This window comes from Nothobranchius furzeri, chromosome 14, assembly GCF_043380555.1.
Source record: "Nothobranchius furzeri strain GRZ-AD chromosome 14, NfurGRZ-RIMD1, whole genome shotgun sequence".
In the NCBI taxonomy this organism is placed as follows: domain Eukaryota; kingdom Metazoa; phylum Chordata; class Actinopteri; order Cyprinodontiformes; family Nothobranchiidae; genus Nothobranchius; species Nothobranchius furzeri.
The window spans coordinates 1,371,396-1,947,500 of NC_091754.1; the positions used below are offsets into that span (position 1 = coordinate 1,371,396).

Consider the following 576,105-nt stretch of genomic DNA (forward strand, 5'->3'; position numbering starts at 1 on the left):
TTTCACAAATAAAAACTCACATTTTTGTTCAAATGTTGGTGTCTTTAAAACTGGTGAGCTAAAAAATGAAGAGAACATGTATTTTTAACATTTTTTCATCTGGATATCAAAGACAGTTATGACAGCAGAACATAGACTTTTTTCTTTCTCCCAATTTTTTGTTGCACAGAAAGGAGCAATGAAAATTTCACATGTATCTACATATTACCCAAGCTTAGTTCTGGACTTCTGTGTACATAATTAATGCATTCAAGAAAATTATCGCTGTATTTTACCGCATTCATTGAAACACACTAGTGTTAAAACCACATTTAGAATAAAGTTTTAGATCAGAGGTATTCAGTTTTGGTCCTCGAGGTCCAGTATCCAGCTCATTTTAGTGGTTTCTCTGATTCAACACACTTGATTCACCTGTGCAGCCGCTCATCAGGTTCTGCAGATGCCTGTTAATCACCTGCTGACTGAAATCAGGTGTGTTGAACAGAGTTAAAACCATAGGCGTCATTTTAACCGGGGACGCCGGGGACATGTCCCCGGCAAAATTTGTGATTGGCAGCTGTGTCCCCCCCCACTTTCAAAAACGCCTGCTGATGAGGATTTTTGTTTTACCAGCTCAGATCTTATACAGGGGTCGGCAACCTGTTCCCATCAAAGAGCCATTATTACCCGTTTCCCACAGTAATTCTGGACGGACCTTAATAAGCAGTGACTTAAGTGAAGCAGGCAGGTCGCGCTAGAAAATTTAGTTTAAAAAGACGTCATAAATGTTTTCCCCCATCATTTTTATTTATAAAATATGAAGTAAAAACTCACAATTTAATTTTCATTCATTTGTCATTAATATGTAGTCTACACCCGTGCGTTAAGTGGACCATCTTCCAGTAAACGCACAGCATCCATCCCACCTCTCCAAATGCGTAAAATGTGCATCAGCCGCTAGTTAGGCGCACCGCGTGCACCATCAGCTACGTCAGCCCAGACAAGAGCAGAGCAAATAGAGACAGAATAGAGGATGATTCTGTCTGGATGTGGATGGAGATTACATTTTACAGCAGCCTGATCATCATTTAAATACGTAAACCATCACCTGTCTTCTAGTCCACGCTATCAGCATTATTTTAATTGGTGTGTGTGTGTGTGTGTGTGTTTTCCACTTCAAACACTGGTCTAACCAACCAGACCAGCGTGTCCAGTAACGTATTAATGTTACAATTAAACAGTTTCCCTTCATGTAGGCTAGGAACATTTCACCTGCCGTGGCCCGACCGCTTCTGCTCCACACGAACTTTGTGCGTGATCAAATGTCTCTACGCGTCATGCGTTTCCATATTAGAGACGGGAACAAGCGCTGTTCAGCCAGTTTCATAATTTCATAAAAAGAACATTTTTCCAAGTGACACATCCCTCAGAGAGACCGGGTTTCCAGACCGCTTCAGTAGGAGGAAATCATTGCATGCACCGTGGTTCTGCGCTGCGCTGCGAACCCCTCAGATCTTCAGCTCACTGTCCACCGTGGGCGCTCCGAGCCACGCTGAACACAGTGTCCAGTATAAAGCTCTGATGTTCTGATGGGAATCTTTTACCTCCGCGATGTGCGTTAACAATTAAAATGTCAGCTCATCCATGTGCATCAGTGTGCGTCGGGGTAATTCTTTCAAACCAAGCAACATCCTTGAGTTCATCTGTCAAAATAAACAGTCAAATGGAAATATCTGTAACCTGCCGTTTAACTGTTTTGCCTTCTTGTGAAGATTGTTGCAAAGAGAAACAATTAAACTTGATTAACCCCAGAGCCACCCAGAGCGCATGTGGGAAGGTTCCTCCCACTGAAGCGAGTGTTTTCCAGACCCGGTCTCTCAGAGAGACTTGTCACTTAGAAAATGTTCCCTGATGATGAAACTTTGGCTGAATAGTGCTTGTTCCTGTCTCCAATGTGACGACACATCCAGGAGCCGTCTGAGGAGAATCCCAGAATCTCACATCGTCTTCAGCTAATAAAGCGCATATGATTACGCACAAGCGTGACGCGTCAACCCGGTCTCACAGTAAGACCAGGTTGGACCTGTTCAGGTTTACGCAGACAATCTTTACATTTAGAATTGGCATACAGATGTAAAATTAATGCAGTAAAATATAAAGCATTTTATTTAAATATCCATTCATTATTTTACAAACACAGAGCCGCATCAGATGGATGGATGAGCCGCATGCGGCTCCAGAGCCGCCGACCCCTGTGCTAGCCTACTTTATTGTCCCCAGCAATTTTTAAACCCCACTCAAGTGTATGGTTATTGTCCCCAGCAATTCTGGAAACAAACTGACGCCCTTGGTTAAAACGTGCTACATACCGTTCCTCCAGGCCAAGATCTGAACACACCTAGATCAAACAATTCATAGTGCACATCATAAATAAATCAATCAAATCAAAGATACTTTATTCATCCCAGAGGGAAATTAGAGTTTCAGTACACACAATTCAGAGATCAGACATACATGGGCAAGACACATGACAAGAATTGGTGACTGTGGTCATTCGCAACCCTGAGTCGCGCTACCTTAATAGAGATCAGAGGGTAACATGAGGGTTGGTTCAGGTGGAGGAAAAAAGGCACTTCAGAGCTACCCTCCCTCCAGGAGGGAAGCTTTGCTCTGCAAAAAAACACCTCAAACAGAGATATGCAACAGACTTCAGACAACACAACATAAGTGTCCACTAGGTGGGGTGGTGGGTTGGGACTATCTCCACTTCAGTTCCTGCAGCCACGATAAGCAGCGCATGTCACCTCAGTGTGGATAGGGGGAGGAGCATTGAGGGCTGAAGGGTTGCAGTGACCATGGAACGTTTCAGTGGCCTTACCGCAGTCCCACCCAGGCTGGGAAAGGAGACAGAGTTGAGTTGCCATAGCGACGGCACATTCCACGTATCTTCTGAGGAGCGAGTTTTTGTTGGAGCCTTGCAGGCTCAAGGGCGCCAGATTCCGATGAGAAATTGTTTTGGGGCCAGACAGAGATAATTTCCTCTCTGTCTTACAGTTTGTTGGTCCTCAACCTCTCAAAATCCCAATAATGGACATTATTCTATCCCAATTTGTGCTGATTCGTCCACTCTCTCCTTGATGGCATCCATCTTTTGTGCCAATAATGAATCCCGGCCAAAGTCCCAAGCTTACGATTCATCTCGACATTTATGTGAGTCTGTTAATTCACAGCGTGGTGCAAACCATCTCTGAGCTCTGGGATCAGGCCAATATTCCTCGACAGCTTGTTCATTTTCCGGTAAGCCAGGTAGCCTCCAAGGCCAATGAGCAGGAAATCTGAGACCAACACCACGAATATCCACACGTCTTCAGAGTCCTCCACAGACAGCTGAGATAAACAAATCAAGTTCCACTGTTTCCAGGACTCCATGATGTGTCCAACTGGGTCTGTCCCGGCGGGGCATCCGGGAGCCCATTCTCCCGTTGTCATTGTTGAAAAAATTTTATCAATTGCATTGAGAGACCAACTGACAAGATCCATTTTAGTGAGTTTCAGTTTCCAGTTTCCAGAAAAAATGCAGAAGCAGCCGTGCACCCAGCACACAGAGACAGACAAAGGGCCTTGAGGATAAGATATGGAGGAGAGGAGGAAAAAAGCGTCTGCTCCCTCCAAGAGCGGAAGAAGAATCCAATCCAATTTGTGGCTCGTGGGTATTTTGCTGCCTTTCCACTTAATTTTGAGGGGCTGGGGGTTTGTTTTGTTTTGGACCAGAGAACACAGGAGGTGCGTGCAGTTACTTATTTTCAATAATAATTAAAAAAAATCTTTGTTATCCCAAAAAGTTATTATGTAGAGTTTGTTCATTTAGCACGCAGGTGTCAAACTCTGGCCTCGGGCCAAATTTGGTCTATTTATATTTGGCCCATGAGATCAAATATAAAATAAAACTGGCCCGCCGGCCGATTTGTCTGCAAACATTACAAATCCCATAGTACTTTGCAACATTAGCGCGTCTGTCAAAGCGCCCCCTCCTTTCTGTTTCCATTGATTAGCATCCACGCTACTGAACACACTCCTCAGCGCTGAGTTTATTCAGCTATTTTCCAACTTTAAAGCCCAGAAATATATTTTTTAAACTCAGTAATCTGTCCTCAGCTGACGTAGAAAGTGCACCAACCAACTTCCAGATCGAGATGATTGAACTCCAGTTTAGCGACACGCTCAAGTCAGTATGACTCTGAGGCTGCTGTAGTTTTTATCTTTCCTCCCGACACACTGACCCAACAGCATGGTCAAGCTGCTCAGACTCTCTCCATGTTCAGCAGCACAAACGTGAGCAACTGTCTTCTGTGATGAAGATGAACAGAACAACACAGGAGTCACTGATGAACTGCTTCCTCAGCTGAGCTGAACCCCACAGATGCAGGTGTCTGGTTTGAACAGGTGAGCATCACAGTGGGTGTTTCTCAATGTCAAGGCGCCTGGCCTTGCGAGGCCAGACGCCTTGCTTACGAGCACACTGTCCTTCCTTGGTCAAAGAAAACTGTTAAATGGAACAGACTTGCATCACGTGACCGCAGCTTTCACAGCAGTCACGTAACATCAAGTGACACATGAGATAAAGTTATATTTTGTACGTATAAGTTTCAATATAAATATATAATGAGCCTTTTACTTTTTAAATTGTGTATATATGACACAAACAGAACTCCGACGACCTGTGATGACGCCAAACACAGCAAAAAGTAGATAAGAAGTCTTTATTTGGAGTGGAGTTACCATAGAGGGCGAGGCAGGAGACAGAGTCGGAGAGGAGGCGAGGGTCAAAGTGGCAGGCAGAGTTCGAGGCAGGGGTCAGGAGTAAAAACGAGGTCCGGAGGCTGAGATCAGGCAGGGTGAATGGCTGGAAGATTTACTAGCAAATGGCGTTCAATAATCTGGCAGTGACTGGATAGCTGGATGGTTCTTATAAAGCAGGAGGAACAGGTGTGGTGAATGAGGCTGATGACAGGAACAGGTGAGATAAATGGAGTTGATGAGATGCAGACTGAGGTTGCTAGGGAAACAGGGCTTGGCTGGAGCTTGATGAGGGGACCAGGTGTGCTGCATAAAGGCTGAAAGATTGGGAGTCATGACAGAAACCCCCCCACCCCCACCCCCCCCACCCCAAGGGCGAATGCCAGACGCCCACAGGAAACCAGAGCAGGGCGGGAGGAGGGGGACCAGGAGGGAGGACCAGAGCAGGGCGGGAGGAGGGGGACCAGGAAGGAGGGCCAGAGGTGTCTGGGGGGTCGGCCACGGGGAACCAGGAGCCGGGACTGCGGGAGTCTGGGGATTGGGGACACTGGAGGACGAGGACAAAGAGGGAACTCTGGTTGAGGACGAAAAGAAAACTCTGGATGAGGACGAAAAGAAAACTCTGGATGAGGACGAGGAAGGGAGTCTGGACGAGGAAGGGACTCTGGACGAGGACGAGGAAGGGACAAAGAGACCGGAGACACTGGAGGAAACTCTGGAGACAGAGGGGACTCTAGAAACTCTGGAGACTGACGGGGCAAAGACGTGGCCACTTGGACAGGCTGGACCGGAGCCTCTTGGACAGGCTGGACTGGATGTGGTGCGACCTCTGGGACCACCGCTGGAGCAGGACACGGTGCAACCTCCGGGACCACCGCTGGAGCAGGACATGATGTGACCTAAGGGACCACCGCTGGAGCAGGACGCGATGCGACCTCCGGGACCACCGCTGGGACAGGACGCGGTGCCACCTCCGGGACCACCGCTGGAGCAGGACGCGATGCGAACTCCGGGACCACCGCTGGAGCAGGATGCGGTGCGACCTCCGGGACCACCGCTGGAGTAGGACGCGGTGCGACCTCCGGGACCACCGCTGGAGCAGGACGCGGTGCGACCTCCGGGACCACCGCTAGAGCAGGACGCGGTGCAACCTCCGGCACCACCGCTGGGACAGGATGCGGTGCGACCTCCGGGACCACCGCTGGGACAGGATGTGGAGCGTCCTCTGGGACCACCACCAGAACTGGATGTGGAGTGTCCTCAGGGACCACCGCAGGACCTGGATGTTGAGCGAGCGGGTGGTGCTTGGACGGAGGTTGCTGGCGACGGTTCCGGCATCGTCGTCGGGTGCAGGTTGAGACGGCGTCTACAGGAACAGGGGAAGAGGAGAGGAAACCAGATCTGATGGGAGCAGGGGAGTAGTGATGACTCGGGACCAACAGAGTAGACATGGACGAGGTGACTTGGTGTCCCGGAGGTGTGGAGTCGGAGGCATGAACAGGAGATGAGCAACGGCCAAAGGTCTCCAGCAGACGCCTGGCAAACTCCCAGAAGGACACCGATCTGGACGGACATACAGAGATATAGTCCATAGCCCACACCAGGGCGTTACCACCCAGATTTGATATCATGAAGGAGACTTTGTCATGCTCCGAGGAAGCCAGGTCTAAGTAACGAGCGCAGGCTTCGATATAAGTCCTGCAAGTCTCTGGGTCTCCACAGTACCTGTAGTGGAGTGTTGTTGGTGTGGACCAGAATTCTGCTGGGTCCATGGTCATAAGGGAAAGCTGGCAAAAACTGACGTACTGTGTCGGCGTCGGGTCTAAGTTTTGGCCAGATTATTCTGTCACAAACAGAACTCGGAAGACCCGTGATGACGCCAAACACAGTAAAAAGTAGATAAGAAGTCTTTATTTGGAGTGGAGTTACCGTAGAGGGCGAGGCAGGAGACAGAGTCGGAGAGGAGGCGAGGGTCAAAGTGGCAGGCAGAGTTCGAGGCAGGGGTCAGGAGAAAAAACGAGGTCCGGAGGCTGAGATCAGGCAGGGTGAATGGCTGGAAGATTTACTAGCAAATGGCGTTCAATAATCTGGCAGTGACTGGATAGCTGGATGGTTCTTATAAAGCAGGAGGAACAGGTGTGGTGAATGAGGCTGATGACAGGAACAGGTGAGATGAACGGAGTTGATGAGGTGCAGACAGGTTGCTAGGGAAACAGGGCTTGGCTGGAGCTTGATGAGGGAACCAGGTGTGCTGCATGAAGGCTGAAAGATTGGGATTCATGACAATATATTTGTTAAATTAAATATATAAGTGAGTTACTACCCACTCGCCACCGAAGCTGCAACTACTGAGCAACTAACCAACCATAGATAACTTCTTCGGATCTAAAAAAAAATTTTTTAAATTAGTTAACGTACTTTTAAACTTGAAATTTCCTCCCGAAGTAGCTGCCATCTTCTGATCCGCCATCCTTTTGAAAATACCGCCGTGTATTCTGGGTAATTTTTGACCAACGCTAGGCTACAAGACACCTCCCGTGTATCCTTGCTCAGCTAGCTAAAAGGATAACAAACGGAGAACACACGCCTCGGTAGAACATGATTATTGGAACACGTCTTGGCGGCTCCTGATGACGTGCCTCCTAGGCAACCGGGGCAGGGCCAAGACATTATAGCGAGGTTCCTAGGCACTGAGATACACCCGGTAAATCAGTGGAGCAAACTGAGTTTGAAATATTTTTGGTTTATATGCACTTTTTCTGCTCCAAAGCAGGTGAGATATTAAATTTTCATTTAAGGGAATTACAATTTTTTTTTATTTTGTTAGTCTGTGAAAAAATATTTAACCTACCGTAAATCCTCTAATATTAGCCTGTATTTAATTAACGGCCGGGTATCACATTTTGGCCGGTGTCGGAGTCGGCGGAGGTGAATAATGGCCGGTTTTTATTGTGGCCGGGTGGAATGTGGTAACAAGCAAGTACGGGGGGGTGGTATGTCATCCGTCTCACTTTTGATTTGCCAGTGATAGACCGCGAGGGTAACTTTAACCGTGCGGAGACGAAGAGGAGGCGAAATTTTGATATCAAGTTCAAAGAGAACGTGCTGATTATGCTGCAGAACACTGGGGAGCAGTAGCCGGGGTTGTATGAACTAGTCACTAGTCGACTTCACTATAGTGACTTGTTATGCCTGTCATCGACTAGTCGCTGTCACGTGATAATGACCGGCAAGATGCAGTCCACGGAAAAGACAGCAGCCTGCTGTCAGCAGGTGACAAGCTCCTGCGCATCGGGAGGCAACGCGCTGTGCCAGAGCGTCGGTACTGACACCCGCCGTAAAACGGACATTTAACCAAATTGTGACCTTTACCCTCTTGCAATTTAACATTCCCCTCACCCCCATCCTAACCTTAAGCTTGCACATGCAAAGCTCTGATCGTTGACGCGCTCCAGACATCTGCGTCCTGAGCACGGCCACAGTAACATTATCAAATCAGATGTCGCCACCTCAGAAACTAATTTAACACACGGTCGTTCATGTCGGCTCATTTCCTTTTATGTTTTCTGTCTTTTGTTCTTTCATTTGTGCCTGATGCGTTTTGCTGCTGTGGATCGGGGGCATCACCTGTTTTGTCCTCGGTGACGCACCGATCACTGATGTGGCCGGCGAGAACTCCGCTGTTTTTGTGGTCGGTAGATCTTTTAGAACTGCAGTTCAAAGGTAACTCATGAGGTGAATATATATGAACCCAGGTAGCAGTTTCTCTTTAGGATTGAGAGGAGATGCAGGAAGATAATAAACAGGCAGGACAGAAAAATAGTCAAATAAAAACAAGTTAGTTTTTGTACCTGCTGGTTGCAACAAACAGACACCATTGAAGGTAATCAGAAGTGAGGAACAGAAAATGAAATAATTATTTTAATGTTTAGAGCAGCAGGAACTCCGAGAGGCTGCAGGCGCATCAGTGAGTTTGTAGCCGCTGCGCAGGGGGAGGGGGGAGGGGGAGAGGGCTGAAGCAGAAACTACCGTTGTTAAAAGAAATGTGTTTAACTTTGAAAATGTGGGCGCAATTTTAATTGTCAAAAACTCCAGCGAACCATTAGTTCATTTTGCTCAAATAGAAATTGAGGCCTGCCTTTAATTCTGGTCCTCCTTCCAATAAAGGCCTGGAGCTTGATGAGCTTGAGTAAAATACAGGCCCGGGCTTGTATTAGAGGATTTACAGTACTTTAAAACAAGAACGACTAGATAGATGAATAGAATAGAAAATCCCTTTATTGTCCCTCAGTGAGGAAAGCTTTGTGTCACATCAGCAATAACATTCATTACAGGGGCAACAAAGGAGAGAAAAAATAAGAATAAAGAATAAACAACAAGAAAACAAAAATACTTAAAAGATTCTAAATATTTAAACAATGCTGTGTATATATACAAGGAATAAAAAATGGGACATAAGTAATGAATACCGCTGATGTGCTTTATTTAAAAGCATCTTTCTTGTGTGTAATTTGGTTATTCCACATTCAGTATTACTGCAAAAATAAGTTTGTTTCCAAATGAAAAGGTTCAACCGTACATATGTGTAAATAAGGAAAATGTCACTTTGTCCCAGGTTTTCATTTAGGCCCAGTGTGAATTTGAGTTTGATATAGCACATGTCACAGAAAGAAAAATCACTAAGTGCTTCGCAAAGAAAATGAATAAAATACAAAAGAATATTTATTAAACACAAATGAATAGAGATCAATAAAAAGAAAAAAAAATCATTAAAAACAGAAAAGGAAAAACACAGATGTTATTAGAAGACAATTTAAAACGGATCAATGAACTGTTCCTTGTGTTTTAACGCCTGTGGTAAAAGTAGGGATGTCTGATATTATCGATCTACTATTAACCCTTTATAAGGCACTTACTGAAGCAGTGTAACATTTAAAATTTCAACCCAAGTGTATTGTGGTAGATAACAAAATGATTCTTCTGTTGTTAAAACTTTAAAAATATTTATTTTCATGCCAAAAATCTGAGAAAACAAAGTGATCAAATATTGACGATGTCTCTGTTATGGTAAAAGAAAACTGCTCAACTTGTATGACGAAAAAAATAAAATAAACACTGCACTTTTCCCACTTGTTTTTGTAAAAAAAATCAAGTTAAATACATAAACAACATTTGAATTGTCCCGTTTGAAGGTTAACTTTACTCATAGATTGTCTCCATCTGCAGTGGTCACCAGCAGGAATGAACAACTTGTAGGTTGTTTAATGGAGGAGGGGAAGCTCCAGTGGGGACGTGCAGATCAGCTGGAGGAGCTTGGAGTTTTGTTTCCTGATATTTGAACATCTTGTCTCTGATTGGCTAACAGCAACACAACACTACCACTGACTCTGTTTGCTTTGCAACCTTGATGTTTTATCTCCACAAACAACACAAGCCTGGAGGAGTTCTGCTGTGTGGTGGAGTTGCTCATGCTAACAGTTAGCTTCTGATAGCCAAGACTCTTTCTGCTCTCTCCTGGACACTAAACATGGAGGCCATCACCCTTTCAGGAAAGTCAGGCTCCCCTTACCATAAGTTGAACCCTGCGACTGATAACCATCATACACTGATGAAGATAAACCAGTGAGATGGTACCTCCGTATTAAACAGAACCTGTCAGATGTTCCAAAGAACATAGATCCTCTTTCTCAATATTTACGCATAAACTAAAAACAGATAATTGGTACAAAATTGTATTTGATTACTCAAATAAACATTGAATAATATTTTTTTCTAACGTGAACATTTGGAGGATTACATAAAATGAAGGCATCCTCCCATTGATATTTCTGATACTACAGACGTCCAGCTGGCCACCAGAAGAAGAAGAAAACTTGTGTAAAAGTCTTGCTAAGATCACTAAAAAGAAGCCAAGGGCAGTAAAATAAAACAGCTCGGCTAAATTACAATTGAAGTGCACTGACAAAGCCCTGAGCCAACAACCTTTTCCACTAGATGTGCAACAAGAAGATGGCTCGTCTCACTTTTCGATAAATTGAACAGAGCTGCATCAGTTGGGTTTCACCAGAGCAGCACTGAAGTTAGAGCTGCAGACAAAACACTCCTTCAGCTGGTGTCCAGGAGAATTTACAGTGAAAGCAGAAAACAGGTTTTAAATTGAGAGTAACAAGGTACAAGAGAACTAAAAATGAACTACTTCTGCTCAGTCTTTTATTTTTTCTGACCTGTCCTTGAGTTTGCTACCCCCTTTGAGTGATTTATTATTATTCAGATAAAACTCCTGTTTTTTAAGATGTTGAAAAACTTCTACAATTGCAGAATAGCACATAATAGTTCCACTTTCAGCCCGTGTTTTGGGCATTTTATAAATACTTTGGATTAAAATAAAATATCACTAGTTTTGTTCTCCATGTATTATATACAGGACTTTGCCAGCTAAAGCCACTCAGTAGCAACATTATCAATCTTGTCCCATTAGCTGTCTGCAGTAATGAGTATAATTACCAAACGTTGACCCGAAGACAAAGTCATGCCCTTGTGTTTAGAAAGTGACGGCGCCAAAGCTCCGGATTCAGTCATTTCCACAAAGGTGACAAGTCAGCAGTGACCACTCCTGCTCTCCAAATGTATCTGTCTGACCCTGCGTGAAGTCATAAGTCATGCTGCTTCTTCATTACCTGTGATCCTGTGTGTCTGGACCAACTTTGTTCTGCAGTGGAGGGTGTCCATTAATCCCACACAGCTTTAATCTCCACCTTCTTAATGACGACACAGAGCAAGATAGGGAAGTGCATAAAGACAATAGTTTTTGTTCCATTAAAACATGTTGAACCTTTGGGAGCACTTTTTCTTGGCTGTTTCCAATCAGACTCTTTGGAATTGAAGCCCAGGATGCAGCTACAGAATTAAATGGATTAACGATGACATTTTGGCCTCAGTTGTTTAGGTTTAGAAATCTTTTTTAGTTGGTTTTATTGCTTCAACTAAATCAGCCATTCTCACTAACAAACGGCTTTTAGAAGCAATTGTGGGTCTTTTTTTTTACATTTCATTATAAAGGTTTAGCAAAATGCAGACTCAGACACAACGACTCCCACCAGACAGAGGCTAACGACTCTTCGGGGGTAGGGGTATTCATTGGTAATCCCTGTATGTTAAGCAACAATAGACAGCTACAGTTTACAAGCTTGACCCATATTCCACTCAGAATTGATGAAGCTCCTCGGAAAAGAAGCGAAACATCTTCAGGAAACCAAAGAAATCCTGTTGCCTCCATTTGAACCTTTTTGGAATGGAAAAAGTATTGGACCCAAAATGGAGCCTTGAGGTACCCCACACCTTAGTGCAGTGTTTATCAATTTATGCCCTCAGGACCACCTATCCTGCATGTTTCCATGTCTCTGCTTCAGCACACCTGATTTACATATTTGAATTCCCTCCTTAAGAGAACATCAAGTGCAGCAGATGCCAGTTAATCGAGTGCGTTTACATGCCAGTAACCCTTTTAAAACCCGAATATTCACAATAACCCGGTTCCGCAGGTCCATGTAAACACCGCCAAAAACCCGGATATGCTCATAACCGGGTTTGTAAAAACCCGGTTACTACACCTGGGGTAACCCTTTTCTAACCCGAATGTTTGGTCGTGTAAACGCAAACCGGGACATCCCCATCAAAGCGTGTGTTCTGCGCATGCTCTGTTCGCAAGGAATCTTGGTCTTTTGAGTAGCGAGACGTCTCGTATGCGCCAGAAAACCGGAAGTAAACAACAAGTTGGGAGCAACATGGCGAGTCGCGGCACAGCACCACACTTTTGGAGTGACGAGGAAACCTCTGTCTTCATTGGTCTGGTGAAAAGTACCAACATTATGTCTTTTGTTGACGGCCAAAAGTACAGAGACAGCAAAATATACAAGAAGGTAACCGCATATTGCGTCTGGACGTAGTCCACACGTCCTGACGCTACCCCAACGTCCGCATTTAAATCGGGTTATGCAAGTTAGGGGTAACTCTTTCTATTTATGCTTGTAAACGGGTTATTCTGATCAACTCAGAAACCCGAATCCCGACCTTAACCCGATCACAACCCGGATATTGGCTGCATGTAAACGTAGTCACTCATGCATTTAGGTCAGGTGTGCGGCAGCGGGGAAACCCTGGTGTTGAAAAGGCAAAAACATGCAGAGCAGGGAGTCCTGAGGACTGGAATTGGGAAACACGACCTTAGAGAGACCCAAAAGGTTTGATAAGACAGACATATTGTCATGCAAGTTCAAAGTTAAAGTAATCTTCTCTTAATCTTTTACACTTCAATCACATTGCCATCTCAATCCAGCCCAGCCCACATTTATTTGTATAGCACTTTATGCACAACACCAAAGGGCTTCACACACAGAGACAAATATGCTGACATCATTAAAAACAGTAAAAACATGGATAATATATTAAAACATAGAAAAACATTGTAAAATGAATAAAATACAACACTGTCCCACCAAACAGACAAGCACTCTGACAGAATTAATGCATAAGAATGTTTGCTATATTGAGAAAACAATGCCAAATATAATTTCTGTGGTCAAGCCAATCTTTATAAACAACATAATAGAGCTTAGAGGGAGGAAGAGAAGAGGAAGAAATCAATCTCTTTAAGAGAATAAGATCCTTTTATCGATGCTCAGCCTTTTCCCGTTTTATGTTGTTTCTGTTAAATACAAATAGATCAGATGATTGGATTTTCTCACTATAGAGTCTGTTTTTTTCTTTAGGTCTAATTGAAATGAAAAGTAAGATTTTGACTAGACATTGGCACAACCCACAAGATGCTGTAGGTTAATGAAACTTACTCTGATGTGTTTACTTCCTGTCATCTTGTGCTTGCTCTACTCAGTAAATACAATAAATAGCAGAACAAAGTTGTGCAGACATTTATTTAACATTTGGTGTGTTTTATAAATGTAAATTCAATGGGATTCCAGTAATTTCAGCTGAGGTCATATAAATCATCTCAAAGTCTACAATCTAACACAAATTTTCACTTTAAGCCACAAAAGAAACACGTGTTTATAGGTCCTCTCTTTCTATAACTAGACTGTATATTTAATTTTGTTGACTTTACATAAAACTGCATGAAAAGCATGACGTGGCAGAACCAGCGTCTGAGTGAGGGTTAAGGTGGGCAAAGCTGCAGCTTCTTCTTATACTCATCCATTTCCTCAGGAAGCAGCTTTAAGGAATTAAAGGCATAAGATATTAACTTATAATACATGAGCAATAATGTCATACGTATGAATTTTAAATCAGAAATTCTACAGCAGCAATTCAACTACTGAGGCGACCTCCTAATGACCCGCACGACTGTCACTTATTCAAGTCGAATGGCTTTTAGCCAATCAGATTTTGCATCTCTGATCACGTGACACCAGTGAGGCGTCGACCCGATCGAGTGATGATTACTTTGGTCGGTTAGCACAAGGTCACCTCATTTGTTGTTGCATTTTTGCCGATTCCATTTTTACGCTGAAATTCTGCTGTTGAAGTTTTTGTGAAGGAAATCAGTGCTGGTTTAAGTAAAAACAATCAAATACAAAAGTTCACAGAATAAAAATTTAAAGTCTAAAAAAATTCTATCCTGATGAAACAGTATTTCTTCCAGTTATTATGAAATGCCACAAAAAAAGAGGAGCCAGTTGTGGTGGCTCGGGCATCTAGTTAGTGTAGAGAAGGTGTTCTTACATTTAATTAGAAACCATAAAATGTGAAATATCACGAAAAGGAATTATCATCTTAATGGATCTTTGAGTAGGTTTAACCAGAAGATCGGATCTTTTTATTGCAGGGATTGAGCAACACTTCGTATCAACTTCAAGAAAAGAGAGAGAGTCAGGTTTAAAAGTTTAAAGATTTATTACTAAACAAATTAAACAAAACTAATATTAACACTAGGTGTATGGTGTAACTAAGGAGAAGTAAGACTGAGGATGGTGTGTGTGTGAAATATGTTCAGAACCAGCAAATCTGGAGAAACGATTAGTTCTGATGAGAGTGAAGATGATGTTTCGCGCTAAGCTTGGTTTGGAGATTTATAACACACACTGAGACGCCGTCTGTCAGTCTACATTCCCTTGGTGGAAATCCCTGTTAGATCAGGAATGCCGAGGTCCAGCTTGACCTCCTCTGGCACCGAAGCCGGTAGAAAAGCAGCAGTTGCCGACCAGACCAGTCTTGAGATACTTCCAGATCACGACAGTTTTATTGGCATCTAGCAAGACCCAAAAAGGGGTCATGATGGTTCAGCTTTTATTCTGAAAGGAACCGTTGCAGCAGGTGGAACGTGCAACAGATTTAATCCAGCTTGTCGTTGGTTCTTTCAGCTGAAGAGGAAAGTTACGGATTGGCCTCTCCGACAACTTCGCTAGAACGCTTTGAACTGAAGTTAAGATGATGTGGGCATCGTTTTATAATGTGGATGTTTTGATTTACGGTCGAATCAAAAAAGGACAACCAGAGGGGATTTACCAAGCACCAACAAAACCACGCCTCGCGTCAGATCTGGAAGGTTCTGATTGGATCAGAAAAAGGGAATGTGTCACGTGATGTTAGCATTACGTGGATGAGAATGTCTAGTGCAGCCAGTTTAAAGTTATATTACTTATTAAAATACTCCTGATCATAACATTGTCATTTCACAGAGTGGTTCACATTTTATTATTGGACTAACACTTTGTTTGATTAGCTTATTAAAAATAGAGAAAGAGTTCTTTGACATATTAAAAGAAACGGGTCGTCTTCTGGTTCTCTTGAGCTGGAAAATAAGAAACAGTTTAGAAGCAGAGCATGAGACCTTGAGCAATATCTCATGCAGATTAGGTTTGCGTCAGAAACTTCTGGTGTTGCTTTGAGCAGAGCAAAACAGAGCAGGACCTTTTAGGTCAGAAATGGACTATTCATCCCGCTACATTAGGATGCCTCCTAGATGCCTTCCCAGTGAGGTTTTCCGGGCACGTCCAACTTAAAGGAGACCTAAAGGAAGACCTAGGACACACTGGAGAGAAAATGTTCCTCATCTAGCCAGCGAACGCCTTGGGATTCCCCCGGAGGAGCTGGCTGGGGAGAGGGAAGCCTGGGTCTCTCTGCTTAGGCTGCTGCTGTGACCCGACCCCGGACAAGTGGAAGAACATGGTTGGATGGACAATAGTTGGAGTCGTGCAAACTTAAACCAACCTACTCATGAGTTCTGTTGGTCAATAAAAACTAAATACTGCTAATGCAGCATCAACTAACAACAAATGCAACAAAAACATACAATTTAACTGTAAAATAACACAAACAGTCTGCCCAAATTCCCTTTTATACTCACTGACTCAACATTTATAAACCTCAGTAAAGGAGTTTCATTGTTTTTATCCTGAATCAATGAGCCTTTGCAGCTTTTAAGGCTTGCGGTATACATTCTTCCCCAGCATGACTTCTGTTTACCTTCTTTTTCTTGCCTGGTGCCCTACAAGGGTAAATACAGGGAAAGGTCAGGGAGCTATTGACAGGATCCTGCCAGGGTTGGTGACATTTGAGCCCCTGAGTGCGAGTTGTGTTAAGTGTTCAAAATCTCCAGGATGTGACACTGGGAGGACATGCATATGAGTGTTGAAAATCGCCGTTAGTGGTTCAGCTGATTTGCCAGAGGAGATCAACTCCTGACAGGACATGCATGGTTGACCTTAGGATTAGCGGGAGGAGAGGAGACGCTGGGATACCAAGTTTGTTGCTGACAGATTGTTGCCTTGAAGAGCAGCTTGGTGTTCACTAAACCAATCTCTTTGGTATGTTTTTGCTGTGTCTGGTTTCTAACTGCATTTTTTGGTTCTTTTTAACACAGAGAAAATAAGCATAACAGAAAAAATAAGAGCAACAATGAAAAAACACAACATAAACACACCAACAAAACCATACACGACAGTTAGAAACAGACTAGTGCGCCCAAAAGACAAAGTACCAGCAGGACTTAAATATGGAGTCATCTACGAAATCCCATGCAAACTCTGCAATAAAACACACATAGGAGAAACCGGACGCCAACTCAACACACGAACAATAGAACACAGAAAGGAGTGCGAGAAAGAAACAAGTCGAAGACACACAAAAGCAGCAAAACAAGAAGCAGAAAGCACAATAAAGCAGTCAGCCGTAACAGATCACTGCACAAGAGAAAACCATGTAACGGACTGGGACAACACAAGGATCATAAACACCGAACAACAGAAACACAAAAGATGGATAAAGGAAGCCATGGAGATAAGGAGACGTGGATGTGGGACCATGAACAGAGACGATGGGGTCTACACATTGGGTTGTGCGTGGGACTGTGTCATCAGTGAGGGGAGGTCATCAGCAGAGGGCGACAATGACGGAGTAGGAAGTGACGCCACCATCAGCGTCACCTCCGAGGAAGTTCACAGCCGTGAACAAAACTGTCAGCAAGGTAATATAGAAACCTTTTCTGTGTTTTAAAAAGAACCAAAAGATACAGTTCCTAAACCGATCTGCAGACTATGTATGAGCCAAAAAACAACCAAATATTCTGCTCATGAAATCAACAAAGGAAAGAACATGTGAACACAGACTTTAAGCACTTTGACAGATAAGGAAAGCATTTTCTCTCTGTTATCAAACAAGCTTAGTTAATACAGGCCAGGTAATGTTATTTCCCACTGTTTCTCCATCGGCTCTGAAGGTGAATCCTCATTTAGCTCAGCTGGTGTGAAGAGATAATATATAATCATGGCTGAAATCCTCAGCCTTAATCTGCTGGATTATCTGCTGTAAGCACCAAAACACTGTGTGGCCTTGTAACATGAGTCCGGGTGAAAGGGATTTATTTTGTATATCATAAGTTTCATGGCTTTCTTGTGTCTAGAAATATTTAGAATGTTTGTTTTTTGTCCAATCTCTAAAACATACCTGGAATCTTTCATATTATCCTCAGAAAATCACAAACTCATCTAATATTTTATTCACTATAACAGTAACAAACATTTGCAGAGATCAGTATATATGTATATTTAAGATCTGATGCTTCTTCCTGGTACAGTTGCTCAGATATTGCTATCATGATTTCTTTGAAAGACTTCAGAGTTTCTGTTTCCACCAGACTTTAGAGATTTTAGGCTAATTTGATTTGAACGTCGCTCTGCTGCTGACAGTGAGAAAATGGCATTTCCTAATTTGATAAATTAACTGAAATAGTCATTAAATCTGCACGTCACAATCCTCATCATCTCAAGGCATTTATAAATGGCTGCGTATGTGTTCCTCTGCAGTGAATGCATCTTAAAAATGAGACCTGATAACACACACACACAAAAATAGAACAGTAAAGTGACGGAGAGGAGTGGATGGCAATGGAGAAAGAAAAGGATGGAGAGAGTGTGTTTTCCATCTGAGTCAACCTTGCAAGGCAATTTGGGCCCCCATTTCAGAAGCCTAATGGGAGATGGACAGTGATGGACAGCGCGTGTGGGTTACTTATTAATCTGGGAGAGGCAATTGGAGAACCTCTATCGACCTGCAGTAAATTAAATAAGGCCTATCCTGAAACGGCATTATTCTCCCTCAACTATCCCTCTACTCCTCTCCCCTCTCCCGGCCCGCTGGAAGGGATTAGAGCAAATAAAATGGGAAAAATGTAGACACTGTGAAATGATGATGGATATTTACCACACATACAGTTTAAGGAATACAGTGTGTTCACTAATGGTGGGAGATTAATCACGCAAACATGTAGAAATGTGCACAAGTTGGTGAAAACAGTTAAGCACGCTGATGGTTTCTGGTTCTTCGGGAGGCTGGTGTGTGTAGTAGCAGGTTCAGAAAATGGCTGGATGGATGGATAAACCTCAAATGTTTGCACATAGGGAGAAATACTTGTTTTTACATATGGTCAGCCACTCTGAGTTTCATGCGCAGGCTAAATGTGAAAATAGTCTTCTACTCATGATTAGCCGCTGACAGGAAATAGACGAAAAAATGCTCAAATTTGAAAAGCCTGACAGATCTACTGTCACTTAGAAATCATGGACTCACCCATGTTGGCTCACAACAGCGAAGGCTGTTGTTGGTTTTGCATCCAGGAGAGAGCAGAGCACATTGAGGCTAGTAGAAGCTAACTGTTAGCATTAGAAACTTTACCACACGGCAGAACTCTGGGCTTGAGTTTTTTACGACATAAAACATCAAAGCAAACAGAGTCAGTGGTAGAGTTGTGCTGCTGTTAGCCAATCAGAGGCGAGATGTCTGAATATCAGGAAATAAGACTCCAAGTCCCGCCTTATTCTGCTTCCCACTCCTCTGGCGGCAACATGAGCGCCAGAGCTTTCTTTCCCATGGAGAACGACTCACGAGGCAGTTGTGTAAATTATAGACCACTGCAGATGAAAAAAAAAAAAAAGTGAACTTTGTCTTTAAATTGTAACGAGTTTCATTCACCTGCTTACCAACTGCTGTGTTTTGAAGAAACAGTTTGGAATATTTCCCACGCTATGGTTGGTTTCCGATGTACTTGTGATGCTCAGTAAGAAACTAAGTCTGAGAGTTTGGTTGTGGGGCGATGGAGTCCTTGAGAAACACCAAGTCAGCACTTACAGACCCACAGTGGCAGTGAACCGTTTCCTGGTAGATGAGCATGTTCCTTCTCACTCGCGTCAGTGTTAATGTTTCACTCTGGGCGTTTCAGCACAGACGCCTCAGAGGTTTCATCTTCTAACTCCATCAGATGCACAAGACAGCATCACAGGGCTTGGAAGTTGCAGCCTGCAGAAGTCACCTTGGGTCCAAAAATAGACCTTGTTCTTTTGCACACCCATCAGTCTTTAGTCAGTTATTCAGGACAAATTCACCCTAACGTCTGCAGAAGACCTCGGGGTATGAGATACTTTGACACCGGACATTTTTTTGTCTCTCTTGCTCTTATTATTTAGTTTTTTTAATGATCTTTTTTCTGTTTACCTGGAACTCGCTGTACCCCGAAGCGAAGAAGTGACTTAACGGTTAGGTCTGTTCCATTTTAAATATCTAACAGGAAGAGTCCTGGTTTTGTTTTTTACTATGTTAAGGTGACAAGTAGACAAAAGTTGAGCCACACAGATGTAAAATACCGTAAATAAAAGATAATCAATGTTATTTCTCTAAAATACTCCTTTACTGGATTTTCATTTTCTGTGTGATGCTTAAATGAAACTGAGGTCCTGTAATGCAGTTTGTCTTGGGAAATGATCGTGGATACTTTTGTATGCAACTTTAAAAACGACGTTCACAGACAAACTTGTTTTTTCTACTTATGTTTTAAACATGATTGGTCACTACGAGTTTAAAAATGCAGGCTGAACATAAAAACACGTCTACACCTATTTCCAGCAGCAGCGACTGAGAGAAACCTGACAGGTAAATGCTCGGATTAGAAAAGCCAGTGACGGTTGCACATCCTGTTGTGACTTTAGCACCAATGGACTCATCCATCTTGGCTCACAACGAGAAAAGCTGTTGTTGGTTTAGCATTCAGGAGAGAGCAAAGCTCGACTGGGTTAATAAAAGCTAACCGTTAACATTAGCAACCTCAACACTTGGCAGAACTCCTTCACACTCGTGATATTTGTGGTGATAAAACATCAACGTTGCAGAGCAGAGTCAGTGGTAGAGTCACGTTGCCTGAATAACAGGAAATAAGACACACCTCTGCTCTGGCTAACCTTTACTTCCTGAAACAGGAGCGCCAGAGCTTTTTTTCCCCCAACAGAAATCGACTCACAAGGCATTCCTGTATACTAGAGACCATTGCAGATGTGTAATACAATGGGCCTAACCTGCTGTAACAAACTTTGATTTCACAGAATTTTATACAAAGTTCTTTTTTGATGTCTTCCATCAAAGTTTATATATATATATATTTTTTTTAAATATTAACATTAGGAGATAACAGAATTAAGGCCAAGCACTCGTTTTTTTTTATCAGAAATTAGCAACCACAGAGACACGAGGCTGTGAACTGTGACATTAATGAGAACAGAATGCACTCTAGCAGTCTGTGTACTTCTACCCACTTGCAAGTCAGAAGCAAGGTGCTTTCTGGCATTTTCTACAACGTTCCTGCAGTTTCTTGCTCAGCCTTTGCCTTCTTTCCTTGTCAAACCACTGAGTAAAAGCCAAATTCTTTCACTCTGCGCTATTACCACAAGATGAGGGAAGCTTATGGCCTTGGGTCACAAAAGTACAAACCATTTTCCAAAATGGGAGCCAGATCATCTGTGATTTACACAATTTGTACAAAGTAGAGCGGGAGTCTCTGGAATCACTAACCATGGAACCGTAGCTACATGTGAATCTGAACTGTGGCAGGAGTGGAAACTAAAAACGGAGTAGTGAAGCTGCATGAGAACAAAATGCAAATGAAAACAGAAAAATACATTTTAAACTGTAATGGCTTTGAATGGGCCCCTTTAGTTAAGGTTGATGATCAAACAAATGTAGGAAGTGTGATGGTTTGGTTGTGGTTTCCTCACTGCAGACGTCTAAAACCAGTATCGCACCGGGATGTGACTGTTGGCGACCAGCATGTGGAAGAGTTCTCAGTTTTATTGGGAAGGATTATTAGAGTTTAAAAACATGTTCTCAAAGAAATTAACAGAAAAGGCAAGGCGCTGATTGTGCACCCCCCCCCCCCACCCCCCACCACCAAAAAAAAGAAGAAATAAAGAATTTAGTCAACGTCCTGTATTTCATACAGCTCCTTCTAGATTCCTGGAACCCCCCAAGGCACTTTAAAATAGATTCAGTCATTCACCCATTCACACCCTGGTGGTGATGAGCTACACTGCAGCCACAGCTGGCCTGGGGCACTCTGACAGAGGAGATTCTGCTGCACACAGGCGCCACCGGTCCCTCTGACCGCCACCAGCAGGCAGGGTGAGTTAAGCGTCTTGAGTAGGAAAATTGTTTTTCCTAAACGGATTTGAACTGTGATAAAAGCTGCAGCAAAACAGAAAACCTTTATGTATTTCTCAGCTGTTGAATGACTGTTTCTTGTACTGCACCTTCTGCACTGTAACCGCTCCCTCTTCAACTTTTTTATTCTTAAATCTGAAATTAATTTGTGTGTGTTTTAATTGTGCTGCCGTGTTGATTTTAATGTTGGTAATTACATCTATTTATGAAATGTACTACATAGATAAAACTGCCGTGCATCCTTAAAGAATTTTAAAAAACAGAGTAAATATGAATTATTCATATAAGCATAGGATAATTGTAATGGAGCGTTGTGTCTCTGTACATGGAGTTAAATTATGGGATAATCTAATGTAATTAAGAATGAAAAATTAATATTAACTTTCAGAAAAATGGACATTTCTTGCACAGAACCAGAAGAACTCTCTGCACAAGGTCACCGTGAACGAGAACTCAAAAAAGGATATTAAAACTCTCCAGAAACAGAATGGTGACCTCTCTAAACTCCTGGATCAAGTTAAGGCTGACCAGATAAACACAGAGAGGAGACTTCATGAAGAGCAAAATAATTTTAAACGAGGAAATGAAGTTGATTTCTGAAAAATTTGAAAACAAGCTTGAATAGGGAACAGCAGCTCCGTCTGATCTGCGAAGGAGAACGTAAAAGGTCAGATTAGCATTGTTACTGAAAAGCTGAAGAAGGAAATGAATGAACTTAAAAAGAAAAACACTGAACTGATTGAGAAACTGGAATACGTTAAGACTCCAGAAGCCACGGCAGACGATGAAATGTCTGAGCAGCTGGAGAGTTTTAAACAACTCTGTGAACAATTTTCAGTTTGTGAAGAACTAAAAACTGTTTTGGAAAAGAAAACCAGATTAGACTTCAACTGGAATCTGAACTGGACAAACAAGGAGAGGTAATCCAGGAAAACTCTAATCTAAAACAAAGGATTGAGGATTTGTCTAAAGGAAACTCTGAGTTCAGAGTGACCTGATCTCTAAGAACGAGGATTCTCACAGGAAGGTCCTTGAGCAGCAGGAGAGATTTGAAAAGGAGCTCCAAGAAATGAATTCAGTTCATGAAAACTTTGGAAAAAGCTTCACAAATGAACAAAAGCTGAGACTTCAAACTGAGCAGAAGCTACGGGACAACCCAGATCTGTGTGACGAATTAGAGCATCATAGAACAAAAGACGAGAATTGGTCTGGAAACAGAACTCGCTCAAAGCACAGAATCGGTTAGTGTTGATGAGGAGCTCATGACAAAACTGAGAAATGGAAGAAAAAGAAACCAACCTCCAAAAAGCTATCGTTAAACTTCACCTGGATCAGTTCAAAGCAAAAAGCAGCATGAGAAAGAGATGGAAATCCTGAAAGATCAATTTCAGGAACAACTCGATCTCAACGCTCAGCAAAAGTCTGAATTTGATTCAAAAGATCAGCAAACTGAAGGAGAACATAACTATTTTCACAAAGTTTTTCCTCCCACATTTAGCAGAAGAAAACAAAAAGGGGAATTTGAAACTGGCCCGCAGTTTCAGCATTCTGGTTACCTCCTACGACTCTCTCCCAGGACCGTAAATTGCACCAATTTGACTGGCCTCCCTTCTGCGCCAATCAGGAGGTGCAAGTAACATCAGAAAACTGGCCTGTTTTACATCAACCTCAGGCCTAGTCCACACGTAGCCGGGTTTTTAAAAATGAATATCCGCCCCTCCAAAAACTTGCATCCACACCACCTCGTTTTAAACAAACTCTGTCCACACGTACCCGGATAAATACGTTGTTAAGGACATGCCAGACCTGTAGGCGGCAGTACTTCCCCCGTTCTTAACCTCGTCCTTCGTCTGTGGTCTTCCGCAAGCAGCAGTAATTCCGCTTGCAAAACCAAACAAGCAGAAAGCGCTTGGACAATTGATAAAGCGAGCGCAGCTCTGAGGGCATCCATGCTGTCGGCTAGTGTAAACACAGGTCGCACACGTGATGTCAGCATTTTATTGTCGTGGAAAGTGACGTTGCGGACCTTAAAACTCCGGTTTTGTCCGTCCACACGCAGACACCCAAAACGGAGAAAACACAGATCTTCACTTTGGCCGGAGTTTTTAAAAAGATCCGTTTTCGTGTGAAAAAACTCCGTTTTTGTGTGGATGACAGGCCAAAACGTTGGAAAATATCTACGTTTTGGCAGATCCCCGGCTACGTGTGGACAGGGCCTCAGACTGACCCTTTTCTCAAGATAGGGGAAGTCGTAAAACTTCTTTTAGGTCCTCCTGGGAGCTTCAAGACCTGAGTCTTTATAAACCTTGCATTCCTGTTTATCTACTATCAAAGAAGGTGTTTTAGGTTTGTTCACCATTAAATTTCAAGGTGTTCCAAGTATATGTTTAAAATCTTATTAGATCCTAACCTAACTGCTTGTTTTGTGTTTTTTCTTTCATGTTAAACTTCTGCCTTTGTGTTTCACCAATTCAAAACCATGCTAAAAGTGACACAGTCCAGCTTAAGACCTGAAGTTGTTCTTTTCTGTTTAAAGTAATACTTTTTGAAACCTTATTTGGAATAACTTTGTTACAATTGTGAGCATGAATCTCTCATGGTTGTAAGACTGGGTTACTTGTAAGAGCCACAGTGCCATCAAGTGGTTAATGAGTGAAATACGTGTGGGTGTGACCAAGAAGTTTATAAAACCAGAGTTCAGACTCGTGGTGGCGGGAGAAAGAGAGTAAAGATTGCCTTAAGCACAAACCCCCGCGGGCTGTTTCCATCTGGCCCAGCAGAACCCGGCGCTTTACAGCTGTCATGTAATTAGCTCTCAAAGTTACGGTAAAACTTAGAAGCAACTCCGTTTGTTTTGTTTTGACTTCCTACGTGAAACCGGAAGGCTGCGTGTTCGGTCGAGTTCTCACAAAAGCAATTTGGAACAGTTTGATGATTCGGCTCCATTTGGGATCATTTGGGCCCGCGATCTGAATTCCACGTTTCGAGGCCGCAGAGGTGAAGGAACTTTGAGTCAAGCCACTACGGGAGAACACCTCCTTCTATACAGTACACCACAGACACCGTTGACCTAAGCTGAGGTGCCAAAAAGTCCTACGGCCCCTGAAGGCCGCATTCAAACTTCTGGACCCAGCTGAACCAGCCCACAGGACACCTCTTTGGCGACGGAAAAAGGTCTGTGAAGCATCTCATCTGGCTGACTTTTGTGTTAAGCCCGATTAGTGAATTCAGATTAGTCTATTTCTTTCTGTCATGAAGGTAGGTGGTCGCAGAAAACCACCTGTCGTTGAGCACCAAAGACGTGAAGGGACTTTCTTCCTGGAGAAGCTGTTGCAGTCCAGATGAAGGCGTGGAGTGAGGTAAGCGTTTCCTCACGCCAGTGAAGACAGGAACATATCCTGAGAAGTTGGTTAAGTCACCAACTGTAGATCATTGTAAAGTAATCCTCGAGAAGGTCGCTATCTCAATAGCAGTTGCTTATCAATAAGTAGTAATGCCAAAGGCGTATGCAAAAGGATAAAGTAGCCTGTGTTCCCACGCAGAGCCGAGCAGGATGTAGACAGACGACCAGCCGTCAGCAGCAGGTCCCCGGATGGCCTCCAGGCGACCTGTCAGCGCAGGGCACTCAGGACGTCTCGAACCACGAGCGAAGCGAAGCTCCATGCGATAGAATGACATCAGGCGGGCAGCAACAGGCTTAGAGGACCCTCAGCCAGCGAAGACCAATGGTGAAGCTCATGAGTGAGAAGAGCAGAGCAGCATGTGAGGCAGACACACGAAGATTGTGTTTGATGCAAATCAAAGAAATAATTATAAACCTGTCACTGTGAGTACCTCTGTACTGTATGTGTCAGCATTATGTGGACTAACCTTTAAATGAAGAAGTGGGTGCACTACCTGTGTGTAGGGCTGCTCGATTATGGCAAAAATAATAATCACGATTATTGTGAGTGAAATTGAGATCTCGATTATTTAAGATGATTTTTCTATTTATGTTGATTTTATTTGTTGTTATTCAGTCATAAAATAGCTCAGGGCACAATCAGGACAACAATAAATAAGAAACAAGATGATCACTAAAAGAACTCCTGATTCCCGATATAAAAAGACCAATATACTTATAGCTCATAGTTTATGACCCAAGGGCTATAGACCTTGGTTTAACTCATTTAAGTCTAACCAGTACAGACCCAAATACCAATATCTTGCAAATACTGACAGCAAGAATTATACAGTGACATTCATAACAAATACATGCAAATAAATTGATGTTCACAAAATCTTGCATAACATTTATGTAGTCGTGTCAAGGTGCTGTAGGAGCGTGCACTAGCACCATGTCCTCAGAGAGATTAGTTATTAGTTATCAGCGTGAGGAACTTATTTCTACCTTATTTATAAACTATTTATTTACAAGTCCATCAGTTAATGTAATAATTGTCCCAACCACAGCTGCACCCCCCACCCCCCCAACCCCGTCTCACAGCAATCAGGGCAAGCTGCACGTGTGTTTAGCGCGCCGCACGCGCTCATTTAGCCGTTTTTAGCAGCTCAGGAGTCCGCAGGTACGGTGTGTGTGTCACTCACTCTGGTTAATCCAACAGGGAGCCGACTCTGAGAGCTGTGTCTTTAGCGACCGACACATCACTACATCATTCCCTTTCCTAATGTCCTGAAGAACGGTCCGGAGTGCAGGCGGAGTGTTTAGCTAACCTGCAGGAAATGTCAACGACAGTTATCCAGAAAGTAGCTAAGGGTTACCAGAGATGTTTCTGAGGTGTTCGCTAGGTACTTTTAGGATTTAAAAAGTCAAGAAGGGGGTCTGAAAAGCTGTTGGAAATAGCGTCAAAGTCGCTAAGTTAGCAACACTGTGAGAGGAGCGCTTCATTTGCAACTCAGGGCAGCGCAAGTGGGAGGAGCAAATAATCGGCTTGTTTTGTTTTAATAATCGCTCACAACGCAGATCGTAATCGGGATTAAAATTTGATTAATTGAGCAGCCCTAACTATGTGTAATGCCCGAAATGTGGTGCATAAAGCATGAACGAAAATCAATAAAAGAAATCAAACCCTAACTGATATGGGAGAAATCACCTGCACTAATTAAAGGCTTTATATAAGAATGAAGGGCAAAATTGCCTTGTAGCCCTTTAAGAGAAATTAACTAAATTAATCCCTAAAGTTCTCAACTCAATTATTAGTCATTTTTTTATTTCGATCCCAGATTCACATTTAGCCTTCAAGATCCCCTTCCTTCTTCTGCCATAACGAGCCACACACACACACACACACACACACACACACACACACACACACACACACACACACACACACACACACACACACACGCACACACACACACACACACACACACACACACACACTCACTACACAGCACACCTTCCCTTGGTTCTCCTTTCAGAAATATTAATGGAAACATTTCTCACATATTAGCAATATTGTACAAATCAAGATAGATGATTTCTTCCTCAAACGTCATATTGTGTGGAAGCATGGGGGTTGACAAATAAAAAACTGTTAATGAAAATTTTCTCTTACAAAAATGTGCCATGCTGATCATTAATAAAGCAGATTTTTATGCAAACACTCATCCGCTGTTTGTGAAACAGCACATTATGAAGTGAAATGATTTATTATATTATAAACATTGCTAATAATGTATAGAAATATGTTTATTTACTTCCAGTAAGCATACAGATGTTTTTTTTTATTTAGTTTTTGTTTCTGTTGTAGAGACAAAGTATGATTTCAGCGATGTTTACAAATTCACTGTTTCTTTGGTAAAAAAAATAATTAAAAAATGATTGAAAAGGAAATGTATATCCATGGTTACATTATGGAATATTGCTAATGTAAATGTAAGAGCTTGTGATACATATGTTTTAATTGGTAAAAAGGACAGGCAGATACATAAGCATTATGCTTCTGGGCCTTTTCAGTCACATGACAATGTAATGCATCGACTATATTTTCTACAGTGTTAAAACCGTCACTGAATGAAAATACAATACAAATAAAAAAAAATAAAAACATGTCCAATGCAAAATAGATTTGATCACATTAATAATGCGAGGGCTGTGTTTTGTTAATAGCTTAATGAAAATCAACCATCTTTATTGACCGAATTCTCATTAATTTAACTCTCATATAAACAACTGGGGACTGTCACCACAATATTATTTACATATTATATATATATATATATATATATATATATATATATATATATATATATATATATATATATATATATATATATAGTACAGGCCAAAAGTTTGTTTTCTTTATTTTCATGACCATGACCATTTACAAAGGGGCCAACAAGTGCTGAACATCTCTGGGAACTCCTTCGAGACTGTTGGAAAACCATTTCAGGAGACTACCTCTTGAAGCTCATCAAGATACAAAGATATATTGGTTAAGTACATAACTCCTGTAACGTGAGGAAATATGGGTTTTCTATCACAAAGGTGGTGCTGGACGCAGCTAGGTCAAAGCTGGGTCGCTGAGAACTTTCACCCACAGATTAAGTCCTGAACGCCAGCGAGTCTGGGAGGAAACCATAACATCTGCCACCTGCAGTCTACCAGAAGATGTGTTTACATGAGTTGTACCCAGACCAAGTCAAAACATAAAGTTTAAACTTCTTTTTCTTGATTTTAATGTTAAAGTAACCATTATCATTTTGCTCATTATAAATGTGATTAATCAAATGAATGGTTCTTATGCTTTGGGGTAATTATAATGGATTAATGAATCCATAATTAGATAGTGTTGAGAATGTTTGGTACTGACCTTCACACTCAAGCACACAAACATTCACACACACCCACACACACCTTCCCACAGTAAACTCCAGACACATTTGATGACGCACAGGTTTTGCTTGGAGAAGAGAAAGGTTTTTGGTAAGTTTTCAGTCTTATGATTCGGTTCGTGTTGGACAACGAAAGAGTGTGGACCTGAAAACCGAAAGGGGGGGCAGAGCCGGCTGGCTCGTTCCCCCCCCCCCCCCCCCCTTTCACGCTGTTTCTGCCAAGCCAGGCAGAATAGCTGAATCGCAACTTCTAACGCAGACTCATTACCGAGTCTTTTGATTTCTGAGTGAATTAACTTAAGAAAGCGCATCGATAAAACGCTTTACCATCAACGTGTACCGAGGGCAACTCTGGACCGGTTCCGTTCGACACCTACGTCTCCTGTCAGCCGCCGGTGTCATCTGGATGAACCAACATCCTCCACGGCCCGGATCCGAAAGAGGGTCCACAAGAATGCGGTGAGACAGAACACGGTGTTTAGCGTTATGATGCATCTTTTCCAACTAAAGCTAAGTTTATTCAAACCATCACTTTTCACTCAGACACCTGTTTCTTCCTGAAGCAAAATCAGATGCACACACGCATCCATCTCACCTCATATCACTCTCACAACTCACAACATTCTCAATCTTCATAAATTCACCAGAAGGTCTATTTGAGCAAGAACAGCATATCAACTGTTAAAGATTGTCCCACAAAGTTGCCAATGTGATTGTTATTTCCTGTTTGTCAATTTTCAAAATCATTAGTTTAATTTGAAGAATTAAAACTGTTAATCCTTCAAACTTGTTTCCTCATTGAACTGAAACACAGACACTCAGATATTATCGGCAGTTTATGGATGAAAACAACCTTTGAGTCTTCTGAACAATATAAAATTTGGTTATTGATTTATTAAAGTTAATATTCCGAATTAATACGTAGCATGGTTTCTCTTTCATAAAAGAGCATAAATCCATAACGCTACACTCCACATGTGTTCATTCATGGTTTTGATGCCTTCAGTGAGAATCTCTCAATGTAAATGGTCATGAAAAGAAAACACATTGAATGAGAAGGTGTGTCCAAACTTTTGGCCTGTACGTATAGATGTACATACTGTAAACACTCACCTAAAAGATTATTAGGAACACCTGTTCAACTTCTCCTTAATGCAATTTTTTAATCAACCAATCACATGGCAGTTGCTTCAATGCATTTAGGGGTGTGGTCCTGGTCAAGACCATCTCCTGAACTCCAAACTGAAGGTCAGAATGAGAAAGAAAGGTGATTTAAGCATTTTTGAGCGTGGCATGCTTGTTGGAGCCAGACGGGCCGGTCTGAATAATAATAATAATAATAATAATAATAATAATACATTTTATTTAAAAGCGCCTTTCTGGTCACTCAAGGACACTGTACAGAATAATAACACAAATCATTCAGTAAGTAAACATACGTAAACATGAACAAACAAGGCACTCTAAAATTCAAAGCTGATATGTGGTTATGAAGTGGTGAGTTTTGAGATGTTTTTGAATTCTGTGAATGAGTTAATGTTCTTGATGAGAGGGTGAAGGGAGCTCCAGAGTTTGGGAGCGGTGCAGCTGAAGGCTCTACTCCCCATGGTACTGAGACGAAAGGAGGCACAGAGAGATGAATGGAGGAGGAGGACCTTAGGGAACGGGACGAGGTGACAATGTGAACGAGATCTGTGAGGTAGTGAGGGGCGAGGTTATGGATGGCCTTGAAGGTGAGAAGGAGAATCTTGTAGTTAATCCTGGTGTGCACTGGTAGCCAGTGGAGTTGTCTGAGGATGGGGGTGATGTGATGAGAGATGGGAGTTTTAGTAATGATGCGTGCTGCTGCATTCTGAACCAACTGGAGCTTACGGAGGGTTTTCTGAGGGAGGCCTGAGAGAAGAGAGTTACAATAATCAATACGTGATGTAACCAGACTATGGACAAGAATAGAAGTAGAGTGGACATCAAGGGAGGGGCGAAGACGATTAATGTTAGGAAGATGGAAATAAGCTGACCGTGTGATGCTATTGATATGAGATTGGAAGGATAGTGTGCTGTCTACGATGACACCCAGACTCTTGACCTGGGGAGAGGGGGAAACTGAAGGATTATCAACTGTGAGAGAGCAGCTGTCAAATTTTGAGAGGGTATTCTTGGTACCAACCAAAATAAGTTCTGTTGTGTCTGTATTTAATTTCAGGAAGTTCGAACTGAACCAGGATTTTATTTCTTGAAGGCAGGTGATGAGGGAGGAGGGAGGAAGTGCAGAATTTGGCTTACTGGACAAATAGAGCTGGGTGTCATCCGCGAAGAAGTGAAAATGAATATTGAATCTGTGGAAGATATTGCCAAGGGGAAGGATGCATATAATGAAAAGGAGGGGCCCCAGGACAGAGCCCTGGGGCACACCAGAAGAGACAGGAGAGGGCTGTGAGCGGGAGGATTTGATAGTAATGAACTGAGTGCGACCTGATAGGTAGGACTGAAACCACTGAAGTGGGATGTTAGCAATGCCGATGGAAGATAACCTATGGAGGAGAATGGAATGAGATGTTGTGTCAAAGGCCGCACTCAGATCAAGGAGGACCAGGATGGATAGTAGACCGGAATCAGCAGCAATGAGGAGATTGTTAGTTATTTTGAGGAGGGCTGTTTCTGTGCTGTGAAGTGGGCGGAAACTGGACTGGAAGGGTTCACAGAAGGAGTTTAGTGTCAGATGGGTGTGGAGCTGGGCAGCGACAATTTTTTCTAAAACTTTGGAGACAAAGGGTAGGTTGGAGATGGGGCGGAGATTAGTAAAAATGTTAGGATCCGAACCAGGTTTTTTAAGTATTGGAGTAACTGCAGCAGTTTTGAAGATAGAGGGAACAATACCGGAGGGAAGGGATGCGTGTATGAGAGCGGAGACGAGAGGGAGCAGGGAGGGGAGGCGGGATTTAACCATGGCCGTGAGAAGGGGGTCGAGAAGGCAGGTAGAAGGCTTTGACTTGTGGATAATATCTGATATCTCAGAATCACTGGGAAGTTGGAAAATGGAAAATAACTGTGTTGGTTGGCTCGGGAGGATCATATGGGGAGGTAGGGGGATGCTTTGGTTGATTGCACGGTGAATGTTTATTATTTTTTCGTTGAACAGAAGAAGGGCATTACAAGTAGCAGTAGAGCACATGTGTGGGGGAGAGTATCGGAGGGCCGGTGAATTTTATTGATAATGGAGTACAATGACTTAGTGTTGCCTCGATTGGAGTTAATTAGACAGGAGTAATACTGTTGTTTGGTTAGTATAAGTAAGTCATTATACTGAGTCATACGATTTTTATATAGTTCTTTGTGAAAGGTGAGACCAGTTTTTCTGTAGAGGCGTTCAAGCTGCCTGGATTTGGTTTTCAGAGTCCGGAGTTGAGGGGAAAACCAGGGAGCAGACTGACAGAAAGTAACAGAACGGGTTTTAACTGGAGCAAGGGAGTTTAAAATGTAGAGAGCAGCCAGGTCATCAGGAGAGGAGAGATTGTCCGGTAGCTGAATATTATCAATACAGGAGGATAAATTGTCGATATTGATGTCGTTTATATTCCTAAAACAAATGAGCCGGGTTGGTTTGGTAAAAGAAAGCTGGGTTACAATATTGAAAGAAATAAAATAGTGATCAGTGATGTGGAGATCATCAGCTGCACAGTTAAGAGGGGTGAGACCAGAGCAGCACAGCAGATCCAGGCAGTGTCCTTTGGAGTGAGTTGGAAAGTTGATGTGCTGATTAAATCCAAGGCTGTCCAGGCAGGATGAAAAGTCTTTGGTGAGGGGAAGATCGCTGTTGTCCATGTGTATGTTAAAATCTCCAAGCACTATTACATTAGATGAGCGTGTAGATGAATGAGTGAGCAGTACTGAGACTTCTGACTGAAAGTCTTTGTGAGGTTTAGGGGGGCGGTAGATTAATCCAATGATAGTGGGGGTAGGTCCATTAAGTTTAAAAACCAAATACTCAAAGGAATTAAAATCAGAGACAGACAATGGCAAAACTTTCCAATTCTCGCTATAGATTATCGCGAGACCTCCTCCGCGAGAACCGCGTGGTTTGGTGAGGTAAACAAACCCGGGAGGAGTAGCGTCGTTGAGCTGGGAGTAATCAGCTGGCTGCTGCCAAGTTTCGCAAAGGCACATGAAGTCGATTCCACGGTCCTTGATGAGATCGTGAATGAGATGACCTTTCCCAGTGAGAGAGCGGATGTTGAGAAGGCCGAAGTTGACGGTGGTGCTGTCACATCCATGAGCGTTAGCTGTCCTGGTCAGGCTGGCTAAGGAGGAGTTAGCTGTTCGGTGGTATGAGTTCCTGTGAGGACGACGGCGAGTGGTGGACCAGAAAGAATTGATTGAAGCGGAGTTGTGGTAGTGGTAATTCCTGCGTGAGCCGCGGTGGACATATCTCCGATGGAGAATATGAGAGATGTCCGGGTCGAGGTGCAGTGAAGCCGGTGGAGATCCAGGGGGGAGGCGAATCCTGAGGAGCTCAGCGGCAGTGTACTGGAGGAAGCCAGCAGCAGGTCGGTGGAAGATGAATGATAAAATCCAGATGAGTGCGGACCACACGTGAATAGCGTTGGTCCACATAATAGAGGTTAGGATTTATATAGATATCCACAGTCCAGTCAACAATCCAATAGTGTCAGTCCAACATATATAATCAAATAAAATCAAAGTTTACCGGTGAGCAGCGGCAGCCAAACGCGCCAGCGTTCACTCAATCCGGTGGGCGTGTCTCCGAGTATTTCACAATCTGCTCAGTTACTGGGATGTTCACGCACAACCATGTCTAGGGTTTACAAAGAATGGTGGGAAAAGGGAAAAACATCCAGTATGCGGCAGTCCTGTGGGCGAAAATGCCTTCTTGATGCTAGAGGTCCGAGGAGAATGGGCCGACTGATTCAAGCTGATAGAAGAGCAACTTTGGCTGAAATAACCACTCGTTACAACCGAGGAATGCAGCAAAGCATTTGTGAAGCCACAACACGCACAACCTTGAGGTGGATGGGCTACAACAGCAGAAGACCCCACCAGGTATCAGTCATCTCCACTACAAACAGGAAGAATAGGCTACAATTTGCATGAGCTCACCAAAATTGGACAGTTGAAGACTGGAAAAATGTTGCCTGGTCTGATGAGTCTGGATTTCTGTCGAGACATTCAAATGGTAGAGTCAGAATTTGGCGTAAACAGAATGAGAACATGGATCCATCATGCCTTGTTACCACTGTGCAGGCTGGTGGTGGAGGTGTCATGGTGCGGGGGATGTTTTCTTAGCACACTTTAGGCCCCTTAGTGCCAATTGGGCATGGTTTAAATACCTTGAGCTACCTGAGCATTGATTCTGACCATGTCCATCCCACTCATGATCACCTTGTACCCATCCTCTGATGGTTACTTCCAGCAGGATAATGCACCATGTCATAAATATCCAATCGTTTCTAATAGGTTTCTTGAACATGACAATGAGTTTGCTGTACTACAACGACCCCCACAGTCACCAGATCTCAACCCGATAGAGCATCTTTGGGATGTGGTGGAACGGGAGCTTCGTGCCCTGGATGTGCATCCCACACATCTCCATCAACTGCAAGATGCTGTCCTATCAATATGGCCGACATTTCTAAAGATGCTTTCAGCACCTTGTTGAATCAATGCCACGTAGAATTAAGACAGTTCTGAAGGCAAAAGGGGGTCAAACACCGTATTAGTATGGTGTGTGTGTGTGTGTGTGTGTGTGTGTGTGTGTGTGTGTGTGTGTGTGTGTGTGTGTGTGTATGTGTGTACATATGTATGTATACACACACACACACACAAGACTCCTGTAGAGCATGAGTCAAATCCCAGCATCACAGAAATCAAATGGTTTTAGAAACTACTTTTGACTCAATTAGGATGCAAATAAAGGAATAGGATCAGGTGCAGTATCTATAACATCTACAGCTTTTTGAGCAACGTAAACATAATTCCCTTTTCATCCATGATTTTGAATCAAAGTTGGATCATATTTTTAAGTATTGACCTTCTGCTCTAGGCCTGAGCCGGGGCACCCACTGCATCTGGTGTGAACATAGCAGAATGGTAATATGGGAAGTGAGTGGACCATGTTGTATTTAGTCCACAGAGATTTATCTGAGGATGTGAGCGCATCCTGAACACAGCTGCCCACATCAGTGTTGTCATTAGCACCACTAACAAAGTCCTCTGGGTGTGAGAGGTCCGCACAACTGGTCTTTCAAAAGATCCATTAGCAAGACATTAAGAATGCAAGCACAGTAAAATGCATGCACATGTGTGAAGGTCTTTGTGTGTGCACCCCAAAACAAAGCTATGTGGACTTTTACAGTGTTAACCGAGCCCCCTCTGCAAGTAGGAAGTCTGAAACATTGATCAAAGCGTTCCAGCGTACCAATCATCAGGCAGAGGTCAAACATATATGGGTCCAAATGCATTCATTCACACAATTTCAAAGAGGATGACACAGAACCTAGGTCCTCATGCAGACCAAGGTGTGTCTAATGGAAAAACCATTTTCTTAAGTGCTTTGTTTGTTGCACCATCTGTGTTATTTGCACAGTAATTGCTTCCGTAGTCTGCAGGTTAGAACATGCAACCTCTAGGGCAGTATAAATAATGGGTAAACCATAATAGTCCTTTATCTCAGCAAATGCACAAGTGTCTGGGTTTAATGAAAATCAATTTCATATTAGGCATTAACAGTTTGCTGATGTAAGCATCAGTGGTCCGTTTTACTTCCAAATCCTTGCTCTCTGTTCACTATTAAGGTGAAACGACATTATGAATGGCAAAAGAGTTAAACAAGGCTTGAGCATTTAAAACATCAGGTTAGGGTTGACAAAAAGATCATTTGCACCAATAATGAAAAGTTTTACAACATCAACATATTGTGGTGATTGTATAAATCATAGAATCCATTGGTGGAAATAGTATTAACATCATATATTATGATATTTCAAGGCTGGAAACATTTGTGGTTGAAGGGATCTTGAGTCTGTGTAATATTAGTCCCAACCAGGCTGTCTCTGGTCCATCAAGTTCTCCAGAATGCCGTAGCTGTGACATGCTGCAATAGGAGACGTTGGAGTAATCCAATAAAGACATTAGCGAGCCATTAGGGGGTGCTTCCTGGCTTTGGAGAGACATAGTGAGCCTTGTTTAGCCTAATAGAGCATCACTGTTAGCGTTTATTTATGGCAGCAAGATGTCAAACCACTTAGAGGTGGAATGTTGCCTGTCCATTAGGACGTCTGTCCAATGGGGAGCTTCAGAGAGAAGATCTTAGGGCTTGGAATTCATCCAATCCTGTTTTCTAAACTTGGTTTGTGAAGATGTGCTGCCTTGGCCTTTTCAACCCACAGCAAAAAAAAAAAAGATCTATGCATAGTTCATCGTTTACTGCAGTTTCAGAGTTCAAACATTTCGTGGGATTTAATTCGGTTCAATTTATTCATGAAGATCAAGTTAACCAAAAGGGTCATCTCAGGACCTTTACTGGACGACAACGCAAGTCAAATTCTAATTCAGTTCATTTCACAAGAAATAAGAAATTTCAGTTTATTCATCCATAATCCTTCCTCCAATCCTCTTCTGCTTATCGGGGGTTGAGTCGTGGGGGCAGAAGCCTAAGCATCGAGGCCTAGACAATCCACCTGTTGATCTAGTGCTCCCATCATTCCCTCGCTCATGAACAAGTCCCTGAGATACTTAAGCTCATTCCCAACCAGGAGAAGACATTTGACCCTTTTCTGACTCAAGACCATGGTCTCGGATTTAGAGGAGCTGATTCTCATCCAGCCGCTTCACACTCAGCTGCAAACCGCTCCAGCGAAAGTTGGAGATCTCCATCTGATGTAGCCAATGGGATCACATCATCTGCAAAGAGCAGAGACCTGATCCATAGGCCACCAAAATGAATCCCCTCAACACCTTGGTTGCACCTAGACATCCAGTCCTTAAAAGTTATGAACAGCATCAGTGACTAAGAGCAGCCTGGCGGAGTCCAACTCTCACCGAGAACAAGACCGACTTACTGCTGGCAATGCTGACCAAGCTCTGGTACCGGTCATTTAGGGACCTAACAGCCCGTATCAGAGGTCCTGGTTCCCTATACCCCTGAAGTACCCACCAAAAGGCCTACCGAGGAACACGGCCGAACTCCTTCTACAAATCCACAAAACACACGTAGATTGGTTGGGCTAACTCCCACACACCCTCCAGCATCCCCCTAAAGGTGTATAGCTGGCCCAGTCTTTCACAACCAGGATGAAAACCACATTGTTCCTCCTGAATCTGAGGTTCAATCCGATGGACCCTCCTCTGCAGAACCCCTGAAAACTTTCAATATGGACAAACATTTTTAATTAGAGATTTTAAAACTAAATTAAAATTCTTGTAAGTGTCAACATTCATTTGCTCAACGAGATACAAAAGACAGAAAAAGAGAACAACAACCTTAACCTTATCCCTTCAGTAATGGTCTGAATAATAGTATAAGACTTTAAAACTCCAGTTGCTGATGAACTAGAGACAGAAGGATCACTAACATTTTCTTAATTTTTTCCCCTGATATTCTGACATCTCACCTCTGATAGGTTAAGAGCAACACGACTCTAGCTCTGACTCCAGTTGCTTTGAAAAGTTGATGTTGTATCTCCACAAATAACACGAGCCTGGATGAGTTCTGATGTGTGGTGGATTTGCTAACGCTAACAGCTTCTACTAGCTGAGATGATGTCTGCTGATTCCTGGATGCTAAACCAACAACAGTCTTCCCTGTCATGAGTCAAGATAGGTGAGTCCAAAGGTGACAGTGTGAATAAATCTGTCCGCATTTCATGAATCATGCATTTTTCCATCTATTTTCTATCAGAAGCTTATGCAGCAGATAGGTGTAGAAGACTATTTTCACATTAAAATCTGAGTGACCAATGATTTTCAAATATAATAAGTAAATAATTCATTTTTCAGCGAACCTGCTTGTTAAAATGGTGATTTACACGTGATTTTGCTGTTTTAAGTCTTAAAGTAAATGACACAAAATAGTTGAACAAGTTTAAAAAGCTAGTTTTAATTCAGTGACAAGTCAAAAGTAGGCTTACTGACGAATGAATTTTAGATTCGTGTGATGAAAAATCTTTGAGTTCCTCGGATGGTGATACAGAAGTAGCTGAAAGATCAATTTTCATATTCAATAAAACGCCTTTGGATTATTTATTTATTTATTTATTTATTTATTTTACTCAGTAAGATCACATTCCTACTGGAAACAGTAATTTGACGTTTCTTCTCAACACTCTCACTTAAATCTAGACACCTCCTCCTGGTTTGTTTTTGCTTGTTACTCACTGACCCTGATACTCTTCTGAGTGTTGCATCAGTGCTTAAGGCAACCCGATAACGGCTCTTCCACACCACAAACATGCATGTTTTGATTTCACTGCTAAAATCCTTCACGAGCCTTTTAGGCCACGACAGATCATCAGAAACTCTAAAACAAAACAAGAAGAACTTTTGAAAGTCAGAGTGGAGAAAATCAGGCAAGCTTTGCAGCTCTGTCAGCTTTATTATCACAAATGCCTACTAAAAAACAAAGAAAACACTCCTCCATCCCAATTTGTGATAAAAACAAAGCTGTTCTGATCAGTCTGCACTGTGCCACATGTAATGTAGAAGCAGTTTGGAAAAGGAGAAAAATATTTAAATGAGAAACTCAAACGGCCTTCTTCCTCATTAAAATTCTGAGGAAAAAACCCAAAATGTATGGAGTCTTCTGACTAAAACATAGTTTAATGAAGGTTCTTGAAATGCTGTCAGTATTCTCACTAGCTGAAAGAATTAAGACCGCAAAGCTGGTTATCAGGATCCATGACTGGAAATGTCACATGAATCAAAACCAGTGAAGCTACTGGCTCTATTCAGCATCGCCACATTAGTGATAACCCACATCAGCTGAATAGAAACATGAGAACACTTCCTTCGTTTCTGAGCATGTTTGATCTCAGCACAGTGCTCTTTACTTTGATGTCGCCGTGCACACAGGGATGAGATCTCAGAGGCCTGAGAGAGCTCGTCTTTGGTTTGATGATGATGTTTGCAGGATGGGTTTGTCAAATCCAATCAGCTCTAAGCAGGTAGCTGATTTAATGGAGCTTTTTTAATGATGCTGAAGGCTGTTATTCATAGGTACATACAGGTGAAGCTGGAACAATGGGGTTATGGTGCAACAGACTATTGCTATTAGTCATTCAACTTAGACTGAGAGACCATCTAGGCCCAGAGACCCTTTGCAGGTGTTTAGGGTTCATTAGCTGATTAGAGTGCCACACTTCTGCACACTGGAAGCATCAGTGGTGTGAAATGGCACTGTTTCAAATAGAATCCATTATAGTCTATGGAGTGTTTTAAAGCGGCGACGCAACAATTTTCAGATGCATCCTAGCGTCGCGCGTGCCTCTTAGGTCAGCCTCGGGTTCTATTTTCTCCACGATCCACTTCTGGGATGCATCAAATATCACAGTTAGCATAGGGCTAGACAGGAAATCACACACTGTTTCAGTGTGAAATCCCTGTGTGTGGGCGAGGTGAGCGGAGGCAAGGATCCATATGCAGGTGAAGAAGGCAGGCAGGCAGACAGGCATGAACAGATTAGAAGGGTTTTAATATAAAAAATGCTGGACATGGAAACAATGAACCGACAAAAGACACAGAACTGAAGGGTTTAAATACATGAGGGCTGGGAGCTTGGGTGATTGGAAAACCAGAGGCAGGTGGGAGCAATTAACAGACACATGACTGAACAGAATGGGGAGACAGGACAGGGTGCGACAGTACCCCCCTCCCCCCTAAAGGGTGGATTCCAGACGCCCACAGGAACACAGAGCAGGGCAGGAGGAGGGGGACCAGGAAGGAGGGCCGAGAGGAACAGAGGAACCGGTGGAGAAGAGGCAGTGACCAGTAGAGTCTGGGGGCCGGCGTCTGGGGCAGAGGAGGAGGTGGCAACTGAGTCTACGAGGCCGGCGTCTGGGGCAGAGGAGGAGGCGGCGACAGGCTCTGGGGGGCCTGCATCTGGCGAGGGCAGGACCGGCGGTGACCGGAGGCAGACCCGCTGCTGGGGTAGTCTCGGCAGGTAGAGACGCTGGACGTGGCCTCGTCGAATTCTGGACCGGAGGTCACGACGTCGACCTCTGGACCAGAGGAGACGACATCGACCTCTGGACCGGAGGAGACGACATCGACCTCTGGACCGGAGGAGACGACGTCGACCTCTGGACTGGAGGCGTCAACTTCTGGACTGGAGGCGGAGCCACTGCAAACGGGACTGCTTCCTTGACTAGTGCTGCCGGACTGGGCGCTGACAACAGGACAGGCTGGACCGGGGGTGGAGCCTTTTGGACAAGCTGGCCCGGGGGCGAAGCCTCTTAGACAGGCCGGCCTGGGGGCGGAGCCTCTTGGACAGGCTGGCCCGGGGGCGGAGCCTCCTGAACAGGCCGGCCTGGGGACGACCCCTGGACTGGTGGCGCGGGACCCAGCGCTGACTGGACTGGTGGCGCGGGACTCGGCGCTGACTGGACTGGTGGTGCGGGACCTGGTGCTGACTGGACTGGTGGTGCGGGACCTGGCGCTGACTGGACTGGTGGCGCGGGATCTGGTGGAGCCGGTAACTGGAAAAGCAGGGAGGATAGATTGTCCACCTGGGACTCCTGGAGACTGAAGATCTGACGGAGCCGGACAAGCTCAGCTCGGAGACCGTGAACTCTGTTGGATGGGTTGCGGGTCCCGGTGTGCACTGGAGTGCAGTGATTGTGGTGAGTACACCACTCTGCACCGCTGATGCTTCCAGTGAGCAGTAGGAATAGGTCTAAATTATTGAGCTTTTTCACAATATTCTAAATACCTGAGATTTTAAATGTGGAGTTTTCATAAACCATAAGCCATGATCATTACAATTATAACAAATAAGGTCTAAAATATTCAGCTTGACATGTAATGAGTCTCTCATAGGTTAGTTTCACCTTTTAAGCTGAATTAATGACATAAATGAACTTTTGGATCGTGTTCTACTGTTTCTAAAGTTTGATGAAAACTTACATGTTTTTGGCATGTTCATTAGATGCTGTCTGTCCATTCATTTTTTTATACACACTTATCCATGCAGGGTTGCAGGGGGGTTTCCTATCTACTACAGTCTTTGGGCAAACAGGCGGGGTACACCTGGACAAGCTGCCGGTCCACAGCAGTATGTCAGATGCTATGAGATGTGAGTTTAAGAATCCTTAAACCTGAATGAGCTATAGGGCCATTTTTTATGATTTCTAAGGTCGGTTGACTCTGGCTGCCCTTTTGATTTGTGTTCACTCATAAAATTAAAGCAAACACATTGTGACTTTTTAAAGAAGATGGCTCTGGTATATAAATTTTTTATGAATAACTTCACATAAAATCCTTCTCACATAAAGCGATCTCAGCAGTTGTATCCTTGACATTTTCAGCAGCCTCCAAAGTGAGCCGTGTCAAGGCTCTGTCACTTTAAGACATTATGTTGGGTCTGGCCACGCCCAAGTAGAGCTGCTGCTCCTCCAACCTGGAGAGGTGAGAGGTGGTTCTATGCAAATTCTTTCCATTTGTGAGATCACAATAAAGGACTTTTTGAGATGGATTGTTTTAGCCTTGAATAGATATCCCACCCTTAAGCAGTGTGCCAGCCGATGGCTCCCTCCATGAGGCCACCACAGCTCAGTAGATCACCATTGTAGGTCCTTCTGAGGAGAAAACTACTTAGAGAGAAAGCAAAAGTAGCAGGTGAAATAACAGGAAATAATGCAATTTGAGTGTGGTGGTATAGAAAAAGCAGAGTGTGGAAAGTGGTCAGTGTGTCCTCCAGCAGTCTAAGCCTATAGCAGCACAACTACAGAGAGAACTCTGGATAGTCTTTTAGATGGAGGCATGTTGGAGGCAGGGCAAGGGAGAGCCGTCTTTACCGACTGTACACTCCACCTCCCTCTACTCCCCCACTTGTCCAGATCTAGACTAACATCAGATTTTAACCATAGGCCCTATCAAATAAAAAGGTGTTGTAATGTATCAGATCCTATCATTGCTTTGTGAAATTATTTTCATGTGTAGTTCATAGGATTATCGAGGTCATCCGAAAAAATGAATAAACAATTTTCACGACATTCTCCATGACATGCTAGCTGTTACCATTCACTTACATGTTTATGCTAAGCTAAAGCTAACAGAATACTGTCACCTTAGGAAAATGACTGACTAGGCTGATTACAAAAGACATTTACAGAAATACAATGCAGGACATCAAACCAAGACTTGTCAAAGGAGCAAACATCACTATTCATCCACCTTTTCTTTCTTGGTGGCAGGAAAAAAAATCCCTGAAGATTTGCCCTGTCCCCTGATCAGGAGAGAAACTTCTCTTTAAATGTCACACATGGAAATAGGCTTGTTTGAGGTGGAAGGGTGCAGGAAGAAGTATAGCGTCTCCAGCAAAGCTCAAAGAAGCTGCAGTGGGACACAGTGCTCCATCAATATCAGATTTTAAATTGGAAAAACGTTTGTGTGTCACAAGAGGGTCGGACCAGCGGGGCCACTTGATGAATGAGCCATCTTAGTGATTGATGGTCAGTGGGGAGCGGACGGGGGGAATGTTATGCCACGCCATGTCAATAGCAAGTTGTTTCCTTCTCATGAATTTCAGAAAATAAGTGTGCACTAAGTACCTTTGACATGAGTATTTTACTTTTAGTACACTTGCCAACGTCACCTTGTCTCCAACGCGTGTCCTCCAAGAGGAGGACATGGAACGAGACTGTTTGAATATTCTATTTTAAACGCTCCGCACATATTTTCTCACAGCAATCCAAACAAAACTTCACATTCTGCTCTAAAAATGCAGTTTTCCTGAGGTCATGCATTTTAAACCCGGGTTCAATACTCAGCACAATAAAGTACTCACTAGCACACATACAGTAGGAATAAATGACCTTGCTAATTAGCTTTAGTTATGGGCATTCACACTCCCATTTGACATTCTCAACACTTAATACTATCTCAGGAGACCAGCATTGCATAAAGTTAGGGGAAGGCTTTATCGCTGGGAGAGAGGGCTGTAAATCAGACACCTGAAACTCCATTAGCAAGTCCAACTAGCAGGGATGCCTGTGTGATTACGGTGGGACCGGATGCTCTCGGCTCGCTGATAACCACGACTAAGTCAGATAAGCCCAGTGAATGCATTCCATCTCCTCTTAATGTTTTTTATTTTATTTTCAAAGAACATTCAGTCAGTAATTGTCATGATTCACGAGCCGAGGTGCGTGCTCTTCCTCAATAAGCCATCTTTGAGGTTCTTTTCCACAGGTGAGGAGCGGAGGGGACACCAGCTGTGCTGGATTCGCAATCAGAGGCGCTGGTATAAAGCGAGGATGGCGACACGACGTGACGCCGGATGATTGCTACAGGTTTGGTTAGCCCCTGCCACTCGTATTCGCCTGTTTGCTCGCTTGTTTATTCGTGATTGGATTATTTGGATCTCTGACCTTATTTGGATTATGACTTTGGACTCGTCTCTGAACCCCTATTCGCTTTGCCCTGTTTAGGAACCACTACCACGTCCATTACCTTCACTGCTAGAATCCCGGATCTCCAGGACTCCTCCACGGCTCCTGTCCTTCCCCTCTCTGCTTCCTCACCCACCTCACTCAACTGGACCCCCGTCCTTACTCACCTCGGCTTGTCACCTTCCCCGCTGTTTGCGGAACTTGAACTCTGGACTAACGCCTTGCGGCACCCTACTCACTGGACTTACTAGTGCATCCTTAGTTCCCATTTTCATAATAAAATACTGTATTTTTACTTACTCCGAGTTGTCGTTTTGACTCTGCATGTCTTGGGTTAGACGCCTCCTGCAAGTCATGACAGTAATGTTCTTTGAAAATAAAAGTTCTGCTGTTACTTTTTGTTTAGTAACAGCATAATGAGCAGCGTAGCTCAGGAGACAGAGTGGGTTGTCCAGTTATCGGAAGGTTCCAGGTTCGATCCTGGCTCTGACCAGAGAATGCTGCTATTGTGTCCTTGGGCAAGACACAACCCACCTTGCCTGCTGGTGGTGGTTGGAGGGACTGGTGGTGCCAGTGTTCAGCAAGCCTCGCCTCGGTCAGTGCGCCCCAGGGCAGCTGTGGCTATCATCCTCACCAGCGCATGAATGGTTGAATGACTTTTTGTGTTGTGAAGCGCCTTGGGTGCTTGTAGAACCCTGAGAAGGCGCTTTACAAATACAAGCCAGTTACCATTATCTTATGGAAAATACTTTGAGCAATATCACATTGTTCTGCTGTAGGTTTAATTGTGTGCTGGGTCACTGTGAGTTGGTGTCATTTGACCCAACATGGATGTTTCCACATGTTTTCACAACCATAGACCAACCATAGCAGTAGCAACAGTTAGCTCTGCAGGTTGGTCTAGCAGAGCAGGTCTACCTTTGGACCAAACGCTCTTCTTTCATTTGGTCATGAACAGCTGGAACTTTCATCTAAGATGGAGACTCGAGTTTCAAGTTTGGATCGAGTCACACTTATGTCAAACAAAAAATACTTGACTCTCAGTCACACCCTCTAAAGACTCTAAATCAGACTTTTGGTTTTTGTTGTCATAAGTGAAACTAAAGACTGCTCGATCAATCCAATGTGGGCAAATGGATCACTGGTTGCCTAGAAACCTAGACCAACAGTAGCAGTAGCTAAAGATGTTGCTCTGGATGGTTTAGCCATATTCTATTGAAGCCTCAGCAGGTCTAACATTGGCCTGAACAGCTTTGTGTCTGCCAATCACAGAGCTTTCTGTTTGTTAGGGATTGGAAAATATCTACAAAGATGGCATCGGCTCAGGAATGGCGATCGTTTTAAACGATTTACACTTTGGCTTTCTGAGAGACAAGAACAGATAGCGATACTTAAAATCATGTAGTTGCTCCTTCTTTGATGGTGCATGGTGGACTGACCTGTTGACCGATTCCCGCAGCAGCGAGTGTATCATGTTTTCAGTCGCTTCGGTTTATCCTAACGCTGCCCAAGTGCGTGCAGAGACAGGCTGAAAGAAAACCATAGACTCCGCCCCTTCACTGGCTTGTTTTAATGGCTTGTGGCCAGACAATTTTTTTTATTTGTTCCCATATATGGGATGGCTTGTACGGCTAGGAAACTGCAGGAAGGAAATCCACTTATGAGAAAACATGCAAATTCCACGCAGAATCTTCCCCAGAAGATGTTTACGCCAACAGGTGCAGAATCAGAGCAACAAACAATGAACCACATTTATCCAATCCATGAACTCTTTACCCTCCTTCCTTCAGGCAGCTTCAAAGCCCAGACAGCGGTGATGCTGAGGGACAGCTTCCTTCCTGAGGCTGTGAGGCCTGTGACCTCTGACCCTCACGCTGTCCTCTGCACTCTCTTATAACTTCATGGGAGGTATTTATTCATGATTTTATGTATTTGGGCTTGTCTAACACATCTTATTCACATCTCACTACGCAATGCCGACTGGCGGTAAATCAATCTGAATCAGAAAGGATGCAGATGTTCTTGGAATGAGGAGATGGATATGTTGTCATGCAGCCCAGTTTAAATCTATTCAAGCAAAACTGGCTCTTTTCTATTATTATTATTATTATTGTTATTGTTATTATTATTATTGCAGACTGATTGCTAGGGAGCTGCTACAGAGAAATAAGATGGGAACCCTGAGCGACAGATGAAGCCTGGTCAGTAGCCTACGAGCTGCCACAATGCCGGCAGAGATCTGGCAGCAAAGTGGACGATGCCCAGACAGTAGCAGGTTGCACCACCAGGACATCAGCCTAGAGCTCATTGAAATGGCATCCACAGACCTTCCAGACCAAGAAGACTGACTGCAGAGACGGCACCAGCCAAGTGTTGTGTGACGGCTGTGATGGCGATGGATTACAGCGACAGCAGCAATGATAACAGCGAGATAGTGCAGCCGACGGCTTGGATTAAAGTGGCGGAGTTGAGTGGACGAGAGAGCCGATCAGATCCAGCAGGGCAAAGAAGCATACGGATTGGTTCTGCCCTGATGGGGGAGAATGCATATGCATCTGACTTAAGGCAATGTGTTGCCAAGGCGATGCTGGAGAAATAAAACATGGAGGACTAGTGGAAAAGAATTAGAAGAACAAAGAATAAGGATACATTTATTTTCAAAATGTCTTTTTGTGTGTTTTTGAGCTTTTCAAGTAGATCAGGGTTTTAAAAAGCTTTAATAAGGTAATGTTGTTTTCACTTATATTTCAATCACTAATCTTTATGCTGTTCTTAGGAACAGAGGAAATTACTATGATTCAGCAGAGTCACATGTCCACCCTGAGGGTGCGACAGGTTCATGATTAATGTTTCTAGGCACCAAGATGTCAGTTAAACACCATTATTACTTCAAAACCACAGATTACCTAAATTAGTCCCAGTAAGGAAGCATTAGCATCAATGATTCAAGAATATCTGAATGAAAACTACAGAAAATTGAACAAAGAGACTCCAGAGCTGCAGCTCATCTTTGAGACAATGGTGGTGTCTATGGGACCTTTTACTGCATTCTGACCCAAGATCAGTGAGATGGTACCGTTTGTAGTGATGATGATGAAGATGTCAACAAACATGCGTGGCCTGTTTATACAGTACAAGCAATGTGAGGAGGATAAAAAGTCAAGAAAATTCAGTCAGTCTGCATTTTTCTCCAAGATTTTATTGAAAACAAAGCGGTAACCCTTACCCAGCTCTTCCACTGGCTGTTCCACATTTTACACATTTCAAATGCGAAACGGCAGCAAAGCGTTCCACACAGTTGGTCCTATGAGGTCCCGATTACACCACAGAGTTGCAAAACCATGCATGATTGTAGATTAACATTATAACAAGCAAGGAGAAAGGCGACAGCACATATCCAAAAAGGTCTGTGGTTTATTGTGTGTTCCCATAAACTTGACCAAAGAGGTTTCAGAGGTAATGGCACGCTTAAGTTAATCTACACCTGACTTTTATTTTGAAAATTTCTGGATGTTTTACACTGCTTTTGTGTTTGACTTCCTGTCGGGCTTGAAACTGATCTGTGGGGGTCAATGCAACGTGAAAGCATAGAGCTGAGCTTTAGACGACAGGATTTGAAGTATTATCTCCTGATATTTGGACCTCTGTCCTCTGATTGGCTAAAAGCAATGTGCCTCTATCACTGACTCTGATCTGCAACGTTGATGTTTTATCTACACAAATAACACAAGCCTGGAGGAGTTATGCTGTGTGGAGGTGTTGCTAAGGCTAATGGTTACCTTCTACTAGCCGAAATGTTCTCTACTGTTTTCTGGATGCTAAACCAACAACCTTCCTCGGTGGTGAGTACGTGAGTGTTAAGTGACAGTGTGCATGATGAAGATCTGTCAAGGTTTTCTAATCCTAGAGTTTCACTGTCTATTTTCTATCAGAAGCTAATGTAGGAGATTGGTGTAGATTATTTTATGTTCATGAAAAACTCAGAGTGACTGATTATAACCATAAGTAATCATTTAAAAAGATTTGTAGTCAGTCGTCCTTTTCTTTCCCTGCACAGGTGTGCGTCCAGCAGTAGAGACGAAAAAATGATCCAAACAGGAACAAACATCCAGCAGAACTAACCACAGGATGCGCCTCCACCTATCTGATCTGGTAAAAACACAATAAAATCATTGATTCAATAATTAATTATTTGCTTGAATGATCCAAAATGATTTCACACACTCAAAGTGCATCCCACGGAGAAAAAGCCATTTTTGTGTGTGTGATGGATTTGGAGGAGTGCGATGTTGAAAGGCATTGTCTTCCTGTAATATATTTATCAGCATGCATGGAGATCCAGCCGTACTTTCTCCGTGCTGTCAGCCCAGCGACTGAGGAAATTGAGAATGATTGTCAGCAACAATTTAGAAGATTAAATGTGAGCTCGCACAGAGAATCATAGCATCCACTATGTAGAGCTTTTTGCTTTACCTTACTCCCACTGGAATGGAGGATTAGAGGCTGCATATGCATCACAGGGAAAAGTAATGAATGACAGGGATGGGAGGAAAAGAAAGGGGAAGCGAATGACAAAAACTGAGATGGGAGATGGGATACATGAACAGATGTAGGAAAAAGCAGAAGAAAAGCGCAGATGTAGATGACAGAGAGCGGCTAGCAATCAGATTGGGTGTTTTTAAATGACAGTTCCAATGCAGAGGGTGGTGGCTCACCAAAAGCCTGTGCAGAAAGCTTTTCCAAATGTGTCACATTCAATAAAGTTTTCAAAAAAGAGCCTGCTGGAACTTCCATGTGGGGTACTCTGCACCTGCCGGCTAAGAGAGAGAGAGGCAGCCTGTGTGCAAAAACCCGAGGTGTGTCTCTGTCTCTACCTGACAGATAAGGAGCCGTTTCAATTTACATAAACCAGCAGATTTTCATTTTAATAAGCTGAGCAAACATTCTTAAAGCAACATTTTATTTCCTACATGCTTGTGCTGCTTGTTTAACAGCAGCTAAGCTATAACTGGCAGAATCAATACACACAGAGTGTAATAATAGCATTTGATTACAAGAGCAGCCTGTGGGGCTTTCATTGAGTCAGCCATTGTTCTGATTGTCTCAGCACAATAAAAATGCCACACTATTGTTCTGCAAATCATGATGCACTTAGTCAATTCCATGAAGTCGCAGACATAATAACACATCACATCCATCTCCGTCCTGTCTCTGATCAAAGGAACAAACAGTCTCTGCTCTTTGTTTCGTACAAATGCCACAGTTACACAGAATGTATGTAACTTGTATATGTGTTCCTTATTTTAAATATAAAAATATCATGTTTTTCACCTGTTAGTGAATTAAATCTACACACGTTCATATTTGATTCAATCATGTTACATTTACTGTGTAGTCTCATGCTAACTATGCCATCTTTATTTACGTTTTGCATTTGATTACAGATTAAATAACAATCAACACACAGACATATTATTCAGTAGAATATATATATATATATATATATATATATATATATATATATATATATATATATACACATAGGCGTCATTTTAACCGGGGACGCCGGGGACATGTCCCCGGCAAAATTTGTGATTGGCAGCTGTGTCCCCCCCACTTTCAAAAAAGCCTGCTGATGAGGATTTTTGTTTTACCAGCTCAGATCTTATACAGGGGTCGGCAACCTGTTCCCATCAAAGAGCCATTATTACCCGTTTCCCACGGTAATTCTGGACGGACCTTAATAAGCAGTGACTTAAGTGAAGCAGGCAGGTCGAGCTAGAAAATTTTGTTTAAAAAGACGTCATAAATGTGTTACCCGTCATTTTTATTTCTAAAATATGAAGTAAAAACTCACAATTTAATTTTCATTCATTTGTCATTAATATGTAGTCTACACTCGTGTGTTAAGTGGACCATCTTCCAGTAAACGCAAAGCATCCAGCCCACCTCTCCAAATGCGTAAAATGTGCATCAGCTGCTAGTTAGGCGCGCCGCGCGCACCGTCAGCTACGTCAGCCCAGACAAGAGCAGAGCAACTAGAGAAAGAATAGAGGATAATTCTGTCTGGATGTGGATGAGATTACATTTTACAGAAGCCTGATCATCATTTAAATACGTAAACCATCACCTGTCTTCTAGTCCACGCTATCAGCATTATTTTAATTGGTGTGTGTGTGTGTGTGTTTTCCACTTCAAACACTGGTCTAACCAACCAGACCAGCGTGTCCAGTAACACATTAATGTTACAGTTAAACAGTTTCACTTCATGTAGGCTAGGAACGTTTCACCTGCCGTGGCCCGACCGCTTCTGCTCCACATAAACTTTGTGCGTGATCAAATGTATCTACGCGTCATGCGTCTCCATATTAGAGACGGGAACAAGCGCTGTTCAGCCAAAGTTTCATAATTTCATAAAAAGAACATTTTTCCAAGTGACACATCCCTCAGAGAGACCGGGTTTCCAGACTGTTTCAGTGGGAGGAAATCATTGCATGCACCATGGTTCTGCACTGCGCTGCGAACCCCAGATCTTCAGCTCACTGTCCACCGTGGGCGCTCCGAGCCGCGCTGAACACAGTGTCCAGTATAAAGCTCTGATGTTCTGATGGGAATATTTTACCTCCGCGATGTGCGTTAACAATTAAAATGTCAGCTCATCCATGCGCATCAGTGTGCGTCGGGGTAATTCTTTCAAACCAAGCAACATCCTTGAGTTCATCTGTCAAAATAAACAGTCAAATGGAAATATATGTAACCTGCCGTTTAACTGTTTTGCCTTCTTGTGAAGATTGTTGCAAAGAGAAACAATTAAACTTGATTAACCCCAGAGCCACCCAGAGCGCATGTGGGAAGGTTCCTCCCACTGAAGCGATTTTCCTTGTTTGAAGTGACCAAATACTTAATTTACACCCTGATTTACAAATAAATTCTTTAAAAATCCTGCCATGTGAATTCATGGATTTTTTTCACATTCTGTCTCTCACAGTTGAAGTGTACCTATGATGTAAATTACTGACCTCTGTCATCATTTTAAGTGGGAGAACTTGCACAATCAGTGGCTGACTAAATACGTTTTTGCCCCGCTGTATATATATATATATATATTTATATATATGTGTGTGTGTGTGTGTGTGTGTGTGTATATATATATATATATATATATATATATATATATATATATGTATGTATGTATGTATGTATGTATGTATGTATGTATGTAGTTTTGTTATCTTATTTTTAATCCAAAAAGATAAATTCCCCTCTAGAAAATTTGTGTTCCTTAAAATAAGGTAATAATTCTAAACTATGATCCAAACTGTCTGTAACTGGCTGCAAGCAGGTGGATTGTCAATGTCACTCACTCAATTGCATATAAGTGGGCATTAACCCGGATGTGGGCGTTGGCGTTGGCATTCCACCTGGCCTGGCGTGTTGCAGCAGACCAAACTTCCACTCTATGGTCTTGCCGTGCCAAGCCTCTGTGCAACATTACTTTGATTGCACCCCATGGCAAGAGGAGCAAGGTATTTGTTCGTTTCTGTTTGTTGCTACTGATGTTTGTCAGTGATTGTCTTTAATTTGTAAATTATGTATTTTCAGTTTTCACGGTGTTTGCACAGTGTTTGGCACCAGGTGCTCGGTGCGATTCTGGGAATGAGATGTATGCATCTACAGCCTGACGCAAATAAAAAGTTGCACCCGTCAAAGCTCTCCTCCTTATTTCTCTTGGATGCCAAGGGGCAGCAACATTGTCTTATTTTGAGTAAAAACAATCAGGCATTGGGGTAAGTAAATATTGTTTGGCAAGAATTCTGAAGGCTAGCAAATATATCTAAATTTTGATTATTTTGCTAGTTTTTATAATTCTAGGAACATCTAGGATTTGAACATCCTCACAGATCTACGTCACACTGAATTAGCATCATGGACTCACTAATCTTGACTCACAATGGTAAAGGCTGTTTTAGAAACATCAAGAAATCTGCAGCAGCCATCTCAGCTTGGTTAAACTAACGTTTAGCATTAGCAACTTCACCACATTCAATTCAATTCAATTCAAATTCAATTCAAAAATACTTTATTAATCCCAGAGGGAAATTGATTACATGACACACACATGACACACATTACACATGACAAAAGCTCCACCAGGTTTGTGCATATTGTAAATAAGAACAGTCCTTTGTCTTTGTGTCAAACTGTTTTACTTTGGTGTAAAGCTAACTATGTGTCTGTTGCTGCTGCCTCTTGGCCAGATTGTCGTTGTAAATGAGAACCAGTTCTCAACTGACTCATCTGGATAAATGAAGGTTAAATAAAATAAATAAATAAAAGGCTTGTGATATTTGTAGAGATAAAACATCAACGTTGCAAGTCAGTGGAATAGTTGTGTTGCTGTTGTCCAATCTGAGGTGAGATGTCCAAACATCAGGAAATAAGACTTCCAAACCTGCCGTCTAAAGCTCAGCTGTGACGTGGGTGACTTTTAGGTCCGAGAAATGGTGCACTCGTGTATTTTTTGGCCCACGAGAAAAACTTACATAGCATTAAATCCTACTAGAGACCACTGCAAATCCATTGATTAAATGAGTAAATCACTCCTTTAAGAATGGACAAAAAATTGGGGCACAAAGGAGCCTGCCTCACATGCAGAGGGAGATCATTTCACTATTTTGTGGTTGCGTAGAAACCAAGCCCCCACAATGCGGCTCAAAAAGTGAGGCCAACCCGGAAGCACTAAAAATTGCAGTTCCACCCTCATCCACTAGGGGCTGGTGTCAGAAGCGAGCAAATCCTCATTGACTCCCATGTTAAAAACACCAATCTCACAGCAGAAATAAACATGTTTACAGCCTGGTACCAGAACATGTTTTTGGTTTAAATGATCTAGTTTACACTCATGACAACTCTGAGGGGGGTGAATGTTTTTCTCACTCTTCTGTTTAAGTGTATTAAAAGCCTAAAATTCTGTATAATTAATGAGCATCAGACCCACGTGACCACAGAGCTAGCTCCGTGGAAAGGCCTCAGTAGAGCCTCGGTCTGGCCTGGAAACTGCTCCGGGATTTTGAGTCTCTGTGTTTGTGAATACTGTTTTGGATATTTTTGTGCAATTGTTGGACAAAATGACTTGCTGTGGCATTAATTGCACTAATAGAGCGTCCAAGGAGTCTCCACTTCATTTTTTTCAGTAAGTAAAATTATATTTATGTATTTTAGGTCACTGCCGAGCTGAGCTTAGAGTTTAACATGTACTGTTTAACCATGAAATTTAAATGTAATAGGGTAAAACCCAGTGCATTTAACATAATGCTGCACTTTAGAAAATGGGTTGAAATATAACATGTTGGTGGAGCTGGGTTCCGACTATCGGCTTGTGGAGCTCTTATCCCCTCCCCGCAGCTCGGTGCATCTCTGTCTGATCGCGGCTTCTGTCTGCTGCGCGGGCTGCCGGCTTTCAGCAGCTTTCGGGAGACCTCTGTGTTCCACCTGGTTTTACCCAGCGGTCAGCCCGGCGTATCTCTGACTCAGAAGCTCTGGTGTTGTGCACAGTTAACTCCGGTTGTAGCTAGGTTGCTACCTCCGTTAGCTTAGCTCCCACCTCCGCGTTAGCTTTGGGTTAGCTTCAGGTTAGCTTGTAGCTAGTTAGACCGGGTGTCATCAGTTGATCCCAGCCTTACAGCCCCACCCTCAGCTCCTCCTCTCTTCCCTTTTGTGGAATTGTCTGGGCTTGACGGAACCTGTGACACGGTCAAAATGGCGGTGGTGGCCACCTCCCATTTAGCCTCAAAAACGTGTTATTGGAGTCTGAATTGTCCAGCATATATGTCGATGGTAGAAACATTCCAATGAAAAAGATACATTTTCAACCATTTTTCTATTGCATGGAATGTATTCTATTGTTCGCTGGGTTGGGGTCTTTACTGAACCTCCAAGCCAAAAACGTAAATAAAGTCATTCTTCTTCCGGCTCTTGGAGAGTACAGACGCTTGTTTCTCCTCTCCCTCCTTATCCCAAGGCTCATTGTCCTGTCTGTGCATGGCGCTTTCTGCATTTTTTCTGGAAACTGGAATTGTTAAAAATGGATCTGGTCAGTTGGTCTCAACACGATTGACAAAATCTTTTCAACAATGAGAACGGGAGATGCCCCCGGATGCCCCTCTGGGACAGAGCCAGCTGGGTATATCATGGACTCCTGGAAACAGTGGAACCCGATATGCCTCTCTCAACTGTCTGTAGAGGACTCTGAAGATGTTTGGATATTCGTCGTTTTGGTGTCGGGATTCCTGCTGTTTGGCCTGAGCGGTTACCTGGCTTACCGGAAAATTAACAAGCTTTCGAGGAATATTGGCTCGCTCCCAGAGCTCAGGGATGGAATGCATCATGCTGTGAACGTTCAAACTCATATAATTGTCGAGATGAGTCGTAAGCTTGGAACTTTGGCTGAGATTCAGGCTCTGGCACAAAAGATGGATACCATCAAGGAGCGAGTGGATGGATCCGCACGGATTGGGATTGATTAATTACGCCATTATTGGATCTAGAGGGGTTGTAGACCAACAGAACACTGAGGCAGAGAGGAAATTATCTCTGTCTGGCCACAATTTTTTATTTATTTATCTGAATCTGGTGCCTTTGGAGCCTGTGAGGCTGAAGTGATAACTCCCCCCTCAGAAGAAATGTGGAATGTTGCTGTAGCTATGGAAACTCTTTCTTCCTATCCCAGCCTGGGCGGGACTGTGACCGGTGAAGGCCGTGGAGCCGTATCTAGGAGTCACTGTGCTCTCCAACCCATTCATCTCCCTCCCCTGTCCAAATGGAGGTGATAAGCGCTGCTCCATGTGGCTGCATGCACTGAAGTGAGGAGAGTCCCAACCCTACCTCCCCACCTAGTGGACACTTATGTTGTGTAACGTCTGAAGTCTGTGTGCATATCTGCCTGAGGTGTTTTTTTGCAGAGCAAAACTACCCTCTCTGTGGAGGGTAACTCTGAAGGGCCTTTTTCCCCTCCCCCTGAATCTATCCTCATATAAACCCTCTTGATCTATTACGGTAGCGCGACTCGGGTTGCGAATGACCACAGTCACCAATTATTGTCATGTGTCTATCTATGTATGTTTGATCTCAGAACTGTGTGTACTGAAACTCTAATTTCTGGGATGAATAAAGTATTTTTGAATTGAATTTTGAATTGAATTGAATTTTTATGAATTTCTATAGTAGCTCAAGTACATTGAGAAATGGCATCAGAAGAGTTTTACCTGAGAATATTTGGCTGCTAGTTTGGCCCCTTTAGAATTAACAGTGGAGTTGTGCAAAAATCGTGAAAAATAGATTAATCAAAAGTTATTCAGACACTGTATTTCTTAATGACTGTCGTACCAGTTTCACTACACCATGCTTTTCCTTTTGATATGAATAATTAATCTGCAGATCTCTACTTTCTAAGTGCAGCTCTACAACTTGCTTTTGTGAGCACGTAAAAGATAAAAAAGAACGATTTAGCTGTTTCTTCTGTTACATAGAACTCTGACTGTAAGAAGGGGAATTACTGCTTTTCTTAACCACTCTTAAAAAAACACCAAAGTAAATTGTGCCTGTTACATAATAAACACATGCACATAACTTGGCCTTTGAGACATGACAGATGTTGCTAGACCCTCACAGGAGGATTATCTGATGTCTGGTCATGACTCAGGTTGTAGAGAGGTCATCCCTCAGTCATAAATGTGGCAGTTTGATGGTCTATGCTTCGACAGAGGAAATATTACCGTGGCGTCTAGCATAATAAACTCCACATTTCCCACGGTGTGCTGCTACATGGGTGAGCAGCACATCAAAACAAGTGAAAAAAGGCTGTGCAAGAGAAGCGTACATATCTTTATTAGAACAGAACTTGCTGCAGGAGTGTGTGTGTGTGTGTGTGTGTAAGAGAGAGAGAAGGCGAGAGAGAGAGAGAGAGAGAGAGAGTACTTTGTAAATTGTTTTAAGATCCTATTTCATTGCAAAGCTTTGTAGTGTTTTAGTGTCTGAACATCGTACAGTGACTGGAGTGTTGACTGCAGAGTGCTTAAATGATGCTAATTCACTTGGAAAATATCACAGATGTCTTGGTGTGAATATTCTAACCATAAACATCCACACATTTATTTATTTGAATTTTGATTTTTATTTTTGACTGTTTTGAGCCTAGAAAGTCAATTTGATGGTGCGATGTTTAAAAACAGCCCCCCTATATAACCCTATAACCCACCTACAGTATATATTTCCCCTGAGTTCAGAACCTTGGACAGCGCTTGCAAGCTGCCATTCTTTCCATTCAGAATCTCCTTTTAAGGAGCAGAATTTTTTTATAATTTATTTTTCATATAAAGTAAACACTTGAAGGATAGGGAACACAGGTTGGTGCTTCCAAGAAAATTCTGCATACATGATACAATCCAGGCTTTTTTTCCCTCTTTGGAGCACAAAGAACGATGAGCATTGGCCACAGAGGCTTGTTTTTATATGATGTACCATTCAGCAGGTGAGATTATAGTGGAGACACATCACATTACTGTCTTTCTCAAGCCAAAAAGACACAGTAAGAACCTCAGTGTAGGCACAGCTGGCCTGCTTTTGTTTGCCCTTGGGCTTATAGAAATGCTCTTTTTGGGCTGAGTGTTGGTAAACAGCCTTATCACCTTCCCCACAAGGTTTCAGCATTGGATGGCTTCTTTCACTTCTCAGCATTAGCTGTTAGAAAAGTGATCGTATTGGCTATTTAGTCAGCTTCAAACATAAATTATGCATGGACACATGCTTCCTTTTTTAGCACTGGATAGTCGTAACAGTTAAAAATGGCTGGAGCCATTCTTGTAATACACTTCCTTGATTCTGGTGGATGTTTTGAAGAAAATGTATTCCCTGATGAAAGTGGCTTGATAATCGCTTGGTGTTTTAAATGAAATTATTTCATATAGCCAGGTTGTTTAGTTCTAAGAGGATTAATTCTTAAATGGTAACTCAGTTTTAAATAAATTTAGATAGAAAGCACAGCTGTACTGAAGAAGTAAATCATGAAACACTCAGATCTTTTTATTAGTCATCTTTAGTATTAATGTGTAATTAATGTTTACTAGGAAAATGTGCAAACTTGTGATTTAGATCAAGACAATTTAATGTGTAATGTTTTTCACAAACTGCATACACAAATGTCTTGAGTTACCCTTCAATAATTTTTACATATTAGTTTGTTTCCAATGAGCATTAATCAACAGTTCTTTGTAAAGGTAACTGAACAATTTCTAGAAATGCTTTAATTTTGTTTGTTAAGTCAGTAAATGCTGAACTATGAATCATTCAGACATAAATGGCTCCCAAGAAAAAGATTAGAGCAGAGTTGTAGCTTCATAAATCATAAAACAAGGCACAAAACAATTTCAGATATAATCTTAAGACACTGCTACAAGGACAGTCTTACTTTGTTTCTATTTATACGTTCAAATCTATGAAAGAATCAGTCTGGTAGAGTAAAACAGAAACAGTTTATCACCAACAAGGTGGAGTTATTAGCTAAAGATCTGACAGTCAAATGAAGGATGATGTTCCTCTTGGGTCATGTCAGGAGTGGCACTTCGCCGGTCAGCAAATGTACACCCCTCCCCCCTTGTGTGCCATGGCTTAAAAGATTTTTTGGGAAAACAGTAGCTTGAGATTTTTCAGAGCCAATCATTTAGTTCTAATTCACCGTTAGCATTGCTAGCTCAATGTTAGCCTCTAGCCTTCTTTACCCAATATTAGAGTAAAAAGAAAGATGTTGTGACTTCTTAGAGGAACAACATCTGGGTCATAACTTTTACACCATGGGTGGAGTTTTACTTCACCCACATTTCCTGTTTGAAAAATGCACCCAAAGAGGGCGTTGCCTGGCGGACCGATAGAGCGGCACTGAGGCAGTGATTGCAACACAGCTAAACATGGAGATTTTATTAAGGTTTCGGGATAAGATATTCAATTTTAAGTAAGTTGCACTAAACAAACACTTACCCTAACCCAAAATCATGATTAAACACGCACAAAGCACTATTACACCCTTGAGTACAGGCTATCAGCAACAATGTTGATTAAGGTGTTACTCGCACACGGCCGGTGTCAAATTACAAATGCCAGCACAGCAGTGATTGCCTTGGCAACCCTGCAGGCTCACAAATGACTGGCCCTGGGACCAGGAAGTATGGAGGTGGGCAATATAAAAAAGACTTGGTCCATCTTTGGCCATTTTTAAAGGAGAACACCCCATCCCATGCCGACTGAAAAGGAGATCTGTTTCAGTGTAACCTTCCGTCATTAGACTGATTTTTGGATTATTTCACAGTAAAATTCTTACTTATAGAGCTCCGGACGTCACGTGACTCTCATGCCGGGGACACACCGGCCGCGGAAGCGCCGCAAAGCGAATCGCTGTCAGAGTCCAAGCCCCCAGGCCGGGCTCTCCCAGCTGACCGGCTTCTGTCTTGGACCACATTACCCAGCATGCCCCTCGCGGGGATTCCCTCCACGTTGCACCTGTGTCAATCCAAGTCTATATATGGAAGATGCCACACCGGCTCTTCACTCAGTCATTGTTCCACCGCGATCCATGATCAGAGTATTCCTAAGCTAATACAGCTAAACCTCTACCTTTCCTCCTCAGAACTCATCCAACCGTCAGCCTTTCCAGCATCGCCTTCAGCGAGCAGTCTGTAATAAAAGCTCTTACTCCAGAACACAGTCTTCGAGTCTGACAGGATGACTGAGTCCATTAATCCAGCGGAGTTCGAGCAGATGAAGAGAAAGACGGAGCAACTGGTGAACAAGAACGTCCAGCTCCACGCCCAAGTCGATCGGCTTAACACCAGGCTGAACTCCCAGACCGATCTCTCCATGCAGTTGTCTACTGCCGTCACGGCACTCCAGCAGCAGGTTCATGCTCTCCAGCTGCAAGCCCTCACTCCACCGACGGGAGAGCCACACTTCAGTCTCCCGGAGAAGTGGAATGGAGAGACGGGGAGTCCAGACGGTCTGCTCGCTAACCTCGACATGCAGTTCGAGTGCCACCCGGGACGCTTCCCCACTGCGCGCTCTCGGGTGGCACAGCTCACCTCTCTGCTCACTGGACGCGCGGCAGAGTGGGCCGCTGCGCTCTACTATTCCAAATCACCGGAGTGCAATGACTACGCTGCATTCATGGCCGCCCTCAGAAAGACATTTGTTCCACCCAGCAGCGAAATGGGGGCAGAGGCATGACTCCTAAAACTCCGTCAGAGGGAGCGCTCTGTGTGCGCATATGCGTCGGAGTTCCGCACCATCTCCGCCAAGCTGCGGTGGGATGACTCAGCCCTTCGAGCCGTCTTCTTGAAGGGACTGGCAACCTACATCCGGGATGAAATGGTGGGAAAGGAGCTGCCCCAGACCCTGGATGAAGTGGTGGATCTGGCGTTGCGCATAGATCAGCAGGTTTTGGTTCGGCCCAAGCCCCTCATTCGCCCATCCAGGGGGCCTGGACCTTTTCCTCGTCCTCCCACGCCTGCTCCCGGACCCGTTGCTACTGAGGAGCCCATGCAACTGGGCCACATTCCTCCAGAGGAGAGACAGCGACGGTGGCGCGAGGGTCTCTGCGCCTACTGTGACTCCCCCGACCACAGACGCATGAACTGCCCACTCCGTTCGGGAAACGAAGGAACTCACTGAGTCTCGGGGTCGCTCAGCCTGGGTTGCCTCCAACCCCTGCCCTTTCCAATCGGCTCCTCCTGCACGTCACCCTCCTATATGGCGAGACCTCGCTCCAGATGCACGCGCTGGTGGACTCGGGTGCCGCTGACAATTTTATGGATGTGGACCTGGCTAAACGCCTACTGATCCCCACTACCCCCTTGGAGAGGGTTGTACCAGTGACAGCCTTACCCTGTCCAAAACCGAACGCAGTCCCTCCAGATGACAGTGCAGGGCCACCGGGAAACCCTTCATTTCCTGATCATCCGTGCTCCCTCCTCTCCTCTGATCCTGGGGTTTACCTGGCTCCGCCTCCATGACCCACGGATCTCCTGGTCTCAAGCTCGCCTTCTGGAATGGGGGGCCCAGTGCCGGACCCACCTCTCTCCTCCTCCACCCTGACCTGACTGCCTGGAGGGTGGCTCCGGTTCCGCACCACCCAATCTGCCACTGCCCTATCGGGACCCGGTCGCGGTGTTCGATAAGCAGCGAGCCACCACGCTGCCACCTCACCGTCCATACGACATGGAGATCAAGCTCCAGCCAGGGACCAGTCCACCCCGGGGGCGCCTTTTTTCTCTCTCTCCCGCCGAGTCCAGAGTTATGGAGGACTATATCGACCAGGCCCTCCAGCAGGGTTTCATCCGACCCTCGTTGTCCCCAGGTGCCGCAGGCTTCTTCTTTGTGAGGAAAAAGGAGGGTGATCTCCGCCCCTGTATAGACTACAGAGGACTGAACAAGATCACAGTCAGAGATCGCCATCCTCTGCCGCTCCTCACGTCCGCCCTGGATGCCATCTCCCAGGCGCGGATTTTCACCAAGCTGGACCTCCGGAGCGCCTACAACCTGGTCCATATCAAAGCTGGGGATGAGTGGAAGACGGCATTCATCACCCCCACCGGTCACTGGGAGTACCAGGTCATGCCCTTCGGACTGTGCAATAGCCCCGCCGTTTTCCAACGCTTCATCAATGATGTCCTCTGTGACATGTTGGGACGGTGGGTGTTTGCCTACCTGGATGACATCCTGATCTACTCCAAGTCAGAGGCCGAACACCACCACCATGTTCGCGCTGTCCTGACCCGGCTCCTGGACAACAACCTGTTCTGTTAGCCCGAGAAGTGCTCCTTCCACCAGCGGTCCGTTTCATTCCTAGAATACCTGATTTCGGATAAAGGTCTGACTATGAACCCTCAGAAAGTCCAGGCGGTGAAGGACTGGCCCCTACCAACCAGCCTGAAGCAACTGCAGAGTTTTCTGGGTTTCTGCAACTTTTACCGTCGATTTATCAAAGACTTTAGCACCATTGTAGCACCTCTCACCTGACCAAGCCCACCTGGTCAACCGTTCCGGCTCACCCCAGAGGCCGTTCGGGCCTTCCACTACCTAGTCACTCGTTTCACATTGGCTCCTATCCTGCGCCATCCGGATCAGGCAGTCCCTTTTGTGGTCGAGGTTGACGCCTCGGATGTCGGCACTGGCGCCATCCTGTCCCAAGGCGGCCCAGATGACAGGCTACATCCCTGCGCCTACTTCTCCAAGAAGTTTTCCACCACCCAGCAGAAGTACGGCGTAGGGGATCGCAATCTGCTGGCCATAAAATGGGCATTGGAGGAATGGAGGCAGTGGCTTCTGGGCACCACTCAGCCGTTCACCATCTGGACTGACCACCAGAACCTAACCCACATACGGTCCGCCAAGCAGCTAAATCCTCGCCAGGCTCGCTGGGCCCTCTTCTTTGAACCCTACGAGTTCCATCTCGCCTATCACCCCGGGACAAAAAACCAGATGGCGGACGCCCTCTCCCACCAGTTCACACATTCAGAGTCCACGTCCAAGCCGGCGCCCATCCTCCCGGAGCACCGTTTCGTGGCCCACCTTGGGTGGCCGTTGGAGGAGGCCATCCAAAACGCCCTCCGGGATGACCCAGCGCCGCCAGAGACCCCCGCCGGTTGGCTCTACGTCCCCACGGCCTGTCGCAGTGAGGCGTTGGCCTGGGCCCACTCATCACGCCTGTCTGGTCATGCGGGCTTCTCTCGGACTCTCAAGTTCCTGAAATGGGCTCTCTGGTGGCCACGTATGGAGAGGGACGTTAAGGAATTCACGAGCGCCTGTGACGTCTGCGCCCGCTCTAAGGCATCCACCCAGGCTCCGGTTGGCACCCTCAGACCTCTTCCGGTGCCCAGCCGCCCCTGGTCCCATGTGGGGCTGGACTTCGTCACAGGTCTCCCGCCGGTCAACGACCTCGACACCATCCTGACGGTCACTGACCGGTTTTCCAAGGCTGTTCACTTCATCGCCCTCCCGGGCCTCCCCTTGGCCCAACGCGCTGCTGAACTGTTTCTGGAGAACGTGGTGCGTCTCCACGGGTTCCCGGTCGACGTGGTCTCAGATCGTGGCCCCCAGTTCACGGCCCGTTTCTGGAAGGCCTTCTGCCATCTAGTGGGAGCTTCTGTCAGTCTGTCTTCGGGCTATCACCCACAGACCCAACGGTCAATCGGAGCGGGCGAAACAACAGTTGGGCCGGTACCTCCGCTGCTTTGTCTCGGCCCAGCCTTCGCAGTGGCCTAAGTACCTCCTCTGAGCGGAACTGTCTCATAATCTCCACACCTCCTCGGCCACTCAGATGTCCCCTTTCGAGGTCTGCTACGGCTACCAGCCCCAAGTCTTTGCCCACCAAGAACCTGAAGTCGCGGTGCCGGCCGCTCAATCCCTGGTGAGGCGCTGCAAGAACGCATGGATCAAGGCGCGGGCCTCCATTACCCGGGCCAATGCCCGTTACTCACACCAACACCTCTGCAGGCACCGCCCGGGTCCCTCCTATGCTCCAGAGGACAAGGTCTGGGTGTCCACGGCAGGCCTCCGGGTCCGTGCCGGTTCCAGGAAGCTCGCTCCCGGGTTCCTCGGGCCTTACCCCGTGCAGAAGGTCATCAACACGGTCACGTACCGACTGCGGCTGCCTACAAGCCTTCGCTTCCATCCCACCTTCCACACCTCCCGGCTCAAGCCTTACGTGGAATCCTCCCTCCTGCCGCCTCAGGCTCCAGCGCCTCCGCCGGCCCACTTCCTCGACGGTGAGCCCATCTACACCGTCCGGCGCATTCTGGACGCTCACCGCCGGGGTCAGGGCTGGCAGTACCTCGTAGATTGGGCGGACTATGGCCCAGAGGAACGCTCCTGGGAGCCGCCCTGCTCCATCTTGGACCCTGCCCTCATCTCGGACTTCTGGGCCCACCGAGGTGGCCTGGGGACTTCTGGAGCCGTCCCTGGACCGGGGGGTCCTGTCAGAGTCCAAGCCCCCAGGCTGGGCTCTCCCAGCTGATCGGCTTCCGTCTTGGACCACATTACCCAGCATGCCCCTCGCGGGGATTCCCTCCACATTGCACCTGCGTCAATCCAAGTCTATATATGGAAGATGCCACACCGGCTCTTCAGTCAGTCATAGTTCCACCGTGATCCATGATCAGAGTATTCCGAAGCTAATACAGCTAAACCTCTACCTTTCCTCCTCAGAACTCATCCAACCGTCAGCCTTTCCAGCATCGCTTTCAGCCAGCAGTCTGTAATAAAAGCTCTTACTCCCGAACCCAGTCTTCGAGTCTGACAATCGCTCACGAAATTCGGCCGCTGCTCACCGCTCCTCAGTTCAGATCAGATGCGCCCCAGTCGAGGCGCGCCTCGGCTCAGCTGTAGTTTTTATTTGAAACACTTGGTGTCCTCCATTTCCTCTCTGTCTTTTCTCTGCTCTTTTCCTCTATGTTTGAGTGTGTGTGTGTGTTTTTCGGGGGTCGTACAGCTCCTTGTGTTTCTCAACTTCCATAATTAATTTAAAGTCATCCATCTTAACTACTTGTCTCAGACTTTCTGCCTCTCTGTCCTGTTTGCTCCGGTGAAAAGGCCCAAAACCACACACCCCTTCACGTGGTCACACACGCACACAAGTTCGATGTGTGTGCGTGTTTGTGTGGTTTTTCTGCAGTGTCTGATTACGAACACATTTGACTATTGTGGGATAACTTTACCGGCCTGCCTCTTATGTCTAGGTTTGACTTCCTGCCAGAATTGACGCAATTCACCCGCGGCTCTCGAAAAAATAGAGCCGACGCCGTAATGATCGCTGCACGGCGCGGGCTGGAGCGCCGGCGCGAGGCGATTCGCGGCACTTCGGCGGCCCATGTGGTCTATAGAATAGCTTAACAAGGGTGCCGAATGAAAGCGGTCCCATTTTCGCGGCGCTTCCGCGGCTGGTGTGTCCCCGGCATCAGAGAGTAGACGCCATGTTGGCAGGCAACAAAGGTAAACAAAATGAACGGAATCGGTTTGGATTTTACTTCGTCTGAGTTTACTTCACACTTTAAAACCGAAGAAATAATTTTATATAGTCAGAAATTAATTACACTAAACATCTTCGACCCTTACCATGCCCCTGGGATACTTTTTAAAAACGCCAGAAGCTGTCGGAGCGGATCTGGCCAGGGAACGCCTTGGGACTTACCCGGAGGAGCCGGCCCAAGTGGCTGGGGAGAGGGAAGTCTGGGCCTCTCGACGCTACTGCCCCCGCGACCCGACTCCGGATAAGTGGATGAAAATGGATGGATGGACAAATAACATAGATTTACATGTAAGTAGTTTAAATAGAGTGATGTGCTGTTTGAATGTATAAACTGAACGCCAAGAGAAATCACCAGTTTGATTTTTTTCCATGAATAAAATAAATATGTCAGGCAGGAGCGTCTCAGGATCTGTCTGAGATCTGTCTCGGTGAGACAGATGATAGCAATCCAAAGTGCTTTTTATGTGTGATCTGACAATTGATCAACCATTGCTTAAAAATGAAATACAGCTTAGCCGGTTAATTGCTGTGATCATAAAACACGTAAACGGCAGCACGCAGAAATCCCGAGGCAACGTTTTACGTGATGTTTACTTGTTGCTATGAGTAATAAGACAGAAAAAGCCACGCCAAAATAAGTTTAGGAAGCCCACTAAGAATCGTAATAAAAGCATTTAAAATAAACACCATACACAGTTGAGGAAACGTTGGTTTAAGTACCTGATATGAAGCGGTCGCTGCATAAGCGGAAACCTTTACTCTCGGGATCCCACAGTTTCATTTTAGCCCGGTCACTAGCACGTTTTATTACAATGATCCAACGTTTGCGGCACTCCGGATCTTGGGGAATCCTGTAGATGGCTCATTCCTTATGTTGTCCGTGTCTGTTCTGCATCCTGGGGCACAACAGGAATCTACCATATTTCCCGTTTGATTGAGTTTTCTGACAATAATAAATAGCCCAGCTGCGGGCTTCTGCCTGCCAAGATGATGCCATTTCGATTTGAACTGTTGCATGCTGGGAGAAATGACTTTAACTCCCGGAGCTCTATAGTACCTTTAAAAAAAGAAAACATCATATTGATGCTGCTGACCCACCCTACATATTTCCATAGACCGGACTCTACCTTTCTGTTACTTTTGAGCACACAACATAATTTGCTGTCACAGTCTGGTTTCAAGAACTGTTCTGATAATAACTGAAACATGTGTTGTTTTACAGTTTTATTAATACATTTGTTTTGATTAAAAAAACTTCTGAGAATTACCAAATTAAATTTGATTTTTCTTCACGTTAACTCTTGCCTTGATACCTACATTGCAGAACAGAAAATTAAATACATTCTAGAAATAGTTTAACCTAAAAAATGTTACAACTTGAGGGTTATTTGGAAATCCAAAATGTTTAATCAAGAAAATAAATATTTTTAAAAGGTAAGGTCATTGATTTTATGTTTCAGAATGCCGTTAAAGTGTATTGTGCAGTTTTGACTTGCTTTTAGCACCCAATAGAGCCAAACTGTAAAAGCAGAAATGAAAATCGCTGTGCATTCATATTTTTAACACCTTAAACCAACTGCGGAAATATCTCCTCAGCCTTCATTGGTTTCTACAGTAGTGATTCATCACTGAACCAAACAAATCAGTTGTGTTCATGATCTAAAACAAGCAGGAATCACGCTGGAAGCAGACTGCGACATTATGCCAGCTCCACTTTATTATGTCTAACAGGGACCGAACCAGTACTCTGAAGTTGCAAGTGTGACATAGTGGCAACAAATTATTTAACAGTATGAAAATGTTACACAGCATGCCTTTAATCAAAATATTTGATCATAAATGTGTTTATAGAAAGATTGAACTTTTAATTTGTTTTTGTCTTGAAGTTCAGCTAAACTGGAAGACAAAAAGCATAAAGATTTTACCAGAATTTTATATTCTATTGTTTAAGAGTCAAGGACATTTTTCCTCCTTTGAATTCCATTTATTAGAGACATTGCTCAGATTATTAAGCATTTCTGCTTGAATTGCTTTTCACTACAATATTCCATTTTGTTATACAAGAAATAAAATGCTTAACACAAGTTATTAAATGGCAATAAAAGGACAGATGATTTTTTTTCTCTTTAATTGATCATCGACCAGCAGTCACAGCCTCGTCGTCATTAGACAAGCCTGTAATTTAATCCATTATACGCTGGAATGTCATTACACAACCAAATGCTCTGACTAAAAAGAAAATTAGCATTTTGGAGGCTCTAACGGCTCTCTCCGGTGATCAGCAAATGTTTGCCAATTACTAAACTCGTCTTTGTTGTAAACATTTTAGCAGTGAGGTCGGGCTTTTTAGGAACTTGTTTTGGATCTTTGATCACAAAGTCTTTCATCCTGGCCGACGATTCAGGCCAGAGATGAAAGTTCCATATCTCATTCTTCTGTCCTTTAAATTCAAACATACGCACCGTGTCCAAACTCAAGATGTGGCTGTTTTTTTTTTCTTCGTCCGTATATCCAGAGGTGGAGAAATCATTTTCAAATCACTGCCCCCTTTGCCAGACAGCATGTCAGTCAATATGCAATGACTTTCTGAGACTTGAAAAGTGAGAAGGTCAAGTAAGAGCTTGATGGAAATCAATTCTCATTCCTTCTTCTCTCTTTTCACACACAGTGTCCGTATATATCTCATATATAACTTATGTGAGAGAAAAAAGCTGTCGAGTGTAGTCAGACAATACGCATCAACCAAAAGGATGTTTTTAAAATCTCCCTTTAGTTCCACCTTTAGTGACACACAAGTCTCATCCAATGTAAGAAAAAATGCATGTTAAAAAGTTCAAACGTAAATGTGTTTGAAGTCGACCCTGACAGGTAAAGTAACTCACCAAGTATTTCAGGTGTAGTGCTGCATATTTCATGTGCAGCATTACATCATCCTTCCTCTTAGCACAAACTCTGTTCATTTAAAAATCTTATTTTGGAAATAATTTACAACTTTCGTCCCTTTTTATTAATTTTTTATGCTGCAGTTTAAATGACATTCATCTGGAAACTTGTAATTGTACCTGTGAACGGAGAGCATCCTCCTTGGACTGATGTAGATTTCTCATCACCAATCATGTCTAACTAAAACATGACATTAGATCTGAAGCACGGCGCCCTCTTAATCTAAGTCATCCCGAGGGTTTCAGAAGTTGTTTCATTTATGCTGAGATGAGGTTGGTAAAGGCTGCACTGCGTGTGTTACTTCTGCATTAAATCATTTTAAACACCACATGACATTTATGGATTTATGTTGTATTTTTTGAGTGTGACAATCTTGATTTGACATGGGAAATAAATCATTCCATGTGTGACAGAAGACATGCTAAATATCTGATAGAACCATCAGTGTCTTAAAATAGAATTGCACAAAAAATGTTTTTATTGCATATTTATTTTATAAACATTACTCATGTGTTGGGTAGCTGAGCAGATCACCCCATCACACAGAAGACAAACATTCATTGTTTTCCAATTTTCCACAGCTGGACTGAAGAAGTAACAGGATGGATTCCCAGATAATCCTCTCCCTACAGCAGCCTCCAGTTCCTCCCAGTGAATCCTAAATAATCCCTCCATCAGGTTCTGGGTCTGCTTTACCTCAGTTTTCCGCTGGATGCAGAAGCAGCGAGTGATGTAAATCACAAGTTATCAAGGCACTTTAAAATAAACATTCCAACTGAACTTACCTATCACTGAGTTCAGTTCATTATTCTAATTAGTCAAAAGTTTCCTGCGTAAACTAAAGGTTGGTTTATGCTTGATGCGTCCGCGAGGTCCGCACGGCTTCGCCCGGAAAAGTTGCGTCATTTTAACAACCACGCCCCTCCACCACGCCTCCGCACGGCCCAGAATTTCCGCAATGCGCACCTCGGAAAATTTCTAACCACGCGGACGGACGGACGTGGAAAAACATGGCGGACCGGCAAGAACTAGAAAGGCAGAGGTTCGTAAATACAGACATTTGTATGATTCAGCTCTCAGAGATCACCGTGATCAACATGTTGTAAATAATTCATGGAGAGAAATAGCTCGCACTGTCGGAAAAGACGAGAATGCTGCTAAAAAGGCTGAAATGCCATGTTGTAAACAGTAATTTCTACTTCTACTATGGTGTAGTGTTGGATGCATGCCGTAGAGCTCCATGCTGCCCCCTACAGTTTGGGAGAATATTGGCTCACGGCAGAGACGAGCCGCACGAACCATAAACGCTGCCAGTTGTGAAGCGCGTTCCATCTGCGAGCCGCATCACCAAGCAGAAAGTAAATGCGTCAAGCATAAACCAAGCTTACCCCAGCAGATTGCATCAAGTCACTGACTTGTTGTGTCAGTGACTTGATGCAATCCCCACTCCCGCTAGGTCAAGAACCGGAGATTTGCAACACATACGTGATTTTATCAACTGATTTCACACAATAACAAGCAGCAGCTGCAGTTTATTTTCTGCTTTGTTTAGCTCGGCTATAATGGTTTTCACTGGTAATGACACTAGTTTTTTACTAGTTAGACAACTGGAAAGTCACACTTGACTTTTATTTTGAAAGTTTGCAGACGTTTTACACAGATTTTGTGTTTGACTTCCTGATTCGATAGGAACTGCTGAACTTGACAGGTTTTGTAAACATTAGCAAGTAAAAATGGACTCTAACGCCTGGTTTATGGTACTCTGTCAGCTCAGGTTTGGAGTCATGCACTAGCGTTGACGGAGATGTTTTCCCTTTGGACTTCCCTGTTTCCTGGGGAGTGTTGCAAAGCAATTTGTTGCCAGGACAACAGAGGGCGTAGTGCTTTTCTGGGGGAATGCTGCCACCATTGCAGTCAGGTGTCCGGTCCACGATAGTGTTTTTACTATTTGTGTTTATGTATTTCAGATACTTTTTAACATGAACAGGTTTGTTCTTCATTCTCCTTCCCCTCATCGTGTGCTTGCTACCTCTAAACCCACGTTCCCTGTCATTTCTGTCCACGAATGAAACATTTGCTGCATATCGTTGTAGTTCTTCAGTAATGGGTGTATAAACGTTCATACCGTCTGACTTTTACCAAAAGACATTCTTCATTCTGCATTTTGTCCATCGCTAGATACCTTTGGCCCTTGTTTAATTTTTAATGGCCTATTGTGGGTCTTGTCCTAGTGGTACATGTCTAGAGGTCCTCCAGGAAACAGAAAACTGACTTAACTGTTTTTGCTCACATGTTGTGTTAGTTTTTATGTACATCACTGTGGGACCTTTTGCATGCTTTCTAAATGAGGTTTTACTTATTTTCTCTACTTAATTTGTTCAAATTTTATCAGTTTAGTTCAGGCAGTGCCCGGATTACCTAACATTAACATCAGTAGCCACCATATTTTACTTCTGTTACGAGAGCACATTGTGTGCCTTTTCTTCTACCTCGAAATGTTAAAGAGACAATGTGTAGTATTTACCAGAGGTGTGACCAAGTCACTGCTTTGCAAATCACAAGTAAGTCACAAGTCTTTCCAGTCAAGTCTCAAGCCAAGCTCAAGTCAAAGACAACCAAGTCCAAGTCGAGTCCAAAGTCAATGATGTGGATGTCATGTTCTGTGTCCCTTTGTCCTATCTCGGCGGAGGTCCCGGAGGACGCATCGCATCCTGTCTCGGCGGTGGTCCCGGAGGACGCTTCGCACCCTGTCTCGGCGGTGGTCCCGGAGGACGCTTCGCACCCTGTCTCGGCGGAGGTCCCGGAGGACGCTTCGCACCCTGTCTCGGTGGTGGTCCCGGAGGACGCTTCGCACCCTGTCTCGGCGGTGGTCCCGGAGGACGCACCGCATCTGGTCCAGCCCTTCCAAGAGGTTCCGGTCCAGCCCTTCCAAGAGGCTCCGGTCCAGCCCTTCTAAGAGGCTCCGGTCCAGCCCGTCCAAGAGGCTCTGCCCAGTCCGGCGCCTCCAGTCTCGAAGTCGACTCCTCCAGTCTCGGAGTCGACTCCTCCAGTCTCGAAGTCGACGCCTCCTGTCTCGAAGTCGATGCCTCCTGTCTCGGCTCTGAAGTGGACGTACCCGTCTCCGGCTCTGAAGTGGACGTACCCATCTCTGAAGTGGACATTTCCCAGTTTCCTGTCTCAAATCTCCCAGTTGCAAGTTTTCCAGTCTCAAGTGTTTCAGTCCCCCAAGTCTCAAGTGTTCCAGTCCCCCAAGTCTCAAGTGTTCCAGTCCCCCAAGTCTCAAGTGTTCCAGTCCCCCAAGTCTCAAGTGTTCCAGTCCCCCAAGTCTCAAGTGTTCCAGTCCCCCAAGGCTCAAGTGTTCCAGTCCACCAAGTCTCAAGTGTTCCAGTCCCCCAAGTCTCAAGTGTTCCAGTCCCCCAAGGCTCAAGTGTTCCAGTCCACCAAGTCTCAAGTGTTCCAGTCCCCCAAGTCTCAAGTGTTCAAGTCTCAAGTGTTCCAGTCCCCCAAGTCTCAAGTGTTCCAGTTCCCCAAGTCTCAAGTGTTCCAGTCCCCCAAGTCTCAAGCGTTCCAGTCCCCCAAGTCTCGTGTTCTCACAAGTGTTTCAGTCTCCCAAGTCTCAAGTGTTCTCAGAAGTGTTCCAGTCTCCCAAGTCTCAAGTGTTCCAGTCACAAGTCGTTCAATCTCGCAAGCCTCAAGCCTCCCCACAAGTGTTCCGGTCTCTCAGTCGCAGGTGTAATTGCTCCTCCCTGTCTATATAAGCCCTCCTTGTCTCATAGTTCTTGTCGGTCCATTGTTGTTTTATGTCAGCGTTGTTTTTGTCTCTCTTTCCTGGTCTCTGGTTCTCTGCTCATGAAGTGAGCTTTTGGATTTTTCCCTGCTTCATTTTGTAATTGGGTTTTTTGCCTCCTGCCCCTTTTGGATTTTTATTTTGTCATCCAAAATAAAGGATTCTTCTTTATTTAACATTCCTGCCTCGTGTCATCCTGGGTCTGCATCTTGGGTCCTAACCTCCTTCTCCTAAACGTGACAGTGGAAGTCCAAGTATAGTCCAAGTCTTTCACTTTGAATTTTCAAGTCATAATCAAGTCATCTGTTCAACTTCAATTTAATGACAATGATAAATAAATTCCAGAAATAAAGCTTCTTAAAGCTTCATTTGCTCAAACAGCAGAAAGTACAACTGAAGTTGATTATAAACAAAGTGCTGCTGCATTTAGCAGTAAATCAAACCCAGAACGAAGAATGATTTATGATTTTTGTCCATGCCGTGCCACTTTTGTGCTAAAATATCAAATATGCTCAAGTCATCAGCAAGTCAACAGATGCAAGTCGATTCAAGTGGCAAGTCATTGGCGTTCAAGTCAAAGTCCAGTTGTAAGTCTTTAGAGATGTTATCAAGTCAAGTCAGAGGACTTTAAAATATTGACTCCAGTCTGACTCGAGTCCAAGTCATGTGACTCGAGTCCACACCTCTGGTATTTACTATTAATCTTTGGGAACATCCTTCAATATGTTGTTGAAAATTAATGAAATGATGCCCAGTTGTTGAAAAATACTGGCAGCTTCGTAACATATAACCATAAAAATCAAGTCTAAAATGCATGGGAGCGGGTCTAAGTCTCTGGGCGACACCATATTAGATGCCATGTTTCCTTCTATAGGAGCCCATGAGGACAAAACGCATTTTTTGATTTGTAATTTACAAAACTTTCATCAGTCATAAACGTTGTTGTTTTACTCATTTACCTCTTCACTCGTTGCCAGTGATGAAAGGGAGTCTGGTGTGCTTGTCTTTGTGCTGAGGTTTGCACTCCCCAGGGCTTTTTGGCCCTAACGGGCATCCATTGGTGAGATCTTACTCCAAGACAAAAATACTGCTTGCTTGCAATGATTTAGGTATCTACTGGCCCCTATTTCGAGGAAAAATACACACTGTCACTTTAACACTGGAGTTAATTTGATGTTACATTTCAGGCATAGTTATGGAACAACCACACAAAACAATGGGATTTAACCAAAAGATTGGAATTGATCACCAATTCCTGCATCATGAAAGTAGCCTAACCCCTTTAGCTCCAGAGTTACAACAGCGTTGCTCATGGCCTTCTGCATGATGCAGATCACTTGCATCATTCTTTCAGACTACGTCAAGATGAGTATGAGAGGATAGCAGCATCATGGTAGCTCTCACACATAAAAGGCCATCAACGGTTTTTTTAAACACATCTCAAGGCTCCACCTGCACCCACATACCTGAGTGTCTTTTTCAGTTATTTGGGCCATTTTGTAATGAAAAAAGGTCATAGCTGTTAAACCTTTGCAACATGTGGACTGTTGGATTTTGAAGTTATGTCTTTATGAATTCTGTTTTCCATTCATGCAATAAACCTTGTTAAATAAATATGTCACTTTTATTTAGAACACATTTTTTCCTTGTTGAATGTTTTAAAGAAAAAAAATCATCAACATGTTTTATGCTGTGGCTGGTATATGGGTGAGTAGAAGCCCCCAAATTACAAAAGCTCTTCATTTATCATTCATGCAACAAATGTGTGTTTAGTTTTTGTTCTGTTTTGCTAAATAAAAATAATTTTTCGCTACTTCTATCTTCCCATTGAAAGGACTCACCACTACCATCTCAGACAGTGAGAGAGGCTACATAACACACAGCAACCTACAATTATCCAAATATATTTTTAAAATAATCTGTTGTCAACCTTATCTTTCATCTTTTATTAGGGTTTTTACTTGGTTCTTCAAATCCATCATGCATGCAAATGCACATTTTGTCACTGGCATATATTTACTTATCAGCATCACCATTAAAATCTCATTTTCACAGCTCTAACAGTGTGCTAATCATATCATCACTGATTGGATCCCTCATCACCATCATCACTTCAAGAGCTGTCCGATGTTGGAGCTCAGGGCTCATATCTCAATGTGCTCAATCACACTGAACAAACTTTATCACATTGAGCTAATAGTTGTGTCATAACTGTGTTTTCAGAAGCCTTTTAAAACAACATTAAATCTAATCAGTTATGTGAGCATATTTATCAGAAAAGAGGCTGGTAAATACAGGGAGAAAACTGATAAGATAACAAATATTTCATCTTATTAGCACAATATCGGCGAGGAAATGGAGAATTTACTTTTTTAAGTACTCAGCATTTCTTTAAGTCTCATATTCTCCTCCTCCTCTTTGAAAACTAAAGTTAGTCTAATGTAACGTTTCTTTTTTCGCCACATCACGAGTGTGTATTATGAAGAGTTGTAAAAAAAAAGTCAAGAAAAAGGTCGAAAGTAAGCTATAGCAAAAATAGCCGGCAGAAGAAAACCTTACCATTTCATTTGTGTAGCACTTTCAGACACAACAGGAGGGTTGTACAAAGTGCTGAACAGGACCAAAATATAAAAGCAGGATAACACATCAAACAATTAAAGTTCCATGTAAAAACCATACGAGCACAAGACAACAACAGCTGTTTGAGAATCCTACGAATAAAACCACGTAGGAAAAGGAGGACAGGAGAACAATCCAAGAGTCAAAAGCCAGGGAAAAGTTTGTAAATGTGATTTCAATGTTGAGACAAAAGGGGCTGGACTAATTTTGAAAGGAAGAGCATTTCAACGCCTGGGCGAGCAAACCAAGAGCACTTGTGAGTCTAAGGGGCTCGACACACGGGAGGCGACACATGACCGCGATCAGCGAAATTCGTCGCTGTCACTTTTATTACCTGACACACGGGAGGCGACCCGCGGCAGCGGCCGGCGGCAAAGCCGTCTACGCGTTCTGTTCCATGGCGAAATAGAATTTTCTGTTGTTTTGCTTGGCTGTGTCAGGTTGGAGGGAATTAAGGTTATTTAAGCGGTTCAGAGTTAATAAAGCGGTAGATGTGATGTTTCACAAGGTGCTGCTAGAGTTATGTGAAATCTTACTTCTGATTTTACTATAAAACAATAATAATCAACTTCTCCTTCATGTTTGTTCAGAGGTGTACGGAGCATCTTGTCCGCTCATTGGTCAGTGAATGAAACCTCCGTTGATTGGTCCTCGTCCGAGCGACAGCGATGAAAAGATGAAAACATTTCAACTGTCTAGAATCACGTCGCTGAGTCGCCTGTGCACGACACGTGCACGAGAGCAAAATTTCACACGCACGTTTTTCGTGTTTCGCTTAGTAGCAGGGAGACCCGCGATTATCGCTTTGTCGCGCAAAGCTGTTAGTGCGCAGATGCGGCAGCCACACAGGAAAATCCACAGAGCGTCAAAACGAGCGCACCCCAAAGAGGTTTGTTCCCGCCCAGTCCCACAAGTCTTTCTAGCGGTTGCTAGGAGATTGTACTTCTAAGTTTTGAGGGAGAGCAGAAAAAATCCGTGAGAGCAGGCGACAGACTTGTGGGAGGAGTTTTGATCCGTGCAGAGAAAAAGTTGTCACGTGAGAAGACAATACCAGTGTGAGAAGGTTAAATCTGAGCGCAGAAACAAAGATTTGAAGGAGAACAGAGTGAATTTGAAAGAGAGCAGACATTTTGAGTGCAAGCATTACAAGTTTTGAGAGCAATAATATAAAATCTTATTCTGAAATTAAAAAGTTGGTCTCTTGATATGAAATTCTGCTCTCAAATTGAAAGTTCAAGTGCTCAATTTCTGGCATTTTAATTCTTCCACGCCTCCAGGGTGCCAAAACTCCCAACAGCCGAGCGAGCAGAATCAGAAACCGGGCGCGCAGAAAGGCTGCCACATGCGCAGTGTGGCTGCCGCGCGCATGTTTTCCTCTGCTGTGTGCTCGTTGGCCAACGCGCGCATGCAGGTTTGTCACTTGTGCACATCCTTGTGCACTCTCAGACACAGTTTGCTCCCTCTCAGTGTACAAATGACCTCCTCGCCATGTATATCTTCACTCGTGGAGGTTCTAACTTCCACGTGCGAGTCCCGTTCGCACGCGCGATGTGGACAAGACGCGTGCACGAGATATGGCGGAATTCTGACGCCATAATGGTGCCACTAGAAAAGATCAGTAACTGGTTAATTTTGAGATCACAGCAGACAAAAAGACAGCAGCAGAATCATAAAAAAAAAACAGAGACGAAGTCACCATGGTGAGTGTGTGTCACTGGTTTTGTCAACTCAAACAACTGGTTACTTGTTTATTGTCGTGTGCAAACACGTTGGGTTAATTTCAAGGGACACGCACAAACAATGCTTCAAATCAACGCAAGTTGCACGTTGCAGCCATCACGCGCATGTCTCGTTAAAAAGCAAGTCTACTCCAGGCCTTAGAACAAGATCGCGGGACTGTCAGGAGAAGCTGATCAGCTGACCTGAGCGGACACGGGGGTGAAAAGGGAAGAGGAGTCCCGTGATAGAAGAGGGAGTCGGTCCAAGAAGAGACTTGAAGACAGTAAGCAGGGGCCTCATTTATCAAGCTTGCTTACGCACAAAACGGGGTCGGAAAACTGCATATGCAACTTTCCATGGAAACGTTGGGATTTATGAAAGAAAACTAAGAGGAAAAGTGTGCGCAACTTTAAGTTGACTAAGGACCTGGCTTACACACATGCTGGACATGGAGAGCGCCTGCAGTGCTGCTGCTGAGAAGATACAATTATGAAATCCTGCAGCATTATCACTTGTACTGCTTCGTTTTCACACAAAACAAGACCCCCCACATGCACACACACATGCGCATATACACACACATGCGCACACACTCACACACACACACACACACACAGCCTGAAGCGCAGAATACGGAATGCAGAATATCAGTAGGGGGACAGATTGAGACAGAATGTCATGCGTCTGTGATGGTGTATGTGTGTCCTGTCACTGTGACCCGATTGATGATGAGCTCTGGCTATTTGTACAGGGGTAATCTCCGTTTGGCTGACTGGTTAGTGTGCGTGACTTTCACCTGGGAGTCTGGGGATCAAATCCTGATCGGACTATTTTTTTATATCCGTCACAGATCTCTCTGAAGAAGTCAGCATTGACGGCTTCAGCAACGCTGTGCCACTCCGTGGATTTTCTCTTATTTGTTTTGCAAAAGCACTTCCTTTCATTTCTCCTCCTCACCCACAGGTACCTCAATTTCTGCTTCTGTGAAATAGCGCTTCCTTGAGCTGCCTTGAGCTACGGTCGCCATGTCATTGGCGGAGCGCTGCAACAGCCGGCTTGTGTATATGCATGAGATCCACAAGGCACTTTGCATTGACTATTTATGGCAGTACGTGGGTGTGGTGAGGGCGGGATGTGACTGAAATGCAGCTGAGAAACATTCTTGTTATTCTCCAATTTATGAAGCGGAGATGAGTGCAGCTGTGCGTCCTCCATGTTTGATAGATCACAAACCTGCTTGTTGTAAGTACATTTTTTTGCTGAGCTTAAAGGGACTTTACGGACTTTTGAATTTTTATGCTCGCGATTGCCCCCTCAGGCAAAAAGCATAACGGCAGCTTCAATAGTAGGCTCGTGCACGAGGCGCGCATGCTGTATGTGCACACTCCTTAATGAAAATAACAGCTGAGACAGTCCTGTGTGTGTGTGTGTGTGTGTGTGTGTGTGTGTGTGTGTGTGTGTGTGTGTGACCCGGAGGACAGAGGACAGGAGAACGTGCAGCTAATTAATTAAATAATTTGGTTCAGTACCTTTCTCTTCAGCACAGCCGACAGAGGTTTATGATGGGTCAGTCCTCCTGCATGCTCAGATCATTCCCTTCCCTTGCTTGAAAAATTGTTCCAAAATGAAAGTTGAACCCACATCTTTTTTATCTGTGAATTCAATGCCGTTCGGCGAGTCTCAAATAAAAATTTGGGCATCTTACTGTAAAAAAAATATACCATTAATGTAAAAAAGAAACTCAAAATAAACTATGTTCACATCCAGAATCAAACCCAGATCTTCTACACGGGAGTCAGACGTCTTATTAGGTGAAATAAAGCACCAGTGATGTCCTTTGCATCTGTAACATTTATATGCTTGATGACAGCTGAAACAACGTTCAAAGAACGGTTCGGAGTGAAAATGGCTATTTTGTTGCTAATCTGCAGGAAATATCTAGAAGAAAGTTCTACAGAAAGTAGCTAAGGGTCCTCAGAAATGTAGCTAGCTTTGTCACTAGGCGTTAGGAACAGCGACAAAGTGGCACTGCCTCTCTCTCTGCTGCTAAAGCTACGGATAGCAAATGCTACGGGCGATGCCTGAGCGTGAACGCGCATGAAGCAGCCTGCTCGACCCGAGCATCTCTCTTTTTCTGTGATTTTACAGAAAAACAGGCAATCACAGTAAAAATGCCAGGGCTCATTCTACAGGACCAGGGCATTGCAGGAGAATGTATGAAGAAGACATTTATTATTTCTATACATGTTTTGGCTGTCACACTTCCATAATGCCCCTGTAAGTATAGTTTTAGTAAGGATTCTATGCAATGTTTGACAAATGAGACCCCTGGACCTTAAAAGGGAGGGAGGCATCCAATGGAGAGTTTTTCAAACAACCCTGCTGGTCCTATTAATTCTATAAATTATTTATTTTATGTATTTATTTTTCCAACACATAATATGTTCAATTCCTCCAAATCGGAGTGTCAGGCATTATGCCCACGCAGCCGGGTTTTTATAAAACCGAAATCTCTCCCTCGACCATTTAGGAAAAAAACTTGGGTCCACACCGCCTTATTTTCAGCTAAGATTATCCGGCGCTATGTATAAAATATTTATAAGAATGCCAAGCCTGTAGGTGGCAGTACTTCCCCGAATCATCACTGTCTTCTCAAAAAAACAATCCTTGAACGTGGAATAACTAGGTGGGTGTTTATTAACGTTCACGAGTAAATGCTGACAGCAGAGAATTCACACATCTCCACTTTGGTTGATGGTTTTGAAAGAACCCTTTTTGGTGCTGTAGATCTTCACTTTCATGTGGATGACAGGCCAAACAATAAAGATAGCCGTCTACCTGTGTTCAAGGTCTTCAACTTACTCAGATGCCACAGAGCCTCAGAGGCTTATCAAAGCAGGTTGTAAATACTGATCTTTGGTGCAATACCTACACACACATTTGTTATATTAAGATGCTCTGAGCTACATGTGGACATTTTAAACTCTTATTGCGAAGGAATGAAGGACATTTTTAGAGCAGTTGTGGAGCCTCATAGCAATAAAATCTGATGTTTTATTTAGTCCACATAGTACAAATGCATCCAATAGCCTTCAGTAATATGAATGATAAAAAATAAACAGAAGAATCACAGTCCGGTTCAGAAAGCCATCAGTTTTCGTTCTTGGGCTTTTTTTTGCTCTAACCTTCGACCTTATTTAGAAATTTTCTCTTTGACATGACATTTATGCTCCTCTGTAACTTTTGATCTGTTTTTCCTTCTTTAGCACCAGTTTTCAGGCTTGCACTTGTAAAATAAATCATTAGTTTACAATGCAGTTACTACGACAGCACGGTTGTGTATAGCAGTTACATGATTTTGATCAGTCACCATGTAGCTGCTTTGATTTTCCTCATGCCGGAAAAATGGAAAGAGCACAATCTAAAGGAGGAGCTGAAAGTGACTCTTGTTATAAAACGGGTGTAGGTGAAACATCAGAAAAGGACAAGAGCGGATTGTGGAGCTTCTAGACGCAGTCATGTCAAATTAAACTGAAATAAGTTTTAATAGCAACTTGGTTTAAGTCGGCCAACAAACTGCTTTAGAAATTTACGATGTGGTGGCATGTGTGGATGTAGCAACAAGGTATTTATGGAAAGGGTGGATGATGGGCTGCAGCTGTGACCTTCTTCTCGCTCAGCAGGTGCTGCTCTTGTAATCAAACATACGCAACACGGGAAAGAGAGAAAGAGGTGAGAGGAAACAGCCTATAGAGGACAACCCCTATGCCTTCCATAAAAGCTGCCTGAGAGCATTCAATCAGCTGTAGTTTCTTTAGTGGAGACAAAACGAAGAAAAACGTCCTCTGCTAGTTAGAAAGCACTATAAAGCTTAATGGGCTACAAAAAATCTATTAAAGGAGGACAAATAAGCAGGCAGTCACGCAGTGGTGACGCTCTGTTGGAGATAGTTGTAACATTAGAGTTTGTCAGAACCAAACAATGATAAAACTAAAGCCAGGGATCTGCTTTGGGTGGGTATTTATGCCTGCTGGAAGCTGTGCTGTCTTTAGCAGGATTGTTAACACCAAGACTGTAAAAGCTGCTTTGGTTAGGGAGAGAGAGCACTGCTGGAAAAGTAGATGCAAAAGCATCGAATCAGGATGCACCAAAGTGTCCAGCATGTGCAACTGAACAATAATCCAGCAAAATGCATGCCGATTAGACTAAACAAGTTAAATGGATTAGGGATACATCGATACCGGTACTGGTATCGGTAAAAGTTAACCGATACCAATGCAGTTGCCTGAAAGTCATTTCTGTTCACCTAATATTTTAGTTTTGTGATCATTTATATTAATATATTTCATTTTTTATTTACCTTAGTTTTTTCTGTTGAAAGCAGAGGAAGAAAATAAACCTGTATTCCAATTCATTTTCTTGTGTGGTACAAGTATCGGTAACCGATATCGGCGAGTACTCAGATGCAAGCATCGGTATCGTATCGATTTGGAAAAAAGTGGTATTGGTGCATCACTAAAACGGATAAAACAAAACAGAACTGTGTTGCTAAGTTAGGAAAGACCTACGGTTACCATCCAAGCTGGGGTGAAAAAGCGAAGCTATAAAAGGAAACTTCCTTTACTCAGGTGTGGCTGATAGCAACACTATTTACCAACCCTGGAAGAGTGCTGTTTCATGAAGATATGCAAAACCATAAAAGCATGTGCACCTTATGTAAGATTTGGCTCTCGTCATTCCACAGCGCAGGACATATTATGAGAAAAAAGAGAAGTGGGTACCAGCCTGTCTCCAGACACCTCCACAGAGCCTCTCATTAAACGCCTGTGAGCTTCCAGCCAACAGGGAGAAATGTATGTTGCTCTTTGAAGCTACCACTGGCACCTTCAAAGAACTGGATCACCTTTGAAGATTTTCATGCTTTTCAAGACATAGTTTTATTCAGATGAGCTGCATATATATGTATAAGCACATGGAATGTCATTGAGGAATAGTTATTTCATAACTACAGTAGCAGTTTCCTCACCTGGATGGATGGATTCAAACACCACAGCTGTGTAAGAAACAACACTAACTGGTCATTTTAAGAGGTTTTTCTAGAGGGGTGTCTATTTTCATGAATCTAAAGCACACCAACTGAGACTTGGTGACCAATGGGTCCACATGTAGAAGTTCAGACCCAATGAAGAAACTCCTTGGAAATTTGACCAAAAACCACATGAACCAGAGTTGCACTTAAATTAACCACTTTAATTTTTGTGTTTTAGCAGGTTTACTTGTCTTATTTTCTTGTAACACAATGATGCAAACATCACAAAGAAGTTCTTACCAACATGTGCTTAACTCATTCGCTGCCAGCCGTTTCCTGATCGGTAAAGCCCGTTGCTGCCAGCGCTTCTCACCGTTTTTACTGTTTTCAGAATGTTGCGTGCTAGGATGATGTCGATGCCAAAACAACCAAAACAAAGCAGAGAATTGGCAGTGAACAGCTGGATTTAAAATGTTGACTTTTGTCGTCAATGACAGTGAATGAGTTAACATCAGCTTAATGGTTGAGCTAAAACTTTGATGACTCTCTTCCTACCCAACGTTCTGACTCCAGAACCCTCCATATGAGATTAAAAAATAGAATTACTCAAGATATTTGAGCTGAATGTTGCATTAATGAGAATTTTCAGCATTTTAAGACATCACAGTTTTATGTAGCAGAATTATTAGGCAAGCCATTGCAGTAATAAATAAAAACTACTTGTTTTTGATTATTGTTAAGTGTTTGGGTCATACATGTCCTGGTGTATTTTTATTAAGGTAGTAATGTACAGTTCAACGGTTTATTTAAGTAGCACTTTAAGCTAGTTCTTTCAAACTCGTTTCAGTGGATCTTGAGCCAAAATTTGGGTTAAACACAGTAGCCGTCTGCCGACCGGAAACTAAACTTAACAGTTTTGTGGTTCAGGTTCAGGTGGGAACACTAGTGGGAGGTCTCTTCCTGCTTTATGGCAACTTTATGTTTACTCTGCTGGTAGCTAATATAAAGGCTAGCAGTTGCCTTTCCCAGTTTATCAACCATCAATAAAAAAAGCACAAGAAGATGATTTTTGCCTGTTTTTTCAGCATCATGGTTTATGATTACGTTTATTTATTAGGCAGACGCTTTTATCCAAAGCGACTTACAGTTTAGAACCTATAGGGCATGTTGTGATCTGTGGGGGAAACCGGAGTACCCGGAGGAAACCCACGCATGCATGGGGAGAACACGCAACTCCACGCAGAAAGGCCGCAGCCGAGTTTCCAACCTGCAACCTTCGTGATGCGAGGCAAGTGCTAACAACTGTGCCACCATGCCGCCATAATAATAATGTAGTTAATAATAATGTAGTTAGATAGTTAGTTAGTTAGTTAGTTAGTACTTTAGGTTTATTCCCGTTTGCCTGAAACTGACTAATAAATTAAACTGCAATTCTTAACGGTCAATTAGATTTTGTGGCTTCAAATGAATAATAATTAAAAGAAGAAATGATCAAATGGCTGTTAGTCATAGAGCCTCCAGACCCCAGACCAAAATGTGACCGTTTCAAGTAGAACTGGGACTTTGACTCACTTTTAAAATTCATCCCAGCTACTGTCATTTTGTATTAAAAATCTATAAACAATATTCCATTTTAAGGTCTTCACTTTTCTAAGGAGTTCACTACTTTGGCACGTTTTCTCTCAATTCTCATAGCACACCGTCACCCTTCACGTTTTGACTTATAGAGGAAAAAAAACACTAACAAAAATTTAATTAGTTGTAATGTGATGTTTAAATTTGCAACCAGGCCATGACTCTATTATCCTCAGAGAAGAGGTATTTAATTGTTGTTACTTTGGTGCTTTGCATTCCCATTATGTCTGGTTTCCTGCTGTTTCTCGTGTAATTGAGTCAGATTGTGATGGAGTCAGATTGGTCCAATCTTCAGATGCTACAAAAACACAAATCAGTTCAAATGATAAATAATAATAATAAAATGCCTGCTCCTCTCTAGTGATGGCCCTCAGTTAGTTCTGAGTATCATTCTTTTATCCCCACATATTAATTAAAAAAATGCAAAACAGTATTAATGTAGTTTTGAGTTAATACATATTATGAAATTAAATCATCCTTTAACAAACCCTGCTATGATACAGCAGTTGATTATTATTGCATTCTAAACGATGTTAGTTATTATTTTTTAATCATTATTCATCATAAGGTTAATTGGTTTCTAGTTCATTATTGCTCAGTGTTTCTAGTTATTAACCATGTGAGTGTGGCTAATATCTGTTTGCTAATAGGAATGGCATAATAACAAACTAAATCATAATTTCTGCAATTGCCATATCACTATTATTACTGTTATTCCCACCACTAACAGCAGATCACTATAACAGTCCCTTCCATGTAAAAGCATGACAGTGCAACAAAATGAAAAATAAAGTATTCCTTTCTTTTATTTTAGCAATGGGTTAAAAGCAGCTTATGTCTGGTTGCATGTGAGAATGTTACTCCAGTATCCGGATACTTTGTAATAGAGGGAAGTAATTTAGTTTGGCTTTCTTTGTTCTTCCAGCTAATGTCTAATGGGCTCGACACACGGGAGGCGACAAACGACCGCGATCAGCGAAATTCGTCACTGTCGCTTTTATTACCTGACACACGGGAGGCGACCCGCGGCAGCGGCCAGCGTCAAAGCCATCGACGCGTTCTGTTCCATGGTGAAATCAAATCTTCCGTTGTTTTGATTGGCTGTGTCAGGTTGGAGGGAATTATGGTTATTTAAGCGGTTCAGAGTCAAAAAATTGGTAGATATGATGTTTCACAAGGTGCTGCTAGAGTTATGTGAAATCTTACTTCTGATTTTACTATATAAAAAAAATAACCCGAGAATGGGTTCATCCCATATTACAAAGCAGAGAAAGAAACAGAGAATACCATCATTTAATGAGGGGCATGTGTTAATTCCGGCCCCAAGAATTTCCCACGCCGCGGCCTTTTTGTGAATATCTTTGTATTCTTTGGTAGAAATATTTTACAGTTCTGGAAAATCCGTCACAGCAAGTATCAACTTCTCCTCCATGTTTGCTCAGAGATGTACGGAGCATCCTGTCCGCTCATTGGTCAGTGAATGAAACCTCCATTGATTGGCCCTCGTCCGAGCGACAGCGATGAAAAGTTGAAAATATTTCAACTTTCTGGGATCGCGTCGCTGGGTCGCCTGTGCACGACACGTGCACGAGTGCAAAATTTCACATGCACTTTTTTCGCTTGGTAGGAGGGAGACCCGCGATTATCGCTTTGTCGCGCATGTCTCATTGAAAATGAACGGAGGAGAGGCGATGTCGCCTCCCGTGTGTCGAGCCCATGAATCTGTAGAAAAAAAAGCTGTAAAACTGGGAGTTGCTTTGTGTTTGTTTTTATCTTGTACCTCTTACATAAGTGAAAATGGTAAAGGGTTTGTGTTTGTATAACACCTTCTTAGGGTTCTACAAGTCCCCCAAGGCACTTCACGCCACAATCACTCATTCACCCATTCACACGCTGGTGGTGATGAGCTACGATGTAGCCACAGCTGACCTGGGGCGCATTGACAGAGGCGAGGCCTGCCAAACACTGGCGCCACCTGTCCTTCCGACAACCACCAGCAGCCAAGGTGGGTTTTGTGTCTTGCCCAAGGACACAACAGCAGCACTCTCTGGTCGGAGTCAGGGTCGAACCTGCAACCTTCTGATAAATGGAAAACCTGCACTACCTCCTGCCTTCCTCCTGGACAACTGCTGTTGAGAAGGGAAAGGGTTATTGTTTGTTTTAGAAAAAAAGATTTTAAATCAGATCATCATTAAACCACAAACTCAAAGAACCGAGTTTCCCACACTGACTACAAACTAGTAAAACTGGACCAGAACCAGACAGAATCCAGCTGCAACACTACCTCTAATGTTCAACTCTAAAGACTTGAATTTAACTCACTTAATCAACAGTAAAGAATACATTTACAATGAGTGTCAAATTACTTGTGACAGTGTTGGGAACACTAGTCATTTTACCAAGTCAATTCTCAAGTCTTTAAAGCAGCAATCTGAAGTTTCTCCCTTTGAGGAATTATGTAGGATTTATTTTTAGAAATCCATAAAAATGAAAGTTTTACTCTGAACTGTGATAAAATGTAGAAAATACCTTTTCTTTTATAGGATCAGAATTGTTATGTTACTTTTACTGTATGAATGAATTTAAATTTGATGCCACTTCTGATTAAGTCACTGTCACAAACAAACTATTTATTTATTTATTTATTTTTACAAATATTTTGTTGATTCAGAACAAAAGTTCAAGCGATCTAGTCTGGCAAGCCATTCTATACATGAGAACACATAGTCTGGCCATGGCCCATTGAAAGAGCTCAGTCATGGGGCAGAATCTACGGTTGTCATTCAGACTGTTTCAGCACAACTGGACTCTGCTAGGACCAATCAGAGCAAGAAAGACCGTGACTGTTCCTGAGCCGACACCATCTTTGTTGGTTTTCTTCATCACAGCTCTGGTGCTAAGTCCGCCCAAAATCTCTCTACAAACATAAAGCTCTGTTATTGGCCTGACTTCGGGCCAATGGTAGACCCACTGAGGCTATAATGGCGCTTGTTTAGACCGACCCACAGAGCAAAATCTTTTGCTTCTTTTAAAGTTGGTACACATTTCCAGGCTACCAGCGATCCATTTGCGCACAATGGATTGGTCAAGCAGTCTACAGTTTCACTCCTAACAACAGAAACCACAAATCTAATTCAGGTTTACAGTCTTAGAGGGTGGATCTAAGTCAAATCTAGTTGTATGTGACTCGAGTCTAAATCTTAGACTCGAGTCTCCATCTTAGATCCCAGTTCCTGCTGTTCCTGACCAAATGGAAGATGAGAATATTAAAAAGACCTTATGTGGTAACATTGAGACCAGTAACTCTTGTTTGGTGTGCAGTTTTCACACTTTTATTATAAAAAAAATGTCCTTCAGCAGTGACTTTTTTTCTGCCCGTGTTTGAACTTGGGCAACATTAAATCATGTTCTGAGGGTGGGGTCAAATATTTCACCCCAAACTGTTTATTGCAGCCTGGGGCATCTCAGCCAGGCAGTGAAAAAACAATATGACTTCATGATTGTGACAAAGTGCTGTGTAAGAGTATCTGTACCAGTGATGAGAACAATAATGCTGCAAAATCACAAAGTTTCCCCTGAAAGAACAACTGTGCTTATGTCCTGCATCTAACAGAGTCTCTGAAATGTCAACAAATCAGCAATAGTAGACAAAGCCACAGCAAAGGCGGCAGTTCTCTAGTAGATTCTACTAGATAGCATAAATAATCATGTAGATCTAGTCTGCAGATACAAAGACCGTAGAACACGAGACCTTTTCTCCACAATAAAGGTTGAGCTGTCCTTGATTTGGGTCCATAACTCACTTTGCTATAAAGCCACTCAGAGTTAATAAATGTGCGACAGATCTACATGAGTGACTTTATTACAAGACTTGTAGGATTTCCACTCATTTATTGACCTTCAAATTTGCACAACTTGGCTGTGTACATAAAACAGCCTTCCTTTACAACACACTGATGATGAGCCATTTAGTACCGGGGTTCAATGGGATGGAAAATGAGAACAATGTTCTTCCTCTCCCTGCCTCCGTCACTCGGTGGCCATATTTTAACCTGTCCTCCGCCAATTAAATCTGGCTCAGGAAAGAAACCTGAAGCGGCATGGCTGGAGGGAAATGTCGCTCTATTTTCCTCCACCTGGCACTTCATGCACATCCCTCATGTTACATTTGTTTATTGTCTGTGCAGACCAGACTCCCTGGAAGCAACTCAACTCTTCAACATTTTGTGTTTAACCCAAAATATGAATTTAGTCTCAAACTCTTATCTTATGCATAAAGTCACTACAAAATTATTCCAAGACAAAGGTGGATATAAAAAGAGCCTCTAATGACATATGTCAGCATTTGAAGTTCTTGACACTTGGAATCTGCAAAAGGGTGTGCAATCAATAATCAACGAATTTGTCACTTAATAACTCATGAGTCTTCATGACTCGGTTGAGGATCCATTACTTACGCAGAATAAACGATTTCCTGATAGCAGAGTAAGAGACAAAGGTTTCAGCCCCAGGAGACGTTGGTCCCTTTTACATTCAACGGATGCTGGACACGTGCCTTTGCTCAAAAGAAAATCCTCCTCTGGTAAGCCGTGGTGACAGCTAAGGTCGTGCAGGGTTTTTAATGTGCTTTCTTTGACCTTTGCTGCTTTGGTGACTCTAATGGTGGCAAAAATACCTTCTAGGACATCTCCAAAAAGATGCTCAATATTTGATGGCCACGTTTACTTTGAATGGAGGAGTGGAGAATGGAAAATGAGTCTGAAATGGGTTTGTTCCTCCTTGACTTTCATTTCTGCTACGTCTTCCGTTTATTGCAGCAGAGTGAACAAATCCACTAACCTAGTTAGAACTTTATGAATGCATGTGAATAATCCACAAACACCTCAGATACAATGTGTTAGTCTACACGAAAACTTGTTTGTTTCTGCTGGGGAGTTGGCGTTTTTAACATGGGAGTCAATGCAAACTTGCTCCTTTCCAGAGCCAGCCCCTGGTGGATGAGCGTGGAACTGCAGACACATTTCTATTACATTACACACTGCTTACGGATCCAGTGGAAAGGCTGGGTAATAAAGCTACTGTTTTTATTTTTATTTGTATATAATTAAATGTCAATGCTATTTCTCTAATTGACACAACATTAATCAATAATTCATTTTTAAAAAGTACATTTCCTGTAGTGTAATTTTCATTCCCACTAACTTAGCTAAATCTGATTTACTGACATTAGTAAAATCATTTAAAAAAACGGCACATGGAAGTAATGGCACAGCATGAAATAAACAGTCTTTCCAATTAAAAGTAGCGTCCACTTCTCTGTGAAGTCTTCTTTCACATGCAAGCAAAATATAAGTAAAATAATCTTTCACCCAATTTGCACCTTCAATTTCTTACATTGTTGTCTCTAATATAAATCTCACTGTGGTGTGTATTTACATATATTTTTTCTTTATTTTTTCTTAGTTTAATTCTTCCTCTCCATAAACTGAAAAAAAAGACAAATCTTGTTTGTGCTATTGTGCACTTTCTGCTTAAAATGTGGTAATGTTCTTGTCTCTGCGGAACCTCGTACCCAGTGAGTAATGAGAACAATGTGAGGGGCTCTGGAGTGTAATTATTTTCATTTGGTAGGCAGTGGGGGGTGTTCTACATTTGTCTCAGCCGTACGCGACAGTTCACTATCTTCCAGTAACCATAATGAGCACCAGGCTTTCATTATGTGTTGGGAATGGCACCTCTGCAAAAGGAAGGCTAAAAATAAACTTCCACGGTCCACACACAATGGAAGAAATTTAGAAAAAAATATCAGTGGAGCTGGGGAATGAACTGAGAAGAAGAAAAAAGGAGAAGTTACCTTTAGGTGGATCCAAAGCTTTTGGCAGGAGAGATTCAACGATACAAATAACAACACAGCAACCTCACAAGCACAGCAAAAACCTAAATGTGATGCAAACATGAAGCAGCTTTGTACAAGGCGAAGCCTTTGGGCAGTTTGGTCTTCTGTCACTGCGTGTTTCCGGAGCACCAAGCTTCACTGTGTCGACCCAAACTGGAATATGCTACACTGCTCAAAAGGAGGAGACGTTCTGGGGAGGATTTGACCCGGAAATAAAGATTTGTTTCGTTTTTCTCGGTCAACGGTCTCACCTTGCTCGGTTCTAAATTAAATTTTTGTTCCGTCAAAAGCAAAAATAAAGAGAGGCTCTCCTTTTAACCTTCAGTATTTTTTGTCAGCCAGAAACTGGCATGAAAAAAAATACCTTCACTCAACAGTATGTTTACCTGATTGGGTACAAAACTGCTCACAATGAGTTCTACTAGTGGACACTGATTCACAGCGGAGAAGTAGAAACTGTTAGAATTATGTGAATCAGAGAAGGAGACATACTCCTTCTCCACTCACCGCAGCGTGTCGAGATGTTTCGCTCATTTCATCCATCCATCATCCTTCCTGGTTACCAGGAGTTGGAATCTGTCTCCAAGTCATGAAAATTTAATATTCATTAAACCGTTTTCACCCTCTTATCCAAGTCTGGTTTACGCGCTTTCCACAGCAATCTCTACCAGAAGGATCGCAGGCGTTCCCTGGCCGATGTGGAGACTGTAGAATGCCTGCAACCTCCTGATGGAAGCATCAGCGGAGTGGAACGGCAGCAGAACGTTGCTGCTTCAAATACAACCCATTATAGTCTATGGAGTTGATTCAAACCAGCCGCGGGTCGCCGTGATCTCCATCTTCTTCTTGGTTAAATGTTGGGTGGCATAAACAAACAGTGATCCTTGAAGTCTCAAGGGATTTTGTGATCTTGTGAGTCTAGCTAGGAGGAGGGCAGAGAAACAGCCCCATTGCTAAGACTCCAGGTGTGGACTGGTGCAGAGCAAAGCATGCGAGTAAACCATTCCACTACTGTTTCGTGCCTCCAGTCTGGACCCGAGGTTAGTCAAATATTTGAGCTCTGAGGACGAAGGAAACTCATTTCAGCCATTTGTATTAGTGATGTTCTTTTGGTCAGTATCATAGATGAGGGTTAAGTTGAAGGTAAATAAAGAGCTATGCTTTCTTGCTTAATTTCCTCTTTACCAGACCAGCATAGCATCCGCTTCCCTGCAGATGCTGCCCCATATGGAGAGTGGAGAATGCCACGGGAAAGCTAAACTAACTGGAGAAAGTGCAGCTGAAGCTTATAATGCAGGATGAATGTCTGCTGCTGACCATAGTCCAAGGCAACATAGCAGCAGTACATTAGAACTAGGGCTGCACAATATATCGAAAAATTATCATCATCGCGATAACAGGACGTGCGATAGGCCCATCGCAAACATTTCCATCCGTGTCATACATCAACTTTTTGTAAACCAGCTCTGTTTTTTACGCGGAAGAATTATTTGACCAATCAAATGTAGCCCTTCTGATATGCGGCCAATCAGATGGGTCCGTTCACATAATACGCGGGTGCGGCTGCTAATACAGTAGCGGGCGCAGCTGCTAATACAGTAGCAGGTGCGGCTGCTAATACAGTAGCGGGCGCAGCTGCTAATACAGTAGCGGGTGCAGCTGTTAATACAGTAGCGGGTGCGGCTGCTAATACAGTAGCAGGTGCAGCTGCTAATACAGTAGCGGGTGCAGCTGCTAATACAGTAGCGGGTGCAGCAGCTAATACAGTAGCGGGTGCAGCTGCTAATACAGTAGCAGGTGCAGCTGCTAATACAGTAGCGGGTGCGGCTGCTAATACAGTAGCAGGTGCAGCTGCTAATACAGTAGCGGGTGCAGCTGCTAATACAGTAGCAGGTGTTGCTGCTAATACAGTAGCAGGTGTTGCTGCTAATACAGTAGCAGGTGCGGCTGCTAATACAGTAGCGGGTGCAGCTGCTAATACAGTAGCAGGTGCAGCTGCTAATACAGTAGCAGGTGCAGCTGCTAATACAGTAGCAGGTGTTGCTGCTAATACAGTAGCAGGTGTTGCTGCTAATACAGTAGCAGGTGCGGCTGCTAATACAGTAGCGGGCGCAGCTGCTAATACAGTAGCGGGTGCAGCTGCTAATACAGTAGCGGGTGCAGCAGCTAATACAGTAGCGGGTGTTGCTGCTAATACAGTAGCAGGTGCAGCTGCTAATACAGTAGCGGGTGCAGCTGCTAATACAGTAGTAGGTGCAGCTGCTAATACAGTAGCGGGTGCAGCTGCTAATACAGTAGCGGGTACAGCTGCTAATACAGTAGCGGGTGCAGCTGCTAATACAGTAGCGGGTGCAGCTGCTAATACAGTAGCGGGTGCAGCTGCTAATACAGTAGCAGGTGCAGCTGCTAATACAGTAGTAGGTGCAGCTGCTAATACAGTAGCGGGTGCAGCTGCTAATAAAGTAGCAGGTGTTGCTGCTAATACAGTAGCAGGTGTTGCTGCTAATACAGTAGCAGGTGCGGCTGCTAATACAGTAGCGGGCGCAGCTGCTAATACAGTAGCGGGTGCAGCTGCTAATACAGTAGCGGGTGCAGCTGCTAATACAGTAGCAGGTGTTGCTGCTAATACAGTAGCGGGTGCAGCTGCTAATACAGTAGCAGGTGCAGCTGGTAATACAGTAGCGGGTGCAGCTGCTAATACAGTAGCGGGTACAGCTGCTAATACAGTAGCGGGTGCAGCTGCTAATACAGTAGCGGGTGCAGCTGCTAATACAGTAACGGGTGCAGCTGCTAATACAGTAGCAGGTGCAGCTGCTAATACAGTAGCAGGTGCAGCTGCTATTACAGTAGCGGGTGCAGCTGCTAATACAGTAGCAGGTGTTGCTGCTAATACAGTAGCAGGTGTTGCTGCTAATACAGTAGCAGGTGCGGCTGCTAATACAGTAGCGGGTGCAGCTGCTAATACAGTAGCGGGTGCAGCTGCTAATACAGTAGCAGGTGTTGCTGCTAATACAGTAGCAGGTGCGGCTGCTAATACAGTAGCGGGTGCAGCTGCTAATACAGTAGCGGGTGCAGCTGCTAATACAGTAGCAGGTGTTGCTGCTAATACAGTAGCGGGTGCAGCTGCTAATACAGTAGCAGGTGCAGCTGCTAATACAGTAACAGGTGTTGCTGCTAATACAGTAGCAGGTGCGGCTGCTAATACAGTAGCGGGTGCAGCTGCTAATACAGTAGCGGGTGCAGCTGCTAATACAGTAGCAGGTGTTGCTGCTAATACAGTAGCGGGTGCAGCTGCTAATACAGTAGTAGGTGCAGCTGCTAATACAGTAGCGGGTGCAGCTGCTAATAAAGTAGCAGGTGTTGCTGCTAATACAGTAGCAGGTGTTGCTGCTAATACAGTAGCAGGTGCGGCTGCTAATACAGTAGCGGGCGCAGCTGCTAATACAGTAGCGGGTGCAGCTGCTAATACAGTAGCGGGTGCAGCTGCTAATACAGTAGCAGGTGTTGCTGCTAATACAGTAGCGGGTGCAGCTGCTAATACAGTAGCAGGTGCAGCTGGTAATACAGTAGCGGGTGCAGCTGCTAATACAGTAGCGGGTACAGCTGCTAATACAGTAGCGGGTGCAGCTGCTAATACAGTAGCGGGTGCAGCTGCTAATACAGTAACGGGTGCAGCTGCTAATACAGTAGCAGGTGCAGCTGCTAATACAGTAGCAGGTGCAGCTGCTAATACAGTAGCGGGTGCAGCTGCTAATACAGTAGCAGGTGTTGCTGCTAATACAGTAGCAGGTGTTGCTGCTAATACAGTAGCAGGTGCGGCTGCTAATACAGTAGCGGGTGCAGCTGCTAATACAGTAGCGGGTGCAGCTGCTAATACAGTAGCAGGTGTTGCTGCTAATACAGTAGCAGGTGCGGCTGCTAATACAGTAGCGGGTGCAGCTGCTAATACAGTAGCGGGTGCAGCTGCTAATACAGTAGCAGGTGTTGCTGCTAATACAGTAGCGGGTGCAGCTGCTAATACAGTAGCGGGTACAGCTGCTAATACAGTAGCGGGTGCAGCTGCTAATACAGTAGCGGGTGCAGCTGCTAATACAGTAACGGGTGCAGCTGCTAATACAGTAGCAGGTGTAGCTGCTAATACAGTAACAGGTGCAGCTGCTAATACAGTAGCGGGTGTAGCTGCTAATACAGTAGCAGGTGTAGCTGCTAATACAGTAACGGGTGCCGCTGCTAATACAGTAGCAGGTGTAGCTGCTAATACAGTAGCAGGTGTTGCTGCTAATGCAGTAGCGGGCGCAGCTGCTAATACAGTAGCAGGTGTTGCTGCTAATACAGTAGCAGGTGTTGCTGCTAATACAGTAACGGGTGCCGCTGCTAATACAGTAGCAGGTGTTGCTGCTAATACAGTAGCAGGTGTTGCTGCTAATACAGTAGCAGGTGTTGCTGCTAATACAGTAGCAGGTGTTGCTGCTAATACAGTAACGGGTGCCGCTGCTAATACAGTAGCAGGTGTTGCTGCTAATACAGTAGCAGGTGTTGCTGCTAATACAGTAGCAGGTGTTGCTGCTAATACAGTAACAGGTGTTGCTGCTAATACAGTAGCGGGTACAGCTGCTAATACAGTAGCAGGTGTTGCTGCTAATACAGTAGCAGGTGTTGCTGCTAATACAGTAGCGGCTGTAGCTGCTAATACAGTAGCAGGAGCAGCTGCATATTTTTGCAATTAAAATGTTATGTGGTAATGGAATTCATGCATTAGTTTTTGTTTGCTTTGAACCCAGAGCAGACGTCACACGCCAGACGACATCAACACTGCATACTTTAGTATTTGTTCATTTATCGTGACTAATATCGATATCGCAATATTAAGCACTGTTATCGAATATCGCAGGTTTTCCTAATATCGTGCAGCCCTACTTAGAACCAACGCTTGAACTCTGTTATTCACCGTTGGATATTATGTAAACAGTTACACACTCCACTATACTAAATATCTGTTATTAGCAGTTATCACTCCCATAGGCTGGGTGCAGACTGCACCTACTCTACCTGCGGCCATTATGATCACAACAATCTACTTTTAGGCATCATCAGTTTGTGGGTTAAGTCAGAAAGTTTAATAGACCTGTGTAAATGTGTTGGTTTTTAATGCACTTATCATTGTTTTAATTTCATCAGGAACTAAAAAAGTCACTATTTTGGGTTTAATCTCTTAGCTTGGCCAATAGGTAACATGAAACCATAAGGCTAATTATTTAGACAGTTCACTGACAGTGAAGTACTTCACCCATTTAAGTGACAGCTTTTTCGAGGTCTTCTTCTCAAATGTTAACTCATTTGCTGCCAGCATTTCTCACCATTTTTATCATTTTTTTTAAGAGTCACAGAACGCTGCGTGCTTGGATGATGTTGACGCCCAAAAAACCAAAACAAAGAAGACACTCACCTCTTGCATCAGGAAGAATCCACACGTTTCAAATTGTATCCGTTCTTTCATAATCCGTTGTCGAATTTTGAATGGCTTTTCCGGTTCGCGCCTCACTTTTTTTATAGCAGCAGCCCAAAACGATCTCCTAACATATGGATTTTCTGCTTCCTGATCACGTGACGTATGACGTATGCGGATGAAGATCGGCTTTAGAGATGGGATGTTTGTTTTCACACAGTAAAAAATGCAAATGACACGTCATTGGCAGTGAATGAGTTAATGTCAGACGTGGGTCTGCTTCCACTCTTCCACTCACCTTTGCCCTGATCCACCTGTTAACCTCACGCTCCCTCCTTCCCTCACTCATAAAAGAGACCCAAAGATACATAAACACCTTCACTTGAGGCAGGACCTCTCCACCGACCCAAAGATGGCAGTCCATCTTTTTCTGGCCAAGAACCTTTGCCTCAGATTTGGAGATGTAGATCCTCATCCCTATAATGTTTTAATGCATCCAAGTGTATTTTCAGGCTAGTCCTAGCACTAGTCCTCAGGCTACTTTTAGTCCATCCCATACCCCAAAGGAACAACTTTCCAAATGTTAAGGCTAAATAAAGTAACATAACTTTGTTGGCTAAAGAATCAAACCTTTGTAATAAAATCCTGCAAATGTGTATTTAAAAAAAAATCAAACACAGGTAATTAGGTACCAGTTTGTGATTGGATAACAAAAATCTAAAATGTGTTTTTTGTTTCTGTGATCCCAGGTTTATTGTCCATAACTAATTATTAGTTTTAGCCAGGAATCACAAAAGTCCTGGTGGTTTTTACAAAGCAATACAAAGTTTATACTCTTCCATGTTCTTGTTTTTCTTCCACTTTTGTTCTTCAAAGACTCAGTCCCAACATAAAAAATGGATGACCTCTTTTTTGTGCCGCCCCATTTGCAGTCTTTTTGGTTTGAATTGATATGTGAGCACTGGCTGACTGCCAGTTGGCCACTAATGGCCCCGGACAGTTAGCTTCCACGGGGCCCCGTGGCACTAAGGTGCAGTGTTAAAAAACCCATTATGCTAATGCTAAATCTGCCGGGGGAGGGTGGGGAATATCGCCCTGACACTTCTCATCTCTGTCATTAGCTGCAGCACATAGAGAAGGAAAGAAGCTTTTACTGAAACCTGATCCTTTCTAGAACATTTCAAATGGGATCTGAGGGAGGTGTGAGCGCCTCTCTCTCTAATGGGCCCGGTGCTGAGAGCTCATTTCCACCACTGAACGCAACAGGGAGAGCGGATGATGAAATTCCATGCTCATTTTGGAAAATCTGTCAGTTTTGTTTCAAAAGAACATTTGGAGGAGGCATTTCTGTCTGTGAGACAAGTCAAAGCCTTAAATTGCATTTTCACATGCTGTTATTTCCTTTCTCTCCAAAAATAATAGGAGCCAGTTGAATTATGTGATGTTTTTTGTTTCATGGTTACAAGTTGTTAAATTTAGATTGAGGAAAAAGCTGAAATGTTCATTCAGATTAAGTAAGGAAGTTTAAACTGTTCTGATCCCGATGCAGGTTAGGGTTAGGGTTTAGGTAAGTTTTTGGATATATTCCGAATTCATAAAATTTCCGTAAATTAACATATTACTCATTTGAACACAGAGCATTGGTGACCTGCATGTTCACTATCAATACTTGAGTGGAAGTTTTATTCTCAAACTATTTCACGCTACAAAATCTTCAGTGGTCTCGCCAGGGGTGGTTGGCGAAATGTCAGACTCATCCATTAAACTGCCCAGGTCATTAAAACATTTCCCCGTGGATAAAAACAAAGCCTAGCGTCACGGTCCAACAACAGCTGCATCCATGTTCATGTCTACATCTAACTTCAGACTTTAACTCATTAACTGCCACCGATGACAAAAGTCATCATTTTAAATCCAACTGTTCACCGCCAATGACGATTGATGACTAAAGACTAAAGTCGTCATTTGCATTTTTTTACTGTGTGGGTGTCGGATCGAGCCCCCGCACCGTGAAAACAAACTTCCCAGCTCTAAAGCCGATCTTCATCCGCGTACGCCACACATCACATGATCAGAAAGCAGAAAATCCATGTGGTAGGAGATCGTTTTGGGCCGCTGCTGTAAAAAAAGTGAGGAGCGAACCGGAAAAGCGTCTGCTGATCACATTTTGACAACGGATTATGAAGGAACGGATAAAGCTCGAAACACGCGGATTCTTCCTGATGTAAGTGGTGAGTCTACTTTTTGTTTTGTTAGTTTTGGCGTTTAAATCAGCCTAGCGCACAACTTCCTGTGACTCTTAAAAAACTGGAAAAACGCTGGCAGCGAAGGGCTTTTCTGATCAGGACATGGCTGGCAGTTAATGAGCTAATAATGTTGATCCAAAAACATCTACATTCACTTTTGGCTGCAGATGAATGAAAACTGTGTTTAGCTGTAACATAACATTTTGGGAAAATACAAAAAGCTGTTTATTGCAAATATTAAATTGAATGAAGAGCAAAATTTTTCATTGTATAGCCAAGAGTCTGATGACATTGGACAAATAATTGTATTTATTGCTATTTCACATAAGTAAAGATTAATGTTTGAAATGTGCACTCTGTTTCCGTACATGTGAAGGACATTTCATGTTAACCTGCAGGACATTACTTTTAAATCAAAGCCTCTCTTTGGCTTATATGCATTGTTACTTAGGCCTAGTCCACACGTAGCCGGGGTTTTTTAAAAATGAATATCCGCTCCTCCAAAAACTTGCATCCACACCAACGCATTTTAAAGACAAACTCTGTCCACACGTACCCAGATAAATACGTTGTTAAGGACATGCCAGACCTGTAGGCGGCAGTACTTCCCCCGTTCTTAACCTCGTCCTTCGTCTGTGGTCTTCCACAAGGAGCAGTAATTCCTCTTGCAAAAACAAACAAGCAGAAAGCGCTTGGACAATTGATAAAGCGAGCGCAGCTCTGAGGGCATCCATGATGCCGGCTAGTGTAAACACAGGTCGCACACGTGATGTCAGCATTTTTTTGTCGCGGAAAGTGACGTTGCGGACCTTAAAACTCCGGTTTTGTCTGTCCACACGCAGACACCCAAAACGGAGAAAATGCAGATCTTCACTTTGGCCGGAGTTTTTAAAAAGATCCGTTTTCGTGTGGATGACAGGCCAAAACGTAGAAAAATATCTACGTTTTGGCAGATCCCCGGCTACGTGTGGACAGGGCCTTAGTAGAGTTCAGAGGTTACTGAAGGAGCTCCAGTTTTGCTGCATTGATTCACAACTTCAACTGTACCAGATGTTCCAGTTAATAAAAATAAACATGCAACTGGCTTTTTTCTTGGTGAATCTGACTTAGCTTCTTGTATCCAATGTTTTTTTTTGGGTTAGCTTTGTGTTCATTGAGTTCCTCATTTGGCCTTGATTATTTTGCTTCTCACCTGTGTTTCATCTGCAATCAATCACCTGTCCTCGCTCAAGTCATCAAGCCACCCAGTATATCTAGCCCTCTGTTTCCCAATTCATGTGCAACTTCTACAACGTTTTACCCCCCAAAATTAAATTAAATAAATAAAAAAAATAAGCAATTATATATATATATACATATATATATATATATATACATATATATATATATATAATTTTTTTTACCAGAAATGTTCTCAAGCCAGTACTCTGATGGCTGCATGCACTAGGTCACAAGTCAAGATGACTCAAAATTCAAGTTATTCACCAGCCTAAATCCGAATTATAGATACATCTGAAAAGTTGTGTGAATGAAGAATTGGAAACACAACATTCTAAGTCAGTTATCCATGCAGCAGGAGGCGTTTTGCACAGGTGACAGAACACCCCACAACCACTTACAACAGTACATAAACTCTTGTTCACAAACATTTTGGGATGATTAAAATCTTTCTGGGGTTCCAAATCTTTGTTGTAGTTTCAAATGTTTCATTTATTCAATAAAATTAGGCGATTTTGGGGCCAGTTTGGAATGAAATGCAGAAAATGACAACTGTGTGGTGAGGTGGAGGGACTCTCACATAGAGCAAGTTCATTTCATACAAGCATGAGAACTGCGCTAAACATCAGTCTCTGTTGTTTTTGTTTTTAGGTCCAAACATCTTTTGCTGTCCGTGACTTCAAATGTTGTTTTTATTTTGGGGACTCTGGTAGTTTGTCCTAAAGCTGAAGTGGTAGCATTCGGCTCTTTCTCCTCCTCTGATAATATTGAGTGGAGAACCATTTTCATAATATCGAGTGTCACGACCATTTTTTAATCATTATCATTTTATTTTGTTTAATCTCCACAATATTCTTTTAGCTATACTATGTTAGAATGTTCTTAATAGGAATACATGTTTTAAGCTAGCTTGTTTTGCGGATTTGTATTGTAACTTTACACATTAAGTGAAATTCAAAATGAAATAAGGTCCTGCTTTTCTCTTTTCACAGCATTTTGGGATTTGAGTTTCCAACCCGAGTGCAAATTTATAAACCAGAATGTGATCAAAATGCAGCTTTAACAGGGTTCTTGCACTTGTTAAAGGCTCAGGAATAAATCAGCAGGCTGCAGGCCGTTGTTACCGGAGAGTGGGCTTGTATAGAAAACAACAGGCATTAGTGTTTTAATGCATACAGTAAATCTGCTCACCCTCAGCCTCAGAATGAAGAAAGACTCTTAGACTGAAGAGATACAGCAAGGGAAACAAAAGAGATGCAGGGAAGGCAGATTTGTGGAATGCGGAGGATTTAAATAAAAGATAAAACAGAAAAGGTCGTCAATAAAGCCTCCGTAAACAGAGACGGAGAGTAGTTACTCATCCAGATCAAGTGTCATCCTGCTGCCTGATCTCCAGTCTTTAAAATGAGAGTAAACGGTTCAAAATTACACCCTGTTAACGTCTGAGTCCCTCGTGTGTAATCAGTGAGCTGCTCACTGGTCTTTGTACTGTTGTTTTAGCAGAACCAGGCAATTTATTTCAACAGGAAATCTAATTATTCTCCCTCTGATGGAAATTCAAGAACATGTTGCTGCTTTTAAAAAGGTGCAGCAGACAAAAGAGGTCATCATTCAACCAGATAATCCCTGAGAAAATAAAGGAAACTTGCTCACTTATCTTTTTCTACGATACTTTTCCTTTGAGCACCAGCGACTAATCTTGGTCTCCTCATGTGTCCGTTCTTCACTGATAAAAACAAGTTTCACACACTTGTTTGTTTGTTTGTTTACTCATTATTGCTCCAAAAAGGCCGTAAGTGAGGTGGAGATGCAAGAGCATCACCGTTTGTTGGACTGACTGTTGAGTGAACAGAAATATTACATCATAATTATTATTAAACATTTCAGAATTCAGCAAAGATTTAATGGGAGTTTGGTCAGAACTCGTTGCTGGACAGTATTCAGTATTTTTCAGAGTGTTTGTTGTTTTCTCCTTATTGATCTGCTGTCTTCTGACACAAGTTTACAGTTATGGAACTTCATTTACTTTATCAATTTTCTTACATTCTGGATTTATTGTTTTGCATATTTTTGATAATTACGTCTACTCTGACCTTCACCTTTCCATTGAACTCAATAATGCTGTGCCCTTCCTGAACTCTTAACACTGAACTTGTATTTAAAGACGTTTTTAGTAATTAGCCTTAGCCTTGAATTCAAATTCAATTCAAAGATACTTTATTAATCCCAGAGGGAAATTAGAGTTTCAGTACACACAATTCTGAGAGCAGACATACATAGATAAAGGCACACGACAAGAATTGGTGACTGTGGTCATTCGCAACCCGAGTCGCGCTACCTCAATAGAGATCAGAGAGGTTTACATGAGGATTGGGTCAGGTGGATGGAAAAAAATCCTTAGAAATCAAGTTTGTTTGATTAAAGCACTTCTTTCAGGTGGCTAATATTCACATTTCTTTCAGTAAAACATTCTTTATGTGCATTATTTGAGTCTTTATAAAGGGTTGTGCCAAAAGTACCGACCAGCACTTGAAGTCAAGTGAAAGGGACTGACTTCAGTTCATTAAGAATATTTTCATTTTCCATTTAAATAGATTCTGCAGCTGTGGCGTAATTTCTGTTAACCCTTTTCCAGACAAATGATCATGTTTTGTATCTAATGAGGACGTTCAAATGGAATAATAAACATTTAGCTATTATAATTTTATTTATTTTTGGTTCATGCATAATTTTTCATTGCGATTAAAACCTCATGTTTAATTTGAAATGCAGAAATACCATCCTAGGCATTAAATAACTATATAGCAGTAAGACCAACAATAACGAAGTCTAACCTGAAAGTAGGTTTTTTTCTGTATTTCTCTCTGAAAGAACTTTTAGCAAAAATCTCTCTACACACAAACTATCAAACCCACTTCAATGTTTACCTGAAGAGATTTGACAAGATCCTGGCAAAATTAGGTCTGCATTTCCATCGCCCTTCCACCACAAATCTAATTTAAGTGACAGCACTGGGCAAGCTGTGGTTTGTAATTAAACTGAAGGCTGGAATATAATTGGTATTTCCTTGCAAGACAAGCGTGCCATGTCTGAGCCGTCCAAAATGAGCAGGTGGATGGCCCCTGAAGTCATTTTCTGTTTTCGATTTCCTGAGAAAACGGTTTAAGGAAGTATTTGTTCTGTTTGTCTTTCTGTTTGTTGGTAAGTGGAATTATTTTCTCTTGGAGAAGTTGAGTCTGGTTGTGAGACTCTTCAGTCACTCTGCTAATTTAACCTCTCAAGCAAAAGCTCATCTGTGGTTTGGCTATAGGTTAGCATGCACGTCATCGCAGTCGCTGAGATAAGACGGCAAACTTATCTAGCTTCTGGACATGAAGATCACATGTTCTGGTTAACTTTTGTTGTTTTAAAAAGCCTTAAATGAAAACTGACACTGATATCAATAAGAGAAATCAGTTTGTCCGACAGAGACTAAAACACTGCTTGGTTCTGTTGTTGCTCAGCTGTCTTAAAATACAAAATGCATGGCTGCAAAGAAGAACAAGGGTTTTGAAATCTTTAGACATGCATGCACATACACTGTAAAATACATGGTGGGCTTCTATTTTTTATTTAAAATATCACATGTATGCCCTGCATTTATTCTCCAGGTCAACACGTTTTCAACAACTCAACCATACCTCTTGACCTTATGTTTAGAAATCTTATGGTATTGAAATATTTGTATGTAAAACCAATAAAACACTTCTCTATCCACTTCTGAATTATGATGATTTCAGTTAGAACTTAGCAGATGTTATGTGGTCTTCTGTGGCTCAAGGCTGCAGGTCATGGAGAGGAGAACTATAGGACTTTATCTGAAGGAAAAGCAGAAGAGCAGCCCCGTGGTGCGGATTAACTGGAAGGAAATCAAGGAGGACACAGCTTCTGGGACAAACAACTTTAACATGGATTGATTGCTGTGATGATGCTCTCAGTTCACATTGAACACTTTTTATTGCTATGGGTAAAAACATGGAGACCGAAGACAAACTGAGGCTAACATGCACAGATGGCTGGTCCACAGTGGCAACATGCACCTTTATGGTATGAGGAGACAACTTCAGGGGCAGGTTGAACAATAACCGTAATGATTCTTTAAAGTACATTTCTGTCCTTATTTCCTGCACTAGCTTCTGAAAGAAAATAGACGTGGAAACACTCAGATAAAAAAGCCTGTGAGATCTACTTCATATTGTAAAATTAGCAGTCATGGACTCAGCCATTTTGGCTCACCATGGGGGAAGGCTGTTGTCGGATGAGCGTCCAGGAGAGAGCAGAGCATGTTTCAGCTAGTAGAAGATAACTGATAGCAGCAGCTGCACAACAAAGGCAGAACTCCTTCAGGCTTGTGTTACTTGTGGAGATAAAATGTCTGCACTGCTAAACAAAGTGGTAGAGTTGCAATGCTGTCAGAAGCCAAATATTAGAATACCAGGATATAAAACTAAATCCCACCGTGTTCAGCTAACCTCTGCTCTGGCTAACTTCTACTTCCTGAAACAGATGCAGAGCTTTTTACCCACAGGGATCAGCTCACAAGCCATTTATTATTATTAGAGATCACTGCATATAGTTGAAAAAGAACAAGTGATTTTAGTCTTTAAAGATGTACCCTGCATGAATATTAAAAATAATACTACCCTTTCCAAAGTTGTCCCAAATTTCTTGGACTATGTGACTTGCAGAAACTCGATTGAAACCGATAAAGATGAAGATTGTGCAACTTAAGCAAAGAAAGAAAAACAACTTTAACATTTTCAGACATTTTGGAAACTTCAGTAAGAAGCTGCCTTTATTTCAAACCAAACACATTCATGAGATGGAGTTACTGACAGAAATAGGTTAGAAATGATTAGTTTGATTGTGTTTGGGCAGCTATATCGACACATTCCATCTCAAATCTACTGGATACCACCCTTCTTTAGTTTATGCAAGAAATATAATAAGTTATTCCATGCTTTTGTTTAGACATGAAAGTAATTTATTGTTTTTGTTTTTTTTTATAAATGTGAAAAAAAGCAACAAAAACCATGAACACAGTAAAACAAAAGCCTGCACAAAGATAATTCTTCTTTCTAGTGTGCATTTTTATCATTTGATATTTTTATACTCTCTGCTCCAGTTATTTGGGGCTAAATCGCTTCCAGGACTAAACCTGATCTCAGCAGGTGTTATTTTATTCTTCACTTCAAAGGAGAAGGAAACCAACTTGTTCTTCATTTGTGCATCTTGATGGATCTCGGATTTGGAAATGCACCAGCAACAGTTCTAAAATAAATCTTGTTTTTTTCTCAGTTTATTTTCCTCATCTACACTTATTATTGGCTTGTTTTTCAGCAAAACACACATTTTTCACACTTGTGTTAAAGCAGTCGACAGCAGTCAGTCAAATCAAGATAAAACAGTTGCTGTGATTAATTTAGTCTCCATCTTTGGCGATACAATGACAATAATTACTTTATTTTGAGAATATATATTTTCTGGCAAGGCTGGGGCTCCTTAAGTTTCTATACCACACTAGTTTACCGTCATAAACTCTTGTTTTGTACTTTAGTTTCTTCCTGCATATCATGTCTTTGACTTTCATCTCTAAATGAGTACACCCCCAGTTTTACACTGGAAGCATTTGCGACGTGAAACGGCAGGGGAACGCTTCACTCACAAACTTCAAAGCGGTCCATTTGACACCGGGAGAGTCTTGGCCACGGCACGGCTTCCTCGCTGGACTTGCGAGATCACAAGATGCCTCGAGACTCCAAAGGTCATGATTTGTTTAGGACATTTGCTATTAAACCAAAAAGAAGGAAATCCTGTTTGATATCGCTGTTGTCATTTATGATGTTGTTCCTCTCCACTGGATGAAAGCCGTGAAAAACACACCGCTGCACTTCTGGAACAATACTGGGAGTAAATAAGCTGTTGGGTCACACGTAAGCTACATGTATATGAAATTGCAGTACTTTTACTTAGAAAATTACCATGGATTTTACATTGAAACCGAGTGTGATTTCCTGTCTAGCCCTATGTTAAATGCAGAATCTATATTTAGTGGAGAGGCATGCCGCTTCTGGGACGCACGCACCTGCAAAATGCTGCGTCACGGCTGGTTTGAAACATTCTATAGACCATAATGAATTATATTTGAAGCAGCGACATTCTGCTACCATTCCGCGCCGCTGATGCTTTCAGTGTGAAACCGGGGTAATGCCACTTCCACATCATTAAATTTTACAAGTATTTCTTTTAATCCTATTAGTTTCTTGTTTGCAAATCCCCCGTGTGCTCTAGCTTCCTACTTTGGTGGCACTTTGCATTTTTGTTTCTTCTTTTGTACTTCCTGCAGTGGTTGGTGAGTGCTTCCGGTCGGTAACAAGATGTCGCCTGTGCTTGGCTTAGCCGCAGTCACCGGCCACTTTTTCAAACTTTTCTCCACTAAACTCCTCTTTTCTGCCTTGCTCCTGTCTGCGATCCTCTTCAGTAGTGTTCCTGCTACCATCTCCTATGATCGCCAGACTCTTTTGTCCTTCCGTTCCTTCACGATTGCCCAAGATGCACCGAGGACGTAGCTTCCTATTTGTTTACATGAGTGGCTTACTGGCCCAGAGCCAAATGATGATTCCTTTTTTCTTTTCCCCGTGTCCTGTCTGGCTGTGTAGCAAATAGAATTGATCTCTGAATGCTGGTGACAAGCCTTACAGATTTACTCTCAGGTGGAGCATCAAAGCATCTGCTTCAAATGTCACGCCTGATGCTTAAAACTTTATTGTAATTGTTGTTGAATGCTTTGTAATTCCGACCAGACACGGAGACAGAGGTGAAAGGGAAAGGAAGAGACAAAAGGTGGGGAGGGGGGTTCCACAAAAATAAACAATAATGAACAAGAGTCTGCTTCTAGACCTGCAGAAAGAGAGAGAAAAAAACAAACCAAAAATATGGGACACAACAACAATACAACAAGATCCAGTTATCACTGTGTCAACTTGATGAAGAAATATAAAATCAACATTGTTTAACTGAACAATCACACGATAATAAATCACAGTGCATTTAGTGCCAACCATAGCCTTAAGACATGTGTTGAACGTGCCCAAGTCCATACTTATGAGAGCACCATGTGAGCACCTGTGTGTGTACACGCGCTTGTTTATGTAAGGTTTCTCTGTAGGAGCGTCCAATAGAGAGTGTGAGGGGCCACAGATCTGCCCCCTAAAGATGTGCAGGAGACGGAGGGAGCTCCAAGTCCCAGAGATCCAGGAGCTGCCCCAGAGCACAGGAACTCCAGGGAGAATGCGACTAGAAACGCCCCTGCCCCCCTCAAGAGGCGCAGAGGATTGCCCCAGGGGGCGACAACCAGCAGCCGGCAGAGTCCCGGGAGTTATCGGCGGCAAATGGCCTGTATTTGATGTAGTGAGCCCACAGGCCCGCCCGCAGCCTCCCATCCCCATGCCGGCTGAGCCCGGGATCCAGCGACCCAGGACCCAGGGGCAACCACCCTCGCCGGGGACCCAGCAGAGCCCAGGGACCCAGACCCCACCAGGCAGCCACCGGGATTGGTCAGGCAGACGCCAAAAATCTTAAACCCCCTGACCCGGGAGCCACGACCCAGGCAGACCAAGGCACCGCACTCCACACCAGGTGTGGCAGGGAGAGGGGGGACGAAGATCTATATCATCAAAGGAACTCCCAGGAGAAGGGAGGAGTCAAAGGCCCCACCTGACATATACAGTCATACACAAACACATTCACACACTCCCCCCATGCTCACACATGCACATACAACCAAAGACTTACAAATATGCACGCCGGGCACCCACTCATGCTCCCCATACACACCCTATTCACTTTGGTACCGCAACTGCTGTGCATGGGGTGCAACCATTACCAGTTCCCAGATTTCGACCCTTTCTGCTGGGGGTGCTGATGAGCAGGCTCCCCAGCCCAACACTGAGCACAGCAACCTACCACCCCAGACCCCAACCGGATGGCCGGATCTCCCTCCTAGCCTCCAGCCGCAGGAAGCCAAGTGACAACAGTGGTGTGCTAAGACCCCTAGTCTCCCTCCGCCTGCCCCAATATGGTGTTAGTGAGTGCTGATGAGGTGTATTCCATGGCTGTGGTGATCGGGCAGTGCAGGCATCATCTGGCCTATGCCAGCTGATGCCACCACACCACCCCACTTGCACTCGCAGCCCTCAGGGTCTAAGTGTATTTTAAAATTGGAAGTGGGCACTGGCACTGGCTGAGAAATCCCCCAGCCAACTGCTGTTGAATGTGCTCACTCCCAAGGCCCTAAAGCCAGGTGTACACTGTGCGACTTTTTCACTTTTTTGAGCCAATTTTCCACTTGAGCGAGAATTCACAAGATTGGGGTGAGTTGTGTATGAACTGCTATTTTCAGCACATTTTTAGGTCCGGCGTGTTGCTACCAGACGTACAGTGTGAGCAGTCAGGTCGCATCCGAGAACTGGGTCGTACAGTGTGAGCACATGGCTCCTGAGATCTGCCCTGCGAGGAAGTCGTACAGTTTGAGCTGAAGCGGAGTGCTACGAGTGAAAAAGTCGCACAGTGTCCGCCTAGCTTAAGTGTGTGTTTGCGTGGAATGTCATTGGTGGAAGTGTTTAAGGTGCAAATAAAATTGGGGGCAGGTTGCCACAGGAATGCGGAAATGGGATCCATACCCGCACTGCCTGACTTGTCCATCCCCCAAGGTCCTATGTGCATGTTTGCGGTGAGGATGTGAGGGAGCAGGAGGAGAGAAATGTGTGGGGATGGGGAGGAATGGCTGGTTGGGCTTAGCCATCCAGGGAGCTAGCTCCCCCACTGGCCTCAATAGGCACCTCTGTTGTCAAAATGCCACCCAGGGCATGGAGACCGCAGCCAATTCTGCCAGGGCCCAAAGCAGCAGCATCACAGAGCCTCACGGAGTCCGAGGGCACCAACCCAGCCCCAACCCAGCAGAATATCCCTGCATTTGCACAACTTCCAGATGACATCTTTCAGTTCTTTTTAAAACACAGAAAAGGTTTATTTACCTGCAACGTTTCATTTGCAGCTGCAAACTTCATCAGGTTAACGCCGATGGTGGCGTCACTTCCTTCGTTTATCCGCGGGCAGCAGAGGACGTTGTCGCCCTCTGCTGCCCGCTCTTCCCTCTCCAATTATGCAGTCCCATGTGCGATCCAACGAGTAAACTCCATCGTCCCTGTTCATGGGCTCACATCCACGTCTCCTTATCTCTATGGCTTCTTTTATCCACCTTTTGTATTTCTGTTGTTTGGTGTTTATGATCCTTGTGTTGTCCCAGTCCATCATATGGTTTTCTCTTGTGCAGTGATCTGTTACGGCTGACTTCTTTATTGTGCTTTCTGCTTCCTTTTGCTGCTCTTGTGTGTTTTCGTTTTGCCTCCTTCTCGCAGTCCTTTCTATGTTCTATTGTTCGTGTGTTGAGTTGGCGTCCGGTTTCTCCTATGTATGTTTTATTGCAGAGTTTGCATGGGATTTCGTAAACGACTCCACATTTAAGTCCAGCTGGAACATTGTCTTTTGGGTGTACTAGTCTGTTTCTAACTGCTGTTTATGGTGTTGTTGGTGTGTTTATGTTGTGTTTTTTCCTTGTTGCTCTTATTTTTTCTGTTATGCCTTTGATGTATGGTAGGGTTATCACTGGTTTTGGTTCTTGTCTTTCTGGTTCTTTGCTTTTGTTGTTTTTTCCTTTCTGTTGTTGTTTGTTGTTTTCCTTTGTTTATTGCCCATGGCGGGTATCCGCAGGTCTTTAAAGCGTGTTGTATGTGTTTGTCCTCTTGTTTACGGTCTCTCTCTTCTGTTATCATGTTTGCTCGGTGATATAATGTTCTGATTACTGACATTTTGTGTATGGTGGGGTGTTCTGATGTCCATAATAGATATTGGTCTGTGTGTGTTGGTTTCCTGTATGTGTTTATGTTTAGGGTCCCGTCGGTCTGCCTGCTTATGTTCATATCCATAAATGCTATGCTGCCTTCTGTTTCTGACTCATATGTGAACTTTATGTTACCTGTGTCGTCAATGTTATTCAAGTGTTGTGTTAGTGTTTCTGTTTGTCCTTCTGGTATGATTTCCAGTATGTCGTCTACGTAGCATTTCCATAATTTTATTTTACAGTTTGGGGGGGCAGTGGCTATGGCTTTCTGCTCTAGGTCTTCCATGAAAAACTGGCACAGGGTGGCTGATAACGGGTTACCCATGGCGAAGCCTTCCAGTTGTTTGTATATTGTGTTGTCGTATGTGAAGTAAGTGGAGTTAGCTACCAGTCCTATCAGTTGTGCTATGTCATCTGCTGTGAGGTTTGTTCTTTTGTGTAAAGTCTTGTCCTGTCTGATTCTGTTAACAACTATGTCTATGGTTTTTTGAGTTGGTGTTTTTGTGAACAGGGATGTGACGTCATGTGAGATGAGTACGTTGTTATCTTGTATTGTAATCTTCTTTAGTTCTTTTGTCAGTTCTATACTATTTTTGCAGTGTTGATCTGTGTTACCTAATAACGGGCTGATGATTTTGCTGATTTCTCTTGCCATGTTGTATGTTGGTGTACCTATAATGTCTACTATTGGTCTAAGTGGGGTGTTTTGTTATCCGCTGATAAACGAAGGAAGTGTCACCACCATCGGCGTCAGCCTGATGATGTTTGCAGCCGCAAACAAAACGTTGCAGGTAAATAAACCTTTTCTGTGTTTTAAAAAGAAACGATAGATGGAATTTGAAACTAAATACAGCAAGAAAACACCAAAGAAACATCCAGATTATATAAGACATAGGACATCCAGGTAAGGTTGGGTCCTCCCCCTCCCCTGTGGTGGGACAGCAGAGGAGCCAAGGTCTACCTGAGGACCAGTGGCGGCTGGTGAAAAATATTTTTGGTGGGGCTGTGCTATTTTCTATTTTTAAACAAACTTGTGCTTTCTGAGCTTTGTGCACAACTTCACTATTTCCTGAATTAAGCACAGCTCTTTTATTTCCTGTCTTACATCATTGGACAAACTGATTAATCCAGGTGTGTCTGACTATTGGCACGCTGCCTTGCGGACCAAGGTTGAAAAATACTGCATTAAATTGCACATAAAATAACACGACCATAAATGGTAAATAGGCAATGCAAGAGGCAGGTAACAAAAACATTTTGTTTAATTTCAACATTTGAGTGAACACCAAAAATTATGAGCAGGTCACTGTTACAGTAATGGTAGTAAACACTACTTAGACAAAATGCAAGAAATTTACACTGTTTAATATTTCTGGAGTGTTGTGCCAAGGTCAACTTTATACAAAGATCAAGTGGATGCATTTGTGTGTGTGTGTGTGTGTGTGATACCTCATTTGTACAGAAATTTTTCTCTTCTGTCCTTCTGAGTGGCAAAGCTCTCGATTAGCTTTTTATTAAAGTCAGGAATGTTTGTGACAAGCTTTTTTTCCATGGAGAGCATGGCAAGAGCATTCAGCCCATCCTGTCATGGTGTTCCTCAAGGAAAGTCTTAATCCTCTTTAAAGTAGAAAAGCACCTTTCTGATTCGGCTGTGGTCATGGGTGTGGTGACAAGAATCTTCAAAAGAGTGACAGTCTCTGTGGTGTCACAAACCTGTCATATGATAAATAAAAAACAACAGATAAGTACATAGGAAACACTTTCATAGGAAATAATGGCATCATATCCTCTTACAAATGTCATATTTCCCAGTTTTTGGGAAAATAAAACATTTCAGATTCTCAATGAGATGTTTTTACTTCAAATGTAAAAACATCTCATTGAGAATCAGAAATGTTTTATTGTCCTGTAACGTGAGGAAATATGGGTTTTCTGTCACAAAGGTGGTGTTGGACTAAGCTGTGTCAAAGCTGGGTCGCTGAGAACTTTCACCCACAGATTAAGACCTGAACGCCAGCGAGTCTGGGAGGAAACCATAACATCTGCCACCTGCAGTCTACCAGAAGAAGGAGTTCTCATGGACAAGTAGTCATAACAAGTCAAAACATAAAGTTTAAACTTCCTTTTCTTGTTTTGAATGTTAAAAGTTTAATCATCAATTTGCTCATTATAAATGTGTTTAATCAAATGAACGATTCTTATGCTTTGGGTAATTATAATGGTTTAATGAAGCCATTCTTAAATAATGTTGAGGATGTTTGTTGCTGACCTTCACACACACTCGAGCACACAAACATTCACACACACCCACACACAGATTCCCACAGTAAACTCCAAAACACATTTGCTGACGCACACGTTTGCTTTGAGAAGAGAAAGGTTTTTGGTAAGTTTCAGTCTTATGATTTCAGTTCGTGCTTGACAACGAAAGAGAGAGGACGTGTGAACAACCGCTAACGGGGGCACGGAGCCCATTGGCTCAACCCCCCCCCCATCACGCCGTTTCTGCCAAGCCAGGCAGAATAGCTGAATCGCAACTTCTAACGCAGACTCATTACCGAGTCCTTTGATTTCTGAGTGAACTTAACTTAATAAAGCGCATCGACAAAACGCTTTACCATCAACGTGTACCGAGGGCAACTCTGGACCGGTTCGCGGCGCATCTTTGTCTTCTTTGCCAGCCAAGGTGCCCTGGATGAAACATCCTAAGGTGACGTCCCGGGTCCAACAGAGGGTCCGATTTTCGGTGAGGCAAAACACGACAGATAGCGTTTTGATGCATCCTTTCCAACTAAACCTAAGTTTATTCAAACCATCACTTTTCACTCAGACACCTGTTTCTTCCTGAAGCAAAATCAGATGCACACACGCATTCATCTCACCTCATGTTCAATTCCCACGACACTTTGCACACGCACGCATCCATAACCACATCATATTACTCTCAATCTTCATTCACCAACAGAAGGTCTATTTGAGCAAGAACAGCATATCAACTGTTAAAGATTGTCCCACAAAGTTGCCAATGTGATTGTTATTTCCTGTTTGTCAATTTTCAAAATCATTAGTTTAATTTGAAGAATTAAAACTTTTAATTGTCAAACTGGTTTCCTCATTGAACTGAAACACAGACACACAGATATTATCGTCAGTTTATCGATGAAAACAACCTTTGAGTCTTCTTAACAATATAACTGAGTAAAGACAGTTTCTCCTTACAATATAACTGAGCCAGTCAATTTTTTTCTTTACAAATATGGCTGAGCCAGCCAAATTTCTTTACAGTCCCAAAAGCTGGGAAATTTGTTTGCTGCAGCAGAAGTGTAACAAGTAAAATGGAATCAGATTGATGTACTGTATGTACAAATTTACATACACATTTACATGATTAAATATGTATAATAAGTATGTGTGTTGAAATGAGTTTTTACAGTTATTGCACATTAAACAATGTACATGTTATTAAACAAATGTCCCGGTTTGTGGGACAACCAAGGATTTCTGATTCTGATTGTCTTGTTCACAGAAATGTAATGTACAGCTTACCTCTGCACCCAGCTGCTGTTGTTCTCCCTGTCCAAACGTCCTCCGTTTCCCTCGTCAAGCTGCATGGCAACGTTAGCTCTGCCTAGCATGGCTAGCTTCACCGTGTTGTCCATGTGTGACCGGGATGACTCGTGAGCTCCAGTGGTCAAGACTGTCGAGCTTAACCCGAACATAAACGAACAGCCTTGGGCGGTAGCTCTATCGCCCTTCGGGCTTCCGAATCGACGACGCTGATTGGATGCATTCCCATTCCTATGAGTTTGATATTCTTGTCAGCAATTGGCTGGCTGCTTCACTGCCGTTTGGGCGATCTTTCTGTCGCCTCCACCGCTCGGCAGGGAGCTTCTCACCAATGATATAGATATATATATATGATTTGTTTTTGTTACAAAACACACAATTAACTTAGAATATGTGATTATTGTAAATTTTATTTATTTATTTTTTTAAATAAAAATTAAAAACACTGGGGAAAACTGGGGGGCGGCGCCCTATCGCCCTCTAGTGGCCAGCCGCCACTGCTGAGGACCCTGAACCCGAGCCAGGCACTGCTGCATGTTCCTGCCTTCTTCCCGGCAGCATACATCTCAGGACCCGACCCCCAAGGCTCCGCCCAGATCCCCGCACGGGGCCGGCCACCCCCACACCGTGCTAATTTACGTCCACTAACTCCTGCTATTTCTGTAGTTTCTGATTCCTCCACCTCACTCAGCATGGCTCTATTAAATACCCGCTCTGTTAACAATAAGTCCTTCCTGCTCAATGACTTAATTATCTCTAAAAACCTGGATTTTCTGTTTCTGACTGAAGTTTGGCAGCAAACATCTGATCATTCTGGTCTGATTGAACTCTGCCCGAGTGGTTATTCTTTTCTTAGCCAGCCCCGGGGTTCTGGTCGTGGTGGAGGCCTAGCTGTTGTTTTCAGAGACCATCTTCCATGTAGCTCTACAACCTCTGGTCACTTTGTTTCCTTTGAACTGCAGCTGATTAAAGTCGGGCGTAAGAACCCGTTCTACTGTGCTGTGGTCTATCGTCCACCTGGTCCAAACGGTTCTTTCCTTCAGGAGTTTAGTGACTTTCTATCTTCCACTGTGAAGCTGTCCAGACTGGTGATTGTTGGTGACTTTAACATCCATGTTGATGATCCCTCTCATCACTTTGCCATCAATTTCTCCAGCCTTATGGTCTCCTTCGGCTTTACCCAGCATGTTTCTGGCCCCACACACACCATGGGGCACACTCTAGACCTTGTTTTTATCCTGGGTCTAAATGCTGACAGTGTTTGTCCTGAGGACGTTTATATTTCAGATCACCATTGCATTTTTTTTAACTTGTCAGTTTCTGCGTCCCCACCTCCTGCTCGCCGTATGGTTAGTTCTCGTTTTCTTAATGAGAGCACAGCTTGCAATTTTTCTGCTGCTTTTGATCCACCCTGTTCTTCTGATAACGACCCAGATTCCTTAACTTCTCAGTTTAACGAGCACTGCCTCTCTGTTCTGGACAACATCTGTCCTGTCAGAACCAGATCAGTTCCTGCAGTGAACCCTACTCCCTGGTTTCATGACAGCCTGAAGCGCCAATGCAGGAAAATTGAGCGTTTGTGGAAGAAAACCCATCTCCACGTCCATCTGCTGCACCTAAAGGATCTTCTGACATCCTTTAACTCTGCAGTCAGAGACGCCAGGGTTTCCTATTTCTCCAACCTGGTGTCCCAGAGCAAAGGGAACCCCAAGGTGCTGTTTAACACCATCAGCAGCATCGTCTCTCCTGCCTCTCCTACAGCCTCCATCCACTCTGTTGCAGACTGTGAGCACTTTCTGTCTTTCTTTGTGGACAAAGTCAATAAGGTTAGATCTAGCATCTCTCCTTCAGCCTTATCGCTGCCTCTCCCGACTCCAACCAGGCCCATCATCCTAGATAGCTTTGCTCCTGTTTCTTTGCCTGAGTTAACCAAACTAGTTAACTCTATGAAGACCTCTGCATGCCCCCTCCACATCTTACCCTCATCTTTGTTTAAAAGTGCTTTTCAGTCCATCGGTCCCAGCGTGCTCTCTATAATTAATGCTTCTCTGGTCTCTGGTCAGGTCCCTGCTTACTTTAAGAATGCTGTAATCCACCCGCTTCTTAAAAAACCGAGTCTCGACCCCTCTCTCCATAGCAGCTTCAGACCCATCTCTAAACTTCCGTTCATCTCCAAGATCTTGGAAAAGGTTGTGGCTAAACAACTCACAGCTGCTCTTGATGGACATAACATCTATGATAGCTTCCAGTCAGGTTTTCGTAGAGCTCATTCTACTGAAACAGCTCTTCTTAGGGTCTCTAATGACCTTCTGACTCACAGTGATGCAGGGGACTGTTCTGTTCTGGTCCTGCTGGACCTGACTGCAGCCTTTGACACTGTTGACCATCACCTGCTACTGGAGAGGCTGAGAGACTGGGTAGGCCTATCAGGATCTGCTCTGGAGTGGTTTTCCTCTTATCTTTCTGAGCGCTCCTTTTCTGTGGCCGTCTCCAAGTTTAGGTCTTCCACCACCTCCCTTACCCATGGTGTCCCACAAGGTTCTGTGCTGGGGCCTTTGCTCTTCCTCCTCTACCTGCTGCCTCTTCAGCACATCCTGAGCTCCTTCAAAGGAATCTCCTACCATCTTTATGCAGATGACATCCAACTGTACATCTCCTTTAAGCCCCATGAGATGTCTAAGCTGCAGCTGTTACACACCTGCTTAGACTCTATCAAAACCTGGATGGTGGGAGCTTTCTTCAGCTGAATGAAGATAAGACTGAGATCCTCATCTGTGCCCCAGAAAAGCTGGTTCCCAAAGTCAGAGACTCTCTTGGTCAGCTTGCTTCTAACACCAAACCTTCAGTCAGGAATCTTGGCGTGACCTTTGACCTAGCTCTCACCCTGGACTCCCATGTTTATGTTTATGTATTTAGCAGATGCTTTTGTCCAAAGCGACTTACAAGTGAGCCCTTAAGGCTAACAACAACAATAACAACAACAAACTGACATCAATCATGGAGAGGAGGGAACAAGGAGTGGACAGTAGAGAGGGGGGATGGGTGCAGGGAGGGTGCTAGTTAAGAAGATGCTCTCTGAAGAGCAGGGTCTTCAGGAGTTTCTTGAAAATTGAAAAGGAAGCCCCTGTTCTGGTAGTGCTTGGTAGGTCATTCCACATTTGTGAAACGATGCATGCCAGTCAGTTCTCTTGTTGGCTCTTCCTTCTTCCATCTCAGGAACATTGCTAAGCTGAGTCCCATTCTGTCCCGCTCTGAACTTGAGACAGTTCTCCACACCTTCATCTCCTCACGCTTAGACTACTGTAACTCTCTTTTCACGTGTCTGAGCAGAACCTCCCTGAACCGTCTACAGGTGGTTCAGAACGCCTGTGCTCGGCTTCTGACCAAGTCCTCCAAACACACCCACATCACCCCGCTTCTCCTCCAGCTTCACTGGCTGCCAGTCAACTTCAGGGTTCATTTCAAGATCCTGGTTCTGGTCTATAGGGCCTTACATGGACAAGCACCATCTTACATTGGTGATCTTCTTAGTCCCTACACCCCCAGCAGGTCCCTGAGGTCCAGTGATCTAAGCCTACTGGTTGTGCAGCACCAGGCTAAAGGTCAAAGGTGACAGGTCATCTGCTGCTGTGGCCCCCAGACTCTGGACCTCTCTCCCCCTGAGCCTGAGATCAGTGGACTCAGTGGTCTCCTTTAAAAAGCAGCTGAAGACTCACTTGTTCAAGCTGGCTTTTGTATGACCTTCTTCACCACTCTCTCTTTATTCTGCTCTCCCCACCTATTCCACCTTCCTCAGGATCCATCTGGGACTTAATTTTGGGGGGGGGACGGGTGGGACATGTCCCCCCCCCACTTTTTCAAAAGGCAGTTTTGGTCCCCTGCACTTTTTTCCGTCCAAAAACAATGTTACGCTCCATTAAATGGATTTGGTTGAGCACTAGGACCGAAACGGAAACCGGTTTACTATTAGACCCGCCCAAAAGCTAATCTATTGGCTCTGCTGATACTTGCTAACGTATTATTGGCTGTTGCTGCTGTCACTCATGTTGTAAACAGAACATGCTCACGTTGTTTTGCTAGTTTGGAGCCGCTAGGGAACACCGGTACTGAGTCACATCGTCAACTAGACGCTGTGTAATATCAGCTCAGCTCAGCTTCCATTACATAACATTTGAATAAGTGTTCATTTGTGAGTCTTTGGTAGTTAGGCACAGCCAGGAGGCAGCATGTCAAGAAAACGAAAAGTGGATATAAGAGACTTCTTTCAAAGTCAAAACGTAAGTTGGAACATGTGACAGACCTGCATTAAGCTCAGACTCACCTCCTCCTTCACAAACATACTCAAAACTAACTTTTACAAACTCATCTCCTCCACATAACTGACTCCTCAGACACAATTTATTCGTATTATTATAATTATTTTTTTATTATTATTACTATTATCATCATAATTATTATTACTAGTAGTAGTAGTAGTAGAAGTGTAACTTCAAAACTTTTATCATTTAACTTTATTGTAAACTTATCTATTGCAATGTATATGTTCACATTAAAAAGCTCTGAAAAATGAACAGTATCATCATCGTCAACAGATTTTTTTAAGCTTAATGTCAAAGATGTACACTTTTCATTAGATTTATCTTATTTTTTCCATTTATTTTTTGTGTGTTGAAATGCAACAACTGTTTAAACACTTTTAAGGGAAAAAACATATTTAATATGTTTTTATACACTCAAATGTTAGGGTGATGATCATGTGTAAAACATTATTTCAGCATGTCCTCTAACACAGCAAATGAACAAATGGCCAGATCTCAGGACCGTTTATGTATAAATAATTTTTATACTTTTGACTAGGCCTGGGAAAGTAACACATTTTGCTGGACGATATTTTGTCCAACAAATTGTTGATGATAAACGATATCATTGTCAACATTATCTAGACTAAAATAACCACTAATATAATGTTAATATATCATAATAATGCAAGTACACCCTTTAAAATGCAACAAATAAACCTTCATTTAACATTGAAATATCCAGAACCAGAACTTCTAAATGAATAAAAATAACAAACAAAAATTAAATAAAAAAGGAATCTCACTCCCTGTTAGAAAATGTTGCACCAAAAACAATAAAAAAGACCCCAAACAATAAATACAATGGCCTATCCATTGTCAACAGCCAAAACTGCACTTCAATAATGATAATAAATAAAAATAATAATAGTTGTACATTTTTTAACTTTGATATATATATATATATATATTGAGGATGGAAAAATTATTGAGATGGGCACGTGACGTGTCAAGGGGTCTTTACATAACACCCCCCACCCCAAATCCGCACAAGCCTGCTGTGTCCCCCCCACTTCTGAAATCAAAATTTCGTCCCTGGGATCCATTTATTTCCCTCTTTCCTACTCACTCTCTCTCTCTTTCTTAACATTTTGTTTTTTAATCACAATTGTTTATTTTTTGCTCATTCTAAATATATTTTAACCATTTTCTAAATTATTTTTTATATTTTTACATTTTTTTGTTTTTGTGAAGCGCCTCGTGATTTTTATCTTGAGAGGTGCTATAGAAATGATATTTTCTTCTTCTTCTTGTTGTTTATATTTATTTCTGTATTGACAGAGTAAACCTTAGACAGGTTCATCATGGGGCCATGTGTGTAAGTATACACATTTAACTTGCATAACACTTGGAGATAACCCACACATCATGCAAACCTCACACAGAAAAGTCTGTTATTAAATAGCAAAAATATGCAAATTATCTCCTATTTTCATTTGACCTTTTAACCTCAGGTAAAATGCCCACTGTTTTATCCAATTTAAAAAAACACATTTCTCAAAAGGATATTGGCAAAACGAATGTGTGTCACATGAAATGCTGCTGGAATACAGCACTGTATTATTTATGGCATGGGCATATCAGTTTTATCCACAGTAATTCCCATTTTAAATATTCATCACGGCAAAGGAAAAAGCTATTTTGGGTAACTATTGAAGCTCATCCTTTTTTTTGTGCAGAATTGAAATAATACTTTTTGTCCCAGTGAATTAAAAAAACTAAATTTCTTTGCCCAGAATTATCATTGAATATAATAAATTAAATGAACAAAAAAAGCATCAAGAGCTCAAAATGAACCATGAATGTGTGTGTATTTCTTTCTATCTATCTCTATCTATCTATATCTATCTATCTATATCTATCTATCTCTCTATCTATCTATCTATATATTGCAAATATATATATTCTTCTACATCCATGAGCATTTCTTCAGTAAATAAATGAAAATCAAATAAATTTTTTGACACATGAACCTTAGGATTACCACAAGACCGTCTCAAATGATAGTCTTCAAATGCAGAAAATCTGTTTAGAGGTAATCTCAAGAGGAAGTCAAGCGTATTTCATGATTTTTGCCAAAGATCCAAATCATCACATCAAACAACTGTGAACTGGGAGCATTTTCCTTTCATGGAAACGTCTGACTCTTATCTGTGTTACTGGGTAAAATGTCTGACAAATATTTATGAAAATGATTGAAACATACGTATTTTATTCCTTATTTTTTGAGTCTTTCACTATTTTCAAATTAAAAACACCAGAATGAGCCTAGCTGAGACATTCTGCTAGTTTCTGTTACATTCAGGACCAGAATTTCACTCTCACAAAGTTTTCCTGAAGTTCCTTATATGTTCAGAAAAAAATGTTTTTTTTTTTTCATCTTTTTCTCAATTCATCTTCAAAAGGACAATCCTGTGCCTGGAATGAGGCGCTCTGGCATCTGTGAAGTGAAGCTCAGTACAGTTTCTTCTCGAGGTTTTTATTTTATTGTATTTTCATTTGTTTTTTTTAGCACTGGGCATATCTTAAACATATTGAATTTGTCATTTTTTTCTACCTAGATTTAAGGTTTCAGATGACTTTCTCACTCATTTCTTTTCAACTAAAACTCCTACCTAAAGCTCATCTGATATGGAAATGAATTTGTCTCATAAGATTGAGAAAGTTTATTTGCAAAAGAAAATTGTTTTTGTCTAAATTCATCATTTTGGTTATTCACACACAAAATACTAAGTATTATGAACACTTTTAAAATACAATAGTTTAATGCAAGTCAGTCAAAATAATTTTTAAATACAGATTTGACCTTCAAGCACACAGATGTAACACTAACTCTGAAATGTGTGCAAGAATGGCTTTATGTGCAGATATTATAGGTGATTCACATAAACAATTAAAATGTGCAGATAATTTTTTTTTCTTATTTGTTGTGCATTTGACTTTTTGTGAGACTTGAGACTCATTTCTCTCCATACCCTTGGCACCACAGCAAAGAAAAGGCCATATTTGTTAATGAAAGCACTATTTGTGTAACACTAAGCTCATTTTATAATTCAAGCTAAATCACAACTGTAATTAATCTCTAATTCACTTATTATTTCAACACATTTGCAGTGGTCTCTAGTATGAATGGGTGCCTTGTTCTCTGTGGAGAAAAAAACTCTGGTGATCCTGTTTAAGGAAGTAGAAGTTAGCCAAAAGAGGGGTAGCAGATGGCGGCAGGATTTGGAGTCGTACTCATCAGTGTTGACAATATTCCGACATTTTGCCTCTAATTGGCCCAGATCATTGTGACTCTACCACTGACTCAATCATTTTTTTTACAACCTTGATGTTTTACCACAAATACCACAAGCCTGAAAGAGTTCTGCCATGATGTGGAGTTGTTCATGGTAACGGTTAGCTTCTACTAGCCAAGACATGCTCTGCTCTCTCCTGGATGCTAATATTCCTGTCTGTTTTCTATCAGTGGCTAATGCAGGAAACAGGGATAGAAGAATATTTTCATGTTTAGCCTGCATGTGAAACTCAGAATAACTGATCACATTTTACAAATTATTTCTTAGTGAACTTGGCCTTTAAATTTTGTGCAATTTTCATGTTTTCAGTCTAAAACAGACGTTCATCTCCTGCTTGCCTAAGATGTCCATTTGTTGGGTATATTATAAAATGGTGTGGTTATATCTGCAGCTGAAATTCCCTAACAGCAACTTTTCCACCAACTAGAGTCAGGCAGGAACACAACGTGGTTTTGCTGCTTCATCATCCAAGAACAATCTGTGGGGTATATTATTTATCCAGTGACTCGTCTGATGTCTTAGTCTGGAAAGTGAAAAATGACTACAAACTTACTGAGATGCCTCCAGCTGAACCAACATATTATTGCACAGAGAATTCTGATGAGAGTCGGCAGGGGAACAGCATATTTCTCAAATGTTAGCATCTCCTTATCAGCTCACTGTAAAAAAAAAATTCACACTATTTTTTTTTATTTTCCTCCACACACGAAACGCTTCTAATGACCAAACATTAACACATCCTAAAGACATGATGACACAAGCAGGCAAGCTCTGTTATCAGACTCGTTTAGCAGTTTTGATTCATTTTGCTTTCTTTCTACTTTCAAAATTAGGTTTAAAACACTTTTTAATGATGATTTGTAGCTAAATCTACCAAAGAGCATTAGCTATGCAATAATGAGTAAACTTCAACCCAGTTGATGATCTTTGGGATGTGTAGGAGAAGAATGTTTGCAGCTGTGTGGCTCTTTCATCTTTTCTACAAGAGCTCAGTAAAAGATTAATAGAAATACATTTTGTGAGACATTGCAGAAATCTATGAAGATGATGTCACTATGGAGTTGTGTCATGCAGGAGGGCTAGCGAATAAAGCTTAGTCTTCAAACAAACTTCAAAAACCAGGATCGAGGGAACCTGCCTTACATTGAAGCCAGTGCAAGGTGGTCAGAATGGGAGTGATACTTCCTTTATTTGTTTAACATTTTGCAGTCAAGCAAGCAAGTTCTGGGTCAGTCTAACCTAAAGGCAAGCATCAGTTTCAAGCAGTGCCCTAGGGCACACATTTGTCACACGTTTTAACCATTGACATACATATTTGGACAATGGGTAAAACGTTGCCTCGTGAGTTCTGCGTGCTGCCGTTTACGTGTCTTTTGATCACAGCAATTAACCGGCTAACCTGTATTTAATTTTTAAGCAACGGTTGATCAATTGTCAGATCACACATAAAAAGCACTTTGGATTGCTATTATCTGTCTCACCGAGACAGATCTCAGACAGATCCTGAGACGCTCCTGCCTGACATATTTATTTTATTCACGGAAAAATATCAGAGTAGTGATTTCTCTTGGTGTTCAGTTTATACATTCAAACAGCACAGCACTCTATTAAAACTACTTACGTGTAAATCTATGTTATTTGTCCATCCATCCATCCATTTTCATCTGCTTATCCGGAGTCTGGTTACGGGGGCAGTAGCCTCGAGAGGCCCAGACTTCCCTCTCCCCAGCACTTGGGCCAGCTCCTCCAGGGAAATCCCAAGGGGTTCCCCGGCCAGGTCCGGTAAGAAGTCCGCTCCGACAGCTTCCGGCGCTTTTAAAAAGTATCCCAGGGGCACAGTAAGGGTCGGAGAGGTTTAGTCTATTTAATTTCTGACTATATAAAACGATTTCTTCAGTTTTAAAGTGTGAAGTAAACTCCGACGAAGTAAAATCCAAGCCGATCCCGTTCATGTTCATGTTTACGATTCGTGTTTGTTTACCTTTTTTGACTACCAATATGGCGTCTACTAACTGAGAGTCACGTGGGGTACGGAGCTCTATACAGGGAAATGTGTTTCTAGAGCCATTGTATCTCCTGCTGTGGTATGTCCCGAGCTTTTGTCTTCCTTCCTGCTGGAGACCTGAGGTGTGGATGTAGGTGGGGTTAAAACCAGTACTTTATAAGCACCCATATCTGTACAGCTATGAGTTGGTGATAGGATCCACATTAACGGTACTAAGTCAGACTCTAGCAGCAAACCAACTCTGAAACCTGCTCTATGGAAAAGGCCGGTAACTGTGCATATGACAATTAATACTTTGAATCATAACAGATGTTGACAGTCTGATGTTAACAGTATCTCTGCATGTCACTTTGGTTTTATCTGCAGCACACTGTAAAGTGTTTCTACACAGTACTGAGGCATGTTTTTTTGCCGGTTAACAAACACAGCTCGCTTTGCACAGTTACAGAAATTCTTGTCTATCCAGCTGTCTGAAATTAAAAGCTATGGTTAGCTGGATAGAGAGGGGTTGACAATGTTTGACACCCAACGATTGGATAGCCTCGGTCTGAATTCAACGCTGCTGTTGTATCAATTGAAACTGAGAAAAACACTTTGACATTTTTTAAATACGTACTGTATTGGCCCATCAGCCTTTCTCTTTGCCGGTCTGTCAACATTATGTCTAGTGCGGCCAACACGGTCCTGGCTGGTGGAGAGAAGCTGAAGCATGCTTGCATACATCAGGATGTGGTTGTGGAAAGATTCCTGTTCTGTGGTTGATCTGTAAATACATAGTACACAAAAAGAATTACCATCAATACAGAGACATTAATATACATGGTGAGTGAGGCATCATTAAAAATGATGTAATCATATTTGTAGGTATTTATGGACGTTTCCCAGCCAGCGCTCATCCAGCATAATGTCTTGTAGTTTCTTGTGTGCCAAGGAATGCTGTTCAAGCCAGACGTTAGCACTAGGGCTGCAGCTATCGAATATTTTTGTAATCGAGTACTCTATCGAATCTTTTTTCGATTAATCGAGTACTCTAATAAATTACCCTTTTGTGTTTGTAAACCTTTATATCATATATTGATGAGCCAAGATGGCGCCGAGTATGGCTGCCTCGTCGCGAGCTCCACCAAGTTCCAACATTACACGCTCCATACTGTACATTAATGCCACTGTTTTACACATACCAACATCTGTACATTTTATATCTCTTATCTTATTGTTTACTTTATTCATTTGTATACTTAGATTAGCCATTTTTATATTTTACTTGTTTTTACATTACTGTATTTTTGCACAACTCTGTTGCTGTGAAGCTCGCACACAAGAATTTCACTCGCATGTACTGTACCAGTGTACCTGCACATGTGACGTGACAATAAAAGTGATTTGATTTGATATCAAATAGCATGTTATAATTATGAAAGACCTCTTAAAATGAGCAAGCAATTGCCAGTTATTCAAGTTTTATTAAAAATTAGTTTGCATAACTTCAGCACTTCAACTTTACTTCACAGTAAACAAATGCCTGTGCAAAAAATAAGCAAACCTGAGCCGATTTTCCCCTCGTGCGAGAATCTGCTAGCCTGCAAGTCAGACAAAAACTAGGAGGATAACGCTGCGAGCGGCTGCGGCCCAAACAGAACCAGAACCGCTCACGGCGCAAACAGCTCGCCGGCTGTTTCCCTATTAACACACGTCCGTTTTAATTTCCACACTTTTTTTCTCACACTAACAAGGATTGCCAAAAGCATGTTTGCTGTGGTTTTGTCAAATTATACTGATCACAAAACATTTATTTACTTTCTTTCGTTTTCCTCCGCCACTCATAAATACCCGTGTCCTCCTGCAGAAACCCCGAGGGACAACAGACATCAATAACACAATAAAAAGTCCAACGTATTGTGTAAAAACTGCTATTTTTAGCACATTTTAAGCCCGACGTGTTGCTACCAGATGTACGGTGTGAGCTGAAACTGAGCGCTACAAATGAAAAAGTCGCAGAGTCCGCAGAATATATAGAAAAACAGGCTAAAAAGCATTATCTTGTAGAGGCTCCGAGTCCGCTTGCAGAAGTGACATTTACAGGTGCTGCAGCACGGAGGATGTGGTGTTGTGGTAGGCTAAATCCATTTTACTGTATTTATACTGGACTACGTTTTCCACCTTACGACGTGAAAAATGGTTCCACAACTTTGACATTTTCTGTCTTTTTCACACTCCACCGGGGTTCAAGTTGTCCGCCATGGCTTAAGAGAAAGTTAAGTTATATTCGCTACTCGCGTGTGCATTCAGTCCAGTGGGCATGTGCGTCACTTATTTCGGTCCGGGTGAAACATGACCCCGGGCGATTGCAAAGCCATGAATTAATTAAATATGAATTAAACGAATCCTCGAGGCAGAGAATTTGACTCGAGGATTTTTTGTACTCGAATTATTCGAGGTACTCGAGGAATCGTTTCAGCTCTAGTTAGCACTGCTGTCCTCCAGGGGTCCATGGTGACAGGCCCCATTCGTCCATGCATGTTCTCCAACCACATGGTGCAGGACGCCAGTACACAAGTCCTAGGAAAAGAGCATGTAAAATGGTGGCTAAAAGAGAATGAAAACAATAACATGATGGTCTTGTGTAAATAGAAACACAAAAAACATGTTGTAGTTGTTGGCAGTCTTACAGAAATGCCAAAAGTGGTTGCAGATGTGTTTGGTCCAATCTAGCAGAGAACAACCCTTTAGCTGCCCTGCCTGTATAATTTTTAAAAGAAAAAATATTTGTGAAAAGAATTTTTTTGCTGAAATTTGACGTGAGTAAAATCAAATTTACTGCATGTATCTTTTTTCCCAAGCTTTTGGCACATGCCACATGTCCAGTGTCCAGTCTTTGTATTTCCCTTTGTCTGTAGAAGCATAAAAGTAATAAAGTAATAAAAAAAAATGTTTTTTTTTGTACCCTGTTAATTTCTTAGTAATTCTTTGAAACTGTGAGAGGCTTTATATGATTTAGAATACACTTACTGAATAGCGCTATAATCTGAATGGGCATCAGTGCAAATCTCCGATACCTGAACCTCTTCAGTCAGTGTGTCCAGTGTCTTAATGAACCCCAATTTTTCCATGATCACAGAGTTCCTTTGTGTTTCACGTTAGTCTGTATTTACCAGGCTGACAATCTTCTTCATTTCGTTTTCCATGGCAGTATAGGTGCATTACTGTGCACAGAAGCCTGGACTGTCCATTTTTGCATCTCCTTAAAAGAAACAGAAAAGAAACAGAACAAGTACATTCAATATTTAGTGGATTACTCTTACGTGTAATTCTCATTAAAATAATTTTTGACAAAGAAGTTTTTAATTTTTACATCCCTGCGTCAAATTCAAATAAAAACGTCTACATTTTTGCTTTGGGTTTTGGAAAGTAATGTATTTTTTTCTATCATTACGGTTTAATAATTCAAAATTGTTACCAGTCCAACAGATAAGAGTAAATCAAGGTGTCACACTTCAAAAACTACATTTTATTTCAAATCTGTTCTAATTTTAAAATATAGCATGACTATTAAAAACTTACCAAGGATTACGACAGGTCCTTTGGTATGAAGTTGTCGAATGACATCCCCCTTCTTCTCTTACCAGTCTTTAATGCAACCACACAATACGCATCTTGAATCTTAAAGAAATTGTTAGGACCAACCATTCCCGTATTCATGAACTTCAAAAGTGTCACGTTCTGATTAGGAGGAGTAGGACCCAATATGCAGAGCACCAAACAACATGAGGCAGGAGTAATTGAAAAAAGGTAGAATCCTTTATTTGGAAGTCTTATCCAAAAAAACGACGGACAGGAAGTCAAGCCAGGTATCTAGAATACAGGAACAAGTTCAGGAGTCACAAAACGGGCAGGAGTCTCAGGTTTTACACGGGGGAACAAAACACGCTGACAACAACAATGGACCGACAAGACAGAGTGACAAGACAAGGTTTTTACAAACAGAGAGGAGCAATTAGGGAAACAGGCAGCAGGTGTGTGGAGTGAGACCTGGAGGGAAAGCAGGTGAATACAATTATCTAAATGGGGAACAGAACCAGAGGAGGGCAGATAAACCTAAAACTAAAACACGAATAACTAAACTAAAAGACTGAGGGAAGTCTACAGAGGGCTGAGGATAATAATGGGACACAAAAGGAAAACCTGGAGTGGGAACTGGAGGGGCTGGGGAACAAAGGGACACAGAACATGACAAAAAGTAGGGCTATCTTGGCAAAGTTGTTTCCAGACAGTAGGATGTTGCAAGCCAACATAAAATCCCCTGCCAGCAATCCGTATTGTAACGTTGGCTGAGAAGTCCACTTCCAAACTGTGTGGCCGTTAGGACATAACTGAAAATGTGAGAGAAAAATAAAAGACAGAGGTACCCTATTCAAAAAATTGCATAATGTTTCTCATGGAGTTGTAGAATAAGGAAATGATCACCCATTCGATAACAAAAGCTGTGCCTCTGGAGTTGATCTGGATGTCAAATGGTTTTGATGCCATGCACTATTCTTTTGTTTGATGGTTCTTGGCAAGGCAGTGACTCACGGGTAGAATAAGATAGTCAACCAGTTGTTTTAGACTACTTTGGTAAGTTATTGAGGCTGAATGTCTAGTCAGATCTTCTTCAACCTCAACTTTTAGTGGTTCAGGGACAGGAGAAATTTCTCTGTGTGGCGACTCCTCTTGATTCTCCAAAACGTCATGCACTGTGTCCTCAAGGCTGATTGTTGGAATTTGATGCATCTCAATTTTGGTTTTGAGATTAGCTCCATTCCTAACAGAGAGTGCCCACAAAATTAATAATATTTACTATCTTTAATTAAATTTTAGGGTGATATACATTACATACCGCACACAAATTGGTGGTACAAAATCTTCATCCTCACTGTCACTGTATTCAGTGTCCACTTCCTTGGTTTTATCTTCTTCTGAAGATGACTCAGGGTCACTCTCAAGCTCAGGGTGCCACGTTTCATCATCCTAGTCAATTCTTACAACTGTAAAAAGCAAAGACAAAAAACAGATAATGAATGTGGAATTTCCTAAAGCTAATAAGATGAACTGCTATCGATATGACTTACATGGAGTTTTTAAGGTGATTGAATTCAGCTGACCTCCTCCTGCATTTTATCAACTCTTCAAAGAAAAAATAAGCACAAATGCACACAATTTTAAATATATAACATTGACATTAAGAACAAAAAACTTACATGATGTCAGTCAATATATGTGATACCTTTCTTCAATGTTGGTGACTGCAGATAAAGTACAGCTCTGAAGGTCCATCTCCTCAACTCCAGGGATACCAAAGTTTTCCACGCCGTGAATTGAACAAGTTCATTATTTGGAGTCTTATACTTTAGACAATTAATATCGATTTTCAAATAACAGGCTCTTAACCCTTATGACCTCAAGTTTTTATGCCAAATAGTACCCTATGTACTTCATTGTGTATTTATTTTTAAATAAAATATGTCAATATAAACAGGGCAGTGTTTCCCGGACGTAGCAGTGGCGGCCCGCCACGGCTGAAATCCCAGCGCCACGCCTACAAGATCCCAAGTTTTATTGATTTTTTTTCCCGCCGTTTCCCGAAGAAGCAGCGGGAACTACTCTGTTGTTGCTTGTGATCACAGCCGGCAGGCAGCAAGGAGGAGGAGCCAAGGCAGGGTGGTTACAGCTAGGGATGAGCCGCGATTCCGCGAATAAAGCATTTTTGACGAATATGAGCATGAAACGAGTAAAACTCGTCAATATCTGTAATAGTGCTGAAGAAAAATCCTCATTGGGTAACTGATTTTCTTCACGCTCTGTGATTGGCCAGTCACATGGACCGCCCGCCCCTCCCTACACACAAAACTCTGCTCCGGCCCACACACACACACACACACAGACAGTAACAGACCTCTCTGTGCTTGCTTCACTGTTGCTCACGTTTCTTCAGTGATCCCTAGGTTTTCTTCAGCTCGTCTCTTTTTCGCTTGAATATTTAAAGTTACTTTTTTCGTAACGTACGTGGTGCATTTGACAAGACAGAGCTGAAAACGGCTCGTGAATGCGTCGTCACTGCCTGCACTCCGGTCGTTTTTTTTTTTTATTATTATTTTAACTCTGTCTCCCTCTCTCTTTCACACACACACACACACACACACCTCAATCAACATTTTTGTTTAACTGTGTGTGGGAAGAATGCCAACAATGTTAGGAAAAAAATCAGTTTAATCAAATTAAAATAAAATGGTTCTAGTATTTCATATTTCCTAGTTCCTACTGCGTTCAGATGCATTAATTCATGCACTTAAATAATAATGTTCTGATTTTACTGAAAAACTTGTTCTGTAATAGTTCTTTTACTATTGTGATCAAAACTATTTAAGGTTGCTCTGTAAATAGTTTTCAAATAAACAATACACATAGCAACTTCTGATCAATCCATATCAATTTCAGTTTTAAAATAATGTATTGATGTAAACCACTGTAACTGCATGAAGGTTCTCTGATTTGTGTCAAAGGTCACATTTGCCCAGCTGGGTCAAGCGGGGTCAAACAGTAAACCCATTTTCCACAAAAATAAACAATAATGAACAAGAGTCTGCTTCTAGACCTGCAGAAAAAAGACAAAGAAAAAACAAAGGGACACAAAAAAGGGACACAACAACAATACAACAAGATCTACCTATCACTGTGTCAACTTGATGAAAAGAAATATATATATATATATAATCAACATTGCTTAACTGAAGAATCACGATAATAAATCACAATGCATTAAGTGCCCACCATAGTCTTAAGACCTGTGTTTAACGTGCCCAAGCCCATACTTTTGAGAGCACCATGTGAGCACCTGTGTGTGTACACGTGCTTGTTTATTTAAGGTTTTTCTACAGGTCCGCCCAACAGAGAGTGTGAGGGACCACAGATCTGCCCCCCAAAGATGCGCAGGAGACGGGGGGAGCTCCAAGTCCCAGAGATCCAGGCGCTGCCCCAGAACGCAGGAACCCCAAGGAGGCTGCAACCAGGAAGGCCCCCGCCCCCCCCGAGAGGCACAGAGGATCGCCCCGGGGGGCCACAACCAGCAGCCGGCAGAGTCCCCAGAGATATCAGCGGCAAGCCCACAAGCCCGCCCGCAGCCTCCCACCCCCTAGCCGGCCGAGCCCGGGACCCAGCGACCCGGGACCCAGGGGCGACCACCCCCGCCGGGGACCCAGCAGAGCCCAGGGACCCAGACCCCACCAGGCAGCCACCGGTATCTAACAGGCAGATGCCAAAATCTTTAAACCCCCAGAACCGGTTGCCACGAACACTCAGGCAGACCAAGGCACAAGCCCCCTCACCAGGTGTGGCAGGGGGAGAGGGGACAGAGATCTATATCATCAAGAGAAGTTCCAGGAGAGGGGAGGACCCAAAGGCCCCACCTGACATATACAGTCATACACAAACACAGTCACACGCTCCCTCCCTCATGCTCACACATGCACATACAACCCAAGACTTACAAAAATGCACGCCGGACACCCACTCATGCTCCCCATACACACCCTATTCACTCTGGTCCCGGTACTGCTGCACATTGGGTACAACCATCACCGGTAACCAGAGTTTGACCCTTTCTGCTGGGGTGCTGATGAGCAGGCTCCCCCGCCCAATGCTGAGCAAAGCAACCCACCACCTCAGACCCCAACCAGACAGCCAGATCTCCCTCCTAGCCTCCAGCCCCAGGAAGCCTAGCAACAACAGAGGTGGCTAAGACCCCTAGTCTCCCTCCGCCTGCTCTAATATAGTGTTGTGTGATCATGAGGTGTATTCCATGGCTGTGGTGAGTGGGCAGTGCGGGCATCATTCAGCATATGCCAGCTGATGCCACCGCACCACCCCACTTACACCCTCAGCCATCAGTGTCTAAGTGCGGTTTAAAATTGGAAGTGGGCACCGGCACTTGGGAGGAGGCTGAAATATCCCCCTGCCAAATGCCGTTGAATGTGCTCACTCCCAAGGCCCTAAGTGTGTGTTTGTGTGGAATGTCGTCAGTGGAAGTGTATAAGGTGCAAATAAAATTGGGGGGCAGGTTTCCACAGGAATGCGGAAATGGGGTCCATACCCGCACTCCCTGACTTGCCTACCCCCTAAGGTCCTATGTGTATGTTTGTGTGATGATGTGAGGGAGCAGGAGGAGAGAAATATGCGGGGATGGGGAGGAATGGCTGGTTGGGCTTAGCCCTCCAGGGAGCCAGCTCCCCTACTGGCCCCAATAGGCACCTCTGTTGTCAAACTGCCACCCAGGGCATGGAGACCCCAGCCCATCCTGCCAGGGCCCAAAGCAGCAGCATTACAGAGCCTCACGGAGTCCGAGGGCACCAACCCAGCCCCACCCCAGCAGAATATCTATGCCCACCCCTGCATTTTCACAACTTCCAGAATATATAAGACATGGGACATCCAGGTAAGGTTGGGTCCTCCCCCTCCTGGACCTCCCCCTCCCCTGTGATGGAACGGCAGAGGAGCCAAGGTCTACCCGAGGCCCCCGAACCCGGGCCAGGCACTGCTGGGTGTCCCTGCCTTCTTCCCAGCAGCATACATGTCAGGACCCGACCCCCAAGGCCCTGCCCAGATCTCCACACGGGGCCGGCCACCCCCAAACCCCGAGCCCCCAGGCCCCCACCCAGACCTGCCCAGGGGCATTGCAGCCACCAGGCAGTGACCCATGGCCGCCGCCAAGATCCCCAAGAGGCCCCACTCACAACCGCCAGCAGTCCACCCCCCGAGGCAACCCAAGCACCTCCAGAGGGGGGCAACGGCCCCCCAGTCCCAGACACCCCCCAGTGAACCCACCTCCAGGGAACATCCGGATACTCCAAACTCAGACCCCACACCCCCCCACCCACACCATCCCGCAGGACAACATCAACGGCCCCCCACCCTCGCTATGTGATGGAACCGATCAAAGGAGCCCAGAGAGATTTATCTGAAGTGCAAGCAGAGGCTATATCAAGTGCAATATGATCTAACAAAAGATTTCTATACTGGTTAATGCAGAGAGTTTCTCTATTTTTCCAATTCAAGAGGATAGTTTTCTTAGCGATGCATATGGCAGTCAGAACCACGTGAACCAAAGATGTTGCAATCGGGACATCGTCCAGCTTCCCCAGTACACAAAGAGAGGGGGAAGTTGGGATATGACATTTCAGACATTTTGACAGGTCTTCACATACTCTACCCCAAAATTCCTGGACAGGTGGGCAGGACCACAGTGCATGAATGTAATTGTCAGGAATGTTGTTTGTGCAGTGTGTACAGGTGTCAGACGACACAAACCCCATCTTGAACATCCGATGACCTGTATAGTGTACTCTGTGTAGAATTTTGTACTGAATTAATTGTAAATTGCGGTGTCTGATCATTTTAAAAGTTTTTAAACAAGTTTGGGACCAGAAGTTCTGGTCAAAGCTGACTGATAAATCCACCTCCCATTTTTCAATAGGGATTACTATTCTATCATCTATTTTGGACAGTGTCTTATATACTTTAGACAGTAGTTTGGGGGGTTTGAGATTATAAAAGTCTAATACCCTTGGTGGTGTTTGTAATTCTATTTTATTGAGCTTAAATTTTTGTTTGACTACAGATTTAATTTGGTGATATTCTAAAAAGCTATTCTTATCCATTCCAAATTGGGAGACTATTTGATTAAATGGGATGAAGTCCAATCCTTCATATATGTGTTCCAGGTATAGGATTCCTTTATTTTTCCAGTCCGGAAGGTTAATCATTTTGTTGTTTTGCAAAATGTCAGGATTGTTCCAGATAGGTGTGCGTCTGCATGGTACTAGTGAAGACTCTGTCATTTTAAGATACTCCCACCATGCTGTCAGAGAGGTGCTGATACTAATACTTTTGAAGCTTTCATGTTTTCTTATGCTTGAGCTAATAAATGGTAAGTCTGAAAGCTCTATCGTATTGCAAAGTGTCTGTTCTATATCTAACCAGTACACGTCTAATGGGTTATCTTGCAACCATCTTGGTATATATTGCAGCCTGTTGGCTAAGAAATAATAATAAAAGTTGGGTAAATCCAGTCCTCCTCTGTCTTTGGTCTTCTGAAGCGTTTTTAAGCTAATTCGTGGAGGTTTATCCTGCCAAAGGAATTTAGTAATTGAGGAGTCCAGAGATTTAAACCAGTCAGCTGGTGGTTTGTTTGGGATCATCGAGAATAAGTAATTTATTCTGGGTAAGACCATCATTTTAATTGTAGCCACTCTCCCCATGAGTGATATTGGTAAGGATTTCCATCTTGCAAGATCATCTTCCACTTTCCTTAAAAGTGGGATGTAGTTTAGTTTGGTTAGATCTGCTAACTTGGGAGAGATATTAATTCCCAGGTATGTGATATTCCCTGACTCCAGTTGTGTATTAAGTAAATTGACAAATGAGAAATTAATTGGTAGAACTGTGGATTTTAACCAGTTTATAGATTAATCTGAAACTCTTGAAAAAGAGTTTATCAGTTCTATTGCTTGGGAGAGAGAGGATTGAGAATTCTGGAGAAAGAGTAAAACATCATCTGCATAAAGACTGATCTTATGTTCTATTTTCTTACACTTTATCCCTTTAATATCTGTTGTTTGCCTAATTGCTGCTGCTAGTGGTTCGATAAAGATAGCAAAAAGTGAGGGGGAGAGTGGGCATCCCTGCCTGGTCCCCCACTGAAGACAGAAGCTAGCTGATATTTGGTTGTTCGTCCTGACACGTGCTATTGGTGAACTGTATAATGTTTGTAGCCAGTTTATAAAGAAGTTCCCAAAGCCAAATTTATGTAAAGTTGCAAATAAGAACTTCCAGTTAACTCTATCAAAAGCTTTTTCTGCATCTAGAGATAATATACTAGTTTTCTATGTTTCTACTGTAAGAGAAATCTATCAAATTAAGTAATCTACGTGAGTTTGTGGATGACTGTCTCCCCTTAATGAAACTAGTTTGGTCAGGGTGTATTATGAAGGGGGTTTCCTTTTCTAATCTTTTTGCCAGGGCTTTACAAATTATTTTGAGATCAACATTAATAAGAGAAATTGGACGATAGCTGGTTGGAAATGCTGGGTCTTTGCCTGGTTTTAACAAGAGACTAATATTAGCTGAATTCATGTTTGGCTGTAATCTGCCGCTCTCTTCGATTTCCCTCACCATTCTGAAAAATGTTGGAGCCAGAATGATCCAGAATTCTTTGTAGAATTCTACTGGGAACCCGTCTGGACCTGGAGCTTTCCTATTAGTCATGGATTTAAGGGCTTCCTGGAGCTCCGCTGATGTTAGTGGCGAGTCCAGGACTGTAACTTGGCTGTCTGATAATTTAGGAAGTGTTATCCTGTCAAGGAACTCATTGATCTCATTATCTGATGGGTTTATCTGTGGTGAGTACAAAGTTTGGTAAAAGTCTCTGAAGGTGTTGTTTATTCTTTCAGGATCATATACTATATTCCCGGTTGAGTCTTTAACAGCAGATATGGTAGTTTTCTCTTTATTTATTTTTAATTGGCTAGCTAAGAATTTACCTGATTTATTACTATGTTCGAAGTTTTCTATTCGTAGTCTTTGTGCTAAAAATTGTGTCTTTTTGTCAATAATTCCATGAAGTTCTAATTTAGCTTTACGTAATTTGCTCATTGACTCTTCTTCTGTGGATGCCTCTAAAGACTTGATGATTTCCTCTAACTCCTGAATACGTTTGTTTTCTGTTTTTTTCCTATGTGATGAGAAAGAGATTATTTTACCTCTCATCACTGCCTTTCCTGCCTCCCAAAGAATAGATGCTGATGTTCCAGGCAGGTCATTATGTTCTAAATATAAAGCCCACTCCTTTTTAAAAAAATCTATAAAACCTTCGTCTTTAAAGAGCAAGTAACGTCTAAATTAACTTTTTTTTGCTGATGAACTGTATAAATGAGTGTCTAATAGTGTTTTAAATGTGTGTATTCATTATTTTAGCATTTTGGTGCATTTTCTTAAAAAATTAAAAATTCTGCCTAAATACCACAGTATAGCTCCACCTTCAGCTTAAAACATAGAATTTGACTCATTTTGAATAAATTTTAGCCAATGGCTAAAGAGTAAGATACTACGAAATCCAGTAGAGTACTACGTAGCAGCTCTGTGTCAACGTTATAAAAGCATCGGGAGTCTCGGCCACGCCTTGTGGCGAGTTGGGAGTTGGATTTGCATGAGAGTGTAGGAGGCTAGCCGTAGTTCAGCATTAGCATATAGCATTAGCATATCCTAGTCTTTAGCATAGCTTTTAGTGTTATACATACTTATTTAGTGTTAGCTTGGCTGTTGGATATTGTAGTTTAGTTACTGTTTGGCTGTTAGTGTAATTAGGAAAGTAGTTCGGGTTTAGTGCTCCATATCGTGTTAGCATGGTGAGATGGTGTAGTGTAGTATGGTTGCGGAGCTCTGTCGGGTTGCACTCCTTTCCGCTGGACTTAGAAATTAGGCGCCAGTGGTTGCGTGTCTGGAAAAGATTCAGCTCCCGCCTGGTGCTGTAGTTTGCAACCAGCATTTTACCCGCGATTCTGCACGTCTCCGTTCCAAGAGGGAGGCTGTGCCCACCGTGGCTCTTCCGCGATTTAGATGCAGCCCACCGACTCTGCTCCCCCACCATGACGGGCTACAGTCTGAGGTGAGTAAGCTAAATAAAAGTTTTAACATCTTCTAAAGACAATTCCCTACCTAAATGCAAAGTTTGAGAGACGTGGTTCACTCCATTTAGCTAATATCAGTCTGCACTGCCTTCGGGCTATTTTGTCAAGTTCACAAAATGTGGAACGGGATGTAAGGTTAGAATCAGCGGCGAATCGGAACATATCTCGAAGCCCTGGCCGACAAAACGGTCCACATGACTGTCAGGCTCAGAGAAAATTCGGGTTGTTTTTGTGTCAGTCGGTAATTCAGCAACAGTGACTCTAAACTGACGCAGCACTAGTTGACAGACAGCATTACAGCGTGAAATCTAGCACAGCGTGACCCGGTTCCGTGAGGAATTCTGTTCAGGAGGTCGCATTTCAGGGTCTCCACATCATATGTGACTGACTTTTACTTTATAATAACATCACACACTAGGAATGTTATAAAGCGCCTATATGGGACAGTTTCTTTTGTATTTTATCTGACTTTATAAACATCAATGTGCTTCTATTTTTTTCAGGCTAAATCTACCCAAGACACTGGCTGTCAGACTGATTTAGTAATCTGCAAGAATGCACTTGTCCAGGCTGACGTGGTGTTACCCGTAGCAAAGGTGAATTATTTTTAATAATCTTCTATGTAAACATTTTATTACCTTCTAGTTTTAATTTGTTTTACAGATTGTTACAAGTGATTTTATGCTCTTTTAAACATTTATAAATGTGCTGCTTCTTTGTTTTTATAGAGCTCACAGCCTCAGTGTCTTGTGACACAGGGACCATGACAGAAATTCATCTTCCAGAAGGTCCCAGAGCATCCACACCTCCTGAAAAGACCACGGTGTGAGGTGTCTGCTGTTGATTCCAGCTTCCACCTGAGTGACAGTGCAAGCTCAGTGAACTGTTCAAGGTAAAAAAAAATTAAAACATTTCTGAATTTTTAAGATATTAACAATTAAATAAGTATGTGATTACATCATGAAGGAGGCTACTGATTCTGGCCCTGTGACACTTGGTGGTGACGTGTGAGCTGATTCACCTGGTAAATAACTTTTACATTAAATATTTTGTTTTTGCTATCAAAAGTAAATTAACTAATAACCTGCATTATTGCAGGACACTCAGCAAAATATAGACTCTACACCATGAGGCAGGCACACGTTAATAACTCTATAAGAGCACATAAGGTGAGCAACACCACATATTATTTTTATTACTGTACACTGTCCTGGATTTGTTTTCTTTCTGCATGATTTGTTTTCTTTCTGCATCTCATCATTAGCCTGGCTGATCACCTGATAACTCCTGTCATCTGGTTGTGACAGCATGAGGATGTCCTCACACACCTGTAACCCATCAGCTCATCTGGCAGAATAGAGAGAGAAGAGACAACACCACATCTCCTGTTCCTGGAAAGCCTTCAGCCATCCTTCGATGACTGAGAACCTCCATCAGCTCTGTCTCCTGTCTGCCTACAATTATTATAATAAATATTGTGTTTGACAAGTTTTTTGTGCTGCCAAATATCTCATTTTGATTCCAGTTTTGATATTTTAATGGATATTTATAAATTACATTAATTGAATTATCACATTGTCGCATGTTTAACTAGCTCTATTGTGATGAACTAAACTAGCACCTCACTGTTAAAAGCTCGTTTTAATTTCAAGCATGTTTAAGTATTTATGGACATGAACAAAAACAGGAAATATATAAATTGAGATTTATTTAATTAATATAACAAATAAGGGGGAAAGAGTCATTGAAAGGCACATTCTTCTGGAAGTTCCTGATCCCGACGACATCAGCAGGAGACCAGCTGCAGACACCAGAGGATCACCTGCAACCAAGAGCAGCTAGTATCAGTAAATAAATAATGAAATCAGGGCAGTTTTAATGGGCTGAACACATTACAGAATAATTTTCTCATGGGATATTTTCATAACTTTATGCAGCAGACTGTAGCTTGAGCCCAGATCTCCTGGAGAGCTGCTATCCAGCACGTTTCAGTGGATTTTCCTGCTTTAACAGGTTAGATAAGCTGTTAAGCAGCTCAGCTGTTTGTTGCTGATTAAAACCAGGTGTGTTGATGCAGATAAATCTCTAAAACATGCTGAATACTAGCTTTTTAGGGCCATGGAGACAAACCCTGCAGCTAATCCAATGCTATGGCTAACGGCTACTTACGTTCAGAGATGGGTCTGTTGGGTCGGTTCCAGTAATTTCAGGCAACTCACAAGCTCAAAACAATAAGGCTCATGTCCGCTTGTCTCCTCCAAATAGACTTGGTCCCTTTCTTCTCGAGTGTCTGGGTAAGGAGGGGGAGAAACGTCCTCCACTTCTAATGACTGCTCAGAGTGAAGGGAGCTAGCTTCGTCTAGTTAGCCGTCTCTTCGTCACTGCCGCGGCTCCGCCCTCTCGGTCCTCCAGGCAACGCCTACTAATGTTGCAGTTTTCAAAATTGATACGTGGGTGGGGTAAGACTCTGAGGCACACTTGACATGCACTTTAAGCAGTGATGTATTAAACCTCCAGTTTTTGCTTGGTGGGATTGTCTTCTTATTTACCAGAGTTAAAGAAACCGGAGCATGGTCGCTGACAACTATGGGGTGTATCTCAGTGTCTGAAATGTCAGCCAACAATGAGCTGCTGACTAGAAAATAATCCAAACGTGAGTGAGAGTGATGGACGTGCGAAAAAAAAGTATACTCTCTATGGTTAGGATGAAGAGATCGCCATGCATCACAAAGCCCATAATCACTCATGTACTGTTTAACTACAGGTGCTGGCCAGTAAATTAGAATATCATCAAAAGGTTGAAAATATTTCAGTAATTCCATTCAAAACGTGAAACTTGTACATTATATTCATGCAATGCACACAGACCAATGTATTTCCAATGTTCATTACATTTAAATTTGATATTTATAGGTGACAACCAATGAAAACATCAAATCTGGTATCTCAGAAAATTAGAATATTCTAAAGGCCAATGAAAAAATGTTTGTTTCTCTAATGTTGGCCAACTGAAAAGAATGAACATGAAAAGAATGTGCATGTATAGCACTCAATACTTAGTCGGGGCTCCTTTTGCCTCAATAACTGCAGTAATGCGGCGTGGCATGGACTCGATCAGTCTGTGGCACTGCTCAGGTGTTATGAGAGCCCAGGTTGCTCTGATAGTCGTCTTCAGCTCCTCTGCATTGTTGGGTCTAGCGTATTGCATCCTCCGCTTCACAATACCCCATAGATTTTCTATGGGGTTAAGGTCAGGCGAGTTTGCTGGCCAATCAAGGACAGGGATACCATGGTCCTTGAACCAGGTGCTGGTGGTTTTGGCACTGTGTGCAGGTGCCAAGTCCTGTTGAAAGGTGAAGTCTGCATCCCCATAAAGTTGGTCAGCAGCAGGAAGCATGAAGTGCTCTAAAACTTCCTGGTAGACGGCTGCATTGACCCTGGACCTCAGGAAACAGAGTGGGCCAACACCGGCAGATGACATGGCACCCCACATCATCACTGACGGTGGAAACTTTACACTGGACCTCATGCAACGTGGATTCTGTGCTTCTCCGCTCTTCCTCCAGACTCTGGGTCCTTGATTTCCAAAGGAAATGCAGAACTTGCTTTCATCAGAAAACATAACTTTGGACCACTCAGCATCAGTCCAGTCCTTTTTGTCCTTGGCCCAGGCGAGACGCTTCTTGCGCTGTTTCTTGTTCAAGAGTGGCTTGACACACGGAATGCGACACCTGAATCCCATGTCTTTCATGAGTCTCCTCGTGGTGGTTCTTGAAGCGCTGACTCCAGCTGCAGTCCACTCTTTGTGGATCTCCCCCACATTTTTGAATGGGTTTGTCGTCACAATTCTCTGCAGGGTGCGGTTATCCCTAGAGCTTGTACACTTTTTTCTACCACATTTTTTCCGTCCCTTCGCCTGTCTGTTAATGTGCTTGGACACAGAGCTCTGCGAACAGCCAGCTTCTTTAGCAATCACCTTTTGTGTCTTGCCCTCCTTGTGCAAGGTGTCAATGATTGTCTTTTGGACAGCTGTTAAGTCAGAAGTCTTCCCCATGATTGTGGTGCCTTCAAAACAAGACTGAGGGACCTTTTAAAGGCCTTTGCAGGTGTTTTGAGTAAATCAGCTGATTAGAGTGGCAGCAGGTGTCTTCTATATTCAGCCTTTTCAGAATATTCTAATTTTTTGAGATACCAAATTTGGAGTTTTCATTAGTTGTCACTTATGAATATCAAATTTAAATGTAATGAACATTGGAAATACATTGGTCTGTGTGCATTGCATGAATATAATGTACAAGTTTCACGTTTTGAATGGAATTACTGAAATATTTTCAACCTTTTGATGATATTCTAATTTACTGGCCAGCACCTGTATGTTAGTGGATTGCCAACTGCGCTGAGTCCCAGCTGTACTGAGCCTGTCTGTTAAGGAATTCATCCAAAAATTAAAATCACCTCCAAGTATAAGTGGACAGTCCAAGTGTTCGAAGAGTACAGAGAAAAAATTATGAAAGAATGGACGGTCATCAATATTTGGACAGTATATGCTGACGATACATAAGCGTTGGTTCTGTACAGATAATTTTAACATTATAAATCTACCCTCTGGATCAGAAACTGTGTCCAATACTGTGAAATTGATGTTTTTGTGTATTAAAATAGCTACACCTCTTTGCCTAGAGTTATAGCAGGCAGAGAACATGCTGGGAAACTCAGGTGTCTTAAGTTCATCTGCGGATGTGGCAGATCTATGAGTCTCTTGTAACAATATTACGTCTGCTTGCACTCTCTTTAACTGATCAAAAATTTTTAATCTCTTCTCTTTAGAGCCAGTCCCATGTACGTTCCATGAGACAAACCTTAGTGCACCCATAGATGTGTGTGTGAGTAGCTAAAATATGACGCCTTCATGTGAATAGGATGGAATAAGTATATAAATGTATAAATAGTATGTTAAATAACAAAAAAAGTAAATAATAATAATAAAGATCCAACAGTGTTTGTGGTTGTATTATTTGACGCATAAATTATGATATTGTGCTATGAATTTAATATATCTGTGTGTGTGCGTGTGTGTGTGTGCGTGTGTGTGCGTGTGTGTGTGTCGATTCTGACGCAGTGTTGGAAAGTTGTGTGGTTGTGCCATACAGGTGTAAAGGAACAGAACCAAGTAAAGAGGAAGGGAAAGTACAGATACAGGTTAAAAAAGAAGTAAGAACTAAAAAGAAGGGGTGATGGGGTGTAAGGTGGTGATGGACAGGTGATCTTATCATCTAGAAAATGGATTTAGCAGCTGTTTAATCCTGACGTGATCAAACCCAGTGCGTCCTGATAAGAATGATAAATGTCTGACCTGATGTTGGGCTAATACAGCCAGTCAGTCACTCCTCGCTCCTTATAAAGTTTATTGTCCACATAAAGCTTTTCCACCGAGATGACAGCTCTCTTCCCATCCTGGATAAACTTTTTACGCAGCGGAAAAAGGACCCGGCGTCGATCCAAAATCTCTTTCGGGAACTGATCATTCACGCTGAAATCTTTCCCTTTGAGCTCTCTTCTGTGACTTTTAACAAGATCCTTCTGCTTAAAATGTTCAAATTTAGCCACGATGGGACGAGGTCTTCTGCTGTCCACTCGTCTAGCTCCAAGGCGATGTACCCGGTGAAATGTGATGTTTTTTATCGTTTCTTCTGGAATCTTCATTTCTGTCTGGAGAAAGTTCTTGATTGTATGTTCGCAGTTCTCCGCCCCTCCCGTCTGCTCCGGCAGGCCTGCGAACACCAGATTATCCCTCATGCTGTGGGCCTGAAGGTCCAAAACCGTCTCCTTCAGAGTCTTGTTGTCCTGGGTGATCCGCGTCATTCCCTCTTCCAGGGAAGAAACGGACTCCCGCAGAGACGCGTTCTCAGCAGCGAGCCGCCCAACCTGCTCCTGGCTGAACTCCAGAGACTGACGGAGGTTCTGAAACTCCTGGTGAAGAACCTCGAGCAGATGAAGTCGCCCCTCAAATCCCAGAAGCTGTTTATCTATAGAATCTAATCATTCTAATATGTCCTTACGGGGAGATGAGGCCTCAGGCGAGTCCTGAGGACGGCTCCTCTTGGTCCCAGGTGTTTCAGCCTCAGCTGCTGATTTCTTCGGACCCATGACGAATAACTCAAAAACTTCGTCAATATAATTTAGTAAACTTTCTGAATTTTCTTCACTTACCTCCAGATTGAGTGAGTTATACTTACCAGATTATTTTTTGCGTTGTCAGTAAATAAATTAGGCGAAACTGTGTCTTAATTGTTTGTGGATGTTTGTTAACGAGCTGCCATCAGCTTCAAACGCTGCCGTGTATCCGGTGATCGGCCGTCAGCGCATGCTCACACCAAAGCTGATCATTCCATATCAATTTCAGACTTAAAATAATGTATTGATGTAAACAACATCAACTTCCGGTTAAACCACGCCCACTTCCGGGTTATGCCACGCCCATTCCGAGTTCAGATACAGATAGTGGTGTACTTGCTCATCCCTACTGTTTAACCATGAAATTTAAATGTAATAGGGTAAAACCCAGTGCATTTAACATAATGCTGCACTTTAGAAAATGGGTTGAAATATAACATGTTGGTGGAGCTGGGTTCTGACTATAGACTTGTGGAGCTCTCGGGAAACCGATGTTTTCCACCCGGAATGCCGGCTGTTTCTCCCCGCAGCCCGGTGCATCTCTGTCTGATCGCGGCTCCTGTTAGCTGCGCGGGCTGAAGGCTGGTTCTCCCAGCAGCTCGACGCATCTGTCTGATCATGGCGGGCTGACGGCTGGTTCTCCCAGCAGCTCAGCGCATCTGTCTGATCGCGGCTTCTGTGTGCTGCGGCGGGCTGACGGCTGGTTCTTATGGCAAGCCAGAACCGCCAAAATACGCCACTTCTCCCCGCAGCTCGGCGCATCTCTGTCTGATTGCGGCTTCTGTTTGCTGCGGCGGGCTGACGGCTGGTTCTCCCAGCAGCTCGACGCATCTGTCTGATCGCGGCTTCTGTGTGCTGTGCAGCTGCCGGCTTGTGGAGGTCTCGGAGACCTCTGTGTTCCACCCGGTTTTACCCAGCGGTCAGCCCGGCGTATCTCTGACTCAGAAGCTCTGGTGTTGTGCGCAGTTAACTCCGGTTGTAGCTAGGTTGCTACCTCCGTTAGCTTAGCTCCCACCTCGGCATTAGCTTTGGGTTAGCTTCAGGTTAGCTTGTAGCTAGTTCGACCGGGTGTCGTCAGTTGATCCCAGCCTTACAGCCCCACCCTCAGCTCCTCCTCTCTTCCCTTTTGTGGAATTGTCTGGGCTTGACGGAACCTGTGACACGGTCAAAATGGCGGTGGTGGCCACCTCCCATTTTAGCAGAAAAACATGTTATGGAAACCCATTGTCCATATATTAATGTAGATGATTCTTACTTATTTACATATCATTTTCACCAACTGTCTCTCATTAAACAGTGGATTTCCTTCAACAAAATTAGCAATATCACTGCTGGAAAAAGCAGGAAAGGCACATGCTGAAAGGTGTTAATCTCCTTTTCCCTTTTACTCCCTTAAAATGTGTTTATTTATTCTAAAATTTTATTTGATGATAAAATTCAAATTTGGATATCCAATTAAATTTCCATGTTGTGTCAAAGCTTTACATAACTACATTTTCAGCTGTCTTTCCTCTTGAAATCAAGTATTTCTGTAAGACTGACAAAAATTATGGATTCACTGCTCACAAGGTGACTTCTTTACTAAGGCCCTGTCCACACGTAGCCGGGGATCTGCCAAAACGTAGATATTTTTCTACGTTTTGGCCTGTCATCCACACGAAAACGGAGTTTTTTCACACGAAAACGGATCTTTTTAAAAACTCCGGCCAAAGTGAAGATCTGCGTTTTTTCCGTTTTGGGTGTCTGCGTGTGGACGGACAAAACCGGAGTTTTAAGGTCCGCAACGTCACTTTCCGTGACAAAAAATGCTGACATCACGTGTGCGACCTGTGTTTACACTAGCCGGCATCATGGAAGCCTTCAGAGCTGCGCTCTGTCACTACCCGATCCATCAATTGTCCAAGCGCTTTCTGCTTGTTTGTTTTTGCAAGCAGAATTACTGCTCCTTGCGGAAGACCACAGACGAAGGACGAGGTTAAGAACGGGGGAAGTACTGCCGCCTACAGGTCTGGCATGTCCTTAACAACGTATTTATCCAGGTATGTGTGGACAGAGTTTTTTTTTAAAACGCGGTGGTGTGGATGCAAGTTTTTGGAGGGGTGGATATTCGTTTTCAAAAAACCCCGGCTACGTGTGGACTAGGCCTAAGTCTCCATGGCTTCATCATAGACACAAAATGAATAAGCACACAGTTCAAAACGGAGTCAGTTAGGGTAACATGAAATTTTAAAGTTGGGCAACTTTGCATGAATACGTATAGGGATGAGCGAGTACACCACTATCTGTATCTGTATCTGTTCAACCAACTAAATTATCTGTATCTGTATCTGTACTCGGAATGGGCGTGGCATAACCCGGAAGTGGGCGTGGTTTAACCGGAAGTGGACGTGGTTTACATCAATGTATTATTTTAAGTCTAAAATTGATATGGATTGATCAGAAGTTGCTATGTGTATTGTTTATTTGAAAACTATTTACAGAGCAGCCTCAGAATTGAGATGAAATATTTTTGATCACAATAGTAAAGAAACTATTACAGAACAAGTTTTTCAATAAAATCAGAACATTAATATTTGAGTGCATGGCTAATACATCTGAACTCATGCAGTAGGAACTAGGAAATATGAAATGCTAGAACCAGACACAACTTTCTATATTGTTTTTTTATTTTAATTTGATTAAACTGATTTTTTCTTAACGTTCTTGGCATTTTCCCACACACAGTTAAACAAAGCAATGTTGATTAATGTGTGTGTGTGTGTGTGTGTGTGTGTGTGTGTGTGTGTGTGTGTGTGTGTGTGTGTGTGTGTGTGTGTGTGTGTGTGTGTGTGTGTGTGTATGAGAGAGAGAGATAGAGAGGGAGAGAGAGGGAGTTCAAAAAAATAAAAAACCCGACCGGAGCGGAGGCAGTGACAACAGCACGTCAGCTCTGTCTTGTCAAATGCACCATGTCAGTTACGAAAAAAGTAACTTTAAATATTCAACCGAAAAAGAGGCGAGCTGAAGAAAACCTAGGGAAAACTGAAGAAACGTGAGAAACAGTGAAGCCATCACAGCGCGATCCGTTACTGTCTGTGTGTGCGTGGAAGAGCCGGCCGGACTGCGCTCCCGGTCGGCTAGAGAGTTTTGTAAGTAGGGAGGGGCGGGCGCTCTATGTGACTGGCCAATCACAGAGCGTGAAGACAATCAGTTACCCAATGAAGATTTTCCTTCAGCACGATTACAGATATTGACTCGTTTTACTCATTTCATGCTCGTATTCGTCAAAAATGCTTTATCCGTACCGGATACTCATTTCAGACGAGTATCCGGCTCATCCCTAAATACGTATATACTTTGTCCTGACCAAACCTGACATTGGGAGGGTCCAGGCTCTGTACATAATGAAATTTATATATGTGTTACAATATAGGCTATCATTTGTGACAAAATCTTTATCCAAGTTACAACAGCTTTTAAAATTAATGCACAACAGGGAAAATGCAGCACAGACTCCTGCAGGATATTAGCTGTAGTTCTCCATCATCAATACTAGATTTCATATTTTATTGTGTTCAATTAAGTTTATTTATTGCAATTGTTAATAGCTTTTATTTCAGTTTCACTCTGATGAATTATTTGGAAATTATTGATTTTTGCTTTGCAATCTAAAAGCTACACAAACAAATTACATCTTGTAAAACCTCCCATAATTCAGTCAGACTTGAAACATTTCATTTCAAGGTATTTAGTAGATGAAGAGGTTTTTTTTTTCTTGTATGGTGCCTTCAAAAAGGTGCTTCATAGTAATAATCTCACAATAATTTATGTTACATTAACAGACTAAATAACAATGCTTCAACCTGCCCAGCATCCAAAACAATCTATACATTTTTACTGATTGATATTTTTAATTATCATCATGTGGAAAAACAATGTGTTTATCACCAAAAATAGCCTTTTTATATTCCTTTGTAATAGTACTGATAGAGAAGAGAGCCTTAAGTGATTCCCACAGACCCCCTTAAATGAGGCTGCTAGCTAACATGCTACATTGCTCACCTTCTTGAGGTTCATTGGGTTGTGAGGGGACACCTGCTGACATATCATCAGCTGCTGATTCTGGTAGAGACTAGTGAATTGTCGGTCGCGAACAGCTGGTTCTTTGAAGTGAACGACGCGAGCCGACTCGTCATTGGGAGCTGTCCCCTCCCCTCCCCTCTTGCTTTGGTGAAAGCTACAGGCGATTGGTCAACATGTGTAACTGCATGTCCAGACTGTCCACACACAGAGCAGTAGGGGCGGGGAAGAGGGAGGATCAGACTCAGACACACAGCAGAGCACATGCAGGTGGAGGGAGACGAGAGGGAATGAGGAGGAGGAAAAAGGCGAGAGAGAGAGAGAGAGAGAGAGGAGAGTGGGACGAAGACGGTGAGAAAATGAGCGCCAGCAGTCGGAAAGTGGAGATTTCTTAAAGTTTTCAGTTATTAAATCCATAGAAATTATAAACATTTGATATATTGCATATTTTTACATTAGTAAATCGTTGTACATATAGTTTTGCATTATTTTGGTTATAAATGGACTCTACGCAACAGAAAATCTGAGGAGCCACTTGGGAGCCGAAAGAGCCGGCTCTTTTTGGTGAGCTGAGCCAAAAGAACCGACTCTCTAAAAAGAGCTGAAATTCCCATCACTAGTAGAGACAAGGACGACAACCCATTTACCATAATTATATGAAACATAGTTCCTCTCACTGTGGATATCAGAGCTAGCAAACAGGTTGAATTTAACCACTCACTTACTAAACCCACCTTTCTTTGAGGAAAAACTGTGTGACATACTGATGCCCTCTCTTCTGCCGGTCCTCTTTCTCTTTTCTTCGACCCAGACTTTGTTTTTGCAAACATAGTTTTACTGCAGCCTTGGCGCACTCTGCTGTCTGACTGCTGCGTGAGCCGTGAGCTGGCTTCGCCTGCTACTTGCCCCTGGGCCAGGTGGACTGTGCCATTTTATGCCGTTGGAGGGGGGGGGGGGGGTTCAAATTAATTAGTCAAAATAAAGTAGGGACCTCTGAATAAACATCCATTTAATAAAGACTAAAAGATTGTTTAATGTATTAAATGAGAAAAAATACTGCAAAGTGCTTGTGATTTTTAAACTACATTTTTTTATTCAACTTTGAAACTTTTTTGGGCCCCTGACAGCTGTGGGCCCTTAGAATCTTCCTAATTTTTCACAGCGCCCCTGAGTATGACTGCAGGATGTTGTCCATTTGTTTTTGTCAATTTTTTTTTCCTGTGAGACAGTCTTCACTCCAGATGTGTAAAAACTTTATTATTAATCAGCGTATATAATACAACCAGATTTTCTGTTGATACCTCTGATATTTATTTATGAAAATAAAAAAAAACTTCACAACTCATTGTGGAGGATATATTTTACCAAATGAAAGGATAAAGTATGGGAGTAAGTGTATATGGGGAGACCGAAGCAGACGGACAGATAATATGGTTGGGGGGGGGGGGATTGTTCTAACAATTTGACTTTAATCTCAAAGAAAAGCCAAGAAAAAAGTGTAATATGTTGGCCTTCTGACTGCCAAGAGTTGTCCTATTACTTTTGTCATTAAATTGCCTGATTTCTATATTCTTTCGGGACTGCTCAACAGAATTCATGTGTTTAGACACCGGACTGTGGGCGGATTCGGCGGTTTCAACACAACTGTTCTCAGATCGATCTGACAATTGTTACATGAAAATAAACTGACATGTTATCATAGAACGCATCATTGGAAAAATCAATCAACACTTAGCCAGGCGACGCTGCAGTTTGCTACCAAGTTTTACATCAACAACAGGTTTGTAACAGGAACTAAAGGGCAGCTGCGCACATTCAACTGTATCCGCACTGCTGTGGGCATAAATGCGTTAAACGCCACATAATCTAGTGTTATGAGTAAGTTTTCACTCACCGATCAGAGTGGGACTCCAACCAAACGGTTGACACTGCTGGGGGAGGAGGTTTCCTCATTCCATGAGTTAGTGGAGTTGATGATAAAGCATGTTCATAAAAAGGAAATACATTAGCGGGGAAATTAATTAAATTACAGTGATGATCTGTTTGCCAGAAGTTAAACCTTCCAGAAATCATACTAAGCGGTACATTATGTACCGAAATGTGCTAATGTAGCATTAGCATTCAGTGCTAATCAGGCTAACATCATAAGAGCAGACAGTCGTGCAAAAAAAAAAACATCAAGTTCGAGGATTGTACTTAAAAAATGAACAAGGACTTCATGATGATAAGTGTTGATGAGAAGAAGACATAATTACCTGTCCAACAACAAAGTAGCCACCATAGCATTGGTTTTCAGTCCCTCCAACTCACAAAGTTTTTGCCATTGCTGAAATGCAACACCAATGTTTAATCTGGTTTTTCCCCTTTCTATGTCTAAACGTCATTTGTTTTCTAAAACCTCAAATGGGTTTTTTCTTTTTCCAAGTTTGGAACTTGGCCCTGAACCTGACGCGGAACCAGCCGACGGCTGTTTTTCCTGCTGTGACATTCTGATGGGCTCGGCGCACGGGAGGCGACACATGACCGCGATCAGCGAAATTTGTCGCCGTCGCTTTTATTACCTGACACACGGGAGGCGATCCGCGGCAGCGGCCAGCGGCAAAGCCGTCTACGCGTTCTGTTCCATGGCGAAATCGAAACTTCCGTTGTTTTGTTTGGCTGTGTCAGGTTGGAGGGAATTAAGGTTATTTAAGCGGTTCAGAGTTAATAAAGTGGTAGATATGATGTTTCACAAGGTGCTGCTAGAGTTGTGTGAAATCTTACTTCTGATTTTACTATATAAAACAATAATAATCAACTTCTCCTTCATGTTTGCTCGGAGGTGTACGGAGCATCCTGTCCGCTCATTGGTCAGTGAATGAAACTTCTGTTGATTGGTCCTCGTCCGAGCGACAGCGATGAAAAGTTGAAAATGTTTCAACTTTCTGGGATTGCGTCGCTGGGTCGCCTGTGCACGACACGTGCACGAGCACAAAATTTCACATGCACGTTTTTCGCGTTTCGCTTGGTAGGAGGGAGACCCGCGATTATCGATTTGTCGCTCTTGTCTCATTGAAAATGAATGGAGGAGAGGCGATGTCGCCTCCCGTGTGTCGAGCCCATAAAGCTGCGAACGCTCCCAGCAGTGGTGTGCTGCAGTAATATGTCCCAGTTTATCAGGAGCACAGAGGCAGAATAAATGTGGAAGTCCGTATGGCTGGAGCGACTATCCAATCATTGGTTCCGTGCCGGACCATTTTATTGGTTGATGTTTTTAGACAAATGCGGCGGAACCACTTCATTGTTTTTTTTGGTTGTTTTATTTTTTTTCATTCTTCACAAATTATTTTTCTCCATGCTGTGCTAAAACATTTTTAATGGGCATGAAAAAAATATGTTCCGCTAATTTGTTATGCAAATGAAGTATAGCAGCTTTAATTTGAAATAACCTACGTAGATGAAAGACACACCCCATCACAACTGTATTTTTACTGTCCTTCCTGCTCAAAAGACTTTTTCCTCTGTCACCTATTGCAACATGCATGTTTAGGACAGGGGACTACATTGGTGCCAATTAGGTGCAATTTGTGAGCCTCTTCTGGAATTTCATTCAAGTATTATTGTGAAAAAGTAATAATGAATTATCTTCAAGTGACAATGTGTAGTGTTTACCATTAATCTCTGGAAATATCCATCAAAATGTTGTAGTAAATGGCTTAAAAGATTCCAGGTTGTTAAAATATTGGCAGATTCATGACATATACCCATAAAAATATGTTCTAAAATACATGGGAGCAGGTCTAAGTCTCTGGGCGATGCCATATTGGATCCCATGTTTTCTTCTACGGAAGCCTGTGAGGACAAAACACATTTGCTGATTTGTAACAAATGGCTACAAAACTTTCACCATTAATAAACATTGTTGACTTACACATTTACCTCTTCACTTGTTGCCAGTGATCAAAGGGAATCTGATGTCCTCGTTATTTTGCTGGAAGTTTCACTCCCTGGGATTTTTTTACGCTAATGGCCATCCGTTGGTAAGGTCTTATTTCAACATAAAAATAATGCTTGCTTGCGGTGATTTAGGTGTACTGCCCCTATCGCCAAAGAAACTACACACTGTCACTTTAAATGCATGTAAAATGATTTTAATCTGCATTAGAATGAATTCTAACTTCATTAGACTGTGTGCAGGGTTCAAATAAACGGCGGAGCTAAGGGGAGCCCAACTCCCTCAGAAGGGTGATGGGCACTCCTGGAAGCCCTCAACTTACACACCCAAGTGAAGCCCAATAAAAGATCCAGTTTCCACCAATATTTTATTATTTATATGGACTATCAATCTACTGGGACGTCTTTGGAGTGGAAAAGACGGACAGCAGTGATTGCTCATGTTCACGGTCTCAGTAACGATCTCAAAGTGGTGTCAACAAAAAAATTATAAAATAAACGGAATTAGCCTTCCTTGTTCATCGGACCACCCTTCATGGTTTTATCTGCAAACAAAATATTAAAAGTGTCTCATTCTGAGCAGGATGGGCTAATTCAGCCGGAGGGGTGGGGGAGTTTAGTGCCCAGGGATAGTCAGTGACTTGGTGGCAGGTGAATCGACGGCTGTTAACATCAATTTCTGTCAGAAGTAACTGCGTGGTTCCGACATGCCGGTGTCAGGTATTAGATTAGTCTTCTCGCCTAGCCCTTTGGACAAGAGTGTGTTTGTTCTTGTTGTAATGCTGTTATCTCCCTTTCTTTCCCTCTTCTAATCTGGACACCTAACAGCCACGCAAGTAAGCGGTTCTGACAAGGCTTGAGCACAAATTGAATTTTTCTTCCCCTATCCTTTTCGATTTATAATTCCCTCCCTCGACCGACGAGCAAACTCAATTTCTGACCCTTTAGACAAAAGGCTCAGATAAAGCAATTAGTTTGTGATTCTCTGTGAGCTTCTGGCTCGGCTGACCTGACAGCACCGAGGTACTAAGAGCTGCACAAACAGGGGTGATGACGGTCACAGGCTGACATAGTGGGCCCTGCAGAGATGAACTCGGGAGTCACCGGCAACAAAGAGATGCAGCCTTTGGGAAAAGCCCAATAGGAAGGTGAGAGTGGTGATAAAAGCATCCAGAGTCCAGACTTTTCTTCCGATGTGTCTCACCTGCATGCCTTTGATAAGTGCAATTTCTTTACTCGACCGCTTCAAGCTTATTTTTTTCTGTCTTTTAGAATTCCTTCAAAAGAATTTTCTTTCCTTTGTGCTCCTTCAGACTCACATTTCAAGTTATCTTTTAATGCTAAAAAGGAATCTTTGGAGACTTGTGTGTGTGTGTGTGTGTGTGTGTGTGTGTGTGTGTGTGTGTGTGTGTGTGTGTTCAAATTCTCTTTCAGGACTTAAGTGCATAGAAAAAAACACATACAATTATTTAATATTTACACAACAACAATATATATTATTTTAATTTCTTCCCTTCTCAAATTAAATGAATCAACTCTGGACTTGGTCATTTTCTACTTGCTGCCTTTTCCAGATTTGTAGAGCTGATTTAGTTTGAAACCATGTCCACAATACACAGTTTGAGCTGCAATAATTTTATAAAGCTGGTCAAAAGTGCAGCTTTTGTTGCACTGTGAACAGTTCTTAATGTGAACCTGGTTGTTTCTCCAGCACAAGAATTAAATTTGGTCACTGCAGGGACAAAAAAATAAAAAAATACCTGAAAACCGTAAAGGAGGATTTAGAGTGAAATACGTGGCGTGAGGGATTTGTTAAGAAATACAGTTATCTTGCAGTCTGGCAGGGGAGATATGGATGTAGCAGAACTGATGAGGCCCTCAGTCATTATCTTCCAGGGAAAAGCATGGTAAATTGCCTGCTTTTTTCAGCTCTCCTATCTGAATGATTTTGTTTGGGACATATCCCCACTCCCTGTTCTTTAACAGAAGGGAGCTGACAGATCGATGACGGAGGTAAGTTTGTGACACAAGATGCACCGCTTGTGAAGAAAGCTGCACTGTACATAAAATCCTGAGTGTTTGATTTAATAATGAAAAGAACAGTTTGCCTCCATGTTGTTGTTCGATGGGGTCTGGGGGTAGCATCTGTGTCAGAATAGCATGCATCCATGTGGATGTTGGCAGCTTCACTAAACTGTGTAAATCCTGCTGGTTGAGTGCTATCTGCCCTGGCACAAACCAGAGTCAAACACATCCACAGAGGGCCCTGCTGTTTTTCTATGCTAGAAAACCAAGCCTTGGACTGGAGGATATCATGGATAAATTGACATATTCTGTTTGAGCAGATCCAAGAACAACTGCAGCTAATTCACAGACCTGAAAGAGAATGGAAAACGATGCATTTGTATTTATAAATACAATCTAAAGCACCATGCTGACCACATGAAAGCCCATTCGAGTGCTTGTGCTGGTGGGCAGCCCTGCAGCCTGTGCACTCGAGTCTGCAGAGGTGAAAGCTCACACTGAATCGCTTTGTCTGCTCCACAGGAATCTGGAGACGGTACAATCACCAAATCCCTGGGGTTGAACTATCAGGCTTACAGCAAGCTGTATTTTGTTTACACATCACATGGAATATCTGATGAGTGCATGTCTGCAAGGCTGTGTTTACCTTTGCAGCTGAAGTGCATGAGATGCTGAGAGGTACACCAGCAAATACAGCAACAAGTATGCTGAAAACGCAGCTTGACATCATAGGGTGGTTCAAAGTTGATTTTTTTTTTTTTTCGGTTTGTTTTGGGGGATTTTTAATTAATGTTTTTGTGCATTCAAGAGTGATTTCTAATGGGAAATGTTGTGGTATACATACACCTCATGATTGTTTCTGAATGTGTGTCTCTTCTCTGCGCAGGTTGGCTGTGGCTCCTCCTGCAATTCCTACCCCTCTGTGGAGCACCAGGGAGTGGCACAGCTGACTGCAGTATCCTGATTGACACACCTTGTATTTAAGCAGCTGTTCTCAGTGCATGGTGTGGCGTTTTGTAGCGCTGTTTTAAGTCTGTGGGTCGTCATTTGTAGTCGTGTTTCAAGTAAAATCCTGTTAAGCCTTTTTCCCCACTTGTGTGGTGATTTTTTGTTATTAAAAGAACTCAGAACTGGATTAAGCAAGGGCGTCAGTTTGTTTTCAGAATTGCTGGGGACAATAACCATACACTTGAGTGGGGTTTAAAAATTGCTGGGGACAATAAAGTAGGCTAGCACAGGGTTCGGCGGCTCTGGAGACGCATGCGGCTCATCCATCCATCTGATGCGGCTCTCTGTGCTTGTGAAATAATGAATGGATGTTTAAATAAAAAGCTTTATATTTTACTGCATTAATTTTACATCTGTATGCTAATTCTAAATGTAAAGATTGTCTGCGTAAACCTGAACAGGTCCAACCTGGTCTTACTGTGAGACCGTGCTGACGCGTCACGCTTGTGCGTAATCATATGCGCTTCCTGAGCTGGAGGATGTCAGATTCTGGGATTCTCCTCAGACGGCTCCTGGATGCGTCGCCACATTGGAGACAGGAACAAGCACTATTCAGCCAAAGTTTCATAATCAGGTGTGGCAGTGTGAGTGTCCTGTCACAGTGTCCCGATAGATCATGCGCCCTGGCTACCTGGCCAAGGGGATGTCCCTTTGGCTGACTGGTTAGAGCGTATGACTCTCACCCGGGAGTCTGGGGATCGAATCCTGCCCGGGCCCTCGTTTCTCCACCTTGCCACATATTGACGGATAAACTCAAGGATGTCGGTTGTTTTGAAAGAATTACCCCGACGCACACTGAGCGCATGGATGAGCTGACATTTTAATCGTTACGCACATCGCAGAGGTAACTTTATTCCCATCAGAACATCAGAGCTTTATACTGGACACTGTGTTCAGCGGGGCTTGGAGCGCCCACGGTGGACAGTGGGCTGAAGATCTGTAGAGGGGTTCGCAGCGCAGTGCAGAACCACGGTGCATGCGGTAAGATTTCCTCCCACTGAAGCTGTCTGGAAACCCGGTCTCTCTGAGGGATGTGTCACTTGGAAAAATGTTCTTTTTATGAAATTATGAAACTTTGGCTGAACAGCGCTTGTTCCCGTCTCTAATATGGAGACGCATGACGCATCCAGTCTGAGGCAGAATAGCCTCTTCAGCTCATAAAGCACCTGTAGAGACATTTGATTACGCACAAAGTTTATGTGGAGCAGAAGCGGTCGGGCCACGGCAGGTGAAATGTTCCTAGCCTACATGAAGTGAAACTGTTTAATTGTAACATTAATGTGTTACTGGACATGCTGGTCTGGTTGGTTAGACCAGTGTTTGAAGTGGAAAACACACACACACACACACACACACACCAATTAAAACAATGCTGATAGCGTGGACTAGAAGCCAGGTGATGGTTTACGTATTTAAATGATGATCAGGCTGATGTAAAATGTAATCTCCATCCACATCCAGACACAATTATCCTCTATTCTTTCTCTATTTGCTCTGCTCTTGTCTGGGCTGACGTAGCTGATGGTGCGCGCGGCGCGCCTAACTAGCGGCTGATGCACATTTTACACATTTGGAGAGGTAGGCTGGAAGCTTTGCTTTTACTGAAAGATGGTCCACTTAACGCACGGGTGTAGACTACATATTAATGACAAATGAATTAAAATTAAATTGTGAGTTTTTACTTCATATTTTAGAAATAAAAATGACGGGGGAACACATTTATGACGTCTTTTTAAACAAAATTTTCTAGCGCGTCCTGCCTGCTTCACTTAAGTCACTGCTTATTAAGGTCCGTCCAGAATTACCGTGGCCCACCCAAAAATGAAAACCTGGCGCCGCGCCAGTTATAAACCTCTGCAAATGGTTGTTCTTCACTTTATCAAACTCAGACTTTGTACAGCTAATGTCAAGATGTAAAATTATGAATTCAGTCGAGCTCTTCCGTCCCTTCCTCTCCTGCTCTCCTGGAAACCCGACATCGGCTGTCAGAAGCTTGTCTTGGTAACCATTCCTCAACTTGTCAACCTCTGGTTGGCTACACAAATCATAACATGAGAACATTAAAACTGAATCACTCTGGTGATTCATCAGTTCTAGAGAAAGCTTCAGACCGGCCATCTGAAGCAAAACCCTCTTCAACCATCAAAGCTTTTGACACGTCATCAAAACCTTTTTGCACCTGCGAAGCTGACACAGAAACAGTTCCTGCAGAACAAGCTGATATTGTTGAGACTCCTTAAGAGTCCCAGACGCACGGTTCCATCCGTCTGTTGTGACCTGGAGACAACGCTAAGACCGGTCTAGTAGTGCTGCAGTTTCTTCTACGGACCTCGGTGCCTGGAAGTCAGAGGATTTCCACATTCCGGATCTATCACGAGGGTCTTCGAGTGGGTATTTAGACATGACCAGTGTTGGGAACGTTACTTTAAAAAAGTAATTAGTTATAATTACTGATTACTTTGTCAAAAAAGTAACTCAGTTACTAACTGAGTTACAAGATCATAAAAGTAACTAATTACCAACAAAAATAACTACTTAGTTACTTTTTTCATTAAAGAATGCAAGAATGACTACAATAGTAAAATATAAATGACTATTAACTGGAACATAAAATGTATGTCAAAATGTTTTTTATAAACCTGAATAATTTAAATAAATAAGCACTTAACAGGAGGAACTACTAACAGTAACATTACACTAATCTATACTATTAAAAGGTCACTGTGTGATATTTAACAAGACCCCAATCAGCTAAAATTTAAAATTGCAAATAGAAACACCTGTAAAGGTTCCCGAGCCTTTAAATGGTATCTCGGTCTAGTTAAATTACAGAAATAAATGTAAATTTGTACAGTATTCTAATTTTTCCAGCTTCACATAATTGTGTGTTTTTAGTAGCATTTCTGTTGCTGGTAATCTAGTAGTGGTTAAAAATAAATAAATAAATATCCTTTAAAATGACACTAGAAGAGGCACAAATCTGATGGAGGACTTACATTTACTAACATGGGTCAGACCCAACCACAGAAGAGCTGAAGCTGGGTGGTAAACACACACAGGTAGTTCTGATAACACCTGAGCTCCATGACGTTTGAGACTGATGCATCAGTGTTACAGCGGGACTAAAGACATGATCAGGAACAGGTTACAGCTGGATGATCTAGGAAGGCAGGAGATCAGGACGTCTGAGCGGTGAACAGGTGAGCGGACCTTCGGGACGTCCCGCTGTCACGCTAAGAAGGACACGGCTGCAGACCCGCACCTGCAGCCGTAGACTATTCATCACGTCTTCCTTATTCTTCACGGCCGTGATGCGCTTGGATGAAAACATCTGCCTCTTTAGCTGAGTTATGGAAGTAAAAGAATTTGGTTTGCATCAAGCTATGAAGGTGGTTGTTATCAAAACACATCAGACGCTATCTGTCATGTCTACATACCCACTCGAAGACCCTCGTGACAGATCCGGAATGTCGAAGTCCTCGGACTTCCAGGCACCGACGTCCGTAGAAGAACCGAGGCACTACTAAACCGGTCTTAGAGTTGTCTCCAGGTCACAACAGATGGATGGAACCACGCGTCTGGCGGACTCTTAAGGAGTCTAAACAATCTCAGCTTGTTCTGCAGGAACTGTTTCTGTGTCAGCTTCGCAGGTGCAAAAAGGTTTTGACGACGTGTCAAAAGCTTTGATGGTTGAAGAGGGTTTTGCTTCAGATGGCCGGTCTGAAGCTTTCTCTAGAACTGATGAATCACCAGAGTGATTCAGTTTTAATGTTCTCATGTTATGATTTGTGTAGCCAACCAGAGGTTGACAAGTTGAGGAATGGTTACCAAGACAAACTCAGAAACACGCCTTCCTTGATACAGAATGCTCTGATCCGGGGTAAAGGACTATCTATGTGTCACGCGTTTGACTTAACTTTACTTTGTCCTTGTGTGAGTGCAAATGGTGATGACCTTGTCATATCAACATGCTGAAACATATATCAATGTAACCATAACATAACATTCATTTCAAACTTCAATCATAGAGCACAGATTAATGAAAGCATTTCATTATATTACAATTATTATAAGTAGCAATAAACAAATGTTTATTTAATGATTATCTAGCTTATAAGTTTTAGAAGTTCATATTTAATTTAGGAAATCATTCTTTGATTTAGCAACTAATCCAAGCTGCGAGTGTTCACTTATTTGGGGGCATGAAGAATCCTGTAGGACGATAAGGGAAGCCTTGGGGAGAGAACGTTATTGTTGACATTTCGTTATCCGTGTTCAGAGCTGCAGAGAGGCTCTGAGCTCCAGCTGGTGGGATGAAGGCTGGCTGATTTAAAGGGAGCAAGTGCAGTCTCGTGTCTCCATTTTGACCAGATGTTGAATGGTCTAACAGTACCTAAAAACTGACCATTGCTGGACGTTTCAGCAATGCAGTTAGGCTTCACTAAAGATAAAATAAATCTTACCCTACCTATGAATTGCTTTTGCCAAAAGCGGATGTCAAATGTTGATGAAATATTAACTGCGGCTTTGTTTATACATGGTAAAATAGTCTATTCTCAGTGATATGACAGAATAAAAATCTCACTTACCTACTTTGTTTTCTGGCACACTTTAAACCTGATGCATCCTGCCAAATCCTTGTGTTGAAGCCTGGCACCAGTCATGTGCAGAGCTGCCAAACTCAGGGCTTTAAAAGTCCTTTAGCCTGCACCCTTGGGTGCAGGTTTTATGTCCATTCAGATATCTTTCCTCTAATGGCTTCATTCAAAACAGAGGCACATGGATGCAGCTCTGCTATTAGTCAAACACGAAAGTGTTTGTGCAGAGAAATAATGCTCAGGTAAACCCAAGTTTAAAAAGGCTGAGTAAGCTGTAAGCATGCATTTTATTCTCAATAAAAACAAATCTACGATGTTAGCACTGTGTGCTGATCTTTAAACTACCTGCTCCTGTGTCTTACCTCTTTGTGTCTTGCAGTAGATCATGCTATATATTAGCATATCTACACCTCCCAGCAGCCAACAGCTGATTCTATCAGCGCTGAATTACATGCCATTATTTCACTGAGATATCAACAAGAAGTTGGGTATAAATCAGGAAGAGAGAAACCAATAACATCAGCTTTGGGTCACAAAGTCACAGAAGGCAAGGTCACTGACTTTTCAGAATTTCTGATGTAGCTTTATTGTTACCCACGTTAGCAGCGTGGCTCTAATTAGCAATGCTAAACATTTGTTATTCATGAGTTTTATAATACCAGTTTGTAAAACTTTTGAAAGTGAATAATTATCACCTGGAAACTGTTCCAGTTATTTAAAGGTGCGGAACACTGAAAGCCCATTTTTTTAATCATTATTTCTGATTATAATCAGTCACACTGAGTGTTTCATGCAGGCTTAACATGAAAATAGTCTCCTACACCCATCTCCTGCATTCGTTTTTGATAGAAAACAGACGGTGAAACTCTAGAATTAACATTCATGGACTCACCCATCTTGACTAAAAACGGGGAAGGCTGTTGTTGGTTTAGCGTCCAGGAGAGAAAAGCTAACTGTTAGCATTAGCAACTTAACCACACGACAGAATTTCTCCAGGCTTGGGTTATTTGTGGAGATGCACTGGAAGTCAGAGGTAAAGTTATGAGTCATATTAAGTCGCGTTGCTGTTTTCCAGTTCAAGGCAAAATGTCCAAATATCAGGAAATAAGAATCCAAAACCTGAAGCTCGACTGTGATGTGAATGGTAAATGGCCTGTATTTGATATTGCACCTTCTATGGTCCTGGACCCCCCCAGGTGCTTTGCAACACAGTCAGTCATTCACCCATTCACACACACATCACACACTGGTGGGCATGAGCTACAATGTAGCCACAGCTGCCCTGGGGCGCAGTGACAGAGGCGAGGCTGCTGAACACTGGCGCCACCGGTCCCTCCGACCACCACCAGCAGGCAACATGGGTTAAGTGTCTTGCCCAAGGACACAACGACAGCCACAGACTGAGCAGGGCTCAAACCTGCAACCTTCCGATTACGGGGCGAGCACTTAACTCCTGTGCCACCGTCGCCTACATGTGGGTCACTACTAGTTTCTAGAAACGGTGGGGGGTAGGGGTTCCCCTCGGGGGGGGGGGGGGGGGGGGGGGGGGGGGTTCCCCTCCAGAGTCCGACTTTCAAGGCATTCATTCCAACTAGAAACTACTGCAAATGCACTGATTAAACGAGTCAATCACTCCTTTAGTTTCCTTTTGAGTTGGCTAGATGCTTCCTGCAAACGGAAAGGCAAGATGTGAGTGGAAGAGTCGGGGGTGCACAATTAGTTGAGATTTAGATTCTGCAGTTGGGTTTTAATCTGTTTCCAGTTTTTAGACATTTGTTAATCCAGGGGTGGACAGTTTGATTCCAAGGATTTACAGTTGTCTACAGGAATCCTTTGAGACTAAGAAAGTGCACCTGGATGTTGGCGATGAGGTTTCTCACATTATGGACGTTTTTCCCAGATGATTTCCAGGATTGGTAAATGAATTAGCTGGGATGTAAAAAAAAAATAAAAATAAAAAATAATAGCATATTTTCTTTTTGCACATTTTCTTATTGAAATGCATCATTGCAGTGTGACTTGCAAACTGGCACTGTCTCTCCAGCGTATCCGTTACTCTGGAACCATCAAAGGTTTGTGTGAACCTGCAGCTATATTCGGCTCAGTTTCCCTTTTTCTTTTTGTTCTGTCATGCTTGTACTCATCCTTTACATGTTCCTCGTTTTGATGACTTCACTTCTTCTGTTGAGCTGTAGCTCAAAGCCATCATCAGTAGCTCAGGTGGTAGAGCGGGTTGCCTCATGATCGGAGGGTCATGGGTTCGATTCCAGCTCCCGCCAGGGGTATCCTGCCGTTGTGTCCTTGGGCAAGACACTTCACCCAACTTGCCTGTGTTAGTGGTGGTCAGAGGGGCCGACGGCGCCAAATGGCAGCCTCGCCTCTGTCAGACCTCCCCAGGGCGGCTGTGGCTACAAGTAGCTTACCATCACTAACAGTGTGTGAATGTGAGAGTGTGTGAAAGCGTCTTTGGGTGTCTAGAAAAGCGCTATATAAGTTCAATGCATTATTATTATCATTATTATCATCTCATCAGTACTGATCCAAGTGTCTAAATCATTTGAATATGGAACTTTCTACTAAAATGCACACACTCTTAATTAGCAAACGCCGATAAAACTTGAGCTTTCAACTCTAATATTTGCTCACAAGGTAAAAAAATATCGAGCTGTAATTCTTGCAGCATCAAATTGGAATAATCTGAAAAATGTTAGTTTTTCTTAAGCGTATTGTTCTGTTAACTGTTTTCAACTTCAAGTCCCTGTAGCATCATAAAGCCACAGATAAACACAGAGAGAGACAGTTTATCCAATCTCAGCGTGGGGCTTTATTTGTACAATTCAGCAATACATCACCAACACTTCATGGGGACAGCCTTCAGCCTCGAACTAAATGCCTCGGCTGGAAACCTGCTGCAAAAGCCCTCTCTCCTACACCACGCAGCATCGGTTATACTCTTCTGGCCCCCACCCTCATGATTTCGGGAAATGATGGGATGCTGTTTTATTACCCAATATGGTCAAAGTAAGCCAATACTTACTGGAAGTTACATAAGCTGGACTGAACAACATGTTGTTGAGCACGTACGCAGCAGCTGGACAATCAAGATGTTAAAAGTGCACGTGCACAGGATGCTGGGCTGATAAACATCTTGTCAAAAATGCACGTACACAGAACACTGCTTTTTGGCTCCTACAGATCCCCCCCATGGGGGTGTCCACCCCCATAAACAAGCTGGCTACATAACAAATAACATAACACATAAATGAATGTTAACATAGACCAGTAAATGGGTGTTAAATGACAAAATGACTAATATACTGCAGTCTTCAGCCAAACTATATAGATATAAATGTAACGACGAAGTAACTGCAAAGTAAGTATCAGCTGCAAGACACAACATGGAATGTGACGTCTTTAACCACCCCAGCAATACATCAAAAATGCATGCGCACACTGTAAGAGGGCGAAAAACCTGTCCGCTGTTCTTAACAGGAAAATTCCCCCTTGACCTCCTGCCCCAACAGGACGATCACGTAACGCACAGAGTGAGCATACAAGTCTAGCCTAAGTATATGGCAGACATTAGGTAACATTGAATTAACAAAAGAACACACATAAGAGAAAATGAAGTGATGATACCTTCCAACAGAGAATAAAAAAAATCATGAGTACGATCGTGCATTAATTACCCTTAGCAACATTGCAACCAGTAACTGTACGTGAATATGCAATCAAAAATACAAACTCATATGAAATAAATGATTGACGTGGATACGAATGAACAACTAGGAGATGTTGATGTGACTAAACCTATAAAAAGTTAAACACAACAGTAAATGTAATGAATATACGAATATACTAGATGTAACAACACAACTGCTCAACCGAAATAGAGAACGGAGTCAGAGTCTCAGTTGCAGAGCTGGAAAAAAGAAACGGAGTGAAGAAAACACAAGAGTCAAGTTCAGTTTCATTGATGACTGCTGCAGGGGTCTTGTCGCTGGAAGAGGACTTCGAGGCCGATTCCTTAGTCGAGTGCATGTAACCACAACAACAACATCTCTGATGAGACGCAAAGCTTACTCCACCGCCATCTCATCAGCCGTCCCGTTCTTCAGGCACATTGGGTGTCGTGCTGAGTCCATTGCGGCCATTTCCATTTGCACGTATTGAGACGACGCAGCAAGGTTCATTTGGGCAGCCAGAGTTCGCTCCCACAGTCTCCTCACAACAGGTAGGATGCAACATGCCAATAGAGAAATCAGAATTAGTACTACTATTGCACTAATTCCTGCTTTTACCAAAATAGCTCCCCACTGACCCAATTTGAGGGCTAAGGAGTCTAAGGACCAGCTTTCCCTGCCTGCATTCTCCCTCAGCTCTATCTTTAAATCTTTCAATTTCCTCATTCCTTCAGTAAATGCACCATCAGGGGCCGTATTACTTGGAATGTAGGTGCAACATTCTTGCCCACTGGAGTTCAGAAACTTACAGAGCCCACCTTTCTCGGCCAGCAACCAGTCCAAAGCCTGGTCATGCTGCAAAGTCATCTTGACTGTGGCATGAAGTTGTTCACCCAAGAGGCCAAGGTTATTTACTGTGTAATTTAAGATTCTTTGCTGATTAAAATAAACATAGTTGATCCATTTCACATTCTTATTTATTGTTATCCAAGGAAGAATTGACTCTAAACCAGCTACTACCTCATCTCTTGCTTGAAATTCTATGGGAATTCCTGTTGGCAGTCCTATGGCGTTTAAATGCACTTTATGATCAAACACATCATACCTCTTTGTTCTACGTCTATTGGTAGTCTCCAACTGAAGTAATTCACTCACACCTTCATGTAAGATAGTCACTGGAACTTTCATACGTACTAGCGTACACAACCCAACCCAAAAACTTGGCAAAACATTCATTAAAACATCACCACCACACATCCAGTAGCTGTCGGCCACTGGAATGTCTTGCTCACCTATGAGATCCAGAGTGGGGATCGTCATCGATATGTTTTCACAGTCCTGACTAAGAGTTACAGGGTTTTCATACCAAACAGGGGTATCAATGAGAAGTGGCGTCATATTTGCATGCGGGAACCAGGATAATACCCAAGTGACGTTACAGTTGACAGATGTATTACCTACGTCCACTCCTCCATTGTCAGCGAAACCTCCACTTGCAATAAGAAGATAAATTGTTCAACATTTGTGTAAACAGAGCAACAACAGATTACTCAAGACCACAGCATCATATGTCACCAGTATCTGTTTCAACTTTCAATTCTTGTGTTATTTTCAGGAGATTATAAATAAACAAACTAGTCAACTAATCAAAGGAATAATAGTGTCACTGAAACTTCAAAATGTCTGTCACGCCAGCAGGAATTTTGGCAGCGAAGAATCCGGCTTTAGCAAAAGAGATAAAGCACATGTCAGAGAAGTGGTCAAAACGGACGAGAAAACTATGCAATCCGTGGCCATCTGAAGGCACTTTTGACGTAGTGGCGTGTGATAATTTGGAATTGAGAATTCAGGATCATAAAGCAGATGGATCCAAGAAAAGACAGCAGAAAAGAGAAAAAGAAATTCAGATCCTGGACTTATTCAGGAATGAAGGAAAGGTTTACAGACAGAACTTTAAACATGCCATTCTCAAAATGAAAGACAAATTGGACAAACCCCAGAAGGAAGTGAAGGCCCCAGCAGAAGAGGGCCTGTATCCCCTCTTGGGAACCGTTACAATTACGGGAGATTTTGATTTGCGCGACACATTCGACAAAGGTCCTAAGGGTTTAGATGTCGACAATGCAATTTTAAAATTAACAACATCACAGCAATCAGATGAAGCACCTGGCAAAGAAAAGCATGCAAAAGGAAGTGAGGAAAGAGAATTCGAACAAACAACTCCACCTCGTGGAACGCATCCAAAATATTGCAGTACAGAACGTCGAGCGGTAAGGGAAGAAGGACGAAGGGAGATTGATTGTTTTGCAGAACATAAGGATTTTTTGAAAAGGCAACCGAAGGCTAACTCATACTGGATTGACCTTGAGAACAAGGATGAGGATGTACATGATGAGCTAAACGATGTTGACCAAATTATACAGGACATATCTGAAGGCCTGCGGAAATCCTTAAATCACATCACAGGCACACATTCAGATGAGGTTAGTGAGAACACCACTAGCACAAGCAAGGAGAAAAATTTCAAGCCTTTTTACAAACCAGGCATTCATTCACCAGAGCGTGGTGATCCAAATACAGGTCTGACTCAAGAGAAGGAAAAACCAGGTCCTAGCAATGAAAGCCGTGATCTGAGACCCAGACATGACTTAAAACCACCTATTCGATACACTAATGATGGTCAGTACCCAATTTTAATTAAGGGCACAAGAGCTAATTATATTCCCTGGCAGAGCCTCGACCTCACTGGTTTGGTTTCACGGCTGCCCCACATTCAAGATGGCGCTGGAAAGTGGATTCGGGCCTTCGAACAGGAGACAACTGGGCTAATGCTTGCCCTTGGAGATCTCAAAGCTATTTTGGCTCGAGTTGTTGGGACATCAGCTATGGGAACATTGCTAGCATCCAATGGAGTCCAATGGATGCTGGACCCAATGGCTGACGGCACGGAGTTTAACACACACAGAAATGCACTCTGGAACATACTAAGAGCAGCATATCCCAACAGGATTGACCCCAAAGCCTTGAAAGGTGAGCCACTTTCAGAGACTGAGAGTCCTGCGTCATTTGTTGACAGGCAGCTCAGACGGTGGAAGCTGGAGACGGAGGAGGGTCCTGAGGGGACGCCAATAATGACTTCTCTGTTCCGAACATCCCTGATTTCCACTCTCCCGACTCCTGTGCGAGACAAACTGGAGGATGTGGTGGGACTGGACTCAATGCCACATGCACAGTTCAGAGACCATGTAGTCCACGCCGTGGACCGCTATCGGAAAGACAATAACAAAATGATTGAGCAAGAAAAGTGTGCTCAAAGAAAACTCACGCAGCTGCACATAAATGATCTCCAGAGCAAGGCAAAAACTCAGGCAGCAGTGGTGAAAAGTGACAGCCAAGTCCAAGCATTGCAGACAGCTGTGGCCCCGCCTCAAACTCCATCTCAACCGGTTATCAATGTCTACCCAAACCAGTATGGTAGACAGCAGCCCGGACCACAGAGACGATTTCCAAATCGTTTCCCCAATCGCTACCCAACTCGACAAGGCTGGGTGCAGCAGAATCGACCCCCACTTCCAGGTTCATGTTGGGGGTGTGGCCAGATGGGTCACCTGTATCGAGACTGTCCGAATCCAATTCCAAACCCTGAATGGTCTGGGCGTGGTCGTGGAACACGACCAAACCGGGGAAGAGGAGGTCCAGTTAATCCATGGGCAGCACAACAAGGATTCTAGGGATGCCCGGAGGGCCCTGGGGGGGAGGAGCAACTACCAATTTTAACAGCTAACGCCGATAAAGAACCAGTGATCAATGTTAAAATAGAAGGCAAATCGGTCCCAATGTTAGTTGATACTGGGGCAACCTACTCGTGCATAAAATCAAATTATGCAACTCATCTCCCCATGTCTGAGAAAAGCGTAAAGACAACAGGGTTCTCGGGAGCAAAACAAATAAACCCCTTAACAGCTCCAGTAAGACTAGCAGTTGATGACAGTGAAATCGTAATCCCAATTCTGATTTCAGACCAAACTCCAGTTAATCTACTAGGAAGAGATGCATTGTGTAAACTAAAAACAAAAATCTGGTGCACACCAGAAGGAATTTATGTAGATAGCTCTGGAATAAACTTTCAAATGACTGCTCAGACAGAACACGCTAAGGTCTACTGGCTTGGTGACATTAACAAGCCAGTCTACGAGATGTTTCAACAATGGGAGAAATTTATTGAAGCTCAAATTCCAGAAGCTACTGTACCATTCAGTGACTATCACTGCACAATGACTTATGATCCATCATGCAGTAGAATCTTTGAAGAAAAATGGGACAAAGAAACAAAAGACTTGCACGTTAGGCTAGTGTCACAATACATCGTGATAGGACAGCAAGGTGCAGCTGTGAATGTGGAAGAAAACCCATTTATTGAAAAATGGCACACTGTGCCAGAATCAGCACCACACATTACCTTAATGGTAAACAAAGGCTTTGAGTCAAAAGATCTTGGACCAATGATGTTAACAGCAACTAAAACAGAGTGGCAGAAAACAGATAACCCGCTAATCTACACTACAAAAAATGCAGAAATGATTAAAATTCTCTGCGGTACCACCATGATGTCAAAACCACAGGTTGTAACAGTCGCAAACAAAAAACACATGCAGGGTGTAGCAGAATCAGAAACAGTTCAAAACGAGTTGAAAGCTGACATGCTAAAACAGATTCCAGACCAGCTATGGTCCAAACATGACACGGATGTTGGACTGGTAACATCGGCAACTCCAGTTCAAGTGGAATTGAAGCCAAATGCAAGACTGCCTTATCGACCCCAATACCCACTAAAGCCAGAAGCAGAAGAGGGTATAAATGCAACTATTGAAGGTCTAATTCAAGCAGGAGTACTAAAAGAAACCTATAGCACATGTAACACTCCAATTTTGCCAGTGCTAAAAGCAGACAAGCTCAAGTACAGACTGGTACATGATTTAAGAGCTGTAAATGAAGTGATCACTGACTTTGACGCAGACGTGCCAAATCCAAGCACATTACTGAGTAACATCGATGGAGAAGCTAAATACTTCACGGTAATTGATCTGTGTTCAGCATTTTTTAGCATCCCATTGGCCAAAGAATCACAATATCTTTTTGCATTCACGTTTCGTGGTAGACAGCTCACGTACAGAAGGCTACCACAAGGGCTAAAACACAGTCCACACATCTTCAATCAAATTTTGAAACAGAGCCTCGAAGGCATCGAGGTGAACAGCACTGTGATTCAGTATGTTGATGACCTACTGATTTGCGCACGAACAATCGATGATTGCCATCGTGACTCCATTAAAGTCCTACAGAAGTTAGCTCGGGGAGGACACAAAGCCTCCCTGACAAAGCTTCAGTATTGCCAACCACAGGTAGAGTACCTAGGGAGAGTAATCTCCCATGGGACTGTCGCCATCTCACCAGAACACGTGGAAGGTGTGAGCAAAGCTCCACAACCACAAACTGTTGGACAAATGATGACATTTCTGGGAATGACTGGTTTCAACTCCGAGTGGATTGAAAACTATGCTGAAAAAACCGCACCACTTAGGGCACTGATTAAAGATGCTGGAAGTGAGTCTTTAAAATCGACTCTAAAATGGACAAATGAAGCTAAGATAGCTTTTGAAACCATCAAACAAGACATGCAAACTGCGCCAAGTTTAGCAACACCTGACTACACAAAACCATTTTTGCTGTACGTCGCAAACAGACATGACATGTATGCCTCTGCAGTGTTAATGCAGGACACATGCAGTGGACGTCGGAAACAACCTATTGCGTACTACAGTGCAAAACTTGACAATGTGGTTCTTTTTCCTTATCAAAAACAAGAGAGAGACAGTTTATCCAATCTCAGCGTGGGGCTTTATTTGTACAATTCAGCAATACATCACCAACACTTCATGGGGACAGCCTTCAGCCTCGAACTAAATGCCTCGGCTGGAAACCTGCTGCAAAAGCCCTCTCTCCTACACCACGCAGCATCGGTTATACTCTTCTGGCCCCCACCCTCATGATTTCGGGAAATGATGGGATGCTGTTTTATTACCCAATATGGTCAAAGTAAGCCAATACTTACTGGAAGTTACATAAGCTGGACTGAACAACATGTTGTTGAGCACGTACGCAGCAGCTGGACAATCAAGATGTTAAAAGTGCACGTGCACAGGATGCTGGGCTGATAAACATCTTGTCAAAAATGCACGTACACAGAACACTGCTTTTTGGCTCCTACATTCTCATTAAACAACAGCGTTTCATCACTGCTATTTTTACACCTGTGTAGAAGCAGCTAAGTACATTTTGCCTCCAGGCTGGATCAGTGGAAACTGAAATTTCAGAATGTCAAGGACAACATTTTCCTAGTTGTAGCAAGGCTTCATTTTTTGGCAGAACTATAGATCTTTAACGGCACACATTCTGATTCTTTTTTCAAAGAAAAGACAAAACATGGCTGCTTCTCTCCCTCCTAGATAAAAGGACAAAACCTGCTGCTGGGGTATGGTATGAATTTTTGATACCCTCTGAACATCATCTACAAAAGTGTGTCTTGCAGCGTTGGCCGTGCCAGTGAGACAGTCCTTCCTTATTCAGCTCATGTGCCAAGGTTGTCAGGCAGAATAATGAGGTTTTAGCATCCAATGACTCCCTTCAACTCTGCTCGATTAGCTATGTAAAACAGCCAGACGTCAGTAATTGACTTTACAGGAGGGGCCTGTGTTAGCTTTTGAAAATTGAAATTTTGCTTGCATGATGAAGTGAAAATACTTTTCCATTTTGCACCAGAGACGCGTCTCCTCCTTGAACTGCTCTTGACAGAGTCGGAGACCAAAACAACAGACTGAAATTGGCCTCTTATTGCAAACAGATTTGTCTCCAAGATTATGCTTTAAGTCCTTGTCTAACCGTGATTGACAGGCAGGAGACAGACGCTGATGGTTTACTATTAACTCTTCATTATCAGATCATACAAGCTGTTATGGAGGCTACTCCTTCTTTGATCATCCACTTCCGTTTACTGCATGTAAGTCAAAGGTGGTGCAGTGGTTCACCTCAGTCCCTCTAGTGGCAGAAAAGAGTACAACAAAACCGAGTAATGTCTGATTTTCACGTCTCCGTCAGCTCAGGGGCAGAGTTACCCCCAAATTCCACTACCTCCGCTCCGGTCCGCCCCCGCCTTCCGCAGCCGCTCGCTTCCGAACTCAATTTTTACTGGTACCCGCTCTACAACGGCTCCGCTCCGGTGCGGAGACCTGAGGGGGGCAAACAAGCATGCGCGGGATTTTCGAGATCTTGCGATACAGTCCGAGCAATAAACGCGGACGTTAGATCCAAACACCCGTTGTGTGGGAGAAGCATCGGCATGAACTGTTTAATCTGCCCATCATGTGTGTTGAGAGATCAGCAGTGTTTGGATCAACAAAGTGTGTCTACTTTGATAGTGGAAACTGTATTTATGGCTTACTTTTGTACATTTAAAGTTCAGCCGCCATTGATAGTTGTTAAAAGTTGTTAAACCTGTGCATATGAAACAAAAAACGCCTTTTGTTTATCGATTTATTGTGAAAAACGGAAGATGTGCTTGCTCCTTTTCCTGTTGGGCCGTTGTGATTCCTGTCATTTACTGCGGAGGTGCTCCGGCGTCCGGCAAAAATAGGATCGATTCTATTTTTGCCGGACGCCGGAACAGAGGGCGGCGCACGGCGCCGCACTGCCGGAGCACGGCCGCAGTAGTGGAATTGCTCTGATTGACTAGAACGGGACCGATTTTGCTCCGGCGTTCGTGTCGGAGCAGAGCGCAGCGGAGCGGAGGTAGTGGAATTTGGGGGTTACTCACATGCACTGACAGACGTTTTCTTTTCGGACTTCTCCGTTGTCTGGGAGAGTTGCAAAACAATTCCTCGCCAGGTCAACTGAGTGTTTTTGACGGTGTTCTTCCACCACTGCAGTAACATCTCTGGTCCACAGTAGTGTATTTTTTAACATGTACAAATTTGTCCCTCATTTCTCCACCTCTTCATGCAGTCGCCACCTCCAAACCCATAATTTTCTTCCACAAATAAAATGTTTTCTGTGTATCTTTGCACTTCTTCAGTCACGGTTAAATAAAAGCTCAAATCAACTGATGTTTTCCGCAAAATGTTCTTTGATTGGCTCCATGTCGGCTGCTGTATTTCTTCAGCACTCGTTTTATTGTCGTAAATGAGATGATGTTGGTGCTGTTGATGAAATAAAAGGAAAAGGCGTCCTGAACAAACAGGCTAGCGGTCTCTGTCGGTTTTGCTAAACAGTTAAAAAATTGGGCATGTCTGCAGCCTTGTATCAACAAATCCTAGCGTTGCGTCTCTGTTGACAAGCTGATGAAGACATATTAGTCAGCCTAAAGAAGAGCATGTAAAAATACTAGCTTGTTGCTGCTACACGAATAAATCTTAGTACATATTATTTACACATTACTAGCTTGGAAATTTCCAGGATGTAGTTTACAGGGCATTTACCAAATACCCAGAAAGTTTAGGTACTTACCCTGCACACATGGTGTTCTTCCCTTGTAAATATCGCTCTATGTACCTTTTTGACCCTTTCAATGCAGAGAGCCGACCTCGTACGTACCCCATAATACCCTGTCTGCATCTCCTTTAAACACGACTGGGTCCCCACCCTTGAGAGTAACGAGATCATAAAGTTGGTCGATGACCCGGCGTTGGTCGGGCTCATCGAAGGAGATTGCACTATCCCACAGGGACGAGGTGGAGTGGCTGTCAGAGTGATGCAGAGTCAATAACCTAAGCTTTTACATTTTTATTTGTGTACTAATGACATATGTGAGGTGTCTAAATTATTACAGTTCATTTTGTTTGCTGATGATACAAATCTATTTTGTTCTGGAAATGATTTACTAATAATATTGGAAAATATAGGATGTGAGATGTCCAAACTTAAGAATTGGTTTATGGACAATAAACTACCTTTAAATGGAAAAAAAAAATCAAATTCATAATTTGGGCTACAGAAAGACCGATTCTATTACATTGTCAATTATTTAGTCAGTAACAAAAGTTGGAGGCTTCATATCTATCTTTCTTCTATAGTTAAGATTCCAGTGACAGAGCTGGCAAAGTACATAGTTTTCTTCAAATGCATTTTTCTTTCACATCAATAAGACGTTCTCTCACAATTTCACATTTAGAACATTAATGGACCGCATCCCGATGTGATGCTTAACTTTTAAAACAGAAAATGTCAACACATTGTCATGGTCTGAGGTGAGCTCATCCTCTAATCAGCTTCAGCATTCATTCCAGGTGAGCGGTGTCTGAATGGGACCAGCTGCAGCAGATCCATCATCTGCCACTGCTGGCTTAAAAGGAGGAGAAAGACCACTGGTCAACGCTGGTTGATTACTCCACATGGGTGTATCCAGTTGGATACTCTCCTGCCACTCCTACTCCTACTCCTACTCTACTCTACTCTACTCTACCCTACTCTACTCTACTCTACTCTACTCTACTCTACTCTACCCTACTCTACTCTACTCTACTCTACTCTACTCTACTCTACTCATATTTTTGATTACTCTACCAGACGTTTGCTTCTTGTTTTTCTCAGATCCTGCTAAACTTCACACCTTCAGCCATACTCCTGGACCTCACTTCAGCCTGCATCTTCCTTTCCTCAGTCCATTCACCACCGCTCATCCACCCCTCTCTGGAACCCTTATCTTGACCCCACTGGACACTTGGATCCTGCCCCCTCAGACCTAACAGACCTCTCCACGTACCATCTCCCAGCACAGTCCAGTTCTGGCCCTCTTCCCTGCATCTCCCAGTTTGGGGCATCCTTAGTTGTGCACCGATTAATAAAACCTTTGTTTAATTTTACATTTGTCTCGTGTTGATTCTGCATGTCTTGGGTCAAGCATCTGAGCCCCAACATGACACACATGTCATGATTAAAGTATGTGGCATCATGTTTGGGTTGCTTCAGATATTTGGATTTTTAATCGAGTCACTAATAGATCATCTCCCCTTGTTTATTTAAGCTAATTCATCTTATTACAATCTATACAACACTACCACTATCCAGCTGAAAGAGCAGAAAACATCCCCTCTGTGTCTGCATGTGCAACAATGTTACCGGCTGAGTTTGTTTTCCAGTTAAATCTTGTTTATGGAATATTTCTGGAAGTGTCGGCAAAGGACTTTCCATAAATTAGCAACTTATCATGCTAAGCCTGTAACTTGAATATTTAAAGCGTCACTCGTCTATTTGAGGTGTAAATTGTCTCTGCTGAAGTTTTGTTTTAAATGCACCTTATTCACAGCAAGGCAACAATCTACTGAAGCAAAAACACTGACGTGAATTCCTGATGGGCAGCAAGGCTGTTTAAAATTTGTACGAATAATAAAAATCAGATTTTAAAAGTAAAAAAGAGACTTCTCACATCTGTCGTGTTTGGCTCCTGTGTTTAATTATTCTTTAATATACAAATACAATTCCTTCAGAATACAAGCATGCCTTCTTTTCCTAAACTGAGTGATGAGATTACCATTTGTGACATTTTTTAGCAGATGTGTCTGTCTGATGATGAGATAAAATTAGTGCAAGCATGAACAATTCCTGTTGAATAATTAGGGAAAGATACAAATTATTTATTGGGATGAAAAGGGGAAAAAAGACAGAAGATTATGCATCATTTATGTAAAGCTCACCACTGAATGGTGAGTTCTGCTGAACTCCTATAAAATTATTGTAACTGAAGTTTAGTAAACATCCCACTAGATTGTCCATTTCTGTCTAAATCACAGTGGAAACCAGTTTGCTCATCTGCTTGTTTGATTTTTTCTGCAGAAAATTTCTAATTCAGTGATTGCATACACATAATTATGAGCACAAACTGTAGCATTACCAGTAAGTACTTGAATAATCACTTAATATTTGTGATTACATTTGTTGTTAAGACTGCCGTTGCCCTCTGATGCGTGCTAATCCCTTTCTGTTGTGTATTCTTGAAAGCTAGTTTGTTTGAGCAGCATTTCTGCAAATAGCTAACCAATTAGCTCTTTTGTAGGAGCTGATGACACCGGAAAGCAAGGCCTGCAGCAAGAAGAGATGTGTAAGATGTGCACAGAGACTGAAATAAATAATATATCAAGCCTGGGAGATATGTTAAGCATCAGCTCACTGTAACACTCCATTGATCTGGTTTACTTTTGCTAAACGCTAGGCTATCTTTTCCTGCCAGCACAGCCTCTTCTGCAAAAATCCAAGAGTTGTCACTCACTGACTACAGCACAGGGGAAAATGATGCCCTCACGCTTGTGACGTCTCATAAACACCGCGTTTTATCAAAAAAAAACAAAAAAACGACAGCATTCAAGATTCCATTATAGAAAAACTATTTGTGTAATACAAGCCGACTGTCAGAAAACACAGAATACTTTCAGAAGAACTTAATTTGTCCAACCATGGCTCAGATCTTTGGACGATGACAAGTCTAAGGTGAAGTTTTTGGTGTCAGAGGGAATCTGGGCATATCAACGCTGAGAGAAACTGCACTCGGTGCACTTTTGCTGAGGAAATACACACAAAAAAAAACCCCAAAAACCCTGTGAGAACAGTTTCTCTAACTAGCTGAAGACACTTTAAAATAATTCAGCAGTAGACTTCTTTATCACTCCTCTGCAAGCATTTCCATTAGATTCAAATCATGAATTGTTCATAATAACATGAATCAGATCTGTCCATCAAACAGGGTTAAAACGGAGCCCCCTGCCTAAGTGGGAATCCTGATCTGTGAGCGTACAAGGAGTGGGCGATGTAACATGTCAACGCTGAGCAGGTGATGGCCATTAAAACCTTGGGACTCCTCAGCCTGTCAGGTTCCACTTGGAGCTCTCCTGGATGGCATGGTTGATGATGGAGCACAGAGCTTTTCTATATCACAGACATTAGATTGGACAACTGCGACAGGTTCTCTGTGTGCACAGATTTCACCTTATGGCCTTCGTGCTATCCTTACACCACTGCTTGGCCCAGAGACACCAGTCCCGCTCTCTGGCTCTCTCTTAGAGTAGCCCTTACATGGGCTGTCGAGGTATCACATTCTGTCATAAAAATAGACAAGATCTGAGAAAGACATTGAAATTATTGATTTTATTTGTTTCATTCTGCAGAATGATCCGAGCTTCATTAGCATCACCTCACTGCATAACGGTTCGTTTTACCCAATAGTTTATGCCACCAGACACCCAACTCAGTATTCCAAAAATTCTCACCGTCCGTCTCTGGAACCCGTTTCCTGTTTCACTTCAACAACTTTGTGCCTGTCAGTCACCCTTCCCTGCATCAGCTTGTGGATTTTGGAACACTGCACACGTCAGCTAAGTATCTACTTGTTTTGCAATAAATAATCCAGTCGACGAAAGTATGTTTAAGTATGGAATACAATAGGTGCCAAAATGAATCAAACCAAAAAATAATACAGCTTCACACAAATAATGGTAAACATGTGGATTTCAAAGCAAATCAGTAAATAAATCAATCAAAAAATGACAATGAACTAATTTATAGGTAAGAAAAAATCATTTCAAAACAAAGTGTTTAATTTTACTTCAGTTTTTCTTTGACACAAATTTTAATAACAAAGCCTTCTCTGATAACACCGCAGCAGTGCCCATTATCTCAATAAAGTGAACGTTTTCATGAAATGAAATTAAAAAATGTAATATGGTAAGTAATAATGTTTCATTAATCTGTGCTTGAATTATTGAAATGAAATGAAGTATTACATTGAGTTATTTATATATATTGTTAGGTATTTTCATTTTCCCATCCAGGGTTACCTGAAGGGAAAGCTCACCACGCAGGGGTTGTATTAACATGCTGATCAATTTGACCCATATTAATCTTATTAACAATAAACCATTTAGACTTTGCAAAGTGGAGAGAGAGAGATAAAATGATACACACGAGTCGGTGGTCTCTTTGCTCTCCTCAGACATAACCCTCACGCCGGGGACACACCGGCCGCGGAAGCGCCGCGAAGCGCCGAGAAGCGAATCGCTCACGAAATTCGGCCGCTGCTCGCCGCTCCTCAGTTCAGATCAGACGCGCCCCAGTCGAGGCGCGCCTCGGCTCAGCTGTAGTTTTTCTTTTAAAACACTTGGTGTCCTCCATTTCCTCTCCGCCTTTTCTCAGCTCTTTTCCTATACGTGTGTGTGTGTGTGTGTGTGTGTGTGTGTGTGTGTGTGTGTGTGTGTGTGTGTGTGTGTGTGTGTGTGTGTGTGTGTGAACCTATGGTATGAGTTGTTTCTGCCAGTTGAATCTCTTGGAACCCGCTCCAATTCTGCAGCTGTATCCTAGCAGTTTCTTCCGACATGGGTACGTATAAATAATCATGTTTTTCGGGGGTCGTACAGCTCCTTGTGTTTCTCATCTTCCATAATTCATTTAAAGTCATCCATCTTAACTGATTGCCTCAGACTTTCTGCCTCTCTGTCCTGTTTGCTCCGGTGAAAAGACACCCAAAACCACACCCCCCTTCACTTGGTCACACACGCACACAAGTTCGATGTGTGTGTATGTGTGTGCGTGTTCGTGTGGTTTTTCTGCAGTGTCTGTTTACGAACACATTTGACTATTGCGGAATTTTATTTTGAAATGCTTTATTTTGTTAACTTTACCGGCCTGCCTCTTATGTCTACGTTTGACTTCCTGCCAGAATTGATGCGATTCACCCGCGGCTCGCGAAAAAAATGGAGCCAACGCCGAAATGATCGCTGCACGGCGCGGGCTGGAGCGCCGGCGCGAGGCGATTCGCGGCGCTTCGGCGGCCCATGTGGTCTATAGAATAGCTTAACAAGGGCGCCGAATGAAGGCGGTCCCATTTTCGCTGCGCTTCCGCGGCCGGTGTGTCCCCGGCGTCAGAAAGCATTTATTAAGGACACACAGAAAAATGGTAAAACGCACACACATTTACACATTCCTTTAGACTTCGAAAGGGAGACACCCAGACGCTGGCACAGGGCGTTCTTACTGATAAGCCAGGACTGGGAAGAAGCAAGGTCAAACGCCTGTCTGTTGCCAGGGAAGAATAAGCTGGATGAGCTTTCGTTTAAAATAATAAATAATGTATCCATAATTTATCCAACATATATGGTAATCAGTAGCATTCATATGACAAGGCAATCGTCATCCGCACTCAGACACAAGGACAAATTAAAGTTAAGTTAAACTCATGACACATAGATATTTATTTACCCCAGACCAGAGCATCCGGTATCTCAAGAAGGCGTGATGTCTGAGGTTTTCTTGGTAATATCCCTTAACATGGCACGCTCCGACTGGCCAAGTAAATCATAATATGAGAATATTTAAACAGAATCACTTATAATGATTCGGCAGTCGCATTCCAGCTTCCCATCATTCAGCATTCAGTTCTAGAGAATGCTTCGGAACGGCCATCCGGAGCGACACCTCTTTAACCCTGAGCATTTTTGGCAAGCTGCCAAAACCCTGCCAAAAGCTGACACAGCACACGGCTCCTGCAGAACAAAGCTGATGCAAGATTACTTAACCCTTTGATGCATAATGGTCACTACAGTGGACAGGTACTCAAAACTGTTATTTATTTATTTTTGCTATTAAGCACAGCTGTTGAAGACTTTATTGCATTTTAGCCCCTCCATTTGTACTTCAGTAAGTCAAGCCAACATATTTCATGTTCAGAATGCATGCTGCCCACTGAGGTGGACATGTAATGAACTATGTGTAAATTAAATGTTACAAAAAATATGTGAATATGAAATTTGTTTCATTCACACCTAAAGATGAATGAAAAAAATTGTTTAAAAAATCATGGTTGAAGATTTCATAATTCATGCATCAAAGGGTTAAGAATCCATTCGAGACGCAAACTAGTTACAACCTGTCGTGACCTGGAGACGACTCTGGACTGACCTGGTCGTACTGCGGTTTTCCTATGGACTTCGGTACCTTGGGGTCACCTGGCCCCCTGACATCTTGGATCCAAAAGAGAGTCTCCACTTGGGGTACGTAGACATGAGAGAAAGCGTCTGATACGTTTTGATAAGAATCAACTTCATAGCTTAACGCAAATCAAATTCTTCCCTTTTACACCCAGAACTCAGTTCTTCTAGATACGAAAGTTCTGATAACATCATATTCACACATAGGCACCACACATCTCATTCCATCCACCTAGATTCATATATCACAGTAAATATTAGTTAACTTGTCATGTTTCAATTGTTTGGAAAATAAATTCTTTTTTTTAGAAACCTGACTTTTCTTGAAACAAGATGAAGTGTTCTACAATTCCTGAATAAACAAAGAATCTTAGAATCTTCTGATTAAACATCCAAAGACCAAGCAGGTTGATATTCTATATAGAGTATCACAGCTTATTGGTCATAAACCAGGCCAAGTCAGCTTTATTTATAAAGCACTTTAAAGACAGCCCTCGCTGACCAACGTGCTGAACATAAAACATAAAAGCATAAAACAGAATAACATAGAATACAGTATAAAATTAAAAGCACACTAAGACAAAAACACTAAAATCAAATAGAAATCCAAACTTTATAAGGTGTTAAAAGTCAAGCTACAAAGGTGGGTCTTTAAAGATGATTTAAAAGTTTCCAGTGAAAAGGCCCTTCTAACATGTGCCGGCAAAGAGTTCCATAGTGGAGGTAATACTATATTAAGTTCCTAAAGCACTACATTTACCAACTGTTACACCGTGTAGCGTCATGAAGGAACTGTTTTCTGACCTAAAGGTCCCCTCTCCTCAGGAACAACTAATCTCCCTCAGATATGCTCAAGGCCTTTTGATGCCCCTGCATCTAAATTGTTTTAACTAGCTATTTGCCTCCCCCTACAGCTCGAGAGAAGAAAGATCAGAACTCTTTTCTTCTATTAAATAATGATCAAATAACTGTGTTAGTCCAAACAATCATATAAAGCTCAGTGGTAAATCAATCTGTGAAATCAGAATATTAATTACTTGATATTATGATTCTATGATAGTATTTTAATAAGTAATACACACTACACACTAGACGGATCACATGTAATGTTAATCACATGACACATTCCTTTGTCTCTCCAATCAGAGCTTTCCTTTCTGACGCGTGGCTGATCTGTGCGGTGTTTATATTTGTTGTCCAGTTCTGGTTCGACCATAAATCAAAACATCTGCATTATAAAACTAACTCCCACGTCATCCTTGACTCAGTTCAAACGTTCTAGAGTTGCGAGCCGGCCACTCGTAACTTTTTAACCACAAAGAACCTTGACCAGCTGGAAAATAAACCTGTTGCAAGTTCCACCTGACGCAACGCTCCTTCAGAGTAAAAGCTGAAATCACTGACCCTTCAGGGTCCCGCTGACGCTGTCAAACACCTGCCGCTTACCTGGGAGCATTCCAAGACCAGTCTGTCGTACCGTACGCTGTTTCATCGGCTTCGGTACCAAGAGGGTTCGAGAACCTGGCATTCTGGATCTACAAGGAGATCTCCGCAAGGGTATGTAGGATGGCAAGATAGCGTCTGAATGTTGTTTTAGAAACTCCGACTAGTTTAGAGCAAAACATTCGCTCCCACACAGAACTAAGGCTTCTCCGGAAACGAGAGTTCTGATAACAACATTCCACATTTACACCATCCATCTTGCCTCATTCACAACCTAGATCCATTCATCACACAGTGTTTAGTTAAAGTTAGAGTTAGCCTTGTGTTAAATTGTTTAGAAATAAATCTTCTTAAACTTTTAAACTTCTTTCTCTCTCTCTCTCTCTTTTTGACTCTGGGTTATTATGAAGTGTTAGCTAATCCCTGCAATAAAAAGTTCAGATCTTCTGATTAAAGGTAGTATTCAAAGATACATCAAGTTGATTCCATATTTTGATTCCATTTTCTCACCTTTGATGGTTTCCTACGTAAGATGTAACTATCGATACACTACAACCGACTGGCAAAAAACATCAGGGTTGTTTAAAGATCTGAAGCGAGACCCGGAGGTTGTTCCTTGTACCCCTAAGAAGCCACGTCATCTTTTTGTTTTATTTCAATATCAGGTGAAGAAGCCTAAAGGCTAATGTTGAGCTAACAATGCTAATGCTGAATCAGAAGCAAATGATCGACTCTAAAAATATCTCAAGCTACTTTTCAGTTACCAAAAACTCGATATTACAGCGAACTGTATGATTGAAGTGAATGAGTTGTTTTACCTCCTTTAAAGGTGTGAAACACTGAAAAAAAATTTTAAGTTTTATTTCTGATTATAACTGGTCATTCTGACAGTGAAACTCTAGGATTTGAGAAGCCTGACAGATCTACGTCACACTCTCACTCAACATTCATGGACTCACCCATCTTGATTGGTGACAGCGGAAAGGCTGTTGTTGATTTATTGTTCAGGAAACAGCAGAGGACATCTTGGCTTGTAGAAGCTAAACGTAAGCATTAACAACCCCACCACACAGCAGAACTCCTCCAGGCTTGTGGAGATAAAACATCAAGGTTACAAAGCAAACCTTCAGTGGTAGAATTGTGTTGCTGTTAGCCAATTAGAGATGATATGTCTGAATATCAGGAAGTAAGATTCCAACTCCTGTCATCTGACGCTGAACTCTTATGTGGCTCACTTTTAGTTCCTAAAACGAATGCACCGGAGCTTTGTTTCTCCAGAGTACGAATTACAAGGCATTCACTTCTACCAAAGAACACTGCAAATGTACTGATTAAATGAGTCATTCAGAACTATAACATCAAGCTAACAGTAAGACAGCAAACAACCTTCTAATACTGGAGGTATATTACCAAAAAAAAGTGTGGAAAATGCTCCCGGCTGTAGGTGGGAGATTGTGGGTTCAAATCCTGGTCGAGTCATACCAAAGACTTTTTAAATCAGACCTAATGACCTCCTTTGACACTCGGCATTAAGGGGTTCGACTGGGGGACTAAACCACTAAATGGTTCCCGAGCATGACCACGTCTGCAGTTCGCTGCTACCCCCAGAGTATGGGTGTAATATGGAGAACAAATTTCACCACACACCAGTGTGTGTGTGACCACTAATGGGACGTTAGAACAGGAGACTACTAACTCCAGTTATAACAATGTCCTTATCTACTTTATCAACTTCTTTGTATGACTTGTCTTTGCTATGCAGTGTTTCATTTATTTTGGCATTATTATTATTATCAACAACAACTACAGCAATGGAATGTGTTTGTAATAAATTATTATTAATAAAAATTTGTAGGTATGTCTAAATTCCACAAGATGTACTTTATAAAAACTATCTCTATTTTTATTTCAGTCTCTAAAACTCAACTAATCTAGGCTCTTTTGACACATTTTCTTAACCTATTTGTCTGCATCTGTATTTTGACTGCTGCTAGAAATCGTCGCTCGTCGCTCGTCTTCTATCTCGGCAGAGACCTGAGCTGTTTCAGTGAATTTTCCTTTTGAATGTATCTAAAATGTTCATCTGCCACCACCCCTGGATCTCACTGAATCATCTGCAAACCACATTAGGTCAAGAGGGACTGAATTTTCCTCTGAAAGTGGATGATATTGTCTTTGTATTATTTTTCAACATTAGCCGTGTGGATTCATTTATCTGAGGAGAAAAGTCTGTGTAGTTCCTTTTATAAGTTGTTCTTGGGAAACTTTCTGATTTCTAAAGGGCTGAATGGTTGACAGAATATCAACAAGTTGGGACGTATAAACAAAAATAGGTCAAACTATGCAGGAGTGCCAGAGTTTCTTTAATTCAGCAAATAATCTACAGTGTGACTGATGTGATGGAGGAATCGATGCATGTTGCACCCTTTGCTAAGAAGCAGTCCATTGTTTTTAGGAGATCAATGATAATAAATAGATGCCTGTTTGGTTGCCAAGAAAATCCTTTTGAGTTGGATTTGTTTTCTTGTGCTTGGCAACCTTAATGACAATAACACCAAGAAAGTTTTTTTGGTGAAAACTCTATGATGTTGGAGCAGATTCGAAAGGCCAACCCAAAAAAAGAGACAATCTTGTTCTTCTGTAATAAACATATTTATGTTTTTAGAAAATATGGAGAACCGGTTTTTTATATCAAACATCTTAAGACTTGAGAGGATTAAGACTGCACTTTCAATGTTTTTTTGAGTCTTTTATAAATTCTGATGGTTTTTTAGCAAAAATAATAAAAATTAAGTTTATTTTCTATCTCAATTCAAAGTAGCAGTTTCCTTAAAGGGGAACTAGGCAGTTTTAGCTTGCTTTTAGCACCCCCTAGTTTTCATTTGTAGAACCAAAAGCTAAATCTTCTCGCTGTTTGTTCATCTTTTTAACACCTTAATCTAACAGCTGAAACGTCTCCCCAGCGTTCCACAGTGCCAACAGGAGTGATTCATCCATAAATTTATCAAATCAGCTGTGTTCATATTTAAAACATCAAGCGCCAGGTGTGTCAGCTCACTTTCCAACAGAGCGGTCAAACAGAGGGGCACAACAGACCGGACCAACAGAGGGGTCCAGCGGAGGGGTCCAGCGGAGGGGTCCAACGGAGGGGTCCAGCAGAGGGGTCCAGCAGAGGGGTCCAACGGAGGGGTCCAGCGGAGGGGTCCAGCAGAGCGGTCCAACAGAGAAGCCCACCAGTCTGAAGTTGCAAATGGAACATTCTGGCCACATGGGGCAATAGGAAGCTCGGTGGTCTTTTGTTAACCCTGTAAAGCACATATGTCAGAGTCAAGGCCCGCGGGCCAGATGCGGCCCGCGGAGCATTTTTATGTGGCCAGCGAGATAAATATCAAAAATATATTAAAACTGGCCCGCTGGCCGATTTTACCGCAAAGACTTCAACTCCCATGATGCTTTGCGGCGTCAGCGCGGAGCCAACGAAGCCCCCTCCGTTGTGTTTTTTCAGCGCCTGCTGCCGGTCTCTGCAGCTCCGCTGTCTCGGACAAACTACACTCCTCTCACTCAGCGCCGAGTTCACTCAGCTGTTTTCTGATGTTGAAGCCCAGAAACGGAGATTCTAGCCGCTCAGTAATGTGTTCACGACTGAAAGAGAAAGTTTTCCAACTAACGTCCAGACAGAGCTGATATAACTCCAGCGAGCAGCGACACGCTCAAACCAGCACGACTCTGTGGCTGCTGTCGTGTTTCCTCCCCGACACACAACAACGTGGTCAAGCTGCTCAGACATGTTCATCAGCACAAACCTATGTGAGCACCTGTTGTCATCTAATGTTGTCATTATTATGATGAAGATGAACAAAACAACAGGAGTCTCCTCCTCAGCTCAGATCAACCCCATGATGCAGGTATCTGGCTGGAACAGGTGAGCATCACAGTAAACCAGTGGAGCAAACTGAGCTTTAAATATGTTGGTTTGATGCTCTTTTTCTGCTCCAAAACATGAAAGTTAACAGGTGAGATGTTGCATTTTCATTTAACCTACAGTAAACAGGAAGTGGAAAGGCTGCAGATAGATGAATAGAATAGAAAATCCCTTTATTGTTCCTCAGTGGGGAAAGCTAGATGTCACAGCAGCGATGACACGTATTACAGGAGAAAAAAAGGAGAATAAAAAATAAGAAAAATTAATTAACAAGAAAACATAAATCCTGAATAGATTTTAAAAATGCTGATTAAACCACAAGTAATGAATACCACTGATGCCTTTTATTTAAAACTGACTTGCTCGTGTGTGATTTGGTTATTCCACATTCAGTGTTAATGCAGAAATACGTTTGTTTCCAAATTTAAAGGTTCAAAATTGCATTTATGTTGATAAAGAAAATGTGCAAATTTGCCGACACTTTTTCAAAAATATTAAGTTTGGCCCTCAACTCCGTCCCAGAGTTTCATTTCGGCCCCTTGTGAGTTTGAGTTTGACACCCCTGCTGTAAAGGGTCATTTTAGCGCATACTGGCTCAAGAAAATTATTAAAAATATGAAAAAGTTGCAGAGTATCCGTTTAAGTATTGGTGGGAGATGTAAACTTTTAAACAACTTTAATGATTAGAAAACTCTTTTTAAGGTCCAAGAAATATGTCCTTGTCTTATTTCAGCCTCCTGAGGTGGTTTTGGTGCAGCGGTGTGCTCGTTAAGCCTGATTTGCATACCCTTATCCCACCAGTGGTGATGAGATGTTCTGTGACTTCATCTCCAACACCGATGTGGGGATGAACCTGAGGTGGTGTTAATTAGACGTTTCTGAGAGGGGAAACTCAAAACAAAAACAGAAGGAACTCACAATCTGATCATTACTTCACATCCCGGTCTTTTATTAAAATTGTAATGCAAGCATGTTGTTTTCCGTAATTTGTGAAGTATACCCCTTTACATTAGCATTTACTGGAATGGGCTGTTGGATGTATGCAAATATTTTCTCAGTACAAAGCTAAAAATGTGAATATACAATTGCAACATTCTCTGACATAAAAGTTGCCCACACCACAGTTTAGCTTCAGATGGAAGGTTTGGGAGCCTTATTTCCTGATATTTGGACATCTCTCCTCGGATTGGATAACAGCAACATGACTCTACCACTGACTTACAATGAGGAAGTTTTATCCCCACAGATAGCGCAAGCCTGGAGGAGTTTCTGCTGTGAGGTGCATTTACTAATGCTAACAATTAGCTTAAAATAGCGGAGATCTTCTCTGCTGATTCGTGGATGTTAAAATGTGACAACACGAGAGGGACCTCTAGGAAAAATTAAAATCTACAGTGCCAAAGTTTAAGACTGGTTCACAGATAAAACTAGTAAAAAGATACAAAGGTTAAAATATTACTATCAAAAAGGTTCTAAAACAAGGCAGGCAGTGCAACCACAAACGCAAATTAAAAAGGAATTTGTTCCGAAAGCTTGCGGATGATGATGCCCAAAATGAACTCCTAAATAAGTCTGTGCTGGGCCTCAGGGGACAAAGCAGTCCAGTCCGGCCCTGCGTGAGCTAGACAGGGAAGCCTTTACGACCCCGCCCTCCTGCGGTGCGCGTCGTCCTCGGGGAACCACGGGATCACCGCACGGTGGATCCAATCCTCCTCCTCCTCGGCCCGGCCCCTGTGGGCACACAAAAACTCCGGCAGTAAAAAGGTCCCCGGCACCAGACCACGCACAGAGAGACACCAAACTCCAAACACTGCCAGGCACTGCTCAATTACTTACGTGCGGGGGAAGAGTAACTCTGCCCGCCTGCCGTGTTGCGCTCCGTGCCCTGGCTTCTCCGGCCGCGGATCTCGCTCTCCGCTGCTGCTGCTGGTGAACCCCCTCCTCTGTCCAAGACTCCGACCGGACTCAGTGGCACCTGTACGCGCGCCGCACATGTGTGGAGAGAGGGACACCCACGCTCCTCCGCACTCGGCCGCCATCCATCCTCCAAGACCGTACTCCGGGTGCTCCTCTGTTCCGGCGGGGGGGTCAGGCACATGTGTCCTCAAGACACTGTCCGGGGGGCGTCTCTGCCTCTTAGCTGGCTCTGTCTGCCATCCTGGCTGTCTCTCTGGTCCACGCGTTCCTCCCTTTAAATAAAACCTGTCCTGCCTGCGTCTGTTCATTAATTGGCAGTCCAGTCAACACTCTGCCCCAGGTGAAGATGATTGGGGTGATTAACACAGAATGAAACACAATGTTGCACCAAACAAACTAAAAACACGCCATCAATAGAAACATGCACATCAGAATAAAAACAAGTAAAACATGCAATATAGAATATAACATAAGTGCAATGTTACCACTCTGTGACAAAAACAACAGTCTTCCCTGTTGGTGAGTCTGTGAATGTTAGGTGACAGTGTAACGTAGATCTGTCAGGCTTTTCTAATCCTAGAGTTTCACCGTCTATTTTTCATCAAAGTTAACGCAGAAGATAAGTGTAGGAGACTATTTTCATGTTCGGCCTGCATGAAAACGTCAGAGTGACTGATGGATTCATTATAATTAAAAAAACATTTAAAAAATATCTTTCTCAGTGAACTACACCTTTAAATTGCATCCTAAAATCGTCAAAACTGATTTTGTAAGCCCGTTTTTGTGTTTACTAAAGCAGTCATGTAAAGCGGCCATCTTGAATCAGGTTGAATTTAAAAGTTAATCAGCTGTAAGATAATCATCCACACAGAGACATGTGGAAAACAAATAACAAAAATGGTGGAGTCTATTGTTGTCAATGTAAATGGGTTATTGTCTGTTATCTATTCATGGATGGATAAAGCCCTCTAATGTGTCGGGTTCCATGTCCTTCATGTCCACAGAGGATTAAATGTCAGAGTTTTGTCACTGGTTTCAGTTTCCTCATTTGCATGTTTGGGTTATGCACTCTAGATTACTGAGGGACCAGAAATTCTCCTTAAAGGTCAGCATCTGATAGCCTGGGCTGGGTTTATATGAGTCGGTTCCACTGGGGGGTAGAAACAACTAAAATGAGTGAAATATTAAAGCCACATAATGGCAGGTTATGTATTTTGTTGCATTTGCAGCACCTTTTTTCTGCAATATAGTTTGAGCAATTCAATAAAAGCATTTCTGATGGAAATTGTTTGCTTCCTTCTCTCACACATTGCAAAACTCTTCCCACTCACGTGCAAATCCAAAGACCATGCAGTTAAATGTTTGCAGAACAAGTCCCAGATGTCTTGATTTTAATGATTCACAATACTTGTCACGCTCTGCAAATTTCCCACCCTCAGCTCAATTGTTATTCTACTCCTGCAACTTTTCTTCTCATTAGTTTTAAACGACTTTTCCTTGAGCTTTTTCTGACCCTCAAATCAACCATCATCATCGTACATCTCCATCACCTTTGTTCCCAGGAAAACCTGATGGTGCCATCATCCTCTTAAATAACTGATGTTTTAAGAATGTCTAATTTGACATGTGTTAATGCCTTGTTTGTGCTAATTTGATCTGGTTTGGCATTTCTCATTTAAATGTGTGTAAGAGAAGGTTAGTGACAATTATCTGCATAGTGAAATTTGAGTTAATGAGCTTTTTTGATTTTTGGTTTTCCTAGAGCAGTTGTTCTGAGTCCTGGTCCCGGAGAATCGGTATCCAGCATGTTTTCGTTTTAACCCCGTTTCAACATACCCAATTCAATAAGCTGGTGATTATCAGGCTTCTGCAGAGCCTGATGAGCTGCTGCACAGATGATTCAGCCACTGAGTTAAGTGTGTTGAAGCTGAGAAACCACTAAAACGTGCCAGATGCGTCCCTCCAGGGCCAGGGCTGAGAGCCTGGAGGGTTCATGTATTTTGTCTGGAACTTCCACTTTATTTCCGTTTTTATTCCCAAATATTTTGTGGTGTTTTTGTGGAGAAATTCTCTATAGACAAGCATCTATTTTATTAAATATTAATTAACAATAGCAGTCATTTGCAGGATACTGACAGAATGTCTGCTGTGAAGCGGTGCGTGTGCCCCGGACGCGATTACACTCACTTGAAAAAGCTCACTGGCAAAGAGAATCAATAATGAATGAATCTAAAATGACCTTGTTGCCTCCTGGCAGGACCGACACCCCGGCTGACATCACCCTGCTTTGTTTGAAGTTCTCCTGCCTGCTGTGAAAATAACCGTCTGTGAGCCGCTCGCAGCCGCGTCGCCGGCTCCGGCTGGCTGCTTTCAATGAGTTAAACAAATTTATGGCATAATCTCCACATTCAGTTCAATGATTTCATGTTCAGACAGGACAGTCACTGCAAAGTTTACAACCGAGATCAGATAACCGTTTATTGATTCATAAAGAAAAAGGGTTCAGATTTGCAGCAACGTTGGATGCTGTAGCGGGAGCTCCAAGTAGAGCAGTTCCCCTAAAGGTTGTGAGCTACTTTGTTTTACATCAGATTCAGAGCAGGAGAAGGTTTTTCCTTTTACTTAAAGTCAAAATGTTATTGGTTGTGTTTTCCTTCATTTGGTCACTCACTGAGAAAATTATAGTCAAGCAGATGCGTATTTGGTCAGATTAGGTGTTGTGAAATGTATCGGCTGCATTTGACCTGCGGGAGCGGTGAACTGCAGACACAGCTGTGCTTGGGAACTATTTGGTGGTTTAACCCCCCAATCAAACTTCTTAATACTGATTGTCAAGCAGGGATGCATTGGTTCCCACTTTGAAATTACTTGGTATGACCCGACCGTGGGTTTGAAATCTCTGGGTCTCAGGGGGACACTCGCACCAATAGGCCAGTGAGCTGGTTTCGTTTTTTGGTCAGAGGAAACATGAGTCAACCGGAAGGGGAGAAGAAGAAGAAGAAAGTATCATTTCTATAGCGCCTCCCAAGATAAAAATCGCGAGGCGCTTCACAAAAACAAAAAATGTAAAATAAAAAAGAATTTAGAAAATGGTTACATATATTTTTAAAATGAGCAAAAATTATAAAATTGTGATTAAAAAAATGTTAAGAAAGAGAGAGCGTGAATAGGAAAGAGGGGAATCAGTGGATCCTGAGGAAGGTGGAATAGGTGGGGAGAGCAGAATAAAGAGAGAGAGGTGAAGAAGGTCATACAAAAGCCAGCTTGAGCAAGTGAGTCTTCAGCTGATTTTTAAAGGAGACCACTGAGTCCACTGATCTCAGGCTCAGGGGGAGAGAGGTCCAGAGTCTGGGGGCCACAGCAGCAGATGATCTGTCACCTTTGGACTTTAGCCTGGTGCTGCACAACCAGTAGGCTTTGATCACTGGACCTCAGGGACCTGCTGGGGGTGTAGGGACTAAGAAGATCACCAATGTAAGATGGTGCTTGTCCATGTAAGGCCCTATAGACCAGAACCAGGATCTTGAAATGAACCCTGGAGTTGACTGGCAGCCAGTGAAGCTGGAGGAGAAGCGGGGTGATGTGGGTGTGTTTGGAGGACTTGGTCAGAAGCCGAGCACAGGCGTTCTGAACCACCTGTAGACGGTTCAGGGAGGCTCTGCTCAGACACGTGAAAAGAGAGTTACAGTAGTCTAAGCGTGAGGAGATGAAGGTGTGGAGAACTGTCTCAAGTTCAGAGCGGGACAGAATGGGACTCAGCTTAGCAACGTTCCTGAGATGGAAGAAGGAAGAGCGAACAAGAGAACTGACATGAGAATCCAGGGTGAGAGCTGGGTCAAAGGTCACACCAAGATTCCTGATGGAAGGTTTGGTGTGAGAAGCAAGCTGACCAAGAGAGTCTCTGACTTTGGGAACCAGCTTGTCTGGGGCACAGATGAGGATCTCAGTCTTATCTTCATTCAGCTGAAGAAAGCTCCCACCATCCAGGTTTTGATAGAGTCTAAGCAGGTGTGTAACAGCTGCAGCTTAGACATCTCACGGAGCTTAAAGGAGATGTACAGTTGGATGTCATCTGCATAAAGATGATAGGAGATTCCTTTGAAAGAGCTCAGGATGTGCTGAAGAGGGAGCAGATAGAGGAGGAAGAGCAGAGGCCCTAGCACAGAACCTTGTGGGACACCATGGGTAAGAGAGGTGGTGGAGGACCTAAACTTGGAGACGGCCACAGAAAAGGAGCGCTCAGAGAGATAAGAGGAGAACCACTCCAGAGCAGATCCTGATAGGCCTACCCAGTCTCTCAGCCTCTCCAGTAGCAGGTGATGGTCAACAGTGTCAAAGGCTGCAGTTAGGTCCAGCAGGACCAGAACAGAACAGTCCCCTGCATCTCTGTGAGTCAGAAGGTCATTAGAGACCCTAAGAAGAGCTGTTTCAGTAGAATGAGCTCTACTAAAACCTGACTGGATGCTATCATAGATGTTCTGTTCATCAAGAGCAGCTGTGAGTTGTTTAGCCACAACCTTTTCCAAGATCTTGGAGATGAATGGAAGTTTAGATATGGGTCTGAAGCTGCTATGGAGAGAAGGGTCGAGACTCGGTTTTTTAAGAAGCGGGTGGATTACAGCATTCTTAAAGTAAGCAGGGACCTGACCAGAAACCAGAGAAGCATTAATTATAGAGAGCACGCTGGGACCGATGGACTGAAAAGCACTTTTAAACAAAGATGAGGGTAAGATGTGGAGGGGACATGCAGAGGTCTTCATAGAGTTAACTAGTTTGGTTAACTCAGGCAAAGAAACAGGAGCAAAGCTCTCTAGGATGATGGGCCTGGTTGGAGTCGGGAGAGGCAGCAATACGGCTGAAGGAGAGATGCTAGATCTAACCTTATTGACTTTGTCCACAAAGAAAGACAGAAAGTTCTCACAGTCTGCAACAGAGTGGATGGAGGCTGTAGGAGATGCAGGACAAATGATGATGCTGATGGTGTTAAACAGCACCTTGGGGTTCCCTTTGCTCTGGGACACCAGGTTGGAGAAATAGGAAACCCTAGCGTCTCTGACTGCAGAGTTAAAGGATGTCAGAAGATCCTTTAGGTGCAGCAGATGGACGTGGAGATGGGTTTTCTTCCACAAACGCTCAATTTTTCTGCATTGGTGCTTCAGGCTGCGAAGGCTGTCATTAAACCAGGGAGTAGGGTTCACTGCAGGAACTGATCTGGTTCTGACAGGACAGATGTTGTCCAGAACAGAGAGGCAGTGCTCGTTAAACTGAGAAGTTAAGGAATCTGGGTCGTAATCAGAAGAACAGGGTGGATCAAAAGCAGCAGAAAAAATTCTAGCTCTGCTCTCATTAAGAAAACGAGAACTAACCATACGGCGAGCAGGAGGTGGGGACGCAGAAACTGACAAGTTAAAAAAAATGCAATGGTGATCTGAAATATAAACATCCTCAGGACAAACACTGTCAGCATTTAGACTCAGTGTAAAAACAAGGTCTAGAGTGTGCCCCCTGGTGTGTGTGGGGCCAGAAACATGCTGGGTAAAGCTGAAGGAGTCCATTAGGCTGGAGAAATTCATGGCAAAGTGGTCTGAGGGATCATCAATGTGGATGTTAAAGTCACCAACAATCACCAGTCTGGACAGCCTCACAATGGAGGATAGAAAGTCTCTAACTCCTGAAGGAAAGAACCGTTTGGACCAGGTGGACAATAGACCACAGCACTGTAGAACGGGTTCTTACGCCCGACTTTAATCAGCTGCAGTTCAAAGGAAGCAAAGTGACCAGAGGTTATAGAGCTACATGGAAGATGGTCTCTGAAAACAACAGCTAGGCCTCCACCACGACCAGAACCCCGGGGCTGGCTAAGAAAAGAATAACCACTCGGGCAGAGTTCAATCAGACCAGAATAATCAGATGTTTGCTGCCAAACTTCAGTCAGAAACAGAAAATCCTGGTTTTTAGACATAATTAGATCACTGAGCAGGAAGGACTTATTGTTAACAGAGCGGGTATTTAATAGAGCCATGCTGAGTGAGGTGGAGGAATCAGAAACTACAGAAACAGCTGGAGTTAGTGGACGTAAATTAGCAGGGTTACATCCATGGTCTTTATCAAAACCACTTATGGAGGGAACTGGAGGAGAAACCACTGAGGAATGAGGATAAACCTACCTTAAAAACTTTGACGGTGATACCGCACCGCAACGCGGCCTGGCGGGAATGCGGAAGTGGCGTTCAAGTCGCCAAACAAAGGACAAGAAGCTAGAAGATCACGCCAATGTTTACTAGATAAACCACGCTTTAAGAGAAGTCTTATTCTCACCTGGATTCCTGCTCGTTTACCTCTTTTCCTCCGACATTTTCCCCTGGACCGGATAAACATCGCTGGAGGCGTGCTGGTTAGGATCGTCGTTTGGCTCCTGACCAGTGCGTCACTCAGATAAACAAACAGGGAGGTACGTCCTCAGTGCATCTTCCAATCCAATCCAATCCAATTTTATTTATAAAGCGCATTCACAAGGCATTACAACCAAACAAGGCGCTGTACACTAAAAATGTTGGTTAATTAAACCGGCATTATACAAACATGTCGAACACAGATAAAAGATAAAAAGGAAATACAACAAAATTCCCCAAAATAACAGCTAAAAATTCCTGGTCCGGAGCCGGCCCGCAGCAGCAGCGCAGTATAGCCCACATAATTTCGTATATAAATCGCTCCGGATTATAAATCGCAGGACCGGCCAGGTTATGAAAAAAGTGTGACTTATAGTCTGGAAAATACGGAATGTATAATTCATACCAGAATACCAGAAGTTGAAGAGCCTAGCAGCTTTACAATATTCTCAAACGTGCCATATGACATGAAAACAGATGGATCAGTGCTGCTGGCTGTCTGGCTTTTATTGGATTCACAGGCTGAAAAAACAACCATGCTGACAAAAAATATTTTTGAAAAGCTTTTCAAAAACATCAAACACTAAAGCACAGAAATGGGGGTTTAATTTCCCATGAGATGAATTTCTACTCTCTAAAAATGTATTTCTGGCATTAAAAAGTGTCGTCGGTGTTTCAACGATTTAAGACAGTGTCCAGGAACAATTGAGATGTTTTGACAGCTTGTCAAGTTTTTCCCAGTGGGAGTACCTATTAAAAGTGTGGTGTGGCATTTTTCACACATCCAAACCTGGCGAGCACAGCCTCAGCATCACTTTTCAGACATAACAGAAACACAATCCGTGTGATGGGAAACATTTGCAATCTGTGGTTGTTTTCATTAGTTTCTCTTGTAAATTATGCAACAAATACAGTTCCTGCAAGTCTGCAGTTTTAGGTGAAAGGATCCAATGTTGCATGTGCAATGTACGTTCATCCAAACGGATCCTGAAGGTGCTTTAGTTCATTTCATCATGCAGAAATATTGGTTCATCTGTTGATGATTTCCTTTTAAAATTGTAATGTTTTAAAGTACAATTCTGTGTTTTTGCACAATGTTTTACGACGTGCATCTAAATTCTAAATGTTGGTGTTTAAACTACAAATGCACACATTCTCACACCCGAAGTGTCGAAAAATGACGCTGGGTGACGAAGCGTTTGTTGCACCGACAAATGTTAGCATGCTGGCCAGCGTTTCTTTTTACAACAACCTTGAGCCAAGTTACAAACTGTAAATAAATGCATTTATTTATTTTTTTGTTGTGTTTGAGTCGGATTCAGATACACATGAATATATATAGCTGCATTACGCTTAATAACCCTAACCCTTTTTAATCTAAATGGCAGATTCAGAAACTTACCAACCCATTTGTTGCTCCACAGCGTCAGGAGCTGTCACACAGCTAAACTGCAGAATTGTCTCAGTTTTGTGGAGCAGATTTTAAGTGTTTCCACAGAACTTTTAAGGCCAAAAAAACCTTGCCACATGCAAATATTTCATACATTAGTCTGTAATTACAAAGGTTGGATTACAACTAAAACTTCACGGAGAAGAAGTACATTATGCATTTCATAAAACATGTTTGCTGTTGTGACTTTACTCCTTCTTTCCACCGGAAGCAAAAGTAGCGTAAAAGAGGCGTTTTACCCACAAAAGCGTTCAACCCCACTGGTCCTGTGAGGTCACAAAATCACGAGAGAAGTGCAAAACTAAGCGTGGTTTTGGAAGTTCACACGTTGAAAAGCAAATAAAAAACTGCTTTATGTGTTCAAAAAGGTCTGCGTCTTATTTTCTGTTCTGTTCAACTCGGATACGGGAGGTTTCACAAGAAATGGAGTACACTTATCTGTACGTGACTTTTCTTTTGAAAGGTTTCCGATATGCTACACTGCTTTTGTGTGGGACTTCCTGTCTAGAGGGATCAGTACTGTGGAGTTTGAGGTGTTTAGAAGTGTAGCACATAGAAAGTAGACTGAACTGGCTTCCCTTTGCTTCTGGGATGCGTCCTAAACACAACGCCTCATGGCCGGTGGAAAGAAGGGGTTGTTGGACATCGACTATTATTTCACTCATGTTAACATTTCAGAAGTAAATATTTTTTATCCATTTACTCAACATTAATCATTAAAACCCGGCTGTGACTTGGAGAATATCGCAGCAGAGTGTGAAGCAGCTGGTATGAGAATCAGCTCCTCTAAATCTGAGACTATGGTCCTGAGTCGGAAAAGGGGAGGGTACCTTCTCCAGGTCAGGGATTATGTCCTGTCTCAAGTGGAGGGTTTTAAGTATCTCGGGGTCTTGTTCATGAGTCAGGGAAAGATGGAGCAGGAGATCAACAGGTGGATTGGTGCTGCGTCTGCAGTGATGCGGGCGTTGTACCGGTCTGTCATGGTGAAGAGAGAGCTGAGCCAGAAGGCGAAGCTCTCGATTTACCGGTCGATCTACGTTCCTACCCTCACCTATGGTCACGAGCTTTGGGTAGTGACTGAAAGAATGAATCAAGGATACAAGCGGCTGAAATGAGTTTTCTCCACAGGGTGTCTGGGCTCTACCTTAGAGATAGGTTAAGAAGCTCGGTCATCCAGGAGGGGCTCGGAGAAGATTCGCTTCTCCTCCACATCGAGAGGAGCCAGTTGAGGTGGCTCGTGCATCTGGTTAGGATGCCTTCTGGACGCCTCCCTGGTGAGGTTTTCCGGGCACGTCCAACTGGGAGAAGGCCTAAAGGAAGACCCGGGACAAGCTGGAAAGACAATGTATCACGACTGGTCAGGGAACACTATAGGATTCCCCTGGAGGAGCTGGCCCAAGTGGCTGGAGAGAGGGAAGTCTGGACCTCTCTGCTCAGGCTGCTGCCCCCGCGACCCGACCCCGAATAAACAACTGAAGATGGATGGATAATCATTAAAACATAAAAAAAAGCTTTTAAATGAAACAATAAACCAGTCTTGTTTCACAAATAAATGGGGTACCCTGCGTTCCAAAAGAAGAACCTTGAAACATTTCACGAGGTGAGGAGGACTATTGCCCAAGAAAACTTCAAATGCTTTGGGACTTGAAAGCCAAAAGAAGGGGTTGTTTTCACTGTTTCTCAACATTGCTCTGCCCAAAAATCCCTAATTTTTTACTTTAGTTTAAGTTTTGAAAAATGCCAGAAAGCAGAGCAGTTCATGGATAACAAACCAGTTTTGTGCTTTTGAAGCATCTACAGTTTTCTATTATCCTGTGAAGGTCTTTCAAATTTAGTTTGTTGAACCAGAATTCATTGTTTTTACTTTTCGCTCAAAAACAAACAAACAAAAAAAAAAAAACTGCAGCCCCTAATCTGTAAGGCATCAGCCTGGATAAATCCGTCTGTAAGCTGACACCAATTCATCAGCTAGAACGTCAGCCGGACAGTTAGAACTTCCTCTGACTCATATTTGAGTCAACATGGGTACACCATGTTGTTATTTACTGTATGAGTAGTGAGTTATGGAAGCAGTTATGTAGGGAACTGTGTGTGATCATATCAATAGTCCAGTCCATCAATTATCTGAGCGACTGCAGAGTTGTTCTGCCTTGATGCAGCCAATGAGGCTTAACAAGCTACAGCCTGCAGAAAAAGGCCCAGATGGATGCGATGCAGGCGCTAACTGTAGGATCATAATCGGATCCTTATCACTCGTCGTCCAGAGTAAAAGAGTATGGGCAGCTCAAGTGTATTAATGAGGGATTTGGTTTAGCAAACATCTGCTTTTATAGATGTTCTGCAGAAAAAGCAGAGAAATGGAGAGCAGGCCTCGTCCTGCTTGTTCAAGTTAAATGGTCTGCTCTGAAATGGGCCTGTTGAGCAGAAGAAAGAAATCCTTGTGTGTTAGTCGGTGGAGGTGCAAAGGCTGCATTTTTCTGTTTTTGTGTGGCTGCACCTGTGGAGGTCTGGATAAAAGCAGAGTCAAAAAGGGCATTTCGACCTACTTCCCGTTGCAACAGGACCATGATTTATTTTACAAATCTGATTATAATGTTTAAAATAAAAAATGTACGCTGTAATGGAACGTCTTTGGTTTTGTGACAGGCGATCATAGAGCCCAACATTTAACACACTCACTCAACTGTGATTTGAGGTGAATGCAATTAATCCCACATCGATTAAACCTTCATTTAGCCAAGGCTAGGTAGTTTGTAATATTTGTACTTTCCATGTTTGCCTCTGTGCACTCAATTCATTTTTGATCAATATGCTATTAAAGCCCCCCTTCCTGGGGGAGAAACAGTTTTATTTTGGAGTTTGGGCAGCTCCAGTGCAGGGTAGTGGATGTTTAGTGTAAGCCCGCGGCTTCTGCATGACTGACATGAGGGTTAAATGAAAATTAGTTAGATTCGAGGTAAACAAGATTGGCATAAAGCCCAAAGTGTCGAGCTGGAATCATTGATCCCGCTTGTGCCTGTCTACTTGGTGGCCTTTTGCTCGTGGGCGGTGAGAAACTAGTCACCCTGAAGGGGGCTGGTCTGATTTAAAGGAAAAACTTTGATCTGACATCAAGACAAACAAATTGCGCTTTTTTCCCAAAAGAGGGGTTGTTGAGGTATTGATCCCTGGAGTGCTCAAACGTGAGCGGAATAAATTAAAGGCAATTAAAAATGAATCAGGCTCCTTTAACAATGTCTCTATGTAAAGTATCCAGTTTCTACTTAACCAGTCAGACAAGGCTTTGACTTAAAATAGAAACCCTTTTCAACATTATACACTTCTATTTAATTCAACTCTAATATTACAATAATAATAAATTAGTCGCAGTCTCATTTTTCAACCATTTACATTAGAGTTGATGAATAATTAAGATCTTGAGAATACGTTTCCTAAAGGAACGTGTAATATCAGTGATGATTAATTCTCTGTGAAGGGGCTCTCTGAATGCATTAGGGGTCAACGTTAAGAGGTTTTGGAAAGGTAATTTATTAGTTATTTCACTCCTGGGTTTGGATTTTCCATGTTATTCAACATTAATGCAAACATGTTACATACTAATACCAGCCGCAAATACAAGGGGTGACGGATTCGTAAATAAGAGAAAATTTCAAGCAAGACAATAAATTTAGCAGTAAACAACCCGGCCACAGTCACCTGTAGCTAGTGCTACCAACGAGCTAATGCTATCACATGACAGCTGATATAAATAAGCCTCAAACTGAACAAAATCCACTGTTGGACTAAAAATAGTATTACTTACAAGTCCTGTAGCAACAAAGCCAGGTCACCATCAGTCCATGGTTTCATAGCCTCCTTTAGCTCCCTCAAACCAGTGTAAATGATACATTTATAACCTTCTCTTGGTAGAGTGTGCACCGTAGGGCTGTGAGATCAGGGTTCAAATCCCAGTCGGGTCATACCAAAATGGGATGCTTCCCTGCTTGACCCTCAGCTTTTAGGGGTTGGATAGTTTCCGAACGCAGCCACAGCTGCAGCTCACCGCTCCCCACAGGGATGGGTCAAATGCGGACATGAATTTCACCACTGTGATAATGACTAATTGGACTTTTAAAAGCCACGTTTACGTGCGCCAAATTTCCCAAATCTGATTCAAATCTTGGTTGATCGGAAATCCAGAATCTCTGTTTACATGCACATTGACGAAAATGATCATGCCGTGAGTTTATATGCACCAAGTATTCAATCAGATTAAATAGGCTGAGCATGCACAGAAATGTTTTTTCTGGAAAAATAAGGTAAACAAACGTCATGAAACGAAATGACAAATGTAAAAACGTCCTGCTTTCCTGATTCATTTAATCATTTTAATGACTTTATTTTGCTCATAGAAGTTACGTTTTCTTCAGTAAATAACTGCAGGTTTATGCTTGGCTGTGTTTTATTGTTGATATTATTAAAATAAGGGAGGGCTATCCTTGTCTCCGCCTCTTGATCAGCTGGTCCGCGGGTCTGACATGACGGCTGTGGGGGTGGGTTCAGACTCATGTTTTATTACTGAGCTCTGTTGTGGCTTACTATCAATAAAATGTGACAATCAGCTTAAAATGTTGAGAAAAGTTGGTTCAAATTAAATAACAGGAGATGTTCAGAAAGTCTGGAAGCCTGTGTTCATCATGTGGTAAACAAACCGCATCTCATCTGCGTTAACATGTTTTTACACATCGTCACCCATAACTTTTAACTGAGGATGTTTTTCTACTGAACATCAGCCTCCTTAAACTCAAACCAGGTCTGTGTAACCGATGTTACCCTTTCTTCTTTACAAGCACATCTGCTGCAGAAACAGCTGCTGCATTCACAGAAATGGGGATCCGTGCTGCCAACCCAAAATGAATCTGCGTGTTTCCAGTACAGACTTGGACACATTAGTCAAATAATCACTTCCACAAAAAGCAAGTTCTGGATTAGATATTGCAGAAACGGGGACGGCTCGCCATCGTATTTAAAAGCCGGCACTCATTAATTAGGCCGTCAGTTTTTAAAGTCAGGTAGTCTAAATGACAGCAGGGAGGCTCGCTAGCTGTTGCACACATGCGCAGCGGGCATTATTTTACTCCAACAATCCGAATGGCTGTGCACATGCACGTCAATCAGAATGAGGATCGGACAAAACCACCTCTCTCAATCGGATTGAAATTTCATTGCGATTGGGCTGAATCGGATCAGAACATTCCGAATGACATGTTTACATGCAGAATTTTTGATCTGATTGGGCGTTCAATCCGATTAAATTCGCGCGTGTAAACTTGGCTACTGATAAATGACCTCCACCTGTGTAGCGCCTTTCAGAGTTAGAGGACTCCAAGCGCTTTACATTACAGTGTATCATTCATCCATTCACGCACACATTCACATGCTGATGGTGATGACCTACGACATAGCCACAGCTGCTCTGGAGCATGCTGACAGAGGCGAGGCTGTCGAGCACAGGTGCCACCGGTCCCTCCGACCACCACCTGAAGGCAGGGAAGGTTAAGTGTCTTGCTCAAAAGCACAGTGTGTAGGCCATGCCAGTGTTCACTCTGGTTTTTGAACTTTACCTCCAAAGACATTACTCTCTTACTCCTACTTCCAGGCTCCACCATGATGCCAACAACTAAAACAAACTTCTTCTTCTTGTGCTTTTACTGACAGGCAGTGAACTGAAAGAGCTAACTGCTAGCCATTAGATTAGCTACTGTCAGAGGAAACGGCTGTTGCCATAAAGCAGGGAGAGACCTAGTGACCCTACCTCAACCACAGAACTGTTAGGAGCAGTTTGTGGTCAGCTGAGAGCTAAAGAGTGCTCACCAAAAAGAAGTTGGTCAGGAGTTTGCCTCAAGAGCCACTGAAACCAGTTAGCAAACAATAGTGGTAAATACTCTTAAGTGCTGCTTCAATCCAAATCATGGGTATTTCAGATTTTATTCATCCAAAACATTTATTGTGTTTTGATATTTACTGCTAGGAGTTTGCACATGATAATTCTGGAAGACGGCTCCAACGCTTCAGCAGCTCATCCAATCACATCATGCAACTTTATTAGAAGACAAATAATATACCAACATATTTAGCATTATGCATTTCTAATGAAATGTTTTCAATATGTTTGTGTTTGCTTCTTTACCCAAATATCAGAAAATACATACATAAATTACATAAATAACATTAAACCACAGAAAGCTTTATATGTCTTCTTCTTCCGGCTCTTGGAGTGTACAGATACTTTTTTCCTCCTCTTTCTTTGGGTAGACGGCGCTTCTGCATTTTTTCTGTAAACTGGAAATTATTCAAATGGACCTGGCCAGTTGGTCTCTCAACGCGAGTGACAAGATTTTTTCAACGATGAGAACGGGAGAAGGGGCTCCCGGTTATCCCTCTGGGATAGACCCAGTTGGGCATATCATGGACTCCTGGAAACAGTGGAACTTGATCTGCCTCTCCCAACTGTCTGTAGAGGATTCTGAAGACGTCTGGATATTTGTTGTGTTGGTGTCAGGTTTCCTGCTTTTTGGCCTGTGTGGTTATCTGGCTTACCGGAAAATTAACGAGCTGTCGAGGAATATTGGCTCAATCGGGGAGCTCAGGAATGGATTACACCGCGCTGTGAATGTACAGACTCATATGATTGTCGAGATGAGTCGTAAGCTTGGAACTTTGGCTGAGATTCAGACTCTGGCACAGAAGGTGGATTCGATCAAGGATAGAGTTGATGGGTCAGCACGGATTGGCATTGATTAACTACACCATTATTGGATTGAGAGGGGTTGAGGACCATCGGAACTTTAAGACAGAGAGGAAATTATCTCTGTCTGGCCCCAAAACAAGTTTTTTCTGAATCTGGTGCACTTGAGCCAGTGAGACTGAAGCGATAACTCCCCCCTCAGAAAAAATGTGGAATGCTGCTGTCGCCATGGCAACTCTGTCTCGCTATCCCAGCCTGGGCGGGATTGCGACCGATGAAGGCCGTTGAATTGTTCCAGGAGTCACTATGCTCTCTAAAACCCAATGAACAGCCCCCCCCCCCTCCCCCGACGGAGGTGACGAGCGCTGCTTATCATGGCTGCATGCACTGATGTTTGGAGAGTCCTCTACCCTTCCGCCCCACCTAGTGGACACTTATGTTGTGTAATGTCTGAAGTCTGTTGCATTTCTCTCTGAGGTGTTTTGCATTGCAAGGCTGCCCTCCATGTGGAGGGTAACTCTGAAGCGCCTTTTTTTCCTCCACCTGACTCAATCCTCATATTAAGCCCTCTGATCTCTATTAAGGTAGCGCGACTCGGGTTGCGAATAAGCACAGTCACCAATTCTTGTCATGTGTCTATGTCTATGTATGTATGTCTGATCTCAGAATTGTGTGTACTGAAACTCAAATTTCCCTCTGGGATAATAAGGTAGCTTTGAATTGAATTTGAATATATATATACTTGGTTAAAACACAATAAAGTTTGCTCCAAGTTGGTTCTATTTGTGCTGAAACTATTATACAATATTTTTCAAATGCATTTTACACAATGTATAAATGTTTACCCTGCAGCAGCTTCTCGTTAAATCGTTGTTAAATGCAATAAAGCATATCATATTTATTTTAGACTTAAGAAACTATTAAATGTATGTATGTATGTATGTATGTATGTATGTATGTATGTATGTATGTATGTATGTGGTTTGCTACAAAAGACCAACCCTTGTTATAAAAACATACATGCATACTGCACCCTCTGATAACACAAACTTCATTTTTGTAGATTATCCATATATCCATAAAAACATGTTTCCTACCATCAAACAGAGTAAAAGTGTTTGTGTCATCACTTTGGGGTAATATATGTTTTTTAACACTCCTGTGGCTGCTGGGTAAAATTCTGAGGAAGACCTTGAATGTGATTGAGGTGTCAGCAGCTGGCATCTTTGGATTACAGAGATTGTGAGAGCAGCAGGTGGTGCCACAGTCGGTAATGAAAGTCTCCTTTTACTTTATGTGGAACGGTGAGAGAACAGTCTGATAGCCCTCCACTTGAAAGGTCGGCTCTGCAGGGCAGGAACAGATAAAAACCTCCAACTACAAACTCGTGTAACAAGTTAAAGGCTGATCTTTACAGACTATTAAAAATCATAAAGATGAAGCTGCAGTACACGGTCGAGCATTCGGTGCATATTTCAATTTTTTAAACCGTTACAGGCAGGTTTTTAGGGTTTGCAATTAAACACTAAAGTAGGATAAATTGAATGTATGCTTATTTATCAGCTTATCTGATTACAGAACATGAAAATGATTATTTAGAGTTGTGTTGATTTTCAAGAGAAAACATGTTAGCCAAAGCTAATAATTGTCATGTGTTACTCTTTGTGCAAGAAATATATGCTTTGTCATGAACTTTTCTTTCTCCTAGCCACCATATTTTTAACTTAACCATCTAAAGTACACAAATTATATAATTCTTGGTATATTAATTCTGTAGGAATATCTGTTTTAGTTTTGCAGGGCTTTACATTTAAAATAGCATCTTGAACCCGAAGGACAATTAGCATCAGACTGATTAAAAAGTTTAACATTCTATTTCAAGCCTACACACACACACACACACACACACACACACACACACACGCACGCACGCACGCACGCACGCACGCACGCACACACACACACACACACACACACACACACACACACACACCTTACTTGTGACTAATACTGTTATTTAGCACATGTTACAATAGTAGCATATGGACTTCATATGTTGTATTTTGTGCCCATGTTTTGACAAAAAATAAAAACATCTCGGGGCCTGTCCAGGATCTGCAAAATGCTTACTTCAATTGAAGAAAACTGCATTGTATCAACTAAATGTTAATGGTCCCAGTAACAACTGTGATGACTTTTAATACTTTGTTTAAATTAAAAAGCTAAACCTAATTTAAAGTTTTTGCTTTTATATATGACCTTAGTATTGTTCCTTATTTGCTTTTCATTTATTTTATACATTTTATTAAGGCTCATCATTACAGTTTTACTTGATTCTTTTAAAAATACATAACAAAAATAGATGGGATTGGATTTATTAATTGCTTTCAGATTACTGTGGGCATTACAGATGGAAATCTTCCAGAAAATGGCGACAGTACCCAAAAACAAACTAACAAAATAAATCACCAGACCTAATTCCAGTGGTCCTATTTCCTTTTTTGGCAAAAACCAATAGATACCATGCCAGCTTTTTGTGTTTGTTGTATAATGGTGGCTTTTGTCATTGGAGAAATGATATAAAGACTCTAAATGAGGGAGAATGTTTGATGCAAATGTTAGTACAGAAACAAAGTTTTAGTAGTGATGATCTTCTGCATCCTTTTTCCACTTGGTCGTTCACCAAAGGTCAAACAATTTTCAAACTGTAACTCACTTAGAAAATTATCAAGAGTGCTCGCCTGTCTCGAGTTGTCAGTTGCATTGAGCGAGCAGCTCTGAAGGTCAATTTTATGGAAGATGAGATACGCCAGATTAAGTGGAGACTGATTGATTTACTGGACAGGTGGAAATCTTGCCTGGACACGAAGGAAGTCACAAAGTTACAGCGAAGAATATCAGAAATAATTGATGTCTGGGAAATTCACAAGAGTAAAGAGAGTAATCCTCTCTGAAAAGTTACACAATTCAGGTAAAGAGTTTGCATATTGAATTAAGGAAATAGTTATTAAGGAATATATGCAAAAAAGCTATTTTAATTCTTGTTAAATACATTTGTAGCTGTTGAGGTTGAAAAGCATGAAATATACACAGAAATTTACAGTGGCAACACAAAGACGAGCAGGAGGATGGTGGAGAACTGGAGTAGACATGAGAAAAGAGACAATCCAAAGTGTAAAGGAGCAGAAGGGTTTTACTGGTGCAGCTCGTTACTGCTGAGCCAACCCGTGCTCTCTTGTCATCTCCCAGAGCTAATTGGCACCTTCAGTGTGAAAACTCAAGGCTGTGTATATTCTCACTGACAAGCTGCAGACAAAATATGCCTTCACAAACACTCACCTTCCCACATATACTGTACAAACCTAAAAAGAGTATGAAGATAATCCCAACACTTCATGCTAAAGCTGTAGTGCATCATAAAGAAGAACAGTGAAATATGGCAAGCCAAATGAACATTTATTCTGATATCTGGATATCAGGAAGAATTGCCATGAACATGTAAGCCATTTCTGTCCACTAGCTATCTAGTGAGCCATGTTTGTGTCAACTAGTTAACTAGTGAGGGTCAAAATGTGCACACTAGTTAACTAGTGACAGCAGAAATGTGCACTAGTTAACTAGTGAACACATTTAGGCTTCACTAGTGAACTAGTTGACACAAACATGGCTCATTATTTAACTAGTAAAGGCCAAAATGCATACCAGTCAGCAAGCTGAAGGTATTTGTGTCTCACTAGTTAACCAGTGAGGGTCAAAATGTGCACACTAGTTAACTAGTGGGAGACAGAAATGTGCACTAGTTAACTAGTGAACGTATTTTGGCTTCACTAGTTAACTAGATGACACAAAAATGACTTACTAGTTAACTAGAAAAGGCCGAAATGCATACCAGTCAGCTAGTTGAAGGTTTTTGTGTCTCACTGGTTAACTAGTGACAGCCAAAAGTGTCCACACGTTCACTAGTGAAGGCATAACTCCTAACTTGTTAACTAGTTGGAGTAGGTCAATGCCACTAGTTAACAGAACCCTAAAAGGCTCACTAGCTAGCTAGTTGATGGCAGCAGGCTCACTAGTTGCCTAGTTGATGCATCCTTTGCCCAAACTAGTTAACTAGTGAGGACATAAATGTATACCAGTAAACTACTTCAAGCCTACATTCACACTAGTTAGCTAGTTCCGCAGAATTCTAATTAGAAGGTGGAGAATTTCTCAAATTGAGGCTTTCTATTGGCTCCCTATGTCCAAATAAAATATGACAACCAATCATAGTGCAGAATTTCAAAATATCCCACCCCAAACATTTGCATGTGACACACCAGTTAACATGTTGGCCAAAGGATGGGATAAACCATCCAGATTATTTTGTCAGTAATAACAGAGATATTTATGATAGACAGTTGACAGTAGAACACTTCAATGAATTTTTTGTTGGGGTTGGTCCAAAGTTGGCTGACAAAATAAATAGTGATGTGGACTCTGAATCCAATGGTTATGGTGATGGGGACGGTGTGGCGGATTCATTATTACTTGAAGAAGTGACTCAAAATGATATTCTTGTAATTGTGAGAGCATGTAAAACTAAATTTTCATTAGATGGAGATGACATGGATATGTTTTTAGTTAAACAAACTATTGATTGCATTGTCGAACCACTCAAGTTTATATGTAATTTATCATTTAAAACAGGAATATTCCCAAATAAAATGAAGGTGGCTAAGGTGTTTCCTCTTTACAAGTCTGGCAATAAGCATCAATTTACAAACTACAGACCGGTCTCCTTGTTACCTCAGTTTTCAAAGATATTGGAAAAAATTTACAATGACAAGCTGGAAAAATTTGTAGAAAAAAATGGCATTTTATTAGACAGCCAGTATGGTTTCAGATCAGGTAGATCTACCGCACAAGCTCTAATGGAATTGGTTGAAGACATATCCACAACGCTTGATCAGAAAAAAGATGTTCTGGGAATTTTTATTGATTTGAAGAAAGCCTTTGATGCAGTCGATCACAAAATACTTACATCAAAAATGGAGAAGTATGGTATAAGGGAGACAGCTCTCAATTTGCTAAAAAGTTATTTGAGTAACAGAGCTCAGCATGTCCAGTTGGGTTATCACAAGTCTAGCTGCCTCTCTGAATGCTAGGATACTTTTTAAGACAGTGGGCTCTATTTTAAATGTCAATGAGCCCCTTGCGATTGAGTACACCACTGAGTCATGTAACAATCTTTTGGACTTATTTGTGGACAAGGAAAGGGTGACAAGGGCCTCTATTCCACCACTTAAGCATGACCTCTCTGCAGATCTCTGTGTTCCAAGGGCACTGGAGGGTCTTCAATCTTGCAGAGCTTGAGGATCTGGTCATGAGACTTAAGCCAACAGGGGCGGTAACTGATGTTCTCCCAGCAAGGCTACTGACAGAAGTTTTTCCTGTAGTGGGTGACCATGTACTGAACATTGTAAATAGCAGCTTGCTATCTGGGGAAGTCCCTATTTCCCTAAAGCAGGCAGTGGTACGACCTCTGCTTAAGAAATCAGGATTGGACCCAACAATCTTGTCTAATTTCAGACCTGTATCTACACTCCCTTTCATCTACAAAAATCATAGAGTGGGCTGTGTTTATCCAACTGAATTCTTTTCTACAGGAATGGGGAATTGGAGAAGTATTTCAATCTGGGTTCAAGCCCTTTCATAGCACTGAATCTGTATTGCTGAAGGTCCTTGACGACATTTTATTGGCTAATGATTCCGGTGATGCTGTGGTTCTGGTGCTCTTGTACTTGACATCTGCCTTTGATACCATTGATCATAGCATCCTAATAAACCGTCTGGAGCGGTCTGTGGGCATTACGGGCCAGGCACTTAAGTGGATAAGATCCTACTTGACAGGGAGGAGTTTTTGCGTGAGGTTGGGGGACTGTTCCTCCGACCTGGCTGAGCTGCCTTGGGGAGTGCCCCAGGGATCGATGTTGGCCCCATTATTTTTCTCCCTATATCTCCTACCCCTGGGTGACCTATTCCGCAAGCATGACCTGTCATTCCTTCTATATGCTGACGATTGCCAGGTCATTTTTCCAATTAGGCGTGGTGGTTTATTCAACCTTTGTTGGACTGCCTGGAGGACATCAAGCTATGGTTGGCTCAGAACTATTTGTGTTTCAACAAAAACAAGACTGAAGTACTTCTGTTTACTCCACCAAAGACCCTAGGAGGTGCCCAAGGGCTTGATTTTTCCACACTGGCACCGCATCAGAAGGCAGTGGTCACTAACCTAGGGGTAAAGTTGCACGCAGAGCTCAGATTTGAGGCTCAAGTGAACGGAATTGTGAGATCTTGCTTCTTTCATCTATGCCGTATAGCGAAAATTAAGCCATTTCTGTCACGTAGTCATTTGGAAACTGTGATCCGTGCCTTTGTTACCTGCAGGCTGGATTATTGCAACTCACTATATGCGGGGCTTAGGCAAGCTCCAATAGCACGCCTCCAGGCAGTTCAGAACTCAGCTGCTCGGTTGTTAACATCTACCAGGAGGTCTGAACATATTACACCAGTCCTACGTGCCTTGCATTGGCTCCCTGTCTCCTATCGCATCAGGTTTAAGGTAATCCTGTTTGTGTTTAAGGCGTTAAACTCAGAATCACCTAAATACCTTTCTGACATCATCCACTGACATGTCCCGGTGTGTTCCCTTAGGTCAGCTGACCAGAGACCATTAACTGTGCCCAGGTACAGCTTGAAATCTCGTGGGAGACGTGCCTTTTCAGTACTCAGACCAAGTCTTTGGAATGAGCTGCCAGCCGACGTAAAGCAGGCAAAATCACTGGAGACCTTTAAAAGCCGACTAAAAACACATCTGTTCTCGTTGGCATTTGGACATTGAGGTTGGGATTGCAGGAGCAGCATCGCTTTGAATGTGTCTGGATCGGATTCTGGAAACAGGACTGATATGATTGTACTCAGGATTTCTTATTGGATTTTAAATGGTTATTTGTCTGTTTGATTGTTGGGCTTGTTATTGGTGTACAGCGCTTTGTCCGTTTTGGGCATGTGAAAGCGCTTTATAAATAAAGTTGATTTGATTTGATTAAACTTGTGTTAACTAGTTAACTAGTGAGGGTACGAATGCCCACTAGTTAACTAGTGAGGAGCGAAATAAGTATCACTAATTCACTAGTGGGCCCCAAAACGCCCACAAGTTAACTAGTGAGTGCGGATATGCTCACTAGTTAACTAGTGGGGTGCAGATTTGCTCACTAGTTAACTAGTGCGCCCCAAAACGCCCACTGAAGTGAACGACAGGAGCCGGCTCATCATTGGGAGCTGTCACCCTCCCTCCCCTCCCCCTTTTGCTTTGGTCAAAGCCACAGGTGATTGGTCAACATGTGTAACTACATGCCCAGACTATCCACACACAAAGCAGTAGGGGAGGGGAAGAGGGAGGATCAGACTCAGACACACAGCAGAGCACATGCAGGTGGAGGCAGACGAGAGGGAATGAGGAGGAGGAAAAAGGAGAGCGAGAGAGGAAAGTGTGAGGAAGACGGTGAGAAAATGAGCGACATCAGTCGGAAAGTTGAGATTTCTTAAAGTGTTCAGTAAATAAATCCATATAAATGATAAATATTTGATTTATTGCATTTTTTACATTAGAAAATCATTTTACATATAGTTTTGCATTATTGTTGGTGATAAATATACTTTATGCAACAGAAAATCTGAGGAGCCACTTGGGAGCCAAAAGAACCTGCTCTTTTTAGAGAGCCGGAATTCCCATCACTACTACTCAGCGCTGATTGGCTCGGTTAGAATTCTCAGTGGGAGGGGTTATTTGAATAAGAGGGTTTCCAGACCCTTTCTCTGTGCAGAATTAAACAGAGGAGGAGTCTGGCAGGCCAGGCTAGAGCGTAGCTCTAAATATACACTTCAAGTGGGAGAGGGAGGTTCAGTTTAAAGTTGGTCCTGGAAATGTTGATCTTAGCAGATCAGCAGACTCGTGTCTGCTCGTGTGTTTGTGTCGCAAAGCGGTGTTGTACCATTTTTCTGAAACCATTAGATTCTGTGACTGCAGGGGAAGCCTGAAGAAATGGGTCGGACCTTTGAATTACTATTTAAAGCTTGCTTGAGTGTTATTTCTTTATTTATTTCCAAAAACAAATGCTTCACCTTTAGGCAACTGGAAATCTGCCCATGACTATTATTTTGAAAGTTTCCAGATATTTTACACTGTTTTCGTATTTGACTTCCTGTCTGGCCTGATCTGACTCGAAGAATAAATTATAAATACCACTCGCAGCAGATAGTGTGAACTGAGAATCAGGGTGATAAAAATAAAGATTGTTATAGGATCTGGAAAACCATTTTTGAAGGTGTCTAAAATACTAAAAGCATTGGATTTGCACCTGTGCTGTTTTGCAGAATAACCACCTATAAAGATCAGTTTTAATCTGATTCCTGCTGTGAAAATGGAAAAAAGCCGATTTAGCAAAAATATTCTGTGCAGCTCGCTTTTCAGTTCTTTTTAAAAGCTGTTATTAATTTTAATACCATCACATGAAATTTACCTGAAGGAACGTTTGACTAATTGAGTAGAAAAAAGCAGCCACGAACGAAACATGCTTACAAACACACACACACACACATATGTTCACCTGCCTTCATCACCCAGCCTCTCATTCACATTGTGGTTAAAATAATATATATAAATAAATAAATAAAACATCTTTACATGCACTTAACTCATTCACTGCCATTGACGACTAAAGTCGTCATTTTAGATCCAACCGTTCACTGCCAATGACGACTAAAGTCATCATTTGCATTTTTTTACTGTTTGAGCATCGGAACGAGCCCCCGCGCTGAGAGAACAAGCATCTCAGCCCTGAAGCTGATCTTCATCCGCATACGTCACACGTCACGTGATCAGGAAGCAGACCATCCATGTGTTAGATCGTTTTGGGCTGTTCCTGTTAAAAAAAGTGAGGCGCGAACCGGAAAAGTGTCTGCCGATCACAATTCGACAACGGATTATGAAAGAACGGATAACGCTCGAAACACGCGGATTCTTCCTGATGTAAGAGGTGAGTCTCCTCTTTGTTTTGGTTGTTTTGGCGTCAACATCATCCTAGCACGCAACATTCTGTGACTCTTAAAACAACAGTAAAAACGGTGAGAAACGCTGGCAGTGAATGAGTTAACAATCATGGACTCACCCATCTTGAATCGTGACGGGGAAGGCTGTTGTTGGTTTAGCATCCAGGAGAGAGCAGAGCACATCTCGGCTAGAAGAAGCTAAACATTAGCAACTCTACAGCATGGCAGAACTTCTTCAGACTTGTGTTATTTGTGGAGATAAATGTTCCAGAACTAATGGAGGCAGTGGAAGAGTCACATTGCTGTTAGCCAATCAAAAGTGAGATATTTGCACATTATGATTATTGAGTTTATTCTAATCTTGTCGACTTCTAGTTCCTGAAACAAGAGCACCAGAGCTTATTTTTTCACTGAAAATGACTCAAAGTTCAATAACTTATACTACTGAGTGTGTGCCTTCATTAAACATGTCATGAAAACATCTAACTGAGCTTTAAATTTTTAAAGCCAAACCATAAACCTCCAAAATGCCATTATTAAACATATTTTCCCCAATATGTTTGACACAAATGAATGTCTGTTTTGTCTAAAATTTGAACATCCTGAGCAGCCTAGGCTTTATTTCTTAATAAATACAACCTTTAGTGTCTTCTAGACATGAAATGACTTCTTAAAGCCAGTGATGATGTTTTAAATCACATGTCAGCAAACTGATGCACATCGATTATTCTGATTATTAATTCTATCTTGATGATGACATTAAGAATCGCAGTGGTGGTTGTTGTCTGGGATTTCAGCACAAATACGTCATATCTAAGTAAAAAAAAAGTGTGCTATTCTAGGGATCAATATCTGGAAAAAGTGATGTTTCTAGAAAAACAGCCAGCGTTGGTTATAAATGTAGGTCTGAATGATGCTTCTCACCATGACAGTAACCCAAGGCACCTCACTAAGGCTGCTCTACGTGGCTTTTGCTGTAGAGCGACCCACATGTTCTGTCTAGCAGAAAGGCCCGGGGACGGGGGTGGTCGGGAAACAGAGTTCTGTCTCTGCGGGTGGAATGGGTCAATACTGACAGATTTTCTGCTTGGAGAAAGTTTTAGTTTGAAAAAGTTTATAAAGCCTCTGGTGGGTGGCTTTTCTGTGTCTGATCTGACATGAGATAATTACAAAAAAATAAAATAAAAAGTGTACCTGAAGCGGAGAAGTTTTAGTATTTTACAAGCCCTGATCTATTTTGCAGGAATGGTTTGCACAGCTCACTCTTTTAATCACTCTACCAAGATGGCTGCTCATGCACTAATCACTCTGACTGTGTTTACATCCACACCTCTGCATTTTCTCTTGTTTATTTGTTATTTCTTCATAAAGCTTCTCCCTCAGCAGGACATCTGACTAGTTCTTAAACAGACAGGAACCGAGTGATGAGACTGGAGAATCTGAGTATATTCCTGTCACCACACACGAGTCAGCCAGCGCGTTTGGCAATTGATTTCCAAGTGACACTCAAGGAGCCGCCTATGAAAGATGACCTGTCAGTGCAACTTGGGGGAGGAGATCTAGTGAGGCATCACATTGGGGGACTCATGCATGAGATGGCAGGTAGACAGACCCAGGAGATCCTGAGCAGAGCCTACGGAGGAGTCGTTCTTATTAATAGCCTCAGGTCAATGAAAGCTCGCTAGCAAGCAAGACAGGTCTAAGTCATACTTTCTTTTTTCATTTTGAACTGAGGACTACAGTTTGCTGGTGCGTCAGCTGCGAATAAAAAAGTTACAGGCTACTGTAGATGTGTCTGGACTCCTGGAGTTTTTAGCTCAAACTGCCTTTATTAAATTAGCGCAGTAGCTGCTAATTCCACTTTGGTTAAAACCAGCTTACAGCTTGGTATCAAGTTAACTTAATCAGGAATAGCTGCTCCACTAAGCATCTGCGTCCTCCTGGGGTTGCTCTCCACTCACACACTGACTTTACTGTCAGAGAACCAGACACTGTCACAGGGAAGTTAGAAGCCACAGTCTTGCTTGGCAACACTAAAGTCAGCTTATGGCTTTCTCTCACCGTGGATGACTTGGCCTTCTCCAATTGGCCATGTGCCAGTGCAGCGGGAAGATGCTGTCTGTGGTCCCAACTCACGTGGTGTGACACCAAGTGGTGAGGCCAGGAAAATCCACCTCGTCAACCAACTGGTAGAGCATATCTAAAGCCCCTACATCCCTTTGAAGCATTAAATGAAAAAAAAATTTAAAAACAAAATTTTCTAAAGAATATGGAGTTGGTTGAAGGAAAGGCATAACATTATTATGATGCATTATTACCTTAATATCATTTCAGTTTATATATATATATATATATATATATATATATATTTATATATATATAGTAACTCCACCAAAGCATTGCTGTTGGTTGACTTTTGTCAGTCCTAAGCTCGAGGAGGAGGGTAAGAATCATGTTTACATGAAGAATTGAAGACTTTTTAAATTTTATTTCATGATTTACTAAAATATCTGGTGTGAAAAAGTGTATAATTCACTTCCATATTAATTTTCATGCAGGTGCAGCATGAATAAAATCCTCAGAATTCCCTCTTTGTGCATTCCAGATGTTTTATTTTCATCTTAATCCCTGCTGTTCCCACTTCCACGCACCATGTTAGACAGAGCGGTGCTGAACGGCACTTTGTGTTGGTCGCGTTTTCACCAAACTCAGGTTTAATGAAGTGCGGTGACACTGAATTTTCCAAATCACCAGCTCCATCAAAGTGAAGTTGACACTACCCTCCATTTAGTCACTCCCAGTCTCGGTAGAAAAAACTGCCAACACCTTGAAAGGCAAGGTCGCCCTTTAATAAAAACATCATAAAAATCTCTGCCATTATCTGGGTAAATGGTGCAGAAGATGTGGCTTTAACAGGGCTACTACCCTCCAAACGCTAGTGAATTAATTACAGGAAAAGAGGAGGCACGTTTAAGCTAATCAGATTGTATCAAACATGTGTGTGTGTGTGTGTGTGTGTGTGTGTGTGTGTGTGAGAGAGGGGGGGGGGAGAGGGAGTATGGTGAGAATGATGAAGGTCACTTTCCTGTGACTGAGTGAATGATGGCTTGAGAGTTAAGGTTTCTGAAATGCATGAAAAGTTATGAGGGAACTGTTGGAAGTTTGGTGCCAATGGTTTTAACTCCAACTGGATTATAAATTATTGGTTGTGTCCTCATTTGTCCGCTTCTCTTCAGCACTCGCAGAGTACAGACACTTCTCTTTTTGCTCTCTTATCTTTTTTCCCAAGGCTCTTTGTCCTGTCTGTCAACAGAGCGCTTCTCTGCATTTCTTCAGAAAAACCCTATTTTTAACTATGGATTTGAGGAATTGGTCATTCAACACGATTGATAAGATTTTTTCAACAACGAGAACGGAGCAGGGGGCTCCCACATGCCCGCAGTGGACACACACGGCGGGGGATATGCTGGATTCCTGGAGGGAGTGGAAGATCGTATGCCTCTCCCAGTTGTCCATTGAGGACGTTGAAGACGTGTGGATATTTGGCCTGATGATCACTGGATTTCTTCTGATTGGAGTGGGAGGATATCTGGTTTTCTGGAAATTTGGGAACACGGGAGCGATTGGAGGGCGACCCGCACCCACGGAGAGCACCGTCCGTGTGGAGACCTCACAGACTGGGACATTACTCGAGGTGAATCGTAAGCTGGACAATGTTCTAGCCGCGATACCGGTATTAGTGCGCAAAATGGATGTCATCTCGGAGAGGGTCACCGGACGGCATGGACAAGTTTTAAAAACCTAAATTGGCTTCACTGAAGGACTGGAATGATCAGTAAAGACTGAAGGCAGAGAGGAAAATTATCTCAGCCTGACCCAAACAAAGTCTTGTTATCCGAATCTGACGCAAGAGCAGCCTCGAGATGCTAACAACAAACCCCCACAAAGGAATGCAGACAGATGCTGTGACCTGTGACCCCCCCCCCCCCCCCCCCCCCGCCTTCGGTTTGGTGGACTTCAGCCTGGCGAGGTCATCAACCTGCAGGAGTCAATGTGCTCTGTGCTCCTCCCGAGAACTCCCTCCCACCTGTGGCTACAGTTACCCTCTTATCTCCATTAAGGTAGCGCGACTCAGGGTTGCGAATGACCACAGTCACCAATTCTTGTCATGTGTCTTTCCCATGTATGTCTGCATTGTGTGTACTGAAACTCTAATTTCCCTCTGGGATTAATAAAGTATCTTTGAATCTTGAATCTTTAACCAAGTGAAGAAGGTCAGAAAAGATGCAGCATTGGGGAACATTACGTTAGTGCATGGACCTGAGTCCCATTCATCTGATTCTTCTTCTGTGGTTTATTCAGGTGTGGGGTTTTATAGATTTATTTCAGACCAAACACTTTTCAGAAGTAATACAACATGTTCATAGTTAATTTGCAGAGAACATCATGAGAGTCAGTGAAGCAAAAAGGTAAAATTCTGAATTAATTCATCAGATTTTTACTTCACTGAACAGGAAAAAGAGATGTATTAAATCCTGAAATGTTATTAGAAAATTAGGCTTTATAGTTTACTGGTGTTGGGGTTATTAGGAGCGAACAATTCGTAAGCTTTAACTTACTTTTGGATTCTTCAATAAATTCTGTAAATATGGGAATATTTACTGATTTATTAATTAATTAAGATATTCTTAGATATACGGGGCACCATTCCCCTTTAACCGGGGAAAAATTGAATCCAAAACTCTTATCAGTCTTTCTTGAAGTTCGTAGAATCCTTGGAGCAGAGACTTCTCTTCGACACAACAAAGCTACTGGAGACGAAAATCTGAATTTTATAACGTTTAATTAACAATTTGTCAAATGAATAAACAGTGGCATAAATGACTAATAACCATGTGATATAATAAAAGGATGTATATTCAAAATAATGTTCAAGGTGTTTTGTGTGTATATATGTGTGTGTGTGTGAGATGAATGGGTCTTTGTTTCCCCAGAGTAGGTGGGGGGAGTGAGCTGTGAGTGTGTGTGGGGCTCTTCCCCTCCCCTCGCATCCCACAGGAGACCTGGGTGTGTAAAGTTTTCTACTTTCCCGAACACTTAGTGGCTTAGAATCAGTAGTAACTTAACCTTAAATCACTCAAAACATTTCAAAGGATCATGAAACAACACAAAAGATTAATCACAAGTTAATATCTTTTAGTTTATCAGCCTGGCCATGGCCAAAACATTTAAAGATACCAAACAATGATTAATAAGCAGTTTATTCTTTCAAAATGACCCGAAGGACGAATTGGGAGCGAAAGAGGAAGACACGAAGCTACTTTTAAGCAATAGCGCGGTTTTATTGCTTATTCTGGACTATAGAGGAAACGGGAGGAGAAAAGGAGAGAGAAAAATGAGTTTTCTGATCACCAGAAGAGCGAGGCGTCCCCCGCTGTTATGATTTGACAGTTCTCCGTTTTTCTCCGCAGTTTTCAGCGTCATCCGTCGGTTTGATGCTTTCTCCGTTGTTTGGCTCCACGAGTGTTTCTCCACGGGCTGGACACAAAGAGAACGAAGTTTCTTTTGTGCTGAGTTTGACAACTTACAGCGTCTCTGAGAGCTGAATGGAGCTCCGCTCGTTCCCAGTCAGGTCCCGATGATGGTGGAGTGGTTTCCAGCGGTTCCGTGGCTCAACTTGGGCACTTAGAGCTTCCGCGTGCTCAAGTTGACGGAGCGTTCGACAAGCGTGTCCTTACCGCCAGGTATCCTGGGCAAAAGAACGAGGTTTCTTTGTCTCATTCATGATTTATAGTCTTTGAAGTCGCGGGAAAGCTCCAAGCTCCCGCCTCCCGCAGATCGTGTTTCTGGTATTGGGCGGTGACGTCATCACAATGCTTCCGTGTGCAAAGCATCATGGGAAATGAAGTTTCTTGGCGCTGATGTGATTATTTGCTTTTCAGAGCAATTTAAGCACAGTCATTTTGGAGAAAATCACTGCATAGTAATTTCCTCATGAGGTCAGACCCTCAACATTCCCCCTTTTGGTTTCGGGGATCGCGCCCAAAGCTCGATCGTCGGAAGCACAGATGGGTTTGTTCCTCATGAACGTAGGTCGACTTGATTGTCGGAAGCACAGGTGGGTTTGTCCCTTAGGACGTTGGTCTCCTTGGACGCCTTTGTCTTTGTTCTTTGTCTTGGATCCTGGCGCCTTTGGTCTTTGTCTTTGTCTTGGATCCTGGTCAGGCACAAAACAAAAGAGGATAGGAAATGGGATAGTCCCCAACGCGCATAACGAGAAGAAGCCACTCACGCAGGTGGTACGCAATGATGATGTCGTCCATGCGAGAGGTAGTAGTGTAGAAGGAGGAAGGTCGGTGGGCGGTTAACTCCACAAGGGGACACAAAGGCATCTCACCGCCGGCCATACAGTTCAGTTTATGGAGCACGCGGTGATGTACGAGGTCCATAGTTCGCAAACGCGCATTGACCTATGTGGTCCCAAGATTCCCCCCTTTTTTGGTCCAAAGGGTGGATCAGGACAGTCTTTGGGCTAAAACAAGGACCATAAAACTAAGAGGTACTACAATGTGCTGGTGCGTCAGACAGAGTCATTGACAGACTGAGCTGGGCCGGCACATAACCACTAGTTAATATGTGACCAAGTACGAAACAAAAATACAGAAAACCCCAAAAAAAAACATATAACATCCAAGAAAATTCATAGCAACCTTGAGGTCTCATAAAATACATTCTTAGGTCATACATTCAGTGTGTAGCTTATAAAGAATGTGACATAATGCAACACTCAGATAAAAAATGTGAGGTAGACTAAAGTGAGAACTACTCTTAGGGTTACAGAATAACAAAGAAAATGTTGCTCACCCCCTTTAGACAGGTGTGGTACATTCGCGCTTGGAGTCTACCCGAACGCGGTCACGAGGCACACCGTAGGTGAGCAAGTGCATCTTATCTTGGAGTTTATTAACACGCCTGTAGGCGGAATAAGCTATCACGGCCGTGATGAGCCATTCCATCCCCAGGGCGACCAATGTGCAGATTAAAGTCGTATAATCTGTGTCAATGTAGCGTCTTGGGCGTCAAAGTAAGTTCACGCGGGGTTTGTGTGAACTTAACGAGTTTGGTTCCTTCAATCAGTAATTGTTGGTCAATTTCTAAATCGAAGGCAAAGTTATAACCCTGGAAAGCGTCCATGATCTCAATCTCTGAGTCATGCTGTTCGAGGTTGAGATGATGGAGTGCCAGGTTTCTAGTTCAAAGTGGAAATGCCTTCCGTCCTTTCAAATACCAATGTTAAGCATCGACTTAAACCTATAGATGTGAGGTGTCACAATTATGGGAACATGTAACAGGAAACCGAGTTCTAATTTTTCTGCATCAACGTGAATGGGAATTGCACTACTTAGGCTGTACGCTAGGTGGATTTGTGAAAGGTGCACAGTAGAGGGGTAGCCGCTGTCAAGCTATCTTTGAGCAGGTCCAGTGGTACCAAGTACGGGGAAATACGACTTTCAACCAAGCTGTCCAGCGTGGAACTTACTTCCCTGAGCAGGTCCTGCATCAAATCTCTCACCACTCGTGTGTACACAATATCCTGAGGTATGGTTTCAGACAAAGTCTTGATTGCACGTAGAGATTCATTAATCAGAGCCTAGTGTAGGTACCAGAGTACCCTGTAAGGTTTTAGTAAGTACTTTCTGTTAGCGTTCTAGGAGGAGTTTCTCTTGGTTAGTGAAAGTGACGGCGGGGGGGGGGGGGGGGGGGGGGGCTGGTTCTTTGTCGGTTAGTACATGTTAGTGGGTTAAACGTGCACTTCCCCCCCTTTCCATTTCCATGCATAGAACTATGTAGAGACTACGTCGACCTCCTGCGGGGAGTCTGGTCTCTGTACCCGCGGGGATGGTTTGACGTAGGGTTTGATTTGGTTTGCATGCACCCATTTGTAGACAGGCTCCTGTCTCGCTTTGGTGATGCGTAACCTGTATGCAACTGGAGAGAGTTTTGCCACGATCTCAAATGGTCCTGACCAGCAGGGCAGGAACTTCTTAGCTTTGCGTGCCAGTTGGGCGAACCGAAAGTAGAATACTTTGTCACCCACCTCGTATTCGCGGCTGGTTGTCTTTTGGTCGTAGTAGGCTTTAGCGCCTTCTACGTTGGTCTCCAGTTTCTTCTGAGCGTGCGCGAACGTAGCTCTGAGGTGTGTTTTTAAGTCTGCCACATACTGATGAGCGGTATAGGCAGTGGCAACACTGACATCCTCTGGGTGATACAGGAGGTGCAGTGGTAGAGTCATCAGTCTGCCGGTCATCATCTCAAAGGGCGTAACCCCCGTGGATCGCTGTGGAGTGGACCGTATGGCCATCAGGACCAGAGGGAGCTTGACGTCCCAGTCCTTCCCAGTGGAGCAGACGTAGTTTTTGAGCATGGAGACGACCGTGCGGTTCATCCGTTCGACCTGTCCGGATGACTGTGGGTGATAGGGGAGGTGGAATCTCACTTCCACTCCCAAAAGTTCAAACAGGGACGTCATTACACTGGATGTGAAATGAGTTCCTCGGTCAGAGTCAATGCAGAGTGGAAGTCCCCATCGACTGAAAACGTGGTTAATCAGCAGTACAGCGGTTGTGACGGCTGTATCGTTTGGCGCTGGTAGGCACTCAACCCACTTTGTGAAACTGCAAGTTACAGTTAGCATATATTTGTTTCCTCTTGCCGATTTGGGAACTGGTCCAACCCAATCGATCTGCAGGTGGGACCAAGGGAAGGTTATTCCCCTGCGTTGCAGTGGTGCTCTAGCAAGCAGCTGGGAGGGTTGAAACTGGGCACAGATGAGGCAGCCTTGGACATAGCTGTGTACGTCCTTGGACATCGACGGCCAATATGCTACTTCTGTCAGTGACGCGAGGGTAGCTTTTGCTCCGCGGTGACCTCCAACCGGAGTGTCGTGGGCATAGGCAAGCATCACTCCTCTGTGGTCGAGTGGAACAACCCAGCGCGGCGGGCTGTGATCGTCACGCATGTAAACTAACAAATCGTTTTGTAGTTTCAGGTGCGTGAGTTGACGATGCAGGTTTACCAAATCTCGGCTTGCGCCAATAGGTGGTGATGGTTGTTCAGGCATCGGGCCCTTTTGGAGAAGCTCGCGGATGAGCTTCAGGTCAGGATCTTGTTCCTGCATGGTGACTAGGTCCGCGTCCTGTGGTTTTCTGCCTAGAAACACGGGTACCTCAACGGTCCGAGGTTCGTCTGCCTGTTTAGCATGGCGACGAGTAATCGCGCAAACCTCGTGAATGGCCTTGGGTGGAAGCCACTCGTCTTTGAATTCCCAGCAGGTTCCCTGGTCAGCACCGAGCTTAGCAAGGCGGTCTGCTTTGTCATTACCATCTTTCTCCGGACCTAGGGTCCTGGAGTGACCTTTGACCTTTTTCCAGTAGACCATTATGCCTTTCTCAGTGGTGAGCAGATCACACGCTAGGAATAACTCAGAGTGTTTCACATCTCTGTTCCTGGCGTTTTTCATGTGGTTCTCCTTCCACATGGGGAAGTGAGAAATGAAGCTGTGTCTAGCGTAGTTTGAATCTGAGCAAAGGACGATTTGAGTGATGTCCAAGGCTGCCGCCTGCTGGAGGGTTATCAACACTGCAGCAATTTCGGCGTACTGACTAGACTTTTGGCCCAACCGGTAGTGATTTGGTTGCTTAGTGTCACAGTCCACCCAAACGACTCCAACCCCGGCACGGAGCTGGCCTTCGTGAAGGTAGGCACATCCGTCAGTGTAAACTTTCGGAAGCCCTTGGCAAACATTCTCATCAAAGTAGCAATGATTGTATGCGGTTGGGTAGACTGCGGCAGGTGTGTCCAGGGGGCCCATGACGGAGTCAGAGTCACAATGCTGGCAGCCTGCTAGCCCTTGTCCTAGCGCTAGCTTGGTGTTCTGACCATACTTGACCTCAATGTTGTATCCTTGGAGCACCATCATCCACGTCGCAATGCGGCTGTTTGACACTCTTCCTTCGCACAGACGCTGGCTGTTTAGGAAGGTGACAGGCTGATGACACGTTTCAATGATCACTTTCTGTCCACCGATGTAACTACGAAAGTGTTCGACAGCCCAGACTGTAGAGAGGAGGGCTCTCTCACAGTCTGAGAACTGGAGTTCCACCTTGCTCAGAGGCTTGCTGGCGTATGCCACAACTCTCATGTCCTGGTCGTGTTTCTGCTTCAAAGCAGCGCTCAGGCAGTGAGAGGAGAAAGTCGCCTCTATGTAGAACTCTTTATCCTTGTCTGGGTAAGCCAGACAGGGTGCGGACGCCAACTTCTGTTTTAGAAACTGGAAGGAGAGTTCTTGGGGTCTGTCCCAAACGAAAGGTGTGTCGTTCCGAAGCAGCTCAGTGAGGGGCCTCACTGTTTCAGCGTACTCCTCAATGAACTGCCTGGAGTAGTTGCAGACTCCGAGGAAGCTCCTGAGTTCAGTCAGATTAGCTGGGGCTTTGATGTCCTGAATGGCTCTAATGCGTCCCGCTTGGGGCTCGACTCCATTAGGGCCAACCAGCAGTCCAACATACTCCACTTTGGTTCTACACCACTGTCCTTTGAGAATCGCCAATTTAGCTCCGGCGTCAGCGAGCTGTTGAAGCACGTGACGGAGTTCGGCCAGGTGCTCCTCGAAGGTTCGACTCCTCATCAAGATGTCATCGACATATATGAGGTTCCCTCTGGAAGCAGCATCTGACATGGCTTTGTGGAGGAAGATGTTGAACTCGGCAGGTGAGTTAGAGTAGCCAAAGGGGCAGCGGTTCCAAGTATATTGGCGATTTCCAAAGGAGAAAGCCAGCTTATACTGGTCCGCCGGCTTAACCTTCATGGTCCAGAAGCCGTTGGCTATGTCAACCGTAGAGAAGAAACGAGCATCTCTGACTCTGGCTAGCTCCTGATCTAAATGGATCATAGGCCACCTGGAGAGAGGTACTTGTTTGTTCAGTGCACGATAGTCTATGGTGAGACGCCATTTCCCAGTCGGTTTCAGAACCGGCCAGATGGGAGAGTTGTAAGTGGAGTTACACTCTCTGATGATGTTTTTCTCCTTCAGCTGATCGAGGATCTCCTGGATCGACTCATAAGCAGCGAGGGGAATCTTGTACTGACGTACAAAAGTAGGAGGGGCATTCGGGTTCGTTGGAATGCGAACCGTATGCAGGTTTGTGAGTCCACAGTCCAGGGAGTCCCTGGATAAGATGGACTGAAACTCATAGAACAGGCTCTTAAGCGCTGCTCTCTGCTCCTCTGACTCCAGCGCATCCGCTTTGTCAAGCTGCTGGCTGACTTCGGCCTCGAAGCCGTCATAAGGTTCAGAGGAGGAGGGTCTCTGGTGTTCCGGGCTTTCAACCGGTGACTCAGAGGGTTGAGTATTTATTGCAAAAACCGTTAGACACTGACCACCGTCAGCATCTAAGGTTGCACTGCAAATGGGTTCCTCAGGAAGGGCTTCATGCCGCTTGATGGTAATCATTTGTGAGGGGAAAGTACTGAATGTGTCTGCACCAACCTGTCGGTCGTTCAAGAACAACGGAAGTTGTCCGATCACGGGGACTGAAAGTTCGAAGTCATGGAATGAGCTATCTATCAGCATGCCCAAGGGCTTTCCTGCCGGCATGTGGATAGGACTCCGGGTCGGATTTTCGACCAACAAGTAGGCAGAACGATTGTTCAGCTCCAAGAGTGGCGTGCCACAGACGGCTAAGTTGAGCTCCAAGAAGTGTGGTGATGGCTGGAAGAAGGCCTGTGTGCCTGGCAGCTTCTGATGCTTCATCAGAGTCAGACGAACAGGCACTCCTTTGACCAGTGGGGGCAGAACCGTGCTGGCCTCAACCACTGCACGGCAGGCCTGTGGAATGGTCTGTCCGGACAGCAAGTGTTCACGGCCTTCTGAGCGAGGCTCAGAGGAAGGTGTGGCCCGGGCCCAAAGGACTTGATTGCAAGTGTCCAGCTGGGCACCTAGTCGAACCAGCAGATCTGCTCCAATGAGTGCAGGTGGATCAAGCTGTGGTATGATGCTGAATGTATGTGTGAGCTGTCTTGCTCCAAGCTGGATAGTCAGGGAGCAGACCTCTGGCGCTTTCAGGAGCCTCTGCGGCCAAGTAGGTGACAAGAGCAGATGGCTACGTGTCACACTGACCAGAAGGGGGTCCTTCTGACGCAGGTGTTCAAACGTCTGCTGGCTGATGGCTGACTTTTCTGACCAAAGAGCAAGGCGAGCATCTGAGATGTGGGTGCAGTTGATGGTAAGACCACCAACTATGTGTGGTGCATATGGCTGCAGGCTGACGTTCTTCAGCGAGCAGAGAAAAGATGAATGTGTGCAGAGAGGAGTTCCAGGAGCGGTTTCGTGCCTTTGCAGGCGGACATCGTCTGTGGGAGCTGTAGGGAGGGGCATGACCTTGGAACAAGGGTTTTGCTGCTCACTTATGCTGACTTCAAGAATGGAGGATGGTCGGCTGCTATCCGGGTTCCAGGGCTTAGGTGTGTCCACCTGGGCCCACAGTTGACACTTCTGGCAGTCGATGAGGGGAGCTAGACGTTCAAGCAGGTCCTGACCAATGAGAAGTGGTTCAGTGTCTAGCTGGCAGACATAAAACGGGTGAACCAGAGTCATGTCTTGGAAGGTGATGTCCAGCCACGCCCGGTGAGTGATGCACTCCCGGGTCTGGGTGTAGCTGGTGATTTTCAGGTCACAGGGTTCTACCTGGACTGGTTTCCCGAGCGACCGCATGGTGTCAGACACGCGATGGAACAGTGTGAAGCACATCAGGGTGATTTCTGAGCCGGTATCCAGCAGAGCATCAACCTGTATGCATCCACCTACGTTGGTGCTACAGTACAAACGGCGAGCATGATCATGGTTTGTTAAGTCACCAAGGAACTTCAGAAATTTAGTATCAGGTTTCTCTGAGGGGTAGATTTCAGGAGACTCCTGTGATCTACCAGTAGTGTTCCCCCAGCTGATCAGGTAGGTCCTGGCCACGCTGGGGGGTTGAGCCATGCCTAGTCATGCGGACGTTGGCTCTGGGTCTGGCTTCTTAGAAGAAGACTTTGGTGCAGGGGTCTCATCTGCAGATCTCAGCTGTTCCTTCTGTTTAGCTAGGAACTGCTGAAATATCTCCTGGAGGTCGGCTTTGGTCAAGTACTCACCTGCGGACTTGCGTACGGGACCTACTTGTTGGCGACGCTCCTTAAACCTTCCACTGTTCCGACCTGCCTGCCGTTGGTTTTGGTTGGGCCACTTCCTGTCTGATTGTCCAGACCTAGGCGGCCAATCAGCAACCCCCTTCCCCTGTTGAGGAGATTGGGACTGCTCTCGCAGTTTAGCAGGTCTAGGTTTAGCAGATTTTGGCTTAGTGGGTGGAGCTTCTGTGCCTTCGAGCTCCAAACACGGCTCGGCGTCGGGAGCTAGGTGCATGACGCGGTGACGTGCGTCAGGCTTTTGGGGCTTTCCGCCGGCTTCCCAAGCCTGTTGAGCGTACCTCCTAATGTCCTGAGTTGTCAGTTTTTTCATCCGACAATACATTGAGACTTCGGATCGAACACACTCGTGCAGGTTGTGAATGAACAGGGATCTGAAGGCAGGGTCTTCCTCGAGCCCAGGGCCGTTTCGACCTTGGAAATAAGCACTTTTGAGTCGGCGATAATACTCTCTGGGGGGTTCGTTTCTCCCGTGTTTGATGGAGAAGGCCCCCATTGTAGCTGACGCAGACTCTGCATACGTGGCGTATTCATCTCTCAACGCTCGGCAGAGCGAGGAGTACCGATCTCGAATGTCAGATGGTAGAGTTTCCATGAAACTGTGCACCGTTCTAGATGTGGTTTTCCAAATTAGCTTGAGCTTTTCCCTTGAAGAGGGTGCTGGAAGATCAAGCAGACAACGTTCTATCTCCCTGAGATAATCGTCGACGTTGGATTCATTGGTGTTAGGATCAAAGCGTTCTATGTCTTTAGCTAGCGATTCAATTTGACGTACACGGAGCCCTGACTCACAGTACGGCGCGTCATCCTCTGACTCTGACCCACGGTCTGTCTCAGAGGGCGCTGGATATCGCTGGTGTGCTCTGGGCTCCCAATGTTGACTCCTGGGGCCCAAATCGGGGTTCGGCATGTTGTGGCGGGCTGCTGGCACGTCACGTGGGTGTCTTGGGAAGTCCTCCTCCCGGGGCACGTCTGCGTAGTGCAGCCTGCGTCTTTCAACTGGGGCTTCTGCGTAATACGCTCTGTCCGGGTACGGACTGGCGTATGATGCTTTGTCCTGCAGCTGGTTGCTTGCATGCCGAATACCGGAGTAGCTAGGATGGGTGGATGGTTGAGGTGCAGGTTGGGCTTGTGCATAACCCCAGCCGGCACCTTGCACCCTTCGTGGACTGGGGGAGCGGTCTAAATAGAGGTGCCGCTCAGCTGGTCGACTTCTCACTGATTGAGAAGGCCGTGAAGATGAGGGTGGTGGTCCAACCTGGGGTTCGAGGGCGAACTGCCCTCAGCCCCTAAGTGGTCCTGAATGCCCTATAGTGTGTGTAGGGAACTGGGCCGAAGGTTGGGACAGATAAGCTTCATCTCTCCCCTGCGGCGTGCGTCCGTCCAGAGAGTCCCACACCACGTACTGTTGATTATCGTATGGAGACGTATCAGGAGGTAGCCTACCTTTACGGCGGGACGGCGGTCCCTCGCTTCCTTGGGTGGAGGAAACCAATTGGTCTTTGGCGATCGTCCTGGGCGGACCCTGGTTGGCTTTGCCGGCTTGCTTTCGTACCGGTGTGGGAGAGCACTCTGGCTCAGCCTCAGAGTCACGGTGTTCCCCCCCTTCCCACTGTCTGTTGTCATCAGCAGAAGGGGGCGGGGTCTTCTCCCCATCTTCCCCAGAATCGGTACTGGTGTTGTCTTCCTCGATCAGCCTTCCATTTCGCTGTTTTTCAGCTAGCATACTCTGGAGGTTCATGATCTTCTGACCACGTTGGAGTCCTCTCTGATAGAGGATCAGGGCTAACTTAGCTAAGTGAACCTGGATTGGTTTTGTACCATCCGGGTTTTCTATTTGATCAATTACAGCTTCTAGCTCGTCGCTACGCTGTTCTTCAGTGAAATCCCTAGAAGGGTAGTCGGGTTCTCGAGCAACCGCGACCAGTTTGGACAAAAATTGTCCAGAAAGTAGGCCAGGTTCACATTCGTGGGCCGCAGCGCCACCTGGTTGCTGGGAGTTGGTCAGTTCACTACTCTGTCCCTCCATTTTAACAACCGAACCAAAAATAGCCTAGTAGAGCTTCTGCAGATAGCTCAAAGCTGCACCTTTTGGCAGCAAACTGCTAGCTTTGTAGCAGAAAAACACTAAATTAACCTTTGTGCGCACAGGTTTTAGCGTTTTAAAATTGCACGGACTGCCGTGACTGACGCTTAAAATACTATTCCTTTCAGTATTTTAGCAAAAGCTGGTGCGTTGCCGTAGCAACGTCTTACAACACTTGCAGTGTTAAATATGCTAGTTATTCCTTCAGAATATTAGCAAACAGGGTGTTATCAGTCTTTGAGTGAAGGTTTCAGTTAGTTATAATAGCCACTGTGAGTTAAAGTCGCTAAATTAGCAGTTAATTTTAGCCTAAAAGGGTTAGTCAGAATTACTTACATACTGCACCTTTAATGAAGAACTGAATTTTAACCTAAAAGGTTAACCAGAATTAATTACACGTTGCACCTTTAAGGAAAAACTGAATTTTAACCTAAAAGTCAACCAGAATTAATTTACACGTTGCACCTTTAAAGAAGCACTGAGTTACTGGTGAGAGTTCGATGCAGCTTCCTGCTCAGCGAAATCAGCACCACTCTGTTGCTGGTTCAAGGCTGAACAACTGATTATTTTTAATTCAAGCTCTTTGGATTTATTTGTTTGTTTGTGCCGGATAGAAATCTCTGTGTATCCAAGCCTCACACGGCCGCACCAATTAATGTTGGGGTTATTAGGAGCGAACAATTCGTAAGCTTTAACTTACTTTTGGATTCTTCAATAAATTCTGTAAATATGGGAATATTTACTGATTTATTAATTAATTAAGATATTCTTAGATATACGGGGCACCATTCCCCTTTAACCGGGGAAAAATTGAATCCAAAACTCTTATCAGTCTTTCTTGAAGTTCGTAGAATCCTTGGAGCAGAGACTTCTCTTCGACACAACAAAGCTACTGGAGACGACAATCTGAATTTTATAACGTTTAATTAACAATTTGTCAAATGAATAAACAGTGGCATAAATGACTAATAACCATGTGATATAATAAAAGGATGTATATTCAAAATAATGTTCAAGGTGTTTTGTGTGTATGAATGTGTGTGTGTGTGAGATGAATGGGTCTTTGTTTCCCCAGAGTAGGTGGGGGGAGTGAGCTGTGAGTGTGTGTGGGGCTCTTCCCCTCCCCTCGCATCCCACAGGAGACCTGGGTGTGTAAAGTTTTCAACTTTCCCGAACACTTAGTGGCTTAGAATCAGTAGTAACTTAACCTTAAATCACTCAAAACATTTCAAAGGATCATGAAACAACACAAAAGATTAATCACAAGTTAATATCTTTTAGTTTATCAGCCTGGCCATGGCCAAAACATTTAAAGATACCAAACAATGATTAATAAGCAGTTTATTCTTTCAAAATGACCCGAAGGACGAATTGGGAGCGAAAGAGGAAGACACGAAGCTACTTTTAAGCAATAGCGTGGTTTTATTGCTTATTCTGGACTATAGAGGAAACGGGAGGAGAAAAGGAGAGAGAAAAATGAGTTTTCTGATCACCAGAAGAGCGAGGCGTCCCCCGCTGTTATGATTTGACGGTTCTCCGTTTTTCTCCGCAGTTTTCAGCGTCATCCGTCGGTTTGATGCTTTCTCTGTTGTTTGGCTCCACGAGTGTTTCTCCACGGGCTGGACACAAAGAGAACGAAGTTTCTTTTGTGCTGAGTTTGACAACTTACAGCGTCTCTGAGAGCTGAATGGAGCTCCGCTCGTTCCCAGTCAGGTCCCGATGATGGTGGAGTGGTTTCCAGCGGTTCCGTGGCTCAACTTGGGCACTTAGAGCTTCCGCGTGCTCAAGTTGACGGAGCGTTCGACAAGCGTGTCCTTACCGCCAGGTATCCTGGGCAAAAGAACGAGGTTTCTTTGTCTCATTCATGATTTATAGTCTTTGAAGTCGCGGGAAAGCTCCAAGCTCCCGCCTCCCGCAGATCGTGTTTCTGGTATTGGGCGGTGACGTCATCACAATGCTTCCGTGTGCAAAGCATCATGGGAAATGAAGTTTCTTGGCGCTGATGTGATTATTTGCTTTTCAGAGCAATTTAAGCACAGTCATTTTGGAGAAAATCACTGCATAGTAATTTCCTCATGAGGTCAGACCCTCAACACTGGATAATTAGACAGTAGCAAAAAAATGTTGATTCATATTTAACTGTTACATATTTAACTTTTGCATAAAACATGATTGTCCAGGTAGAATTTAGATGTTTTTTTCATGTATAACAATGTTATGGAAAAATTTATGTTCATTAATTCTTGATCATGGACTCAATCAACTGAATGTAACATGTATTGCTCTATGCCTCTTTGCATGCCCACTAATTCAGAACTCATTCTCTCTCTCTCTCTCTCTCACACACACACACACACGAACACGCCCACACACACACACACACACACACACACTGTTAGCAGATATTGTGCGCAGCAGCACTGACTTTCTCACAAAAAACACTGAGATGAATTATCGTTTTGAGCTTGGCGTCTACGGCAGCAGCAGCAGCTGATTCATATTTACCAAAGCTCTGCTTTTACTGGTGGATGGGGGAGTTCAAAGTTCATTTTTAACAATTCTTATTGGAACATAACATATCACATGACAGCATACGTCATTTCCTCTGACAGTGTTTCCAAAATAAGAGTCGCATGTAAAGCATTTAACACATCAGAGCACATATCTCAACACCCCCACTTGCTCTGACCTTAGTCCTTTATATGAAACAAAAATCTTTAACCTTTACCTCCGAACAAAAGCGTACTAAACCTTGTTAACTTGCACAGGGTAGTGGGCTTTGTCAAAATGTCTGCGACCATTTCATTAGTCGGGCAATAGTTTAAGTTAACCTTTCCTTGTTTCAACGTAGATCTGAGTAAATGATATTTCACATCCATATGTTTACACCGCTGTCTTTTCACGGGGTTCTTAGCTAGAGCAATAGTTCCCTGGTTGTCTTCAAATATCTCAGGTAGCTTATACTCATAGTTACCCATATGCTCTAGGAGTTGCATTAAATACAAACATTCCTGGATTGGAACAGCCAATGACACATATTCAGCTTCACAAGTAGATAAAGCAACTGTGGGTTGTTTTCTGCTTCTCCATGAGATAGGAGGTCCCCCTTCTGAAAGACTAATACAGAAACCTGTCACACTCCGACGATCTGTCTCATCTGCGGCCCAATCTGCGTCGCTGTACGCATGCAGGCTGAGCTTGTGGTCTACACACTTTTTAAAACACAGTTCTTTATCAGAAGTACCTCTCAGATACCTTAAGACATGTTTGACAGTAGTCCATTGTTGTTCGGTTGGTTCAGAGAAGTACTGAGACAGTTTACTTGTAACATGACTCAAATCCGGTCTAGTACATGTGGACAAATAGATAAGACTACCCACTGCCTCTCTATACTTTCTAACATCCATCATCTTTGTTTGTTCATTACTGTAGTCTAGTCTCTGTTCACATGGGGTGGTTCTTATTTTACAATCTTGCATGTCAAATCGTTGTAAAATCTTTTCAACATATTTAGTCTGAGACATTTTTACACAATCAGAACTTTGATTAAAATCAATTCCAAGAAAATGTTTTAGCTGTCCTAGGTCTTTCATTTTAAATCTGGTAGACAAGACTGTCTTGATATCCTTCAGTACTTTTAGATCTGACGCTGCTATGAGTAAATCATCCACCCAAACTATGATGAGTATTTTGTCCTTTCCGTTTACTCTGGAATACACACACTGATCTGCAGGGTTCTGTATGAAATCATTTTCACATACATATTCATGTAGTGTGTTGTTCCAGTTCCGACCAGCTTGTTTCAGACCATAAATCGATTTATTTAGTTTACACACTAGTCTTTCCTTCCCATTCATGCCTTCCTCGTAGCCTTCTGGTTGTTCCAAATAGATCTCATAATCTATGGGAGAGTGTAAATAGACGGTCTTTACATCCATCTGGTGTAGGATAAGGTTTTCTTGTGCTGCTTTTTACATTAAGACTCTGATGCTAGTTAGATGAGCTGTAGGTGAGAAGGTCTCATCATAATCCACACCTTTCTTTTGACTGTAACCTTTTGCTACGTATCTAGCTTTTTATTGATCAGTCCCATCCATGTTCTTTTTCACTGTGTACACCCATTTTCCCCCCACTGCCTTTTTGCCCTCAGGAAGAGTAGATAAAGTATAAGTATTGTTTTCCTTTAGTGAGGTCATCTCTTCATCCATCGCCTTTTTCCATTCTTTAACCTGTGGGGATGTCACAGCTTCTTCAAAGCTTAAAGGTATCCCACCGAGGAGCTTGTAACAGTAGTCCAGGTTTACAGAAGAATGATCATCAACCACTTCTGTCACGTAGTCGTTCAGGTGACTGGGTTTCTTCCTAATTCTAGTAGGGTATCGTGGTTGACTATGTACTGACCTACTTTCTTGGCCATCTGTCTCACTTTCACTTCCTTCCTTTATGGCTATGGCATCTGGGCTTTCCTCCTGCTCTGTGGTTTGGTTCGTTAGTTGTTCTGTTCTGACTCGGTTTGGTGTAACAAACTCGTCCGCAGATGGTCTTACATCTTGTTGTTCAGTTTTATTCATAACGAATTTCAATAGTCTATGTTTCCGTATCTTTCTTTTGTTTGGGAAGTATATGTAGTCAGCGGGACTGTTTTTGTCGTATCCTACAAAAACACCTTCTTCACACCTTGAGTCTAGCTTTCCTTTATCATGCTTGTAAGCATAGCAAGTGGTACCAAATTTATGCATTCGTGAGAGGTTTGGTCTTTTCCCACACATCATTTGGACTGGCGTCTGTCCTGTGCATCTATTAAAACACCTGTTTCTCGTTATGGCTGCAGTTTGTACTGCGTAGACCCACAATGACTTAGGTAAATCACTCTCTATAAGCATGCACCTGGCCGTATCAAACAATGTACGCCAGTTTCGTCCTGCGGTGCCATTTTGGTGTGGTGAGTATGGTGCGGACGTTTCATGTCTTATGCCATTTTTCCATAAAAGTGACTGTATTCTTTTCCAGTATACTCAGATCCGTTGTCAGAACGCAAGCATTTCACTTGTCCGTATGGTGCTGTATCAGCAAGGAATTTTTCAGTTGCTATTATAGCATTGCTTTTCCGTTTAAAAAAATACACAAATACTGCGCTGGAATAATCATCAGTGAACGATATTGCATACTTATGTCCGTCTATAGATTCTGGGCTAATTGGTCTGGCTATATCAGTGTGAACGAGTTCTAACACCATTTTAGCTCTAGCGTCTGGTTCTCTATTTCTCTCTTGCACAAACTTTCCCTTGATACACACTTCACATTGTCTGGGAGCTTGATCATTTTTGTCCTTAATTTTCATTCCATCAACATTTTGTAGTTTAAGAACATCATCATAATTGCAATGTCCCATAATCTCATGCCAAGTCTGTACATCGTAAGTACCATTACAGTGATCCAAAGGTTCATTACTCACGGTTCGTAGATAATATAGTCTGCCACTCTCATGAATAGGGAATATTGTTCCATCGGGGTGTTCCAGCATGCTTTTTCCGCTTCTGAACGTGACCGTAGCTCCATTTGTTGTAGCAGCTTTCACAGAGAAAATATCCTGGGGATATGAGGGTACATACAGGGCCCGCTTGAGCACTATTTTCTGCTGTCTTTCCCTGTTGTCCAACAAATAAACAATTGCTTCTCCCCTTCTTTCCGCGACCCCTCTACACCTGGTTCCGTCAGCGAGTTCCACGCTGTGCCTCTCGGACTCAAAGTCATCGTCGAATACCCGAAACTTTCTCGGATCCGTGACGATATGAGATGTTGCTCCAGTATCCACCATTATACCCCTCGCAGTGTCGGTCCGGGCCTCTCCGTCCGCATCTCTTAGTCGGACAGCGTACTCCTTATTGTCCTCACTCACAGCCGTCCGTGCGTCGTCCCACCGGTTCCTCCTCCTGCACTGGTCTCCATTATGTGTGTTGTTCTTGCAGATGCCACACCATTTTCTGCGATAACACTCTCTGGCTTTATGTCCCTTTTTGCCACACCTGTAGCACACTAGGTCTGTGCTTCCTGCACCATCAGTGCTTCTTCTTCCCGAGTCTGACCATGCCTGTGAGGATCAAGCCTTTGGCTTCACACGTGCCTTCATGACATCATCCTTATCTGGTGCTGTTGCTCGAATCTTTTCAGTCTCTTCGTAGCTTCTTAATCTGCTTTTGAAGTCTGTAAAAGTCATGGTGCCATCACTCTGGGTTACGTGTATGGAAAAGGGTTTATAAGATGCAGGAAATCCCTTCAAAACCATGGCAATCAGCAGGCCATCACTTAGTGTCTCACAGGCATTTCTCAATGCGCAAATGTCTGATTCCGCCCTCAGAACATAATCCGTAACGCTCTCGCTGTCCAACTTCTGCAACGACGTCAGCTCCGTATACAGGCTTATAATGCGAGGTTTTCCTTTACCTGCATAATGATCTCTCAGGATCGCCAGGGCTTTCCGCCCATCATCTGCTGCATCCCGCATCACCAGTAACAGGCTTTTGTCATCCAAAAACTGTATCAGCTCTGCATAAGCCTCTGCATTTTTCGATAAGTCATCTTCACTTTCATCCTCTTCATCCTCGGTTTTTAGAACCACGTCTTTTAATCCCTGGAGGCGGAGGTGACCGAGAAACTTTGTCTCCCACAATTCATATTTTTCTTCGTCTCCATCAAACATCAGCCTCGACCAGCAGGTACTGGAATCCATGGCTCTCCGGCTCATGAATCGTATAGCTTAGGCTACAAACACTCGACAGGTGTCTCGTCTTTCACCTGGTGCGTCTCTGTCTCTGCTCGTCTGTCATCGACTTGGGTAATCCTGGGGCTTCCGAAGACTCTGGATATCCTGGGCCCATAACCTATTAGCAGATATCGTGCTCAGCAGCACTGACTTTCTCAAAAAAAACACTGAGATGAATTATCGTTTTGAGCTTGGCGTCTACGGCAGCAGCAGCAGCTGATTCATATTTACCAAAGCTCTGCTTTTACTGGTGGATGGGGGAATTCAAAGTTCATTTTTAACTATTCTTATTGGAACATAACATATCACATGACAGCATACGTCATTTCCTCTGACAGTGTTTCCAAAATAAGAGTCTCATGTAAAACATTTAACACGTCAGAGCACATATCTCAACACACACACATACACATTCTTGACTTCCCACACAATCTCTCTCTCTCTCTTGGTACAAATAAACTCTGTGACCAGATGTTCGGGGCATTTTGCCTCGTGCATTATGCCACAGTTATAACTGTTTGACTTGTCTGCTCATTGTCTCCTGCTCTCTTCACTATAGGAAATGGGTTATTGATAAACATATTGATAAAATCCATGAAATAATTTGGTCCTTCGAAAGCTGGGGCCCCATCACCTCGCGGCGCCAAGAACCGACACCGGAGGACTGTCAACAACCTAAATCTCCTCCAGCGCTGAGTTTTGCTGGGGGGTCGGTGAGGTCTTGACTAGGGATGAGCCGGATTCTCGTTTCAGACAAGTATCCGGTACGGATAAAGCATTTTTGACGAATACGAGCATGACACGAGTAAACCTCGTAAATATCTGTAATTGTGCTGAAGGAAAATCCTCATTGGGTAACTGACTGTCTTCACGCTCTGTGATTGGCCAGTCACAAAGAGCGCCCGCCCCTCCCTACACACTAAACTCTCTAGCCGGCCGAGAGCGCAGTCCGTCCGGCTCATCCACGCACACACAGACAGTAACGGATCTCGCTGTGATTGCTTCACTGTTGCTCACGTTTCTTCAGGTTCCCCTAGGTTTTCTTCAGCTCGCCTCTTTTTCGGTTGAATATTTAAAGTAACTTTTTCTGTAACTTACATGGTGCATTTGACAAGACAGAGCTGACGTGCTGCGTCAGTCACTCACTACCTCCGCTCCATTTTTTTTTAAATTTTTTTTAACTCCCTCTCTCTCCTTCTCTATCTCTCTCTCTCTCACACACACACACACACACACACACACACACACACACACACACACACACACACACACACACACACCTAAATCAACATTGTTTTGTTTAGCTTTGTGTGGGAAAATGCCAAGAACGTTAAGAAAAAAATCAGTTTAATCAAATTAAAATAAAAAATATATATAAAGTTGTGTCTGGTTTTAGCATTTCATATTTCCTAGTTCCTACTGCATGAGTTTGTCACGTTGTGGGTGGAGATGACAGCGGACCGTGTGTGGAGGAGCTGACCCGGAGGCAAAAATGCAGGCTCGGATGAAGTTAAAATGATTTTTATCACAGAGTGGGAACGGCAGGAACAAACACAACGTTGACAAATAAAACACAATGATCTGATGAAGACTGGTACAAGACGGGAGGTATAAATACACAGGGAAAATTAGGAACACATGGGCAGGTTAACGAGGGGCAGGTGAGAACAATAAGGACTAATCAGGGCAGGAGAGAGACACAGTCAGGAAGGCAGGGGCAGATCGTGACAGTACCCCCCCTCTTAAGGGGCGGATACCAGACGCCCACAAGCCACATAACACAGGAGACTCTGGAACACTCGACTCAGGGAACTCGAACACTCGACTCGGGGAACTCGAACACTCGACTTGGGGAACTCGAACACTCGACTTGGGGAACTCGAACACTCGACTCAGGGACACAGGAACACTCGACTCGGGAACACTTGGACTCGGGGTCTCGGGAACACTTGGACTCGGGGACTCGGGAACACTTGGACTCGGGGACTCGGTAACACTTGGACTCGGGGACTCGGGAACACTTGGACTCGGGGACTCGGGAACACTTGGACTCGGGAACACTTGGACTCGGAAACACTTGGACTCGGGGACTCGGGAACACTTGGACTCAGGACCACTTGGACTCAGGGACCTCGGAACACTTGGACTCGGGGACCTCGGAACACTTGGACTCGGGAACACTTGGACTCGGGGACTCGGGAACACTTGGACTCAGGAACACTTGGACTCGGGGACTCGGGAACACTTGCACTCGGGGACTGGGGAACACTTGGACTCGGGGACTCTGGAACTCTTGGACTCGGGGACTCTGGAACACTTGGACTCGGGGACTCTGGAACACTTGCACTCGGGGACTGGGGAACACTTGGACTCGGGGACTCGGGAACACTTGGACTCGGGGACTCGGGAACACTTGGACTCGGGAACACTTGGACTCGGAAACACTTGGACTCGGGGACTCGGGAACACTTGGACTCAGGACCACTTGGACTCAGGGACCTCGGAACACTTGGACTCGGGGACCTCGGAACACTTGGACTCGGGAACACTTGGACTCGGGGACTCGGGAACACTTGGACTCAGGAACACTTGGACTCGGGGACTCGGGAACACTTGCACTCGGGGACTGGGGAACACTTGGACTCGGGGACTCTGGAACTCTTGGACTCGGGGACTCTGGAACACTTGGACTCGGGGACTCTGGAACACTTGCACTCGGGGACTGGGGAACACTTGGACTCGGGGACTCTGGAACACTTGGACTCGGGGACTCTGGAACACTTGGACTCGGGAACACTTGGACTCTGGAACACTTGGACCCGGGGACTCGAACACTTGACTCAGTCTGGGGCAGCAGAGCAGGGGCCTCTTGATTAGGCGGCACAACTCTGACTTACAGAGTCTCCTCGAGCTCAGACCAGGGTTGCAGAGCAGGGGCCTCTCAGTTAGGTGGCACAACTCTGACTTACAAGGGTCTCTTGAGCTTGGACCAGGAAACTCAGACTTGAACTCTTGACTTGAAACAGGGACTCTTGACTTGACACACAGGAACTCTTAACTTGACACACAGGAACAGGACAATTGCAGCAGCCGGGGTGGGACCCAGTAGGAACTGCAGCAGCAGGCGTGGGACCCAGCAGAGACTGCAGCAGCAGGCGTGGGACCCAGTAGGAACTGCAGCAGGAGGCGTGGAACCCAGCAGAGACTGCAGCATGAAGGACCTGCAGGAACAGACCCGCAGGCGTGATCGAGGAAGCAGGACGAACAGCAGGAGCGACGCGAGGAAACCAGGAGCGGTAGCAGGTACTCGGCAACAGTCCTGAGCAGGTGCACACCATGCCTCGACTGGATCCGCAGGCAGAGGCTCGGGTGAAGGGAAGCAGATATGGAGCAGGAAGACCAGCCCTACCACTCCGAAGAACGCTGGCGTGCGCAGGGGGTTTCACCTCCATCAAAACTCCAGGATCCGCAGCTTCCGTGGGAAAAACAGGACGGGGCGAAACAGCAGGAGAGGAGAAATGATTCTGACCACCCCGAGAACAGGTAGGGTGCGCCAAAATCTCCCAAATGGGCTTGACCACCCCGAAAGCCTGTAGGATGCGCCGAAAGCCCCTCAGGACGGAATCTCCCTCCGCTGAAAAAGAGAAAAAGCGAAAAAATCCTCCAGGCAGATGTTGCAGAGCTCACCACAGATCCAGGTTGGTCAGATCATTCTGTCACGTTGTGGGTGGAGATGACAGCGGACCATGTGTGGAGGAGCTGACCCGGACGCAAAAATGCAGGCTTGGATGAAGTAAAAACGATTTTAATCACAGAGCGGGAACGGCAGGAACAAACACAAAGCTGACAACTAACATACAATGATCTGACGAAGACTGGTACAAGACGGGAGGTATAAATACACAGGGAAAATTAGGAACACATGGGCAGGTTAACGACGGGCAGGTGAGAACAATAAGGACTAATCAGGGCAGGAGAGAGACAGAGTTCAGATGTATTAATCCATGCACTTAAATATTAATGTTCTGATTTTATTGAAACACTTGTTCTGCAATAGTTTCTTTACTATTGTGATCAAAAATATTTAATCTCAATTCTGAGGCTGCTCTGTAAATAGTTTTCAAATAAGCCACACACATTTCAACTTCTGATCAATCCATATCAATTTCAGACTTAAAATAATATCTTGATGTAAACCACGCCCACTTCCGGGTTATGCCACGCCCATTCCGAGTACAGATACAGATAATTTAGTTGGTTGAACAGATACAGATACAGATAGTGGTGTACTCACTCATCCCTAGTCTTGACGTCGTTAGGAGGAATGCGGATCCACAAACTCAAGCCCTGAGTGGAGAGATTTGGTGAGACAAGTTTGTTGTTTGTTGTTTGTTTTGTGGTACCGAGAGAAAATCCTAGGTTGACCAGAGGTCAAAATTTGGTGTTGTCCGCCTTGAATAGGATGGTTTTGACAGGTTCTTTTGAATGCTGTCTGTATTGGCTTGGTTTTCTGCATTTTAGCCGAAATTAGAAATGTAACTCTGGTGTGAGAAATAAGTAGACCGGTGTGGTAACTATTGAGATTCAAATTATGGTGACGTCCGCGTTTGAATAGGATGGTTTTGACAGGTTCCTTGAATACTGTAAAGTCGTGATGGTTTTAACAGATTCTCTGAACGCTTTATGTATTTGGCTTGGTTTTTGAGCATTTTAGCTGGAGAATTAGAAATGTCTTCGTCTTCGTCTTCGTCTTCCTCCGCTTATCCGGGTCCGGGTCGCGGGGGCAGCATCCCAATTAGGGAGCTCCAGGCCGTCCTCTCCCCGGCCTTGTCCACCAGCTCCTCCGGCAGGACCCCAAGGCGTTCCTGGACCAGATTGGAGATGTAACCTCTCCAACGTGTCCTGGGTCGACCCGGGGGCCTTTTGCCGGCAGGACATGCCCGAAACACCTCCCCGGGGAGGCGTCCAGGAGGCATCCTGACCAGATGCCCAAACCACCTCAACTGGCTCCTTTCGATCCGGAGGAGCAGCGGTTCTACTCCGAGTCCCTCCCGAATGTCCGAGCTCCTCACCCTATCTCTAAGGCTGAGCCTGGCCACCCTACGGAGGAAACTCATTTCGGCCGCTTGTATCCGCGATCTCGTTCTTTCGGTCATTACCCAAAGCTCATGACCATAGGTGAGGATTGGGACGTAGATCGACCGGTAAATCGAGAGCCTGGCTTTCTGGCTCAGCTCCCTCTTCCCCACGACAGATCGGCTCAGCGTCCGCATCACTGCAGACGCCGAACCAATCCGCCTGTCGATCTCCCGATCCCTCCTACCCTCACTCGTGAACAAGACCCCGAGATACTTAAACTCCTCCACTTGAGGTAGGACCTCTCCCCCGACTCGGAGGTGGCAAGCCACCCTTTTCCGGTCGAGAACCATGGTCTCAGATTTGGAGGTGCTGATCCTCATCCCAGCCGCTTCACATTCGGCCGCGAACCTACCCAGCAAGAGCTGAAGGTCAGAGCTGGATGAAGCTAGGAGGACCACATCATCCGCAAAAAGCAGAGACGAGATTCTCCTGCCACCAAACTCGACACACTCCACACCACGGCTGCATCTAGAAATTCTGTCCATAAAAGTGATGAACAGAACCGGTGACAAAGGGCAGCCCTGGCGGAGTCCAACCCTCACTGGTAACAGGTCCGACTTAATACCGGCTATGCGGACCAAACTCACGCTCCTCTGGTAAAGGGACTGAATGGCCCTTAGAAAGCCACCCACCCCATACTCCTGGAGCGTCCCCCAAAGGGTGCCCCTGGGGACACGGTCATAAGCCTTCTCCAAATCCACAAAGCACATGTGGATTGGTTGGGCAAACTCCCATGCCCCCTCCATCACCCTTGCAAGGGTATAGAGCTGGTCCACAGTTCCACGGCTAGCTGTGGTCGTAAGGTGGCCGGTGCCAGTCGTGGTGGCAACCCCCGTACCCGCTGGTGGACACCAGAGGTTCGGGGAGCCGTCAGGCTGAAGAAGGAGGCCTACAGGGCGTGGCTGGTCTGTGGGTCTCCGGAGGCAGCAGACAGGTACCGGATAGCCAAGCGGGGTGCAGCAGTGGCAGTTGCCGAGGCAAAATCTCGGGCGTGGGAGGAGTTTGGTGAGGCCATGGAGAAAGACTATCGATCGGCTCCAAAGAGGTTCTGGCAAACTGTCCGGCGCCTCAGGAGAGGAAGGCAGCAACTCGCTCACACTGTTTACAGTGGGGATGGGGAGCTGCTGACGTCAACTGAGGCTATAGTCGGACGGTGGAAGGAATACTTTGAGGAGCTCCTCAATCCCACCAATGCGCATTCCGAGGAGGAACCAGAGCTGGGAGGCCTGGGGATGGACTGTCCGATCTCGGGGGCAGAAGTTGCTGAGGTAGTCAAACAACTACACAGCGGCGGAGCCCCGGGGGCGGATGAGGTTCGTCCTGGGTATCTCAAGGCTATGGATGTTGTAGGGCTGTCATGGTTGACACGTCTCTGCAACATTGCGTGGTCATCGGGGGCAGTTCCTAGGGAGTGGCAGACCGGGGTGGTGGTCCCCATTTTTAAGAAGGGTGACCTGAGGGTGTGTTCCAACTATAGGGGGATCACACTCCTCAGCCTCCCTGGAAAGGTCTACGCCAAGGTACTGGAGAGGAGGGTCCGATCGATAGTTGAATCTCAGATAGAGGAGGAGCAATGTGGTTTTCGTCCTGGCCGTGGAACTGTGGACCAGCTCTATACCCTTGCAAGGGTGATGGAGGGGGCATGGGAGAATTAGAAATGTGCTCTAGTTATCTGTGTTGTTTGTTGTCTTAGATGTTGTCTGTTTTAATTGTTTGGATAAATGAGAGAGTGTATGGATTTGCTTTGTACGTGTGGTATCTATGTGTGGGAAGAATAAGAACTCACAAACACCTTTTGAATGAAGATGGTACATTGATGGAAATGTAAATCCAGCAAATGGAGAAATGATCTGATAATCATCAGAGGATTGATGGAAAGCATGTTTCGCTGGTATTTTGGTAACCACTGACGTGTTGTACATGCAGGGTAACCTTCAAGTGAGATAGCACAAGAGAGGAAAAATGAGAAAATTACAAATGAACTATCAGGATTATGGTTACGAGGATGCACAGAGCAGTAGAGAGAAAGAAAAAGGTTGAAAATGTGAAACAGAGAGGAGGAAAAACCTGCCTACCGAATCAAAGCAACTGCAGCTGTGCTCTGTTTGAGCCACCAAGGTCAGTTGAGGCCTGAGGCTACTTAACTAGAACATAAAGATAAAAAATTAACTCCTTGTTGCAAAATGGTCACTACAGTGGACAGTTTCTCAAAATTGTGATTTATTTATTTTGCTATTAAGCACAGCTGTTGAAGACGTTATTGCATTTGAGCCCCTCCATTTTTACTTCAGTAAGTTAAGCCCATATTTCATGTTCAGAATGCACGCTGTCCACTGAGGTGAACATGTATAAATTATTTGCATATTATTAAATGTTACAAACAATATCTGTCAAAATTAGTTTCATTCACACCCAAAGATTAATGAAAATAACTGTTAAAAAATCATGGTCAAAGATTTCATAATGCATGCATCAAAAGGTTAAGCACTAACCAAATGTTTAATTCCTGGTATTCTGGTGATTACTATAATCTGAACTATAAACTGTGTCACTTTAGTGGATGAAAGTGAAGGGTTTTAGTGGAATCCCTCAATTTGAGACATTGACTGTTTATCAGTGCTTGGTAGTAAATGAATGCCCAAATAAAAGCTAAGAGTGTATATTTTTGTCAAAACAGTGATCCCAGACCAACAAACCTAGTGACTACTGTCAAATTTGCATTTTATGTCCTTATTTTTGTTTTATTAAATCTTTGTTTCTGACACTTAAAACCAAGACAAGGGAGGTCAGCCGATGACAATCACACCCAGGTGAACATAATCTGGTGGGCAGTACCTATTGAAGTCGAAAACTGCATTTTGAGCACTCTAAAATATCGGTTGTCATGAACTGAATCCCCTGGTGTCTGTCAAATGTAGAAACTTGTTCAGATCTCCAATTAGCGGACATTGTGATCAGAACAAAGGCAGAAACTGTCTGGAAGTAAAATTAAATGAGACAGCAGATTAAAGCTGTTGTAGGGAATTTGCATTTAATGAGTTTTAATTCTTCATTTATTCTCAGCTTGGGAACTTTTAAATGCTTGACACAAAATGTCACGCTCCTCTGTGTCTGGGTTACACAGCAAGGGCTTATCAGAATGTAAACATACATTCTAACAGGGTACAAGTAAGAAAATATTCTATCAGCCAGGTGATTCTTAAGCAGAAATCAGAAAAGCTTCTAATATAGTTCCTAAAAGATAAAAATACCAAGAAGGAAGAGTAACTCCTAAGTTGTTAATTTAACTTAAAAGTTGGTTATAGATAAGTTAATATTTTAATTTAAATATGGGTTTTGCACACTTTTAAATTTAGAATGAAGTAGCTGGACAGTTGATTATAATTCATCTGTCCTCTTTGGGATGTAAACATCAGCCCATGTTTCCGAAATCGGTAGAGATTACGTTAGGCTAGGCTGAGAACTCCGTCTCCAACTCCTTCTTTAAGAATAACAGAAAATGCCCACAAACATTATTAACTCAAGCCTTGTTTCGGGAATTATACCCTCCTTTTTTAAACATGCTGTGCTTCAACCATTATTGAAATAATCTGGCCTAGAACCAACTGTCCTTGGGAGCTTTCGCCCCATTTCAAAGCTCCCCTTCTTGTCAGAAGTGTTTTTGACAAGACTTTTGTCAAAAGTCGGCATTAAGGGATCTGCGCTTGACTGGTTCTGCTCCTACTTTGACAACAGGTCAGGTAGAGTTAGGATGGATGACTGTTCATCTCCCTCTGCTGCTCTTCCTTGGGGCATGCCACAGGGGTCTATCCTCGGCACCCTTTTATTTAACATTTATATTCTTCTACTGGGACTAATCTTCAGGAAGTTCAACATTAACTTTCATCTTTATGCGGACGACTGCCAGATTTATGTTCTCTTGAAGACTTTTACCTCCATCCAGCTGCTCCTTGATTGCCTGAGTGAGGTTAAAGACTGGCTGGCAGCAAATTTTCTGCTGCTGAATGATTTTAAGACCTGAATGATTTTTACTCCTAATGGCTCGTCTTCCTCCCCTCCTGATTTTTCTGCTCTTCCTTTTAAAATTAGTCAAACAATTATTAATCTTGGAATTAAAATGGATGTGGCTCTAAAAATGGACCCTCATGTTAATTACATGGTTAAATCATGTTTTTATCAGCTGAGACGTCATTCCAAACTAAAACTGAATCAGCGTCACCTCGAGACAATCATTCACACTTTCATCACCTCAAGGTTGGATTACTCAAATGCTATTCTGTTTGGCATTTCAAAAGCCACATTATCTAGCCATCAGCTGATACAGAATGCGACAGCAAGATTTCTGACTAATACAGGCCGTCGGTAGCACATCACTCCAATTTTAGCAAGACTCACTGGCTTCCTGTGCACTATCATATACGTTTTAAAATTTTATTGTTTATTTTTAAGGCGTTGAATGGCTTAGCACCACCTTACATATCCGAGTTGCTCACTCCTTATGTGCCGGGCAGGACTCTCCGTTCAGGTGACCTACACCTACTACAGATTCCCTGTCTATGCTGCAAAACCCGTGGTGAATGAGCTTTTTCTGTCTGCGCTCCGAAACTCTGGAATGATCTCCCATTGAATATCAGACTCTCCCCCTCCATTGGGGTTTTTAAGTCTCACTTAAAGACTTACTTTTATTCCCTTGCTTTTACTGCTTAGCTATTTTATCTAGGTTTATTTACACTATTCTTTTACCGATTTTATTGACTTCTCTTGTTCGGTTATTTGTGCTATGCTCTAGCTCAGGGATTCCCAAAGTGTGGGGGTGCGCGAGCTGCCGCTAGGGGGTGCGCAAGGTGAAAAGTGTAATGGCTGCAGAGCTCAGAGAAGTCTGTCATATGTCACCATTAGCATAGCCAGAAACTCATTTGTGGGTGGGCCAAAGAAAATGTAAGTAGGCCCAATAAACGCAATTGAAAACAAGTATATTTTGCTTGTGTGTGTGTGTTTGTGTGTGTGTGTGTGTGTGTGTGTGTGTGTGTGTGTGTGTGTGTGTGTGTGTGTGTGTGTGTGTGTGTGTCCTCCGCACATGCCCTAGCTCAGGGGTCGGCAATCCGCGGCTCCATGCGGCTCTTCCATCCATCTGATGCAGCTCTCTGTGCTTGTAAAATAATGAATGGATATTTAAATAAAATGCTTTATATTTTGCTGCATAAATATTACATCTGTAAGCTAATTCTAAATGTAAAGATTGTCTGCGTAAACCTGAACAGGTCCAACCCGGTCTACTGTGTGACCAGATTGACGGGTCACGCTTGTGCGTAATCATATAGGCGCTTTCTGAGCTGAAGACGATGTGAGATTCTGGGACTCTCCTCAGACGCCACACTGGAGACAGGAACAAGCACAATTCAGCCAAAGTTTCATCATCAGGGAACATTTTCTAAGTGACAAGTCTCGCTGAGAGTCTGGGTTTGGAAAACTCTCGCTTCAGTGGGAGGAATCTTCCAGCATGCGCTCTGGTTCTGCGATGCACTCCAAGCCCCTCTCCACATCTTCAGCTCGCTGTGGACCTTATGTGCGCGCTGACAGCGAGCTGCGCTGAGTGGTGTCCAGCTCAGATGTTCAGAAGGAAATCTTTTCTTGAGTGATTTAGCTACATCTGCGATTTGCGAAACAAATAAAGTGTATAAGGCTATTATGTACTTTTTGTTATTTATCTTGTCTTAGTTAAAGGGGGTAGGTCATATAAGATTTTTCCTTCTTCCTCCCCCTATTTCACTCGAATGCTTGTATTCTGATTTGAAGTTTGTATATTTAAACTTTGAGTGAAATAAATCATTGAATTGAATTGAATTGAATTGAATAAAATGTCAGTTCGTCTGCATGCGTCTGGGTAATTCTTTCTATTCTTTCTCCATCAAAATAAACGGTCAAATACGGGAACTATCTGGTCAACACAAGCCCTGCTTTTAACTGTTCTGTTTTCTTGTGAAAATTGTTACAAATTAAACTTGATTAACACCAGAGCCAGGCGCACTGCGCCGTTATCTCCGTCGCTGTAAATGAGGGAAAAACAAATTGATCGGATCCTTTTCTGACCTTCCCCACCTACAAAGTTTAATTACAACAATCAAACGTGACAGAGCCTGGATTTGTATTCTGAACAGTCTAAACATGTTTTAAAAAGAAGCGTATGACAAAAGTGGCACCTGCTCAGTAAAACCACCAACAGGGTGAAAAATATCAAAATATTGTAGCAGAGATGGGCTACAACTTCTGGATCCACTTTATATAAATCGTTTTATTGATTATCTTCTTATGAAAGATGGCTTTGACGTACACGAGTGACCGGCACTGGCTGCTGTCACCTGTTGTGAGCAGCGCTCTGCTGTCTGAGGGTAGGCCCCGCCCACAACGCCGCGGCTGCTGCGGTGTTTTCTTTACTGTGGGAAACAAGTAATAATGACTCTTTGATGGGAACAGGTTAACAGGTTGCTGACCCTGGTTTAGCGTGACGTCTGATTATATATATATATATAATATATGTATATATATATATATATATATATATATATATATATATATATATATATATGTATATATATATATATATATGTATATATATATGTATATATATATATATATATATATATATATATATATATATATATACATATATATAGCCATGCCCTGATGTGGGGTTGGGGGGTGCGTCAACATGGTCGGGACATAGAAGGGGGTGCGCGGCTAAATAAGTTTGGGAACCACTGCCCTAGCTGTTTTATTCTTTCATATTATTCTTTTAACCTTATATGGTTTTACCCCTGTACAGCACTTTGGTCAGCTCACATGCCGTTTTTAAATGTGCTCTATCAAATAAATGGAATGGAAAAAGGATGTTGTGGCTTCCTATGGGTAAAAAACAACTACCGAGTCACTCCTGTTAATTGGCTTTGGTTATTTAAAAACTTTGGAGCTTTTTGGACTAGCAAGTTACAAATGCCGCTCAGCGCCTCACCTGCTCAAGGATTATTAACAGTAACTGCGTCCATCTTTAGTTTTTTTTAAGAGAGAAACAGACATCCCCCCAGCCGGGTGAGAATGAAATCAGTTTCAGTCTAACCTGCCTTCCTGCCTGTTTCATGATTATTTCACTGTAGAATTCTCACAAATTGATCCTTTAAGATAATGAATGATGATACAATAAGTATTCACACAGCTTTCATAAACTGTGTCTGAGTCTGCGTGAAGTCACTGCAATAAAAAAGATAGTAGTGATATTTGGGCAGATGATGTATCCTGTTGGCTTCATCAGAACGTGATCTTCAGCTCTCATTCGAGCGGTTTGCAGCCGAGTGTGAAGAAGCCGGGATGCGAATCAGCTACTCTAAATCTGAGACCATGGTCTTGAATCAGAAAAGGGTAGAATATCTTCTCTTCTCCACGTCAGGGATGAGGTCCTGCCTCAAATGGAGGCATTTTAAGTATCTCTGGGTCTTGTTCACGAGTGAGGGAAAGATGGAGTGTGAGATCGACAGGCGGATTGGTGCTGCATCTGCAGTGATGCGGGCGTTGTACCGGTCTGTCGTGGTGAAGAGAGAGCTGAGCCAGAAGACAAAGCTCTCGATTTACCGGTCAATCTACGTTCCTACCCTGACCTATGGTCATGGGCTTTGGGTAGTGACTGAAAGAACGAGATTACGGGTCCAAGCAGCCAAAACGAGTTTTCTCCGCAGGGTGGATGGGCTCTCCCTTACCCCCAAATTCCACTACCTCCGCTCCGACACGAACGCCGGAGCAAAATCGGTCCCGTTGTAGTCAATCAGAGCAATTCCACTACTGCGGCCGTGCTCCGGCAGTGCGGCGCCCTCTGTTCCGGCGTCCGGCAAAAATAGAATCGATCCTATTTTCGCCGGACGCCGGAACACCTTCGCAGTAAATGGTCAAAAATCACAACCGCCCAACAGGAAAAGGAGCAAGCACAACTTCCGTTTTTCACAATAAATCGATAAACAAAAGGCGTTTTTTGTTTCATATGCACAGGTTTAACAACTTTTAACAACTATCAGTGGCAGCTGAAGTTTAAATGCACAAAAGTAAGCCATAAATACAGTTTCCACTATCAAAGTAGTCACACTTTGTTGATCCAAACACTGCTGAGCTCTCAACACAAATGATGGGCAGATTAAACAGTTCATGCCGATGCTTCTCCCACACATCGGGTGTTTGGATCTAACTTCCGTGTTTATTGCTCGGACTGTATCGCAAGATCTCGAAAATCCCGCGCATGCTTGTTTGCCCACCTCAGGTCTCCGCACCGGAGCGGAGCCGTTGTAGAGCGGGTACCAGTAAAAATTGAGTTCGGAAGCGAGCGGCTGCGGGGGCGGGGGCGGACCGGAGCGGAGGTAGTGGAATTTGGGGGTCAGTGTTGGTTTATGCTTGACGCATTTACTTTCCGCTTGGTGATGCGGCTCGCGGATGGAACGCGCTTCACAACTTGCAGCGTTTATGGTTCATGCGGTTTGTCTCTGCGGTGAGCTAATATTCTCCCAAACTGTAGGGGGCAGCATGGAGATCTATGGCATGCATCCAACACAACACCATAGTAGAAGAAATTACTGTTGTTTACAACAAGGCATTCCAGCATTTTTAACAGCGTCCTCATCTTTTCCGACAGTGCGAGCTATTTCTCTCCAAGGATTATTAACAACATGTTGATCACGGTGAACTCTGAGAGCTGAATCATACACATATCTGTATTTACCAACCTCTGCCATAACTAGTTCTTGCCAGTCCGCCATGTTTCTCCGTGTTTGAACATCCGTGCGGTTAGAAAATATCCTAGGTGCGCGGTGCAGAGAGTTTGGGCCGTGCGGAGGCCAGGTGGAGGGGCACGGTTGTTTAAATAATGCAACGTTGCCGCACGGAGCCGTGCGAACCTCGCGGCAAGCATAAACCAACCTTTAGAGATGAGGTGAGAAGCTCGGTCATCCGGGAGGGGCTCGGAGTAGACCCGCTGCTCCTCCACATCGAGAGGAGCCAGTTGAGGTGGCTCGAGCACCTGGTCAGGATGCCTCCTGGACGCCTCCCTGGTGAGGTTTTCTGGATATATCCAACTGGAAGAAGGCCAAAAAGAAAACCCAGGACATGCTGGAGAAACTGTCTCACGGCTGGCCAGGGAACGCCTTGGGATTCCCCGGAGGAGCTGGTCCAATTGGCTGGGGAGAGGGACGTCTGGGCCTCCCTGCTTAGGCTGCTGCCCCCACGACCCGACCCCGAACAAGTACCCAAAAATGGATGGATGGATGGATGGATGATATTTGGGTGTTTAGCCTTATTAGGTCCAATAGTGTTCACTCCTCATGGCTGTTTCCTAATTTATGAGACAAGAAATAAACTGTTAGGGTTTCAATAAGATCTATGATTAAGAATTACAAAATATGTTGTCATACGTTAACGTTTACATCCTCATATTTGTTTACATGAATCTGAGAGCATTTGTGTTAAAATAATATAATGTTGCAGCAACAGCTTGTGTGTCTAGATGATTAAACATGGAGAAAACAAACACGCGGTGAACATTAATGAGTTATGTGATAAGAAAACCAAAATCAAGGCAGCATAAAAATTTTGAGAGAATCCTAATTCTGCAAAGACTAAATAAAACAGAACTAGTAACAGACATCAAACTGACAAATAACAACAAAGCTGAATAAACATTGAGGGAAGTGATCAGAAATGGATGAAGATTAGAGCAGGTGTCCCGCTTCAAAAGCAACGTAACTGAAAAAGGACATCTGATCTCAAACATTCATTAAAAAAGAAAAACAGGGAAACTAGGAAAACCTAAAACTAAAGAAACACCTGAACAAATTATCTAACTTTAATCAAAAGCAACAAAGCTGAGCTCAAACAGTCACAGCTGCTTGTAAAACGCTCAGATGGTTTTCTGAAACCCGAGGAGGATGATTGACGGGTAATAAGAAGCTCATAATTGCTACAGTTCACTGAATTTAATTCAGAAGTAATAACAATTGTACTGCAGGATAGAAGCAAGTCAGGCTTTCTTGTAAACCAGTTTTAAAAATCATTACGCATTTTAGGGATAAACAAGCAGTCTTTGCGGATGCGTTTCTACAGCAACCAACTGATGATGCATAATTGCAAGGTCTGCCTTTGAGTAGTTGAAGGTCAGAATATGAAAAAATAGAATGAAAATAAAAGCTTTTTGCATGTCAAGTCTTTCATAACAAATGGAATAACTCCAGCAATTCAAGGGTCAGTACCTGTAATTTTCCCGAGTTCTTTAATCACTCTCATGAATTGTGCTTCAGTTCTAAGGTCACGCTGTTGCACTAATGCATGGAAAGGGTTTTAGGGGGTTATTTCAGCTTGAGGAATCCAAAACTTTCAGCTTTGATTACTATCAAATAGACTTCTCATTGTTTTAACATGTTATCAGATGGAGATTTTTCTTTTTCAAATGGGAAATGACCCGCAGGAACATAATCTTCCGTGCCTCAGTCATCTCCGGAAGGTCTGCGTTCTGTTAAATCTAAAGGTGACCGTGTTTCAGAAAAGAAATGACAGGTCTGTTGACCTGAGGAACTCTGAGTGGTCTGCTCTTCTGACTTTATAATTTTATCTCTGAGTCCATTTGGGCCATCCAGGGTTCAGCATCAAAAGTTTTTCATCTGCACGTTTGTGTGTGCAGCATGGAAAGCTTTTAGTGAAAGTCTTTAAGGTTCGGAACACAGAAACCCCATTTTTAATGAATATTTCCGATTTTAACGGATAACTCTGAGTTTTTCTTGCAGGCTGAACATGAAATTAGTCTCCTACACATATCTCCTGCATTAGCTTCTGATAGAAAACAGATGGTAAAACTCTAAGATTGGAAAATCCTGACAGATCTACGTCACACTGTCATGAACTCACCTGACTCACGACGAGAAAGGCGGTTATTGGTTTTAACGACCAGGGCCTCATGTATCAATCGTACTTACAAACAGATCTGTGCATATTTCGTGCATAGGAACAATTTTACACATCGTGTGGTGTTTACAGTATGCACTTGTGCTTAGAAAGCTTCCTAAATATAAGAACAGCTTAGACCATGTGTACAAACAGCATCTAGTGGTAGGACGGGGGAGCCGCAGTACTGAAGGTCTCAGTTGTCCACACATGTTCTTCATCCATTAAGTATTTTACCATATAGATAGTTATGTTGGTGGAAAAATGGCTTTTTTGCATAATTGATGCGAAAATCAATAAAAGACACAAGTGACCGACGGGAATCTGAAATCTTATCATGGCAGTTCTGTGTTGGAGGATTTAACAGAGCGTGCTCTCTGGAGGGAGCGCTTCCTCAGTGAGCGCACCGATCCCAAACAATTCCTTCTGCTGTGCTGTGATCAAATCAAATCAAAGATACTTTATTCATCCCAGAGGGAAATTAGAGTTTCAGTACATACAATTTGGAGATCAGACATACATGGGCAAGACACATGACAAGAATTGGTGACTGTGGTCATTTGCAACCCTGAGTTGCGCTACCTTAATAGAGATAAGAGGGTAACATGAGGGTTGGTTCAGGTGGAGGAAAAAAGGCACTTCAGAGCTACCGTCCACCAGGAGGGCAGCTTTGCTCTGCAAAAAAACACCTCAGACAGATATGCAACAGACTTCAGACAACACAACATGTGTCCACTAGGTGGGGTGGAGGGTTGGGACTATCCCTACTTCAGTTCCTGCAGCCACGCTAAGCAGCGCATGTCACCTCAGTGTGGATAGGGGGAGGAGCATTGAGGGTTGGAGGGTTGCAGTGACCCTGGAACGTTTCAGCGGCCTTCCCGCAGTCCCGCCCAGGCTGGGATAGGAGACAGAATTGAGTTGCCATAGCAACAGCACATTCCACGTATCTTCTGAGGGGGGAGATTTCGTTGGAGCCTTGCCGGCTCAAGGACGCCAGATTCCGATTAGAAATTGTTTTGGGGCCAGACAGAGATAATTTCCTCTCTGTCTTACAGTTTGTTGGTCCTCAACCTCTCAAAATCCCAATAATGGACATTAAACTATCCCAATCCGTGCTGATTTGTCCGCTCTATCCTTGATGGCATCCATCTTTTGTGCCAATAATGAATCTCGGCCAAAGTCTCAAGCTTACGGTTCATCTTGGCAATTATGTGAGTGTGTGCATTCACAGCACGGTGCAAACCATCTCTGAGCTCCGGGAGCAGGTCAATATTCCTCGACAGCTCGTTAATTTTCCGGTAAGCCAGGTAGCCTCCAATGCCGATCAGCTGGAAACCCGACACCAACACCACGAATATCCACACATCTTCAGAGTCCTCCACAGGCAGCTGGTCTGTCGCAGAGCGGCATCTGGGAGCCCCTTCTCCCGTTCTCATCATAGAAAAAATTTTATCAACTGTGTTGAGTGACCAACTGACGAGATCCATTTTAGTGAATTTCATTTTCCAGTAAAAATGCAGAAGCAGCCATGCACCCAGCACACACAGACAGACAAAGGCCTTGAGGATAAGATATGGAGGAGAGGAGAAGAAAAGCGTCTGCACCCTTCAAGAGCCGGAAGAAGAACTCCTTGGGACACCTTGTGGAGCAACAGACAAACCAAAGAAATCTGATTCCAGTTCATATTTCATTTTACAACTACAAGAACCCTCCAGAACCTCCTCTGCTCCACCATCACACATGTCGCATTGCCAAGGTAACCAGACTGAATGACAGCTCAGAAGAGGCTGCACCCTCAGACAACATTTCCAAATAAAACTAACTCCAAACAAAACAACGCCTTAACAACCCATTACCTCATGATTTATCATTTTCATTCTTTTATTATTATTTCTGACAGGAAACTCTCCACAGTCCGACCGCGTTTCTAACCTCTGCAAATTGTTTGGTTCTTTTGTCTCGATCTTGCTGTCGATAAAGGTTTTCTTATTTTTCTAGGGAAAAAAACAGGGAATTTCCTCAGATACTGAGGACGTAGCTTGACCAAATATGGTTAATTGAGGATGTTTCTTTATGTAAATTACTGAAAACAGACACGAGCACCTGGGTACGCACAGGTGGGATTATCTTCAGACGATTGCGGAGGAACGTGCATACGAGAGGTCACCGAATGTTTCATAAATCGGGTTTTTGACAAACATTCTAAATTTCATTTGTATGAAGGAACATAGGAAGATTTCTACGAACATTTGATAAATGAGGGCCCAGAAAACAGCAGAGAACGTCTTGGCTATTAGAAGCTAACTGTTAGCATTAGCAACTCCACCACACAGCAGAACTCCTCCAGGCTTGAGTTACTTGTGGAGATCAAACATCAACGTTCGAGAGCAGAATCGGTGGTAGAGTTGTGTAAAACTAGTTTGTTTGTGTGTTTTGTATTACTTTTAATTACTCACCAATGAAGAAAATGTTTACAAATGTAGCATAAAAATCTGTGTAATGAATTATTTTAAGTTAGTCTTTATGACTTTTTTTATTTTTAAATGAACTGTGACATTCATGGAAATGTTTTGGATCAGATTCCTTAATAACTCTGACATTAATAATAAAGAAAATGCATCAGAATGTTTCATAAAAGACACCATTTGAATTTAATGGATGACTTCTTTTGACTGAAAACTTGTATTTAGGACTTTTTAAGGGGTATTGTATTATCATGTCTTGATTATTCAGATTTTCCTGGGTTTGACTAATACATTTTCTATTCAACAAACTCTTATAAAACCATAATCTTTCAAAAGCTTTGCATACATTGTTCAAAACTGTATTTAATATCAGAAATATGTGCTTATCTTAAGATACATAACTGTACGTGTTGTAAAAGTTTTATTTTTATTCCAGACCAAGAGTCACAGAGCTCCCATTCATTCACACGTAATATTTAAACCTCTTTGGTGCTTAATTCATCTTTGCAGGGACTTGTGATTGGGATTTAAAGATGCTTAATCAAATGGATAAATCAATCATGATGTGGGAGCAGTATGTGAATGTTAATGCATTCACCCAGAGACAAAAGCATGCATGTTAATGCAGACAGAGCGACGACGGTGAGATTGGAAGACATGGCATGAACCAGCTCTGATTGTGTCTAATCACCTCCGATCTCAGAGGTCCCTGTGCAAACACAAAGTACAGGATTAAACACTGAGATTATTTGCTATAAAGCAGGAATCATCCCTGAGGACTCAGGAGTGAAAAATTGAGTCTAAAAATCATCAACAGCGACACACTCGCTGTCTCCTTTAATCTCGCTTCAGGCTCTAAAATCAAGATTAATGATGTGCGTGATTTGATCCTACAATGACACGCCGGTTTTTACCCCCCCCCCCCCCCACCCCCACCCCCCACCCCCCGTATAGGAGCTTTCTTATAAGCACGTAGCAGCCTGTGATATTCAAAGTGACACTCAATTAGCTGTGCAGTGGCACAAGGACACAGACTGATTAGCTGCTTTTGTACCTGGAAGCAGATATAAAGTCTGGAATCGTCTCCGGAGTAAAAATTCCATCACAAATGTCTCTCGTCTCTCTCGTCTTCCTCCGCTTATCCGGGTCCGGGTCGCGGGGGCAGCATCCCAACTAGGGAGCTCCAGGCCGTCCTCTCCCCGGCCTTGTCCACCAGCTCCTCCGGCAGGACCCCAAGGCGTTCCCGGACCAGATTGGAGATGTAACTTCTCCAACGTGTCCTGGGTCGACCCGGGGGCCTTCTGCCGGCAGGACATGCCCGAAACACCTCCCCAGGGAGGCGTCCAGGAGGCATCCTGACCAGATGCCCAAACCACCTCAACTGGCTCCTTTCGATCCGGAGGAGCAGCGGTTCTACTCCGAGTCCCTCCCGAATGTCCGAGCTCCTCACCCTATCTCTAAGGCTGAGCCCGGCCACCCTACGGAGGAAACTCATTTCGGCCGCTTGTATCCGCGATCTCGTTCTTTCGGTCATTACCCAAAGCTCATGACCATAGGTGAGGATTGGGACGTAGATCGACCGGTAAATCGAGAGCCTGGCTTTCTGGCTCAGCTCCCTCTTCCCCACGACAGATCGGCTCAGCGTCCGCATCACTGCAGACGCCGAACCAATCCGCCTGTCGATCTCCCGATCCCTCCTACCCTCACTCGTGAACAAGACCCCGAGATACTTAAACTCCTCCACTTGAGGTAGGACCTCTCCCCCGACCCGGAGGTGGCAAGCCACCCTTTTCCGGTCGAGAACCATGGTCTCAGATTTGGAGGTGCTGATCCTCATCCCAGCCGCTTCACATTCGGCCGCGAACCTACCCAGCAAGAGCTGAAGGTCAGAGCTGGATGAAGCTAGGAGGACCACATCATCCGCAAAAAGCAGAGACGAGATTCTCCTGCCACCAAACTCGACACACTCCACACCACGGCTGCGTCTAGAAATTCTGTCCATAAATGTGATGAACAGAACCGGTGACAAAGGGCAGCCCTGGCGGAGTCCAACCCTCACTGGGAACAGGTCCGACTTACTACCGGCTATGCGGACCAAACTCACGCTCCTCTGGTAAAGGGACTGAATGGCCCTTAACAGAAAGCCACCCACCCCATACTCCTGGAGCGTCCCCCACAGGGTGCCCCTGGGGACACGGTCATAAGCCTTCTCCAAATCCACAAAGCACATGTGGATTGGTTGGGCAAACTCCCATGCCCCCTCCATCACCCTTGCAAGGGTATAGAGCTGGTCCACAGTTCCACGGCCAGGACGAAAACCACATTGCTCCTCCTCTATCTGAGATTCAACTATCGATCGGACCCTCCTCTCCAGTACCTTGGAGTAGACCTTTCCAGGGAGGCTGAGGAGTGTGATCCCCCTATAGTTGGAACACACCCTCAGGTCACCCTTCTTAAAGATGGGGACCACCACCCCGGTCTGCCACTCCCTAGGAACTGCCCCCGATGACCACGCAATGTTGTAGAGACGTGTCAACCATGACAGCCCTACAACATCCATAGCCTTGAGATACCCAGGACGAACCTCATCCGCCCCCGGGGCTCCGCCGCTGTGTAGTTGTTTGACTACCTCAGCAACTTCTGCCCCCGAGATCGGACAGTCCATCCCCAGGCCTCCCAGCTCTGGTTCCTCCTCGGAATGCGCATTGGTGGGATTGAGGAGCTCCTCAAAGTATTCCTTCCACCGTCCGACTATAGCCTCAGTTGACGTCAGCAGCTCCCCATCCCCACTGTAAACAGTGTGAGCGAGTTGCTGCCTTCCTCTCCTGAGGCGCCGGACAGTTTGCCAGAACCTCTTTGGAGCCGATCGATAGTCTTTCTCCATGGCCTCACCAAACTCCTCCCACGCCCGAGATTTTGCCTCGGCAACTGCCACTGCTGCACCCCGCTTGGCTATCCGGTACCTGTCTGCTGCCTCCGGAGACCCACAGACCAGCCACGCCCTGTAGGCCTCCTTCTTCAGCCTGACGGCTCCCCGAACCTCTGGTGTCCACCAGCGGGTACGGGGGTTGCCACCACGACTGGCACCGGCCACCTTACGACCACAGCTAGCAACAGCCGCCTCGACAATCGCAGAGTGGAACAAGGCCCACTCGGACTCAATGTCCCCCACTGCTCTCGGGACGTGGTCAAAGCTCTGCCGGAGGTGGGAGTTGAAGACCGTCTTGACAGGTTCTTCTGCCAGGCGTTCCCAGCAGACCCTCACTATGCGTTTGGGTCTGCCAGGTCTACGCGGCATGTTCCCTTGCCATCTGATCCAACTCACCACCAGGTGGTGATCAGTTGACAGCTCCGCCCCTCTCTTCACTCGGGTGTCCAAAACATACGGTCGCAGGTCAGATGATACGACTACAAAATCTATCATCGACCTGTGACCTAGGCTGCCCTGGTACCAAGTGTACCGGTGGGCATCCTTATGTTCGAACATGGTGTTCGTTATGGCCAAACTGCGGCTTGCACAGAAGTCCAATAACAAAACACCGCTCGAGTTCTGATCAGGTGGGCCGTTCCTCCCAATCACACCCCTCCAGGTCAAGCTGTCATTGCCCACGTGAGCATTGAAGTCCCCCAGCAGGACAATGGAGTCCCCTGATGGAGCACTATCTAGCACTCGTCCCAGGGACTCCAAAAAGGGTGGGTACTCTGAACTGATATTTGGCCCATACGCACAAACAACAGTCAGGACCCGTTCCCCGACCCGAAGGCGCAAGGAAGCTACCCTCTTGTCCCCCGGGGTAAACCCCAACACACAGGCAGAGAGTCTCGGGGCTAACAAAAAGCCAACCCCAGCCCTCCGCCTCTCACCCGGAGCAACTCCAGCAAAGTAGAGTGTCCAACCCCTCTCCAGGTCTCGGGTTCCAGAGCCAATGCAATGTGTCGAGGTGAGTCCGACTATATCTAGCCGGTACCGCTCAACCTCTGCCACAAGCTCCGGCTCCTTCCCCGCCAGCGAGGTGACGTTCCATGTCCCAAAAACTAGTTTCCTTGTCCGGGGATTGGACCGCCAAGGCTCCCGCCTTGGTCTGCCACCCGATTCACATTGCAGCGGGCCCTTCATGTTCCTCCTGCGGGTGGTGGGTCCACAGTTGGACGAGCCCATGTATCCGGTTCGGGCTGGGCCCGGCCGGGCCCCATGGGCGAAAGCCCGGCCACCAGGCGCTCGCTCACGGGCCCCAACCCCAGGCCTGGCTCCAGGGTGGGACCCCGGTAACCCTCCGGGCCGGGTACTCCGACTCTTCGTTTTCACCGCCATGAAAGATCCTTCGAACCGTTCTTTGTCTCACCCTTCACCTAAGACCAATTTGTCATGGGAGACCCTACCAGGGGCACTAAGTGCCCCAGGCAACATAGCTCCTAGGATCATTAGGGCACTCAAACTCCTCCACCACGATAAGGTCCGATCTGTGTTCGTGGCGTCAGTTTTCATCTTAAGGTTTGTTTTAGGTTTATAATGGGCTTGGACATGAGTGAGAAGAGTTTTCAGCCTGACACTAGTCGTACTGGTATGAAAAGTGGTGTTTCAACAATACTGCATTACCTCTTATGGCTGACTCGGGTGGTATGAAGTGAAAGATCTAAGAGTAATGTCATATTTAGGATTATAGGAAATCCATTCGTTCATAAAATTTGATTCCACGCATTCTGCATATCCTGCTTCTCCAGAACTGCCATGCATTAAGTTCATACTACAAGTCTGCAATAACAGATTTAGCTCTTTCAGGTAATTACATTAAAATGCTCCCATGAAGAAATGTACAACTTAAAGGAGTGGATTGTCATCAAAGTTCCTCCTGAAGCCACATGCAGGGAGGTTGGCGACAGTCCCATGAATCTGAAATTCCTGAACCAGGAGTCATGCGGGTGCAGCTTCCAAGATGGCCGCAAGCTAGGGGAGCTCTCTTTCCCGCACCTGCTACTAACATGATTTTAGCTGAAAAATGCAAATATATTGGTGGAATATTGCTCATTGTGAGTACTGAGACTGCGTATGTTGGCAAAAGAACTAAAAGATTACAATAGAAGATAACGACAGACTCATCTCACATGACGTCACATCCCTGTTCACAAAAACACCAACCCAAAAAACCATAGACATAATAGTTAACAGAATCAGACAGGACAAGACTTTACACAAAAGGACAAACCTCACAGCAGATGACATAGCACAACTGATAGGACTGGTAGCTAACTCCACTTACTTCACATACGACAACACATAGGGATGAGCCGGTGTCGGTACAGGATCTGCTCGGGTGCAAAATTGGCTCAGGGTCCGTCGACTGCCGATGACGTCTAAGTAGTTGATTGGCTGAACACGAACCTTACGAAATTACGTAATCACGTTACGTTGGTCCAGGCAAATCTTTCTATTGGAAAGATGGACAACTTTTACAAAGAAATCATTACCTCTTTGAAAATACACTTTTAGCATAGAGCTGCATGTATATTAGGGCTGAAAGATTAACTGCATGTGCAATTAAATTGCGATGTGACAAAAGGAGATTTTCTAATCTCAAAGGCTGCAATTTGGCAGCGAGTGGTTAGCGCAATGCTAATATACATGGAAAAACCCATAGAAATGCTAATGCTAATATCGCTGATTACATTATTACAAATTATGAATTAGAAACGTGCCAAATGATTACATTTGGAGTCTAATAGAAAGTAAAACTACCATCAATCAAATAAGTACAGACAGGTATTTTAGTAAAGCCAGAAAACTTTTAACTCCAGAGTGTTGGCTAGCAGCTATGAGCGTAACTGAACTACGCATGGACAAGACGTCAAAAACTCTAAACACAAAATACTTCAATAAACAGGACACACTTCTTTCCTGCAAATACAATTTCACAGGTGTTGCTAATACCTATGATCCTTCAAGGGATGTGCTCAAAGAGGAGTTCAACATTATGAATAAAATAGTGTTTTATTTTACAAATACCATTATAAACACAAACTTACGTCTTAAGAAACATTATTTTAATAACGAAACTGCTAAATTCTTTCCAACAGTATAGATGTGTAGTGTATTTTGTCCGAGTGGGTTTGCCGTACTTTGACGTCATCGGCAGTCGAAGGACCCCGAGCCGATCTTGCACCCGAGCAGATCTTGTACCGACACCGGATACTTGTTTCAGATGAGTATCTGGTACGGATAAAGCATTTTTGACGAATGCGAGCATAAAACGAGTAAACCTCGTAAATGTCTGTAATCGTGCTGAAGGAAAATCCTCATTGGGTAACTGACTGTCTTCACACTCTGTGATTGGCCAGTCACATGGAGCGCCCACCCCTCCCTACACACAAAACTCTCTAGCCGGTCGGGAGCGCAGTCCGTCCGGCTCATCCACGCACACACACAGACAGTAACGGATCTCGCTGTGATTGCTTCACTGTTGCTCACGTTTCTTCAGGTTTCCCTAGGTTTTCTTCAGCTCGCCTCTTTTTCGGTTGAATATTTAAAGTTACTTTTTTCGTAACTTACATGGTGCATTTGACAAGACAGAGCTGATGTGCTGCATCAGTCACTCACTACGTCACACACACACACACACACACCTTAATCAACATTGTTTTGTTTAACTTTGTGTGGGGCAAAATGCTAAGAACGTTAAGAAAAAAATCTGTTTAATCAAATTAAAATAAAAAAATATACATAAAGTTGTGTCTGGTTCTAGCATTTCATATTTCCTAGTTCCTACTGCATGAGTTCAGATGTATTAATTCATGCACTTAAATATTAATGCTCTAATTTAATTGAAAAACTTGTTCTGTAATAGTTCCTTTACTATTGTGATCAAAAATATTTAATCTCAATTCTGAGGCTGCTCTGTAAATAGTTTTCAAATAAACAATACACATATCAACTTCCGATCATTCCAAATCAATTTCAGACTTCAAATAATATATTGATGTAAACCACACCCACTTCCGGTTATGCCACGCCCATTCCGAGTACAGATACAGATAATTTAGTTGGTTGAACAGATACAGATAGTGGTGTACTCGCTCATCCCTAAAAACACAATATACAAACAACTGGAAGGCTTTGCCATGTGTAGTGGAAAATAGTGTATATATTTTTACACTGTAATTAGATCCAGATATTATAATCAGAAGCGGTTGTTTTTATCATCAGGGAATTTACTTAAACACTTTGTATTGACTGAGAGACTCTTTTGCGGTGATGGATCGAGAGCTGGTTGAAAACTACGTTGAGTCTATGATGTAACTCCTTTGGAACTCAGATCGAACAGAACTGAGGCTGGGATGGAACTGGGGATAAAATGGCGTTGACTTGTTTTATATCCCTTAGTTGTTTATAATTCTTAGTAAACCGGATTGGACAACTTAAGTAAACAGCCCAGATTCTGCCCTACGACAGACGAAAGTTCTGATTGGATGAGAGCAAATGTGTCATGCATTTCTATGTTATGTTGATCAGTCTGTCTGGTGCAGAGTCCTGTTTATTCATTAAACACATAAATCAGGACATCTTTATTTCACAAATCAGTCACCTGATTAATATTGATCAACATATATTTTGATTAGCTTATCACAAATAAAGTACTTTGATTAATTAATGGAAAGTGTTCTTCTCTTCTTCTGTCTCTTCTCCTGGAATGTAAACATTCAGAAACAGCACTCGCCCTTGGCGATTCATGCACGTTGTTACTGTGTAAAGGGCAGCTGTTAAGGGCAGACAATTAGGATATTCATAACGCTACACACCCCCCTTTTCAAGGTCAATGTGGTCCTGCAAGAGACCACTTGGTCATTGAACAAACCCAAGCTATGAAGAATCTTGACAACTGAGCAGGATGCGATCCCACTGGAACAGCCAACTGTGGGGAGGTACGAACCCCACGCTGAAGAACAGTCTTGCATACTCCTCAGGAAGAACACAAGTCAGCAGGTTATTAACTATTCCCCATGGAAGCCATAATTGAAGCAACAGCAACTTTATATCCTCCCTGGCAAAAAATGCAAAGCAGGAGCAAATCTTGTACGTATCCACGAGCAGGGAATTATTCCAAATAGAAAATTGATCTTTGTATCCACTAGCAGGGTCATATTCCAAATAGAAAATTGAACTTTGCAACAGTACTTATCGTAATCCAGAAAAAGGGAAGAGCAGTAGACAGTAATCCCAACGAATGAGGTGTCCCAGCAGCCATGCCGGAACCACGGACGTCCAAGGCCAACGAGCCGGAGCACCACCCAGGAGTCGATTCAGATGACGAGTCATGGATCCACCCCCAGGAAGCAGGATCCTCACGAGCTCAGCAGCGGAGAGAGAGCACAGTGCAGGCACTTCAATGTAGCCACAACAAGATTGCGTCTCATGTCCTCAAAGAAAAAAAAACCTAACTCTATGAGTACCTGTTGTACTATGTGTAAGTTTTACGTGAATTACCCATTAAGTGAAGAAATGGATGCAACCCTCTCTGTGTGAGATGCAAAAAGGATGATGCAAAAAGCAGAAAATGAAAGAACCCTATCTGGTATCAGTGAATCCTCACATGAAACACATATTGTCAGGATAGGGGCAAAATTGGTTATAGCCCTGTAAGGTAAATCAACGCAGAAAATCACAACATTCACTTTTAAATCAACCTGTCAAAGATACTATAAAAAAAAACAGAAATGTAAATCAGTACTAAAATGTAAATCAGTAGTGTTAGTAATCATTTTCATGTCAATGTACCCCTAAAGAATTATGATTAGTAAAGATAAAAAACAAAATTTAGGACAACAGTACTATGTGGCCTAACCACTCACTGTTACCTGGCCGTTTACCTGACTCCAGGAGCCCACAGCACGTCCGTCTCAACACACTCTAAGTCTGCACGTGACGTATAACATGAAAGACAACCATGCACACTCACAAACAAACAAATTTGTGTAACCTGAGAACTAACGGGATGCATTTATCACCCCCCTTTTTAAGTCGGTAGATTGTTGTTGTCGGTATCGGCCAAATCTGTGGAACCCTTGTGCAGTTTGATATGGTCCCTGTGTACCCATTTGTAGACGGGCGCCTTGTTTTTGCCAGCAATCTTGATCTGATACACGACCGGAGAGATCTTATCTGTTATCAGGTATGGACCCGACCATTTGGGCAAAAGTTTCTTAGCCATCTTCCCCGAGGTTGCCTTATTGTTACCCGTTTTGGGAGCGAAAATGTAGTTCCAGGCCTCATCACCTACCTCGAGTTCGGAATGTGAGGCTTTCTTATCGTAATAAGATTTCCTGCCTTCAGCCGAATTCTCCAGAGATGCCTGTGCGAACGAGAATGCTGCAAGCAGGTGGGTTCTCAGGTCCTGCAAGTATTGGTCGCTGGTACAAGCCGGGGCTGTGTCTGGCTGAACCCGTTGATACAGTAAGTGAAGCGGTAGGGTCATTTGTCTGCCCGTCATCATTTCAAACGGGGAGACACCTGTAGACTCGTGGGGGGTAGCCCGTATGGCCATGAGGACCAACGGAAGCTTCACATCCCAGTCTCGGTGGTTAGCTGACACGTACTTCTTCAACATGCCGATAACTGTGCGGTTCACCCTTTCGACTTGTCCAGAAGACTGAGGGCAGTGGCTAATGTGGAACTTAGCCTTGACACCCAACAGTTCCCACAGATGTTTCATCACTTCAGAGGTGAAATGAGTACCCCTGTCCGAGTCGACCCGTGTGGGCAGACCGAAGCGGGCAAAAACGTGATTCATCAAGAGTATCGCTGTCGTCTTCACCGTGTCATCAGGTGCTGGCAGACATTCAACCCATTTGGTGAATGCACAGGTGACAGTCAACATGTATTTATTTCCCCTGGTGGATTTGGTCAGAGGTCCAACCCAATCGAATTGCAAGTCCGACCATGGAGTGGTCTGCCCTCTTTCCTGTAGGGGAGCTCTGTGCGTAGGGTTGGACAGCTGAAACTGACAACAAACCAAGCAACGCTCGACGTGGTCCGTGGTCCGGCGGAGGGAGAGCCATGAGCCTGCGTGATCATGCCCCTCCTTAGCGGCTTTGGTGTGACGAGGACAGGCGGCAAAGGAGGCTTGGCGGCGTGCATCAGCAGCCCTTCGACCATCCTCAGCGTGGACCGCACGCGAAAGAGAGACCGAAGCACAGGAACGGAGTCAAGCCCGATGGAAGTCGATGGAATGTCACACGTGCAGATATCAGGCTAGGCTCGCCAAAATGTAGTGGAAAATAGTGTATATATTTTTACACTGTAATTAGATCCAGATATTATAATCAGAAGCGGTTGTTTTTATCATCAGGGAGTTTACTTAAACACTTTGTATTGACTGAGAGACAAGAAAATAGAGAGTTGGGATCGTTTAAGAATCTTTAATTTCTATAATTATAAATTCTAACAATCTACCAGGACTAACTCAATGATGGATGCATATGGATTTGAATGTTATAGTGTTGATGCGTGTGTGTGTGTGTGTGTGTGTGTGTGTGTGTGTGTGTGTGTGTGTGTGTGTGTGTGTGTGTGTGTGTGTGTGTGTGTGTGTGTGTGTGTTCAGAATCTCTAGGCTGCCGTAGGCGGATCTGGTTGTCTGATGTTATGACTACGGACCACGAGGCTTCAGAAGCTTATGACATGAGCCGCCATCTTGTGCCGTGACTATGTACCTATGGAGTCTCCCGCGGTCAGATCAGGAGTTTCAGGTCCTAGAACCCCCTTGGTGCTGGGCTGATGAAACAGTGGTGCAGCACGACAAACCAGTCTACGGATAGCTCCGGCAGTAGCAGCAGATCTCGGCGGGTTCAGCTCTTATTGTGAAGGAACCGTCGTCTTGTTGTTCAAACGACAGAAATTTCCAGCTTGACAGTTCTCAGCTTAAAGTAGAAAGTGCATCTGGCCAGGCTGCATCTCTCTTAGCGGTGATGGATCGAGAGCTGGTTGAAAACTACGTTGAGTCTATGATGTAACTCCTTTGGAACTCAGATCGAACAGAACTGAGGCTGGGATGGAACTGAGGATAAAATGGCATTGCCTTGTTTTATATCCCTTAGTTGTTTATAAATCTTAGTAAACTGGATTGGACAACTTAAGTAAACAGCCCAGATTCTGCCCTATGACAGACGAAAGTTCTGATTGGATGAGAGCAAATGTGTCATGCGTTTCTATGTTATGTTGATCAGTCTGTCTGGTGCAGAGTCCTGTTTATTCATTAAACACATAAATCAGGACATCTTTATTTCACAGATCAGTCACCTGATTAATATTGATCAACATATATTTTGATTAGCTTATCACAAATAAAGTACTTTGATTAATTAAGGGAAAGTGTTCTTCTTCTCTTCTTCTGTCTCTTCTCCTGGAATGTAAACATTCAGAAACAACACTCGACCTTGGCGATTCATGCACGTTGTTACTGTGTAAAGGGCAGCTGTTAAGGGCAGACAATTAGGATATTCATAACGCTACACATGGGTAACCCATCATCAGCCACCCTGTGTGAGTTTTTCATGGAAGACCTGGAAAAAAAAAGCCATAGCCACTGCCCCCCCAAACTTCTAAATAAAACTACGGAAACGCTACGTAGACGACATACTGGAAATCATACAGAAAGGACAAACAGAAGCACTAACACAACACTTGAATAACATTGATGACACAGGCAACATTAAGTTCACATATGAGTCAGAAACAGAAGGCAGTAGCATTTATGGACATGACGTGGACCAGGCAGACCGACGGGACCCTAAACATAAACACATATAAGAAACCAACACACACAGACCAATATCTATTATGGACATCAGAACACCCCACCATACACAAAATGTCAGTAATCAGAACATTATATCACCGAGCAAACATAGTAACGGAAGAAAGAGACCGTGAACAAACAAATCCCATGCAAACTCTGCAATAAAACATACATAGGAGAAACCGGACGCCAACTCAACACACGAACAATAGAAAGAACATAGAAAGGACTGCGAGAAGGAGGCAAGTCGAAAACACACAAGAGCAGCTAAAGAAGAAGCAGAAAGCACAATAAAGAAGTCAGCCGCAACAGATCACTGCACAAGAGAAAACCATGTAATGGACTGGGACAACACAAGGATCATAAACACCGAACAACAGAAATACAAAAGATGGATAAAAGAAGCTATTGAGAGAAGGAGACGTGGATGTGGGACCATGAACAGACACGATGGAGTTAACTCATTGGATCGCGCATGGGACTGCATCGTCGGAGGGGAGAGCAGGCAGCAGAGGGCGACAACGTCCTCTGCTGTCTGCGGATAAACAGAAAAGGAAGTGAAAAGTGAAAAGGAAGGTTAGTACTGTGCAATATATATGCACCCAACAAGGGAGACCCAATCTTCTTCCAACGTCAGCCTGACAAAGTTTGCAGCCGCAAACGAAACGTTGCAGGTAAATAAAAACCTTTCTGTGTTTTAAAAAGAACCAAAAGGTGGAATTACACTCTGGCTTTCCCAGCGACGCTGCACTTCAGATGGAAGAGCAAAAATGTGAGCTGCAACACTGTGGAAACAGCGGAGATTATTATAAATGAGCAGTGAAGGAGGAGATGTGAACTTCAGAGGAAGGTGAGCTGTTTACTTTAAAAACTGCACTTACTGGTTGAACTGACAAGAGCTGTGTGGGCTGACGAAGAGCTTCCCGGCACATCGGACTGTTTCCATGGGAGAGGCGTTAATCCCGCGGACCACAAAGAGGTTTATTTTCATTTTCATCTCATGTTTTTTCAACACCGAAGAATGTTTAACACATGGACACTGGCTGTTTAGGAACAGCCGAACACTTTAGTTTTGTCTTCCCTTTTTTTCTTTCTTTTTTGTCTTTTTATGCCCCTGGTTCGGGTTGTCTTATGTTCTGTGTGTTCAGAAGAAGGCTGGTATAAGTTTGTTAATGTAGACGTTGGAAACAGGATCATTTTCTGCAAGGAGCTGAAGACAGCGGTAGCATTTAAAAGTTTTCATGTCTGACAGACATTTGAAGTTGATTTATTGGAACATAAATGGTTGCAGTAGCCCAATTAAGAGGAAAAAAGTTGTAACATTTTTGAAGAATAACCACGCATATGTTGTTTTTATACAGGAGACTCACATGCGGGAGCTTGAAGTAGGGAAATTCAAAGTGGGATGGGTGGGACATTTATTTCACAGCTCATTTTCAAGTAAATGTTTACAGATGGCAGTTTTGAGTCTGCTGGTCCACAAAAATGTGATTTTAATTTTACAAAAGCAAAGTAAAGATACAGAGGGCCGAATTATATGTGTGGAAGCAGTAATAGAAGGAGCCCGGTTAGTACTGTGCAATATATATGAACCCAACAAGGGAGACCCAATCTTCTTCCATGAGGTGAATAAGATACTGGGCGGTACTGAAGGTGAAATAGTGTTAGCGGGGGATTTTAACGAGGTTATGGACCCAGTGTTGGACAGAAGTGTTTTCAGGCCTCCTCTCACGAATAAGGAAAGACAAGCCTTACAAATGCAGAGTAGAGACATGGGACTAATAGATATATGGAGACTGACTAACCCAAATACAAAGGATTTCACCTTCTTTTCACATTGTCATAAAACATTTTCAAGAATAGATTTTTTTCTTACTTAGCAACTCTCTGGCAGATAAAGTAGCAAATTGCGATATAAAACCAATGTCTATTCCATGCACCTGTGGAACTACTATTTTTGGCGAGCCAGAAGGTTGAAAAAAGGGAAGATGGAGACTAAACATTGGATTTATGTCAGATTTATCTTTTAGAAAGGCAGTGGAGGAGGATTTGAAAGTATTTTTTGAAGTCAATATTGGTAGTACTGCAGAAATAACCACAGTATGGGAGGCCTCTAAGGCATACATTAGAGGAAAATTTATAGCACATGCAGCTAAGAATAAAAAAGAGAGCATCAACAAGATTAAGGAATGAGAGGAGGAAATAAAAAGAAAAGAATGAGAACTGTCAAAAAGCTTTTCTGATAGTGAACTCCAGGAACTATGTAAACTTAAATACTCCCTACACAGCATATCTAACGAGAAAGCGGAATATGGTTTGTATAGGCTAAAAACTAGTTATCATGAAGGAGGGGAGGAAATGGGAAAATTGTTGGCTGGACAATTAAAAGAAAAAAATAATAGTAATACCATCCCAGTTATAAAACAGGCGGATGAAGAAAATTTTACAGCAAAAGGCATAAATAATATCTTCCAGCAATATCATAAAAAATTGTACACATCTTCAATCTCGGTGGACAAACCAAAAGAAAATATAGAAAGGTTCCTTCTTCGTGTAGGTCTGCCCAGGCTTAAAAGTGATGAAGCAGAGGGACTGGACTTGTCTATAACAGAAGCCGAAATTAGGAAGGTGATTGCCTCCATGAAAAATGGAAAGTCACCAGGTTATGACGGACTTCCTGTAGAGTACTATAAGACCTTTGCAGATATTGATGCACCAATACTCTGTGAGGTATACCAGGAAATGTTTGACAAGGGCTGCGTAGCACCAACTTTTAACGAAGCCCCAAAACGGGTAAAGAGCCATCTGGTCCCTCGAGCTATAGACCCATTAGTCTACTCAACCTTGACTGCAAAATTCTCACAAAGATATTGGCGACACATTTACAAGTGGTATTACCAAATATCATACATCCTAATCAAGTTGGGTTTATGAAAAATAGAACGTCGACAGACAATGTCAGACTCCTACTACATCTGATGTGGCTCAGTCAGTCCCAAGATGTTTGCATTGCTGCTCTATCTTTAGATGTTGAAAAGGCGTTTGATAGGGTGGAGTGGCAATTTTCGCTCTCCACTCTATCGCATTTTGGTTTCACTGCTGATTTTATAAAATGGATTACAATGTTATATAAGGAACCCAAGGCTGCTGTGATGACAAATGGGATAGTCTCCCCTTTCTTCAACCTGACTAGAGGGACTAGACAGGGATGCTCTCTGAGCCCCTTATTATTCATTATTTTCTTGGAAGTGTAACCCATATCAACTACTCCCTGCCACACTGATTGGCTCCTTCCACGTCGCGGCAACCATGAAAGCCGGCTGTGGGGGAATACTTCCGGGCTTGACTCCTTCTGTGGCTGTAAGCTTGTTGCTTGTAGAACGGCGTTAGAAAACAAAGCGTTTTTCTCGCCTCAATTCATTTATACTCTCATTTTACCTCAGCGGTAAGTGTCCTTAACATCTACCAATAACACTCTTTTACTTGTCAGTGACCAGTCGATCGTTTTCGCTATAAAAAATGACCTTGTTCGGCGGAGCTCCCACCGCGAGCGCTTTAATGGGCTTAACTTGAAACCAAGAGCAATCAAATGATTAATGTTATGTGTTGCCTTGAATTCGGCTATGCTGTCTGTCAGACAGTTGTTTTCCTTTGTTGTTGTTTTTGTATTTGTTTGTAGCAAACACTACTGGAATGTATGGATTGAGCTACATAGCCAAGATGATTAATAATTGACCTGTTGTACATTCGTGATATGTTTACCGGTAAACTGAATCGAACTTGATGTGCTAATAAACATTTCTCTGGCCTACAGGTCAGGTTTTTTCCCCCCTTGTTGAACTGATCTTTTTTATTTCTTCTGTGCGTCAGTCAGTAACCACACCCATTGCAACACAACTAGCCCTTAACTAACTTTGCGTTACAGAGGTCCTAGCAGTGTCCATCAGAGCGCACCAGGGAATAAAAGAAATAAGGGTGTCACGTTCTGCCCCTGCCCTCCTAACTGTGTTTTTCTCCTGCCCTGATTAGTCCGTATTGTTCTCACCTGTCCCTCGTTAACCTGCCCATGTTTCCCTAATTAGCCTTCTGTATTTATACCACCTGTTTTGCTCCTGTCCTTTGTCAGATCATTGTTGTTAGTAGTCATCGTTGTTTTGTCCTGTTACTCACATTCTGCCATTAAAATCATTTTACTTTATCCGAAGCCTGCATTTTTACCTCCTGGTCAGCTCATCCACACATGGTCCGCCGTCTCCACCTCGTTCAACGTGACAAAGGGTAGGGGCAACGAATATAAGTTACTGTTATTTGCGGACGACATTTTGGCAGTGGTATCTGAGCCCTTAAAGTCACTACCACATTTAATAGATACTATACAATCTTTTTCTAAACTTTCTGGGTACTCCATTAATTGGAGCAATTCGGAGGCAATGCCTCTTTCTAAGCTATGCATCTCATCCATGGTAGAAAAATTTAAATTTAAATGGACGTGTAGGGGAATGAAATATCTCGGTATTAACCTCTCTGAGGATATAGATGAGATAATAGCATTGAACTTCAACCCCCTGCTTCATAAGATAAAAACAAATCTTGATAAATGGTCAAAACTAAAATTGAGTCTGATGGGAAAAATTAATACTATAAAGATGATTGTTGCCCCACAAATTACATATATTAAAATGATGTTGCCAATTAAGATTCCATCTGCCATCTTTAGACAACTAGATGATGTAATTAAAAAAATTTTATGGAACGGGAAAAAACCAAGACTGAAATTAAGGAACATAGGGAGAATGGAGGGCTGGGTTTGGCAGACCTGAGATTGTATTATTTAGCATTTGAGATGACAAAAATAGCAAGGTGTTGGCAAACAATAACAGATAAACCAGTGTGGATGGAGGTAGAAGAAAAGATATGTTTACCTCTTCGACCTTCAGAAATACTAGCACAAAGGTCTAATATTACCAATCCAATACTTTTACATTCAAAGGATGTATGGAGCAGAGTCCATAGACTGTTAAACCTCAAACATACTCGGCAGAAATATTTCTCATTATGGTATAATCCCATGGTCTGCATAGGGAAGAAACCTGTTTACTGGAAAGAGTAGCAAGTGAAAGGATTAAATACTATTGGTGATTTCTTTAAAGAAGGGGTGTTTCTGTCATATGATAAACGTGTGCAAGAGTTTAACTTAGTGGGAAAGGGTCATTTTTGGAAATTCTTGCAAATGAGAAAATATATTACCTCGCAGCCATATGATATTGAAGACAACACAGTAACTGAGTATATGAAACTTCCAGCAAGTAAACAAAAAGCCTCATAGTTTTATAGAACCATTAACTCTCTCCTCAGTGATGACTCCAACCAGTTAAAAATTATCTGGCAGAAAGAACTTCACCCCACGCCTTTACCTTTAACATGATTGTCTATAATTTTCTTTCTCATCTCCTGAGACAACTCTTTCCTTCTGGTCCACGTTGATTGTGGTACACAGCACATCACCAAACAACACAGTGACTACCTGGAACTCTAATAATAGGCCCACTGACTTGTTACAACAGTGTAGACACGTGTGATGCTAGTTAGTGACACACCTTGAACTAACATGTCCCTTTTGTCACTTTACTGTCCAGGGCTGTCATCGTTTTTGTTCCATGAATTTATTTTTGTTATAATTTCATTAAAACATGGGTTAGGGTTTGATGACTTAACTGGTTAAATTTCATACAATATTTATTATTATATTATTATTTATTATCATTATTATTATTATTATTACTTTTGCCAGATTCAAGTTTTTTCTGTGACCATTGTGGGGTTTTCTTTCATTGACCGAAGGATACCAAATTTGTTCATGTCTGTAAATAAAAGTTGTATTTATCACTATCTAACCTGTTGAATTTTGAACAAAAAAAGAGAATCTAAAGGGAGCTTTAATTTTTCCACATTTAGCCACATTCGGATCTTTTTTTTTTACCGACACAATTCTGTTCATTTTTGAAGCTTTATTCACTTGTATTTATTTACATCCTGTGCAGGGATGTTTATTTGTTGCATTATAATATTTTCTGGGTTTCCTTTTTGTTTGTTATTTTTTCCTAATTTTGAATTACTAAATGCTCTTTTTTTATTAAAAAAAAAGCAAAACCAAAAATGATTCTCATTAAAGTTAGAGCAGGCTTCAAGTCGAATTCCCTGATTTTATATCATTTAACATTTTGACTGTATTTCAAAGCAGTATTTATTATTATTTATGTAATTATTTATTTATTATTTATTATTGGACACAATCTCTGATCCAGAGGGTAGATTTATAATGTTAAAAATATCTGTACAGAATCAAAGCTTATGTATTGTCAGCATATACTGTCCAAATATTGATGACCCTTCATTCTTTCATAATTTTTTCTCTGTACTGTCCGAACACTTGGACTGTCCACTTATACTTGGAGGCGATTTTAATTTTTGGATGAACTCTTTAACAGACTGGCTCAGTACAGCTGGGACTCAGCACAATTGGCAATCCACTAATATAGTTAAACAGTACATGAGTGATTATGGGCTTTGTAATGCATAGCGATCTCTTCATCCTAACCGTAGAGAGTATACTTTTTTCTCACACGTCCATCACTCTCATTCACGTTTGGATTATTTTCTAGTCAGCAGCTCATTGTTGGCTGACATTTCAGACACTGAGATACACCCCATAGCTGTCAGCGACCATGCTCCGGTTTCTTTAACTCTGGTAAACAAGAAGACAATCCCACCAAGCAAAAACTGGACGTTTAATACATCACTGCTTAAAGATGAAGGTTTTATAGAATTTTTTAAAAAGGAGTGGGCTTTATATTTAGAACATAATGACCTGCCTGGAACATCAGCATCTGTTCTCTGGGAGGCAGGAAAGGCAGTGATGAGAGGTAAAATAATCTCTTTCTCCTCACATAAGAAAAAAGCAGAAAACAAACATATTCAGGAGTTAGAAGAAATCATTAAGTCTTTAGAGGCATCCACAGAAGTAGGGTTACTGAGCAAATTACGTAAAGCTAAATTAGAACTTCATGGAATTATTGACAAAAAGACACAAATTTTAGCACAAAGACTACGAATAGAAAACTTTGAACATAGTAATAAATCAGGTAAATTTTTAGCTAGCCAGTTAAAAATAAATAAAGAGAAAACTACCTTATCTGCTGTTCAAGACTCAACCGGGAATATAGTTTATGACCCTGAAAGAATAAACAACACTTTCAGAGACTTTTACCAAACTTTGTACTCACCACAGATAAACTCACCAGATAACGAGATCAATGAGTTCCTTGAAAGGATAACACTTCCGAAATTATCAAACAGCCAAGCTACAGTCCTGGACTCGCCACTAACATCAGCAGAGCTCCAGGAAGCCCTTAAATCCATGACTAATAGGAAAGCTCCAGGTCCAGATGGGCTTCCAGCAGAGTTCTACAAAGAATTCTGGATCATTCTGGCTCCAATATTTTTCAGAATGGTGAGGGAAATCGAAGAGAGCGGCAGATTACAGCCAAACATGAACTCAGCCAATATTAGTCTCTTGTTAAAACCCGGCAAAGACCCTGCATTTCCTACCAGCTATCGCCCAATTTCCCTTATTAATGTTGATCTCAAAATAATTTGTAAAGCCCTGGCAAAAATATTAGAAAAGGTAACCCCCTTCATAATACACCCTGACCAAACTGGTTTCATTAAGGGTAGACAGTCATCCCCTAACTCACGTAGATTACTTAATTTGATAGATTTCTCTTACAGTAGAAACATAGAAACTAGTATATTATCTCTAGTTGCAGAAAAGGCTTTTGATAGAGTTAACTGGAAGTTCTTATTTGCAACTTCACATAAGTTTGGGTTTGGGAACTTCTTCATAAACATGCTACAAACATTATACAGTTCACCAACTGCACGTGTCAGGACGAACGACCAAAATTCAGCTAGCTTCTGTCTTCAGAGGGGGACCAGGCAGGGATGCCTACTCTCCCCCTCACTGTTTGCTATCTTTATTGAACCACTAGCAGCAGTAATTAGGCAAACAACAGGTATTAAAGGGATAAAGTGTAAGAAAATAGAACATAAGATTAGTCTTTAGGCAGATGATGTTTTACTCTTTCTCCGGAATTCTCAATCCTCTCTCTCACATTCAATAGAACTGATAAACTCTTTCAAAAGTTTCAGATTACTCTATAAACTGGTTAAAATCCACAGTTCTACCAATTAATTTCTCTTTTGTCAATTTAGTTAATACACAATTGGAGTCAGGGAATATCACACACCTGGGAATTAATGTCTCTCCCAAGTTAGCAGATCTAACCAAATTAAACTACATCCCAATTTTAAAGAAAGTGGATGATGATCTTGCAAGATGGAAATCCTTACCGATATCATTCATGGGGAGAGTTGCTACAATTAAAATGATGGTGTTACCCGGAATAAATTACTTATTTTCAATTATCCCAAACAAACCACCAGCTGACTGGTTTAGATCTCTGGACACCTCAATTACCAAATTCCTTTGGCAGGATAAACCTCCACGAATTAGCTTAAAAACGCTTCAGAAGACCAAAGACAGAGGAGGACTGGATCTACCCAACTTTTATTATTATTACTTACCCAACAGGCTGCAATATATACCAAGATGGTTGCAAGATAAACCACTAGATGAGTCTTGGTTAGACATAGAACAGACACTTTGCAATACGATAGAGCTTTCAAACTTACCATTTATTAGCTCAAGCATAAGAAAACCTGAAGGCTTCAAAAGTCTTAGAATCAGCACTTCTCTGACAGCATGGTGGGAGTATCTTAAAATGACAGAGTCTTCACTAGTACCATGCAGACGCACACCTATCTGGAATAATCCTGACATTTTGCAAAATAACCAAATGATGAACCTTCCGGACTGGAAAAATAAAGGAATCCAAACAAAAATTTAAGCTCAATAAAATAGAATTACAAACACTACCAAGGGTATTAGACTTTTATAATCTCAACCCCCCCAAACTACTGTCTAAAGTATATAAGACACTGTCCAAAATAGACGACAGAATTGCAATCCCTGTTGAAAAATGGGAGGTGGATCTATCAGTCAGCTTTGACCAGAACTTCTGGTCCCCAACTTGTTTAAAACTTTTTAAATGATCAGACACCCCAATTTACAATTCATTCTGTACAAAATTCTACAGAGAGGACACTATACAGGTCATTGTATGTTCAAGATGGGGTTTGTGTCGTCTGACACCTGCACACACTGCACAAACAACGTTCCGGACAATTACATTCATGCACTGTGGTCCTGTCCACCTGTCCAGGAATTTTGTGGTAGAGTATGTGAAGACCTGTCAAAGTCTCTGAAATGTCATATCCCAACCACACCCTCTCTTTGTTTACTGGGAAACCTGGATGATGTCCCGATTGAAACATCTTTGGTTCACGTGGTTCTGACTGCCGCATCGCTAAGAAAACTATCTCCTTGAATTGGAAAAATAGAGAAACTCTCTGCATTAACCAGTATAGAAATCTTTTGCTAGATCATATTACACTTCATTTAGCCTCTGCTTCCACTTCAAATCAATCTCTCTGGTCTCTTTTGATCGGTTCCATCACATGGCGAGGGTGGGGGGTCTGAGTTTGGAGTATCCGGATGATCCCTGGAGGTGGGTTCACTGAGGGTGTCTAGGACTGGGGGGCCGTTGCCCCCCTCTGGAGGTGCTTGGGTTGCCTCGGGGGGTGGACTACTGGTGGTTGTGAGTGGGGCCCCTTGGAGGTCTTGGCGGCGACCATGGGTCACTGCCTGGCATACTGCATTGCCCCTGGGCGGGTCTGGGTGGGGGCCTGGGGGCTCGGGGTTTGGGGGTGGCTGGCCCCGAGCGGGGATCTGGGCGGGGCCTTCGGGGTCGTGTCCTGACATGTATGCTCTCGGGAAGAAGGCAGGAACATGCAGCAGTGCTTGGCCCGGGTTCGGGGGCCTCAGGTAGACCTTGGCTCCTCTGCCATTCCATCACAGGGGAGGGGGAGGTCCAGGAGGGGGAGGACCCAACCTTACCTGGATGTCCCATGTCTTATATATTCTGGAAGTTGTGCAAATGCAGGGATGGGCATAGATATTCTGCTGGGGTGGGGCTGGGTTGGTGCCCTCGGACTCCGTGAGGCTCTGTAATGCTGCTGCTTTGGGCCCTGGCAGGATGGGCTCTGGTCTCCATGCCCTGGGTGGCAATTTGACAACAGAGGTGCCTATTGGGGCCAGTAGGGGAGCTGGCTCCCTGGAGGGCTAAGCCCAACCAGCCATTCCTCCCCATCCCCGCATATTTCTCTCCTCCTGCTCCCTCACATCATCACACAAACATACACATAGGACCTTGGGGGGTGGACAAGTAAGGGAGTGCGGGTATGGACCCCATTTCTGCATTCCTGTGGCAACCTGCCCCCCAATTTTATTTGCACCTTATACACTTCCACCGACGACATTCCACGCAAACACACACTTTGGGCCTTGGGAGTGAGCACATTCAACGGCATTTGGCAGGGGGATATCTCAGCCTCCTCCCGGGTGCCGGTGCCCACTTCCAATTTTAAACCGCACTTAGACACTGAGGGCTGAGGGTGTAAGTGGGGTGGTGCGGTGGCATCAGCTGGCATAGGCCGGATGATGCCCGCACTGCCCACTCACCACAGCCGTGGAATACACCTCATGATCATGCAACACTATATTGGAGCAGGCGGAGGGAGACTAGGGGTCTTAGCCAGCTCTGTTGTTGCTTGGCTTCCTGGGGCTGGAGGCTAGGAGGGAGATCTGGCCGTCTGGGGTGGTGGGTTGCTGTGCTCAGCGTTGGGCGGGGGAGCCTGCTCATCAGCACCCCAGCAGAAAGGGTCAAACTCTGGTAACCGGTGATGGTTGTACCCAATGTGCAGCAGTACCGGGACCAGAGTGAATAGGGTGTGTATGGGGAGCATGAGTGGGTGTCCGGCGTGCATTTTTGTAAGTCTTGGGTTGTGTGTGCATGTGTGAGCATGAGGAAGGGAGTGTGTGACTGTGTTTGTGTATGACTGTAAATGTCAGGTGGGGCCTTTGACTCCTCCCCTCTCCTGGAACTTCTTTTGATGCTATAGATCTTCGTCCCCCCTCCCCCTGCCACACATGGTGGAGGGTGTGGTGTCTTGGTCTGCCTGAGTGTTCGTGGCTCCCGGGTCAGGGGTTTAAGATTTTTGGCATCTGCCTGATCAATCCCGGTGGCTGTCTGGTGGGGTCTGGGTCCCTGGGCTCTGCTGGGTCCCCGGCGGGGGTGGTCGCCCCTGGTTCCCGGGTTGCTGGGTCCCGGGCTCGGCCGGCTAGGGGGTGGGAGGCTGCGGGCGGGCCTGTGGGCTTGCCTCTGATGTCTCCCGGGACTCTGCCCGCTGCTGGTTGTGGCCCCCCGGGGCGATCCTCTGTGCCTCTAAAGGGGAGCAGGGGCCTTTCTGGTTGCAGTCTAATTGGGGCTCCTGTGTTCTGGGCAGCGCCTGGATCTCTGGGACTTGGGGCTCCCCCTGTCTCCTACACATCTTCGGGGGGTAGATTTGTGGTCCCTCACACTCTATTGGACACTCCTACAGATAAACCTTACATAAACAAGCGCGTGTACACACACAGGTGCTCACATGGTGCTCTCAAAAGTATGGGCTTGGGAACGTTAAACACAGGTCTTAAGACTATGGTGGGCACTTAATGCACTGTGATTTATTATCGTGATTCTTCAGTTAAGCAATGTTGATTATATATTTCTTCATCAAGTTGACGCAGGGATAGCTTGATCTTGTTGTATTGTTGTTGTGTCCCTTTTTTGCCCTTTTGCTTTTTTTGTCTTTTTCTGCAGGTCTAGAAGCAGACTCTTGTTCATTATTGTTTATTTTTGTGGAACCCCCCCCCCCCCCCCCTCCCCACCTTTTCTCTTCCTTTCTCTTTCACCTCTGTCTCCGTGTCCGATCGGAATTATAAAGCATTCAAAAACAATAACAATAAAGTTTTAAGTATCAGGCGTGACATTAAAAGCAGACGCTTTGATGCTCCACCTGAGAATAAATCTGCAAGGCTTGTCACCAGCATTCAGACATCTATTCTGCTTGCTTCACAGCCAGACAGGACACGGTAATAAAAAAAAAGAAAGAAAGAAATTCAACATAAAAGAGGGACAAAATCAAACATGTTCAGGAAACACCAAGCGGAGGAGGTGTGTTTTTAGGCGACTCTTAAAGACTGGCAGAGATGGGGACAGCCTAACTGAGGGTGGCAACTGGTTCCAGAGTAACGGTGCTAGGACTGAGAAAGCCCGGTCTCCGTGAGTACGACACCCAGAACGAGGGACAGCGAGCAGGCCTTGGTCAGAGGAGCGCAGAGCGCGTGATGGGGAATGTCAGTTCAGGAGTGTGGCAAGATGGGGGGACCACCACCCTGGAAGAAATGATAAACAAAGACGAGGATTTTGAATTGTGCACGATAGCAAACCGGAAGCCAGTTCAGGGAGGCCAGAACCGGACTTATGTGGTCCCGTTTCCTGGTCCCAGTCAGGAACCTGGCTGCGCTGTTCTGCACAACCTGTAGGCGACGCAGTGATGACTGACACAACCCTGCATATAGAGTTGCAGTAATCAAGCCTAGAAATAACAAAGGCATGCAGTACCCGCTCCAGGTGGGCTCTCAACAGCATATGCTTGATTTTTGCAAGGCGTCTCAGGTGAAAGAAACTGGACCGGATCACAAAATTGATGTGAGCATCAAATTTAAGTCCAGCATCAAGTTTCACCCCCAAACTGGTAACAACTGGTTTTGAGTATGGAGAAAGAGGGCCAAGATCAACATAACGATCCACATTCCTGCTGTTGGGGTGAAAAACAATGAGCTCTGTCTTTCCCTCATTCAGATGTAGAACGTTGGCCATTAGCCAAGACTTCACCTCATTAATGCAGGACACAAAGGACTGGATAGAGTGACCTTTCTCCTCACACAATGGAGAGTAAATCTGGCAATCGTCAGCATACAGATGGAATGATAGGCCATGTTTACGAAAGATTGACCCCAGAGGTAGCAGATAAATGGCAAACAAAAGAGGACCAAGGATCGATCCCTGCGGGACCCCCCAGCGGAGCCCCTTCCAAGATGAAAAAACATCACCCAGTTTAACGCAGAATGTCCTGTTGTGGAGATACAATCTAAACCAGTCCAGAGCAGACCCTTTGATCCCAACCCATCGTTCCAAGTGATCAAGTAGAATCACGTTGTCAACTGTGTCGAAGGCTGCCGTCAGATCTAACAACAGAAGCAACACAGATGTACCCTGATCTAGTGATAGATATAATTTAAGACCCTCAGTAGAGCCGACTCTGTGCTATGGCCAGACCTGAACCCTGATTGGAAAACCTCAAAAATGTCAGAGTCAGCTAAATGTGAGACCAGCTGCTGATAAACGACTTTCTCAAGCAGAGATAGCCCTGTAATTTTCTATCACAGAGACATCAGCACCAGGTTTCTTCAGGGTCGGCCGAATAACTGCTGCTTTCAAAGCAGCTGGGACAACACCTGTGCTGAGGCTCCCATTGATAATCTGACCAAGTGAAGGGCCAAGGCACGGAAAGGCAGCCTTCCAGAGACGAGGCGGTAGAACGTCAAGTGGAGAGCCAGATGGCTTCTGCCTCGCAACAAGCTTACTCAGCTCAGAGTATGAAACAGTATTGAGGGAGCTCAGGGTGGGTGGTGATGGAGGAACTGGAACAGGGTCAACAGAGTTACCAGAAATAGATGCTCTAATGCCTGATACTTTATGAACAAAGAATCTGTGAAAATCATCAAAGTTTCCAGCAGCTGTAGGAGACATGGAGCTAGGCTCCTGATACACCAGAACAGTTTAGTGTTTTGTAGAGAATCCTGGGATTCTTGGAGTTTGTTTCGATGATGTCTGCAAAATAAGCCGTTCTGGCAGCCCTCACAGCATCCTGATAAGCAACCAGAGATGCTCTGAACAACTCACGCGAGACCTGTAGGCCATCCTTTTTCCACTTTCTCTCAGAGGCTCTACACACCCGCCTACAAGCCTGTGTGACATCAGATAGCCAAGGCTCCCTCCTAGGCCTAGACTTGCAAAGCTTGAGAGGGGCAACCACGTCCAGGATCTGATTACAAAGTACATCAAAGTGTTGTGAATAGTGATCAATGTTAGATGAATCTGGGTTAAAGGTCTCTAACCTTACAGACATACAGTCCACAAACTTTGAAATAGTTTCTGCATCCAGGGCTCTGAACCTAGTAGCTGGAGCTTCACACACAGGGACAGGACATGGCAACGTAACATCACAGAGTATAGGAGAGTGGTCAGAGAACACAGGAGGCAAAGTCACAAGGTTCATGACGGGTAGACCATAAGAGATAACCAGGTCCAGGGTGTGACCCCTGGCATGAGTTGGGGACGATGCCCATTGAATTAGATTGAATGAATCTAGCAAATTCAAAAAGCCTTTAGCAAGCACATTGTCAGGACAGCAGATATGGATGTTAAAATCACCAAAAAATAGGACATAGTCATATTTTAGGATGCAGTCTGCCACAAGATCACAGAAATCATTAAGGAAGTTAGAGTCAGTCTTTGGAGGGCGATAAATCAGCACAACGAGCAGGCGGGGGGAGATGCACAGTTCAAATAAGCACAGTTCAAAGGAAGAAAATGACATGGTGGGTGTGAGCTGTTTACAAGGAAAGCTGGATTTAAAAACAACAACCAGCCCTCCACCTCTGCCCCGTGATCTGGGGATATTAAAACAGGAGCAGCCAGGTGATACCAGCTCCAGCAGGGCGCTCGAGTCACCAAACGGGACCCAGGACTCACAGATGCACAGAAAACCCAAGTTATGCTGAATAAAAAAGTCATAAAGAATAAAAGCTTTGTTCAGCACAGACCTGGCATTGACCAGACCAAACCGGGTCTGCGGCGGGACTGCGGCACCGAGATCGCGCACTGGCCCAGTCCCCTCGAACTCTGTGCCCGTAACCGAGCGCAGATTCTCCCAGCAAACCCCAGTCTGGCGAGGTCTTCGAGCCGATTGGCCATGGCGCGGTGCCAGTTCACCCTCAGAGCTGGCCAAGTTCCCTAGGCAGGGCGCAGAGTAATCCATAAGACATCTCGGAACCACCGGGTCAGAAGCTGTGCCGAATCGGACCAGCCGCTTCTTCAGGGATCCAGCCCGACATCTCACGTGCCGGCTACCTCTCTTTCCCCGTCTTCTCCGATGCTTCCTTCTCGAGCTGGGGCGGACAGAGGGCCGACACATCACGGTTTGGGGGGAGAGAGCACATGGGCAGTCCAACCAGCAGCACCAACCGTGAGGTTCACAGCTCACGCAACCCGCTACATCAACGGGAGGACGAAGCCTCAGCAGCGCAGCTCTATCGTATGTCACCAGGGAATCCACACCATTCAAAAAAGTAATCAGAGACAACAAAAATGCATAAAAGCCAATAAAACGCCAATAAAAGCCAGTAAAAAGAAAGGTACCACTGCATAAAGAGGACGAGCAGCTCGCAGCGTGCATCCGCGCGAGCGCCATAACACTCGTGAGCCACTCCGAGATATGGTAAGGCAGTTCAGATTAAAGATGGTTTACACCAGACTTTGCGTCTCCTGTAATGGATAATCTGTAGATAGAAGTAGAGCCTGGACAGCTTGACCCAGCTGAGGAAGTGTGACCTTTGGGTCACAAATGAGGCCATTCACGTCGCTACAAGAACAAGTGAAACCAGAATATAAAACACAAATTTGAAATCAAACAAGCAAGGTGGAAAAACTAAGGATGAGTTAATGCTTTATGTTTTGGGAGTTTAAGGACAAGGAGAAGTAGTGGGTTTTCAAGCGTGATTTAAAAACGACAATAGAGGGCACTTGCCTAACCTGAAGAGGTAATGAGTTCCACAATTTTGGGACACAGACCGAAAAAGCCCTTTCCTCAAGGTTCTTCAAACGTGTCTTAGGGACTGTTAGGAGGAGCTGATCTTCAGACCTAAGAGCACAAGGAGGGTGGTAGTAATGAAGGAGTTCACACAGATAGGGAGGTGCCTGACTGTTCAAAGATTTGAATGCAAGAAGCAGAATTTTGAAATTGATCCTGAACTGAACGGGCAACCACTGGAGAGATTTAAGAGTTGGTGTAATGCACTGTCTTCTACCAGCTCCAGTCAGGAACCTTGCTGCTGAATTCTGGACAAGCTGAAGTCTAGACAGAGCAGCTTTACTGATGCCGTACAAGCAGGAGTTGGAATAATCAAGCCGAGAAGTGATGAAGGTGTGAATCACGGAGTGTAGAAGACGGACACTCAGGATATGGAGCTAGGATTGGGACAATATTCAGCGTAACTTGTACCAAGTTTTGTAACTTCGAACACGTTTCATCACATGTAACTTTGGATTCGTAACTTGTAACTTTAGTTTTCTAACTTGTAATTCTCTGTTTGTACTTGTGTTTCTTGTTTTGTAACAGGAAATTTTCATTTTGTACATGTATTTTTTATTTTGTAAAATCAAACTTTTATTTTGTACATTTACTACTCATTTTGTAACATCAAACATTCATTCAGAAACATGAAACTTTCGTTTTGTAACTAGCAGACTTCCAAATAGAAAAAAATCAAGGTACAAGTTTGAAATCCAAACTCTCAAAACACACATTTCATTCTACAGGTACAAACCTCAAATCTACAGTTACAGATCTTTTTGTCTCAATTCTAGCGTCAGTGGGAGGAACTTGGGTGGAACCAATGATAGCACGAATCTTAGCTACCAATCACGTTTCTCGAATTCCTGTCCAATCATTGGGAGAGGAGGGCGGGGTTCTGTCAGAGCTGTAGAGAGAGTTACGACGAGTCACGTGGTTCATGGAGCTTCGAATAGTTACAAACAGCCCCCGCTGCTGCATTGACCGTAGTTCATTTTCGGTGTTTCGGAAGGATTTTCTTTGGTAAGTTGATGAAATGTCATCATTTTGTTGCATTGTGAAGCGTTAGCTAACCGCTTCGTACCAAAATAAGCCAACGATGATATTTTATGTTGCCAGTATTAGCTAGATAACCTTTAATGAGCTAACTGTGTGCAGCTTGTTGATTGTGAGCAGGAGGACGAGCTGTAGACGGGTTTCTTTCAGTTTGTTTGATTCTACGTTTTAAAAACATTCCCCACAGTTTGAAATAGGTTATAAATTTTTCACATTATTAGTTTTATTCGGGATTTTTTGTACAATACGTTGCTGATTGCCTTGTCAACACGAACATGCATCAGAAATGGAAGCACAAATGGAGAGACCAATAATAAAGAAAATGTGATTGTGAAGACAAGTAATTAATATTTTTCAGTTAATAACACTGACTACAACAAACTGCTGAAGCATGAGACAAGCAGGATTATGAACGTAAGAAGATATGTTCTGTTTTGTGTACTCAAGTAATAAGAATAAAATTACGATATTTCAAGAATAGTAGTCGAACAATAACTTTTAAAAAATTTGACATTTTCCACTTGCTTTATAATATTAGCATTTGCAATTTTGTTATTTAGGAATGACAAGAATGACAAGAAATAAGAATTAACAATAACACAACTATCAATAAATAAATGTCAAAGAGTTACTAAAACAAAAATCGTATTTAACCATTAAAGGTTAAACTGTGTCATGTGTCCATCTTCATGTTTTCATCGTGGCTGAGCGGAGAGCTGACCAGAAACAACGGTGGTGGTAAACCCCAGTTGGGTCTGTGATGGAGTGATGCACGCCTGGAGTGATTGCCATCTCATCCACAGTAAGCACACTCTCTCTTTCCATCTCTGTCAGATTTTTAACCTTCAAACTGAGCATGTCACACACCTCTCCAACACACCTGGTTCCAGTTAATGGGCTGCATTTGTCTGTGCAGGGTTCGAACATCAGGCAGAGGGATACTCGTGTCCTGAAGAAACCTGCAGCCTGTTGAACCCACTGAAAAACAGAGTTGTACGGCCTTTTTGATTGTCTGTTTACTCCATTTAATGCCTCTTGTGTTTTTCATGCCTTTTTGATTTTCTACTTCCTCCCTTAGGTTTTCCAGCTGGGTTCCCTGGTTGCAGAGCCTGTTCCTTTCTCCTCCTGGCCCTGACGCCGGCTCCTCATGGCTTCCTGGGATGTCCCTCTCTCCTGATACCATCTCATGTCCCCTCTCACTTTCACTCATCTCATTTGCCTCACTGCTGCTGCTGCTTTCCTCATTCTCTGAAATTATAATGGCACTGTTAGAATAAAGAATAATTTTAAAATAAAATAAATAAAAATATCTTAATATTTCAAAAGATTCGTACCACAGTTTACTTGAGGACAACATGTGTGGTCACTGGCCAGTGGATCAACATGCAGTGGTTCTGCTGTACTTCTCACTGCGGGGTCCTTCCTCCTCCTTGGTTCAGGGCGATGAACAAACACAGCATCAGCCCTAAGTCTAACCTTGCCTTGCCTAGTCTTAGTAAACTGTCCCTCCTCAAAATGCGCCTGTAGAGTGGTGTATTAGTTTATTTCCTGCCACATTTAACAGTTTAATTGCAGCCTTGTGCAGTTGAGAGCAGAACATGTAGAGCCTTGATAGAAAACATTATAGGGTGCACATTAAACTCGCTGCACACAGCTTTTTGTTATTGTGATCTCTGGTCATGGTGAGGTTGCTCCTGCTGACTTGAGCCAACCATTTTCTTCTTCTCTGCATCTTTGGGGAAGCCGTAATTCTGATTCCTCCCTCAGAACGATTGCTGTATGCAGCGCAGCCAACCATGTAAGATAATCAACCTATAAAGGGATTATTAAAATACTATTTTTGTACATATAGAAATATTGAAATAACCAAAAATATAGAGATGCAAAATTTTAAAATTTTATCCAACCCTAAAATTAGTCATTTCAAATTTTAACCCACTGACATATTTTATTTTAATAATAATCACAATAAAGTTATTCAAAAGAGTTTCATTAGATCTTGAGTACATTGCTCATAATTAATGATTCAGCTTATTTGTGCATATGTAATGACTAAACATAATGTTGGTAAAATGCTTTATTAAAAATGCTATTTTACATGTTGTACAAGTTTGGTGTTCATTTTTTCCACAGTTAACACTTTTTTATCTACTGTGATGAACCATACAGTTTTATTGAAAATTTATTTTTAATTAGTTGCTATAGAAGCCAGATAAACTGGGTTATAGATGCATGTACTGTCTTCACATAAAAATATAAAATAATGATTTTAAAATGTATTCTACTGAACATAATAGATCATCATTCAAAGCATAAACACCTACATATTTTCTTCAAGGTAAGCTGGAGCAGAATTACAGCTTTCAATAAATACTTTAAAATGGATATTACAACTCGAGTTTAGGGCTTCTTGTAGGACTTAAAGTAATTAAATATGCTTATATTAGAGCAGTGTGTTGCATTACTACATCAAATTTATTGCTATAGTATATTATAGTAATGTATGTGGTCTAAATGTGTTCTACAGTGTGTTAGGACTGTCGTGTTCCTGTAATGTAGAACAGTCACGGGTGTTTGCCTTCCTACAAATGCTCGGAAAAATATAAATAGGCTACTTTGTGAAGGAGTTAGGATATAATATATAATATTATTCAATAATTACCACAAATCTCCAGGGGAAATGTGATTATATTAAATTTTTGTGATTTGTCCCACCATACGCCGTTCAAACTGACTTACGGCGCTGGGATGTTTGGAACTGAGAGCTCCATGAACCACGTGACCGCGAGTCGGCGAGTTCAAAGAGTGTCGTAACTCTCTCTTTCTACAGCTCTGACAGAACCCTGCCCTCCTCTCCCAATGATTGGACAGGAATTCGAGAAACGTGATTGGTAGCTAAGACTCGTGCTCTCATTGGTTCCACCCAAGTTCCTCCCACTGACGCTAGAATTGAGACAAAAAGATCCGTAACTGTAGATTTGAGGTTTGTACCTGTAGAATGAAATGTGTGTTTTCAGAGTTTTAATTTCAAACTTGTACCTTGATTTTTTCGATTTGGAAGTCTGATAGTTACAAAACGAAAGTTTCATGTTTCTGAATGAATGTTTGATGTTACAAAATGAGTAGTAAATGTACAAAATAAAAGTTTGATTTTACAAAATAAAAAATACATGTACAAAATACAATGTTCCTGTTACAAAACAAGAAATACAAGTACGAATTGAGAATTACAAGTTAGAAAACTAAAGTTACAAGTTACGAATCCAAAGTTACATGTGATGAAACATGTTCGAAGTTACAAAACTTGGTACAAGTTACGCTGAATATTGTCCCAATCCTAGCTCCATATCAGGATGGGCTTTGTAGCATCCAGAAATGGTCAGTTTTTCATCTACAGTTGACCTCTCCAGTATCGGGTCAAATGGAGACATGTCTTAACTGGAACCTTTAATCTGCAAGAAAGATACTGTTGCCTGACCAAGGTCCCGCTCAAGTTTCCTCTTATCTTTATCTGCTTTGCTTCACAGAACAAGGAGAATGAATTTTTACAAGAATGAACCGTTATAATAAAATGGAATGAAATTCGTAAATAATTATATGGTTGAATGAATAATAATGGCTGAAGAATAATAACAATGTTTTGATTAATCTGTGCTTAAATTACTGAAGTTGAAATGAATATTATTATGTTGTGATCAGTAAAGTTTGATTTAACAAGTGAATCACTACCTACTGACAGCTCACACACTCCGACACATGATGATGACAATGTTAAACTAATCTCATGACACATTGCTTTCTGTTCCACAAAGCAGAACTCCTCTATCTATGCAAGGTGTGGTTTCTGAGATTTGTTGGCAAAACCCCTTTACATGTAAGATTCTGATTTGTCAGTAAATCAAAATATGGCAATTACTAAAACAGAACTCACTTCCTAGTGAGTCAGTTGAGCCGAACTCTGACTGGCCATCGGAGGAAAACTCTTCTGCCATTGCATCTTTTGACAAGCTGTCAAAACCTGTTGCACACTACAGCTCACACCACAAACAGTTCCTTCAGAACAAAGCTGATACGGCTCCGACTTCTTAAGAGTCCTTCCATAGACGCAAATAACTATCTGTTGTGACCTGGAGACAACTCTGAGACCCGTCCATCTCACCCCGAGAGGCAAGCTGGTCTGTACAAGCGATGAAATGGCCGTTGAGGAAGTTCTCTGGCAGAAGTTGTGTCACAGCTGAGATTCTGCCCATCCATGTAGCTGGTGAGGTGTTCACCTGCCCACATGGTGGAAAGAGAGATTATTGCAATCAGGATAACTTAACATAAGCTGTTGTTTGTCTCGGTCCACTACAGAGGTAGGAGCTTCAGCTGTGTTAGAGAAATCGGCAGATTGTGACTGTGATGGAAGCTGAATCTGTGGCGGCACAAGTTCTGAACCAGGTGGCGAACATGGTGTTCCCACCTGCTCAGAGCTACCAACCGTGAGACAGTGGAGGTCCGGAGGCAGAGCCGCAGTCGAAGGCAGGTCCCCCTCTGACCAGAGCACTCCCTCCTCCTCATCAATGAAAGCATTAATGCGGCTCAGAAAGTCCATGCCAAGGGTGAAAGCATCCTTGCATGGTTGGAGACGTAAACAGGGTGTGTCAGAGTCACGGGACCAAGTCTTATCTGGAGATCAAACCTAGAAGACAAGATTGAGTCATGAGAGGAAGTCCTGTCAATTACAGAACATGATGTGATTTCTGGGGGCCTGACCCCCCCCTCCACAAGAAATGCAAATGCAATCGAACATGGCTGGTGTTACCAGTGTAAAGTGTGAACTCGTGTCAAGAAGTGCGTCACAGAATAGATTCTGGGTCAGCTTGACTGACACCAGAGATTTACCACCTTTCTCCTGGGGCACTAGGTGTCCCAAGAACTTTATGGGAGGCTCCGTGACGGGGTGGACCGATATGTCGTCCGTTGTGGATGACACGGTCCTCAGTGTAGCAGGAACAGATTCTGTTTCCTGGTGGACAGACTCCTCTGTTTGCAGGTTTTGTTCTGGAAGCAGATGAATATCAGAGAGCTATACATCTGGTATAACAGAATGGTCTTGTGAAATTATGTCAGGTTTGATAGTCAGAGTGGAGGGTATTTGCTTAAAATCAGAGCCAAGTAAAACATCAGAATATTTTGATTCTTGTTTATCTGGCGGGAGATTGGTGGAGCACGTAGTTATCACTCGTTTTCTCTGCAGCATGTTTGTTTCATCTTGAATATTGTTGACTTCCTGACGCAGTTTGGAGAGCTGAGTTGACATGTCCCTTATCTCAGCAAGCTGAATTTGGGACTGGCTCCTCATCTCTAGGATCAGGGATGTTAATAGCTTAATTTCCTCTGAGCTCATTTTAAACAATGTACAGCCCTTTAATTTATCATAAAATTAACGGAAGCTTCAGTTGTTAATACTAAGCTATGTTACAGGAGAGATATTTGTTTTGAACAACATTTAATAATACACTAGGAACCTTATTTTGAGAAATAAGCTTATTTAGTGAAACAACAAAGAAAAGAAAAGAAAAGAAAATGAACTTTATTGAGCCGGGTGTTAAAACCGCCACAAGATGGCAGCATCGATCGGCTAAGGAAATGTGGTTAATGGAGGGAGGCCTGATGCTTCACTCTTCAATCAGATTCATAGGCGAGCTAAGTTGTAGAAGCTAAACTCTTGGTTTTGGCTAAAACACGGTGATTTTATTACAGAATATTTACCCAAAGGATGAGGCGAAGACACTACGGACGGCGGCGACCTGTGATCGCTCGGTTCTACCGAAGTAAAACCTATCTTCTACGACAACTTCAATATATGTTTTTAGCTTCGTTGGCGGCCGCGAGTCGAACAATCTGTGGACTTTTTTAGGTATTTCCCCTTTATGGGCTCGACACACGGGAGGCGACAAACGACCGCGATCAGCGAAATTTGTCGCTGTCGCTTTTATTACCTGACACACGGGAGGCGATCTGCGGCAGCGGCAAAGCCGTCTACGCGTTCTGTTCCATGGCGAAATCGAAACTTCCGTTGTTTTGTTTGGCTGTGTCAGGTTGGAGGGAATTAAGGTTATTTAAGCGGTTCAGAGTTAATAAAGCGATAGATATGATGTTTCACAAGGTGCTGCTAGAGTTATGTGAAATCTTACTTCTGATTTTACTATAAAACATAATAATAATCAACTTCTCCTCCATGTTTGCTCGGAGATGTACGGAGCATCCTGTCCGCTCATTGGTCAGTGAATGAAACCTCCGTTGATTGGTCCTTGTCCGAGCGACAGCGATGAAAAGTTGAAAATGTTTCAACTTTCTGGGATCGCGACGCTGGGTCGCCTGTGCACGAGCGCAAAATTTCACACGCACGTTTTTTGCCTTTTGCTTGGTAGGAGGGAGACCCGCGGTTATCACTTTGTTGCGCACGTCTCATTGAAAATGAATGGAGGAGAGGCGATGTCGCCTCCCGTGTGTCGAGCCCATTACCAGGCAATTCCCTCTTCAGCTGCGGTGCGCCGTGCACTGGCTGACGTCGACTTAAGCTGGATGAAGCTGTATTTTCCGGTGTTCAGACGGAAAGTTAATGTTTTGCTATCTTGTCTAAAACTGAACTTTCTTGTTCGTTTTAAACTAGCAGGTGCGCGCAGGTTAGCGGTAGTGACTAATTTGTACAAAACCACTCGATCAGACTAAATCTGAACGTTCCCGAAAGCTTAAGATAAGAGTGTTTAAGCTGTAGCGGAGAACGGGGTGCTACATCTCCAGCCGGTCTGGCTGGCTAGCGGTTAGCTCTCACTAACGTGAAGAGCGAGAAGGAGTCTCTGACTCGGAGACGTAGTGTCTCAACAAAGTGACGAATAAACGGTCAAACACACTCAAACACACAATCAAACAACACATTCACTTACTTTAGCCGTTAGGATGTCTTTTAAACAGTCCCACAGACTCATGGATTATCGCTGTAATAGAACTGTTTATGCCGGATGTCGGTGTCACCATAAAAGCTTCCCTCCTGGAAATTTCCGGAGGAAGGAAATTAAGGTGAGACACCTCCTGTTTTTAGTAAAATGTTGAAAATAAAACACAGAAATAGCCTTTTTATTTAGGAAGAATGGATTGCCGGATTATTGAATAAGACTGGCTGGTTATGACCAATTATGTAAGATGTGTATTATTCTTCATCAAGTTGACGCAGTGATAGCTTGATCTTGTGTAATTGTTGTGTCCCTTATTTTCTTCTTCTTCTTCTTCTTCTCTCTTTCTGCAGGTCTAAAAGCAGACTCTTGTTCAATATTGTTTATTTTTTGCATCCAAGTCTCAGCTACAGCTACAGTGATTCCACAGTCACAAGACTATCGAAACACACATTGTTTTCTACTTGTTTGGCCATTTTCTGTCTTTTCAATATGAGCTTTGACCTTTAACCCACTAACTGAGGCCAGTCTGAGATGGAACTAGTGGGCGTTTGTAATTTTCTGACGATTGCATGGTCTGACTGCAGGCAGAACCTGCTGAAAATGAGGAATGTTACTTCAGAATTACAAACTTTAAATTAAAACTGTTTGAAAACTTTTTTATTTTGTGCAAAAGATGTTTTTCCCAGACTCACCTGCAGGCTCCAGAGCATCAGACTGAGCTCCCGCTGATGCTCGGCTAATCAGGTGCTCCATATCAACATCTGAATATTGTTTTTGCAGCTGCATTCTCACAGGCTTCCTGAATGCATGTATTAACATAGCTTAAAATATACATATAAAGAAATACGACACATACGAGGAGAAACACACATCTGAACTCTGATTAGGAATCAGTTACAATCAGTTTTGCTTGGAGGAAAACAAACTAAATATAAAAACCAAGCTAAGACGGTGCTGTCGGGTGTAGTTAAACACCGGTTTTCACATAAAAGTCCCTCTTTGATGAGATGAAATGTTGCACCTTGAGGACACCTTTGAGACAATTAACTCAATTCCAGCACCATCCATTAATCGCTGACAGTTTGTCAACCTCATTATGTCAGCGTCCAGGATTTTCTAGCAAAATGCAGGTGAAAAGACCAGGTGCTAAGCTGATTCTGATCACCTGTTGTTGGGAGTTTTTATGGAAACGGTCATCAAGTAGCCCATTATTTATGATTAGCACTCTTTTGCATAATTAATGAATAGCCGGTTTTGTCCAGATGGCTATTTTGTCACAAAACCATTTATCAGTCTTGTTGAGTTGGACCTTCGGCAGGTAGTTAATCATGTCTGCTACACCAAAAGATGTTAATATGTCGACTATTTTTGTTGTTTATAAACTCTTCAATCAGATCTGGAGAAGAGGTCACATGTCCTATTTGCGCTGATGGATTGTAACCGATGTTTAAATGTAAATTTCAGCTCATCACAAGCATCAAAAGGTGAAATCGTGTGTGTAAATGTGGCTTTAATGACCTTTGCTGACTATCATTGCATGGTAAACATGGCAGGATTATTTCACTGCACAAGCAAGGCTTCTGGCAACAGCTACTCAGTGTTGGATACATTAATATGCTGAGCAGTTTTACAAAGACTCTGAAGGTGATGAGTCAAAGGGGTCGAAGGGTGGTTCCAGGTTAGGCCCGCCCCCGCCCCACAGAGCCTCAAGTAATTTAAAGTGAGCGCCGTTCAGCATGAGCCAATAGTGTTAGACATCTGTTTACATACATATGTTAGTCACAGAGCACAGAGCATCATGTTTGCTACTAGGCTGATCCAGAATTGGTTACCTTTCTCCTAGACTATAGTATATATATATATATATATATATATATATATATATATATATATATATATATATCAGATTGCAGTGAAATCATCAGACATCTCAGTCAAGAAAAGTGCAGTTCTAGGAACAGCTAACGCCGGGGACACACCGGCCGCCAAAGCGCCGCGAAACGGGGACCGCCTTCATTCGGCGCCCTTGTTATCCTATTCTATAGACCACATGGGCTGCCGAAGCGCCGCGCGCCAGCGCTCCAGCCCGCGCCATGCAGCGATCGTTTCGGCGTCTGCTCTATTTTTTTCGCGAGCCGCGGGTGAGCCGCATCAACTCTGGCAGGAAGTCAAACCTAGACATAAGAGGCAGGCCAGTAAATTTAACAATATAAAGCATTTCAAAATACAATTCCGCGATAGTCAAATGTGTTCGTAAACAGACACTGCATAACACCCACACACACACACACACACTGCAAACTTGTGTGTGTGTGTGAGACCACGTGAAGGGGGTGTGGTTTTGGGTGTCTTTCAACCGGAGCAAACAGGACAGAGAGGCAGAAAGTTGTAGGCCAGCTATTATGTTCATGTTTATGTTTATTTATTTGGCAGACGCTTTTATCCAAAGTGACTTACAGTTTATAACCTATAGGGCATGTTGTGATCTGTGGGGGGAACCGGAGTACCCGGAGGAAACCCACGCATGCATGGGGAGAACACGCAACTCCACAAAGAAAGGCCACAGCCGAGTTTTGAACCTGCAACCTTCGTGCTGCGAGGCAACAGTGCTAACCACTGCACCACCATGCAGCCCATTAGCTGGTTCACACCATAGGTTCACACACACGTACAAACACACACACAAACAGCAAGGGGGAGGGGGGCTGTAGAGGAAAAGAGCAGAGAAAAGGCAGAGAGGAAATGGAGGACACCAAGTGGTTAAGAGAACAACTACAAGGCGCGCCTCGACCAGAGCGGAGGAACAAGCGTCTGGTCTGAACTGAGCAGCAGCGTCCGAATTTCGTGAGCGCTTCGCCTCCCGACGCTTCACGGCGCTTCGGTGGCCGGTGTGTCCCCGGATGCGGAGGACCCTCAGGCTCCCAGGCCTCTGGTAGAGGACATGAGCTTGGAAGGATGAGACCACCCTAGGAGGATGAGATGGGAAGTTATTATATTTATATTGTAGCTGTCACACTTTATTACGTGATGACTGCAAATTAATTATGACCAATAAGATGTGATGAGTTCATATAAACATGAAATATCAATCTGATTGATCTTTGAATGTTTAATTAGAAGATTCTAGTTACTTTTTCTTGTTCAGGAACCATAAACACACTTTGTATTAATTCAGACAGAGTCAGTATATAGTTAAAAAGGAATTTTATTCTTCTTACACTGATTATACATGACAAGATATGAATAATGAGATGGGATGGAGTGGATATGCAGTGATGGAATGTGATGTGTAGGTGGTGTGATGTAAGCTAGATGTTATCAGAATCTTTGTATCTGAAAGAAATTGTGAAATCTGGGTGTAAAAGAAGTTGTTTTCTGCTATAAACTAGAGAGATGATTATTATAAAAACTGCATCAGACGCAATCTGTTGTGTCTACAAACCCTGGCGGAGACCCCAGCAGATCCAGACTGTCAGAAGTTGGGTGGACCTCACGGCACCAGGATTTCGTAGATTAACTCCGATACGACCCGTCCAGTCTTGAGATGTCTCCAGGTCACAACAGTAGCTGGAATGCTTGCTTGCGTCCAAAGCGGATGTGGCTCTTAGGGAGCCGTCTGGCTGAGTCAGCTTGCAGCGTGCAAACAGGTTTTTGACGGTGTGTCAAAAGAGATGTCTCAAGGATGCTTGTTCCAAATTGCCCGGTTTGGAACTCCGCTAGAAATTGAATTACTCGGGAAGTAAATCTCATTTTATTAAACTACTTTGTTATGATTTCAGGCGCATTCTGGCAAATCAGAATGTGCCATGTCTGAAAGGCTTTACCAAAACATTCCTCAGAAAGCCACGCCTTCCTTCAGATTCAAGATTCTTAACACTGTGAATAAGAATCTTTAAACTTAATGCGAGGTGAACCTTAACCTTAATTTGTATCTTATGAAGATGTGTATGAGTGTAGATAATGATTAACTTGTTAAATCAAACACATACTGATCATAATACCTGCAAAAGACCGTTGTAAGAGCAATATTCATTTCAATTTCATTGATTTAAACACAGGTTATTGAAACATTTCATTTAAACATCTTGTTCATTCAGCCATATGATTTTTTAACTTATTAATTGTAAAGCCTTGTAGGATTCATGTGCATTCACTTTTATTCCAAGTAAGGAATCCTGCAGTCTTACTTTTAGCAGAGAGATAAGGTTTTTGCAGGAGACCTTGACAGTTATTTATGTCTGCATTGAAGAACAATAAGTGAGCAAAAGGTTGATTTGTGCGTCTGAATCTTCCAGCTGGTGTAACCTTGACTTTGCAGCTTTGGCGTGCATGAAAGGTTATGCTGTGTCAGTTCGATGGTGAAAATGTTCCCTATATACATATATACTCACCTAATGGATTATTATGAACCATACTAACACAGCCTTTGACCCCCTTTCACCTTCAGAACTGCCTTAATTCTATGTGGCATTGATCCAACAAGGTGCTGAAAGTATAATGTCGTCGTCGTTGTCTTCCTCCGCTTATCCGGGTCCGGGTCGTGGGGGCAGCATCCCAACTAGGGAGCTCCAGACCATCCTTTCCCCGTCCTTCTCAACCAGCTCCTCCGGCAGGACCCCAAGGCGTTCCCGGACCAGATTGGAGATGTAACCTCTCCAACGGGTCCTGGGTCGACCCGGGGGCCTCCTGCCGGCAGGACATTTCCGAAACACCTCCCCAGGGAGGCGTCCAGGAGGCATCCTGACCAGATGCCCAAACCACCTCAACTGGCTCCTTTCGATCCGGAGGAGCAGCGGTTCTACTCCGAGTCCCTCCCGAATGTCCGAGCTCCTCACCCTATCTCTAAGGCTGAGCCCGGCCACCCTACGGAGGAAACTCATTTCGGCCGCTTGTATCCGCGATCTCGTTCTTTCGGTCATTACCCAAAGCTCATGACCATAGGTGAGGATTGGGACGTAGATCGACCGGTAAATCGAGAGCCTGGCTTTCTGGCTCAGCTCCCTCTTCCCCACGACAGATCGGCTCAGCGTCCGCATCACTGCAGACGCCGAACCAATCCGCCTGTCGATCTCCCGATCCCTCCTACCCTCACTCGTGAACAAGACCCCGAGATACTTAAACTCCTCCACTTGAGGTAGGACCTCTCCCCCGACCCGGAGGTGGCAAGCCACCCTTTTCCGGTCGAGAACCATGGTCTCAGATTTGGAGGTGCTGATCCTCATCCCAGCCGCTTCACATTCGGCCGCGAACCTACCCAGCAAGAGCTGAAGGTCAGAGCTGGATGAAGCTAGGAGGACCACATCATCCGCAAAAAGCAGAGACGAGATTCTCCTGCCACCAAACTCGACACACTCTACACCACGGCTGCGTCTAGAAATTCTGTCCATAAAAGTGATGAACAGAACCGGTGACAAAGGGCAGCCCTGGCGGAGTCCAACCCTCACCGGGAACAGGTCCGACTTACTACCGGCTATGCGGACCAAACTCACACTCCTCTGGTAAAGGGACTGAATGGCCCTTAACAGAAAGCCACCCACCCCATACTCCTGGAGCGCCCCCCACAGGGTGCCCCTGGGGACACGGTCATAAGCCTTCTCCAAATCCACAAAGCACATGTGGATTGGTTGGGCAAACTCCCATGCCCCCTCCTCCACCCTTGCAAGGGTATAGAGCTGGTCCACAGTTCCACGGCCAGGACAAAAACCACATTGCTCCTCCTCTATCTGAGATTCAACTATCGATCGGACCCTCCTCTCCAGTACCTTGGAGTACCAGGGAGGCTGAGGAGTGTGATCCCCCTATAGTTGGAACACACCCTCAGGTCACCCTTCTTAAAGATGGGGACCACCACCCCGGTCTGCCACTCCAAAGGAACTGCCCCCGATGACCACGCAATGTTGCAGAGACGTGTCAACCATGACAGCTCTACAACATCCATAGCCTTGAGATACCCAGGACGAACCTCATCCGCCCCCGGGGCTCCGCCGCTGTGTAGTTGTTTGACTACCTCAGCAACTTCTGCCCCCGAGATCGGACAGTCCATCCCCAGGCCTCCCAGCTCTGGTTCCTCCTCGGAATGCGCATAGGTGGGATTGAGGAGCTCCTCAAAGTATTCCTTCCACCATCCGACTATAGCCCCAGTTGACGTCAGCAGTTCCCCATCCCCACTGTAAACAGTGAGTGAGTTGCTGCCTTCCTCTCCTGAGGCGCCGGACAGTTTGCCAGAACCTCTTTGGAGACGATCGATAGTCTTTCACCATGGCCTCACCAAACTAACCATATAATGTACAGTATATATGTAAATTATATATATATATGTATATATATATATATATATATATATATATATATATATATATAATTATTTTTTTTTTTACGGTCATGATCATTTTCTCTTGCCATTTTCATTTCTGAAAAAATTAATAAAATTTCACAATTTACTATTCATTAATATTTTGTCTAAATAGGCTGACCAGCTTGTCCAGCAACATATTAATGCTACAATTAACTGATAAAGTTGGAACCTTTCATCTGCCACCTTCTGGTTCTGGTTCTGCTGCTAGCCTGTGACCCACAGACGCGCTCCGAGCTGCTCTCCACAGCTCCTCAGCGTGCTGATGGCGAGCTGCACTGATCATGGTGTCCAAGTCTGAGCTAATTCTCAGATGTTCTGATGGGAATCTTTTCTTGATTAATGTTCTATGTGTGTAGCGTTTAAAATGTCTGCTACACGTCGGGGTAATTCCAGTCTGTCAGAATGACCAACACACCTGAGATTTCTGTCAAAATAAACGGTCAAAAACAGAAAATATCTTGTTAACAAGAGCCTACATTTAAATTTTTTACCTTCTTGTGAAGATAGCATGGCTAGCTCTAACTCTTCACACCACAGGAGTGTACCATTTTCTGCAGGTTTATAAGCTCTCAACATGCAAAGCAACCAATGCTTCCTTTATGTATACACTTGGCTATCCCATCATGCAACGCGCTACGGCACCCAATACGTCATCTGACTAGGACAGATTCAACCTGGATGGACTTAATGGTTTCCTCCATGATCACCTGGCATGACAAACAGATCCCAGTGGAGATGTGTGGACTGTCAGAGGCTCCATCAGGAGTTTCAGGTTGTATAGTGCTGCATCTCTGCTTTTCCTGATAACGGACTTCTTCCTGAATAATATTGCTCTTTGGGCTTATCTAGACATTCCTCTGATCTAAATCCCATTCCGGGAGGAAAGTTTAAGAGGGCCGATGCTTCTTTCTTCACCAGATGAACAAGCTTACATGTTTTCTGAAATGCAGCATGTTTTTGACTATGTTACTATTTTCAATTGACTCGAGTCTGATCCAAACTCCAAGCAGAATCCCGTCCACACTTAACCTGAACTCTGTTCACCCTGGCTAAACTCAGTGACACTAACTGCTTTATCACCTGGAGAAAGCAGCAACTTTTCCTCCAATCCACACGAAAACTAATTAAAGTTCTAGGTATACGAAGCATCTGGTGAGAAGGAGGGAGACGGAGAGAACGAGGTTGAGTGAACGATGTTAGGAGGGAAGAGATTAAGTAGTGCAAGCAGAGCTCTGTCTCACAGCCGCTAATCCTTAATGTCACAGATATGCAGTAAGCAGGGGTCTTTGCCAGTTAAAGACTACCTTCAGATCTACCCTCCTCTTTTGTGTGCCACTGTGCGTCCTCCTCCCCTCATACCCTCCGCTGTACCCCGACTCTTCACATTCCTTGAATCAGGGATAAACATGGGAGCACTCAATTTTCCAGACAAGATGAAAGACTGCTGGGGGTTGAAAGAAGAAGCTCGCGCTGCAGCGATGGCTTTGCCATAACACCAGATGAATAAAAAGCATGTGGGGAAAGAAGCAGAGGAGCAGCATGAAGAGGCTCTATTTTTGTCCCCTTCAATGTTTAAATGTCACGATGTGACTTTGACGGATTTGTTTATGAGGTGTTTTATTTAAAAAGTTCTACATCAATCCCGAAGAAGTTCTACGACTAAAAGTATTTATTATTCGGTCAGTTATGTTTATGCACACTGACTCAGATCAGATCTACCAGAAGCTCTTTGGAACTTATTCTTCTGAAAGTTTTCTTAATAAATTTACTACTTTCCAACAGTTTGATCTCCCCACAACTTTTAACGACATTGGAAATTTGAATATAAACTCTTAAAAGCAAGCAGCCTTAACGATATTTTGTTTTCCGAATGTGTTTCTATGTACCCTGAGTCAGCTTCAGTGGAAAAGATCTCCAAACATCAAGTTCCAAATTTCCAACAAAGATTCTTGCAAACTCACGTGGAGTCCTATCAAATATTGTGATAGTTTTAATTGGTTTTGTTCACACTGGGCCTGTCTGGTGGCCCAGCAGAGTGAATTAGCATTCAACAGTGATTGGCTAATTGAAGTGGATCAGTCTTCAGGGCTTAGCTGGCTCTGGGTCAGCGCCGGAAGTAGTTACGGAGTTTCTCTCATCAAGCAGAACTGGCAGCATCCTTTCATCTCCACATGGAGGATAAAACTGTTTTTTAGCTTAGACCATCTGTCCTAGGATGCTGGTAATAATTACCAACATTTCACAAATAAACATTTTTTAACAAAATTTGTCTTCCCTCTAAAACAAAACAGAACATAAATGATGCTTCTACACTATTTAAACATGTTTTATGAAGGGGTTTCATCTTTTAGGCTAAAAATAATGTTTCATATTATAAAAGAACTAAAGCTTTTTTCCTTGTTTCGTTTAACTGCAGAAGTACACTTCTTTTATAAACAGTTATAATAGTTCTACGGTTGATAAAAAGCATGCTTTTGAAGATGTTTGCACTAAATTCCTCTCACATAAAGCAATCTCAGCAGCTCTATTCTTGACTGTTTCAGTACCTTCCAGAAGGAGCCGTTTCAGGGCTTTAGCCACGCCCACCCATCCCCCATCCAGGCTGCTCTGCTAGAAACAATTCAGCAGTTTTGTTGCTGTTTCTATAGATATTTTAGAATTCCTTTACAACCTTTTCCCAACAATTCATATCAACACGTTTAGCTACCTTTCTGATGACCCTTAGCTACTTTCTGTAGAATTTTGTCAGCGACATGCTATACAGATTAGCAACATACCCAGCGTGCTACTTTTCCAAATCATCCTTCCAGACGCTTCGAACGGGAATGATCTGGGCATGTGCACAAAGCATCAACATCAACCAATCACAATCCTTTTCTTGACCCCCCCCCCCCCAATGCAACGTATTTTTCAAGCGAAATATTTGTAAGACACAGCTAACCATTTCCATGTTTCTCTATTGGAAACTCCAGAGAAAATGGAGACCTTCTACAGTCTTTTCATTAGCAGCATGCCAATGCCTGATGGCGTGATGATGTTTTCATTATGCAAGTTAGCAAGTGTTCGTTTTAGACGTATACTTCTCAAAACCAAACACTGACAGAAAACTGATTGATGGTTTTGTCACATTCAGAGTGCTCTCAGAGGCACCAAAAAATACCAAAGTTAGGTTTTGCATAATGTCTCTGCATCTGAGTTCATCAGGAACAAACTGTAATACTCAAGAGAGATTCACAGTAAATATAAGCCAAATCCAGAAACATGCATGTTTGTGTGTATGCATTTTTGATCCCAGACTCCACTACTGCTTTTGAGCTGAAGTGGGAGAACGGATGCCCAAAGTATCGATCCTGTCAATAACTAAGCCCGTTTTAAGCTTCAGGCTGCATTTCGCAGAAAGCATCTGTCGACTCACACGTGTTTGACTTTAGATAATGGCATCATCAAGTTAATCCAACGGTAGACTGTGGCGACTCTGCGAACTGCTTTATTGACTTGGAGTACTGTTAGCTTTTAGTCTGGGCTTTGATTCTTCACCTTGAGGCTGTTTAATGGTGCTCATAAGGCAGGAGTGGGGAACCCTGGTCCTCGAGGGCCGGTGTCCTGCACGTCTTTGCTCCAACACTTCTGATTCCGTGGTTGATTCACCTGTTCTGCAGCTCATCAGGCTCTGCAGAAGCTTGTTAATCACCTGCTGATTGAAATCAGGTGTGATGATGCAGGGCTGAAACTAAAATATGCTGGATAGCGGCCCTCGATGGACCAGGGTTCCCCACCCCCGTCATAAGGGATTCTGTCTAGGCGCTAACACGTTTAGACTTTAGAGGATGACAAACCACATGCTTTTGTGGGGAATATTGCATCACAAAGATCATCAAAGAAGAAGAAAGAGCTCAGTGTTGAGAAAAACCCCCCGATAAAAACAGCATGAATGGGAAATCAAGCACACAATTTAGTACATCAGATTAAACAATGACACAAGCTTGTTAACTATTTCAAAGCAATTAAAGATGTTGTAATACATCAGATAAAGACGGAAATCAACTCAAGCCAATGCACAAAGTTAACAGAGTTAATTAATCTGAATTTATCTTGCAGCAAAATAAATAAATAAATAAATAAATAATCTTTGTATGAATATAGTTAGCAGATTTATTCTCTTTCTTACAATTTGGTCAGGTATGAGAATTAAATACAGCAATATTTCTCATGGATAAGAGGCAAGCTGTGAGATTAGATGGGGGTTGAATGGATAACAAGCTGTCAGTGCCGTCTGAAGCATATTGCAGCTCAGCTTATGATGGACAGCCAAGCAAATCCAACGTTTATGCTCACAAATAACTCAAAACAGCTAACTGAAAACTGCACAAAGTCTCCAACTGGGCACAGATGGGATAAAAAAATTCACATTCAAAATCATAAAAAAGCAGACAGGCATACCTTAGTAATTAGAACGTTCTATAGATTCCTGCAGTTTTTACTCTATTTTTATATAAATGTGGATTTTATGTGATGTAAACCCAGAATTTTAATGCTTTAATAAAATATAAAACATCTTATTTTAAGGAGCTGTCCAATTTCAACTGGTGCTGAAATTATTTTGTCAGGAATGCAGGAGTATTAAAAGTTTATTTAAAATTTTCATTATTCTTTTTGGTAGTTCTGGTCACTTTTTTCTTGTAAAACATAGAGTGATAATTCAGACAGACAAACCAGTGGACACTCCTCCTATTGCATAGCTGAATATATCCAGTTTGAGTAACAGAGTAAACAATGATCCTCACACAATGATTATTAAGTTTTATCTTGATTAAATTGCATGAATGACCAGAGAACAAGTGAAACCAAATGATCAATCATAAAAGAACTGCATTGATGACCTCTCTAGCTTTTTTTACACTCACAAAAAGTGGAAACTTTGGTTGACTCCAACATGTGTTGGTTTTTATTCTTCTAAATTACTATAAAATGTGTAAAATGAGAGATTAAGTCACACTGATGAGAAAAAAAAACAGAAGTGGGAATGCTCATCCAATCAGCTTGTGGCATTTAAGGTTGGGAACTGTTCCCTAAAGCAAAATGATAATTTTAGTCCTGAGGCTGAAATGACATTTGAAACCATGCCCTCCTCCCTTCTGTTTGTCAAGTGGCCTGAAGTTGGGGATTTTTTGGATGAACCGTCTGCGTTGTCACACTTCCAGAGTGTTGGGAATGTTTGTTTAAAAAACCTGTTCAATCCACACTCATCCTGCAGTTTTTACCCTACAGTATATTCTCAATAACATCAGGAAAACCTCATTTGAACAGTTTTTTTAGGGGAAATTATTAAACAATCTTAGGAAGCAGGCTGAGGTAGCAAACTCAAAGTGCAATATTAAAAGTTCAAAACATTAAAAAGTGTATAATCTTTCAGTTAAGTCCCGTTTCAATTTTTCTGAATGAACTTTGACTCCTGCACACAGCGTAGACATAGAAGAGTAGACACCGCACCAACTGCTATTGCCTATGCTTGGCCGTATTTGCAGGTTCTACTTTTTATGAACTCTATGGTTAACAGAATGTTTTAGCTAGGCTTTAGGTCCAGAAAAGCTCCGTGGAGATCTGGAGCTAGAACGGTGAAAAAACACGTTCATAAACCCGTTCGAGCACGCCAGGAAGAACACACTCACTTTTACATTCATCAGACAAAATGCGAACGAGATCAGTTCACGTTCACGAAAGAAACGAACGATAGTTCAATGAACGTGTTCGGGCACAACACTGCACTTCCAGTCAGCAGCTGAAGAAGTCGATCTTTTAAAGTGAAGTGAAAAGTAACAGGAGTTAATTTAAAACTTGTTTTCTGTGAGCAACATAATACAAGGTAAATGGAGGAAGGATAAAATTTCATTTATCTTAAAGCTACAATGGCAAATCTGCTAAATAACCTTTTTCATGCTTCTTAATAATGCTCTAACATAGTATAGCTATAAATATATGTTAGAGATTAACAAAAATAACGATGAAGTGGTTCTCTCATTTGTCTAAAACCCTCCGCCAAAAAACGGCTTGGTTTGAAACCAGCCTCTGGACCATCCAGTTCTCCCTAACCCTCAATAACACCAGAGAAGGAGAAACAGCCAGCTGCTACCACCTCAACTTTAGGACAAACTACTAGAGTCACAAAAAGAAAAACACATTTGGACCTGGTGTTTAGTGATACCTAGTTTACTGTGGCGGACGTGGTCTGAGGGGTGAGAGGTATGTGTTTAAAGGCTAGCTTGTTTTACAGATTTCTCAGTGCAGCTTTAACTGGAGAAAAACTTTTTTTTTTTACAAAAGTATTAAAAGTTTGGCGAAAAAAGTCAGAATTAGCTCAACTTCTCAAAGTAAAAAAATAAAATGAAAATTTATTTCATGAAAAACAGCAGTGATGAACTCCAAAGCATGAGATCGCTCTCTCACAGAATGAATAAAGCACAAATATTTCTTAATAACAATATTTTTAATTAAAGTAAATTTGAATTCATTTTCATCAAATTTCCTTGTTTTAAGTTCAAATATTGAAATATTTTAATGTTATGTAACCAAAATAAAATCTTTATTGCATTTCAACAAAATTCAATCTGAGCATAATATCAGATTCCCAACCTTTTCTAAATGTGATCAGTACATTATGACTTCACAGAAACATTTAAAGATGAAGCACATGCCTCAGATAAACAAACAGACTCAGTTTGCAATTAAATTGCTCTTGTCTCCCGTGAACCCACCGCAGCTCCAACCAGCCGCAGATCAAATTCAGGGATAACCACAACAACACTTATTAGATTACCCTGGTTTCTTTATCAGACCCGTAGAACCCCCTGAGGTTTTTACAATGTTTTCTGATTTCATAGTTGCCATGACAGCGGGGATTAGCATCAAACGGCACCAAGACCCAACAGAACAGGTTCAGACTTCTGGATGGCCGGTGGAGCAGGATCTGTGGACTTCTAAAAGAGGGGTTTTCACAGATTAGAAAAAAAAATCTGGTTGTAGTCCTAGAGAAATAAAATAATACATAAAAAGCATTAGCACAGCGTGACAGCGAAGCAGCCGAGTGTCAGGTAAGCACTCAACACCGCTGGGAAATAAATCAAAGCTACTGAAATGAGACCAAAGTTTTTCAGAAACGGAATAATACAAAACTGACAAAGAAAACTTTACATCACAAAATCCCCTAGAGAGGTTCTAATCCATATAATCTGTTTTAGATTTTTTTTAAATCTAATTTAGAGCAAACATTTAGTACAAACACACACAGTTACCTGTTCTCTCTAAAACTACAAAAGAAACTCATTTACTTGGTTTAAAACTTCATAACTGCTGACTCACTTATAAATATTCTGTATTGTAAAAAAGTACTTTTTAAATGAAATGTTTATTGGATTTTAGCATAAAAACTACTTTAACTGTCCCATTCAAAACCACATTCATTTAATGCTCTCAAAGCTGTTTTTCTCTCAGAGGCAAACAGCCTTTAGGCTTAAAACACAAAACTGCAGACAAATCGGACTAATGTTAGGCTCACCCAGGCCCCACACTGCGGGTGAAAAATTGAAGCAAACGCGGAAATGAAATAAATTGCAGTTCCACCCTCATCCACTAGGGGCTGGTGTCAGAAGCGAGTAAATCCTCATTGACTCCCATGTTAAAAATACCAATTTCACAGCAGAAATAAACATGTTTACAGCCTGGTACCAAAACATGTTTTTGGTCTAAATGATCTAGTTTACACTCATGACAACTCTGGGGGGGGGGGGGTGAATGTTTTCTCACTCTTCTGTTTAAGTGTATTAAAAGCCTAAAATTCTGTATAATTAATGAGCATCAGACCCACGTGACCACAGAGCTAGCTCCGTGGAAAGGCCTCAGTAGAGCCTCAGTCTGGCTTGGAAACTGTTCGGTCATTTTCAGTCTCTCAACTTAGACCATTAGTTGTAGCGTTTGAGCGTTCTATTTTGGATCTTTTTTGTGCAATCGTTGGACAAAATGACTTGCTTTGGCATTAATTGCACTAATAGAGCATCCAAGGAGTCTCCACTTCATTTTTTTCGGTAAGTAAAATTATATATACCGTAAATCCTTTAATATTAGCCTGTATTTAATTAACAGCCGGGTATTATATTTTGGTCAGAGTCGGCGGAGGTGAATAATGGCCGTTTTTTTATTGTGGCCGGGTGGAATGTGGTAACAAGCAAGTACGGGGTACGGTTGTGTCATCCGTCTCACTTTTGATTTGCCAGTGATAGACCACGAGGGTAACTTTAACCGTGCGGAGACGAAGAGGAGGCAAACATTTGATATCAAGTTCAAAGAGAACGTGCCGATTATGCTGCAGAACACTCTGGGGAGCAGTAGCCGGGGTTGTATGAACTAGTCACTAGTCGACTTCACCGCTCTATAGTGACTTGTTATGCCTGTCATCGACTAGTCGCTGTCACGTGATAATGACCGGCAAGATGCAGTCCACGGAAAAGACAGCAGCCTGCTGTCAGCAGGTGACAAGCTCCAGCGCGTCGGGAGGCGACGCGCTGTGCCAGAGCGTCGGTACTGACGCCCGCCGTAAAACGGACATTTAACCAAATTGTGACCTTTACCCTCTTGCAATTTAACCTTCCCCTCACCCCCATCCTAACCTTAACCAGCTTGCTCATGCAAAGCTCTGATTGAGCTCCAGACATCTGCGTCCTGAGCACGGCCACAGTAACATTATCAACTCAGGTGTCGCCACCTCAAAAACTAATTTAACACACGATCGTTCATGTCGGCTCATTTCCTTTTATGTTTTCTGTCTTTTATTCTTTTATTTGTGCCTGATGCGTTTCGCTGCTGTGGATCGGGGCGCATCACCTGTTTTGTCCTCCGGTGACGCACCTAACTGATGTGGCCGGCGAGCACTCCCCTGTTTTTGTGGTCGGTAGATCTTTTAGAACTGCAGTTCAAAGGTAACTCATGAGGTGAATATATATGAACCCAGGTAGCAGTTTCTCTTTAGGACTGAGAGGAGATGCAGGAAGATAATAAACAGACAGGACAGAAAAATAGTCAAATAAAAACAAGTTAGTTTTTGTACCTGCTGGTTGCAACAAACAGACACCATTGAAGGTAATCAGAAGTGAGGAACAGAAAATGAAATAATTATTTTAATGTTTAGAGCAGCAGGAACTCCGAGAGGCTGCAGGCGCATCAGTGAGTTTGCGGCGGCTGCGCAGGGGGAGGGGGGAGAGGGCTGAAGCAGGGGGGGGGGGGGGGAGGGCTGAAGCAGAAACTACCGTTGTTAAAAGAGATGTGTTAACTTAGAAAATGTGGGCGCAATTTTAATTGTCAAAAACTCCAGCGAACCATCTCTCATCTCATTTCACTTGAAACGTCATCAAATAGAATACTCGATTAATCGCTGGAGGATTTGATAGAAAACTTCAATACTAAAAAATTCGATAGCTGCAGCCCTAAAGTGTAGTAAGTGCTTCCTACTGTAAAACAACCAAAACACTAGATATAATAATGTATTTAACTACTTATCAACTTTCTGTTTTTGACTCATCTTTGCTTGTAATTTAGAATCTTCTGGCGCCGATCCGTAACTGGCAACAGCCATGAAACTCACAGAACGGTAGTGAGGAAGAAATCATTTTGCCTAAAAAATGGACTGCAGTAAGCATAGTTGACCACAGGGTGTCGTTCTTACAAATGACAACTTTAAAACTATTTTAAAATCACAAAAGTTTTCCATGCAACATATCTTTGACAACTTACCAGAAATATGTCATCAGCTTGTCCATTTGCTGATTTGTACTCACTGGTTGCTCAGAGTTTGACAGCTAGCTCCCTATTACCATCAACGTTTATGGTGATTAAAAGGTGTAATTTCTCATTAAGGTTAAGTGTTTGACTGACAGTCTCTCCTGAGCTGCAGCCTTTAAACTGCTGCTCATATCAATTATGTGAGGAACGTGACGTCAAAGAGCCGCCAAGCAAACGCTCCGAGTCCAGAGGAAAACATGTGATGTGAGGTTACATCTTTAGGGGGTGTTTCACCGGTAAAGAGGGCAAAGCAGCTGTTGTGTTTTAACATTTTTAAATAAGAAGAGAGTTAATTGGAGAATTATTGTGATGTTATTGTTGTTCTACAGCAAATAAAATAATGTTTAGACTTTTGGGGAAATGTTAAATAACTGAAAATAATAATGAATATAATTTTGTTTAGAAGTTCTTTTTCAGGACTGCCATTTATTCCAACTCTTAAAAATTCACCACCTTTAATAGCACTGCTCCCTCTCACAATGCTGCTTTTTAAATAATAATATTTAGTAATAGAAGGTTTTTGTTGTTGTTTATAAAATTAACTATCTTTATAAAAAATAAAAGAAGATTATCTGTGTAACTGAAATATTTGAAGCGTTTTAAGTTAATTTGTATGGATTGTTGAAGTAACATAATTTATTCCTCTGATAGCTAAAATCAGTCGCCGCTCAGACTCAGAGTGCTGGGTTTGCACCAAAATCTTGTATTGGTGATTCAAATTGTTCACAAATTTGTTTTCAGAATTCACACCAGAAAGAGATTTAGTGCATTTTTATTCATTATGGTTGATAAAATGTTGTAGGTTTGTGTGGTTTTGATATTATAGAAAAAAATGTAATATTTCGCTTTTAGAAAGTAATGCAATGTAATGTAAAGTTTACAATATCTTCAATTATCAAATTTTATTTTAGTTTGGTTCAGAGAATACTTCACAAAGTTATTGGGACAAAAATAGTGGTTATACTTCTCCATCACTGAGCCATGATGTGTTGACGCAAGCGCTCTGCGGCGTTCCACAGAGAGTGACAGAGACCAAAAGCCTGTGATTGGTCGGGTAGCTGCTTACTTTAAGTCTGTCAAAATCACCGCCGTTTCCTCCTCAAAATAATGCAAAGAGAGACATGGAGCAGACTGAAGAACATCTCACCGAAAATGTGCAACGATATGGATGCTTATTGGCCTGTGACTGGAGGAAAACAAAGATTTTTGAAAGGAAATTATGGTAAACATGGATTTGGAGGTGATGAGAGCATGAAAAGGTGGATAACGGTAAATGGCCTACATTTGTATATCAATCAGTCAAATCAAAGATACTTTATTCATCCCAGAGAGTTTCAGTACACACAGTTAAGAGATCAGACATACATGGGCAAGACACATGACAAGAATTGGTAACTGTGGTCATTTGCAACCCTGAGTCGTGCTACCTTAATAGAGATAAGAGGGTTACATGAGGATTGGTTCAGGTGGAGGGAAAAAAGGCACTTCAAAGTTACCCTCCCTCCAGGAGGGAAGCTTTGCTCTGCAAAAAAAAAACCTCAAACAGAGATATGCAACAGACTTCAGACAACACAACATAAGTGTCCACTAGGTGGGGTGGTGAGTTGGGACTATCCCACGATGAAGCAGCGCATGTCACCTCAGTGTGGATAGGGGGGAGCATTGAGGGTTGGAGGGTTGCAGTGACCATGGACGCTTCGGCGGCCTTCCCGCAGTCCCGCCCAGGCTGGGAAAGGAGACAGAGTTGAGTTGCCATAGCGACGGCACATTCCACATATCTTCTGATGGGGGAGTTTTCGTTGGAGCCTTGCACGCTCAAGGGCGCCAGATTCCGATTAGAAATTGTTTTGGAGCCAGACAGAGATAATTTCCTCTCTTTCTTACAGTTTGTTGGTCATCAACCTCTCAAAATCCCAATAATGGACATTAATCTATCCCCATCCGTGCTGATTCGTCCACTCTCTCCTTGATGGCATTCATCTTTTGTGCCAAAGAATGAACCTCCGCCAAAGTCCCAAGCTTACGATTCATCTCGACAATTATGTGAGTCTGTGAATTCACAGCACGGTGCAAACCATCTCTGAGCTCCGGGATCTGGCCAATATTCCTCGACAGCTCGTTAATTTTCCGGTAAGCCAGGAAGCCTCCAAGGCCAATGAGCAGGAAACCTGACACCAACACCACAAGTATCCACACGTCTTCAGAGTCCTCTACAGACAGCTGAGAAAGACAGATCAAGTTCCACTGTTTCCAGGAGTCCATGATGTGTCCAACTGGGTCTGTCCCGGAGGGGCATCTGGGAGCCCCTTCTCCCGTTCTCATCGTTAAAAATTTTTTATCAATCAAGTTGAGAGACCAGCAGACGAGATCCATTTAAATGTATTTCAGTTTCCAGTTTCCAGAAAAATGCAGAAGCAGCCATGCACCCAGCACACAGACAGACAAAGGCCTTGAGGATAAGATATGGAGGAGAGGAGGAAAAAAAAGCGTCTGTACCCTCCAGGAGCCAGAAGAAAGAAAAATAAATAAATAATTTTTAAAAAAGCACCTTCTTAGGGTTCTACAACGCCCCAAGGCTCTTCACAACACAATCAGTCATTCACCCATTCACACGCTGGTGGGCGTGAGCTACCATGTAGCTACAGCTGCACTGGGGTTCATTGACAGAGGCGAGGCTGCAGAACACAGGCGCCACCGGTCCTACCGACCACCACCAGACGGCAAGGCGGGTTAAGTGTCTTGCTCAAGGACACAACAGCAGCACTCTCTAGTTTGAGCCAGGATCGAACCTGCAACCTTCCAATTACTGGACACCTACCTCCTGAGCTACTGCTGTTCCAAGAATGAGGGACAAATGGTAAATGGCCTGTTTTTGATATAGCGTCTTCTAGAGTCCTGAAACTCCCCAAGGTGCTTTACAACACAGTCAGTCATTCACCCATTCACACACACATTCACACACTGGTGGGGATGAGCTACGATGTAGCCACAGCTGCCCTGGGGCGCACTGACAGAGGCGAGGCTGACGAGCACTGGCGCCACCGGTCCCTCCGACCACCACCAGCAGGCAAGGGGTTAGATGTCTTGCCCAAGGACACAACGACAGCGACAGATTGAGCGGGGCTCAAACCTGCAACTTTCTGATTACGGGGCGAGCACTTAACTCCTGTGCCACCGTCACCCAAATGCGTCTCTGAAATACATAAACACAAAATGAACAATATTTAATACACTATCACGGACCAGAGACCCCCAGAACCTTACTACGCCCTCTGTTGTCCTGGTGGGGAATTGCTTTGCATAGAGAAGCCTAAAAGGAAAACGTCCCCATCTATGCGTGTGAGCGACTCCATGACAGAGACGTATACATCCTGCTTTAGGGGCAGGGACCTGCTGATGAAAGGGTTCATATCTGGAAACGTAGACGTTTTACAAATTCAGAGCAGAAAGCGGCAGCAGAGAGGATTCTTTCCCCAGCCTGAACCGCGTCTGTGGATGGTCTGATGTAGCTGCCTCACTATTCATGCTGTCACCTGTTTGTCAGCTCTGAAGGAGCTTGCTGCTGGCACTTCCTCTGCAGTGAGAGAAAGGGTTTAAAGTCAGAACAACAATGAAAAAGTTGGAGAGTTGAGTCATCTTTACATGCAATCAGCTTGAGTTTTGTTAATTATCCTCATATAAAAGCAAAAGAATAACAACATGTGACCAAAACTAAATCCTGTGTTTATTCTGTTTTCTCCAGCATCTGTCTTCTGCAGTCGTTTTTAATGTGACAAGCTGCAGTCATCACTTTTTCCATGAGAGTGGGTGTCGGATGCCAGCAGCACTCCTCTCCAATGACCTCCTCAGTTTCTGCAAAACCTTCTGGACACTTTGGTCTGAGCAGCAAGTGACTGGCAGGAAGCCAAGGATGTGTTAGTCTTGGTGAAACGTCTGAAGAGAGTCAGCGTGGAGACGGCTTTCATCGAGAAATCTCCCTTCCTCCGACTGTCACCGAATCCTCCAAGTCACTCTAATTAGAGTCTGTAGATCCTACCTGTTGTAGCGTTATGGATTTATGCTCTTTTATGAAAGAGAAACCATGCTACGTATTAATTCGGAATATTAATTTTAATAAATCAATAACCAAATTTTATATTGTTCAGAAGACTCAAAGGTTGTTTTCATCCATAAACTGCCGATAATATCTGAGTGTCTGTGTTTCAGTTCAATGAGGAAACAAGTTTGAAGGATTAACAGTTTTAATTCTTCAAATTAAACTAATGATTTTGAAAATTGACAAACAGGAAATAACAATCACATTGGCAACTTTGTGGGACAATCTTTTAACAGTTTATATGCTGTTCTTGCTCAAATAGACCTTCTGGTGAATTTATGAAGATTGAGAATGTTGTGACATGAATGCGTGTGTGAGTCTGATTTTGCTTCAGGAAGAAACAGGTGTCTGAGTGAAGTGATGGTTTGGATAAACTTAGGTCTTATCAGAGAACTGCATCAAACGTTAAAACCGTGCTCTGTCTCACCGAACTCTTGTGGACCCTCTTTCGGATCCGGGCCGTGGAGGATGTTGTGGTTCATCCAGATGACACCGGTGGCTGACAGGAGACGTAGGAGTCGAACGGAACCGGTCCAGAGTTGCCCTCGGTACACGTGGATGGTAGAGCGTTTTATCGATGCGCTTTCTTAAGTTAATTCACTCAGAAATCAAAAGACTCGGTAATGAGTCTTCGTTAGAAGTCGCGATTCAGCTATTCTGCCTGGCTTGGCAGAAACAGCGTGAAAGGGGGGAAGAACGAGCCAACAGGCTCTGCCCCCCCTTTGGTTTTCAGGTCTGTTCTCTCCCGTTGTCCAACATGAACTGCCACATAATACTGAAAACTTACCAAAAACCTCTCTTCTCAAAGCAAAACATGTGCGTCATCAAATGTGTCTGGAGTTTACTGTGGGCAGATGTGTGTGGGTGTGTGTGAATGTTTGTGTGCTTGAGTGTGAAGGTCAGTACCAAACATTCAACATTATCTACTTAAGTGTGGATTCATTAATCCATTATAATTACCCCAAAGCATACTAGTCATTCATTTGATTAAACACATTTATAATGAGCAAAATGATAATGGTTATGTTAACATTAAAATCACGAAAAAGAAGTTTAAACTTTATGTTTTGACTTGGTCTGGGTACAACTCATGTAAACACATCTTCTGGTAGACTGCAGGTGGCAGATGTTATGGTTTCCTCCCAGACTCGCTGGCGTTCAGGTCTTAATCTGTGGGTGAAAGTTCTCAGCGACCCAGCTATGACCCAGCTGCGTCCAACACCACCATTGTGACAGAAAACCCATATTTCCTCACGTTACACTGTGAAGAGTGTGACCGGCATGTCTGTGGGTTCCTTCAGATAAGCCTGTATGGTATCGTCATCTGTCATTTGCATTGATAATCAATAAAAAAAGAATCTGTTGGTCAAGTTAGCTGCTCCCAAAAACACATTTAGCTCTTCGTTTTTGTTTGTTTAGCTGCTTTGATACAGAATCTCACATATTCCTGTGTTCATGGATAAGTTCAGCATTAACTATAAGTATTAAAACCCGAAGCCTCACTTTTGTACATAAATGTAATCTGACTGGACACAAACAGGAAGGATTTAATTAACTACCTTTGAAAACATGACATTAAAAAATGTTTTTGTTTTTTGTGGAAATTTTGAGACACAGAGAACGTAGACATTTTGCAGGGTTTTTGTAAAACCAGATATCCTTTCATCCATCTAGAAAAAAAACTTGGGTTCACACCATTTCCAGTGCATAGTGAAGCATAGTCATAGGCATGCTACGCCTGTAGGTGGCAGTAGTTCCCCAAATCGTTTGCATCTTTGGTTAAAAACAGTGCCTGGGTATCAGGGCCAGATTAACACTTTGTTGTACCCTGGGCAACAATATTCAAGGGCCCCATCATCACGACCCAAGGATCACTATAATATGGTCATATACAGAATATATTACTGTAATATGCAGTAAATATACTCAATACTTGAATGCCTGACATCACGTAACCCGCTCAGGGTAACCTTTGACCCACCTCTTGTGGACTGACCAATGAGGAGAGGGTCTTAACTTGAGGCCCTCTCCTCATTGGTCAGTCTGCATGAGACTGACTCTCAACTGACGTTCAGTCATAGGCAGCGAAGCGTCTCTGTGCAGCGCAAAATCCCGGGTGGACAGTTTGTTTAATGTAGGGTGACCATATTTCCATTTCCAAACAAGAGGACAGGGGATCTGTGCCTATGACGTCACACTATGGCAACGCCACACAAACCATGTTGGGACCCATTTTTTGTAAGAACTAAATTAATATCAGATTCTGCCAATAAAAGGGCTCTAAAACAATTCATATGTAAATATTTAGCATATTTATTGCAAAATCTCATTTTTCTGCTTTAGTGCTGCAACAAGGTTTTAATAATAATAAATTATTATACCTTTTGTTTTACTACAGCATCGGTACGCTTCCTGTGCACAGATTATTAAGGATGCTTGTTTCAGCTGTGAGATTAGACGATAGGATCAATGATAAAATAAGTTGTCACACACTCCATGGAAACTTTCAGAGAATCCACAAATAGTGGCTTTCAAATAGTTGTGTTACGTTTTGCAGGTTTAGAAAAGCAGCAGATGAGACAGCATGTCTGATAATTTAGTTTTTCATCTGATAATATTAGAACATGTCAGTAATATCTGAGGGGCTTTTATAAACACTGTATAACTAATACTACTGGAGAGGGTATGGATTACACAGAGGCTTCTGGGGGGCCTAGTTGGGGGGGGAGGGGGTCATTTTGCCTTGGCCCTCAAAATGTCTTGAAACGGCCCTGGGTGTGTGACTGAGTGTTGAAGGTGATCTGAATTGTATCAGATGTATAAATATGACATGTGTATAACTTATTGTTTTATGCAGGTAAAAACGTGTAGTGGAGATAAATCTACCTACATTTTACTTTTCAACACTTTGTTTTGTTTTCTTGTTTTTAACTATTTTCCTGTCCTGTCTGTCTCTCATCTTCCTGCATCTCCTCTTAATTCTCCAGAAAATCTGCTGCCTGGATTCTTACTTTTTCACCTCATCAGTTACTTCTGAGCAGATCAAAGGAATCTCCTGACCGCAAAGCGCAGAGCGCGTTTTCAATGCTGCGTCAGTGAGGTGAAATCACCGCAGCACAGGTGATGTGCTCCGCAGAGCGCTTCAGGCACAAATAAGACAGAAAATAGAGAACATTTGCGGACATGAACGATCGTGTGCTAATTATAGTTTTTTGGTTGCGCCACTTTGAGAATGGACCGTGCGCTGGAAGCAGCTGCCTGGATCGCTGCGCAACAACTCGCTGTGCCGCTCTTGTGCTCTCTGCTCAAAAGAGTCCATAAATGATGTAATATAGGTAGAAAACTTTTTTCCGGCTCCCCTGGATGTGTAGGGTATCCAACTCCCCCATAATTCGATCTCTGCTCCTGGATGAAAAGCTGGGCATTTTCTAGAACCCCCAGTCCGGACGCCCCGGACAGAGAGTGAAAAGTGGACATGTCCGGGGAAAACCGGACGTACGGTCACCCTAGTTTAATATAAAGCGGGAGATTACAGATAGGCCTACAGTATTTTGCTCGTGCCCTTGCTGCCCTGGGCCCTTTAGAGATCGTGGGCCCTGGGCAATTGCCCAGTTGCCCGTATGGTTAATCCGGCCTTGCTGGGTATGGAATAATAGGTTCCTTAATATCATCCTTCACCTGTGGTCTTCTACATAGAGCATTGATTGAGCTTGCTAAAACAAGTGGGGTCACGCAGGTGACATCCGAGGATTTTTGTTGTGGGCAGTGATCAGCGCTGGACTGACCATAGGGCATAGCGGGCAACTGCCCGCTGGGCCGACCCTTTCATCTTTTATGGGCCGGAGTCTGTTTTTTTTTTTTTTTTTTTTTTTTTTTCCTGGCCTCTAGTTGTTGCGGACAACTTGCACGCGCCGCCCCACGCGACGCCTCATAAAAGTTGGTGGATTGGCCAATTGGTAATAATACACTCTGGGCTGGACCAATAGCCAGAGGTCTGATGCACCCGCCAGTTGTTTGTGAATCTCAGTAAACAGACAGACGAGCTTTACAAAATGGAGAACAAAAAACGGAAAGGAGGAGCGGAGAAAATTCGACTAAAAAAGAAACTGGCCCTTCAGGCTGATGCTGGCACATGAGTTAAAATCTCACAGTTGTTTGGTAGTGAAGGTTCAAGTAAAATCAATTTAGGAAGTGATGGAGCCTCAGCCCAGCGACAGGTTGGAGAAGAAAAGAGGGAGGAGGAGGAGAAACCCGAGCCGGTGTTGTGCCATAAATTGACTCGCTGCCAAAAAATGATTAGCCACCGCGGGATCGCGCACGGTTAGGTAATTGCATTTCTAGACAAAATTCCCCAGGATTTCGCCCTAAAACTCAGCATATCTAGCAAGATGGACATTCAGAAAGCAAAGATAACCTCTTCCGGTACTTAAAAAGATGTTTATCGCGGATATTAGTGTGGCAGTGTTTGTGGCAGCCTGCGCGGGAGCACGAGGACGTGCTTGTGGAAAGAGGGAGGAAGATGTGGCTGTGTGAGCGTTCTGTCACAATGTCCCGATTGATGATGCGCCCTGGCTACTGGGCTAAGGAGTTGCCTCTTTGGCTGACTGGTTAGAGCGTATGACTCGCACCCGGGAGTCTGGGGATTGAATCCCGCCCGGGCACTCCTTTCTGCATCTTGCCACATTAGTTTTTCCAGTTCGGAAGTTGTTTTAAGTGTTGCTATTTGTCTTAAACGTTCACAATGAGGATATATTAATCCTTTTTGCAATATTTTCGATTGAAAAATGGTTTGTGCCACAAACTTTGTGGTAAGAACTGGCTTTCTTTATGTTACAGCCTTGATACTAAAAAAATAAATAAACAATGTAAAATGGCACCCTGTATTGAATGTAAACGTTGTATAAATGGAAATAAACAATTCTCCAGCGATTTAATTTTTTCCCCTTCCTTTCTTTAGTCCACTTGACATGGAGCCACAGTTAACTAGTTTGGGGCACATTTTTACTTGAAAAAAAGTATTTAAACTGATCAAGCTTTGGCTTTACAATGACACTGTGTACGTTACTATCTATACATTACGTTGCTCTATTTAAAAGTAACAAGATAAAAGCACTTCAGCACATAAAATTAAGATTGTCACTTGCCAAATAGACTACACCCTCCCCTTTACCTATAAGAAACGCCTCAAAATATCTTTAAATTCTTTATTGATGATTTAATTGTAGACAACTAAAATGGCATTTTACTTGCCAAAAAGTGATTGAATCGCTCACATTTTCATGGAGGCTAAAATTGACCAAATAAGGGTTTTATGTATTATCTGTTGATGTTACTGTACTCATACTGCCTACTGTATCATCATAAACGCCCCAAAAATGGCAAAAAAAAGAAAGAAAAAAAAAGAAGATAATTTCCCTTGCCAAAAATTGATTACAGTGTCCTGGTCACCTGTAAAGGGTTAAATTTACCTAAATATTACTTTATTTATTATCTCTTGATGTTATTAGTGCCATCACAGGATGCTGGGTGTCTTCCACATTCATAAACACTTCAAAAATGGCAACAAATGATAATTTCCCTTGCCAAAAATTTATCACAGTGTCCTGGTCACCCATAAAGGCTTAAATTGGCATAAATATTACTTCATTTATTATGATGCTGGGTGTGTTCCACAATCATATTCGAATAAACATGAAAATATTCCGTCCGAATATCTGTTTCTTGTTATGAATATAACAGCAAGAAGGATTTACAGTTAAAATAGGAGAAACACGTGACTCCCCAGGAAGGGTCGTAACACCACTTGCCTCATGCACATAAGTGAACAAAACAAAGCAGCATGGAGACACTCCTTCTCCAGCCACCTCTCAGGCAGCAGCCTGCACTCCCAAGTTCTACACGTCACCAGAACATAAACAACCGCAACACAATAAAAGCAGTGTTATACAAAATGGAAGGCCTGTAGTGTTTATTCTCTTACAGTAACAACTTATCAATTTTTTGGAGGAATTTATTTAGAATTTTTTGGTTTTTAGTAATTGTGCAATAGAAAAATAATCGCTAGATTAATCATCTAAATAGTCATTAGAATAGTCGACTATTCGATAAAATAATCGTCAGAATAATCATTTTAAAAATAATCAGTTACCCCCAACCCTACTTTTTAGAATACCAGGATAGGAAGGATGGTGTAGGTTTACGTTTATTAGATTGATACATAAATACTACCAATAAGAAAGCGTACGTTGGTGTGTGTCAGAAACAGCGTAAGGCTTAATGTCTTTTCCAAAAAAAACAGGTGATGGGCCGGTCTCCAGTCAAAATGCCCGGGCTGAATTTTTGTCCCAGTCCAGCCCTGGCAGTGATGTCACAAAACCTGAAACGCCAGTGATTTATGTCCACATGTAAATGTTGCAAATCTTCACTTTGGTTGGTGTTTTTGAAAGAATGGTTTTTGGTGCCGTTTATCGTCACTTTCATGAGGACGACAGGCTGAAACGTGGGAAAATATCCTTGTTATGTGAGATATCTGTGTACAGGGTATCAGAGAGAGTCATGACAAAAGACTGACACACACACACACACACACACACACACTAAAGAGTCACACAGAGACCAAGATACAGACCCACTGGACATGGTGTTGGCTGGTCCCTTAACCCTCCCACTGTCCTAATGGGTGTGGCTCCGCAAAGAAAGTTGACCAATGAGCAGGGTTGATGGTTTATCCCTTGGGTCCGTGTGGCAGGGGTGAGGTGGTACTCACTCCTCACCCATGCCATGTGGACCTCAAGGGATAAACCATCAATCCTGCTCATTGGTCAACTTTCCTCACGAGGTCACCCATTAGGACAGTGGGAGGGTTAACGCGTCAACAGTGAACCAACACCTCGACAGCTGGAAAATGGTTTCTGTTGCTGCAGCTACCACCTCTAAACACTAGATGTTGCCGGAGTGTCCGTGTTCCATATTCAGTCTTTCATTTCCAGATGTTTTCAGATTCTGCAAATGTATCAGTAAAAAAAAAGTTTTCTCAAAGATGTCCAATGTTGTCGGTCTGCGATTAATATCAACCAATATCGGCATTATAATTTTATTTCAGAAAATATTGTAACTTCACTGTAACTTGTCATTTGTGTTCACCTAATATTTTAGTTTTCTGATCATTTCTATTCATACATTTAACTTTTTTCTACCTTACAGTCTTTTCCTGTTGAAAGCAGAGAAGAAAATTAAGCCTGTATTCCAATTCATAGCATTTTCTTTTTGTGTGGTAGAAGTATCGTATCGGCGAGTACTCAGATCCAAGTATCGGTATCATATCGGTTTGGAAAAAAGTGGTATCGTTGCATCCCTAGCGTTAAATAAACTGACAACCATTACCTCCGAGTTTGTTGTTTTCACTTGAGTTGAAGAGATAATTAGTTTAATTTGCAACATGTACTCCTGTTTTCTGGTAGCAACAGATCAACGCAAAAATGCACTAGCCTTACATATTTAGTGCTCTGATTTGTTAGTTTTTCCCATTTAAGATAAAATCTGCATTTTTACACATGAAAACAGAATTTATCTGGTTGTCTTTAACTGTAACAATAAACCATGAAGTGTTTTCACATGGAGGAGCTCCAGCTCAGATAAATTAAGGTCACCGACATCGCGGCACTCCGGTGAATTTAAATGTCACATGACCTTGTTCGAGTGCATAACTAATAAATGCCAAAACCTCTCTTGAAAGTCCAATTAGTCTTTGAGTTTATCTACAAATATCAGGACGCTGCCTTTAAAGGGTAAGCTGCCACAGGGATTTCCTGTTGCATAATTCATTAGAAAAGTACTAAACAGATTAAAATATTTGGCAGTTTTATTCAAATTTGTGCACAAATACAAAAATAATTCAAATTTTTACATACATTGTTGTTCAGTCATTTTTATTTATTTATTTTTTTTACTGATTTTGTTGAATTTGTTCTACTTTTGCTCATTTTTGTCTTATTTATACATTTAGAGTTTTCTTCATAAAACAAAGCAAAATGCATCAAGTTCCATTAGGGTTGTTTTTTGGTTTGATAATCAGATTTTCTAGTTTAGCTTTAACAAAAGCTTTATAAATATGTATGAAGTGATGCTCCACATCACTAATCAAATCAGTGTACACAGCAGCACCAAACTGGGTAATGCATAATTTGTTTGTGCTCAGTTTATTTTGAGCAAAAAGACGATGCTGAAAAATTAACAAAGTGCAATTGTTGTAGAGTTGTTTCTAATGTAAATGAAGAGTTGTAATAAATCCTTGTTTTGTTTTTAATTTGATATTTTGAAAATAAGAACATGTTTTTATTTCTCTCATTGTGAAACCTCCACATGTGAGAAACCGAAGCCAGTTTTTCCACTATTAAAATCACTTTTCAAAGTAATCAATAAATAAACAGTAATAAATAATAATTTTCACAACAAAGCTAAGTAATTCTTTGAATGAGGCATTAGAAAAAGCTCGAACCATGAAGCACAGATCCTGCAGGTGATGGGTCCATGTGTGGATGAGCCCACGTGAACAGTTCAGTCAGGACCAGACACCATGCAGGCCGCAGGGCAGGGAACTGCTTCTCCATGTCAAGAGGAGCCAGCTGAGGTGTTTCGGGCATATCCTGCAAGCAGGAGGCTCAACATGGAGCACGCTGGAGAGATTATATCTCCTGGCTGGCCCGGGAACATGGAGGAGCAAATAGAGATCGGTGGGCAGCTGACAGTTAGCTACAGCTGCTAGAAAACAAGAACAAGAATAAAAAAGAACAGAGGCTGAGAAGAGAGGTTTGGAAAAGCTCTTCTAGCCCTGCTGAAATCGTCAAAAGGCTTGTTTACGTAGAAACGGTGTAATACATGTTCCTTTTGGAAAATAATCAATCACTCTGAGTCACACATTCACGCTGAACATGAAACCCCCATCGCCTAGCCTAGTGAAATAGACCAAATTCTTGCTTTGCAAAGAATGGTCTAGGCATGCTCCATTGGACCCTCAGCAGCTCCTACCAGGACTCTGGCTAGCCAATCACAACTCTCTAGAGGGGTTTCAAACACATAAAGAGCTGTGATTGGTCCATAATGGTGGGCCAATCATAGTGCTCTATCTGCTTAGTGAACAAATCACAGAGCTTTATCTGCTTTGTGGGCCAATCAGGGCACTCTAAATGCCTGGTGGGTGGGACGCTGCAACAGAGTGAAACAAGAATATGTCACATTCATTGTCCAGTGGAATGTGGAGATCATTTGAAAGACAACGGTAGAACCCGCCCCACAACCGAGAGCCGTCAATGGAGCATGGCCAGACTAAATAATACATTCATTTAGTCTGGCTTGCCAGGCTACCCATCGCCTGCATTCGCCGCAGAAAGAAAACTGATGAGAAAATTGCCAAGTCAGAAAAAGCCAGCCTCTTCTACGGCTCAGGGGAAATTAAAAGTATTGACACCGCCCACTGTTGCTTGGGACCGCCCACAGGAAGTGAGGGAGAAAGGCATGTCTTGGCTAACCCTTAGAAACTCCACAGCATAGGGAAACTAGTTAGGGCTTGTGTTATTTCTGGACATAAAACATCAACATTGCCTTTTTACCAAAGAAAGAACGAATGAAGGCAGCAGAAGAGTCCCGTTACTGTTAGTGTAGCGTTTCATATGGTTTGGTTTCATTCCACTTGCCCCGAGTGTTAATACAATGGTGAAACAGCGCCCCCTTTTGGTGCGGTCAGTCATACGAGGCTGGCTGCAGTAATTACCGTCAGTCGGCAGAAGCTGTCGGAGGTGAGTTGGTTGTTTCGTACAGGGTGTAAACATGTTTTACTGATGCATACGTGTTGTTATATCCACTGAAAGACATGGAACGTGTTAAGTGTCTGTGGTGCTGGTCTATAGTTTAGACAGCTAGTTAGCTAGTTTCTAATTTCCCTCTGGGATTAATAAAATATCTTTGAACTTGAATTGAATCTGAATGTGCTTTCCGTGTGGTAAATATTATAAAATACTCTCTATGCTTAAGCTGAATGCTAACGGGAGAATCTGTTGTAGTGTGCTGTACGGAGCCTGTGTGTGACAACTCATCTGTCCTGACCTGACGCCATTGTGTTTTTGATCAGGACCACCAATCACCAACCATCTGTCAAAACTCCTCGTCAGAGTCGAGGGGTTTATTTGAGCAGACCAACTACATGGAATAAATCAAAGCCTGGTTACATTAGCCAATCAGAGGCTAAACATTTACATATGATGAATATTGGTGAGTAAAACTCCAAATCTTGCTGTTTTCTGCCTCCAAGTCCTCCAACTAATGTCTACCTCTGAAACAGGAGCACCAGAGTTTTTTGATTCACAATCCAGACCAGAGACCAGCGGATTTATTGACAGAACAAGTGAATGAGACCTTTATGACTATTTAAAACAATGATAAATCTAAGCAGTGATGAATCTTAGAGCGTTGATGCCGTATTCATGTTGGATGAGGTGGGCACCTGGCTCAAACGTTACAGACCTGCAGCCTGGATCAACACCTGAACACCTGAGTGTAGAAATCACACACAAACACACAGGATCTTGTGTTTTCTGACTGTCACTTTAAAGTTTCATTAGTGTGAGCAGCTGCCTGAGATTTGGCATTTTCATAAGCCAGTGATGCAACTCGGCCCAACAGGTAAACAGGCTGTCAAGTATCTGTGTACGCAGCCTGAAACAGACCACTGTTATGGCTGCAGCGCTGAGATGAGCCTCAACTCTCTGAAGTCCTGTTTTGCCCCGAGGATATTATGAGCCTGCATCCTCCTTGCTGCTGCTCATCTCTGCTCTTCCTCCTCATCAGGAAACGTAGAACCAGGGCTTTACTCTGACAGTTGCACGGTACAGTCCACATCCAGGTCAAGTTTTCAGACGTTTAAATTGTGCATCATGATTACTTTTTAAGCGAGAGAACCAGAATAACATAATTTAAGGATTTGTATGCCTACATGTCAGAGACAATTGACAAAACAGTTCATTTTATTGAAACTTCTACTCTGGCAGGAAACAAAAATGTTGAAGTATCAATAACTTCATGAAGCACATTGACAGACTACAGATTTTTCAAGACTTTACCCTGTAATCCTTTATTCAACACACAGCCTTCTTGTTTTTTTCCTCCCATCACTGTTACACTTCTCACAACCAAGGCAAAAAAAAATAACGTCTGACAGTCAGAGAGAAGTCAACAGTTTTGCTCCATGTCAACACACCTCTCTTTCTTCAGCGGCCCTTGACACAAGTGAAGCCCTGGGTAGCTGGGTTTCTGCCAAGCATGCAGCATGAGTGTCGTTTTCACAATGTGGCCTGACATTGAGGTCCCACTGCAGCACCGCAGTTTGTGTGATAAAAGCAGCACATGTGTCTGTGAAAGAGAAAAGGGGGTCGCAAACAATAAAAAGTCTGCTCCGCGTGTTCGTTTTAGCCCAAATGTTTGTTAAATTTAGTTCAAACAAGCTGCTGGAGTGGCAGGTGGCGTTTAGCTCTCGGTGAGGAAGTGAATGAAGGGATTCAAACGAAAAAGGAGCAATTTTGATTGTGCTTGCAACCAGGTTTTGTACAAACACAATGCTCTGTTTCCTGCTGAGTTATAAAGAAGAAAACCAGCAAGACTGAATGAAGAGAAAGAGACAGTTACAGAAAGGAAAAGTCTAGTTTGTGGAATGCAAAAAAAATTTTGTTTGGCGTATTAATTTGCATTAAGAAAAGATTGAAGTGGAGAAACAGGAAGGCAGACTGCTTTGTGGTGCAGAAATAGTGGAAACAATTATGTAATTCACTCATTTTTATGGTCAAAAGCCTAAATGGGCTCATCCACTTGGCCGTTTATCCCCGTGGAAAGGTGACGCATGAGCAGATTTAGGTCTCTGCTGATGAAACTTCAGCATGTGTGTGTTTACAAAAGGCATGAAGAAAGTGAATGACTCAGACGGATCACTATAATTCCAAAGCCAATGCAAATACACCCAGAAAAGATCTAAATATAAACACATAAAATGGAGCTGATTATTAATTTTGTCCCTTCCTGGAGGCCGTAGGAGGAGCTGAAAAACATGCACTGATGCAACACACCTGAGCAGGTAACAATTAGGAGGTTATAAGTGAGGCCTGCAGCACTTCTTCTCTTCTTTCAGCAGCAAATGAAAACATGAACTTCTGCAACAGCAGCTGTTAGATGAATGTGACGCAATATGGAGCTGATTATTGAGGAACAGCTCATTTCATTGTCATATTTATGTACATGTATAAAACGTGTTGCACTTTATTCAGAAGATGATGAATTAAGTTTATAAGATCTCAAACCAACTAGGTTCAAAAGGGATTTATTTTGGGGAAATTTAAGAAGGTTTTTAGTAACAAAAGCTGATTGTGACTGACATCCGTGATGGATGGATTCACTAATATTTAATGGATAAACAAGATTCTCTGGGAAACTCACCAACAGTTTGCACAAGTGATAATTTAGCATTTCATCCTCTTGTTATTTGCTCCTTCAAACAGCACTAGTTTTATTTTTACGGGTGCAAAGATGCCCAAGAAGTGCGGCAGGTTGGAGCAATTAGCACTCGTTAGTCTTATTGCACTGCATAAATTGAAAATGACACAGCAGGGAATGCCGTTAAGGAAAAAAGCAAGGTCTGTTTCCTTAGAGCTGCAGGTCCTTATGGATAAAGAACAAAGGCACGTCCAAAATTAAAACTTCACCATTAACAGAAGGTTCATGAGCACTTCTCTTTACTCATTTGTCTATTATGACTTAATCTGAAAATAAATCTCCACTCATCTTTCAAAACAACAAAAGTGGCTGTTTCCACATTTAATCATTTCTTTTAAATTTTACAGTATTCGTCGGAAGAAATGATCAATTGTATCTTCTCTGACAGGCACGTGCAGAGGGGGGAGCGGAGGGTGCTTGAGCACCTGGCCCTTTTGTCCAAAGTGCCCTTTTTCTGGTCTTTCGTCAGATTTTACCATCCAAAACTGTTATGCTGTGATACATATCAGGCACTAGGACCATGTGAAGGCAGCCGCCTCACGCTGAAGCCTATTTTCCCTTAGACCCGACTACAAGCTCACTGATTGGCTCTGCCGCGTTATGCTAACATGTAATTGGTTGTCTCTGCCGTCGCTCTAACTTGCAGCTATGGAGACGACAGACCCGTGCTGTGGGCAGGAGTCTGTGTTCATCTACCTGCAAGTTTTTATTTTTTTTAATATCAGAGTTTTTGTTTACATGCATTTGAGTCCCTGGCTAGTGTGTGTGGAGCAGTGAGGTAGCTGTCATTTGTTTATTTTTCTCTGGTTGCAGGCACTGGGTTGTTGACAAAAGTCCTTGACAATGGGACATGAGAGAGACTTTTCCTGAAGTGTTGATGAAACTCACAACAAAGAATCACAGTAGATGTTGATATTTCTCACTCTAGATTCTCCGGGTCATAACTTCTGAATTGCTAATCAAATAAAAATAATTCAAATGGTTTCTAAGAGTACATAAAACAAGCTTTCCAACGAGTGTTACATGATGTAATTCATGTTACTCAAAAAATCGCTATTAGAGAGAAACCAGCTTTGAAAGTTGACAGAAAGAAACGAAGCAAACCGCGACGGGAGAGCAGAGAACCAAAGGGAGGAGATAGTCTGATCGTCAGCTTCATTCCAGCATTGTTTATATTTACATTAAATATTTATTTAGCTGAAAATAGTGCAGAATTTTATTAGGTGACTTTTTGTCATGAAACGTTTAGCTTTCACCTTTTATCTGGCTTATTGATATTTGGTAGAAATGTAGCTACAGTTGTGATTTATGAGTGTTATTTTATGTTACCTAATATTTATTTTGCTGTATCCCGTTCTCTGGACCAGAGCGTAGACGTGTGGTCACAGACAGGCTGCAGTCATTAAACTGGTAAACGTACGGCCAGGGGTCACGCTGTTTTCTGAGTGTTTGATTGATTGATTGATTGATTGATACGTTTATTTGAACATAATAATAATAATGCATTGAACTTATATAGCGCTGTTCAAGACACCCAAAGATGCTTTCACACACTGTCACATTCACACACTGCTAGTGATGGTAGGCTGCTTGTAGCCACAGCCGCCCTGGGGAGGTCTGACAGAGGTGAGGCTGTCATTTGGCACCGTCGGCCCCTCTGACCACCACTAACACAGGCAAGTTGGGTGAAGTGTCTTGCCCAGGGACACAACATCTCAGCAGCCGGGGCCTACACCTCAGCTGCCTGGGCCCACACTTCAGCTGCCTGGGCCTCCACCTCAGCTGCCTGGGCCTCCACCTCAGCTGCCTGGGCCTCCACCTCAGCTGCCTGGGCCTCCACCTCAGCTACCTGGGCCTCCACCTCAGCTGCCTGGGCCTCCACCTCAGCTACCTGGGCCTCCAACTCAGCTACCTGGGCCTCCACCTCTGCTGCCTGGGCCTCCACCTCAGCTACCTGGGCCTCCACCTCAGCTGCCTGGGCCTCCACCTCAGCTGCCTGGGCCTCCACCTCAGCTGCCTGGGCCTCCACCTCAGCTACCTGGGCCTCCAACTCAGCTGCCTGGGCCTCAGCCTTGGTTGCCTGGGCTTCCACCTCAGCTGCCTGGGCCTCCATCTCAGCTGCCTTGGTCACCAACACGGCTGCTTGGGCCCCCACCAGCTGTACAGTCTCCGGTAAAGGGCTTCTCATCATTAAATGCTCATAGCACTGTCAACAAAAGGACAAGAAATCCTGCTATTAAAAGTTACAGAGGAACAAGGATCTGCAAGACATTTAATCAGGCTAAAGTAATCTGGGACACTAAAAATAAACCAACAGGGCGTCTATGTGGACACATTAACATTCGCAGTATTTTACCAAAGCATGAGCAAATGGAACATATTCTAAGCAATTCCAATATTTCTATTTTGGGTATCTCTAAATCTTGGCTCACAAGTTCTTCTCCAGAGTCTGCGGTTGTCTTTCCAGAGTACACAGTTTTCAGAAGGGATAGAATTGGAACAAGAAGAGGAGGAATATTTGTGTATGTAAAAAAAAAAAAAACACCTGGATTGCTACTTACTTAGTTCACCAAGAGATGTTAAAATCACTCTTTCCCCAGAAATGTCATTTACGTTGATCTGTTTATATCGCCCTCTTTCTGCAAAGAATATTTTTTACGAACAACTACAGATACTACTTAAATATCATACTATAAATAATAAGTCTAATGAAATAATTGTAATGGGAAATTTTAATGTCAACTGGGACTGTGAAAAGGACAGAAAAACACTCAAGGACATAATGGAGACTCTGAACTTAACTCAACACATTAAACAACCCACAAGAAAAACGAGACACTCTAAAACTAAAATAGATCTGGTTTTCAGTAATAAGGCTGAGCAAATTATTAAATCTTACAATTTTATCACTGGTATTTCAGACCACAATTTTATATTATTTTCTAGAAAACTTATAAAATCATGGGTTAAGAATCACTTTCAAAGTTCATCTAATAGGAGATCCTTTTATGAATTTATACCAAGAAGTCAGCGACAAAATGTAGCAGAAGCATTAGCATCAGTTAACTGGGAGCCTTTATTGTGTAGTGATGATCCACAATTCTGCAGCAGTCACTTCACTGACATTGTCAAGGATGTTATATCAACATACTCCATTAGAGGTCAACAAAAAATAAAGACGGCACCTAATTTGCCCTGGTTAAACAAAGAGTGCAAGAACTTAATGAAAACAAGAGATCAATTACTAAAAGAGTTCCTGAAGACAGCTCTAACTCTGGATAGACAGAGATTCACTTCAATGCGGAACAAAGTTACAAGAACTTTGAGACAGGCCAAAGCAAAAAATTTTTATAAATATAATTGAAAGAGCCAAAGGTAATGGTAAAATCATCTGGCAACACTTAAATAAATTACTTGACCGTCATTCAAACAATAGTAAAAATACAATTGAACTTTATGTAAATAACTCTCTTGTTAGAGAGCCTCTAGCTATTGGCAGTAACCTAAACGATTTCTTTATTTCATCTGTTAAGGAGATCAGTCAGAGCTTTAACTCAGTCGTATGCCCTGACAATGTGAATGATGCTGGTCAAAATTTGTTCACCATCGCTCATATTTCAGGCACTGAAGTTGCTAAACTAATTACAGGTTTAAAACAATCAAAAGCACTTGATGTATATGGTATTAACACTAATTTCCTAAAGGAACACACGGATTTGCTTGTACGTCCAACCACTCAGAATGGAAAATTGCTGCAGTTACACCAATTTTCAAAGCAGGTGTGAAGACTGACATGGCTAATTATCGCCCCATAAGCATACTGCCGGTCGTATCTAAAATAGCTGAGAAATGGTTGGTTAAACTCCTCACTGCTCACCTAGAAAACACCCAACCCTCATTACATCCATTGCAGTTTGGCTTTCGGGCACATCATTCCACAGATACTGCCCTGTGATTGTTAGTGGAGAACTTGAAGAGCTTGCTGGACAAGAGTCGCTGTGTTGGAGCTGTATTTTTAGATCTGAAGAAGGCCTTCAACTCTGTAAACCATCAGATATTGTTGTCCAGATTGACTCAGTTTAATATCTCCAGTCAGGCGCTTAAGTGGTTTGCCTCATATCTCTCACACAGGAAACAGTGTGTGGTGTGGGATGGGGTTAAAACTCCATATTTAGACTGTGATACATGAGTTCCTCAAGGATCTGTTCTTGGGCCTTTATTGTTCTCTCTTTTTATTAATAACTTACCAGAAGTCTGTCCAAATATGTTTGCCCAAATGTATGCGGATGATGCAGTTATATTTACGCAAGCAAACAGTGTCCAGCAGGTGGCAAAAGATCTTACAGCTGCTTTAGCATTAATGCATAGCTGGCTGGAGGACTCATGCCTAATGTTGAACACATCAAAAACTGTCTGTATGTATTTTTCAAAACGCCCCTTAAACTTGAAGCAGTCAAATATATTCCTGGATGGAGTAGAGCTTGATCTAGTACCAGAATTTAAATATCCTGGGATCATTCTAGACCCAACATTATACTTCAAGAGTCATATAAATAAAGTGTCCCAGGTACTTAAATTTAATAATTGAAATTTTACTCATATATGTAATAATCTAAATATGAATGTTGCAAAAACTTATTTTTACTCAATCATCATCTCTCATATGGACTATTGTTTGACATCCTGGTCAAACAATAGTCCATACTACTGTGTGCTGGTCAATGAAGGATGGACTACAGAAAGACACAAATAACAGCTGGGTAGCCCCATTACCCTTCAAGAGTCCACGTCAGCAGCTTCCTAACAACAGGCCTCAGGCACTGAAGCGTCTCAAGTCTCTCATTCACAACTTTGAGAGGAAGCCTGAAATGAAGGAACACTTCCTTAGCTTCATGGAACAGATGTTCAAAAATGGTCATGCAGAGTTGGCTCCTCCGTTGGGTGAGGAGGAAGAGCGATGGTATTTACCAACATTCGGTGTGTACCATCCCAAGAAACCAAAGAAGATCAGAATAGTTTTTGACTCCAGTGCTCGATTCAATGGTGTGTCACTCAACGATGTGCTGTTGACGGGGCCTGACCTGAACAACACACTGCTGGGTGGAAGGAGTTTAGCTGACTGCCCATCCCTAGCAGAGGCATTACAAAAATAATCGTTTACCCCCAGCCCTACTCGTTTCATGCTCGTGTAACCGGGTCACCTTAGTTCCCGGAAGTTATTCTGGTTATACCTGTCATGCCGCTGACAGGGGATCCAGGTGTGTAATCAGAGGGCTGCTATAATTAGGGCAGCTGGGATCTAGCTGCAAACGCTGAATGCTTCGCTTTGGGTGCAGACGTGCGTGCGGCTAAGTGGTGAGTGACCTGGCTTTGCTTCAGTTTAGTTAACGGTTATATTTTTAATTGGTTCCTCTTTACGAAGTGTGAGCAGGACTGAGGGGTGAACAGCCGGAATTTTCATTGGCAAGCGGTCGGCCGATGAGGTACTGGTTTATAACATTCACAGCATTTTTATGGTTCGTTAGAATAGGACTAACAATGCGTGTTTTGTTCACAGACCTTAGCCTGCTACTGTTTTTCCAGTTCATTTTATTAAATCTTTTCTAGTTCTTTTAGTAAACCGTTTACCGGTTTTATCTTGTTATTAATCGTTTTCCTCCAGAGGGGGAAGGAAGTAAACTTGTTTGAGTCGGGTGGTTAAGCGTTAAGCACAGTGCTGTCTCTGGGAGGCTAGTTTCTTTTAGCGTATCCGCTGTAGGGGTTTGTCGGGGGTTTTACTCACTTCTGGGTGACGTGTGTATGCGCTTTAGTTAAAGGGAGCACTGAGTGTTTTTCTTTATATTATTGTCTCTTGTCTCGGGTCCCTACAGCGGCTTTGTGCTTTTAAATAGAAGTTAGATGGCGTTGCGTGTGTAGTCCCAGGGCCAGCATTGTCGTCGCTCCTCCCTCCCGTGTTTTAGAGTTTTTAGTCTACTTTTTATCCCGACCTGGGTTGTCTTCAATAAATCTCCTGTGTTGTATCCTATAAATAAAAATTGTTAAACTTGTGAATAAGCCTCTGCTGTTTTCATCAAGGGTTATTATCACCTACGGTTTTAGGATCTTAAGCATCCAACCCTCTAGGTCACAATTGGCGTTGTTGGCAACTTTTTGAAAAAACAGTAGATGTGCTGTGGAGATACTTTAAAACAGCTGGTTTACTGAATAGATCGGGTGTAGGAGTAGTTTTCTGGAGTTTTTTTTTCTTTCTTCCTTTCCCTCCGTTTTTTTCTCTTCTTTAACTGGAACAGTAGCAGGTTTAGGGTGGAGCCACAAGCCTCACGGAAGGTGGATCAAGGCACAATGGATGCTGAGCTACAGGAGCTACGGAGCAAGCTGCGACGGCTGCAGGAGGAGAATCAACTTCTGCGAGAGACAAATGAGGATAAACAAGACTCACAACCCTCTACATCAGGTGGCACATGTCATGCAGAAAGGGAATCAGCCACAGAACGGATTCTCTACATTCCAAGGGAACGAAAGTGTCCCGTCTTTAGAGGTAATGTTGGTATTGGAGTGACTGATTGGATAGAGGAGGTCCGGGCAAGCCTGAGGGCAAGGTATTTATCTCCTTTGGATCAGGCTTACTTTGTGTATGATCACCTTGAAGGGGAAGCAAAGGAGGAGATTAGATATAGGCCCCGGGCTGAAAGAGAAGACCCTGAATGCATTTTGACTATTTTACAGGAACTGTATGGGTGCTCAAAATCTTACGTGACTCTGCAGGAAGATTTCTTTTCTAGAAAGCAAAAGGAGGGGGAATCATTACAGGAGTTTTCACATGCTCTTTTCTGTCTGATGGAGAAAATAACTGTAAATGCACCTGGTGTTGTGTCTAATGCTGCTGTGCTCTTACGAGATCAATTTACTGAACATGTGCTTGAGCCATCTTTACGTAGAGAGTTAAAAAAGCTCGTTCGGGGAAACCCTACTCTTACATTGCTGGACGTAAGGAAAGAGGCTATACAGTGGGAACAAGAGGGTCAGCCAGCTGATGTAAGAAGTAGAAATAACCACCTGACATCTTTTTGTGCTGTGCAGAACTCCCGAAGTAATAGATCTGCCTCAGAGTCGGTCCCAAGGGCCTCAGACGGTCTGTCAGAGATCAAGGAAATGCTGGTAAAACAGCAGGAACAGATTAACCTGTTGTCTCAAAGTCTGTTGCAGCTACAAGGGCCTCCTGGGTCCCAACATCTAAACTGAGCAGCCCAGATTATCTGCCGACGTTGCCAGAAGCCTGGTCACATAGCCAGGAACTGTCGCCAAAAAAGGGCTACTGCATCACAGCCTGGTAGAGAGGAGATGGTCTCCCACCAGCAGATGGGAAACTAGCCCCTTCTGCTTTGCAGGGCCTCAGGGCAGAAGGAGGGGGATTTGGTCCAAAGATTCCTAGTGTGACAAGTTCTGTGTCAAAACTGGTAGGAGAGTGTCCCACAGTTCTGGTGCAAATGGGGGGTGTTCCACTTCAGTGTCTTCTAGATACTGGTTCTATGGTGACCACTGTTACACAGAGTTTTTTTAACCAACATTGTCAAGGGGCCTTGCAGGCATGTTCTTGGTTGGAGCTTCATGCAGCCAATGGGCTGAGCATCCCTTATGTTGGTTATTTTGAAACTGATCTAGAAGCTTTAGGTAAAGTGGTACCTAGGAGAGGGGTGCTGGTGGTTGAGGATCCCCCGCCCCATTCTTCCCAATTGAAAGTGCCAGGGGTATTGGGCATGAATGTCATCAAGGAGTGTTATGATGAGCTTTTTAAGCAACATGGTGCTGCTCTGTTTGAGCTACCAGGACTCAGTCAGGCTGCTTCTGCGTGGCGTGTGGCTTTTCTAAAATGTCAGGAGGTTTCAGTACAACAAAGTGACTCCAAGATGGGTCTGGTCCGAGTAGGGGGTCGCAAACCAGTATGTGTGCCGGCTGGCACAGTAAAGCTGGTTCCAGCGACGTGCCCGCGAGCCAGGCTTGGCCCTCCATATGGCGTGTTCGTAGAGCCACTTGGAACAAAAGGGGGCATCCCGGGTGGGGGGTGGGGGGGTGGGGGTGGGGGGGGCAGTGGTGTCACAAAGTTTGGTAACAGTGGCTAGAGGCAGCACATATATCCCAGTTATGAACGTGAGTGAAAGGGATGTGTGGTTGCGTCCTCGTACGCCAGTAGGGATGTCTGGTCCAGCCCACATTGTCAGTTTACCAGAAGGGGTGAGGGAGGGGGTTGGATCAGTCCAGGCTACTCTCTCTTCCCAGGTCAGCTCAGTGTCCCAACAGTCAGACAAAATGGTAAATGTTGACTTATCATCTATAAGCAGTGGGGATCAGGAAAGGGTCCGGTCCCTCCTAAGAAAGTATGACAGTGTGTTCTCCGCATATGAAGGGGACCTGGGTTGTACAGATCTGATGGAGCATGAGATCCCTCTGTCGGATGACGTGTCAGTGCGTCAAAGATTTAGGAGAATCCCACCTTCAGAGTATGAGGCAGTAAAAGCACACATCAGACAGCTGTTGGAGAGTCAGGTGATACGTGAGAGCAGTAGCCCCTATGCCTCCCCCATTGTCGTGGTGAAGAAAAAGGACGGGAGTATTCGTCTATGTGTTGACTATAGACAACTGAACAGTAAAACACGTCGTGATGCTTTTCCTCTACCCAGGATTGAGGAGTCTCTGGATGCTCTATCAGGAGTAAAGTGGTTTTCCACCCTCGACTTGGCAAGTGGCTACAATCAGGTACCAGTGGCTGAAGCAGATAAAATGAAAACTGCCTTTTGCACTCCCTTTGGATTGTATGAGTTTAACCGTATGCCCTTTGGTCTGTGCAATGCACCCAGCACATTCCAACGATTGATGGAACGGATGTTTGGGGCCCAGCACTGTCAGTCTCTGTTGTTGTATCTAGATGATGTTGTGATCTTTTCCTCTTCAGTCGATGAGCATCTGCTGCGCTTGGAAGCGGTGCTGGATCGCCTGAGACAAGAAGGGCTAAAGGTGAAGCTCGACAAGTGTGCCTTCTTCAAACAGGAAGTAAAGTACCTGGGCCATGTCATCTCTAGCGAGGGGGTGTCCACGGATCCAGACAAGATCTCTGCTGTAAAGAGCTGGCCTCGTCCAAACAGCCTTACAGAGCTACGATCGTTCCTGGGATTTGCCAGCTACTACAGACGGTTCGTAGAAGGGTTTGCAAAATTGGCAGCTCCACTTCACCAACTTGTAGCCCAGCTACAGCAGTTACGAGGCCAGCGACGGCAACAGCAAGTGGGTAATCATTGGTCCCAAGCATGTGAACAGGGTTTCGAGGAACTAAAAGCCAGACTGGTCAGTGCACCTGTTCTAACATATGCAAATTTCTCCCTGCCTTTTATTCTTGAGATTGATGCCAGTTATGGTGGCCTGGGAGCAGTCCTTTCCCAGGAGCAGGAAGGCAGGGTACGCCCTGTTGCCTTTGCTAGCCGTGGATTAAGACCCACAGAAAGGAACATGTCTAATTACAGTTCCATGAAGCTGGAGTTTTTAGCTTTAAAATGGGCCATGACCGAGAAGTTCAGAGACTATTTGCTGGGTCAACGATGCATTGTGTGGACTGACAATAATCCTCTCAGCCATCTGAACACAGCTAAGCTGGGTGCAACTGAACAGCGCTGGGCAGCACAGCTAGCAGATTTTAACTTCACTATTCGTTACAGATCTGGCCGAACCAATGTGAATGCAGATGCCCTTTCAAGGAAACCTGGGGCCCCCACGGAAGCTGACATTCCCCTTCCAGGAACTCCAGTGCCGGTGCTGAGAGTGCCCAGAGGTATTGACCTGGCTCAACAAGCCATCCAGGCAGCCGTATCAGTTTTTCCGTCCTATTCCCATGATGACCTCAAGGCTCTCCAAGAAGCTGATCCCACCTTAAATACATTTATGGGGTTTTGGAAGACCCAGAAACGCCCAGACCGGGCAGAAAGAGCGAGTCTCTCGCCTCAGGTTTTGGAGCTGTGTCGACAGTGGAGTAAAGTCGTTCAGCTAAATGGTTTGCTCTACCGACAAGCGCAGCGGCCTGAAGGTGGGGAGGATATTAATCAACTGCTACTTCCAGAGACATTGAAGGTGGAGGTCATGAAGCAGCTGCATGAGTACCATGGCCACCAGGGGGTGGAGAGGACTACAGAACTCATCAGAGAGCGATGTTACTGGCCGCTGATGCTGAGAGATATTAAGGAATGGTGCCACCAGTGTGAACGCTGCACCTTAGCAAAAGCCCCTCGTCCTCAGAGTCGGGCACCTATGGGACATGTACTGGCATCAAGACCAAACCAAGTATTGGCGATAGACTTTACACTGCTGGACCCATCTCAGGATGGTGTAGAAAGTGTGCTTGTGATGACTGATGTTTTTTCAAAGTTTACCCAGGCAGTGGCAACCAGGGACCAGCGAGCGGCGACGGTGGCTCAAATACTGGTGCAGGAATGGTTCTACAAGTTTGGTGTTCCAGCAAGACTGCATTCGGACCAAGGCCGTAATTTTGAGAGTGCACTAATCCATCAGCTGTGTGAGCTGTATGGGGTTCAGAAGACACGCACCACACCATAACATCCAGAAGGAAATGGCCAATGTGAAAGGTTCAACAGAACGTTACATGATTTGCTACGCACTCTCCCTATTGAAAAGAAAAGCCGTTGGCCCCAGTATTTACCACAGGTATTGTACTCTTATAATACCACTGTTCACCAGTCTACGGGTGAGTCCCCTCACTTTTTAATGTTTGGTCAGGAACCCTGCTTACCTATTGACTTTCTCCTTGGAAGGGTCCCAGAGATTCAAACGGGTAGAGTGGAGGACTGGGTTCAAGAACACCGCCGTAGACTCCAGGTTGCCCTAAAAGGGGCACAGGATCGTATACAAAAGGCAGCGGATCGTCGTAAAGAGCGCCATGATGGAGAGGGTCTGGCCAGCGAACTGCAGGTACAGCAGTTGGTTTATGTTGAGGACCACAGTAAAAGGGGCAGGACCAAGATCCAGGACAAATGGAGCCCTATGATCCATGTGGTACTGAAGTCCCCGACACCAGGGGGATCAGTGTAAACGGTGGCGCCCCTGGACAACCGACAACGCCATAAGACTGTCCATCGATCTTTGTTGAGGCCGGTCCCTGAGGGGCTCTGTCCTAAGCAGTCCAGGGTGAGAGAGGAGAGCCCTACCCTGGAGGAAGAGGATGAACCAGAGTATGTATTTTTAGTAACCAGAAAATTAGAGGGAAATTCACAGGGTTTGGTGTCCCATGGAGCTACGAGTATAGGTCATCTCGACCTACCTCCACTGGCCCCTGCAACGACCCCCCAAGAGCACGGAGAAAGTACGGCGGTTACACGAAAGTCATCCAGAAAAACAGCTGGCCAGCATTCAAATCCTCATCATCTCCCAAGGAGGGCCGGGGGGACGGCAGATGGGGCTGCTGTCTCTTAGATCACCAGTAGTGGCAGTATTGAAGCAGCAATATTTTGACCGTGGTGCTAGTTTGTTTTCATATCGACGGGCCGCCGATACATTTTCTAGGGGTGGATTGTAACCGGGTCACCTTAGTTCCCGGAAGTTATTCTGGTTATACCTGTCATGCCGCTGACAGGGGATCCAGGTGTGTAATCAGAGGGCTGCTATAATTAGGGCAGCTGGGATCTAGCTGCAAACGCTGAATGCTTCGCTTTGGGTGCAGACGTGCGTGCGGCTAAGTGGTGAGTGACCTGGCTTTGCTTCAGTTTAGTTAACGGTTATATTTTTAATTGGTTCCTCTTTACGAAGGGTGAGCAGGACTGAGGGGTGAACAGCCGGAATTTTCATTGGCAAGCGGTCGGCCGATGAGGTACTGGTTTATAACATTCACAGCATTTTTATGGTTCGTTAGAATAGGACTAACAATGCGTGTTTTGTTCACAGACCTTAGCCTGCTACTGTTTTTCCAGTTCATTTTATTAAATCTTTTCTAGTTCTTTTAGTAAACCGTTTACCGGTTTTATCTTGTTATTAATCGTTTTCCTCCAGAGGGGGAAGGAAGTAAACTTGTTTGAGTCGGGTGGTTAAGCGTTAAGCACAGTGCTGTCTCTGGGAGGCTAGTTTCTTTTAGCGTATCCGCTGTAGGGGTTTGTCGGGGGTTTTACTCACTTCTGGGTGACGTGTGTATGCGCTTTAGTTAAAGGGAGCACTGAGTGTTTTTCTTTATATTATTGTCTCTTGTCTCGGGTCCCTACAGCGGCTTTGTGCTTTTAAATAGAAGTTAGATGGCGTTGCGTGTGTAGTCCCAGGGCCAGCATTGTCGTCGCTCCTCCCTCCCGTGTTTTAGAGTTTTTAGTCTACTTTTTATCCCGACCTGGGTTGTCTTTAATAAATCTCCTGTGTTGTATCCTATAAATAAAAATTGTTAAACTTGTGAATAAGCCTCTGCTGTTTTCATCAAGGGTTATTATCACCTACGGTTTTAGGATCTTAAGCATCCAACCCTCTAGGTCACACTCGTATTCGTCAAAAATGCTTTATCCGTACCGGATACTCGTTTCACTCGTCTGAAACGAGTATCCGGCTCATCCCTACTAAATCACTCAAGAAAAGATTCCCATCTGAACATCTGAGCTGGACACTGCTCAGCGCAGCTCACTGTCAGCGTGTACCTAAGGTACACAGCGAGCTGAAGATGTGGAGAGGGGCTTGGAGCGCGTTGCAGAACCAGAGCGCATGCTGGAAGGTTCCTCCCACTGAAGCAAGACTTGTCACTTAGAAAATGTTCCCTGATGATGAAACTTTGGCTGAATAGTGCTTGTTCCCGTCTCCAATGTGGCGACACATCCAGGAGCCGTCTGAGGACAATCCCAGAATCTCACATCCTCGTCAGCTCAGGAAGCGCCTATGATTACGCACAAGCGTGACCCGTCAACCTGGTCTCACAGTAAGACCGGGTTGGACCTGTTCAGGTTTACGCAGACAATCTTTACATTTAGAATTGACTTACATATGTAAAATTAATGCAGTAAAATATAAAGCATTTTATTTAAATATCCATTCATTATTTTACAAGCACAGAGCCACATCAGATGGATGGAAGAGCCGCATGCGGCACCAGAGCCGCGGGTTGCCGACCCCTGTTCTAGCCTAATTTATTGTCCCCAGCAATTTTTAAACCCCACTCAAGTGTATGGTTATTGTCCCCAGCAATTCTGAAAACAAACTGACGCCCTTGCGTCTGCCCCAACAAAATATTTTTTAAAATCCAATGAACATAGTAGAAAAGAAAAGATATACCAATAAAAAAGAAGTCTTTGTCCAAAGGGAGTAAGAAGAAGCAAGTGCTTATTCAATCCCACCTCCTTGTCTCACATTACTAATTTACTTTACAAGTTACCATCTATACCTACCTACATACATACATACATATTAATATATATATGCAGCTACTAATGAGAGCATTTTGCATTAACATTTTATGGTACTAGTGATAGTAATAATAATAATAATAATAATAATAACAATGACAATAATAACATAAACAACAGCTAAATTATTATGACAATCATAGTTTCCATAACCTCAGAGAACCTCATTTTCATGTCCATTAATTATCATTTTTTATACGGTGATTTAAATGTGTTTATATTTGGACTGTTTGTGTATTTCCTGCAGCCCATTCCACAGTTTCACGCCACATACTGATACACAGAAACTCCTTTTAGTGGTTCTGACCCTAGGCATTTTAAAATTGTTAGTCTGTGGTAAATGGTATCCCTCATCACTCTGGTTGAAGAGCTTTTGAATATTAGGTAGCAATAAGTGCTTACTAGCTTTAAACATGATTTGAGCTGTTTGATAATGAACCAGGTCTTGAAGTTTAATGTATTTTGACAGTAAAAACAAAGAATTTGTATGATCCAGATACCCAGCTTTCTGAATGACACGTATTGCCCTCTTTTGCAATACTGATAGTGGGTGTAGTGCGTTTTTGTAATTGTTTCCCCAAAGCTCTATACAGTAAGTGAAATATGGCAGAACTGATGAACAGTACAGAATATGGAGTGATTTACAGTCAACAGTTGCTTCATTTTATTTATAATTGCAATGTTTTTTGCTGCTTTGGTTTGTATGTGTCTAATGTGGGGCTTCCAACTGAGTTTATTATTCGGTATCACACCCAAAAATTTGATTTCATTAACATTCTCACTTTTTCCATTGTCAATCTTTATACATACTTCTGTTTTGTTTTTACCAAACGTCATTACCTTTCTTTTTTCTATATTCAATGATTATTTATTAGTATTCATCCATTTTTTTAATTTACTTAATTCTTTATTAATAACATTAATTATTTCATTGAGATCATTTCCAGCGTAGAACAAATTTGTATCATCAGCAAATAAGATCATCTTCAGAGTTTTGCAGACTTGAAAAATGTCATTTATACATATATTAAATAGAGCAGGCCCTAATACTGACCCCTGGGGGACACCACAGGCAATCCCCATACTTTCAGAAGTGACATTATCCATTTTCACAAATTGTTGTCTCTTAGATAAGTAATTGGTGATCCAGTCCAGTGCTATTCCCCTAATGCCATACTGTTGTAAATTGTTTATGAGAGTTGAGTGATTTATTGTATCAAAAGCTTTCCTTAAATCTATAAATACTCCAATAGCATATTTACCTTTATCTAATGTCTTAATTATTTCATCGGATGCTTCCATTATTGCAAGTGCTGTCGACCTCTTTTCTCTGAATCCGAACTGACTATGGTTTAGTATTTCGTGTTTATTTAAAAAGTTTTCTAGTTTGATATTGAATAGTTTTTCCAGGATTTTTGAAAATTGAGGAAGAAGTGATACTGGCCTGTAGTTGTTAAATAGATGTTTATTCCCTTGCTTAAAAATTGGTATTACTTTAGCTACTTTCATTTTCTGAGGAAATAAACCAGTTTGGAAGGATACGTTTATGGTTTTAGAATACCATCAATAACTCTTTTAACCAACACCATAGCAATACCATCACAATCAGTGGAGACTTTGTTGTTACATTTAACTGATTGAACTTCCAACTCATCCACTGCTGAGAGGAAGATTGAGTCGGGGTAGTTTGTTTTTATCAATGGTTCACTTATTGTCTGTCTTTTTTGGCTTGGTATATTTGCTGCTAGCTCTGGGCCTACATTCACAAAATATTCATTCATTCTTTTAACTACTTTTATTTTATCATAAATATCACTTTGATTATCAGTAAAATATTCAGGGTATAGTATTTTCTTAGTCCCATCATTCCTTAATTTGTTTAGTATATCCCAGTTACCTTTTAAGTTATTCTTATTTTAATTTAGGATTTTTCGGTAATATATCTTTTTACCAGTTATTATTTCAGTTAATTTATTTTTGCAAACTTTATATCTGGCGGCGCGTGCACACGCAGCAGCTTCTCTCTCTCTCTCTCTCTCTCTCTCTCTCTCTCTCTCTCTCTCTCTCTCTCTATCTCTCTCTATCTCTCTCTCTCTCTCTCTCTCTCTCTCTCTCTCTCTCTCTCTCTCTCTCTCTCTCTCTCTCTCTCTCTCTCTCTCTCTCTCTCTCTCTCTCTCTCTCTCTCTCTCTCTCTCTCTCTCTCTCTCTCTCTCTCTCCCTCCCTCTCCCCCCCAAACTTTTTTTTCCCTTTTCCTCTTTTTTTTAAAAAATTTTTTTTCGGTATGTCCATGTCACGCCTATCTGTCTGCAAGTGTGTATACGACCGAACATCTTTGCTCGACATCGGCAGGAACAATGTTTTTAAGTTAAACTCTGTGGACGCCGTAGAGCTGAGAAATCTGGGTCTGCTCCGGAGGACTATTAAATCACCGACTGCCACTCCTGCTCCTCGCCCACAATGGAGGCGCCTCAAGCGACGTGAGAGAAAGCAGAAGAGGGGAAAGCGCGGCGGCATCCGAGCTAGGCTAGTAGCTAGCCCACATAAACCCGCTATCCCCTCCATCGTCCTGGCCAACGTACGCTCGCTAGGAAATAAACTGGACGACATTCGATTACGACGTTCATCTCAGAGGAATGTAAAGGACTGTTGTGTTTTTATATTTGATGGAAACATGGCTCAGTGACAGTGTCCCGGACCGTGCCATTCAGCTCGACCAGCTAACCTGCTACCGTGCTGACCGAGATATTGGCTGGGGAGGTAAGGCCCGCGGGGGTGGACTCTATGTTTACATCAATGACGCCTGGTGTCACGATGCTGTCGCGGTCTGCAAACAATGCTCGCCTGCACTGGAGCTTATGGTTGTTAAGTGTCGGCCATTCTATCTACCAAGGGAATACTCAGCCATACTACTGTGTGCTGTGCAGTGTTGCCAGATCCAAAATCCCACAATATCGTACAGAGAGGCCTAAATTATCGTTTTTCAGTACAAATTATTGTACATCAGCGGTTCCCAAACTTATTTAGCCGCGCACCCCCTTCTATGTCCCGACCATGTCGACGCACCCCCCCACCCCCACCCCACCCCCCACCCCCACATCGGGGCATGTCTCTCTCTCTCTCTCTCTCTCTCTCTCTCTCTCTCTCTCTCTCTCTCTCTCTCTCTCTCTCTCTCTCTCTCTCTCTCTCTCTCTCTCTCTCTCTCTCTCTATATATATATATATATATATATATATATATATATATATATATATATATATATATATATATATATATATATATATATATCAGATGTCAAGCTAAACAGACAGGGTTAAAAAAATTCCCCATCACTTTCATTTTTTAAATAGTAATTAATAAACATTCGATACCATTACAATTTCCTTTGATTTAATTTTAAATAAATATTTAGAGTGCCCAGGTAGCACATAAACAATGCAATTTAACGGTTTTCTTAAAGTAGGAACGTTTAACCTGTGCGGCCAGAGCGCTCTCCTTCCTTCTGCTCTGCGTAAACCTGAGCTGATCACCTACTTGTGTGTAATCAAATGTCTATAGGGGACAAGATATAGCCATGATGTTCACTTTTACCTCAGACCGACTTATTGCTGTTTTATGGTGTGGCTGAATCTGCGATCCGCTGTCATGCGGACTGGAATAACAAATGCTGCAGTAACATAAGATGTGGTCAGGTTCATGAGGAGTCACTGGCTGGAGCGGACCCGACTCATCCCAGAAGCTAATATCTTAATTTGACCTTGAATGAAAAATAACCTCTTAAAAGTTTTTGTCACGGTGGAGGCAGCGTTCTTTTCTGCCTTCAGTCTGACGGCGCGCCGGAGTTAAAGCAGCGTGTGCGCTTATTGAATCTGTGTGCGTGTGTGTGTGCGCACGCGGCACAGCCGCTCAAGTCACCGCGTCTCGTTATTGGCGCTATTTAAACCAATGTTGTAAAATGACTTCTGCCCAGCCCAGATGTGCTCACATGTGCACCCGTGAGCCGTGGTTCCGTTGGAACACGTCTGACCTCTGACAGACGCACTCTGAACTTCAGATCTTCAGCGCGCTGTCAATAGCCTGAATGGGAATCATTTCTTGATTTATTTAGTTACATCCACAATGTTCTGTGTGTGAGGTTTACAACGTCAGAACACCTGCATGAGACAGGTGTTAATTACAATCTGCCAGAATGACTCGCCACCTTCAGATTCCTCCAACACCGTTAAAAATGATCAAATACAGAACATATCGGCGTGCGCAGGCCAGAGTGCTGAAGCTCGGCGCATTGTTATTATGAAGCTAGGGCACATGTGGAGGACACGCGCGTGCGCGCAAAAATATACTTGTTTTCAATTACATTTATTGTGCCCACTTACTTTTTCTTTGGCCCACCCACAAATGAGTTTCTACGCTAATGGTGACATATGACCATAGACTGTACATACAGACTTCAGCATATGACAGACTTCTCTGAGCTCCGCAGCCATTACACTTTTCACCTCGTGCACCCCCTAGCGGCAGCTCGCGCACCCCCAGGGGTGCGCGCACCACACTTTGGGAATCCCTGTTGTACATTATAAATTTGATAATAACGTTCTATAAACGACTTCTCACTCCAATATAATATAACAAAGAAGGTGTTTTATATTGCCCTGTTTAAACAAACATCTTTAAAACCAGTAATATAATGCCTATAAACGTGCCACATTATATAACCTTACAGTTTCTTGCGAGAGTAGGCCCTATCGATGTGATTGGGCTATTTATTGTACAGATCCAGAGTCAGTTTTTGTAATAGACACAATAGCATAAACCTGTAAGCACTGAGGTGAAATCGAAAATTATGTAATGGACTTGGGAAAGCCACAGCAAAAGACGGTGTTACTAGATGCAATGTGAAATTATCGTACATTTGAGGATTTTTGAAACTATTGATCGTACATCGTACAGAGCCCAAAATTATGGTACAAATACGATAATTATCGTACATCTGGCAACACTGGTGCTGTGTACATCCCTCCCTCCTCCAATGACAACAACAGGAGTGTGGCACTGAATGAACTGTACCAGCGCATCAGTGAGCAGCAGACAGCCCATCCTGATGCCTTTCTCATCTTGGCTGGGGATTTCAACCATGCAGACCTAAAGTGCATGTTTCCAAAAATACAGCAACACATTGACTTTCCAACAAGAGGAAATAACACACTGGACTGTGTTTACACCACCCAGAGAGGAGCTTACAAAGCTTTCCCCCTCCCCCACCTTGGTGCCTCAGACCACATTACTGTCATGCTAATGCCTGCTTACAGACCACTCGTTAGTCACCAAACCGGTTTGTAAGCAAATACAAGTGTGGCCAGAAGGGTCTTCAGAGGCTTTACAGAACTGTTTTAGCTCCACGGACTGGAACATGTTTAAGCAGGCTGCCACCTGCTTAAACTTATAACACCACCGATCTCCAGGAGTATGCAGAGACTGTTACAGCCTACATCAAGAAATGCATTGAGGATGTAACAATAACTAAAACCATAACTGTCCGTGCAAATCAAAAACCATGGATGACAGGAGAGGTCCACAGGCTGCTGAAGGAGCGGGATATTGCGTTCAGGAAAGGATACAAGATGAGACTGAGGACAGCTAGGGCCAACCTTTCCAGTGGTATCAGAGAGGCTAAGAGACAGTACTCCAGGAAAATATCCCAACACTTCAAAGACAGCAGAGACACACGAAGCTTGTGGCGGGGCATTCAGACCATCACAGATTACAAGCCCCCTCCACGGACCTGTGATAGCTCCATCTCCCTGCTGAACGAGCTGAACACATTTTTTGCTCGCTTTGAAGTGCAAAACGGTACCACAGCACAGAAGATTCCACCGCCTTCTGGTGACCAGGTGATGACTCTGTCCCCGGACAGCGTAAGGAGATCCCTTAGCAGGATCAATGCACGTAAAGCTCCGGGTCCTGATAATATTCCTGGCCGGGCACTGAGAGACTGTGCAGTGGAACTAACTGATGTCTTCACAGACATCTTCAATACGTCACTTATCCAGGCTGTCGTCCCCACGTGCTTTAAAGCCACATCAATTATTCCGGTCCCAAAAACATCATCTCCCTCCTGCTTTAATGACTACCGTCCTGTTGCACTTACTCCCATCCTTATGAAGTGCTTCGAACGGTTGGTCATGCAACAGATCAAGTCTGTTCTGCCCCCCTGCCTGGACCCCTTCCAGTTTGCATACCGGCCCAACCGCTCGACCGATGGCGCCATCTCCACTGCACTCCACTCAGCACTCACACATCTGGACAAAAAAGACTCATATGTCCGGATGCTGTTCATAGACTTTAGTTCAGCATTCAACACCATCATCCCCCAACAGCATACTCAAAAACTGGTCCAGCTGGGTCTTAACACCTCACTGTGTAACTGGCTGTTGGACTTCCTCACTGGAAGACCACAAGCAGTACGGGTCGGCAGAAACACATCCAGCACCATCATTTAAACACGGGGGCCCCCAGGGATGTGTGCTGAGCCCCCTCCTCTTCACTCTGCTGACCCACGACTGTACACCATTACACAGCTCTAACCTCTTCATCAAGTTTGCGGATGACACAACAGTGGTGGGTCTCATAAACAACGGGGATGAGACCGACTACAGGACCGAGGTGAGCAGCCTTACCACATGGTGTGCTGACAACAACCTCTCTCTAAATGTGGTGAAGACCAAGGAGATTGTTGTGGACTTCAGGAGAGCACACACTCAGCATGCTCCGCAGACCATCAACGGTGTGTCTGTGGAGAGCGTGAGCAGCACCAAGTTCCTGGGTGTGCACATTACAGAGGATCACTCCTGGACGAACAACACCATAGCATTGGCGAGGAAATCACAGCAGCGTCTCTTCTTCCTCCGCAAACTAAGAAGAGCAAGAGCACCAGCCCCCATCCTGTACACTTTCTACAGAGGCACCATCGAGAGCATCCTGTCGTGCGGCATCACTGTGTGGTTCGGAGCCTGCAACGTTTCATGCATCAAAACCCTCCAACGTATAGTGAGAGCAGCAGAGAAGGTCATTGGGGTCTCTCTCCCCTCCCTACCAGACATTTACAGCACCCGCCTCACAAAAAAGGCCCTTCGCATTGCGGCTGATCCCACTCACCCAATGCAAAGCCTGTTCGAGCTGCTGCCATCAGGGAGGAGACTGCGGAGTCTCAAGGCCAGGACCAACAGACTGAAGGACAGCCTTATCCATCAGGCAGTTAGAAAGCTAAACTCCCTCCCGGCTCTCCCAACTCCTCTCTTTTCCCCCACAGTCTCTCTGAACTTGGTTACTGTTTTTATACTAAATGTTTATTTTCTGTCTAGTGAGAGTTTGAGAGTAACGTAATTTCATTTCTCTGTATGTCCTGTACATGTGGCAGAAGTGACAATTAAACTGACTTTGATTTCTGATTTCAGCATCCTTAGTTTGTAGTTTAATAAAATTCCTATAAAGACTATTTTTTCTTTTTACAAGCATTTTGTAATCCTTTAGTTAGCCATGGGAGATTTTTAAACTAATGACTCATTAATGACCTTGACTGGACAATTCTTATTGTAAAGTGTCTTAAATATGAGTGTTTGCAGTTCTGAGTTTAAATTGTTCATTTGAAATTGTTTGCTCAAGTTATTTTGACGTTTCTGTTTAGTACCAAATGTAAAGAAAATTCAAATCCTTTGTATTTTTCATTGAAGCTGTAGTTTTACAGACTTTAATAAACACAAAATGCAAACCAGACACTGAAAGCTGAGGTTGTTCTGAAAAAAGGAGCAGAGTTACAAACATTTTGCACTTTTATTACAATTTTAAAGCCATAAAGCAAAAAGAAAATACTTGTTATATTTAAGGTCATAAGAGGGTTAACCTTGATAAATTTTCTGCCTCCCACAAAGAGATGGTAAAAGTGAATGTGAGCATAAATATATAAGTTTTATGACTTTATTATGTATTTTTTATTACTGACTATTACTCCAAAGGGTTCAAATGAAGGCAGCTGGACTTTTTTGGTTTCTTTAAAACATTTCACCTCATCTGAGGAGCTTTGTCAGTTCTAACTGCAATATGGGAGAGTAAGCCTATAAACTGTAGTTGTCTGTTGTTGTTTAACGAGCAGAAACTCGTACTATGGGGAGTACCCATCCTCTCCATCTCCTGGTGAGTCGTTAGCCTTTATTGTGTGGGAGTGGTTGTGTTGATTAGATGCAGGAAGGTGTGACCTAGACTGAAACTGCTTATGAATGAGATCCAAAGCTGCATCATAGGTTCTGGAAAGGTGAAATCTAAGTCCCTCCCCTATTTAAAGTGGGTTTTTCATGTTTGACATAGGTAGTGTATTTACTCCTCTCACAAATCATCTATCTTCTCTGTCCAGAATGTGTATTTTGTCATCTTCAAAGGGTTTCCCTTGACCTTCAGGTGTAGGTCGACTGCAGAGTGTTGACCTGAAGAGGTGGCTCTCCTGTGTCGTGCCATGTTCTTGTGTAATTGTTGTTTAGTTTCCCCAATGTAAAGTTCTGGACAGTCCTCACTACACTGGACCGCATAAACAACTCCACTGAGCTTCTGTTTGCGTGTTTTGTCTTTTGGATGGACCCGGTTCTGTCTGAGGGTGTTGTTGGGTTTAAAGTTTACTGGGATGTTGTGTTTGGAGAACATTCTTCTAAGTTTCTCTGAGACTCCATGAAAATAAACAACCAATGATGAACAAGAGTCTGCTTCTAGACCTGCAGAAAAGGGACACACAACAATACAACAGGAGCAAGCTATCACTGCGTCAACTTGATGAAGAAATATCAAATCAACATTGTTTTACTGAACAATCACATGATAATAAATCACAGTGCATTTAGTGCCAACCAAAGCCTTAAGACATGTGTTGAACGTGCCCAAGTCCATACATATGAGAGCACCATGTGAGCACCTGTGGGTGTACACGCGCTTCTCTCTATAGGAGCGTCCAACAGAGAGTGTGAGGGACCACAGATCTGCTCCCAAAGATGTGTAGGAGATGGAGGGAGCTCCAAGTCCCAGAGATTCGGGAGCTGCCCCAGAGCACAGGGACCCCAAGGAGACCGCGATCAGAAAAGCCCCTGCCCCCCTCGAGAGGCGCAGTGGATTGCCCTGGGGGGCCACAACCAGCAGCCGGCAGAGTCCCGGGAGATATCAGCAGCAAGCCCGCAGGCCCGCCCGCAGCCTCCCACCCCCCAGCCGGCCAAGCCCGGGACCCAGCAACCCGGGACCCAGGGGCGACCACCCCCGCTGGGGACCCAGCAGAGCACAGGGACCCAGACCCCACCAGTAAAATAAAATAACAAAATGACAAATACAGACAGAAGGACGACTTCTTTCTTCTTTTTTAATGCACTGCATCACCACCTGGTGTCAGAACAGGACTCAGTATTGGAAGATAATCAAAAACCAAACAACTTGGACTCGGATCGGGGCAAAAGTGTGGTTGTAACATGTCTAGATATAAGTCAGCCTTAAAAACTAAAACAATTATTTATTAACTAACATTAACTTCAGTTATTGACACTATTTCATATATTTTTATTATGTTGTTTGAACCCAAGGGTCTCATTATCTGAATTTTCTAACTTGTTGGATCGTGAATCTGTTTAAAAGTTTTGCTCTATAAGTGCCCCTTTTTTACTTTGAGCACCCGCCCGTCAAAGGTCTCTGCATGGCCCTGTTTTCTGATTAACCTATATTTTCTGAAGGGATTTAATCTAATAAGTTATTAATTCCTCAAAATCTTTACACTGAACTTGCAAAGAGAGAAAATTATTTGGTGAATTTGGTCTCATTCTAAGAACATAATTTGTGATCTAACCACTGCACCACTGTGCAGCCTCCATGGCACAAAACAAGCGGAATTAGAAAATTGTGTTTTTAGCCCCGTTGACTTGCATTCATTTTTTCGTTCTTCCGGGAACCCATGGTCCAAAAGTAGATGGGCGTGACTTAGCATTTTTCCTATAGGGAGCCTAACAATTAGCATCACAGCTAACAGTCATAAGGCAGGAAAAGAGTGAAAGCTGGAGGGATATCAAGAAAATTAACGAACAAACAAATGATTAAAGAAACTATTTTGTAAATCTTATATTTTTCTTTAAATTCATTCATTGGAATGTTATTTTAAACTATGTCTCTAAAGATTGACTGATCGATTGAAAACAATCTTGCCTATAAAACTTCCGCCAACATGAAGAACAACTGTATTTTATGAGTGAATAATGAAAACGCTGCTACTGTGCTACAATTGTGTACCTCATTAGTTTTCAGTGCACATGTTGTGTTGCCTCTCATCAGTATGAGGCCTGGGTAACATGCCTGGCACAGCTCCACATCTCCAAAGCTGGCAGAGAATTTGGAATATCCACTTTATAATTTCCACCAGGACGTTTTGTGCCATCCGTGATTGCATGCTAAACATCCATAAACACATGAAGATGTCAGCAAACAAACAACAGCAACGTGGCCGGAATGAAACAGATGCTAAGAGTTTATGCGTGTAAGAATGTTTTATTTGCTAAATCTGTGGGATGCTTAACTTTAATGCGTCACCTTTGTGCGTTTCAGAAATCCAAAGTTTTTGGTATTTCTGGAAGCTTTTCAGACGTCACGTTTTATCTGCAGTGGCAGACACAACACCACAGAAGGAGAAGAGGAGAGAAACTAAAGTGAGTGACCTGTGCTTGAGGAACGAGACTTGAGTGGCAAATAATGACTGGCACAGTGACAAGCTCTCTACCACGTACTCCTGCTTCCATTTATAGATTAGCCTTCCTGTCAGTTAGAAACACAACTTTGAGCTTCAAGGCTCTAAAATTAAATCAGTGTCAGAGAACTGCAGTTTCTGGTTTGTTTTGCTTTGTTATTTGTGATAATGCCTTCTAATGGCTCTTTAGTTTAGCCATCTGGGACCTAAGGTAGAAGCTTATTAGCATAGCCTAATGTTATAATAAACAGATTAAGCCTGGGGAAATGTGAGGGAAAGTTCTGTTCATCTGATCAGTGTTATTTCACAGAAATTATGATCAACATGGAATCAGAAATTATTTGTGACTCTTGCTTTTAAAGCTTTGCCTCCTGCAAGTCGGCACTCAGGGTAAAAGATTTTCAGTTGTTACTGCCATAGTAACGACTGTGTCTTAAGGCGGACGGAGCTTGTGTCTTCTTTTGGTGCTGAAAGTCCCGCCTACTGACTGTATTGTCAAATAATTATTTAAAACTATGAATAATAAATGAGCGCTCTCATAGAGATAAGGTGAGAAGCTCTGTCATCCTGGAGGAGCTTGTAGTAGATTCGCTGCGTCTCCACATCTAGAGGAGCCAGTTGAGGTGGCTCGGGCATCTGGTTAGGATGCCTCCTGGACGCCTCCCTGGTGGTCCAAAGCCCCAGCACACTCTGGAGGGATGATGTTTCTCATCTGGCAAGGGAACGCCTTGGTATTTTCCCGGGAGGAGCTGACCCAAGTGGCTGGGGAGAGGGAAGTCTGGACCTCCCTGTTCAGGCTACTGCCCCCGTGACCCGACTCAAAGGAAACGGAGAACAATAGATGGATTTAATAAATTAGTGGACATTAGAATAGGCAGCAGTAAAGTAGAAAACTACATTAATAAAACAACTGATTGTCTAGTTTAATTACAAGATGGGGGCGGGGCTTAAAGATTTACCTGCAACCAGCCACTGGGGGAGTTTCTGTGCATGTGTCTAGTGGCTTTTTTATTTTTTGATCAATTGTAAAGATAGCAGTCACTTTTATTTTATTTATATAAAAATGTGTTTGCAGGATTTGCCATAATTTGATGCCATGAGGCAAATAAAAACATGACCTTTTAAAGAAATATTTCTTGGACATTAATTACGCTAGTTTGCTTTAAGTTTACATGTTTAAAATATGTGTCACAAAATCACATTAAAAAATCTACATATACAAAACTCACATCAAAACTAATATAGTCTGGACTATATAACTGTTTCTGTTTGGTGCACCCATTTCATGGGATGTAATATTTTTAAATATCATGCTATTAACAGTATGACATAGTACACAAACTGAGTCTGTTGCCTAAATATACATAAAAATTATTTAATCCAGTTTTGAGCACAGTTGATAGCATTTTTAATATGAAATGAATCAAATTGTAACTCATATAAAGTTATAACACTTTAAACAGCTTTAAGGTTAAAAATACATTTAAGGTTGTTTTATATTAGAAATAACTGATTTATAATAAAATGTGTGGGGAATTAGTGACATTTGAGGTAAAGTTTCATGCATCTTCACAGAAAAGGTTTTTCTTTTCTTTTCCACTTGCAGAACACACTTAAATGCTGCATTGTGTTTAAAAACACAAAAAAAGTTAAAGTCATCCGAACAGACATCATTCCTGTTAAATGTAAACCAGAACGCTGTTCTGGGCTCTCGGTGTGACACGAGGACTTTGTTCTACGACATCCAAGGTCGTTCCCTCCAGCATCAGACTCACACTGTTGTAACTACTAGAATTTTTATTAAGGACACTGCCCTTGTGACTTTTCTATCCCCGACCCATTTTGTTTTTTTCATAAGTTATTTACAGCCATTCCTGCAAATCTTACTCTCTCTCACACACACACAACATCTTTTATGCACGTATTTCCTCTTTTTACCCATGGATGGAAGTGCATCAGTGTTTCCTATCTGCAAAATGACATCACACTTCCTGGACAGCTTTATATCACAAAAAAAATCTGCTGCCTGGTGACTTTTAGCAGTTGAAATCCAGCTGTGAATATGTATTCCAGAATGTTTTCTATTAATTTTGTTCCTTTTCTCCCAAGATGTATATTTAGAAATTGAGCCACAGTTAAAGCAGATTCCAGGTATTTCTTTAAGGCACACTTTATTTGCGGAGGCTCAATCTATCAAAATACACTGTAAGAAAGGTGTTTTAGATTTGTATCACAAAGATGCAAAAGCACAGCTGTTCCACCTGGCATCACACTGATTCCTGTATAAGAGCTGAAGCAGACATAAAACACTTGACAAACATTTCTGCTATTCTTCAGTGAAAATGTCTCGTGTCCTGCTTTGGTCCTGATTTGGGGTTGAAACCACCTGCATCTTAAACAAGCTTGTGTCTCCAGTAATAATGTCATTTTCCATTACGAAAAGCAAGCCTGAGGTCATAAATGTGTGATTGTTGTCCCCGGCAGACGTTTCTCTTTACTTTACAGATGAGGATTGTTATCGGTGGGTCTTAGAGAACCAACTTGCTGTTGGGGAAATGCCGTTCCTGCATTTGTTTTGGACTGAGCCCCAGAGGCTGCAGATTGGTTTATCATTGCTTTGATTTCCAACAAAATCACCCGGTCCACATTTACACCGTTCAATGAGAGGCTCTACCACACTGGCTGTCCCTGCTGACCCAGCATGTGTTCAGTAGCAACAATGCCAGGTTGTAGACTCCTTTAGCTCCCATTACATCCCATTTGCTCTGCAGCAAAACCCAATGAGTTCCATCACATTATCTGCAGGGTTTTACGTGGGATTATAATTGAACATAAACTGCATTTTCTAGAATATTAATGAGCTTAGAATAAAGATAAAAGCTGTGGTTTGTGGACAAGAGACACCAAAAATAATTGCTAATATATCTGAATTTTTGTGAGTGTGTGTTTTGTTAAATCCAGATAAAGTGAAGAAGTCTTTTGTTCCTAATGATCATCAGATGATCCTGCTGCTGAAATGAGAGATTCTTGTTTTGCATTCAGTTTCATCATTTAGTTATGCTGTTGTGACACCCTGGGATGATTTAGAACAATAAATTATTATTATGCTGAACGATCTCTGAGTTTAAATCACGAGTGTTCAGATTTCTCAAAATTGGCACCCATTAGTTAGAATTCTGGAGTGATTTAGCGTTCTAAGAGTTCAGAGTTAATCCAATAACTTTACAGACCAAGTTCACTCGTATTTTCAACGTACTTGTAGTAGTCTCTAGTATGAATGACTGTTGTGTGCGTCAAACTGTGAGGGGGGCTCTGGCACTCCTGTTTCAGGAAGTAGAAGTTAGTGGGAGGAGAGGGGAGCAGGAAAAGGAAGTATTTGTAGTTTTAATTTCCTGATAGTGGGACATCTCTCCCTGATTGGCTAACAGAAACATGACTCTACCACTGACTGTTTTCTCTGCAATGTTGATGTTTTATCTCCACAAATAACACAAGTTTGGAGGAGTTCTGCTGTGTGGCGGTGTTGCTAATGCTAACGGTTAGCTTACGAGCCGAGATGTTCTCAGCTGTTTCCGTGACGTTAAACCAAGAACAGCCTTCCCTAAATGAGTCAAGATGTATGAGTCCATGAATGTTAAGTCCTTCACTGCCACTGACGACAAAATTCATCAGTTGTGCTTTTTAACGGGGCGAGCTTGGGAAAAGAGCTCGTGCCCCTTGAGAGTAAACATCACGCCTCTAAAAGTGATTTTCACTCGTGTGTCACATGTCATGTGGTCAAGAAGCAGACAATCTATGAATCAGGAGATCATTTTGGGACGCCGCTATGCCTGAGCCGAGGTGCAAACCGAAATGCTTCTGCAGCTCACACTTCAACAACAGACTGTGAAAGAATGGAAAAGCTAGAAAAAAGCAGTTTCTTCCTGATGAAGGAAGTGAGTCTACTCCTTCTTCTGGTTGTTTTGGTGTTTACATGGTCCTACAGCATAAAAATGCTGGAAGTCAGGGGCTTTCTGTTCAATAACAGCTGGCAGCCAGTGAGTAAAGTGACCGTGTGACGTAGATCTGTCAGGCTTTTTAAATCCAGGAGTTTCCTCGTCTAGTTTCTGTCAGCGGCTTATGCAGGAAATAGGAGTAGCGGACTATTCTGACACCCAGCCTGTATGTGGACTCAGAGTGACAGAACCTTCTTAACCGAGATTTTCAAACATAATGTTAAAACTAACAATTTTTGACAATAAAGTTGCTTTTTCCTATAATCTTGCTTCCTTTATAGTTTTTATAGCTATAAACTTTGTAGGAAAATTGAATAATTTAAATAAAGCGAAGCTGTGACTTGTTTTGTGGACTGCAAATCATTAATTTCATTGTAAAAAAAACAAGAACTCATGTGGGTGCAGTGGCCGTTCTGAGCTGGGCTGTTTGTTTATTCAAACCTCTGTCAGGGATTCCACCGGCATCCTCAGAGTGTCACTGTCTCTCTGCATCAAGCTCAAAGGGGACCGCGGGCGCCATGGGAAGTGCAGCAGAATGTTTATGTCAGCGCCTTAGAGTAAGCCGTGCAGCTTAGCTGACTCGCTGGATGCTTCTCACTGCAGTGAAAATCCTCCAGGCCACACAATATTTATCAATATGAATGTGTCAGTGACCTGACCCTTTCCTTTCACACTTTTCATTATGCTGCTATCTTCCATTCAGCGCCCCGTCCATCCTACGGTTCTCATACAGATATATTGTGTTAGATTCGAACGCTGATGTGGTTACATAGACAGACAATAATATTCTGATGGCACACTGGAACAAGCTTCGTTTCTTTAAGTTCTGACTCTTTGTGTTGCATGAATTGTGCAACGATGACCCGCATGCAGCAGAACTCCAACAGTCAACGTTCTTTCGGAGGTGTGTCTTTGATCCTTTGCATTTAAAATGGTGACTTTTTAATGAAAAGCATTTAAAAGTAGTTTACCTGTTCAAGTCTATGTATGTTTCAAGATGTTTTTCAAAGTGACAGTATGCATTTCCCCTGGTGATGGGGCAGTACATACCTAAAGGATTGCAAGAAAGCATTACCTTTGTGCTCAAGAAGAGCTTAGCAACAGATGGCCATTAGGGTCAAAAATCCCAGGGAGTGCAACCTCCAGCAAAAGAACAAGAACATCAGAATCCTTTTCATCACTGGCAACGAGTGGAGGTAAATGTGTAAAACAATGTTTATTAATGGTGAAAGATTTTTAAACCAGTTGTTACAAATCAGTAAATGTGTTTTGTCCTCACGGGCTTCTGTAGAAGGTAACATGGCACCCAGTATGGCGTCGTCCAGAGACTTGGAGTGTGTCCGAATCCAGGGGCAGAATGCTTGCAAGGACACATTTTGAAGTCGATGACATCACAGCGCAGTGACGAGTACTGTTTGAATTCCAAGAATACTCATTCTCGCATCCTCAAATGCATCCACACTCCACCCACATTTCAAGGACGGGTCTGTTGTATCCTCACAGAACAAGGCTATCCCAGCATGCTTTGCGTGCCGGCTGTGGATTTTCAACAGGAAGAGAAAATTGGGAGAGCTAAAACTAAAAACCTTAAAGCAGTTCAGTTTAGACATTTTTCATTTGTATGTTTGCTTAAAATGTAATTTAAAAAACAGACATCAGCCAGAACGTGTGTGTGTGTGTGTGTGTGTGTGTGTGTAAACTTGTCATTTGTTTTAGGGACAGCAGAGCTTTTTTTTATTAAGCTTAGAGGTGAAGAGTGACGCTGTTTGCATGAACACAGCAGCTCTGTGTTCTGCTGTGAAAAGTAGTTTCACATTCAGGGATTTACACAGCTGACGTGTTTTAATGAACTTAAAATAGTTTGTGTGAAGAATATAAATGTTATCTTCTCATGTGGATAAATGTAAAAATGTGTTTCTGTGGTCTCTGATTTCTCTGTTTAGGACTGCCGGTGTCCAGGGTCAGGAGAGGCTTTACCTGGTGGTCCTCCTGGGAGAGAGGCCTTCTACTGTTAATTTAACGTTATTTAATTGTGTGTGAATGTGTGTGAATGGGTGAATGACTGATTGTGTTGTAAAGCGCCTTGAGGGGTTCTAGGACTCTAGAAGGCGCTATATCAAATACACGCCATTTAATTGTTTGATATTTGAACTCATTCATTAAAATAAACACTAACTGATAACTCTTTTGATCATTCCTTTTATCACCAGTTTTATTAATTATAGATGTTTTTGAACATGTTACATAAACAGAAAATGAAAAGATGGTAAGGAGACAAGATTTATAATACCTTACAATTATTTACAGATCAAAACCAGTATGGACCAGTTATGCACGCGTTACCTGGGGCAGGTCCCAACATACCACTGTGACACCGTAATAAAATTTACCTAAATTTATTGAACAAAAGATAATTTAAAGAAACAGGAAAATGGGTACAAAAACGGGGTCGGGCCGCCCTTACAAGACTCTACCCAGATCTTTTGGTCTATAGGCCATGCAAGGCTGGGTGGACCACCCCAACGCAAACAAAACTGCATTGAAGGACAACAGGAACAGTTCAGTCCCTATAAAACAAAACATATTACACCTCAAAACAAACATTCAGTACACACCATTAAAACCCCATCCCTTCAGTTAACACACATCCTTAAAATACCTGATGCGCCGATCCCTACGCCCCAACAGAAACACACTGCTCACCCTTGTTGTGGCCACACTGCAACATCCACAACACTAGCATTGCCAACCGATAAAAAATGGTCTACATGTCACACCAAGAACACCTTACCTACATTACCACGCTGCTTTTCCTGCACAGAGCCTTACTGAACCCCAGCACTGCTGGCTACTACTGACAAACATGTCACCCCACTGCCACGCCCACAGCTATTTATCAGCTCCCATCATCAGTAGAGTATGTCAACCACCTGGTGGCAGTTGTCATGCCAACCCCACCAGGCGCCACTGGCTACATACGGTTAAAGCCTTCCTGCTCACTCAGTTTAAATGGAACATTTATTTAAACTGAGTGAGCAGGAAGTCTTTAACAGTGCAGCTGGATCTGCTGCAGGAGGATCCAGACGTGGATGGAGGGCTGGAGCAGACCCGTGGCTGGATGTTTCTGGCCAGAGGGTGGAACATCAAACAGGACAGAGCTTTGGGACACTTCCTGTCACTGTCCACTCCATCGTCCATCTACAGGGACTGCTGGGCTGGCTCAGACGACATCTCTAAGACGTATTCAGAAATATAAAATGAGGAGATGGTTTATGGATCCACTGGTATAACAATTGTGATGCTTCAGCAAATAAAACCACAGTGTTTTTTTTTTTTTTTTTAAATAGAGGTTCCTACATAAATGACTTAACTGTTAACAGTAGTGGTGGTCTGCTGGTACCTCCTCCAGGACAGAGCACCACACACATCTTCCTCAGGCTCATCCTCCAGGGCCACAACTTCACCAGCACAGTGCATGCTGACCTGTAATAGATTAAAAAAGAGTTTATTTAATTAAAAACTGTAAAACAAACCTATAACCTGCAGTACACTGGTTCTGTTCAGTTTAAAGAAAAGCAGCAGGGAAAACTACAGAGAATTTACATTTTTAAGACCGATCTAATCATTATTAGGCTTAAGTTGAATAAAAAATGCACATTGAAAACACTTCAAAGCTGCTTTATTAAAAAGCCTGTTTTTTTAAAGCATTTTACCCCCATTTGATGCTAAATAAGAAGTTCTAAGGTCCAATTTACATTAGAAAACATCCTGCTGCATTCAACATTTATAAGGCATTTGGTTAATATTAATTACCTACATGATAATACTCTGTAGTACTGTGTTGTGTACGTTTAACAAGTTCATTCTGTAGCTTAAAACATACTTGAAGCCATCTAAAGTTAACATGTAAGTCCTGAAAGCTTCTAGAATAAACAAAGTTACTTTACCTGAAAACGGTTGTGAACAAACGCTGCTGATGGACGTGAAGCTGCTCTAGCACCTTAATATTCCTGCTCCATTTTCGCTAGCTTTAGCATTTTTCCTTTGCGTGTAGCTGCCGCCGCGGCTGTGACGGGACCTACGGGCCACCGTAGAGGTGAAGGCTAGACTGTCCGAATTCAGAGCCGCTGGGTTCCGGTTTTAGCGGCCGAGCAAGAACCCGGCCTTGCTAGACCGGCGAGGACGCGTGCTCATAGGCCTCCTGCCCCTGGATTTGGACACGCCCTTAGACCCGCTTCCATGTATTTTAGAGCTGATTTTTATGGTTATATGTTATGAAACAGCCAATATTTTTCATCAACTGGGCATCTTTTAATTCATTTACAACATTTTGATCGATATTTCCTGAGATTAAAGGTAAAAACTACACATTGTCACTTTAAAACTCGGCTGTTACTGAATGCATTTAGAAATTATTTAAGCATAAGTGGATGTAAACAAAAAAAACAAGTTAGTAGTTTTTTGCAATTTTAAAAATCTACTTTTAAATAACCTCTTCACACAAATCAGACCATTTTACTTTTGTGAAAACAATCCAGGCTAACAGCTCAGAGTTGTATGTTTAGAAGAAACAATCTTTGATATAGCGCCTCTCAAGATATATATCACAAGAACAAAAATTAAAAAATGTCTAAAAAGTATCATCAATTTGGGAAAAGCAAAAATTATGATAAAAAATGTGAGGGATGGGGAAAAGAAGATGAATAAGAAGGAGGTAAGGAGGATCCTGGGAAAGGCAAATACAACTATTTCTGTGGGCTGGGTGTGAACCTTCACGTAATCATGAGGCAAGTTTCCACTGTCAGAACTTCAGGGTCATTTATCAGGTCTTTGCAAATTGTGCCTGTCTCCAAATGACCGGGCCGGTCAAAAGAAAGATTTTCCTGGTTATTTTCAGAAACCAGCAGGGGTCGGTTCTCTGAAGAGGAACTTTAGGTTAAAGCCAGCTGATTGGTCGCCCAAAACAACCAGCGTTAGTAATACAGAAAGAGCTGCTGATGAAGTGCAATAAAAGCAAATAAGCAGCATTAACACTGCTAAAGATGACTAAACTCCCAACATCATCATCCTCACAACATCATTTGTCATCTCACAGAGCACCGTAAAAAACAACGCTTCTTCTGATCATTGAACACCACGTTTTACATCACACAGCCACCCTCCCGGCCCGCCAACTCGGCCATACTTCATCAGAATACAAACCTTAATATTAATGTCCAGGGAGGCTTTTTGATCATCACTGGATGTGTCACCAGTGCTGTGCTCATTTGTGAGGTTTTCATGTCTTGTTGGACTTTGCTTGAACTACCATAAAAAAATGGATCTTTACATCATGACACTTTACATTTTCTAACTGTAGCAGCATGAAATATGAATCATTTGGAAGATGACTAATAATACATGTACTGGTAAAATAGATACCCACCTCTGTGGTGTTTATTTATTAGTGTTTCTTGGGTTTTTCACAATCGTGCTGCTCGGCAAAATGCAACATTTAACATGTTCCACTTTCCTTGTATCGTATTTCTCTTTCTTACATTTTCACACGGATATCTTTGCTATCAACACCTTGCAGAAATAAAAAAAAGCTCTTTGTGCTTTGCAGCCCTTTCAGGGCTGTCTACAAATGTACGCTCTGAGCATGAGGCTATTTAGCCGTCCCAGTGGTATCATGGTCCCTCATGGCCAATTTAAAAGAGGCACTTGTGCTGCAAGATCCGAAGCCAAAAGGTCTTGGCTAATTTCAGCTGCGATTGTGCAAAGGCTGATGACACACAGTTTATTCCAAACCTCTCTGCCCCGTTTGGCCTCAGCATCAAATGAAGGGTGGATGCTGATGGTGTTGCCTGGTAAATATTTAAATTACAGAAGCATGACGGCATAATCAGCTCTTAGTTAGGATGGGAGTGCGGCTACGTGGGCTGGGCAGGGCTGAGGTGGAAATTGCAACAGCGTTTGAAAACACGGTCACACGCTCAGTCTTTGTGATCCACAGAATCAATATGTACTCTGCTGTCCATTCACATTGTACTGAATTCAGAATGAGGACCGCTCTGACACTGACAAACTACGCTAATTAAGTGTTTCTCGTATCGGCTGATTTAGCTTTCTTTATTTCGCTGACAGGTGGAGAAAAGAATGACCTTGAAGGAGCAGTTTCAGTGGATTAAGAACAAATATTTGACCTTTTATTTTTGACTCTTTTAATTCTACCAATAATTTATTGAAAATAATTTCTGAATGTTGAGCAAATTGCCTGAGAACCACTTTAAATTGTCCCCATGTAGCAGCTCGTGGGCACAATCATGGCACAGGAGACGGCGTCTCAATGCAGCGCCTTGGCAAAATAGTTAACCCTGCTAATTGGGCTGACCAAATTCATAATTCCCAAAGGGCAACCCACATAATACATCACTAATTACAGTCATGTTATTCATTCCTTTAATGTAAAAAGTCCACGATGAGTCAAAACGTTTCTATTTAAGAAAACAGCGGAGGTGCAGTTTTAGATGTGGGTGCATGAAGGTGATTACAAATAAATAACAGACAAAAACGCTCTTGACCGGTAATTTCTGCAGACTTCCTGTTGCCTGCAATGATGGAGGAATGTTTAAAAAAAGTCTTGATCCAGTCATGGTCTACAAACCTCAATCAGCTCAAATGTGTACTTTTCAGACAGATGGTTTGTTTTATCTGGAAAACTTTCAACTCTCAGTGCAGAAACGGCGATTCAAAAGGTTACACATCTGACGCCAAAGGCATGACCTCTCTAACAGCAACAGCCTTCCTGCCCTGCGGGAGCTGCAGACATTAGTGTTTAGTGTACGCACCGCAGGTTTAGAAATGCATCAGACACTAAGAGAAATAGAACTCATAGCAACTCCTTTGGGGGAGGAAAACCTATAGAGCTCCAGACCCCACGTGACTCTCAGTTAGTAGACGCCATTTTGGCAGGAAAAAATGGTAAACAAACACGGATGTAACCATGAACGTGAACGGGATCCGCTTGGATTTTACTTCGTCGGAGTTTACTTCACACTTTAAAACCGAAGAAATCGTTTATATAGCCAGAAATTAAATAGACTAAACATCTCCGACCCTTACCGTGTCCCTGGGATACTTTTTAAAAACGCCAGAAGCTGTCGGAGCGGACTTCTTACCGGACCTGGCCGGGGAACCCCTTGGGATTCCCCCGGAGGAGCTGGCTCAGGCGGCTGGGGAGAGGGAAGTCTGGGCCTCTCGACGCTACTGCCCCCGCAACCCGACTCCGGATAAGCGGATGAAAATGGATGGATGGATGGACAAATAACAGATTTACACGTAAGTAGTTTAAATAGAGCGCTGTGCTGTTTGAATGTATAAACTGAACGCCAAGAGAAATCACTAGTTTGATTTTTTTCCGTGAATAAAATAAAAATGTCAGGCAGGAGCGTCTCAGGATCTGTCTGAGATCTGACTCGGTGAGACCGATAATAGCAATCCAAAGTGCTTTTTATGTGTGATCTGACAATTGATCAACCATTGCTTAAAAATTAAATACAGCTTAGCCGGTTAATTGCTGTCATCATAAAACACGTAAACGGCAGCACGCAGAACTCACGAGGCAACGTTTTACGTGATGTTTACTTGCTGCTATGAGTAATAAGACAGAAAAAGCCACGCCAAAATAAGTTTAGGAAGCCCACTAAGAATCGTAATAAAAGCATTTAAAAATAAATACCCCAGGAATTCCCAAAGTGTGGTGCGCGCACCCCCAGGGTGCCGCTAGGGGGTGCGCAAGGTGAAAAGTGTAATGGCTGCGGAGCTCAGAGAAGTCTGTCACATGTCACCATTAGCGTAGCCAGAAACTCATGTGTGGGTGGGCCAAAGAAAAAGTAAGTGGGCACAATAAATGTAATTGAAAACAAGTATATTTTTGCGCGCACGTGTGTGTGTGTCCTCCACATGTGCCCTAGCTTCATAATAACAATGCGCCGAGCTTCAGCACTCTGGCCTGCACACGCCGATATGTTCCGTATTTGATCATTTTTAACGGTGTTGGAGGAATCTGAAGGTGGCGAGTCATTCTGGCAGATTGTAATTAACACCTGTCTCATGCAGGTGTTCTGACGTTGTAAACCTCACACACAGAACATTGTGGATGTAACTAAATAAATCAAGATATGATTCCCATTCAGGCTATTAACAGCGCGCTGAAGATCTGAAGTTCAGAGTGCGTCTGTCAGAGGTCAGACGCGTTCCAGCGGAACCACGGCTCACGGGTGCACAAGCGAGCACATCTGGGCTGGGCAGAAGTCATTTTACAACATTGGTTTAAATAGCGCCGATAACGAGACGCGGTGACTGGAGCGGCTGTGCCACGCGCGCGCGCACACACACACACACACACACACACACAGATTCAATAAGCGCACACGCTGCTTTAACTCCGGCGCGCCGTCAGACTGAAGGCAGAAATGAACGCTGCCTCCACCGTGATAAAAACTTTTAAGAGGTTATTTTTTCATTCCAGGTCAAATGAAGACATTAGCTTCTATTTTGGGATGACGTATTAAAGTCGGTCCGCTCCAGCTAGTGACTCCTCATGAACCTGACTACAACTCCTGCTACTGCAGCATTTGTTGTTCCAGTCAGCGTGGCAGCGGATCGCAGATTCAGCCTCACCATAAAACAGCAATAAGTCGGTCTGAGGTAAAAGTGAACATCATGGCTATATCTTGTCCCCTATAGACATTTGATTACGCACAAGTAGGTGATCAGCTCAGGTTTACGCAGAGCAGAAGGAAGGAGAGAGCTCTGGCCGCACAGGTTAAACGTTCCTACTTTAAGAAAACCGTTAAATTAGATTGTTTATGTGCTACCTGGGCACTCTAAATATTTATTTAAAATGAAATCAAAGGAAATTGTAATGGTATCGAATGTTTATTAATTACTATTTAAAAAATGAAAGTGATGGGGAATTTGTTTTAACCCTGTCTGTTTAGCTTGACATCTGATATATATATATATATATATATATATATATATATATATATATATATATATATATATATATAGAGCCATGCCCTGATGTGGGGGCTTGGGGGGGGGGGGGGGGGGGGGGGGGGGCTCGACATGGTCGGGACATAGAAGGGGGTGCGCGGCTAAATAAGTTTGGGAACCACTGCTGTAGAAGGCTCATTCCTTATGTCGTCCGTGTCTGTTCCGCATCCTGGGGCACAACAGGAATCTACCATATTTCCCGTTTGATTGTTTTCTGACAATAACAAATAGCCCAGCTGCCGGCTTCTGCCTGCCTAATGGCGCCGTTTCGATTTGAACTGTTGCATGCCGGGAAACGTGACGTCAACTCCCGGAGCTCTATACAAACAGATGGAGGAATATTTACCTCTGAAGACCAAAAGCAAACAGAAAATGTAGCAGGTGTGATCCTAGAAGTGGTGTCAGATCAGCGCCGCTAGAAGGGAGCAATCGGTTTGACGTGTTGTCCTGATGCCCTCGGGCTTTTCAGATGTGACACGGCGACTCCCCGAGGAATTAAAACTCCATTTTTTCAACCTCTTGGCTTCATACACATCATTTTCAAGTTGATTTGGTGAAATATTTTTTTTGCGTTTCATGGCTCCATATGTGGAAGCGCATTAATCTTTACTGTTGTGGTTAACTCACAGGTCTGTTTTAATTAAAATCTGGTGTTTTTACACCAAAGCTACTGAGATGAGTAGCAGAGGGCAGTTGATAAAGAATAATAATCACCAAACAAAAAAAAGTGTGTCCCGCTTTTATCCTGTTCTGGAGTTGAGTTGACCCTAAATTCTTGTTAATTTTAGTCGCAATTTATTCACCCAACTTGTTTTAATTGTAATCTTATTATAAAGTAACATCGAAGCTGCTTACCGTAAATCCTCTAATACAGGCCGGTATTCAATTAAAGGCCGGGTCTCCAATTTTGGCCGGTGTCGGAGTCAGCAGAGGTAAATAATGGCCGGTCTGTTATTGTGGCCTGGTGGAATGTGGTAACAAGCAAGTATGAGCGTCTCAGCGGCAGGGTTATAGTTCCCAAATCAACCAGCAGGAGGCAGTAAAGGTTCACGCAGACCTTTATTGGGCTTTTTCTTCAACACTTAGTAACGCTACAGACACGATCCTCTATCACGCTCCTACCACACAGAGTCACGGTGTCAGTTAACCATGCTAATTCAACCCCTCCACAGAACACACATCACCTTCCCTGTGGCTTGCATAACACTCACACAACACGCAAATCAGCACATAGGAACTAGCAGAACGATAGGAAACGCATATAACACAATACCCAGAATGCACCTGGCTTACAACCCCAGTCAGGTCATTACACTATCAAGTTCAAAGAGAACGTGCTGATTATGCTGCAGAACACTCTGGAGAGCAGCAGTAGGGGGTGTATGAACTAGTCAACTTCACTACAGTGACTTTTTATGCCTGTCGTCGACTAGTCGCTGTCACGTGATAATGACCGGCAAGATGCAGCCCTCGGAAATGACAGCAGCCTGCTATCAGCAGGTGACAAGCTCCTGCGCTCAGGGGGGTGGGGGTGGGGGTGGGGGGGGCAACGCGCTGTGCCAGACCGTAGGTACTGACACGCGATCGTTCATGTCGGTTCATTTCCTTTAATGTTTTCTGTCTTTTATTTGCGCCTGATGCGTTTCGCTGCACGCTGTGGAGCGGGGCGCATCACCTTGTCCTCCGACGCACTGATCACTGATATGGCCGCCAAACAGCGAGTGCTCCGCTGTTTTAGCGGTCGGTAGATCTTTTAGAACTGCAGTTCAAAGGTAACTCATGAGGTGAATATATATGAACCCAGGTAGCAGTTTCTCTTTAGGACTGAGAGGAGATGCAGGAAGATAATAAACAGACAGGACAGAAAAATAGTCAAATAAAAACAAGTTAGTTTTTGTACCTGCTGTTGCAACAAACAGACACCATTGAAGGTAATCAGAAGTGAGGAACAGAAAATGAAATAATTATTTTAATGTTTAGAGCAGCAGGAACTCCGAGAGGCTGCAGGCGCATCAGTGAGTTTGCGGCCGCTGCGCAGGGGGAGGGGGGAGAGGGCTGAAGCAGGGGGAGGGGGGAGAGGGCTGAAGCAGGGGGAGGGGGGAGAGGGCTGAAGCAGAAACTACCGTTGTTAAAAGAAATGTGTTTAACTTTGAAAATGTGGGCGCAATTTTAATTGTCAAAAACTCCAGCGAACCATTAGTTCATTTTGCTCAAATAGAAATAGAGGCCTGCCTCTAATACTGGCCCTCCTTCCAATAAAGGCCTGGAGCTTGATGAGCTTGAGTCAAATACAGACCCGGGCCTGTATTAGAGGATTTACTGTATTTATCTTTTCCTTCTATCCTGCTTCACCAACAACTCATCCCATTTTACAATTTGCTGGTGGTTTGGCAACATCTGCCGATGTCATTTCCTACTGAGTGACAACCCACCAACGACAAGTCCCGCCCAATGACTCTACCAGGAGTACCCGCTGTTGGTCCCTGAAATATGAGAGTGGTCCTGTTGGGCCGGATCATTGAAATGGAGACACAGGCATGCTGAGAAGGTAAAAGTTTCCAGAACTTTGGATAGTGGAAATGGGCCTCATAGTGCTAAATCACATCCAAAAGGGAAAGTGGTTGCTTTAAGATTGAAGTGTAGAATGCACAGTCGTGCATTTTTGTGAAGCACACAGATTATTTTTGAGCTGTGTAAAATTTCCACACAGCCTCGCCTCCTCTGCCAGCCAAACACCGATTAGCCTAGCTCTCACCTCCAGACCAAACCTTCTGCACCTCCCTCTCCTCATCTCTAGTCACAAACACCACCAGCTCCTCCACCACCGCTGGAAGACCACTGACCTCCCATCCATGAACATTTCGGAGCCGCCTGTTCTTGATAATCTGTACTCGCAGTACGACAAATTTAACTAAAGTGTACTCACCTCTGCTCATCCTTTTTTTAAAGATCACACCAACAGCTTTCTGTTATATTATATTAGTCTGTGACGTCCAGGAATGGTCAGTTTTCACCTACAGATTGAGCTACATGCCGCCGGTCATCTACAGACCTAATTCTACCCTCTAAGGTGGATTTTACATTCTATCTTCCAACAAGCCACAAGGTTCTGCAAACCTTTCTTGACATTTCAGGAGGAGCAAGATGTCCGCCTGTGTTCCCAAACAAAGCCTTCTTTTGATAACACCGCAGGATTGCTCACGCTCATGAAAAAGGAACTTTGACAATTCATAAGTTAAATAATCATGAAATAATAATATGGTTGAATGAACAATTGTTATATGAATACTAATGACATGTTTTGATTAATCTGTGCTTAAATTACTGCGGTTGAAATTAATTATTATTACAATGAAACTTTTTGATATTATGATCAGTAAAGTTTGATTTAACAAGTGAATCATTATCTACACTCATACCCAAAGTTCATAAGATATAAATTAAAGTTAACATCACTGCAAATAAATATTTTCTTACCCACAAATCAGAGCATCCTGTATCTGAAAGAAGGCGTGATGTTCTGAGGTTTTTGTTAACACCTCTTAACATGACACGTCCCAATTGGCCAGGTAATCAAAATATGGCGATTGTTAAAAAAGAGCTCACTTCGCTGTGAGTCAGCTCTAGAGAAAGCTACGGACCGGCCATCCAGAGCAACAACCTCTTGAACCCAGAGCATCTTTTGACAAGCTGTCAACACCCTGCTGCACGCTGAAGCTGACACAGCAAACACTTCCTGCAGAACAAAGCTGATAGGGAGTCCTAAGAGACATTCTAGACGCAAACTAGTTCCAACTTGTTGTGCCTGGTGACATTTCTGGACAGGAGAGTCGGTGCTGCGGTTAATCTACTGAACCTTGATGCCCAGAGGTCATCTGACCTTCCTGACCTCTGGATCCGCGAAGAGGGTCTCCAAAAAGGGTGAGGTAAACGCAGGATGACTTGTGTCTGATGTGGTTTTGATAAGAGTCAACTTCCTAGTCAATGCTAACCAAATTCTTTTCACACCCAGAACTCGGCTCTTCTAGATACAAGGTTCTGACAAACACACACCATTCAATCACCATACATCACATCCCATCCTCTTAGATTCATCCATCACAGTAGTCTCAGTTAACTTGTCATGTTTTTAACTGTTTAGAAAATAAATTCTTACTTTTTATGAACTTGACTCTCTGTCTGAATTGGTACAAAGTGTGTTTGATCCCTGAAAAAGCAAAGAATCCTAGAATCTTCTGATTAAACACCCACATACCAAGCAGGTGGATATTCTCAGAGCTGCCAACTCTCACACACTGAGCGTGAGACACACGCATTTGGCCCTCTTCACACGCTCTCACGCCACACCTCCAATAGCTCACGCTAAACCAGCGCCTGCGCTCCCCAAACGCGCATCACGCACAGTGAGTAGGGCTTCTGAGAAAAAGCAGATGATATTAATGATGGCATTAGCTACTGAACAACACACAAACAACACGTAAGTAATAATTTAACTGGCGTTATTTCACACATAATCCCATCTGTATAATCCAAGCCGATGTGCTTTTTTCTGCTCTGGTTGTGAGATGGGCGGAGTGGTGAGCCCCACGCTGTTGATGGGACGGGCAGGCCCGGTTCTTCCAGAACCGTGTGCTGCGGCTGCGCGCGCCGCCATAATGACATGCTTTATTTAGAAATGCAGCCGTGTTGCCAGCCGGTGTTGACGGAGCTTCAGTCCCGAATGTTTTTCTTTTGTTTTCACTCTTCAGCCGCAGATCGCTGCTCTCGCTCGCAGCAAGCTGGGCTTCCTACCGTGGTGGCTCACTCCCATGTTCCCTCTCCTACATTAGGTTGTGACGTGGATTCCCAATGTTTTAATTCACAGCTTCACCAGCGTGTTTTTCCTGTTTGTGAGATGAAAACTACTGGTACGGAAACCTGGAAAGGCCAAAATTCCTCAAACATTTTTTTCCTACTGGCTGAATAGAATTAATAGAACAGAACATTTTATTGGTCCCACAGCGGGGACATCCACTCATTACAGCAGCACACACACACTTAGAGACACAGATTACAGTAAAACTGATTCCAGCCATGTTTGCTTTGATAACTTCAATAACTTCATGCTGATGACCCACATGAACCTAATCCTCTGTTTAGTTGATGCAACGACATCATGAAGTTAGCTTAACATGATCGATTTTTTTTCTTGGCAGGAAATAATAACTGGTAATATTATGAATGACATGATATTACCCACCCCTAGATGGAATAAAAACATTTACATTAATCATAATTAAAAGTTCCTGTAAATGTAAGTTAGATAGAGATAGATAGATAGATAGATGATAGATAGATAGATAGATAGATAGATAGATAGATAGATAGATAGATAGATAGATAGATAGATGATAGAAGAAGTTCAGGAGAGTTGGATGTTAAATTTTCCTCACGAAAAGAAAATTTGTAATAAACAAAGGTCAGTTCCCTCTGTAAAGTCAGAGGTACGGAAGAGGATTAGGGCCACTGAAAAGAAGAAAAAAGAAGAAAAGAAAGAGAATTCTGACTTTTTCCCCAGAATTCCCTGTCAGAATTCCGAGGTTAAAAGTCAGAATTCTGAGGTTAAAAGTAAGAATTATCTTTCTTTACTTTTTTTTTCCTTGTCAGTGGCTCTAATCCTCTTCTGTACAGATTAGAAATAAATAAACAAAGTCAATATTAATACACCCCCCCCCCCACACACACACACACACCCCCACTCTAAATGGTCGGCGAATTGTCCGCTCCCAACCCCGTGACCCCGTCACACTCTTTGAAATGTTCAAAAGTTGGCAGCCCTTTATTCTATATTTATATAGAATATCACATCTTATTGGTCATAAGTAAAGGTAATATATTAAGCTTAAAAGCAACAATATTTAACCCTACTCAGCCCAATATGCAGCATAATGATACGTTTACTTGGACGTGTTTGGTGCATTCATGCCTGGACTAATCAGCACAGTAACTGTCAGTTAAGACATTAAACGCTTCCACTTTGTTGGGATGAGCCTGATGCGTCGGTCATCTGTCATAAAGCGGATGAATCCAGATGGAACAGATTAGATCTGCTGCCTGTGTCCAGTCATAGATGAAAGTAGTTAATCAGACGACTCCAGGCTTCAAAGCTGAAAGGTAATGGAGAGGATTTTTCAGAGGTATTCAGGTAACAGTCTATTAATCACCTGAGTAGGAGGTGTTTTTGTCAGCTCAGAGCAAAATACAAGCATACAAAAGCAGAATAAGGCTTTATCATCAATGGACACACACACACACACACACACACACACACACAGACACACACACACACACACACACACACACACACACACACACACACACAGACACACACACACACACACACACACACACACGCACGCCTCAGATTGGCCAGACTCGATGTCCATGCTCTAAATCGGGCTATGCAGCCATCTTTTTTATCCATAAGTAGGTCATCAACCATCCGAGATGAGTTCTCGTTGCCATCATCCTGTGTGACAAGTCTGTGGACAGGTGTGTGTGCAGGTGGGTCTATTGATCCATAATGACAGGTGGCCACTGAGCCTGTTGCCTGGAAACAGTGGGCTGGCAGGCTTCACAGGGAGAGCCAGCTGCACCTCAGACAGACGAGGGACGGACTGAACCTGGTGCCCAGGAGCCGTGACTGACAACGGGTCGGCTGTTTCAGTGCATTGTGAAATAATTTCTTCAGGAGGAAAGAATCCCTGCAGTTCTCAGGATTTGTTGGATTCAGCTTTGTTTTTCTTCTCTCTGTTTATAGAAGATGACAGCAGAGAGTTTGGAAAGTCACATCCAGTGTTTGTTAGACAGCTCCTCACTTCATGAGTTTTGTTTCAACAAAATTAAAAGATAAAAAACAAAGATTTATGTGCTTTCTGTTCTCTTCAGGTTGCCTGTATTTGCCTCAGGTTGTGCAGATAAGGAGTCAAATACAGTCAGAGCTAACTTGGACCTTCTATTGTAGAATTTGGACATTTTCCTGATGAATGCCTATTTTTTCCACTTTACTTCCACAATCAAAAATCCACACAGTGAGTTTATTCAAGACATAAAATTGGCCGTGTGATGGACTCCACAGCCTGCATCTCACCTAGTGACCACTGGGAAACAGTAAAACAAAGAAAGAAAGATATAGCACCTCTCAAGATAAAAAGCCCAAGGCTCTTCACAAAAACAAAAAAACTGAAAATGTAAAAAAGATTTAGAAAATTTATTAAAAAGAAGTTTAAAATGAGACAAAATAAAAAGAAAATGAACGAATAAGAAAGGGAAAATCAGCGGATCTCGGGAAAGGCGGAATAAAAGCAGAAGGAGAGGGTGGTGATAAAGGTCACACAAAGCCTGAATAGGTGAGTGTTCAGCTGCTTTTTAAAGGAGACGACTGAGTCCACTAATCTCAGGGGGAGAGAGGTCCAGAGTCTAGGGGCCACCTTGGTCTTCAGCCTGGTGCGCTGCACTAGCTCACCTACTAGCTCACTTCAGATTGCTTGAATCCCATAGGCTCCCCCAGGGAAGATCACCCCCTCCAGCCCTCCACAAACCAAACAATCATCCTCTTTAATCAAGAAATAAATGTTAAAGTTGTTGAGGTCGATCCAGTGGACGATGATCTGGGGTTAGAGCTAAAAAACAATTTGCGATGTCAGTAAAGAGACCTGTCACACAATAACTGGTTGTTGGCTCGTTGGCCTTGTGTATTACACTGGCCTCCCTTTTTATTGGATAACTCCAAAGGTCAAAGTTCAATACAGAAAGCATTGATTGGTTGTTGTATCAACACACATCATTTCCTGTCCTGTTCCCCTTATAAATAAAAGCCCTTATTTACATTTACTTAAAACCGATATACAAATATACACAAACAGTCCATCAGAGCACAAAACTCAACAAAAACCAATGATTGAATACATTTTATAAAATCACTACTTAAATATACATGAATGTCACTGAGGAAGTTTTTTCAATTTTTTTTTTTTTTTATGTTTTCTGTGTTGTTTGTGTGTTCTCAGTGTTGGCTAGGGTCAATTAAGCCTGGGGCAAAGTCAAGTGGTCACACACGATGTGCCGCGCCGCAGAGCGCTTCTTGGAAAGTTGCGCAATAGTCACAAAATCACGCGGGACTCAGAATTGCAGTTGTGATTTGTGAGACTCGAATTCATTAAAAATGGGTAAGTATGCTATTTATTTGAATAGTTTAGGATCAATAGTACTTTAAAATTATCAAAACTGTGGCTGGGTCTGTTTCGGCAGTCTTGTTTGTGCTGTAAAGCCGTGCCGCGTCGTAACGTCTGTCGTAAAGAACTCCACGATGTCGTAAACATTGAGATGGAACTGGCATCTATCTTCAGCACACAGGCGCGTCGCGGCACTCTCCGTGTGGCCACTCTCCTTATATGGCTTCTATTTGGCACGGCGCGTCCACCTCCGGTGAGCCCCAGGTTTTAGCCTAATATAAAATAGATGGCTGAATATGGATTTAATGTAAAAAAGTTAATTTCAAGCTCTTCTACAGACAAATCTGAGCATTAAACAGAAGCTAAGAGTCGCCACTACGGACATAGCATTTCCTCATTTATTTTTATTTAACTTCAGAAAAATGCCTTTTTAAAAATATTTAGGAAAAAAAGTAAGAACAGTTTAATCAGTAGTTGTAACGAGCTGACTGGTGGATCCGTAAAAACACCTAACACAGAATGACAGTTAAACGAGTTTATTTAAAGGAGAGAGGCAAAGGCAATGTCAGGAGGCATGAGGTCGTTACCGGGAGATCTGAAACAGAGAATAGTCCACAAGGGAGATCCAGGAAGCGAAGTCGGGGACGGAGCAGAGTCGGAGCCAGAGGGTCAGAACGGCAGCGGTGCAGATAAGGTAAATCCAAGAATCAGGGTCAGAGACGGAGCAGAGTCGGAGCCAACAGGATAATCCAATAATCAAGGTCAGGGACGGAGCAAAGACGGGATCAGGAGACAAAGTAGGAGAATGCTGGAGAATCTACTAGGAGAACGTTCGATAATCTGGCAATGGCTGGGTGGCTGAATGGATATTAAATAGCAGGAGGAGCAGGTGTGGTGAATAAGGTTGATGACGGAACAGGTGGAATGAATGTAGCTGATGAGGTGCGGCAGTGGTTGCTGTGGCAACAGGTCTTCGGCAGGAACAGGATCATGACTGTACTCCCCCCACCCCCCCACCCCACCCCACCCCCCAAGGACCCGGCACCAGCCGGTCCACCAGGCTGGTCAGGATGGGTCCGGTGGAAGTCGCAGATAAGGGACCCATCGAGGATGTCCCTGGCGGGAACCCAGGAACACTCCTCAGGGCCAAACCCCTCCCAATCCACCAGGTACTGAAGTCCCCGACCCCAGCGCCTGGATCGTAGGAGTTGCCTGACATCCCAAACCGGCCCACACCCCACCAGCCAGGAGGGGGCCCGGAGGTGGGCACAAGTGCCGAGGAGATGACGGGCTTGATCCTGGAGACGTGAAAGGTGGGATGGATGCGACGGGGTCTGGGTAGACGGAGGCGGACTGCTTCAGGGAAGGGACCAATGAATCGAGGCGCCAGCTTGCGGCAGTCCACCCTGAGGGGAACATCCTTAGTGGACAACCAGACTCTTTGCCCAAGACTGTAGGTAGGAGCAGGAATGCGACAATGGTTAGCCGAGCGAGAGTAGATTGCAGAGGAGCGGACGAGGTTCCTGCGGGCCATCCTCCAAGCCCGATGACACCTGAGAGCGGCCTCCTGGGCCGAAGAAACCCGGGACACATGGTCTTGCAGGGAGAACACAGGAGGTTGAAAACGATAGACGGCATAGAATGGAGACACACCTGTGGAACTTGACAGTAGGGAGTTAAGGGCATGCTCCACCCAAGACAGGTTATGGGGCCAGGAGGTTGCATCGTCCTCACAAAGTGTCCGGATTCTGGTCTCCACCTCCTGGTTAATCCTCTCCGATTGTCCATCGGTCTGGGGGTGAAAACCGGATGAGAGCCTTACTTGAATGCCCAGACGAGCACAGAACTCCCTCCAAAAGCCAGAGACAAACTGAGGGCCACGATCAGAGATGATGTCCAGGGGTAATCCATGAAGGCGAAACACCTCTCTCGCCATGATGTCAGCCATGTCCTTAGCCGAGGGGAGTTTCCTAAGAGGAACCAGATGGGACATTTTCGAGAAACGGTCTATGATGGTGAGAATTACCTTGAAACCATCAGAAGGAGGAATACCCGTGATGAAATCCATGCTGATGTGAGACCAGGGATGGCGGGGAATAGGTAACGGTCGTAATAATCCAGCCGGGGGTCGTTGAGAGGTCTTGGCTTTGGCACAGGTAGGACAGGCTGAAACAAACTCTTTGACATCTCCAGACAGGGTAGGCCACCAGAAATTATTGCGTACAAGGGCCAGTGTTTTGGAGATGCCAGGATGGCAATAGAGACGGGAGCTGTGGCAGAAGGTGAGTACCTGGGAACGGAGGGCATCAGGAACGAACGGGCGATCGGGAGGACACTGGGGAGGCACAGGATACTGCTGGTGCGCCTGTCGGGAGTTGATTCTCCAGCTCCAATCTGGATGCTCCAAGCAATACTCTTTGTGGAAGAATCAGAGTGTCGGGTTCGTAGTCCTGGTCGGTTATTGTGGGTTCCATAGATCTGGACAGGGCATCGGGTTATGTGTTCTTTTCTCCTGGGCGATAAGACAGAGTGAAGTTGAAACAACTGAAAAATATAGCCCACCTGGCTTGTCGAGAATTGAGTCTTTTTGCTGTTTTGATGTATTCCAAGTTCCTATGATCGGTCCACACAATGAATGGTGTAACAGCCCCCTCCAGCCAATGCCGCCATTCCTCCAGTGCAAGTTTGATGGCCAAAAGTTCCTGATCTCCGACATCATAATTGTGCTCTGTGGATGAAAGAGTCTTGGAGAAAAATGCACATGGATGTACTTTATCATCCTTGGATCTCTGACTGAGGACAGCCCCAACTCCAAAGGCAGAGGCATCAACTTCCACAATAAATTGTCTTGTGGTATCGGGTAAATGCAGGACTGGTGCGGACGTAAACATGTCCTTGAGTTTTTGAAATGAGTCTTGGGCTGACTTATTCCATAGAAAACTGACCTTGCTGGAAGTGAGGGCATGCAGAGGTGTAGCGATCTTACTGTATCACTTGATGAATCTCCGATAGAAGTTGGCGAATCCTAGGAACCGTTGGAGCAGTTTGCGGGTTGTGGGAATGGGCCAGTTGACAACGGCAGAAGTTTTGGCAGGATCCATGGCAATCTGATTGGGAGAGATAGTGAAACGAAGAAAAGAGACTGTGGTACAATGGAATTCACACTTTTCAGCTTTGACAAACAGGTTATTCTGGAGGAGGCGGAGAAGTACGGCATGTACGTGTCTCTGGTGGGTCTCTGGATCAGGAGAAAATACCAAAATGTCACCGAGATAGACGAACACATAACTGCCCACCATGTCTCTAAGAACATCATTTATGAGGGCCTGAAAAACAGCAGGTGCATTAGTTAGTCCAAATGGCATCACGAGATACTCATAATGTCCTGTGGGGGTGTTAAAAGCAGTCTTCCATTCATCTCCTTCACGTACGCGAACCAAGTGGTAGGCATTGCGTAGATCTAGTTTAGTGAATATTCGGGCTCCGTGAAGAGAGTCAAAAGCAGTGTTTATGAGTGGTAAGGGATAACGATTTTTTATGGTGATGTCATTCAGGGCACGATAGTCAATACAAGGCCTGAGGGATCCATCTTTCTTTTCCACAAAGAAAAACCCAGCTCCGGCTGGGGAGGAGGATGGTCGGATAAGTCCTGCCTGAAGCAATTCCTGAATATATTTGGTCATGGCCGTTTGTTCGGGAATAGAGAGGGAAAACAAATGGCCCTTAGGAGGAAAGGTACCAGGTAATAAGTCAATAGCACAGTAATATGGGCGGTGAGGTGGAAGAGAGGTGGCACGATGTTTACTGAAAACCTCTTTCAGATCATGGTATGCCTTGGGTACTTTAGAAAGGTCAGGGTAGATTTCCTGGGAATCCTGAACAGACTGAGTAGATGGAGAGGCATAGTTTAAACAGTTATGATGGCAGTAAGCAGACCATTGAAGAATCTTTCATTTGCACCAGTCAATTTGTGGGTTGTGTTTTTGTAACCAGGTGTTGCCCAAAATGATGGGAAGACTAGGAGATTTAATAACCAGAAATTTTAGAGTCTCTGTGTGGTTACCATCAATCCTCATGTTTATAGGTTTCGTCTCCTGGGTAGCACAATACATAGTATGGCCGTCAATAGCCAGAATCTCCTGAGTCCCCGACACGGGTTGAAGCTCCAATGCCAAAGTCTTGGCCGTGTTATAGTCCATAAACTCTGTGTCAGCGCCAGAGACAATGAATACTGGTAGCTTAGTTTCCTGATTTGCGTAGGAAAATATGGCAGTTATTGGAGGTCTGGACGAGGACTTTGAATTAATGTGACCCAGTAGACGCCTCTGGATATCTACTGGGCCTGTCCTTTTAACGGGCAGTTCCGAATTATGTGCCCCGGGTTGCCGCAATACAGACATAGATTCAGATTCCTCCTTCTGGTTTTTTCTTCGGGTGATAATTGTGACCTGCCCAGTTGCATGGGTTCCTCAGTCCTGATGGGAGTAGAAGAACAAACAGTCTTAAGATAATTCACCTGAGGATGACTGGCGAGCAGGACGGTAAGGGGTTGATGCAGGCTGATTAATATTCAGGGTTGTTCTGTCTCTCCTGTATTCCAAGAGTCGAAGATCAATCCTTGTAGCGAGGTTCTCCAGTTCTACCAAGGTCTTAGGGAATTCCCGGGTGGCCATCTCGTCTTTGATTCTGTCAAAAAGACCATGGTAAAATATGTCCATTAGAGCGGGCTCATTCCAGTCACTGGTGGCAGAAATAGCATGAAAGTCAATGATGTAATCCGTGACCCTTCTGTTATCCTGTTTTAATGTCATGAGTTTGCGGGTGGCTTCACGACCAGGTAATAGTGGATCAAAAATCCTTATAAGTTCATGAGCAAAATCATGGTAATTGTAACAGATTCCAGAGTTTCTTGCCCATTCTCCAGTTCCCCAAACACGGGCTTGTCCTGACAACAAGGAAATGACGTATGCCACTCGGGATCGCTCCGTGGGAAACGAGGAAGGCTGTAGCTCAAACTGGATCTCACATTGTGTAAGAAATGCGAGGCAGTTCTTCGATTCACCTCGGAATACTTCAGGCGGAACCAGACGTGGCTCATGAATAGGTGAACTTCGGGGCAGGAGGGTGTAACGAGCTGACTGGCGGATCCGTAAAAACACCTAACACAGAATGACAGTTAAACGAGTTTATTTAAAGGAGAGAGGCAAAGGCAATGTCAGGAGGCAGGAGGTCGTTACCGGGAGATCTGAAACAGAGAATATAGTCCGCAAGGGAGATCCAGGAAGCAAAGTCGGGGACGGAGCAGAGTCTGAGCCAGAGGGTCAGAACGGCAGCGGTGCAGATAAGGTAAATCCGAGAATCAGGGTCGGAGACGGAGCAGAGTCGGAGCCAACAGGATAATCCAATAATCAAGGTCAGGGACGGAGCAAAGTCGGGATCAGGAGACAAAGTACGAGAATGCTGGAGAATCTACTAGGAGAACGTTCGATAATCTGGCAATGGCTGGGTGGCTGAATGGATATTAAATAGCAGGAGGAGCAGGTGTGGTGAATAAGGTTGATGACGGAACAGGTGGAGTGAATGGAGCTGATGAGGTGCGGCAGTGGTTGCTGTGGAAACAGGTCTTCGGCAGGAACAGGATCATGACAGTAGTGGTGAATTTCAGCAATGAAAAAAACACACATTAATTGATAACTAGTTTTTGACATCTGCGGCTTGCTGGTGGCTGCTTGGTGGGGTCCGGGTCCCTGGTGGGGTCCCGCGCTACGAGGCGGACCTATGGGGCTTGGAACCCCTCCACCTTCCGCGAGTCTTTGGGGACAGGTCTGTGACCCTCACACTTACTATTGGACACTCCTATAGAGAAATCTTACAGAAACAAGCACGTGCATGCACACAAGTGCTCGCATGGTGCTCTCACAAGTATGGACTTGGGCACTTTGGACACATAACCTAAGGCTTTGTTTGACACAAAATGCACTATGAATTATTACTGTTTCTGTCAACAAAAATTGTTAGTTATTTAATCCTCATTTCTGTCTCCATGTCTGTTGGGATTTAAAAGAACTGAAAATATTTTTAATAAAGTTTTGGTATCAGTCGAGGCACTATAGCTGAAGCTATAGTGCTCCACCTGTGAGAGTAAAACTGTAAGGTTTATCTTCAGCACTCAGACATCAATTCAGATTGCTTTACAGTCGGACAGGACACGGGGAAACAAAAAAAAATAATAATAATCATAAAGGGGATTTTCTGGGTTTGATATTTTATATTGCATATGTAGGGTTTGGTAAATTGAGTGCTTTAAGAGCTCAATATATATTACCTCTACTTATGACCAATAAGCTGTGATACTCTATATAAATATAGGGTATCAACCTGCTTGGTCTTTACTGTGTTATCAGGGCTGGACTGGGACAAAAATTCAGCCCGGGCATTTTGATTGGAGACCGGCCCATCACCTGTTTTTTTTTTTTTTTTTGGAAAATACATTAAGCCTTACGCTGTTTCTGACACACACCAACGTACACTTTCTTATTGGAAATATTTATGTATCAATCTAATAAACGTAAACCTACACCATCCTTCCTATCCTGGTATTCTAAAAAGTAGGGTTGGGGGTAAATGATTATTTTTAAAACGATCATTCTGATGATTATTTTATCGAATAGTCGACTATTCTAATGACTATTTAGATGATTAATCTAGCGATTATTTTTCTATTGCACAATTAATAAAAACCAAAAAATCTCAAATAAATTCCTCCCAAAAATTGATAAGTTGTTACTGTAAGAGAATAAACACTACAGGCCTTCCATTTTGTATAACACTGCTTTTATTGTGTTGGTTGGTTATGTTCTGGTGACGTGTAGAACTTGGGAGTGCAGGCTGCTGCCTGAGAGGTGGCTGGAGACGGAGTGTCTCCATGCTGCTTTGATTTGGTCACTTATGTGCATGAAGCAAGTGGTGTTACGACCCTTCCTGGGGAGTCACGTGTAAAGGGTTAAATTGACCTAAATATTACCTTATTTATTATCTCTTGATGTTATTAGTCCCTATTTCTGTGGTTAATTGACAATAGTTTCTTGAAATGTTTCTCCTATTTTAACTGTAAATCCTTCTAGCTGTTATATTTATAACAAGTAACAGATGTTTGCACGGAATATTTTCATGTTTATTTGAATATGATTGTGGAACACACTCAGCATCATAATAAATAAAGTAATATTTATGCCAATTTAAGCCTTTACGGGTGACCAGGACACTGTGATCAATTTTTGGCAAGGGAAATGATCATTTGTTGCCATTTTTGAGGTGTTTATGAATGTGGAAGACACCCAGCATCCTGTGATGGCACTAATAACATCAAGAGATAATAAATAAAGTAATATTTAGGTAAATTTAACCCTTTACACGTGACCAGGACACTGTAATCAATTTTTGGCAAGGGAAATGATCATTTGTTGCCATTTTTGAGGTTTTTATGAATGTGGAAGACACCCAGCATCCTGTGATGGCACTAATAACATCAAGAGATAATAAATAAAGTAATATTTAGGTAAATTTAACCCTTTACAGGTGACCAGGACACTGTAATCAATTTTTGGCAAGGGAAATGATCATTTGTTGCCATTTTTGAGGTTTTTATGAATGTGGAAGACACCCAGCATCCTGTGATGGCACTAATAACACCAAGAGATAATAAATAAAGTAATATTTAGGTAAAATTAACCCTTTACAGGTGACCAGGACACTGTAATCAATTTTTGGCAAAGGAAATGATCTTCTTTTTTATGCCATTTTTGGGGTGTTTATGATGATACGGTAGACAGTATGAGTACAATAACATCAACAGATAATACATAAAACCCTTATTTGGTCAATTTTAGCCTCCATGAAAATGTGAGCGATTCAATCACTTTTTGGCAAGTAAAATGCCATTTTAGTTGTCTACAATTAAATCATCAATAAAGAATTTAAAGATATTTTGAGGCGTTTCTTATAGGTAAAGGGGAGGGTGTAGTCTATTTGGCAAGTGACAATCTTAATTTTATGTGCTGAAGTGCTTTTATCTTGTTACTTTTAAATAGAGCAACGTAATGTATAGATAGTAACCTACACAGTGTCATTGTAAAGCCAAAGCTTGATCAGTTTAAATACTATTTTTCAAGTAAAAATGTGCCCCAAACTAGTTAACTGTGGCTCCATGTCAAGTGGACTAAAGAAAGGAAGGGGAAAAAATTTAATCGCTGGAGAATTGTTTATTTCCATTTATACAACTTTTACATTCAATACAGGGTGCCATTTAACATTGTTTATTTATTTTTTTAGTATCAAGGCTGTAACACAAAGAAAGCCAGTTCTTACCACAAACCATCTTTCAATCGCAAATATTGCAAAAAGGATTAATATATCCTCATTGTGAACGTTTAAGACAAATAGCGACACTTAAAACAACTTCCGAACTGGAAAAACTAATATCCGCGATAAGCATCTGTTTAAGTACCGGAAGAGGTTATCTTTGCTTTCTGAATGTCCATGTTGCTAGATATGCTGAGTTTTAGGGCGAAATCCTGGGGAATTTCGTCTAGAAATGCAATTACCTCACCGTGCGCGATCCCGCGGTGGCTAATCATTTTTTGGCAGCGAGTCGATTTATGGCACAACACTGGCTCGGGTTTCTCCTCCTCCTCCCTCTTTTCTTCTCCAACCTGTCGCTGGGCTGAGGCTCCATCACTTCCTAAATTGATTTTACTTGAACCTTCACTACCAAACAACTGTGAGATTTTAACACATGTGCCAGCATCAGCCTGAAGGGCCAGTTTCTTTTTTAGTCGAATTTTCTCCGCTCCTCCTTTCTGTTTTTTGTTCTCCATTTTGTAAAGCTCGTCTGTCTGTTTACTGAGATTCACAAACAACTGGCGGGTGCATCAGACCTCTGGCTATTGGTCCGGCCCAGAGTGTATTATTACCAATTGGCCAATCCACCAACTTTTACGAGGCATCGCGTGGGGCGGCGCGGACAAGTTGTCCGCAACAACTAGAGGCCAGAAAAAAAAAAGACACTGGCCCATAAAAGATGAAAGGGTCGGCCCAGTGGGCAGTTGCCCGCTATGCCCTATGGCCAGTCCAGCGCTGCTGTGTTTAATCAGAAGATTCTAGGATTCTTTGTTTTATTCAGGGATTGTAAACACTTTGTTTTGATTCAGGAAAGAGTCAGGTTTGTAAAAGTAAGAATTTAATTCACTAACAATTAAAACATTACAGGTTAACTAATATTAACTGTGGTGGATGAATTTAGAAGGAGTAGGTGTAGTGTATGGTGCCTATGTGTGAATGCAATGTTATCAAAACTTCCGTGTCTAGGAGAGCTGAGTTCTGGATGTAAAAGAATTTGGTTTGCGTTAAGCTATGAAGTTGATTATTATCAAAAGGCATCAGACGCTATCTGTGTGTCTACTTCACCCGTTCTCTGAGACCCTCTTCGTGGATCCGAAGGTCGGAGAGGTCGGATGACCTCTGGCACCGAGGGCTGTAGAAACCATAGTACCGACTCTTCAGTCCACAGATGTCTCGGGTCACGACAGATGGATGGAACTGCGCACCGGGGACTCTTAAGGAGTCCGGAGCAATATCAGCTTGTGCAGGAACCATTAGCTGTATCAGCTTCGCAGGTGCAAAAGATTTTGATGGCGTGTCAAAAGCTTTGATGGGTTAGAGAGGTTTTGCTTCAGATGGCCTGTCTGAAGCTTTCTCAAGAACTGAGTCACCGTAATGTGAGCTCCGTTTTTGTATTCTCATGTTATGATTTGTGTAGCCAACCAGAGGTTGACATGTTGAGGAATATTACCGAGACAACCTCAGAAACACGCCTTCCTTGATACCGGATGCTCTGATCTGGGGTAACGGGCTATCTATGTGTCACGCGTTTGACTTAAATTTACTTTGTCCTTGTGTGAGTGCAAATGAAGATGACCTTGTCATATCAACATGCTGAAACATATATCAATCAGTGTAATCATAACATAACCTTCATTTCAAACTTCAATCACTCAAGCACAGATTAATGAAAGCATTTCATTATATTATAATTATTATAAGTAGCAATAAACAAATGTTTATTTAATGATTATTTAACTTATAAGTTTTAAAAGTTCATATTTAATTTAAAAAATCATTCTTTGATTTAGCAACTAATCCGAGCTGCAAATGTTCCTTATTCAGAGGCATGAAGAATCCTGTAGGACGATAAGGGACGCTTGGACCTTGAGGAGAGAACATAGTTGACAATACGTTATCATGTGTTCAGAGCTGCAGAGAGGCTCTGAGCTCCAGCTAATGGGATGAAGGCAGGCAGATTTAAAGGGAACGCGTGTAGTCTCGTGTCTCCATTTTGACCAGATGTTGAATGGTCAAACAGTACCCAAAAACTGACCATTGCTGGACATTACACATACACGACTCATGTCTACTAGGGATGAGCCGGATACTCGTTTCAGACGAGTATCCGGTAAGGATAAAGCATTTTTGACGAATACGAGCATGAAACGAGTAAACCTAGTAAATATCTGTAATCGTGCTGAAGGAAAATCCTCATTGGGCAACTGACTGTCTTCACGCTCTGTGATTGGCCAGTCACATAGAGTGCCCGCCCCTCCCTACACACAAAACTCTCTAGCCGGCCGGGAGCACAGTCCGTCCGGCTCATCCACGCACACACACAGACAGTAACGGATCTCGCTGTGATTGCTTCACTGTTGCTCACGTTTCTTCAGGTTTCCCTAGGTTTTCCTCAGCTCGCCTCTTTTTCGGTTGAAAATTTAAAGTGACTTTTTTCGTAACTTACATGGTGCATTTGACAAGGCAGAGCTGATGTGCTGCATCAGTCACTACCTCCGCTCATGTCGGGTTTTTTTTTTATGTTTAACTCCATCTCTCTCCCTCTCACCCTCCCTATCGCTCTCAGACACACACACCTTAATCAAAATTGTTTTGTTTAACTTTGTGTGGGGCAAAATGCCAAGAACGTTAAGAAAAAAAATAAGTTTAATCAAATTAAAATCAAAAAATATACATTGTTACGGATCCTGGGCTCCCGCACCTTGTATGGCCCGGTCCTGTTCCCTCTCTGCTGTTCAGGACCTTGGACAGGTCCTCCATCAGGCTGGCCTCCGCCTCGGCCCGCCCACTCTGCTTCAGCTGCGGACAATCTACCGCTGATGAGACGCTCTTAAAAGATTCCTGTTTCAGTTTCTCAGCGGGAGAACCACAGATTAAACCTCTGTCTTTCTCTCCTCGATTAGCTCGGTTTGGTAATTTGGATTGACTTGGTTTGACTTCAGCTAACAGTAAATAGTATCCTTGGTTCGTTTGGAAGATCTGTTTGATTCTGCCCCAGTGAGGCAGTTTGTTTTCGTTTTTAGCTTTATAGCTCGCTTTAAGTTGTGTTTGTAATAATATTGATAGCCGTCGAGATTTGGTTTTTAGTTAGTTCTGGCTCTTTGTTTTTCGTTTCTAGATCTATAGGTATTGTCGTGTTTTCCTCCCCGGGACCGTTTGTCCCAGGTGTTTTGAGTTATCTCCAGTTTCTCCTTCGTGTGTTTTGTTTAAGTACATTCATTTTGAACTTTTCCAGTCTAGGACTGTGTATTTTGGGTTGATTTCTGCGAAATAAAACCCTTTTATTTACTCTCACCCCTCCTTTCTCCGCATCAGTTTTTATGTTACCTCTTGCCACAACGCTTAACACCTAGGGTTTGTAACATAAATGGGGGCTCGTCCGGGATTTCATTTAATAAAACATCAACGTTGTGGTTAAAAAGATCCCCTGGTGCGTGTGTGTGAGTGTGAGTAACAGGTGTTTTTGTTTTGCAGACTCAGGCGACTGAAACCTGATGGCCTCCTTCAATTTACGGGCTTTTGTGGAGGCCCCGTCTCGCCGGCTGCTGGAGGGTTGCCGTAAAACCGATTTGTTACAAGTGGCCGCCCACTTCGAACTAGAAGTCCCAAAACAACTCCGAAAAGAGGAGCTACGGACTTTTGTGGTTGAGTTTCTTACGGATCAAGGTGTGATCCCGCCCCTTTCGGATGCCGGTGCTCCAGCGGCAATGAGTGAGGAGGAGACTGCAGTTCCTCGGGGTTCGCCCCCTCCCTCACCTCTATCTTCGGAAGGTGAACCTGCTCAGCCTTCGCCCCCTCATTCTCCCCGCTCTCCAGAGAGACTCCGATTAAAGATCAGGTTGGCCCAGCTCCAGATCGAAGCCGAGGAACGGGCACAAGAGAGGAAACTAAAGGCGGAGTTGGAAATGAGACGATTGGATCTTCAGACAAACGCCGACACAGCTGTGCGGATACGACAATTAGAGCTGCAAGCTCAAGCAGATGCCCAGGTGAAACAAGAGTCCCGTGTTGACCCACCTTCGAGCCCGGACGATCGTTCATCCATAAAACCAGCACCAGAGACATACAGTACGCCCTCCTCCTATCACGCTTTTGATCTTGGCAAATGCATTCCTCTGATGCCCAGTTTTAGAGAAGCAGAAGTGGACGGCTACTTTGTGGCTTTTGAACGGATCGCGTCGGCTCTCCAGTGGCCTCGGGACGTCTGGCCTCTGCTTCTGCAATGTAAGTTGACTGGAAAAGCTTTGGAAGTAATGTCGGCTTTGTCTGCAAATGATAGCCTAGATTATGACTGTGTGAAAGCTAACATATTAACAGCTTATGAACTTATGCCGGAAGCTTATCGTCTGCGGTTCCGACGCGGAAGACCTTTGGATGGTCAAACCTACACAGAGTTTGCTCGTGAAAAAAGCATTCAGTTTGAAAAATGGTGTTCTGCAAGTAAAGTAAATTCTTACGAGACACTACGTGAATTAATCCTGTTAGGGGAATTTAAAAGGCAAATACCCGACAGGATTGTTCAATATTTAAATGAACAAAAAGTGACGTCTTTGTGCGCCGGGGCCCTGCTAGCTGATGAGTTCTCACTCACGCACAACACAGAGAGAGAGATAAAACAGGAATTTCCCGTCGGGCCCAGAAGAACCTCCTCCCCCGATCCTAATAAACGAGAAACCAGGGAGTGTTTCTATTGTCGTGAAAAGGGTCATTTAATCCGAGATTGTTATCAGCTAAGACGGAAGAATGAGAAGAGTCCTCCTAGAAATAAAAGTGTGGCTTTTGTGAAAAGGTCTCATGTTTCCGCTCCAGTCGGTCACCTTGAGGACAGAGATGTTTCTGATCAGTGTTTTGAGCCCTTTACCTTTATGGGACACGTGTCATTACCAGACGTTCCAGATCTTAAAGTGTCTGTAAAAATCTTGAGGGATACTGGAGCCTCCCAGACCCTCATCTGCAAAAGAGTGTTGCCCTTTTCTGAAGCTAGTGCGGCTGGGTTTTCTGTGTTATTAAAAGGAATCGAAATGGGAACTATGCCCAGCCCCGTACATAAGATTCAGTTAAACAGTCCGATTATAAGTGGCGATGTGCAGATGGCTATTTGTGAAGAGCTGCCCATTCCAGGTATAGATGTGTTGTTGGGGAATGATTTGGCTGGTGGAAAAGTCAACCCTAATCCTGAACTGGTAGAGGTTCCTATTTTACCTGAACCTGTTGATGTTTTTCCTGTGTGTGTTGTTACTCGGTCACAGAAAAAAGGTCTTGACAATTCTGTCATCATCCTAGAAGATTCTGTGTTGCAGCCTCTCCTATCTGAAATGGAGACAAAGGAGGAAAGCCCCGCCCCGGGTGGTTTAAAGCAGGAGAAAGCTAACTCCCCAAATTTTCCTATATCTGCTGACATCCTTTCATCTATGCAACAGGAGGATGAAAGTTTACGGGATTTATTTGACCGAGTGGACCCTACAGCTGATATTCAGTCGGGTCAGAGTAAATATCAATTAGAAGATGGAATATTGTTCCGATGTTGGTCCCAGCCTTCTGCCCAAGGCGCGGACTGGGGAATGATTAAACAAATAGTGATACCCACGCCCTTCAGGGAAAGAATCATCTCCTTGGCACATGAAAGTGACTGGTCGGGTCATTTAGGGATTAATAAGACTTATAACTTGCTGTTACAGCATTTCTTCTGGCCTGGTATGAAAAAGCAAATAGCTGAATTCTGTAAGAGTTGCCATGTGTGTCAGCTAGTCGGAAAACCTAACCAGAAAATACACCCGGTTCCTTTATATCCTGTGCCTGTGGTTACCACACCTTTTGAACATATAGTGGTTGATTGTGTGGGACCACTTCCTGTTACCAAGTCGGGAAAAAGGTTTCTGTTAACAGTCATGTGTTCTTCCACTAGGTTTCCAGAAGCCCTCCCTTTGTCCTCTTTAACCTCTAGGTCCATCATCAAAGCCTTAAATGGCTATTTCTCGGTGTTCGGTCTCCCGAAGGTTTTACAGACCGACCAAGGCACCAATTTTAAATCTCGGCTCTTTAAGCAGGTTGCTGAGACTCTAGATATCAAACACGTCACCTCTTCAGCCTACCATCCCGAAAGTCAAGGTGTGGTAGAACGTTGGCACCAAACGCTAAAATCCATGCTTAGGAAGTACTGTTTTTCTACTGGTCATTCTTGGGATGAGGGACTTCCCTTTGTTCTTTTTCCAGCCCGTGATGCGGTCCAGGAGTCATTGGGGTTTAGTCCCTCCCAGTTAGTTTTTGGTCACACTCCCAGAGGACCCCTTAAAGCCTTAACGGAGCGCTTTCTTTGGTCTGGCCCTAGTGAAGGTGAACATATTAACAAATATGTTGCTACGTTTCAGGCCCGGTTGAGAGATGCAAACCGCCTAGCCCAAGAACACTTACACCACGCTAAGAACGAAATGAAGGTACGGTTCGACAAAAAGGCGAAGCACAGAAGCTTTGCTGTGGGAGACCTTGTGGTGGTTCTGAATCCCTTGTGTGGGTCCTCTCTCTCTCCCAGGTTTGAGGGGCCCTTTGAGGTCCTAACGAAAATAAACGATCACAATTATGTGATTAAAAACCCCGCTTAGAAGGCGAAAATCTCAGCTGTGCCATATTAACATGCTGAAACTCTACAGGCCAAGATGGGAGACCAGTTCCATGGTGTGTGCCGGTCTACTCTGAGATTTTGTCCCCTGAGCTCCCTGAGGACTCCAGCCCAGTTTCTGTTCAACCTATAAGTCCGCGACTGTCAAACTCTGAGGCTCTTCAAGAATTTCCCCTTACCCTTCAGCATGTGTCATCTGCCATAAGAGAGGAATTGATTTTCCTCATTAATGATCATCCAGATTTGTTTCATGATGTACCTACCCAAACCCCTTTGGCTGTACACGATGTGGAACTTGTGGATCCACATCCAATTAAACAACATCCTTATAGAGCCAGTCCCCTTAAAAGACAAGCGATGAAAGAGGATCCATGCTTTCGTTCTTTTTTAAAACACAGAAACAGTTTTGTTTACCTGTTTTCCCGCTACGTTTCGTCTGCGGCTGCCGGCTTCTTCAGGCTGACGCTGATGGTGGCGCGTCACTTCCTTCTCCGTTTATCTGCGGGCAGCAGAGGACGTTGTCGCCCTCTGCTGCCCGCTTTCCCCTCTCCGACGATGCAGTCCCATGCGTGGTCCAGCGTGTAAACTCCGTTGTCCCTGTTCATGGTCCCACATCCACGTCTCCTTATCTCGATTGCTTCCTTGATCCATCTTTTGTATTTTTGTTGTTCAGTGGATATGATCCGTGTGTTATCCCAGTCCATTATGTGGTTTTCTCTTAAACAATGATCTGTTACGGCTGACTTTTTTATTGTACTTTCTGCTTCTTCTTTTGCTGCTCTTGTGTGTTTTCGATTTGCCTCTTTCTCACACTCCTTTCTGTGTTCTATTGTTCGTGTGTTGAGTTGGCGTCCGGGTTCTCCTATGTATGTTTTATTGCATATTTTGCATGGGATTTCATAAATGACTCCACATTTTTGTCCAGCTGATATTTTGTCTTTTGGGTGCACTAGTCTGTTTCTAACTGTTGTGTATGGCTTTGTTGGTGTGTTTATGTTGTGTTTTTTCATTGTTGCTCTCATTTTTTCCGTTATGCCTCTGATGTATGGTAGGGTTATCACTGGTTTTGGTTCTTGTCTTTCTGGGTTTCTGGTCCTTTTTTTGGGTTGTTCTTTGCTTTCTGTTTTTGTTTGTTGTTTTCCTTTGTTTATTGCCCATGTCGGGTATCTGCAGGTCTTTAAAGCATGTTGTATGTGTTTGTCCTCTTGTTTACGGTCTCTCTCTTCTGTTATCATGTTTGCTCGGTGATATAATGTTCTGATTACTGACATTTTGTGTATGGTGGGGTGTTCTGATGTCCATAATAGATATTGGTCTGTGTGTGTTGGTTTCCTGTATGTGTTTATGTTTAGGGTCCCGTCGGTCTGTCTGGTGATTGGTTATGGTGGTCATAACCAAACAGAGGCGTGTGGAGGACGAACTGGAAAGAGGACACCTGGACTTGAAAAGGAATTACAAACTTGATAAACAAATGGAGGAACTAATTAAAGGACACATGATGGAAAAACAGGAAAAAGAGTTCATAAAAGTAAAAGAAAGACACATAAAGTTAAACAGACTCATAAACAAGAAAAAGAGAAAAGAAATACAAGGTACCTCCACACCAAACTCATGGGTATGTAACATTTCACAATACAAACTAACAGAAGCAGAAGAGAGCATATTAAAGAAAGGTTTAAACTTTGCAGTCACACCAAAAGAAATACCATATGATGAATTTATTGTAGCAACAGAACTAGCATGTCAACAGATCACAGATGAGGGAAAGAAAGCAGAACTCAGAAATAACGTAGTTGGGATATTAAAAAACAGCCAAATTCAACACAGCAATATTACAAAAGAAGAACAATCAGCCATGACAGCTTTATCCAAAAATGAACAGATAATTATTCTACCGGCAGATAAAGGAAGAACCACAGTAGTTATGGACAGAGAAAAATATAAACAACAGATGAACCAGATGCTAGAGGACAAAAATACATATGAAATACTTAAAAAAGATCCAACAGAAAACATTAAGAAAAACATGAAAAAATTACTGAAGCCACTGCACGAAAAAGGCAAAATAACAGAAAAAATGTACAAACACTGGATTCCTACAGCAAACATAACACCAAGAATATATGGAACACCAAAAATACATAAACAAAACACCCCACTTAGACCAATAGTTGACAGCATAGGTACACCAACATACAACATGGCAAAAGATATCAGCAGAATCATCAGCCCGTTATTAGGAAATACAGACCAACACTGCAAAAATAGCATAGAATTGGCAAAAGAACTAAAGGAAATTACAATAGAAGACAACGACATACTCATCTCACATGACGTCACATCTCTGTTCACAAAAACACCAACCCAAAAAACCATAGACATAGTAGTTAACAGAGTCAGACAAGACAAAACTTTACACAAAAGGACAAACCTCACAGCAGATGACATAGCACAACTGATAGGACTGGTAGCTAACTCCACTTACTTCACATACGACAACACAATATACAAACAACTGGAAGGCTTCGCCATGGGTAACCCGTTATCAGCCACCCTGTGCGAGTTTTTCATGGAAGACCTGGAACAAAAAGCCATAGCCACCGCCCCCCCAAACTGTAAAATAAAACTATGGAAACGCTACGTGGATGACATACTGGAAATCATACCAAAAGGTCAAACAGAAACACTAACACAACACTTAAACAACACTGACGACACGGGCAACATAAAGTTCACTTATGAGTCAGAAACAGAAGGCAGTATAGCATTTATGGACATGAAAATCACCAGACAGACCGACGGGACCCTAAACATAAACACACACAGGAAACCAACACACACAGACCAATATCTATTATGGACATCAGAACACCCCACCATACACAACATGTCAGTAATCAGAACATTATATCACCGAGCAAACATGGTAACAGAAGAGAGAGACCGTAAACAAGAGGACAAACACATACAACACGCTTTAAAGACCTGCGGATACCCGACATGGGCAATAAACAAAGGAAAACAACAAACAAAAACAGAAAGCAAAGAACAACCCAAAAAAAGAACCAGAAACCCAGAAAGACAAGAACCAAAACCAGTGATAACCCTACCATACATCAGAGGCATAACGGAAAAAATAAGAGCAACAATGAAAAAACACAACATAAACACACCAACAAATCCATACACAACAGTTAGAAACAGACTAGTGCACCCAAAAGACAAAATATCAGCTGGACAAAAATGTGGAGTCATCTACGAAATCCCATGCAAACTCTGCAATAAAACATACGTAGGAGAAACCGGACGCCAACTCAACACACGGACAATAGAACATAGAAAGGAGTGTGAGAAAGAGGCAAATCGTAAACACACAAGAGCAGCAAAAGAAGAAGCAGAAAGTACAATAAAAAAGTCAGCCGTAACAGATCATTGCTTAAGAGAAAACCATATAATGGACTGGGACAGCACACGGATCATAACCACTGAACAACAAAAATACAAAAGATGGATCAAGGAAGCAATCGAGATAAGGAGACGTGGATGTGGGACCATGAACAGGGACGACGGAGTTTACACGCTGGACCACGCATGGGACTGCATCGTCGGAGAGGGGAGAGCGGGCAGTAGAGGGCGACAACGTCCTCTGCTGCCCGCAGATAAACGGAGAAGGAAGTGACGCGCCACCATCAGCGTCAGCCTGAAGAAGCCGGCAGCCGTCGGCGAAACTGTAGCGTCAATAACAGGTAAACAAAACTGTTTCTGTGTTTAAAAAAGAACGACAAGCATGGATTTAGAAAGACACAGCAAGAACACACCTAAGATGATGAAAGAGGAAACGGAATATTTAATTAAGAATGGTCTGGCAGTGGCCAGCAAGAGTCCCTGGAGTTCTCCTTGTCTTTTGGAGAAAAAACCCGATGGTACCTTTCGTTTTGTAACCGACTTCCGTAAAGTTAATGCGGTGACGGTGGCTGATTCTTTCCCCCTTCCCAGGGTAGATGATTGCGTAGACAGCGTGGGTGCTGCTACTTTCGTAACTCGACAAGATCTTTTGAAAGGTAATTGGCAGATTCCGTTAACTCCTCGAGCTTCTGAAATTTCTGCATTTGTAACTCCTGATAACTTTCTCCAGTACACTGTTCTCCCGTTTGGAATGAGAAATGCTCCTGCCACCTTTCAACGTCTGATTAACTCTGTGTTGTCTGATCTTCCTCATTGTAGCGCCTACTTAGACGACATCGTTATTTACACCTCCACCTGGCCCGAACATCTGAAAACCCTACGTGAGGTATTTGGTCGACTGAAACAAGCACAGCTCACTTTAAATCTGGCGAAATGTGAGTTCGTCAAAGCCACTGTAAAATATTTGGGCAAGGAGGTAGGTCAAGGTCAGGTTAGAGTGTTACAAGATAAGATTCGAGCTATGGCATCTTTCCCGGTTCCTTCGACACGGCGAGAGCTACGACGATTTCTGGGGATGGTGGGTTACTACCGTGGTTTCTGTAGAAACTTCTCTACAGTAGCTAAACCTCTGACCGATTTGTTAAGCACAAGGACGCGTTATGTATGGACTCCTGAAACACAGTTAGCTTTTGAGGCTGTGAAAAACCTCATGTGTTGTGCTCCTGTTCTTGCAGCTCCGGACCTAATGAAACCCTTTAAACTAGAAGTAGATGCCAGTGCTGTGGGGGCTGGTGGGGTGCTCCTGCAAGAAGACCAGGATGGGATTGACCACCCTGTGGGATACTTCTCCAAAAAGTTCACTAAAAATCAGATGAACTACTCCACAATCGAAAAGGAGACCTTAGCCCTCATTCTGTCACTACAGCATTTCCACGTCTATGTTGGCTACTCTTCCTCTTCCACCATCGTCTACACCGACCACAACCCCTTGGTTTTTCTAAAACGAATGTTTAACCACAACCAGAGACTAATGCGATGGGCCCTGCTTTTACAGGAGTTCCCCATCGAAATTCGTCACAAGAGTGGTGCCAATAATGTCTTGGCAGATGGTTTCTCTCGTGGCTGTCTGAATCTTGAAATTCCGTGAGGGTCTCCCTGGTAGGTGGTAGAGACTCCTCCTCTTTAAGGCAAGTCTGTTTGTTGTTTTCTGTAGTGTTGTGGTGATAGAGGTTAGCGTTGCCTGGTTCTCCAGACATCTCGGGAACAGTCGGTGGTACTGGGGATCAGCACCGCCTGATATTTTCTGTTTAATCAGCCCACCTCTAGTCCACATGAAGAAGTAGGGGTTAGTTAGCAAATGTCTGGATAGGTAGCTAGCGGGAGCCCTCATGGTATTAAAGATACTGTTGATAATGGTAAAAGAAAAAAAGTTAGACATCAGTCTTTGGTTCAAGTCTTACTGTTTTCTCCTTTTTTTTTTGTTGAAGGAGGGGGCTGTTACGGATCCTGGGCTCCCGCACCTTGTATGGCCCGGTCCTGTTCCCTCTCTGCTGTTCAGGACCTTGGACAGGTCCTCCATCAGGCTGGCCTCCGCCTCGGCCCGCCCACTCTGCTTCAGCTGCGGACAGTCTACCGCTGATGAGACGCTCTTAAAAGATTCCTGTTTCAGTTTCTCAGCGGGAGAACCACAGATTAAACCTCTGTCTTTCTCTCCTCGATTAGCTCGGTTTGGTAATTCGGATTGACTTGGTTTGACTTCAGCTAACAGTAAATAGTATCCTTGGTTCGTTTGGAAGATCTGTTTGATTCTGCCCCAGTGAGGCCGTTTGTTTTCGTTTTTAGCTTTATAGCTCGCTTTAAGTTGTGTTTGTAATAATATTGATAGCCGTCGAGATTTGGTTTTTAGTTAGTTCTGGCTCTTTGTTTTTCGTTTCTAGATCTATAGGTATTGTCGTGTTTTCCTCCCCGGGACCGTTTGTCCCAGGTGTTTTGAGTTATCTCCAGTTTCTCCTTCGTGTGGTTTGTTTAAGTACATTCATTTTGAACTTTTCCAGTCTAGGACTGTGTATTTTGGGTTGACTTCTGCGAAATAAAACCCTTTTATTTACTCTCACCCCTCCTTTCTCCACATCAGTTTTTATGTTACCCCTTGCCACAACGCTTAACACCTAGGGTTTGTAACATAAATGGGGGCTCGTCCGGGATTTTATTTAATAAAACATCAACGTTGTGGTTAAAAAGATCCCCTGGTGCGTGTGTGTGAGTGTGAGTAACAGGTGTTTTTGTTTTGCAGACTCAGGCGACTGAAACCTGATGGCCTCCTTCAATTTACGGGCTTTTGTGGAGGCCCCGTCTCGCCGGCTGCTGGAGGGTTGCCGTAAAACCGATTTGTTACAAGTGGCCGCCCACTTCGAACTAGAAGTCCCAAAACAACTCCGAAAAGAGGAGCTACGGACTTTTGTGGTTGAGTTTCTTACGGATCAAGGTGTGATCCCGCCCCTTTCGGATGCCGGTGCTCCAGCGGCAATGAGTGAGGAGGAGACTGCAGTTCCTCGGGGTTCGCCCCCTCCCTCACCTCTATCTTCGGAAGGTGAACCTGCTCAGCCTTCGCCCCCTCATTCTCCCCGCTCTCCAGAGAGACTCCGATTAAAGATCAGGTTGGCCCAGCTCCAGATCGAAGCCGAGGAACGGGCACAAGAGAGGAAACTAAAGGCGGAGTTGGAAATGAGACGATTGGATCTTCAGACAAACGCCGACACAGCTGTGCGGATACGACAATTAGAGCTGCAAGCTCAAGCAGATGCCCAGGTGAAACAAGAGTCCCGTGTTGACCCACCTTCGAGCCCGGACGATCGTTCATCCATAAAACCAGCACCAGAGACATACAGTACGCCCTCCTCCTATCACGCTTTTGATCTTGGCAAATGCATTCCTCTGATGCCCAGTTTTAGAGAAGCAGAAGTGGACGGCTACTTTGTGGCTTTTGAACGGATCGCGTCGGCTCTCCAGTGGCCTCGGGACGTCTGGCCTCTGCTTCTGCAATGTAAGTTGACTGGAAAAGCTTTGGAAGTAATGTCGGCTTTGTCTGCAAATGATAGCCTAGATTATGACTGTGTGAAAGCTAACATATTAACAGCTTATGAATTTATGCCGGAAGCTTATCGTCTGCGGTTCCGACGCGGAAGACCTTTGGATGGTCAAACCTACACAGAGTTTGCTCGTGAAAAAAGCATTCAGTTTGAAAAATGGTGTTCTGCAAGTAAAGTAAATTCTTACGAGACACCACGTGAATTAATCCTGTTAGAGGAATTTAAAAGGCAAATACCCGACAGGATTGTTCAATATTTAAATGAACAAAAAGTGACGTCTTTGTGCGCCGGGGCCCTGCTAGCTGATGAGTTCTCACTCACGCACAACATAGAGAGAGAGATAAAACAGGAATTTCCCGTCGGGCCCAGAAGAACCTCCTCCCCCGATCCTAATAAACGAGAAACCAGGGAGTGTTTCTATTGTCGTGAAAAGGGTCATTTAATCCGAGATTGTTATCAGCTAAGACGGAAGAATGAGAAGAGTCCTCCTAGAAATAAAAGTGTGGCTTTTGTGAAAAGGTCTCATGTTTCCGCTCCAGTCGGTCACCTTGAGGACAGAGATGTTTCTGATCAGTGTTTTGAGCCCTTTACCTTTATGGGACACGTGTCATTACCAGACGTTCCAGATCTTAAAGTGTCTGTAAAAATCTTGAGGGATACTGGAGCCTCCCAGACCCTCATCTGCAAAAGAGTGTTGCCCTTTTCTGAAGCTAGTGCGGTTGGGTTTTCTGTGTTATTAAAAGGAATCGAAATGGGAACTATGCCCAGCCCCGTACATAAGATTCAGTTAAACAGTCCGATTATAAGTGGCGATGTGCAGATGGCTATTTGTGAAGAGCTGCCCATTCCAGGTATAGATGTGTTGTTGGGGAATGATTTGGCTGGTGGAAAAGTCAACCCTACTCCTGAACTGGTAGAGGTTCCTATTTTACCTGAACCTGTTGATGTTTTTCCCATGTGTGTTGTTACTCGGTCACAGAAAAAAGGTCTTGACAATTCTGACATCATCCTAGAAGATTCTGTGTTGCAGCCTCTCCTATCTGAAATGGAGACAAAGGAGGAAAGCCCCGCCCCGGGTGGTTTAAAGCAGGAGAAAGCTAACTCCCCAAATTTTCCTATATCTGCTGACATCCTTTCATCTATGCAACAGGAGGATGAAAGTTTACGGGATTTATTTGACCGAGTGGACCCTACAGCTGATATTCAGTCGGGTCAGAGTAAATATCAATTAGAAGATGGAATATTGTTCCGATGTTGGTCCCAGCCTTCTGCCCAAGGCGCGGACTGGGGAATGATTAAACAAATAGTGATACCCACGCCCTTCAGGGAAAGAATCATCTCCTTGGCACATGAAAGTGACTGGTCGGGTCATTTAGGGATTAATAAGACTTATAACTTGCTGTTACAGCATTTCTTCTGGCCTGGTATGAAAAAGCAAATAGCTGAATTCTGTAAGAGTTGCCATGTGTGTCAGCTAGTCGGAAAACCTAACCAGAAAATACACCCGGTTCCTTTATATCCTGTGCCTGTGGTTACCACACCTTTTGAACATATAGTGGTTGATTGTGTGGGACCACTTCCTGTTACCAAGTCGGGAAAAAGGTTTCTGTTAACAGTCATGTGTTCTTCCACTAGGTTTCCAGAAGCCCTCCCTTTGTCCTCTTTAACCTCTAGGTCCATCATCAAAGCCTTAAATGGCTATTTCTCGGTGTTCGGTCTCCCGAAGGTTTTACAGACCGACCAAGGCACCAATTTTAAATCTCGGCTCTTTAAGCAGGTTGCTGAGACTCTAGATATCAAACACGTCACCTCTTCAGCCTACCATCCCGAAAGTCAAGGTGTGGTAGAACGTTGGCACCAAACGCTAAAATCCATGCTTAGGAAGTACTGTTTTTCTACTGGTCATTCTTGGGATGAGGGACTTCCCTTTGTTCTTTTTCCAGCCCGTGATGCGGTCCAGGAGTCATTGGGGTTTAGCCCCTCCCAGTTAGTTTTTGGTCACACTCCCAGAGGACCCCTTAAAGCCTTAACGGAGCGCTTTCTTTGGTCTGGCCCTAGTGAAGGTGAACATATTAACAAATATGTTGCTACGTTTCAGGCCCGGTTGAGAGATGCAAACCGCCTAGCCCAAGAACACTTACACCACGCTAAGAACGAAATGAAGGTACGGTTCGACAAAAAGGCGAAGCACAGAAGCTTTGCTGTGGGAGACCTTGTGGTGGTTCTGAATCCCTTGTGTGGGTCCTCTCTCTCTCCCAGGTTTGAGGGGCCCTTTGAGGTCCTAACGAAAATAAACGATCACAATTATGTGATAAAAACCCCGCTTAGAAGGCGAAAATCTCAGCTGTGCCATATTAACATGCTGAAACTCTATAGGCCAAGATGGGAGACCAGTTCCATGGTGTGTGTGCCGGTCTACTCTGAGATTTTGTCCCCTGAGCTCCCTGAGGACTCCAGCCCAGTTTCTGTTCAACCTATAAGTCCGCGACTGTCAAAGTCTGAGGCTCTTCAAGAATTTCCCCTTACCCTTCAGCATGTGTCATCTGCCATAAGAGAGGAATTGATTTTCCTCATTAATGATCATCCAGATTTGTTTCATGATGTACCTACCCAAACCCCTTTGGCTGTACACGATGTGGAACTTGTGGATCCACATCCAATTAAACAACATCCTTATAGAGCCAGTCCCCTTAAAAGACAAGCGATGAAAGAGGATCCATGCTTTCGTTCTTTTTAAACACAGAAACAGTTTTGTTTACCTCTTTGTAGCTACAGTTTCGCCGACGGCTGCCGGCTTCTTCAGGCTGACGCTGATGGTGGCGTCACTTCCTTCTCCGTTTATCTGCGGGCAGCAGAGGACGTTGTCGCCCTCTGCTGCCCGCTTTCCCCTCTCCGACGATGCAGTCCCATGCGTGGTCCAGCGTGTAAACTCCGTTGTCCCTGTTCATGGTCCCACATCCACGTCTCCTTATCTCGATTGCTTCCTTGATCCATCTTTTGTATTTTTGTTGTTCGGTGGTTATGATCCGTGTGCTGTCCCAGTCCATTATATGGTTTTCTCTTAAGCAATGATCTGTTACGGCTGACTTTTTTATTGTACTTTCTGCTTCTTCTTTTGCTGCTCTTGTGTGTTTTCGATTTGCCTCTTTCTCATACTCCTTTCTGTGTTCTATTGTTCGTGTGTTGAGTTGGCGTCCGGTTTCTCCTATGTATGTTTTATTGCATATTTTGCATGGGATTTCATAAATGACTCCACATTTTTGTCCAGCTGATATTTTGTCTTTTGGGTGCACTAGTCTGTTTCTAACTGTTGTGTATGGCTTTGTTGGTGTGTTTATGTTGTGTTTTTTTCATTGTTGCTCTCATTTTTTCCGTTATGCCTCTGATGTATGGTAGGGTTATCACTGGTTTTGGTTCTTGTCTTTCTGGGTTTCTGGTCCTTTTTTTGGGTTGTTCTTTGCTTTCTGTTTTTGTTTGTTGTTTTCCTTTGTTTATTGCCCATGTCGGGTATCTGCAGGTCTTTAAAGCGTGTTGTATGTGTTTGTCTTCTTGTTTACGGTCTCTCTCTTCTGTTATTATGTTTGCTCGGTGATATAATGTTCTGATTACTGATATTTTGTGTATGGTGGGGTGTTCTGATGTCCATAATAGATATTGGTCTGTGTGTGTTGGTTTCCTGTATGTGTTTATGTTTAGGGTCCCGTCGGTCTGTCTGGTGATTGGTTATGGTGGTCATAACCAAACAGAGGCGTGTGGAGGACGAACTGGAAAGAGGACACCTGGACTTGAAAAGGAATTACAAACTTGATAAACAAATGGAGGAACTAATTAAAGGACACATGATGGAAAAACAGGAAAAAGAGTTCATAAAAGTAAAAGAAAGACACATAAAGAAGTTAAACAGACTCATAAACAAGAAAAAGAGAAAAGAAATACAAGGTACCTCCACACCAAACTCATGGGTATGTAACATTTCACAATACAAACTAACAGAAGCAGAAGAGAGCATATTAAAGAAAGGTTTAAACTTTGCAGTCACACCAAAAGAAATACCATATGATGAATTTATTGTAGCAACAGAACTAGCATGTCAACAGATCACAGATGAGGGAAAGAAAGCAGAACTCAGAAATAACATAGTTGGGATATTAAAAAACAGCCAAATTCAACACAGCAATATTACAAAAGAAGAACAATCAGCCATGACAGCTTTATCCAAAAATGAACAGATAATTATTCTACCGGCAGACAAAGGAAGAACCACAGTAGTTATGGACAGAGAAAAATATAAACAACAGATGAACCAGATGCTAGAGGACAAAAATACATATGAAATACTTAAAAAAGATCCAACAGAAAACATTAAGAAAAACATGAAAAAATTACTGAAGCCACTGCACGAAAAAGGCAAAATAACAGAAAAAATGTATAAACACTAGATTCCTACAGCAAACATAACACCAAGAATATATGGAACACCAAAAATACATAAACAAAACACCCCACTTAGACCAATAGTTGACAGCATCGGTACACCAACATACAACATGGCAAAAGATATCAGCAGAATCATCAGCCCGTTATTAGGAAATACAGACCAACACTGCAAAAATAGCATAGAATTGGCAAAAGAACTAAAGGAAATTACAATAGAAGACAACGACATACTCATCTCACATGACGTCACATCTCTGTTCACAAAAACACCAACCCAAAAAACCATAGACATAGTAGTTAACAGAGTCAGACAAGACAAAACTTTACACAAAAGGACAAACCTCACAGCAGATGACATAGCACAACTGATAGGACTGGTAGCTAACTCCACTTACTTCACATACGACAACACAATATACAAACAACTGGAAGGCTTCGCCATGGGTAACCCGTTATCAGCCACCCTGTGCCAGTTTTTCATGGAAGACCTGGAACAAAAAGCCATAGCCACCGCCCCCCCAAACTGTAAAATAAAACTATGGAAACGCTACGTGGATGACATACTGGAAATCATACCAAAAGGACAAACAGAAACACTAACACAACACTTAAACAACACTGACGACACGGGCAACATAAAATTCACTTATGAGTCAGAAACAGAAGGCAGCATAGCATTTATGGACATGAAAATCACCAGGCAGACCGACGGGACCCTAAACATAAACACATACAGGAAACCAACACACACAGACCAATATTTATTATGGACATCAGAACACCCCACCATACACAAAATGTCAGTAATCAGAACATTATATCACCGAGCAAACATGGTAACAGAAGAGAGAGACCGTAAACAAGAGGACAAACACATACAACACGCTTTAAAGACCTGCAGATACCCAACATGGGCAATAAACAAAGGAAAACAACAAACAAAAACAGAAAGCAAAGAACAACCCAAAAAAAGAACCAGAAACCCAGAAAGACAAGAACCAAAACCAGTGAAAACCCTACCATACATCAGAGGCATAACGGAAAAAATAAGAGCAACAATGAAAAAACACAACATAAACACACCAACAAAGCCATACACAACAGTTAGAAACAGACTAGTACACCCAAAAGACAAAATATCAGCTGGACAAAAATGTGGAGTCATCTACGAAATCCCATGCAAACTCTGCAATAAAACATACGTAGGAGAAACCGGACGCCAACTCAACACACGGACAATAGAACACAGAAAGGAGTGCGAGAAAGAGGCAAATCGTAAACACACAAGAGCAGCAAAAGAAGAAGCAGAAAGTACAATAAAAAAGCCACATAATGGACTGGGATAACACACGGATCATAACCACTGAACAACAAAAATACAAAAGATGGATCAAGGAAGCTATCGAGATAAGGAGACGTGGATGTGGGACCATGAACAGGGACGACGGAGTTTACACGCTGGACCACGCATGGGACTGCATCGTCGGAGAGGGGAGAGCGGGCAGTAGAGGGCGACAACGTCCTCTGCTGCCCGCAGATAAACGGAGAAGGAAGTGACGCGCCACCATCAGCGTCAGCCTGAAGAAGCCGGCAGCCGTCGGCGAAACTGTAGCGTCAATAACAGGTAAACAAAACTGTTTCTGTGTTTAAAAAAGAACGAAAAGCATGGATTTAGAAAGACACAGCAAGAACACACCTAAGATGATGAAAGAGGAAACGGAATATTTAATTAAGAATGGTCTGGCAGTGGCCAGCAAGAGTCCCTGGAGTTCTCCTTGTCTTTTGGAGAAAAAACCCGATGGTACCTTTCGTTTTGTAACCGACTTCCGTAAAGTTAATGCGGTGACGGTGGCTGATTCTTTCCCCCTTCCCAGGGTAGATGATTGCGTAGACAGCGTGGGTGCTGCTACTTTCGTAACTCGACAAGATCTTTTGAAAGGTAATTGGCAGATTCCGTTAACTCCTCGAGCTTCTGAAATTTCTGCATTTGTAACTCCTGATAACTTTCTCCAGTACACTGTTCTCCCGTTTGGAATGAGAAATGCTCCTGCCACCTTTCAACGTCTGATTAACTCTGTGTTGTCTGATCTTCCTCATTGTAGCGCCTACTTAGACGACATCGTTATTTACACCTCCACCTGGCCCGAACATCTGAAAACCCTACGTGAGGTATTTGGTCGACTGAAACAAGCACAGCTCACTTTAAATCTGGCGAAATGTGAGTTCGTCAAAGCCACTGTAAAATATTTGGGCAAGGAGGTAGGTCAAGGTCAGGTTAGAGTGTTACAAGATAAGATTCGAGCTATGGCATCTTTCCCGGTTCCTTCGACACGGCGAGAGCTACGACGATTTCTGGGGATGGTGGGTTACTACCGTGGTTTCTGTAGAAACTTCTCTACAGTAGCTAAACCTCTGACCGATTTGTTAAGCACAAAGACGCATTATGTATGGACTCCTGAAACACAGTTAGCTTTTGAGGCTGTGAAAAACCTCATGTGTTGTGCTCCTGTTCTTGCAGCTCCGGACCTAATGAAACCCTTTAAACTAGAAGTAGATGCCAGTGCTGTGGGGGCTGGTGGGGTGCTCCTGCAAGAAGACCAGGATGGGATTGACCACCCTGTGGGATACTTCTCCAAAAAGTTCACTAAAAATCACATGAACTACTCCACAATCGAAAAGGAGACCTTAGCCCTCATTCTGTCACTACAGCATTTCCACGTCTATGTTGGCTACTCTTCCTCTTCCACCATCGTCTACACCGACCACAACCCCTTGGTTTTTCTAAAACGAATGTTTAACCACAACCAGAGACTAATGCGATGGGCCCTGCTTTTACAGGAGTTCCCCATCGAAATTCGTCACAAGAGTGGTGCCAATAATGTCTTGGCAGATGGTTTCTCTCGTGGCTGTCTGAATCTTGAAATTCTGTGAGGGTCTCCCTGGTAGGTGGTAGAGACTCCTCCTCTTTAAGGCAAGTCTGTTTGTTGTTTTCTGTAGTGTTGTGGTGATAGAGGTTAGCGTTGCCTGGTTCTCCAGACATCTCGGGAACAGTCGGTGGTACTGGGGATCAGCACCGCCTGATATTTTCTGTTTAATCAGCCCACCTCTAGTCCACATGAAGAAGTAGGGGTTAGTTAGCAAATGTCTGGATAGGTAGCTAGCGGGAGCCCTCATGGTATTAAAGATACTGTTGATAATGGTAAAAGAAAAAAAAGTTAGACATCAGTCTTTGGTTCAAGTCTTACTGTTTTCTCCTTTTTTTTTTTTGTTGAAGGAGGGGGCTGTTACGGATCCTGGGCTCCCGCACCTTGTATGGCCCGGTCCTGTTCCCTCTCTGCTGTTCAGGACCTTGGACAGGTCCTCCATCAGGCTGGCCTCCGCCTCGGCCCGCCCACTCTGCTTCAGCTGCGGACAGTCTACCGCTGATGAGACGCTCTTAAAAGATTCCTGTGTCAGTTTCTCAGCGGGAGAACCACAGATTAAACCTCTGTCTTTCTCTCCTCGATTAGCTCGGTTTGGTAATTCGGATTGACTTGGTTTGACTTCAGCTAACAGTAAATAGTATCCTTGGTTCGTTTGGAAGATCTGTTTGATTCTGCCCCAGTGAGGCCGTTTGTTTTCGTTTTTAGCTTTATAGCTCGCTTTAAGTTGTGTTTGTAATAATATTGATAGCCGTCGAGATTTGGTTTTTAGTTAGTTCTGGCTCTTTGTTTTTCGTTTCTAGATCTATAGGTATTGTCGTGTTTTCCTCCCCGGGACCGTTTGTCCCAGGTGTTTTGAGTTATCTCCAGTTTCTCCTTCGTGTGGTTTGTTTAAGTACATTCATTTTGAACTTTTCCAGTCTAGGAATGTGTATTTTGGGTTGACTTCTGCGAAATAAAACCCTTTTATTTACTCTCACCCCTCCTTTCTCCACATCAGTTTTTATGTTACCCCTTGCCACAACGCTTAACACCTAGGGTTTGTAACATACATAAAGTTGTGTCTGGTTCTAGCATTTCATATTTCCTAGTTCCTACTGCATGAGTTCAGATGTATTAATCCATGCATTTAAATATTAATGTTCTGATTTTATTGAAACACTTGTTCTGTAATAGTTTCTTTACTATTGTGATCAAAAATACTTAATCTCAATTCTGTGTCAGACTGGTCGGCTGGATTCGGGAGTTGGGCTTGTAGAGAGCGAGGTTTCACAGACGCGGAAGTGATAGCGTCGGCAGTGGCTGTTCTACATGGAATTACTCCCCGGGCGAGGCCCCCATTGAGCCCCCCCCCCCCCCCCCCCCCCCACCACCACACCACCCCACCTGCACAAACACACGCATGTTTTCCACAAACAGGCATGTTTTATTAGAATGACTATTGAACATTCATTTTTCTAAGTTGCACATTAGTGTTGTCAAAAAAATCGATACCTAGATATAAGTCGATGCTAAAAGTGGATATTCGATCTAAATTAGATATTCCATCTCTGTGATATCGATATTATGGACTATTATACACAGCCTTCTTCAAGTACACCGACACGCACGACGGCCAGATGCCGTAAAGCAGCCTCCGCCTCCCAGACAAACAGAAGAAGACGCCGCATGGCTACATTGCAATTTCCCACGCGAGTTGTCTCTGATCCAAGTTTTGTCTGCCAAATAAATAAACAAAAACATAAACAGTGAATTTGGGAGGCGCTTCACAGCCCAACTTAATTAGCATACCAAGTCCAACACGTAGTTGTATATTCACGCTCATGTGCTTAAAGGAAACTCCTGTTTATTGCAACCCAGACTTAATTTCTAGCATGCAGTACGTTTGTTTACTCACGCTGACAACTTTGGTACTACTTTGATTCCCCGGGGTATTTAGATCCATCGGCGAATCGCCATCAGTGTACATCCATATAACGGGTGTGGACGGGCACCCATGGTGCAGCCTCGAAATAAGACATTATCTGCACCAAAACATCTTCATGTCGAAAGGTTTTGTTAGGAATCATTAACATGATTCCCCTGTTCGTTTGGAGCGGGTCTGGGATTTCTAGGCGTGAACAGACTAGCTGCGGCTAACTAACCGGAGCTTTTAATGATGTCACTGCCGTGCGCCAATCTGTTTTTATTAAGATTACCGGTAGATGTACCTTTGTCCTACTGTGGAGAAATTTGTTTTCTCCCTTTATTGACCAACAGAGTTGTTCAAAAGTACAGAACAAAACATATGGCATTACATCTTATGACAAAAATGCACCTTAAACAGAGTTTAAGCAGCAAAATATCACTCTGCAAATAGTGTATATATAGTGAGACAATTCATGATTTAAAGTGTTAACTTTCACCAGTTTTTGTATGTACGTTTTAAAAAAATGCTGATACTTGAAAGGTTTAAGCACTTAATACACTTAATTCTTAACATTTAATTTTTGCAATATAAATTGAGGAATGTTATTTTTTGAATAAACTTGTTCAATAAATTGTTGTTTTTAAATAGTATCGAAATCGAGTATCGAGTTTTTATTCACGTATCGAATCGAGTTTGAAATTTTAGTATCGTAACAACCCTATTGCACATATTTCATGGAGGGGGCCATCGACTAGCACACTGCTGCTAACCACCAATACATTCTCCCTCTCCTGATAATAACTTTTTGTTTTCATTGACTTTTGATGTGCTACTACTAGTTTACCCGTTTAATTATAGATCCACTAGGATAAATACAATAAAGTTTATCTCTCGCCAAATAGAATATTTACCAAGAAATCACAATATAACTATAGACACATTACGGTGTGTGTGTGTGTGTGTGTGTGTGTGTGTGTGTGTGTGTGTGTGTGTGTGTGTGTGTGTGTGTGTGTGTGTGTGCGTGTGTGTGTGTGTGTGTGTGTGTGTGTGTGTGTGTGTCTGCTCTGTCTTCTCCATCCCCAGTGAGTCGTGGAGGATGGCTGCTTATACTGAGCCAGGATTCTCTGGAGGTTTCTTCCTGTTAAAAGGGAGTTTTCCTCTCCACTGTCGCTGCATGCTTGCTTAGTATGAGGATTGCTGTATAGTCACTGACACTAGTCAGTGACTTGATGCAATTTGCTGGGTTCCTTATATAGGAAACATTATTTCTGATTGGCTTAATGAACTGTGAATTGGAATGTTTATTATGTGAAGTGCCTTGAGACGACTCTTGTCGTGATTTGGCGCTATATAAATAAACTTGAATTGAATTGAATTGAATTTACATGAATTACTATGAAGCTGTCAGAATGTAAAGCAGTATACATTATATACTGTATCAAAATATATACAATCAAATATACAAAAACAAACTAACTAAATATTAACAATATATGAACATAATGTATAATAAATATTCTAAATAGCAAAAATATTTCACACATAACAAACTAAAGATAATCACTACAGCATTGCACTTAGAACAGAAAACACAAACTAAAATTAAAACCCAACCTTGATGCAAAGTCATCAATAATGTCATCACATGAAATCTGCTCCCCTACTGAGTGATTGATACTAATCAGAGCCAGGTGAGCGAGCCGCCCCTGAAACACAGGTGACCTCAGGTATGACTTGATCAAGTTTTGAAAAGCTCCTCTCAGCTTGAGCCACAGTGACTGGCAGAGCAGTCCAAAAGTTGGGGTAGATCTCCAATAGATCTTTATCATGATCCATAATATTTTAGAATTGCCTCTGAAATTGTAATTTAAACTGACATAAAAAAACTGTAGACTACCAAAAATGCCAACTTTTACAGAACAAATCATGTAAAAAATAGTGCAGCCATCTGCAATAAATAAACAGGATAGTTAGTGGTGACTGGGGAGTTTTCTTCTGCTTGTAGAGTTGTTTTATTTATTATTATGTGAACATGATCAACATGTGTTTGTTGTTGTTCAGGCAGGCCACAGGCTTCAGCGAGCATTTAACAAATCCTAGTTTGAATCAGTAAAAAACCATTCAAGGAATTTTTTTGAACCATTTGAATATTCGTTTCAATATTTCAGCCCTATTAGCTCTGTTAGCAATTAGTTGACAGAATTTAACCGTTAAAATCCCAGTTAACTGGTTCAAAAAAATGAAAACATGCATCATGAGAGCTACATACCTTTATCTTTCTCCTCTTTTTGTCTTTTTTTTTTCCTGAATCGGGCACCTGGTGGTTTTAGCCTTTTTATGTTCATCTCTTCTGTTTGGCTCTTGACTCAGTAAGTTTCCTTTAGTCAGGACTACACCATTTGACCTTGATGGGGGGGGGGGGGGGGGGGGGTCACCACAAAATCGTTTATTTTTTCCTTTTTTTATTTGGTCATTTCACACAATTCAGAAAAACCTGAAAGAATGATAGGCCTGTGTTTATGATATTATGAATGAAATATGGAAGAACATCAAGATGTGATTGACTTTAGCCATGTTAATACAGTTGATTCAGCCCCTACCCGCTCATTTCATTTGGGAAAGACGCAGAGGTGAATTCCCCCGCCGCACCCCTCCCCTTCCTGTTCTTCATAAACACACGGTGCACGTGAACGTTCTCAGTCAGCAGGAGCGCCTGCAGCTGCAGGGGGTGCCAACTCGCTGTTTCCAATCCAGACACTGTCATATAACCGATAATAGAAAACCTCGGTGCGGCGCAGATTTCTTTCTTTTTTATTTTTTTACTCCGCGCTTGTGCGCCCCTTTTGTGTCATGTCGAGGGGCATGCTGGGAGATGTGGTCCATGGTGGAGATCGGCTAGCTGGGAGAGGCTGGCTTGGGGACTTGGGTTCTGACATTCTGAGGCTTCTCTGTAAATAGTTTTCAAATAAACAATACACATATCAACTTCTGATCATTCCATATCAATTTCAGACTTAAAATAATATATTGATGTAAACCACGCCCACTTCCGGTTATGCCACGCCCATTCCGAGTACAGATACAGATAATTTAGTTGGTTGAACAGATACAGATACAGATAGTGGTGTACTCGCTCATCCCTAATGTCTACCCTGTTTTACTTTTAGTGGCAGGAAACTAACAGCCACCGTCATGGCTGACAATAAGAGTAAAAGAATGTCACAACTTAAACTTGCTATTTTTTCTGCTAGGATGACGAGCTCCTTGAAGGACTCACCTTTCCCCAGCTGGTCCTTGGTGTGAATGGCCGAGGTCCAGGCTTGTTCATAGTTCAGGTTTGCCAGCTGTGAGCACTTTTAAGTGGCACAAGGAGCACCATCTGTACCTGCTAATAGGGATGAGATGGGATGTAATGTAGTGCAGAGGTATTTGGCACCACCCCTCCTCCTCACCTCCCACCACATCAAAGTGCAATCATTTTCTCAAAGCAAGCAATAACGTGGCCTCATCATTTCATGGGTCTCACCGTGTTTACTGTGCTGTGACGGTTAAGCCAGTGAAGGCAGGGATTATTGATTTTCATTTTTCTCTTAATCAATCACGCAATGTTTTTTCTTTGTCTACAAAAATTGGATGACTTGGTTTGGTAATAATACGAATTATGTTGTGATTCATTATGTCTTTGTGGTTACATGGCTGTGCAGATGTTCAGTCTTTTATTGAAGTCAGTTCACGCTGAGAAACGTCTCACAAGGCTTCAGCGAGATAAGAATCGTGGGTGGATGGATATTTTATGTAGATCTGGTAATGCATGTCAGGAAAATTAGATTCAATTTATGCAAAAATATTATGTGCAATCATTTTCTAATTGAGCGGAGTATTGCTACGTTTCTGCAGCCGAGGCCTGATTTAACATGCTTCATTGTTTCCTTGAAGGATGTGTCTTATTAGCACGGCAAACGTGGAAAACACGAAGAACGCTGAAACAATTCCTGCTCACTTGTCAGTTTTCCTCTGCCAGGATTTAATTTTGAGTTTTTAAACTTATTTTATAGTCAAAACTGCAACAAATGTAATCGGCTTCATAAATGAACATTTTCTGCACATATGCAAAACATTATGATAACTATTGGAATTAAGATTTTCTAGAATATTTATTGTCAAATATAATTTTTCTTATTTTTTTACCCAACCTTCCACTGGCATCATGCACATTTAATCCTTAGCTGAACTGAAGCCAGTGAATATTAAAGTTCATCAGTATCTAATAACATTCAAGAAATTGTCCAGGTGAGGAGCCTTTTTACCTGTAATATTCAACTCTTCTTTCATAAAAAGATGCTGTTTGGTTTCCTGGTCTCATCCAACAGCGATTCAATCATTCACGCATCGTTTTCTCTAACAGACATTTTCTAGACGTAAATAATAAAGTAGGACTTTTAATAATAGCATTTTTTAATACATCTTTTAAATTATGATAGTTTCTTCAGAAAAATTCCTGAAATTTTTTATTTGTGCTTTGTCTATTCGGGTGTCAACGCGTGTTTTTATTTACTTTTTTTTTGTTTGTTTTTTTTAGCAAGTGACTTTATCTAAAGGGTAAAATGCAAGATTTTTTAAGCTTTTAGAAGCAGCTTTATAAAGAAAGACTTAATTTTGATGCATACAAAACGCTGGGCTGATATTCCTTTTCTCTGCAGGGTGTCTGGGCTCTCCTGTGGGCAGGACATATATATATATATATATATATATATATATATATATATATATATATATATGACAGATAGATAGATATACATACATGCGTGCAAGTGTTTAAAATGGCTGCATTCCGTAACTTGTGATGATTTGAAGCATTGTTTGTGCGTGTTCCTCAAAATTACCAGGTCGCATTCGAAGACTGCAATGTATGAGTAACCAGTAGGCGGAGCTGGCAAAACGAGTTAACTCACCATGGTTTAGAGGTCTTTCATACTATCTACGATACTGATGCTGCCTTTTTTTTCTGCTGTGATCTCAAAATTAACTATTTACTGGTGTCTTCTATTGACCCTTTGCACCTACGTCACCTAATCACATGGGTCCGCCATACTGGATGGCAAAAGCATGTAAACGGTGAGCGACACAAGTACTAAACAAAGGGAAAAGTAGAGCCTGAAATTGTTTTTGCGATCTTTAGCATCCCCTCTACTAGTTCAAGCCCATGTTCAGTTATCAGAAGAAGTAGCGCACCTAGATGGGGCTCATAGAGAGCGGTATTTACAAAAGTTAACTGTTATTAACTAGCATACGAACGTTAGCTTAAGTTCTCTCTGCAGCTGTTCACCGATGTAAACAAGCCTAAATTCACCCGACTGGATTTATAACATTATGTTATAAACAGCGTTTCACTTTACACCGAAGCTGATGTAAAAATGTCCGGATGCTACTAGTTTTTGTTGCTGGTAGTGTCACCGCGTGTTCAGCTGCTGCTCTCACACCGGGATGAGACTAGATCTCTCTCAACGGCGACGCTCGTCCTAAATAACATAATTTTAACGCACGTAATCATACATTGGAGCAATGTTGTAATTAATTATCTCGCATTTCACTGCAGTGGACGGTACCGCAGTACCGCGCGTCATCCATGGTGGAATATCCATCCATCAGAAGAACGCATCACATTCGTCCCTGTCCCTGTCTTCATCATGAGATAAATAAACGTTAATCTTACCTGGTAAAATCACGTTCGCTGTAAACCTGAGGGCTGCTAGTCCGTTTGATTGATCGCTGCAGTTCATCTCCGTCCTCAGTCTCGATCAACGTTATTTGGGAAAAAAAAAAACGAGCTGACATTACATCCTTGCCTGTTAGTGCAGCCAGCCACGTAGCAAGTTGTTACCATTTTACTGTGAAACCAACTAAATAAAAGCAATAAAAGGCTACATACGGGCTTGTTTTGACTAGCTTCACCGGAGTTTCAACGAGTGTAAACAATCTTTTTGCTGTCCATCATGGCGAATGGGGCGGTCCCATGAGTGGCATGACGTTACATGCAAAGGGTCAATTGGCTTCATGTTTGTTTTGGTTCTTCCCCACAAACTCAGCTCTGTAGTGATTTTTATCTTGAGAGGCGATATATAGAATATCGTTTCTTCTTCTTCATCCTGGTCTGCATTCTCCCCCTAGCAGAATCCTCCAGTACTACAGCAGCAAGTATGTAAGTGAAGACGTGGGCAGCGAGGTTTAACAGCAAGTGTATTTGCAGTCTTAGAGATCTGGCTTTGCATCACTTTGTGTTTCCAACCCAGCTTTTATTTGTCGTTTTATTTATTTATGTTTGCTACAGCAGTGCAAAGCAAAGCAAATCTGCTTCAGCAAACAAAACTGCACTGTGGCCTAACAGTAACCTGAAATGCTTTGGGCTCTGAGTCAAGGAATTAAGAATCAGACCATAGTGTCGACAACATCCTGCAGCTAACGCTTCAGAAAAGGTCACTACTGAACCTCTGAGAAGTCCTCACAGCTGCAGCCTTTGGTGTGTTTCTTATGTCTTTGCATAAAACAATGAAATCGAATAAATGGCACTGAGGTGAAAAAAGTCACGATTCATCACAACCTTGCTGGTCTGTAAAACCTGCAAGCAAGAGAAAAGTGCAATAAAAAGCTGGTGCCAATAACAGCAAATAAGTACAAATCAAATTAAATAGATATCTTTCCATCCAATTGGACTTTTACTACTTTATAGCATTTTACACATGCATAAAAAGCTGAAGAATTTACCCAAATGGAACAAATAAAGATAACACGTCCTAAGTATCTACACGCATCAGTAAGAGATTTCGTTCCAGCGGAGTCTGAAATCCTCCTTCCAGCCAAACCGACTTCTGCTGCAAGTATAATACAGAAAATGTAGGAATTCTGACAAATCACAGCAGCTTTGATGTGTCCCCTGACAAATCATCCAAAGCGCTTTGTAATAAAACGGGTAAGCGACACAAGACGCTGACTTCTGAGGCCGTGCGATGATGGTGGCAGGTTTGAACCCTGCTGGGACAACAACCTGCTTCAGGGAGATACTTTCTGTCTGTGACAACAGGATGCTCAGTCTTTACTCTTCTGATGTGACGCCAGTTCCCGCTGCAATATTTTCATTCTTATTTGATGCAGATCTGGGCACAGAGGTCTGCTTCCGCCGTAGTGCAGGTAAATTTTGAACAATTCTGTTTAAGTTAGAAAATCAAAAAGTGTAAAGTTTCTTATCACCAAGATAATACGTTCTATTGTGTTATTGTTTCTTTTCTGCTTTGCTGACTAGCTTTGTGTAAAAAAGGTCTAAGAGCAGGCCTCAGGCCAGGATCTTACTGGGAAGTGACAAAGGTGCAGAGAATCATAAGTTCTGAGTAGATCATGTTATGTAACTGCAAACACTTTGTGAGTAATTCAATTCAATTCAAGTAATTCAAGTTTATTTATATACCGCCAAATCACGACAAGTCGTCTCAAAGCACTATACAGGTCAGTTCATTAAGCCAATCAGAAAAAAGTTTCCTACATAAGGAACCCAGCAAATTGCATCAAGTCACTGACTAGTGTCAGTGACTTGATGCAATCCTCAAACTAAGCAAGCATTTAGTGACAGTGGAGAGGAAAACTCCCTTTTAACAGGAAGAAACCTCCAGAGGATCCTGGTTCAGTATAAGCAGCCATCCTCCGCGACTCACTGGGGATCGAGAAGACAGAGCACACACACACACACACACACACACACACACACACACACACACACACACACACACACACAACGTAATGTGTCTATAGTTATATTGTGATTTCTTGGTAAATATTCTATTTGGCGAGAGATAAACTTTATTGTATTTATCCTAGTGGATCTATAGTTAAACGGGTAAACTAGTAGTAGCACATTCAATGTCAAAGAAATTAAAATTTAGTTATCAGGAGAGGGAGAATGTTTAAGTGGTTAGCAGCAGTGTGCTAGACGATGGCCCCCTCCATGAGGCCACCACAGCTCAGCAGGACATCGTTGTAGCTTCTTCTGGGGAGAAAAAACACAGAAAAAATAAAGTTAACAGCTGAAATAGCAGGAAATAATACAGTTAAAGAGCAAATTGTAGAAGAAAGTAGTCGAGTGTGAAAAGTGGTCAGTGTATCCTCCAGCAGTCTAAGCCTATAGCAGCATAACTACAGAGATAACTCTGGATAATCTAGCCTTTTAGATGGAGGCAGGGCAAGGGAGAGCCGTCTTTACTGACTGCACACTCCACCTCCCTCTACTCCCCCACTTGTCCAGATCTAGGCTATCATCAGATTTTAACCATAATCAGAAACAAAAATTAGTTGATTGTTGCAAAGTGTCCAAACTATCTCTTAAAATGTCTGAGTCATTGAGTGCGTCCCAGACCCGTTTCAACCCTTCAAGGATCTCGATAGTGCTTTTGTAGCTGAGGTGTGAAAGGAACGTAAGGCTGTGTTGGGAGGAGTTGGTGACCAAATTGAATTAAATCAGAGTAAATTCTGAAACCAACCTGAGAAATGTTGAAATGATATTTTTTTGACAAAAGTAAACAAGAACATTTTTACAAGTCACATGACTCAAGATGGTTAATGGCTTGTAATTGGTAAAGCATCTTCCACAAAGAAAAAACCCGCGGGCTGAAAATGTAGCTCACGAACCGCGCGCAACCCAGCCACCCTGCAAAGAAAACTCATTTTGAACGCTTGTATCCGCGATCTCGTACTTTTGGTCACTACACAAAGCACGTCACCATAGGTGAGGGTAGGAACGTAGATTGACCGGTAAATCGAGAGCTTCACATTCTGGCTCAGCTCTCTCTTCACCACGACAGACCGGTACAACGCCCGCATCACTGCAGATGCAACAATCTGACTGTCAATCTCACGCTCCATCTTTTCCTCGCTCGTGAACAAGACCCCGAGATACTTGAACTCCTCCACTTGGGTCAAAACCTCATTCCTTCCCCGGCGCAGGTATTCTACTCTTTTCCGAATCAAGACCATGGTCTGGGATTTAGAGGAGCTGATTCTCATCCCAGCTGCTTCACACTCGGCTGCTAACTGCTCCAGCGAGAGCCGAAGATCACGTTCTGATGAAGCCAACAGGACCCACACACACACACTATCAAATTTCTATCCCCTGAAACAGAAACACCACATTGCTTTTTTCACAGAAAACGAATCACAAGGCATTCATTAATACTGGAGACTGAAGCAGATTTGTTGATAACAACGAGTGAACAGACCTTTACACAGTTCATGTGCGTGCTAGCAGCAGAGGTGGCTGTAGATGGTAGACAGCCTCTCACATCTTTATCCCTCCACCATTCCTCATCAGACTTGGTTATCTAGGGGTGGCAAGGCCACAACTTTATGAGCACTTATGACCCCCAACAGACCTGTAATGATAAACAATGGGATGGACACGCCTACATGACATTGGAAAAGAAAGCCAGTGAACCATGGCAGCTTCATTAACACCGGTACATTAACTGTAAATCCAAGCAAAGCCAGCGAGAGGCCTCAACTACAGCTCGTGAGGGTCAATCTGCAATAAAAAGCATCATTTTTTTTCACAGCCTGCGGCAGAGAGATTGGAGACCTCCCTCTCCTCTTCGAGCCATTAACTTCCCCCTTTTCATGGCAGGCAGAGGGACCAGTAACTGAGCTCCCATAATCCCGAGCATTACCTTCACCTGACCTTCATAGGCCCAAGAAAGAGCAAGGATGTATGAAATGATGGGACGGCTGAAAAAAGACTGCAGCTGTTAAAAGATCATTCGGTGAAGAGAAGGTGAAAAGAGTAAGTGTGACTTCCAGATTTCTTTCAAGTTGTGTAAATGTTTCACAATTTAAAGGAAGCCATCTGAAGGACGAAGATTAATGCATCACAGTGGCCACAATCATTCTTGGAATTCTGATCAAGATGGGAATTTCGCAGCATTGCATGTTAAGTGTGTTGCTGCAGATTGAATTTAAAGCAACAAGCCACAATAAAGTTAAAGGTTCACTTTTAACATGAGGCCAAGGCTGAGGTCTTCCCTGGAGCAAGCGCTGATGGCTCAATCAAAAGGACATGCCCCTAAGTATCCATAGTTTAAAGCTTTAATTACGTCTAAATTGATGCGTTACAAATAATGTCGCCATGATGATAAACTTGACATATTAAAATAGTTTTTCGTACCAGGCTGTAAACATGTTCATTTCTGCTGTGAAGTTAACATTGTTAACATGGGACACAATGGGAGTTTGCTCTTTTCTGGAGCCCGCCCCCAGTGGTCGAGGGGTGAACTGCGATTTTTGTCACTTCCACGTTGGCTTCATTTTTGGCAGGCGGAGTTTCCCCCTTAAAGAAAACTCCAAGTTGAATTGATTTCACTGTAGATACATATTTAAAGTAACACTAGCATGTTTTAAACATTAAGCTAGAGCTTTAGCATTGACCTCAGTGATTGTTGAGTTAGAAACTTGACCAGTTTCATATTTTACACCAGCGGTTCCCAAACTTATTTAGCCGCGCACCCCCTTCTATGCCCCGACCATGTCGACGCACCCCCCCCCCCCCCCCCCCCACACACACACACACACACACACATCAGGGCATGGCTATATATATATGTCAGACGTCAAGCTAAACAGACAGGGTTAAAAAAATATGATCGACCTTTTTCCCCATCACTTTCATTTTTTTAAATAGTAATTAATAAACATTCGATACATTACAATTTCTTTTGATTTCATTTTAAATAAATATTTAGAGTGCCCAGGTAGCACATAAACAATGCAATTTAACGGTTTTCTTAAAGTAGGAACGTTTAACCTGTGTGTGCAGAGCTCTCTCCTTCCTTCTGCTCTGCGTAAACCTGAGCTGATCACCTACTTGTGCGTAATCAAATGTCTATAGGGGGAAAAGATGGAAAAGATATAGCCATGATGTTCACTTTTGCCTCAGACCGACTTATTGCTGTTTTATGGTGTGGCTGAATCTGCGATCCGCTGCCACGCTGACTGGAATAACAAATGCTGCAGTAGCAGGAGTTGTAGTCAGGTTCATGAGGAGTCACTGGCTGGAGCGGACCCGACTTTAATACGTCATCCCAAAATAGAAGCTAATGTCTTCATTTGACCTTGAATGAAAAATGTTGTTATAAAACCTCTTAAAAGTTTTTATCACGGAGGAGGCAGCGCTCATTTCTGCCTTCAGTCTGACGGCGCGCTGGAGTTAAATTAGGGTGCGCGCTTATTGAATCTGTGTGTATGTGTGTGTGTGTTTGTGCGTTCACGCGCGCGGCACAGCTCCATGAGCCGCTCAAGTCACCGCGTCTCGTTATTGGCGCTATTTAAACTAATGAGACAGGTGTTAATTACAATCTGCCAGAATGACTCGCCACCTTCAGATTCCTCCAACATCGTTAAAAATGATCAAATACGGAACATATCGGCGTGCGCAGGCCAGAGTGCTGAAGCTCGGCGCATTGTTATTATGAAGCTAGGGCACATGTGGAGGACACGCACGTGCGCGCAAAAATGTACTTGTTTTCAATTACATTTATTGTGCCCACTTACTTTTTCTTAGGTCCACCCACAAATGAGTTTCTGGCTATGATAATGGTGACATATGACAGACTTCTCTGAGCTCCGCAGCCATTACACTTTTCACCTCGCGCACCCCCTAGCGGCAGCTCGCGCACCCCCGGGGGTGCGCGCACCACACTTTGGGAATCCCTGTTTTACACTACTCTGCAGCCCTCTGCTGGTCAGATAAAAGAATTAACCGTTTAGTGGAGCATGTATGTTGTCCTATAGGGAGAAACTCTCTACCTGCGTTATCGCCGTTAGCTGTTATGCTAGCAGTTACCTATTTTAATAAGCAATTTAAGCATAGGAAGAAGAAAAAGAGGAAGTTTGTTTTTTTCTGTTGGCATCATGGCGGAGCCTGGAAGTAAAAGTAATAGAGTAATATCTTTGGAGGTGAAGCAAAGAGCTAAAGCTTTGGTGCGGCCTATGCTAGCTAGCTAAAGAAGGTTACAAAATCACAAACTGATGGTGACCTAGCTTTGTTGCTACTGGACTTGTGGTGATCATATTTTTTATCCAACAATGTGGAACTTTTTACTTCATGGTTTATTTTAGTGTTAGTTGGCTCATTAATGTTAGCTCGTAATTAACGCCAGCTACAGCAGGGTTGTTTGCGACAGTTATAATTCCACTTTCAACCAGTAGGGAAGAGGATCAGGAAACTCCTCAGTGTTACTTTAAAAGTTTCAGTACCATTGATTACATTACATTAGTAGTACATTATTCTAGTGTGTTTCCTTTGATATCACACCTGCCTGTCTTGTGTATCGTGAGCTACATGAAAAGTTGTGTCTTATTTAGTATCACCACACTTACACAACTTTAGAGGACACTCAATCGAAGGCACGTGATTGACCCTAAGCCCGTGGTTTCTCCTTCGTAGAAGGGCCTTGCCTCGGCTGCACCTGTCAGTCACAAGCTACATGACGACTGTCACGCAAATACCTGGCCTTCATTATGTTGGGTTTGGAGACTTTTCCATTTTTACATTTTTGGATTGCATGAAGCGTGCTGCCCTTTGTGAAGTCCTGCTATAGAGACACAGCAGGCCACGGAGCACTTTGTTTGATTATGAACTCCCTGAGCGTACCAAGAGCATTCTGGAAAGAGGCATAAAAAACAGAATGAAAAAGCAATTCAGTTGTGGACCTTAAGGGGAAATATGGATGTCCTGCAGAGAGGATACGCAGAGTCTCTCAGCACAACAAAGCACTCTGAATTCCAGTTGCACTGCTCACCTTGTGTTTACACAGACAAATGGATATGCATTAGTGCAAAGTCGTGTGTGTGCCAGCGTGGTTGTGTGAGGGCCGCCTGAAACCAACCCCCTGCTGGTGTTTGAAATTGTAAAAAATAAAATAACTCAACCAGGCAAATGTTTTGCCCTTAAGATTCCTTTAAGAAATAAGACCTCAAGAACATATTGCATCACTCGATGTTCGGCTTTTATTCCACTCCTTAATTGTGTTTTTACAGCCCATAAATACATTACGGCCCTTTCAATAATCCGATGCATTCTCTCCGCCCTTCGATTCGGCTTAATATTCTGCTGTTCAGTAAAAGTTCTTTTTCATGCCTCAGTCCAAGAGGCTTTTAGCTCTCAGCTTGTTAAAGTCCTGATGGAGGATGTTTGACACTGAGATAAGAATGACTACTTCACAATGACCTTCACTTTTAGAGTATTGTACAAATTCAACCTGGAACTATAAAACAGCCGTGCTTTTTTCTTTTTTCCTCGTAGTCAATGGCAACCTAATGAACAACCAGGTGTCTTTTGTACATACAGAAAAATATCTGATTAGGTGCCACAATGGAGGATTTGTCCTTTTGTGGGTAAACCCACAATGGAAGCCTGCTTGTATCCTTCCTTTGTACTTGATTGCTTTAATTTATTGCCTTGAATATGACTGATGGAAAAAAGGAAAATCATCACTTCTGACTTCTACTATTATTCTGTTTTGCTTTGGGCTAGCTATTATCCATACAGTAACATAATTGCAATTATTACAAACATTGATTCTCTCTGTAGAGGCGCTGTAACAGTAGCATCTTCAATAATAAAGAAAAATGATACGGCGTCCTCCATATGAACCAAATATAATGATTCACTCGTTTATGGCTCACACTGGAAAAGCCTCTAGAGTGTCATCATCATTTATTATCACTTCTACTGTTTATGTAGCCTAGTGAACTAGACCAAATTCTTGCTTTGCAAAGTTTGGTCTAGACATGCTCCATTGGAACCTCAGCAGCTCCTACCAGGACTCTGGCTAGCCAATCACAACTCTCTAGAGGGGTTTCAAACACATAAAGAGCTGTGATTGGTCCATAATGGTGGGCCAATCATAGTGCTCTATCTGCTTAGTGAACAAATCACAGAGCTTTATCCGCTTTGTGGGCCAATCAGGGCACTCTATATGCCTGGTGGGTGGGATGATGCAACAGAGTGAAACAAGAGTATGTCACATTCATTGTCCAGTGGAATGCGGAGATCATTTGAAAGACAACGGTAGAACCCGCCCCACAACCGAGAGCCGTCAATGGAGCATGGCCAGACTAAATAATACATTTATTTAGTCTGGCTTGCCAGGCTACTGTTTATGGAGATTTTTAATACACCGGGAAGTGTGGACACACTTGTAAATTGACTCTATTACCAAATCTTACATATGTATAGATTATGTGTGTTTGGGTATTGGTACACAAGCACTTAATAAAATGGTCAACAAAAACAAAAAAGGAGACCTCTGACTTATTTTCTTAAGTTATAATAGTTTTATGGTCCATAAAAAAGACAAAGTTCTTTAAACTTTCCTCTTAAATCTAGTTCAGCAGTTTTACTCTGGACATTTTCGGTACCTTCCAGAATGAGTTGTCTCAGGGCTCTGTCACAAGAAAACAAACTGCAGCTGGCCCCACCCACCCACCTCCCTGCTCAGGCTTTCATTCGCTGAGATGCTTTAATATCTGGGAGGGGCTATAATTCCAGTTTGTGATGTCACAAATGGGGACTTTTTGAAATGGCTCATTTTAACCACATAAATGCTAAAATCCAACACTGACAGAAAATGAAGGAGGAAGGAGCCTGAGTTGGTGTGTGAGGTTGAGAGGTTCTGACTAGATATAGTCGGACTCACCTCAACGCATGGCTCTGGCTCTGGAACCAGTTTCCTTGAGAGGGGTTGGACTTTCTACCACTCTGGAGTTGCTCCCACTGAGGGGCGCTGAGCAGGAGTGGGCATACTAGTTGCCTCCCATCTTGGCGCCTGTACGTTGGGGTTTACTCAATTGAATGAGAGGGTAGCCTCCCTCCGCCTACGTGTGGGGGGACGGGTTCTGACTGTGGAGACCTTGGAGGGGGTGCTGGAGAGCGCTCCTTCCGGTGACTCCGTCGTTCTGCTGGGGGACTTTAACGCTAACGTGGGCAACGACAGTGAGACCTGGAGAGGTGTGGTTGGGAGGAACAGCCCGCTTGATCTGAATTTGAGTGGTGTTTTGTTATTGGACTTCTGTGCCAGTCATGGATTGTCCATAATGAATAGCGATGGGTACCGAATTCGGTACTTTTCAAGGTACCGACTGAATTCCATAGTACAGACTGAGCACCGATTCACGTATTTGGAAACGGTGCCTCGTTTCGGTACCCGTCCTTCATAACGAGAACTTGCCTAGACAGCTGCGCATGCGCAAGAGCGTTATGTTGTCGGTCGCTGTGAGCCAGTTGTAAACAGAGCAGCATGGTAGAAAGAACGCACGCTAAAGCTTGGGTCCACTTCACTAAATGTGATGGGTAACTGGGTGATGATGAAACCAGCAACAACGATCTAAGTGGGACATCCTCATCTTAATCTGCTCCGGTAGGTAAATAAAATGTTTAAGATAAAGTTAGCTTGATTTGTTAGCTTCCGTTTCGCTAACGGTGCATTCACTTTCTCCTCGGAACTCCGAATTTCTGTCTAGAAGAACTTGAACGCGCTTTAAAGTTTGGCTGCACTTACTAAATACGACGGGTGATTGGGTGAAGATGAAACCAGTGACAACGATCTAAATGTGAGGCATCATCGTTTTAATCTGCTCCAGCAGCTAAATAAACTGTTTAAGATAACGTTATCTTGATAAATTAGCTTCCATTGCCACCATTGTTATCAGCTAATGGTGCGTTCGCTTTCTCCTCAGAAATTCTAACTTCCCAGTAGGAAGAATCAAATGAAAAAGGACGGCAAAAGGAATGAAGATACACAGTAAATTTAGTTAACAGTAAAGATGTTTGCTTCAGTTTAATTATCAGCTTATAAAACTACAAGGACGATGTTAAAATACAAACAGTTGTATGTTATTTATCGTGATATTTATCAAATATGGTTATATATTGAGAAAAATATATATTTAATTATAAAAGAGAATTCAAATATTAAACACTCAAAAGTATCGAAAATTGGTACCGTTAAGTACCGGTATCGATTCCTAGGTACCAGGAATTAGTACCGAATCGATTCAAATGTCAAAGGTACCCATCCCTAATAATGAACATATAATGATTTAAATTGCATGTTGTTTAATAAGCCATAAGGCGTAGGATTCCATAGAAATATGAAATCCACCTTACGGATCTGTGAGGTTATTTAAACCAGAAGATTGGATCTTTTTAATGTAGGGATTAGATAACAGCTTCGCATTCACTCAGAGACAACAGAGGAGAGAGTCAAGTTTAAAAGTTAAGAATTTTATTACTAACAAATTAAACTAGACTGACTTTAAGCACTAAATGTATGGTGTAACTAAAGTGGATGAGACGTTGAATGGATGACGTATGATGCCTATTCGGATTTGCTGTTCTGATCAATGATTAGTTCTGATGGGAACTGAAGGTGATGTCTTCGCATTAAGCTTTGGTTAGCTGAGTCATAAACACATTCGACGCCATTTGCCGATCTACCTACCCTTAAGGAAGTCCCCTTTAGATCAGGAATGTCGAGGTCTAGCTTGACCTTCTCTGGAACCGAGCCGGTAGGAAAAGCAGCAGTTGCTGACCAGTCCAGTCTGTGAGATACTTCCGGGTCGCGACATTTTGTTGGCATCTGGTGAGACCCAAACCTGGGTCTTGATGGTTCAGCTTTTAGTTTGAAAGGAACCATTGCAGCAGTTGGAACAAAAACGAATTTTCCAGCTTGTCGTTGTTCTTTCGGTTAAAGAGGAAAGTTACGGATTGGCCACTCCGACAACTTCTATGTAATCAGAATCAGAATAAGCTTTATTGCCAGCACTCCAGTGTTGTGATTTGAAGTTTGTATATTTATATACTGTAATTAAATAATTTAATTACCTGATCTTGTATATTTATACAATCTACATAATCAATCAGAAGTGGTCGTTTTTATCATCAGGGAGTTTACTTCAACACTTTGTATTGACTGAGAGACAAGAAAGAGAGAAAGTTGGGATCATTTAAGAATCTTTAATTTCTATAATTATAAATTCTGACAATCTACCAGGACTATCTCAATGATGGATGCATATGGATGTAGATGGTTCGGTTTGGTGTGTGTGTGTGTGTGTTTTGTTCAGAATCTCTAGGCTGACGTAGCGGATCTGGTTTGTTATGACTAGGCTACCACGAGGCTTCTGAAGCTGATGACATGAGCCGCCATTTGCCGTATTTACGTACCCAGTAACAGGAATTGCCAGGTCTCGGACCTTCAGCGATACTGGAGCTGGTTGAAACAGCGGTCACAGCAAACAACGCCCGTCTGAAGGGTCGACTCAGGTACATCGGCAGGCGTCAACAAGTTTACTCTTATTTTGAAGGACCGTCGTCTCGTTGACTGAGGTGAACGACGGAAAATCTCAAGCTTGACAGATTTCAGCTCAAAGTAGGAAGTCCAGCTGGCCAGTCTGAACTTCTTAATGATGACGATGGAAATCCTTAGGAACTCGGATGTCCGGGAGCTGAGTTTAATACGTAACTGCTGAAAGTCGGACGTAACGTGGAACTGAACTTAAAATGGCGTTGCCTTCTTTTTATATCTCCCAGTTGTTTGAGAATCTTAGTAAACCGGATTGGACTACTTTTGTAAACAAACCAGATTCTGCCCTACCACAGGCGAAAGTTCCGATTGGTTGAAAACAATGTGTCATGCGTTTCCATGGTAATGCATATCAGTGTGTCTGGGCAGCCCTGTTTATTCATTTAAACACATAACTCATGACATCTTTATTTCACAGATCATTCACCTGATTATTAATGATCAACAAATGCTTTGATTAGCTTATCACAAATGAAGTACTTTGATTAACCCATGAAAAGCGTTCTTCTTCTGTTCTTCTGTCTCTTCTCCTGGAATGTAAACATACTGAACCAAGCGTCCGACCTTAGGAAGTATGAGGGTCTGCCCTTAACAGCTGCCCCTTCACACATATAATTTTTGCAGTAACCTTGAATGATCGATAACGTCAAAAGCTTTCTTTAAGTCAATAAAAACACTAATAAAATATTCTCTATTGTCTATCGCTTCAGATATTTTCTCTGTTAAATCCATTATTGCCATTGTTGTTGAATGTTGGGTCCTGAATCCATACTGTTCATTATGTAAAATCATATTTTTTTCAATAAATTTATCCAACCGTGATGCAAAGACTTTTTCTAGTATTTTGGAAAACTGTGGAAGTAGTGACACTGGCCTATAATTTGTGAAATTATGTTTATCACCATTCTTAAACAGTGGAACCACTTTTGCTATTTTCATAGCATCCGGGAAGACTCCAGTAGAAAGTGACAAATTACATATATAAGTAAAAGGATCAATAACAGATTCTATTATGGTCTTTACAGTCATCATGTCCAAAACCTCACAATCAGTTGATCGCTTATTTCCACAGTTTTTTACAATTTCTCGTATTTCCTCTTTTTCTACTTTGCCAAGGAAAATACTACTGACATTATTTACTACTGTATTCAAATTGTCTTCAATTGAAGTGTCATGACCCATCAAACTCCTCCCTACATTTACAAAAAAATCATTGAATTCATTAGAGATTTCTTTTGCATCATAAATGTCTACATTGTCCTTGACAAAGTAATTTGGTACCTTGGATGTAGTTTTATTTCTGTTCGTCACACTATTTATTATTCCCCATGTAGCCTTTGTATTAGCCTTATTCTTTTCCAATAATTCGCCATAATAATCTTTTTTCCTTTTCCTAATTATTGCTATTAATTTATTTTTATATTTTTTATATCGGTCTTCTGTTACTCTTGTCTGTGATTTTAAAAAATTCCTATACAGCTGGGTTTTTTTTGCACATGCATTTCTTATTCCTTTAGTCATCCATGGTTGATCAACCCTTTTAACACTAATTTTGAATAATTTACAGTTATTATTATATAATTTCATCAATTTCTTCATGAAGGACTTATATGCAGTGTTGACATCCCTTACATATACTTCCTCCCAATTCTGCATTTCAAGATCCTTCTTTAGCGCTTCCCATGCTCTAAATGATCTATCTCGTTTGTAATTTAACGAGGTTTCTTGCTTTATCAATTGTTTATTTTTCAGTACTGCAAAGACAGGCAGATGATCACTAATATCGGCTATCAATACCCCACTCCTCAATACATCATCTTTTTTATTTGTAAACATATGATCAATTATAGTAGCACTATAATTGGAGCGGTTAGCAGCCGAGTGTGAAGCAGCTGGGATGAGAATCAGCTCCTCTAAATCTGAGACCATGGTCTTGATTCAGAAAAGGGTAGAATGCCTTCTCCGGGTCAGGGATGAGGTCCTGCCCCAAGCAGAGGAGTTTAAGTATCTCGGAGTCTTGTTCACAAGTGAGGGAAAACTGGAGCGTGAGGTCGATGGTGCTGCATCTGCAGTGATGCGGGCGTTGTACCGGTCTGCCGTGGTGAAGAGAGAGCTGAGTCCGAAGGCGAAGCTCTCGATTTACCGGTCGATCTACGTTCCTACCCTCACCTATGGTCATGAGCTTTGGGTAGTGACCGAAAGAACGAGATCACGGATACAAGCGGCCGAAATGAGTTTTCTCCGAAGAGTGGCTGGGCTCTCCCTTAGAGATAGGGTGAGAAGCTCGGTCACCCGGGAGGGACTCAGAGCAGACCCGCTGCTCCTCCACATCGAGTGGAGCCAGTTGAGGTGGCTCGGGCATCTGGTCAGGATGCCTCCTGGACGCCTCCCTGGTGAGGTTTTCCAGGCACGTTCAACCGGGAGGAGACCTAAAGGTAGACCCAGGACACGGTGGAGGGACTATGTGTCTCATCTGGCCAGAGAACACCTTGGGATTCTCCCGGAGGAGCTGGCCCAAGTGGCTGGGGAGAGGGAAGTCTGGGCCTCTCGCCTTAGGCTACTGCCCCCGCGACTCGACTCTGGATAAGTGGATGAAAATAGATGGATGGATGGATGGATGACAGAAAATGAATGGATGTTTTCCATATTTGAGTGATTATGCAAATAGTGAGCAAACAGTTTTGCATAATATGTTGTCTTTAAAATAAATGATTTACTTTGGTATGACATAAAAAATATAGAGAAGAACACGCCTGTCACTTTGATTTGAGTTACATTTAAAAATAGACATCAGTGAGCTGCTGTGTGAACATGTGTGTTAAACTTTCAGACTTTGTCTCTTCAACCTTCAAACTGCGCTGCATTCACTGAACCCTGGAAATGGCTAGCCCAACTTTTCCATGTATTATTTTCTTGTGAGTCTTTTTTATTTTTGTGGGTTTATATAACATTTGCTATCATAAAGGAGCCACCATAAAAACAGTAAAGCTATCACCATGTAAGATTAACACATAAAATCAGCTTTTTTCAATGTTAAGCCACAGAAATGAGAGAATGACTAAGAGTGTTGTGCAAACTCCCCAGCTAGCCTTCGGCTACCACATTAGCATCTGTGGTGAAAAGTTTAAACAATCAGTTCAACAGACGACTCAAGATTAAAAGATGGATCATTATCAGCTGTTCGTGCTGCAGAAAGCAGATGTTTGAATACAAGACTCTTATTCTGCTTTCCTGAGTGCTAGCCTGAGCTCAGATGGTTTATTTTTTTATTGTGTATGTGTGTGTGTGTGTGTGCGTGCGTGCGTGCGTGCATGCGTGCGTGCGTGCGTGCGTGTGTGTGTGTGTGTGTGTGTGTGTGTGTGTGTGTGTGTGTGTGTGTGTGTGCGTGCGTGCGTGCGTGCGTGCGTGTGTGTGTGTGTGTGTGTGTGTGTGTGTGTGTGTGTGTGATTGGCAGTCTGAAAGGGAAAACTAACACTTTGGTTAATTTATGTCTGCAAAAATGACTTTTCATTACAAACCACAGATTAAAAAAAACATTCCTGACAAATTAATGTATTAGGCACTGAAAGTAATTACAGTGTGTATTTTTACTTTTAGTCTCTGGAAATACCCATCAAAATGTTGTTGAAAATGAATAAAATGATGTCCAGATGTTGAAAAATATTGGCGGCTTTGTACCATAACCAGATTTATCGGGTATAAAGTACATAGGGCGCGGGTCTAGCGTCTTTGGGGGACACCAGATCAGACGCCATATTTTCTTCTGGCTGGCTGGGGGTCCTGCGCCTGTCAATGACGTCACACTAGAGGATGGCTGGACGTACAACTTATGGAAGTTATGTTACTAAGTTTGAAAACATTTAGGCAGTAAGAAACACAAATAAAATAATAAAACTACTAAACTCTTTCCAAAACCTATGTGAAAGAACAAAATTTTAAAAAGATGCAATAAACTTTGACTGAGTGGTATTACTGTAGTATGATGATGTCATCGGCAGGCGCAGCACCCCGAGCAGATCCAGAAATAGCACCAGAAAACTAGCATCAGCATTGCATTCTCTTGAAGGACCATCAAAGTCTGAGGAGTCACGCTGAGGTTGCATGCTTTCTGCTCCACGGGTAACATTTACTGTAATATGTTTTTAAACTAGCGACAGTCACGGCAATAAGGTGTAAAACTTCCCTGAAATGTATGTGTGTACTGCCCCCTAGTGCCAGGAAAATACACACTGTAGTTTTTACCATTAATTTCTGGAAATATCCATCAAAATGTTGTGGAAATGAATGAAATGACGCCCAATTGTTGAAAAATATTTGGGGCTTCGTAACATATAACCAAAAAATTATGGTCTAACCCTCAAATTCCACTACCTCCGCTCCGGTCCGCCCCCGCCTTCCGCAGCCGCTCACTTCCGAACTCAATTTTTACTGGTACCCGCTCTACAACGGCTCCGCTCCGGTGCGGAGACCTGAGGTGGGCAAACAAGCATGCGCGGGATTTTCGAGATCTTGCGATACAGTCCGGGCAATAAACACGGAAGTTAGATCCAAACACCCGTTGTGTGGGAGAAGCATCGGCATGAACTGTTTAATCTGCCCATCATTTGTGTTGAGAGCTCAGCAGTGTTTGGATCAACAGAGTGTGACTACTTTGATAGTAGAAACTGTATTTATGGCTTACTTTTGTGCATTTAAACTTCAGCCGCCATTGATAGTTGTTAAAAGTTGTTAAACCTGTGCATATGAAACAAAAAACGCCTTTTGTTTATCGATTTATTGTGAAAAACGGAAGTTGTGCTTGCTCCTTTTCTTGTTGGGCCGTTGTGATTTCTGTCCATTTACTGCGGAGGTGCTCCGGCGTCCGGCTAAAATAGAATCGATTCTATTTTTGCCGGACGCCGGAACAGAGGGTGGTGCACTGCACCACACTGCCGGAGCACGGCCGCAGTAGTGGAATTGCTCTGATTGACTACAACTGGACCGATTTTGCTCCGGCGTTCCTGTCGGAGCGGAGCGGAGGTAGTGGAATTTGGGGGTAAAATGCAAGGGCACTGGCCTAAGTCCCTGAGCGACGCCATATTAGATGCCATGTTTCCTTCTACGGGAGCCCATGAGGAGAAAATGCATTTACTGATTTTTAACGGTTACAAAACGTTTGTTATTCTTACATGTTGTTGTTTTACACATTTACTTGTTCACTTGTGGCCAGTGATGAAAGAGAGTTTGATGTTCTTGTTATTTTGCTGAAGTTTGCACACCCCAGGGCTTTTTGACCCTAACGGGCATCCATTGGTAAGGTCTCGCTCCAACACAAAAATACTGCTTGCTCGCAATGATTTAGGGATCTACTGCCTCCTATCGCCAGGAGAATACACACTGTCACTTTAAACAAGCTTTGATGTCTGATTGATTTAATTCATTTTTAATGCAAAAACAAAAATTTGCCAGGAAATTTGAAAACTGAAGCCACAATTACATGAGATCCCAGAATAAAATATACGATCATTATTAATTCTATTTAGTCAGTCATCATGTTTTAAAGGAGTGTTTTATTATTATTATTTATTAAAGCAAATCTAAGTTGATTTATTTTATGTTTATTTAACCAGATGAGTCGAATGAGGACCCATTCTTATTTACGATGACAATCTGAGCCAAAAGTCAGCAGCAACAGACACACAATTGGCTTCACACCAAAGACCAACAGACATAGGATAAAAACAACAAGATAACAACAGTTAGACATAATCATTTACACTACGTGCAAGCAATCAAACTAGACGTAAAACAATCTTTAGGCACTCGGATGCAGGCACATGTTGAATTACTTACGATTACCAGAATCCTGGTTAATTAAGGTTGTTTTCCCTTTCATGAAAACAGTTTTTCCCCTAATTTCTTTATTATGCATTATGCAACATGAATGTCTGCACCATTTGGACCCCAGTGGAGCTCAGGTTTGCCCTGTGATGTTAATAAAAATGACAAAGGGAACAACAGCAGATGAGCAGAACCACGGCACCCTCTGCAGGAGAGCGGCGGGGATGTGAGACCCCATTTCTACTCTTTATTTTATTCAAAATGCTTGAAATATACATTTTATAAAAATCAAAAAGATATATTTCTAGCTTTTCTCCCAACTCGGGCAACAAGAGAAAAACTGTAAGAAAGCATAAACTGGTGCTTTGTCAGCATTAGTCTCTGTGCATCTGTTTCTGCTTCTGTTCCCTGTTCCTGTTATTGTGTTGAACTCTGTGTTTTTCAAACAAAGTGTATTTTAAAAATGTGCTCCTGAAATTGCACAGATTTGCTGCCCTACTGTGGATGTAATCAGCAGCTTCACAGGAAATATCACAATCCCGATCATTTACATCAATCCATGTTGTCGGAGTGCCATCATTGCACAATGGAAGACGTCTCCTTTCAACCCTGCAGCCACACGCAGACTATAAGATAAATATGCTGCACGTGAAGGCTTCAGGCACGCATGGAGAAATGCTTCCCTGACAGACACACAAAGCACTTTAGCTGCATGTTGCAGCCACGGTGACAGAAACGGTTATTCAGACTGACGCCATGGGTTTTTGTCCACTGAAAATACCTGCTGGTGATTAAACATCTGCACACTTGAACAATAAAGGTAATCTTTCTGCAGATACAGTTTCTCTGTCTGTGTCTCATCAGCCTGTCGCTCTCACAAAGAAGAAAGTGCACTAACTGAAGGAGACACTCAGGCTTCACTTCCAATGTGGACCACATCAAAACCACAGAGGGTGGTATTGCACAGATTCTCTGTAATGCTCATGCAATCAATCATCTTTCTTTATCTCTCTGTTGCTTTATTTCTTTCCTTTTCTTCTCCTCGACCATCATTTGAAACACAGCTACAGTTCTGCAGTAAATTCTCCACGAAAAACCATAAAAGGTTACTGTTAGAGGTAAAAATGATGAATGTGAAGTTGAATGCACCACAAGAGGCTTTTTACTCCTGGTGCATGTGTGAAAATGGTGTCCAGAGCTAGCAAGAAAAACAAGCGAAACACGTGTGTTCAGCACAAAAGAGAGAGTGGGAGGTTCAGAACGAGACGCAATGATTTTTCCTCCTGGTGGGATGCTGCCTCACACGGGGCTGACGAGAACAGCGGAAGAGTCGAGGACTAAAAAAAAGTTCCTTCTCCAGCTTTTGTTCTAAATGAAGCTTCGATGCAGCCAATAGTTTTCCTCCTCGTAATCCCGTCATTAAGGGGAAACTATGTGTGCTTCATTTGTTTTCCTACTTTGAATCGTTTCAGCAGCAGTAAGCTATCGACTTGGACCAAGAAAAGGAAGGAGGCACCAAAACTCTCCTGGATAGAGTAAGAAAATGCTAATAAAATGCAGTTTATCATTGTGACATAATGCATATTCAGTTCAAATAGGACTCAGGTGCTTGAATTCATCACAGACAACAGCGATACAGCAAACTGTGCAAGAGTAGACATCAGAGCAATAAAACAGCTACAACTGCAGGATAAAGAAGTTTAGAAGCTTCTAGAGTGCCTGATTAAATATATCAACATTTACTTAAATATGACAATAATAAATATTTTATCAGTATAGAGCGAGCAAGAGGATAAATCAGACTGACTAATTAAAAGAAAGAAACAATAAAAATTATTAAATAAGAAGTATTTTTTTCTTAAGGTATAGTAGCTCTGTGGTTGATACAACACGTAAAAGTAAGTCTGGGACTAATTGTAAACCTTTATTGGCTAATCTCACAGGAGATATTTCCTGATGGGAGCTAAGTTTCTTTATCTGTTCCGATGTCTCTCGATTTTTCTTGCTAAATTTCCAGTTTTTGTTTTTTTTTTATCTGCATTCAGGCTTTATATGGCACGATAGGTGCCCAAGAACCAGTAAAAAGGTGCTGTAATTACCCCGTGACCACCAAATGGTGCCCGAGCGCGGCTGTGTGTGGAGCTCACCGCTCCCCCAGGGGATGGGTCAAAGGCGGAAATTTCACACACACCAGTGTGTGTGACAACTAGTGGTCTTTCACTTAACTTGTGTCATTTCCTAATTTTATGTATTAATACTGGGTGTATAACATCATGCGTTGTTGTTCAGATTAGGGTTACGATTGGGCTGAGGGAAGGGGTTGATGTGCCTGTTGTGTGGCTGTAGAGAGAGCCTTGTTTGGTGCTAGTTCTCCTATAGCAGGGCTATTCCATTCCGGTCCTGGAGGGCCAGTATCCAGCACGTTTCAGTGGTTCCTCTGCTCCAACAAACTTGATTCAGTGGTTGAATCACCTGTGCAGAAGCTCATCGGGCTCTGCAGAAGCCTGTTAATCACCTGCTGATTGAAATCAGGTGTGTTGAAGAAACACATTCTCACACCCGAAGCATCAAAAAAATGTTTCCGTTAGCGTGTGGGGAGCTGTCGCGCTGTGCAGGGCATTTCCGATGCCTGCGGTAAAACGGAGAATTCAGACCTTTACCCTCTTGATATTTAACCTTCCCCTCACCCCCATCCAAACCTTAACCCTCTTGCACACTGAAAACGTTGTCGGAAACAAATGCTTGGTCACCCAACGTGATTTTTCGAAGCTCCGGGTGTGAGACAGTTGGTTGAAGGAGGGTTAAACCTAAAACATGCTGTCCTATAGCTCTTCCACACTCGCTATCTTCATACTCGGCTAATCCCATTGTTGTTCAGACAATTAAAATCTGGAATCAGCATAGAAAGTTTTTGGTTTTATTCAATTGTCGTTTGCTGCGTGACGAAGAACCATGTTTATTCTATCTGTGTCTGATGAGGCCTTTAACGGACGTGCTGCTAAGGGCATACACTCATCCATGACCTACATGCTGATGGTACATTTGCCTCAACTGGTGGCTACATTTCATATCCACAAATCACAGTTCTTCAGGTATCTACAACTGAGGCTCTTTGTCAAATCCACTCTGAATGTTTTCTCCTCCTGAGTTTCTCAATCGGTCATCTGCTTAGAAAGTTTTGTGTAAATTTTACGCCCGGCTCAGCTCACACCAACAGACCAGTCTGGGTGTTTTTAAACACAAATCATATCATTCCTGTCCTTGCTGCGTTGCATTGGCTTCCAGATCATTTTTATTGACAACCTTGTGCTTCAGCTAAGTCCTTTTGAGCTGAGAGTGTTTGTCTTCTGGCGACTACAAGGACATGATTAGTGCGCAAGGTGATCGTGCATTTTCAGGGGTTGCTCCTGGGCTTTGATAACCAGCTTCCCCTATCGTTCTTATTTTGGTGTTCATGTGCAGTGCTTTGGCCAATGTGAATTGTACTATATAAATAAAGTTAAGTTGAAATGTTGCTCCATGAAGACCTGGAAAAAATCAGGAACTCTTTGAGGCGCTCATTGGACAATTTTAATTCAATGTGGTTGTCGTTTACATCATACTTTAATGGTGTGTCTGTGGAAAAATTTTCGTTAATTTGATTGTTTCTGTGGTGTAATCTATATTGATATACATGCATACGCCACTAGGGGGCAGTACTTACCGGCTACGGAAAATGCGCGGTATGTGAACAGTTAAAGGTGACTGTTGCTCCACGTTATCGCTTGAGCGGAGTTTATTCAAGAGCCCAACACAACATGGTGTCAGAAGTGTACTCGCTCTAAGCGGTGAACTGAGAAAACTGAAGAAAAGGTCAGTTTGGCAAACGGCCAGCGACAAACATGACGGAGCAAGCAGCAGCTCTACCGACGGCAACAGGCCCGGCTATGGCAGCTCTGCCAACGGCTACTTTCACCATCAAGTCACCGGAACAGTTCGACTTTGCAAAGCCCCAGGAGTGGGAGAAGTGAATCCGACGTTTCGAGCGTTTCAGAATGGCAAGTAATCTGGACAGTTCAACAGATGCTAACCAAGTGAACACATTAGTTTACTGCATGGGAGACGAGGCTGACGACGTTCTAAGGGGACTTGACCTAACAGACGAGCATCACCAGCAGTATGTTGAGGGTATGCCCTCGTGAGAAATTGCTGCGGTAATTTTCTCCAAAAGACTGTGCTAAATTGCTCTGAATAAGCAAATAATCACATCAGCACCAAGAAACTTCATTTCCCATGATGCTTTGCACACGGAAACAATGTGATGACGTCACCGCCAAGGCGGAGCACGGTTCTGTACATGCGCAGAACGAACAACAACAACCAGCTGGAAGTTATAAATTTCAGCGAAAAACGAAACTTAACTGTTCTTTTTCCAGTATCACTGGCTGTAAGGACGCTCATCGCACGCTCGAATCAACGTGAGCAGATCAGACACCGAACTGCTGAAAAAGCTGGGTTTGGAAACCCAGCAAATCTACTCTCTTTTGCTCAACTCCAGCTGATCCCGTGGAGAAAGGCTCGTGGGGAGAAGCAACGGAGAAATCATCTGACCTGCAACGCGAAGGAACACAAGGGACGCCTTGCCTTCGCTCAGAGAGGTTTTGCTCCTGCAAGTTTTATTTCATTTAAACTTTTACCTTTTCTCGTCTCTTCTAGACCAAGATAAGCAGTCGACCGCGTGACTTGCTTCAAATTATCAGACGGTTTTTCTCTTTTCCGTATCAAAATCCGCTCACTGGGTTATTTGGTAAAGAGTAAACTGTTTATTTGTCATCGTTAATATCTTTATATAGTTTTCAGCTGTGGCCAGGCTGTTTAAACTGTCAGATGTTAATTTACGAGTGACCTTTGTTTTTTATCAATCTTTCTGAAGTGTTTAAATTACTGTGAAACTGAGTTTAAGCTAAAAAACTTTTCCTTGTATTAGAGCTGGAGACAGCCCCAGCTCACACACACAGCTCAAGGACACTTATGGGCCATTCCCATGTGTACCGGGTCGGCCCGGGCCGGGTAGCGTAGGTTGTTTACATATCTGGGTGGCCTGGTATTTTTCCGGGCCAACCAAGGCTCATTCTCAGCCCTCTTCTGGAGGGGGTCTGCTTCAGGCCGACCAGGGCCAACACACCCACTGCTGACAGCAAATTCACACCTTCCATTAGAGCAAGCCTCTGATTGGTGGGTAGAATCAGCCCACATGGGCTTAAGACAAGGGTGTGTGGAATCAACCGGGCCAGGCTGGGGCTACCCGGCCCGGACCGACCCGGTACAGATGGGAATGGCCCATTTCACTCCCTGCACACCTGCTCCGGGAAAACAAAGCATTCATTGATTTCATACACACACATACACTCATACGTGTTTTTTTTTTTTTTGTGTTTGTGGGGACTCACCACTGAAACAAATCCATCACGTGGGGACATCCTCCATTTTACACACATTTTCAATTATACCATTGTTTTGCATTATTAATCTCCTTGTTTAATTAAATGTTATAAAATTCAGATTTGTCTCCATAGATTTCTTTGTGTCGATGTAAAATCTCTGCTCCTAGAACTTTTCCACATCTTTTTGATAGACTGATAAGAGTTTTGGATTCAATTTTCCCCGATTAAAGGGGATGGTGCCCCGTAGATTCCTAAAGAGTATCTTAATTAATTAATAACTCGGTAAATATTCCCATATTTACAGAATTTATTGAAGAATCCAAAAGTAAGTAAAACGTACTAATTATTTGCTCCTAATTACCCCCAACAAGTACAATGCAGTCAGAAACGCATTTGAAAGACATTTTGTCCCCAGAAAGAATCTGATCTATGAGAGAGCAAAGTTTAATAAGCGAGTACAACAACCAGCAGAAACAGTTGACTCCTTCACAACAGCTCTATATGCTCTCGCTGAAAACTGTGAATATGGAGGACTTCACGATGAACTTTTGAGGGATAGGCTCGTTGTGGGTCTCAAAGATTCATCACTGTCGGAGAGAATGCAGCTCGATAAAGATTTGACCCTAACCAAAGCTATCACAATGGCGAGACAATCTGAGGAAATGAAAAGACAGCAAACTGACCTAAGAGGCGAAAGCAGCACGGGCAAAACAGCCGTGGATGCCGTGCATGTCAAAAAATCACAGCCAAATAAATTCAGAAGCAGAGACCAAAAGCAGTTCAAGCCACAAAACCCACAAATAACAAAACGAGAGAATAAAACATGCTCTAGATGTGGAAAAGCACAGATGCACCCAGCAGCACAGTGCCTAGCTAAAAATGCAGAACGCCACAACTATGGGAAACGTGGACACTACGGGAGAGTTTGTAGGTCTACAACTGTGCATGAGGTGGCAGGCAGTGCAGATGGTCTCTTCCTAGGTGAACTGGATTCAGGAGAAGACCCGTGGATTGCTAACATCTGCGTGAGAGGCAAAAGCATGACATTTAAATTAGACTCGGTGGCAGATGTCAGCTATCTCAGAGGAGACATTCAAAGACAATAAGCAGCCAAATGAACATTTGAAAAAGCTGAAAAGCCACTGTATGGACCAGGAGGCACAGCATTGACCGTAACTGGGTCCACAAGGGAGGACATTTCCTACAGTGACAGGAGCACTACAGAGACAATCTATGTAGTCAGAAACCTGCGTGTAGCTCTCTTAAGCAGGACAGCTTCGGTGAGACTGAAACTAATTGCCCGATTGGACAATGTTGACCTTGAGTCAGTGAGGAAAGTGTACCCGAAACTATATAATGGGTTCGGGCTTGTTCAAAAACCATACGCCATGAAGCTGAAGCCTGACGCTAAACCGTATTCACTGAAAGTGCCAAGGCGTGTTCCACTGCCACTACTGGGCAAAGTCAAAACAGAGCTGGAGAGGATGGAACAGTCGTGTGGAAGAGCCCACAGACTGGTGTTACGGCATGGTCGTAGCCCCCAAAAAGGACAAAGAGAACGTCCGCATCTGTGTGGACATGACACCATTAAATGAGTCGGTGTGTCATGAAAGATATATCCTCCCCTCTGTAGAGCAAACACTAGGCATGCTCACAGGTGCGCAGTATTTCTCCATGCTCGATGCTAACATGGGCTTTTGGCAAATACCGCTGTCCAAAGAATCTGCTCTCCTCACCACATTTATTACGCCATTTAGTAGATACCATTTCAATTGTTTGCCATTTGGTATTTCCAGTGCACCAGAGCATTTCCAAAACACGATGGTGACGGAAGTGACAGCCGGCCTCGCGGGGGTCGTGTGCCACATGGACGACATCCTGGTCTGGGGATCCACGAGAGAGGAGCACGACATGAGACTCCACGCTGTCCTCGACCGTGCAGAGAAGGCGGGTGTCACCCTGAACATGTCAAAATGTGAGTTCGGCAAAAGAGCAGTGAAATTCTTAGGATTCATTGTGTCATCTGAAGGCATGAGTCCTGACCCTGACAAAACTAGTGCGGTGCAGAAGATGAAAGAGCCAAGCACCGTGAGTGAGCTTAGGAGCTTCTTAGGAATGCTGAATCAGCTGGGGAAATTCATCCCAAACCTCTCCGAAAAAGACAAACCACTGAGAGACTTGCTTTCAACTAACAACATGTGGTACTGGGGGCACGAGCAACAAAACGCGTTTAGCAGTTTAAAAGAAGAACTGTCATCTGCTCCAGTACTACAGCTTTAAGACCCAAACAAACCCCAAAAGATCTCAGCGGACACCTCTTCATATGGGTTGGGAGCAGTTTTGCGACAGAAAGACAATGATGTATGGTCACCAGTCATGTATGCCTCATAATCATTGACACCTACAGAGCAGCGCTATGCGCAGCTGGAGAAAGAAGCGCTGGTGCTCACCTGGGCCTGTGAAAGATTCAGTGACTTTATTCTAGGGCTACACTTTGAGCTTGAGACCGACCATAAGCCACTCGTGAGCCTACTTGGAGGACAAGCCATGGGTTTGCTTCCACCGCGGATACAGAGATTCCGTATGCGCCTAATGAGGTATTCTTACACTATAAGGCACATTCCAGGCAAAAGCATCACCACAGCCGACACGCTGTCGTGGTTACCGCTGGCAGGCAGCGTGACGCCCAGAGACAATGGTCTTATGGAGGACACTGATATTTACGTTGATGCAGTGCTAGAGGGCCTTCCTACTAGCAGCAAATACCTTACAGATCTCCGTGAGCAGCTACAGTCGGACAGCGTCTGTTCGCAGGTCATGAAGTTCTGTGCAGAGGGCTGGCCTGACAGGAACCAGCTGCAGGGAGTAGTAAAACACTACTGGTCAGAAAGAGCAGTTTTGAGTGTACGCAATGGACTACTACTGCGAGGCACAAGGTTGGTCATTCCTGCAAACATGCGAAATGCAGTTTGGGACAAAATACACGAGGGTCACCAAGGGGTAGTTAAGTGTTGAGAACGTGCCCGACAAGCAGTGTGGTGGCCAGGCAGTAATCAGATCAGTGAACTTGTCCTTAAGTGCAGGCTGTGCATACAGGAGAGAGTTAATGTGAGGGAACCTCTTATGCCCACACGTTTACCTGAGAGGCCATGGCAGAATTTAGGAGCTGATTCGTTCACGCTAAAAGACAAAAACTATCTGTTGGTAGTAGATTATTTCTCGAGATATGTCGAGATTGCTCAACTCAACTTAACTCGTTCAGCCAATGTGATTGTGCATTTAAAGTCAATATTTGCACGGCATGGATTACCTGAAGTATTGATTACCGATAATGGCCCACAAATTGCATGTCAAGAAATCAGAGACTTTGCAAAGGAATACTGTTTTGAGCATGTAACCAGTGGTCCCAGGTACCCGCAGAGCAACGGCGAAGCGGAGAGAGGCATCCAGACCATCAAAAATCTCCTCAAGAAGGCCAGTGATCCCTACAAGGCATTGCTGGCGTACAGAACAACAGCACTGGCGAATGGCTACAGCCCGGCTCAACTTCTCATGGGGCACAGGCTTTGCACTACTATACCAATGCTTCCTGAAACCTTAGAGTCATGTCTGCCGGATTTTCAGCAGATTTGTCGTTCTGGGAGAGAGAAAAGGCTGAGACAAACCGAATGGTTCAACAAAAGACACAGAACAGGATAACTGGTTAAGTTGTTGCCAGGGGAACCAGTCTGGATCAAGGATGCAAAAGCACAGGGCACAGTGACATCAGTCCACCCAACTCCACGATCGTACATCATCAGTGGACCCCAAGGGACAATCAGAAGGAACCACAGTCATCTTGTACCGATCCCACAAACAGAGACTCAAACCGAAGCAAAATAGATCCAGTCCACTCCTTCAGAGACTGTTTCTGAGCCAAGCGCAGCCCATACACCAGGCGTGGTTAGAACCCGGTCTGACAGTGTTACAAAAGAAAAGATCATGGTTTTATTTTGGCTTGGTATCTTTATCATCTGCTTTATGTTGGATTTCTGTTTTTATGTTAGATCCAGTGTAGCGAGGGGTGGGGTTATACGTACATGTACAAACCAATTCCATGCTATCACTTTATCATCAAACACGCATCATCTCGATGTAGAGTCGTAAACGTAGTGCTTTAAGCTTAATATATTACCTTTACTTATGACCAATAAGCTGTGATACTCTATATAAATATAGAATATCAACCTGCTTGGTCTTTGGATGTTTAATCAGAAGATTTTAGGATTCTTTGTTTGTTCAGGGATTGTAGAACACTTCGTGTTGATTCAAGACGAGAGTCAGGTTTATAAAAAGTAAGAATTTATTTTTCAAACAACTAAAAACATGACATGTTAACTGATATTACTGTGAATGGATGGATCTAGGTGGATGGAATGTGATATATGGTGACTATGTGTGAATATGATGTTATCAGAACTTATCTAGAAGAACTGAGTTCTGGGTGTGAAAAGGAAAGAATTTGGTTTGCGTTAAGCTATGAAGTTGATTCTTATCAAAAAGGCATCAGACGCTATCTGTGTGTCTCCCTCACACTTTGGAAGACCCTTTTCGTGGATCCGAAGGTCCGAGAGGTCGGATGACCTCTGGTACAGAGGTTTGTAGATTAACCGTAGCACCGACTCTCCAGTCCAGAGATGTTTTCCGGGTCACAACAGATGGATGGAACCGTTTGCGTCTAGAAGGAGTCATAGGGAGTCGGAACAATATCAGCTTTGTTCTGCAGGAACTGTTTGCTGTGTCAGCAGTACGCAGCTTTTAGCAGGGTTTTGGCAGCTTGCCAAAAATGCTCAGGGTTAAAGAGGTGTCGCTCCGGATGGCCGTTCCGTAGCATTCTCTAGAACTGAATGCTGAATGATGGAAAGCTGGAATGCGACTGCTGAATCACCTCAGTGATTCTGTTTTCATATTCTCATGTTATGAATTATTGTCCAATCAGAACGTGCCATCTTAAGGGATATTACCAAGAAAACCTCAGAACATCATGCCTTCTTGAGATACCGGATGCTCTGATTTGGGGTAAGGAAACATCTATGTGTCATGGAGACATAACATGCTTTTAAGTTATTCCTTTTTACATCTAAATCCTTCAGTTGGGGTCTAAAAACAGTGGAACTGCAGTTCTTTGGTCTGATTTCCTCATTATTGTTGCTCCACAGACCCTCATCTACCCCTGTTCTGAGGAGAGTCTTGAGAACGAGCCGTTTTGGGGTACTGTCTCTTTAAACTGGAGGAGGAGCTGTAAACCCCCCCCCCCCCCCCCCCCCCCCCCATAGTGCAGACCTGTACTCTCCTCCCCCAGTCGGACTTTGTAGTTCTATAGAGAAATCATAATTTAGCATAGCAGATTTAGCTGCATTTTTACTTTTGTTTTAATTATTTTACAGCCGATTTTATCAGCTTTCCGACGCTCACGCTCATACAGACGGTGAGCTTTGCTGCGTCTGACTGATGCAGAGTTAGTTTTTATATCTGCAGTGAGACAAAAAACTAACCTCACTTCACTCAGAGATCGTTCTTTAAAACTCTATTAAATCCACTGTGTTGACGCACTTTAATGACTTTGTCACGCTGCATTTTAGCTGATATGGGACTTTATTTACTGGATGCTAAGATTACATCACACTCACGTAGAATAACACACAGGCTCTCTGCTGTTACAATCAGTGGGAGGTTATCATCTGGTGTAAAAGAAGGCGTTGATCAGAAATCACGTTTTATTCCACGAAAATCAGCCAAATCCACATTAATCTGGGTGCTAACTTTACTAGCATACTGTGCTAGCGATAGCAAGCCGGATGCTAACGCTTTAGTGCTGCTAATGCCCGTAAATCTAAAGTAAAGTTTGTCGAGATTTTAGAGTTATATGAAGCTTACCACTCTGCTGCTGTGTCCCGTCGCTGCCACATTCAGATGGAAATGACTCATTTTAGATAGATGAAGCCCTCAGTACTTAGCCACTAGCCTGGAGACACAAACGAACGAACGAACCGCGCGCGCGCACACACACACACACACACACACACACACACACACACACACACACACACACACACACACACACACACACACACACTACTTTTTCTTCTGTGTTTTTTTAGCAGTAGTGTCATCAGCTCCTGGGTTTAAATACTGCCACACCACCCTTCCTTAAAACGAGGAACAGTTTTGAGCTGTGTGTGGCTAAAATAACCAGACATTCTGCATTTTTCCAATAGGACTACAAAAAATCTTAGCGAGAAGAAAAAATGGCGGATTGGCTCTGTGTTTAGCCGGGCCATTACCATATTTGGTAGTTATCCTGACGAAATAAATTACTGATGTAATAGATAATTTGAAAAACTGAACGGGTGGACAAATATGCCCAAAACTTAATTATTAAATATCTAAATAGCAACTCCAGTGAATAATATAAGCCTTTTTGCTCACTTAGACACTTAAAATGTGAAACACACTGTGTTAATGGATAAAAAAGTGGGTTTTTCATGTTATGTCTCCTTTAACTTTAATTTGTCCTTGTGTCTCAGTGCAGGTGATGATTGCCCTGTCTTATCAATGCTACTGATTACCATATACATAAATCATTCAATGTAATAATTCATTATATTTCAGTAATTCAAGCACAGATTAATCAAAACATTATTATTATCCTTATAACATTTGTTAATTTCATTTCATGAAAACAGTCACTTTATTGAGATAGTGAGCACTCCTGCGGTGTTATCAAAGAAGGCTTTGTTTGGGAACACAGGCTGACTACGTGTTCCTCCTGAAATGTCAACAAGGTTGCGGTATCCTTCTGGCTTGTAGGAAGACAGAGTGTAAAATCCACCTTAGAGGATGGGACGTATGTCTGCAGATGACCGGTGGCATGTAGGTCAATATGTAGGTTAAAACTGACCATTTCTGGACATTACACCGACATTCTCTGATTTGGGAAATTGAATTCTTTAAAAACAATAAAACATTTTTTTCTTACAGTAGAAATGCTGAGAAGGAGGCAGGGATCTGCAGCAGCAAACGACACCGACATGAACGCTCCAGTAGATTAACTGTGATAATATGATGCTGTAATGTAACTGTCATGATGCACACTGACACGATTACTTTTGGATGTCAGCAGGAAGCCAAACAGGAAATGACTCAGCCCGTTGTTGCGTAGCGTGAATGATGCTGATGTCTGTTCATCCTGGGACAGCATTATTCCAGACGTCACTTTGCCCCGAAACATTTCCCAACTTCTCTTCAATTCTTTTCTTGTTAGAAGGGACACTTTTTTTCTGGTTAGATTCTCACAAAATGTCTATTTTCCACCAACTGAAATGCTTAGACGTCCTGGATCCAGCATCTTAACTGGTTCTTTTCAACTCCAGCAAACACAGGTCCCAATTTATATTCTGACTGTTTCTCCAGATCCAGCTCCTTATCTAATCTAAAAGGCTGTTTTCTCACACAAACACCAGAAAAGGGCAGATAATCTCATTGCCCTTTCACACATGTCCCTATGGGAGATTCTCCACCTGGGACGTGGAAAAACTTAGTTAAAAATCAGACAAGAGACGGTGCATTTCCTTTCAAATGGCACATCAGGAAAATTGGATGAGGGCTTAAATCTGTGATGGTTTTTGGTTGTGTGTAAATACAGGCATTACATGCAGACTTAGCCACAGTATCGGCACTTAAACGGGAAGCTTTACACAGGCCAGCGGGAAGCCGCTGAAGCAGCAACGATTATCAACACGGCAGGATTCTCCAGGAACTTACCTGCTGTACTCACACATGGTCTCACTTGGTCACGTTCCCTCTCCTCGTCGAGGAGGCGAACTTCAGAGCAGCCCAGGATAAACTGTTATTGATATTTGTTTTCAGATGTGAAAATGTGAGGAATAGTTCAGGGCTGTCGTGCAAAACGAAAACAGCTTCAGTTTGAATCACCTTGTCTAAAAATCAGGATGAGCTGAAAGCTTTGCCCTTCAGCCAAGCCTCCGCTTCACCCTGACAGTCTGCCCGCTTTCTCCCCTTCACCTGAAAACAAAACAGAATGATGGTTAACACTGATGGGCATCCCTTCCACTGCTTCTCTGCACTTTTCCTCTGACGCTGAGGTAAAAAGTCCAACCCTCCAATCAGTTAAATAGTTTTGGGAGTTTTATTTGCTTTCCGTGGGGTTCTGAATGTGCCAAAAAAATGTTGTTGTCATTTTGTCCTTAAAAGTTTTTGTCCAGCTGATTTTATTGTCTCATTTCGAACTGTGACATGTGACGTGGTCATTATCTGTTGTATGGCCATTGTCATGTGATGTTGTCTTGTTCTTTTTTATAGCCTGTTGTTCGGCTATGTCGTTACCTGATGCTGTTACCTGATGTCATTTCCTGATGTTGTTACCTGATGCTGTTACCTGATGCTGTTACCTGATGCCTTTACCTGATGCCTTTACCTGTTGTTACCTGATGCTGTTACCTGATGCCTTTACCTGTTGTTATCTGATGCTGTTACCTGATGCCTTTACCTGATGCCTTTACCTGTTGTTACCTGATGCTGTTACCTGATGCCTTTACCTGATGCCTTTACCTGTTGTTACCTGATGTTGTTACCTGATGCTGTTACCTGATGCTGTTACCTGATGCTGTTACCTGATGCCTTTACCTGTTGTTACCTGATGTTGTTACCTGATGTTGTTACCTGATGTCATTACCTGTTGTTACCTGATGTTGTTACCTGATGTTGTTACCTGATGCTGTTACCTGATGCTGTTACCTGATGCCTTTACCTGATGCCTTTACCTGTTGTTACCTGATGTTGTTACCTGATGCTGTTACCTGATGCTGTTACCTGATGCTGTTACCTGATGCTGTTACCTGATGCCTTTACCTGATGCCTTTACCTGTTGTTACCTGATGCTGTTACCTGATGCTGTTACCTGATGCTGTTACCTGATGCCTTTACCTGATGCCTTTACCTGTTGTTACCTGATGTTGTTACCTGATGTCGTTACCTGATGTCATTACCTGTTGTTACCTGATGTTGTTACCTGATGTTGTTACCTGATGTCATTACCTGATGTCGTTACCTGATGATGTTACCTGATGCCTGACCATAACTTTACAGCAATACAGAATGCTATAATAAAACATACACTGCCAAATGTTATGATATATTACTCCTTTCTATGCACAGTGTAGAAGTGAAATGCTATTTGTGACCACATTACTATTTAAAAAGATTAATTCAAGTGTAAACTTACTTGGGCAGTGAACGTATGAACTACACAAAGATCTGGACAAATATTTTGGCACATTTGGAGCCTCATACTGACACTTTCTCATTACAGGACATTTAACAAATAAACAGACACTGTCAGAATTATCGTTGTAATAGAAACAATGGATTCTTCTTTCAAATGTTGCTTTAACCCTAAAATAAATGCACATTCTGCAGAAATTACAGTGCGGCGGACCTGTTTGTGCTCAGTGTTTGTATCATATAACATTTTTTGATCTGGGCTGCCTCCCTGCTGCTTATGTTTGCACCCTGAAGTCTTTGCTGCAGCCACAAATCACAACACAAACAACTGCTGATGGTTCAGACACTAACCCTGCCTAAAACAAAAGCATAATTATTTTCTACTTCCTTATTGGTTTGTTTTTGAGCTAAAAAAATGTTTTTCTAACATCATGAAGTGGCTGAGCAGGAAACTGATGATGAACTTGCTGAAAAAATTCAAACATTTAGATTGTTCCATGAAAATCATCATTTATTTAAAAAAAAAACTTGTTATGGATGCAATTCTTTGCTAATATATTGGAAAAAGAGATTATTTTAGAATAGTGTTGAAAACATTCTAATGTTTACTTTTATCTTTAATGGAGAAATCTTAGGATTTTAATGTCATGCAAATACATAATTTTCCTTAATAAAGGACTTAAGTACCTCTATCGGTTCATGTCTCAAAGAAAAGCCCACGTATAAAGCTGATGCCAAAGCCAATTCCAGCAAGCGTTGTCCTTGATCTGACGCCATCTTTGTAGTTTTTCTCCTTCACATCTCTGACATTAAGCCTGCCTAACAAACAGAGTGCTGTGATTGACCAGGCACAAAACTGCACCAGTGAGTTTGTGGCCACTGCGCAGGGGGAGGGGGGAGAGGGCTGAAGCGGAGCGGTATATATGCAGAAACTACCGTTGTTAAAAGAGATCTGTTTAACGTTGAAAATGTGGGCGCAATTTTAATTGTCAAAAACTCCATCAAACAAACCGACCCCCCCACACACACACACACACACACCCTACACACGCCCCACCCCCCACCCCCGCGCCACTTCAGGTATATGATGTCATCAACGACCAGTCAAAGTCCACTCGATTTTCATTACTTGACTGTCGACTTAAAAAAAATTTAAGTCACGCAGCCCCTAACGGCCGATATACCTCCTGAATGAAGCTGCTTTAACCGTCTCAGGCTCAAGATAAGTTTTGATAAAAGGACGAACAACAAAGTCCTTCAGGGGCACTTCAGAGCTAAAACATGCTTAGGAAACACGTATGTGGAGTAACCAGTTAGGTAGGTTTTAACGTTGCAACTCTGCAACGCCTGCCTCCAGAGGGTTCAAGTCAGACACATCCCGAAGCAGTCTGCTGCTGCAGAACTTACTTTCCTGAATAACATCTGCATAACAAAGTATCTAAAATAATTATTCTCAACTAAAATGTATTTTCATATACCAGTTTTTAATATTTAATACTTAGTTAATTGATTTGGTTCACTTGAGTTAGATGTCTGAGTTTGACACTGAGCCTTAAGACTCAACAGTTGGTTAAATTCAGAGTTCAACACTAATTAAGCTTAAAAATGTTGTTAGTATTAGTGACATTATAGCATAAAATTAAGGTGGAAAATGTATATTGGCCATGAAAATTGGCTAAAATAATTGAAAGTTCACATCGTTATCCGCAATAAAAAATAAATAAACATATTGGTCACAACTGCTGTGGAGCCTCAAAACTCGTGCTGATCAGCACAGACATGATGTCATTTTTTAATTATGCTTTATTTAACCAGGAAGATCCCACTGGGATTAAACACCTCGTTTTCAAGGGAGTCCTGGCCAAGAGTCATCAAAAGTTACAGTTACACAGACATGTTATGTACAAATTTACAGAAGGCAGTTGCAACACAGGGCTCCCAGTCTGGTTTTAAATGTATTCAGGGAGATGAGCTCAGTTTAATTTCAGTTTTCCTGCAGCCTGTTCCATGCAGAAGGAGCAGAGGGAACCTTCTGCCCGGTTCGGTGCGAGCAAACGGAACGCTAACTGTGAGAAGTTACTCTTCTCTGTGAGAATAAGTTACAGCTGTAGTTGGGTTATAATCCAAGCATGGCCTTATAAATGTAAGTGTACCAGCGTCCCAACCTCCTGGTGGACCAAGGCCCTCCCACTCGGGAATACAATGATAGGTCAGTGGTCTACAGTCAGTAATAAACCTCAGCGAGGCACAACAGACCACATCAGTCTCACCTGGATTTGTTATTTTTACATTACATTTGGGGCAACTGAAATAAGTTCCCTAAAATAAGATGCTTTTCCCCCATGCTGGTTCCTCATTGGTGGAAAATAATAAAACAAAGAGGACAGAACGGCACAGCTTGTCCTATAACTCCAATTTTCAGACTATTTCAAAGATGTCAGCACGTCATGTCTCAGCTCCTTCAGCCTTTTGTACAGCAGCAAATACATGAGATGTCTGTGTCTTAAAAACCTCCGGTGGAAGTTGGAAGATGAACTTTTCTTACATTAGATTAAGTAAACTTTTATATTTGTAGCACTAATTCAGCTTTTTATTTACAGCTAAGGCAGAGCAAAGATGCTGCAACAGAATCCTTGAAATATCGGCCACTTCTCTTTGTTTATATTTTTTCTGAGGGAACCGGTGGGGAACTCTGGGACTGAAAAGGCAGAAACCTCAAGGAGTCAGAAGTGGCGGTGGCTAAACGAAACACTAAAACTACCAAAAAGCAGGAGCAATGGACGGAATAGAAGGATTTCTGATCCGTCGCTAAAGTGTGTTCAGGTGGCAAAAGGGTTTCAAAAAGTCCCTCAGACGCACGTTTCTAGTGACATAAACAACGGTTTGTATTTAGATGCTGCATTAAAAAGTTTGGGTAGTTTAAATAAGCCACATAACAACTCATTCATATTAAAACACTTACTGGATGTTGGGCTCGTAGCATGAGCCCATCATGCAGGACACTCTTGGCCTTTTCACAGCCTGCATTTGGGATCATCACAGCATGAAAAGCACAAGTGACCTTAACAATGTTCCTTTTAGAGGCCCAGTTAACCTTGACAAGACCCCAGCATGCCCAGCAGCAGGGACCTCGCTTAAGATGAGCCGTCGTTAATCTGCCTGTGGATTTGCCACTCTCAGGGGAAATGTCAGTGGTGAAGCATAACACGTCATCAGGCTGGTCCTTTGACTCAATCAAGGGTTAGTTTAGTTTTATTGTACAAGGACAGCACAGTGGTGCATGTAAGGGCAATGCAACCGTTTCCTTTTTTTTTGTACGCAGGTTTTCTAGTCAGAGGCTAAATAGCAAAACTAGTCCTTGGTCAAATAACAGCATTTATAACGTTTATCACCAAACACACACACACACACACACACACACACAAACACACACACACACACACACACACACTCACACGCACCATCAATGTAAATACATTTGTTTAGCTGATAAGAAACATCAGTGTTCACAATTTTGTCTGTGTGTGTGTGTGTGTGTGTGTGTGTGTGTGTGTGTGTGTGTGTGTGTGTGTGTGTGTGTGTGTGTGTGTGCGTGCGTGCGTGCGTGCGTGTGTGCGTGCGTGCGTGTGTGCGTGTGCGTGTGTGTGTGTGTGTGTGTGTGCGTGTGTGTGTGTTTTGGGGTTAATAACATAAAATCAAGATATGAATTCAGTTTTTGCTGTTTTTACGGTTCCTTCTTTTTTCTGCTCCCTCCTGCTGAATTTTATTTTAAACTTAAAGATTTTTACTTTGTTTTTACACATTTTTTCTTTGAGTCTGCGTAGCTTGTTTGTTTTGGTTTTCGAGCTCTCTTTAAGCACAATTGATTTATTTTTGCCTAGTTGGTTTTTCATTTTTTCTTTGATGTTTGGCATCTGGGTCGTGTTTTCGGACCGCTTTCTCAAAGCAGAATCATCACAAGCGCCGCGAACCCACTTCAAAATTGGTTTATGATATTTTCTCCAAAGCCTTTTATCAGAACTTCTGTCCTGTGGTTTAAATGGCCTCATTTCCCTTCAGACCACAAGTCACAAATAATTCACAAGTAAATCTGGTCGGTATTCATGCTGGCTCCATGTGCTTGGAATATCAAACGTCTTTAGACATGTACTTGGATACGTCTCCCAAACAGACACTACGGGCTGATTTAACTGAAAGCAACCTGCCAAATGGTCACATTAAACACTCTGTGTGTGACATATCTGATATGTAGAATAACACACACTTCATTATGCTGATGATCCTCTAGATGTGCTTCATTCTTCAGTATAAAACATAACGGAGCTGGATATTTAAATCTGAGAATCAAGATGATAGCAGGTGTGTCAGTGGACAGCTGTCATAACTAACCATCAACTTCACAAGATTAACTGTATAATATTAAAGGTACTTGAAGTAAGAATGACATCCTGTGGTCAAATTTGGCTGCTGCAGTTCATGCATCAACACAATAAGTCCAATCTGAGTAACTGCTGGCTGTTATGGGCCAGCACCAGAAGAATCTAGAAGATGGGCAAAGACGAGTCAGAAGATGTTTTTACAAAACGATGCTGCAACGCTGAAGCAACATCAGGGAGCCTTAGGTCGCGGCGGTAATGTTGTGCAATCCTGTCCTTTTTACACAGAGTAGGCGATGGTGGCATAAAGGGGGTATGGGGCGGTCTCTGCACTGCCCCAGACTTCCATTTATCTTGGACATGACTTGCTTTTTATTGTGATGGAAGCCGTGCTTAGTTTTATAACACGCCCTTCCTAATGGTGTCCGTGCTCCACAGTCCCCGTGCAGCCTCTGGTGATCTGACCTCCAGATTATCATCTATGCTGATTCTGTTGACAAAAGCAAAACTTGGGGCCTGTTTTTACTTTTATTTTCAATAAGGTAATATATACCCACTGTGCAAAGACCTAGTTTGGCCGTCCTACAGACATGGTCTGGACCGACAGACTCAATATAGACATGTTCTGCACGTCCATGCAACGATGACCGTTTGAAGGGTAGTTGTCGGCCGGAGCTGAGCAGTATCTCCCCACATGATCATGACGCCTCCTTCTGTTGTGACAAGGTGCCATCGTGGTTTATTAGGCAGACAATTACCACAATAATACTACTAAGCGAGGCAGAATGAATGCCAGAAATTTCCATGCCGGCATGGCGTGCTTGAGACACACCGTTGCTTTAATATTGTGCTGATTTGCCGGCACGGTGTGTCTTGTAAAAAGGGCCATACACAGTAAGATGGGATACATTTTAGTGTGTGTGTGTGTGTGTGTGTGTGCGTGCGTGCGTGCATGTGTGTGTGTGTGTGTGTGTGTTTTCCAGGTGAAATCATCACAGCACTCTTGTTAACCACCTTCTGAAACCACATGTTGATGGCCTGTCAGACAGGCAGCCGCTCCATTTGGTCCTCTTGTTCTTTTCTCGGCTGACCAAACAGACTCGGGCTCCAGAGTTAGTCTCCTTGCAAAGTTCACATTTGCATCTAGTGCAGCAGAAACGTTGCCCGTCCTTCCACTCTGCTTCTCTCAGAAGGAGGTAAAGGAGTCTGTGCAAAACAACTCTGTATTACAAAAGCAGACTTTAAAAGTCCACCTGTCTAAAATAAGAAGAGAGTGTTTGACTCATCCAGAAAGCAGGTCTAAAGCTAAGAAATGTGTTTTAAAATGAGTCAACTGTGGGATAATTGTTGATTTCAGCTTTTGTTGGTCTCCTTAAATGTTTGGCTTGACAAAAACAAACACAGGTAAATACGTGTTTAAGTTCAAATTAAACTTAAGTTTGGCTTTTTTTTAGGTTTTCCAACTAAACTGGGTGTTTTATTTTATTATTATTTATTTTTTTTTACCAAGTTTAAAACCGAGTAAGATGTAAAATCCTGGCCTTGGTCTAGATTTCAAGGCTAATGCAACCCAGCAAAAAGGTATGTCTATATTTATATTATCATCACCAACGGGAAAACCGATAAGAAGAAAAACAGAGATGTAAGATTTTAATGCATCGTTTTTCTTACTGTTTCTGAATCTTCCTCCACAGAAGAACCTAATTCCTGCAAGAAGTTAGTGAGGCCGGAAACCGTCCTTTGGGCTTTGCAAATGTTATAAAGTATTTTAGAAAAATGTCAGCGTGCAAAAGACCTCCTAGACAACACTTGGTCTCTTTATTAAGTTCCACAAAACAAATGAGGATGGATTGCTTTGGAGGGTTGTGAAACTGCTGGGAATATTAGCGTTTCCCGATGATGAATGAGCAATGATTCTTATATGTAAACTGAGGAGTGTGTTTAAAAGGAAAGTGAGGTTTGTTAAAGAACTTGTGGGTTTTTCATCTTTGAGAATTGACTTAGCCCAGATTCAGTGCTTGACGAATGCTGTAGTTAGTGCCGCCTGCAGACAGAGGTTGATAATGAGGAAGCCAAAGAAGAGATGTAAAAAGCTGCTGTCTGAAATTAGGTTAATCAACGAGAACCATGCTTGTGTCATAACAAATGAAATAAATGACCCTGCAGTCAGAGAGTTACTTCTGAAGCTCTTTACATTCACAAGAGTTTAGTGGAATTCACCAAACTGTGCAGTACATTTGAAAATGAATATTTTAATGCATTTATTTAAGTCAAAACTGCTTTGGGTAATTCTGCTTTTACTTAAAGAGCAAGTCCATCCCCTACCAGAGTCTTAGTCTACTCACACTTCCTGTTGTGGCGTATGTTTGAAAACTAAAGGTTGGTTTATGCCACGAGGTCCGCACGGCTCCACGCAGAAAAGTTGCGTCATTTTAACAACCACGCCCCTCCACCGCGTCTCCGCACGGCCCAAGATTTCCGCAACGCGCACCTCGGAAAATTTCTAACCACGCGGACGGACGGATGCGGAAAAACATGGCGGACCGGCACGGCAGAGGTTGGTAAATACAGACATTTGTATGATTCAGCTCTCAGAGATCACCGTGATCAACGTGTTGTAAATAATTCTTGGAGAGAAATAGCTCGCACTGTCGGAAAAGACGAGAATGCTGTTAAAAATGCTGAAATGCCATGTTGTAAACAGTGATTTCTACTTCTACTATGGTGTAGTGTTGGATGCATGCCGTAGAGCTCCATGCTGCCCCCTACAGTTTGGGAGAATATTGGCTCACCGCAGAGACGAGCCGCACGTACCATAAACGCTGCGAGTTGTGAAGCGCGTTCCATCCGCGAGCCGCATCACCGCGCGGAAAGTGAATGCGTCAAGCATAAACCAAGCTTTATTCAACAAGCCACGGCAGGCTAAAACAAGGGATTTTTAACTGATGACGCGCAGGCGGAACAACTGCGCAGCTGATCATTTATTGTCCAGGTCGTATTATTATATAAAGCAGGCACTTATTTAGATTGATGGTGATTAGATGCCAAACAATACCTCACAGACAGTGCAGATCTTTCAGGTGTAAATTGGTGAGACAGTGGTCAACAGAAACTTCTCCCCAAGTTCACCCCGCTACCATAATGCAGGCCAGCGCAAACAAAACAAAATTCCCAAACAATAGGTGCACGCTCATATTTATAACCACACCCACAGTGCAACCAATCACCTGAGGTGCAGAAGCACGTGCACATACCAGCTCATTCACAAAAGGAAAACTACAAAACATGAATGGCTCCTACATTCCGGCCCCTAATTATTAAAGTAATAATTACCCACCACCATTCACATGTAGGAGACAAAACCATAACCAAGAGGAAAGACAAACAATTAGTCCCTTTGAGTCCACTTGTAGAAATATTAGTCCATTGTATGAAGCCAGTAATGTCCCAGTTCATTCAGGCAAGCCACATCAAAAAGGTTTATAATCCACAGGATCTTCACTACCCATCCGCTTCCTGCAGAAGGCAGATCTTTGTAATCAAACAGTCCAAGATACTCGACTTTGTTTTAATCCTCACAGTACGCACAAATCCATTTTTGTCCGAAACGGTGTCCAGAACTCTTGCAGTAATCCATGGATTACGTGGTGATGTTTCATCCACGAGCATGACGACATCTCCTGGGGCGAAGTTCCTTTGAGCAGAATTCCACTTTTGCCGTTCCTGTAATCCTGGAAGATACTCCTTCAACCAACGTGTCCAAAGCAGATTAGACATGTATCGAATCTGTTTGTAGACATCAGCCCTTTCAAACAATCCAGGTGGCAATGATGGTTGTGATTTCAGTAGGAGTAGATGGTTCGGAGTTAATGCCTCCAAGTCGTTCGGATCCATAGACGCTTTTGTTATTGGACAGCTATTAACGATCGATTCTACTTCACAAAACACAGTCACCAAGCCTTCTTCATCCAATGACTGAGTCTTCAGGATGGAGTTGAGGACCTTGCGAACTGAACAGATCAGTCGCTCCCATACACCTCCATGGTGTGATGCAGCTGGGGTATTGAAACCCCATTTCACACCTTTCTGCAGCAACATGCCATTTATGAGGTTGTGAATCCACTTGCCAATAGCTTCCCTCAATTCACGCTCAGCGCCGACAAAATCTGTACCATTATCAGAATGGATTTCCACAACTTGGCCCCGTCTGGCAATAAATCTCCTGAGTCCATTGATGAAAGAATCTATGTCTAGAGAGGACAGGACTTCGAGGTGTATTGCTCGTATGGCTAGGCATGTAAAAATGAGTCCATACCTCTTGAAGACAACACGTCCACGCTTCACTTTGAACGGTCCAAAACAATCCAACCCAACACGACTGAATGGGGGTTCATCAGGAGTTTTTCTGCTGTGAGATAGATTGGCCATTTTTTGACTTCCAGGTACAGCAGGTGATTTTCGACAGGTAACACACTTTGCCAAGATTTTCCTGATGGCAGCATAAGCATTAGGAATCCAGTAGTTTTGTCGCAAGAGTGAAAACATATGGTTGTGTCCGCTGTGACCGTTTCTTGATGTACAGGCTGAGAATTAGACTGGAGATGTGCAAGTCTTTAGTCAGGATAACAGGATGTTTTGCTTCGACTGGCATTGCTGCTCTACTAAGCCTCCCTCCAACCCTTATGAGACCATTTTCCAGGATTGGGTTTAGCTTGTAGAAATGACTTGTTCTCTTCACACATTCTCCTTTCTTCAAACTTGCCAACTCGTCAGGAAATCTTGGTTTTTGGCAAAACGTTATCACAACTTCCTCAGCAGCAACCAAATCTTCCACTATGAGATCTTTCCTTTGGACCTGAGCTTTGAAACGTTCCATCTGGCCTTGTACCTCCTCTTCCAGCTGTACAGAACTTAGCTCAGACCTAAAGAGTGTCTCTCTTAACAGCTTTCTTTGCTGCACTAGAGATAACAGCAGACTTCTGAACTTGAGCAGCCAAGCAACAGCTTTTATCAGTCATGCCAGGAAGAAAAGTAGCTAATAAACATCTCCAGAGTCTTTGCTTGAGCAGGTACCACAACATTCACCACCACAGCTTTGATCTCTGGGTCTCCAATGAGAGGTTCCTCCACACACTCAGGGTTTGATGGCCATTTTTCCTCAGGCTCCAGAAGAAAACCAGGACCATAAATCCATGCATCAGCTTTTAGAAATGACTTCACATTCACTCCTCTGGATGCAAAATCTGCAGGATTCTTGGAAGTGTGTACGTATTTCCACTGGGAAACACTAGTTGACTTGAGTATTTCTGATATTCTATTTGTGACGAAGACCTTAAACCTTCATGTTTCATTCTTCAAATATTTCAAAACAGAGGTGCTGTCTGTCCAAAAGATTGAATCTCTCAGTTCCATTTGCAGTTCCCTCCTCCAGAGCTTGTCCATTCTGCTAGCCACCACCGCTGCAGTCAACTCCATTCGAGGTATTGTGACTGCCATGAGGGGAGCGACACGTGCCCCTCCCATCACAAATGCACAGTGAACTCTCCCGTTGATATCATGGAGTAACTGGTAGGTTGCAGTTCCAGATCCTTTCTCACTGGCATCTGCAAAGTGATGTAACTGAACAGAGGAAAGGTCACCAAAGCTCATAGGTTTTAAACATCTTCTAACATCCCAGTTGTCCAACAGATAGAGGTCATCCAGGCAGGTCTTCCCTTTTCTGGCTACAGATGGAGGTAAAGGATTGTCCCATCCCATGCTCTTGGCGGACAGAACAATTGGAGCCAGAAACCCAAGAGGATCGTAAACCGAGCTGATGGCAGACAAGATTCCAATTCTTGTAAGTGGACGGTCCATGAGTATGATCTTGAACCTGAATGTGTCCGATTGCACACACCACTGCATGCCCAAGGCTCGCTCCACAGGTAAGACATCACTGTCCAGTAGGGCCTGCACGACTTTATTTTTTTTAAAGTCGACAGTCAAGTAATGAAAGTCGAGTCGACTTCGACTAGTCGTTGATGACGTCATACGCCGGAAGCGGCGGGGGTGGGGGGGTGGGGGGGTGTCGGTCGGTAGGTTCGCTGGAGTTTTTGACAATTAAAATTGCGCCCACATTTTCTAAGTTAACACATCTCTTTTAACAACGGTAGTTTCTGCATCCTACTTCAGCCCTCTCCCCCCTCCCCCTGCGCAGTGGCCGCAAACTCACTGATGCGCCTGCAGCCTCAGTGGTGTCTGTTTGTTGCAACCAGCAGGTACAAAAACTAACTTGTTTTTATTTGACTATTTTTCTGTCCTGCCTGTTTATTATCTTCCTGCATCTCCTCTCAATCCTAAAGAAAAACTGCTACCTGGGTTCATATATATTCACCTCATGAGTTACCTTTGAACTGCAGTTCTAAAAGATCTACCGACCGCAAAAACAGCGGAGTGCCGCTGCTCGCCGGCCGACTACAACGGGACCGTTTTTGCTGCGGAGTTCATGCCGGAGCGGAGCGGACCGGAAATAGTGGAATCTTGGGGGTGCGTCACCGGAGGACAACAGGTGAAGAGCCTCGCTCCGCAGCAGCGAAACGCATCAGGCACAAATAACAGACAGAAAACATGAAAGGAAATGAGCCGACATGAACGATCGCGTGTTTAATTTGTTTTTGAGGTGGTGACACCTGATTTGGCGGTGCTCAGGACGCAATGTCTGGAGCGCGTCGACGATCAGAGCTTTGCATGCGCAAACTGGTTAAGATTAGGATGGGGTGAGGGGAAGGTTAAATTGCAAGAGGGAAAAGGCCACAGTTTGGTTAAATGTCCGTTTTACCGCCGGTGTCAGTACCGCACAGCGCGTCGCCTCCGCCTCGATCCAGACGCGCAGGGGCTCATCGCCTGCTGTCTTTTCCGAGGACTGCATCTTGTCAGTCATTATCACGTGACAGCGACTAGTTGATGACAGGCATAAAAAGTCACTACAGAGCCGTGAAGTCGACTAGTCGACTAGTTCGTACAACCCCTACAGTCCAGATCAAGATCTTTCACTTCCTTTGCTCTTTCTTCAGACGGTACAGCAGAGAGGACTGTGCGGCAGTTGCTTATCCATTTTGTGAGCTTAAATCCACCTCTGGAACACAACTGAGTGAATTCCTTGCAGAGGGACAGAGCTTCTTCTTCAGAAGAAACGGACACCAAACAATCATCAACATAAAAATGATGCAGCACAGCGCTGACTGCAACAGGACTGAAGTCATTTCTATTGTCCTCTGCACATTTTCTCAGAGCAAAACAAGCACAGCTCGAGGACGATGTGGCACCAAATAGATGTGCCACCATTCTGTATTGAGCCAGTTCTCCACAGGTTCCATCAGGCCACCATAAAAATCATAACAGGTCACAATCTTCAGACGGCACTTTAACCTGATGAAACATGGCCTCAATGTCTGCCATGAGTACGATTGGTGCTTTGCGGAATCTGGTCAGAACACCAATGAGTTGGCTCGTCAGATTAGGTCCTTGAAGGAGCTGAGAGTTCAAAGAGTTTGCCTGAAATGTGGCCCCACCATCAAAGACCACACGCAGTTTCCCCTTTGTTGGATGATACACGCAGTGGTGTGGTATATACCACACTTTTCCATCACATCGGCTCAACTGCTCAGGTGGAGCTTTCTCTGAATAGCCCTTCTCCAGCATCTCCGACATGAACTTGGTGTAGTCAGAGCGAAAGGACAAATCTTTAGACAGGCGTTTTTTGAGACTAAATGCTTGTTGTTCTGCAACTGTCTTATTGTTTGGCATTTTGAGGTATCTTTGTTTTAATGGCAATCCAATACTATAGTGCCCGTCAATCAGCTTAACTGAATCTGAAACAGACTCCATAAAGCATGCATCTTCCTTTGACAGTCCCTGCTGTTCATCTTGTTGGGTTTCTGGGAAGTCTATTTTAAGCTGCTTCTGCCACAGGTCATCCAACCTTGCCACTAAGATATGGTTAACTGTGATCTCAAGGGATTCACAATGGTCCTCCATTTGACATTCTCCTCTGAGTGGACCATTTATTGTCCAACCCAACATGATTTGGAAGGCGTACGGACCTCCATCCACAGCAAGAACCACCTCCTAGGGCTCCGGTGCTTGAGGTACATTTGTGCCAATAAGGAGAGCCACATCTGCCTGGACATCTGCTAATTTTATGTGCCTCAGATGTGGCCAGCATTGAAGGTCTTTCGCTTGTGGGATATTTCCTCAGTAGACAGGCATACTTCTTTGCATGAAGATCTCTGGCAAGTCACAAAAGTTGTTCAGTTCCAGACCAGCCACTTCCAGATCTGTCAACATGTAGCTGTCCACAACCTTTGCTTGGCCCATCATTCTTAGGAGGATCCCCAGCTTCCGTCCAGTAAGGTTGAGTTTATCCATCAGTCGCTCAGTGCAAAATGAGGCAGTGCTCCCTAGATCCAAAAATGCATAAGTGACCAGAATGTCTTGTCCCTTCTTGGACTTCACCTGGACAGGCAGAATTGACAGCGTAAAGTCCCGCTTACTGACCCCAGTTAAACCACTGGACTGCACAGGCACCACCACCTCTTCCTTGGCCCCTTCTGAGCCACCATTAGCTTGTGTAGAACCCTTTTGCCTGGTTTTGGAGTGGATATGCATCAACGTGGGGTGCTTCAGGTTGCAAACTCTGTAGGTGAGACACCTTTGGCATTCTCTGCTTCTGTGCCCAATGCACAAACAACCAAAGCACATTCTGTATTCCTTCAAGAAAGACATTTTTCATTTTGAGTCCTTTTATCCAACAGAAGGCAAACATCCAAGGAATATCCAGCTCCACAAAACTGCACTTCTTTTCAGGTGGGTTCTTTTCACTTTTATTCACAGGCTCCATTTTCTTCTCCACAGGTGCCATGTTGGTGGCAAAACTACTGCCTCGTGGTTTTGTGACAGTCTGGAAAGATCCAGGTTTCAACTCCTTTCTTGCAGTTCCAGGTGTGTCTTGTATGTCTCCAAAAAGAGGGTCACTTGCAATCTTGACTTGACACTCAACAAACTCCACAGTGTCATAAAATGTTGCTCTGCGATTTAATTTCTCTTGCAGGCCACACATCTTCAGCAATCCTGGAGCCTGTAAGGCAACTTCTTCACCATAATTTGCATGTTGGTGGAAACGTTCAGGTCTCCCAGTGAGTCTCCCATAGAGTTGCAGCACTCACGTAACAATAGACATTAAGCTTGCAATGCTTTTATATCTTCTCCTTTCACCAAAGGCCATGAGAGAACCTTATCCATATAGGCAGAGGCTATCTTGAATGAGTCGCCAAAATGTTCTTGAAGCAGAGCTTTCTCCTTAATGTACCCACGTGCAGGTGGCAGATGTTGACAGCTTCGGACCAAATCCTGAGGCTGCCCTCTCGTATATTGCTCAAGGTAGTACAAACAATCCTTATGACTAGAAGTTCTAGCTTCAATATTGTGTTTGAAAGGTCTTATGAAAGTTTGATATTGCAATGGATCCCCACAGAATATTTGCAGGTCTTGTTTGGGTAGCAAATAAAGTGACTGATTTTCAGCCAGTAGAAATGTCAGTTCATTCTGTTTCTCCAGAACTGTAACCAAACGCTGATCAGAGATGTTCTCTGTTGTAGATGTGGTTCGATCATGCTTGATATGAGGAACTGATTGTTCAAATGCAACTGCTGGAAACACTGATGGACTGGCCCCTGTAGCAGTAGAATGGAGCTCAGCAGGACGTTTTACTTTAGGCATCACAGCGTTGCCTGTATGTAAAATATTCTTTGTTACGTCCGTTTGCAATGGATGTGAAATAAATGCAGGCACAAATGTGGAAGCATCCACATTTAACTGTGTGGTTTTACTTTTTTGCAAATAAGAACTCATTCCATCAGATTTAGCTGACACACGACAACCTTCGGAAGCCTTCAACACATTTACTTTAGCCATAGAAGCAGCAAGTTCCATGTCCAAATCCATTTCTTCCAGTTTTCTCCGTAGCTGTTCTTGTTGTTCCTCCATTTATCTTCTTAAGTGCTCCTGTTGCTCCTGCATAGCATGTTTTTCTTCTAATAATTTCTGACGAACAATAATAGCAGCTGTCTCTGCTTCTGCTTTTAATCGTGCTGAAGAGGTGCTTGACACAGCAGACTTGCTCCCAACATGTGTAGCGATACATATAGATTTATATCTATATTTCAAATGTGGCGTAGATTTAGCTTGTTTATGATCTTATGTTAATAGTAAAATGGTAAATGGCCTGTATTTGATATAGCACCTTCTAGAGTTCTGGAACCCCCCAAGGCACTTTACAACACAACCAGTCATTCACCCATTCACACACACATTCACACACTTGTGGGGATGAGCTACGATGTAGCCACAGCTGCCCTGGGGCGCACTGACAGAGGCGAGGCTGCCAAGCACTGGCGCCACCGGTCCCTCCAACCACCACCAGCAGGCAACGTGGGTTAAGTGTCTTGCCCAAGGACACAACGACAGCGACAGACTGAGCGGGCTTCGAACCTGCAACCTTCCGATTACGGGGCGAGCACTTAACTCCTGTGTCACAGTCGATAATTGGGGCACCACGTGGTTTTGTCTGTGTGAACTGGGGCACTGGATTTAATATTTATATCTTCTCAATGTAGTCAGTCTCAAAGTCAACACCACATTTTAATCTGAAAGCTGAATTCTTGTCAGAATGCGCCGGCTATTCTCGAGATCGCTAGGCACTGATCAGGCATGATTTAAGTTTTGTGAATTTATTACAAACATCAGTTGTGACACTTGACAAAGACAACCAAACACAAGAGAACAGAAGAGAGAGAGAGTCAAGTTTAAACATTTAAAGATTTATTAAAAACAAATTAAACTAGACTAACTTTGACACTAAATGTATGGTGTAACTAAGGTGAATGAGACGGAGAATGGTGTGATGTGGAATGTTGCTCAGAACCAGCAAATCCGAAGAAGCGATTAGTTCTGATGTGAATTGAAGGTGATGTCTTCGAGCTAAGCTTTGATTAGGAGATTCATAAACACATTTGACGCCATTTCGTCCGCCTACATAACCTTAGCGTAAGTCCCCGTTAGATCAGGAATGTCGAGGTCCAGCTTGGCCTTCTCTGGAACTAAAGCCGGTAGGAAAAGCAGCGGTTGCCAACCAGACCAGTCTTTGAGATACTTCCGGGTCACGACGATTTTGTTGGCATCTAGTGAGACCCAAACCTGGGTCGTGATGGTTCAGCTTTTATTCTGAAAGGAACTGTTGCACCAGTTGGAACAGCAACAGATTTTATCCAGCTTGTCATTGGTTCTTTTGGCTGAAGAGGAAAGTTACGGATTGGCCACTCCGACAACTTCTCTAGAACGCTTTGAACTTTGTTAAAGATGGCGTGGGCATAGTTTTTTACTTTGGATGTTTTGGTTTATGGTCAAATGAAAAGTTGATAGATTTACCAAACACCACCAAAACCACGCCTCCTTCAGATCTGGCAGAGTCCGATTGGATCAGTGAAAGCCATGTGTAATGTCTTTTAACGCTACGTGAGATCAGTCCTAGTGGAACATTTAAAGTCATATTACTTAATATATTCTATAGGATTATAATAAAGTTATTAATTTTTTGATTTCACAGATTGGTCACATCTTATTTATTGACGAACACTTTGTTTGATTAGCTTATTAAAATAGTTATTTGATTTATTAAAAGGAGAGAGTCCATTCTTCATTGAGCTGGAAAGAAGCAGTTTATAAGCAAATGCATGAGACCTTGAGGCCATATCTCATGCAGATTAGTTCTGTGTCAGAGGAGAGGGAGAAAATGACTTTTGGTTGGAAACAGTCATTTCATACCGTTACAAAGGAGAGCAAGTGTGTGTGTGTGTGTGTGTGTGTGTGTGTGTGTGTGTGTGTGTGTGTGTGTATGTGTGTGTGTGTGTGTGTGTGTGTGTGTGTGTGTGTGTGTGGTCAGGGGGCTCGTTATGGCAGATGAAGAAAGGGGATCTTGAAGGCTAACGTGAATCTGGGATCGAAATAAAAACAAGCCATAAAGAAATGGACTAATCTGAAATCACTAATCGGGCTTAGCACAAAAGTCACCCAGATGAGATGTTTCACAGACCTGCTTTTCATCGCCGGGGAGGGTGGCCAGCGGCTCCAACCTCCTTGAATTCCTGACTCGTGGCCTTTTTGGATTAAATGTTACTGGCTCCCTGTTCGGTCAACGTCGGTCTTGAAAGGAGAGGATGTGGTAATCCTCGATTGTGGCTTGACTTTTTGGTTCCTTCACCTCTGCAGCAAGCCCCCACAATGCCGCTCTAAAAATGGTCCCATCCCGGAAGTAAGAAAAAATGCAGTTCCACCCTCATCCACTAGGGGCTGGTGTCAGAAGCGAGCAAATCCTCATTGACTCCCATGTTAAAAATACCAATTTCACAGCAGAAATAAACATGTTTACAGCCTGGTACCAGAACATGTTTTTGGTTTAAATGATCTAGTTTACACTCATGACAACTCTGAGGGGGGTGAATGTTTTTCTCACTCTTCTGTTTAAGTGTATTAAAAGCCTAAAATTCTGTATAATTAATGAGCATCAGACCCACGTGACCACAGAGCTAGCTCCGTGGAAAGGCCTCAGTAGAGCCTCGGTCTGGCCTGGAAACTGCTCCGGGATTTTGAGTCTCTGTGTGTGTGTGTATTCTTGTTTGGATATTATTTGTGCAATTGTTGGACAAAATGACTTGCTGTGGTATTAATTGCACTAATAGAGCGTCCAAGGAGTCTCCACTTCATTTTTTTCAGTAAGTTAAAATCTATATTTGTATTGTATGTCACTGCCGCCTAGCTGAGTTTACCGAAGTAGCTAGCTAGCTAGTTTAACATGTAGCCTGTACTGTTTAACCATGAAATTTAAATGTAAAATACGGTAAAATAATTAATAGGGCATATTTCGATGGGTAAAAGGGTAAAACCCAGTGCATTTAAGATAAAAATGGGTTGAAATATGACGGAGCGCGCCGCTTGGAGGGACACCTGTGCTCCATTCTTTCATCCGGTAATCCCCAGCGCTCAGGCCGGGCAGGCTGACCGATGCGGCGCCTCGCTGCTGCGGGCTGACCGCTCGTGGAGCTCTCGAACTCGGAGACAGATCTGACCGGAGAAATACTGCAGCTCGTTGAGAAGTCTATAGGGCATACAGCGTTTCCCTTAAATCCCACTGCCACGCCGACAAGATCCCAAGTTTCTTTGTTTTTGTTGGCGCTGTTTACCGAAGAAGCAGCGGGAATACCAGCAACTTTCATCAGACTCGTAAAGTTAGTTTTTGCAGGGGACCCCCTGTATTTTACCACTCCCTCCTGCAGTCTTCCCCTATTAAAATTTAAAATGTGTAACTTTATGTATTGTGATGAATGACTAATATTCATGTTAAACTCAAACGTTAGGTATTTAGGGGGAAAAAACAAAATAATAAACATTATACAGATGTCAAATAAATCAAACTGTAATTAAACTATATATTTTCAAAGTCTCGATTCTGGATAAAATCCAACAACATATGCTTTATAAATAAACACTACACATGGCTTTTACACACACACACACACACACACACACACACACACACACACACACACACACACACACAGGTTATATTGTGATTTCTTGGTAAATATTCTATTAGGTGAAAGATAAACTTTATTGTATTTATCCTAGTGGATCTATAATTAAACGGGTAAACTAGTAGTAGCACATCCAACATCAAAGAAAGTAAAATGTTATTATCAGGAGAGGGAGAATGTTTAAGTGGTTAGCAGCAGTGTGCTAGACGATGGCCCCCTCCATGAGGCCACCACAGCTCAGCAGAACATCATTGTAGCTTCTTCTGGGGAGAAAAACACTTACAGAAAAAATAAAGTTAACAGCTGAAATAGCAGGAAATAATACAGTTAAAGAGCAGATTGTAGAAGAAAGAAACCCCTGGGTTAAACTGGTCTGTCTACTGCATAATGCTGAACTCTAACATGTGTCCTCAGGGAAGGACCTGATTGGTGTCCAGAACCTGCTGAAGAAGCACCAGGCTCTGCAGGCTGAGATCACAGGTCATGAACCTCGCATCAAGGCTGTCACCCAGAAAGGAGAGACCATGGTGGAGGAGGGTAGAGCAGGTCTGGTCCTGACATGTTTCTGAGGTGTCTGCAGGTTCTGGCTCACTTTTTTTGGGTCCTTTTGAGAAGGAGGATCTTAAAATCTATTCTGAATTTAACAGGTAGCCAATGTAGGGAAGCTAAGACAGGAGAGATATGATCTCTCTTTTTAATTCTCATCAGAACTCTAGCTGCAGCATTTTGGACAAGCTGAAGACTTTTAACTACATTCTGTGGACTTCCTGAGAGTAATGAATTACAGTAATCCAGTCTTGATGTAATAAATGCATGAACTAGTTTTTCATCATCACTCCTGGAAAGGATGCTTCTAATCTTAGCAATATTCTGAAGGTGGAAAAAGGAAATCCTACAAACCTGTTTAACCTGGGATTTGAATGACATGTCCTGGTCAAAGATAACACCAAGGTTCCTTGCTTTGTTCTCAGAGATTAATGTAATGCCATTCAGGTCAGGAGATTGAGCCATTTCCTTTTCTGAATTTCTGGTCCAAAGATTTGAACTTCCATCTTGTCTTGATTCAAAAAGTAAAAAGTTTTGAGTCATCCAATTTTGTCTTTGTGAAGAATTAAAGCTGCTTCTGTGTCACACAATAATTTCAGCTCTCGATCGTACAAACAAAAGTTTGTCAGTGACAGCTACGTCGTCTAAATCTGCAGTTCGTTGAAGTTCATCGAGCCGAGTTGAGTTTGTTTCCAGCTGAGACTCCGGAGTAGCCAATCTGGAACCAGCCTCTTTGAAACATCTCTGACATACAGTCAAAACCTTGCTGACATGGCGAGACTCCTTAAGAGTCCGTTTGAGACGCAAAACCAGTCCACCTGTTGTTGTGACCTGGAGGCATCCCTAGACTGGAACTGGTCATGCTGCAGTTATCCTGCAAACCTCGATGCCTTGAGGTCCACTGGACTTCCTGACCTTCCGGATCTACCACGGGGGTCTCCTCAGCGGTACGTAGACACAGCCAGATTGCGTCTGATGTTGTTTTATTAATAAATCAACTCTCTAGTTACAGCAGACCAAAATCTTTCCACCCAGAACTCACAGTTTCATTCAGATACAAGGTTCTGATATAAATCACAGTCCATCCACACATATTCATCCATTTCACACCGTTTTCATAACTTGTCATGTTTAAGCTTGGTCTAGAAAATGACTTGACCCTGTCTGAGTTAATATGGAGTGTGTTTATGGTCACTGATTAAGCCACAAATGGAGATCACATTTGTAAAAACTCAATTTAAAACACAATTCTTCTGAAAAAGAAAAGAAGCCATTTTGCTTCCGTAAAACGGCCTTGAGATCCGTTTTTGAAATCCGATTTAGAACGGACGAGTCTCCCACTTTGTCTGCGTCCGCCTGAAACGAGCCGAGGTCGGTTTTAGTTTAGTTAGGTTTCAGGAGCATCAGTCAGCTGGGTGGGAGCGTGGATGCACACCTCCTGCTTCCCAACGTTACTTTGTTATGCAGGTATGCGGAAAGCTCCTCACGCTGTGAGCAGCAGCACATTAGATCATTTGAAAATATAATTGACTGACTTCTTGATTAAAACAACGTGAAGTTCTGAAGGGCTGAAGTGAAAACAGACACACCAGTGAGTGCAGTTTATTTTTGATAAGTGGCTGCTCTGCGTGTGTTTGCAGATGAAACAAAGAACTAAAAGTATCTTCAAACAAGCATCGACATTCCAATTAATGACAAAAATACACTAATGATCGCTTAAACAGGCGGTTCCTCTACTGTTACACATTCAGCATCCAAACGGTGCAGCAAACACATCTAAAGGTTTGGAAATCTCCTCTCCTCCTTTGTTGTTTTACTCTTTAGATTTGTGAAAGAAGATCAAATTCTCATCTCTAAAAGTTTAATCCTGAAAACTGGAATCAATAGCAGAAGCACTAAGCAGCAGAACAACCCACAGACCAAATTTAGGGCTCAAAAGAAATTTGTTTAAAGTGTCTTCCATTTCAGCCTCCAGCACTTAAAATGAACAAATATAAAATTATTGAGATAGCGAGCATATATCTCTGCTATTGGTCTTTATTGCTTCTCCGGCTCTGCAGAGGGCGCGGAGAGCGTGCACAAGCAGAGGCTGGATTAGTGGGTAATGGCTGGCATCAATATGAGTCTAATGTCATTTCATGATGCATCCTGATCGTTACTGGCCTGGCGAGGAGTGGTCCCCAGCTCGCTGTAATGACTCTGATGTCAGGAAAATAAATGTTATTACTCAGCACTATTAAATATTGCTGTTATTTCTGTGACAGCAGCGCACGGGGAGCAGTCAGCTGATCTCTGATGTGTCGCTTTGCACTCAGTGGAGGCAAACGTGCTTTTTTCATCAGCGCTGAAAACATTTTTACACGTTTGAACCTGTGTTGAAAACGCAATATTCATTTACTTTAGTTAAAAGTAAACAAATGTTTTTTTGCAAGGCAACAAAACAGGCCGGTAATTATGAGTTTATTCATGCAATGAAATACAAAAGGTGCTTTGAACAGATGCTAGCAATCTGAACAAATGATGAGTAGGAAACAAACCGGCCAGATTTGCATTAGGTAGGAGTTAGAGCAACAGTTAAACAAATATAAATATAATAAATTACAATAAAGAGCTGTGATGTTTAAAATAGCATGACACAGAACCTTTAATCGTTGTCGTTATGAGTCATTTCACCAACTCTGTGCTGACTGAGTATCTCCATGGACACCAACCAGGCCGCAGCATGAAAATGCATCGCCAAAAACAAAACCGGTAGATGCAACTGAATCAAGCTACAAATATAACGACACAGCTCAGGATTGTGAGTGAAATAAATTCATTAACCCTCTCTGGCTCACAATAAGTTTTGATAAAAGGACGAACAACTGAGTCCTTCAGGGGTTCCTCTGAGTTAAAACATGCTCATGAAACACGTCTGTGGAGTAACCAGGTAGGTAGGTTTTCACCTGCCTGCCTCCAGAGGGTTAATTACAGTTGGAACTTGTTTCAGTAAGGTTGTAGCTCTTTTCTCTAGTATAAACAGTATAAACTGACCCAGGTTGCAAAATTTACCACATTTTTATCTAATTAAATGCCAGTCTGTGACATAATTCATCTCTCTCTGTCACCGTTTTTGGATTTTGTTAAAGTTTTCTCATGGATTTTGTCCTAATCGTCCAGTTATCACATCTGCACAATGCCAGCCAATGCCCTCCTGGAGAGTTTTGCATGAGCTCATCAGTCATCACGAGCAATCATGTTAATTTAGTTAAAATTTACCTCCTCTAGCTTCTGCAGACTCCTGAAATGTCTGGCAACTTTTTAAAACTGTTTGTCTCGATTCTCCTCCTGCTTCGTTCCAGTTTCCTCTCTGCTCCGCCGAACCATTCTTCTTCCATCAGACTCGCTGCGTGTAGTAGTCACAAGGTTACTGCTGTCATTCATTTATGTGGTGCATTAAAAGCTTTTTGAAACTTGTCTGACAACTGGTTATTAAAATGGACACCATCCCTCTGAGAGCACTGGAGGATTTTGGGTAATGAGGGAAATAGGCGGGTGGTGTCCTCCAGCTCAACTCATCCTCCATCAGTGCCGCTGGAGGCCGAAAGCGGTCTTTGTAATGAGTAATTTAGCAGTGAAGCAAGAACATCGTCCCGCTCTGCCCTTCGCTGCACTGTACATGAAATCACAGCCTTCCCGACAACGTTAGAGAGTTTCTTTCACATGTTCCCGGTTTAGGTCGTCCAGATGTAAAAGAAAAAGTTGTTTTTGATGCACAGCAGCTAAGATTGAAACCGGCAGATGGGTTTGTTTCAAAACATTTACAAACACAGCTACAGTGTTGGAAAAATAAGTCTTTGTGCCTTCGTGCTGCAGACTTGTGAAAGGATTGCTTCACACATTTGAATAAAAGAGATAAAACCTCAAACATTCTCTTTGCGCTCTTAGTCACTGAAACACTTTGCTGCCAACAGAATCTGGGGCACAAGCATGTCTATGGCAAACTTTTTGTTTTTGGCTGTTCTGGCTTTAACAGTCTTTAAAGTTGCCATTCTTGTATGCAGCTTTGATTTAACCATGGTGCCACACAAAGAGAGTAAAACAGGAGTGTATTTTTATCAGTGTGTAGGTGAACAGGACCTGTGTACATACTGGAAAGATGTGCTAAAAACCCTTTTATAGGATTTGAGATCAATATACAGTATTACCTCTACTTATGACCAATACGCTGTGATACTCTATCTAAATATAGAATATCATCCCTGCTTGGTCTTTACGGTGTTTAATCAGAAGATCTAGGATTCTTGCTTTATCAGGGGATAAAGAGTCAGGTTTATAAAAGTAAGAATTTTGTTTACCAACAATTAAAACTTGACAAGTTAACTAAGCATTTACTGTGATGGATGGAACTAGATATGATGTGGGAAACCTAGGTGTGAATGCGATGTTATCAGAACTTCCGTATCTAGAGCTGAGTTATGGAAGTAAAAGAATTTGGTTTGCATCAAGCTATGAAGGTGGTTGTTATCAAAACACATCAGACGCTATCTGTCATGTCTACATACCCACTCGAAGACCCTCGTGATAGATCCGGAATGTCAAAATCCTCGGACTTCCAGGCACCTACGTCCGTAGAAGAACCGCGGCTCTACTAAACCGGTCTTAGAGTTGTCTCCAGGTCACAACAGACGGATGGAACCACGCGTCTGGCGGACTCCTTAAGGAGTCTAAACAATCTCAGCTTGTTCTGCAGGAACTGTTTCTGTGTCAGCTTCGCAGGTGCAACAAACGACGTGTCAAAAGCTTTGATGGTTAAAGAGGGCTTTGCTTCAGGTGGCCGTTCTGAAGCTTTCTCTAGAACTCAGAGATCACCTGAGAGTGATCCAGTTTTGATGTTCTCATGTTATGATTTGTGTAGCCAACCAAAGGTTGACAAGTTTGAGAATTGTTACCAAGAAACTCAGAAACACGCTTTCCTTGATATCGGATGCTCTGACTGGGGTAAAGGTCTATTTCTGTGTCAGAGTTTAACTTAACCTTACTTTGTTTTTGTGTGAGTGCAAATGGTGATGACCTTGTCATATAAACATGCTGAAACATATCAATGTAACCACAACATAACATTCATTTCACACTTCAATCACTGAGCACAGATTAATGAAATATTTCATTATATTATAATTATTATAAGTAGCAATAAACAAACGTTTATTTGATGATTATCTATCTTATAAATTGTAGAAGTTCATATCTGATTTAGGAAATCATTCTTTGATTTAGCAACTAATCCGGGCTGCAAGTGTTCCTTATATGGAGGCATGAAGAATCCTGAAAGATTGGACCTTGAGGAGAGAATGTTATTGTTGACATTTCGTTATCTGTGTTCAGAGCTGCAGGCTCTGAGCTCCAGCTGGTGGGATGACGGCAGGCTGATTTAAAGGGGACACATGCAGTCTCGTGTCTCCTTTTTGACCAGATGTTGAACGGTCAAACAGTGCCTAAAACTGACCATTGCTGGACGTTACAAGAGGGTCCAAACTTTTCAAGACAAGGGGCTAAAATCGCCACAAAATGGGATTTTTGTTCATTTGTGTTCCTCAAAATAAGTTCAAAATAGTCATAATAGTAAACATTTGACCAAAAAAAGTTAAAAAGTATGTTTTCAAATTTTGTATCAACCACAATAAACATGCTGATGTACTAGATGGAGCCTGCACAGCATTCAGAGCAGCTGATGAATATCCCGGTGAAATCGAAGTGTGCAAACCTTCAGCCTTTTTGCAGATTCAAAACTCAAGGTTGTTTTCATGCCAGGGTCAGGGCCATGATGAAATCCAGACCGTGCATTAACCAACAGTGATTCTGGATTTTTTAAATTCATTTATTAATCTAGTCAACAACAAAAAAAATGACTGAATATATCTTGAATGACTCTAAAAGATCCTCTCCACCTTCCTTATACATAACATTTTAGTTCAGCTCTCAACATTTAGCATCACTTCCCTCTAATGGTTATTTTCAGGATCTACTTGCATGCGTTTACTTCCCACTAAGCTTTCCCTTCAGCAGAGTTTCTTGTGTGCCGTTGTTTCCCACATCACTATTATGCAGGATTAATGCAGCAAAACACCAGAGCTCCTGAAAAGCAACGCTGGGCCCAGACATTAAATTAGCTTTCTGTGTTGGTTGATGTTCAGGATGCATATTTACTGTTAGTTCTTGATGGAAGGGCATCTTTCAGGTGCGGCAACACTAAAACATCTTCTCGTCTTCTGTGTTATAAACAAGAAATGCTGATTTTATCATTCTGCACGTGGCAGTGGTGGCAGAAGTACTTCATTTTTTAAAACTAAAAGTACAGATAAAGGGGTAAAGAAAGTACAAAAAAACAACACTATAGGTTTCCCTTTTCTCTCTCCTATTGGCTGGAAGTGGAATTACAGCTGTTGTAAGCAACCCTGCAGCAGCCTGCTGTAGGGCCAGGGTAAACAATAAGCGATTGCTAACATGAGCTAACTGATAATAAATGAGCCACAAAGTAAAACGATCCATGCTGTTGGAAAAAAATATTAATCTTTACAAGTTCAGTAGCAACAAAGCCAGTTCACCATCAGTCCGTGATTTTGTAGCCTCCTTTAGCTTCCTCAAGCCAGCGTCTCTTAGCTTAGTGGTCTAGTGGCAGAGTGTCCGGCCTGGGACTGGGAGATCAGGGTTCAAATCCCGGTCAGGTCAAATGAAAGACTTAAAAATGGGACCCAATGCCTCCCTTCTTGACGCTCAGCTTTAAGGGGTTGGATTAGGGGGTCCCTCTCCACTGCCTTCTCAGTGACAGAAGAGGATGTGCTCAGGGTTTTCCGTAAGCAAAATCCTCGGAAATCCCCGGGCCCGGACGGTGTCTCCCCCGCAACCCTGAGACACTGCGCAGAGGAACTGTGTCCAATCTTCACGGACATCTTTAACATCTCCTTGGAGTCCTGCCACGTTCCAGCCTGCTTTAAGCTGTCCACCATTGTTCCTGTCCCTAAGAAACCCCGTATCACTGGACTGAATGATTACAGGCCTGTGGCGCTGACGTCTGTAGTCATGAAGTCATTTGAGCGCCTGGTCCTCCCTCATCTCAAGTCCTTCACCTCCCCCCTCCTGGACCCTCTGCAGTTCGCACACAGAGCTAATAGGTCTGTAGACGACGCCATCAACCTGGCCCTCCACTTCATCCTGCAGCACCTGGACTCCCCGGGAACCTACGCTAGGATCCTGTTTGTGGACTTCAGCTCTGCGTTCAACACCATCCTCCCTGCTCTGCTCCAGGACAAGCTCTCCATGCTCAACGTACCCAACTCCACCTGCAGGTGGATCACTGACTTCCTGACGGACCGTAGGCAGTGCGTGCGGCTGGGGAAGAATGTTTTCACTACTCAGACTATTAGCACAGGATCTCCACAGGGCTGTGTACTGTCTCCTCTGCTCTTCTCCCTGTACACAAACTGCTGCACCTCGAGCCATGACTCCGTTAAACTGATCGAGTTTGCGGACGACACCACCCTCATCGGGCTCATCTCTGACGGTGATGAGTCCGCCTACAGGAGGGAGGTGGAACGGCTGGTGTACTGGTGCAGCAGCAACAACCTGGAGCTCAATGCTCAGAAGACAGTGGAGATGATTGTGGACTTCAGGAAAGTCACAGCCCCATCTCTCCCCCTCGTCCTGACGGACACCCCCGTCACCACTGTGGACTCCTTCCGCTTCCTCGGAACCACCATCACACATGACCTTAGGTGGGAGCCATCCTTCAGCTCCCTGATCAAAAAGGCCCAGCAGAGGATGTACTTTCTGCGGCAGTTGAAAAAGGCCAAGCTGCCGGCCCAGATGATGGTGCAGTTTTACACGGCCATCATTGAGTCCCTCCTCACCTCCTCCATCGCTGTGTGGTACGCTGGAGCCACGGTGAGGGACAAACATAGACTGCAGCGCATTGTGCGCTCTGCTGAGAAGGTGATTGGCTGCAGCCTTCCATCTCTCCAGGACCTGTACGTCTCCAGGACTCGGGGGCATGCAGGTAGCAGCTGACCCTTCTCACCCGGGACACAGACTTTTTGAGCCGCTTCCCTCAGGCAGGAGGTTACGGTCCATCCGGACCAGAACCTCCCGCCATAAGAACAGCTTCTTTCCATCTGCTGTTAGACTTGTCAACAGCTTATAAATACGCAACCATGTTCGTCTGCTGTACTTGACATAACGTCACATTATCGGCCATGTTACCATTACCTGCCTTTTTTTTATAGCTGAATGTTTTATGCTAGTTTTATTATATTTTATTCTACTTATTCTATTTTTGAAATGTATTATTCATGTAGCAAGTTCCTAGTTTGTGAACTGCTTGTTCACTGACAATGGCAATAAACCTTTTCTGATTCTGATTCTGAAAACTACTAAATAGTTCCCGAGTGCGGAGATGAATTTCACCAGTGTGTGATGATGACTATGGGACTTTAACTTTACTTTTACTTCTACACTCCACCATCCACAAAAATCTTCTATTTCTTCTTCTTGTTCTTTTATTGATGGTCGGTGAACTGAAAAAGCTAAATGCTACCCTTCATATTAGCTATTAGAGTAATCAGCTAACAGCCATGAAGCAGGTAGAGAGCTCCACCGTCTGGTTTCTGGTCAGCAGAAGGCTGCAGGTTGCTGTCAAATCTGAAATCGGTCACGTTTCTACCTCAAGAATCACTGAAACCCACTTTGAAAGTGAGTGTTAAAATCTCTTTAGTGTTTCTTTAAAAAGCAAGTCACCACCAAATCAACATTTTTTTTTTGCCTATAAACTATATAAATGTGTGTCTAATCGTGCTGTAAACACGTGTAGACATCATTTTAGCACTTTTGTGCATTTTAGTTGAAATAAAAATTTTCTGCCTAAAACTGTCAGTGTTGTGCCGTTGTCAGGTAAAAATTCTGCACTGCATTTGACTTTAAATCTGTCATCGCTATTGGCTAAGAGGTACACTATGACGTTAGCTTGTACATTTTGATGTCACAATCAGAGCTGGATTAAATAAATCAACTACACTAGGCAGGCTGCATTTATTGGGCCCCCGCCTCCATCGATGCTATTTAATGAATTGAAATCTGAAACTTACCAAAGTTACTAATAAAAGTTCATTCACATTTTACATTGCCTAGTCTTTGGTTACAAATTGGTTGTTTGTATGCCAAAATAAGTCATGTGTTGTATGTTAAACATTCTACCAGACATTTTTTTGATATTAATAATTTATACAACATTACACAGCTGTATTAAGTTCTAATAAAATATCCTCATCTTATCCATTGGGAGTGTCAATGTCAAGGCAGTAGTACCAGTAAATAACCACTAGGTGTCGTTAAACTATGTACAAATGCATCCAATTAATATAGTGTTCGCAAATTTCGGAATATTGCTAAGATTAGAAGCATCCTTTCCAGGAGTGATGCTGAAAAACTAGTTCATGCATTTATTACATCAAGACTGGATTACTGTAATCCATTACTCTCAGGAAGTCCACAGAAGTTAAAAGTCTTCAGCTTGTCCAAAATGCTGCAGCTAGAGTTCTGATGAGAATTAAAAAGAGAGATCATATCTCTCCTGTCTTAGCTTCCCTACATTGGCTACCTGTTAAATTCAGAATAGATTTTAAGATCCTCCTTCTCACATATAAAGCTCTTAATAATCAAGCTCCATCATACATCAGTGATCTGATTGTTCCATAAGTTCCTAACCGAACACTTCGCTCTCAGACTGCAGGTCTACTGGTGGTTCCCAGAATATCTAAAATTAGGATGGGAGGCAGATCTTTTAGTTATCAGGCTCCTCTCCTGTGGAACCAGCTCCCAGCTTTAGTCCGTGAGGCAGACACTTTGTCTACTTTTAAGACTAGGCTTAAAACATTTTAATTTGATAGGGCCTATGGTTAAAATCTGATGTTAGCCTAAATCTGGACAAGTGGGGGAGTAGAGGGAGGTGGAGTTTACAGTCGGTAAAGACGACTCTCCCTTGCCCTGCCTCCAACATGCCTCCATCTAAATAGGATAGATTATCCAGAGTTATCTCTGTAGTTATGCTGCTATAGGCTTAGACTGCTGGAGGATACACTGACCACTTTCCACACTCTACTACTTTCTTCTACAATCTGCTCTTTAACTGTATTATTTTGTGCAATTTCAGCTGTTAACTTTATTTTCTCTGTAAGTGTTTTTCTCCCCAGAAGAAGCTACAACGATGTTCTGCTGAGCTGTGGTGGCCTCATGGAGGGGGCCATCGTCTAGCACACTGCTGCTAACCACTTAAACATTCTCCCTCTCCTGATAATAACTTTTTGGTTTCCTTGACTTTTGATGTGCTACTACTAGTTTACCCGTTTAATTATAGATCCACTAGGATAAATACAATAAAGTTTATCTCTCACCTAATAGAATATTTACTAAGACATCACAATATAACTGTAGACACATTACTTGGTGTGTGTGTGTGTGTGTGTGTGTGTGTGTGAGTGTGTGTGTGTGTGTGTGTGTGTGTGTGTGTGTGTGTGTGTGTGTGTGTGTGTGTGTGTGTGTGTGTGTGTGTGTGTGTGTGTGTGTGTGTGTGTGTGTGTGCTCTGTCTTCTCGATCCCCAGTGAGTCGTGGAGGATGGCTGCTTATACTGAGCCAGGATTCTCTGGAGGTTTCTTCCTGTTAAAAGGGAGTTTTCCTCTCCACTGTCACTGCATGCTTGCTTAGTATGAGGATTGCTGTAAAGTCACTGACACTAGTCAGTGACTCGATGCAATTTGCTGGGTTCCTTATATAGGAAGCATTATTTCTGATTGGCTTAATGAACTGTGGATTGGAATGTTTATTATGTGAAGTGCCTTGAGACGACTCTTGTCGTGATTTGGCGCTATATAAATAAACTTGAATTGAATTGAATTGAACATTATAAGGTAGTAGATAATAAAAATACCCACACTTATAATAATAATAATAATCATCAAACTTGTATAGCGCTTGTTTAGGACACTCAAAGATGCTTGCATGCACTCACATTCACACACTGCTAGTGATGGTAAGCTACTTTGTAGCCACAGCCGCCCTGGGGCAGTCTTACAGAGGCGAGGCTGCCTTTTGGTGCCGTCTGCCCCTCTGACCAACATAGGCAAGTTGGGTGAAGTGTCTTGCCCAAGGACACAACAGCAGAAGACCCTTGGCGGGAGCTGGAATCGAATCTATGACCGTCCGATCATGAGGCGACCCGCTCAACCACCTGAGCTACTGCTGCCCCAAATTTCATTTAATTAAAATCTAGCTGACTGATCTAAAGGGACTCCTCAGATTTTGCTTGTTGTAATTTACAAAAATTAAATTTCTTTTTGTTCTTTAGAGGCGCCAGCAGCAGTTTTATTTCCTCAACCTGCTTTTAGATGACTTAAAACATCTTTCTGAACATGCTTTTGATTTGGAGAGCTAATTCCCTAGCTCTTCAACCCCTTCCTGGAGTGTTTTCATGTATAACTTTAAACACGCTTTCAGGAGACTCTCAGCAGCAGCAGAAAGTCTATAAATGAAAGTGTGACAGCTGTTTTGGTTTTATTGTTCTCATGGATCTGTAAACATTTAGATGGCAGCAGCTCACTCCGTGTTCGAGGTTACAACAGAGTGACCTTGATGCAAAATGTTTTTATGAGAGGATATTTTAATCTACAGTAAACAGAAGGTTGCAGGTTCCATCCCGGCTCCCACCAGAGAATGCTGCTGTTGTGTCCTTGGGCAAGACACTTAACCCATTTAGTATGCAGGTGGTGGTCGGTGGGACCGGTGGTGCCTGTGTATGGCAGGCCTCGCCTCTGCCAGTGCGCTCCAGGGCAGCTGTGGCTACCTCGTAGCTCATCAGCAGCAGCAGCGTGTGAATGGGTGGATGATGCTGTGAAGCGCCTTGGGGGGTTCACGAATCCTAAGATGCTACAAGTTCATGTCTCCATCCCATTATATGTAAAATGTATTTATTTGTTGTACAGACCCATCTCCTCTCTCCTCAAAAGCTGATTCTTTTTTCCAGCTCACAGTTGTAAATAAAACATATTTCATTCATCTCTTTATTTATTTATTTTTGCCTAAATAAAGATTGAAAAAATATAGTGTTTGTTCTGTATTCTGCACATTTTGTTTGTTTGCTTGAAAAGATATTCAGAAAATATCTAAGTTATCCATTTATTTATTAATTATCCATTTTACTGTATTTATAAGTTTGAAAACTGACTTTTTTAGAGAATTTAATCATTAACTACTTTTTCTGGAATTGACAAACAGAAAACTAAAGCACCTAGTAAGGTTTCAAATCTTGGTTGGGGGGGGGTTGTCATGATCTGGCATACCTGTTATGCTGATGAGGTTCAATCCACAATGTCTGAGACGAGAGCATCTCGAAGATAAATTCAGGACTGCTTCTAACTTCACATGTTCGCAGTGGTCTCTAGTCTAAACGAATGTGAGTGGATCTCTGCGGGGGAAAGAGCTCTCGCGCTCCTTTTTCAGGAAGGAACAACTATCCAAAAGAGTGTGATGCAGAAGAGGACACCTGTTCTCTGACTGGCTAACAGCAACACGACGTTTCCACAAATAACACAAGCTCGAAGGAGGGCTTCCGTGTTGTGGAGCTGCTAATGTTAACAGTTAGCTTATGCTAACTGAGATGTGATCTGCTCTCTCCTGGTTGTTAAACCAACAGTCTTCCTCATTGTGAGCTAAGATGGGTGAGTCTGGGAATGCTAATTTTCAGTGTGACATTAATCTGACTAACTTTTTCTAATCTGAGCATTTCCCCGTCAGAGGCTAATGCAGGAAATAGGGGTAGAAGACTCTTTTCATGTTCAGTCATGCATGTGAAACTCAGAGTGACTGATCAAGCGGGTTTTCTAAATGTCTGTGTCTGTACTTAATCTCCAAACCCACATAAATATCGGTTTGTTTTATGTATTTCCTTTAATTTTTGATTTGGTAAAAACATATGAATGTGTGCTAAAATTCACCATTTTTATTACCCTACCTAGCTTGAGCATCAGATTGTTTTCTGTGCGCTTGTTGCTGAATAACATTACTCACAGTTTTGCTACAGTGAACCCCCCCCCCCAAGGTTGAAAGTATGTTTCATCCTCTCTTTTGTGTCACACTCCATCTCATTTGTTAAACCCATGTGTCACCTCAAGCTGTGCCCTGATGTGCAGCGTAAGCTCAATATGACTTGTTCGCCTTCTCAAGATAGAAAACCATCACTTGTTTATGGTTTTAAACTGTGATTAATCCAGATGCGACTTCATGCAGGTGTGATGGAGTCATTGTGAGTCAAACCGAAGGGCAACAAAAAGTGCTCTTCAAAAATGCATTGATCCCAACAGCATCGTCTCCGTGAGAGTCTGTGATTAATCACTATGGCAACACTATTAATAGTGGCATTACAGCTACGGTCAGCTGGGAGGCATCGTCACGCAAAGCTGTGAGAGGATGGAGAGAGTTTGGAGGTTTGAGACAGTGGAAAATTAAGTCTCCAGACAGGCAAGTGCAATGCATTATGGGAGCCCCGGACACCATGTGAAGCGGGACAAGGCATTAATCAAATAGATGCCAGAGACCAGAGGAGCACTTTTTGTTGCCACACATGCCCACCTCACCTAGGAGTGACTGATTGGTTTTCATTATCCATTATTTGGACTTTTTCCTCTAATTTCTCATCTGCGGATGCATCATGGCCTCGAAGGAGATCATTGTTTTTGTGCAGGGGATGGGGATCATAAGATTATAATGTTACCATCTCACCGGGGAGATGAATGTGACAACAAGAAAGCTCTCACCAATGGACTGTGTACTGTGTGGAGCAAAACCGGTAATGGTGTGTCAATTCATGGTAAATGGTAAATGGCCTGTATTTGATATAGCGCCTTCTAGAGTCCTAGAACCCCCCAAGGCGCTTTACAACACAATCAGTCATTCACCCATTCACACACACATTCACACACTGGTGGGGATGAGCTACGATGTAGCCACAGCTGCCCTGGGGCGCACTGACAGAGGCGAGGCTGCCGAGCACTGGCGCCACCGGTCCCTCCGACCACCACCAGCAGGCAACGTGGGTTAAGTGTCTTGCCCAAGGACACAACGACAGCGACAGACTGAGCGGGCCTCGAACCTGCAACCTTCCGATTACGGGGCGAGCACTTAACTCCTGTGCCACCGTCGCCCCCCAATTCATCTCCTCCAGGATCTGGACATGCCTTCGAAGGTTTTACAGAGGCTTTGCCTCTAAAGGTTAAAGGTGTCTTCATCTACAAAGTTTGCAGAAAAAACAAACATTGGCCTCAAACATTGATTAACACTTTGCAGATGCAGATTGCTCCTGTTTCACCAGCAGTAGCTGATGTACCCACTCCACTCACCCATGCCTGTTCATTTGCTTCTAATTTCATCCTTGCGAAATATTTCAGCCTGGAAAATCTGAGAAAGTTGGAAGCTAATTTAACTGGGACCCGTTCCAAACTGGTTTTCTGCCATTTTAACAGGAAAACACTTGATACTTACTAGTATTTGCTTTTGTTCCCAATGTGTTTAGCCCAATGTCACTGGTGGTCAAGCTTCTTGAGACGTGGGCAATAATCACCAAGTTGGAAGAAAGTGTTGGCCACAATTAAACAACATCTAAACTATTTAGAGTCCCAATTGTTTATTTAGATCAACGGCCTGTGCTGGTGGGGTCAAAGTCTACCAAATAGCTGCGCTCTGAACACATCTGGGCCCTGACAAATGTTTTGTTTGTTGAGCAAAACCTCCAAACATTCAGTAGATACGTTAGCGGCGCTTCACGACAGCATCAAAGTGTCATCGGCTAACAGAAGCCCTTATGCTTTGGTTCACCCTGGACACACTGCGGCGTCCAAGAAGGGTGTTTTTGTGCTGCTTTGCTAAAGATACGCTTGGATTCTATCTTTCAATTCAAAAATACTTTATTAATACCAGAGGGAAATTGATTGCCGTAGTAGTTCAGAATAATAATAATAATAATCAAGTCATCAAAGAGTTGTTGTATATTACAATGGCTGTTGGCAGGAAGGATCTCCAGTAGCGGTCAGTGTTGCAGCCAAACTGAAGAAGCCTCTGACTGAAGACACTCTCCCGTTGTCGGACAGTCTTGTGAAGAGAATGCTCAGGGTTGTCCATCATGTTCTTGATTCTCTGGAGAATCCTTCTTTGCATGATCTCCTCCAGCGGTTCCACAGTCGTCCCCAGAACAGAACCAGCCTTTTTTATTAGGCTGTTGAGCCTTTTCAGGTCCCTGCTTCTGATGCTACTACCCCAACAGACGATGGCTGAAGAGATTACACTCTCAACAACAGACTTGTAGAAGATCTGCAGCATCTTGCTACAGACATTGAAGGACCTAAGTGTCCTCAAGAAGTGCAGTCTGCTGTGTCCCTTCTTGTAAACAGCTTGGCTGTTCTTTCTCCAGTCCAGTCTGTTGTCCAGGTGAACTCCAAGGTGTTTGTATTCCTCAACCACCTCCACTTCTTCTACCATGATGGAAACAGTTTTTGACTCCACCCTGTTTCTTCTGAAGTCTAAAATCATCTCCTTTGTTTTGTTCACGTTCAAGGTCAGATGATTGTTTCCACACCATGCCACAAAGCACTCCACCAGCTCTCTGTACTCAGCTTCCTGTCCATCTCTGATACACCCGACAACTGCAGAGTCATCTGAGTATTTCTGTAGATGACAGGTCTCTGATTTGTACTGGAAGTCTGAGGTGTACAGGGTGAAAAGGAATGGTGAGAGTACAGTCCCCTGTGGTGCTCCAGTGTTACTGATCGCCTGGTTTGATGTGCAGTTCTTCAGCCTCACAAACTGTGGTCTGTTTGTCAGGTAGTCTTTAATCCAGGCGATCGTTGAGGCCCCCACTTGTGTCTTCTGGAGTTTCTGGCAAAGTACATCAGGTTGTATTGTGTTAAATCCACTGGAGAAATCAAAGAACATGACCCTCACAGTGGTGCCTGCTTTGTCCAGATGACAGTGGATTGGTTGAAGCAGCTGGATGATGGCATCTTCAACTCCATCTCCATGGCGATAAGCAAACTGCAGCGGGTCCTGATATGTTCTAGTTTGCTTATTCAGGTGGACCAACAGGAGTCTCTCCAGGACCTTCATGATGTGAGATGTCAGGACAACCGGTCTGTAGTCGTCATTGACTGATGGGCGAGTTTTCTTTGGAACTGGAACAAGGCAGGATGACTTCCACAGGACTGGAACCTTCTCCTGGGCCAGGCTGAGGTTGAAGAGGTGCTGCAGAATCCCACAGCGCTGCTCTGCACAGGCCTTCAGTACCCTGGGGCTGACACCATCTGGACCTACAGCCTTGTTCCTGTTCAGTCTCTCCAGCTGCCTCTTCACCTGACTTCTAGAGACAGATGGGTGGGAGGGGGAGATAAATGGGTCAGCAGCATCTCCTGACTTGGTTGAAGACAGATTTACAGAACCAGAAGAGTCCATGACTGCGTTAGAGGACAAAAGAGCTGGTGTGTGACAGGAAAATGTTGGATCAGAGGAAGATGGGATGTCTGACTGGCTGGGGACAGGCGAGGAGGATGCTGGGTTTGTTCCTGAACTGAACCTATTGAAGAACTTGTTCAGTTCATTGGCTGTGTCCAGGCTGCCATCTGTGCAATCCTTCCTCTGCTTGAAGCCTGTGATCTTCTTCATCCCTGACCAGACATCGCTGATATTGTTCCTCTGTAGTTTGTTCTCCAGCTTATTCCTGTATGCCTCCTTGCTGTCTCTGATCTTGATCTTCAGTTGCTTCTGTATACTCCTCAATAGTTCCCTGTCTCCCTCCTTGAAGGCTCTTTTTTCTCATTTAGCAGATTCTTCAGTTCACTGGTGATCCAGGGTTTGTTATTAGCGAAGCATCTCACTGTTCTGGTGGGTATGATGTTGTCCACGCAGAAGTTTATATAGTCAGTGACAAATCAAGTCATGGCATTGGCATCCTCTTCATATCCTTGGCAGAGAGTCATCCAATCTGTGGTCTCAAAACAACCCTGCAGGACTTCTTCAGCGTCCTGTGACCATTTTCTCACAGTTCATCTTGTCACAGGTTGCCTCTGAACAAGTGGTTTGTATTCCGAGCAGAGAATAACAAGATTGTGATCTGATTGTCCCAGAGGAGGTCTTGTGTTGGACATGTATGCATCCTTTACATTTGCATAGCACAGATCCAATGTCTTGTTTTCTCTGGTGGAGCAGCTGACAAACTGTTGAAATGTTGGAAGTGTAGCAGAGAGCGAGGCATGATTAAAATCACCAGATATAGCCACAAATGCATTGGGGTGCTGGGTTTGTAGCTTAGCAACAACGGAACTGATGGCATCACATGCATTTTCAGCGAAGGCTGAAGGTGGAATATAAACGGTTGCCAAGACAACACTGGTGAACTCTCTTGGCAAATAGTATGGGCAACAACTCACTGCAAAGAGCTCAACACCTGGGCTGCAGAGACAACACATCACTGAAACATGGCCTGGATGGCACCATCTGCTGTTGACAAGCACTGCCACTCCACCTCTGTTGGGTAATTTTATCAATCCAAGATTACCTTTTCCCGTTCCTCTTCAGATCTCTGTCTGCTCGTACAGTCAGGAATCCTGGCAGAGAGACGCTGGAATCGGGGATATGGTCCTGCAGCCATGTCTCAGTGAAACACATAACACTGCACTGCCGAAACTCTGGCTGAGTCCTTGAAAGGGCTTGGAGTTCCTCCATCTTGTTTGGCAGTGTTCTCACATTGCCCATTATGATTGATGGAAGAGATGGTTTGAATTTCCTCTTTCTCTGTCTCCATTTTGCTCCCGCTCTGCACCCACGCTTCTTGCGTTTTAGCTCATTTGGGATTTGTGGCTTCAGTTGAGGTATTATTTCAGCCTTTGCACCCGATTGTAAACCAGCTTGTTGCCATGGTTACGCATCATAACAAAAGCTCAAAAAGTGGAGAAATAGCAGTAAAAATCCTCCAAGCTTCACAGTACCAGAAACAGAAAAGTAAAATGTCCAAAAAAATGCTGTTTTTCTTGAGAAACTAGAAGAAAAATGTCCAAGAAAAGGCAAAACTTAATTACAGTCAACAGAGCTACTCCAACATGCAGCCACCCGGAGCAGCGCAGTTCTGGAAATTTTGCGCAGTTCCGGAAATGTTGATGGACTAACAGGAAATTGCACACAATACTGGTGTAAATCGTGTCTTTTTCAAAATAAAAGACACATGCATTTGCTCAATTATGCCATTATAGCGATCTGAGGAGATCATTGATGTGTCTTTCATCACAAGGCTTTGATCCTGGCAGTGGAGAATTATGACATTATATTTGACTCCAGCGTCTCCATCCATGTTATGAAAATATTAAACGTGATCCTTCAATCCTCCTGTGATTTTTGCATTTTCACCAGTACAGCTTCATCAGTCACAGCACAGCCTCTCCAAGTCTGCTTCAGCACAACAAACCTAATTTAAAACGCACCACTGGATGAACAGAAGCTAACGTATCAAGCTAACGTTATCTTAAACATTTTACCGGAGCATATTGAGATGAGGATGCCTCACTTAGATCGTAGTCATTGGTTTCATCATCACCCAATAGCCCATCCACTTTAGTGAAGTGGACCCAAACTTCAGAACGCCTTCTTTCTGCCATGCTGCTATGTGTATAGCTCGCCCACAGTGACTGATGACGTTACGCTCTTGTGCCGGCGCGCAGCACGGGTACCAAAAAAGGCACCATTTCATAAGACGTGCTCAGTCGGTACTATGGAATTGGTCAGTGCCTTAAAAAGTACCGAGTTCGGTACCCATCCCTAGCTTCAGCACACCTGATTTCAATCAGCAGATGATTAACAGGCTTCTGCAGAGTCTGATGAGCTGCTGCACAGGTGATTCAACCACTGAATCAAGTGTGTTGGAGCAGAGAAACCACTAAAACGTGCTGGTTACCGGCCCTCCAGGATCAGAATTGAATTACCCTGGTGTATTCAGTACTTCTGTGTAAAACTTTTTTTAATTTTACCTGCTGTGGATTCTGCTCTGACAGAAAACTGTCATGCAAATTCTTCAAATCGATAACTGCGGTGAACAAGGACCAATCATCCGGGCTTTCATTTTTACAATGTGAAAGTAGATTTTCTTTTCAGGCCGGCTGCTATAAAAGACACGAGTCGAAACGAGTCGTCGGGTCAGAGAAAAGTAGAGCCGTTGAGAACATGCTGTTGGCTGTTAATTAAACCTAGTTTTATCTTTCCAGTTTCCAGTGAATACTTCTTTGGTGGACATCAGTGTTCTTCTTTGTGAGGAGTTAGGGCCAAAATGTGGAGATGGAAAAATATTATTAAAATTTTCAAACATGGAAAACTGACTCTAGATTTTAATTAAACTTGCAAAGCTGATGTTTGCTTTTTTTCACGAGTCTAGTCTTTTGCCTGACTGGGTATTTAGTTTCATGATTACAAATAAAACCAGCAAATTAAAGGGAAATCTGATTTTGATAAGAGCAGAGCATCATTTCCGTCTGCTCCGAGCATGCTCAGGTTTGATTCTGGCAGAGGTTAACCAGGATGTATTCTCCTCCAACCTAACAGCATCTCTTCATTTCAGATAAGATCACAAGTTGAGGAAAGCTCCACTCTGGAGATCCCATTTTGCCACAGAACTCACCCCTGCAGCCTTATAGTTATTTACTCAGTGTGGCCTCTGTCTGTCAGTTGATTATCATTTTTATTGCCACAGAACCCCCTCCAACTCCATTATGGTGATAGCAGCTATCACACTTTTACCCAGAACAGAATGAGTTGAACACACAGAGGCATGAATTAAACATCTCAGCTGCACACAGAGTTAGCTAGCCATCGTCGTCTGCTAAACCATGTGTTTCAAGTGCATAACTGAATGAGATGCATTTGAAATATTGCACTATAATTGTTTTTATAACTCTGTGAAATGATAGCATGCTCCATTTATTTGACATTTTACACTTCTTGAAGAATGTGCAAAGATGTGGAGTGTAGTTTTTATGCATGCAGTCTCTGCATGAAGCAATCCATGTGCATTTACTTTAACACAAGGATTTTTATTTGAGGTATATTCAGCCTTTATACTGTGGTCACATTATTCAGTTACTATTTGACATTAGCGTGCTCGGGCCATGTGAGTAAAGTGATGAGATTAAAAGTGTAGGGTTTGGTAAATTGAGTGCTTTAAGAGCTCAATATACCTCTTCTTATGAAGAATACTCTATATAAATATAGAATATCAACACTGCTTGGTCTTCATGTGTTTATCAGAAGATCAGAAGATTCTAGGATTCTTTCTCCCTTCTTTATTAAGGAATTGTAAACACTTCATTTTGATTCAGAAAAGAGTCAGGGTTATAAAAGTAAGAATTTATTTTACAAACAATTAAAACATGACAAGTAGTTTAAGCATTTACTGTGATGGATGGAACTAAATGTGATGTATGAAGCTATGTGTGAATGCGGTGTTAGTCAGAACCTCCGTATCTAGGAGAGCTGAGTTCTGGATGTAAAAGAATTTGGGTTGTGCTAAGCTATGAAGCGGATTATTATCAAAAGCGCATCAGACGCTATCTGTGTGTTTATCTTAGGTGTGTTCTTGCTGTGCGTTATTTCTAATTCCATGTTGTCGTTCTTTTTTAAAGAACTAAATGAAATTACAATAGAAGACAACGACATACTCATCTCACATGACGTCACATATCTGTTCACAAAAACACCAACCCAAAAAACCATAGACATAGTAGTTAACAGAATCAGACAGGACAACTGGAAGGCTTCGCCATGGGTAACCCGTTATCAGCCACCCTGTGCCAGTTTTTCATGGAAGACCTGGAACAAAAAGCCATAGCCACCGCCCCCCCCCCAAACTGTAAAATAAAACTATGGAAACGCTACGTGGACGACATACTGGAAATCATACCAAAAGGTCAAACAGAAACACTAACACAACACTTAAACAACACTGACGACACGGGCAACATAAAATTCACTTATGAGTTAGAAACAGAAGGCAGCATTTATGGACATGAAAATCACCAGGCAGACCGACGGGACCCTAAACATAAACACATACAGGAAACCAACACACACAGACCAATATCTATTATGGACATCAGAACACCCCACCATACACAACATGTCAGTAATCAGAACATTATATCACCGAGCAAACATAATAACAGAAGAGAGAGACCGTAAACAAGAGGACAAACACATACAACACGCTTTAAAGACCTGCAGATACCCGACATGGGCAATAAACAAAGGAAAACGACAAACAGAAACAGAAAGCAAAGAACAACCCAAAAAAAGAACCAGAAACCCAGAAAGACAAGAACCAAAACCAGTGATAACCCTACCATACATCAGAGGCATAACGGAAAAAATAAGAGCAACAATGAAAAAACACAACATAAACACACCAACAAAGCCATACACAACAGTTAGAAACAGACTAGTGCACCCAAAAGACAAAATATCAGCTGGACAAAAATGTGGAGTCATTTCTGCAATAAAACACACATAGGAGAAACCGGACGCCAACTCAACACACGAACAATAGAACATAGAAAGGAGTGTGAGAAAGAGGCAAATCGTAAACACACAAGAGCAGCAAAAGAAGAAGCAGAAAGTACAATAAAAAAGTCAGCCGTAACAGATCATTGTTTAAGAGAAAACCATATAATGGACTGGGATAACACACGGATCATAACCACTGAACAACAAAAATACAAAAGATGGATCAAGGAAGCAATCGAGATAAGGAGACGTGGATGTGGGACCATGAACAGAGACGACGGAGTTTACACGCTAGACCACGCATGGGACTGCATCATCGGAGAGGGGAAAGCGGGCAGTAGAGGGCGACAACGTCCTCTGCTGCCCGCAGATAAACGGAGAAGGAAATGACGCGCCACCATCAGCGTCAGCCTGAAGAAGCCGGCAGCCGTCGGCGAAACTGTAGCGTCAATAACAGGTAAACAAAACTGTTTCTGTGTTTTAAAAAAGAACGACAACATGGAATCTGTGTATTTACTTCACCTGTTATCGGAGACCCTCTTGGTGGATCCGAAGGTCAGAGAGGTTGGCTGACCTCTAGCACCAAAGGGCTGTAGAATACCGTGGCACCAACGCTTCAGTCCAGAGATGTCTCCAGGTCACGACAGATGGATGGAAACGCTCGTCTGGGACTCTGAAGGAGTCTAAACAATCTCAGCTTGTTCTGCAGGAACTGTTTCTGTATCAGCTTCGCAGGCGCAAAAAGATTTTGACGACGTGTCAAAAGCTTTGATGGTTAAAGAGGGTTTTGCTTAACTCAGAGATCACCTGAGAGTGATCCCGTTTTGATGTTCTCATGTTATGATTTGTGTAGCCAACCAAAGGTTGACAGGTTTGAGAAATGTTACCAAGAAACTCAGAAACACGCCTTCTTTGATACGGATGCTCTGACTGGGGTAAAAGACTATTTATGTGTCATGAGTTTAACTTAACCTTACTTTGTTTTTGTGTGAGTGCAAATGGTTATGACCTTTTCATATAAACATGCTGAAGCATATTTCAATCACTGTAGTCATAATCATAACATTCATTTCACACTTGAATCATTGAGCACAGATTAATGAAACATTTCATTATAATTATTATAAGTAGCAATAAACAAACGTTTATTTAATGATTATCCATCCATCCATTGTCTTTGTCCACGTGTGTGTGTGTGTGTGTGTGTGTGGGGGGGGGGGGGGGTTGCTGGTGCCTATCTCCAGCGGCCAATGGGCAATCAGGCGGGGTATACTCTGTACAGGGAGCCAGTCCATTGCAGATTTTATGATTATCTATCTTATAAATTGTAGAAGTCCATATCTGATTTAGGAAATCATTCTTTGACTTATCAACTAATCCGGGCTGCAAGTGTTCCTTATATGGAGGCATGAAGAATCCTGAAAGATTGAACCTTGAGGAGAGAATGTTATTGTTGACATTTCGTTATCTGTGTTCAGAGCTGCAGGCTCTGAGCTCCAGCTGGTGGGATGAAGGCAGGCTGATTAAAAGGGGACACATACAGTCTCGTGTCTCCTTTTTGACCAGATGTTGAATAATCAAACTGTACCTAAAAACTGACCATTGCTGAAAGTTACAAAAGATAAGATGTAAGTCACAGTTAGCAGCATTTACTGTTTTAAACTGAGATTTGCAGGAGAGCATTATTGTTTAAACTATTTATTTCTATGAAAACTATTTCATATGCTTCCATGTGTGTTTGAGACTCTTGTGCAGAAAGTCTTTTTAAAGTAACACTGTGAAGTTTTCTGCGCCTCCGCCCTGCTGGTTGAAAGTGGAATTACAACTGTTGTAAATAACCCTGCTGTAGCCTGCTGTAGCTAGCGCTAACAACAAGCTAACACTAACTTGAGCGAACTAATACTAAAATAAACCACAAAGTGAAAGATCCACATTGTTGGACAACAGATATTATTACTCACAAGTCCAGTAGCAATAAAGCCAGGTCATCATCAGTCTGTGATTTTATCGCCTCCTTTAGCTCTCTAAAGCTAGCATAGGCTGTGCCAATGTTTACTCTGGTTTTAGCTCTTTGCTTCACCTCCAAAGACATAATTCTCTTACTTTTACTTCCAGGCTCCGCCATGATGCTTCTTCTTGTGCTTTTTATTGATGACAGGCAAACTGAAAAAGCCAGAGCTGCCAACTGTCACACGTTAGCGTGAGACACACGCATTTCAAGGACAGCTTCCTTCCCGGGGGTATCACTGTAGTAAACAACCACAAAACCAGATGAACCTTTATACCTGAACCACGCATATACTGCTCAATATTGACCATGTACAGTAAAAATGTGCTATTTGAGTTCACTCGATATGCTGAAATTCTGCTTACAACAGTGACCTGCACAGAACCCAACTGATGCTGCTAGTCTGTGTATATATGTGTACATATTATTATTTTACATTTATATTATATCATATATTGTATGTGTAATGGGGTAAAAACCTCACACACACAGTTCTAACACTGTGCTATTCAATGCTAAAACTAGGATGACACAAACTAGTTAATATATGAAGCTTCTATCATATATCAATATAAAATATTAATATACGATAGAAGATCATGCACCAACGAGCTTGGTCTATGATTAATCTATGGATTAATACTTAATTTAAGATACTTAAATTAATAGCAAAAGTTTATTTATTCAACAGAAGATTCAGTAAGATTCTTTTCATTCGATAAATGGAAATGCAACCCTTTTCTGTGTTTTGTTTCAATAATGAGGCAAGTTTAAAATTGAAGAAATTTATTACTAACAATTTTAAACTAAAGATTTGAAAACATTAATTATAAAATGACAATTCATGGATGGCAGTTTTAATGACAATCTTTAACAGTTTTGATATTAAACTTGTTTAAAAACAAACCTGTGACTGAATGGAAATAAAAATGAGAATGATGAGTATGGAATGAAGTTCTCAGAAGGTTTCTTTCAGAGAGAATGAAAGCGTTCTGGGTGAAAATGATGTTTTGCGGATAACTGAGTTATTTTGAGAGAAACAGCATCAAACGTCATCTGTCGTGTTCTACCTCACCCAAACAGGGCTCCCTTTGTGGATCCGGACATCAGAAGGATGGGTTTCATCCAAGATGACACTTCGGCTGGTAGAGGAGACGCAAGTGTCCGATGGTCCGGTCCAGAGATGTCCTGGGTACATGGCTTACGAAGCGTTTGGCAGATGAACGTTCTCGTCTTTAACTTAACTTCAGAAATGAATGACTCTGGTAGAGTCTTTCGTTAGCTGGTTTACGGTTCCGTTTATTCTTTGGCTATTCTTGTCGGCATGACAGAACAGCTGGTAGAGGTTAGGGCGGCCGTCCCGTCTCCTCAGGCTGTTGTTGGTTTCAGAACTGAACGTGAATCTGTGATGGTTAGTTTTACCAAAAGCTCTCAGAACCCCTCCCACTCTCTCTGGAAGAAAGCTTGAACATGCGTCAAAAACAAGTGATGCAGTTATCGTTTATCTGAACTCTGGGTTAGCTGAATAAGGTGAAGGTCTTCTTTGCTAAACACATCTTTAATCATTATAATAATAATTCTTATTACCCAAAGCATAATAATCCATTTCATGTAATTAAAATACCTTTATATTGAACAAAGTGATTATGTTATGATGATTATATTAAACAGTAATAAAATCAATGAATTTATTAATTATTATCATCGTGGCTTGAAGTGTCCTTCTGGGACGGAACAGCAGATATGATGTTATGATCTTGAGCAGACTTCGGGGCTCCTTGGGTTAATCTGTGGATTCAAAAAGTACTGTTTGACCCAGCTTGACCCAGCTGGGCAAATGTGACCTTTGGCACAAATCAGAGAGCCTTCATCATGCTACATATGATTTTTGTAATCTTTTACTTTTTGCAACAAAGAGAGTGGCACTCCAATGTTGTCATACCCTTTACAATGACAATAAAGGCTATTCTATTCTATTCTATTCTATTCTATTTGACCCTCTTCATACGCTCTCACACCACACCTCCAATATCTCACGCAGAAGAATAGCCCCCCCACCCCTCCACGCTTACAGAGGAGAGGTGAAACGGTCCACGGTTCAGCCCATTTATTTAAGATTTAACAATTTAAATGTTTTCATGTAAAATTAACTTTTATGTTGATTTTATTCTGGAAATTGTATTTTTACTTTTTTTCTCAACACGTCAACTTGAGCCTTGACACTTCTTTGTTTTTTGTTGCTTGTGTTTAGTTTTTAGCTACGTTAATAAACAAAACCTGTATGAACATCAGGCACTGAGCTGCTCTCACTGTTTCTATAAATAATGCAAGTTAGACTTTTAATATTAAAACATTTAATAGGGTACCAACTCTCAGATGATACACCTGATCTCAGAGCTTCACGGGCCTTCCACCAATATTGAAGGTCAGCACAAGCAGGTATTTCATCAGCGTCACGCATCTTTAGAAGTGGGTATCCCTCGTTATTTAGTCTCCATTTTAGATGACCCGCAGACCAAAGAATAACCTGTAAATATCCCAAGGCTTCACCATCCAATCTGGTTGAACCAGGACGATTTCTGTGTGTGCCTGACTTCATATGGTGAAATGTAAGAAAAAGCTGGAATTAAAGAGATACTTTACAACTTTTTCATATTTTTCAATAATTTTCTTGAACCAGTATGTGCTAAAATTACCCTTTACAGGTTTAAAGGAAGGCCACCCAGCCCCTATCACCCCCTGTGGCCAGAATATTCCACTTGAAACTTGCTAGTCAGGTCGTTTGGGACTTAGAAACAATTGAGCTAACATACGTGGTTATGCAGTCATGTTCTAGCATGTTTCCTGCCTGTTTCAGATCATGAACACAGCTGATTTGTTTAATTTAGTGATGAATCACTCCTGTAGACACTAAGGAAGGCTGGGAGACATTTCAGCTGTTAGATTAAGGTGTTAGAGATGAGTGCACAGCGAGGAGACAGGTTTTGCTTTTGGTTCTACAAACTGACACTAGGGGGTGCTAAAACCAAGCCAAAACTTCCTAGTTCCCCCTGTAACCAAAAAATAATAATAATAATAAAGGCCAACGCATGGTCTATCCTGTAACCACTCATATTAGGTTCCAGTTTTCATTTTTAAAAATAACATGAATTTTGTCCATATCTTATATAATGGTGTCTAATGAAAGTATAGATGCTGCAACTACAGCTCTTCATGATTACAGAAGTGAATTGATGATGCAGGTCATTGTAATCAGCATAAACAATCATCTGCAGGAGAGAGATGTGGAAGAAGCTCAAGTACAAAACCCAGAATTTCTTCTTTGTTCTAATTACACACCATAAGTCTGTGCATCCATCTGGTGTCACACGATTTCTGAGCAAACCCTCCACCCATATGGTACTAAGTCACTGGTGTTATCGTACTGTAATGTGTTGCTCTGAATCATTTTCAGCTATAAAAGCATTGTTAGCGCGGGTTAATCTGTTTCCCTTGTAATTTAATACTTTCATAGATGGCAAACAATGAAATATAGCTGTGAAGGACAAGGGAAAGTGTGTTCCACAAGCCCTGGGTGGCGATTTGTTGCCTAATGAAGCCATTAACCTCACACTACCAAATTTGATCCAGGCAAAGTAATGGCTTCATTAGAGGGAAAAATTGCAGCCATGTAACAGAATTTCAATGCACGTGTGTTGGTGTTGCAAATTACCTCAGCACCCAAGAGAATAACTATCCCGCTAACGAACACAAATCTTAGCTTTTGTTAATGGCAAAAACATGCATGAGCGCGTAGCCCGGAAACGGCGTTAAAGAGCACCCGCATCCAGCAATGAGCCAAAATCCACTCAGCAATTCATTTAGGGTTTGTTGTTGGTAAACGCTGTAATCATTAATTCAGAGCGGTTTAGCCCAGTAATCGGCTTTATCTGCGGAGAAAATTGCATCAGGGTGCTTGTTCACAATACTCAGTACAGATACAGTCATGTCGTGTTTAAAAGAGCAACAACTGATAACATCAGCTGGTATCCATCTTCTGCTCACGGCCCATCAGTCTGATTATTATAATTAAGAGGTGTTAATTAGCAAGAGTCTGAGCTGGGCTCTGCATCCAAACTGCAGCCAATCACATAAAACCACATCAGTTAGTGGTGAGGTGGTGGTGCACTGCCGTACCCCCCCCCCCCCCCCCCCCCCCCCACACACACACACACACACACACACATGCCCGCCCGTCACACAGGTCAAGAGTTCACCACGTGAAATTACCAGCTGTGACTTTTGTTTGTGTCTCCCACTTCGCTCCTGCAGTTCTCCAAGGTTCCAAACTCAGTGTAATACATCATTCATTAAATTATGGAAAGCCATTAGTGGCGAGATTGGGAACTTGCAAATTCTTTGTGGCATTTCGCTTAGCATATAAAGCAGAAGCATGCCGGCTTTTATGCCCAACTAAATATCGATGACGGCCCTTGTTATGGCTGATGGATGAGCTTCATAATTAGATGGTGCCACTGCTTTCGACTATTAATGAGGGCTGTGAATCAAGCTCTCCTCTTTGCTCTGCCCATTTCCAAGGTGTCTCACATTTGCCCACCTGAGCAAGCCTCTGAGCAGCCATGCCTCTGCAGGGTGCATGAAACAGCTCCTGAATGGCTGCTGAAAATAGAACAACAATTTTTCGCAGTCACCAGTGCAATGAAACTCCAATGCTTTGAACTGGCACACTGGCTTTAATATAATATTGGTGCATTTAGAGCTCAGAATATGCACGTAGATTCATGAGAGAATGGCTAGTTGTTTAGTGACAACGAGGGACAAAGTCACAAACAAAGCTAAGTCTCATGAATCAATAGGAAAGTTTCTTAAATCTTGTACAGTGTTTAAAATTTTACCTTTAAAACATGACATCATGCCTTCTAAAGGTTAGCCATAGTTTTGGCAATAAAAAGATTTAATAACAGTTGTCTCTATAGATGCTAGACTTTGAATCCAAGTAGGGTTGAGGATGCTGCACAGCAGTCTGTCAGCACCTATGAGTAAAAGCTTCTGCAGAGATGTTCCATCACCGGATCCCAAACCACGAGTGAATCTGCAGACAGGGCCCGGTTGTCGTGCAATAAGTATTCAATTATTGGTGTCTGCAACCAATTCAGATGAAGCATTAAAGGACTTTAGCGTGCAGAATGTCTTCAAGAACACATTTTTGGTCCAGGTAATGTGATAAACTGAAATGGTCAAACATTAAACTCCCTTTTACTTTTCAACCCTATTTCACCATTTGGATCCATATTTAATACTCTGTGACAATCATTCTTCTGACTGCGATGTCTTTCCCTCCATAAATTGCTTTCCAGTTGTAATAATAGATTAAAAAATGAATAATGGAAAGTTTCCATGGAAGAAAATTTGCCAAAATGAAAATAATTACCATGCCTGACCTGTTTTTAGGTAGTCAGATTAGATAATCGGAGCAAACTTGTGTGTAAACTGATGCTGTAATTACCTAAAGCAACAGCTACAGAACGAAACTATACTCTTATTTGGTCAAAAATGTTTTTATCAAGAGATAAATTAACAATAAATGTGATGTGTCCTGCAGCGAACCGAGGCTGATTTCAACAAATCTGCCACCACAGGTGAACCACGTCTTCAGGCCTCCAAAATAAATTATTTCCTCCATGTGAGAGTCAAACTATGCTCAATGTTAGTGCTGGCTGCATTATAAATTCTATTCATTCAAGTGGGTCCTGTTTCATTTATTGTTGTTTCATTTTAGAAAAGCCACCAGACTCTTGTTGGACTCCAAATTTTAGGTCACAGCACGAAGCTGCAGAGATGAAATATTTAGCTATAGCTTGCTTTAGCTGTTAGCCCGTGTCCCATCACTTATTCATTCTGGCCTAAAATGCCTCCATGACTTACAATATGCACAGAGGAGAAAGATCTCCCAAAGGGACAAAACATACTGTTTTGTGTTCGTGAAGGTTTCTTTGTCTGTAGTCACCAGAGACCTTCTGGATCTATTCTGTGCATTCATAAATTATTTATAATGAATGTCTTGGAATTGTTGCTTGTGTCCTTTTCTGCCAAGCAACGAGGGGCACAATAAAGGTGAAGGTGCAGCGTTCGGTGGATGGAACTCCTGGAAACAGCAAACTACTCTAAACGTTCACACTAATTTAGAGAAAGTTGTGCAGCTTTTCCACATTAAAGGTGTGAAACTCTGAGAAGAAAAAACTCTTTTTAAAACATTATTTCTGATTCTAATGGGCCATTCTGAGTTTTTTATGCTTTCAGAACATAAAAATAGTCTCCTACACCTGTCTCCTGCATCAGTTTCTGATAGAAAACCGATGGTGAAACTCTAGGATTAGAAAATCCTGACAGATCTACGTCACACTGTCACTTAACATTCATGGATTCATCCATCTGGACTCACGACGGGGAAGGCTGTTGTTGGTTTAGCATCCAGGAAATAGCTGCGATTAGAAAAGAGCCGAGCAATGGAATCTCAACTAGTAGAGGTTAATGTTAGCATTAGCAACTTCACAACAGAAGCTCTTTCAGGCTTGTGTTGTGAAGATAAAATTTCTACGTTGTAAATCAGTGGTAGAGCCACTTTACTGTTATCCAATCAGAGGCGAGATGTTCAAATAACAGGAAATGAGGCTCCAAAACCTGCAGTCTGTAGCTCAGCTCACTTTTAGTTCCTGGAAATGGTGCACTGATGTTTTGTCCCTCCCAAGGAGGCGGAGTTATTTCCTGTCTGTTAAATTCTTTTTACTGTTCTGTTGTTGGCTTGGTTATCCACTCTGCTATGTGGTCTGTTGGGGTGCAGGCAGCTCTGACCGAGACAGAAAGAGGCTGAACAAGCTAGTTAAGTAAGCTAGCTTGGTTCTGGGCTGCCCACTGAATTCTGTTAAGGAAACGTTTGAAAGGAAGATGATAGTGAAGCTGACCTCCATCTTGGTAAACCCCTCCCAGCCACCGTATCCCACCTTGGAGGCAATGGACAGCGTCTTTAGCGGCAGACTGAGACATCCAAGGTGTAGAGCAAAACGCTACCATAGGTCAGTCATCCCCTCTGCAGTAAGAGTGTATAAGTCCTCAGTTGAACTGGTACTGGCATTATCCTCTTACACAATAACATTGCACTTAGCTGAGCTGAGTTACAAAGCCATTTTTAGCTGACTGGTGCTGTTGGAAAAAGGGCTTTATTTTCTTGTTTGTCCGCTCCACAAGACGCTGAACAGTTGCTATGCCAGACCTCCACGTCCTGAACAAGTGGGCCGTTAATCAGGACTCATGGGTCATTGTGAGCCCCAACAAAGTTTCATGTGTTATACAGAGGATCAGTCTAAAGATGTATTTACTTTAGGTCTTTGTTTCAAGATTTAATCAAAGTTGAAAAGGAATTCTCAACAAACCTGGAAACATTAGGCTAAAAAGCTAAAATAATAATTTTATGATTTTGTGTGCACACACTGAGCTGTTGTGAAGTTGTATCATGAATACTTTAAGGTTAGTAGAGCAAGCCTCATCTTTAAATATATTTTTATTTTATTTTGTGTGGGAGAACACCCTGTAAATACCTGAAGGAACGCTTGTGCTTGTGCTGAGGCTTCTGTAAGAGTTCAATGACAGCCCAGCGTGCCAAAAGCAGTGACGAAGGCCACATTTCATTATTACCCCGCTGACAGAAAACTTCACACAGTGACACATTCCTACTCACATCCCTGACATTATCTCCGACTCGCTTTTGTTTCATCAAATGATCAAAGAAACTGCATCTCCTTCAGAGAGACAACAAAGAGCTGTCAGCCAGAAGAATGTCAGGAGTAGCGCTGTGACCTTTATTAGGATGTTACATTTGGCAAGACTGACTTAAATTTTCATCACTTGAATGAAAGCATTGCTTTGTGCTGCGTGAACTCTCGTTCTGTTGATAAAACCAGAACTATATGAACTTTGAAACGGTTCCCTACAAAACCCAGGCATTGATTCAGCGGCATCTGCACTTTGGTGCCAGTAACGCTGAGCGTCTCATTGTCACATCCGTGCAAGAGGTGTCAAGATCTGTAACACGGTGCTGGTAAAAAGTTCTGTCTGCTCTGGCATCACTTTCCCAGGCTGATGGTTGATAATAAGTGAGAGAATGAGTGTCAGAAGACAGAAACAGACCTGAGTTTTAGACTCAGGACACTCAGAAACTCCTCATACACTGACCTCGGCCATAACTGTTAGAGATATGGGAGCTTATCTGATCCAGGAACAGATTTATAATAGACTTCTTTGTTTTTGTCCCTTTTATTTTCTGGTTTCTCCAGCAAGTAGCAGCAGAATCAGATAGGTCACCAAACCCACGGAGACAAAAGCTGAATGGTCATGTAGGAGACCAGCTGTGTTCTGACTTTCAGTCATATTGATGATTTAAATGTCAGGATGAATTGAAATGGTAGAAGAGTCTTAGTCTTACTGAGCATCTGTTTCTTTGTGTGCCTGAAAGAACAGCTGTGTTCAGATTTTATGGTACTTTTAGCTAAAAATGCATTTTTGTTGCACATTTGTCACTAATTCAGAAGCATCCTCTTGAAAAAAGATAATTTCTTCTTTTCCACAGTAAAAGAAAAAAAACCCATAATCAACTTTTCTTTTTCTTTTTCCTTTTTTAATCTCATTTTATTTAATTCTAAACATGAACTGTGATTGTGTGAGAGTCTCCTGACCTTTAGAGAGGATAACTCCGAGTTATCAGCTTTCACTTGAAGTTTCAGACTTTATTATGAGCTCGAACAGAGAGCCCTTTGCCTCCTATCTAAATGTCATCAAACCTCATGAAACGTTGGCAAGTTTTACTCCTCACTTGAGGACTTTTGAAAACATTTTTTCTTTTTTACTCTCCTTCAGTGAATCAGACTTTCTTTGGAGGATAAACAGTCGCGGTCTGCCCTAGGCATAAACCAGCTGAGCTACCTCTTGTTCTGTGTGGGGCTGAAACATAGCCTTTGAAGCCACTTTGACAGTGAAATGTGATTTTCACCTTTTTTAGCAACTTTATTGGCAACTTTAATGAGCTTTATGGTCACAAACTCACAGTGATCAGTGGTGATTAGATATGTGCCTTAACATAATAGTGAACAGTTTGTTGCTCCTTTGCTCACCTGGTTGAGAATGGAATTACAACTGTTGTAAATACCCTGCTGCAGCCTGCTGTAGCTAGTGCTAACAATGAGCTAACACTAACATGAGCCAACTAATACTAGAACAAACCATGAAGTTAAAAATTCCACACTATTGGACAAAAATATTATTACTTACAAGTCCAGTAGCAACAAGACCAGGTCACCATCAGTCCGTGATTTTTTTTAGAAGAAGAGGAAAAGATCTTTTCTATAGTGCCTCTAAAGATAAAAATCACGAGGCGCTTCACAAAAACAAAAAATGTAAAAATATTTTAAAAATTTAGAAAATGATTAAAAATATATTTAAAATGAGTAAAAAAAATAGACAATTGTGGTTAAAAATGAAAAGAAAGAGAGAGCGTGAACAGGAAAGAGGGAAATCAGTGGATCCTGAGGAAGGTGGGATAGGTGGGGAGAGCAGAATAAAGAGAGAGAGGTGATGAAGGTCACACCAAAACCACCCTGAACAAGTGAGTCTTCAGCTGCTTTTTAAAGGAGACCACTGAGTCCACTGATCTCAGGCTCAGAGAGAGAGAGAGTTCCAGAGTCTGGGGGCCACAGCAGCAGATGATCTGTCACCTTTGACCTTTAGCCTGGTGCTGCACAACCAGTAGGCTTTGATCACTGGACCTCAGGGACCTGCTGGGGGTGTAGGGACTAAGAAGATCACCAGTGTAAGATGGTGCTTGTCCACGTGAGTCCCTATAGACCAGAACCAGGATCTTCAATTGAACCCTGAAGTTGACTGGCAGCCAGTGAAGCTGGAGGAGAAGCGGGGTGATGTGGGTGTGTTTGGAGGACTTGGTCAGAAGCCGAGCACAGGCGTTCTGAACCACCTGTAGACGGTTCAGGGAGGTTCTGCTCAGACACGTGAAAAGAGAGTTACAGTAGTCTAAGCGTGAGGAGATGAAGGTGTGGAGAACTGTCTCAAGTTCAGAGCGGGACAGAATGGGACTCAGCTTAGCAACGTTCCTGAGATGGAAGAAGGAAGAGCGGACAAGAGAACTGACATGAGAATCCAGGGTGAGAGCTGGGTCAAAGGTCACACCAAGATTCCTGACAGAAGGTTTGGTGTGAGAAGCAAGCTGACCAAGAGAGTCTCTGACTTTGGGAACCAGCTTGTCTGGGGCACAGATGAGGATCTCAGTCTTATCTTCATTCAGCTGAAGAAAGCTCCCACCATCCAGGTTCTGAAAGAGTCTAAGCAGGTGTGTAACAGCTGCAGCTTAGACATCTCATGGGGCTTGAAGGAGATGTACAGTTGGATGTCATCTGCATAAAGATGGTAGGAGATTCCTTTGAAGGAGCTCAGGATGCGCAGAAGAGGAAGCAGATAGAGGATGAAGAGCAGAGGCCCCAGCACAGAACCTTATGGTACACCATGGATAAGAGAGGTGGTGGAGGACCTAAACTTGGAGACGGCCACAGAAAAGGAGCGCTCAGAGAGATGAGAGGAGAACCACTCCAGAGCAGTTCCTGATAGGCCTACCCAGTCTCTCAGCCTCTCCAGTAGCAGGTGATGGCCAACAGTGTCAAAGGCTGCAGTCAGGTCCAGCAGGACCAGAACAGAACAGTCCCCTGCATCACTGAGTCAGAAGGTCATTAGAGACCCTAAGAAGAGCTGTTTCAGTAGAATGAGCTCTACTAAAACCTGACTGGAAGCTATCATAGATGTTATGTTCATCAAGAGCAGCTGTGAGTTGTTTAGCCACAACCTTTTCCAAGATCTTGGAGATGAACAGAAGTTTCTTTAGCCTTCTTTAGCTAAACTAGCGCAGGCCGTGGCAATGTTCTTACTGGTTTTAGCTCTTTGTTTCTCCTCCAAAGACATTACTATCTAACGTTTACTTCCAGTCTCTGCCATGATGCAGAAAAAGCAATCTTCTTATTTTATTTTTCTTGTGCTTTTGATTGATGATCAGTGAAGCTAAATGCTAGCATAACATCTAACAACTGTAAAGCAGGTAAAATGGAAAATTGTCCTGTATTTGTATAGCACCTTCTTAGGGTTCTACATTCTCTCAAGGCGCTTCACAACACAATCAGTCATTCATCCATTCATACGCTGGTGGTGCTGAGTTACAATGTAGCCACAGCTGCCCTAAGGCACACTGACGAAAGCGAGGCTACCGAACACTGGCGCCACCTGTCCCTCCAACCACCACCAACAGGCAAGGTGTGTTTAGTGTCTTGCCCAAGGACACAACAGCAGCATCCACTGCTGGGAGAACAACCTGGATGCTTCTGTCCTCAAAAACTACAGACCAATATCAAATCTACCTTTCATCGGAAAAATTATTGAAAAAATTGTTTTTAACCAACTGTCTGCTTTCTTAACGTCAACTTCCTGTCTTGATCTCTACCAGTCAGGCTTTAGACAGCACCATAGTACGGAAATTGCCCTGGTGAAAGTAGTCAACGACATTCGATTAAGTAATGATGCTGGGAAAACAACTGTTCTCATGCTCTTGGACCTCAGTGCAGCATTCGATACTGTTGACCACAGCATACTAATAGAAAGACTTGAATGCTGTGTAGGTTTTTCTGGATTGGTCATCTGCTAGCTAAAGTCCTACTTAGAGAATAGAAGTTTCTATGTGTCTATCGGTCATCATGCCTGAGCTCCTACATCCCTAACATGTGGTGTCCCTCAGGGTTCAATCCTTGGCCCTCTTTTGTTTAATCTGTACATGCTTCCGCTTGGCCAAATCATAAAGAACAACTCCATTGGGTATCATAGTTATGCAGACAACACACAGCTATATCTCTCCCTGTCTTCCAATAACTTTGCTCCCCTGGAATCTCTCTATCATTGCCTCAAAGAAGTTCAAGATTGGATGTCAAAAAATCTTCTTAAACTTAATACAGACAAAACTGAAGTAATTATCTTTGGGAGGAAGGACCAGAGACTGAAGACTGCCACACTGTTGAGATTGAAAGGCTTTAAAGTAACAGAAACTGTAAAGAACCTTGGGGTCATTATTGATAGCGACTTAAAGAGCAAGTAACGTCTAAATTAACTTTTTTTTTGTTGATGAACTTTATAAATGAGTGTCTAATAGTGTTTAAATGTGTGTATTCATTATTTTAGCATTTTGGTGCATTTTCTTTAAAAATTAAAATTTCTGCCTAAATACCACAGTATAGCGCCACCTTCAGCTCAAAACATAGAATTTGAGTCATTTTGAATAAATTTTAGCCAATGGCTAAAGAGTAAGATACTACGTAAACCAGTAGAGTACTACGTAGCAGCTCTGTATCAAAGTTATAAAAGCAACGAGCGTCTCGGCCACACCTTGTGGGGAGTTGGATTTGCAAGCGAGTGCAGGACGGTTAGCCGTATTTCAGCATTAGTGTATAGCATTAGCATATCCTAGTCTTTAGCATAGCTTTTAGTGTTATACATACTTATTTAGTGTTAGTTTGGCTGTTGGATATTGTAGTTTAGTTAGTGTTTGGCTGTTAGTGTAATTAGGAAAGTAGTTCGGGTTTAGTGCTCCATATCGTGTTAGTATGGTGAGAAGGTGTAGTGTAGTGTGGTTGCGGTGGCTCTGTGGGGTTGCACTCCTTTCCGCTGGACTTAGAAATTAGGCGCCAGTGGTTGCACACAATCGGTGTCTGGAAAACTTTCAGCTCCCGCCTGGTGCTGTAGTTTGCAACCAGCATTTTACCCGTGATTCTGCACGTCTCCGTTTGAAGAGGGAGGCTGTGCCCACCTTGGCTCTTCCGCAATTTAGATGCAGCCCACCGACTCTGCTCCCCCGCCATGGCAGGCTCCAGTCTGAGGTGAGTAAGCTAAATAAAAGTTTAAACATCTTCTAAAGACAATTCCCTACCTAAAAGCAAAGTCTGAGCGACGTGGTTCACTTCCTTTAGCTAATATCAGTCTGCACTGCCTTCGGGCCGATTTGTCAAGTTCACAAAATGCGAAACAAGATGTAAGGTTAGAATCAGCGGCAAATCGGAACATGTCTCGAAGCCCTGGCCGACATGACTATAAAGCTTGGTTTATGCTTGACACATTCACTTTCCGCGCGGTGATGCGGCTCGCGGCTGGAACGCGCTTCACAACTCGCAGCCTTTATGGTTTGTGCGGCTCGTCTCTGCGGTGAGCCAATATTCTCCCAAACTGAACGGGGCATTATGGAGCTCTACAGCATGCATCCAACACTACACCATAGTAGAAGTAGAAATCACTGTTTACAACACGGTATTTCAGCATTTTTAACAGCGTTCTCGTCTTTTCCGACAGTGCGAGCTATTTCTCTCCAAGAATTATTAACAACATGTTGATCACGGTGATCTCTGTGAGCTGAATCATACAAATGTCTGTATTTACGAACCTCTGCCGTGCCGGTCCGCCGTGTTTTTCCGCGTCCGACCGTCCGCGTGGTTAGAAATTTTCTGAGGTGCGCGTTGCGGAAATCTTGGGCCGTGCGGAGACGCGGTGGAGGGGCGTGGTTGTTAAAATGACGCAAAATTACGCAACTTTTCCGCGCGGAGCCGTGCGGACCTCGCGGACGCGTCAAGCATGAACCAACCTTTACTGTCAGGCTCGGAGAAAATTCGGGTTGTTTTTGTGTCAGTCGGTAATTCTGCAACAGTGGCTCTAACTGACGCAGCACTAGATGACAGACAGCATTACAGCGTGACCCGGTTCTGTAAGGAATTCTGTTCAGGAGGTCGCATTTCAGGCTCTCCACATCACATGTGACTGACTTTTACGTTATAATAACGATCACACACTAGGAATGTTATAAAGCGCCTATATAGGACAGTTTATTTTGTATATTATCTGACTTTATAAACTCCAACAACAATGTGCTTCTATTTTTTTTTTCAGGTTAAATCTACCCAAGACATTGGCTGTCAGACTGATTTAGCTGCAAGAATGCACTTGTCCAGGCTGACGTGAAGCTTTACCCGTAGCAAAGGTGAACTATTTTCAATAATCTTCTATGTTAACATTTTATTATCACCTTCTAGTTTTAATTTATTTTACAGATTATTGTTACACGTGATTTTATGCTCTTTTAAACATTTATAAATGTGCTACTTCTTTGTTTTTTACATAGCCACCCAGTTTAAAGCTCACAGCCGCAGTGTGTCTGGTGACCCACGGGGACCATGACGGAAATTCATCTTCCAGAAGGTCCCAGAGCGTCCACACCCCTGAAAAGACCAAGATGTGAGGTGTCTGCTGTTGATTCCAGCTTCCACCTCAGTGACAGTGCAAGCTCAGTGAACTGTTCAAGGTAAAAAAAAATTAAAACATTTCAGAATTTTTAAGATATTAACAATTAAATAAGTATGTGATTACATCATGAAGGAGGCTACTGATTCTGCCCCTGTGACACTTGGTGGTGACGTGTGAGCTGATTCACCTGGTAAATAACTTTTACATTAAATATTTTGTTTTTGCTATCAAAAGTAAATTAACTAATAACCTGCATTATTGCAGGACACTCAGCAAAATATGGACTCTACACCATGAGGCAGGCACACGTTAATAACTCTATAACAGCACATAAGGTGAGCAACACCACATATTGTACACTGTCCTGGATTTGTTTTCTTTCTGCATCTCATCATTAGCCTGGCTGATCACCTGATAACTCCTGTCATCTGGTTGTGACAGCATGAGGATGTCCTCACACACCTGTAACCTATCAGCTCATCTGGCAGAATAGAGAGAGAAGAGACAACACCACATCTCCTGTTCCTGGAAAGCCTTCAGCCATCCTTCGATGACTGAGAACCTCCATCAGCTCTGTCTCCTGTCTGCCTACAATTATTATAATAAATATTGTGAGTGACAAGTTTTTTGTGCTGCCAAATATCATTTTGATTCCAGTTTTGATATTTTAATGGATATTTATAAATTACATTAATTGAATTATCACATTGTCGCATGTTTAACTAGCTCTATTGTGATGAATTAAACTAGCACCTCACTGTTAAAAGCTCGTTTTAATTTCAAGCATGTTTAAGTATTTATGGACATGAACAAAAACAGGAAATATATAAATTGAGATTTATTTAATTAAAATAACAAATAAGGGGGAAAGAGTCATTGAAAGGCACATTCTTCTGGAAGCTCCTGATCCTGACTAGCCTAGTGAACTAGACCAAATTCTTGCTTTGCAAAGTTTGGTCTAGGCATGCTCCATTGGAACCTCCGCAGCTCCTACCAGGACTCTGGCTGGCCAATCACAGCTCTCTAGAGGGGTTTCAAACACATTAAGAGCTGTGATTGGTCCATAATGGTGGGCCAATCATAGTGCTCTATCTGCTTAGTGAACAAATCACAGAGCTTTATCCGCTTTGTGGGCCAATCAGGGCACTCTGTATGCCTGGTGGGTGGGATGATGCAACAGAGTGAAACAAGAGTATGTCACATTCTTTGTCCAGTGGAATGTGGAGATCATTTGAAAGACAACGGTAGAACCCGCCCCACAACCGAGAGCCGTCAATGGAGCGTGGCCAGACTAAATAATACATTTATTTAGTCTGGCTTGCCAGGCTAGATCCTGACGACACCAGCAGAGACCAGCTGCAGACACCAGAGGATCACCTACAACCAAGAGAGCAGCTAGTAGTATCAGTAAATAAATAATGAAATCAGGGCAGTTTTATTGGGCTGTTTGGGATTGTGTAACATTAATGAACTCATTGCAGAATAAATTTCTCATGGAGCATTTCATAACTTTCTATGCAGCAGACTGTAACTTGAGCCCAGGGCTACCGGAGAGCTGCTATCCAGCACGTTTCAGTGGTTTTCCTGCTTTAACAGGTTAGATTAGCTGTTAAGCAGCTCAGCTATTTGTTGCTGATTAAAACCAGGTGTGTTGAAGCAGATAAACCTCTAAAACATGCTGAATACTGGCTCTCTAGGGCCGTGGAGCCAAACCCTGATGCTAATCTAATGCTATGGCTAACGGCTACTTATCATTCAGAGCTGGTTCTGTTGGGTCGGTTCCGGTAGTTTAAGGCAACTCACAAGCTCAAAACAATAAGGCTCAGGTCCGCTTGTCTCCTCCAAATAGACTTGGTCCCTTTCTTCTCGAGTGTCTGGGTAAGGAGGGGGAGAAATGTCCTCCACTTCTAATAACTGCTCAGAGTGAAGGGAGCTAGCATCGTCTCGTTAGCCATCGTCTTCGTCACTGCCGCGGCTCCGCCCTCTCGGTCCTCCAGGCAACGCCTACTAATGTTGCAGTTTTTAAAATTGATACGTGGGTGGAGTAAGACTCTGAGGGGGGCATTACCACTTCTTTAAGCTTCACCAGCCACATGAAGGCAGTCACAAAGTCAGCTTTTTATCATTTAAAAAACATTGCAAAGGTTAAGAACTTCATATCACCTGTGGACCAAGAAAAGCTTGTTCATGCTTTCATCACAAGTAGGGTGGATTACTGCAACAGTCTTTTCACTGGTCTCCCTAAAAAAACAATAAAACCTTCAAATGATCCAAAATGCTGCAGCAAAGCTATTGACCAGAACCAACCGAAATGATCACATCACACCAATCCTAAAATCTTTGCATTAGCTACCAGTAACTTTCAGGATTGATTTTAAAGTCCTTTTACTTGCTTTTAAATCATTCAATAGCCAAAGACCGCTGTATATAGCAGAGATGTTTGAAAAGTATTGCCCTTCTAAATCACTTAGGTCAGCAGAAAAATTCCTATTGGTACAACCCAGAGCCCGCACCAAGCATGGAGAGTCTGCCTTTAGCTGCTATGTGGTCCGTCTCTGGAATTGTCTTCCAATTGACATTAAGACCTCTCCCACCATTTTCATTTTTAAATCCAGATTAAAAACCAAACTTTTTTATGATGCCTTCCATTAACCTATCTGTGGTCTACTAGGATTTTTTTTTACCTGTGTTGTTACATTTATTCTATATGTGTTTGGTATTTCTGCATAGTTGTGGAGTTTTATTGTTGTTTTATAATTTTTAGTAAAATTTTTACTTAGTACACAAAAATAAAAGCATACTATGTCCTGTTTCCATACTCCATCATTTTATTATGTGACATTTAAAGCTGTGATTGTTTTAACTATGTGAAGCGCATTGGGCTACCGTTGTGTATGAAATGGGCTATATAATAATAATAAACTTGAAACATGGGAGCCAACCGATCCTACAACCCTCCAATTACTGGTAAAGAGCTCCCCCTATAGAGCACCTACCCGCTCCACAGAACTGTTCTGGCTAGCGGTGTCAAATGTGAAACTAACTCAGCAATAACTGAGATCAATGTTGAAGCTCTAGATTAAAGTTTAAAACCAGTTTTTGTTTTACTTTACTGCGATATGATATAATAAAAAAACGTTGAGTCATCTGAAAGTCCAGTTCACAACAGGTCGAGATTTCAAGAGTGCAGCATAAAGAAAACTGCCTTTTGGTGGAAATATCTGTGAGAAGTAGTCTTGTGGTTGTCCACAGGTTTCCTGTCTGCTACTTGAAAATGAGGAAGACCCGGTGGCATTGTGTTTAGGCATGAACGTCTCCGCTGCTGTCTGCTCGTCTCCTTCAGAGTCGTCGTCATCAGAGGAGCTCTAAGAGATTCATCTCTAACACTTTCCCTTCCACGTCCTCACCGTAGAAGATCAGATCCAGTGAGTGGGTCACAGGTATGACCTGGGCTATTTCACTCTTTCACTTGACTAAACACAACACGCGACTTATTCAGAACCTGTTTATGTTGCTGACAAAAGACATTTTTTTATTTATTAAGAAAACAATTAACTCATCAAACCCAAGGCATTAGATGCTTTTCTGTTATAAAAAGGCTCCATACATTTGCCTTAATGTCTTGTAATCCTAAAAGATATACAGATATCTTTCTAGGACTTTTTACTTAAATATTTCCATGCATTTTTGAGCAGGTTAAAATGAAAAATTCCTCATATATATATATATATATATATATATATATATATATATATATATATATATATATATATATATATATATATATATATATATATTTTTTTTTTTTTTTTATGGAGCTAGGATTGGGACAATATTCAATGTAACTTGTACCAAGTTTTGTAACTTGGAACATGTTTCATGACATGTAACTTTGGATTTGTAACTTGTAACTTTAGTTGTCTAACTTGTGATTCTCAATTTGTAAATGTATTTCTCATTTTGTAACATGAAACTTTCATTTTGTACATGTATGTCTTGTTTTTATAACATCAAATTTTAATTCTGAAACATGAAACTTTCATTTTTTTAACTAGCAGACCTCCAAAATAAAAAAAAATCTATGTAAATGGTTGAAATCAAAACTCTCAAAACACACATTTCATTCTACAGGTACAAACCTCAAATCTACAGTGTTACAAATAATTTTGTCTCAATTCTAGCTTCGGTGGGAGGAACTTGGGTGGAACCAATGAGAGCACGAGTCTTAGCTACCAATCACGTTTCTCGAATTCCTGTCCAATCATTGGGAGAGGAGGGCAGGGTTCTGCAGAGATGTAGAAAGAGAGAGTTGCGACACGCTTTGAACTCGCGGTCATGTGGTTCATGGAGCTCTCATTAGTTCCAAACATCCCAGCGCCGTAAGTCAGTTTGAACGGCGTATAGTGGGACAAATCACAAATATTGAATATTGTCACATTTCCCCTGGCGATTTTTGGTAATTATTAAATAATATTATATATCATATTATATACTATGTCCTAATTCCTTCACAAAGTAACCTAGTATTTTTTCCAAGCATAGGAAGACAGACCCGTGACTGTTCTACATTACAGGAATATCACAGTCCTAACACATTGTAGAATACATTTAGACCACATACATTACTATAATATACTATAGAAGTACATGTAGTAATGAAACACACTGCTGTAATATAAGCATATTTAATAACTTTAAGTCCTACAAGAAGCCCTAAACTCAAGTTGTAATATCCATTTTAAAGTGTTTATTGAAAGCTAGAATTCTGCTCCAGCTTACCTTGAAGAAAATATGTAGCTGTTTATACTTTGAATGATGATCTATTATGTTCAGTAGAATACATTTTACAATCATTACTTTATATTTTTATGTGAAGACAGTACACTGTAGCGTAATGAATGTCCTGTTTATGACCTAAAGGTCATGATCTGCTGCGTCTGCTCGAGCAGAGACATAAAGTCTCTGACAGCCTAATCTACATGATAGTGGCCAAGGTCTTTCATTCGCTCTGCTCATCTGAACTGCTTCACCTTTGTTACCAAGAAAAGATGAAGAATTATTCTGATAAATACATAATCAACAACTTTGTTAATTACCAATAATAATGTGAGCCCAATGTTCAATCAATCTGTGAAATGACAATGTTATTACTTGAGATTATAATCCTGTGATCAGTAGTATTTTACAAGTTATTATAATCGTGGACATTTGCATTGGACACTAAGGACATGTAATGTTAAAAGTCACATGACACATTTCCTTTTGTCTGATCCAATCAGAACCGTTGCATTCTGGGGCTAGGCGTGGTTTTCTGTGGTGTTTGTATAAACCCTCTTTTGCATGTCAAATTCTGATTCGCCAGTAAACCAAAATATGACAATCATAAAAACTATCCCACGCCACCTTTTCTTTAGTTCAAGCGTTCTAGAGAAGTCTCGGACCGGCCATCTGGACCTCATCTCCAGCCATAAAGAACCTCAGACAAACTGGATAAAATCTGTTGCAAGTTACACCTGACCGCAACGGTTCCTTCAGAATAAAAGCTGAACATCACAACCCCTTCAGGGTCTCTGAGACGCCAGTGATAACCTGTCGTGACCTGGAAGCATTCCAAGACTAGTTTGGTCGGCACCGCTGCTTTTCTACCGGCTTTGGTACCAAAGAGGGTCCACGAGGACCTCGGCATTCTGGATCTGGTCGGAGGCTTCCCCTGGGTACGTAGACCGACAGATGGCATTTCATGTGTGTTATAAATCTCTTACTAAAGTTTAGAGCGAAACATTCACTCCCACTCAGAACTAAATGCTTCTCCAGATCCGCTGGTTCTGAATAACATTCCACACACACACCATCATCATTCATCACGTCTCACTCCACCTTAGTCCATCAGTACACAGAGTGTTAAAGTTAGTCTTCTTTAAATTGTGTAGAAATAAATTTCTTAACTATTTAAACCTGACTCTCTCTCTTTCCTTGGAGTTAATACGAAGTGTTGCTTAATCCCTGCAATAAAAAGTTCCGATCTTCTGGTTAAAATAGTCTAAGATCCATTAGATTGATATATCATATTTCTATGGAACCTCACATTTTATGGTTCATAAAGTAAGATGTAAACGACCCATTCTTTACATATTGGCGAGCCCTATGCCATTTATTTTATATATTATGACATTTCGTGTTGATTCTGAGTCATTTTAATCGATAAAACTCTCAAAATCCATCAAAAATTGATGTGTTTGGTGAGAAACGAGATGATCTCATCATCCGCCATTAGAGAGCAGTTGACTTCCATTTAAGACTTCACCTCCGACAGGGGGCGCTGATTCCTCTCTTTCACCCAAAGGTTGAGTCATCATTACTAGCTCTGCCACATTGGAGTTTTGTATGACTACAAAGCTTTATCTGCACAGGTTTTTCCTGCTGTCATTTATAAGGTAAATTCATGTCATTTAATCTGTTGTGATTCTGTCACGTCTTTTGTGTGAATCTGTGTTCACTGTGTTTAACTTGTGCAACTGGAGACGAAGCTCTCCACGGTAGCTTGCTACCACGGTTCCAGTCTGATCCCCGTGAAACCGATTCTAACCCCGTGAGCTTGACTTAGCATCGAAGTTCTAACAGTCTTTAGAAGTTTAAACGGAAGAGCGTGCGAGTCTCGGACCGCATTAAATGCTATTTGTCCGACAAATTAACACGAGCGCCTCAACGCAGGTCCGTCGTTAATCGGGCAGGTCAATTCTACAAGAGAATTGGACCGAACCTGGTAGCTCCAGGTCTCGCTAGCTTAGCACAGCCAAGCTGCTAACTCTAGCTCTGGTTTGACAGCCGGGATTTGCGAACCCGACAGCTTTGTCAACCCCCTGACACAGCCTTGTCTGTGTCCCAAATCTGCTATTTTCTACGGGACAAGCTCCGACAGCGTTTAAGCACATTTTAGCAGTGTTTTCTGACAATTGTGGTGTGAAAACGTTCTAATTGATCAACCAGTTTAAGGAAATCCTGATGCACGCAACGTGGTGACGTCACGGGTGACGCAAGTTACCCCCGCCCGCACCATTGCCGGCGCTCTACCACCATCTTGTGGAATGTTTTATACTTTAAACTTCTTTTGGTGTAAACCTCATTTGTGACTTGAATCTTCAGCAAAAGCTTATTAAATCTAGTTTCCACTGATTTTATCACAAAATTGCTGGTTTTTGGCATCACCAAGATGGCCACAGACAGGGATAAACTTTTGATGGATTTCATAACTGAAATAAAAAGAGATGTCCTAACCGAAATAAAAAGTGATGTCCAAATTGAAATAAAAAGGGATGTTCAAACTCAAATTAAAAGGGACATTCAACAGCAACTCGCTAATGTAAACCAGAAGTTACAAAGTCTGGATATAAAAGACTAAGAAAACCACCTGTTTTGAAAAGGTTTTAACCTTCTCTTCTGCTGATCTGCCTCTAGATATGGAGGTAAAGCTGCAAGCAGAGGAACAGGTTGACTCGGGCCTAAAGGAAACAGATCAAATATCTGGTCCTACCCCATCCACACTGATGATAAGCTCATCCGCCATGGACAGTGGCCCGGCTCCCCGGGTGTCGAGCCTGACAAACTGTTCTTGGGTTACCTACTGTCTCAAGGGAGAGTGGGAAAGCCCATGGTATCTTTGACAGTGGAGCAGGGGTACCCCTGCAAAGCTCTTCTGGATACCGGCTCAGACTACACATTCATGTGCTGGTCTGCTTTCAACCATGTCTGCCTGGGTGCAGGACAATGAGTACAACTTCCAGAAGTGAGCCCTTGTATAGTAACTGCCCGTGGTTTCTCTCCTCCTGCCATGACCGTGTCTTCCAGGTCTCTGCTCCACTTCACGATCGGTCCTCTGACTGACGCACCCCGTCTACATCTGTGAACTTGCTGCTATGCCTTTGATCATCAGCATTTATCTTTTGAGGCGCTTTGAAGCTTTTATCGATCTGGAAGGGTGGGAACTTTGGGCGGGTGTCAAAGAACCCCTGCCATTCACGTTGCCTCCTGACCTCGACTCTCACTGCCTTGCGATTTGTGAACATGAGCATGGGGAAACTGCATGCTCATTGCCAAGCTCAAAGCCCCCATCAGAGATTCCCTCTGATTTTTTCTCCTAAATTGAACAGGTCGTGGACCAAGCCGATGCTCTTAACAATGAAGTTGAGCGAGAAAAGCTACGACAACTTCTGTTAAAATACAAAGACTTTCTTTCACTCGACTCCTTGGACTGTGGACTAACCATTATCCATGAGGTCAGGATTCCTACACTGTCACACGCTGCGCTGACTTTTGTGCGGCAGTACAAGATTCACCTGGCGTCCCATGGACCAGTCCAGGAAATCATTGAAAGTCTCTTAGCGAAGGGCATTATTTGACCCTGCAACAGCACCTACTCGGCTCTGTTGTGGCCGGTAAAGAAACCTAATAGTAAGTGGTGACTGACCATTGACTACAGGCAACTCAACAAACAGGTCTCCTTGTCTAGGTGGCCAATAGCGTGCCTGGAACAAGAACTCCCGAAGGTGAAAGATGCTAAATACTTCTCCACCCTTGACATTACGTCTGGATTCTGGACAATTCCTGTCCATAAGTCTGACCAATACAAGTTAGCCTTCTCCTTTGCCAACCGCCAGTACACCTTCACTCTGTGTCCTCTTGGCTATTCCAACTCACCAGCTGAGATCAACATCTTTTTGGACAAAGCCTGCGCTGATGTTCGAGAGCGAGGTACCCTCATCTATGTTGACAACATTCTTGTTCGTCAGCATGCCTTGGATGACCACCTGTCCGATCTGGACCACATCATGGGTCAGCTCGCAGCTGCTGGCGCAAAGATTTATCTCGCCAAGTGTCAGTGGTGCAGGTCAAAGGTTCAGTTTGTTGGCCTCCTTGTGGGACCACAGGGAGTTCAGCCTCAACAGGGCAGAATTTAAGGTGTGGCCACCATCAAACCTCCTACGAACGTCTCGGAACTTCAGAGTTTTCTGGGAGTGTGCAACTATTCTCACCAGTTCGTAGAAAACTACGCAGAAGTGGCGATGCCTCTGACTGACCTTCTGAAAAAGGATGCGCCTTTTGAGTGGACAGCGCAGCAGCAACAGGCCATGGATGACCTGAAGGTTGTGCTATGCTCAGCTCCGTGCCTGGCACTTCCTGATTGTGACAAAGAGTTCCACTTTGAGGTCAGGTTCTCATCTAATTGCTTGAGTGCCGGTCTCTATCAGGTATACAACTGCGACAGGCGTGTCGTAGCATACGCCAGTAAGCACTTGTCCGGTCCTGAGTTAAAATACTCTGACTGTGAAAAAGATTTGCTTTCCACCATGTGGGCAGTTAAACACTTTTCCAGCTACATTGGTGGACAGAAAATCACCACTGAAACTCAACATCAGCCAGTGACCTTCCTTAACAGTCAACGCATCAGAGATGGTGTGGTGACCAATGCACACATTGCTTCATGGCTGCTTGCTCTTCAGAGCTTCGACATTGAAGTACGCTACGAGCAGAACCGCCATAGTCATCTTGGCATGGGTCTGGCTGCCTGCCAGCATAACTCGGACAATGCTGTCGCGTTGGTCCTACTGGCTAACCCTCCCCAGACTCTGCTGAACCCCAACCACCACTACTTCAACCAGGCTATCTGTGTGGACTTGCCAACAGTGTACGTTGATGGCAGTTCCTTTCGACATGGTGCTGAACCTCGTTTAGGCGTGGGTGTTGTTTGGCTACACGCTAATCGGAAAGACTCTGAGTGTTACCAGTTGGGTCCTAAGACCTCACAGTTTGCAGAAGTGGCTGGGATCTTGATAGTGCTACAACTCGCTGCTGACCGTGGTGTTCGTAAGCTGGTGATCTGCACAGCCTCGGACTATGCGCGTCTCAGTTTCATTTGTCATCTACCTTCTTGGAAAAGTAACATGTTCTTAACCTCTAACTGGAAGCCCGTTAAACATCAGGATCTTTTCATGGCATGTGATACCTTAGCGACATCACATGACATGCAGATCTATTGGTGTAAGGTCAAAGGTCACTCTCAGGCACCTGGAACTGATAAGGATCTGAACGATCTTGCAGACTCTCTTGCCAAACAAGGTGCAACTGATGGTACCCGATGGTCCTTCAACCCCTTGTGGCTCCCTGACGATGTGTCTTCTCGGTCAGACCCACCCCTCGTGTGTGTCGTGACCTGAGCTCAGGCCGCTAACGCGTCAACCTCTCAACCATCTGATGGCTTTGTGTCAGTTCAACCTATCTTTTCTGAAAACTACCTTGTCAGCCTCCAGTCTCAGGACCCTGCTATCAGCAGGATGATCGTGTACCTTTCTGATCCAACAGCTCCTCTGTCTTCTTCTGTCGAGCTAGACTCCATTCCTGAGCTCCGTGCTCTCTTTCGGGTTCGTGTCATGCTGAGGATGGTCGAAGGGTTGCTGATTCACGTCTCCAAACCTCCATCATCGCCTGTCCTTGTGGCGCCGCCGCCCCTAAGGGGGGCATGATCGTGCAAGCTCATGACTCTCCTTCTGCCGGACACAAAAGTGTCAAGGCCACGTTCTGTGCCCTGAGCCAGGTTGCTTATTGGCTGGGGATGCATCAAGACATCTCAGACTACGTCCAGAGCTGTCCGGTTTGCTGTCAATTTCAACCATCTGACCCCATCCACAAAGCTCTGTTACAGAGCAGGTGACCGTCCACACCGTTGTCGAACCTGCAATTTGATTGGGTTGGGCCCCTGACCAGGTCCAGCAGAGGCAACAAATACTTCTTGACCGTGACCTGTGGATTCACCAAATGGGTTGAATGTCTGCCGGCACCTAACGACACGGCTCAAACAACTGCAATCCTTTTGATGAATCACATCTTCTCCCGGTTCAGCCTCCCCGAACACGTTAACTCAATAGGGGAACTCCATCTCTGGAGTGATGGAACATCTTTGGCGGATGTTGGGTGTCAAGGCCAATTTCCAAATTGGTTACCGGCCCCAGTCTTCCGGTCAGGTGGAAAGGATAAACCGGACTGTAGTCAGCATTTTAAGGAAATACGTGTCCTCTAGTCACAGAGACTGGGATATGAAGCTTCCGTTGGTCCTTATGGCCATACGGGCCACTCCTCATGAGTCTACAGGTGTCTCCCCATTTGAAATGATGACGGGTAGACAAATGACCCTGCCGCTTCACCGGTTGTGTCAGTCAGGTCAGCCCAGTGCCGCTCCGGCTTACACTAGTGAGCAGTATTTGCAGGACCTGAAAAACCACTTGCCTGCAGCGTTTTCTTTTGCACAGACAAATCTGGAGAAATCAGCTGAGGGCAGGAAGGCTTATTATGATCAGAAGGCCTCTCATTCTGAACTCAACGTGGGTAATGAGGCCTGGTTCTACATTTTTGCTCCTAATTCCGGTCACACAAAAACAACCTCTGGTAAACTGGCTAAGAAACTTTTGCCGAAGTGGTCAGGTCCATACCTGATAACTGAAAAACTCTCCCCGGTCGTGTATCAGATAAAGATCACCGACAAAAACAAAGACCCCATCTATAAGTGGGTCCACAGGAACCAAATCTGGAGGCAGAGCCGCTGCAGGGGAAGCCTCTTGAACAGGTGGGGCTGACTCGACTGGAAGAGGAGCCGCTTTGGGCGGAGCCTCTTGGACAGGCTGGACAGGAGCCTCTTGGACAGGCTGGACCGGAGCCTCTTGGACAGGCTGGACCGGATGCGGTGCGACCTCCAGGACCACCGCTGGAACAGGGTGTGTTGCAACCTCCGGGACCACCGCTGGAACAAGGTGCGGTGCGACCTCCGGGACCACCACTGAAACAAGGTGCGGTGCGACTTCCGGGACCACCGCTGGAACAGGGTGCGGGCGACCTCCGGGACCACCGCTGGAACAGGGTGCGGTACGACCTCCGGGACCACTGCTGGACCTGGATGTGGAACGTCCCCTGGGTCCCCAACCGGAACTGGATGTGGAACATCCTCTGGGACCACCGCGGGGTCTGGATGTGGAGCTGGCGGGTAGTGCTTGGACGGAGGTTGCTGGTGACGGTTACGGCGTTGTCGTGTGGAGGTTGAGACGGCGTCAACAGGAACAGGGAAGAGGAGAGGAAACCGGATCTGATGGTAGCAGGAGGGTAATGATGACTCAGGGCCGACAGAGTAGCTATGGAAGAGGTGACTTGGTGTCCCGGGGGTGTGGAGTTGGAGGCATGAACAGGAGATGAACCAAGGCCAAAGGTCTCCTGCAGATGCCTGGCAAACTCCCAGAAGGACACCGATCTGGATGGATGTACCGAAAGATAGTCGATGGCCCACACCAGGGCGCTACCACCCAAATTAGACACCATGCGAGAGACTATGTCATGCTCCGAGGAAGCCAGGTCCAGGTAATGAGCGCAGGCGTCGAAATAATTACGGCAAGTCTCTGGGTCTCCACAGTACCTGTAGCGGTGTGATGTTGGTGGAGTCCAGGTTTCTGCTGAGTCCAGGTATGGTCGGTCCATTCTGTCTGGCTGAGCAGGAGGAGGTAGGACCCAAAACGCAGAAACCCAGAATAACTAGAGGCAAGAGCAGTTGAAAAAAGGTCAAATCCTTTTATTAAGGTGGAAACAAAAATAACTTAGATGCAGGAATAAAATCCAGAAAACTGAAAGCCAAACAAAACAAAAGCTCAATAATGAGCACAAAAACTAGAACCTGACGAGGGAACAAAACAACGCTGACTCACAACGATGGACCTACAAACACTGAGGGACAAGACAGGGCTTTTAAACACAGAGCGAGGTGATCAGAGGAACAGGTGACAGGTGTGAGTGATCTGGAGGGAAGGCAGGTGCATTCAATAAACTAAATGGGGAAAGAACTAAGCAGGAGAACCTGGAGGAGAACAGGAGGAGGCTGGGGACAGAGGGACACAGAACATGACAATTACTTGATATATTCAATAGGATTATAATAAAGTAATTAATATTTTGATTTCACAGATTGGTCACATCTTATTATTGACTACCTGTTTGATTAGCTTATTAAAAATAGAGTTCTTTGATTTATTAAAAGGAGAGAGTCCTTTCTTCATTCTTCTCTTGAGCTGGAAAGAAAGCAGTTTATAGCAAATGCATGAGACCTTGAGGCCATATCTCATGCAGTCTAGTTCCGTGACAGAGGAGAGGGGGGAAATGACTTGTGGTGGAAAACAGTCATTTCATACCGTTACAATAGTTATGTTATTGTTAATTCTTATTTCTTGTCATTCCTTACTTAACAAAATTGCAAATGCTAATATTATAAAGCAAGTAGAAATGAGCAGTTTTATGGAAAATGTCTAATTTTTAAAAGTTATTGTGTTCGACTACTGTTCTTGGAATATCGTAATACTATTCTTATTACTTGAGTGCACAAAACAGAACAACATATCTTCTTATGTTCGTAATCCTGTTTGTCTCATGCTTCAGCAGTCCATTGCAGTCAGTGTTATCTGGAAAATTTTACTGAAAAATATTAAATAATTACTTGTCTTCACAATCACATTTTCTTTATTATTGGTCTCTCCATTTGTGCTTCCATTTCTGATGCATGTTCGTGTTGATACAGCAACCAGCAACGTATTGTACAAAAAATCCCAAATAAAACTAATAATGTAAAACGTTTATAACCTATTTCCAACTGTGGGGAGTAATTTTAAAACAGAGAACCAAACAAACTGAAATAAACCCGTTGACAGCTTGTCAAGCTTGTCTAAACCTTCCTGCTCACAATCAACAAGCTGCACACAGTTAGCTCATTAAAGGTTATCTAGCTAAAACTGGCAACATAAAATATCGTCGTTGGCTTATTTTGGTATGAAGCGGTTAGCTAACGCTTCACAATGCAAAAAAAATGATGACATTTCATCAACTTACCGGAGAAAATCCTTCCGAAACACCGAAAACGAACTGCGGTCAATGCAGCAGCGGGGGCTGTTTGGAACTACATGAACCACATGACTTTCGCATTCCATTCTTTCCATAGAGGTCTATTGGAGTGTCGCAACTGTGAACCCTGCCCTCCTCTCCCAATGATTGGACAGGAATTCGAGAAACGTGATTGGTAGCTAACACTCGTGCTCTCATTGGTTCCACCCAAGTTCCTCCCACCCAAGCTAGAATTGAGACAAAACTATTTGTAACACTGTAGATTTGAGGTTTCTACCTGTAGAATGAAATGTGTGTTTTGGGAGATTTGATTTCAAACAGGTACATTGATTTTTATTTTTATTTTGGAAGTCTGCTAGTTAAAAAATGAAAGTTTCATGTTTCAGAATTAAATTTTGATGTTAGAAAAACTAGACGTATACTGTATGTACAAAATGAAAGTTTCATGTTACAAAATGAGAAATACATGTACCAATTAAGAATTACATGTTCCAAACTAAAGTTAGATGTAAGTTACAAAACTTGGTACAAGTTACATTGAATATTGTCCCAATCCAGCTCCATACTTTTGTTGCCTATGGGTTATTTTTTGCAGAGCAAAGCTGCCGTCCTGGTAGAGGGTAACTCTGAAGTGCCTTTTTTTCCCTCCACCTGAACCAATCCTCATGTAACCCTCTGATCTCTATTAAGGTAGTGCGACTCAGGGTTGCGAATGACCACAGTCACCAGTTCTTGTCATGTGTCTGATCTCTGAATTGTGTGTACTGAAACTCTAATTTCCCTCTGGGATTAATAAAGTATCTTTGAATTTGAATTGAATTGAATTTAAACGTGGTGAATTTGTCACGTCTTGATCACTTTGGATACCACAGTTCTAAGACTTATAAACTAACAATAATCTAATGAATTAGATTTAAAGAGTAATGAGCATCAATGTATTAACACACATTCACTATTATTATTACTTAAATGAACTTTCAGGATGCAGCTGACCCTTCTCACCCGGGTCACAGACTTTTTGAGCCGCTTCCCTCGGGCAGGAGGTTACGGTCCATCCGGACCAGAACCTCTCGCCATAAGAACAGCTTCTTTCCATCTGCCGTTAGACTTGTGAACAGCTTATAAACACACAACCATGCTCGTCTTCGGTACTTGACATAACGTCACGTTATCGGCCATGTTACCTTTACCTGCCATTTTTTATAGCAAAGTTTTATGCTAGTTTATTATATTTTATTCTACTTTATTCTACTCTATTCTATTTTTTAATTATATTATTCATGTTATATGTAGCACGTTAGTACCGAAGCAAGTTCCTAGTTTGTGAATCGTTTGTTCACTAACAATGGCAATAAACCTTTTCTGATTCTGATTCTGATTTAATAGCGCTGTACTGCCCCTAGGTTCAGATTTTTTTAAAAAACAAGCTGTAGAGTTTACAATTTTTTTCATATATTGAAATTATATTATATGTCAATTCTAATCATTTATTTGTTGTGAAGCAGCTGCATGAGAAGCTCCTCTAAATCTGACACTATGGTCTTGAGTCGGAAAAGGGTAGAATGCCTTCTCCGGGTCAGAGATGAGGTCCTGCCCCAAGTGGAAGAGTTTAGGTATCTCAGGGTCTTGTTCACGAGTGAGGGAAAGCTGGAGCATGAGATCGATAGGCGGATTGGTGCTGCATCTGCAGTGATGCGGGCGTTGTACCGGTCTGTCGTGGTGAAGAGAGAGCTGAGTCAGAAGGTAAAGCTCTCGATTTACCGGTCGATTTACGTTCCTACCCTCACCTATGGTCACGAGCTTTGGGTAGTGACTGAATGAACAAGATTGCGGACACAAGCGGCCAAAATTAGTTTTCTCCTCAGGGTGTGTGGGCTCTCCCTTAGAGATAGGGTGAGAAGCTCGGCCATCTGGGAGGGGCTTGGAGAAGATCCGCTGCTCCTCCTCATTGAGAGGAGCCAGTTGAGGTGGCTCAGGCATCTGGTTAGGATGCCTCCTTGGTGAGGTTTTCTGGGCACGTCCAACCACGAGGAGACCTAAAGGAAGTCCCAGGACACGCTGGAGGATGTTTCTTGGCTGGCCAGGGAACACCTCGGGATTCACCCGAAGGAGCTGGCCCAAGTGGCTGGGGAGAGGGACATCTGGGCCTCTCTGCTTAGGCTGCTGTCCCCACGACCCGACTCCCGGATAAGCGGAAGAGTATGGATAGATGTCTTTAAGATAGAACCTTTTCTCCATCACTTCTGTTTTATTTTCTGTCCTATAATAGAGGGTCATCATTTCAGTTGATCTTGTATAACGTTATTTGTCTTCTCCCTTAACATTTGTTTCAGAAAGTTTACCTTTAAGTAATTTCCTTGATGTCTTAGAATAGTTTCTCCGAGTTTGTCTTGTGTCTGTATTTATAGAAAGATGCATTTTTCCTGAGTTTTCTCTCTTTTTATGACACGTAAGGAATGAAACATGGCCGTCTTATTGAATAATTGCATCGATGCTTGTGGCTAAGTACACTCATGATCCCCCAAATTAAGCTGATGGATTGTGACAGCCAAAGGAAAAAAACTGATTTCAGACGTCAGGGTAGTGACACTGTACGGCCATCACACGACCAGTTCCCAGAACAAATGTGACAGTAAACTCGTAAAATTATAATAATGATTGGGTAGGGTAATAAAATCTGGATACGTGTGAAATCATCTTTTCAAATGTTGTGCTGAACGGTAGGATGTCTGCAACTTTGGGAGACGGCGGAATGGGAAGGATGATGCATGGGCAAAGCTGTGCTTTACTTTTCCTTTCAGGGAGAAAAGACTTTTTAGGAATGTAAAATTCCTCTGCCAGTGAAATTAAAATGTCAGCTATTATTTTTGTCAGAGTTTGGAAGGCACCATCTGTCCTCTTCTCAATGACAGGCATGCATTGGTGATGTGAAAGGGAAGCTTTCTGCTTTGCATTACAATAATCTATAGTTACTCATTCCCTTTATGAAGAAAGCACCAATTGTGTGTATGTCTGATTATACGTAAAAGGTGTGTGAAAATAACATGGTTGTGGGCTCTTGTGTGTCTTATGTCTGTGAAAATGATGAAGAGGAAAGATAAAGTGAGCAAATCAGCTGAAAGGAACAGTGGAGAGTGAATGACATCCAGAACAAATGCTTCCAGTGAGCAGAAAGTCACATTTTTTTTATTTTTATTTTTAAAATGAAATGACAGAGAGTGAGGATGTGGCGTGTCCAAAATCTGCAGGATTTACAGAGTCAATTGTTGGGTACATTTTGCAAAACCTATGCTGGAATATTTATTGATGATTTCTACCTAATCTGCATGTTAGATCTATGATTTCCATGTAAATAATGTTAAAGCAGATTAATAATACTGAACAACAAATTTTAAATATTTCCTGTTTATCTTTATCACTCATTAACGCGCGAGTCTCAGACTTTTACTTAGAGCTGGAATTGTAAATTTGGAAATCAAGTTAGCTTACATTTTATTAGCTAATTAGAACAGCTATAAATATTTTGTGGGGAATAAAACAAAAAAATTAAGGAAAACTGAAGCGTTTCTCTCGCACTTGTCTAAAAACATCCGCCAATAAAACGGCTCAGACCGATAGAAACTAATCAACCATCCGGTCGTCGTCTCGCTAAGCCACTGTACTTCCCTGGGTCCTCAATTCATTAAGGAGACAATCTGTAGTTTTTACCATTATTCTCTGGAAACAACCATCAAAATGTTGTTGAAAATTAATAAATGATGCCCAGTTTCTGAAAAATATTGGCAGTGTTGTAACATATAACCATGAAATCGGGTCTAAAATACACAGGAAATGCCATGTTTCCTTCTACGGGAGCCCGTGAGGACAAAACACATTTACTGATTTACATAACTTTCACCATTCATAAACATTGTTGTTTTACACAATTACCTATTCACTTGTTGCCACTGATGAAAGGAAGTCTGATGAGCTTGTTATTTTGCGGGAGGTTGCACTCCCAGGGATTTTTGACCCTAATGGCCATCCGTTTGATCAGGTCTTACTCAAACACTAAAATACTGCTTGATTTAGGTATGTACTGGCCCCTTCCGGCATATAAAATACACATAGTTACTTTAAGCACTCAGAAGGAGAAACAGATGGCTGCTACCACTTCAACTTTAAGACAAACTACCAGAGTCCCAAAAAGAAAAACATCATTTGAAGTCTCGGACAACAAAGCATTTGGAGCTAGAAAACTGGTGTTTAGCACACTAACGTTTGCTCTGGGAATGTGGGTTTCTGGTTCCAGTGGATGCAAACCATTGATGATACCTGAGGCGAGGGGTGAGTGTTCCGTGAATGTGTTCGCTTTCAAAACCTAGCTTGTTCTGTAAATTTGCTATAACAGATTTAACTTCATTTTAGTTTGTAAGTCTTAGCTCCAACACATAATTACCTAGTTCTATGTACTTATAATTTCAAGTGCAATCTGTTGGCATGCTTTTATCAAAGGGGGTGGAACTAATCAGATTTCACGGTGTGCACAACATATCCTTCCTGCAGCCTAAGGGGCTAAGCCCCCCTTGTCTTTTTATACTAGGGACATCACGTGATGAACTACAGCTATGTTATTTCATACAGTTCTCTGGGAGAGACTGAGTGCAGGCTTGTTGAGGCTCTTCCCCTGCCTGCATTGATCGAGGGGTGTGTGAGCTGGAGTGTGTGGGTGGGTGTTGGAATACTACGTGTGTGCATTATGGCTTTGGCAGGTACAACAGACCTGAGGAGGAAACAAGCAAGTGCACTCGCCTTTTTTCACCCTCTACCTGATTAAACAGAATGAAAAATCCATGAGCACTCATTACAGTGGTCTACAGGTGGCTAATGAGCTGATATTTAGAACTTGTTACTACTCAGACCGCTCCCTCTTATACCACTTTCTCTCTTTTTCTTTCTGTCTTTGGCTGCCCTCCAGGTGAGAGCTCCTAAGCGATGCCAGAATTGCTCAGTATCAGCAAACTGCAAGCCATGAACATGCACACATATATACCAGTTCCAGACTGCATAACCCTAATGCCTCCTTCCTGAAGCAGAAGCACACACTCAAGATGAATAACCTCAATTTGAGTCAAGAAATATCGGTTTATGGGATATATGGCTCGGGTGAGCAGTTTCGCTTGTGTCTCTTCGTATGCACAGTTGTAACATTAGCTGTTCTGCTGCAAATGGCCTCAGGTTCGTGTGCAGAGTTGCACTAGTTGTCCTCATTAAAAATCACCTCCTTTTTTAACCACTGTGTGATAAAAAAAAAGGCAATCACAACAAGTCAACAGCTTGTCTTTCACGTCAGTCGAAGCTCCACAGGCAAAAGCTGCGCCAGGTAGATTGCCTGCAGACCATAACCACTTTAGTTGCAGTGTAGGAAATATTACCTCAGTTATCTCCAGCAAGAGGCAATTCAGCAGGAAATGGCTCCCCATACTGGGTTGTATATATATGGTCGGGGCTGAGTCTGGCTCGTAATTCAATGTGGTCATTGGCACTATTCATCGTCTGTCTGCTGAGGCAGGGTGCTGGCTAAATGACAGTGAAAGCCACAGTGGCACTTCCACTACTGCTTTATGACTGGCAGAGACCCTGGGGCCCCATGACTGGAGTGCTGAGTGAGAACATGGCTGCCAATCACTTGATATTAATCTCCCTGTGATCACGGGTGACGGCCGCCATGAGAGGAGGAACACGGTGCGGGGAGGAGCTGGGAAGTGGATCCAGCTGGTGGGAGGCTGACAGAAATTACCCGTGTGTTTGGTCTCGTGGTGTCCAATTGCTTCAAACCCCACCTGCTCACACACACACACACACACACGCACACACACACACACACACACACACACGCGCACACACACACACACACACACACACACACACACACACAGAGTCAGCAACCTCCACATACAAACTGAAGGTCTACAGACATGAAATTTCTGAGCATATCGTCTTGAGGGACTCCTTGGAGCATCGACAAACTGCTCATTGCAGACATACTAGGTTAGATGTCTAAAAAGAATAAATATCTTCAGTGCAAACAAAACAATTTGCACTTTGGGTTGATTACTTTATGATGGGTGTTTTTGTGCAAATGGCATTTGACGCGCAGCATTGTCCTGTTGCATGACACAGTTGGCCCCAGGCCCAAACACCAGCTATTGGACAGATGCCATCACGACTGGCATATAAAGGAGCTCACGGTCAACGTATGACTGCAGAACATGCCTAAATCATTATCCCTCCAACACTGTGCCAGTATTAAGATGTTTCATTTTCTCCAAATTAGTTTTTGTGCATTTTGGAAACCACTCTTTAATTTGGTCTCATCTGTGCAAAGGACACTGTAAAACACTGGTGTTTCAAACCAGCTAGACAGAAAAGTTATTCTCTGAGGTAATGTCTCACCAACCATTTCAGTCAAGTGATTCTTGTTCAGCCATTGTCCAACGATGATGTCAGGAAGACAACACGCCAGTGCTACGCCGTCGGAGCCAGCAAGGCCTTTTCTGCAGGGCTAAACAAGATCCAATTCACGAACCTATATCTACATCTTTAATTATGTTTGCTCATTGAAATCTTAATTGCAGTAGTTTTTAATTTCTCATTTTTCTCTTGGCTGCACCGTGTCTCAAACGTGTCGGTGGACTTTTGATGTCTTGTCCAATCAGATATCAGCTGTAATGATAACCGCAAATCATTATTTGCTTAGTATCATGGGTTATGTTGTTAATACTCCTAGACGGTAGGGGGAGCCAGTGGGGATGGAGATGACCCGCGGTCGGGGACAGTAATGGCGAAGCTTGGTTGTTGCATGTGAGCCTGAGTTCGATAAAGTACCTTCTCTTCAAGTAATGGTGTCATTATAGAGAACCCACAACAATATAAGAAACAAGACATGGTGTCAGAAGTCGGTCTTGAAGAAAGGTGACGGACAACTATATAGCTGTACCGACGGATCAGCGTGGCAGTGAACGTGGTGTAGCTAACTCGCCGAGGGGGAAGAAGGAAAGAAGAGACCTAGCGACGTGAGCATGGAAGGCTTACACCCACCACCGGTTCTTCAGCTGAATGGAAATGTGGCTGAAAATTGGAGAAGATTTAAGCAACGTTTCACGTTGTACCTGTCAGCAACTGGACTCGACGAGGCAAGTGATGAAAAGCAAGCGTCAGTGTTTTTGCATGTAGTGGGTGATGAGGCGCTGGAAGTCGATAATAACTTCACGTTTCCTGATGGTGACGGAATGAAGCTGGATGAAATAATGGAGAAGTTTGAGGCTTACTGCATACCTAAGAGAAATGTGACGTTTGAGAAGTATAGATTCTTCACATGTGTACAGAAGACTGGGGAGACAATAGATCAGTGCGTCACAGAGCTGCAGAACAGGAGTAAAACATGTGAGTTTGGAGGACTGACAGACTCTTTGATAAAAGACAGACGTGTGTGTGGGATTCCAGACAACGGGTTGAGTGAGAGGCTACTGAGAGAGGAAAATCTTGACCTGGAAAAAGCATTAACACTGTGCAGAGCAGCTGAAACAGTGAGGGCACAAGCTAAAGAACTGCTGAGTGACAGCTGCAGAGTGGATGCTGTAAAAAAGAACACACACAGGGTCAAAAAAGAGAGTGCTGCTGCTGAAATGAATCTACAATTGAAATCGCCAGCGAACAGGGACAGAAAGGAAAAGACTTGTGGTCGCTGCGGGATGCAACATCCTCCTAAAAAATGTTCGGCATATGGGAAAAGATGCAATATTTGTAACAAAAATAACCATTATGCTAGGTGCTGCAAAGTTCAAACCCCGAAACAAAGTTCAGTTCATACGGTGGATGAAGACGACACAGAGGAGCTCTATGTAGCTGCAGTGACAGACAGTAAAACAGGAGGAAAGGACTGGATAATGACTCTCAAAGTAAATGACACACTCATGAAAGTCAAGCTGGATACTGGAGCTCAAGTGAATGTCATATCTGAAGCAGAGTTCAAGAGAATCAGACCTAGACCCAAAATGCATGCTACGTCGGTGAAAGTGAGTGGATATTCAGGTTCAGAAATACCTGTAAAAGGTAAATGCATGGTTAAAGTGACACACAAGGACAAGGAGCACACGCTAACGTTCATCGTGGTGCCAAAGAATGTGCAGCCCATACTAGGGTTGCATGCCTGTGAGAGTCTGAACCTAGTGAAAAGAGTGCTCGTCGTGGAAACTGATGATGACATGGACTATAATGAGTTGATGAAGGAATATGGTGACCTGTTTCAGGGACTTGGTTGCCTTGCTGGAGAACACACAATCAGAGTCGATGAAAGGGTTAAACCCGTCATTCATCCGTGCCGCAAAGTACCATTTGCTCTACAAAAGCCACTAAAAGCCGAGTTGGACAGGATGGAAAACCTGGGAGTGATTGAAAAGGTTGATGAACCAACGGAGTGGGTGAGTTCTCTTGTTATTGTGGAGAAAAAGACGGGAAAGCTCAGGGTTTGCATGGATCCTTGAGACCTGAATAGAGCAATAAGGAGAGAACATTTCAAACTGCCTACAAGAGAAGAGATCATGTCACAGTTTGCAAAAGCGAGGTACTTTAGCAAGCTAGACGCTTCATCAGGATTTTGGCAAATGAAGCTGGACGAAGCGAGTTCGAAACTGTGCACGTTCAACAGCCCATTTGGCAGGTACAGATTCCGGCGACTGCCGTTTGGCATTGCCTCAGCACCGAAAGTGTACCACAAGACAATACACATGATCTATGAACACCTGGAAGGAGTCGACACGTCAATGGATGACATGATTGTGTGGGGTAGCACAAAAGCTGAACATGACCTGAGACTGAGAAATGTTCTTGAAGCAACCAGAAGAGCCAGTCTGAAGCTGAATAAGGAGAAATGTCAGCTGGGCGCGAACAAACTGGCATTCGTTGGAGATATTCTGAGCAGTGAAGGCATCAGACCAGATCCGCCGAAATGCAAGAAAGATGTGCAGAGGTTTAATGGCATGGTGAATTACATGGGGAAATTCATACCCAATCTCTCGGAAAAGATGGCGCCACTGAGACAGCTAACGGAAAAGAGACTCGAATGGGAGTGGAATCATGAACATGAGAAAGCATGCCGTGACTTGAAAGATTTGCTTACGAAGGAACCAGTTCTGAAGTTTTATGATCCAATGAGCCCTATTAAGATCTCATCAGATGCATCACAGAGCGGGCTTGGAGCTGTTCTGTTGCAGAAGTATGATGAGTGGCAGCCTGTTGCCTAAGCATCGCGATCGATGACAGATGCAGAGACGAGATATGCACAGATTGAAAAAGAACTGCTAAGCATAACATACGCCTGTGAAAGATTTCACCAGTTTGTGTCCGGACAGGCCGTCAGTGTTGAAACTGATCACAAGCCGCTGATAGCATTGTTCAAAAAACCACTAAATGACTGTCCGCTGAGAATCCAAAAAATGATGATCCGGCTGCAACGTTACACACTTGACGTGATGTACACGCCTGGCAAGCTGATGTACACAGCTGACACATTATCCAGAGCTGTTGATCCAAATGTGCCAGCAAACACCACGATGGATGATGATGTGAGAGCATATGTGAGCATGGTCACAGGTGCACTTCCCGTTGCAGGAGGGAAGATGGAGCTCATAAGAACAGAGACAAGCAAAGATGGAACATTACAAGCGCTGTGCAAGACTATCATAGATGGATGGCCCAGCTGTAAGCAAAGCTGCTCACCTGTTCTTCAAGAGTATTAGAACTGCAGAGCAGAATTGTCTTTAGTGGATGATGTGGTGTTCAAGGGAAGTAAAATTGTTATCCCAAAGAGCCTGCAAGGAGAGATGCTCAAAAAGATACATGCAGGGCATCTAGGCATGGGAAAATGTAAAAGGAGAGCACGTGAGGTGTTGTACTGGCCACGGATTAATCAGGACGTGACAAATGAAGTGTCGAGCTGTTCAACACGTCTGACATATCAAGTAAGCAATCCTGCTGAGCCACTAAAGCCACACCCAGTGCCAGACCGACCATATCAGAAGGTAGGGGCAGACCTTGTTGTGTCTGGAGGAAAGGACTTCCGTAAATCCTCTAATATTAGCCTGTATTTAATTAACTGCCGGGTATCACATTTTGGCCGGTGTCGGAGTCGGCGGAGGTGAAAAATGGCCGTTTTTTTTTTGTGGCCGGGTGGAATGTGGTAACAAGCAAGTACGGGGGCGGTTGTGTCATATCCGTCTCTTTTGATTTGCCAGTGATAGACCGCGAGGGTAACTTTAACTGTGCGGAGATGAAGAGGAGGCGAAAATTTGATATCAAGTTCAAAGAGAACGTGCTGATTATGCTGCAGAACACTCTGGGGAGCAGTAGCAGGAGTTGTATGAACTAGTCACTAGTCGACTTCACTATAGTGACTTGTTATGCCTGTCATCGACTAGTCGCTGTCACGTGATAATGACAGGCAAGATGCAGTCCTCGGAAAAGACAGCAGCCTGCTGTCAGCAGGTGACGAGCTCCTGCGTGTCGGGAGGCGACGCGCTGTGCCAGAGCGTTGGTACTGACACCCGCCGTAAAACGGACATTTAACCAAATTGTGACCTTTACCCTCTTGCAATTTAACATTCCCCTCACCCCCATCCTAACCTTAACCAGCTTGCTCATGCAAAGCTCTGATTCTTGACGCGCTCCAGACATCTGCGTCCTGAGCACGGCCACAGTAACATTATCAAATCAGGTGTCGCCACCTCAAAAACTAATTTAACACACGATCGTTCATGTTGGCTCATTTCCTTTTATGTTTACTGTCTTTTATTTGTGCCTGATGCGTTTCGCTGCTGTGGATCGGGGTGCATCACCTGTTTTGTCCTCGGTGACGCACCGATCACTGATGCGGCCGGCGAGCACTCCTCTGTTTTTGCGGTCGGTAGATCTTTTAGAACTGCAGTTCAAAGGTAACTCATGAAGTGAATATATATGAACCCAGGTAGCAGTTTTTCTTTAGGACTGAGAGGAGATGCAGGAAGATAATAAACAGGCAGGACAGAAAAATAGTCAAATAAAAACAAGTTAGTTTTTGTACCTGCTGGTTGCAACAAACAGACACCACTGAAGGTAATCAGAAGTGAGGAACAGAAAATGAAATAATTATTTTAATGTTTAGAGCAGCAGGAACTCCGAGAGGCTGCAGGCGCATCAGTGAGTTTGCGGCCGCTGCGCAGGGGGAGGGGGGAGAGGGCTGAAGCAGGGGGAGGGGGGAGAGGGCTGAAGCAGGGGGAGGGGGGAGAGGGCTGAAGCAGGGGGAGGGGGGAGAGGGCTGAAGCAGGGGGAGGGGGGAGAGGGCTGAAGCAGAAACTACCGTTGTTAAAAGAAATGTGTTTAACTTTGAAAATGTGGGCGCAATTTTAATTGTCAAAAACTCCAGCGAACCATTAGTTCATTTTGCTCAAATAGAAATTGAAGCCTGCCTCTAATTCTGGCCCTCCTTCCAATAAAGGCCTGGAGCTTGATGAGCTTGAGTCAAATACAGGCCTGGGCCTGTATTAGAGGATTTATGGTATATTGTGGTCACAGACTACTACTCTTTGTATCCAGAAGTATGTAAACTGCAAACAACAACAGCAGAGGCTGTAATCACCTCTATGAAAGCCGTATTTGCACGACATGGGGTGCCATGTGAAGTGTTCTCAGACAATGGACCACAATTCTCCAATATGAGGTTTGGACAGTTTGCCAAAGAATGGGACTTTGTTCACACGACGTCAAGCCCGCATTACCCGCAATCTAATGGACTAGCGGAAAAGTCCGTCCAAACGGTGACGAGGCTGATGAGTAAGGCAAGAGACAGTGGTGCTGACTTCTACCAAAGTCTGCATATGACACATATGATGTCTGAGAATTTTAAAGAAGCTTTTTGATACCAAGAACGTGCTTATTTTCAAATGGGCGGAAACACTATTTTAGGTTTTGTGTGAAAAAAAGTCCAGGACTACAAATGCGCCTCGTGAAAGTGACGTCATCGAACCAGACATGGAGAAAACTGAGGGAAAATGGCTGTAAGTTCAGCAAACTTGAAATCCTTCCTTCAGAAGGAAAGAACCGCCATAAATCTGGTCACGTGGTAAGTAGCAGCTACGTTAGTGGAGAGAAGATTATGTGGTGACGTCATATATGCGACGGGCCGATGTCTGGTTTGTTGTCATGCTAATTACGAACTTTAACAAGCTGATAAATCTCTAAGTACCTGACTGGCGTGGTCGAAACACCTATCATTATTTTTCATTTACATTTAAGTACAGCATGTGTGTGATCCAGGGCGTAAGGCAAAGCGGATTAGAAAATAACGCTTTTAACCCCCTTTGACTTGCATTCATTTTTTCATTCTTCCGGGGACCCATGAGCCGACTGGAAAAGGAGGAGACTTGGGCTCTCTATAGTGTCTTTTAGAGTCCTATGACCCTCCACAATGCTTCACAACACGTTCTTTCACCCATGCACACACACACACATTCACATGCTAGTGCTGATAAGCTACATTGTAGCCACAGCTGCCCTGGAGCGTACTGACGGGAGCGAGGCTGTTGAGCACTGGTGCCACCGGTCCCTCCGACCACCACCAGCAGGCAATGTGGGTTCTTGCATGAGAACACAAATTCAATTCAGTTTATTTATCTACCGCCAAATCATGTCTCAAGGCACTTCACAAAGTAAGCATTCCAATACGGTTAAGTTCATTAAGCCAATCAGTAAACAACAAAAACAAACAGACTGAATGGGACTCGATCCGTTTAGGAGACCGGTACTTAACTCCTCTGCCAACACCATCTTTCATGGGATGGTCAAGCTATCAATGCTAAGTTTAGTTGGTAAAACACATCCTCTGTGATCTACATGCATTAATACTTTTTTTATTTTATTTTATCACAAAGGTCTATGGAAGGGGGAAAAGACACGGTCTTGGGAAATTTAACTATTCCATTTTTAAGGCAAACTTTTTCAGAGAAAGCTGGACATTGTTAGACCTTGTCAGCGTGCAGATGGACATTAAACAGTTCCATGCTTTCGTTATTTTTAAACACAGAAACAGTTTTGTTTATCTGTTATTGACGCTACAGTTTCGCCGACGGCTGCCGGCTTCTTCAGGCTGACGCTGATGGTGGCGCGTCATTTCCTTCTCCGTTTATCTGCGGGCAGCAGAGGACGTTGTCGCCCTCTACTGCCCGCTCTCCCCTCTCCGACGATGCAGTCCCATGCGTGGTCCAGCGTGTAAACTCCGTCGTCCCTGTTCATGGTCCCACATCCACGTCTCCTTATCTCGATTGCTTCCTTGATCCATCTTTTGTATTTTTGTTGTTCAGTGGTTATGATCCGTGTGCTGTCCCAGTCCATTATATGGTTTTCTCTTAAGCAATGATCTGTTACGGCTGACTTTTTTATTGTACTGTCTGCTTCTTCTTTTGCTGCTCTTTTGTGTTTTCGATTTGCCTCTTTCTCGCACTCCTTTCTGTGTTCTATTGTTCGTTCGTTCGAGCAAACATAATAACAGAAGAGAGAGACCGTAAACAAGAAGACAAACACATACAACATGCTTTAAAGACCTGCAGATACCCAACATGGGCAATAAACAAAGGAAAACGACAAACAAAAACAGAAAGCAAAGAACAACCCAAAAAAAGGACCAGAAACCCAGAAAGACAAGAACCAAAACCAGTGATAACCCTACCATACATCAGAGGCATAACGGAAAAAATAAGAGCAACAATGAAAAAACACAACATAAACACACCAACAAAGCCATACACAACAGTTAGAAACAGACTAGTGCACCCAAAAGACAAAATATCAGCTGGACAAAAATGTGGAGTCATCTACGAAATCCCATGCAAAATATGCAATAAAACACACATAGGAGAAACCGGACGCCAACTCAATACACGGACAATAGAACACAGAAAGGAGTGCGAGAAAGAGGCAAATCGAAAACACAAAAGAGCAGCAAAAGAAGAAGCAGACAGTACAATAAAAAAGTCAGCCGTAACAGATCACTGCACAAGAGAAAACCACACACGGATCATAACCACCGAATAACAAAAATACAAAAGATGGATCAAGGAAGCAATCGAGATAAGGAGACGTGGATGTGGGACCATGAACAGGGACGACGTAGTTTACACGCTGGACCACGCATGGGACTGCATCGTCGGAGAGGGGAGAGCGGGCAGTAGAGGGCGACAACGTCCTCTGCTGCCCGCAGATAAACGGAGAAGGAAGTGACGCGCCACCATCAGCGTCAGCCTGAAGAAGCCGGCAGCCGTCGGCGAAACTGTAGCTACAAAACAGGTAAACAAAACTGTTTCTGTGTTTAAAAAGAACGAAAGCATGGAATTAGAACCACGACACAGCAAGAACACACCTAAGATTTTCAAAGGACAGCAAACAGTCTCTAGTCATTAAACTCTCTCTGTGAAAAGGGTAGATAAATAATCAGCACCTCCCAAAGTATTATATCTTTTAATATCATATTATAGTAAATAATGACCTACCAGGGAACTGCTGATTTACATGGCACCATTGTAGCTGTAGTGTAGAAGTTTGAAGTTGTCTTAACTGGGTTTCTGAAATAACTTCAAAGGTATTTCCTCTCAAAATACCCTGATCTTTAAAGATCATCTTGCCTCTGTTGCCCGTTCATGCCACTTTGCGCTGTATAACATACGAAAGATCAGACCATACCTAACACAACATGCCACCCAGCTCCTGGTGCAATCTACTGTCATCTCCCGCCTCGATTGCTGCAATGCCCTTCTAACTGGTCTTCCAGCCTGTACTGTGAGACCTCTTCAAATGGTCCAGAACGCAGCGGCGCGTCTGGTCTTCAATCAGCCAAAAAGAGCACACGTCACCCCTCTGTTCATTGAGCTCCACTGGCTACCGCTAGCAGCACGCATCAAATTCAAATTGCTAACATTAGCATACAAAGTCCGAGATGGTACGGCTCCCATCTACCTGAATCCTCTTGCAAAGGCTTACGTCTCAGCCCGGCCGCTCCGGTCATCACAGCTAGCAGTGCCTACACCACGCTCAGGACAATCCAGACTCTTCTCATGCATCGTTCCACAAATGTGGAATGACCTTCCAAGCACTACCAGAACTGCGGCTTCCTTTTCAATTTTCAAGAAACTCCTGAAGACCCTGCTCTTCAGAGAGCATCTTCTAAACTAGCACCCTCCCTGCACCCGTCCCCCTCTCTACTGTCCACTCCTTGTTCCCTCCTCTCCATGATTGATGTCAATGTTGTTGTTGTTATTGTTGTTGTTAGTCTCAAGGGCAAGGCCGGATTAACCAACTGGGCAATTGCCCAGGGCCCACAATCTCTAAAGGGCCCAGGGCAGCAAGGGCACGAGCAAAATACTGTAGGCCTATCTGTAATCTCCAGCTTTATATTAAACTAGGGTGACCGTACGTCCGGTTTTCCCCGGACATGTCCACTTTTCACTCTCTGTCCGGGCGTCCGGACTGGGGGTTCTTGTATTGATGAAAATGCCCAGCTTTTCATCCAAGAGCAGGGATCGAACTACGGGGGAGTTAGATATCCTACACATCCAGGGGAGCTGGAAAAAATTTTTCTACCTACATCATTTATGGACTCTTTTGAGCAGAGAGCATAGAGAGCGGCACAGCGCGTTGTTGTGCAGCGCTCCAGGCTGCTGCGTCCAGCGCACGGTCCATTCTCAAAGTGGCGCAACCAAAAAAACTATAATTAGCACACGATCGTTCATGTCCGCACATGTTCTCTATTTTCTGTCTTATTTGCGCCTGAAGCGCTCTGCGGAGCTCATCACCTGTGCTGAGGTGATTTCACCTCACTGACGCAGCATCGAAACGCGCTCTCCGCTTTGCGGTCAGGAGATTCCTGTGGTCTGCTCAGAAGTAACTGATGAGGTGAAAAAGTAAGAATCCAGGCAGCAGATTTTCTGGAGAGTTTAGAGGAGATGCAGGAAGAAGAGAGACAGACAGGACAGGAAAATAGTTCAATAAAAACAAGAAAACAAAACTAAGTGTTGAAAAGTAAAATGTAGGTAGATTTATCTCCACTACACGTTTTTACCTGCATAAAACAACAAGTTATACACATGTAATATTTATACATGATACAATTCAGATCACCTTCAAAACTCAGTCACACACCCAGGGCCGTTTCAAGACATTTTGAGGGCCAAGGCAAAATGACCCCACCCACCCCAACTAGGCCCCCCAGAAGCCTCTGTGTAATCCATACCCTCTCCAGGAGTGTTAGTTATACAGTGTTTATAAAAGCCCCTCAGACATCGCTGACATGTTCTAATGTTATCAGATGAAAAACTAAATTATCAGACATGCTGTCTCATCTGCTTCTTTTCTAAACTTGCTAAAAGTAACAAAACCATTTGAAAGCCACTATTTGTGGATTCTCTGGAAGTTTCCATGGAGTGTGGGACAACTTATGTTATCAATGATCCTATCGTCTAATCTCACAGCTGAAACAAGCATCCTTAATAATCTGTGCACAGGAAGCGTACCGATGCTGTAGTAAAACAAAAGGTATAATAATTTATTATTAATAAAACCTTGTTGCAGCACTAAAGCAGAAAAATGAGATTTTGCAGTAAATATACTAAATATTTACATATGAATTGTTTTAGAGCCCTTTTATTGGCAGAATCTGATATTAATTTAGTTCTTACAAAAAATGGGTCCCAACATGGTTTGTGTGGCGTTGCCATAGTGTGATGTCATAGGCACAGATCCCCTGTCCTCTTGTTTGGAAATGGAAATATGATCACCCTGTACTAAACAAACTGTCCACCCGGGCTTTTGCGCTGCACAGAGACGCTTCGCTGCCTATGACTGAACGTCAGTTGAGAGTCAGTCTCATGCAGACTGACCAATGAAGAGAGGGCCTCAAGTTAAGACCCTCTCCTCATTGGTCAGTCCACACGAGGTGGGTCAAAGGTTACCCTGAGCGGGTTACGTGATGTCAGGCATTCAAGTATTGAGTATATTTACTGCATATTACAGTAAAATATTCTGTATGTGGCCATATTATGGTGATCCTTGGGTCGTGATGATGGGGCCTTTTAATATTGTTGCCCAGGGTACAACAAAGTGTTAATCTGGCCCTGCTCAAGGGCAACATGCCGATTATCACTTGTAAGTCGCTTTGGACAAAAACGTCTGCTAAATACATAAACATAAACATAAAATAAAAACTGCCCCTTATATTTATGTATTAAATAAATGATGAACAAACAATGATGCATAATCTCTAACTTAATCAAATTTGCTAAATCATGTTTATAAAGACACTTAGGTTCTTTATCTTTGTTGTTTTTAATCTTGATTTCTTTTGTGCTTTGTGTGTTGTTGATCATCAGCTATTGGTAAATTTGGTAGTATGTTAATTGGCTTTGAACTCTTGCTCACATATATCTCAGACTACACAGTGCCCTGAAAATGGCATTTATGACAGTCATAGCTTACAATCAATGACACAAAATAATGATGATTCATACCAGTCCTGTTTACTGGTCAAGCCACCCACATCAGTGTATTTTTGACTGGCTCAGAACACTACAGTGATGCATGCATGTGTCATGATTTTAAATTAGACCAGTATTTTAGTTTTGTCATTTAGATCACTGTCATGCCAAATTTAGGCTTCTGGTTTTGCTTCTATTAAAGCTCAATACAATCTTTATCTATCTAAAATAATAATTAAAAATTACCAAAAGTCAGCCTTTACTCTTCAATATTTGTAACTTGAATGTAAATGTTTGTCAAAAAACAGGTAACCTTACTCATGTGTTTACAGTAGGTTACACTCCAGTGATGCATTATCTATTCTTCAGTAGTTACACGGTTAAGTGTTAGCAGAGATTTTATGTAACTGGTATTGCTGTAAACAAAAATAGGTGTTTTTTGGCATGTGAAATAATTTATTGAAACCATGAGAAATAATTACTATCGTGAAAAGAAAACATACAATCCCACACATCTTTGCACATTACTGAATAAAATAAAACAAAATTATGCAACATAAAATTAAATGCAAAGTCGTTTCAAAGCAATATTTGGTGACAAAATTAAAAATAAGTTTGATCGATGATCGTGTACTCTTATGTGTTAAAATTGCTTCCTTGTGACTTGTTTCATAAATACCTTCTGTAACTTTGAGTGTTAACGTAAATTGGGCTTGAATCCGTAGTGTAGGCGGAATTTGACACAATGTGCTACTTTTAGCTGATTCCTTAGCCTTTTCTGTTGTTTTAAAGTAATTTCCCCGTTTAGTCATATGACGAACCTCTGACACACAAGCGGAAAGGAGAAAAACGACTCATCCCAGCAAAGGTTCTAAGAAAATCACGTAAGACACGTTAGTGAATGCTCTGACCGCTCGTACACTACGTCAGATTATACGGACTTTTTTGGTACCGAGCGGAGAGGAGATGCACACGGCACTCGTGTGAGGTAACTATTTAAAAAAAAACATTTGTTTTCATTCACTCCCACAACATGGACTCTGGTAGCGGTTCTAACAGTGTGTGGAGTTCATCCTCAATTATCCAGAACGTTTATAAACGAATCTAGAGAGCGTAAAGCACACGGCTGTTCATTGTAGACGGGAAGCTAATTTCCTGTGTTTCGTCTGCTAGCTAACGTTAGCTGGTTCGACTGTTATGTTTTGTGGTTAGCGTTAGCTTACCCGACTGACTAAACGAAAAGAGCTGTGTTGTTGTAAACTGCGCATCAGTGTGGCTCTTGGTGTTGCTAGAACATTGATTAAAGGCTAATTACGGCGGATAAGTGATCCAGATCTTATCTGTCGTGTTGGAGTCACGCTTCAATGACGCGGAAGTGCTTGCTTTAGGTGCACCATGTGCAGCGTGCAGTCCTCCTGGACGAACAGTGTTGCGTCTTTGCTGAAGGGCTATCAGCTAAACAGCGTCGTGTTTTCAGAGCGCCCAGTCCTCCTGGATGAACAGTGTGGCGTATTTACTGGAGAGGTATCAGCTAAGCAGCTTCGTGTTTTCAGATTCGTAGCATGCGTAGTGTTGCGCTGAAAAGTGTTACCCGGTCAAACATCGTTTCTCCAATGTCAGTAGTCATCGAGTTGTGTTCTTGTTAAAAAAACAAGATGTGGGCAGACAAATAGTATCAAAATATTTATTTCACAAAATAACGAGCCACCTAACTAGTATTTGACACATGGGAGCTTATTTTCTGTCTAAACACAAAATATCCTGCAACCAGGATGTGTTGAAATCGAACAAACATTATTATTATTAGGGTTCCAAGCCCAACAGGCAGGGAACCCTATTGTTTTTGTACGGATTTTTCAATATTTATTATTTATTCTTCTCCGCTAATTCCATATGGGTGCAGGAGCCAGAAAATTCTAGAAAAAATTGACATGGCAGTCTGATAGAAAATCCCTACCGCTACTCAGATTCAAAAATTCATATCCAGAAAATACTAGGTGGCGCTAATGCGAAGGTCATTGCGTTTTAGCTACTATCTCCCAAACCATTAGCCTAGTGAAGTAGGCCAAATTCTTGCTTTGCAAAGAATGGTCTAGGCATGCTCCATTGGAACCTCCGCAGCTCCTACCAGGACTCTGGCTAGCCAATCACAGCTCTCTAGAGGGGTTTCAAACACATAAAGAGCTGTGATTGGTCCATAATGGTGAGCCAATCATAGTGCTCCATCTGCTTAGTGAACAAATCACAGAGCTTTATCCGCTTTGTGGGCCAATCAGGGCACTCTATATGCCTGGTGGGTGGGATGATGCAACAGAGTGAAAGAAGAGTATGTCACATTCATTGTCCAGTGGAATGCGGAGATCATTTGAAAGACAACGGTAGAACCCGCCTCACAACGGAGAGTCGTCAATGCAGCGTTGCCAGGCTACCAAACCATAGGTCCTACAGTCAAAATTTTAACATGTGCTTGATCCTTGATTGATTCTGCATGTCGTTTGTATTGGCCACGCCCATTTTTCAGATTTTTTACTAGATGGCAAAAAATGCTAAACTTGGTTTTAATCACCAATCTGTCATTTTTTGTCTAATCAACTTCAAACTTGGGATATATGATCTATCGATGAAGATAAGTAATTATGGTGAAGAACTTTGCTGAAATATTGAAAGTTGCGTAATGACACCATGTCAAATACAGTGTGCTAGCTAGCACATGTCCTAATTGATGATATCTCCACCACTTTTTAAGTTTAGATAATGAGACTTCAGACTCTTACAAAGTATGAGCTGCAAGTCACATCTCCTTAATTTTGTTTTGATTCACCAATAGGGGGCGCTCAACAGTCAAAAAGTTTGTTTCAGCGAAACGGCTTGATGTACTTCCACCGAACTTGGCACAGATGTTTATCATCGGACCCTTAAGCTATATTTTGAAAATGATTAAAAAGTGGGTGTGGCTTATAGGCTTTAAAATTTTTCGCTCTTTTACTCATGAAAAATATATATTCTATACAGAAAGTTACAGTTCATATCAGTAATCTACAATTACAGAAAAACATTTGAATTTTGTTCAATAGGTGGCGCTGTTGTGACCAAAAAAATGTTTTTGCCATTTTTCTCCCAATTTCTTCAGTAAAAAAACAAATGATCTCATCCTGTATGTTGATTGAGTCAGTCAAATTTAATGAGTATTTAAAAAAAAACATTTTTAACTTATGCATTGCATAGTCAAACGTACTTTCGTTAACTCCTGCCAGCCATCAAACCCAATCAGGTCAAAACTTTGCCTGACAAGAGGGGAGGAGCGGCTGACCAAGCATTGTGGAAACATTTTTGATATTTTATTTATTTTTGGAAATATGACTTTTTTAAATGACTTTTTTGGAATGAAACATTTTTTTTAGTATAACTTTAAAAGATTTTGATATTTTTCAAAGTTGTTCATAACAACCGTTCATAAGGTCAATTCAAGTGTATCAGTTTATTTTTAGCTTGATTCAACAATAGGGGGCACTATAAATAGGAAGAATTTATACTGCTGAACTGGCTGACTGAATGTGAAACTTGGTGGTTGTCATCATTATATAGTCTTAGGACTACAATATAAATATGGTAATGATCGATCAAAGTGGGCGTGGTTTACGATCGTTAAAAATTTAAAATTAGAAAAAATTCCTAAAAATCATTATTTGCATGTAAGAGGCAAATATTTTTATGTTGTGTTATCTGCGTAGCATTGAGTTCATATCACGAAGATCGCAGCTCCACGAATAGGTTTGTGCTATATACAGGTGCTGGCCAGTAAATTAGAATATCATCAAAAGGTTGAAAATATTTCAGTAATTCCATTCAAAACGTGAAACTTGTACATTATATTCATGCAATGCACACAGACCAATGTATTTCCGATGTTTATTACGTTTAATTTTGATATTTATAGGTGACAACCAATGAAAACATCAAATCTGGTATCTCAGAAAATTAGAATATTCTAAAGGCCAATGAAAAAATGTTTGTTTCTCTAATGTTGGCCAACTGAAAAGAATGAACATGAAAAGAATGTGCATGTATAGCACTCAATACTTAGTCGGGGCTCCTTTTGCCTCAATAACTGCAGTAATGCGGCGTGGCATGGACTCGATCAGTCTGTGGCACTGCTCAGGTGTTATGAGAGCCCAGGTTGCTCTGATAGTCGTCTTCAGCTCCTCTGCATTGTTGGGTCTAGCGTATTGCATCCTCCGCTTCACAATACCCCATAGATTTTCTATGGGGTTAAGGTCAGGCGAGTTTGCGGGCCAATCAAGGACAGGGATACCATGGTCCTTGAACCAGGTGCTGGTGGTTTTGGCACTGTGTGCAGGTGCCAAGTCCTGTTGAAAGGTGAAGTCTGCATCCCCATAAAGTTGGTCAGCAGCAGGAAGCATGAAGTGCTCTAAAACTTCCTGGTAGACGGCTGCATTGACCCTGGACCTCAGGAAACAGAGTGGGCCAACACCGGCAGATGACATGGCACCCCACACCATCACTGACGGTGGAAACTTTACACTGGACCTCATGCAACGTGGATTCTGTGCTTCTCCGCTCTTCCTCCAGACTCTGGGTCCTTGATTTCCAAAGGAAATGCAGAACTTGCTTTCATCAGAAAACATAACTTTGGACCACTCAGCATCAGTCCAGTCCTTTTTGTCCTTGGCCCAGGCGAGACGCTTCTTGCGCTGTTTCTTCTTCAAGAGTGGCTTGACACACGGAATGCGACACCTGAATCCCATGTCTTTCATGAGTCTCCTCGTGGTGGTTCTTGAAGCGCTGACTCCAGCTGCAGTCCACTCTTTGTGGATCTCCCCCACATTTTTGAATGGGTTTGTCGTCACAATTCTCTGCAGGGTGCGGTTATCCCTAGAGCTTGTACACTTTTTTCTACCACATTTTTTCCGTCCCTTCGCCTGTCTGTTAATGTGCTTGGACACAGAGCTCTGCGAACAGCCAGCTTCTTTAGCAATCACCTTTTGTGTCTTGCCCTCCTTGTGCAAGGTGTCAATGATTGTCTTTTGGACAGCTGTTAAGTCAGAAGTCTTCCCCATGATTGTGGTGCCTTCAAAACAAGACTGAGGGACCTTTTAAAGGCCTTTGCAGGTGTTTTGAGTAAATCAGCTGATTAGAGTGGCAGCAGGTGTCTTCTATATTCAGCCTTTTCAGAATATTCTAATTTTTTGAGATACCAAATTTGGAGTTTTCATTAGTTGTCACTTATGAATATCAAATTTAAATGTAATGAACATTGGAAATACATTGGTCTGTGTGCATTGCATGAATATAATGTACAAGTTTCACGTTTTGAATGGAATTACTGAAATATTTTCAACCTTTTGATGATATTCTAATTTACTGGCCAGCACCTGTATTTATGAAAATACATTTTTAGGCTAGCAGTTGTAGCGCAAATTCCACTTTGACAATCTTCTTGAAATTTGGCACAGAGTTCACTGGTAGGTGGTTTATTAAACACATAAAATGTAGTCTTGATTTGAGTACCCTCTTGTGTTTAATATTTGGACTTATTTTCATTGACGGCCACTAATGCAAATATTATTTTTTGTAAGATAAGTTTAACTTAAAAAAAAAAAAAATAACTTTTATGATCCTTATAAAAAATTAACCAGAAATCTCACAGCACAAAGGTAATCTGGGATTATTTAGAGATTTTTGTACAAAAGCATAGATTTGTACTTTTTTATTTTATTTTATTTTTTTACTTTTTGCCAGTTTTTCTGTACAGTTGGATAAAAAGTAAATAATTTTTGTTAGAAAGTTTTTTAGGTATACAGTAAAAATAAACCATGTATAACATTCCACATGTATCTATGGTGATCTGACATTTTTCTACTAATTTTATAAACTAGCAATAATTTTTTATGAATATTTTAATTTTGGGCCCTTAAAATTATATTTACCAATTTTTCTTCAAAAAGTTTTGAATCTACTGATTTAAAAACAACAACATTGTATTCCGTAGGTTAACATTGCCATGTGAGAATATTTAGGTAATTTTATGATTTATGGATTTGTCAGGATTTTTGAAATATCATTTGATCAGTAAGTCACAAAATGAAACTCATAGTATTTGTTGAAAATTTATGAAATCTAGAAACATTATCAAGTATTAATGTTATTCCCATTATACTTTTGATGTATAAATTATTGTTTGATAATCTTTAGATCAAATATGGATTTTATAATTAAGTTTTTGTTTCGGTCGGTTTAATTATACATCTCAATATATTTATTTTTTGAAAAAGCATTCACTTTAGAGACAGAAACATTACAAAACCTGACTGGTCATGACCCCATGATGATCCAAGAATATTTGGGAAATTTCTTTAAAAAGAATACATTTTTTTATGAATTTATACAATGTCAGTAATATTCAAATGGTAAATGGCCCGTATAGCTCCTTAGTAGAGTTCTACAACCCTCCAAGAACACAATCAGTCTTTCAGCCATTCACACACACAGTCACACACTAGTGGGAATGAGCTACAATGTAGCCACAGCTTCCCTGGGGTGCACTAGGCGAGGCAGCATTTTCTGGTCAGAGTTAGGATCGATCCTTCAACCTTTCAATTACCGCACAAGCCGCTCCACTTCCTGAGCTAATGCCGTCCCATGCAGCACATGACTTCACTCATTAAATATTCACGTTCTTTATCAAGTTAACAATGGAATTCGATTGTAATCACGATTGAGAAGTCAGCCATGCCTATGAAAAATATGCGTATAGGCTGTGCAAAAGGTTTAATGACGTATCCTGAGTGTTCCTTTCATTGCGCCGGTTAAAGTGAGCTGACGGGACGCCGGCAGGAAAATGTGTTTTGGGGCGGGGCCACGTGAGGAATGGCGAGGGTGGGGCCGGGTGGGGGACTAGCGCTGGTTGGCTTGGAACCTGCTGATAACTGCTTGCAGTTCTAGTTGTTAATATTATTATTATTATTATTTTAAAATGATAATGAAATATGTTTCTCTGCTCCAACACACCAGCTATTATTTAACCGTGAATCAGGTGTGTTGGAGCACATAAACAATGGAATTCGATTGTAATGGATAGGCAGCTTTAAAGGCAGGGAAAAGGATGCTCAAGGACCAGGGGTTGGAGACCCTTGAATGTTGGATCAAAATCACAAGTTGCATGACCTTTGTGAGAACGAGACATGTGATACTTTGCAAGTAAGTTAACACAATGTTTATTCACAGTACCCCAGTGCAACTTTGTGTTAGAAGTGATTAAAATAACTTTTTATTTCACATAATAAAAGCTTCACCCCTTCCCAAAAACTTCCTGGCAATTTTGCTACTAGACATGAACAGAGGCACCGACTGAAAATTCCTTTTAAAAGCTCACTAAAGTCACATTACTGAGACAGTATAGAAATGTTCTGAAACACTTCCGATGTGACAGCCGCTTGTCAGCTTGGTGCACTCCACTTCATAAAGCAAACCAAAATGTATCATTATTAATGTTTTTGTGTGGTTATGTCCCTACATTTGATTATTTTTATTCACATGTTCAAGTCTTAAATCTGAGATGCATTGAAATTAGCATCTCAGGGGTGGACATTAACTTCAAAACCAACCGGCCAGCCGGGCCAGTAACTGAAAATTTACCGGCCCAACCAAGAATCTACCGGCCCAGCAGGTCAGCTGCCAAAACGAGTCAAAACAACAACTGAACCATTTTAAATGTAATAAACCCTTATTTTGTACACATTCACAAACGTAATAAACGTTTCTGTATATATTTGCATGTTTACAACCAGCACTGTGTCAGTCTCTGGCACCATTGGGATGCAGGCTGAATATTTGGCTAGTGGTGGACTAGTATGGTACTCCACCTCAAAGTTCTAGTCAAGCTCCTCCTCATAGTTCTTGCTCATCATGGAGAACAAGCGGCCCTGACCCATGCACTTGAAATCTTCCTCTGGCTCTGCGTCGTCCATCTCAGCAGCAGTGGAAGTCTTTCCATCCATGAAATCAAGACGCCTTCTCCGTTGGACATCATGAAACCATATGTTTATGGCCGGCTTGAGGTCGAAGTTTTTAATATCTGTAACAGCACCGACATGAGCTCGCCCACACTCTTCCCTGACAGGCTAGACCACCAGTCACTATCATTTTCATGTGGTTGAAACCTCTTTCACATTCAGCTGTAGATGCAGGCAGGGTCAGCAGCAGGACCACAAGCTGATGGCAGTTAAACAGAAAAAAAAACAACAAATTTTTAAATCAAAGATGACTTACAGTGCATCTTTTCTGGCTCTTTTTTTCTCCATCAAACAATGAAATGGACAAAAACACATCGTTAAACAGATCAAACCCAGTGTTTTAATCATTTCTTAAGCAAATAATACTTACTTGCACATCCAAGTGAAGTCTGTGTATGGCCTTCCTTTCTTTGCAATGGTGTGAGCCGTACGAAACAAATTTTCCAGTTTGTCTTGCTGTACTTTCTTCATCGCCTCATGGGCCTTTGCAGCTGGCGGCTCTCCTACCGTTGCTGTATTTGCAAGAGCAGTCTTTTCTGCCTTCATGTGGCTCGCTGTTTTTTCATGGTCTTTAACGTATTCTAGTTTGAATTTGTTTGTTCCATCAACAAAACTCGATTTTGTCGTTGCATACTTCCGGCATACAACGCAGTACATCGCCTCCTCTGCTTTGCTGTACTCGAGCCATTCTCGGCGCCTCCCGTCTTCTTTAAACCACCAAGAATCATTCCACCTACGCACACGCTTCTCTGCTTCATACTGTTTCGAGCTGTCTCGCTTCTCCTCACCAGTTTTAAACCGTTGTGCCGGAGGTTTCATCAAGAAATCCCATCCCTGTGGTGGCGCCATCTTCCTGTGTATTTGTGTGTTTCTAGCGTGGTTCCACTCCGTCTTTTATAGTGAACTCGCCTCTAGTCACGTGAACCTGCGCAGTGCTGTGCGCAGTGGAATCGAAAACGGCGGCTTCCTACAGGGCGCGGCCATGATGTATCCCAACACTACTACGCACTGCCACAGGGGGAGGTGAAAGCCGGTGTGTAAATGATAAACAAAGCTTTGGCGCCACCCGGGCGGTAAGTCGTCAATTATTTACCGCCCGACGAGAAAATTTTGTGTCATTGGCGCTTGGGCGCTTTAAAGGTCCACCCCTGCATCTGTAAAGGTGTGTTTGGGGAACTTGTAGGTGCAATTTGTAAGGATAAAGTATGATTTTTACTGTGAAATACAGTTTGTCTCACATCATGTTGGAAGGAAAGTTAGACTGAAACATGTTTTATTCTCTGCCAACTGGGGGTGTCAGTTTTTCTCATTTCAAAACAAAGGAAGGAGAGACATAGCTACTGTTGACTGTCAGTGAGTGTGAGGTTGCCGTGTCCCCTCTGAGCTAATGCTGCAGCACAATCATTTTTAATTCGACTATGACCGGCAAAAGCCCCAGAGTTGTTTAAAGAACCAGTAAACAGGAGCGACCCAAAAGTTATTGCATGTACCCCTAAAAAGCCATGGCATCCTTTTGTCTTACTCTTAATATCTTGTGAAGCAGGCTAGAGGCTAATGTTGAGCTAACAATAAATTAGAATCGGCTCTGAAATTATCTCAAGATAATTTTTCAATTACCAACAACTGGATATTACAGTGAAATTTGTGTGAAGTGAATAATGATTTAGGGCTGCCACAAATGACTATTTTAGTAGTCGACCAATCACCAGTTTTGTTGAGGATTAGCTGACTAATCGTGTCATTTTTAAAAGTTTAGCTTATTGCGCCAGGATGCTCTAATATACCCATCATTAGCTTCTAGTTTGAAGTGTGATCAGCTATGTGCTGTCTAATAATAAAAATAAAATAATAGCTTATCAAACAACTTTTAACTTAGTAACCTGTTAATGCAAATGCTACAGTCAGATGGATGTAGGCACCTAAAACCAAAAATGAATTGTGCGCAAAAGTGACTGGTGTTCACAAGAGGCATGGTGGCAAGGTTAAAGTGCTTCATCTTCCAATCTTAACTCAGGAAATGGCAGGACACACCAACACACACCTCTGTAGCCCGGCCGGTCCACACGTCAGCGGTCAGGGAACCATTGACACATATTGCACCTTTTGTTCTATACGTAGCATGCTTTGTTATAAAAATATTTCAGACCACTGAACTAGGATAGTTAGATTAAGATCCATTGTTTTCTCCAACCTGAACTTGTTGATTAAGTAGCATCCTTCTGCTGCAGCATTACTTGGAAAATATTCCCTTCACCTTCTTGTCCTTGAAAAACTTAACATGTGCAAAAATCTGAGCCTCCACTCGATGACACCAGTTGTCTGCCCCTGTGTGCGTATCAGTTATAGCCAGTTGGAGGTTTTTTCCTCATGGGTGCTAAAGTTTTTCATCTCGGAGGCCCATTTTGACCTACTTAAAGTAATTGAAGGGCCACGCGTGGAATTAGAAAATACATACTGGTCCATGGAGATACGTCCAGACACTGTAAGGGCTTTCTCTCCCTTCGCCAGTGATTGTAGATTAGTAGCCCAGTTAGCCAACTTTTGGGGAATTTAATAACTTAAATTGTTTCAGTTTTAAATTAGTCCAAAATTTTGATAATTAGTTTCAGGTATATAATTTAGATTTTATTTTCAGTCACTACATGGCTCATGAAAATGTAATATATCTTTTTATTTCAAAATTTTCAGTGAAAATCATTTTTGCTTCAAGGCGATGAAAACCACGGAAGTGTGCATTTTTAAAAGCGCTGAGCGTGCAAACCGCTGAGCCCACGGTCACACAACTGCTGTGAGGGAACTCAGTGGTTTTACTTTTTATTTAGAAATGTTTATGCAACATGAACAATAACTAAACACAACTAAAAAGATTTAAGCTATATGTATGTAGGTTTTAACTATCAAAGAAAGAGAACAAATTAGAATTGCCATTGTAGTTCAGATTAAATCCATGGGTTTTCCTAATCCAGTCTGAAAAATGGCTGCAAGAAGATCCGTGAGTTCTAGATTAAATTATTTCAGCCGTGTCAAATGCACATATACCCTTTTATTTTAAACTAATTAAATCATGCTTTGAGGATTATTGTAACTGGCTGTATAGTGAAAAGTCAAATAAACTTGTTTTAGGATATTTGCGTTTAGAGTTTAAAAAAATGAAATGCAAATGTTTTGTTTTTAAGGAAAAGCCGTGTCGTCTCCCTGCAGCATGAGATTGATTGACTTTTCATTTGTTTAGCATTTTTCATGAATATATTTGGTTAATTGCTACATTTATTTATGAATATTGCTGATTTAAGGGTCATTACAAAACAAAATTAATTTCTGAATGAGATGAAATATTTCTGAAGATTTTAGCATTTTTTTCGTGTTATTTTCTGTTTGCAGCTGAATTAAATTAATTTCCTCCAGTGTTTGAAAATTCAAATTGTATTCATTTTATGGTGATGAAAGTTTAACTAGTTAGTTATTATTATTTGAAAATACATTGTAATTTATATCCTAATGAGAGTGTAGGTATACACCAGTAAAGAAAATACTTAGATTAATTATATTAAGTGAAATATAAAAAATAAACATTTCTACTGCAGTCTTTTTTATGTGGTAAAGCCTTAAAGTTACATTTATTATTGACTTGTATTGCCACCATTTCATTAATCAAAGTTGGAATAAATTAAAAAGTTCAGTCACATTAATATTGTCATGTCTGGCTTCACATTTAAATAAATGAATGAATAAATCACATTAGTGTAGGATATTTAGAAGTCCGGTGTCTCATGGTTTAACATGCATTCACAATTTAAAATGTGTACCATTGTTAAAGTTTTATGCATAAATTAAGGGTTTAGCATTACTTAACACTGTTTTTGCTCTTTTGTATTCATTTTCTCTCCCCCTTTTCTTACATTTTTTTATCAAAATGAGTAATTTTTTCTCATTTTAAACATATTTTGTAATAAAAAAAATCTTTTTTATATTTCAAATTTTTTGTTTTGTGAGGCGCCTCGTGATTTTCATCGTGAGAGGTGCGATACAAGATAGTTTTCTGTCTTTCTTAACAGAATGGACATAACCATCACATTTTTATGCCAGTTTTAAACGTATTTTAAAAATGAAGGATTTGGAGGTATTTTTTCTCTAATCTTGACATTAATGTGTGCAATTTCACTGAATCCCAAAATATATCTTATGATCTGTTGGTATTCATTGTGTTATAAACGATTGTCAGCTACCACCACACCCTTCTAGCTCAGTATTTGCAAAATTGGAAATGTCAGTTGCCTGGCAGCAATCTTCAATTGGGTTTTCTTCAAAAATGAATGGTTTGAATGCAAAATCGTGGAACACTCACCCCTCCCCTCGTGTATCTTCCCTAGTTCCTTGTCCACTGGAAACAGAAACCTTCATTGCCAGAAGGAAACGAGATAGTTCTAAACACCAGTCGCCATTTTCTAGGTCCAAACGTCTTTTGTTGTCCAGGACTTTAAATGATGTTTTTCTTTTTGGGACTCTGGTAGTGTGTCCTTAAGTTGTACAGGTAGCAGCCGGCTATTTCTCCTCTGATATTACTGAGCGGAGAACCTCTCACACCAGTGGCGTTCTGGTGCTAAATACGTGAGTGTGTGATGCGTGGAGGACCCAGGGAAGTGCGGTGGTTCGGCGAGACCGACAACTGGATGGTCCAGTCATTGGTCATTGGTCCAAGCTTTGTTATAGGCTGAGGTTTTCACACAAACGTGAAAGAGTCACTTTATTGTTGTTTCCATTTTTTAACTCTCGACTATATTTCTATAGCTTGCACTGTGCTAGAACGTTACAACATGAAAACAGTTTTTAAGATTTATTTTTCCCAAATTTACCATAACAGCTTTAACTGTTGTACATTCAAAACCTGTTAGAACGTTTATTTTTAAACCTTCAGTCTCTGTTAGGAGTAGCAGTGTTTTTGTTTTTGTAACCAGTTTTTTGCCACAAACCCTAGCCTCGATGACCCGGTCTGTACTATCAGCATCATTTCCTCAGACTTGACAAAGATCTTTTCAGAGAAATGGAACACATTGCACATTTTTCATGTTTGGTACTTACTAAGGTAAAATAAAGCTCTTTATATTATACATATGTTATCCTTTAAGACTTGAGCCTAATCAGGAGACTTTATTTGCAGCCTCTGCATACAAACACCACATTATGTGTCAGCTCCAGAGTGGACTGTAGTTTTTTCAGTTGTTTCTCTGTGCTTTTATAAATGCCTACAGGACTAAATGAATCAGTGTTGCTTTGTTAAGAAGAAAAGCTGAATTCTCAAGATTTACATCTTAACCAGTAACATGTTGGTTGGGAAGTTTTGGCAGTGCTGGAAAAGAGCATGTGGGTTCAGCAAACACACATGGGACCTCGTGAGTTTATATGTTTTACAGTGAGACCAAACGTGTTGAAAATACACACAGGGCTTTAATTTGGTGTTTGAAATTATGTCTCAACTGAGTTTGCTAAACTTCTGCATGACTTGGTGTAGGCTATGTGAACAAAAAAGACAAGTTTGCATTAGGGTGTTGGTGTGGTTAAGGTGGAAGATGATAAAGCTAATCCAGCTAGCACATATGACATCAAAAGTTTGTATTGGTTAGGAAAAATGTTCTTTTTTTATTTTATTTTTTACAATAAATCGTCCTTGTGGATGCCTGGTCATTTTAATCAATAGGAAGTGGGTGATCAAAGGTTTAGAGAGAGGGAGAGATTAAAAAAAAATCCCTTTTGTGTCTGAGTGTTTGAATTAGACTTGCTGATTTCATTAACATTTCTGGTGTGATACTTTGTCCCTGCGCATACATTGGCCTTTCTGTCTCATCCTCTGATTGTGCTGGATTAAAATCGCCCGGATAATAAAAATCTGTTATAATAAAGGGTTGCTTGTTTTTTAAGTATAACGCACCTCAACAACCAACACCGTGGTTGCCAACAACCAGCTTGTAATAAGATCTTTGGAAATGCTGACCTGTTTGGTACTATTTTTGTCGAGCGCATAATGGCCACTGTCTTCTCCACATACACCATCCCGACACTAATGCTGTTTATCACTGACTGAATGTTAAACAGCGCGGCGAGGCCCAGGACCATGATTTGTGATGTTTTGTGGAATAATACTCCAAGTCTTCTGGTTAAACTTGCCTGTGTGTGTTTGTAGTATTTATAGGTGGTGGTGGAGGTAATTTTGTGTTGGAGGCTGGTGCTCAGGGCTTTGTGGGCAGACATGTTGAGATTGACGCAGCTTTGAGTCGTCACTAGAACCAACATCTGAGGAGTTGGCACTTGGTTTAAGGGCAAAGTTTGAACATTTTAGTGTGGTAAAACTGGTTCTTGAAATGAATTTACCTCTCAAAAGCATCAATGCAAACTACTAGTGCTCCTTTATTCAGTATAAGTCCAAATGAAAGTCCAAGTCACATGGGAATCCAATTCGAGTCAAATCACCAGGTCCTACAGGGCAACATTTGTTCATTTGAACCCAGAAAAGTGAAATTGCTGTTGTCCTAATTGCAAGTAGCCGATGCTAATGTTAGCTTGTTATATTAGGTCAGATTAGTGAACAAATTTAATAACCACGACTTCCCAATGCCTTTGCAAGTCGAAGGGTGGCACAGGAGTTGAGAGCTCGGCCAGTAACTGGAAGGTTGCAGGTTCGAGCCCCGCTCAGTCTGTCGCTGTCGTTGTGCCTTTGGGCGAGACAATTTACCCCCCTTGCCTGCTGGTGGTGGTCGGAGGGACCGGTGGTGCCTGTGTACGGCAACCTCACCTCTGTCAGTGCGCACCAGGGCAGCTGTGGCTACATCGTAGCTCATCCCCATCAGTGTGTGAATGTGTGTGTGAATGGGTGAATGACTGGTTGTGTTGTAAAGCACCTTGGGGGGGTTTAGGACTCTAGAAGGCGCTATATCAAATACAGGCCATTTACCATCTATCATGTTGTTTAATTTAGGCACATGCTGCTACGTGGTAGCATGAGGGCATTGTTTTCCCAGTCTTGTCTTCTGTTGTCCTCCTTCTGTTGGCCAATAATTTTAATCTAGAGCTGCTTTTTCTTGATTTTGAGAAAAAAATCTGTAAAACTAATTGTACAATGCACAGTACGTGTAGACTCTCTCTCTGGACATGTTGAATACGTCACATGTTGATGTGCCGCAAGTCCAAGTTTAAGTCCTAACGTTGCAAATCCAAGTGCAAGTTGTGGACATTCTCCTTGAGTCAAGTCACAAGTCCCTTAAACGTGACGTGCACCATTCCTGACCGAGGAGAAGACCCTATAAACTCGCCCAGGGAAATCTTTATGTATACCAGCTAAAAGGTTCATAAAGCATTGTGAGATTATACCAGTTTAAACAAGTCATGGATGCATTCTGATTTAAAATGATTTTTAACTTATTTAGCCCGTTTTAGACTGCATTGCATATGACTTACACGCTGCTCATGCACACTTGTGTTAAACGCTGTAATGTGCAGAAAGTCATACCTACAAGGCACATGTAGCTTATGTAATTGCACCAAAAGCGGCTGGTCAGGTGATTAGTCCGCTGCTCAAATGTACCCCCCCCCCCCCCCATGCAAATGAGTTAAGTCACTGGATACAAATTCCTGAAGACGGTCAACCTGTTACAAATGTTAGAGCCGGCGTGAGCTGCAGCTCTCTGGTTTTATTCTGGATTAGAGGTAAGCATCCTTTTCCACCGCCGTGTTGCCAGCGTGTTATTACTTTGTCATGTGTTCCTCAGCTAATGGTTGTGTTTGTCGCCATGCTGTCCTTTACACTTGTGCGTTATAATGAATGTGTTTCCAGGCCACAGAGCATCAGCCAGGCACCTGGGTCTCACCACAAACATCCCACGTCACTTTTTTATTGCAGCCTTTAGATTCTCTCTTGACTCTACTGCTTCGAATAGAAAAGCTGTAGTTGATGTGATTGTTTGTTGTTCTCTAGCTTATTTAAAGTTTAGAGGAGTTTTGGTCTGTTGGCAGATTTTTGAAGTATCACCCCAGCCCCAGAGGGATGCTGGGTAATTATCATACAGCGTATCGTACAATCGACTCCTGACAGACCGATAAAGGCTTTGTGGACAAGGTGGAGGTTTACTTCTAAAGGTCTTTTAGTATTTTGAGATAAACTATGACTCAAGTACTCAATCAAATAGTTGTTGTTAGAACTTGAAGAAGCCGTGTTTGAATATTCGACCCTCAATAGGAACAATGCTGTTTCAACCCGACAGCTTTCTACCACGCTCCCTGTTTTCACCTTTATTCTCAGGTAATTGTTGATGGTTCTCCACATGCTGACAACTCTTCATCTCGAATCACAAGCTGTGCTTTAATGCAGTCTTTGTGGGTGCGATGGTATGCGCTGCAGGCGTTAATAGATGTGCAACATTACTGTTTCATGAATTCAAGAAAGCTGCTCGTCTCTGAGCTTTCTTTATCGTCATTTATGTAGTTTGAGCTGTTGCCCCGTGCTCGTTGCTCTCCTGAACTCCATCCTCAGATGTTGGAGATTTTCTCAGACCATCTGCTGAAAGTTGAGTCCATGTGGCAGCTTACATCTGCCCTCTTTCCTGTGCCTTTGGCCTTTCTGTGAAAAACTGCTCTGCTGACATTTATTTTTCTGCCTCAAGAACCCGCTGTGCTGTAACTCCTCTCTTTGTACAAACTTTTGAAAGTTATTCTGCCATTTTATCAGCATAGCTTTAAATCTCACTTCATTTCTTCCGCAGAAGCTCAGACGGGCTTTTTTTCAAATGACATTTTAAAAAAATCAGTCAAGGTTTTGCATTTTCCCATTTTGTCATCATCTTAAACTTGTTATCAAGTAACTGGCATGCATCGGCATTAGATTACAAAAGCTCGTATCAGCTTTTTTCTTTAGTAGTCCACGTTACAGTTGAATCACTTTTTGTATTTCCGTTGTTACGGAGGCCATGCAGCAGTGATCAACTCATCTGTCTACCTCTTGGTTGGCTGTGGAAAACATTCCTAGGTGAAAAATGACTAAAGGTTTTGGATAATCGTGGAACAAGTTGCACCAGACTAACCAAACTTTCTGCATGTGACGCACACGCCAGGAAGTCTGTAAACAGCTTCTACAAATGCCATCAAATCCTATTAACACTATAAAAAAATCCATCTGACTAATTTGCATATAAAATATTTGAAAAGTATTCTTTTCTTGTTCTCTTGTGCACATTTGAGTGTGCACAAGAGAACTTGAATGCAGGGATAGATGAGGGCTCACAAGCAAAAAGAAGGTTTAGAACTACTTTAGTACATCTTGTTAGTGTAACGGTAAATCTGTAAGTTGTTATGTAAGGAAAAACAAAGTATTTGAGTAGTGATCATAGAGACAAGGCGCTGAATTAAATGGCTGGTGTGCCTGGCCCTTATTTTGGTTTTAAATCTTCAGTCTGCACCCTGCAGACATCGGCTAAATTCTTGGATGAGGCATGTTTAGTCGTGTGAGAATCATATGAAGCGGCTTACGAGGTCATTCGGGGTTTTTTGTGCGTTTTTTTAAACGATTAAAGGGTTTCTTTAGACAACTTATAAAACTAGTAAAATACCTCAGAATATGTACAAATACATCTTGTAGAAATACTTTTTTGCTTAGCTAAATTAGTTTCAATGCAGCTAGTAGTAATATAAAGACTTTAAAATTAAAGGTCATTGTTTTTGTTGGAAGTTAATTAGATTTTTTTATTTCACTTTATTTTATTTTTTTACATGTAACTGGTACAGAGAGAACATTTAGGACGATGAAAGCTGATCTGCTGGTAAGGCTCCAGCGTTTTAAGCTTTTAAAAAAGATGGAAGTGTTTTGCATTAACTTTAAAAAATGCTGTTTTCCTGAATTCATGAAATGTAACTAAAACAATAACTGCAGTGGTTTTACGAGACGACACCTGTAGGAACTGTAACATTTCCCATTTACGGAGTTGACTTATTTGTTTTGGGATGGAGATGCTGGGGAATACTCTTGTGTCTGGAATATGTAGACAGAATTATCTTTAGTTTGCCAACTTTGTGCTTACACTTGTGGAAATGGTAAAAAAGTAAACAGTCATTCACCATGCACACACACATTCACACGCTGGTGATGAGCTACAAGGTAGCCACAGCTGCCCTAGGGCGCACTGATGCAGGCAAGGCAGCCAAACACTGGCGCCACTGGCTTCTCCGACCACCACCAGCAAGAACCAGCGAGACTCGACCCCACCACCCTCCGGTTACAAGACGGGATCCTAACTCCTCTGCCACCGGGAATCGGCGCCTGTTCATGCGTACAGCTAGCCTAGAAATCTAGACAAGAAGTTGCCAAAGCTAATTGATTCTGCTCTGCATGTCGGTCTAGCCACACTCCGTTAAAGCCTCAGCGGGTCAGACCAGTCTGGCGGTTTGATGGGCCACTCACAGCCCTCTGTTGGTTTTGGTGGGCGGGATGATGCAACGGAGAGGAACAACAGAGATGCCAATGGCTCATTTGAAACAGCGTTGGCATCAACTTTGGATTTTTATTTGAGTCGAGCAGATAGAGGTACTTCAGTCCTTTCTTTAGAAATAAGACATAGTCGTGTTTTCTTTGACAGTAAAATAGAATAGAATAGAATAGAGTTGGGGTGAGTGTCACGTTGTCCGTGGTCCAATTGACCCTTTGCACGTGACGTCACGCCACTCATGTGACCGCCCCCTTCGCCATGATGGATGGCAAAAAGACCGTTTACACCCGTAGAAACTCCAGTGAAGGTAGTCGAAACAAGCCAGTTTGTAGCCTTTTATTGAGTTGGTTTGACAGTGAAATGGTTTTAGCTTGCAGCGTGGTCGGCTGCACTAAGAGACAAGGATGTAAACTCAACTCGTTTTTTCTTTCCTCGGTCCCCATCAAAGTTATTAAAAAGAAATAGTTTTGAGGTGTTGTTGCGTGATCTGGGATGTAAACAGACGTTTTCAGCCTTGATTCCTCAGTGACTGCGACTCTGATTTTAACTGGTGGTGATTTAGTTTCTCGCCTCCATATAAAAAAACCTGAACGGATTTTATTTGCTCTTTTTTGACTGGACAATTCAAATTCATCGTGTATAGAGATGTGCTTGTTTTCTTTAAAGGGCAAGCACAACAAAGAGTCTCATCAGGAAGTACTGCTGGCTGTGATTTAGCTTTGAGGGCGTGTTCTTAAAAATAGGTCCTGGTTTTGCCCCAACCTATCTGCCGTTGGGTTCATAGGTCACCACGGTCTCGTGCTTATAAACGGTGTCTTGTCTGCAGCAGAGAAGGCGGCTTGCAACAACATTTGGTCTCCAGCGTTGGTCAGAGGGCTGTCCTTCTGGTTTGCCAGACTGAATTTAACACACCAGTGATCCCAGAAACCCTTAAATGAAGGTAGGCAGCTTTCCTTTAGGTAAGATTCGTTTAAAGTCGGTGTTGAGCAGACAATCTGATATTTTCCTAATATCCTAAAACATTTGCTCTAGTGGAGGCCCTTTGAGGAATTCTGTGTTTTAATTTCTCAAAGATTTGTGGAAATTTAGACAAAAAGCTTTTGTTTGTGTTTGAAGTAAAATAGTTTTTAACGATGCTCTAAAATCTCATCGCAAACTTCTGATCTGGATATGTTAGATGAAGGAGCTCCACTATGAGCTCATTAATGTTCTTTAGGCAACGATCCGTTCTGTGATAACTCTTAATCAAAGTGCTTTGTTCTCACTTTAATCAAGTCTTTCTAATCATTTTCTCGGGTTAAACCTTTTACCGAGGTTGATGGGAAGACTTTGTTTGTTTTCAGCCACAAGTTAAACACAGAAAAGCAATCAGCCACCTAGTTACAGCCGTTCCCCAAAGCAAGAATGGATATGTGACGTGTTTATGCCCTGATCGTAGTGCGGGACGTCCTCCAGCCTAAGAAGGGTGCTGTGGATGTTCAGGCTGATGTCAGAAAAGTGTTTTAATCACATCCATTATTGTGAAATGTTGCATGCATGTCAGTCTGAAAATGTAGCTTGTGCTGTTTTATTTTTTTGTAATCATTTCACATAGTTTAAATTGTAATTCCCTCTGAGTTTTGGTTCAGCAGCATCTCGCTGCCTCGTGGGTGTCGAGAGAGAAATCAGCGTAGTAAATATTGATGTTTTAGTTGGTGTTCGGAGAGCTGCAGTGTGCACTCTGCTGTAACTAGTCCTGACAGCTGAGGAGGAGATGTCATCCTGTTTGCTTTCAACAGTGTCTGTGGTCTACACAGCAGCACAATTATGTTCCCGCATGGCGCAAAGAGCCGCCGTAGAAACTTTACTAACAAGCTCGCGGCCAAAAGTGTGCATTTGTCTGCTCTGTGCTGCGTGCCTTCTCACCATTATCCCTCCGTATTCCTCATCTGACCTCTCTTTATATCTCTCCTCATGCTTCAGCCACCCACAGGCTTCACAAGAGACCTTATGAGGATCATTTGACTGGAATCATATTGCTGCTTCGGGCTTTTTAAAGTGAGAGAAAATAAGCAATTTGTTACTCAAGCCTCTGAAGGGTGTTTCTGTTGCGCCACAATGCTTCTCAGTGTAGTCGTTAGGGCTGTTATGGTGAGATGAAGGTGCTCCAGCTTTGAATGTTGTTTGTTTACAGGCTTGTTAGCCACATTTTACAGGTTTTGTCATAAAATTAGAGGTGAGATGATTTTTTTCCTGTAATATGTCAGAGTTTCAGGGCGGGATGAGTTTTTCTCTGCTCTGGTCTGGCCCTGGGGAATCCGAAACATCTCCGAAACAGCTGCGATGTTTTAACTCTGATCTTGTCGGTGGACCCCCAGGAACACAAATCGTGTCTCCTGACGTGGTCCATGCCTTTTGATCAGAGGATTCCTTTTCTGTTTTTGCAGGGGGACCATACGTGAGGAGACAATGCGAGTGCACGTGCATACCAAGTTTTGCCTCTTGTGCGTGCTCACCTTCATCTTGCATCAGTGCAACCACTGCCATGGAGGGCACAGCCATGACAGTGATGGACATCACCACGATGAGCACAGCGATCTGCAGATTTCCAACGCTCCCTACGTAAGAGCTGCCACCGCGTCTCCAAACTCCAAAAGCCCCGCCACCTTAGAGGAGGAGCAGCGCTTCTACATCCAGCAGTTGTTCAGGCGCTACGGTCAGAGGGACCGCTTAGATTTCCAGGGATTTCAGAGTCTGCTGTTTAGCTTGGGTCTGGGAGAAGTCAAGGTGGTTGATGCAGATCACGAGGAGCTGGGCCACGACCACGTAGCCCACCTCGACCTGCTGGATCTGCAAGAGGGGCTGCACTCACACTCATCTCCCAGTGAAGGCCACCGTCATCACCAGCGCCATGATCATTCCCATCACAAACCACATTCCCAAACTCACTCCCACACGGAGCAAATCCCAACACGCTGCAGCCACACCACGGCCTCAAGTCCAGCTTCTGGTGAACCCGTAAATCATGGCCACAATCATACTCACCATCACAGCGAGGCTGAGGATAGTAACCATCAACCTTCTGATGAAGAGGTCCACCACAGGGACGTGTCCTCTCACTCTCATGGTCACCACGAGCATGACCTTCATCACATTAATACAGGCAAAGATGCGTCCTCCACCCGCCTGCAACCGTCGTCTCCAGTCCCGACGGGGAGTCGACCTAAAAGGCCCAGAAAGCAGCCAAAGGTCAGAGGTCAGCAAGGGCCAAACAAGTCCCCAACCCCTGACACACCTCCACCTGATGACCATGACCACAGTCATGACCCTCATCACAAACATGGCCACGCTCATAAAGAGAAGAGAGAGGCTCCGGGGGCTCTGGTCACGCCTCTCCCTGTGAACTCCAGACATGCAGGTGGACTGTCTCACCAGCATGAGGAGGTAGGCGCTCAGCCTGTCAAGACAAAGATCACGTTCCTGTGGATTTATATTCTGTTATGTTTCTCTACAGATGAAGCAGTTTTCTAGATCCATCTGAAGCCTTTTCTGACGGGATAAGAGTCTGAGCTTTTTTATCCGCTTTCATTAAAACACTCTGGAGGATCAAATGAGAATTCTCTTGTTCTGATGCTTTTGGTGACATCTTTAAAACGTGTCTTTGAGTTGTTGTTGAAGGCGCTTTATGAAACTTATGTTTATTATTAATGATCAATAGAAAATAATATTCATAATCTCCATTTAAGCCTTTCAGCTCGGTCTTGTGGTTGGTTTCAGTATGTTCCAAGCAGGCGTGACTTTTGCTTCTCATTTCCAGTGGAAAGCCTCTAGTACGTGTTTCAGTACATTTTCATCATGGCTGATAGTTTTTCCTTGTTTATTGTTTTAATGCAGTGCTTGAACCTCACCCAGCTCCTCTCCTACTACGGCCTGCACCCTGAAGCCCTCATCTCCCCCAGCCAGTTCACCTACCTGTGCCCGGCCCTACTGTACCAGATAGACAGCCGTGTCTGTATCCGCCATTACCACCAGATGGAGGTGGAGCAGGAGGCCCTGGAGTCCGTCAGCTCTGGTAGGACCCTTTGTTATGCACTCGTCACCTGAGACTGTTATAGGAACTTTGGCAAATATAACAAATAGGGGTCTTTCATGGCATTTCCTGAAATATAATGACGGGGATGAATGGAAAAGCAGGCATTTATCCTTAGTGTGTACTTGGGGCTTACACAAAGCATCAGCGTTTCTGATCTGACCAGTTCTCTGCTTCAAACCAGCACTTTGACAGAAGATAAGAAGAAGCAGTGCCTTTTAACCCATTAGTCTTTCATCACAGTCCAGCCTGTTTGTTTGATCAATAGATCGTTGTTGTGTGGTGTCAGTCAATAGGCCACGGACAACATCTTCACCGGCAACACACCTCAGGCATTGATTGGCATAAAAGATAAAAGAAAATCTCATCTAAGGCTGCAGACCTGAAGAGATTTTAGTTTGAAGATAGTTTCTTGGGTTTTAGGTCGATAACAACACGTGCATTTCCTGTTTACTTTCAACTCTGATCCACGCGGTTCCATCTTTAGGGTCTTGTTTGTATGTCCTTTGCTTATTCCAGGAAAACGCGTTTTAAAAATGCCCTGCAGCACGTTCATAGCTGCGCTTTTATGGAAGTCTTTAGATTTTGTAAATGTTGATGACCCTTCAGGTTGTGTTTAATTCATTTATGAACAGAAGATGGTGATTGTGTCAGAAACGCATTACGAATTCATTCAAAATGCTTTTTTATGCCAGCTGCTGTAATGGGTTGTTACAGCAGGGTTCCTTGTTGGTTCTGGATATAGAAAGTTCTACTTGTTGGTTTCATTTTCGAGTCTGATTGAATGTGCATAGCTAATGGTCGTCAGCAGGAGTCGATAGACAGGAAATGTAATGTAGTAGAGAGGGATGGGTATTGTGGTTGATCCAGCCAGGCTTTGATCCACTAGTAAAACATCGAATAAGGGAGAACCGAGGATAATCAGGGCTTCTCATCACATCCAGCGGTTTTTAATGGATTATGTGGAAGGCTGTAAGCATTTGTATCTTTTCCTCACAGTTTACACTTTTAGTTGCTGTGGCAGTTAATATATCATTGTCCTCAGGGTTTTCCTGCATCCATAAGTTTGGGAAACTCTGGTTAGGTATGTGCGTTTTTCAGATAGTGTTAAGATCACATTCAAAAACGAGTGAAAGTAGGGATGCACCCACCCTGTGTGTCGTACCCGATATTACACCACCAGATACTGATCATGTGGGTCCACCATGGTGGGCGTTACGGGAGTGTCGAACAGTCAGCAAATTGGCCAGTTTGGACTTTCTTCTGCTAGTTCAAGCCCAGTTCACTTGTTGGGAGATGTAGCAAACCTAGCTGGGGCTTATAGCGGTGTTTACCAAAGTTTAGTGTAAGCTAGTTTACAAACGCTAGCTTATGTTGTCCCTGCTGCTGTGTTTGCCAGGTTGCCGACTTTTCCAGAATTCACCCCACTGGATTTATTTATTTATTTATTTATTCTTCTGTGTCCTGTCTGGCTGCGAAGCAAACTGAATTGATGTCTGAATGCTGGTGACAAGCCTTACAGATTTATTCTCAGGTGGAGCATCAAAGCGTCTGCTTTTAATGTCACGCCTGATACTTAAAACTTTATTAGGGTTCCAAGCCCAAAGGGCATTGGAACCCTATTGTTTTTCTACGGATTTTTCATTATTCTTCTTCTCCGCTAATACTGTATGGGGACAAGAGCCTGAAATTGCCAGGAAAAATCTGATATGGCAGTCTGATAGACAATCCTGACCGCTACTCAAGTTCGAAAATTTGGACCACGAGTCACCTAGGTGGCGCTATTGCGGAGGTGAATACGTTTGAGCTACTAGCTCCCAAACCATAGGCCCTACAGTCAAAAAACTTTATATGGACATGATCCTTGGATGATTCTGCATCTTTTTTGTATTGGCCACGCCCATTTCTGCCTAACTAGATTTTTTGCTAGATCTCAAAAAACGCAAAACTTAGTTTTAATCACCTATTCGTCATTTTTCGTCGACTCAACTTCAACCTTTGAACATATGATATATGGAGGATGAGAAGTGGTTGTGATGAAGAAAAACGCGGAATTATTGAAAATTGGGTTAATGACACCATGTCAAATTCAGTGCGCTAGCTAGCACATGTCCTAATTGATTATATCTTCAACAATTTTCAAGATAAAATGATGAGACTCTAGAACCTTACAAAGTATGAGCGGTAAACCCTATCTACGCAATTTTGTTTGGATTCACCAATAGGGGGCGCTAAAGATTCAAAAAGTTTGTTTCAGCAAAACGGCTTGATGGATTTCCACAAAACTTGGCAGATATGTTTATCATTGGACCCTTACGCTATATTTCGAAAATGATTTAAAAGTGGGCGTGGCTTATAGGCTATAAATAGGCTTTAAAAGTTTTCGCCCATTTACTCATGAAAAATATATATTCTGTACAGAAAGTTACAAATCAAATCAGTCATAGTGACATCTACAATCACAGAAAAAATTAGAATTTTTTCCAATAGATGGCGCTGTTGTACATGGTCTCATCCAGTATGTTTATTGATTCAGTCAAATTTAGATGAGTATTTAAAAAAATTATCTAAACTTATGCTAATTAGTAGAAATTTGCATAGTAAGTCAAACGTACTTTCGTTAACTCCTCCCGGCCGTACAACACAATCACATCACTACTTTCCCTGACAAGAGAGGAGGAGCGGCTGACCAAACGATGTGAAGGGATTTTGGATAATTTGCTTATTTGTTTTTATATGATTTTTTAAAATAATTTTTGGGGAATGAAACTGTTTTTTAGCATAACTTCAAAAGATTTGGACATTTTTCAAAGCTATTCATAATCACCATACCTAAGGTCAATTCAAGTGGATCTTGATTTTCAGCTTGATTCAACAATAGGGGGCGCTATAAAGAGGAAGAAATTATACTGCTTAACTGGCTAAATGGATCTACACGAAACTTAGTGGTTGTCATTATTATAGAGTCGTAAGACTACAACATCAATATGGTAATGATTGATCAAAGTGGGCGTGGTTTATGATCATTTAAAATTTCAAATTTGAAAAATTTCCTAAAAATCAATATTTGCATGTAAGAAGCTAAGATTTTCAGGTTGTGTTAACTTGGTAGACTGGAGCTTATGTCATATTCTGGTCAGAGTTGGGATCGATCCTTCAACCTTTTAGAGCCATTCCCATCTGTACCTGGTCGACCCTGCCCGGATAGCTCCAGATGGCCCCAGCTTGGCCCGGTTGATTCCACACATCCTTGCTTAGGTATGCAAGGAATGCAGTCAGAGACATTTTTAGGTTCTAGGTAATCAGCATGATAATAAATGAGAATGAATTGAGCATGCCATAAGCCCATGTGGGTTGATCCTACCCACCAATCAGAGGCTTGCTCTAGTGGAAGGTGTGAATATGCTGTCAGCAGGGGGAATGTTGGCCATGGTCAGCCTGAAGCAGACCCCCTCAGAAAGAGGGCTGAAAAACAGTCTCGTTGCACCCTAAAAATAGGACGGAACGCCGGCGGGAGAACGTGTCTTTGGGGCGGGGCTGCGTGAGGAGTGGGGAAGTTGAGGGCGGGGGCGGGTGGGCGACTGGCGCTGGTGGCTTGGAACCCGTTGATAACTGCTTGCAGTTCTAGTTGTTATTGTTTTTTTGGGGGGGGGGGTCTACAGAAATAATCAATGATGAACAAGAGTCTGCTTCTAGACCTGCAGAAAAGGGTTACACAACAATACAACAGGAGCAAGCTATCACTGTGTCAACTTGATGAAGAAATATATAATCACATGGTAATAAGTCACAGTGCGTTTAGTGCCAACCAAAGCCTTAAGACATGTGTTGAACGTGCCCAAGCCCATACTTTTGAGAGCACCATGTGAGCACCTGTGTGTACACGCGCTAGTTTATGTAAGGTTTCTCTATAGGAGCGTCCAATAGAGTGTGTGAGGGACCACAGATCCGCCCCCCAAAGATGTGCAGTAGATGGAGGGAGCTCTAAGTCCCAGAGATCCAGGCGCTGCCCCAGAGCACAGGAACCCCAAGGAGACTGCGACCAGAAAAGCCCCTGCCCCCCTCAAGAGGCGCAGAGGATTGCCCCGGGGGGCCACAACCAGCAGCCGGCAGAGTCCCAGGAGATATCAGTGGCAAGCCCACAGGCTCGCCTGAAGCCTCCCACCCCCTAGCCGGCCGAGCCCGGGTCCCAGGGGTGACCACCCCCACCGGGAACCCAGCAGAGCCCAGGGACCCAGATGCCACCAGGCAGCCACCGGGATTGATCAGGCAGACGCCTTAAACCCCCTGACCCGGGAGCCATGAACACTCAGGCAGACCAAGGCACCGCACTCCACACCAGGTGTGGCAGGGGGAGGGGAGACGAAGATCTATAGCATCAAAAGAAGTCCCAGGAGATGGGAGGAGTCAAAGACCCCACCTGACATATACAGTCATACACAAACACAGTCACACACTCCCTCCCTCTTGCTCACACATGCACATACAACCCAAGACTTACAAAAATGCACGCCGTACACCCACTCATGCTCCCCATACACACCCTATTCACTCTGGTCCCGGTACTGCTGCACATGGTGTACAACCATCACTGGTTCCCAGAGTTCGACCCTTTCTGCTGGGGTGCTGATGAGCAGGCTCCCCCGCCCAATGCTGAGCACAGCAATCCACCACCCCAGACCCCAACCAGACGGCTAGCTCTCCCTCCTAGCCTCCAGCCCCAGGAAGCCAAGCGACAACAGTGGTGTGCTAAGACCCCTAGTCTCCCTCCGCCTGCTCCAATATGGTGTTAGTGTGTGTTGATGAGGTGTATTCCATGGCTGTGGTAAGCGGGCACTGCGGGCATTGTCTGGCCTATGCCAGCTGATGCCACCACCCCACCACACTTGCACCCACAGCCCTCAGTGTCTAAGTGCAGTTTAAAATTGGAAGTGGGCACCGGCACTTGGGATGAGGCTGAGAAATCCCCCTGCCAAGTGCCGTTGAGTGTGCTCACTCCCATGGCCCTAAGTGTGTGTTTGCGTGGAATGTTGTTGGTGGAAGTGTATAAGGTGCAAATGAAATTGGGGGGGCAGGTTTCCACAGGAATGCAGAAATGGGGTCCATACCTGCACCCCTTGACTTGTCCACCCCTCAAGGTCCTATGTGCATGTTTGTGTGATGATGTGAGGGAGCAGGAGGATAAAAATATGCGGGGATGGGGAGGAATGACTGGTTGGACTAAAACCCTCCAGGGAGCCAGCTCCCCCACTGGCCCCAATAGGCACCTCTGTTGCCAAAATGCCACCCAGGGCATGGAGACCCCAGCCCATCTTGCCAGGGCCCAAAGCAGCAGCATCACAGAGCCTCACGGAGTCCGAGGCCATCAACCCAGCCCCACCCCAGCAGAATATCTGCTCCCATCCCTGCATTTGCACAACTTCCAGAATATATAAGACATGGGACATCCAGGTAAGGTTGGATCCTCCCCCTCCTGGACATCCCCCTCCCCTGTGATGGAACAGCAGAGGAGCCAAGGTCTACCTGAGGCCCCTGAGCCCGGGCCAGGCACTGCTGCATGTTCCGGCCTTCTTCCCGGCAGCATACATGTCAGGACCCTACCCCCAAGGCCCCGCCCAAATCCCCACACGGGGCCGGCCACCCCGAGCCCCCATTCTCCCACCCAGACCTGCTCAGGGGCAATGCAGCTGCCAGGCAGCGACCCATGGCCACCACCAAGACCCCCAAGGGGCTCCACTCACAACCGCCAGCAGTCGACCCCCCGAGGCAACACAAGCACCACCAAAGGGGGGCAACAGCCCCCCAGCCCCAGACGCTCCCAGTGAACCCACCTCCAGGGAACACCCAGATACTCCAAACTCAGACCCTCCACCCCATCACCCACCTCATCCCGCAGGACCCCACTGGATTTATAAAGTTATGTGATAAACAACATTCTCTTTAGACTGGAGCTGATCCAGTCCGGATCCCCACCAGTGTTTTTGTCGCTAGCTGGGTGACCGAGTTCAGCTGCTACTGTCACACCGGGGCGGGTCGATACCGCATATGGCGAAGCTCATCATGCTAAAATCAACTTACCCAGCACAAAGTGATTCCTGCAAATCCACAAATACTTTGAGGACCGGTATTCTGTTTGATTCACCGCCATCTTGTCTCCATCAAAGTTATTCAGTATAAAGACGAGTTCCTTGTCTGTTAGAGGAGCCAACCGTGCAGCAACCTGTCACCATTGTACCATAAAAATCACCAAAATAAAAGCGATATAAAGCTACAAACTAGCTTGTTTTGGACTTAAATGGACATACACACTTTCACATCCATCATGGCAAAACAGGCATTCCCATGAGTAGCGTGCAAAGGGTCAAGGGGCAAATATTCCTGCCAAGTAACCTGCATCAATCCAAGCCACATAAAACAGAAGAACAAGAGCAAAATAACCAGATAGGCTGGGTCATTGTGAGCTTGGTGCCAATTTAAAATGAACTGTAAACACCCAGATGGGTGCCCTGAAACTCTTCTGCTGTCTTGAGGAATTAATTCTGATTGTGTAAGTGAGCTTTTTTCTAGAAAATGTTCCTATAAAAATAGAACAATTTCAAATTATTGGCAAGGATGACATTTATTAGTTCTCGTATTCCATTTGAAAATGTCTATCGATGCATCAGTAAATGAAAGTGACTCGGTGTGAAGTTCACCGGGACTTCTCACCTTGTCTCTACATTTACGAGCATTTGAAAATCGCATTGCCCTAAAGTTAATGAGTCACAGGTTATGAAATGAAACTGATAAAACCATAAAGTTCTTATATGAATCAAATTATGATCATAAACCACTCCAGACTTGTGTTTGTGAGCCTGAATGACTGGTCTGAAAGCTGTTGAGGATCTACCTGTTAAGTTCTTTTCTTTCTGTATGTGTTTGTGTTTTAGTTTTAATTAAAACTTATGCAAAGCAAACAAGTAGCCGTGGACTTATCCGTGTAAACATTGGACAGCACCGCAAGTTTGGGGTCATGAAATGTTCTGCGAGGCTTAATTTAATTAGAATCAGAGGTAGAAAGGGCACTTTTACTGACAGATAATCATTGGAACTGCAAGAAACTTGCACTTTAAACTTTTTTTTCTTGAGTTTGGATGAAATAAAGCAGCAGGCACTTAAGTTCAATTGTGAGGATGTTCAATTATTAAACTCAGTCCCCTCTGGAGAAACCTGCATCACATGTTCCCCAAGCAGCAGCATGCCACTGCTCACAATAGCCATAAAAATGGTAATGATGACGAGGAAGACAGCACAAACAAGTCAAAAGGGCAGCGATGGCTCCTCATTAGTGGGAAAACTAGAGGCGGTAGATTCTCAGAAATGCTGCACCGAGATCCAACCGCAGACATCAGGAAACTCTGCAGAGCTGCCTCTCATCTACCTCCTGCTGGCCTTCATGGGGGACCTCAGAAAATGTGCCATTCCTTCTCCCTGGTCCCCACTCCCCCCTCTTCTTTTGCACTGTGCCAATTAGGAGAGCCTAAGCGACACCGTGGGCCATTTTTCTGAGCCACGGCTCACAGGAGATGCGTAATTGGAGAGAAGCCACAGACCAGTTGGCCTCCTCGTCTCTTGTGTTCCTTTATCACCGCCTTCAGATCCCCTCGCTGCAGCCTCCTGCACACCTTCGCCAGGGCATTCACACCAAACTGCACCTGAATAAAGGTAATGAGCTGGAGAAGTAGATGAGCTGCATGAGTGTGGGGGACCTGCAGTGATGTGGTGATGGACTGTCTGGCTGATATACAGTTGCCTCTCAGGGCTGCACCGTGTTCGGTCTGATGGCGACAAATAGGAAAGCAGCCAGCTGGAAAAAGTCTTGCTTTGTAGGGCGCGGTGAAAATGAAGTCGTAACTGTAAGACAAAAGCATGATGAGAAACGGGGTTCTGTGGGTGCCTGAAGTCCTTCAAAATGCTCCAATTTGATTTTGGCCAAAGTGTAAGAAAAGAAAATCTAAATGTATGGTTAGTCCTTAATTATGAGGCTGATGTTGTGTCCTTTAAATGATCTTGAGCTAAAGAGCCTTTAAAGGCTCCTAGAACTCAAAACCATGTTTTCTTGTTGGATTTTGGTATTTGACACTTGTTGGGTGTCAAATTTAACAAAAAGTCTGTTCCTTCGCTTTCAAACCAAACAACTATTAGGATTGTAGCTTCATTTTTTATCAGTCGTGACATTTTCTTATTAGAAATTATGCTTTTAGGTATATTTTAAATGATCTCATCTGATGCTGGTTTCTATTTAATATTGAACATGAATAATTTCCCATCACTGGCCATGCAATGGAGATCAAAGTTAGGGCATTGCCCTGTGTTCTTATGATGTCTCAGACAAACTTAAAATGCGTTTATTATTATTTTCTTTAGATAAATGCAGTTAGAGAGGATAATTAGCCTCCGATGGAGCTTGTTGTTAGGTCTTATTCAGCATTTCAGATACGAAAACATGAACAAATGGCCTGGGGAGCCGTCCGGATAATTATCAGACGCCTTTTAAGAAATATTAAGTTTTTGCTGAATTTAGATGCATTCTGGTGTGGGATTGTGCAGAAGTGTTCTCCACCTCTAATTGGAGTGAAGAGAGAGCAGCCATAAGAGAAGCTTTTTAAACACTCCTGCAGCAGGATAATGGAGCAGCAATAGCATGACTGAGCCTTTATTAAGACCACCTGTCAGGTAGAAGCTTCTGATCATCTGAAGCACCTGAAGAGAGGAGAAAGTGTTTGGTCTGTGTAATTTCACACTCATTAGTTTTTCCCCTCTAGCTCCGCGTGGCGTGTTATTTCTAATAATGAAAGATTGAATTATGTTCGCCAAGTAGGTACAATAATGGACAACTTGTTTAGGTAAAATATGTTTGTGAACTTGGAGCAAAACATTTTTCTTTGAACAGGAACCCCCACAGAGCAGCAGAACAAGTCCACACAGTCTGATGTATTGTTGCCGCTAATAAAGCCTAAGAAGTGGGAAAAGTGCACGTTGCACGAGCGCCATGTTAGGTCCTTCAACGTAACGTGAGCTGGGAAGGACCCAGCACAACAGCTGATCCTTTTAAACAAACGTGTGTGGTGTCACGATGGCTCTGTGCCAGACTGGCAGTTTAATTGATTGTTTACTTTTCCTTTCAGGATTTGTGTCCCATGATGACGGCCTTGAAGGGAAAATGCCACAGAAAGAAAAAAGAAAGATAACGATCTTTTATATAATGCCTCTTAAGATACAAATCACGAGGCGCCTCACATAAACAAAAACTATTAAAGTACTAAAAGGATTTAAAAAGTTTCCCATCATGTTTTTGCTTTAGGCGTCATGTCATCACCAGGACACTTGGACTGGCATCCTCCACAGAAAAGTTCCGTTCTCGTGCAAAACAACATAAAAACATTCATTCAGACAGATCTGCTGCAAACCAGCTGGCTTTTGCGTTGTCTCCTGTAGACGCCATAGCTATTCTGGTAGGCCGTGCATCCATTTTTCTCCGCTTATCCAGGGTTGGTCCCCTGCCACTTGGACCAGCTCCTCCGGGGGAATCCTAAGATGTTCCCTGTCCAGCCGTGAGACGGTCCCTCCAGCGGGTCCTGGGTCCTCCTTTAGGTCTCCTGCCAGTTGGGCGTGTCCAGAAAACCTTACCAGGGAGGCGTCTAGGAGGCATGCTAGCTAGGTGCCTGAGCCACCTCAACTGGCTTCTCTCGATGTGGAGGAGCAGCGGCCCTACTCCAAGCCCCTCCTGGATGACTGAGCTTCTCACCCTATCTGTAAAAAAGAGCCCAGCCACCCTGCGGAGAAGACTAATTTCGGTCGCTTGTGTCCACGATCTCGTTCCTTCGGTCACTACCCAGCGCTCGTGACCACAGGGGAGGGTAGGAACGTAGAGCGACCAGTAAATCGAGAGCTTTGCCTTCCGGCTCAGCTCTCTCTTCACCACGACAGATCGTGTATATGTAAATTTGCAGTCTGGCCAGCCCCATAGACCGAGCTCGGTTAAAGATCTACACATAAATGGACAGCATTAGAACCAATCAGCAAACAATGTGACGCATCGATTGTGACAGAAGTCAGCGGGGGCAGTCCGCCATACACCATGAAAGAAGTGGAAGATGAAGTACCTCCATCTGCATGTCTCCATAAAGCCCAGTCCTGCTCTTTATGAACATGGACACACTATTTATTTATTGTTGTTTTATTAGCTGGAACTATGTAGGTTCAAATTAAACACTCATTCATGCTAAATTCTCAAAAGTTGATGCCAGATCCATTTTTGAGCTGATGCCATCTGTGCTGTTTAGCTCTCACAGCTCTGCTGTAGTGACACTAAAGCCGCTCAACATCTCTCTACAAAGATACAGCACTGTGATTGGCCCGTTCTAAGAAATGTGGAAATCCTGAGCCTGTGGGCGGTATTTAATACGCACGGGAAAGGCGGGCATGAGCTGTGTTGCTTTTGGAGACTCTGAACAAGCACAGCTCTCTCTCTTGTCCCGTTCCCACTGAGCGGCAACTCCGTGACAAGTTTACTCAACAACATCCAGAATGAAAATGAGTCACGCATGCGGAAAACCCCCGCAGGCTGATGCTACTCATTTCAGCTGACCAATTAGTCCGTAGTGTCACCTTGGTCCCAGTCGCACTGCTCGGGAGAAGGTCTGGGAAAAAGAGTCACCTCGGTAAGAAGAACACATGTCTGACCCATGTGTGAAACCAAATTCAGGTCCGTACCTGACGCTGACGTGTAAGCGCCATCAGTCGAGCCGACGATAGACCTGCTGAGGCTACATGAAGCGTGGCTAGACCAACCAGCACAGAAAAACATTTGACTTCTGCTACATTAGTCTACATTCCTAGGCTGTGTCAGAGTCAGAAATAAAGAAATGGACATTTGCTCCTTCACAGCGTCACCGGCCTGCCTTTCTCTTTCTGTGTCTTATAGTCCAACCAGTCATCCCCTGCTAGCTGCCGAGTCTCGCGCTCATATCGCCCCAGTTATTACGTCTTCACTCTGCTGGGTTCTACTCTGAATCCTTTCTACATCTATAAGGTCACCGATGATCTGGCTCCAGACAGCGGCGGTGACGTTGTGACTCCTCATATCCCGGATAGATCCTTCAGGTTGTCTAAGGAGAACTCGCTGGCCTCAAATTGCTTTCACATGAGAACACGAGGGGACCGTTTGTTGTCCCAGTCAAGTAAATTCTCCCTCTGGGAGTCAGATCCGCACACCCTGGGGTATTTCAGTGCCCAGCTGAGCATCTGTGTTTTTGTGTTTGCCCCATTACGTACACAGTTCTGCTACTTGTTGTTTTAATTGCTACACGCCTCTTGCTTTAGGTGCTTGTTAATGTTTTCCTCCTGAGAGAAGCACACCAAGGTTTTAAAAGATCTGGAGAAATAACCATTCTTTTCCTGACTCTTGTTCTCAGTGTGGGTCTGGACGTGGGGCTTTGTTTCCATCACCGTCATCAGCCTGCTGTCTCTGCTTGGCGTGGTTCTGGTGCCAATCCTCAAACAATCCTGCTTCAAGTTCCTGCTCACCTTCCTGGTGGCGCTGGCAGTGGGCACGCTCAGTGGTGACGCGCTTCTTCACCTGCTGCCTCACGTGAGTACAACACACTGAGCAAGAGCAGAAATCCAACAGGGTTGTGTTGTTTTCATTCCGGGGCCGCTTGTTTGGGTCCTTCTGGCTTCCTAGTGAGTCACAAAAAGTAATATTGTGATAAACCGTTCTAGATTATTCAGCAGGATTAGTCGGGGTGGTGGAAAACATTACCAGAGTTCACATTTTAAGGATGACCGAGTTGTTTTGCTTAATGATTCAAGTTCAGTATGAGACTAGACTAGCTTAAAGTGTTTGGGCTGTTTTAGGATTGGAGACATATGAAACAAATAGCTTGATAAACAAGAGGCACTCTGCGCTGCATCCGTTTGAGCGCTGGTGCTCACAGGCGGGATCAATAGTACGGTACTTAAAAAATGGAAGGGGCTGGAGCGCTCAGTTCAATGTAGACAGCTTAAGCCTTTTAGTGTTAAAGCATAAGCTGAAGACGTGTTCAGAAGCCGGCTAGCTGGAATTAATTTTCTAGTTGATTCATCAGTCACATGAAGAAACATGGGCGGGCCGTGTTGCTTCAAGAGTTGCTACAGAAACCCAGATGTCCAAGCAGGATGTTGGCAAATGTGAAACTGTTTTTCAGGATAACTCAGGGTTCTTATCGGTGCTTGAATTTTAATGTTGTGTTTTCAGTTTGCAGTGCTAGAGAGCGAAACTGAAGTTGGCTGTGGCACATATTTTTATAGGAAATTAGATATTATATACAAATATAGATCTTAAACATAGATGTATTGTTGCTTTACATCTACGCTGTTGTAGAGTAGAATAGAATAGAAGAGGCTTTATTCATCCCACAGTGGGGACATGCACTTGTTACAGCAGCACCAACACTTAAAAGAATAATTTGAAGAAAAGTAATGGCAAAGCTACATGTATTTATACGCATAGGCTTCACTGACATTTATTAGCACCAGTAACAGGTGCTGGAAAACCTTGAGAACTACTTAACTCATTCACTGCCAGCAGGTTCCTGATCGCTAACGGCCTTCGCTGCCAGCCTTTCTCACCATTTTTACTGGTTTTTTAAGAGCCACAGAATGTTGCGCGCTAGGATAATGTCAACGCAAAGCAACCAAAATAAAGCGGAGACTCACCTCTTACATCAGGAAGAATCCGCGTGTTTCGAGCGTTATCCGTTCTTTCATAATCCGTTGTTGAATTGTGATCGACAGAAGCTTTTCCGGTTCACGCCTCACTTTTTTTACAGGAAAGGCCCAAAACAATCTCCTAACACACGGATGCTCTGCTTCCTGAGCATGTGACGTATGCGGATGAAGATCGGCTTCAGAGCTGAGATGTTTGTTCTCTCAGCGCAGGGGCTCGTTCCGATGCCCACACAGTAAAAACATGCAAATGACGTCTTTAGTCGTCAGTGAGTGAAAAGGGCTTGATTTTTTACAGTTGAGGGTAATGATGACTGCGTTTTGTGGATTATTTTTGGATTTTTTGACACCATTCCACTGTGTCTTTCCCTCGTTCTGCCATCTTTACGCATGCTTACACTTTAAAAGAGACTTGTGTGATTTTAGCATTCAGAAGAAACATCATTAAGAGCAGAATGTGACTAAAAAATTGTAATAATATTTGAGAAAAACTTGAATTTTATGACATTTGGATCGAAATTGAAAGTTAAGAGACATGATTACACATTACAAAAAGCATTAAAATTATTAATCATTCATTGATTAATAAAACCAGACATGAAAACGATGCATTCTGCTTATAAAATAAACAATTTTAATAATAAACATGCTACAAATCCAGATTTGAATGAGTTGGAGCTGCACGACTCTGAGTTTTAAACATTTTTGACTAGATAATTATTCAAACTGTGCAGTCGGGTCACTGGTGTCATTCTGAAGGTTGAAATGGTGACTGAAGACTCCGATTCTGTTGGGCTCTATTTTTATCAGCCTCTCAGTCATCCTTTGTTCCCCGTTTTCTGCAGTCTCAAGGACAGCACGACCACAGCCAGCACGAGGCAAACAATAACACTGATCTGGTGACAGCCTTTGATGGAGTGTGGAAGGGGCTCACCGCATTGGCTGGCATCTACCTCCTCTTCATCATCGAACACTGTATCGGCATGTTTAAGCACTACAAAGACCAGAGGGTGAGCAGAAACAAAAAAGTAAACCACAGGCTTCCATCAAACACTCCTATAGACGTTAGACTTTGTTGTTTTCTTCCAGTTTAGTTTTTCTTCAGACTGTTTGAGGTCTCTGACATGAAATGAGCATCTGCAAATAGAACATGAAATTGTTTTGATGCTCGCAGGGCGGGAAGAAGGTGAGTGAAGTGGGTAAGATTGGCAGGAAGCTGTCAGATCACACGTTAAATCGGCGCTCTGATGCAGAGTGGCTCAACCTGAAGCCCCTCGGCGAAGGTAAGAAGGCGTTCAGGTGTTTAGAGCAGCTCCGTGGCTCTGTCATCGTAACAGCATCTTTCTGATTCAGACCCAGAAAGCTCAGCGGTCTCCTGTGACAGCGGCCACAACGACACGCAGCTCACGGAGCTCCAGACGCCAGACTCTCCCACCAATAAGACGCCGCTGGCGCTCTCAAACCCCCAACAGTCCCCCGCTAAGGAGAACGGCCACAAAACCAAGAAGCACAGACACTCGCACGGCCACGGACACTCTCATGGAGGAAACTGCCATTCGGACCAGGAGATGAAGGATGCCGGGATAGCCAGCATCGCCTGGATGGTCATCATGGGAGATGGCATGCATAACTTCAGCGATGGACTCGCCATAGGTAACCCCATCTGGAGCCAACAGAGCAAAAACCACCACTCCCGTGGTTCATGTAGCAGTTTTCATTTGTTGAATTGATGGGATTTAAAGGGTTAATTACTGTTTTATATACTCAACACTTTCCTCCTTCCTGTTAAATATTTTAAAATCACCTAGAAAAAAAGTGAGTTTACAGGTTTTTAAGTTGTTGATGGGGTTGAGAACACAAACAGGCATGGTATCTAATACATGTTACTTCCCACTGCTTTGGGAAACAAAGAAACTAAATACATGAATCTGAATGGAGCTTCCCCAGAAACCGTTACGAGCGTTTTATCATCTGGTGTAAATCCTTAAAGAGCAAGTCACCCCCTACCAGAGTCTAACTCCACTCACACTTCCTGTTTGAAAAATGCAACAAATGCTGTTGCTTAGCAGACCGAGAGGGCGGAGCCACTAACAAATACACACACACGCACAGACTCACAACGACATTGTGACATCATATGGTACCAGCTAACGTCCTAGGGTACCTCTTAGCCAATAGCGATGGCAGATTTAAATTCAACTGCAGTGCAGAGTTTTTACCTGACAACGGGACAATACTGACAGTTTCAGGCAGAAAATTTAAATTTGAACTAAAATGCACTAAAGTGCAAAACTGTTGACTTCACGTGTCTGCAGCACGATTAGACACACGTTTATATAGTTTATCAGAAAAATAAGTTGATTTGGGGGTGACTTGCTCTTTAAATTTGCATGAAGAAAATGCAAAAAAGTTGAATATTTTGATATTTTTTTAGGGTTAGGTGGTGAGTGGATGGAATATAACCCACAAGTGTATCTTTTCAAGTGTTTTTATGTAAAATGGGATGTAATGTCACCCCTCCTGTTCTAGTAGAAGCAAACTGTTAGCATTAGCAACTCCACCGCACAGCAGAACTCCTCCGGGCTTGTGTTATTTGTGGAGGTGAAACATCAACGTTGCAGAGGTAGAGTTGTGTTGCTATTAGCCAATCAGAAGCCAGGTGTCCAAATGTCAGGAAATAAGACTCCAAACCCTGCCGTCTTTGCTCCACTCTCCTCTGGCTCACTTCTAGTTCCTGAAACAGGAGCGCCAGAGCTTTTTCCCACAGAGATCGGGTCACAAGGCATTCATTTTTTACTAGAGATCACCGCGAGTGTGTCAAAAACAAGTGAACTTGGTCTTTAAAAAGATTTTAGGTTTTTTTGTGAGAATCTGTAAGACTTCACTCATCGTGACAAGGGAACAAGGGATTTAGGAGTGGGATCAGTCGTCACATCAAACTCTCTCTCTCTCTCTCTCTCTCAGGTGCTGCGTTTAGTGCTAATCTGACGGGCGGCATCAGTACCTCAGTGGCTGTTTTCTGCCACGAATTACCTCATGAACTCGGTAAGTGCAGAAGGAGTGTAAGAAAAAGCTCAAAGCGGCCGATTCACTCATCGAAGTCTAAACTTTTTATTTTGAACGAGTGAAAGGAAGCTGAGAGCTTTGCTGTTTGCTCTTGTAAAGGTAATCAGAGCCCGGTGCAGAAAAGCTGCACTTCACCTGAACCTTCATCGGTCTCAACCCATCCGCCCCTGAAACTTAGAGGGTAAAATATCTCCAAAAGAGTCAATAATCATCACCGCTGTCGTCACGCCAGAAAAACACACTTTTTCCTCTAATTATTGGCTTCTGTCAGACGGCGCTCAGATGACCCGTCACTATCTGTCAGCGAGGATGATGGATCACGCCTGGCACATCCTGTCCCTTACAGTCCAACTGGAAGACGATGCAGCTGCTCTCATTTGCATTTAGCCTGTCCTCCTGCAGGACACGCCAGTGCACCAGAGCTCTTTAATTTACTCTGCCTCGCTGCTTTTTGGATCTTTAGCCTTGAGTTTGCTGTTACCTCTTCATCAACATGTCCTCTTACGTGTTTTACTTTTTAAACATTTGCTGCGGATAGCAGGCTGCGCGGTGGTGCAGTGCTTAGAGCTGTTGCCTTGCAGCGAGAAGGTCCTGGGTTCGATTCCCGGCCTGGGATCTTTCTGCATGGAGTTTGCATGTTCTCCCTGTGCATGCGTGGGTTCTCTCCGGCTTCCTCCCACAGTCCAAAAACATGACTGTCAGGTTAATTGGTCTGTCTAGATTGTCCTTAGGTGTGTGTGTGTGTGTGTGTGTGTGTGTGTGCATGATTGTCCTGTGTGTCTCTGTGTTGCCCTGCGATGGACTGGCTCTCTGTCCAGGGTGTACCCCGCCTGATTGCCCGTTGACCGCTGGAGATAGGCACCAGCCCCCCGCGACCCTACATAGACAAGCAGGTTCAGACGATGGATGGATGGATGGATGGATGGATGGATGGATGGATGGATGGATGGATGGATGGATGGATGGATGGATGGATGGATGGATGGATGGATGGATGGATGGATGGATGGATGGATGGATGGATGGATGGATGGATGGATGGATGGATGGATGGATGGATGGATGGATGGATGGATGGATGGATGGATGGATGGATGGATGGATGGATGGAAGGATGCTGCTGATATAAGTGCTCAACATGTGTCTGCAGTTGTACTCGAGTCCCGACCCAGAGCGAGCATGAAGACGCACCCGCTGGTTCCGCGCCTAATTTCCGTTTTATTCTGCTGCCGTGCCTCTCCTCAGACAAAACCCAGCCGTTTGTCAAGTGAACCTTCTCAGCTCCTCCAGAGCACAAAAGCCGTCTGCCGCGACTGGCGTCTAGGTGGAAACAAAGATGATGATTACAAGTGTTCTTCAGCCACCCAGAGTGAAGCTAATTAGCAGTGATGGGTGTGTTAATTGTGGTAGATGAGGTGGCGGCGGGCGTGTCTGAGTGTGTGACGGATTTAGCTGAGGAGGCAGGAGTGGAAGAGGGGAGGACAGCCAGAGAAGGGAGGTGCATGCGGACTCGCCCCCACTTTTCTCCGTCTGATTGATGCACGAGAGCGGAGTGTGGTAATGCATTCATTGTGTTAATTAGCGAGGAAAAGAGGCCGCTGGTTACACGGCGCCGGAAATGTAGGCCGCCCCCCTTCTCCAGATTCATGTCTTCCTCCGAATCCAGGGCGTTTCCGTGGAGACTTGGACCGCTCCTCGCGTTTGGCCCGGCGATGATTGAAGAGGGTAGAGAGACTGCAGCGTGCGTGTGTGATCATGAGCACAGTTAAAGATGCATTTTCTTAGACAGTGAAGCTCTGAGTTTCTCCTACTTGGAGGCCAGCAGAGGAGGCTGCAGCGTGGAAGGAGCTTGTTTAAACGACGCTGGTGACACGAGTGCGTAGAGCTTAGAAGGTGAGAGAATGAAGATAAATCTTAATTAAATCAAGGCTTCTAGATTCACTTTTAGAATATTTCTGATCTACTAGATCAGGGATGCCCAATCCTGGTCCCGGGGGGCCGGTATCCAGCATGTTTTAGTTGTTTCTCTGCTCTAACACCTGATTCAGTGGTTGAATCGCCTGTTCTGCAGAAGCCTGTTAATCACCTACAGACTGAAATCAGGTGAGTTGAAGCAGGAAAATAACTAAAACAAGTGTGAGAGCGACCCCCCAGGACCAGGATTGGGCATCCTTGGACCAGATCAGGATCGTGTGGGCCACACCACCGCTTCTGGGATGAAGGTGGAGTAGACGATTCTGGAAAAAGCTGTTTGAAAAAAACCCTTTTCAAAGGTCCAACCGCCTTTCTTTAACCCCCACCCCCTAAGCCACGCCCCCAGGATACAGGTGAATAACATAACACAATAAACAACCTTGTCTTACCTTCTCGACCCTTTGTTGCACCCTTTCTGTCATAATCCCTAACGTAACACGCTTCCGTAACATCCGCCGAGCCCCCAGGCGTCTGACGGACTCCCCGTAAACCGGTGCTGGTCCAGAGTTCGCCGGATGGAGAGAGAACTAGACTGGGAACTAGATCAGAGATCTGGCAGTGAAGACTGGCGTCTTTACTCTGGAAATCCCCTCTGCTCAGTAACCATGTTCAGTCCGCTAGCTAATATCGATGTGGCGCCTCTGGCTTCACTTCCTGTTCAGCTGCTCCAACCCGAGAACGTGCGATTCGTGTAGACAAAATTCTCACAAGCGTTCAGTAACATGGCGTCTTTCCTCTGATTCTCAGTGTTTCTTTGTTTGTCTTCAAAATCACCTAAACAAAACTTTGTTTCACCATCTGCTTTGAAATCTTCCGAGAATAGACCTCGTCGGTGTTGTTCAGCTGTGCGTGGCGTTTTCTCAGTCTCACTGTAACCTGTGGTAAGAACTCACCTTGGTAGCTGCTCTCCACCCAGTCTTCACTCTCCTACACAGCTGCTTCTGCTCTACAGGACGACTGCTTCCACCCACACATGAGAATTATGATCATCACCAGCTGTGTGCTGTGATTGTTTAATCACACACCTGATTATAGCCCTGCAGGCTCTCCGTAGCTTGGTAGGACTGGTGGAAATCTGTATTCTGATTTGTCCCCCCTTCATTTAGTCGTTAAAAAAGTTGTTCTTATTAATACAACATTTTTGTGAGTGAGTGAGTGAGTGAGTGAGTGAGTGAGTGAGTGAGTGAGTGAGTGAGTGAGTGAGTGAGTGTGTGAGTGAGTGAGTGAGTGAGTGAGTGAGTGAGTGAGTGAGTGAGTGAGTGAGTGAGTGAGTGAGTGTGTGAGTGAGTGAGTGAGTGAGTGAGTGAGTGACAGTAATTGTGTTTAAATGAGGGTTTTTCCCTTGACAGGTGACTTTGCAGTGCTGCTAAAAGCCGGGATGAGTGTGAAGCAGGCCATTGTCTACAATCTGCTGTCTGCCCTCATGGCTTATGTTGGCATGATAATTGGCACAGCTGTGGGCCAGTACACCCACAATGTCACCAACTGGATCTTCGCCATCACGGCGGGCATGTTCCTTTATGTGGCTCTGGTGGACATGGTGAGTCTCGAGCTTTACTTCAACCGTCTCAGCCCCCTTTGTTCTTATTCTGATGCTGTGTGTCCCACAGCTGCCGGAGATGCTCCACGGGGACAGCGAGGACCACAAGCGCTGCCATCTTGGACACTTTATCCTGCAGAACGTGGGCATGCTGACTGGGTTCGGCATCATGCTGCTAATCGCCATCTTTGAAGACCGTATCGTTTTTGATTTTGGGTTTTAGATGGGGAGAGGAGGTGAAGCGGAGGAGAGCTGGATGTATCCGTGTTGCTCTCGGCCTTTACACGCTATGTTTGTAATGTAACAACACCCCATTTTGCATGCATCGTGTCTCGTTTCAAACCTTCAGCTCATCCCCGTGAAGCTGTGCTGCAACCAGGAAACACCCCCTCTGCTGCCAAACTAAACACAGAAAGACTCGCAGAGGCTGAGGAGGCGTGGGGCGTATGCTCCTTGGAAGAGGCGGCTGTCACGCCCAGCAGCCCACCGTCTATCCATCATCAGCCATCGTTAACGCGTCCCCCGCGTCCTCGTCTCTCATCCACCCCGCTCTGCTTCACGTCACCCGCGCCTCGTACATCTGTTGTGTGTGTTCCACCTGCCATCTATCACCACCTTTTGGTGTCATCACGCAGTGAATGAAACACCTTTGTGCCAAGCGCCGGCCACTGGAGCAGCGCCGCGGCTTCACGTCACACTGCTCTCCCTCAGACGCTCGGCCCACGCACTGCTGCACCTGGAAGAAACCTTCAAACTTGCAGCAAACATTTGACAGCTGCAGTGTTGAAATGCAAAAGCGCTCCCCTGACTTTATATGTGGGAAATTTACTTTTTATTTAGGCACAGCAGCTAGAACTGCTTCCAAAACCTTTAAACATTAGCTTTTTTGTTTAATTTCCTGAGAATTCATGAGTCCTAAATGCTGGACCGTGCTTTTGACAGCGTGCTTTTAGACGTCTCTGTCAACCTCAAACTGTGAAATGAGACCTAACTCGTCTTCTGCATCACAAAGTGTTCTAGTTTACTAGAGTTCATAGGGTGCTTGAATCAAACCGTCCTGCAGCAGACTCCCATTTGGGAGATTCAGTTGTCACACTGGTGCTGATGATTTATGCACAGAGGTGACCTGAAGTCTGCAGAGTGTCAGTATTTAAGCAGCTAGAAGCAGTTTTCAGCTCCGATTGCACGGTAGTGTTATCAGCCTCTCTTCCTGACAATCCTTCCTCCCACGTGAGACGTGATGGCGTCAGACCAGAGCACAACCTTTATTAATCGGCGCCATTTTGAAAGCATTCCTCTGTCTTTGGGAGCACAGGCACTCGTCCGACTGAGCGGTGATTATTCCGTGGCTGGTGCTTGACGCCGCCCTCCCTCTTCCTGACATTCCATTTGCTGAGAAGCTCACGTGCAAGGCTAGCTAAGGTAGCGTTAGCCGCTGGAGCCCACATCCGTGTGGGTGTGGCTTCATTTATCCTGTCACTATGTGACGACCATTTCCTGTGCTTTAACTGGCTGTAGATCACCGTCAGCCTCATGCCATTGACTCAGTCGTGAAGCATGAATGTACCGCTGCCGACATTCTGTGTTGTGGAAAGCTGCCCGATGTTTGTGTCCTGTAACTGTGAGGATTATGGGATGTTTTGGGGCGTGGTGTCCCTGGTGTTACGAGCCTGATTCTGTCAGGAAGCACAAAACTCATCAGGTGTCCTCTTGCGGGATATTTTTTTATTTCCTCAAAAACTTGCCGTGCCCTTGTCGAACAGCAGGCACTGAGTTGTTTTTACTTTAACGCGGACTTTTTCCTCTTAAACAAACGTAATCACCAGCAAAATGGCTTCTTAGTTTTCAGTCGTTAAATCAAACGGACACTATGCCCCAAAAACGAAGATTCTCACAGTTTGTCAAAAAGAACAAATGCCAATAATCCTTTTTTTGCTTCATGTGTTTGTTTTGTGATCAGATTGTAAATGTGACATCAGTGCTGCCTGTTTCTTCATTCTCTCTGATGGAAATAAACTTTACAGAAGAGGAAAGCCAGACTCTGATCTGCATTGTCTGCTGGTTTTATTGAATTCTTGAATAAATGCAAAGATTTTAACTTGTTTTACCATAAATGTGCAAAGAAAGGCTGCATTCCATCTCTACAGCTGTGCACGGTGACTAGAGCTTCTACAAAAGCAGAACTTCTGTTTGGGTGAAGATCCAGATGCCAGAACAAACTGAATTGGCTCTTTTTGATGTGGAAGAGCAGCAGCTCCACTTTGGGCTCCTCCCTGAGGATTCACAAACTCCACCTGGAGCAGAAGCTCGTCCCATCCCAGAGATAATGCACCCAGAGACCCTCCGCTCCGTGGCCGAGCCTAGAAAATATATTTATCAAACCGTAGATCAGCAGAAACTTTGGTAATTTATCACTGAAACATATATAAGTTAACCTACAGGAAGTTAAATTCAGAACACTGATGCTGGTTAGGACTAAAGATTTCCTTCTGATATGGAAATGAGCTGTAGAGGTCAAAGGTGATGATCTGCAAGTTTCCCACAAAGTCATTCTAACGTAGCCAAATGTTGCTCTAATGATGAAACGTTCTGCGCTGAAATCGGCGGACGGCTGTTGTAGAGCAGATTGTCCAGACATTTCAAGATGTGGGTCAGAAAAATATTATTTAAAGGTCAACTTAACTCATATTTTAACTCATTTGCTTTGGTCTCTAGTAGGAATTAAGCCTTGTAAGCCGTACTCTGGGGGAAAAAAAGCCCCGGTGCGCCTATTTGAGGACAGACTTCAGCTGGAGGAGAAGGTAGCAGACGACAGAATCTGGAATCTTATTTCCTGATATGTGGACATCTCTCCTCTGATTGACCAACATCCACAAATAACACAAGCCTGGAGGAGTTCTGCTGTGTGGTGGAGCTGCTAATGTTAGCTTCTACTCTGCTGTTTTCTGGAACTAGAAGTGAGACAGACCAGAGGTGAGCTTCAGACGACAGAATCTGGAGTCTTATCTCCTGATATGTGGACATCTCTCCTCTCATTGGCTAACAGCAACACGACTCTACCACTGACTCTGTTTGCTCTGCCCAGGGTATCCGCGGGTCCTTAAAAAGTCTTAAATTAGCTTTTCCAAATATACGGTCTTAAAAATCCTTAAAAATGACAAATAATCCTTAAAGACAGCTTTCAAAGGTCTTAAATTACCAAAGACCCAACAAACAAGATTCTTTTATTTCTATAAAATGTTCCTGAAGTTCTAGTTGGTCGTCAGCATTTTTGTGCACGATGTTGGCGTAAGCGGAACCGTACACATTCAGTTGGTTGTGAAAGGGGGCTATTTTTAGATGAGCACATTAGCTGGTTAAGCTAGTGGGAGCTTGCGCTGTGGGGAAGTGCAAGTTTAATGGTAACTGGATGGCTAATCCTACGTTCGCAACGTAGCTAGCACCGGTTCCAGGCAATAGCTGGAAATTATAGCTTAAATTTAATTTTAAAAATGGCTTAAATTTGGTCAAAGTGGCCTTACAAAATGTCTTAAAAAGTCTTAAATTTGGCTCCCTTAAACCTACAGATACCCTGTCTGCGACATTGATGTTTATCTCCACATATAAAACAATTCTGGAGGAGTTCTGCTGTGTGGTGGAGTTGCTAATGCTAACGGTTAGCTTCAACTAGCCAAGACGTTCTCTGCTGTTTCCTGGACTAAACCAACAACAGCCTTCCCCGTCGTGAGGCAAGGTGGGTGAGTCCATGAATGTTAAGTGACAGAGTGACGTAGATCTGTCAGGATTTTCTAATTCTAGAGTTTTTTTCAGAAGCCAGTGCAGGAGGTAGGTGTAGGAGACTATTTTCATGTTCAGCCTGCATGAAACACTCAGAGTGACTGATTATTTTCTAAAATAATAACTTAAAAATGGTCTCTCGGGGAACCTGCTCTTTAAAATTGTATTCAAAGTGTTTTTCATTTCTACCCTTCAAAATAGGATCCAAATAAACCCGTTAGTAAAAATGTTAGAGAGCAAGAGGGAAGGCAAAAAAAAAAAAAAAGTGAAACTTTTTCAGCTTGAAACAAAACATTACAAACTGATATTTGGCTAAAGGAATGAAGTTTTTTCAGGGGAACTGGTACAGACTTTTGCTTCTGTCTAATTTTGTTGCCGTTTCTAAATGAATAAATGATTTAAAAGGGAAAATGTTTCCTAAAATATACAGTAAACAGCTCTGTAGCTGTTGGAAATCAGGTCATCCTTAACTCGGCTAGCTTTTCCTCACAGTTACAGAACTTCTGATCAAACAGAAGTTTTGCACGCTGATGCAAAACAAAAATCTGTTTGAAAGTTCAGACCTAAACCAACCGTAGAAGGAACAGCTTTGGTGTCGGGAATGTTGTTCTGCTGTTTAACAGCACCGGATCCTAAAGTGATCCTGATGTTCTGCACAGAACTGATGCTCATGAAGCAAACAGACTCTGATACTGCTTCTCTTTGTTGGAACAAATGAGATTAGCTGGAGGGGTTTGGGGTCAAGGGTCAGGCTCCAGCAATCAGAGACCAGCTTGGATCTCTTTGTCTTCCAAACACTTACAAATGGGAACTTTGTAGACAAAAACCTCTAAAAGGAAAAAAAAAAACTCAAGTTATTATGATGTCATGCAAAAAGGTAAAAACTGGGCCACTCGGAGAAAAGAAGGGGTTTAGCAGAAAAGACAGAAACAGCTTTTATAGCTGCAGCCTCAGAAGTTCTTATCTGGTTTCACAGAGGCGCCTCGCTGCAGATTTGCATTTCAAAGCCGTCTCTGTCGTGTTTTTTTCATCCTACAAATAATAAACACATTTTTAATTAAGTTCCGTTCTTGTCAAAAAACAGATCCTGTTAATAAGTTGTCCCGAATGCCTGAATATTAATAAAAGCCAGTCTTGTGCATTATTCATGTTTGCTGAATGAACTGTGAGGAGGAAAGAGAAAAGAAGGAAAACCCGATCGGTTGTTGTTCTCAGCTTCACTTCTCCATTTCTCTGTCAGTCTACTTTCATCACACAGCATCCAACTGCGTTCATTAATGAAAGGATGTGAGGCAAACGAGGCCGGCTTCCTGCAGGCGGAGTTAAAGTTTCAGAGCTGCAGTGACTCCAGAGAAGCAGGAGCTGAGAGCATCCTCTTGGGTGAAGCTGCTGCTGTGGCTTTTCTTTGTCTCCCTGTACTGGTCTCTGCTCAGAAAACACCACACGATGATGGAGCCTGCTCCATTTCTATTTTAATACAAATTCTTCTGAAGATAGATAATATCAGCAATCTTATTTCAGGCACCCAGAGAGACCAACGGAGACCGGATGAGTGAAGCACGTCCCCTCCAACTTCATGTAGGAAAAAACTAAACAACGAGGTTTTAACTAGTTTTTCTGCTTCACTTCATGATTTAATCCAGGTGTCAAATCCCAAAGCTGTGAAATAAAGCCGCATTTCTTTCACCAAGGTGGTTCCAAACATCAACTGTGTGAAAAAAAGTCTGACTTTTATTATGTTTTTCATTTTAAAATGAATGGAGAAAGTTTTGTAACTGCTTGTTACAAATCAGAGAATGCATTTTGTCCTCACAGGCTCCTGTAGAAGGAAACATGGCGTCGCCCGGAGACTTAGACCCACTACCAGGTATTTTAGACCCAATTTTTATGGTTTTATGTTACAATATTTTTCAACAACTGCATCATTTAATTTTTTTGCAACAACATTCTGATGGATCTTTCCAGGGATGAATGGAATCAATTACACATTGTCTCTTTAAAGGTAGGATTTAAAGTGGTTATCTGGAAGATTTTAGCCATTTGCTAGAAATGCTCTTCACAAACCGAAGTGAACCATTAAATTTTGTTTTGTCAAAAAAGAAAATAATTGTAATCACACCTAAAATGTACTAATTTGCAAAAACCTTATCCAGTCACTGAGAACGTCCCATCGTCCCTCCCCCCCTCTGCACACACCCCTCTTTGTGAACGAGTCATGCGTTTGTGCCTTGGAGCAGTTGAACAGTAAGTGAAGCCAGAGCCAGGCTGCCTAGTGTCAAGAAAAAAATGTTCTGTTTTGTTTCTTTGAGGGTTTTTTTTTTCCTCCACATGTTCTGTTTAGAGCTTGGTTCTGTTCTTGTTGGGAAACATTTAGATGATGGACCTGTTGTCTGGGAGCGCAGCCTGTCCTGTTATCTGGTAGAGCAGCAGGTGTGTATCATGAACCAGCAAAGAGGGAAAAGCGAGTCAGAGGAGTTTTGGAGTGGGTTCTGGGAGTTTTGACCTATCTGTGTACATCTAAGTCAAGCTATGGCCATGTTTAAGCTAATACCTTAAAGCTGCGGTGGAAAATTGGCAAAAACATAAAAATACAGAACCAGAAACCCCCACTTCCAGAGAAAACTAGAGTGCGCCAAACACCAGTCGCTGTTTTCTTTGTCCAACTGTCTTTTGTTGTCCATGACTTCAAATTGTGTTTTTCTTTTTGGGATTCTAGTTTGTCCTAAAGCTGAAGTGGTAGCAGCCGGCTGTTTCTCCTTCTCTGATATTATTGAGTACCTCTCACACCAGCGGTGTTCTGCTGTTAAATACGTGAGTGTGTGATGAGTGGAGGACCCAGGGAAGTGCGGAACTGCAGTGGTTTGGTGAGACTGACAACCAGATGGTCCGGTGGTTGGTTTTGAACCAAGCCGTGTTATTGGCTGAGGTTTTTAGATAAATGTGAGAGAACCACTTCTTTTTTTCTTTTACAATATATTTAAAGGTGTACTGTGATGGAACGTTGTTAAGAGGAATGAAAAGTAGAACATCTAAGCTAACTTGTTTAGCAGATTTCCCATTGTAGCTTTAACCAGAGAGGGAGCCTTTATCCTAGTTTACATGTCTGTTAGGAAATCCAATTATTAAGTGAAGTGTGTTCGACTGTAGGTGGCTATAGGGTTAGGGTTTGTGTTTCTGTTAGTCTTGTGAGCCTACAGAATCACATAAATGGTAAACAAATGCTGGTTGGAGTGAAGCACATGGGCAAAGGCAAGAAATGTACAATGGCTAAATAAATGGACAACGCTGCAGCACCGTACGTTTGGTACTGTACTTTTTTGTGGTGCTCCGTTACAGATTCATGCAGAGGCTTGTGGCAATGATATTGTCAGAAGGCCAATTCTGCGGTGTCCTTACTTCCAGCGGGGCTAGCTCAGCTGAGCAGGGAAGTTGCTTACATGCAGAGAAATGTGGTTGTCTAACTGCATATTCAGGGTACCTTAGCACGAAGTCAAATTTGGTTTAACTTCATCCAGAATAACGTGTTCACATGCATTTTAAAAGTCTGTCTTCAGGCAGATTACAGCAGAAATCTGGTTTTCTGATGCTGCATGTGAACACACGGAGTGCTGATGCATCTTAAAGCTTCTTTCTGGAGTATTTCTCTCATCCAATGGCACCATCTAGTGGCTGACAAGCATATCACACTCCTTCCATTTTTCTAAGATGGCGACTTCACGTTTCTTGTTCATAAATGTGCTTCTTAAGCGGACAAACAGCTAAAACACATTGTTTTACAAGTATTAATCTCATGTCATGCTGTGTTCTCGTATATATTTATATTTTAGAGACTTACTTGTCTGTAAAAAGTTCATCAACTCTGCATCAGCCGAGGTATTCCCTAAATTTAAGGCAGGCAGGCGGTAGTCTAACGCTATTGGTTAGCTCTGGTTGGTGCTCAGTTCCTATTGCATGGAGTTCTGCGGGGCAGGGGGCGTGCTTAGCAAAAAAAAAAAAAAGACGCATTGCTTACATTACATTACATGATAAGATAATCACTTTTACGGATTTTTAATAAATCATACATCATTTCTGAAGGGAAAAACTCCAGAAAGATACTTTGAGTCATGAGAGAATAAATTGGATCATTTCTAACTTCAGTGACACTTAAATATATCACCACAAACCTGCTGCTTAAGAGGCAAACTACATTACATACGGTGTGTGTTTCTCAGAGCAACACTCATCACAGGTTTGCGATTTCAACAAGAACTTTAGTGTTTGAGTTCTAGAGGTGCCTACGGAGGACTGGACCGCTGGTGTAAACACCTGACATCATCACAGCGCTGTGATACCACAAGCACCTTCTTACCACAACACATGCAGGCGATGTCGTGGAGAAGGGAAGTGAACAAAAGAGTTTGTAACGATCTAGTTGCTGGCGTCCTGACAGAACCACACACCCAAAAGCACTGTTGGAGCTGCAGCTTTGCAAAATCAGCTGCGTTAGCATGATGGGCTCCGGCTGGGGACCGACTGATGATGAGGTTTTGTGTGAGATTTGACAGAGAGTCACTCGCAGCAGAGCTGCAGGCTCAGCAGGGAGCTGATGCAGGGCTGCATGGAGATAAGATGGCAGAGAGGCTTTTCTTTAACTTAACTTCCCACATTAGTCCCTGCCTCTCATCTAAATTCAGACTCACATCAGATTTCATTTTACTTCTCTGGCTCTCTGCTTTGAAACCTGTGTTTCATCTGTGCACTCGTTGGTTTCTTCTCTACCTTTATTAACTGAAAGCAACATTCAGAACCTGACATGGAAATGAGCTGTAGAGGTCAAAGGTGAGAATCTGCAAGTTTCCCACAAAGTCATTCTAACGTAGCCAAATGTTGCTCTAATGATGAAACGTTCTGCGCTGAAATCGGCGGACGGCTGTTGTAGAGCAGATTGTCCAGACTTTTCAAGATGTGGATCAGAAAAATATTATTTAAAGGTCAACTTAACTCATATTTTAACTCATTTGCTTTGGTCTCTAGTAGGAATTAAGCCTTGTAAGCCGTACTCTGGGGAAGACAGACTTCAGCTGGAGGAGAAGGTAGCAAACGACAGAATCTGGATTTTTATTTCCTGATATGTGGACATCTCTCCTCTGATTGGCCAACATCCACAAATAACACAAGCCTGGAGGAGTTCTGCTGTGTGGTGGAGCTGCTAATGTTAGCTTCTACTCTGCTGTTTTCTGGAACTAGAAGTGAGACAGATCAGAGGTGAGCTTCAGACGACAGAATCTGGAGTCTTATCTCCTGATATGTGGACATCTCTCCTCTCATTGGCTAACAGCAACATGACTCTACCACTGACTCTGTTTGCTCTGCCCAGGGTACCCGCGGGTCCTTAAAAAGTCTTAAATTAGCTTTTCCAAATGTACGGTCTTAAAAATCCTTAAAAATGACAAATAATCCTTAAAGACACCTTTCAAAGGTCTTAAATTACCAAAGACCCAACAAACAAGATTCTTTTATTTCTATAAAATGTTCCTGAAGTTCTAGTTGGTCTTCAGCATTTTTTGTGTACGACGTTGGCGTAAGCGGAACCGTACACATTCAGTTGGTTGTGAAAGGGGGCTATTTTTAGATGAGCACATTAGCTGGTTAAGCTAGTGGGAGCTTGCGCTGTGGGGAAGTGCAAGTTTAATGGTAACTGGATGGCTAATCCCGCGTTCGCTACGTAGATAGCACCGGTTCCAGGCAATAGCTGGAAATTATTGCTTAAATTTAATTTTAAAAATAGCTTAAATTTGGTCAAAGTGGCCTTAAAAAGGTCTTAAAAAGTTCATTCAGAACCTAAAAATATCCAACTTTCACTAAGAACCATGCATAACATCCTACACTCTTTCATGTTTATCTAAAACACAAAATTGGTGCAAACATAACCATTATATGCATTCAGACTGCTATGTTCACCGCTTCCAATGTATGTAAAGTGACATTTAATATAAGCAGTCATAGAGCTCTGCGATTGGCTCACCAAACCAACAGAGAGCTGTTTGTCTAGATTAGCACAGTGCAGTAATTAGATGTTTCTTTACCATCACCTTCGTCAGAGCCGCCAGCTGTTCATGGTGTCACTTCCGTTCATGAGCGGGCAGCAGAGGACGATGTTGCCCTCTGCTGCCCGCATCCTTCATGCTGATAACACAGTCCCATGTGTGATCCAACGTGTGAACATCGTTGTCTCTGTTCATGGTGTTGTGTCTGCGTCTCCTAATCTCTGTCGCTTCCTTAATCCATCTGCTGTATGTTTGTTGTTCCGTGATTATGATCCGTATGCTGTCCCAATCCAGGATGTGATTTCCCTTGTGAAATGGTCCATTAATGCAGTTTTTCACTGAACTTTCCGATTCCTGTTTTGCTGCTCTTGTGTGCCTTTGTTTGGTTTCTTTCTCACAATCTTTTTGATGGCGTCCTGTTTCTCCTCTATGTTTTACTGCAGAGTCTACAAGGTATTTAGTAGATGGCACCGCATTTTTGCTCAGCTGGCATTTTGTCTTTTGGGTGTACCTCTCTTTTATTGACCATCAGGTAGGGCTTTGTTGGTGTGTTGATGTTGTCTTTTCATCACTTCCCTTATTTTTTCTGTTTTGCCTTTGATGTAAGGAAGGGTTATTTCTCCCTCTGTTGTCCTGGTTCTCCTTGATGGTTTGCTTTTTCTTTCTGTTGTTGTTTTTGTTTTGCTTTCTTTGGTGCCCGTGTTGGGTATCTGCAGGTTTTTAGTGCGTTTTGTACGTGTTGGTCCTCTAGTTTGCGATCCTGTTCTTCTGTTATCACGTTAGCTCTGTGGTATAGTGTTCTGATGGAACACAGAACAAATGTACAGAACAGCTGTTTTTAACTTTCGTGAACAACTCTGTTTTGATGTTAAACAACAAAAACATCAAACCAGACGGATTTAGATTCACTCCTCTTCAGGAACGTTTAACTCCAGGGTGTCAGAAGAGTACGGCTCGACTGCCAGGCCTGAATTAAAAAAACAACAACTGGTGGGGTATGTTCTGTAATCTTGTCAGAAAATTAGTCTTTTGTTTTCTAAAATGTTCTTTGCTCTGAGATAAGAACCCGTGACTCTGCAGACCGGCTGTTGAGGAGTCATGCCCGCATTTCAGTTGGATAATGCTCACATTCCTTCCATCTGACAGAGCGCTGATGAAGAGACCGACTGAACTGGCTGTGACCCGGCTCATTCTGCAGACTCACATGATGAAGTCATGTGTCTTCCTGCATTTCCTCGTTCACATTTTCAGATGACTGAAAGAAGTGGTTCTTTTATTACTTAGTGTTCCCTTTTTCAACTTGCGTGGTTAGATAATCTGTTTATGATGATGGTAAAATATGTGTTTGTGCGTTTTAGAACTTCTGCAGTCATGCTGATTGTTAAAGGAGCAATATGTAAGAATTCTACAGTGAAATAATCCCAGAACAGACTACTGTCTCAGTCATGTCAGAAGGAAGGTTACATTGGAACCGATTTCCTTCTCAGACAGCTGGGCGGCAGTCAGTTTTTCTTCTTTCAGAAAAGCGAAAGAGGGACGTAGTTACAGACTACAATCTGTGAGCCAATGGGTGTGCAGAGTGCCGGCATTTGTAATTCGACACCAGCCGGCAAAACGCAGAAGCATTTTGTAAAGAACCAAAGCCAGTAAACAGGGGTAACCCAGAAGTTACTTCTTCGTCGTCGTCGTCTCGTCGTCGTCGTCGTCTTCCTCCGCTTATCCGGGTCCGGGTCGCAGGGGCAGCATCCCAACTAGGGAGCTCCAGGCCGTCCTCTCCCCGGCCTTGTCCACCAGCTCCTCCGGCAGGACAACCAAGGTGTTCCCGGACCAGATTGGAGATGTAACCTCTCCAACGTGTCCTGGGTCGACCCGGGGGCCTCCTGCCGGCAGGACATGCCTGAAACACCTCCCCGGGGAGGCGTCCAGGAGGCATCCTGACCAGATGCCCAAACCACCTCAACTGGCTCCTTTCGATCCGGAGGAGCAGCGGTTCTACTCCGAGTCCCTCCCGAATGTCCGAGCTCCTCACCCTATCTCTAAGGCTGAGCCCGGCCACCCTACGGAGGAAACTCATTTCGGCCGCTTGTATCCGCGATCTCGTTCTTTCGGTCATTACCCAAAGCTCATGACCATAGGTGAGGATTGGGACGTAGATCGACCGGTAAATCGAGAGCCTGGCTTTCTGGCTCAGCTCCCTCTTCCCCACGACAGATCGGCTCAGCGTCCGCATCACTGCAGACGCCGAACCAATCCGCCTGTCGATCTCCCGATCCCTCCTACCCTCACTCGTGAACAAGACCCCGAGATACTTAAACTCCTCCACTTGGGGTAGGACCTCTCCCCCGACCCGGAGGTGGCAAGCCACCCTTTTCCGGTCGAGAACCATGGTCTCAGATTTGGAGGTGCTGATCCTCATCCCAGCCGCTTCACATTCGGCCACGAACCTACCCAGCAAGAGCTGAAGGTCAGAGCTGGATGAAGCTAGGAGGACCACATCATCCGCAAAAAGCAGAGACGAGATTCTCCTGCCACCAAACTCGACACACTCTACACCACGGCTGCGTCTAGAAATTCTGTCCATAAAAGTGATGAACAGAACCGGTGACAAAGGGCAGCCCTGGCGTAGTCCAACCCTCACCGGGAACAGGTCCGACTTACTACCGGCTATGCGGACCAAACTCACGCTCCTCTGGTAAAGGGACTGAATGGCCCTTAACAGAAAGCCACCCACCCCATACTCCTGGAGCGTCCCCCACAGGGTGCCCCTGGGGACACGGTCATAAGCCTTCTCCAAATCCACAAAGCACATGTGGATTGGTTGGGCAAACTCCCATGCCCCCTCCATCACCCTTGCAAGGGTATAGAGCTGGTCCACAGTTCCACGGCCAGGACGAAAACCACATTGCTCCTCCTCTATCTGAGATTCAACTATCGATCGGACCCTGCTCTCCAGTACCTTGGAGTAGACCTTTCCAGGGAGGCTGAGGAGTGTGATCCCCCTATAGTTGGAACACACCCTCAGGTCACCCTTCTTAAAGATGGGGACCACCACCCCGGTCTGCCACTCCCTAGGAACTGCCCCCGATGACCACGCAATGTTGTAGAGACGTGTCAACCATGACAGCCCTACAACATCCATAGCCTTGAGATACCCAGGACGAACCTCATCCGCCCCCGGGGCTCCGCCGCTGTGTAGTTGTTTGACTACCTCAGCAACTTCTGCCCCCGAGATCGGACAGTCCATCCCCAGGCCTCCCAGCTCTGGTTCCTCCTCGGAATGCGCATTGGTGGGATTGAGGAGCTCCTCAAATTATTCCTTCCACCGTCCGACTATAGCTTCAGTTGACGTCAGCAGCTCCCCATCCCCACTGTAAACAGTGTGAGCGAGTTGCTGCCTTCCTCTCCTGAGGCGCCGGACAGTTTGCCAGAACCTCTTTGGAGCCGATCGATAGTCTTTCTCCATGGCCTCACCAAACTCCTCCCACGCCCGAGATTTTGCCTCGGCAACTGCCACTGCTGCACCCCGCTTGGCTATCCGGTACCTGTCTGCTGCCTCCGGAGACCCACAGACCAGCCACGCCCTGTTGGCCTCCTTCTTCAGCCTGACGGCTCCCCGAACCTCTGGTGTCTACCAGCGGGTACGGGGGTTGCCACCACGACTGGCACCGGCCACCTTACGACCACAGCTAGCAACAGCCGCCTCGACAATCGCAGAGTGGAACAAGGCCCACTCGGACTCAATGTCCCCCACTGCTCTCGGGACGTGGTCAAAGCTCTGCCGGAGGTGAGAGTTGAAGACCGTCTTGACAGGTTCTTCTGCCAGGCGTTCCCAGCAGACCCTCACTATGCGTTTGGGTCTGCCAGGTCTACGCGGCATGTTCCCTTGCCATCTGATCCAACTCACCACCAGGTGGTGATCAGTTGACAGCTCCGCCCCTCTCTTCACTCGGGTGTCCAAAACATACGGCCGCATGTCAGATGATACGACTACAAAATCTATCATCGACCTGTGACCTAGGCTGCCCTGGTACCAAGTGTACCGGTGGGCATCCTTATGTTCGAACATGGTGTTCGTTATGGCCAAACTGCGGCTTGCACAGAAGTCCAATAACAAAACACCGCTTGAGTTCTGATTAGGTGGGCCGTTCCTCCCAGTCACACCCCTCCAGGTCAAGCTGTCATTGCCCACGTGAGCATTGAAGTCCCCCAGCAGGACAATGGAGTCCCCTGATGGAGCACTATCTAGCACTCGTCCCAGGGACTCCAAAAAGGGTGGGTACTCTGAACTGATATTTGGCCCATAAGCACAAACAACAGTCAGGACCCGTTCCCCGACCCGAAGGCGCAAGGAAGCTACCCTCTTGTCCCCCGGGGTAAACCCCAACACACAGGCAGAGAGTCTCGGGGCTAACAAAAAGCCAACCCCAGCCCTCCGCCTCTCACCCGGAGCAACTCCAGCAAAGTAGAGTGTCCAACCCCTCTCCAGGTCTCGGGTTCCAGAGCCAATGCAATGTGTCGAGGTGAGTCCGACTATATCTAGCCGGTACCGCTCAACCTCTGCCACAAGCTCCGGCTCCTTCCCCGCCAGCGAGGTGACGTTCCATGTCCCAAAAACTAGTTTTCTTGTCCGGGGATTGGACCGCCAAGGCTCCCGCCTTGGTCTGCCACCCGATTCGCATTGCACCGGACCCTTCATGTTCCTCCTGCGGGTGGTGGGTCCACAGTTGGACGAGCCCATGTATCCGGTTCGGGCTGGGCCCGGCCGGGCCCCATGGGCGAAAGCCCGGCCACCAGGCGCTCGCTCACGGGCCCCAACCCCAGGCCTGGCTCCAGGGTGGGACCCCGGTAACCCTCCGGGCCGGGTACTCCGACTCTTCGTTTTAACCGCCATGAAAGATCCTACTTCTTGTGCCCCCTAACGCCAGGAATATACTTGCTATTAATGACAAGGTCGCTAGTATAAAATGGCTGCCTCAAAGAACTTGCGTTGATTTGAAGCGTCATTTGTGCGCGTTCTCCAAAATGAACTTGATGCGTCTGCGAGCTGCAGTATATGACTGACCAGTAGGCGGAATTGACAAATCACCATGGCGAGATACACTTGCCGTGGTGACCCCACTCTAGTTTACGGGTCTTTGCTATCTATGATCAATCAATAGAAGATTTCTATGATCTCTTCTATTGACGCCGTTTGTCTCTGTTGTACCCTACAAACACAGGACTCTATCCAGTCTGGGTTCTCTACTTGCCCCTAAAGGCAAGACAGCTTTACTTGTATAGCACATTTCATACACAGAATCTATTCATTGTGCTTTCCAGGTAGAAGCTCAATAAGAACATAAAACATTAAAATCAACATGACAACATAGAACAGGGTCGTCCTTGTCAATTTTCAAGAAACTCCTGAAGACTCATCTCTTCAGAGAACATCTTGTAAACTAGCACCCTCCCTGCACCCGTCCCCCACGCTACTGCACACTCCATGTTCGCTTCCCTCTGATTCATTATGCTGCCTCACTGCCACCTGAGATTGACTGAATAGTGTTTGTTGTTAGCCTCTAGGGCGACCTGCTGGCTTGATTATCACCTGTAAGTCGCTTTGGACAAAAGTGTCTGCTAAATACATAAACACAAACATCTAACTGACAACATAAAAGAGCTAATTATAAAATCAACTTTAAAAATACACTGATAAATCTGGATGTAAGAAAGAAAATAAAAAGTAAGCAGTTACTTTTATTTTACAGTTGTTTTGGGAAGACCAGCCAAAAGACCATTGCTATAGTCTAGCCTGCTGGAGATGAACACATGAATGAGTTTCTCCAGGTCTTGTCTGGACATTATTACAGTCCTCTGAAGTGTGCTATTTGATGATAAAACGCGGATCTAGTTAAAGCCTTAATGTGACCAGTGAAGCTCAGGTCTGAATCAATTATGACACCAAGATTTCTAGCCTGGGTCTTCTTCTTTATTCCTTTGGTGCCAAGTTGAGCAGTAACCTCCATCCTATCCTTATTTCCAGAGACAATAACCAGTCTTGTCTTTGTTTAACTGAATGAAGTTCGATTGCATCCAATCCGGGATTTTATGTCTGTGATGAGTGCTATACAAATAAAATGTACTTACTTACTTTTCTGATTATTGATTTACTGAACATCCATGTAGCTTCTTGTTTGCCAGAGATAAGTTTGGCATTTCCCGTGCGATGGTGTCAACGACTTGTGAATCAACACAGTTGGTTGTCAGACATGTCGACATATTCAGATCTATAAAAAAACAGTGTGATATTTCAGGTATCCTTTTTTTAGAACAACTGAAGTGTGATGGGTAGCAGGTGAAACCGACATATCAAAACGAACACAGAAATGGTCAGAGAGACTCACATCCTAACTACGTCTGTAACATCATCTTCAGTTAGGATCTAGTCCAGAGAAGGTTACAATTATCAAAGAAGTGAACTTCTGCTGTGTTGCATGCAGCATACAGCCAGCCGTTCAGGGCAAACAGCCTGTTGAGTCTTTCATCGCCTCTTCAGACCGGTGCTAACGGGCCGCCGAGTGATCTCAGTGAAGCAGTAAAGTCCTGCTTCAGCAACTCTTCGTGCTACCTTCAGTTCACTCCTATCACAGGAAAGGAAACGTGTTTGCTCGATAAATACGATAAAGAGGCGTTTTAAGTATTCTGACATGCCTTACTGCTGTAATCTAGTGTAATGTTATACATTTATTGTAAAAATAAATATTCTGGTGACTTTCTGCTAGTTTTTTTTTTTTTTTTTGATGACAGGAGAATAAACCAGATTACTGGTAAATGTTGATTATTGCTTAATTGCAGCTTTTTTATTTTCAAACACACAAGGCTTCGGGAGCTTGTGGCTTGCACATTTCATGTTTTAAAGATGGCATCAACATCAAAAAACTTAACAAATAAGCTGATTAAAATTATGTGCCGCGTGTAATTGGCAGCCAGTCAGAGACGTGCAGAAGGGGTTTGTGGGTGATTTTAAACAACCTGCTAATTATTAACACTGGAGCTGACAGTTCACCCAATTAAAAAAAACACATACATAAACAACAGTCTTATAAAAGAAGTACATGTTTGTGAACAAGCATGCCTAACGAACCAGCTGCATTCAGTTTCCTCATTTGGTAAACGTGTAATTTGGTGTTACGTGTAAATCCACAAACATTAGAGTGAGCCGTGTTTAGTTTGTTCAGCTGAGAAGAGGAAAGGGGAACGTTTTGACTCAGCTCTGATTAAAAAATGTAAAAATACATAATTATTACAGTAAAGAGTTAAGCAACCGCTCCTTCTTCTTGCTCAGGTTGAAGATCAGATAATGCTTCCACTTAAACCACTAACTCACCACTGCTCTGATTTGCTGTGGAGAAGATGAGACTGAACCAGGAGTTCTGGACTTTACTGGTTAGTCCGCATCCCAACCCTCATCATAGGCGAGACCCTGGATACCGGTGGCTACGACGAGCTTCCAAGGTAAGGAACTCCATCATCCAGAGGTGTGACCAAGTCACTGCTTTGCAAGTCACAAGTAAGTAACAAGTACTTCCAGTCAAATCTCGAGTCAAGTCCAAGTCGAGTCCTAAGTCAATGATGTGGAAGTCCAAGCCTTAACTTTGAATTTTCAGCTCATAATCAAGTCATCTGTCCAACTTCAATGTAATGACAATGATAATAAATAAATTCCAGAATAAAAGCTTCTTAAAGCTTCATTTATTTTCTCAAACAGCAGAAAGAGCAGCTGAAACTCATTATAAACAAAGAGCTGCTGCATTCAGCAGTAAATCAAACCCAGAACCAAGAATGATTCATGATTTTTGTCCAAGTCGTGCCACTTTTGTGCTAAAATATCAAATATGCTCAAGTCATCATCAAGTCAACAGATGCAAGTCGCAAATTATTGGCGTTCAAGTCCGAATCAAGTCGTAAGTCTTTATAGATTTGATCAGGCCAAGTCAGAAGTCATTAAAATAATGACTCAAGTCTGACTCGAGTCCAAGTCATGTGACTCGAGTCCACACCTCTGCCATCATCTAAAGGGAGCTCGGAGCTCAGCTGGTTCATCTCATCATGAAAAGACTCCAGTTGAGGTGGCTGAGATATCAGATAGGAGTTCCTCCTGGATTGTTGTCTCTGAAGGTTTTTTCAGGAGAACTTGGGCAGAACCAGAACTCACAATAAGAAAACCTTCGCCAGCTTTGATTCCCCAGAAGGAGCAGGAGGGTGTCTCCAATGAGAGAAATAGCCAGACTGTCTTTCTTAATCTTGCATCTTAACCACCTAGTCAAAGATGAGACGTGATTTTTATTATTATTTTTACTTTTAGCACAGAATCCTTACAAACTACTAAATAACATTTAAAACATCAACTTAATGAGCAAAACTCGAGTGGCTCTTTGATGCTTACCTGATCATTTAGAGAATGATGTTGAAGCAGCTAATCTGTAATTACCTGCATTCATCCATCCATCCATCCATCCATCCATCCATCCATCCATCTTCTATACCCGCGTGTCCACCTGGTGTCCACGCAGGGTGCTGGTGGCTATCTCCAGCAGCCTTCAGGCAAACAGGCGGGGTACACCCAGTACAGATTGCCAGTCCATCACAGGGCAACACACACACACAACACGCACACACACACAACATGCACACACACACACACACACCTAAGGACAATTTAGATTGGCCAGTCAACCTGACAGGCACGTTTTTGGACTGTGGGAGGAAGTACCGGGAGAAAACCCACGCATGCACAGGGAGAACATGAAAACTCCTAGCAGAAAGACCCCAGGTCAGGATTTCAACCCAGGACCTTCTTGCTGCAAGGCAACAGTGCTAACCACTGTGCTACTGTGCAGCCCTAACTACATTCATTTCTTAAATTTAAATTCACCTCACGTTCATTTAGGGCAACTGGGGGTGCATCTGATGGTCAGACAAATACTGCGAGCTTTGATTCTGTGGTGTAACGTAATCCTTTGTGATCTGCATGTTGGTATTTAAATATCAGCGCGTTTTAAATAAGTTGTGCAGCACTAATTTTTGGTTGCCGCAGATATTTTGATTGAAAACAGAATTTGAGTAAAGAACAGCTTCAATGCTAAATACGTCTCTGACAAGTTGAGGATGTCGGAGTTGGAGGCGATCTTTGAAGTCTTCAAGAGATTCTTCAAAGCAGAGGAGGATGTTACTGCTCTGATATCAGTTTCGCCGACACAGAACCACAAGTGAAAACAGTCTGGACTGAAACTGCTGCAGGTTACAGAGAAAAATAAACATGACCTGTAAAAAATGTGAGGGGCACACTGAGAACGATGCAGCCTGAAATGTATGTGACATCACTGAGACACGACAAAGTCATCCACATCT

At 43.2% G+C, this 576,105-nt stretch overlaps 3 protein-coding genes and 3 long non-coding RNA genes across 12 annotated transcripts; 4 read left to right on the forward strand and 2 right to left on the reverse strand.

Moving 5' to 3' along the window:
• Nucleotides 1–131,144: 131,144 nt before the first annotated feature.
• Nucleotides 131,145–484,169, forward strand: LOC129164882 (uncharacterized). 4 transcript variants are annotated; one of them, XR_011516154.1, is made up of 6 exons: nucleotides 131,145–131,692; nucleotides 132,218–132,310; nucleotides 132,443–132,606; nucleotides 132,681–132,738; nucleotides 483,825–483,895; nucleotides 484,002–484,169. It is a non-coding gene; the product is annotated as an uncharacterized lncRNA (long non-coding RNA). The 4 variants fall into 4 exon arrangements; XR_008564350.2 differs by lacking the exons at nucleotides 483,825–483,895; nucleotides 484,002–484,169 and adding an exon at nucleotides 132,813–132,893; XR_008564349.2 differs by lacking the exons at nucleotides 483,825–483,895; nucleotides 484,002–484,169 and adding an exon at nucleotides 132,813–132,829 and having other exon boundaries at nucleotides 132,443–132,738.
• LOC139062605 (uncharacterized) lies at nucleotides 133,408–134,206 on the reverse strand. Its single transcript, XR_011516155.1, has 2 exons — nucleotides 133,884–134,206; nucleotides 133,408–133,536 (listed from the first exon to the last, which is right to left on the reverse strand). It is a non-coding gene; the product is annotated as an uncharacterized lncRNA (long non-coding RNA).
• On the reverse strand, nucleotides 318,521–320,044 carry LOC139062721 (uncharacterized). The gene is made up of 3 exons (XR_011516290.1): nucleotides 319,443–320,044; nucleotides 319,140–319,164; nucleotides 318,521–319,028 (listed from the first exon to the last, which is right to left on the reverse strand). It is a non-coding gene; the product is annotated as an uncharacterized lncRNA (long non-coding RNA).
• LOC129155074 (uncharacterized) lies at nucleotides 370,315–376,543 on the forward strand. The gene is made up of 2 exons (XM_054735230.2): nucleotides 370,315–370,441; nucleotides 374,186–376,543. The coding sequence occupies exon 2, from the start codon at nucleotides 374,215–374,217 to the stop codon at nucleotides 376,510–376,512; it is 2,298 nt and encodes a 765-aa protein (XP_054591205.1). The 5' UTR covers nucleotides 370,315–370,441; nucleotides 374,186–374,214; the 3' UTR covers nucleotides 376,513–376,543.
• LOC139062722 (uncharacterized) lies at nucleotides 378,233–385,851 on the forward strand. 2 transcript variants are annotated; one of them, XM_070544368.1, is made up of 2 exons: nucleotides 378,233–379,782; nucleotides 383,525–385,851. In XM_070544368.1, exon 2 carries the CDS (start codon nucleotides 384,376–384,378, stop codon nucleotides 385,609–385,611), a length of 1,236 nt encoding a protein of 411 aa, XP_070400469.1. In that variant the 5' UTR covers nucleotides 378,233–379,782; nucleotides 383,525–384,375; the 3' UTR covers nucleotides 385,612–385,851. Both variants share the same exon structure in this region, with proteins under 2 accessions (XP_070400469.1, XP_070400470.1).
• Nucleotides 484,170–515,756: 31,587 nt separating the features above from the next.
• slc39a10 (solute carrier family 39 member 10) lies at nucleotides 515,757–558,954 on the forward strand. Of its 3 annotated transcripts, none has more exons than XM_015965496.3 (10): nucleotides 515,757–516,002; nucleotides 535,940–536,936; nucleotides 537,387–537,564; nucleotides 549,039–549,214; nucleotides 551,175–551,339; nucleotides 551,504–551,612; nucleotides 551,683–551,982; nucleotides 553,294–553,374; nucleotides 556,719–556,909; nucleotides 556,980–558,954. In XM_015965496.3, the coding sequence occupies exons 2-10, from the start codon at nucleotides 535,962–535,964 to the stop codon at nucleotides 557,130–557,132; spliced, it is 2,328 nt and encodes a 775-aa protein (XP_015820982.1). In that variant the 5' UTR covers nucleotides 515,757–516,002; nucleotides 535,940–535,961; the 3' UTR covers nucleotides 557,133–558,954. The 3 variants fall into 3 exon arrangements, with proteins under 3 accessions (XP_015820982.1, XP_015820984.1, XP_015820983.1); XM_015965498.3 differs by lacking the exon at nucleotides 515,757–516,002 and adding an exon at nucleotides 533,979–534,472; XM_015965497.3 differs by lacking the exon at nucleotides 515,757–516,002 and adding an exon at nucleotides 533,979–534,453.
• Nucleotides 558,955–576,105: the final 17,151 nt, after the last annotated feature.

Bases quoted from the DNA above. Each gene is read 5' to 3' on its own strand.
- LOC129155074 (XM_054735230.2), top strand. From the start codon at position 374,215: ATGGTGGTCATAACCAAACAGAGGCGTGTGGAGGACGAACTGGAAAGA.
- LOC139062722 (XM_070544368.1), top strand. From the start codon at position 384,376: ATGGCAAAAGATATCAGCAGAATCATCAGCCCGTTATTAGGAAATACA.
- slc39a10 (XM_015965496.3), top strand. From the start codon at position 535,962: ATGCGAGTGCACGTGCATACCAAGTTTTGCCTCTTGTGCGTGCTCACC. The intron at 549,215-551,174 runs GTGAGTACAACA...CGTTTTCTGCAG, and splicing joins TTCTTCACCTGCTGCCTCAC to TCTCAAGGACAGCACGACCA. The intron at 556,910-556,979 runs GTGAGTCTCGAG...TGTGTCCCACAG, and splicing joins ATGTGGCTCTGGTGGACATG to CTGCCGGAGATGCTCCACGG.